Source organism: Rhinoderma darwinii, chromosome 4 (genome assembly GCF_050947455.1).
Source record: "Rhinoderma darwinii isolate aRhiDar2 chromosome 4, aRhiDar2.hap1, whole genome shotgun sequence".
In the NCBI taxonomy this organism is placed as follows: domain Eukaryota; kingdom Metazoa; phylum Chordata; class Amphibia; order Anura; family Rhinodermatidae; genus Rhinoderma; species Rhinoderma darwinii.
The window spans coordinates 211298400-211875115 of NC_134690.1; the positions used below are offsets into that span (position 1 = coordinate 211298400).

General features: G+C 42.7%; 3 protein-coding genes across 13 annotated transcripts; 2 read left to right on the top strand and 1 right to left on the bottom strand.

The window, feature by feature from the left end:
- Nucleotides 1-23541: 23541 nt before the first annotated feature.
- MDN1 (midasin AAA ATPase 1) lies at nt 23542-337826 on the bottom strand. 8 transcript variants are annotated; one of them, XM_075862158.1, is made up of 102 exons: nt 337628-337826; nt 328148-328374; nt 320699-320923; nt 318718-318825; nt 318445-318637; nt 315759-315971; nt 306953-307084; nt 306598-306701; nt 306274-306391; nt 298080-298267; nt 283436-283517; nt 283248-283343; nt 280044-280156; nt 278482-278630; nt 271621-271681; nt 267465-267673; nt 267230-267333; nt 264572-264716; nt 264215-264311; nt 246219-246332; nt 245191-245338; nt 244482-244592; nt 243845-243996; nt 237973-238151; nt 227958-228166; nt 220144-220290; nt 219903-220044; nt 219674-219808; nt 219068-219206; nt 218848-218986; nt 218633-218763; nt 215329-215470; nt 214907-215036; nt 195144-195371; nt 188596-188793; nt 186691-186899; nt 179500-179622; nt 179146-179343; nt 178613-178720; nt 178266-178454; nt 171331-171420; nt 170530-170793; nt 169908-170178; nt 169576-169735; nt 167581-167697; nt 164950-165158; nt 164215-164363; nt 162610-162806; nt 159506-159726; nt 157208-157321; nt 154866-154998; nt 140233-140339; nt 136880-137013; nt 134800-134963; nt 134136-134262; nt 132597-132807; nt 131613-131841; nt 131406-131514; nt 128581-128751; nt 125576-125787; nt 124542-124929; nt 123104-123213; nt 116233-116941; nt 115795-115956; nt 114662-114929; nt 112188-112423; nt 109980-110075; nt 106655-106749; nt 98924-99039; nt 98685-98834; nt 97368-97477; nt 96281-96354; nt 95131-95323; nt 93877-94021; nt 93390-93536; nt 89832-89958; nt 80380-80485; nt 78863-78978; nt 75017-75430; nt 73298-73524; nt 72108-72254; nt 66862-67034; nt 66585-66746; nt 56614-56751; nt 56356-56497; nt 55303-55478; nt 51355-51498; nt 50866-51016; nt 43228-43535; nt 40140-40295; nt 37823-37924; nt 37167-37368; nt 33252-33422; nt 32921-33081; nt 32291-32374; nt 30044-30159; nt 29548-29722; nt 29384-29457; nt 28845-28959; nt 28635-28698; nt 25235-25377; nt 23542-24368 (listed from the first exon to the last, which is right to left on the bottom strand). In XM_075862158.1, the coding sequence occupies exons 1-102, from the start codon at nt 337712-337714 to the stop codon at nt 24180-24182; spliced, it is 16593 nt and encodes a 5530-aa protein (XP_075718273.1). In that variant the 5' UTR covers nt 337715-337826; the 3' UTR covers nt 23542-24179. The 8 variants fall into 8 exon arrangements, with proteins under 8 accessions (XP_075718273.1, XP_075718271.1, XP_075718268.1 ...); XM_075862156.1 differs by having other exon boundaries at nt 55303-55481; XM_075862153.1 differs by having other exon boundaries at nt 55303-55481; nt 89823-89958.
- Nucleotides 337827-413374: 75548 nt separating this feature from the next.
- CASP8AP2 (caspase 8 associated protein 2) lies at nt 413375-499433 on the top strand. 4 transcript variants are annotated; one of them, XM_075862159.1, is made up of 10 exons: nt 413375-413527; nt 424545-424626; nt 444432-444500; nt 444653-444753; nt 445537-445611; nt 478014-478129; nt 479768-481692; nt 485722-488296; nt 494617-494716; nt 498804-499433. In XM_075862159.1, exons 2-10 carry the CDS (start codon nt 424548-424550, stop codon nt 498864-498866), a joined length of 5103 nt encoding a protein of 1700 aa, XP_075718274.1. In that variant the 5' UTR covers nt 413375-413527; nt 424545-424547; the 3' UTR covers nt 498867-499433. The 4 variants fall into 4 exon arrangements, with proteins under 4 accessions (XP_075718274.1, XP_075718277.1, XP_075718275.1 ...); XM_075862162.1 differs by having other exon boundaries at nt 479768-481476; XM_075862160.1 differs by lacking the exon at nt 424545-424626.
- Nucleotides 499434-539911: 40478 nt separating this feature from the next.
- Nucleotides 539912-541564, top strand: GJA10 (gap junction protein alpha 10). The gene has a single exon (XM_075863693.1). It carries the CDS (start codon nt 539912-539914, stop codon nt 541562-541564), a length of 1653 nt encoding a protein of 550 aa, XP_075719808.1.
- The last annotated feature ends 35152 nt before the right edge of the window (nt 541565-576716 follow it).

A 576716-nucleotide genomic window follows, 5' to 3' on the forward strand; every position in this document is an offset into this window, starting at 1 on the left:
CTTATCATCCTCGTCAGCACAATACAAATGGGGTTAGTTTGCCTCCAGATACTTTACAATTAAAGGGAATGTGTTGCCAGAAAAACATGTTTTTTTTTAAAAAATTAAACATTTAGTGTGTGGGTGATTAAACATTGTTCAAATTTTTTTTATTTTTTTCACGAGTCAGGAAATAGTCAGGAAATATTATAAATTAATTCTAATTTATAATACTACCCATTTTTGGTCACTAGATGGAGCTATTCCCAAAATTGCAGCATTGCAACAATGGGTTAAAAGCCCTCGCTCTAGTGAGCTCTCAGCATCCCCCCCTCCTTTATCCTGGCTAGTGCCGGGATAAACGAGGGGTTTGAACGGTGTAACCTCCTACGCTGTGTGTCGCCATTTTTTGAGCTAACACACAGTGTAGTAGGTTTACATACAGTAGTAAACACACACAAACACGAACATACATTGAAATCTCTTACCTGCTCCTGCCGCCGCGGCTCCCTCCGGCCCGTCCGCTCCGTTTGCTGCCGCTGGTGCAAGTGCACAAATCCGGAAGCCGCGACCGGAAGTAGTAATATTACTGTCCGGCCGCGACTTCCGGTCCACAGGAAAATGGCGCCGGACGGCGCCAATTTCGAATAGGACTGTGTGGGAGCGGCGCATGCGCAGTTCCCACACAGACGCCGTACACTGCAGTCAATGGGACGGGAGCCGTTCGCAGTCTCTATGGGACTGTGGCTGCCGTATTCCATGTCTGTATGTGTCGTTAATCGACACACACAGAAATGGAACAAAAAATGGCAGCCCCCATAGGGAAGAAAAAGTGTAAAAATAAGAAAAAGTAAAACACAAACACACAAATGAATATAAACGTTTTTAATAAAGCACTAACATCTTTAACATATAAAAAAATAATTTGTGATGACACTGTTCCTTTAAAGCCCCAGCTCCTTTTGCTCATTCTACTATAATGATGGCCGGGACCCGTGCCCCAAAACATTTTTGTCTCACTTCCTCCTGACACCATGGTCGGAGAACAGTAGGGTGATTTCCGGTAAATCCCCCACCTCCAGGCAAACTGGCCACGTTTGCCGACAGATATCTCAGACCAGTCTATCTCCTAGACTGTCTTACCAATACGATATCAAAAATCGTTCCTCCAGACATTCTAGCTTTAGGATCCCCTTTCCTCTCATCCCTCACTGTATTGAACATCAAGAACAGACAAAATTCTGCCAATCAACAATTGCAAGAGCAAATTCTTCAACACAATCGACATTCATGAATCTCCATTGATTCAAGCAGGAGTTGGTCACATTCATTTATGCAGAACACTTGCCTTTCGGTTCATACAGCCCGTGATGTAGCATATATCCCAAACTCTTTCCTCTAGCACTTTGCAATGGTTTCACATGCAAATTATATTTGGTAACATATATGTTATCCTCCCCGCTCAGCCGTTCACTCTGTGGGTTGTAGTTTAGGGGCCTGTTATGTATGTTGGTGATGATTTCTTTAGGGTATGTGCACACGGTAGCAGGCTTTTACGTCTGAAAAGACAGACTGTTTTCAGGAGAAAACAGCTGCCTTGTTTCAGACGTAAATGCTCCTCCTCGCATTTTGCGAGGCTTCTCTGACAGCCGTAAATTTTGAGCTGTGCTTCATTGAGTTCAATGAAGAACGGCTCAAATTACGTCTGAAAGAAGTGAGGCTGTATTTTTACGCGTCGTCGTTTGACAGCTGTCAAACGACGAAGCGTAAATGACAGGTTGTCTGCACAGTACGTCGGCAAACCCACTCAAATGAATGGGCAGATGTTTGCCGACGTATTGTAGCCTTATTTTCAGACGTAAAACGAGGCATAATACGCCTCGTTTACGTCTGAAAATAGGTCGTGTGAACCCAGCCTTAGAGGCTCTGGGTCTGAGCCAATACCAATGTCCTTCACTGTAATTACTACTACGACACAGGTGGCACCTTGGGTAAGTGTCAGGGTCATTCATTGAATACAGGATGTTATATTACAACGGTATTCAATCCAGCGGTCTGATGTTATTCTACTACAGACTTAATTACTTGGATGTTATTTTACATCAAAGTGTATATGCCGGATTATCACATGTGCTAGAAATCAGTCTGTACTGATTCCCACCTTATGCCAGTCTGGCAATGCATACAACTGGTTTAAGGACCCTTACACACAATATCACTTGCTGGCAGTGAGTTAGGAACATATAAATGATTTTCTAATACAGTATTCAAAGTTTTCCCTGTTGCACTGGATTCTCCATTATCAGGACTTAACCATTGAAGCCCCTGTGGTACTACAGGATATTACTCACAACTATCCAACTTTTCTCTCACCTACAGACAGTCAGTACCTCCCAACTATAATCCCAGACAAACGGGTAACAGAACAACTATTAATTCTCAACAATTTTACACAACTAAATAACAAATGACATACTACAACAGAGCAGCTCAAGTTTTTTCTCCTCACTGTCCAGACTACAATCTTTTCATTTCAAATACTTCACATGTGAGTTACAACTTCTCTCCGCCATACGCTTCAACATACCTTTTTGGATCCATCTTTCAACCCACTGCTGAATAAAGGGCCACGTCCAGAAGATGTGACGTCATGACAGCTAGATTCCAAGGCTTACGCAATACATGTGTGAATGGTGTAAGAATAAGCTCCTTACCGACTGCATTTTTTTTTGTAATTCACAGATGCAAGGTCAGACCTCTCCAGTGACAGCTTATCAGACAAGCAATCTCCCGGGTTTTATCGGCACCATTACTGTCGTGGAAATCAATGGCTCAAAATATATTAGACTGATATTTAGACGAGTCCAACAGACTCTCAAGCCAGGCACCATTATTCAGCATCCTAATCAGGATATTTCAAACCGATATATATCGAGAGAGGAGAAGAAAACACACAGACGCTGCTGATATGCTCAAAATACTCCTCTGAAGGTTTATTTCCAAACTCAAACTATAATACTATCATTCAGAAGGGGTGTAGGCTTGAGGTTAACCAATCAGAGACAATGTGACAATATTTGTTATTCAGTAAAAAGCAGACCATAACGTACATCCCAGATACATCATTATAATTCTTCGCACATCAGGTTTGCAGGTGGCCTTATCTCTCTTGGGCAGAATATTCCCATAAGATGCGGGAGGCTCTCGCACACACACATATTTTCCACCCTCCCTTCTCACTCCCTGTTCCTTCTCTGCAAGCTTCGTATGGGAGCCAAGGTCAAAGATAAAACATATGAAATCAACATTACTTGTGTTAAAGGAACAATGACTTTCCTATTCACTGCAAAAGAACCAAGATGGGAACTCCAGACAAGATGGCTGCTGCACGAAACTAAATCATTTAAACATTATTATAATCACTTTCACATAATACATATCTTAGTAATTCGGCATCCTGCTTGATAATTCATAATGCAATTTCATACAGAGAATATAAGCAAATAAACCATCCTTCACAGCGCAATAACAGTAAATTACTCATTGGAGTTTTTTATAAGCCACCAAATATTGCTGAACAAGCTGAGGATGAAATGCTACAACAAATAAAAAGGGAGCAAATAGCTAAAAAATAGTGTTAACCATAATTTTCCTTTCCTTGAATCCAAAGGTAGCACAATACAAATGGGGTTAGTCATGCCTCCTGGCTACTAAGACAGAAGAAAAAAAACACATGAGTGGTTAATCAATTAATCAGTATACTTAATCAGCATAGCTAGGGTATATAGTAAGGACTGAGCCATTAACCACTTGTGTTTTTTTCTTCTCTCCTACAGGACACTGTGTTTTATTCATATGGCTGGATTCACACAAGGTCATTACGTCCGTAATTGACGGACGTATTTAGGCCGCAAGTCCCGGACCGAACACAGTGCAGGGATACTTATGTACGATGCTAGGATTCCCTGCCTCGCTGCCGGCGAACTGTCCCGTACTGTAATCATGTTTTCAGTACAGTTGTCCGGCAGCGAGGCAGGGTCTCCTAGCATCATACATAAGTATGATGCTAAGAGCCCGGCTCCCTGCACTGTGTTCGGTCCGGGACTTGCGGCCCAAATACGTCCGTCAATTACGGACGTAATGACCTCGTATGAATCCAGCCTTACATGGATTATACCTTCTGCTTCATGGCTTTTAAGCTTGCGCCTTATTAAGCCGAGGTTTATCACCTATGGATACTCTGAGTGTTCTCCTCTTATTAATCCTAGTGTGTTCAAGGCGTCTACACGGCCCATAGGCCGATTCCCTGTGGATCCGTCCTCCATGCTGCAACACACTGTGTTCCTGCCTTTGCTCCCATGCCTGGCAGTCCGCTCCGTTTGGGGGTGGAGTCTTGCCTCCCTACGCTTCTATTGGCTATACGGATACGACGAGCAGCTTGCTCTATCCAATGACGTGAAGGCTGTTCTGAGCATGCACGAGATTCGTGAAGTCTCGCTTACCTTCCTGGATAAAAGGGCACCAGTGTGAGATGTCAGTGCAGCACACTGCCGGGCAGATGCTCTTTAAAGCAGTTAAGGTAAGCAGTTTCTACCCTAGAGCTCTGACTGATGCGCTCTTTATTTATAGAGCTTTTGTAAACCAAGATAGGATCCCTAAATGTTTCCTATCTGTTTCTTTTAGATGTCCAGCCTCTCCAGTGGTAAAAGAAAACGTAAAAGCAGATACAGACAATGTGTTAAATGCCTACAGCTTTTACCTAGTGATGTAGAGTCTGACTTAGGCTCCAGCTGCACTCCTCCAGAGGATCCCTCCTTGGGCTCAGAAGCCAAATTATTTTTTTTCATGGTTTAAAACCAATTTATCTCAAGTCTTCCAGGAAGTAACTTCACATAAAAATAGACGTTCTCAGAGAGTAACAAGGAGAATTTCCTCTTCAGATGAGTACCCTGGACCATCTGCCCCACAGTCTGAGGGAGAATTATTATCTGAAGACTCAGATAGCTCCTCAGGAGAAGACTTCCATCTTTTTATAAAGATAGGTTAGTTCTCTGGTAAAGTTGGTGAAAAAGACTGTAGAAACGGATGATCTCAGAGAGTTCAGAAGGAGAGGCTCTTCTATTTTCCCAAAAAGAAGGCACGGGTATTCCCTCACCATCCCATTCTTGATGATCTCTTAAAATCAGACTGGAAGAAACCAGAGAAAAGTGCAGATCCAGGGGCTAGGTTTAAATCTGTCTATTTATTAGACCCAAGTATATCTCAGGAATGGCAGGATCCTCCTAAAGTGGATTTAGCGGTTGCCCGCTTATCAATGAGATGTATTTTTCCTTCTGACCTGTCATCACTTTTGAAGGATCAAATTGATCGGAAAGCAGATGCTCTCCTTAAAAAGTCTTATCTAGCCTCCTCATCAGTCTGTAAAGCCTCCCTGGCTTCGGTCTCAGTTGCTAGGACCTTAAGTGTTCTACTTAGCCAACTTACTAAAGACCTCAAATAAGGGGTCCCTAGGGACGAAATTTTACAGTCTATTCCTGAGATGAAGTTAACCTCTGATTTCTTATGTGATTTCCCTATTGATACCCTCAAATTGGCATCGAAAAACCTAGCCCTCACCAACGCGACTAGGAGAGCACTCTGGTTGAAACAATGGTCGGAGGACTTACCGTCAAAAAATAATTTTTGCTCTCTCCCATTTTTGCTCTCTCCAATTGTTTGGGCCGCAACTAAATAACATTTTAGAATCTCTAACTGAAGATGAGGGTGTCTTTTTTCCTCAAGTTAAGAGAACCAAACCTCGTAATTCTCACCCCCAAAGGAGAACTTCCCCTAAGTTCAGAAGTAACTATAGACCCTTTGACAGGCAAAGAAGATTACAATATAAACCGGAATATAGAGACCCTAGTTTCAAGAGGAAGAACGTCAATGATTCCTCCAAAAATTCTCAATTATGACGCCATAATTCAACCTCCTCAAGTGGGCGCAAGGCTTTCAAGATTCTCCAGAGTCTGGGAGAAAACTACTTCAGACTCTTGGGTGCTTTCCTGTGTCCAAAGAGGATATTCTCTAGAATTAATCTCCCCTCCTCCAGACAGGTTTCTACTGAATTCTCCAAAAGATCTAACGGTTCTCCACCTTTTGCAGGAATTCATCGTGAAAGGAGCTCTAGAAGAGGTTCCTATTCATCAAAGAGGCCTGGGGGTATTTTCAAGGGTGTTTACTGCTCCAAAGCCAGATCATCAGTGGAGGCTTATCATAGACATTACCTATCTAAACAGATTTCTCCTAAAGAGCAAATTCAAGATGGACTCCATAAAGTCAGTCATCAATATTTTACAGCAAGGGGACTTTCTAGCACCAAATCGACCTCAAGGATGCATACCTACACATTTCCTATTTGTCCAACTCACAGGAAATTTCTGAGACTAGCAGTAAAAAGAGGCAAGAACATAATTCACCTACAGTTCAAATGTCTTCCATTCGGCATTTCAACTGCTCCCAGGGTCTTCACCTAGATCATCATAGTCCTAGCAGCAGATCTCAGAATGCAGGGCATCTACCTGGTCCAATACCTAGACGATTGGCTACTAAGAGCTCCAACCGCACATCTTTTTTCTGTCATTTAGCCACCACTCTCATGCCTAAGTCAGCACTGGTTTCTGATCAACAGAAAGAAATCTTAGCTTCTTCCTTCTCAAAGGTTAACTTACTTAGGGTTCCTGATAGACACAAGGTCCTTTACCATCATTCTATCTAGAGAAAGAATCCTAAATATAAGACGAGGTGTCAACTTCCTTCTACATCATCAGGGCATATCTCTGAGATCTACAATGAGAGTCCTGGGCCGCCTGAGATGTCATCCATAGAAGCAGTCCCCTGGGCCAGGATACACTTCAGAAGTCTCCAGTCCAATATTCTATCCCAATTGAACAGATATCATCAAGCTCTCGACAATACCCTAAAGATACTTCCATAAACCAAAATAGTCTTGAGAGGTGGTGTCTCAAGCAGAAGATTCTCTCTTCAGGCAGATCTCTGGTCCCCCTTGTCCAGTCAGTGGTAACCACAGATGCTTCAATGCTTAGCAGGGTAGCTAATTTCGGTGCCCTTTGGATACAGAACAATTGGTCTCCCGTGGAGAGATCACTCTCATCCAACATGAGAGAACTCAGGGCGGTGAAATTAGCCCTTCATCATTTCCAACCTCTCCTCAAAGGGAAAGCTGTTCTTGTTCAGTCCGACAACTCTCCCACAGTATTTTACATAAAGAAGCAAGGGGGGACCAGGAGTCTTCTTCTGTTGAAGGAATGCAGGGCCATCATCACATGGGCAGAGAAAAATGTGACAGATCTCTCAGCCATACATATCAGAGACGAGCAGACTGGTTGAGCAGGAATTCTTTCCTCCCAGGAAAATAGACTCTAAATCAAGAGATTTACCACAGCATCATATCCCGGTGGAGGATTCCCTCCATAGACATACTGGCCACGAGGAACAACAGGAAGACTTCAAGGTTTGCATCGCTGAACCGTCTGGACTTTCCAACGTTTTTAGACGGCCTCTCAGTCCCCTGGAAAGCAGAGTTCATTTATGCCTTTCCTCCCATTCCTCTGGTTCCGAAAGTCCTCAAAAATATCTGGGAGGAACAAATAGAAGCCATTCTAATAGTCCCATTTTGGCCCGGGAGGGCTTGGTTCCCTCTCTTATTAGAACTTTTAAGGGGAGAATATTGGAGACTACCAGTCCAACAAGACCCTCTCACTCAGAATGGGTTTCACCATCAAGACATCAAGTTCCTTCCTCTTACGGCCCAGAGACTGAGAGGTCACTACTAGCAGATAAAGGGCTGTCAGAAGAGGTCATCCAGACCCTATTGTCATCCAGGAGACCTTCAACCATTAAAGCTTATAGCAGAATTTGGAAGGTTTTTAATGAATGGTGCCATCAAAGATTTATAGCCTCCATCTCTGTTCCCATGATTTTACCATTTCTCCAAGAGGGGTTCTCCAAAGGTTTAAAGCTTGACACCTTAAAATCAAATTTTTCTGCCATTAACGCACTGTTATCTGAAGGTCTGTTCTCCAATCAGTCCCTAGTTCGTAGATTTTTTCGTGTAGTTAAGAAATTGAGGCCTCCAGTTAGATCTCCTTTCCCTTCCTGGGATTTATCTATGGTCCTTAACCACCTTACAGGTCCACCCTTTGAACCAGAGGTCCATTTAAAATTCCTCTCCTGAAAGACCTTTCTTTTAGTCGCCATCTCTTCAGGGAAGAGGGTCGCAGAACTTCAATCCCTATCATGTAGAGAACCGTATTTGAGAATTCTACCGCATTGTCTCATTGTCCGAACTGTGCTATACCTCTTGCCAAAGGTCTCTTCTGATAGTAACATCAATAAGGAAATTCAGTTACCCACTTTTTTTTCAGATCCACAAAGTGAAGAGAAGGAAAGATTACATCTTCTAGACGTAAAGAGAGCTGTTACTCCTTACCTAGAAAGAACACAGGAATTCAGAGATTGTTATTTATTCCATTCCGGGGCAAAAAGGCCAGTAATTCCTCGCTGGCTAGATGGATTAACCAGTTCAGGACTGGGCTATTTTGAGCCTTCAGGACCAGACACCGTTTAGCCCTTTTAACACGTTACTTAAATGGCTATAACTTTTTTATTTGGTGGGCTAACGACGTGATTTTTGCGATGTTTTTTTCCGTAGACAATGCAGGTTTCTTTTTTTATCGTTTTTATACACATCCTTTTTGCTATTTTAGAATTGTTATTCTTAAAGTTTGAAAATAATAGTAAAAAAAATAAGCTTTTTTACATTTCAGCAATTTTTTGGGGTAATAACATAGTTTCACCCTAAACTAGACCTTTTATTTGTGATCATCATTGTCTACCGAAAATTTTAATATATTACATGTCTATATTAGGGTAATTGGGTCAGCGCTAGCGTTACAACAATGATTGGTGAGGTGGAACATTTTTTTTTGGGGTGGATATTTTATGTGTATTTATTATTAATTTTTTCTTGCACGTTACTTTACTTTTATTTTTTTTATTACGGTGGTCTGTCCCTCAAAGGTCAAAAAAACCTTTGGGGAACTTTGTATATTTTTTTTCTTTCTTTTACACCATCTTTTTCCACTGTAACTGGAGCTGCACAGCAGCCCCAGTTACAGGGGAAATCAGCCCTCTCATAGTGACGATTTTCACTAATAGGGCTGTACTGGGTCTAGTAAGACCCAGCAGCAGTCTGTCACTAAAGGCACCCGGCGATCATGTGACCAGTCACATGAACACCGGGAGCAATAGAGACAGCGGCGCCGCCGCTGCCTCTATTCCCATACACAGCATTCATTGAGCGCTGTGTACAAGTGATCAGAGAAGACAGAAGCAGTGAAAGCTGCTTCTATCTTCTCCTCAGGGTCCCCGGCAGTCACTGACAGCAGGAGATCCGACATTCAGCTGCCCGATCGCTCGGACAGCAAGTTAAAACCCGAGCCATAAAAAGTCTATGGCTCAGGTTTTAAGGACCCTGACCGCTGGCTGTGTATTTACGTCAACCAGTTAAATCCTATTTGTATTGTGCCGCCAAGGATAATAAATAAAGCTAAAATTGTCTTACCCATAATTTTCCTTTCCTTGAATCTGAGGGCAGCACAACTTTCCCACCCTAAGGGTATGTTCACACGTAGTCAACAAAAACGTCTGAAAATCCAGAGCTGTTTACAAGGGAAAACAGACCCTGCTTTTCAGACGTTTTTTTACCAACTCGCATTTTTCGCGGCGTTTTTTACGTCCGTTTTTGGAGCTGTTTTCATTGGAGTCTATGAGAAAACAGCTCAAAAAACGTCCAAAGAAGTGTCCTGCACTTCTTTTGACGAGGCTGTATTTTTACGCGTCGTCGTTTGACAGCTGTCAAACGACGACGCGTAAATAACAGGTCGTCTGCACAGTACGTCGGCAAACCCATTCAAATGAATGGGCAGATGTTTGCCGACGTATTGGAGCCGTATTTTCAGACGTAAAACGAGGCATAATACGCCTCGTATACGTCTGAAATTTGGCCGTGTGAACATACCCTTAGGGTATGTACAGACGGTAGCAGGCTTTTACGTCTGAAATGACACACTGTTTTCAGGAGAAAATAGCTGCCTCGTTTCAGTCGTAAATGCTCCTCCTCGCATTTTGCGAGGCTTCTCTGACAGCCGTAAATTTTGAGCTGCTCTTCATTGAGTTCAATGAAGAACGGCTCAAATTACGTCTGAAAGAAGTGTCCTGCACTTCTTTTGACAAGGCTGTATTTTTACGCGTCGTCGTTTGACAGCTGTCAAACTACGACGCGTAAATGACAGGTCGTCTGCACAGTACGTCGGCAAACCCATTCAAATGAATGGGCAGATGTTTGCCGACGTATTGTAGCACTATTTTCAGACGTAAAACGAGGCATAATACGCCTCGTTTACGTCTGAAAATAGGTCGTGTGAACCCAGCCTTAAGTTTATTGCTACATATTTACACAAGTGGCTAGTGGCTAAGCCCTTCCTATATACCCCAGCTATGCTGGTTAAGTGTACTGATTAATTGATTGACCACTCATGTGTTGATTTTTTCTTCTGTCCTAGTAGCCAGGAGGCATGACTAACCCCATTTGTATTGTGCTACCTTTGGATTCAAGGAAAGGAAAATTATGGATAAGACTATTTTTTAGCTATTTGCTCCCTTTTTATTTGTTGCAGCATTTCATCCTCAGCTTGTTCAGCAATATTTGGTGGCTTATAAAAAAACTCCAATGAGTAATTTACTGTTATTGCGCTGTGAAGGATGGTTTATTTGCTTATATTCTCTGTATGAAATTGCATTATGAATTATCAAGTAGGATGCCGAATTACTAAGATATGTATTATGTGAAAGTGATTATAATAATGTTTAAATGATTTAGTTTCGTGCAGCAGCCATCTTGTCTGGAGTTCCCATCTTGGTTCTTTTGCAGTGAATAGGAAAGTCATTGTTCCTTTAACACAAGTAATGTTGATTTCATGTTTTATCTTTGACCTTGGCTCCCATACGAAGCTTGCAGAGAAGGAACAGGGAGTGAGAAGGGAGGGTGGAAAATATGTGTGTGTGCGAGAGCCTCCCCCATCTTATGGGAATATTCTGCCCAAGAGAGATAAGGCCACCTGCAAACCTGATGTGCGAAGAATTATAATGATGTATCTGGGATGTACGTGATGGTCTGCTTTTTACTGAATAACAAATATTGTCACATTGTCTCTGATTGGTTAACCTCAAGCCTACACCCCTTCTGAATGATAGTATTATAGTTTGAGTTTGGAAATAAACCTTCAGAGGAGTATTTTGAGCATATCAGCAGCGTCTGTGTGTTTTCTTCTCCTCTCTCGCTATATATCGGTATGAAATATCCTGATTAGGATGCTGAATAATGGTGCCTGGCTTGAGAGTCTGTTGGACTCGTCTAATATATTTTGAGCCATTGATTTCCACGACAGTAATGGTACCGTTAAAACCCGGGAGATTGCTCGTCTGATAAGCTGTCACTGGAGAGGTCTGACTTTGCATCTGTGAATTACAAAAAAAAATGCAGTCGGTAAGGAGCTTATTCTTACACCATTCACACATGTATTGCGTAAGCCTTGGAATCTAGCTGTCATGACGTCACATCTTCTGGACGTGGCCCTTTATTCAGCAGTGGGTTGAAAGATGGATCCAAAAAGGTATGTTGAAGCGTATGGCGGAGAGAAGTTGTAACTCACATGTGAAGTATTTGAAATGAAAAGATTGTAGTCTGGACAGTGAGAAAAAACTTGAGCTGCTCTGTTGTAGTATGTCATTTGTTATTTAGTTGTGTAAAATTGTTGAGGATTAATAGTTGTTCTGTTACCCGTTTGTCTGGGATTATAGTTGGGAGGTACTGACTGTCTGTAGGTGAGAGAAAAGTTGGATAGTTGTGAGTAATATCCTGTAGTACCACAGGGGCTTCAATGGTTAAGTCCTGATAATGGAGAATCCAGTGCAACAGGGAAAACTTTGAATACTGTATTAGAAAATCATTTATATGTTCCTAACTCACTGCCAGCAAGTGATATTGTGTGTAAGGGTCCTTAAACCAGTTGTATGCATTGCCAGACTGGCATAAGGTGGGAATCAGTACAGACTGATTTCTAGCACATGTGATAATCCGGCATATACACTTTGATGTAAAATAACATCCAAGTAATTAAGTCTGTAGTAGAATAACATCAGACCGCTGGATTGAATACCGTTGTAATATAACATCCTGTATTCAATGAATGACCCTGACCCTTACCCAAGGTGCCACCTGTGTCGTAGTAGTAATTACAGTGAAGGACATTGGTATTGGCTCAGACCCAGAGCCTCTAAAGAAATCATCACCAACATACATAACAGGCCCTTAAACTACAACCCACAGAGTGAACGGCTGAGCGGGGAGGATAACATATATGTTACCAAATATAATTTGCATGTGAAACCATTGCAAAGTGCTAGAGGAAAGAGTTTGGGATATATGCACCATCACGGGCTGTATGAACCGAAAGACACACCCCGGCAGCAAGTGTTCTGCATAAATGAATGTGACCAACTCCTGCTTGAATCAATGGAGGTTCATGAATGTCGATTGTGTTGAAGAATTTGCTCTTGCAATTGTTGATTGGCAGCATTTTGTCTGTTCTTGATGTTCAATACATTGAGGGATGAGAGGAAAGGGGATCCTACTGCTCGAATGTCTGGAGGAACGACTTTTGATATCGTATTGGTAAGACAGTCTAGGAGATAGACTGGTCTGAGATATCTGTCGGCAAACGTGGCCAGTTTGTCTGGAGGTGGGGGATTTACCGGAAATCACCCTACTGCTCTCCGACCATGGGGTCAGGAGGAAGTGAGACAAAAATGTTTTGGGGCACGGGTCTCGGCCATCATTATAGTAGAATGAGCAAAAGGAGCTGGGGCTTTAATTGTAAAGTATGTGGAGGCAAAATAACACACTATATAAAAAAAAAAAAAAAGTTGCTGATTACAAGTAAGTTGATGTGAGAAAGAACAATTTGAATACAGGTGTACATTTTTTTTTATTGGAAGAGTGAAGAAAACGGAGCAGCCGGGTACATTGTAGTGACTAATGTGGGTCAGAATGGGGGGAGTGTAATGTGAACGGGTGTGATGTGACATCTGTGTGATGTGAGACGTGTGCAATGTAACATGTCTGAAGTTTGAAACTAGTGGCCACAATAAAGCAGATCTATATTGTATGTTCTAATCCGGCTACGTGGGATCTCACCCCAGGCTCACAGCAAGAGTGCTATGTACAGCCCGGTGACGTAAACTAAAAGAGACTGTGTCTGACAGATGAGAAGTACCAAACCAAGTCCTGATGACACCAGCAAAGTTCAAAGTAAAGCAAGAAAAAAAAACTGAGTGAACCCATTCGCAGCATCCAAGTGTTTTTAATAAGTAAGTGACCAGGGGGTAATAATAAATCCCCCACTAGACACCACCAGTCTGGGGGGGCGTGGCCTAGCGGTGAATGTGAGAGGACGTGTGTGACCGGAGTTCCTGCTGTATTCATCCTATAAGGTCCATATATCCCGTAAAATTCGGGGAAAACAGCTTCCCCAGGGTCCTACCAGAGTCTAGAGGTGGAGGAGCACGAGTACCCGTCCATAATGACGCGCTCAAAGAAGCAGAAGTCGCCGCCAGCGAGTCCCGGGTCCCGCGCTCAAGATGGCGCCGAGGAGAAGGGAGGCCGCAATAGAGGCCTCTGGCAGGAAGTAGTGGAGAAGCTGGAGAGGTTCGCCCGCACGCCGAGAGCAGGGGGGGCGGCTGCACAGCAGCGAAAGTCGGCTGGAGATCAGGCAGCTGGAGGCTCATCTTATGGATCCAGGTACTCTCCTTTGGCGGGGGACATGAGAAGTGAGGAGGAGGAGGAGGAGGAGATGAGTGGCGCCATGCAGGATCAGCCAGGTGCTGGAGGGAAAAGTGGAGTAAGGAAGGAGGAACCCTCCCTAAAGGACATTTTGGCAGCGGTGAAGCAAAATTCTATGGTCCTCAATACCTTAGCAAGCCAGATGGGTGGATTGAAGGAGGACATTTTGCTGCTCAGGAATGATTTGCAAAAAGTAGCGGAACGCACCACTGCCGTGGAGGGGAGAGTCTCAGACATGGAGGATGCGATTCCTCACATAAAGCAGGATGTACAGGCACACTCGCAGGCAGTGGCGACATTGCTGGCTAAGACAGACGACATGGAAAATCGGCTGAGACGGAATAACGTTCGCCTTGTGGGGGTTCCAGAAAGAGTGGAGGGAGCGAATCCGGATGACTTCTTTGAAAAGTGGCTGATAGACACATTTGGCAGAGAGGAATTGACCCCTTTATTTGCGGTGGAGAGAGCGCACAGGGTGCCGACCAGACCCGGCCCTCCGGGAAGGCCGCCGAGACCGGTGCTGATAAAGATTTTACATTATAAAGATAGAGACAAGATCCTGAGGAAAGCTAGAGAACGTCAAGACATCTCCTTTAATGGGGTGAAAGTGTCCTTCTTCCTGGATTTCTCTATGGAAGTACAACGGAAAAGATCACAGTTTATGGATATAAAGAGACGCCTAAGGGCGTTACAAGTGCAATATTCAATGATGTATCCTGCCCGTCTGAGAGTGGTGGCGCTGGGCACAACTTCCTTTTTCGAGACACCGAGAGAAGCGGTTAGATGGTTGGATAGCCATGAAAGTCAGCTGAGACCGGCGGAGGCAGAGGGACGGCGTTGATCCGGAACAGACCGGCTGACAAAAGGAGGCTGGGGATGCGGGACTGAACCAGGTGTCGTAGAAAATTGCAAGATATGGCATGGAGGGTTTCTGGTCATGTTTGGACTTGGAGTTGGAGGGCATGGTTGCGGTGAACGCGGAAGACGAGGAATGTGTTTATGGACATTGAGGGGTACCGATATGTTGAAGGGATGGTAGTTTATTTGCAAGAAAAAGGCAGCGGGAGGGATGGTCAGTTACGCGGGAAAAGTGCATAACGAGTTATGGTATTGTTGAATGTACGGTGGGCGGAGTTGACCTGCCGACGCTTGTTATGGGTAATGGCAGATACGTTCTGTCGCCCCAACCCTTGGAAAGGGGTAGGTTTACGGGGGAGGTTACAGGGGGGGGAGGGAGGGAAAGAGGACCCAGCCAGTCGGATATGTAAAATTACGAGAACAGGATAGGATGTGTTGGGATATGTTGAGGGATGATGGGATCACTTAATTGTTTGTCCTGGAATGTACGGGGCCTGCGGGAAGCCAGAAAACGACAGGCGGTATTTGATTTTATTAGGAAACAGGAGTCGAGGGTGATAGGATTACAGGAGACACATATGACTAGGGATTCAGTCTCCATGATGCATAGGGCCTGGGTAGGCCATAGTTTTCATTCATATCATACTACATATTCAAGGGGGGTGAGTCTTCTCATACATAGGGCAGTGCCATTTATATGTCACGACTCCTTCCAGGATGGGGAGGGGCGGTATGTGGGGGTACACTGTACGATGTATCATTGGAATTGTGTGTTGGTGGTGTTGTATGTCCCCCCTCCATTTTCTAGCGGATGTATCAAGAAAGTGGTGGAGGAACTGGCTAGGTACCCGGAGGTGCCGTTACTAGTGATGGGGGATTTTAACGCAGTATTGAATACCAATATGGATAAATTCGGCATGACAGGGGGAGGATTAACAGCGTTTGGCCATCTTGTTGCTGAAATGGGTTGGCGGGACATATGGAGGGATAAACATCCAAATAGCTTTCAGTATTCTTGTGCGTCTTCCACATATCAGTCTTTATCCAGGATAGACTTAATCTTGTGCTCACCGGCAGCGGTACCATTTGTAGCCCAGATAGAATACTTGCAAAGTGCGTTATCGGATCATTCTCCTTTGTTAATGAAGGTAGAGACGGAGGGGAGGACAGGGCGGGGGCAAGGGTGCTGGAAACTCAATGCCTTTTGGCTGAAGTTGATAGATCATAAACAAATTTTAGACCTCATAAAGGAATACTTTCAATTCAATTCGGGAACGGTACCGCAAGAGATACTGTGGGACGCGATGAAGGCGTGGCTGAGAGGGGTGTTCATCCAGCACATTTCGGCAGTAAAAACACGGTCTAGACAATTAGGGGAAGCGCTGTTGGAAAGGGTGACAGAGACAGAAAGGCTACATATAATAGATAACACACCAGACACACTGAAGCATTGGGTGGAGGCGCAGCGGTTGTTAAAACAGCATCAGTTGGAGAGGGCAGATAACAAAAGGATGTTTTTAAAACGCCAATATTATGAAGAGGGGGAAACCACTGGACGGCTACTGGCAAGGATGGCGCAGGCTCAGAGGGAGAATAATTACATACACACTATTAAAGGGGAGGGGGGGGGGAAGTTGGAGACGGATACAGGACAGATTTTGAAAGTCTTTCAGCAGTTTTACTCAGATTTGTATGCCTCTAGGGCAGAGCACACACCTCAACAGCTGGAAGAGTATATAGGGGAGATAGAACTTCCCAGGTTGGGAGGGGAGGAGAGAGGGACATTGGAGGAGCCCATATCTCTGGAGGAGCTCCAGGCAGCCATAGGGATACTAGCCAGTGAAAAGGCGCCGGGGCCGGATGGTCTTCCGGTGGAAGTTTTTAAGGAATATGGGGAGGAGCTCGCACCGCAGTTATTGGCCACTCTTTTAGATAGTTTTGATAGGGGGCGGCTTCCGGAAACAATGTACGAAGCAACTATAGTCGTTCTGCCTAAAGAGGGGAAGGATCCCCAGCTCCCGGGCTCCTATAGACCAGTTTCTCTACTGACGGCGGATATTAAAATCATGGCGAAAGTATTGGCGCTTCGACTAGCTAAGGTAGTGGCTGGGGTGGTACATGGAGATCAGGCCGGCTTTATGCCATCCAAATCGACGGCGGTGAATCTGAGACGGCTGTTCTTGAATTTACAAGTTCTGCCGGATAATCGTGGGGGGAGAGCCATTCTGTCCTTAGACGCGGCTAAAGCATTCGATTGCGTGGAGTGGAAATATTTGTGGTCAGTTCTGGAGAAAATGGTATTTGGCCCTAATTATATAAAATGGGTAAAGTTGTTGTATGTAGCCCCGACAGCAAAGATAAGGGTGAATGGGGTGCTATCGGATCGGTTCGCGCTGGAGCGGGGAACGCGTCAGGGATGTCCATTATCTCCATTGTTGTTCGCGTTGGTGGTGGAACCCTTGGCGTGCGCAGTGAGACAACATGAACATATTCAGGGGTTGAGATATGGGGGGGGTGGAGGAACGAATTGCGTTATACGCAGACGATATGCTGTTATTCATGGCGGATACCGAGCGCACACTACCGTTAGTGATGGCCCTAATTAAGCGGTTTGGGAAATATTCAGGATTACTCATTAATTGGGCAAAATCGGCTCTAATGCTCATGGACCCGGGGGTTATCCAGACTGGGGAAGAGGAGGTGGAGATACCGATGGTCACGGAGTTTAAGTATTTGGGGGTTAGGGTGACGGCGAAAGCACAGGATTATATGTCCCTTAATGTAATGCCACTGTTAACAACGATAAAAGCCAAAGTAGAGGCGTGGAATAAGTTACCGCTATCGGCTCTGGGTAGGACGAGTCTGATTAAAATGATCCTTATGCCCCAGGTGCTGTATGTCCTACATAACTCCCCGGTATGGATCCCCAAATATTGGTTCAGGAGGTTGCATAACCTTTTTAGGGACCTAGTATGGAAGAAGGGGGTACCTAGGATTAAACTGGAGAAATTACAGCTGCCGAAAGAGGAGGGGGGCCTGGCTGCGCCCAATGCTTGGGTGTATTATTTAGCTGCCCAATGTCAGCATTTCTGGGGGTGGGAGCAGGAAGAGACATGGGGGTCCAGTGCGCGCATCCTATCATATCTGGGGGGGGGGGGGGAGAACCCGTTGGTAGGACTGGAAGCGCACAGCTATAAACGGATGGCGAGTACCAGACCCACTCTGCTTCTCATACACAAGGTGTGGTGGCAGTGCAAGCAATTGCTGGGGATAGGAGAGTGCACTAAATATACACCACTCTGGAGGAATGCTTATCTGGGGGAATTGGGTAAATTGGAAGGGATGCAGGGGTGGGAGCAGCAAGGCATAATACGATTGAGTCAGTTGTACGAGGGAGGCATATCAAATCCTTTCAGCAAATAAGGGAGGAGTTTCAACTGGACTCCCGCATGTTCTATCAGTACCTGCAGATTCGGCACGCTGTGCAGACACAAGCGGTCAGTGTAGACCTGACAATGCATGCCGCGGGGGTGTTGGAGCATATTGCAAAAGCAGTAACGTCAAAAGGATTAATTTCATTGGTTTATCGCAGGTTATTGGTGGAACATCTGGGGGATCCTATGGCACCAGTGAAAGCTGTATGGGAGAGGGATGTGGGTCCTATTACAACAGACCACTGGGAGGCGGTATTGGCAGCAACATGTACTTTGTCCATTAATGTAGCACAACCAAGATCGCAGTTGTTTCTGATACATAGGGTGTATAGGACCCCGTGGGTGCTGAAACAAATGGGATTAAGAGCAGATGCCAAGTGCCCTAGGTGCCCAGAGGAAAAAGCAGACATCCTTCATATGTTCTGGACATGCGGGAGGTTGGGGATTCTGTGGACGGAAATATTGGAGCTAGTGGGGAGAGTGTTTGAGGTACAGATTCCATGGGATCCTGTGGTAATGCTGCTAGGGTATGTTGGAGATTTGGAGGGGGATAGGATGTCAGGGTTGGCAATCGCTAAAATACTGTATCAAGTTAGGAAAGGAATAGCAAAGCACTGGCTGGATGCGGAGCCACCATCAAAACAAGAAATCATAGGGGCACTTAACTCACAGGTTCTGATGGAATATAGGATATACTCCAAGAGGGGGTCCAGGGTCAAGTTTGAAAAACAATGGGCTAGGTGGATTGATCAATCTGGGTATGCTTCTGCGGAGCTAATGACACTAAGGTCACACGTTCAGGTATAGGGCCACTGACGGGGGGGTACATACGGAGAGCAGGCGTAGGATGGGGAATGGAAAAGGGGAAGAGAAGGAGAGAGGATTGGAAAAGTGGTATCGAGAAGACCGGCTGGGGGGATACAAGGGGGAGTTGGGGGGAAGGGAATGTTTGGTTGGATATAAATAATTGGGTCTGTTGGAATTTGCTTATTCACTGTATGAGAACGTACAATGACCTGTAATAATGTGAAGTTTGTTGAATAAAATTGAACGGATTAAAAAAAAAAGACACCACCAGTCTGACACCATGATTGTGTGGTTTACCCTGAGGGTCACAGTGAGTGAAGAGCAGTAGACAGGAGAAGAAGAGGACGATGCTGTACAGGACTTGTCAATACACTGGTGGGACCCCATATCCAAACAGGACATTGCTGATGGCATCATATTAGTTGTGGCCCTATTGATATATTGTTTGAGTTTTATAATCATATATAATTTCTGTAATTTAATATGAGAAAAAGGGGGGTTTGTGAAGGACGGTTAATTTGCTTATATTCTCTGTATGAAATTACATTATGAATTATCAAGCAGGATGCCGAATTACTAAGATATGTATTATGTGAAAGTGATTATAATGATGTTTAAATTATTTGGTTTCGTGCAGCAGCCATCTTGTCTGGAGTTCCCATCTTGGTTCTTTTGCAGTGAATAGGAAAGTCATTGTTCCTTTAACACAAGTAATGTTGATTTCATATATTTTATCTTTGACCTTGGCTCCCCTACGACGCTTGCAGAGGAGGAACAGGGAGGGTGGAGGGTGGCGCGTGCGTGTGCGCCTCCCCATCTTACGGGAATATTCTGCCCGAGAGATAAGGCCACCTGCAAACCTGATGTGCGAAGAATTATAATGATGTATCTGGGATGTATCTTATGGTCTGCTTTTTACTGAATAACAAATATTGTCACATTGTCTCTGATTGGTTAACCTCAGGCCTACACCCCCTTCTGAATGATAGTATTATAGTTTGAGAATAAACCTTCAGAGGTGTATTTTGAGCATATCAGCAGCGTCTGTGTGTTTTCTTCTCTCTCGATCTAGATCGGTATGAAATATCCTGATTAGGATGCTGAATAATGATGCCTGGCCTGAGAGTCTGTTGGACTCGTCTAAATTTCAGTCTAATATATTGAGCCATTGATTTCCACGACCGCGCTCTCCATGGATATTTACCCATAAGGACTAGAAGGGTATGTGCCCACACAAAATAAAACCATCTGAAAACATGGAGCTCTTTTCAAGGGAAACCAGCTCCTGATTTTCAGACGTTTTTTTAAAGCCACTCACAATTTTCGGTGCGTTTTTTATGGCTGTTTTTGTATAGAGTCAATGAAAACCGGTTCCAAAAACGTCCCAAGAAGTGACATGCACTTCTTTTTTGGGGGCGTCTTTTTACGTGCCGTTTTTGGAAAACGAGGCGGAAAAAACCACCCCGTCAGGACAGAACGCCGTATTTCCCATGGAAATCAATGGGAAGATGTTTGTAGGCGTTCTGCTTCCGTTTTTTCATGCGTTTTTCGAGGCGTAAATACCACAAAATACACCTGAAAACACTACGTATGCACATACCCTAATCCTTAGCCTACAGCAAGTTCTTAATTGAGTCTGTGGACAGGAGTCTTTTATACAGGTGACCAGTTAAGACAGCTGTCTTTAATGCAGGCACCAAGTTGATTTGGAGCATGTAAGGGTATGTTCACACGAGGTCATTACGTCCGTAATTGACGGACGTATTTCGGCCGCAAGTACCGTACCGAACACAGTGCAGGGAGCCGGGCTCCTAGCATCATAGTTATGTACGACGCTAGGAGTCCCTGCCGCGCTGCAGGACAACTGTCCCGTACTGAAAACATGATTACAGTACGGGACAGTTGTCCGGCAGCGAGTCAGGGACTCCTAGCGTCGTACATAACTATGATGCTAGGAGCCCGGCTCCCTGCACTGTGTTCGGTCCGGTACTTGCGGCCGAAATACGTCCGTCAATTACGGACGTAATGACCTCGTGTGAACATACCCTAACTGGTCTGGAGGAGGCTTAACTCTTAATGGTTGGTAGGGGATCAAATACTTATTTCTCTGTGCACAATGCAAATAAATATATATAATTTTGAGTATGTGATTTTTCTGTTTTGTTTTTTTAAATATAATCTATCTCTCACTCACTCGTAAAATTAACCTAGCCTAAAAATTCTAGACTGTTCATGTCTTTGACAGTTGGCAAACTTACAAAATCAGCAAGGGATCAAATACTTATTTCCTTCACTGTACACATGGCCTGAAATAACTTCCATAGCAGTCTATGTTAATGGATAGTAGCAGAGAAGAGGAGAAAAATAGGTGGACAGAACTTCCCACCGAGGAGAACGACAGAAGTAGCTAAAAAATCAATCCATTTATTAATCTCATACATAAAGAGATCATTCTGTGGTTTGAAAAAGGGAATTGTAATGTGTATCGCAAAGCATTTGAGACCAATCCATTTATTCAATGTTCTTTGACTACTTCTGTCATTTTCCTTGATGGGAAGCGCTGGCCAGGCATTTTATCTCCTCTTCATCACAGTCTCTTCTCTGAAGTGTCCAGAGTACAACAGGCACCACAGTGGCGACTGCAGCACCCATTCTGACACCCTCTAAGGTTGTTGTAGCTTTACACAATCCAGCAAGGTGAGCGGACGAGCTATTGTTCTCTGCCATGAGCATCATTCTTCTTTTCATATGATGAGATTTGCTTGTATTTTCTAACTCTCTACTTCTCCCCATGTTGGAGGGCCGCAATCTTCTAAGTACTCTAAAATCTTTTGCCCCAGATTCTGTAGAACAGGGATCCCAAGCACACGGCCCTTGAGGCTGTCATCTGCGGCCCGCGGGACACAGAACCGCTAGTATCGACTCTGCTCCGGTACTCTGTGACATCCCTGACATCACTGTCCATGAATGGACACGCGATGTCAGGGTCTTCCCCAGAGCAAAGTCCAAAGCAGAGCGCTAGCATAGGCTCTGCTCCAGGACTCTGTGGAAATCCCCGACATCGATGTCCAAACATGGACAGTTTTGTCAGGGTCTTCCCCAGAGCGCTAACATAGGCTCTGCACCGGGACTCTGGAATCCCCTGACATCGCTGTCCACATATGGACAGCGATGTCTAGGAATTCCCCAGAACTGCACAGTGATGTCAGGAGAACAGCTGGAGTCACGCTAGTAGCGCTCTGCGCCGGACTCCAGCTCTGGGGTTACCCCGGACATCTCTGTCCATATATGAACAGTGATGTCAGGAGCAGAGCTGGAATCCCAGGCAGGGTGCTAGAAGCAGCTCTGCTCCCGGACTCCAGCTCTGGGCAAGCCCCTGGCATCACTCTCCACATATGGACACTGATATCAGTTGCTTCCCGAGAGTTCCGGAGTAGAGCCTAGACTAGTGCTCCGCTCTGGGGCACCGGCTCTGGGGGTTGCCCCTGACATCACATTCCAGTCCAGGAGGATCCCTTCACGTCACTGTGTACGAACAGTGACATCAGGGGCTCCTCCAGCAGAGGAATCCCTGGCCAAAGCGTGGGCAACGCTCTGGCTGGGGATTCCACTCCTAGAGGGAGCCCCAATGGAGATATCTACAAGGGGTGTGTGTGGCAGCATCTACAAGGGGTATGTGTGGCAGCATCTACAAGGGGTATGTGTGGCAGCATCTACAAGGGGTATGTGTGGCAGCATCTACAAGGGGTATGTGTGGCAGCATCTACAGAGGGCACTGTGGCACGATCTAAAAAGGAGCTGCCTAATTTTGACATTTGTGTGTCTGCCAAACGCTGCCAACTGAACTGCCGGACTGCATTTAGTGACACTTAAACTGTAAAAGTGGATTGTGGAAATAAGCACGTGGAGAAATCTCACAAATTTTCGGTAAGTTTAAACCTAGCGCTATTATTATAGTAATGTAGTATTATAGCAACAGTGTTATAATAGTTTAAATAACTAATTAACAATAATTTTGTAATGTATCAAATTTGAAAGTTATGCGGTCCGTCAACTTCAAATTTTTTTTCTATATGTGGCCCACTTACCCGGCCAAGCTTGAGACCCCTGCTGTAGAGGAACACAGCCCACCTTAACCACTATACTCGGTCTTAAGTCCTCTGTAATGCTGGCCATAGACGTAATGAGACTCCTTAATACTCAAAACAAATTTGACAAGAATGATAATTGTTACGCCTACAGTATTAAAAATGAAATCCGCTCCATTGGTAAGAACACTTATTGCTCATGGTGTAAACATTTTCTTAGTTTGTGGTAATCTTACGGTTTGGTTTACCATTAACAACACATGAGGTGGAATACAAATGTACAATATTTCACACAATACAATTTTCCATAAGAGGTAAAAAAAAAATCTGGATGCTTGTATCAGGGCTAAACCTTTACATTTTAGAACGTATACTGTAACATTAGTCTGTGCCTTTCATAAACCAGAATGAAACCGTTACTAATGATCTTTATTAGGCTGCATAGCTATGGGGGTAACAAAAAAACAAAACAAAAGAAAAGATCATAGACACGTGTGACAGACAAATAACTTGTATGTTCTAACAATATAATACAAAATGTGCAGGCTTCACAGTATAATGTTGTGATTTACAATACAGAGTATGGAAAACAAGTTAGACCACATCAAGAGTAGAAATGCTTCGATTCTCAGATTGAACAGTTTTTTAAGGGAACTTTGGTTTATTACAAAAATAAAAACTTGGATTTTTGTATTCGTTTTACTTGGGAAAAATACAAACATGTCCTACGTTTCTACATACTATACCTTACAATCTTTCCCTCAATGTGTCCATCTGCTGTGCACCGCTAGAAGCAGTGGTTGGTTTTACGTTAAACTGGTTATGTTACACACAAGACTGGCTGATGGGTACCATCACATAGCTGAAGGTGGGCCATTTTCTACTCAGGAGGTACATTGCATAGCTTCCTGAATCATTGAAATGACTTGACCTGAGCTGCAGGACATGCTGTTCTATTCCACTGTGCACAGTTCCATGAGTCTTCCCCAATAACCTCTCCATTCTGCTGCTGCGAGAGTGCAGGCTGTTGTGCATGTATCCAGACATGGTTTACACATGTTCTGAGGTGGTCACCAGCTCAAACCACTGCCTGAGGGCATCACTCAGAGTTTCTGGAAGAGTGTTCACATCTCGAAGGATGATGTAGAATGGAAATGGAAATTGTTCCATGTAAGATATCATTTTTGGCATTTCTTTGGGGTCGGTAAAAATTGGCACTCTAATATCCAATATGGAGTCCTAAAAACAATATGAACAAGTTAATATCTAGACTAATATTGGCAGTGAAGTGAAATTGTCCTTCAGTTCAGCTTAGCTATACTGCATACACTTAAATGTTTAAAGTATATATATTTTATCAAATAATCTTTGTACATAATTCCATGACACATTGAGTTGGTCTTCTAGGGATAAGCCGATGGAGGTAACGGGGACGTGTTCACATTGTATTCCATACACATACAAAGAGAATACCTACTTATACTACAATTTATTCAACATATTCAAAAATAGACCTGAATTGATCTTTAGACAGAATGTAAAAGTGTCAATCATACATGTTAACTTCCAATAAGGAACAAAGATATGTTCCAGTCCATGAGAGAAAAAAAAAAAAAAAAAAAGAAAACCAAAACAAAACCACCTGTCACTTCAATGCCATAAAACACTTCATTCATGAGTAATGTGCCATCTACACAACCATATAACAAATGTATCAGGAGAGGCACACTTAATTGATTACAATTTTGTTTATTTTTTACTCTTGACTTTGTTTCAATACTGGATATATATTTTTTCATTATTGACCTCTTAAAGGAGTATTTCCATCAGAGGTAAAACTCGCACCTATCTCCAGAAAATGGGTCACCTGAACCCCCTTGGTGAGCATTACAGAAGCTTCATTCTCCACAACATCCTCCTCACCAGGCAGGACGGTGGACTCCTGTTCTAGAGAGATATGCCATAAATGTTTATGATGGGAATACCCCATTTAATCAGTGTACTGTTACCTTCCCCTATTTTTATGTTGACTGGCTGTACAGAAAAGCCCTCTTGTACATATGGAATTACTAGGTCAGCAAAAAGGCACTATAAAACGTATTTACCTTGGAAGTAGGGTTGTCCAAAATAATGAAAATAATAAATATGTTAGCATTGCGAGCTGCCTTTACCGCCCTTGTGACTCGGTCCTTCCCCTCTACAAACAATCCTCTTCCATCAGAGACTATTATAAGTAGTTGGGCGGTTTCTGAAACAAAATGCAATATGCAGTATTAGCAAAATCTTCATCGGAATTGAAAACAGCCTGCAGCAAGTATGTGCAAACCAATACAAACTTCAATTATACAAAATGATTGTAGAAACATGACAACAGATTCCATGCTCTATTTACTCAAAAGCAAGAGAGGTCCTCCGCTCACACTCCACTCACACACTGCGAAGCGACCCACCCTAGGGACCGTCCTCCCTTTAACTCCAGCTTGTAGTCAAGGTGTGAGTGATCTTCTAATAACATAAATACGTTTGTAAGTATAACTAAAACCGCCTTGTTTTAACTCGTCATTACGCCACATGCGCACACAACCGTGCTCGTAATCACATTTCGCGATTACGGGCAGGCTGGCCACGGACAGCCACCTGCATTTTCAGCCCGTGCGCCTAAATAAAGTATGGGAGCAAGGTCCATAAAAAGCAAGAGATACGACATGTTTTATCTTTTGCGGAGGCTTTCTACGGCCCAGACACAATCCCGTAAATATACGGGAAGGTGTCCATGGTCAATAGAAATGAAAGTGTCCGTAATTACGGTCCGCAATTACGGATAAATTCTACGGTCGTGTGCATGGGACCTTACAGTACGTTTGGGCCATTTTAAAAACTTTGTTGCAGTGAGAGGCTACATTGTGGAGCGGAAGCATTCGGGGAGACTCGTTTGTTTTTTATCCGAGCAAACACTGGAAGGAGGTTTGGCCTGAAATCATATTTCTCTGCACTGCTAGATTAAGATCACTTACACCTTTACTACAAGCTGGAGTTGAAGGGAGTACAGTCCCTAAGGTTAATCGTTTTGCGGTGTATTTGTGGCGTGCAAGTGGAGGATCTCTTTTGCTTTTGATTTCGTTTGGACATTTTTTGGACTTGGTCTTTCAACCTCGAGCTCCATTTTGCATTTTTGTGGTCCCGTGGTTACTGGATACATCATATTGCTCTAGTTTTTGCACTATTTACTGGTGTTCTTTTAATTGAGCTAAAAAAACAAAACAGTTTTTACGAGGAAAACAGCATTACTTGTAAATGCTCATATTGAAAACTGCACCGCGGTAATCACATGTAAAAACTCCAGGTGTGTATCTTCCCGGCTTCATAGTACAGAGAGCTAAAAATATGCTCAGGTTTGATAAAAATTCCGCAAGCTCTAAAAACGCCACACTGGTTCAACAACACTGTAGTGAAGAAGATTTGATAAAATCCCATTCACAATTATCTTGCCATTGCCAGAAGTGGTGAGTAGGGTTTATCGTACTTAAAGTTGCTATAGTGATTGCTATAGGCAGAACAGGTACTGTATATGGAGACAGTGCAGCTTTCAACATTACTGGCAGACTGCACTTATGGATACTGGGCTGTATTTACAAAGTAGAGTTCCAGCTTAATCAAGTCTGTATGTGAGGAGGCCTAAAAAAAAAAACAGACCTCCAATGTCCAATTTATTTTTTCTGCATTTCAAAGTGCATGGAAAAAAACATGTATTTCAAGAGCTTTATTTTACCAGTGTTTTTAGTGTTTAGAACCATTTTGTACAAGAGTTTTTCCTGGCTTTTTTTTATGCCCCGTAGAGAAGAATATATATAGAAAAACGCCATAAAAAAACGAAAACGCCGTACCTAGAGCATGCTGCATTTTGATCAAAACTTCACTGCCCCCTCAAAACCAAAATGCTATGTATTCTCATATTTCACTACAGACCTTTTGCCGCAGCATTTGAGGAACAAAAAATAAGTGCAAAAATACAGTAAAACGCCACTAAAAATACATGAACACACTGTGTTCGAGATCGGCCTTGTGGTACAAAAGCTTAGAGGCACCACCTGGCAATTCACTATGGGAGTGACTCAGATTTTTAGCACAGTGCTGTGTTTCATTCCATCTAAACATATTGTTATACATCAACCTTTATTGTATTTATTATACTTTTTTCATTGCGAATCTTCTAGTTATAGAACAGAAAGGAAAACAGACATAACCGGTTGAAGCTCTCATGCGGTTACAAAAGTTTCACAAAGCTCGCATATGGATAGATTGTTTTGAAAAGGTGGAATAAAACATTAAAGGACCAGTGTCACGATTTTATTTTAGTGTTTTATTAAACATTTTTTTATTTATTTGTGTGTTTGTGTTTTACTTTTTTTTATTTTTTGACTTTTTCTTCCCTATGGGGGCTGCCATTTTTTTTTCCATCTCTGTATGTGTCGATTAACGACACATACAGACATGGAATACGGCTCACAGTCCCATAGTGAATGCGAACGGGGCCCGTTCCATCCACTATGCTGTACGCCGTCTGTGTGGGAACGGCGCATGCGCCGCTCCCACACAGTCCAAGTTGAACTGTGCGACGTCTGACGCCATTTTCCTGTGGACCGGAAGCCGCGGCCGGACAGTAAGATTACTACTTCCGGTCGCGGCTTCCGGACTTGTGCACTTGGAGCGGCAGTAGCAGACGGAGCGGACGGACCGGAGGGAGCGGCGGCGGCAGGAGCAGGTAAGTTATTTCTATGTATGTTCGTGTTTTAGTGTGTGTTTACCACTGTATGTTAACCTACTACACTGTGTGTTAGCTCAAAAAATGGCGACACACAGTGTAGGAGGTTTGACCGTTCAATCCCCTCATTTCTCCCGGCACTAGCCAGGATAAAGGATGCGGGATTCTGAGAGCTCACTAGAGCGAGTGAGTTTTCTAAAATTTTGCAGCATAAAGCAATGTGGTTGCTTTACCACATGCAATGCTGCAATTTTGGGAATTGCTCCATCTAGTGACCAGCGCTGGGAAATATTATGAATTAGAATCTAATTTATAATATTTCCTGACTCGTGAAAAAAATTAAAAAAATTAGAACAATGTTTAATCACCTATACACGAATTGTTTAACTAAAAATAAAAATAATTTTTTTTTCTAGCGACACTTTCCCTTTAAGAGATTTTGCCTGGGGGAAAATTTTTAGTCTCACATCAAAAAAGGAAAATTTACAGCAATGTTAAAAGACAAATGTTTATATATATATATATATATATATATATATATATATATACATACATACATACATACATATATATATATATATATATATATACATACACACACACATACACACATATATTCTATATGTCCAATTGAAATAATGAATATTGGTTAAAACACATTTGTCGGTTACATCGGTGTAATAATAATAATCATATGTGTCATACAATGCACAGAACTTAATCTTTCATACTTCTTTACTCACCTGGATTACTGCTTTGAGACATTTGTTGTGCTGCAGCAAACATGGGTAAACAAGATTCTAAGAACTGTAGGGAAAAAAAAACAAAAAACCACACTAACAAAAGGCATTATCATGGAAGATAGAGGCCGAGGCGTACAGAGAGAGGCGTACAGAGAGAGGCGTACAGAGAGAGGCGTACAGACCGGCATAAAGGCAGATCTCCTTGGTTACCTGGGCCAGCAATGTTTTCTTCTGCTGAAACTTGCATTGGCTGAGTATTCTCGATCCAGACTGCTCACTAAATTGCTCATGGAAGGGATGTAAAAGCTTGACATTTTCTCCAAAACTAAGGCAGAAAAAGGGCACGTGAGCATATTGATACTTACATACAAAAACAACTAGAATTCATGGGACCACATAGAAAAGTCAGGAATGGGCACCCACCTTGTTGACAGTAAACTGAACTGTATAAAAAGGACCTACATAGTGAAACTAGACAACAGAAAATCACCATTGTGACCCCCCCCCCACACGATATTCAAAGGCAGATGCAAGATTTCGAAATACAATGGTATCCACGGCAGAAACAGCAAAATGCCCATCCATTTTACCCTTTTTGCCATCTTTGTAAATGTACTACATCACACATAAAGGGTGGTTTAGAGGTTAGTTATCGTATTCCTGATTAAAACCCTAGTCGCCTGAAAAGGTTTATTGCAGTATCTAACATATCAGCGGTATGGCATGAACATTCAGCAAAAGTTGCATACCTGTACACAGCAATTTGTCCTACTTCAAGGAGCGTCAGTGCATTTCCTATCACCGCCAGGGACTCGTAGGCAAGCTGGAAAATAAATGCAGCTTACGTTTATCCCACCAGATCACAAACCCACCAGATTTTTGGATATTAAATACCCAAGCTACAAATTCTGACCTGCTTGGAGTGGTTGTCAGCCATACTGGAGGAATCATCTATAGCTAAACAGATCTGGTATTCCCGTTTGCTGGGCTTCATTCTACGCAGCCAGATTTTGTCTTTTCTGAACTGACTGGCTATGTACGGAATCACTTTTCGCATATTCAGCCTCTTTCCAGTTCTATAATCCCCCCTGCAATAGTGTAAGAAATACGACATTAAAGAACTATGTTGAAATAGATACAAATCACCTTACCCACAGGGTCTTCTATTCAGTGGATTACAAAAAATGTTCTAGTATCCACTTCTGATATTTAATCAAATAACCGGATTGAGATTTATGCAATAGGTTAAACTGTTCTCATTAAACTGAATGAACCGACTTAACAAGAAGAGGACAATGAAGCATGTTAAACATTAACTTTCAGGATGGCTTCAGATAATATCCCAGGTGTACAGTACTAGAACAAGTGACTATGATCCTATACATAATATACTGTAGCACTAAACTCACTTGAGCTTGGCTGCTTTTGTAGGCTCTAGTATAAGCCTTAGTTGTTCACATAACTGCTGAGATAGGGGACCGGTGAGAAGGAGGTAACTCTGCCACATTTCAGCTGCAGACTTCTCCTGAAAGAAAAATGAGAAATGGCTACTTGTATGTCATACAGTTAAAATTACACCAATATTAAATACTTTTTTTTGTGGGGTCAGTGTCAGAATAAAATATTGGATATATTTAATGAAACTACAGAGTGGTATCCCAAAAAAAGGAGCAGGACAGAAGGAACATAGCGTGAGTACAGAGTTGAAGTAGAGGAGTAGTGCAAGTTCGCAGAACCTCCTTGTGGAAATAACGTTAAGACAAGGAATTTAACAATAGAAAAAAGGGGACGGGCAGACACTGAATAATCCAGACACGGTTCCACTGGAATTTGTCCCTTGATCCCTTCCCTCCTCAGCCATTTTTAGGATTTTCACTTTTGTTTTTTCCTCCCCACATTCCAAAAACTATAATGTTTTTATTTTTCCGTGTATATAGCTATAGGAGTGCTTGTTTATTGCGGGACTACTTGTAGTTTTTCGTGGCACCATTTATTGTACTGGGAAGCTGAAACCAAATTATTTGAAGGGGAAATGGGATAAAAACAGCGATTACGCCATTTTTGGGGGGGTTTTGTTTTTACGGCATCCATCCGGCGGTAAAAACTACATATTCACCTTATTCTACAGGTTGATACGATTATGGCGATACCAAATTTATGTTTTGTTTTATGTTTTACCAGTTTTAAAAAAATATAACTATCTGCTGAATTAAAAAAATGTTTCGTGTCGCCGTGTTCTGAGAGCCATAACTTTTTCCATCAATTTAGCGATGTGAGGGCTTAAATTTTGCGGGGCGAGCTGTAGTTTTTTACCCGTTGCAGTGAGGTGTCGGCTGTGTAACCCAGCCGTCACCCGTTGTGTAGGGAGCGAGCTCAGCCCGTGAGCCCGCTCCATACTTCCCCTTAACCCTTATCACGTACAGTTACGTGATAATGCATGAAGTGGTTAAGGCTACGTTCACATTTGTGTTAGAGATTCTATCAGAAGCCTCTATTGCAGATTCCAGCAATTATTCTGGACAATATAGTGCATCATGCAGCACTATTTTGTCCAGAAAATGGCAGAAACTACGATCGCGCTGTTCCTGGCCGTTTAACCCCTCAAATGCTGCGGTCAATCGCGACCGCAGAATCTGAGGCGTTGAATGGAGTGGGGGGGGGGGCCCCCTACGACAGCTCATCGCCCCCCCCTTCATGTGATCGGGGGTCGCAATGGTTGTCATTGCAACCCAGGAGCCTAATGAAGGCCCCCAGGACTGCCTCTGTTAAGCCCTTAAAAATACAATACATTAGTATTGCAGCGTATTGCACTAGCAATCTAACGATCGCTAGTTCAAGTCCCTGGGGGGGACTAACGTCATGTGTAAAAGTTATATAAAAGTTTATAGTAGTGAAAAAAATAATGAAAAATTAAAACAACCCCTTTTTCCTCTAAAGTAATGTAAAAATAAAAAAAATAAAACAAAATTGGTATCGCAGCGTCCATAAAAGTCTAAACTATAATATAGCATTATTTATTTAATTTGCACGGTCAATGCCGTAAAAAAATATAAATATAAAACACCAAAATCAGTTTTTTGCTCAACTTAGCGATAAAAAAAATGTAATAAAAAGTGATCAAAAAGCCGCATGTACCAAAAAACGGCACCAATAAAAAGCACAGCTTGTGCCGCAAAAAATAAGCCCTCACACCGCGAAATTAATGAAGATAAAAAAAAGTTATGACACAGAATGTAGTGACAATTTATTTTTTTCTAACAGTTTTTTCTTTGTAAAAGGAGCAAAACATTAAGTAAACTATATAAATTTGCTATCACCGTAAATCGTATTGACCAGCGGAATAAAGTTAAATTGTTGTTTTTGACGCACGGTTAAAGACGTAAAAACTAAACACAAAAGAAAATGGAAGAATCACAGTTTTTTCCAATTCCACCCTACATAGAATGTTTTTTCAGTTTCGCAGTACATAATATGGTACTTTAAACGGTGCCAGTAGAAACTACATCTCCTCCCGCAAAAAATAAGCTCTCACATCACTACTCTATTGACAGAAAAAGAAAAAAAAGTTATGGCTCATAGAAGGCGAGGAGTGAAAAACGGCTTTGACTTCAAGTGGTTAAACTTATGCAAATGGCACCTGCGGTTGAAATACCCACCTCTTCAGCATCACCGTGTGTATACCATGCCTCAAGCTGCTTTTCAAGTTCTTTCCTAAGCTCTTCAAGATTTTGAGGAGCCTGCTAGGAATACAGAGTACAAAGTATAATATACTGTTTATTTGCATGTTATTAAGGCCTGATTCACACGAACGTGTTAAACATCCTAGGGACGGCCGTTGTAATTCAATGTGGGCGCTCACACAGCCGATGTTTCAGTGTGAAGGGTCCGTGCGAAAATAGGACATGTCCTATCTTTTCACGCATCACGCTTCCCTCCATAGACTCAACTATGGTGGATGCGTGACATCGCGTCCCGCAGCTCTGAGCACGGATGCACCTCGGACGTGAAAATCAGCAGTTTTTCACATCAGAGATGCGCAGCGCTCGTGTGAATCAGGCCTAACACTCAAGCACAGCATTTACAGAAGTTCATATTCAAAATGGTTATACAATAATACATAGAATTCCAAGCAGCAGCCATTATAGAGTTAAGTAAAGCTGGTCATATATGTGAAAATTCTGCAGCTGGACAACTCGAATAACTCCTGCTACCACAGAAAAACATGCCTTTTGGTGTAAAATGTTTAAAAACAAGATATATACGTTAGTGAATGAAAGTGGTAATACCTGCACAGGTTGCTCTCTTAAAAGATCCCAGATAGTATGTATGGTTGATTCTACTATTCTTTCATGTTTCTCCAGGTCTGAATTGGTGGGTTCAGAATCTCTAACCTTTATCTCATCTTCCATAGTTACTCCTTGCACCTCTAGTTCAGATTCCATGGGTCCTGTATTTGAAACAGGTTATACATTTCAATTCTATATAGGCAATAGCAAGTGATTAATGTGCTGAAGATTGACAAAAATATAAAATAAAATACTAAAAGGTAAAAAAAAAAAGCTATTTTAATTGGGGGATGCACAATTTTTCATATTTCATATTTTTGTGAACATTCACCTTGTGCCATGGATTCTTTCGACTTTGGTTGCTCTGGCTTTAGCTGTTCGGCTCTGACAGGTTCAAGGCACTCATCTTCTTGTGGCTCCATTTCCACATCTTCCTGTGCAGCTCTTTCATCTTTTTCCTCCTGAGGCTGTATGGATTTCTCTTGCTCTTTACTGGCTGTATCTTTAAAGCAAAAAATACAACATAGGCCATGTCAAACTGAAATACGCCAAAATAGAATACTTCCAACAGAAAAAAAAAAACAAAAAAAACAAACAAATAGGGGTAAAGCCCCAACAAAGAAGTGAGTATCACATGCTATGCAAAGCGATGGTATACATCAACAGCGTGTAGAAGCATAATGAACAGGGTTATACTATTTCTTAATCATAAAGTGGGCTGCCCTGTTGCAGTCGACACCAAACTGAGCCTTCTATTTGTAGACCCGGAATATTATCCCCCTCCACTAAGGCTAATCGAATTCCAACTCTCAGTGACTGGATTGTCTCGGGCCTACTCTTCCGTTTAAGAAATGTGTTCATCACAGAAAACGGCCGAACAAATTTATTAAAATCTTGAAACTGGCAGGAATGTTTCTCCCTCATACTCAGGGCGTTGATGCTACATCCCTGATCTCTTCCATAGTTATCCCCTCAACTATTTTTAGTGGAGGTCCATTTACCGGGGTCTGCAGTCAGGTGAAGGTCCAAGCTGAACACCAACAGTAAGGTTATACTCACACAGGTCGGATTTGCTATGGGCAATTCCTAGCCGTGGATCTGCAGAAAAAAATATGAGGCTTATCTAGCCCCTGTACATAGTGCCATTCACTGCCCCTTATAGGGAGTGCCACATAGGGAGCCTCGGTAGCTCGTGCCACACATAGTGCCCTTTGTAGATAAGTGCCCCTTGTAGGCAATGCCTCACAGTGCCCCTTGTAGACCATGCCTCACAGTGCCCCTTGTAGATCATGCCTCACAGTGCCCCTTGTAGACCATGCCTCACAGTGCCCCTTGTAGACCATGCCTCACAGTGCCCCTTGTAGACCATGCCTCACAGTCCCCCTTGTAGACCATGCCTCACAGTGCCCCTTGTAGACCATGCCTCACAGTGCCCCTTGTAGACCATGCCTCACAGTGCCCCTTGTAGACCATGCCTCACAGTGCCCCTTGTAGACCATGCCTCACAGTGCCCCTTGTAGACCATGCCTCACAGTGCCCCTTGTAGACCATGCCTCACAGTGCCCCTTGTAGACCATGCCTCACAGTGCCCCTTGTAGACCATGCCTCACAGTGCCCCTTGTAGACCATGCCTCACAGTGCCCCTTGTAGACCATGCCTCACAGTGCCCCTTGTGGACCATGCCTCACAGTGCCCCTTGTAGACCATGCCTCACAGTGCCCCTTGTAGACCATGCCTCACAGTGCCCCTTGTGGACCATGCCTCACAGTGCCCCTTGTGGACCATGCCTCACAGTGCCCCTTGTGGACCATGCCTCACAGGGCTCCTTTCAGATCGTGCCAAACAACGCCCCTTGTAGACATGACATGCTATGAATTCCCCTTCTACATGACATCTATTGCAAACTCTTCAAATATACGAATGGGTACTTGGTTTTATTTGAATTTACTTGTATTAGGGCTTACACACATCACATTGTAGCCTTTCGTCGGAGGTATACGTCAAGAGGACTTCAGAAGTAAATCTTCAACAGAAGATTGAAACGAATGTCATGTATTCCCCTGGGCAGATCACTACCTGAAGCGCTGTGCTCGGGGAAGCTCCTTATGTCACTGTCCAGTGATGTCAGGAGCTACAATGCTGGAGTCCCCGGCAGAGCGTCGAATGCACTGTTGCCGAGTACTCCAGCTTTGGAGAAGCCCATGACGTCACTCTCCATATATGGACAGTGATGTCAGGAGCGACAATACTGGCAACGCTCTAGCCAGGTATTTCGGCTCTGGAGGAGCCCCTGTCATCACTGTCCGTATGTGAACAGTGATGTCAGGTGCTTTCTGACGTATACTTTTAACGTATATCTTTAACGAATCCCATACATCAAGCTCCCACGTTAAAAAGATACAGTGTGGTACACTTTTTTTTTTGCGGTATCCCTGAGGATGGAATAGTAGTTTACTATATTATTCCATCCTGGATAAAAAAAAAATATATATATACTGACGTATGCCAGCCTGACGGAGACCAAAAAGGACACTCTTGTTCTCTGTCAAGCTTACACAGTGCTATGGACACGTTTATCATGTATGTTGGGAGCTTTCCTCGCGTACATACTAAATTTAGGTTCCAAAAACGTTTTGTGAACAAGGTCTTATTCTGTTTTTTCTTTCTCGTAACTGAGAGAAGAAAGCTAGGCTAACAACAGTTTCACTCTTGGGTAGATTTGTTTTCGATTTGATCACGTAATGGCACAAGGTGCATGCCTTTCTTTTAATATTTGTTTTTCTAAGCAATGTTATAAAAAAAACATGTTTAACCCCTTCCCGTTTGCATTCTGGGCTCTAATGACCAAGCAATTTTTATAGTTTTTCCATCGTCACATTCGAAGAGCTATAACTTTTTTATTTTTTCGTCGACATAGCTGTATAAGGTCTTGTTTTTTGCAGGACAAGTTGTATTTTTTAATAGCACCATTTTGGGGTACATATTATTTATTGATGAACTTTTATTAACTTTTTTAGGAGGGGAATAGAAACAAGCTGAAATTTTGCCACTCTTTTTCACGTCCTAAATCTACGCCGTTTACCGTGTGGTATAAAGAACACAATAACTTTATTCAACGTGTTGTTACGATTGCAACTATACCAAATTTGTATCGATTTTGTATATTTTACTACTTTTACACAGTAAAAACACTTTTCATTTCAAAATTATTTGTTTTTGTGTCTCCATATTTGAAGAGTCATAACTTTTTTATTGTTCCGCCGATGCAGTTGTATAAGGGCTTTTTTTTTGCGGGACGACTTGTAGTTTTTATTGGTACCATTTTGGAGTAGATGTGACTTTTTGATCACTTTTTATCAAATTTTTTTTAAGCCAAGATTCACAGAAAACAGCAATTTTTCCATTGTTTTTTATTTTATTTTTTATAGCATTCATTGTGCGGGTTAAATAATGTAATAGCTTTATAGTTGGGGTTGTTACGGACGCGGCGATACCAAATATGTTTAACTTTTTTGCTTTATTTTGTTTTTTTTAATAGTAAAGCATTTTGTAAGGGGAGAAAGTGGGTTTTTCTTTCACATTTTTTTAAATTAACTTTAATAAACTTCTTTTCTTTCTTTTTTTTACTAGTCCCACTAGGGGACTTTAATATGCGATCATTCGATCGCTTTTATAATACACTGCAATACTTCTGTATTGCAGTGCATTACTGCCAGCCCGTTTAAAACGGACAGGCATCTGCTAGGACATGCCTCTGGCATGACCTAGCAGGCATTTACTACAGGCAGACCTGGGGGTCTTTATTAGGCCCCCGACTGCCATCGGAGAGACAGACACTCGACGATCTTATCGCCGGTTGTCAGTGGGATGAGAGGGAGCTCCCTCCCTCACTCCAAAACAACTCAGATGCGGCGCTCGCTATTGAGCCCCACTTCTAAAGGGTTAAAAACGGGTAAGATCGATACGAATATCGATCCCACCCGTTCGAGCAGGGATGCCCCCCGCTACCTCTAGTAGCTGAGAGCAGGGACATTTAACGGCTCCCTGCTCTGTTTATTTATTCTGATACAACGCTGTGAAAAGGCTTATGCATCAGAATAAAGCCCATTAGTGGCCGCTGTGATCGGCGGTCATTAAGGGGTTAAACAATTGTACAAATAATATCATTTCAGTATATGTACATATAGTAAAATCATTTGGTAAATGTTGCTTTTGCAAAAATAGGTTGATAATAGTTAGTATGTACCATATGTCTGCGCATCATAAGACTCTGCTCCCGGCTTGATGTGTTCATAAGCGTCAGCTTCATGTGCTTGGTGTTTAGTCTGCTTGTCACCATCTTCCATTTCACTGCTGGATTCAATGGTCTTAAGCCTTTTGTGGACTTGATCAGTGTAATCTCCCAAAGTTCGATCGTCATCTGATTGGCCAGGTTTACGCTTGATACTCTAATAAACAATGTAAACATATTAGATGAAGGTCAAGAACAAACTTTTACTTATTACATTTAAAATGTTACACTACAAGTAGCCCAAAAAACTAAAATCTTGGTTGTATCCACATTTGTCATGTAGTCTAACCTATTGTTCCCTGTAAGCAGCCATTTCAGACAGAAAACAGCCATGTACAATGTTTCTCTTTCCGTGAGAATCTACGAAAGCATTTAGAAACAGATTTATGAATGGCAACAAACGCTCCTTTTAGAACGGACTTTTTAGTGAGCTTACTACTTCAGATGGTAGCAGTACTCAATCATTACCACTCACATCAGCTTTCTTCACAATAGTCTCTGCCTCAAAACATTATACTAAAGAACATTTAGTACTGCATAAAAAAAAGCATTAAGACTAATCCCTGCTCCTAGAAGGAGCAAGAAGAGAACAGCAAATATAAACCATTTACCTGTGTGGGACGGGAGCTTTGCTTCTCTACAGCCATACGTGCCATCAGTTTTGACTCATGCCCTTCAGACTGACTTGCATCTGCAGATCCTGTACCGTGATCCTAGATATGATCAAGCATTTAATTGATGAGCCAATAACAAAAAACCCAAGCTTGAATGATAAAACCTCTTTTCCCCAATAACATGACATTTACCACAAGCACAGGTTTTTTGTTTTGTTTTTTTAAACCCTTAAGGACCAGAGCATTTTTAGTTTTTTCCAAGAGCCATTACTTTTTTTGATATAGCTGTACAAGGGCTTGTTTTTTTTGGGCGATTAGTTATATTTTTTTAATGGCAACATTTAATGTACCATATAATTTACTGAAAATCTTAAAAAAAATAATAATATTTTGTGGAGAGTAATGAAAAAACAGCAGTTCCTCCATTGTTTTGGGATTTTGACTTTACGGCACCACTGTCAAAAGGACATGTATACTTTATTTTGCCGGTCGGTACGATTACAGTGAATCAAATTTACATAATATTTCTCATAATACATTTACAAAAAAAAAAAAAAAATGGTAAAAAAATTTGTCATGCGTCGCCATATTCGGAGACCCATAACTTTTATTTTTCCGACGATGGAGCGGTGAGGGCTTTTTTTTTTTCCATTTTGGGGTACAAACAATATTTTGATCGCTTATTATTCAATTTTTTGAGGAGGTAACCAAAAAACAGCAATTCTCAATTCACCGTGCGATAAACAATTACGTTAATTTTTTATTGTTTACATTATCGTACGGGGAAAATTATGTTTTTTAGCTTAATTGTTCTTGTACATTGTTAAAATCTTTTCTAAACTTATTTCTAATTTTTTTTAGTCCCACTAGGTGATTGGAACATGCAATACTTTTATGATGCAGTGTATTGTACTTTTAAAGGGTTGCACTGTCACGGGGGGGGGGGGGGGGGGTGGGTGGAAGAGGGCTTAGATGCAACCGTCACTATTGTGATCTTTGATCCTAGATGAACGAGAAAGGTGTTTAGTGTAATGTTGTGGCAAAAAGCAAAAAAATTACTCTATGTACGCACTACTTATCCACAGTATCAATAGGAACCATGGAATAATTATAAAACAACTTTTAATTAGTATATTTAATAACATAACCTTTTAAAAGGCATATAAGAGTTCTGCAATATGACAGTTACACTGTGGTGTATGGGTTCTTGGCACAACAGTATGAATGTTTTACAGAAACTCAGTGTCGAACTGCACCATACAAGGACTGACTTATAAAAAAGGGAGTGCGTCTGAAGCAAGCTACTCCCTATGTACTAACACAGAAACGCTAAGGCCAAGCTCGCACATTTTCCATTTGTGGAATACCAGCAGTGTAATACCGTAGCAGCAGAGTGGATGAGTTTGGAACAAATCTCATCCACACGCTGAAATCGCATCCACCCATCGAAAAACTGTTCATAAATTGACCTGCTGTGCAGTATTTTAATCCTCAGCATGTCAATTTATGCTGCGGAATCGCTGCTTTTCTGTTGCGGGTTTTCCGCATTGAATTCAATGGAAAGGTAAAGCCCGCAACAAAATAGCAAATGTTGCGGAAAAGAGGCGATTAGAAAAAAATAAAATAAATTGATTATACTTACCCAGACCACTTTGCCCTTGCGTCCAACCCGGCCTCCAGGAATGAAGTTTCATCCCATACATATGACTGCTGCAGCCAATCACAGGCTGTGCCGGTCACATGGCATGAAACGTCATCCCAGAAGGACAGGCTGCAGAACGTCAGAGGGACGCGTAATCATGGCTATGGGTAAGTATAGACTTTTTTTCTTCTTACGTGCCGTTTTCCGCAGCCGACATTCCGGACGAAAAACTGCACCACAATTTGGTGCGGTTTTTCAGCCAGATTTCCCTGCGGAAACCAGGGTGGATATGTGGTGTACTTTTACGCAGCATATCCATGCACACCCTTATAGTCATTAAAAAGCAGCATCAGTGCCCCTAATATGTGTTAGAGTACTAAACATACTAATTAAAAGTTCGATTTTAGAATTATTCCATGGTTCCTATTGATACTATGGATAAGTAGCCCGGAAAAAGGGTAATTGTTTTGCCTTTTGGCAATCGTTTTTATGTACTTTAGTTCTACCCACCGCCAACTGGGGTATTTTTTCTATTTTCTGAAGCTGTAATATACAACTCACTCTCATGTATACGTACGTCATTTTGCAGGAAGGGGTTAAAACATTTCTAATATTAACAGTTTTCTTTCAAATTTATCATTAAACAGTAAAAGAGCATGATCGGTAAGTTACCTCTTTGGCTTCATCCTTTTCTGAAGCTGCACCAGCCAGTTCAGCAGCGCTGTCACTCTGTAAGTTGTCCTCTGCAGTTTGCCCACATGTCTCATGTTCCATTCTCTGAGCAGATTCGGGGACCTCTTCATCTTCACCAATTTTTTCTTCATCATTCTGACAGGAAAAAGAGACACATCAGCATGTTCGTATGCTGCTCAACATAAAAGATGCATTTGATGGTACCACACACATATCTTTGAAGCTTGAGAAGCGTAGCTCATACATAATGTGTACAAATCTCTTGTTCCTATCCAGGGAAAGTACAGAAATAAAGCATATATACATGGTTCATATTAGCATGGTCTGAAATATACTATAAGTCTTCAATTATTTAGAGCCACACAGGTTTTAACCCCTTAAAGGGAAGGTGTCACAGAATTTTTTTTTTTTTATATATATAATATTGCTTTTAGTATGTCATTAAAATAAATTTTATTTATTTGTGTTTTTGTGGTGTACTTTTTTTTCTTTCTTTTACTTCTCTATGGGGGCTGCCATCTTTTTTTTCATCTCTGTATGTGTCGTTAATCGACACATGAGATGGAATACGGCACATACAACCCCATAGAGAATGTGTACGGGAGCCGTTCCATTCACTATAGCGTACGCCAGCTGTGTGGGAACGGCGCATGAGCCGCTACCACACAGACCAAAAGGAAGGTCTTTGGTAGAGCGACATCTGGCGCCATTTTCATGTGGACCGGAAGCTGCTGCCGGACAGTCAGATGACGACTTCCAGTCGTGGCTTCCGGCCATATGCTCAAGGCAGCGCAGACGCAAGGACTAGGAGCGGAGGAAGCAGCGACGGCAGGAGCAGGTAAGTTATGTTTGTGTATGTGATGTGTGTATTATGTTCGCGTTATACTGTCTGATTACCACTGTATCTAATCCTCCTCCACTGTGCAGTCGCTCAGAAAATGGCGGCACACAGTGTAGGAGGTTTGAACATTCAACCCCCTCCTTTCTCCTGGCACTAGCCAGGATAAAGAAGGGGGGATTGTGTGAGGACACTAGAGCGAGTGTGTCTACTCAAAATTTGCAGCATAAAGCAATGAGGTTACTTTACCACATTGCCAATGCTGCAATTTTGGGAATTGCTCCCTCTAGTGACCAGCACATGGAAATGTTATAAATTAGAATCTAATTTATAATATTTCCTGACTTGTGAAAAAATTAAAACAATGTGTAATCATTTATATACTGTTTAACTGAAAAAAAAAAATTCTAGCGACACATTCCCTTTAATACCGAAGGTATTTTAAACCTCAACGACCAAGCAATTTTTTACGTTTTTCCATGGTCGCATTCAAATAGCTATAACTTTTTTTTGCGGGACAAATTGTATTTTTTAATAGCACCATTTTGGGGTACATATAATTTATTGATTAACTTTTTATTGACTTTTTTTTGGTGGGGTTGTGTAAAAAAAAAAGTTAATTTCACCCATCTTTTTGGCGCCTTCAATTTACACTGTTTACCGTGTGGTACAAATAACATCACTTTATCCAGCAGGTCTTTACGATTGCGGCAATACCATATTTATATAGGTTTTTTATGTTTTACTACTTTTACACAGTAAACACACTTTTTTCCAAAATTGTTTTTGTGTTGGCATATTTTAGGAGTCATGACTTTTTTATTTTTCCGCCAATGCAGCTTTTTTTGTGGGACAACTTCTAGTTTTTATTGTTACCATTTTGGAGTACGTACGACTTTTTGATCACTTTTATCAAATTTTTTTGAAGGCAGGATGAACAGAAAATAGCAATTCTGGCATAGTTTTTCATTAAAAATTTTTATGGAGTTCACCGTGCGGGTTAAACAATATAATTCCTTTATAGTTGGGGTCGTTATGGACGCAGCGATACCAAATACGTGTAACTTTTTTTCACAATGAAGTATTTTGTAAGGGGAAAAAGTGGGTTCTTAATTTTGTTTTACTTGGGACTTATACTTATTTATTTCAAACGTTAAACTTTTTTTTTTACTCCCACTTGGGACTCCTGTATTGCATTGTATTATTGCCTGTCCGTGTTAAACTGACAGGCACCTGTTAGGCCATGCCTCTGGCATGGCCTAACAGGCAATCACTGGAGGCTGCTATAGAAACCACTGACACTCCGCAATTGCATTGCGGGATGACAGTGAGGTAAGAGGGGGAGCCCCCTTCCTCTAAAACTACTCAGATGTGGCGCTCGCTAGAAGCTAGGAGAACTACCCTGAACAGCTGTCGTAAAAAGGCTATACGGCGGTCGTTAATATATATATATATATATATATATATATATATATATATATCTCTATCAATAAAAAATATTTTTTACTTTAATTTCTCACCATTCCAGTAAAATTTTACGAATACGTGTGGGCATTTTTTTAAATCGTTTCGCTGACGGCAATGTTTATAGTAGTAAAATGAAATCCTGATCAAAAAAGTGTTAGCATAAATAAAACAAAAGACAGGTAAGGCTTCGTTCAAATCTACGTTGTGCAAGGGTTCCGTCGTTTTGATGGAATCAATAGCGTAGATGACTGCGCTATTCTGTCAAAACGACGGAACCCTTGCACAACGGAGACAAACGGATGCCATTGGCACTGGATCCGCCACCATTGAAATCAATGGTAATGGAAACAGAAACCTATGGAACAGGCCCCTAGTGCAGATGTGAACGAAGCCTAAAGGGGTAAAAAGAAGATTATTTTTATTTAACGGTCTTGCCAGGATCAATTTAGTCTAATCAACCAATCTTATCAATTTTATTGCTAGTAGAGAATGTGGCAGCTTTATTTTACTTTATTTACTTGCAACAATAACTTCATAAAGTGTAAATTAGAGACATTTTATTTTATCTGTCACCATCTTCACAAAATAATGTAAGCTATAAAATATAATTTTTTTCATTCAGCATGTGATAATACTGCCTTACGGAAGATTAAGTATATCCACAGAACCTACAACTTAAGAAGAAACATGGGGCAACGTTTTCATTATTAATTTTAGCTATGAAGCTACCATTGATTCCTTCAAAATGATCTGAAGTTTTACCTGAGGCACGAGTCCACTGTCTGCTGCCAATCCACTTTCATCCTCTCCTTTTTCGGGTTCCTGTTTTTCTTCTTCCTTTGTGAGCCCTGCGGTGTTCTCACCAGCCTCATCATTTGAAGGCTCTTCCTCTACTTCTTGTGGGTCTGTTTCTTCCTTCTGTTCATCCTTATCCTGTTCCTCCTGGTCTGGTTCATTCATTTCCTGGCCATCCGCTTCTGGTTTTTCCTCATCATTCTCTTCTTGGCCTTTACTTTCTTCCTTTACATCCATTGGCTTCTCTGTCTCTTCTATGTCAAAAGGATTTTGTTCTGGAACAATACATAATTAACAGAGCTCCATTCATGAATTTGCAAATCCATATGCAGTATTAACAATTAGTAGTACCAAAAGGGGCCCGTTGACCAGTGGGTCCCCAAGTGAATAAATTATTACCTCCAGTATCCTGCTCTCCATAAGAATAGAGAATACTAATTCTGCTTTATTGGTAACAAATTTAAAACCAAATAAACGAAAAATCCCAGGTGGAGTAGGCATGTGCGTTTCAAACCTTTTGGTTCTTACTCCTAGGTGCTAGGAGTAGGAACCAACAGGTTTGAAACGCATAGACTTTCCCCATCTGGGATTTTTCGTTTAATTGGTTTTAAATTGGTTACCAACAAAGTAGAATTTAATTTTAACTGCACCGTGTGCCGGACCCATCTCTATTCTTAGGGATACCTACCTATCTCTGATGTAGATCTCTTGTCCGTTAGCACCGATCACCACAAGACGTGACAGCCAGACTTCAGTGTGGTGAGCGGACCTAATTTTCTCTTATCCTGCTCTCCAGCCAGTCCTATAAGTGCTTAGGGAGCATGTACAGTTGGGTCCAGAAGTATTTGTACAGTGACACAATTTACATCATTTATCCGCTGTATACCACCACAATAGATTTGAAAGCAATCACAATGTCATTGAAGTTTAAACTTTCAGCTTTAATTCAAGGGGTTTATAAAAAAAATATTGCATTAACCGTTTAGGAAATTCTGCCATTTTTTTTTACAGTCTCTCCATTTAAAAAGGCTCAAAACGAACGGGACAAACAAACATAATTATAATGATTATTTTTAATACTTGGATGCAAATCCTTTGCAAGCAATGACTGCCTGAAGTCTGGAACTCATGGACATCACCAAATGCTGAGTTTTCTCACTTGAGATACTTTGTCCAGCCTTTACTTGCCATCAGTTGCTGCTTGTCTGTGGGCTTTCAGTTTTGCCTTCAGTAAGTGAAAAGCATGCTCAAATCAGGTTGAGGTCGGGTGACCTCAGCCATTGAAGAATATTCCATTTCTTTGCCTTAACCCCAGTGACCAGCCTATTTTAGGCCTTGACTATTTTTTACGTTTTTCCATCGTCTCATTCAAAGAGCTATAACTTTTTTATTTTTGCGTCGACATAGCTGTATGAGGACTTGGTTTTTGCATATTTTAATAGCACCACTTTGGGATACATATAGTTTATCAATCAGCTTTTATTAACTTATTTTTTGGGGAGGACCGAAAAAAACCAGCAATTACGCTAGTTTTTTTGCATCTTAAATGTACGCCGTTTACCGTGTGCTACAAAACACAACTTCATTCAGCGGGTTGTTACGTTTGCAACGATACCAAATTTATATAGATTTTGTATGTTTTACTACTTATACACAGTAAAAACGTTTGTTTTTTTTTTAAATTATTTTTGTGTTTACATATTTGAAGAGTCATAACTTCTTTTTTTAGCCGCCGATGCGGTTGTATGAGGGCATTTTTTTTGTGTGACGACTTGTAGTTTTTATTGGTACCATTTTGGAGTATATGCGACTTTTTGATCACTTTTTAATCCCCAAAATTTTTTTTATGGCAGGATGAACAGAAAACAGCAAATCTGGCATTGTTTTTATTTCATTTTTTTACGGCGTTCACCGAGCAGGTTAATTAATGTATTAGCTTCAGAATTGGGGTCGATACTGGCGCGGGGAACCAAATATGTGTAACTTTTTTTTTTTTTTTTTATAATAAAAGCATTTTGTAAGGGGAAAAAGCGGATTTTTATTTATTTATAATTAGCTTTATTAAACTTTTTTTTTACTAGTCCCACTAGGGGACTTCACTATGCGATCACCTGATCGCTTTTATAATACACTGCAATACTTCTGTATTGCAGGGTATTACTACCTGTCCGTGTAAAACGGACAGGCATCTGATAGCCCATGCCTCTGGCATGGCCTAGCAGGCATTAACTAGAGGCAGACCTGAAGGCCTTTATTAGGACCCCGGCTGCAATAGAAGACACTGGCACCCGGCGATCTTATCGCCGTGTGCCGGTGGGGTGAGAGAGGGAGCCCGCTCCCTCCAAAACCACTCAGATGTGGCGCTCGCTATTGAGTGCTGCATTTGAGGTGTTAAACGGGCGAGAGCGATACTTATTTCGATCTCGCCTGTTCGAGCAGGTCTGCTCCCAGCCCTCAGCTACCTCCGCTAGTTGAGAGCAGGGAGATTCAACTGCTCCCAGCGGCGTTTATTTATTCAAATGCAGCGTCATAAAAAAACGATTGCATCGGAATAAAGCCCGTTAGTGGCTGCCGTAAAAACACTAATGGGCGGTCACTAATGGGTTAAGAAGCTCTTATGTTGCTTTCACTGTGTGTTTTGGGTCAAAATCCATTTGGACTGTGAAGCGCTGTCCTATCAGTTTTGCAGCATTTTCCGTAATCTCAGCAGAAAGTCTCGCTCTACACAATTCAGAATTCATCCTGCTACTTCTATCCAAAGCGACATCATTATTAAAAAAAGTGACCCAGTTCCATTTGTATCCATACATGCCCATGCTAGAACACTGACTTGCCCTTGTGTGACAGATGATGTAGTATGCATTGAATCAAGCCCTTCCTTTCTCAATACTGTTCTTTTGTCATCATTCTGGTACAAGTTCATGTTATTTTTTTTATTAGTCCAAAGAATTTCAAGCCAGAATTGGCTAGCGAAGTCTAATCTAGCCTGTCCTTCATTGTCACCAGTTGTTTGCATCTGGAGATAAACCCTCTGTATTTACATTCATGAAAACGTCTCTTGGTTGTAGAGATGGACATTAAAACGCTGACCACCTCGAGTGTGTTCTTGACTTGGTTATATGTTGGAGTCGCATTCCCTCTAAAAATCTACCAAATAGATTTTGCCACTCCTAAACTTTAAACTATCTTTACTCAATGATGGTCTCCTTCACTTGCAATGACATCTCTTAAGACTGCATATAGAGTTTCAATGAACAGCTACCAAATGCAAATTGAACACTCTGAATCAACTCCACACCTTTTAAAAATAAGATGAGTAACCAGGCTACACCTGGCAACGAAACGGCTTATCGATCAATTGTCCCATTACTTTAAGCAAGTGAAAACAGATTGACGATGTAAAGAATGGTTGTCATTCCTAAACGGTCAATGCAATATTTTTGCTAAACCCTTAAAATAAAGAGGATCTTTCACTACTTTAGTAATGCCCAATCTCCTAGCTAATCTAATAGGAGCTGGTAATGTTAGCGAAAATTGTGTCCCAAAAAGTTTGTTATATTAAAAGTTATGAGCTCCTTTCTAAATATGCAAATTAGGCTATACTAGACAAGTGGGTGTCAACACCAGCGATTCCCCTGAGGTGGAGCTTCCTCACCAGCCTCTGACACTGTCCTATCAGCATGAAGCTGCTTCACACAGTGTGAGAGACTGAGGCTGGAGAGAAGGGGGATCACTTCAAATAGCCATATCTCCTCCTGCTATAACAGTGGTTCTGGTGGCATATGAAAGATGAGATTCTACTAGTTCTAGCTGTGAAACTAACGGAGATATCACCAGTTGAAAACACAGTCGGGAATGGAAGCTGTGTACTATATGATCACGCTGTGTTGCTGGGCAGAGGAGAACTGTATGACGCTGATTGGACAGCGTCATACAGAAAACATGCCCAGAGTGAAAAGACTAACCTCATAGGCAAATTAGCATATTTAGAAAGATGCACATAACTTTGTAAATAAACGCTTTAGAAAAAAGAAATAAAAAAAATACACTGTAGTCATCAGCATCATAGTGCCTATTAGTTAGGAGATGGGGCATTAATAAAGTAGCGACAGATCTTCTTTAAGGCTGGGTTCACACCGTTTTTTGCAGGCGGAAAATCTGTCTCAAAATTCCGTTTGAGGCAGATTTTCCTCTGCCTGCACGCAGATTTTCGTGGCGTTTTTCACCCGCGGCCATTGAGTGCCGCAGGCATAAAATGCAGTGAAATACCCTTTCTCTGCCTCCCATTGAGGTCAAAGGGAGGTCAGAGGCGTTAACGCCCGAAGATAGGGCATGTCCCTTCTTTCTCCTGCGAGACGGTTTTACTGCTCGTGTGAAAAAGACGCCTCCGCCTCCCATTGAAATCAATGGGAGGCATTTTCGGACGGTTTTTGACGTTTTGCGGTGCGGTTTCCACGTCCAAAAACTCAGTGTGAACATACCATCTGATAGTCTACACTTCAATCACATTTTTATTGCTTTGTTTCAAATCGATTGTGGTAATGTATAGAGGCTAAATTATGACAATTGTGTCACTGTCCAAATACTTCTGAACCCAACGGTCATACACAAACATGTATACTGTCTAAAAGAAAGAACACACGTGCGCAAACAATGCACATGAAATTGTATCTTACATGCATGCTTAAATTGGCTCTGTCACCAGATTATAAGTGCCCTATCGCCTAACAATGTGATCGGCGCTGTAATGTCGATAACAAGTGTTTTTTATTTTCAAAAACAATCAATTTTGAGATCACGCTGTGCAGTCACATACTCTCATTAACTTTACCGAAGTGTCTTGGGAGTGAATAGACATCACCTCCAGCCAGTGAATGCCAGCACACGTGATCTCGCGAGATCACGCTGTGTTGCGAGTACTGCTATAAATGAAAGGAGAGAAGTGTAGGACACTGATTAGTCAGCGTCATACACTTCTCTTTACACCGCCCAGTTGGTAAAAAAGTAAAAACACGCCCAGTTGTCTATTAAGAAACTAATTAGCATAAATCTGAAATTGCTCATAACTTGGTCAAAATTGATTGTTTTTATTTTACAGCGCCGATTAGATTATGTAGGAGATAGGGCACTTATAATCTGGTGACAGCGCTTCTTTAACAGCAGCTTGGACTGCCAGCAAAAATTGCTTTGAGCTCCTAAGTATCATCATAGCAGTTTTACTTCAGTCCGATTCTGAAATCTCAATAATTGGCATGATTTCCCTGTCTTTACCAACTGGCTTTAGTATTGACATAGATTAAGTTGGGTAGCCTAGACCACCATTACTAAAACCGGTTGCACCCATATGTATTAAATTTGGTTAAAAAGGTAAATGATTATCAGGCTTTTGTCATCGATTCAGAAAAAAAAAAGTTATAAGTAACAAGAAAAAGAAGAGAGGCAGATGTATGCGGCAAAGTTTGTAATGTAACTTTTGTCAGAAAATGAAGGTTCCGTACTTTTTCAGATAGGCAGAATAATTTTTTGTTTTTGCCATCCCACATTTATAGCCCTAACAGCCATAATTTTTCAATGTCGCCATATAAGGTCTGTTTTTTAGGAGACAGGCTGTAGGGTTTTTTTATGCTCCATTTTTCCATACATATAACCCCTTAACACCGAAGGTATTTTAAACCTTAATGACAAAGCAATTTTCTATAGTCGCATTCAAAGAGCTGCAACTTTTTTATTTTTCCGTCGACTTAGCGGTACTAGGACTTTTTTTTGCGGGACAAGTTGTATTTTTTAATAGCACCATTTTGGAGTACATATAATTTATTGATTAACTTTTTATTAACTTTTTTAGTGGGGTACTGGAAAAAAAAAACTGAAAATGTGCCATTCTTTTTTGCGGCTTAATTTTACGCCGTTTACCGTGTGGTATAAATAACAACTTTATTCAGCAGGTCGTTATGATGGCAGCGATACTAAATGTATATAGTTTTTTTATGTTTTCCTACTTTTACACAGTAAAAACACTTTTTTTTCAAAATTATTTGTTTTTGTGTCGACATATTGTAAGAGCCATAACTTTTTTCTTTTTCGACCGATGCAGCTGTATGAGGGCTCCTTGTTGCGTGACGACTTGTAGTTTTAATTGGTACCAATTTGGAGCACATGCGACTTATCACATTTTTTTGGAGGTAGGATGAACAGAAAACCAAAATACTGTCATTGTTTTTTATTTATTTTTTTTGGTGTTCACCGTGCGGGTTAAATAATATAATCGTTTTATAGTTGGGGTAGTTAAAGACTTGGCCAAATAGGAGTAACTTTTTTACATAATAACGTATTTTGTAAGGGGAGAAAGTGGGTTCACTTTTTTTAGTCCCACTAGGGGACTTTACTGTGCTATTTTCTGATCGCGATTATAATACACTGCAATACTTCTGTATTGCAGTGTATTATTGCCAGTCCATGTAAAACGTATGGACTAACAGGCAATCACTAAAGGCAGACTGATGCACGCGGGGTGCCAGTGGGGTGAGAGAGGGAGCCCCCTCCCTCCAAAATCACTCAGATGCGGCACTCACTATTGAGCGCCGCATCTGAGGAATTAAATATGATCGGAGACCACGGCTATTGGTCTTCGATTGTTGCCCTGAAGCCCGAGGCTGTTCGCAACAGCCAGGGCTTCAGGAGCAGACTGCACGATGCGGGAAAAGATCTTCTGAAGCGCCGACGTGAAAATGCGGCGCTTCAAAAGATCCCAAAAGGCCGACGTAAAAAGGCTATATGTCGGTTGTTAAAGGGTTAACCCGTTCGTGACCGCCCATAGGTGTTTTCACGGCGGTCACTAACGGGCTTTATTCTGATGCAGTAGCCTTTTTACGACACTGCATCAGAATAAAGCAGCGCCGCTGGGAGCAGTAAAAGCTCCCTGCTCTCAGATACAGGTGGTAGCTGAGGGCTTGGAGCAGAGCGCCAATAGCGTCCGCCGCATCTTAGCGGTTTTAGAGGGAGGGGGCTCCCTTTCTCACCCCATCGGCACACCCACGATGAGATTGCGGGGTGCAGATGGTTTTTATGGCAGCCGGGGGCCTAACAAAGGCCCCCCATGTCTGCCTTTAGTGAATGTGTATTAGTTTTACAATGACAGGCAATAATACACCGCAAAAAAACCCTCATACAGCAATGTCAGCAGAAAAATAAAAGAAAGTTATGTGTCTTAAAATATGGGGACACAAAAACAAATAATTTTGAAAACACCAGTTTTTACTGTGTAAAAAGTAGTAAAACATAGAAAAACTATATAAATTTGGTATTGCTGCAATCAGAATGACCCGCTGAATAAAGTTATGTTATTTATACCACATGGTAAATGGCGTAAATTTAAGACGCAGAAAAGAATGTCAAAAAATGTTAATAAATAAATTATATGTACCCCAAAACGGTGCTATTAAAAGAAACAACTTGTCCCGCAAAAATGATGCTGACCTAGCATGAGCAACCTCTATGGTATATACACCCATGACTATGCGGTGTCGATAGACAAATAACCAGGACATGTTATCGCTTAAACAACCTCAAACCACAGTCTGTAGTAGTATATGATTCAATTATTACCTTCACCGTTTTCCTCATCTTTTTCATCTCCACTGGCTTTGCCGTCATCCGTTTCTAGATTTAGATCATCAGGAAGGTCAAGGGCTTCTGGTTCTTGATTAGTGTCTTGCTTACTATGATAAGGGTCAGTCTCATTCTCATCATATTCACGCTGCAATGTGAATACGGAAAATCCATAATTAAAATTACATTTGAAAGAAAAGCCATTGCATATGTGCAATTTTCGAATATACATCTATTACCTGAATAACTATCCATGCAAGCATGCACAATACCTGTAATTAAGGTATCCCAGCACTGGCTACTCAGTTAAATATGGAAAGAGGTAAATGCGAAAGAACAGTTACTCATTTACTGAGTCATTACACGGGGAAGTGCTTAGTGGGTACATATGGTGTATTAAACAGTTTAAAAGCATCTATAAAAAAGTCTGGTGAGAGATTCGTTTTAAAAGTTTCCAGTCAAGTAAATCTAATTTAGGCGGCTTACCTCATCAATTTGCTCATGAATCTTGTCTTTGCGATTTTCCTCCCCTTGCTCATCTTTAGTCTCATCTTTCAGGTCGTGTTTTTTATCTTTTCCCTGGTCTCCAACGTTCTCGTTGTCATCCTTAGCAACCAGCTCAGATTCACCCTTAAAACATTACATAACCGTATAAAAACACCATCATAAATGCAAGAGCACCTTACACGAACATCTTAAAAGAGAACCTATCACCTCTTGGGAAACCTCAAGAAGTAATAGGTCAAAACATAAAACCTCTCAAATATTTATACCAGGAAAATTAAATAACGTCCACTCTAATTTAGTGAAAAAAAGCTCTGTTGGTTTAACCCCTTCCCACTCCTTGACGTACTATTCCGTCATGGTAAGCACACCGTTCGTGCTCCATGACGGAATGGTACGTCACGGGAGGTGCCGCCATTTCGGCCATCCTCCCGGCACATGCAGGAGCTGTGACAACTGCTGTCTCGTACAGCAGTAGCTGCAGCTCCTTCAGCGGGGACCAATCGCTTTTCTACGCTGATTAACCCCTTAGAAGCAGTGTTCAATAGCAAAAGCAGCTTCTTAGGGGGTAAACCATCACTGACAGCGCCAAGGGTTGCTATGGCAACCGGAGGTCCAACAATGACCTCCAGCTATGCAATCTACGGAAGCCTAGTGGGTCCTGACAAAGTCAGGACCCACTATGCTTGCGGTCATACGAATGTAGTGCAGTGTATTAGAATTGCGATCAGGGCCTCCTGCCTTCAAGTCCACTGGTGGGACAAAATAAAGAAGTAAAAAATTAAGTTGTGTAAAAATAAAAAAATAAAAGTTTAAAAAGTAATACTAAAAATCCACCTTTTTCTCTTATCAGTCCTTTATTATAAAAAAAATAAATAAATAAACTATACATAATTGGTATCGCCGCGTCCTTACCGGCCTGTACTACAAAAGTATTTCGTTACTTATCCTGCGCGGTGAACGCCATAAAAGAAAACAATAATAAACCATACCAAAATAAAAACAAATTTTAAGCGGATAAAATGAGGACAAGGAGTCACAGCGCCACAGATAATAGTAATAAGTACAAAATTGTATTTAATATAATATCATACACGAAACAAACAGTTAAAGACAATAGCGAGGATCTAAAATACAATAGAAGTGTGGACCACTCAAAGATAATGATATTGCCACGAGTATGCTGTATAGAGCACACAATTGGGGCGTCATTACACTTGGCTATATTTTGTGGATCACCTTATCGTTTTCACCTCCATCACTTAAACTGTGTTCACATCAGCGTTGTCATTCCTTTGAGGGGTTCCGTCGCAGGTTTCCGTCAGGGGAACTCCTCAAATGAAACCTTAGCTTCCGTTTGCATCACCATTGATCTCAATGGTGACAGGAACTTTGCTAAAGTTTCCGTCTGTCACCGTTGACAGGTTTCCGGTGTTTTGACGGAATCAATAGCGCAGTTGACTATTGATTTGTCAGGTTTCACTTTTTTTTTACAGAAAAAATACCATTGTCTGCTGCACTATTATTTCCATCAAAAATGATGGAAACCTGATGAAAAGGAGCTTTCCGTTTTTTTTTCCAACATTGAAGACAATGGATTACGGATACAAATGGATATGGCATTCGTTTATATCAGTTACGCATTACGTTTAGCGGATGAGTTTTTTTTCTGCACATATGCAGACTAAGGCTTCGTTCACATCTGCGTCAGGGCTCCTTTCCGACTGAGATTACTGTCGGAACGGAGCCCCGACTGACACAAACAGAAATCGACTACGCTATTGATTCCGTCAAAACGACGGAACCCTTGCACAACGGAGTCAAACGGAAACCATTGGCACCGGAACGGTTACAATTGAAATTAATGGTGAAGGAAACGGAAACCAAAGGTTTCCGTTCGTGTCAGTCAAGGTCCCGTTCCGACGGAACGGGACCCTGGCGTTGATGTGAACGAAGACTAAAAACGAAAACAAGAAAGATGCGAAGATAAAAACCGATCCGTTAAAAAACGGAGTATAATCGATGACAAACTGAGTCCGCTTTTTTGACGGATCCTGTAAACTGATCTGTCAAAAAAAACAAAAAACTTAAATTACCTTTCGTTGCCCTCAGTCTGTCCGTTTTTTTTTTTTTTTTTGTTTCAATGTATCCCCTAAAACGGATGCCACAACGCAGATGTGAACGAACCCTTAGACAGTGGTTCCTGAGGCCACGACCAACTTTTGTCCGAGTCTTTTGTTTGGGACCCCCCCCACTACCCTCCTTAGCCCTATGGGTGTGACATATGTCAACATCATTCATAGCTAGATGATGGTACTTCGCTCCATTGAAAAATAAGTCCCTGCAACATTGAAAACAATGATATTTGTGCAGGCGGGGGAGGGCTCAAGGTATCCTGCTGCTGTGTGTCGCTGAGGCCCGACTATGGCCGCTGACGTTGGTTCATGTGACCTTACCCGTTTATCAGTGGCCTTCAGAGGCGTAGCTAGTGGTTTAGCACGGGGGGGTGGTGATCTCAGTGGGCCCCATCCCAGTGCCCCCCCCCACACAGTATGACCCCCTTAGTGGCTCCCACACAGTATAATTCCCTTATATCTGCCCCCACACAGCATAATGCCTTTATAACTGCCCCCACACAGGATAATGCCTCTATAGCTGCACCACACAGGATAATGCCTCTATAGCTGCCACCACACTGTATAATCTCCCTAAAGCTGCCCTACCATACAGGATAATGCCCCTATAGCTGCCATGACACAGTATAACATCCCTATAGTGCCTCCCCATACAGCTTTAGGGGTATTGTACTGTCCCCCCACAGAGAATGATGCCACTACAGTGCCTCTTCACACAGTATAATGCCCCATAGCTGCCCCCACACAGTATAATTGCCCCTAAATCTGCCCACACACAGTATAATTGCCCCTAAATCTGCCCACCCACACAATATAACGACCCTTTAGTGTCCCCACACAGTATAATACCGCCATAGCTGCCCCCACACCGTATAATGCCCCCACAGCTGCCCATATAAAGTACATTGCCGCATCGCAGCACCCCATAATGCTTAATAAAAAAGTAATAAAATATTTACTCATCTATCTCCGTTCTCATGACGAGTGGAGGAGATCCCTCTGCTCCTTCGATCTGAGCAGTGTGTGGCTCGGCGCAGACAGGGTTGATGACGTAACTAGATCACGCCTGTCTGAGCCGAGCCTCTCATAGCCGGCATTACATAATGAATGATGGAGTAAGGAGCCTTCAGCTGCGTGCTCCGGAATTGGATTCCTGATACGCAGATACAGTTGAAACCAGCTATTTTTGCAGGCAGGGAAAAGCAAACAGCCACTAGTGAAGCGTGTTCCCTCCACGTCAAAGGCAGTTATACAGGACTTCAATGTGTAATAGCACCCGAGTTCTCAGCCGAACACATCTTCTGAAAGTTGTTTACCTTAATTAAAGCATGGTTCCCACTACCCAAAGTTTCTTGCGAGGAACAGATTTGTCTGTAACCAGGCTTTGTGTGCCTTTATTTAATGGGAAAAGCACTTGTGAAACCCACACTTCCAACCTCATCTCAATTGAAACCATTTGCCAAAGGTTTACTTTTTATCCATGAGCTGTGGATGTTTACTCAATAAAAAAAGACATGGACAGTACAACTGCTTGTGTGTTATTAGTTTAGTTAGATTATTATCCAAGTCACAATAATAGACAAACAATCAAACTACATTTTATTAGTAATCAATGCAGAAATCCAGGTAATTTGAAGAGTTCACTTACTTATTTTTGCCAATAAGAACAGTACTAGTAAGCTCAGCACAGTATATCGGATTTCATTTATATTTTATACCAAATATATTATATGTCTATTTACTCTTTAAGTGATATAACTACTTCAACCAATAGCCTCATTCACTGTGTGCTTACCATATCCATTCCTGGTCCAGTCTCTTCTGCTTTGTCACTGTCACCATCATTGTCATCCTCTTCATCATCATCATCTCCCCAAAGGCGTTCATCAAGTTTGTCTGCATCGGCATCACCAAGATCTCCCATTTGTTTATCAAGGTCATCTTCGTCGTTGGTGGATTTATCGTCATCATCTTCTGTAAAAATAATGAAGACTGAATGACACCTGAAGACTTCAAATATTTAGGTGCGCCCTACGTCATTGAGATAAACTGTTACACAAGTGTAACATAAACCGCAATAAAAAATAGGGGAGTTTTTTTTTTGTAAATGCTGCAATTGTAAAGAAAGCAGTTGTAGCAATATTCTCTAAATCTGGTTGGTCGGTTTCATTTGGTCAAAATTGTGTGCACTTAACCACATCGAAACAAAACTCCACTTTGGGAAGCTTCACAAGAGTATGTTGTACATATCACAGTACTCCTACAAGATATATATATATACTACAATTGGAAGGGTGAAAGGAAATAAACACCAGTACTGCATTGCAGGTCCCAGCAGCTGCATATGGATGTGTATACACATGACATGGATAGGTAAAGGACCAGAAAGCATCATTTTTTAAGCTCTACATTATGGGCAAGAGCTGTCCAAGCAGCATTCCACTTTACAATTATAATGACTTTTCTCCGCCTTATTCACACGACTGTATTTTATGTCCGTGTGCTGTCCGTTTAACTAACAGACAGCAGACTGACCAATGCAATTCAAAGGGGCTAGTCACATATCTATATTTTTCATGGAGGGTGTCTCCATTGCAAGAAACTCACTGGATGCCCTATTAAGGTCCGTTTTTGCGGATCAGACTCACCCATTATAATCTATGGGTATGTGAAGAAAACGGTGAAACCAGGAAGTGCTAGCAGAGAAACACGGATGAGAAAAACGGATGCTACAAGAAACCACACTGACACCCTACAATCATATACATTTAAATAACTTTAGTAAGGCCTTATTCATACCAGTTGTTTTTAAAGTTTAGATTAAAAAAAAATAATAAACATTTTTTACCTTGCTTTTCTTGGTCCCCGTCATGCATTTTCCCATCGAAATCCTCAGACATCTCAACGGCATTATCTTCTTCTTTAATGTCGGGCTTGTCATCAGGATTATCCTGGTCTTTTTCTTGACCCTTTTTCAAGGTATCTTCCACCTTACAAATGACCAGAATACAATAATTCACGCTTGTATGATAAATACCAGATACAACATATGTACGTATAAAAGGTACATATATAAGCATAAGTATATTAACACAGATAGTCATACCTGGTCTTCAGTTTCAATTTTATCACTAACATCCTTCACGCCTTCTCCTTCACCTATACCTCCTCCCTCATAATCATGGAATTCTGTAGCTCCCTCGCCGGCCGAATCCTCAATTAGTTCTTTAGGAATGCAGAATCCCTGTAAGAATGTAATTAGGATTGAAAGATTTAGATACATTTCCAAACAAGCCATGCTACAGTGCAAAACAGGGGGGCAGAGAGAAAAGCATGGTTAACATGCAAGACAATTCTGATAGAGCAACACCAAGAAATTTGCATTTTCAGCACGTCCTTGTGCTAGAATCACACAAGCAAAGTTTGTGGCAGTGTGAGCCAAACACAGGATTGGATACAAAATGGGAGACATATCAGCCTCTCATTTTAGATTTTTCCTCTTGTTTTTGGATCTACTCCTAGGTTTGGCTAAAAAAAAAAAAAAAAAAAAAATGCCACACAAACTGCATTTGTGATTGCAGGCGTGTAATTTCTTCTGTTACCACACACAACGCAAAACAAACTGCCAGGTTAGGGTGTGTTCACATCAGTACACCAGTCTGTTGATGGGTTCTGCTAGACCTTTCCGTCGGAGAGACCCATCAACGGAAAGGCAAACGGAAACCATAGCTTCCGTTTGCATTACCATTTATTTCAATGGTAATGCTTCTGTTGCAAATGATTTCCATTTGTTTTTGTTCCGTAAGGTTTCCATTTTTTGATGGAAACTATAGTGTAGTCGACAGCTTTCCCATTAAATTGACCTTAGTATGCACTTACAACCCCAACCCCTAGGAAATTGCTTAAAGGGAACCTGCCACCAGCATTTCACCTATTAAACCAGCAATACCTGGAGGTAATGGAAGAAAATTAATTTCAATATAACCTATAATTGTAGTGTTCCCACACCGTATGCTAATGAGCATAAAAGAGTCATATCTGCAAATGAAGAGTCAAATCTTCATTCCTCAAGTCTTTCCGAGTTCCCCCCGCCTCCTTACTTTCGATTGACAGCGCCTCGGCTTCCCCTAGAACAATAATCCCGCACTTGTGCATTGCGGTCCTCTTCTGGGGTGAGCGCACAAAGGGACACCGGATTATTACGATAAAAGGTGTGAAATGTTTTCAGACCGTTATTTAAAGTTGGTGGAGGAGTTTAGGAGAGGGGATAATGGCAATTAACTTTTTATAGCAGCGGCCAGTGACAGGTTCCCCTTAAGACTTGCTTTCCTTGAATTGGTTGACTCATGAAAACACCCACTGCCCATATGCCATGTTAGGGTATTTTGACATTCTAGGGATCATGGAGAGGGGTCCCCCTCTAACGACCAGGGGTGCCTTCTCTATGAGCCAGAATGAAGAGCTGCTCTGAACAAGCAGGTCCTGTTCTTGCGGACTTGAGCCATCTTTGTATTACAAGGATATCCATTCCTCTGAATGGCCACCATGTAATACTACATATCCCCTGCAACTGTCGCAGCAGGGAAAAGGTCTCGCTGGCTACAGGTTTGCTGCTAAATCAGCTATTTGAAGAAAGCGGGATCTGGGAAGATCAGCGGATTGCCCCAGGGGCCACATTCTGAGAGGGTTCATCTGTGAGGAGGCAACCCCTTAAAATACAACTGACACCCTGCTGCAACGGCCGGAATGGGAGATAACCACAAACTTGGCCATTTAAGCTTTGTGATGCCAATTTCCAAATTGGTAAACGAGCTTCGAACGACAATTCAGCGTGTTGATCAGTTTGTTATTCCCTTTTACAGGAGGGCAACGACCATTAATATCATTCGCCCCTATACTTTTGCAACTTGACAAGCCTTTCTATTGAGTCCGTACACCATTACATCGGCTTTCCGAGAAAAGCCGAGTAGAAACCAGGTGGCTCAGCGCTCATCCTAGCACTTTTGCTGCTTTGTTTTAGCGATCGGTGGCTGTCTCAGTGCTCGGACCCCCACCGTTCAAAACTTCTGACACATCACTATGACAGGTCAGAAGTTTTCCGAAAGGTTAGTTACCCTTTAAGAACAATGTGTAACGAAAAATCTCCAAATCGCTTGGATAAGTAAAAGCATTACAAAGTTATTCCTTCATAGTGACACATCAGATATGAAAAATGGGGTTCTGTCAAAAAGCTAAATCTGGCTGCGGCGATAAAGAGTTTAAATTATTTTGGTAAAAAAGTAATTCCACCCAAAACTATAAAAATACAGTATTAGTAAATCAGAAGTTAGACCAGTAACCAAAGTTTGAGAATTGTGTTTATTTTAAACCTTTAAGGACTACTTTGGACCTTGGGATGCAGCCCCATTTTTTCAAATCTGACGTGTCACTAGATGTGCTAATGATTTTGGAATGCTTTTACTTATGCAAAAGATTGTTTTCTTGTAACACCATGAACTTTGTTTGAGGTAAGTTTTGGTTGATACTTGAAATGTAAAGAAAACAAAATGGAGGTGCTAGATCCGTTACATGACCGAAATAACCAATGGCGCCTGAAGGAACCCATTGATTATAATGCGTTCCATCGTGTTTCAGTTATGGTGACCGTCGCTTTGCGATATTTTGTCTGGCAAAAACGACAGCATCTATAAAGGAAGCCCCTGACGGAGCCTCCGACACAGATATAAACAAACCCTAAGAAAGCTTAAAAGTTTAACAGCAATTTTTCAAGACCACTTCCAAAACAGAATTTTATAGGGACCAATTCAGTTCTAAAGTGGCTTTGAGGGTACTGTATATTAGACACCCCCCAAGAATCACCCCCATTATAAAAATTGTACTCCTCAAAAGTATTCAAAACTACATTTAGAAAGTTCCCTAACCCCTTAGGTGTTTCACAGAAAATAGATCAAAGTGGAAGTGAAATGCAAAAAGGTAATTTTTTTGCACATATTATTTTCTAAAACAGCAAGTGTTAACAGAGAAACTGAACTCAAACTTTATTACCCCGACTCTGCAGTTTTTAGAAATATTCCATATGTGGCCCTAGTGTGCTACTTGACAAACACCTTGGAGCACCTTGTGGATTTTGGGGCCACCTTTTATTAAGATGTTTGCCAGGCACCATTATAGGTTTGCAGACGCCTTCAGGTGCCAAAACAAATACCCCCAAAGAAACCCCATTTTGGAATCTATACCCTTCAAGAAATGTATCTAGGGGTATCGTGAGCATTTTGACCCCACAGGTTTTATTAGATTTGGCTGTGAAAATAAAATATAAAATGTTCCCATTAATATGTAGTTTTATGTTCACAAGGAATATAGGAGAAAAAGCATCCCACAATTTGTTACACAATTTCTCGCTAGTACAGCAATATCTGATCAAAAACTGTAGTATGGGCACGCGGCAGGGTTAAGGCTATGTTCACACGGGGTCTTTTGCCGAGTTTTTTGACGCGGAAACCGCGTCGCAAAACTCGGCAGAAACGGCCCGAGAACGCCTCCCATTGATTTCAATGGGAGGCGTCGGCGTCTTTTTCCCGCGAGCAGTAAAACTGCCTCGCGGGAAAAAGAAGCGACATGCCCTATCTTCGGGCGCTTCCGCCTCCGACCTCACATTGACTTCAATGGGAGGCAGGAGAAAGCGTGTTTTCTGCCCGCGGCGCTCAATGGCCGCGGGCGAAAAACGGCGCGATCATTGCTATTCACACGGAGTATTTTGGGGGAGGAATATCTGCCTCAAAATTCCGTTTGGAGCTTTGAGGCAGATATTCCTCCCCCAAAATACTCCGTGTGAACATAGCCTAAGAAGGAAAGGGGCGCCATTTTGCTTTTGGAGCACAAATTTTCCTGGATTGATTTCTGGGCACCATGTCAGACTTGCAAAGCCCCTGAAGTACGGGACCGATATGGGTAAACTGTGTGAGCAAGTTTTTGCAAGAAAGTCTGAACATTGAAATTTTCTCAAAAATGTGAGACATTGCTGCTGAAGTTCTAAGCCTTGCAATGTCCTGGAAAAATAAGAGAATGATCAAAAAACGATGCCAACATAAAGTAGACATATGGGAAATTTTAACTAGTAACTATTTTTTGCGGTATGACTGTTTTACAAGCAGATACATTTAAATTTAGAAAAATGCTAATTTTTGCAAATTTTCTCTACATATTGGTATTTTTCACAAATAAACACTGAATGTATCGACCAAATTTTACCACTAACTTAAATCACAATGCGTCACGAGAAAACAATTTAAGAATCGCTTGAAAAAATAAAGGCATTCCAAAGTTATCATATAAAGTAAGGGTATGTTCACACGCTTAACAAAAAACGTCTGAAAAATACGGAGCTAATTTCAGAGATAACAGCCTCTGATTTTCAGGCGTTTTTTAAGCGGAGAATGATATTTGGAGCTTCTTTTCAGACGTTTTTTGAGGCGTTTTTCATAGTGTTCAATGGAAAATCAGCTCCAAAAAACTACTCAAGAAGTGACATGCTACTTTTTACGGAGCGTCTTTCTACGCTCCGTTTTTTGACAGCGAAGCGTAAAATAAAGGCTCGTGGGAACAGAACATCGTAATTCCCATTGAAAGCAATGGGCAGATGTAGGCGTATTAAAGGCGTTTTTTCAGGCGTAATTTGAGGCGTAAAACGCCTCCAATACGTCTGAAAAGAGGTTGTGTGCACATACCCTTACAGGTAAGATTTGAAAAAAAAATGGCCTGGTCCATTATGCGAAAACAGGCCATAAGGGGTTAATGACTAATAGACTGATTTATTAACCCCTTAGTGTCTAAGCCTGTTTTGGCCTTGTGGACACAGCCGATTTTTGCAAATCTGACGTGTCAATTTATGTGGTAATAACTCCAGAATGCTTTTGCCTATCCAAGCGATTCTGAGATTGTTTTCTCGTGACATGTTGTACTTTATGATACTGAAAAAATGTTGTCGTTAAATTCAATATTTGTCAAAAACACCAAAATTGAGAAAATTTGCAAAAATCTGCTTTTTTCTAAATTGTTATGTATCTGCTTGTAAAACAGATCGTAATACCACACAAAATATTTACTAGTTAACATTTCCTATATGTCTACTTTATGTTTGCATCGTTTTTTGAACGTGCTTTTATTTTTCTAGGACGTTACAAGGCTTAGAACTTTAGCTGCAATTTCTCGCATTTTCAAGAAAATTTCAAAAGGCTATTTTTTCAGGGACCAGTTCAGTTCTGAAGTGGCTTTGAGGGCCCTATATATTAGAAAGTCCCCAGAAGTCACCTCATTTTGAAAACTGCACCCATCAAAGTATTCAAAACAGCATTCAGAAAGTGTTTTAACCCTTTAGGCGTTTCACAGGAAATAAAGCAAAAGTAGAGGTGAAATTTGCAAATGTAATTTTTTTTCTTTGAAAATTCATTTGTAACACATTTTTTCTGTACCACAGAAGGTTTTACCCAAGAAATGCAACTCAATATTTATTGCCCAGATTCTGCAGTTTTTAGAAATATCCCACATGTGGTCCTAGTACGGTAATGGACTGAAACACAGGCCTCCGAAGCAAAGGAGCACCTAGTGGATTTTGGGGCCTCCTTTTTTTTTAGAATATATTTTAGGCACCATGTCAGGTTTGAATAGGTCTTGTGGTACCAAAACAGTAAAGACCCCCCAAAAGTGTCCCCATTTTGGAAACTATACCCCTCAAGGAATTTATCTATGGCTATAGTTAGCATTTTGAACCCACAGTTTTTGTGCTAACTTTATTTCAATTAGTATATTAGTATATTTTTTGTGAAAAAACTTAGAAATTTTAAATTTTTACAAGGAATAAAGTAGAAAACACCCCAACATATGTAAAGCAATTTCTTCCGATTATAGCAATACCCAATATGTGGTAATAAACTGCTGTTTGGACCCACAGCAGGCCTCAGAAGAGAAGGAGCACCATTTGGATTTCTGATTTTGCTGGAATAATTTTCAGTGCCGTGTCGCGTTTGCAATGCACTGGAGGGATGAAAACCGTGGAAACCCCCCAATAGTGACCCCATTTTGGAAACTACACCCCTCAAGGAATTTTTTTTAGCGGTAAAGTTAGCATTTTGACCCCACAGTTGTTTTGCTGAATTCATTGGAATTAGTCTGTAAAGGTAAAAAATCTACTTTTTTTTCTGTAAGAACTTAGACATTTTTCATTTTTACAAGGAATAAAGGAGAAAAAGCACCCCAACATTTGTAAAACAAGTTCTCCTGATTACGTAAATACCCCACATGTGGTAATAAACGGCTGTTTGGACCCACACCGGGGCTTAGAAGGGAAGGAGCGCTATTTGGCTTTTGGAGCACAAATTTAGCTGGAATAGATTTTAGGTGTCGAATTTGCAAAGCCACTGAGAGACCGAAACAGTGGAAGCCCCCCAAAAGTAACCCCATTTGGGAAACTACAATATTCTAAGAGCCATAACTTTTTTTTATTTTTCCATCAAGAAAGCAGTGTGAGGGCTTGTTTTTTTGTATAACGAACTGTAGTTTCGATCAGTACCATTTTTAGGTACATGCGACTTTTTGATCTCTTTTTATTCCATTTTTTTGGGAGGTGAAGTGACCAAGAAATAGTGATTATCGTATAGTTTATTATTTTTTTTTATGGTGTTACTTTTGTGGATACCAATTATGTATAGTTTACTTGTTTATTATTTTTTTTAAAGAATAAAAAGGACTGATAAAGGAAAAAAGGGGATTTTTACTTTTAAACGTTTTTTTTTTTTTAACGTCCCACTAGGGGGCTTGAAGGCAGGAGGCCCTGATCGCAATTCAAATGCACTGCACTACATGCGTAGTGCAGTGTATTAGAGCTGTCAGAAACTCGCTGACAGCAAGCATAGTGGGTCCTGACTTTGTCAGGACCCACTAGGCTTCCGTAGATGGCATAGCCGGAAGCCATTGTTAGGCCTCCGGTTGCCATAGCAACCAGCGCTGCCGCTATCATGTAGCGGGTCGACGATGGTGGTTTAACCGCTAAGAAGCAGCAATCGCTTCTAAGGGGTTAATCAGTGGGGACACCACGATTATGTGGTATACATGGGATAGTAAGGAAGGGTATTGAGTTAGTTTCCCAGAACCTGCATGCAGAAGCCATTATCTTGGAAAGCATGGACTCAAAGACGCTACCTTGCTTTGGGAAAGTCTGGAATGTCACCCAAGGCATGTGCAAGGACCTGATGCATTCAGGGAATGCCACATCATAGGTGTGTGTGTTGGGGGGGGAGGGGGGGGGTGTTACAATTTAAGTGTTTTTCGAAATGCAAACACTGGGCAGACAGGGGAAGACTGCTATTATAACCGCCATTAATACTGATGTAGAAAACAGTCATGGTCTTTGATCTCAACTAACCACACTCAAGAGAGGAGAATGACACTTGGGCAAAAACTGAACCTCCTGAAATAAATAGGTGACCCCTTGGAATATAAAATATTCAGCCCTAAGGCTGGCTTAACAGACCATTGGCAATGTATACTGCTGTTCTGGAAAATGGCTCCCAATAGGCATCCTCTTGAGAAAATAGCGCAGGCATCCGTAGTCTGTGGTGTTTTCGCAGAGAATACTCCCACCGTTCAGGGTGCGCCGAAGTTCCAGCCTGGCCAACAGACCTGACGGAATCTCATGATCACCAGGGGAATTGGCATGCATGGCTGAACTGCAGCCTAGTGCTGGAACAAGCCGGAGACTCTGGTAAGGAACTGGCAGGCTGTGCTGATGGGTCGAGCGGCACATCATGGCGCTCATTCCCTCACCGTTGGTAGAAGAGCAGCGCTGCAAGCAAAAACATATATGCGGCATTTCCCAAAGTACCAATTCCCCTCCCATCTACAATAAAGGCAGGCCCGTGCAAGATATAGAGTATCCTGTAAGGGTGGGAGATTCACATTAGGGAGTGTCCCCAGCCCCAGTGAAAACGAGGTGAAGTTATTTCCCCTTGTCTGTAAGGTCTCCCCTTCTAAAATAAAAAGTATTGTGTCTAGATAGGATCTCCAAAGGATGACCGGTAGGGGGATACAAGGTTGGAGAGGATGTGCGCAGTCACCTTTTTAGTAACCACGCATTAATAATTTATTACTGGCACTCAATCTGCGGATGCAGAAAATTAGGTTAGGTGACCAGCGGTGAGGGATATACAGTGCCCGGAGGACTGTCTGGTAACCCGGCAGCTGAAGGGGTGAACTAGGCTGTGAACAGGCTGACAACCCAACTCCACCCACATGCCCCTGGGAGGAACCAAGACTTTTCAAACCAAGTGTCTGCCTCCTAGCGGCAAGGGCCTATACCCATGGTGCTGTGTCCCCCAATGAGAACAAAAATTATATTTTCAACACGTAGTTTTAGTTAAAAAATTTTTTTATTTCAGATGTCTATTACACAATTTCTCCCGCATACAGAAATACCCCATAAGTGGTTGTAAACTGCAGTTTTAGCGCTTCGCACTGCTATGAAGAAAAAGCAGCCTCATTTGGAGCGCAGATTTTGCTGGATTGGTTTTGGGTTCTATGTCGCATTTGCAGAGCCCCTGAGGTACCAATACAATGGAAACCTCTGAGAAGCTACCCCATTTTAAAAATACCACCCCTCAAGGCATTCATCTAGGTGTGTAGTGAACATTTTGACCCACAGGTGTTTCATAGGTTATTAGAATAAGGCTGTGAAAATAAAAATATTTTTTCCAATAATACATAGCATTGCCAAAACTATTTTTAGCTTTAAAAGAGGTAATAGGAGCAAAAACACAGGTGTTTTCTAGAAATGAGTGCAAGTGAACGTTGTAGAGTGAAAATGGCAATTTTGTCCACAAATTTGCCATTTTAGAGCCCAATCGTTATTAGATTAGAGCTAGCTCCGATCCCGTCTGTGTATCCACTTAGATGCCAGTCATAAGCGAATGCTAAGTGGTTAGAACCCCACTGCAAGGGTTGTAGGGTGTCATAGGTTGCTATGGAAACCAGAGGCCTAACAATGGTCTGACATCTACTGTAGCCTGATCTACATGGCCTAATAGGCTGCCTGTCCGTGTAAAATGAAAAGGCATACTACACTACATACGTACTGCAGTGTATTATAGCAGACATCAGGAAGTTGTATCTTCTAATAACAACGTACAAATATATGAATGGAAAGTAAAGAGACCTTTCTAATAATCTTTTTACACCTAGGCCTGTAACAATGGCAAGGGGGGCATCCTCTTCATCTAGAGAAAAAATGGTTTCACCATTATTAGAAACAGGGATTCTTTACCGTGAGAGCAGTGAGACTATGGAACTCTCTGCCACAGGATGTTGTGATGGTTAATTCTTTGAACAAGTTCAAGGCCCTTGATGGCTTTCTTGAAAAATATAAATATTAGAAGTTATAACTACTAGATTCTGGAGATGAGACGTTGATCCAGGGATTTATTCGGATTGCCATATTTGGAGTCGGGGAGGAAGTTTTCCCCCATTAAGGCAATTGGCATCCACCTCATGGGGGCTTTGCCTTCCTCTGGATCAACCCGGTAGAATTATAGGTTGGACTTGATATACCTGTGTCTTTTTTTTGTAAATTCTTTATTTGCTTTTTCAAACAAGGAACATATCAAGCGAGGGAACAAAAAAAAAAAAACGGGGGGAAGGGACATTGGCACATAGGCCCAAGATATTGCATCATCCAATTTACAAAATCCTATATGCGACATTAGGGACAGAGGAGGGGTAAGGACCGGGGAGAAAACCGGTGTCTTTTTTCAACCTTAACGACTATGTAACTGGATTTTGAAGACCTTATTCAAACAGAAAGTTCCAGAATAAAGGACACTGAACATTTAAAATGATTAAAATACTTAGAATAGCAATGATAAGCTTACAGCAATCAATTAAAAGAGCCTACCTAGTAATTCATCTACTTGGCATTCATGTTTTTCCATAAAATTAAATTTTTAACCACAAATTATTAAATTGAGAATTCATTGTACCATGTTGCATTAGTCATGATTATTTATCTGCAGAGGCATAATAGATGCTTACCTTCTGAGCCAGTTCTGTAAATATAAACGTCAAGATTGAGAGCAGTTTGCCTGTAGCTCTGTGCGTTGCCAATGACACAGTTAGGTAAAACAGGAGAAGGTCCGAATACGAGGATAGCATTGGTAATAGTCGGACAAGCAAGCCACAGCACTGGTTGAAAAACTGAAAAACAGGAGGAAACTTGTTACAAAATACTGTAAGCCCTGATCAAGTAATCATTTTAACAGAGTATGTTGAAACGTAAATTTGCATACAGAAGTGACAGACTAAAACCTACCACGTGCTTATCCTTTATGCACTCTTCCCCATAGCTTTTAAGCCGCTCAAGCAGTTCAGAAACAGCGGATATTATAGTCTGCACATCCAAAGCCTTCAAATCATGGCAGATATCTTCAGTCAGCAATGTAGTAATGAGGCCTTCCTGAAGACTTTCCTCTTTATAGTCCTCAACTGGAAGAAAAATGGAACACAAATGGTTACACCACTAAAAAACAGATTATCACAAAATAGCTGAACCTATTACAAATAATGAAGGGGTTGTGACGAACAAGCACACTAAACTGAAAGTTTACCATTTGAAGGCGATTCACCTTCAAACACCATGTTACAGTATATACACAGTGATTCAAAAAGGATGGTGCGAAAGTACAGGCCTGTAGTTAAAGGAACATCAGTGGTAAATGACCAGTGACTGAAAATCATAGCAACCAATCACAGCACAACTTTCAGTTTCAAGAGCCAAATTTGAATTGTGCTTACATAGTGTGACATAAGATGGCGACACCGAAGTAGGAAAAAGCTTTTTACGTGTTGGAATTTGCAAGAATGGGGTCTGTTGTGACAGTACAGCGAAATTTTCAGAATAAATTAGGTACACGTGCTCCACATAGAAACTGCATTTTGCGTTAAGTGAAGCAATTCGAAATAACTGGGTGTTTATGTCATGGGAACAGCCTGAACCGCCCAAAGATTTCAGGGGAGACCATGAACGGGATTCGAGCCGTATACGAGTGTAGTCCTAGAAAGTCTACCAGGCTGACTAGTATGGAACTACAGGTCCCACAAATGTCTGTATTGTAAGCCATACAGATTACATCCACTTCAGGAGCTGAAACCAGACGACAAACCCGAAACGCCGTGACTTTTGCATTGACTTGCAGGGCCGATTGGAAGAGGAGAAATTCGCTGACATTGCTGGTGTTCAGCGAAGAGGATACCTTTCACCTCCGTGGGAAGGTCAATCATCACCACAACATCAGAATTTGGGGCTCAGAAAAACCATGTGCCCTTAACGAGCACATGAGGGACTCACCCAAAGTAAACGTGTTCTGTGCAATGAGCAGGCGCAAAGTCTACGGTCCCTTTTTCGCAGAGGGTACTGTCACTGGCAACTCTTACCTGGACATGTTAAAGGAATGGCTTATACCACAGATAGAGGAAGATCTGCCAAACGTAGTAAACGTAGTCTATCAGAATGATAGACATGTTAATAATATGCAAATGGTAAAATAAGTATATATTCCAATCATCTTGATTTATTCAGTATAGAGTATGAGCGCCACACTCAGAAATACACGCACTTACATGCCTTGGCATGCTATCAATGAGGTTAGCTGGACATCTGGCACAAAGCCCAATGTCGTGCAATCACCTTCTGATGGATTGTGTCGAAACTGGTTGCCGTCTTATACTTGGGATATGATTTCCAATTTCACTTGCAGTACAGAATGGATCGCTACGCACTATTCTTCCAAATCAGACGATCTGTCCGTGAAAAGATTCGCCCCCACGCACCTCTTACTGTCATTCCCGTTCATTGTTGCTCTCCCTACTTCAAGGACACGCAACGTTGAACAGTGCTGACAGCTCAGCCTAGGTGCGTAATGATCTGCCGAAGTAATAAACCACGGTCTCAGTTTAAGGATTCTGTTCCTATCAGTTTGCGACAAGTGGCGATAAATGTACGTCGATGAACAGGAGGCTTCGCACAATCATCCCACACCACTTGATTCTAGGATTCATGTGGCTAAAAAAAAACTGCTCTGAATCTGGCTTTTATGCCCCTTCCACATGCCACCGACTGGAGCTAGGTGATTGAAAATGTGATCATTTGCAGATCTTAGCGACACCTGCAACTTTTTGGATTTGCACAACCTTATGGCTTGCCTGCTTTTACTGGAAAACGTGGACTTTTGGAGTACTCACCGTAACGTAAAATACTATTCTTGTCCAGTCCATTTGGGGGGACAGACCGTGGATATATGCTGTTGCTACTAAGAGGAGTGACACTAAACATAAAAAAGTGTTGGCCTCTTCTACAGGCACTGAGCTAATGCAGTCTGTACAGAAGCAACAAGAGTAACAATATCAGAACTAGAAAATAAGTAGTGTCCAATTGTCCACTGTAAAAACTAGGGAAAAACCGGTGGCAATGAGCCTACACAAATACTGCAAAAAGACAAGGCTAGTACCACCCTGAAAACAGAGAGCAGTGACTGCCTCTGGTTACCTAGGTTTTGCTAGATATGCCTGCAGGGTCGGAGCCTGAGGGAAGAGAGGATGCCTAAGGGCAGATCCTACCCATTTTCAGAGAGTTAGGTGCGATCCTAGCAGGGCCGGCCTTAGGGGTGTGCGACCCGTGCCATTGCACAGGGCGCAACACTCCAGCAGGTGGAAGGGGACGCTGCGCTGGCTCCCTTCCCGTGCTTGTTTCAGAAGCGCCTGGGCCCGCCGACTCAGCAGTCGCCTTTCCGCCAGGGCGCTTCTTCACTCAGTGGCGTCGCTACCGCTGTAGCAGCCATAGTGGCTGCCAGCTGAAAACGGGCATGAGGGCACCCGTCCCCATGGGCGAAGGCGCTGCCAGCGGCTGCTACTACAGCGGTAGCGACGTCACTATAGCAGAGCAGAGAGGTATCTCCCTGCTTTATCATCTACTAGCGCCACTGTAGCTCCCTGAAGGAGTGGAATCCCCCTGTGTCCGGGGATGCCGCTCCTGGACAGAGCGCTTGATGTCCCTGTCCATATACGGACAGAGACATCAAGCTGAGCGCTCCAGTAGTGGAATCCCCAGCCACAGGGGGATTCCGCTCCTTTAGGGAGCTACAGTGGCACTATCTACAGGAAGGGGGGTGCTCTCTACAAGGGGGCTGTGCGGCAGCACCTACCAGGGGGCTGTGCGGCAGCACCTACCAGGGGGCTGTGCGGCAGCACCTACCAGGGGGCTGAGAGTGGCGGGCTGATGGTCATTGTACTGTGAGTGGCGGGCTGATGGTCATTGTACTGTGAGTGGCGGGCTGATGGTCATTGTACTGTGAGTGGCGGGCTGATGGTCATTGTACTGTGAGTGGCGGGCTGATGGTCATTGTACTGTGAGTGGCGGGCTGATGGTCATTGTACTGTGAGTGGCGGGCTGATGGTCATTGTACTGTGAGTGGCGGGCTGATGGTCATTGTACTGTGAGTGGCGGGCTGATGGTCATTGTACTGTGAGTGGCGGGCTGACGGTCATTGTACTGTGAGTGGCGGGCTGACGGTCATTGTACTGTGAGTGGCGGGCTGACGGTCATTGTACTGTGAGTGGCGGGCTGACGGTCATTGTACTGTGAGTGGCGGGCTGATGGTCATTGTACTGTGAGTGGCGGGCTGATGGTCATTGTACTGTGAGTGGCGGGCTGATGGTCATTGTACTGTGAGTGGCGGGCTGATGGTCATTGTACTGTGAGTGGCGGGCTGATGGTCATTGTACTGTGAGTGGCGGGCTGATGGTCATTGTACTGTGAGTGGCGGGCTGATGGTCATTGTACTGTGAGTGGCGGGCTGATGGTCATTGTACTGTGAGTGGCGGGCTGATGGTCATTGTACTGTGAGTGGCGGGCTGATGGTCATTGTACTGTGAGTGGCGGGCTGATGGTCATTGTACTGTGAGTGGCGGGCTGATGGTCATTGTACTGTGAGTGGCGGGCTGATGGTCATTGTACTGTGAGTGGCGGGCTGATGGTCATTGTACTGTGAGTGGCGGGCTGATGGTCATTGTACTGTGAGTGGCGGGCTGATGGTCATTGTACTGTGAGTGGCGGGCTGATGGTCATTGTACTGTGAGTGGCGGGCTGATGGTCATTGTACTGTGAGTGGCGGGCTGATGGTCATTGTATTGTGAGTGGCGGGCTGATGGTCAAGATGCAGGAGAATAGCGCAAAAAATGGCAGCCGGGATCAGAAAAAAATTGGCCTTGAGAAGAAAGCTCAAGTGACGTGTTAATTGTGCCTCTCTAATGAGCCCCACAGGAAGCGCCCAATATTAAGTGTGTGTCTGCGCTGTGCATAGGAGATGAGCCAAAAATACACCAGACGCATAATATGCCCGCTTTTTGCACCTGGGGAAAAAGGGCGAAACACAGGATTTTGTATACAATCGCCCCTTAGAGTCCAACCAGCTTCACTCCTAAAGGCAATGGACCAGCAGGTACGCCACCCTCTGTGTGCCATCTGTAGGTGAGGCGGGACACGTTGTGGAAAGCAAAAGGGGCGACCATTAGGCTGGTTGATGGCAGAGGAGATTGCCCTCTTGTCCTCATTATGGCAGTGGGAAAACGGCACAGTGAGGTAGAAACCGAACGCGCGCCAGAAAAGGGGGAAAACGGGGACAGTGTCGCACGTTTCCCCAAAAACAAGAGAGAAAAAGAACGGGTGTCTGCCTCATATGGACACCAAGCTAAGACTGCGTTAGCATGTAGGAGGGCCCAACACTATTTTATTCTTAATGTCACACCTCCTAGGAAGAATAGAATATAGCCACGGTCTGTGTCCCCAATAAGACGAATGAGAAAAATGAATAAACTTATTGACAAAGACATTCTTAACAGCTTAGAAGAGCTACCCTAATGAACCTTGAGAATATATTTCCCCTGTATCAGACTACTGTAGTTTCTTGTATACAGGCAATGGAAGAGGTTTATCAATGTTGTCGTAACATACATTTAACAACATGGTGCAATATTTATTACAATTTTGCACGAGGAATGATAAGACTGTTAGAGACTTCTTTTCCTTACGGCTGACATGGCATACATTACACTCCAAAAAATTTTGATAATAAATGCTGCTTTTCAGTCATAACTTTTGTGCACTTTACGACTCCGCTTAGCCACACCTTTTCTAGACATTTTTAAAAACAGTTGAGGAAAGTGAAAAAGTGAGTTAAAACATAAATTATTCAGCATATGCCATGTACTATTATGGAGCAATTTATGCCAAAATCCGGGCGCGTTTAGTTGATTTCTCCTAACACAAAAAAAATCTAAAAATGGAACCAGCTTGGAATGCTGGTAGATTACAGTCCTATAGCCTACAGAATTGTGAATGCAGATCTAGACTGTAACATATGCTGCAACTCGCGATAAAACAAGTAATAAAAGCATTCAAATAGCTACAATTTATTTAATCTGTAAAATCATGTTCAAAGGTGAGTATATGCTTTAATAATCTATGATGTAAAGACATTAGGAAGCTAGTTTTGGAGTTTTTACCTTCACCCTCTGTTATCACAGGTTCAAGTGTTTTCTTCTGCTCACTCTTTTCTACAAGTTTCTGAATGGCATATAAAATGCTCTTGATGGCAGCTTCCACATGATCCGAGAAATCTTTCACATATTTTTCGTCTGACTCTTGGTTCCCTTTTGATAAATACAAAATAAGAATTACAGGCAAAACCTAAGAAATGACAATAGTAAAGATAAACTAAATCATCAAACCATTACATTTATTAGGATTCCGTGCTCATAACATTGGATTGAAAAGTACTTGCAGTAAAAGACCAGATGTAGCCAGTTAAACTCTTGATCTGCAATCTAAAAGGGAATGTCCTCACAAAGCCTAATCCCTCTAGGCTGCCAGGGACAAGAATGACCATATTCCTACTGGGTGGCAAAGCACATCATTGATCCTACCACAAATTCAGGGGCATGGAAAGCAATAATTCCACTTTATAGGCACCAGGGACAGGCTTAATACGATTGGGCCACCAAGTACATCGACAGTACTTTGACACCGATAATCAACAAGGACGGAATGGTTATGTGAGAAGGGACACAGAATTATCACCACTGGACCAGCACAAACTATCAGTCACCCAGAGATATGAAGCTAATTAAACAAGGAATATGGGTAATAATTTAACCAGACAAATGAAGACAAAAAAAATCAAACGTCTCCATTAACCGTAAATTCAATAGAACGATAAACAAAATGGCTACGGAAAAGGTATGTACAAGGTACATTTGAAGTTTTTTTTTACTAGGCCTTTAGAGCTCTCCACAGCAGGCCACCAAAAGCAACGTTTCAACTGAACAAGCAGTTACAGAATTTTACAGCAGGTCACGATTGACGAGTGTTGCAAATGTTTACAGGTCTTCAAATAAACATGTTGTAATATAGTTCAGCATAAATTCATGATGGCTTTTGTGATACTGATATAGCGTATCTTGTTAATTGGTAAATATGCTTTTCCAATATGTTTAATATAGGAGAAAAGACAAAGGGCTTCCATGCTTATATGATAGAAGGGCAGGTATGACAGAAGAAACGCTCTATAAAAGTTTTATTTCTGTAGATAAAACGACAAGCCCCTCACTTATTCTCAACGTAAAGATCTAGGTATTTACAAATAATGGATAATACACCATTTAGGTTAATCTAATCTACAATAGGTGGTTCTTACGCTTTGCTCTTCCAATTGCCTGCAGACGGGATTTCCACAAAGTGAACTCTCTGACCGCTACACGAATTTCTTCTCTCATGTAGTGGATACTCTTTAGAAAAGCCATGTGCTGTGCAGCCTCTTTTACTTCGGTCTCAGGGAGGACAAATAGCAACTCTACCTCTCTTAAGTCAAGAGCTATCTGTTGCATGGTATCTAGTGCTGAAGAGCAGGCCTCAAAATTTTTCCTAAAGAAAAGAAAAAATGAAAGTGATAGCTGTATACCTGTACTCAATTAGTAAAAGGTTTAAATGGTACTTCCACCTTTGGACAGCCTTTACAGAATCTAAAAAGAGAAAGTGCTCAACAGAAATTCCAGAATACATTGTTATTAAAAAAATTGAAGAGGGAATTTGAACTAAATCACAGACTATAGGATGCGGTTTCAAGAGTACAGAAAAATATATTATATGCACCCATTGCTTGTTTGGTGATAATAAATAAAAATATAATTTAAAAAAAACAAAAAATAAAAGCCAAAAAAAGTGTGCAGCAAAGATTTAAATAATCTGAAATCCCACAAGCCGACACACTGTTTGGGTATTTTCACACGCCTTATTTTCGGGCAGTAAACGGCTGAAAAGTCGGAAGAAAAACGCGTCCAAACATCTGCCCATTGATTTAAATGGGAAAAATCAGCGTTCTGTTCCGATGGGCGTTTTTTTTATGCAGTAGTTTTGAAAAACAGTATATCACTTCTTGATCCGTTTTTGATTGACTCTATAGAAAAACCGCTCAAAAAACATTCGTAAAAAACGCGAGTTTGCCTAAAAAAACTTCTGAAAATAAGGAGCAGTTTTCCCTTGAAAACAGCTCAGTATTATCAGACATTTTTTGTTAAGCGTGTGATACCTTTATGATCATCTTGCAATATATTAGGGGGGGGGGGGGTAGAAATGCCCTTATATAGTATATTCTGTAGAAAACATCCTATGGGGAATATAATTGGGGAATAACAAGATATTATAATCAATTAAGATGTAGCGTTTATACTTTATAAAACAGAATACTGGTCTGAAATGGATTTGAGTTTCTAATTCAGTTCCTTTTATACAAGTGAATTCTATTGACTGCTCCGGCAGGATAACTATTGGGAACCTGAAACTCCCTGCTGTCTCAAAGGTTATCATAAGTTTGACATCTAAAGCTGAAGAAGGTGTGGCAAAACAACATACATTAGGATGTATTCACACACAGCAGATTTAGTTGCAGAAATGTCTGTGGCTAAAAATCAGTTCCATTCATCTGCATGGGGTTGTTTCTGCAAATTCCATTCATAGAAATGAAACAGATTTTCAGTCCCTGAAATTTCTGCAAAAAAATTGTGTATTGCTGGAATTTTGTGATGCGGTTTTTGGCTGTACGGGTAGCGCAGGATAAGCACATGGCTTCAATCTGTTTCACCTGTACAAGCGGTTTGGCCAAAAACTGCATTGTCAAACAGCAGAAATTTGTGAAAAATCTGTGTGCAGTTTTGCCTACTACTACTACTACTACTACTCTGATCAAGTTAGGGAATTGCTGCTTTATTCCTAAAATGACCTTTAATAACAGGATCCAAAGTGGAGCTTCCCCTTTCCACAGGCCCTGTCTCAAGAAGGTTCTGATTTTATAGTAATGACATTGACATTACAAATTGTATTTTGTCATTTTTAAGGCAAATGTCTAAGTAAATCTCACCAAGAGTAAAATAAAGTCTCGCAAGACTGCAGTCGAATCATGTCCACAGCGGTTTTTGTGGCCTTAATATCTGTTAACATCTTGATTACTGTCGCATTCAGTTGTTGCCAATCACTGTCTGATCTGCGGATGGTGCATAGTTTTGGCAGCCAGTCTGCAGCGGCTGGAGAAGGAACATTCAGTGCTGCCATCCAAGGCTTGGCTTCTTCACAAGTCGTATGTCTTTCCTCATTATGTACAGGACAGCATTCCAGTAACCAGGACAATTGTTCCAGTACAACACTGCACTGCATTGCAAGATGCTGCAATCTATCAAGCCACTGCTGCACACCATCTTGCGGTGGAATTGCAATCTTGTACTCATTAGACAATTCCAGTCGAGAGTTGATCTCCTGCATACAGCTCAACAAATTTCTGTAACATATGTAAAACACACAGGGAGCTGAAGTGAATGACCAAATAAAAGCTTTGAGACAATTGCAAAGAAGGTTAAACGCCAGTTTTCTGGAGTACATTATGATAAATTTGTCGGGCTGAAGCGGCTACACCCCCTTCCCGAGGCTACATCCCTTTCCAAATCCAACTGCGCAGGTTAGGACACCAAGCCCTAACTGCATATCGGCATGCTGGTGGTTACGTCGCTCCAAAGCCTACTGACTGATTTCCTTCAAGTTGTGAGTTAGGGCCCCATGGCTCGGACTTTTTTCCCAGCACATCTGACTGATGCTTGATCAGATTGAGATCTGGGGAATTTGGAAGTTAAGTCAACTACGTAAACTCTGTCATGTTGCTCAAACCATTCCTGAACAATTATTGCAGTGTGGCAAAGTGCATTATCCTGGTGAAAGAGGCAACTGCCATTAGGGAAAACGGTTGCCATTAAGGAGTGTACTTGGTCTGCAACAATGTTTAGGTAGGTGCTACATGTCAAAGTCACATCCACATGAATACCAGGACCCAAGTTTTCCCAGGAGAACATTGCTCAATACATCAAACTGCTTCCGCCAGCTTGCCTTCTTCCCATAGTGCATCCTGGTGCCATCTGTTCTCTAGTCAAGTGACACAAAAATACTCCAGTTCTGACCACCGTTTGTTATTCCTCTGACCACATTAGGTAAGTAGTAACCACTACATACTGGTAACATCCCACAAGACCTGCTGTTTTGGAGATGTTCTGAACCATCATAAAGCCATCACAAACCTTCCCATGTCAAAGTTGCTCTAAGGCCCCATGCACACGAACGTAAAAACGCCCATAATTACGGCACGTTTTTACGGGCCCATGGACTTCTATTGGCCACGGGTACCTCCCCATATGCTTACGGGAAGGTGCCCGTGCCGTTGAAAAATATAGAACATGTCCTATTTCAGGTGACTACGTGTGTTCACCCGTAATTACGGGAGCGTTGCTAGGCGACGTCAGTAAATAGTCACTGTCCAGGGTGCTGAAAGAGTTAAACGATCGGCAGTAACTCTTTCAGCACCCTGGACAGAAACTACCGATCACGATATAGATCAACCTGTAAAAAAAATAAAAAAATAAATAAAATAAAATAAAAAAAAGACGTTCATACTTACCCAGAACTCCATGCTTCTTCCTCCGGTCTGGCCTCCCGGGATGATGTTTCAGCCCATGTGACCGCTGCAGCCAATCACAGGCCAATCACAGGCTGCAGCGGTCACATGGACTGCCGCGTCATCCAGGGAGGTCGGGCTGGATGTCGAGAGGGACGCGTCACCAAGGCAACAGCCGGGTAAGTATGAATTTATTTTACTTTTTCTGCGGAAAGGGCTGCCCCTGCTCTCTATCCTACAGTGATAGAGAGAAGGGCTGCCGCTTACTGCAGTGTAATTTTGCAGCGAAAACGTGCCCGTAAATACCAGTGCAATACGGGTCGAATGCGTGTGACCGAGGACCCGTATTTACGCCAGTATTTAGGGGAGGACAAAAATACGTTCGTGTTCATGAGGCCGTAGGGTGCAGTCACACCCGATAGATTTTGTTGCAAGAATTTCCCATTTCTAAATGAAACTACAGAAATCCTTAACGGCTTGCCCATTTTCCCTGCTTTTAACACATCAACTTCCAGAGCTGACTGTTGACCCTCTGCCTAATACAGTGAAGGAAATCAGTATTTGATCCCTTGCTGATTTTGTAAGTTTGCCCACTGTCAAAGACATGAACAGTCTAGAATTTTTAGGCTCGGTTAATTTTACCAGTGAGAGATAGATTATATTAAAAAAAAAAAAAAGAAAATCATATAGTCAAAATTATATATATTTATTTGCATTGTGCACAGAGAAATAAGTATTTGATCCCTTTGGCAAACAAGACTTAATACCTGGTGGCAAAACCCTTGTTGGCAAGCACAGCAGTCAGACCTTTTTTGTAGTTGATGATGAGGTTTGCACACATGTTAGATGGAATTTTGGCCCACTCCTCTTTGCAGATCATCTGTAAATCATTAAGATTTCGAGGCTGTCGCTTGGCAACTCGGATCTTCAGCTCCCTCCATAAGTTTTCGATGGGATTAAGGTCTGGAGACTGGCTAGGCCACTCCATGACCTTAATGTGCTTCTTTTTGAGCCACTCCTTTGTTGCCTTGGCTGTATGTTTCGGGTCATTGTCGTGCTGGAAGACCCAGCCACGAGCCATTTTTAATGTCCTGGTGGAGGGAAGGAGGTTGTCACTCAGAATTTGACGGTACATGGCTCCATCCATTCTCCCATTGATGCGGTGAAGTAGTCCTGTGCCCTTAGCAGAGAAACACCCCCAAAACAGAATGTTTCCACCTCCATGGTTGACAGTGGGGACGGTGTTCTTTGGGTCATAGGCAGCATTTCTCTTCCTCCAAACACGGCGAGTTGAGTTAATGCCAAAGAGCTCAATTTTAGTCTCATCTGACCACAGCACCTTCTCCCAATCACTTTCAGAATCATCCAGATGTTAATTTGCAAACGTCAGACGGGCCTGTACATGTGCCTTCTTGAGCAGGGGGACCTTGCGGGCACTGCAGGATTTTAATCCATTACGGCGTAATGTGTTACCAATGGTTTTCTTGGCGACTGTGGTCCCAGCTGCCTTGAGATCATTAACAAGTTCCCCCCGTGCAGTTTTCGGCTGAGCTCTCACCTTCCTCAGGATCAAGGATACCCCACGAGGTGAGATTTTGCATGGAGCCCCAGATCGATGTCGATTGACAGTCATTTTGTATGTCTTCCATTTTCTTACTATTGCACCAACAGTTGTCTCCTCCTCACCCAGCGTCTTACTTATGGTTTTGTAGCCCATTCCAGCCTTGTGCAGGTCTATGATCTTGTCCCTGACATCCTTAGAAAGCTCTTTGGTCTTGCCCATGTTGTAGAGGTTAGAGTCAGACTGATTCATTGAGTCTGTGGACAGGAGTCTTTTATACAGGTGACCATGTAAGACAGCTGTCTTTAATGCAGGCACCAATTTGATTTGGAGCGTGTAACTGGTCTGGAGGAGGCTGAACTCTTAATGGTTGGTAGGGGATCAAATACTTATTTCTCTGTGCACAATGCAAATAAACATATATAATTTTGACTATGTTTTTCTGTTTTTTTTCTTATATAATCTGTCTTTTACTGGTAAAATTAACCTAGCTTAAAAATTCTAGACTGTTCATGACTGACAGTGGGCAAACTTACAAAATCAGCAAGGGATCAAATACTTATTTCCTTCACTGTATATCCCACCCCATCACAGGGGCCATTGTAACCAGATAATAAATGTTATTCACTTCACCATAATTGGTCACAAAATTTTATTATTTTGCTTTAACTAAATCAAGTAAGAATGAAAACAAAAAATCTGGATATTACCGGAGAATTATCCACTGCTGTGAAACCGCAGTAAGCGAGCTTCTCTGCTTCACGAGGATCTTTAAAAGATGAGCGGAGAAACCCTTGCATCGCTCAATGTTCCCTAAGCCAAGTTCCTTAATAGAAAATAAGAGGCAGACTTCATGTAAAATTAATAAAGCAACACAAGTTCTTCATACATTTCTTAAAAAAAGTGAAGATAAAGTTCTAGGCTAAACTAAATCTCCATGTCAGAATTACTTAATGCCCTGATTTTGAATGTCTCTTAAAAACATAGACTGTGGACTCAAATTATCAGTGGGGACAGCACTATCTCTCTCTCTATCTATATCTCTCTCTATCCATCTCTCTCTCTATATATATATCTCTATATCTAGATTGCTTGAGAAAGGCCCCATGGAGTAGGGCTGAAACGTCACAAGTGGTGATTAAAGTGATCCTATGTTTCACTGAATTTTGAGTGCGGTCTTGTTTCTGGTCATGTGTCTGAAGAAATCTTGCATCCTATACTGAAGGAGCTGTCTCTCTCTCTCTCCCTCTCTATAATCTCCAAAAAGATGTCAGACGCATAGCCTCAATAGTGTGTGGGTGCAAGCCCGCCTGGGTCACAACCAAAAGAGCCAAAAAATCAGGCAGCACTCCAAGATATGAGCAAAAAAGTGGTGGTGCTTTATTGGCCCATAAGTAAGTGCACTTACTTATGGACCAATAAAGCACAACCACTTTTTTGCTCATATCTTGGAGTGCTGCCTGATTTTTTGGCTCTATCTATCTATCTATCTATCTATCTATATATATATGGACTCAGAGTCGTTGTTTACTTGGCTCACATGAAGTAAACACACTACACCCCCCCCCCTACTAAATTGCTACCCTTGCATAAGTTGGCCCATTTATTTCCGCTGCAAGGTGGACTATTGCTATAACTTGTAAGTCTCAATCCATTCCCTTTAAAACAACTATTTAATTCAGAGATATTCTGGATTTTTAACATATTGTTACGCTTTAGAAGATAAAGTCTTGAGATACAAGGCTATTTAGTCACAACTGCAGGACGCCTCCTAAACTGGACAGAGGTGGTTTCACCCGACATGGGGATTCTCTGGCTATTGGCGCTCATCTCTTCCAGACGCCCACGACCGTCTTATTTATTTTATGAAGCAATTTCCTTCCCTTGACTGTCCCTACTCAACCCCCCTTTATTCCCCCTTTTTTTTCCATCTTCGAAACTTTCTCAAGATAAAAGGTAATGTAATTGAAAAATAAAATGCCTCATACATGCTTCACTTCAAATGTCAACAGCTGTTTGGACATAAAGTAGCATTACCAGGTCATCATGAATTGGCAGAACTCGAACCAATAGAAACATTGCTAATATGTTAATCTTAGATCCATATAACGCAAACCATAATCCCTATTATGTAAAATCATAGATAGAAGTCTTCAGCCTCAAGGAATACACACATTTACCACAATTTATACAATGTACACACCGAAAATCCAACAGTAACCCTCACCTTGACAGGATTCAGCAGTGCAGTCTCCAGTCTAGCATTACGAGCAAGAGACCTGTAGAAATACTTCTGACAACCATCCCAAGTTGTAGTGATTTCTGCAAGTAGCCTGAAAAGCATTTTCATGTTAGTCAGTCTCCGTCTTCTGGACAATGCATGTTTTTTTTCGTTACATTTTTGCAGCTTATATCATAGACCCACAAATAAGGTGATAAAACATAGAATTATCCAATTATTTTAGAAAAACTGTTTATATTTAATAGCATGCATACAGCACATTTATGATTAATGCAAATTAAATACATTCAAGTATGCCGTATTCATATAACAACAGAATAGCATACAGATATTTTAGTGACACACTACAATGGCAAATGTATTTGTTTTGCTTAACAGAGGAAATACTAGTAGTCAAAAAAGTTCCCTATTTTATTCCCAACCATATGTTGCTCGTAGCTGGATATAACTGATATCATGTAGTTTGATAATTTGTCACTAGATGACAGAAAACTCTGAACGCATGTGTTGTTGATACAGACAGTATAGGCACGGCAACCATGCAGTGTAAATGAGCGAAAAAAAAGGTCCAATCTGTAAATTGTTTTAGTGTAGGCGATGGCCCTGATGTAATAATAAACTGAAGAAGACTGTTCATCACAAGAGGCTAGAATTGCTTTCCAATAGTGTGATGCTTTTGCAGGACACTGCGAATCTCTTGGGAAGGTAGGACTAGAAAATATTAATTCAACAGTCCTTACATAGCAGCGGCTTATGCTTTCAGTTATATGTCAGTAAAAATAAAATAAAAAAAAAAGTAAGAAAATAGCTGTGAGCAAGATAAATCTTTTCACTAGAAGGAATTTAAAAACCTTTGTTTACGGCTTAGGCTTCGTTCACAACTGCGTTCAGGGTATTCTGTGGTCATAGAAGCAAAACAACGGAAAATCAGAGCCATCATATGACTGAAAGTGTCCGACGGAACCCATTAACTTTAAAGGCTATGTAAACCTTTGAACGCTTTTTTTTTTGCTTTTTTTTAAATGCATCATTTTAAGCAACTTCGTAATTGGTTTTTATGAAAAATTGAAATTGCAACACCAAGAAGGGCAAGCCGTAAGCTTGTGCAAATGGAAGGAAGTAGCAGGTGTTGCTAAAATCTGCAAATTATCACATTTTCTATCAAATTTTCAAGCACCTAGCACCAATCTGTGGCATGTTGGAGGGGAACAAAACCCAGAGTGAAAGCAAAGTTATTTTTAGCCACACGAAGTCTCAAAAATCAGATCAAGTGGTGTGGGATGATTGTGTGATGCCTCCTGTTAGCCGACGTGCCATTTATCCCCCACTTGTCACAAACTGAGAGAAACACAATTCTTGAACTGAGAGACCTTGGTTGATCACTCCAGCAAATCGCGTGTTCAACATTGTTGTTGTCCTCCTAACCTCCAGGACACGCAAACGGGAATGGCAGCAGGTGGTGTGCGGAGGCGAACCTCTGCACAGACAGATCGTCTGATTGGAAGAATGGTGCGTAGTGATCCATTCTGGACTGCAAGAGAACTTGGACGTCACATCTCAAGCCTAGGGCGGGAACCTGAATTGTCGCAAACCACCAGAAGGCGTTTGCACGACATTGGGCGACGAGCCATACGTACAGCTACAGGTGTTCTATTGACTACACTTCACAGCTCTCAAAGGCTATCGTGCTGCACAGCTAGACTGAAAAAAAATGAATGGACGTCTATCCTCGTCAGCGAGGAGTACAGTTTTTGTCTCGGACGCAATAATAGCCGGAGATTAGTCTGGAGACATGGGCAACTCTATGAAGAGGTCTTCACAACGGAACGTCACACCGGTCCTACTCCCAGGATTATGGTCTGGGGTGGCATAATGCACGTTAGCCAGACACCTCTAGTCTTCATTTCAGGTACACTAACAGCTCGGCGTTACATGGATTTGGTCGCTGATCCAGTGCTACGGCCATTTCTCCAGTGTCCCAGAAGCCATTTTTCAACAGGTCGCATGTTGCTTGTGCTACTGTGAGCAGCCAGTGTGACCTAAATGTGCTACCATGGCGTGTAGCATCTCCAGACTTGACTCCCATCCAGGACATCTGGGGCGTCATTGGTCAGCAATTGCAAAGGGAGCTGCCTGCCACCAATCTTGATAATTTGCATGCCCAAGTGCATTCAGCCTGGCATAACATTCCTCTGACAACCAATAATAACCTCATTGAAAGCATGCCAAGGCGTTTAAAGAGGCTCTGTCACCAGATTAGAAGTGCCCTATTGCCTACATAATCTGATAGGCGCTGTAATGTAGATAACAGCAGTGGTTTTTATTTTGAATAAACCATCATTTTTAAGCAAGTTATGAGCAATTTTAGATTTATGCTTATTTGTTTCTTAATAGACAACTGGGCGTGTTCTTACTTTTTACCAAGTGGGCGTTGTACAGAGAAGTGTATGATGCTGACCAATCAGTGGCCAATCAGCCGCATACACTTCTCAATGCTCCAGCCCAGCTTCTTTAACTGCACAATCACACTGTGCCGTGGATCATGCTGGGCTGGAACAATGAGAACTGTAAGATGCTGATTGGTCCGCGTCATACACTTCTCTTCACAACACCCACTTGGTAAAAAGTAAAAACACGCCCAGTTGTCTATTAACCCCTTAAGGACGCAGCCTAGTTTGGGCCTTAAGGCTCAGAGCCCATTTTTCAAATCTGACATATTTCACTTTATGTGGTAATAACGTCGGAATGCTTAAACCTATCCAAGCGATTCTGAGATTGTTTTCTCGTGACACTTTGGGCTTCATGTTCGTGGTAAAATTTGGTCGATATATTCAGTCTTTATTTGTGAAAAATTGCAAAATTTAGAGAAAATTTACAAAAAATAGCATTTTTCAGAATTTAAATGCATCTGCTTGAAAAACAGACGGTTATACCACCCAAAATAGTTACTAGTTCACATTTCCCATATGTCTACTTTAGATTGGCATCGTTTTTTGAACATTATTTTATTTTTCTTGGACGTTACAAGGTTTAGAACATAAACAGCAATTTCTCATATTCTTAAGAAAATTTCAAAAGCCTTTTTTTGAAGGTGCCAGTTCAGTTCTGAAGTGGATTTGAGGGGCCTATGTATTAGAAACCCCCATAAAACACCCCATTTTAAAAACTAGACCCCTCAAAGTATTCAAAACAGCATATAGAAAGTTTTTTAACCCTTCAGGCATTTCACAGGAATTAAAGCAAAGTGGAAATGAAATTTGCAAATTTAATTTTTTCTGCTGAATTTCAATTTTATTCAATTTTTTTTTAGTAACAGAGAAGGTTTTACCAGAGAAACACTACTAAATATGTATTGTCCAGATTCTGCAGTTTTTAGAAATGTCCCACATGTGGCCCTACTGCGCTCGTGGACTAAAACACAAGCCCTAGAAGCAAAGAAGCACCTAGTGCATTTTGAGGCCTCTTTTTTATTAGAATATATTTTAGGCAGCATGCCAGGTTTGAAGAGGCGTTGAGGTATCAAAACAATGGAAACCCACCAGAAGTTACCCCATTTTGGAAATTACACCCCTCAAGGAATTAATTTATGGTTTTTGTTATCATTTTGACCGCACAGTTTTTTCACAGCACCTATTTGAATTGGGCTGTGAAATGAAAAAAATGATATTTTTTCCAATAAAATGTCATTTTTGATCAAATTTTCTTATTTTCACAGGGAACAACATACCCCATTTTGTTGCCCAATTTGTCCTTAGTGCGGCAATACCCCATTTGTGGTGATAAACTGCCGTTTGGGCCCATGGGAGGGCTCAGAAGGAAAGGAGCGCTATGTGTTTGTTGGAGTCCAGATTTTGCTGGATTGGTTTTCGGGTGCCATGTCGCATTTGCAGAGCCCCAGAGGTATCAAAGCAATGGAAACCCACCAGAAGTGACCCCATTTTGGAAACTACACCCCTCAAGGAATTCATTTATGGTTTTTGTTATCATTTTGACCGCACAGGTTTTTCACAGCACCTATTTGAATTGGGCTGTGAAATGAAAAAAATTATATTTTTTCCAATAAGATGTCATTTTTGATCAAAATTTCTTATTTTCACAGGGAACAACATACCCCATTTTGTTGCCCAATTTGTCCTTAGTGCGGCAATACCCCATTTGTGGTGATAAACTGCCGTTTGGGCCCATGGGAGGGCTCAGACGGAAAGGAACGCTATGTGTTTGTTGGAGTCCAGATTTTGCTGGATTGGTTTTCGGGTGCCATGTTGCATTTGCAGAGCCCCAGAGGTATCAAAGCAATGGAAACCCACCAGAAGTGACCCCATTTTGGAAACTACACCCCTCAAGGAATTCATTTATGGTTTTTGTTATCATTTTGACCGCACAGTTTTTTCACAGCACCTATTTGAATTGGGCTGTGAAATGAAAAAAATGATATTTTTTCCAATAAGATGTCATTTTTGATCAAAATTTCTTATTTTCACAAGGAACAACATACCCCATTTTGTTGCCCAATTTGTCCTTAGTGCGGCAATACCCCATTTGTGGTGATAAACTGCCCTTTGGGCCCATGGGAGGGCTCAGAAGGAAAGGACCACCATTTGGCCTACTGGAGCTTTTCTGGTGCTAAGTCATGTGTGCAGAAGCCCCTGAGGTACCAGTACAGTTGAAACCCCCGAGAAGTGACCCCATTTTAAAAACTACACCCCTTAAGACATTCATCTAGAGGTGTAGTGAGCATTTTGACCCCACAGGTACTGTGTAAAAGATAATGCGCAGCAGATGGTGCAGTGTGAGATTTGCAATTTTATATATGTATATGCCATTTCAGTGTCCAATATAGTGTGCCCAGCATGCGCCACCGGAGATATACACCCCTTAAATTGTAATGTGGGTTCTCCTGGGTACGACAATACCCTACATGTGGCTGTTATCAGCTGCCTGGGCATACGGCAGGGCTCAGAAGGGAAAGATGAGGGGGGTAAGCTGTGCGGAGTGCATCAGGGTAAATTAAAAATCAAGGGATGTATGATACATTTTAAAACAATCTTTTATACAGAGCCCTGGTTTTTCGGGACACGTGTCACATTGGTATATTGTGTTCTTCCTTATCCCCCTCTTATAGCAGACTCTGCACCTCTTTTGACTCTTTCCCTTTCCACCGGTTTGGGGACCTTCTCCTGGAAAGTGTTGCCCTGGTACGATGCGTGTGGCCTCGCTTCCAGAAGTACTGGGTGCCCCCCCTTCCTGGTCCCTAAAGATTAGATCTTGAAATTCCAGGAAAGTTCCCCTCTGGCCTGCACATCGACGTAGCACATACGCATTGTACAAAGCCATCTGTATGATGTGCCCGGCCAGCTTCTTATACCACACCGCATGGCGCTGTAGGGCTTCAGGACTTGATTTGACAAGTCCATCCCTCCCATGTACCTATTGTAGTCCAGGATGCAGTCTGGTTTGGGGGTGGCCTTTCCTTCATATATCCTAAACCTGTAGGTATACCCTGATGCACTCTCGCACAGCTTATACATCTTCACGCCATACCTTGCCCTCTTACCTGGCAGGTACTGGCGGAATTGAACCCTCCCTTTAAAATGTACCAGGGACTCATCAATAGAAAAACACTTCTCGGGGGTGTATGCTTGGGAAAACCGGGCACTGGAACGGTCTAATAGGGGTCTCCGTTTATACAAACGGTCAAAACTGGGGTCATCTCGGAGTGGGCACGGCTCATTATCAGTATAATGTAAGAAGCGAAGTATTGCCTCATTTATTTATTTTTTTAGGTTCCAGTTCATTTCTGAAGTTGCTTTGAGGGGCCCATATATTAGAAACCCCTATCAAACACCCCATTTTAGAAACTAGACCCCTCAAAGTATTCACAACAGCATTTAGAAAGTTTATGAACCCTTTAGGTGTTTCACAGAAATTTAGAGCAAAGTAGAGGTGAAATTTACTCTTTTTATACCATTTTTTTTATAACACAAAAGGATTTATCAGAGAAACACAAATTAATACTTATTGCCCAGATTCTGCAGTTTAGAGAAATATCCCACATGTTGCCCTCGGGCGGTAATGGACTGAAGCACCGGCCTCCGAAGCAAAGGAGCACCTAGCGGATTTTGAGCCCTCTTTTTTATTAGGCACCATGTCCGGTTTGAAGAGGTCTTGTGGTGCCAAAACATTGGAAACCCCCCAAAAGTGACCCCAATTTGGAAACTAGACCCCTTGAGGAATCCATTGTAGTTTTCTTGGGGTGCATGCGGCTTTTTGATCAGTTTTTATTCCATTTTTAGGTGGCGTGGTGACTAATAAACAGCAATTCTACTATTGTTTTTGTATACTTTTTTTTTTACAGCGTTCACCGTGCGCTATAAATGATATATTAACTTTATTCTGCGGGGCGATACGATCACGGCGATACCAGATGTTTATAGTTTTTTTTTATGTCTTATGGCGTTTGCACAATAAAATACGTTTTGTAAACAATCATTCACTTTTTGTGTTACCTTATTCTAAGAGCCAGAACGTTTTTATTTTTCAATCAATAAAGCCGTGCGAGGACTTATTTTTTGCGTAACGAACTGTATTTTCCATCAGTACCATTTTTAGGTACATGCGACTTTTTGATCTCTTTTTATTCCATTTTTTGGGAGGTGAAGTGACCAAACAATTGTGATTGTGGTACGGTTTATTAATATTTTTTTTTACGGCGTTCACCGTGCGGGATAAATAACAAAATAATTTTGTAGTTCAGGCCGTTACGGACGCGGCGATACCAATTATGTATAGTTTATTTGTTTGTTTATATATTTTTATTAATAATAAAGGACTGATAAGGGAAAAAGTGGGACTTTTACTTTTATTACTTTTAAAACTTTTATTTTCTTATTTTTACACATCTTTTTTTAACTTTTTTTTTACTTTATTACTTTGTCCCACTAGGGGACTTGAGGGCAGGAGGCCCTGATCGCTATTCTAATACACTGCACTACATGCGTAGTGCAGTGTATTAGAACTGTCAGCTACTCACTGACAGCAAGCATAGTGGGTCCTGACGTTGTCAGGACCCACTAGGCTTCCGTCTATGGCATAGCCGGACGCCATTGTTTGGTGTCCGGTTGCCATAGTCACCATCGCCGGCCGCTATCGCGTAGCAGGCCGGCGATGGCAGCTTAACCCCTAAAAAGCCGCGATCTCTATAGAACGCGGCTTTTAAGGGGTTAATCAGCGGGGACACAGCGATCGGTCCCCGCTGTAGGAGCTGTGACAGCTGCTGAACAAGACAGCAGCGTCACAGCTCCTGTATGTGTCGGGAGGACGGCAGAAACGGCCGTTACTCCCGAGACGTACTATTACGGCATGGAGCGCGAACGATACAGCTGCCATGACGTAATAGTACGTCAAGGAGCGGGAAGGGGTTAAGAAACTAATACCGGATAGACACACCCAGTTCCTCCTTCCTGGTAAGATCAGTCTACGCCTGTTACGGTATTTAACTGGAGAGCTGGTTTTTAAGTTTAATACTTTAATAAAATTAATTTTAATCGTTCTGTTAGGCTGTGAAATGTTTACAATAATTTTTGAACATAACAATTTGTGATATTAATTGACAGTGATTTCTTTTACTGTTCCATAGGGGAGTGACTTCAATAAAGGTATTCATTTTTTCAATGACTGACAGCATCCCAGACCCGCTGCTGGTTATCATAAATAGGCCCAAGTCCCAAATCAGGGGAAAACGGAGCCTCTGACGCTTACGTGAATAGAGCCTTAGACAAGTTCCTTAAAAAAGAAGCCATTTATTTAAAAATAAACTCGATATTTGTTTACATCAGTTAACCCCTTCGGCCACTTTTGACCTTCCTGACAGAGCCTCATTTTTTAAATCTGACATGTTTCACTTTATGCGGTAAGAACTTCGGAATGCTTTTACCTATCCAAGCGATTCTGAGACTGTTTTCTCATGACACATTGGACTTTATGTTACTGGCAAAATTTGCTCGATACGTTCACTATTTAATTGTGAAAAACACCAAGAAAATTGCAACAATTTGCATTTTTCTAAATTTAAATGTATCTGCATGTAGGACAGGCAGCTATAACACACAAAATTGGTGCTAATTAATATACCATACGTCTACTTTAGATTGGCATCCTTTTTTTTTAACATCTTTTTATTTTTCTAGGACGTTACAAGGATTAGAACTTTAGCAGCAATTTCTCACAATTTCAAGAAAATTTCAAAAGGCTATTTTTACAGGGACCAGTTCAGTTGTGAAGTGGCTTTGAGGGCCTTATATATTAGAAACCCCCAATAAGTCACCACATTTTAAAAACTGCACCCCTCAAAGTATTTAAAACAGCATTTAAACAGAAATTAAAGCAACGTAGTGGTGAAATTTACAAATTTCATTATTTTTTTTTGCAGAAATTAATTTTTTTTTTTTTTGTAACTCAGAAAGTTTTCTTGCGGTGCCAAAACAGTGGAAATCCTCCAAAAGTGACCCCATTTGGGAAACTACACCCCTCAAGGAAATTCATTAGGTGTATAGTGAGCATTTTGACCCCACAGGTTTATTGCAGAAATTATTGGAAGTAGGCAGTGAAAATGAAAATCAACATTTCTTCAAAGAAGGACTAAAGGGGAATAAGCACTGCAACATTTGTAAAGCAATTTCTCCAAAGTAAAACAATACCCCACATGTGGTCCGGAGTGGCCGTTTGGACACAGGGCAGAGCTCAGAAGAGAAAGAACACCATTTGGTGCTCAAATTTAGCAGGAATGGTTTGCAGAGGCCATGTCGCATTTGCAAAGCCCGGAGGGGACAAAACAGTGGAAACTCCCCACAAGTGACCCCATTTTGGAAACTACACCCATCGAGGAAATTATCTAGAGTTATAGTGAGCATTTTGACCGCACAGGTTTTTTTGCAGAAATTATTGGTCGTGAAAATGAAAATCTACATTCTTTCATTGAAAATGTAGGTTTAGCTAATTTTTTCCTTATTTCCACAAGAACTAAAGGAGAAAAAGCACTGCAACATTTGCAAAGCAATTTCTCCTGAGTAAAACATTACCCCACGTAGTCATAAATGGCTGGGTACATCAATTTTGTTTTTCTGCTCTGCCACTGGAGCAGAGCAACAAAAATGTTGGAGTACCAGGTTCGTCGCATGATGGACACCAATAGTGCCCGACAGACCATATTGCCTTATAATGGTCGGACTGGCTCCTTTGTGGTGTCCATCAGTTTACAGCAAAAAAAGTGCAGCATGTTGTGCTACTTTTTCCGATGGAGACTCCGTACAGAGCCTCCAACTAACTTTAGTTTTTTTTTTTTAATTCCCCTATCTTATAAACTATAGAAAATGGTGAAAGCAAACACAAACTAAAATGGAACACATCAAAAACGAATACAAAATATGTACTTTTCATACTCAGAATTGGTTTCCAGGGTACTTTTTGAAATGACAAAAGCGCTGCGAAGGTCCAAAGGATGGAGGCAAAGTATATCCTGATTGTCCTTAGTACGCATCCATGTAATGCCCCGGCGATAAGACAAGCCTACAAGTTATAATAGTGAAAATGTAAATAAAGAAAACGTAAGCTTCTCATTTTAATAATTTCAGTTGCTTTCTCTTTCTGATTTAAGATTAAATTTAAACTCTCCCATGAACATTATGCTTAAAAAAATTTGGACTGAAAAACGGTTTTCTAGTATTTGTGACAGTTACAATAATGGATACATTTTCTAAAAACATACACTTATATGTTCAGACATTTCTTTACCGATCACAAAAACATAAGGGTCACAGTACTAGATCGTGCCACTCACATCCATAGGCTGTGTTTAGCGTTACAGTTTAATAATATTCACAAACCGCTATACCAGCCAACTCTTGGGTGAGATTGGCGGTGTGTCCATAAAAAAATAAATAAAAAGGGGCTACACTCCACTCAGACCCTTCATTCTCATTATTTGTGGTGCTAGGTCATCAATGCTATATTTCAGAAAACACCTTTAACATAATTAAAATAAAAATTATATTCTCACCTGTTAACCCCTTTAGTGAAATGCCTTTTCCTTCCCAGACCTATAAACTTTGAGGGTTTGTTTTTTTTATGGTCCGAGAACGGCACCATTAGATGTACCATATAATGTACTGAAAAACTATGGAAAATTATTTTGTGGGGCTGAATGGGGGAAAAAAACTGAAGGAATCCATTGTTTTTTCATTTTTAAGCCGTAACGATGACAAGTCAACTTTATTCTGCAGGTCAGTAGGATTACGGCAATACCAAATTTATATAGGTTTTTTTCGTGTTTTACTACTTTTACAAAACAAAAACAATTTGTTAAAAAAATATTTGCCATATTTTGAGACCCATAACTTTATATATCCACTGATGGAGCGGTGTGAGGGCTTATTTTAGGCAGGGCAAACGATAGTTTTTATGTGAGTTTTTGAACAAAACTTGATTTTTTTGGGGAAAAAACCCACAGTAATTCTGGTGTTTTTTATGACATTCACCACGCGGGATGAAAAACATTAAAAATTTTAAAATTCCTTACACTTTATGGGCGCAGTGATACCAATTATGTTGGTTTTATTATTTACATTGTTTTACGGAAATTTTTTAGACTATTAATAGTTTTTTGAATATAGTTGAAAACTTTTTTGGTCCCACTAGGGGACATAAACATGTATGTAATATTATACATTATATAATTACTTATGTAATATAATACATTATGACGCTTGCTGCCAGTAGAATGTAAGGGGCAAGTTTAGATCTTCGTATCATATTATAGCTCAGAATCATAGCTTTGGAGTGATGCAATATTTAGGGCTTTGTTTGAAGTCTGGAGTGGGATAAAAAGGTGTGTGCGCGTGTGATTGACAGCGGGAAGAAGTATCCAAACCTGTAAGGGTCACCAAGCCTTCCAGTGACACCAGGGGTGTGATAATTGGATTTTTGTACTCCACATATAATCCCATTTTCGTAATATTCATTGGGGGACACAGCACCATGGGTATAGGCCCTTGCTAATAGGAGGCTAACACTAGTTAGGAAAAAGAGTGTTGGATCCGTCGCAGGCCGCTCATACTTTTTCCACAGACACAGAGATAACCCGTTTGTTATAATCGGTTTGTAAAAAAGAAGAACGAAAACAGCACATCCAGGGTTCCAGTAGAAAAAAACAATCAAAGTCCCAGGCCTAGGATTTGACAGCAAGTCCAATAATCCAATTCTCTTGTTAATATCATTGGGGGAAACAGCACTGTAGGACCTTCTAAAAGCAGTCATAGAGGATGAACAAAGGAATCTAATGTGCAACCCATCTAACATGGACCGCTTCAAGGAAGGCAACCTACCAGGAAAGAAAACGGTGTGAGATTTCGGATAATGGTTTAAGGGAGCCGGGAGAGCTCCCAGAACGAGGTTAAGATCCCAGTGTTCAGACAGATGACGAAGCAGTGAGACGACATGAGCCATAGCTGGCCAAGGATGTCCTTGCCTTGGAATAGAAAGTCAGCGTTTGCTGAAAGAGAGCGGAGATGTGGCCTTTTAGGTAAGCCAGACCCTGATCCAAACCGGAATGCAGAAAAAACAGAATCCTAGGGGTGGAGCAACCAAAGGAATTGAGACTACATTGCTCACACCAACGCTTCGGAATTAGCCATTGCTCTAGCAGCGAAATAGGCTGACTCCTGGGAAGCCTTGAATAAGAATTTGGAGGCATGAATAAAGCCGAAAAACCAGATCAGTCAAGTCCTTCTTTGGAACGCCCTCTGTAAAGCCCTGGTGAAGTGATTTAGACCAGATGCAGCAAGCTTTACTGACCCAGGGAGGAGGTGAATGCTGGGCACAGGACAAAATCTGCCGCCACCCAGGCAGATTTGACTAGAAAATACAATTTATTGTCTAGAGAATTGTGAACAGATGCCGTATCGGACAGTGGAAGAGTAGTGCCAGCAGAGACGCAGCGCATGGTGAATTACAGTGAAAAAAAGACCAGGACCCAGCAGGGACTAGAAAGGGGGCATCTCAGAGCAAAAGCCACCCTGGAGAAGAATATAACGCCCAAAGAGCCCACAGGACTTTTATTTTTTTAAATTAAATATATAAAAGATGTCAGCGGACATGCACTCCTTTAAACTGACAGAACTACACTGTAAGGTATCCACCCTTAAAGCCATAGCACCTGCCAAGAGGGCACCCTGTGACATCTTTGGGTTTGCGCAAGGTCACCTCTTTGGTAACCTCTCACGCATGCAGAAAAAAAAAAAAAAAAAAGTGTTCGGTGACAGGCAGTCGAAGTAGCACAGTGCAGAGTACTGCCTGGTTTCCTGGCACCCGCAGGGGGTTAGTTAGGCAGTCTTCCATGTGGACAATCCACCCTGAACTTAAAAAGGTAAAATAAAACAAAAAAGTGCAGCATACCTGAGAAGCAGGTTGTTTCTGCCTCCTACAGACCTTAGGCTAAAAACGGATTAGCAAAGCCAACACTCTTTCCTGCCCAGTATCCGCCTCCTAGTTGTAGGGACTTAAAATCATGGTGCTGTGTCCCACAATGACATTAACGAGAAACCGAAAAACATTTCTTCATATCACACCTCTGACAAACTAGAGAGGATACACTATGTGCTATTTTAACCCTGCACGTCTTGAACCTCTATTTTTAGGAAATGTGTTTTTAAGGCTCTAACTGGCCGGATTTTTAGCGCCAAACATGAATTTTTATGCTTTTTTTAAATTTTTTTATAATGCAAAATTCCATGAAGACTACAATGAGTTTTAACTGCTGGGTGGCATATTCACAATTTGTCAGGTGTGTTCTTTGAGAGAATATATGGGCATGGGGGTATAATCTGATTTTTTTTTGGGATAATTCAGGTTTTATTTGTTTATGTCAAAAGTGTAAAAATTGTTCCTTCCAGCAGCAAAGGAGTTAAGTGTAGTTAAAAATGTACTCATATCACATAGAATACCTGTTTTAGACAACATTTTAAAAAGCTCTGCAAGTGCTCTTTGCTTTTGCATCAAGATGTGTTTGGCCTCAGATTTTTGCTTCTCCTTCTCTGCGGTCTGGTCTATGGTAAGATTTTGCATCTCTTGCACAGATTCTATTATCCCCTCTGCAATAAAACAATGAAATTAATAGTCAAGACATGTGCAAATAACACAAACACAGATAGTAAGAAACAAAAGTATAAAAAAAAAAAAAAAGACTTATGTCTATCTCAGGTATCTAATCCTGCCAGACTTGGTGAAAGAACATATTGCATACTAAACATAATAAAAATGTTCACTATAACCATGTTTTAGTCTATTTCTACACAGTGTTCATGTGCTCCCCCCTCCCCTCTGTTTTTTCTGTAACTCACTTGAAAATTATACTTAAAAAAAAAATAAAAAAATAGCAAAAAAAATAAATAAATAAAGCTTGTTGGGGAATTGTCAATTTGATTTTTTTACCTGTAAACATATTGAGATTTTCAAACAAGGATGGCATTAGGCTCTTTTTTATGAATGCACTACACAACTGTCTCATTCTTTTAGTCAGCTTTGGAAGGCGGCACTGAAGAGATGCAGATAAATAAATATCCTCTCCACAGTTTAGCTGTTAAAAACAAAATTGCATGATTAAAAACATTAATAAATCATTAGACCACATCTTAAAACCATAATGGCGACATGCTCATGAATTAAACAACCTATAGATGTAGCAGAACCGTCATTTGGTAAAACTCTCACACAATGGGGGAGAGGTTTCAAACCTGGTCCACTGGAAAGGTGGACTTGCCAATGGCAAACAATCAGGGCATTGCTTTTATTTTACCAAGGACCTGTGAAAAATGAGAAGTGGCATCGGATTGCTTGACATGGGCAGCTGCTTCACTTTTCTTTGCACCAGTTTTGGTAAATCTCCCCAAAGAGTTCGAGCAAGGCAGCAACATAAAAGTTAAACAGATTAATCTCGGATACATATTAGAAAGTTTGTCAATCTTTCTCAAAAACAAATCTAGAATTATAAATAAATACAACTAAGGCTTCATTTATATCGGTGTCAAGGTTTTCAGTTCTACTGCTCAGTCACGAGAATAAAAAAAAATCCTCAAGTGCGGAGACATGGCAAGACTGATACTAATGGGTCCCGATAGAACCCATCGACCGGGTTTCCGTCAGTGCATCCGTCGTCTTACAAGAGGAAAGATTGCAGTTTGCTGCGCTATTTCTTCAGGCATTTTTGACCGAAGCCTCTGGGCATGTGGTTCAAAGGCGCCACCCCCAAGGAGAAGGCTTGCGCTAAAATGCACGTTGGGGTGGATGCTGACTGAGGTGCAGACTATCATGTATTGGTAACTGTTCAATTATGTATATTTATTTGCTCTTACATTTTTATTCTCTTTGTAGAACTTGGCCCTTTACTGCATTGTATTTTACCATTTATGTACTTCCTCAGATAATTTACTTTCATTGCGTCTGTTACCCATTACTATTTGTTGTTTACTTCTGTATACCTCTGGATGTAATTCTTTTTTGTGCTGCAGTCGTGTGTCTCATTTTTTTAACCCTGTGTGCTTTCTTATATGAATTTTTGACTACAATAAACACATCTTTTTATGTATTTGCACATTGTCTTTTTGGTAGCATTGCTAAGTATACACTTTGGCCAAAACAAAGTTTCTGCAAAACACTTCTAATTACATTGCTCCCTTATTGCCTTACTGGTAGACTGCTTGTTCCAGATAAGGAAGCGTTCAGTACAGAAGCAAGTTGTTGAACAGCATTTATTTTGACTTTCACGTCTTCTACAGTGGCAGTGACATCCAGTTGATCCTCGTGGACACTTTCTACTAATGCTGAAGAAGAGGCTTCATTCAGAGCTGCTTCAAATTTCTTAATGTATTTAAAAAGTGTTCTGAAATAAAAACAAGACATCAATATTATTCCTAGAATATATAACATATATATTGAAACAAAAGAAAACGCAACATTATAGCAGCTGAAAAGTGTGCAGAACTCATATACTTTATAGCTAGTTCTCCCATTAGTGTACTGATTACCACTACCTAATTTGCATAACATACAGTATAATCACTATATGTATGTGCAAACCTTATTATTTCGGCAGATTGGATACAAGCAAATATGAATCTGTATGAATACTCATCATTTAGACAATTGCTGTAAATGCACTATATATATATATATATATATATATATATATATATATATATATATACACACACACACACACACACACACACACACACACACACTATGTGGATAGAAGTATTGGGACACCTACACATTACACTTCTAGGAGCTTTTATGACACCCAACTTTAAATCCATTGGCATTAAAATGGAGTTGTCATTTTGGTGCAGGTGTTATTGCTAGAGGAGGTTTGGAACTCTGCAGTTATTGAGTAAGCAGAGCGTTGGTAACTTTTATGCGCTATACGTCTCGGCGACATCTTTCTGTAACTGTATTTGCTCTGCCATTTCATGGCTGAGTTTCCGTGGTTCCTAAACGCTTCCACTTTGTAATTATATCTAAGAGGGAAGACATTTCATGAACTGACTTGTTGCTATGGTGGCATCCTATTCCAGTGCCACACTTCAATTCAGTGAGCTCTTTAGCATGATCCCTTCTTTCATAAATGTTTGTAATGGCAGACTTCATGGCTAGGGGCTGGATTTTATACACCTGTTGCAATGGGACTGAAACACTTGAATTTAATGATTAAGAGGTGTACATATACACATACATACAAAATATACACTTTCAGTATATAAACACAAACGACACAGAATAAAATAATCTATTTATGCAATATTGGAGTGAATCTTTTGCCTACAAAATACGGTCTTACCGATGTGTCTTTTCCACAGACTGTTTTACAGACCAAAAACTGACATCATTCCACTTGGTTATTTTCACAAAGTCCTACAAGAATAAAATAGTTAATAACTTGCAAAAATTATAAATTTGTTCAAAAAAGATGAAATTGGTTTTGGCTGGTAAGACAATAATGCTCGGCAGTGGTAGGGTGACACTTTCCAAGAATTAGCACTGCATATCTATTTCTCATTGCTTAGACAGCACTATACCCAATGTAATTGTATCTATGACAACTGCCAATGTGCTAGAAAGACAAATAACCCTTGGAGAGTGGTAAAAGGGCTCTATTAAGACCTGCATCATGTTTTCCATTTTTGCAGGACACATCATGGATATGTTAGATCCATTATGATCAGTCATGATCTGTTTTCTTTACTCCAATGGACTTATAATGGGTTTGCAGCATGCTACATTATTCTGACCTTCAAAAAGAAACAGAACCTGACAGAAAAGAACTAACGCAAGTGTTAGGCTCTTTACCCATTTGGGTAGCCATTTCCCTTGTTCTGCTTGGTCATCAGAGCAGAATGAAAATACAGTAAGAGCAGGATCTGTGGCATAAGGCACACCAACTACGCCTGAAGGAACCTATTGTCTTTAATTGGTTACATTGGGCAACAGTCAAGGATCTTGTCATTTTGATGTACAAAATAGCGCTGCATGCGCTCTCTTTCTTGTCTGGCAAATACCGCAGACTCTGTAAAAAGGCCTTTGACACAGATGTGAACAAAGCCTTACAGATGTAGAGGCTGTGCGGTTTAAAAATGTGCTCAACTTGGTGCTGCTGATGTTATGTAGCGCCCAGTACTCATGCTGTGCTTTTTAATAGATATAGAACAGTGCTTGATCATAGCCTTGGCTGTTGAGTGCAAATATCAACCACAATGTCTTCTGATTAGGTCAATCTACAGAAGACACGTCTATAAATGTTTCTATAAGCTCTTCCAGAGCGGACTTCAACTATTTTACGCATTACATTTTACTTTCCTTATCGGTTTTCTAGGACACCCAATGTTTTAAGATGCATTAAACTAGTTACTAAGTACACATATACATACTTTTAGCTCTTTCTCCAAGGGCTTACGCAATTCATTCATTCTTGCTTCAACAGATGGCAAAAATTGTTTATAATAATGGTAAAGATTCCAGAGCAGACTGCATAAAGAATCTATAACATCAAAACAAAAATAAACCAACACGTATAAAGAACACAAAAGGATGTGTATATAAATCGCAATGTAAAGACCAAACTGCAGTAACTGAACCAATTTTACATACATTGAACATAATAAATGGTCAATTTAGGACTGGTTTCAATGTCAATAAAAATGAACACTTTATTTTACGCAATGACTTATTACATTATTCTGTTATTCAACACTTCAACTGTTCTTAAAGTGGATCGGTCACCTGAATTTGGGCAGCACATTACAGGAACAGCTCTACTATTAGTCCAAACGGTGCAAACAATTTGTTGTGTTTGGCCAATACAAAAAGTGTACAGCTCATCCGCTGTATTTAACAGATTCATGGCTGCCTTGTATACATGCAGATACACGGCAGCATGTCAGTCACTAGTGAGAGGGGTGGGAGGAGCGCCCTCCTCATGAATACCGTTAACTCTTAACTATAAGTCCGCTGTATCCTTTGTTAGACTATTTGCCAAACATCACAATAATTTTGTGTCAGCATCCGGACACCCCACTAAAGACAGCTTAGCTGTCTGTTATACACAAAGAAGTTTAAGCCAGCCATAGAGTTTCACTGCAGTTACCACCATTGTAATAAATTAACTTTTATTAACCAATACGCCTTCTCACGCGGACCACAAACGGGTTTTATTCTGATATATACGCCTTTTGACGGCGCTGGTTCAGAATTAAGGTCATTAAGGTTTAAAATAGGCTGGTCACTAAGAGGTTAAATACATTGGATAAATACGCCAGAGTGGAAGCTGCTCTTTGTGAGTAGCTTTACCAAGAGGGGGACGCAAGGTCTATGATGTCCAAAATAGAGGGAGTACATGGGCACAAGGCATGTGTGGTATAGGGCATATTAACTAAGACAACCCCTTTGATATGGACCCCAAAAAAAATTATTCTCATTTTGTTGAGAAATAACCAACAGATGTAAATTCTTTATATTTTAAACCAGAGATTCCTTTCCTTATATCTGTTAAAACAATAGAAGGGAAGAAAAGATCTTTGATCCAGCGCTTAGAAGTATTTAAATGGAAGCAATGTTCCAAGTTTATTCCAACGATTAAAAGAATCCAAAAGTGCATGGGGATGGTTACAGCAGCCTACGCGTTTCGGACAACACTTCTGTCCTTGTTCATGGCTCGTGTCTGAAACAATGTTAAAACAATGTCATACCTTTCCTGGGGGCTTGTGGTACAAGAAGTACATGACAGTGAAAGACCAGCATTATGTGGAGACGAGACGGGAATTCTCCCAAAGTGGATCCTTCAATAAATGCTTGCAATGTCTTTGTAACAGACTGTAAGGACTGCTCTTGATCGTTCTCTGCATATATAAACCAGTATACAATCAAATGTCAAAGAATTATTTCTGTACCAGGCAAGTGCATGAATGACAAACAATGAATACATTACCTTGCTCCTGTTCCACTTGCAGGTAATTCTCAACCAACTGATAAATAGAAAACCAATGCTTAAAGGATTTTTCAGCTTGTCGCTTCATGACATTGTCAAGGCTCAAAGACCAGCAGCTAAGAACCAATAAATAAATACACTAGAGTTTTTGGAACTGTACAGTTATTGAAAGCAGAAGTCAAGAAATCAAAGATGCCAAACCTTACCATACAGAAACGATCTAATAGTTTTTAAAATAAAATCTTAACTAAATGACGTTTCAGTTATGAATGTAACTTTGAAAAGAAAAGAACCTCTCCTGGCTTAAATAAACCCCAAACCAATCCAAGAGGGCGGGGCGCTCTGCAGACCCAATGGTTCTTACTATTTGTACAAGTTCCAGCCTCACTGATATTTTAAAGGAAGAGCTCACTTTAACCTCTTAATGACCAGGCCTTTTTTGGCCTTTGACATAGCTGTATAATGGCTTGTTTTTTGCGGGACGAGTGTGTATTTTTCAATTGCACCATTTATAGATGCATATAATATATCGATTAACTTTTTAAGTTTATTGTGGGAGAGAATTGAAAACAAACAGCTATTCCAGCAAGATTACCGCGTTATAAATTTACACCGTTCACTATGCGGCATAGATAACGTTCACCTTTATTCAATGGGCCGGCTCGATTACGCCGATACCAAATATGTAAAGGTTTTATATGTTTTCCTACGTTTGCACAATAAAAAAAAATTACTTGTTTCTGTATTGCCGCATTCCAAGAGCCGTAACTTTTATTTTTCAGTAGATGTAGCAACACGTGGGCTTGCGGGACAACGTGTAGTTTTCATTGGTACTATTTTGGGATACATGGGACTTACTGACTTATTTTTTGTTGGGTGGGGGGGGGGGGGGGATGGGAAAAAAATTTCTTTCATAAAATTTATGTAACTTATTTTTTTTTGTCCCACTAGGGAACATCACTTTGAGATAGGGCTGGGCAATTTATCGAAATTCAGCGCAATTAATAGTCGCCATCTTGTGAATTTCAGTTTGATCAATTATTTTCTCCCAGTTTAACCATCTGCATCTTCAGGATGCAGATACAGTTAAATCAAATGGTAGAGCAGGGGACCGTAAGGTCCCTCTCTACAATTCATTATGCATCGCTGGACGCGAAGCAGTGACAAAAATCGCACCGGTCTGAGTCGAGATGCACAGACCAGGAGGAGCAGAGATATCTCCTCCACGCGTCATTGGAACGGGATTAGGGGATTATGTATATTATTTTTATAAGGCACTAGTCGGGGCAGCTGGGGAGGGGGCATTATACAGCGTAGGTGCAGTTATGGGGGTTTTATACTGTGTGAGGGTAGCTATAGGGGCATTATACTGCGAGGAAGACCGTTATGGGGGGCATTATACGGTGTAGAAGACTGTTATGGGGGGCATTATACGGTGTAGAAGACCGTTATGGGGGGCATTATACGGTGTAGAAGACAGTTATGGGGGGCATTATACGGTGTAGAAGACCGTTATGGGGGGCATTATACGGTGTAGAAGACCGTTATGGGGGGCATTATACGGTGTAGAAGACCGTTATGGGGGCATTATACGGTGTAGAAGAGCGTTATGGGGGGCATTATACGGTGTAGAAGAGCGTTATGGGGGGCATTATACGGTGTGGGGGCAGCTATAGGGGATTTATACTGTGTGTAGGCAGTTATAGGGGCATTATAATGTGTGGGGACAGCTAAATGGCAGTGTGTATGGGGCAATATAATGTGTGGGGGCAGTGTATACAGCAGACTCAGGGGATAAATACTAATTCAATGGCGTAGCATGCAAAAAGGCTGTGGCCTAAATAATCGTTCAATAGACGTAATCAAGGTTACATGTTCAATTAATCGTGAGTTAGACTTAGGTCATAATTGCCCAGCCCTACTTTGCGATCTTCTGTTTGCAAATATAATGCTTTGGTATAGTTAGTATACTAAAGCATTATTGCCTGTCAGTGTAAAACTAACAGGCAATCTATAAGGCCATGAGTCTGACATGGCCTAATAGGCAGTTGCTGAAGGCAGCCTTGGGGGCCTTTGTTAGGCCCCCTGCTGCGTGGGAAACCCATCAGCGTGTCGCGGTAGTGCCGATGGGGTGACAGGGGGAGCTCCCACCCTCTGTCAAACACAAAAGACACCGTGGTCGCTATTGAAAGAGGCATCTAAGGGGTTAAACTGCTGGAATCGGAGAGCTCTTAGATTCCGGCAGGAGCCTGGCTGTGTTTAACCCCTTAAGGACGCAGCCTAGTTTGGGCCTTAAGGCTCAGAGCCCATTTTTGAAATCTGACATATTTCACTTTATGTGGTAATAACGTCGGAATGCTTAAACCTATGCAAGCGATTCCGAGATTGTTTTCTCGTGACACTTTGGGCTTCATGTTCGTGGTAAAATTTGGTCGATATATTCAGTCTTTATTTGAGAAAAATTGCAAAATTTAGAGAAAATTTAGAAAAAATAGCATTTTTCAGAATTTAAATGCATCTGCTTGTAAAACAGACGGATATACCACCCAAAATAGTTACTAGTTCACATTTCCCATATGTCTACTTTAGATTAGCATCGTTTTTAGAACATTATTTTATTTTTCTTGGACGTTACAAGGCTTAGAACATAAACAGCAATTTCTCATATTTTTAAGAAAATTTCAAAAGCCTTTTTTTTAAGGTACCTGTTCAGTTCTGAAGTGGCTTTGAGGGGCCTATGTATTAGAAACCCCCATAAAACCCCCCATTTTAAAAACTAGACCCCTCAAAGTATTCAAAACAGCATTTAGAAAGTTTTTTAACCCTTCAGGAATTTCACAGGAATTAAAGCAAAGTGGAGGTGAAATTTGCAAATTTCGTTTTTATTTCTGAATTTCAATTTTATTCTATTTTTTTTCTGTAACAAAGAAGGTTTTACCAGAGAAACACAACTAAATATGTATTGTCCAGATTCTTCAGTTTTTAGAAATGTCCCACATGTGGCTCTAGTGCGCTCGTGGAATAAAACACAAGCCCCAGAAGCAAAGAAGCACCTAGTGCATTTTGGTGCCTCTTTTTTATTAGAATATATTTTAGGCAGCATGCCAGGTTTGGAGAGGTGTTGAGGTGCCAAAACAGTAGGAATCCCCCAAAACTGACCCCATTTTGGAAACTGCACCCCTCAAGGAATTAATTTATGGTTATTGTTACCATTTTGACCCCGTAGTTTTTTCACAGCGCGTATTTGAATTGGGCTGTGAAATTAAAAGAATGACAATTTTTCCAATAAGATGTCATTTTTGATCAGAATTTCTTATTTTCACAGGGAACAAAATGCCCCATTTTGTTGCCCAATTTGTCCTGAGTGCGGCAATACCCCATTTGTGGTGATAAACTGCCGTTTGGGCCCATGGGAGGGCTCAGAAGGAAAGGAGCGCTATGTGTTTGTTGGAGTCCAGATTTTGCTGTATTGGTTTTCGGGTGCCATGTCGCATTTGCAGAGCCTCAGAGGTATCAAAGCAATGGAAACCCACCAAAAGTGACCCCATTTTGGAAACAAAACCCCTCAAGGAATTTATTTATGGGTGTTGTGACCATTTAGACCCCACAGTTTTTTCACAGAACTTATTTGAATTGGGCTGTGAATTTAAAAAGAAAAACTTTTTTCCAATAAGATGTAGTTTTGGCTCAAAACGTCTTATTTTCACAACGAATAAAATACCCCATTTTGTTGCCAAATTTGTCCTGAGTGCGGCAATACCCTATTTGTGGCCATAAACTGCCGTTTGGGCCCATGGGAGGTATTAGAAGGAAAGGAGTGCTATGTGTTCTTTGGAGCAGAGATTTTGCTGGATTGGTTTTCGGGTGCCATGTCGCATTTGCAGAGCCCCAAAGGTATCAAAGCAATGGAAACCCACCAGAAGTGACCCCATTTTGGAAACTACACCCCTCAAGGAATTCATTTATGGGTGTTGTGACCATTTAGACTCCACAGTTTTTTCACAGAATTTATTTGAATTGGGCTGTGAATTCAAAAAAATGAAATTTTTTCCAATAAGAGGTAGTTTTGGCTCAAAATTTCTTATTTTCACAAGGAATAAAATGCCCCAATTTGTTGCCCAATTTGTCCTGAGTGCGGCAATACCCCATTTGTGGTGATAAACTGCCGTTTGGGCCCATGGGAGGCCTCAGAAGGAAAGGAGCGCTATGTGTTCTTTGGAGCCCAGATTTTGCTGGATTGGTTTTCGGGTGCCATGTCGCATTTGCAGAGCCCCAAAGGTATCAAAGCAATGGAAACCCACCAGAATTCACCCCATTTTGGAAACTACACCCCTCAAAGAATTTATTTATGGGTGTTGTGACCATTTAGACCCCACAGTTTTTTCACAGAATTTATTTGAATTGGGCTGTGAATTCAAAAAAATGAAATTTTTTCCAATAAGAGGTAGTTTTGGCTCAAAATTTCTTATTTTCACAAGGAATAAAATGCCCCAATTTGTTGCCCAATTTGTCCTGAGTGCGGCAATACCCCATTTGTGGTGATAAACTGCCGTTTGGGCCCATGGGAGGGCTCAGAAGGAAAGGACCACCATGTGGCCTACTGGGAATTTTCTGGTGCTAAGTCGTGTGTGCAGAAGCCCCTGAGGTATCAGTACAGTTGAAACCCCCGAGAAGTGACCCCGTTTTAAAAACGACACCCCTTAAGGAATTCATCTAGAGGTGTAGTGAGCATTTTGACCCCACAGGTATTGTGTAAAAGATAATGCGCAGCAGATGGTGCAGAGTGAGATTTGCAATTTTCTATATATATGCCATGTCAGTGTCCGATATATTGTGCCCAGCATGTGCCACCGGAGACCTACACCCCATAAACTGTAATGTTGGCTCTCCCGGGTACGGCAATACCCTACATGTGGCTGTTATCAGCTGCCTGGGCACACAGCAGGGCTCAGAGGGGAAAGAGGAGGAGGGGTAAGCTGTGCGAAGTGGATCAGAGCGAGTAAAACTGGGGTAAATTAAAAATAAAGGGATGGATGATAAATTTGAAAACACTCTTTCATACAGAGCTCTGGTTTTTCGGGACACGCGTCACATTGATATATTGTGTCCTTCCTTATCCCCCTCTTATAGCAGACTCTGCACCTCTTTTGACTTTTTCCCTTCTTGCCAGTTTGGGGAACTTCTCCTAAAAAGTGTTGCCCTGGTACGATGCCTGTGGCCCCGCTTCCAGAAGTACTGTAAGGCTTCAGGACTTGATCTGACAAGTCCACCCCTCCCATGTACCTATTGTAGTCCAGGATGCAGTCTAGTTTGGGGGTCCCTGTATTGGTACCTCGTACAGGTACATGGGTACTGGTGTGGCATCTCCCTGGTCTTGTACTTGACACACAATATGTTGCTGCTAGATTGTGCCCTGCTCTCACCCCTTCTGAGGGTTTGCCCAAGCAGAGTCTTAGGGAGGCCTCTCAGGTTTCTTCTAGCAGTGCCGCATGCCGCAGGACTTCTGGAAGCGAGGCAGTTGAAGAGTGAGACGCTGGTATAAAAATTATCCAGGTAGAGGTGGTAACCCTGGTCCAGCAGTGGGTGCACCAAATCCCACACAATTTTTGTATTAACTCCCAGTAAGGGGGGGCATTCTGGGGGCTGAGAACTGGTGTCCTTCCCTTCATATATCCTAAATTTGTAGGTATACCCTGATGCACTCTCGCACAGCTTATACATCTTCACGCCATACCTTGCCCTCTTACCCGGCAGGTACTCGCGGAATTGAAGCCTCCCTTTCAAATGTACCAAGGACTCATCTATAGAAATACACTTCTCGGGGGTGAATGCTGGGAAAACCGGGCACTGAAACGGTCTAATAGGGGTCTCCGTTTATACAAACGGTCAAAACTGGGGTCATCTCGGGGTGGGCACGGCTCATTATCAGTATAATGTAAGAAGCGAAGTATTGCCTCATTTTTATTTTATTTTTTAGTTTCCAGCTCAGTTCTGAAGTTGCTTTGAGGGGCCCATATATTAGAAACCCCTATCAAACACCCCATTTCAGAAACTAGACCCCTCAAAGTATTCACAACAGCATTTAAAAAGTTTATTAACCCTTTAGGCGTTTCACAGGAATTTAGAGCAAAGTAGAGGTGACATTTAATTTATTTAATTTAATTTATTAGGCACCATGTCCGGTTTGAAGAGGTCTTGTGGTGCTAAAACAGTGGAAACCCCCCAAAAGTGACCCCTTTTTGGAAACTAGACCCCTTGAGGAATGCATTGTAGTTTTCATGGGGTGCATGCGACTTTTTGATCAGTTTTTATTCTATTTTTAGGTGGCGTGGTGACTAAAAAAACAGCAATTTTACTATTGTTTTTTATTCAATTTTTTTTACAGCGTTCACCGTGCGCTATAAATGACATATTCACTTTATTCTGCGGGGCGATACGATTACGGCGATACCAGATGTTTATAGTTTTATTTTATGTCTTATGGCGTTTGCACAATAAAATACATTTTGTAAAATATAATTAATTTTTTGTGTTACCTTATTCTAAGAGCCATAACTGTTTTATTTTACCATCAATAAAGCCGTGCGAGGACTTATTTTTTGCGTAACGAACTGTAGTTTCGATCAGTACAATTTTTAGGTACATGCGACTTTTTGATCTCTTTTTATTCCATTTTTTGGGAGGTGAAGTGACCAAACAATTGTGATTGTGGTACGGTTTATTATTATTTTCTCTTACGGCGTTCACCGTGCGGGATAAATAACGACATTGTTTTGTAGTTCAGGACGTTACGGACGCGGCGATACCAATTATGTATAGTTTATTTGTTTATTTATATATTTTTATTAATAATAAAGAACTGATAAGGGAAAAAGGGGGACTTTTACTTTTATTACTTTTAAATCTTTTATTTTCTTATTTTTACACAACTTTTTTTTACTTTTTCACACTTTTTTTACTTTGTCCCACTAGGGGACATGAGAGCAGGAGGCTCTGATCGCTATTCTAATACACTGCACTACATGCGTAGTGCAGTGTATTAGAGCTGTCAGCTGTTCGCTGACAGCAAGCATAGTGGGTCCTGATTTTGTCGGGACCCACTAGGCTTCCGTCGATGGCGTAGCCAGAGTCCATTGTTAGGATTCTGGTTGCCATAGTAGCCATTACGGCCCGCTATCGTGTAGCAGGCCGGCGATGGCAGCTTAACCCCTAAGAAGCCGCGATCGCTATTGAACGCGGCTTCTAAGGGGTTAATCGGCGGGGACCACCGCGATCGGTCCCTGCACACTAAGCTGTGATAGCCTGCTGTCGGAAACAGCAGGTATCACAGCTCAGACACGCGCCGGGGAAAGATGGCGCCGTGTTTACTCAGGTCAGTAATAGTACTGACCTGAGCGCGAACGTTCTACTTAGCAGGACGTACTATTACTGACCTGAGCGCGAAGGGGTTAACATCTGTGCTCCTCCCACTGAGCTCGTGGGTACAGTGACCGTACCCACAGTGGCAGTACTCACGAGGTCAGAGTGACGGATATATTCATCACGAAGTGGGAACTAGCACCTGCTTGTGACTGATCTATCCGTCAATGGTTATTAAGGAGTTCTAGAGTATCGGTCATTGGGTTACAGTAACAACCAGCAAGAATCAGAATGCAGCAGGATTATAATACAGGCTGTAACTAAGGATCAGATAACAACAAAAAAAACACAGAAAAAAAATAAAAAACTTACTTCAGTTCAAGTTTACGCCACTGGATAATAAGCTGTGTAATTTCATCAAGATTCTGTCGCAGAGACACATTCCGGCTAGCATTTTCTTCCCAGTCCTATTGGAGAAAATAAATTTGGATTACTCAGTTTCACATAGGTTATAAGTTCTACTACATCCTTGCCCCTGGCGATCCAGCGCTGTTACTCCAGTGGCAATCCAGGTGCTTGTTTACATGCACGTAGCATGAGACCGCTGCATCCAATCAGAGGGCTCAGTAGGTCATATATTGTATTTCTGCCATTATGCAGGAAATACAATTAGTCACCAGAGAGCCCCGCTGAGCCCTCTGACTGGCTGAAGGTGGTTACATGCTATATGCATGTAAACAAGCAGCGGGACTGCTGCCGGAGTGACAGCACTGGATCCTCGGGGACAACGGTGGGTAAGTACTGCGTTTTGTTTTATTTATTTTATCTGAAGCCCCTAAGAAAAAATGTCACTTCCTGGAAAACTCCTTTAAAGAGGCTCTGTCACCCGTTTAGAACTGCCCTATCTTCTACCTAATCGAATAGGCGCTTTAATGTAGGTAAGTAGTGTGTTGTTTTTTTTTTTCTAAAAAAGACGTTTATTTTTGACAAAGTTATAAGCATTTTAAGTGTTAAATTTGTTCTTAATTCCCAAGGGGGCGTTTTTTTTACTCTTGACCAAGTGGGCGTAGTAAAGAGAAGTGTATGACGCTGACCAATCAGCGTCATACACTTCTCTTCATTCATGACCAGCTTAATCCACAGCAGAGTGATCTCGCAAGATCACGCTGTGCTGTCACTTACTCCCGTAGTTCCTTCACACAAGCGACGGGAGTATGGATGAACTACGGGAGTAAGTGACAGCACAGCGTGATCTTGCGAGATCACGCTGTGCTGTGGATTAAGCTGGACATTAATGAAGAGAAGTGTATGACACCGATTGGTCAGCGTCATACACTCTTTACTATGCCAAATTGGTCAAGAGTAAAAAAACACCCACTTGGGCATCAAGAACAAGTTTGCATAACACTTAAAATGCTCATAACTGTCAAAAATAAAAGTTTTTTTTAAATAACAACACATGACTTATCTACATTAAAGCACCTATTATATTAGGTAGAAGATAGGGCAGTTATAAACTGGCTTAGATAATTTCTTGGAACAAAAAATATATTAGCTCCCATGTGTAGAAATTTTTACCTTCCCTTTTCCCATCCCTTGGTTAAACTCGATGGACGTGTCTTTTTTTTAACCGTACTAACTATGTATGCCGTGCTCCTAGCACGACATCACCAGGTGAGCACTATTCAATAGTCTCTTATTCTTGACCATTTCAAATGTGGGATAATGCCCTATGTCTGCGCCATTGTGTAGGTTTCTCTTTTTAAGTGAACTTGGAGAAATTGGTAGTCATCCAGCTCTGAATTGGAATCCAATGACAAGGGTTCCCGGTGAGTGGAAGAAGTGGCAGATAAGTCCCCTGGAGGGGCAGAATGATGAGGCATGTGGCAATCAAGGCGGGTGAGACAGCACGGATCTGACCCATTTAGGGGGCCTGACACGCGAAGACGTTGTCGGAAAATCTCCAGAAAGTTGTAAAGAGGTCGCCGACGACCCTGGAGAGGGAATGAGCCCTTTGCTGTTCAGCTTCAGCATTAGGAATTGCTAGGGGGTCGCTGAGTTGGTTGGGCCACAGGGTGGGCGTCCACAAATGCATGCCGGCTTTCAGGCCAAGCATCACACAGAGGAGCAGCTTGATCACATGAGAATATTTTGCCACATGTGGGACAAAGTGAACTATATAAGGAACCCGTCGGTAGGATTCCCTTCTGGTGTCTGACAACGCAGTATAGGGGGTCACCACGATGCTCAGTTGCAACTGGGAAAAAACTAGTAACGGAGTCTGATTAAATATTCTGCAAGAGGCAGGATTGTGGCCACCTGAGGTTACCTAGTTTTCTAGGGTTGAGAAGGGTTTGGGAATGAAGGATATGCCTTTGGCACCCCATCCTATCAATTTGGAGAAAATTAACCCCTCTGTCCCAGCACCAACAGCCCTGGATAGTTTCTGTGATGCAGTGTATCCAGAGTCCCCAGAATGTATAACTAGCAGAAGTCCCCTCCATGTGCCAGCTGCGGTGAGGTGGAACACTGGTGTGGAGCAAAGGGGAACGAGGTGGAACACTGGTGTGGAGCAAAGGGGGAATAACCCGTACGCTGGTGAAAAACCGAGTAGCTTGTGCCTTTGTCTTCAGAATGGCAGGAGTACAAGTGTGTTGACACACTGAGCGCCTGCAAGACGTTGGAGAAAAGTAGGGGGCAAGTGAGAAACGTTACCTTGCTAGAAGAAAAGATGATGCAAAAAATAAACTAACATACAAAAAGGTAGGACAGCCGGCTATGGACACTTAGCCAATACGGACTAGCACAGTGCCTGTAAGAGGAGTATATACCGTAAGAGGGGCCAACACTTTAGTCTTAGCGTCACGTCTCCTAGTGGCAACAGCATAAACCCACGGTCTGTGTCCTCAAATGAGAATCATTATGCAGGATTGTAAGCAAGAATCAGCGTTAGACACAAAACTATCAGTTTGAAAAGAGGAAACTATATGGAAGTTTTAGTGGAAATTCATTACTCTTCAATTACAAACCCAATAAAACATTATCCAAAGTCCCTGAAAGCCCCTTTAATCAGAACATTGAGCCCCCAATTTGAGACAATATGTCATTCCGACTGATAAGCTGGTTCTGCCGCCTGACCACTAAAAACCACCTTCGTGAGCCATTTTGGCATCTACATACGATTATGGTATTTCCTATACAATACCGAATCGGATAATAAATATAATGCTCTAGAGTGAAGCACTGTGTGAAAAAGAAGCAGAATCAAGGTTATACAGGGTGGGTGGAAGAAGAGCTCAACATCACTGGGCAAAAGCTGAATGAGATGAGTTACATATTAAAAGAATGCATTTTTGTAAAACTACTGCAGGTTTTTAATTTAGGCTATATTCACATCTGCATTCTGGCTTTCCATTGCTCTGCATCTTCGGAGCAGGACCATGAAAAACCAGAGCCACTAGATCCCTTCCATGCCCGACACCATTCAAAACCCATAGACTTTAGTGGGTTCCGTTGCTTTTCCGTCATGGTGTCCGTTATTCTGCCCGATAAAAAAGGCGCAGACAGAATCTGCAACAGAGGCTCCTAATGCAGATGAGAACAAGCCCTAATACTGTATTTGAATCCCTCACCGAATTGAGAAAATTTAAAATGCTGGATTTGAAATGCGTAATAAGAGCAACATATTTGAACTTACTTGAGATTTTGCTAAAAGAATTTCCAAACCATTTAAAAATTTGGAAAGAGGGCCGGAGAGTGAAAATCCTTGAATCCTGTCAGTTATAACCAAAAGCTGTAGATAAAAAGACAAAATAAAAGAGGATTACTTCTTTTCATTACAATCTAAATCAGACGGTCTACTCGGACTCAGATTTTTGATCTCTTCAGTTTTGATCACTAGACCTAGGCATAAATGGTATATATGGACACTGCACATTTATTGCATTTATTTTAGGTGTTGGTGTGCATCTCAGGCTCTGATTGTCAGACTTTTAGCTACAAACATAATTTTTTCAGTATTTGTTCAAATAATTTTCAGAAAATATATAGGTATGGAGATGAGATGATTTTTGTATTTAGAATTATTTGTGTATGTCAAAAGTGTAAAAAGTGTCCCAGCAAGATAATGGTTAATATAAAATATGAATAATCTCGCATTGTCATCGTGGATAATTCAGTGCGGGCATACACATTAAATTCTGAAGTTGAATTATAATGTGGTGAAAATGGTGTGCTGATAAGGAGGAAAGAAAAAAATTGTGTTGAATACCATACCTAGAATCCCTGCTTTCTTATGTTGATTTTAGGTGCAAAATTTTGTGCGGAGTAATTTCTTAATATATCTTTATAGAGTTCTGAGTGGGTTTTTTTTCTGATAGAGATTCAAATCCCCTACAGAGACATACACTGTATGGACAAACGTATTGGGACACACCTCTTAATCATTGAATTTTGGGGTGTCATTCAGTCCCACTGCCAAAGGTGTATAAAACCAAGCACCTAGCCATGTAATCTGCCTTTACAAACATTTGTGAAAGAATGGGTTATTCCAAAGAATTCGAGCGTGGTACTGTAATAGGATGTCACAGTTAAAAAACAAAAAGAGAGCGAGTCAGCACTTCCAAAATACAAATAAGAGCTTTATTCACCCAATGCGACATTAGTCCTGCTGGACTGAAACATCGCATTGGGTGAATAAAGCTCTAATTTGGAAGTGCTGCCTCGCTCTCTTTTTGCCTACTCCAAGGGACTTTGGATCAAGTCCTATTGAGGCGTACAGCCATATTTTGTCCAATCCTGTGATATTTTGGCTTTTCTTTTTACAGTTCAATACAAGTTAGTTTGTGGAATATCTAGGAGAGAAGAAATTTCACAAATCCACCGTGAGTGTTATTATTGCAAAGTGGAAGCGTTTAGGAATCACAGCAACTCAGCCACGAAATGTCAGACCATGTAAAATTAGAGTGGGGTCAAAGATTGCTGAGGTGCGCAGTGCAACTAAGTCGCCAATGCTCTGCTCACTCAACTGCAGGGTTCCAAACCTCCTCCAGAATTAATATCCGCACAAACACTGTGCACCAGGAGTTTCTATGGCTGAGCAGCTACATACAAGCCTATCATCAACTAGCACAATGCCAAGCGTCAGATGGAGTGGAGTAAAGCACGCCACCACTGGACTCTGCAGCAGTGGAAACGTGTTCCGTGGAGTGATCAATCACCCTTCTCTATCTGGTGGTCTGATGGACGAGTCTAAATTTTGGCAAATGCCAGGAGAAACTTACCTGCCTGACTGCATTGTGCCAACTGTAAAGTTTGGTGAAGCAAAGATAATGCTATGGGGTTGCTTTTCAGGGGTTGGTGTAGGCCCCTTCATTCCAGTGAGGAGAAATCTTAATGCATCAGTATACGAAGATAATTATTGGACAATTGTATGCTGACAACTTTGTGGGAACAGTTTGGGGAAGGATATTTTCTGTTCCAGCAGGACTGTGGCCCAGTGCACAAAGCAAGGTCCATAAAGCCACGGTTGGGTGAGTTCAGTGTGGAAGAACTTAACTGGCCTGCACAGAGCCCTGACCTCATTGAACACCTTTGGGATAAACTAGAATGGAGATTGCAAGCCAGGCCCTCTCGGCCAAATTCAGTGTCTCGCTGTTCCCGGCCATTAGTCAGGGCTGTCAGCTGTAAAACACAGCTGACACCCGCAGGGTACGGAGGGCACGTGAGCGGCCTCCATACTCCCATATGACACTTATCACATACACATGTACTTGATAATGTGTCAAGGGGTTAAGGGTTGACATTCCCTTTTAGGAATATTCACAATATCTTTTGTGACATACAGAATTCTAGCTTTACTTTGTTTTCAAGGACCTATCTGAGCTTGCGAAAACGCTTTCCTCACCTGAACCAAAGCAGGGTGATCTGGCCAATCTACCAGCAACTTATTCACCTCTTCGCTGAAGCGACTCAGCAGACACTGGCACTGCCTAACCTGATCGATATTAGGATGCTGATAAAAGTCATAAGGGCCTTCGTGCTGTAGTATAAGGTCTGAGGTACTGTTGCCCAATATTGTGTTCTGCAGGAGAGTGCTAGCCAGTAAATGACTGCTGAGAATATGATCATTGAAATCAGCCCCTGAAAAAAACAACAAAGTTTAAAAACATAAACTTTCAAATGAAAGGCAAAAAGAATACATTTAGATAAGTGATAAATGTAGGCTAGAATCTAGAGAAAGGGCAACCAGGTGGCAGCACAAGTGTAGTCTTTTCTTATATAATGCAATAAATATACACATTACATTATAATTTATCAAAAATCAGTTTAAAAATGTACTTTATATTTAAATATACGGTGCTGTGGGTATTTGGCCCTAAGATTATTACAATGAAAAAAAGCATAGAATTTAAAAGCCATGTAAACTTTTGAAGGCATATTATTTTTGATAGATCGATAAAGCGGTACTTCAAAAGGCAAAAAAAAAAAAATTGCCTTCAAAACTGTACTTCTCTCTTAAAGAGGCTCTGTCACCAGATTTTGCTACCCCTATCTGCTATTGCAGCAGATCGGCGCTGCAATGTAGATTACAGTAACGGTTTTATTTTTTAAAAAACAGCATTTTTGGCCAAGTTATGACCATTTTTGTAGTTATGCAAATGAGGCTTGCAAAAGTCCAAGTGGGTGTGTTTAAAAGTAAAAGTACAACTGGGCGTGTATTATGTGCGTACATCGGGGCGTTTTTAATACTTTTACTAGCTGGGCGCTCTGACGAGAAGTATCATCCACTTCTCTTCAGAACGCCCAGCTTCTGCCAGATCACACTGTGACGTCACTCACAGGTCCTGCATCGTGTCGGACGAGCGAGGACACATCGGCACCAGAGGCTTCAGTTGATTCTGCAGCAGCATCGGCGTTTGCAGGTAAGTAGCTACATCGACTTACCTGCTAACGCCGATGCCGCTGCAGAATCAACTGAAGCCTCTGGTGCCGATGTGTCCTCGCTCGTCTGACACGATGCAGGACCTGTGAGTGACGTCACAGCGTGATCTGGCAGAAGCTGGGCGTTCTGAAGAGAAGTGGATGATACTTCTCATCAGAACGCCCAGCTAGTAAAAGTATTAAAACCGCCCCGATGTACGCACATAATACACGCCCACTTGGACTTTTACTTTTAAACACACCCACTTGGACTTTTGCAAGCCTCATTTGCATAACTACAAAAATGGTCATAACTTGGCCAAAAATGCTCGTTTTTTAAAAATAAAAACGTTACTGTAATCTACATTGCAGCGCCGATCTGCTGCAATAGCAGATAGGGGCTGCAAAATCTGGTGACAGAGCCTCTTTAAGCCCCTTAATGAATCGGCCACTTTTCGTTTTTTTTCCTCCCCGCCTTCCAAAAGCCATAATTCTTAATTTTTTTGTCTACATGGTAGTACAAGGGCTCGTTTTTCGTGGGACAAGTTGTAGTTTTTCATGGCAAAATTTAATGTATCACATAATGTACTGGGAAACTGAAGGGTAAAATGAGCAAAAAACAGTAATGGCGGCTGTTTTTGGGGGTTTCGTTTTTACGACTTCCATCAGGCCGTAAAAATTTAATTTACACTTTATTCTACGGTTTGATATTACGCTTATAAAAAAAAAATTGTGTTGCCATATTCGGCGAGCTATAACTTTATTTTTCCGGCGATTGAGCGATGTGAGGACTTATTTTTTGTAGGGCAAGCTGTAGTTTTTATTGGTAGCATTTTAGGGTACATGCAACTTTTTTAAATCGCTTTTAAATCCACCTTTTGCGGGAGCGAAGATGACAAAAAAAAAACCTACATTTCTTGTTTTAATTTTTTTTTTTTACGGCGTTCAGAGCGGGTTACATAACTTTACGGCGATAACAGTCATGTTAACTCATTTTTTGTAACATTACTTTGTGGAAAAAGGGAAGTTTTTTGAACGCTCGTTTTCCCAAGCATTGGTTCGTGTAAAAAGGCCCCTGCAATGCTTCGTCTACATTCCCCCTTTTGTTTCTTTTTTGATACACCACAACAGACCCGTCATTCTGTCATTAGTCCTCTGCATGCTAAAGATAGTGAGCCGATAACATTCACTGTAGGTTGTAAAACAAGATGCTTATCCAGTACAGTGTAGACTATTTGGCCACTAGATTTCAGAAATATTTAAGGATTTTTATATATGGCTATAAACAAAAAAAAAATAAATAAAGCGTATGCTGTCCAGACAATAAAAAAAATATATATATATTTTTTGACAAATTAACAATAAAGTCAAGTTGCTTAAATCAGTGTTTCTACACGACAGTAAAGTTTCCCACTACACCCATACCACTAAATGTTCGCAATATAACAATGTTCATACCTATGAGAGGGTAAAGTGATTCTATAAGGGAGGCACTGGTCTGGTAACCAGACAGGAACACGCTCAGGTAATATCTGGTTAAATGCTGTGCTGGCTTCTGGTGATACCAAAGAGATCTGGCGACACTTAAGCAGAGCTGCTGATGAATGAGCATCACCGTTTTTACTGAGCTCTCAGACACTACTGTAGACTGATCTACTTGAATATCACTGCCTTGTGTCTCCATAAGATCATCCAGACTTAATTGTTCGGTTATGTCTGCAAAATCCTATAAGTAAGCAAAGAAGTAAAATTTTAAGAAATTGTACATTACAATTTAGAAACAAATGGGACTGGTGTATAATTCATGTTTATCTAAGAGAGGATAGACACACAACAGCTGCTTTTGAAAAGGGAATCTATAGGATTTTACTGTAATAACGAAATTGCTCTGATTTGATATTGAACATTTGTTATTTAACTTTGAATTTAAATTTAGTATCCAAGATCTCAGCTATATGACCTTTGTATAATAGTCTATGGATGTGCTGGGTATACAAGCAGCACTTCCATATACAGTGCTTATATAAACATGTCCATACATCGATATCTTGGGGAAAGAATGGCGACTAAATGCAAAGTACAGACATTCAGCAAGTTAACAAGTGAAATAGAAAGAGCACAGTAACGTGTATACATTATATATATATATATATATATATATATATATATATATATATATATATAATTATATTATATACAATATAGCTGCCATGAAATAAAGGGCAACGAAGCAGCACTCAAAAAGTGAAGTGAGTTTATTCACCAGACATCATCTACGTTTCACCTTCTCAATGATAATGCCTTCATTGAGAAGGTGAAACGCTGTAGAATGTCTGATGAACAAACCCGCTTCACTTTGAGGGCTGCTTCGTTGCTCTTTTTTTGATGGTGTAGTACAAGGTGGGGTCACTCCTTATTTTGAAGCTTAGCACCAGCCCTGATTGGCGAATACAGCCACAGTGCTGCTCCAACTCTGTATTTCCATTACCTATATATTGTTGGCAATACATTCAAAGAACGAAAGGACAAATATAACCGTGTGACATTTACCCATGCTCAGCACAAGTACATTTTCTTAGACAAGATCATACCTGATCATAAACTGGAAATCGCATGCGGAATTCTCTCTCCTCTTCTTCATCTTCTGTAATACCAGATCCAAGACTTTTGCTCTTGTATTTATAGAGGCTGCTTTCTTGCCGTTCCTGCTCTCTAGAACTCTGCTCTTGCTCATCCCACTCATTGATAATGGCCTAAAAAATAAATATATGTTTAATAATAATAAGAATATAAGTTTATGTACTGTTTTTTTGTGTACGTTGTGTGTGTGTGTGTGTGTGTGTGTGTGTGTGTGTGTGTATGTATACATACACATATATATATATACATACACATATATATATTATAATATATATAAACACACACACATACAAAAAGAATTAAAACATCAGTACATAAAATTATGAAGGTGAAATACACATTCTTGACAGTTCAAACAAAAAATACAAACTAAGTGAGGAAACACTGACCTGACATATGTGCCTGAAAAGCTTCAGAGACTTTTGATCCATTTCCCCTTTGGAAAGAATATGAGTGCGTAGAAAGAGCAATCCATTAACAAGAAGCTGCTCTTTAGTTAGGCAACAACTCAGATCCCTCCCATGTGGTGGTCGGTCTTTGCAGGGATATTTTTGGGAAAGTTTTTTAAGGCCTTTCAGGATGTCAAGGGAGCCAACTGAACACAAACTGTCGGCATGTGAATAGTATGTTGGAAATGCTTCAGATGTAGATGGAAAAGCGAGAAGTGAAACAATCAGATTTGTTATTTTAGATGGAGAAATTAAAGCGCTGTTCATTGTGACGTAGAGCTCAGAGGCTATTACTCTTATTCCATGTTGCATTTGCAAAATGGCAGCTTGAAGAGGAGTTACCATATCTGGATATAGAGAATAATCCTCTGAAAGACGCTTTCTGAACTGTTGTTGAGATCGCTGCCATGTGACCTCTTCAGCCAGCAGGTGGAGTATACCTTGCCGTGACTTTATACCCTTCCCACTGAGGGCCTTTAAAAGACGTGTAGCAAAATCCTGGATGGAAGTCATCTTGCCAATGCTGTTGAGGTAGTTGTGAACATCCTGGTACAAGGTGTCATACGTTGGACTTGTGGGGCGGTAAGCCTGCTTTTTGGAAAGATTATACATGATCGCTTTCAGCTTCTGAATTCTGTGCAGTAAAGTCCTGTTGAGAAATGAAGTACAGTAAACAAATAAAACTTGACAGTATTTAACCCTTTAACCCCTTAAGGACACGGCCAATTTTGGCCTCGAGGACAGAATAATTTTTTTTTACATTTCCCTCTTTGCATCCCGACGCTCATAACTCTTATTTTTTGTACGACGTAGTTGTATGAGACTGTTTTTTGCAGGACGAGTTGTACTTTATGTAGGTACCATTTTTTGGTACAAATACATAATCGTTTAATTTCTATAAATTTTTATTTTGGCGAAAATACAGAAAAAAAGCAGTTCCGCGGCAGTTTTAATATTTATTTTTTTTTACACCATACACCGATCATAAATAATGTTATTCATTTGTTGTACAGGTTGTTACGGTCGTGGTGATACTAAATATGTCTATATTATTTCATGTTTTGGGACTTACATTTTAAAAAGTTTATTTATTTATTATAAAAAGTGTATTTTTTTTACTTTATTGATCATAAAAAGTTTTTACATTCATTTCACTTTTTTTTTAATCCCATAAAATGATTTATCATTTTGTAACTAATGTACTGGCATAGATCTATATACTAGTACATTAGCCTGTGTACTGAGGCAGTTGTTAGGGCACACCTCAGTATGCCCTAACAACAGGAAATATGTTCAGACAGTCCTAGGGTCCTTCAATGGACCCTGGGGTGTCTGGCTGTACAAGTTATGGGCTTTGATAATTTTGGTATAGCTGTAATTGTATTGAGCCACAGAATATTAAGTTGCCAGTTTTTTCCAATTCAACCCCACAAAGATTTTTTTTTCTAGTTTCCCAGTACATTATATGGTACTTTAAATAGTACCAATAAAAACTCCTCCCGCAAAAAATAAACCCTCACACCACTCTATTGATGGAAAAATGTAAAATGTATGGCTTTTGGAAAGCGGGTGTTCAAACTAAAACGGCATGCTCTTTAACTGGTTGCCGACACAGGTCGAGAATGCTTGTCCTGAGCGGCGAGTACTTGGCGCATTAGGACGAGCATTCTCGTCCTGTGTTACAGCCGTCTGTGCGCGCAACTGTAATACACAGCCAAAAAAAAAATCTTTGTGGGGTCGAATTGGAAAAAACTGGCAACTTGAATTTATTCTCTGGCTCAATACAATTACAGCTATACCAAATTTATCTAGGTTTTTTTTAATGTTTACTAAAAAATATTTGTTTAAAAAAAAATAATTTTTTCATCGATTGAGCAGTGAGGGGGGATTATTTTTTTTTGCGGGACAGGCTGTAGTTTTAATTGGTACCATATTTTGGTACATACAACTTTTTGGCTACTTTATTAAAAAAATAAATTTTTAGAGCTAAAGTCACAAAAAAACAAAACAAAACCTGATTCTGGCAGTTTCATTTATTTATTTTTTTACGCCATTCACAGTGCGGTTAAAGTAATGTTAGATTGTAATACAGGTATAGACAAAGTTTATCTTGGCTGATCTCACAAAAAAAGCCAAAAATGTTAACTTTTAGGTATGCAGTGATACCAATTAAGTTTATTAAAAAAACATTACTTTAGAGGATAAATGTGAAAAAGTTTTTAGTTTTTTTTTAAAACTTTTAATATTTTTTATACACTACTAAAAACTAACACTTCTTTGGTATATTTTTTTTTATTACTCCCCTAAGGAATTTGAACCAACGATCTGAGGTATTGCCGTATATAATCATTTTACAGTCTCCTGTTAAGCCCTACAAGTGCCTATTCAAGGTACATTTGATGGTGGACTGGGGTCGGCATAGGCACTCTGACCAGTCTGCAGCAAGCTGTGATGCACTGTTGACACCTGTCTATCATAACCAACATTCACTTATTCTGCATTTTGGGCTACAGGATCTCTTCTGTCGGATCAAACCAGATGAGCTAGCCTTCATTTCCCACTAGAGTCTTGTGTACCCATATCCTGGTCGCAAGTTCATCGGTTGACCTTCCTTGGACCTCTTTTGGTACCCGAAACACTATCAGACTTGGCATTTTGGAGATGCTCTGACCCAGGCATCTAAACATTCAGATGATGGTTATAAGACTGGGTCAGAGCATCTCCAAAATTCCAAGTTTGGAAGAATGTTCCGGGTATGCAGTAGTTAGTCCATGCCAAAAGTGGTACAATTTGGCCCCTGTCAAAGTCGCTCAGTTCCTTACATATATCCATTTTTCCTGCTTCAAACACATTCATTTTAAGACTTGAGTGATCACTTGATGATAAATATATCTAACTCCTTGACAGGCACCATTAGAATAAGATAATGCAGGGGCGTAGCTAGGGGGGTGGCAGGCGGGGCATGTGCCCTGGGCGCAACTTAAAGGGGGGCGCCAGCACCACCCCCTCCTGCACTAGAATTGTACCAGCGTCTTTAGGACACAGGTACAATTAGAAGCAATGAATGGCCGGGTACGTTCCGTGCCTGGGCATTCAGTGCCTATCCACGAGTGAAGCAGTGCCACTTGCTTCATTGAAAGGCGTTGAATGACATCTGCCCAGCCAATCAGCACCTTTCATAGACGCTTCGTTCAACCACAGGAGACCTGCACAGAAGAGAGCAGGTCTCCATTGCTGGCTGACGGGATTAAGGCGAGTTTAAAGTTTGTTATTTTATTGTAATTCAAAAAAGTGTGTGGCTTTATCTACGGGGGGGGGGGGGGGGGGGTTTTATACAGGGGTGGGCTATATCTACGGGGGGGGGGGGGTATATACAGGGGTGGGCTATATCTACGGGGGGGTATATACAGGGGTGGGCTATATCTACGGGGGGGGGGGGTATATACAGGGGTGGGCTATATCTACGGGGGGGGGGGTATATACAGGGGTGGGCTATATCTACGGGGGGGGGGTATATACAGGGGTGGGCTATATCTACGGGGGGGGGTATATACAGGGGTGGGCTATATCTACGGGGGGGGGGTATATACAGGGGTGGGCTATATCTACGGGGGGGGGGTATATACAGGGGTGGGCTATATATACAGTGGTGGGCTATATCTACGGGGGGGTATATACAGGGGTGGGCTATAACTACGGGGGGGTATATACAGGGGTGGGCTATATCTACGGGGGGGGGTATATACAGGGTGGGCTATATCTACGGGGGGTATATACAGGGGGGGCTATATCTACAGGGGGGGCTATATCTACGGGGGGGCTATATCTACAGGGGTGGGCTATATCTACAGGGAGGCTATATACAGGGGTGGGCTATCTGTGGATCACTATATACAGGGGGGGCTATATACAGGGGGCTATCTGTAAAGCACTATATACAGGGGTGGGCCATATCTACAGGGGGGCTATATACAGGGGTGGACCATCTGTGGAGCACTATATACAGGGGTGGGCTATATGTGGAGCACTATATACAGGTGTGGGCTATATACAGGTGTGGGCTGTGGAGCACTATAGTGGGACACTATATACATGGGTGGGCTATATGGGGGCACTGTGTGTGTGTGTGTGTGTGTGTGTGTGTGTGTGTGTGTGTGTGTACACATTGTATGGTGCTATTCTAATTAGAGGTGCAGTGTATGGCGCTATTCTATTTAGGGGCGTAGTGTGTGGTATAATGAGAACTTTATCTTTGTTTATAGGTGTAGAAATGTTGGAAAAGTGAGAAGCTGAAGACATCTGAGCGGCAAACTGCAGAAATGGGCTGTGACCGGGAGAAGTCATCGTAGAGATCTGGACCGGATGGAGAAAAAGAACTAGAATCTGAGACGTCACCAGTGAGTCACTTAATGTCAATGTTTATTCTGCCTCTAATCAGTAATGTAGTCCCTGTATCATCTGCAGCGAGATGATAGGTGGTATGATTATATGATTTATTTTTTGTGAAACCGCATCACCCAGCATATCCTTACCATTGTTCGGGGCATGCTGGGAGCTGGAAACAATTTAGTGCAAACCTATACGGCAGGGGTTGCACTAAATTGAGCTGTATTTGTGCTGGTGTTGTATATATGTAATGAGCTTGGTTCTGGGTCTGTATTTATGTACTGAGCTTGGTTCTGGTGTTGTGTATAGCACTATATTGCTTGTAAAATGTACAAATGTTTTTATGCTCGAGTTACATTTAAAAAAAAATGTGTAAATGAAATGACACGTCATTGATTGGTAGAGAAAACAAACATGGCGAGAGGGAAGGAGATGTCGGGAAAGAGGTTGGGGGGCACCAAACTGAATCTTTGCCCCGGGTGCTGGAGAATGTAGCTACGCTTCTGGATAATGTTAATCACTTCACCTGTCAGTGGTTTTAATCCAGGCTAAACTTTTTATGGTGATGTACCGCCATATTATTTGCAGATATTGTGAAAAGCCATCATTAACATTGTATAGAAATGCTATTGGAACAGTTCAGGTACTTTGTATAGTAACATGCCACAATGCACAGGGCTCCTCTGAAAAGTAAAATGCAGTCCAAATCCTTACTATGAAGGTGTACCTTATAAGATGCTAATTATAATGATATGCCATCAATATTCTAATTACTGAAAACCTATTTAATGGAAATTACATCGGTTGCATGAAAAGCATTTTTAAATCCTATCCACAATAAGCAATTACACCTATTGTTCAAGTTCTCCTTGTAGTCTACAGCCATTTGATATATTCAAGAATTCACATTGCACCACACCAATTAAAATCTGCAACTATTTCACGGATTTATATTTTCTAAACTTTGTTGTGTGTTAATAGCACAAATGGGTACAAATTTAATCTTAGTCATAAATTGACCTGGGTGCAAAATATAATGGCCTTCTCGGAACAAAAAAATGCACAATAGCTCTCTCACCACATTATAAGTGCCCTATCTCCTACATAATCTGATCGGCGCTGTAATGTAGATACGTGGTTTTTATTTTGAAAAACGATCATTTTTGAACACGTTATGAGCAATTTTATATTTATGCTAATTAGTTTCTTAATAGACAACTGGGCGTTTTTTTACCTTTTGACCGAGTGGGCGTTGTGTAGAGAAGTGTATGACGATGACCAATCAGCGTCATACACTTCTCTCCATTCATGTCCATTTGTACTCCGCACAGCGTGATCTCACGAGATCACGCTGTGCTGTCACATACACCCACATTAACTTTACTTTAGTGTCTTGAGAGTGAATAGACCACTTCCAGCCAGGACGCAATGTCCATTTACACTCCCGACAGTTCGGTAAAGTTTTTGTGGGACTTATTCACACAGCACAGCGTGATCCGGCTGTGCTGTCATTCACAATGTGATCTCGCGAGATCACGTTGTGCTGTGATTAAGTCCCACACAAACTTTCCCGAAGTGTCGGGAGTGTGAATAGACATCGCATCCTTGCTGGAGGTGTTGTCTATTCACTCTCAAGACACTTCAGTATAGTTAATGTGGGTGTTTGTGACATAACAGCGTGATCTCGCGAGTACAAATGGACATGAATGGAGAAAAGTGTATGACGCCGATTGGTCAGTGTCATACACTCCTCTTAACAACGCCCACTTGGTCAAAAAGGTAAAAAACGCCCAGTTGTCCATTAAGAAACTAATTAGCATAAATATAAAATTGCTCATAACTTGCTCAAAAATGATTGATTTTCAAAATAAAAACACTTCTCTATATTACAGCAGCAATCAGATTATGTAGGAGATAGGGCACTTATAATCTGGTGACCGAACCTCTTTAAGGTCTCATGAATCAGTAACCATTTTCCAAAATTTGCAGATTCTATAAAACTAAAAAGATAAGACAAACCATAAAAAAATAAAAGATATTTCTAACAATTTATTTATTTATTTTTAAAAGGGGGGGGGGGGGGGGTTTGCTGCATATTTCCTTCCATTTCAGCCCTAGCCTAATGTAGGGTTCAATATAACCCGAGACGTAGCACAAAACGTAGTTACTGTCAGTGGATTCTGTATTATTCACTAAATAGAGTCTATGTGAAGCATTTGAACTACTGGAGTGCGGTTCTATTCATGTTCTGAAGGGACGTGGTCATCCCATTTAGAATGCACACCCACCTCCGGAATTAGAGAAATGGTGCATGACCTTCTGTTTATATACTGAATACTTTGAAAAAGAAAGTTATGATGAAGTCCCAGAATGTGTGCATAATCTCATACAGGGAGTCATTAACGGTTATAAATTACAGTCCCACCTGATATGAGGGTGAGTGTGTTTTTGCAATGCATCATCATTAAGCTCTTTTCCTGTAAGCAGGCTACATGACAAATTGCGTGTCTTCCATTCAAGCTCCAGTTCATGCAGCTAAAATAAAACAAAAACAAAATGTGTAATAAAATGTGCACATTGTCTGGTAAAATAAACACAATACTGCTAAAATATGATTTAAAAATTAATCGTAAATCTACATAAAATCTGTGTAACATTGCATTCATGCATAAGATAAGGGAGTTTAGAAAAATGCAATGAAAAACAGGACGAGATCTCTTCATTTTCGGAGTATGTGTTTTTGACAAGATTTAAAGAGGGACAAGTGGAACCCTAGAACACACAGAGCACCAAAGACAGACAGAAAGAAGAACTCTAAGAAAATTTGTTTTGTATACATTTGAGGGGAAAAGTCTTATGTGGGATGAACAAACACTTATATTAGTCTCAGCCCCCTTGTGGCAAGGGTAGCAACCCATGGTTGCGGTGTAATTTCTGGTAAACGCAAGGCTGGAACCACAAATGCAGTTTTCGTGGTAGTTTGTGCCAAGGCAGTAGTGGATCCAAATAAAAAAAAGGAAATTATAAAAGTAAAGACTGATACTTCACACTTTTGTTTGGTTCAAAGGACTGCATCAAACTGCTACAAAAACTGCATGTCTGAATCCAGCCTTAAGGAGGCTCTGTCACAAGTGTTTTATCTCCCAAATAATCTCATCGGCACTGTAACGTAGATAACAGTGGTTTTTATTTTGAAAAACGATAATTTTTTAGCAAGTTATGAGCAATTTTAGAATTATGCTAATTAGTTTCTTAATAGACAACTGGGCGTGTTATTACTTTTTACCAATTGGCCGTTGTGCAGAGGCGTGTATGACGCTGACCAATCAGTGATCAGTGTCCTGCACTTCTCATTGTTCCAGCCCAGTGTGATCCCCAGCCCAGTGTGATCCCCAGCCCAGTGTGATCCCCAGCCCAGTGTGATCCCCAGCCCAGTGTGATCCCCAGCCCAGTGTGATCCCCAGCCCAGTGTGATCCCCAGCCCAGTGTGATCCCCAGCCCAGTGTGATTGTGCAGTGAAAGAAGCTGGGCTGGAAAAAAGAGAAGTGCATGACGCTGATTGGTCGCTGATTGGTCAGCCTCATACACTTCTCTGTACAACGCCCAGTTGGTAAAAGGTAAAAACACGCCCAGTTGTCTATTAAGAAACTAATTCGCATAAATCTAAAATTGCTCATAACTTGCTAAAAAATTATCGTTTTTCAAAATAAAAACCACTATTATCTACATTACAGCGCCGATCAGATTATGTAGGAGATAGGGCACTTATAATGTGGTGACAGAGCCTCTTTAATATACAATCATTACATAAGTAACGCATCTTAACCTAAATGTTATTTTTAGTTGAAACTATACCCACTTACCTCCTCTTCTGCATACTGCAATTTGTATTTTCTTTTTACTGCTGGGTCAAAAGTAGTTTGTGGCAGCCAAAGGTGAATCTGCAGCAAACCCAAATTAATCCACAGAGAACCCCGATGGGCTGCTTCGGAGGCCTGAACTGCATCATCAACGTCAGCATAAAACTGCTGGAGGCAGGTCATCCAGAGCTTAACAATGCTTTCCGGTAATATTTCTTGATTAGACCAGTCTCTCAGGATATCCTGGATATAGTGAAAGGCAGAAAGGTCTTTCATTGGAAGATGGTCACAATACTGCAAAAATTCCTCTTGTAAGCTTTCTGGTACAAGGTCCTTCAGAGCAACAAAATGATGATATAACAGAAGACCTTGAAGTTTGGCATCTGTATTTCTGTTAAAAAAAAAAAAATGCAGAATTTAATTTCTTAGCATAAATTAAAAAAAAAAAAATCACTCTTTAGCTGATCTAGTTTAGCGAAAAACGTTCTGCATATTTTCTAAATCTATACTTGCTGAGTATATAAGAGCTGTGCTGTGTGCCAAATTAAATGTCTTCCCCCTTCCCTCTCACAGTTATGAGTCTCACACAAAATGCAGGGGGAGAGATACTGCTGCAGCTTCCCCTCCTCAACTGCTTTCCTGTTTCGAATTTACCTTTTCATTGAATTTTTTTTTTCTTTTTGAGCGAGTAGGTTTATAAATGTTTTCCAAGAGCCTGCACACAGGTAAACCGGAATGACCTGCTACTGGAAGGTGAGGAAGATGCATCTTCCTCTTAATAACAAATACTACAAAGTTTTATATATTCCATGTACTGTATATTGGTATTGTTACGAGCAATAAATAAAAAAAGATAAACACAATGAGTACAAGTAACAAGTTGTTGCTGCTAAGACAGGGGATAAGTTTGTAGTGCAGTTAAAATAAAATATTTGGGTAAAGATAAAGCATGGAATATACTGAGAAAACTTGAAGGAAAAAAAAATAAAACATACTACAATCTTAATTCCTTATTTTTATCTTTGCAAATTCTGTACCTAAAACTTGCCAAGGAAGACACTGCCATATTAGTCCAGAGAGTGGAACTGATTTCATGAAGTTGCTGAAGTCTCTCAACCCGCTCTCCAAGGCTCACAAGTGAAGACAGGACTTGAAGCCCATTCACATCCCATGACGCCGCCTTGCTGCTGCCTGTCAGAACTTCACAGAAGCATTTTGACAACACAGCTCTGTTTAAAATACCAGGACCCTGAAAAAAAAATAACAGTTTAACAAAATACTGTAGATAAAGGCATGGTTCATCTAGAAGCATTGTGCTTTGTCCTTCAATGGTAAAGCTTACAAACAACTGACAAGAATGAGACGTTAGAAATTAAAGGGATTTTCAGAGACTTTTATATTGATCGTCTATCCTTAGATTGGTGGTGGTCAGACTGCAGTACCACCAGCAATCAGCTAACTGAAGGAACTGCAGCGACCAGCGCTGCGTCCTCTTCATAGTTTACAAGGCACAGCGCCGTAAACATAGAAAAGAACACAGAAAAAGTAATGCAAACCTGTAAATCGATCTTCGTGCACTAAATTGGGGCACGATATCCCAAAATATGTAATTATTAGAAACAAACGATTGGGTTCTCTAACAAGCACTCAGACCTATATAATTTAATATATTTGATCATATATTAAAATGAACAAGAACATTCATAAACACTGTACACATTCTTCAACAACCTAACTGCGGCAATACTTACACATTGTCCAGAACGTGCATTAAAGGGGTTTTCCAGCCTCTAAAAATTGATGGCCTATCCTCAGGATAGGCCATCAATAGCGGATGGGTCAGGGTCTGACTCCTGGGACCATTGCCGATCAGCTGTTTTGAAGGTTCCGCAGCGCTTGTACGAGCACTGCTTCCCCTTCATTTCTTCATGGTCACTGTTAATCTTCGACACGCATTTAGCGGCTATGAATTGGAGAAAAGGCTGCAATACCTGTGAATCGCCGCTAAACAAGTGTTGAAGATTCACAGTGAGCAAGTAGAAATAAAGGGAAAGCAGCGCTTGTACGGTGGGGGTCCCGGGAGTCGGACCCAGACCTATCAGCTATTGATGGCCTACCCTGAGGATAGGCCATCAATTTTTAGTGGCTGGAAAGCCCCTTTAATAACAGTAAAGATAAAAAAACAATACAGTATGCATAACGTATTGATTTTGTTTTCCCAATTTTTTAACGGCCTTTACGGTTACTAATGCACGTAATGTGTGGGTATTGCCACGGCTAGGTCTGAAGCATGTGTACAGCATTTATGAATTTTCATGCTCATTTTTATATCTAATAATAAATCAAATAGATTTTTTTTATAAATTGAATTATGTGTGAAGACAGTGGGGGGCAATTAATGAAGACTGACGTTTTAAATGCCAATTTTAAAAGTTGGAGTGAGATGCACCTAATTCCTTGATAGGCACGTCTCTTAATAAATTAGGCGCATCATTGACAGTCTGTGCACCAGAAAATCAAGTTACGAACTAGAGATTTGCGGTATAATTTATGCAAGTTTTCTGGCGTAAACCATAGTAAATTTTTTGACCTGCTAGGGCAGGTATACGTCAGTACACCTTTTTTTGAAGGATGGAACAAACTACTCAATTCATCCGGAGGTATTCTGCAAAAAAAGCAAACAATATACCTCAATACTTTTTTCTTTATTTTTTAACATGGAAGCCTATGGGTAATGAACGCCACTGTATAGCATTCTTCACAGGTATAGGTTAAACGTATTTGTAAGAAAGCTCCCAAATTCGCTGTCCATATATGGACAGTGATGTCAGGAGCATCCCAATGCCGGACTCCCCAGGCAGAGCATTGGAACCGCTTTAGCCATGGGTTTGGGGAAAATCCTGACATATATGTACAGTGACATCAGGGGCTCCTCCAGAGCCTGAGTTCCCCGGCCAGAGCGCTTCCGATGCTTTGCCCAGGGACTCCGGCATTGAAAAGCTCTCGACATCACTGTCCATATAGACGTCAAGGGCTTCCCCAGGACCAGAGTCCCCAGCCAGAGCGCTTGCGATGCTCTGGACAGGCAATCCGACATTGTAGCGCCTGAAATCACTGTCCATTGTACCTATACAGTGGGATATATTTCAACTGTCCGTCTAAAGTATATAGACGGAAGGCTATAATATGATGTGAACAGCATAAATAATCCAAGTTTATCATGATACCAATTCAATAAAATCTTGCGCCATCCAGTAAAAAAAAAAGTGTATGTTAAACGCATACTTTTTTAGCATGGTAGTCTATAGCCACGATGCATATTACCTTCTGGTTTGCTGTGCGGGTTGGCATGCAGCAAATCCACAGCATAACACAGTGTTATGTAGCAAAGTAAATTGCATTTCAAGTAATCTCAATTACACTTAATTTTTCTCTATGTAAATTGACCTGCTGGTGTGTCATTTTAAATCTGCAGCATGTGTATTTATCTTGCGTTTCTGTCTCAGAATTGTATCTGACAAGTTTCTACATAAAAAAAAAGTTAAATAAAAATAAATAAAAAAAAATCGGCAGCATAATATGCACATAAAAACCAATAAAATACATCAAAATCAGGTGCAGATTTTACCTGAATTTATCAGAGGTTTTAATGTGAATTTTCCGCACCAAATTACGCAGTGTGCATGTATCCTATGGACGATGGATGGCATCTGTCAGAGCCATCCAGTAACATTTTTTATTTTACCATGGGAGTTTGTGTGTGGCGGATGCCCGACGAAGGCGCCATCTGCAGTCCATAGACTCTCATATTTGAAACCGTTAAATAAATACTTTTTTTTACTGGACGGCTGCGTGTACATTAACTCAACTTTTTTTTTTTTTTTACACGGAGTCTATAAGCGACAGATGGCATCCGTCAGGTATTTCTTTTTTTACACGTTTGTTTCACGTCTCACATGAATAACCCTTTTAATAACATCACAATATTAGTCTAATAGTATATGATGATATACAGTTGTTGTGAAGTGCATTTCTTACAAACCTTCATAGAAAGTTCCATGAGAGCTTGTGGAATGTTGGCATCATCTGGGCAGGAGTGTAGTTTCCAGGATGCCCAATAATCTGGGTCAGTGGTTACAGTACTATTCCAGAAAGACGCCAATACGCTGCTGATCATCTCGGACCACAATAATGCAACATCACTGGAGTTAACCTGTAATAAAAATCCTTAATTTAAGTGCAAAAAAAAGTCGATTCGTTTTTTACTGAACAGTACGGAAAAGGAAAATCAAATCTAAATGTATACCTGGGGAAAAATAAAGTACCCATTAAATCATGGAGTCTAAAACAACAAACCCCTATAAAGGTTGCAGATTTTCAGTACAGGTTCTGCCCAAAAATGCGCAATAAAAACCAGCGCAGTGCATATAACTGTACTTCTCACAACGCTCTCCGCATACTGCAAATTTTCAAATTTGTAGCATACCTCTAATGTTGCCGATTTGCCACACATTCACAGCAATATATCCCAGGAGATTTCTTCCACCAAATCTGAATTAACCCTAAAAGCAAAGGGGGAACTTACTTTTCTACACCAGTTTTCTGGCATAGAGAAGTTGCAGAAGGGCTCAAAAGTTTTAGCCTTTTTACGCCAACTTCAGCCCTTTTATGAAAGGGGGCATGGGTTTACAACGTTGCTGTAGGTGCCGTTTTACATATAAGGCCCCGACACTGCCCGGTGTCAAGACCTTGTACGAGCTGCCACATGCTGAGGGTACATGGAGGAGAGAAGTGTAGCGATGAGGGTATACCCACATTTGTATATGATGTCCGATAAAAGGGTTGGGGGGAATGGATGGCGCACAGCCAGCGGGAAGAAGCGACAAGATTTATTAAGAGGCATGCACTTAATAAATCTGTTGCATCTTTTTCCAGGGAGGATGATAATCAAGACTGGCATTGTAAATTTGCCCAAAAACATTTAGTTTTGTATGCAGAACCTTAACGTAAATATCCACCGTTGAGAATCATTTTGGTTAATTTCCTTTGTAAACAGATTAAATATTTTGCATTGATATTTTTTTTTTTATAGATTGGAGCGCAGTTTTTCTGTTAGAGAGCTCCAAATCCTCTGTATAAAGTTCAATTATAGAATTCTGGCAACCTGCAACCACCACTAGGGGAGTATACTGCAGTAAGACGTATATAGCTGCCATTGAATTCAATAACGGTCATGTGTAAGCTCCCCCTAGTCGCGACTACAGGCAGCCAGAATTGTATGGCTCAGTGAAGGGAGGCAGGGCATTTGCAGCTCTGTATTAGGAGTAGGGTTGTCACGATACCAGAATTTTGACTTGGATACCGATACTTCGTGTAGTATTGCGATTTCGATACCAAAACGATACTTTGCCGATGTGAGGCGCGTGGTATGATGCTGAATTTAACCTCCATGTGCCTCACATTAATAGTAATTAACCCCATCATGTTTCTCAGTCATAATGGGTTAATGTGTGAGGTACATGATGGGGTTAATTACTATTAACGTGAGGCACATGGAGGTTAAATTCATGACACCTCGTGCCTTACATTAATAAGTGAAAGAAGTTTTTAATTTTTTTTACAGCGTACACATCATAAATGACGCAAAAAAAAAAAATGTTGTGCAGGTTATTACGGCCGCGCCAATACCGAATATGTATGTTTTATGTATTGAGACTTATTTTAATGTTTATTGTAAAAAAAAAAAAAAAGGCGTATATGTATTTTTTAAATTTAATATTACTTTATGTTTTTACTTTATTTTTTAACTTTAATGTACTGGCATATATCAGATATATGCCAGTACATTAGCCTGTATACGTATAGTACACAGGCAGTTGTTAGGACATACCTAAGTATTCCCTAACAGGAAATATGGTAAGACAGCCCTGGGGTCCTTCAATGGACCCTGGGCTGTCTGGCCATATATGGTATGGCCCTCGATCGCGTCACAGGAATTTCCTGTGACACGATCCAGGGGCATCCCCCCTTCTCATTTTCCCCTGAATGCTGCAGTCAGCTTTGATCGCAGCATTCAGGGGAATAACGGCGGAGATGAGAGGTTGGGGAATAACGGCGGAGATGAGAGGTTGTGTAATACAGCCATTGCCCCGCTCCTAACATAAGTGCGCGCGGTCAGCATGAAGTGATGCGGCCGGCGCTGCACTAATGGACGGCGCAGGCACTGACAGAACATGGGGGTGTTTTGCAGCGTGCCCACCATGTTCTGGCTTCCGTGACACCGCTCATTAGTGTAGGGCTGCCCGCATCACACCATGCTGACGGCGCGCACTTGTCAGGACTCAGAAGCGGGGCAATGGCTGTATTACACAGCCACAGCCACGCTCTCATACATTCATGTGTTACTATACTGAGCTGTGCGGCTGCACTGCTTAATATCGAAATACATAAAACAACGATATCGAACCGTTTGGCGATGCACGTGCATCCCAAATTAGGAGAAAAAAAAAAGTGATGTTACCTCAATCAAGATAGATTATGTCATTAACAATCACAGAATTTTGGACCTTAAATTGAATTCCCACATTTAAACTTTTTATCTGCACAGCTAGCACTGCAATGTTCAAGATTTCTTAAAGGATTGTGGGTTAAAAAAAAAAAAAAAAAAAAAAGCACTAGTTAATTGTATAATTAATAGTTGCTTCTATAAAATAATATCTCTATAACACAGTGCCATACAGAAGCATACAGTGCCAGATGGAGTGCAAAAGTCTCTAATAAATAAAGGCTCCATGTGCCACTGTTCAGGCTCCATGCACACTGCTCTACTGTGTACCTGCCTTTTTTTCAGAATAAATAAAGCAATACCTCAGATCGCTGACTAAGGTAGCAGAAGGCTCGAAGCTGCTCTACAGATACTGGCGTATGTTCAAGGCAAAATGCAACCAGCTGGTTTAGGTCTGACTGTATGTTTTTTCTGCAGAAGAAAAGATAAAGACGTGGTCAATAATTATTCAACAGATAAAATTACTGCATGTAGTACGGTTTCCTTATATAAAGTGGTCAAATACTCACCTAACATAGTAAGAATGGGACAACAGATCAGTAATCATTTTGTACTGCCACAAGAGCATGAGGTACTCCATTCCAGGCCACATTTGAACCCGACATGAAAGTTTTGCCAAACATTCTTGGTTTAGTGGTTTACACACACTCTCTTCTTGACTGTTGTCTCCAGGACCAAGAAGAATACCTTGCTTCTTTACATGCGATCTCAGTAATTCCACAGACTCAATTAGATGCTCTTAAATTAAGAAGACCATAAATTATGGGTAATTGTAAGAATGACGAAAGCTTATTTTAATCAGACATTTAAGAAAAATACGACAGAATACAAAAAAATTAGCAGTAAAAGTTCCTTAACTAACACTCAGCTGGTCAGAAATTCTAATAGCAATGGCTTTCTTAAGGCCCTTTTAACACGGGCCAATGATGGGGCGAACGAGTGTTCATATGAACGCTCATTAACGATCATTGCGCTGTGTAAACAGGGCAAACGCTTAGCCATTGAACAAGCAAAAGCTTGTTTGTCAGCTGATCAGATCTTTTAATCGACCCAAAAAAACAGTTGCTTGCCACAACTGTATGTAAAGAGGGGATGTGCTGCTGACAAGATGCAAAAGCATGGAGATGAATAATCATAACAATTTTTAGGGACCCTATACACTCTGATCATTGCTCCATTTAAATGGAGCAAACGAGCTCTGATCCACATATGCTGTATTGTCGATCGCCGCTCGTTTCCTGGACAAAAAAAATCTACCTGTAAAAAAAGGTCCCTAACACTACTACAAACTAATCCAGTCTCTCAAAAGATCAGATGCAAAAGACTCAGAGATAACAATTGTGATTTAACAAACTAAAGGTATTTTATTGTACACCTCCTCTAAAACCATAAACGCCATCATAAAATGTGAAATCTATAGCTTTACAGAAATGCTGCTAACCTGTTAAAATAGATCACACAAAATACGTGACTTAACAAAAAAATAAAGTTACCAATATTAACGTCTTCTTGTTGATTTGCTTTAAGAATAGATGCCCAAGCTTGCAGCAAGTTGAACTTTGCTTCCGTAGCTAAGCAAGCCGCCTTTAACTTGCAGATCTCCAGCTGCCATGTGCTGTCCTGTTTCACTGGCCTCAGGTCTATGACACTAAGTGAGGCACTGAGTGCTTTTAATTTCTGCACACATTGTACTACAAAATCCTCCTGTATAAGATGAAATAAAACGTTGAAGCAGGAAACCAAGAGAAAATGTATTTACACACCAAAAGGACATAACAGTAACAAGCCAATGACCACATCTATAATGATGCTAATGCTGGGTACAGACACAAATTTCTCGGGACAATCTGGAAGATAAAGATTGTTTGTACAGTTAATTGGAAGAGTTTTAGGTGACAAAAAATTGGGTCAGGAAATTACAGACACAACGGAAGACTATTGTCCATGTTCGAAGGTATTTATGTTTAAGCTAATGCAGAAGTACTACAGGTTTTTTTGTTTTTTTTAAATCAAAAGGCTGAAGAGTGTTTTGCCACAAAAATCTTAAAGGGGTATTCCCATCTCGGACATTTATGGCATATCCACACAAAACTCCATAAATGTACGGAAGACAGGGGTTCCACATTTCTCTTAAAGGGGGGCCCCCTGACCCAGTCCTACATTCTGCTGCTAGGCTCTAGCCACTGTCTGACGAGGTGGCCGGGTTATCCGGAAAAAGACAAGTGTTTTGCTCCGTAGTTTCCGGAACTCTCTTAGAAGTAAATGGGAGTTTGAAGAACCATGTAGCAAAGCGAGCCACGCTGTTTCTAGAGCTCCCAAGTTCTGAAAAGCACTCCACTCGCTGTGCTACGCTGTTTCCGTGAGTTGCATTCACTTCTCTGGGGGTTATGGAAACTGCGTAGCAAAATGTGCCCAGCGCCAAAAGGTAGGACGGGGGTCAGGGAGAATCGCTCTAAAAAGAGTTGTGAGTCCCAGAGTAAGGACCTGCACCTATCAAACATTTATGGCAAATCCTGTGGATTTTATTTAAACTGTAATTTTCGTTAAAGGATTTGCATTTCAAAAAGTATTCAAATGTAGAATATACGATGTACAAGAGAAAAAGTTTTTTAGGTATTATATCAAAAATAGGTCAAAGTGGAGAAACACATAAAGAATGCACAACATTCAACATAGTGGGATTGACCTCGATTTGGATGATCTCTTCCACTCTACATCTGTACTGGAGCTGAATCATCTTATAACCTTCCCTACTGTGAATCTACAACTAAATTACATCCTAAACCCCCCCAAAAAAGAAAGGAATGAAAGAAAACCCCACTCTGGTCCTTGAATTGTCTAATACAATTACAATGCAAACTTTTATCCACTGAACACAGTTTCCAGTATGCCCAATAATGCTTCATAACAACTAAAACAATTTTACCATATCTACCAAATAGTGGGTATGGACGCTTACTTTGCTCAGTGAAGCTATATGTGAACTAATAGGTTAAATAAAAGTTATATTGTCATGAACTAAATATAAATACCTTGAATGGTAGTGGTCTACCTAGAACTTTCTGCAACAATTTTATGCTTGCAGGTGACTGAGAAGACGACGATCCAGAGAGACACTCCTGAATATTTACAGATATGGACTGGACTTCTTGGGAAAGCCTAGAACAGAAACAAATTCACACTGTGCTCTGCAGCGGACTTTGAGCATGAACCTTTTACAAGTACTTTAGGCTAGGACTGCACTGCGACATCAAGTCACACACAAGTTGCAGGGCAAATTTTTGCTAGAAAAGTTATATACGATTTGCAATTAAATATCCAGCATCTGTCACATCACGTCGCATGTAGTAATGAGACCTCTCGTTTACAATAATTACTTGCGATGCCCGCTTCATGCAACCAAAGTTGCCATGTATCTCTAGAGTTTACGTCAAGTCACATCAGGAAAGCAGGGATTACCGTGTATAAACTAGCATAGCAAGGCCGCTGAGTAGCAGAATGGATCGAAATAAAATGGAAAACCGTTTCCAATTTCAGGGGGTATATGTACTAAAAATATTTTTTACATAAAGAATGGAAATCATAATGGAGACTTGTAGAAGTTATTTTTATGACAAACAGGAAAAATACTCTTAGTGAAAGAAAAGAAGAAAAACACCAAACTTTAAAAACATTGCTCTGACAACGGACCCCAACCTGTGAAGATCATCATGTCCAAGGAAGATTTGCGAAATCTGCTTCACTGAATGCTTAGCAACCCAGTTCCAGTGAAGTGTTAGCAAAGCTAGATCATCATTCTCTAAGCCAACATTTTCAGACACCAGCCTGAACCGATCACGCCACCTGAGGCAGGAGAAAACCTGCAAGACGGAATAAGCAAATACAGAACATTAAATATGAGAAAAGGAAAAACAAGAAATTCCTTATGTCTTAGGGTATGTTCACACGCAGTGTTTTCAGATGTAATTCTGCCGTATTACGCCTCGAATTACGCCTGAAAAAACGCCCCTAATACGCCAATGGCTTTCAATGGGAATTACGATGTTCTGTTCCCACGAGCCTTTATTTTACGCGTCGCTATCAAAATACGGCGAGCAAAATGACGGCTCGTCAAAAGAAGTGCAGGACACTTCTTGGGATGTTTTTGGAGGCGTTTTTCATTGACTCCATTGAATAACAGCTCCAAAAACAGCCGTAAAAAATGCAGCGAAAAAGGCGAGTTGTTAAAAAAACTTCTGATAATCAGGAGATGTTTTCGCCTGAAAACAGCTCTGTATTTTCAGACATTTCTGGTCCCTGCATGAGATAAAAAAGGTATAATTACAATCACAGACATATATATCACACAAACAGCAGTATACCTATACCTACAAAGTACAACGCTAGCCAGGAGATCAGTACCGGGATGAGAGGGGACCGCTGCTGCACCCGACGCGCGTTTCCCTGTTGCTTCGTCAGGGACCACTTCTCTGTGATTTACAGAACAGCGAGATCTCGCTGTAAATGACAGTTTACAGCGTAATCTCGCGAGACTACGCCTGCTATGCTGTAAATCACAGAGACACTACAGAAGTGACAGGATTCTGAATACATAGCACGTCCTGGCTGGAGGTAATGTAAATTCATTGTCAGGACACTGCAGTAACGTTATAGTGTGTATGTATGTGGCTGCACATAGCGATATAGCTATATCGCTATGTGCAAAGTAAATGGAGAGAAGTGTATGACGCTGATTGGTCACTGATTGGTCAAAATCATACACTCCTCTGTACAATGCCCACTTGGCCATATAGTAAAACACTGCTGTAATCTACATTACAGCGCCGATCACATCTTGTACAAGATAGGCCACTTATAATGGGGTGACAGAGCCTCTTTAACTGGTACCCGACCGCTGGCTGTATTTTTACAGCGAGCGGTCAGAGTCCTTAAAACCCGAGCCATAGACTTTTTATGGCTCGGGTTTTAACTTGCTGCCCACGCGATTGGGCAGCTGAATGTCGGGTCTCCGGCTGTCAGTGACTGCCGGGGACCCTGAGGAGAGGATAGAAGCAGCTTTAGCTGCTTCTGTCTTCTCCGATGTCTTTTTACACAGCGCTCAACGAACGCTGTGTATAGGAATAGAGACAGCAGCGGTGCTGTCTCTATTCCTCCCGGTGATCATGTGACTGGTCACATGATCGCCGGGTGCCGTCACTAACAGACTGCTGCCGGGTCTTACTAGACCCAGCACAGCCCAGTTAGTGACAATCGTCACTATGAGAGGGCTGATTTCCCCTGTAACTGGGGATTTCCCCTTCATTAATAAAAATTCTAAAATAGCAAAAAAGGTGTGTATAAAAACAATAAAAAAAGAAACCTGCATGGTCTACGGAAAAAACCTCGCAGAAATCACGTCGTTAGCCCAACAAATAAAAAAGTTATAACCATTTAACTAACACGTGCTAAAAATGGCTAAACGGTGTCTGGTCCTGAAGGCGCAAAATAGCCCGGTCCTGAACTGGTTAAAGACGAGTTAAAACATCAAAGTAACCATCAGATTGAATCATTTCACTACTTATAACTGGTCCAGGCCTAAATAATTGGGGCACAAATATTTTCACAACAGATATCAAAAACAGTAAAAGTATTGTAAAGTTATAAACCTAGGGAAGCTGTTAACACATTGAGAAAAAACAGGACTAGCATCCAATTGACTGTTTTTAACAAGGAAATATTCTTTTTTACGTTTACTTTTCAAATGAGCACTAGAACACATATATAAACCAGATCCCACCTTACTAGTTGCTTCATCTGTCAATGGAGAAAGGCTAGACTCAAGGCATTCACACACAAGCATGTCCCAGAGGTCAAAAAATGCAGCAAGATGGGCTACCACTGGATGAGGAAGATCCTGATGGACAGCTGGATCTATTAATACAAATCATAAAATAAATCAAATATATAGTCTTTCATAAGATTGTATTTCCCCCAAGGGTTGAAGCACGCCACTGTTGTGTAGACTATATATTTGCCTCCAACCGAAGCAGTACATGAATATAAGGTAATGCAGTAACAGGGAGTTCAATTTCACCATTACAGCCTATCACAAAATACAGAGACTTGTTTATGCCAGTCTATAGTCTGCCTGTGGGAAGCCGGCTACGAGTGTCACGAGTCTACAGTCTGCCTGTGGGAAGCCGGCTACGAGTGTCACGAGCCTATAGTCTGCCTGTGGGAAGCCGGCTACGAGTGTCACGAGTCTATAGTCTGCCTGTGGGAAGCCGGCTACGAGTGTCACGAGTCTACAGTCTGCCTGTGGGAAGCCGGCTACGAGTGTCACGAGCCTATAGCCTGCCTGTGGGAAGCCGGCTACGAGTGTCACGAGTCTATAGTCTGCCTGTGGGAAGCCGGCTACGAGTGTCACGAGCCTATAGTCTGCCTGTGGTAAGCTGGCTACGAGTGTCACGATTCTATAGTCTGCCTGTGGGAAGCCAGCTACGAGTGTCACAAGCCTATAGTCTGCCTGTGGGAAGCCGGCTACGAGTGTCACGAGTCTACAGTCTGCCTGTGGGAAGCCGGCTACGAGTGTCACGAGCCTACAGTCTGCCTGTGGGAAGCCGGCTACGAGTGTCACGAGTCTACATCCTGCAGCCTACTGACTGCTGGAAAGCCCAAGAATAAAAACTTCTCACCGCTTTCTAGCTAGGGGTGTACTGGCAAATGGCAGAGAATAGAGAATTACACGTTACCAGATACTTAACAGATATAGGACGCAGATATTTTAGGCCTTGAGGTAGCAATGATTCGTTTCTTATCACTTCGTTCAGAGGGCAATAACTTTAATTTTTCTGTCGGTATAGCTGTATGAGGGCTTGTATTTGTTAATAGAACCATTGTGGGGTAGATACCATGTATTAAAAGACTTTTGATTGTATTTATATCATTCCTCCCAAATAAATGCAATTTCGAAATTTTTTGGAGGGTTTCATTTTTATGGCGTTTGAGGAGTGGTAAAAATGACATGTTCGCTTTATTCTGCAGGTCATTATGATTAAAAGGTATCCAAATTTCAACAGATTTTTACTACTTTTGCACATTAACCACATTTTTTCAAGTTTATTTGTTTTTGTGTCGCCACATTGAGCGTTATAATTATTTTTACTGTGAATGGTGCAGTATGATGGCCTGTTTTTTTTGTAGTATGAGCTGTCTTTTTTTTAATGGCACCACTTTCAGGTACTTATTAACGGTTATTAACTTTTCTGAGAGGGGGGGGGATAAAAAAAAACAAAAAAACTATTCTTGACTCGTAAACACTGTACAAACCCCATTAAAAGAGGCTCAGAGGATGGGAGCATTAACTTCAGATAGTTGTTTTCGCTGCTAGTCGGATGTTGATACTTATTTACATTGTGTGTGGTTGTGTCCCAGAGTTGCCCCCCTTTTGGACAGAGGTAGTGGAGTTTCTATGCACACACTTTGAATTTCCACGACTAGTTAGCCTTCAGTTGTGCCTATTGGGCATTCTGAATGAAGTTATACAGAGCCATTATGACAAGATATTTTTTCATTTTGTTATTTTCTGTACCAGGAAGATTGTGATTATGGCCTGGAAGGATACGGAAGATCCGAGCTTGGCACATTGGAAGCAACTGGTGAACAAACATATACCCATCTACCAAAAATATATCACAGCAGAGGATACCCTGATAAATTTGGTAAAGGTGGTTGGAGACTCTGGAAACTGCGGTCTAATTGTTACTTATTGAATAACAGTAGTTGGGGGGTGGGAAGGTCAGAGCACTAGTTTGAATGTGAGTACATTTTAGGTGTCTCAGGCGTTAACTGATGATGTTCTTCTATGTCCTGCATATGCAATTTATCTGCTTTGGATTGATTCTCATTCACTGTATTCACTCGGTCAAAAAGTCATTAGCATAAATCTAAAATAGGTCATAACTTGGTCAAAATTGATCGTTTTTCTAAATAAAAACCACTGCTGTTATCTACATTACAGCGCCGATCAGATTATGTAGGAGATAGGGAATTTATAATCTGGTGACAGAGCCGCTTTAAGCTTATGGCCCAAAGATCTAAGCTCAGAATACGAAGAATAAAATGACATACTGCGGATTTGAAAGCCTAACCACAAAACACGCACAACTTTCCTGTGTTTTTTTCCCCCAGTGTGTGGCGGAGATTTGCAGAAATCTCATCCACTTTTCTTTAACTGTAATTGCTGCAGAATTCCCACACAGCGTATCCTGCCTGTGGGGAAATACCTAAAAAACAGCTAAACTTTATTACACTCTGACTAGGAGACTTCAAAATGCTAGAATGTTTCTGCTGTATACTGCACGGTGGCTCAGTGGTTAGCACTATTGCCTTGCAGTTCATACCCAACTGCATGGGGTTTGTATGTTCTCCCCGTGTTTGTGTGGGGTTCCTCCGAGTACTCCAGTTTCCACCCACACCGCAAAAACATACCGATAGGGAATTTAGATTGTGAGCCCCAATGGGGACAGTGCGGAACTCTGTACAGCGCTACGGAATATGTTGGCGCTATAAGAAATAAAATAAGTAAACCAAAGCATTTTTGCCTACCAGTGTAAAACTGACAAATAATCTATTAGACTGTGCCTTTGCATTGTGGGGCACCGATGAGATGACCGAGGGAGCCGCCTACCTCTGTAGCCACTCATCTAAGGGATTAAAAGGCATGGATCGGAGGCAAGTCCAATACCATTAGTTGCGCGGTATGTAGGCTGTACATTACAGACTGCACCCGCCGCCGATGGCAGCTCCTGTGTCATGCCATTACGTCCTATGGTGGTCAATATTTATTTTTCCTTATTTTCTGTTTAAACTTTGTATGAAGACTGAATGGTGCATACGGCAGCATATTGAAACGTGGCTAAAAATGGAATGCAACCATGGGCTTCTCCCTGAAAATAGCGACAAAAATGTGTTACTTTCCACAGAAGGTACATGGGAGGGTTATGCCACCCACATTATCATATGTTCTATATGTATGTGCTGGTGATTGGTGTTTTTAACGGTCAGAAGGAATTTAATGGTTTTTAAAGTGATTACCCAGAAAACCGCAATAGATATTTACATTCAATACGTTAACAAAACAAACTTTACCTTTGTGAAATTCAACAGCAATTTTCAAAACGCTTATTCTTTTCGGCTTCCTGGATACATGTGCCTCGGTGAAAGATTGCTTTTGTCGGTTGATAAGTAGAATTGCCCTGTCAAGAAAATATGTATCCAGTTAAAACGGAAGATTTTTGCAGTTTTAAACCCTTGCTTTGTCATGCAGTGACTATCTCGGCTGCTGTATTACTTCCTGCTGGATCTTGTTATATCAGGAGCAATGTAAGATGCTTCTCCTGTGCATTATGGAGCAGATAGAGGAGGAGGTTACTGGTGAATCTGAGGAGTCGATCACTAGAAACAGAGATACAAGGAAGGTAAATCCTGTCCCTCACAGGTTCTCGCTCTACTTTCTCCTTCTGTGTGGCTACTGCTGGCTCTGTGTGCATGTGGTTAGAGACTGCGATTAATCCTCTACAAACAGCTGTCTCCTCCTCTAGCTGGGCTACATAAATCTCAGGAAAATCTTATTACATGGGTGATAAAAAATTCTTTATGACGTAAATGATATATCTGTATAAAGTAAAATTCAAACTCTTGCCTAAAAGCGAGTAATTTTTTTTTTTTGCAGATTCACGTCTGTTAGGAAAGGAGTCATTTTAGTTGGTTCTGCCAATTTAGCATTAGTTTTTACAATTATGTACCAAGAGGTACCAAGTAATAGGATGTTATAAGAGCACGGATGTGCGTCACACACCTGTTAAACAAATCATTAAAAGCTGTTAAGAATGTATACTAATTAAAGTTGGGTATTTTTGAAACTTTTAGAATCTGGAGATTTGCAATGGATTGTGGATGGGGAAACTAGAAACAGTCAGGCCAATAAGAAATATTAAATAGACAAAGAAAGAAGAGCTCACATGTTCGTGATAGTGTCCAGGACTCCCACACTACTCTCATTGGAACTTCTGGGTGTCCTACAACAGTGGCCTCTACCAGATAAGAAGATAAATTCTCAGCTGCTGCTATAAGTTTTGTCGGTTTACTTCTTTGTAACTTTTGATCTTGTCTGTATATGTATCAATTGCACTCAAGTAAACTATATCTATAGACTTAGCGATTGTGTGTGGACCCATTTTTTCGCACAATCTTTGTAAAACATCGTCTTACCTCATTCTTTGGCCTTTAGCAAATTTATTCACCAGGCTTAAATTAGACAATTTATAAGAAGAATAGGAGGACTTCCGGTTCCGGCGCTGCCATGTGAGGAGGGAGAAAAGAGCTCTCCAGACCTACGTTGCAAAATAACACCGACTATCATATCCAGCAATCCCTAAAACCACACCGGGAGTGTCAATAGCGACACTACACCGAGCAGCAGGCAGACAAACGAAATTCCAACATCAACAGACGACTCCCCGCGTTTACCGGAGGTTATAGTTGCCGAGGGACCCGAGAAGCCTCAGACCGGACTACGGGGAAGTCGAGAAGTACTGCCCTCACGACACCAGGTAGAGAAAAGACAAGGCAATTGACTGCACTGGTATAGTGCAACGGTTATAAACGACCATGTATTAAAACGGGGAGCACATTTTGGAACCAAACACCATAGCAGCACATCGGGAGATAAGGAGCGCCATCTTCCACTGAGCTCAGAGATAGTCCCGTGCTGGATCAGTCTCGGACCCTTGCAACACACACATCCTGACAAAAATAAGACTTACCCCTAAAGAAAGCAATCAAACTTGAAAAAGGACAAGATGCCACCGGTCACCCGGAAAGAGAAACAGGAGATGGGCCGTCCATCCTCAGATCAGGAAGACATAATGTCCGACGAAGAAGAGGGGGAGGGGACCTCGGCAAAGATAAACTACAAGAAGCTGGCCATTGAAGTAGCCAAACGCATTACACCTGACATCCAAGACACCCTGGCTAATACTGTATCAGCCTCATTGAAGGCACTACAAAACGAAGTGTCACAACATGGCACACGTTTAGATGAAATCGAACAAAGAATATCTCTGCTAGAAGATGACGCAGCAGACGCACATGGCACACTACAGGAACTACTGGCTGAGAAGCAAAAGATGCTATCCAAGATTGATGACCTAGAAAACAGGTCAAGGCGAAATAATATTCGTATAGTGGGAATACCGGAAACAATACTGGCCACGCACCTAAAACGCCTCTGCGAATACGACCTACCGAGAACGCTAAACATGGAGGGACCGTGCAAAGTCGAAAGAGCACATAGAGTGGGCCCCGACAGACAAAATTCACCACAGCACCTAAGAGAGCACGACAAGTTATAGTGCGCTATTTAGATTACTCCGATAAAGAAACGCTGCTACGCTTGTACAAATCCAGACGAGGACCGACGAAAATAAATGGTGGCACGGTCATGCTGTTTGGCGACTGTTCCGCGGAAGTCTCAAAAAAAAGGAAATTATTCAGCAATATCTGCACAGCATTCCATAACAAGGGAATGAAGTTCCAGCTACAATACCCGGCAACATTAAAAGTCACAACTCCAAGCGGTACCATGCAAATATACACGGATCACCAGGAGGCTGAAGCGATGTATAAAGATTTACTTAAAAACCCTGAAACGTCGACAGCAGAAAACAACGTTCCCAGAGGACGCTCGCAGCAGAGAACATCGCACTCGCAGGGACCAGCGCCAAAAGAAAAAAGACCGCTGCAGACCCCAAGACACGGGTAGCAGACACCCAGAACTACAAGCGTGTCGGCTCCTAGGTTGACGGGAGTCGTGAGTACCAGAGACGACTGAAATTGGAAATAATTTGTCTGTTATTAGATATGATATATATAACAGTAGTCGATGCTAAATGATATGGGAAAATAGTGGTACAAAGTTAAATCAGAAAAATGCATAACAATATTGATTACAGATGTATTGTAAATTGGGGATTGCTGACTAGGCCACAAATAGATGTAGGTTAGAGAACATCACATGTCAGAAAAAAGAGAAGTCCTGAGAAAAAATGAGGGGGGGAGTTGGGAATCTCCGATGAACATGGAGAAAGTTGAATTGTTATCTAATAGTTGAGTTCTATGGTTAAATGGTGGTCACATTAATTCAATTGAGTTATACTACACCAAATTCAAAACTCTCAGCCACTCCTTATTAGCATGTAACACTCACTATATGTCACAGACACAGGGTCAGACAACGAAATCACTAAATAGAAATACCCTCTATGAAAGTAGTGACATGGAACGCCATCTTGGTAAAATGAAAGCGGACTTAGCCTTGCTCCAGGAAACACACCTGGAAGAAAAAGATTTTTTTAGGCTGCGTAAATTTTGGGTGGGAACGGTATACGGATCCCCAGCAATTAAAAAAAAAAAATGGGGTGATGATCTTAATACACAAAAACTTTGCCGCCACTTTACGATCTAAAAATGTAGACGCAGAAGGGCGAGTACTACAAGTACTACTAGACACACCACTGGGAGAAATTAGCGTATACAATATATATGCACCTAACACAAACAATCGCGCCTACTTTCAGAACCTCCAAACATTGATTATAGCTGACACATGTACGATGAAGTTGATAGGGGGGGACTTTAATTCAGTACTATGCGCAGATGAAGATAGGAGACGAAATAACCACGCACCGACGCTAGCCACAGATGGCGTATTGCCTGAATTTACACAGGCTACACAACTAACCGATAGCTGGAGATATAGTCATCCGGATGACAGGGAATACACCTACTTCTCTCCATACCACAAATCCTGGTCTAGAATAGATTACATTTTTTTTAAGCCATTAGCTACTACAACGCGTAGAACAGGTAGACATCACTGACATGATCATATCAGACCACGCACCAATGCGGCTAGTGCTGACACGACGCACACCCCAGGGGGGATTTTATCCCATGGAGATTCCCTTCAAATCTAGCAGAAGATGGAGACTTTCAACAGCGGATTAGGGGATGGTGGTTGGAATATGCCAGTGATAATGCGGAACTTGCTTCTGATCAGGCGCTATTTTGGAAGACTGCTAAAGCTGTATTACGAGGGAGGCTCATATCATACGTCACATTCAGGAAAAAATAGACAACAGAAATACAGAGAAAGTAGTGACAGTCTGAGAGCGGCATATTCCTCCTTCCTAGCTGATCCCAACCCTGAAAAAAAACATAAATGGATAGATGCTAGAAAACAATTTGAAATATGGCTAGATAAAAAGGAGAAGTTTGAGAGGTCAACCTACGAAGCCAAGCTCTTTAGATTTGGCAACAAGGCAGGTAAGATGCTGGCGGGATTGTCTTGAGGGTTCCGTCCACACACACATATTACCAAACAGAGATAGTGAAGGCCATATTCGAGCTAATCCCAGAGAAATGAACGGCATATTTCATGCCTTTTATCAACAGCTTTACGCGACCTCTGGCGGGCCTGGAGATATACGAGGTAGTCCGTTCTTATCCAAGCTGACCCTGCCTACTCTGGACCAGGGACAGTTGGATGATCTGAATGCACCAATAACAGCAGAAGAATTACAGCTAACTATAAAATCATTACCAAATGGGAAAGCCCCGGGACCTGAAGGGTACCCGGCTGAATTCTACAAAATCCTTCAGGAACAAATAACCCCGACGCTACTGTCCTATTTTAATTCCCTGATGAGGGGTGGATCCATCCCGACTGCAACGAAAATGGCCCACATCCGGGTCTTACCCAAACCGGGAAAAGACTTGTTACTACCGAGCTCATATAGGCCCATATCATTAATAAACCAAGATCTCAAGCTGGTATCCAGGATTATGGCAGCCAGGCTAGCTCACTTAATGCCTCTCTTGGTATGTCCATCGCAAGTGGGTTTTATAAAGGGTAGATCAGCAGTCACTAACATCAGGAAAGTGTTGGGAGTCATGGACGGGACGATGGCTTGGCCAACGTCGCACAACCAATCGGCACTTGTATTACTAGATGCTGAGAAGGCATTCGATAATGTTGAGTGGCGGTGGCTGGACATGGTCCTGGACAAATTTAACATACAAGGGGAATTTAGAGTCTATTTAAAAGCATTATACAATAATCCCACGGCGGCTGTTTGTACACCAGGATTCAGGTCAGCAAAGTTGAGGTTACACAAAGGAACGCGGCAGGGCTGTCCCCTATCACCGCTTTTATTTGACCTGGCATTGGAACCATTGATACATGTCTTAGAACATGGGCAGATATATTCTGGCATACAAGTTGGCAAAGTAGAAGTCAAATCTGCAGTATTTGCAGATGATGTTCTGCTGTTTCTCTCTCAACCATCTAAACATCTGCCAAAAATTTTTGAGGTGATACGGGAATACGGGTCATTTGCAGGCTTCAAAATAAACCCAACCAAAAGCGAGCTTTTGGGATTAACAACACACAATCATACAGCAGATACCAGCCTCCAACACCAGGGGATTAAGATTGCGAAAGCGCAGATAACATATTTGGGATCCGGATTGGGCGAACCCCGGGAACCTTATACCACATGAATTATGAAACCATCTTCCGCAAAATAAAGCTAGAACTTCAAAGGTGGAACGCATTGCCGCTCTCCATGTTTGGCAGATGTCATCTGGTCAAGATGATATCATTTGCAAGACTATTGTACCCACTACAAACATTACCTATTCTACTGAAACATAAGGATGTTAACCCCTTCCCGACATTTGCCGTACATGTACGTCATGGAAAGTACTGACTTCCCGCATCTTGCCGTACATGTACGCCAAATGTTTGGGACCGGCTCAGAAGCTGAGCCGGTACCATCATCACCGGATCTCAGCTGTATCTTACAGCTGACATCCGGCTGTAACGGCGGGGACCGAAATTAGCTTCGATCCCCGCCATTAACCCCTTAAGTGCAGCGCTCAAACGCGATCGCTGCACTTAAGGTGTTTGCAGCTCATCGGAACCCCAGTAATGAAATTGCCGGGGTTCCGGTGGCTGCAATGGCAACCGGAGGCCTAATACTGGCCTCCCGGTCTGCCTAGCACCGAAGCCGGTCAAGATCCGCCCGGCGGCGGAGCCTGATCGGCTTCCGTAGCTGCCGGCAAGATGGCGCCGGGTCAGGAGCTGATCCGGCGTCATCAGCGGTGGAAGTCAGCTGTACTGTACAGCTGACATCCACCTGTAACGGCAGGAACCGGAGCTAGCTCCGATCCCTGCCATTAACCCCTTCGATGCAGCAATCGAAAGCGATTGCTGCATCGTAGCGGTTACTAGCAGATCGCCAGCCCTGACAGGCAATCGGGACTGGCGACTGCTGTTATGGCAACAGGAGACACAATGGTCTCCTGCTCTGCCATTACGGAAGCCGATTTAGGCCCCGCCGGGAGGCGAAGCCTAATCGGCTTGCTGTCAGTGAATGACTGACAGATCTAATATATTGCACTACATAGGTAGTGCAATGTATTAGAAAAAAAAAAATCTGACCGTTGGAAATTCAAGTACCCTAGTGGGACTTGAGAAAAAGTGTAAAAAAAAGTATAAAAAAGTGTAAAAAAGTGTAAAAAAAAGTGCACAAAATAAAAGTTTGAAAACAGTAAAAGTTTCAAGTAATCAAATAAAACACAATCCCCCTTTTACTCTTATCAAGTCCTTTATTATTGAAAAATAATAATAAACCATATGTATTTGGTATCGCCACGACCGTAACGACCGGAGGTATCAAAATATTATATTATTTATTGCACGCGGTGAACAGCGTAAAAAAAAACCGTAAAAAACGTTACCAGAGTTTCTGTTTTTTGGTCACTTTGCCCTACAAATATTAGAATAAAAAGTGATCAAAAAGTCGCACGTATCCAAAAATAGTACCTATAAAAACTATAGCTCGTCCCGCAAAAAACAAGCCCTCATACACCTCCGTCGACAAAAAAATTAAAAAGTTATGGTTCTCACAACTTGGCGACAGAAAAAATACATTCTTTTTACAAAAGTAATTTTATTGTGCAAAAAGTTGTAAAACATGAAAAAGTTCTATAAATTAGGTATCGCCGGAATCGTACTGACCCGCAGAATAAAGTTAACATGTAGTTTATAACGCATGGTGAACGCTGTATAAAAAAAAAACGAAAAAAGCTGTGCCAGAATTGCGTTTTTTTGTTTACCTGGCATCCCAAAAAATAGGATAAAAGGTGATCAAAAAGTCGCATGTACCCCAAAATTGTACCAATAATAACTACAGCTCGTCCCGCAACAAACCAGCCCTCATACCACTACGTCTATGAAAAATAAAATTAGTTATGGCTCCAATAATTCAGGAAATAAAAAAATATGCAGTTGTGCCCGAGGGGAACATTTCTTCTGTTTGAAGAGGCGATTTTTCAAGGACCTAAAATTAGGGAACCAGGAAAGGGAGGGCCCAAACATATCCGCTGGAAGCGACGGTGCCCGTATTATACCAGGACAACACTTCCCAGCAAAATTCCCCAAACTACAAAGGCGCGGAGTGTGGACCAAAAGGGGGATAAGAAATGACACCATTTATCAGTGCGACACCGGCCTGTGCGGAAAGGATTGCTTCACAGCGTAACACACATCTATGGATTATTTTATTGTTTTTTTTTACCCCGTTATTATACCACCTGACTATGCCCCTTATATACTCCGCCCGGCTTACATATGCCCTACATTATAAACGGAAACACCAGTAAGACTCCAAACAAAACTACTACCAAGCAAAATCCACGCTCCAAAAGCCAAATGGCATTTCCTCCCATCTGAACCCTACAGCGTGCCCAAACAGCAGTTTCCTTCCACATATATGGCATTGTCATACTCGGGAGAACCCTTTTAGCAATTTTTGGGGTGTGTGTCTCCAGTGGCATAAGCTGGGCACTACATATTTGCCACTGAATGGCATATCTAGGGAAAAATATAAATTTTTAATTTGCACCATCCACAGCGCATTCATTTATGGAAAAGATCTGTGGGGTGAAAATGCTCACTACACCCCTTAATAAATGCCTTGAGGGGTGCAGTTTCCATAGTGGGGTCACTTCTCAGGGGTTTATTTTTATTATTTCACATCTGAGCCTCTGCAGTTGTGAACCAATACTTTGTAAATCGCCAAATTAGGCCTCAATTTTACATGGTACCCTTTCACTCCTGAGCCTGGTCGACTGTCCAGGCAAGAGATTAGGGCCACATGTAGGGTGTTTCTAAAACCAGGAAACCCAGCATAATAATTAGAGAGCTGTCTCGTTATGGTGGCACAAGCTGGGCACCACATATTGTCCACATATCTGTGGAAAAAATCCCATTTTCACTCTGCAACATCGAGTTCACACTAATTTCTACAAAACACCTGCAGGGTTAACATGCTCACTACACCCGTAGGTAAAAGCATTGAGGGGTGTAGTTTCCAAAATGGGGTCACTTCTGGGGGGTTTCCACTGTTTTGGGCCCACAGGCGCCCAGAAACCAATCCAGAAACATCTGCACTCCAAATGGCGGTCCTTCCCTTCTGAGCCCTGCCGTGTGCCCAAACAGCAGTTTATGATCACATATGGGGTATTGCCGTACTCGGTAGAAATTGCTTTACAAATGTTGGGTTCTTTTTTTCCTTTATTTGTTGCGAAAATGAAAAAATTTGCGCTAAAGCTACGTCTTATTGAAGAAAAAGGATTGTTTTTATTTTCACTGCCCAATTCTAATAAATTCTATGAAACATCTGTGGGGTCAAAATGCTCACTACGCCCCTAGATTAATTCCTCAAGAGGTGTAGTTTCCTAAATGGTGTCACTTTTTGGGCGTTTTCATTGTTTTTTCCCCTCAGGGGCTTTGCAAATGTGACATGGCCGCCGCAAACCATTCCTGCTCAATGTGATCTCCAAAAGCCAAATAGCGCTCTTTCCCTTCTAAGCCAAGCCGTGTCTCCAAACAGCCGTTTATTACCACATGTGGGGCATTGTTTTACTCGGGAGAAATTGCTTTACAAATTTTGTGGTGCTTTTTCTCCTTCAGTCCTTGTGGAAATGAGTAAAAATAAGTTAAACCTACATTTTCTTTGAAAAAATTTAGATTGTCATTTTCAGGGCCTACTTCCAATAATTTCTGCAAAAAACCTGTGGGGTCAAAGAGCTCACTATACCCCTAGATAATTTCCTCAATGGGTGTAGTCTCCAAAATGGGGTCACTTGTGGGGGGTTTCCACTGTTTTGTCTCCTCAGGGACTTCGTAAATGTGACCTGGCCTCCGCAAACCATTCTTGCTAAACTTGAGCTCCAAAAGCCAAATAGCGCTCTTTCCCTTCTCAGCCCTGCCGTGTCTCCAAACAACCGTTTATTACCACATGTGGGGCATTGTTTTACTCGGGAGAGATTGGTTTACAAATTTTACGGTGCTTTTTCTCCTTCAGTCCTTGTAGAAATGAGAAAAAATTAGCTAAACCTACATTTTCTTTGAAAAAATTTAGATTGTCATTTTCAGGGCCTATTTCCAATAATTTATGCAAAAAACCTGTTGGGTCAAAACGCTCACTATACCCCTAGATAATTTCCTCAATGGGCGTAGTTTCCGAAATGGGGTCACTTGTGGGGGGGTTTCCACTGTTTTGTCCCCTCAGGGGCTTTGTAAATGTGACATGGCCTCCACAAACCATTCCTGCTAAACTTGAGCTCCAAAAGCCAAATAGCGCTCTTTCCCTTCTCAGCCTCGCCGTGTCTCCAAACAACCGGTTATTACCACATGTGGGGTATTGTTTTACTCGGGAGAAATTGCTTTACAAATTTTACGGTGCTTTTTCTCCTTTAGTCTTTGTGAAAATGAGAAAAAAAATCGCTAAACCTACATTTTCTTTGAAGAAATGTTGATTTTAATTTTCACGGCCTACTTCTAATAATTTCTGTAAAAAAGCTGTGCGGTCAAAATGCTCACTGTACCCCTAGATAATTTCCTTGAGGTGTGTAGTTTCCCAGATGGGGTCACTTTTGGGGGATTTTGACTGTTTTGGCACCGCAAGAGCCCTTCAAACCTGACATGGTGCCTAAAATTTATTCTAACAAAAATAAGGCCCCAAAATCCACTAGGTGTTCCTTTGCTTCTGAGGCCGGTGCTTCATTCCAGTAGCACGCTACGGCCACATGTGGGATATTTCCTAAAACTGCAGAAACTGGGCAACAAATATTGAGTTGCATTTCTCTGGTAAAACCTTCTGTGTTATAAAAAAAATTGTACTAAAAATTTATTTCTGCAAAAAAATATGAAATTTGTAAAATTCACCTCTACATTGCTTTCATTCCTGTGACATGTGTAAAGGGTTAAGACATTTTCTAAATGCTGTTTTGAATACTTTGAGGGGTGAAGTTTTTAAAATGGGGTGACTTTTGGGTGTTTCTAATATATAAGGCCCTCAAAGCCACTTCACAACTGAACTGGCCCCTGTAAAAATGGCCTTTTGAAATTTTCTTGAAAATGTGAGAAATTGCTGCTAAAGTTCTAAGCCTTGTGAGGTCATAGAAAAATAAAAGGATGTTCAAAAAACGATGCCAAACTAAAGTAGACATATGGGTGATGTTAATTAGAAACAATTTTGGGTGGTATAACTGCCTGTCTTACAAGCAGATACATTTAAATTGAGAAAAATGCTAATTTTTGCAATTTTTCGCTAAATTTTGGTGTTTTTCACAATTAAATACTGAACATATCGAGCAAATTTTGCCAGTAACATAAAGTCCAATGTGTCACGAGAAAACAATCTCAGAATCGCTTGGATAGGTGAAAGCATTCCGGAGTTATTACCACATAAAGTGACACATGTCAGATTTGAAAAATGAGGCTCGGTCAGGAAGGTCAAAAGTGGCTAAAGAGGGAAGGGGTTAAAGACTTCAACTCCGCTATAACAAAATTTATATGGTCAAATAAGCGACCCAGAATAGCGCTAGTTAAATTACAGGGATATCATTGGCAGGGGGGAGTTAACATACCACATCTGAGAGGTTATAATATTGCTAGCCTTTTCCGACATGTTCTAGACTGGATACACGAAACTAACCACTATTCCAACCAGGGACTGGAGTCAGCACTAGCGGGAGAATGTGATCTCCGAGATTTACTACACACAAAACTTGTGTGCCTCCCACAACATGTTAAATCTTCCGTCATATTACAAGACACAATAATGTGCTGGAAGGAGGTGAGGAAGAAGCAGGGCTTATCTTTTTAATTGTCAAAATATTTGCCTTTATGGTCGCACATACAGTTCCCGGCCGGGAGGACCAGCAGTTTGTTTACTACCTGGAAGCAAAAGGGGATAAACATAGTAAAACACATACTACATGCAACAGAACCAAGATTAAAGAAGTTGCCAGAACTAGTGAGTGAATTTGGGATCCAGCCAACAAACTTTCTCCAATACATGCAAGTTAGATCCTTCTGTACGCAAATAGTAGATAACTTGGAGAGAGAAATTGTAGAAAACAAATTCGATGAACTAGTAGGTGAAGAACCACATAGGAAATCCCTATCAGATTTATATTGGTCAGTGAAAGATATTTATGTACAAATAGAACCAAGAAATCAATTCCCTTATTGGAGACGCATTTTCAAAACAGCAGATGTTAATGCGCAGGTACTAGAGGGATGGAAAGCAGTGAGGAAGCATGTTATTAATGAAGTGTGGAGGGAGACGCAGTTTAAATTGATGCACGCGGCCATTTACGCTTTTAACATTCCGCCTAGTGGTGGAGAACCAGACCGAATACATTCATGCCCGAAATATGCCCAACCACATACTGATTTGTATCATGGCATTTGGTTATGCCCAGTTACACAAAGATACTGGACAGAGATACTAGCATATGTTGGGAAAATATGGGACAGATCCATGCCACTGACACCAACACTTCTTATATTTCAATCCGCAGCGTCAATACACGCTGATGAGGAAGGGATCTTTACACATATACCCCCGCTAGTACACATAATACTACTTGTTGCAAAACGATGTATACTGAAAAACTGGCTGGAAGCTACCGCACCGACACTAGATCAACTGGTCCAGCAACTGAAAATATGTTTACACTCAGACAGGATTGATGCATTAATACACAAAGAAAGAAAAACGGCAAGCTTTTTCAAAAAATGGAAACCGTTCTTGTTACAAATGAGTGATCTAGATATTGCAGCAGTGATGGCAGGGTTTCAACAAACAAAATGGTATCTCACAGAGGACCTTAAAGGGACCTTGGGCAAGCTGAAGGTCAGAGTAACGAGACACTAGGTAGAAAGACATAGGGAGTGGAGAATCACGATACGATAAGAGGAGAGAATAATGAGAGGTTGAAAAAAAAAAAAAAAAGACTGCCAATGTTGTTGTGTTACTTGTTAGCAAAGTAATTTGGAAAACATGCATCAGAAACCAGTATGTAAAAGTCATTGTACCGGGATGATATTTCAACAAATACAAAGTTATGTATATTATTGTACTTTCACCAAGATATGGGCAATGTCATACTTGGTTTCTTGTAACTGTAAAGGAATGGAAAAAAATTAACAAAACTCAATAAAAACGGTTTAAAAAAAAAAAAAAAAAAAAAAAGAAGAATAGGAGAATCTATTGTCCCATTATATTTCATGGACCAGTAAATCAGCAAATGGACCAAATGGCAAATTGATTTGCTCACCCCTACTCCTGGACAGATCGGAGAACAAAGCTCCACTTCAGAAACTTTAGCCCCCCCACCGCTCACAGTTAACTCCCAGAGTAGTAGGAAATCCTGTTTTGCTAATGATACATATTTGAACTAGCTACAGCCACATTGAGTTTTTCTTAAGACTGATAGAGCCTCTTTAAATTGGTTGTTCAGTAGTAGAAAAAGGGGTCTGAGTTTTTGCTCCCAGAAGCAGCACCACTTTTGAGCTATAGTCTGTTATTGCTGCTCAACCTTTCAAGTAAGGGTATGTTCACACGGCTTATTTTCGGCCATTTTTCAGGCCGTAAACAGATGAAAAACGGCCGAAAAATTGGAAGCAGAATGCCTCCAAACATCTGCCCATTGTTCCGACGGGATGTTATTTTACGGCCATTTTTCATTGAATATAGAAAAATAGCGGCAAAAACGTACGTGAGCTTGATTAAAAAAAAAAGTCCTAAAATCAAGAGCTGTTTTCAAGGGAAAACAGCTCCTGATTTTAATTTTTTTTTGCTTAGCGTGTGAACATACTCTCAAAAGCATATCCTTATTAAATACTAGCTAATGTTGGATATATGCGGCAAGAAATAACACCTCAATGGAGAACCAAGAAAAAAAATATACATATATTTTTAAAAGCTTTCCCAAAAATGCTGCCTGGCTGTTGGAGCACACTTTTGACTAGTTTCCACTAAAACAGGGAAACTCCACCTTATGATCCACCTGTTCTTCTGGAAGTCTACAAAACTTTTCTAAATCTAGGAAATATGGATTGGGATAACACAAAAAGCATAACATTACCACTAACAATATTAGCAAATTCAACCACTGAAATCTGCTAATGAAACGGTCACAAAGAGGACACTTTCCATGAACTTTTAATGGGAAATTCCCATTTTAGATGGCACCATCCACGAAACATGCATTTATACTGTAGAACACATGTGAATATGAGGTGCAAACCTCCCAAAGAAGCGCAAATGCAAACATTCTGCACTTCTGGACAACAGGTTATGTAAAGAAGAGGAATTTTGTTTTGTTTGAAAATAATTATTCCCATGAGGCCTAAGAAATTGATATCAAGTACAGACTTCTATAAATTTTGAGTCTTTCTTAATAAAGGGCTTCTTCCATGATTTAATATTATTTTTTAAACAACAATTTAACTGAAATCATTCATCCAGTGCCTAGATAATAAATATAATCTTTAATAAATTTATATAGCGCCAACATAATCTGCACTAATTTATAATTCAGAGGGAACATGTACAGACAACAAATAGTGACAAATCTAATGAACAATTCTACAAGAGGAGTGAGGTCTCTGCTCGCAGGAGCTTACAATCTCCGGAAATAGTGGTGACCCAATGTAACAAGTGCTTGTTCAGTACAATAGTCCAGCAGGATTTTATAAACATAGGTTAGTACATATAAAGCTGCATGAGCCGGTCACCAGTCAGTATCTGGGCATGATAGACAAAGTGCATTAAGGAGCAAGGAGTGTTAGGAAACTGTCGAATGAAGCGGTCAGGTGTGGAGGAATAATGTATTACAGGGGCAAAGAAAAGGAGTTTGATTAGGGAATATGGTAGGCCTGTGTAAAAAGATGTGTTTTCAGGGCACGCTTAAAACGGTGGATGTTGAAAACTAATCTGATTGTCTGGGGCAGTGCGTTCCAGAGATATTGCTGTAACTTGTTGTAGCACCAGTTCTTTTGACTTCCTCTCTGAACATCCACCTAATGAGTACATTGCTAATGGTCACATATGCTCAGTCCCAGCCCTGGGATCCTTTCGTACATAAGCGGTGGAGTGATACCTGCTATTGTGCCGGCCAGTGAAAAAGAATCGGAACGCTAAAAGTGGCTTCTTCTCCCCTGCACTGGACATTAGGTGAACCTTCTGAGAGGGAATCAAAGGAACAGTAGGGATGGCATAAAAGGCATTTAACAGCAATATCTAGACATGGGCATTTTTCTTTAATGACAATTTTATTTAACACACATTAAAACTTACCTGTTTATTACACTATCCAACTGGCTGAATATTTCCATATCTGGTTCCATGCCAGTATCCAGTGTGAGAGAATGTTTCAGAATGTCCAACAATTGCATATTCCAGCGAGGATCAAGTGGGACACAATTGTCACCTACAGTAGAAAAAATGTAATAAAAAAATAATGTTCCACATACACTGGTTCATCAGAAAGGCTGGTGAGATGGAAGACCAACTAGCCCCTGGTCCAGTAGGACCTAAAAACAGTGGTCTCTAAGGGATTATATGTTTAAAGAGGCTCTGTCACCAGATTATAAGTGTCCTATCTCCTACATAAATCGGATTGGCGCTGTAATGTAGAGAACAGTGGTTTTTATTTTAAAAAATTATAATTTTTGAGCAAATTATGATTTATGCTAATGCTTTCTTAATAGACAACTGGGCGTGTTTTTACTTTTGACCAACTGGGCGTTGTACAGAGAAGTGTATGACGCTGACCAATCAGTGTCATACACTTCTCATTGTGCAGTGAAAGAAGCTGGGCTGGAACAATCGCACTGTGCTGTGGATCATGCTGGGCTGGAACAATGAGAAGTGTATGAAGCGGATTGGTCACCGATTGGTCAGCGTCATACACTCCTCTGTACAACGCCCAGTTGGTCAAAAGTAAAAACACACCCAGTTGTCTATTAGGAAACTAATTAGCATAAATCTAAAATTGATAAAAAATGATCGTTTTTCAAAATAATAACCACTGCTGTTATCTACATTACAGCGCCGATCAGATTATGTAGTAGATAGGGCACTTATAATCTAGTGACAGAGCCTCTTTAACAGCCACATTTGCATCATGTTCGGTGCGGCTGTCAAATTGCCAGTTAATGGCGGATTGAACATGGCCAGTCTGTGAAGGGACACATCCCCAACTGGTAACACCCAGCTGTCAACTTACTCATACATTTCTAGGAGAAATGACAGAGGACCACCACAACGTAGAGTTCTAAGAACAAATACTCCATAATTGATATTTCATGGGTTATACAATTACTTCTAAAATCCAACAGGTCAGGAAAGGTTTTTTTTTTTGTTGGCCCTTCTCTCTTTATGGGGGAGGGGGGCTGTCTGTTTTTCTTTTTGGGATTCTTTTTGAGAGACTAGCTATACAAAACCTTGTGTTTTTAAGAAGAGTGATAATACAGGAAGAAAAAAATAGCAGTATTTAGACTTCCATTACACTCCACTCCTGCTCTGTTATTATCGGTTCTATGACTTCGGCTCTGTTCACACGGCTTATTTTCAGCCATTTTTCGGGCCGTAAATACCCACAAAAACTGCCAAATATATGGAGGCTTAACGCCTCCAAACATCTGCCCATTGATTTCAATGGGAAAAAACAGTGTTTCGTTCCCACTGGGTGTTTTTTTTACGCAGCCGTTTGTATAAACGGCGCGTAAAAAAACGCCCCGTAAAAAAGTGCATGTCACTTCCTGCTTCTTGAGCCGTTTTTTTGGAGCCGCTTTTAATTGGGTCAATAAAAAAAACATCTCCAAAAAAGGCCGTAAAAAAACGCTTGATGTATGGACTAAAACTATTGACAACACTTGAACAAGACCATTGGATACAGGATAACGCAGCACCAAACCATGGATAATTTTGCGCTTTCAAAGCAAAATAACACAGATGCATCGATTACAGATTGATACAAATGGCCGTGCATGTTTGTTACTGCGGTCAAAGAATCCTTTAAAAACTATACTTACACAAGCAAGGGGTTTTCCCAAAGTAGTTAATGGGACATGTCAAAACTAATTGGGTTTGCAACTCATTTTCTGTAACACTTTCTCATTTTTCTCAAAGTAGAGTGATTGTGCATGTGGGGTAACCTCTTTATGGGTGAACTAGTTTAATCAGTGTTGGGGCCGCCAGGACCCCACCCAGACTTTTTTTTTCACAAGTACACAAACACTATTATTCATAACACACAAAGTAACGGCATATCGCTAGAATATACCATCACTTTGATTTGGTGGGGGACTAAGTGCCCGGACCGTCATGATTCTGAGAATCAAGGGGCCCTAGCGCTGGTTTAGAACGGTGCCCCATCAATGTCTTTCCTGCACAAATGTGCTTCCAGCCACCGGCTGTGCAAGGAATCATTTGAAAGGAGCAATGTTGCAATTCCCGGAGTTGGGGACACAGTACTAAAGCAGCGCTGCAGTCCCTTCAATCTCAGGGTTGGTGGGGATTCAGGTAATCCTCGCGATATGCCATCACTTTGTGTGGCACGAATAACCCTTTAAATGTAGTTTTTCGCTTTCAAAATATATGCTTGTACGTTTACAATAACACAAATTTATTTTTACCTAATCTTGAAGTGTAGAGGAGTTTCATAACACTATTCATTTCTTCAGACAGTGGACTAGAGTAGAACCTACTCAAAGCTTGTGCCCCAGCATCAATCTCTGTGCGTACATGATCTGTTCATAGAAGTGAAGACAGTATTTGTTTATATAAGTTTCTACTTATTCTGGTGGATGCCAATTAAATGCCAAAAACAACTGGGGAAGAACCTGACTTTTTCAAGAGAACTCTAGTAAATATTTAGGATTATTCAGAGTAACATATCTTTACTGTTGTTCATATCCAAATAAACACATACATTTTTTTTTTACTGGTAATTTGAAGAGAATGTATCATCAGAAAATGACAACATTATACATTCTTTTTTCTTCTTAGTAAGTTGTTTTTTTTTTTTATTATCCACATAATATTAAATATCCCAGTTTTCACACTGGCCACTAGAGCAGCCATTCTGTTTTCGGTAGCTCACTTGTCAGCTTTGCTGTTTGACTATGACAGAATGGGCAGAAACATCACATTATCATTAGAGGATGGGCTAGTTAAAGGGGTATTCTGGTTTCAGCAAATAAAAGTTAGTTTTTGTATATTGAAAAAGTAGTGAAAAGCCATAAAATTGCATGACCATTGACCGATTTGAATCCACTGGATGTAAACAGTGCGGTAACACCTATTCAATAAAAGCAAACAGATGAAAATGGGAGAAATTGATACAGAAAGTAGATTACAAAATGCAATATCTTATTATACAAAGAACAACATTTTAGCTGAAACCCCTTTAACTGCCAAGGATGTATCGAATATGCAATAAATTGAACCCCTTGCCGTCATTAGAATATGAGGGCTAGAGATCTTGTATCATATTAAAGTTCAGAATCGTAGCTCTCAAATGACACCAGGGGATATACAAAGCTCTAAGTGCAATACTCAAAAACTGTTTGAAGAGTGTGTGTGTGTGTGTGTGTGTGTGTGTGTGTGTGTGTGTGTGTGTGTGTATTTTGCATGATATTACAGCGAGTTACAACGTTTTTCAATGAGCTATATTTGTGCTAGATGCCGAACAGCAGCAATTCGGAGTAAAACTGTGTGCGTTTTTTGCGCTAGGTTCTCGGCAAGAACCACATGGCCGTATATTATCCTAGCAAACGCATGTTCAAGTCCCCTAGTAAGACTAAAAAAAGGCAAGTATTAGTTTTTTGTTTGGTCCTATGCCTCCCGAAAGAAATTGAAAAAAGTGATCAAAAACTACAGCCCGCTCCGTAAAGAAGCAAGATTTTACACAGCTCCATTGATAGAAAAATGAAAACGGTTATGGGTGTCAAAATATGGCGACACTTTTTTTTTTAACAAATCGTTTTTACTTTGTAAAACAAAAAAAATACATAAATTTGTTATTACCATAATCGTACAGACCCACAGAATAAAGTTAACATTTAACCGCACAGTAAACGTGTAAAATAAAAACCCCAAAAACAATGGTGGAACTACTGTTTTATTTTCCATTCCATCTCACAAGTTATTTTTTTTTTAATTTTTAGGTTCGACGGAAAAATAAAAAACACGCTCTTGGTTTGTTTGAACGGAAAAATTAAAAAGAGTTTAAAGACATGTTTGTACTTCTGTTGCTTGTGAACATATTGGTATTTGTTACTAATTGTTATCAATAAAATTGTATGTTTTGTAAAATAACCAATGAAGTACACTGGCAAAATTTCAAAAATATTTAATGTAGTGTCTGTAAAAAAAAAAAAAAAAAAGTTACATTTTTTTAAAAGGGGTATTCCCATCTCAGATATTTAGGTTCAGGTCCACAGATTATGCCATAAATGTCCACTAGTTGCGGATCCCACCTTTGGGACCCGCACCAACCTTTAAAACGGGGCCCCCTGGCCCTTGTTTTACCTTATGTCACAAGGCTCTGGCCACTGAGTTACTGGGCGGCTGTGTTTTCCGGAGACAGCTGTGCGCATTGTGCCAAAGACTTAGGTCAGTGGGCCGCTTTCTAGAAATAGATGCGAGTCCCAGTGGTGGGACCCGTGTCTATCGGACATCTATACCATATACTGTGGAGAAGCTATAAATGTCAAAAGGTGGGAAAACCCCTTTAACACAATTATAGATGGCACAGCGCACTTCTGATTATCATGGTCTCAAACTAATGACAAACACAGTTTTCTAATGTATTCATACTAACACTGATCTGAGAGATATACCACTGTGATGCAAAAATTTTATATTGGTCTAGCAGAAAGCAACCAAATGAATAAGACAATAGATACAAAACATTGTATAAATATACAGACCCAGTTCAGACGGCAATTTTTTGGCTATATGGCATAGCCACCGCATTCTTAGTATCCAGTCCAATGAACTTGATTTCTCAATGACCAGCTGGACAGAATGTTGAATGACTGAAGGGTCATCCATCCAAACCTCTTCCATTTCCAAAGCATTAAAATTTATATTGTCGGTATTGGGTGACTTTGCTATTAATTGAAGATCTTGAATAGCAAGTGGATTTTTTCTGTTACAGATGGAATAAAAAGATGTTGATGCATTAGGTCAGTGCTAAGAGACTAAAATAAAACTATGGACACCTCCAGCCTAGCAGAACAAAATGCATGGTGCATCAAAAAAGTGCAAAAGAAACACAAAGAGAAGAGACACCTGGCTTATAAAACCGTAAACAAAACGTATAAAAAAAAAAATAAATGTAAAAAAAAAAAAAGGAAGGGTGGAAAAAGGATTTCTGCACAAAAATCTGATTCAATTACCATCAAAACAGCGACAAGGGCTAAATTAATTTCTTAGGCCTCATGCACACGACCGTAAAAACTCCCGTTATTACGGGTCGTAATTACGACCCGTAATAACGGGCTCATAGACTTCTATTGGCGACGGGTGCCTTCCCGTTTTCTCACGGGAAGGTGCCCGTGCCGTTGAAAAAGATAGAACTTGTCCTATTTCAGGCCGTAATAACGGCACGGACAGTCCATAGAAGTCTATGGAGCTCTCGTAATGACGGGTGGCTACATGTGTGCACCCGTCATTACGGCAGCGTTGCTAAGCGACGTCAGTAAATAGTCACTGTCCAGGGTGCTGAAAGAGTTAACTGATCGGCAGTAACTCTTTCAGCACCCTGGACAGTGACTACCGATCAGTATAAACCTGTAAAAAATAAAAATAAAAGACTTTCATACTTACCGACAACTCCCTGCTTCCTCCAGTCCGGTCTCCCGCCCGTTGGTGACGCGTCCCTCTCGACATCCGGCCCGACGTCCTGGATGACGTTTCAGGCCATGTGACCGCTGCAGCCAATCACAGGTCAATCACAGGCTGCAGCGGTCACATGGACTGCCGCGTCATCCAGGGATGTCGGGCTGGATGTGAAGAGAGGGACGCGTCACCAAGACAACGGCCGGGTAAGTATGAATTTCTTTAACTTTTATTACAGAAAGGGCTGTCCCTTCTCTCTATCCTGCACTGATAGAGAGAAGGGGCTGCCGATTAGTGCAGTGCTATTTTGCCGCCAAAAACGTGCCCGTAAATACGGGAGGAATACGGGTGACACCGCACCCATATTTACGGGCACGGGTTCATAAATACTGGTGCAAAACGGGTGGAATACGTGTGACACCGGACCCGTATTTACGGGTGGGAAAAAATATGGTCGTGTGCATGAGGCCTCACTGGATTACAACTATAAACCTGACCATACAAAGTCAAATATTTTGGTCTGATGTGAAGTTTGGGTGTGCTATACCCTTATTAACCCCTTAATGACAGGGCCATTTTGCACGTTAATGACCAAGGATTATTTTTTGTTTTTTCACGGTCGCATTCCAAGAGTCAGAATTTTTTTTTTATTCCGTCGACATAGCCGTATAAGGGCTTGTTTTTTGCAGGACGAGTTGTATTTTGTAATTGTACCATTTTTAGATGCTTATAATATATTGATTAACTTTTATTAACTTTATTTTAGGAGAGAATTGAAAATAAGCAGCTATTCCAGCATTGATTTTCACGTTATAAATTTACGCCGTTTACTATGCAGCGTAAATAACATGTTAACTTTATTCTATGGGTCGGCACGATTACGGGGATACCAAATATGTAAAGGTTTTATATGTTTTTTCTACGTTTGCACAATAAAAAGCCTTTTAGAAAAAAATGACTTGTTTTTGCATCGCCGCATTTCAAGAGCCGTAACGTTTTTATTTTTCCGTCAATATGGCCGTATGTGGGTTTGATTTATGCGGGCCAATGTGTAGTTTTCATTAGTACTATTTTGGGGTACATAGGACTTCTAGATTAATTTTTATTTAATTTTTTATGGGGGGAATGGGAGAAAAGAGCGAATTTTGCTGTTGTTTTTTGCGGTTTTTTTGGGCGCCGTTCATCCGGCGGTTTAATTAATGTGTTCATTTTATTGGTCAAGTTGTTACGATCGCGGTGATACCATATATGTGTATGTGTGATTTGTTTTGACACTTACTAAATAAAACCACTTTTTGGGCAAAAAAAGTAGTTTTATTTGATTTTCACTGTCATTTTTTTATTTTTTTTCACAAACTTTATTTAACTGATTGACATATTTTTTTTTAGTCCCACCAGGGGACTTCACTATGCGATGTGCCGATCGCATATATAATGCTTTGGTATACTTAGTATACCAAAGCATTATTGCCTGTCAGTGTAAAACTGACAGGCAACCTGTTAGGTCATGCCTACGGTATCGCCTAACAGGCAGTTGCGGAAGACAGACCTGGGGGTCTTTGTTAGACCCCCGGCTGTCATGGAAACCCGACGGCGACCCGCGATTTGTTTGCGGGGGCGCCGATGGGGTGCCTCCCTCTGTCAAACACATTAGATGCCGCTGTCACTATTGACAGCGGCATTTAATGGGTTAAACTGCCGGAATCGGAGCGCGCTTCGATTCCGGCAGTTGCAGCAGGAGCCAGGCTGTGTATAACAGCCGTGCTCCTGCTGCTGATCGCGAACTAGCAGCTGCTGAGGACTGATATATCCGTCCTTCGGCGTTAAGAGGTTAAGATGCTTTTGCAATTTTGGTTAATCAAAACCATTGGAAATACTTTGTTATTAGCATATGTCATGGTAAAACATGGGACTTCCTGATCGAAGGACTAACATCTATTTAGGGCATTTCGTGTGTGCTTTTGTCATGTGCTCCTTAATAAAAGGCGTCACTAGAACACATAAGAAGATGGAAAGAAACAGAAGGAAGGACAGGATATAGCGCACAAAGACGCTACAGGACAAGCTCTTTGATGTGTGTGCTATACGGAGCATGGCCAGTGAAGCACATATGATAGAAAAGCATATTTTATTTTTTTTACATTTTAGACATTTGGTGTACATTTTCACATTTTGTTACATTTAGTGTTACCTGCTTTTTCGTAGGCAATGTCTGTTCAGGATATAAAGAAGAACTTGTCCATCTCTAAAAATAGTAGATAAGATAGAGTCCTCAGCAGAAAGGATGGCATCAGGTACTTTATCTGGCCACAATCCGATAGATAACAAACAACCTCCATGCGTGGGTCTGAGAGCACACACCTGACTTTGAATAATATCCTGCACTTGCTGAAACAGAAAAGCATTATATAATTTATATAAAGTAGACAAACTAATCTTAATTATGTTGCACTGGTTCTAGAAATATTAATTAGGAAAGTAGAAACGATCCTGATGGAAGTGATAACCAACATATAAAGTCAAGTCACATTCCCAGAAAAAAGGCAAACAGATCTTCCTGCAACACAAAAGGGGATAACTTTAGAGCATAGAAAACAGGATCCTAAAATCCCATTGGGCCACGAGTTGCCTGTATGGAGGAACCAAGATTAGGTGGGCTTCCTTACGATTAGACAGAATGCTCATGAATTACACAGATCGATCATAGAGAGAACCGTCGCTGGTGCCATTAACGCCTCCACTACAAGGGATGGTGGCATTAACCCCTCAACTGTCCATAACCACTAGGGATGGTGGCATTGACTACCCTAGACCACCAGGAATAGTGATATTATCTCTTCCACTACCCAAGACAACCAGGGAAATCTAAAATAGTTTTCTTATTTTTTGTTTTCAAAATTGGGGTTCGCCTTTTAGTCGAAAAAAATACAATGCATATTATAAAATTTTGTTTTATATTCCTACATAAAAATTTGTGAGACCTTGTAAATACATGCAGTACTTATCTTGTACTAATCCCAAATCGCAGCCTACAGTTGAGTACAACGCTTATCAACAAGCATCTCCCCAAGTCTGCCCCATTGAATCTACAAGTATTTGGTGATTTCAGCTCTGAAGTGTACAGAGTTGATAATATAGGTCTGGACTGTAACATAGGACAAGTTAAATTACATATGCAGACTACAAAACGGCGTTCAAGGGTGAAAACGCATTTTAACTTGGTGTGTAGTAGTAGTAGTAGTAGTAGTAGTAGTAGTAGTAGTGAGTTTTACTGTAAGCCAATACAAAAGCAAGTTGTAAGAAGGAACCAACTTTTATTGCCACCAATTATCTGACCAAAGCGTTAAAGGGGTGATGCAGGGACCAAAAATTGTTAGCAGGGTACTCACTGCAGTATGTGAGTACACTTGCTTATATACATTCCGGTCCCCCGTCGCGCTGATTGAGATTTTCATAGATTTTAATGGAGCTGCCGGGGGACCGGAAGTCTGGTTGCACAGCCATCTTTGATGACTATATGAATCTTCGTCTCGTGACCGACCCCGTACTCCATACTACTACTGCTTGTACATGGAGTACAGTGGGGTCAGTCACATGACGAAGTGTCGTATCATCAAAGGAGGCTCTGCAACTAGACTTCTGGTTCCACGGCAGCACTATAAAAATCTCAACGGGGGACTGGAATGTATATTAGTGAGTGTACTCACATATTACAGCGAGTACCCTGCTAATAATTTTTGGTTCCCGTATAACCCCTTTAAGTGCACCAAAGTTACAAATTACTGACAGAACTTACCCGCTGAACCACAACAGTGGGTTGTGAGTAAATAAACACTTCACTACAGGCCCTTTGGAAAGCCTGTTCTAGGTCAATTCCTCTTTGTAGGTGCTGGGATATCAGAACACCAGCATGAAGTAGATAAGAATGAGAACTGCATGGAGAACCTGAAAATTTGAAAAATCAAAAATGGTAAAACAATATTCACATTTAAAGGGGTTTTCCCATCAGAGACGTTTATCACATATCCACAGGATATGTCAGATAGATGTGGGTCCCACCTCTGGGACCCGCACCTATCTCTAGAACGGGGCCCCCTAAACCCCGTTCTACCGCTCTGTATTGTGGCTGACACGTGCGATTCCCGACCATGAATTACGTTGAGCTACGTGGTTTTCTGTAATTCCCATAGAACTGAATGGTAGTTACGAGTTACGGAAACAGCGTAGCTCGCATGCTACGCTGTTTTCTGTAACTGCCATTCACTACTATGGGAGTTACAAAAACAACGTAGCACACAGAGCAGTGGAACGGGGTTTACGGGGCCCCGATCTAGAGATAGATGCGGGTCCCAGAGGTGGGACCTGCATCGGACATATCCTGTGGATATGTTATAAACGTCTCTGATGGGAAAACCCCTTTAATAGAATATAAATAGGGCCAGCGTTTTTAGACATGTCTGAGAAACTACTTAAAAGCAAATTGATGAACATGCTCTATGATAGCACACAAGCATCAGTCTCTTCTACGTACCAATTATGGTCTCCTTGATCGCTTCGTGTACTTGTATCAAAGCATTGCATAAGTTATCTCCAATCACTCCCAGACTGTTCAATAAAGTCTTGATGTCATAAGAATCCAAAAGAACGTCACTGCTGTCTTCAGGTATGTACACTTCAACACCACGATTCCTCATAGCCCTAGAGACCTCCCCATGAGAAGGGTCCATTGTCATGAAGAGTCTGTAGAAAAATATTTCAATCACTGAAGACGCAGGAAAATGGTTTCTACTTAATGAAATCTATTTACAGAGCTTTCGATGAAAACAAAATGAATATTTTGCATCTAAACGATCTTACAAACAGAACTTAGACTTGGTTCTCAACATAGTTGCAAATATACATTTTCAGCACCAAAATTAAGAACGGTTCCAAGAGGAAGAAGCAAAGGTAAACATTCCCAATTTAATTCCATGGCGACATGTGAAGTAACTGTACATCACAGCCGCCGAGGGGGGGGGGGGGAGGAGGAGGTATGAAGCGGGCTCACAATCGGCAGGTGTCTGCTGTGGGTTACAGACGCCACCTTACTGCAACAGCCAGAATTGGAGAAAACTCCAATCCCAGCTGTTTAACCACTTAGATGCCATTAAAGAGGGGTCGGTTGCTATGAAAAAAACAAAAAAAAATACAGCTCGTCCCCCAAAAAACAAGCTCTCATACTGCTCCATCAGCGGAAAAATAAAAGTTTTGGCTCTAAGGCCGGATTCACACGAGCAGGTGCGTTTTGCGCGCGCAAAAACCACTACATTTGCGCGCGTTGCAGTTCCTTGTGTCATTAGTGAATGGTGCGTGGCTGCGTGATTTTCACACATATGCCATCCTTGTGACACGCGCGCAGATTTGCGGTTTAGAAAAAGAAATGAACTAAGTGCTTTTATTTTTTCCTTCATTTCATTATCTACGGTTGCGCGAATTAGGCGCGACACACGGAAGTGCTTCCATGTGCCGTGCGCGAATCAGGCGCGACACACGGAAGTGCTTCCATGTGCCGTGCGCGATTTTCACGCACCCATTAACTTCAATGGGTGCGTGATGCGTAAAAAACGGCCAAGTACAGGACATGTCGTGAGTTTTATGCAGCGGACATATGCTGCGTGATAATCACGGACTGCCTGAATGGCCCCATTGACTAACAAAGGCCTGTGCGACGCACAGGATTTTCACGCGCATATCACGGACGTTAAATACGTGTAAATAAGGCCTTAGGCCCCAGGCACACGACCGTAAAAACACTGCTGTAATTACGGGCCCATAGACTTCTATTGGCCACGGGTACCTTCCCGTTTGCTTACGGGAAGGTGCCCGTGCCGTTGGAAAAAATATAGAACGTCCTATTTTTTTTATTTTACAGGCCGTGCTACTATACTTTATAATAGGAGCGCGGCCGGCCGCGCCCGTAATTACAGGCACCGTCGTGTGCATGAGGCCTTCGAACATGGCAACACAAAATATTTTATTTTTAATAAATTGTTTTTCCTTTGTAGAAGTACCACTACATAAATTTGGGATCGCATTAATCGTGTTGTCCCATAGACTAACGTTAACATGTTATTTTTACCGCGTGGGGAACGCCGTGTGATCATGAAATCCAACATAGGAATCAGTTTGTTTTTTTTTCAATTTACCTGTACATTATATGGTATCTTAAATGGCGACATTAAAAACAACATCTTGTCCCGCAAAAAACAAGCCCTCAGACGGATGTGTGAACGAAAAATTTTTTTTAAAAAAGTTGCGGCCGTTGGGGGAGGAAAAAATAAAAAAAACAACTAAAAAATGGCTGGGATGCAAGATAAACTTTGTAAATGTATTTACTTTTAGAATAGTGCCTACACTTCAAGATGCGGTCACACGACGTAATCTTTATTTCCTGCTCTAGTGATAGTCCTGTATACCTAGCCTATGGTGAAGGAGCCGCTAGTCACTCACCAGTATACAAGTAGTCACTAGTGACGTGCCATACAGGGGCTGGTCAACTTAGCAGCAGGGAAACCGCATGAGCAGTCCCCGCTGTACACTACGGGCTGCAGCTCTAATAGAGATAGAACAGCACTTTACATCGGTGTCCATGAAATCAACTGGATGAATATTCAAAGCTTCAGAGGAGCCAATGGAGAAGTGAATTCCCACATAATCTGGTGGAGACGCTTGGGACCAGAGTACTGGAAACTAGTAAGGGTGATACAGAGCAATGAACGCCAGGAAATGTAATGCCAGGATGAAGCTGCAACTACTCGCACGCCCCACAACGGCTGCCTCACGATGTAAACAGCACGTGATGGGGAATGCAGATCGCGGTAGAAACATAATTCTAATGCTAGGGTAGAAACAGGTTGATTATCAGGTACAAAATGTAAATTCAGTGTATCTGGTTTTTCTTTTGACATGAACTCGGAAAAACCCCTTCAAAAGGTTTGATTTTTGGCGATAAGGATAATGGGCTAATGTGAACGGAGTCCTATAGAACATGTGAGATTTGTCATGCCAAGCAACGAAGAAAAGTCCCATTATTAGAGTGAGATTCTGCCATTTTCGATCAAAACCTCTCTTTTGGAACACAAAATATACATATATTAGAAAATTACAAAAATGACTCCTTTACCTGAAGTTTGGGTGAGGCGTAATAGTAGGCGTGGTTCCATCAATGACTCCTCGCTCACTGACCGTAAGAACTCCCCCTGGTTCAAGCAAAGCATTGAGACGATCCAATACAGAGGAACTGTAACAAAAGTTAAAAAAAAAATGAAGGTAATAACACAAAGCTACATTGCCTGCACACCTGAAAGTCATACTATCATAGCAGTCTGCCATGCAGGGTGAAGAGACAAACCATATACGCTGCCTCAGTGACAACCCATTCCAGTATTATTTGCAGCGACCACGGAAACCTACAAGTTTTATTATTCAGCGGTCCTTGTAGGCGCAGTAGATCTAACGCTGTACTAGCAAACCCAGCTATTTGACTTCATTTTCTTTTAGGTCTAACTATCCCGCCGGCTATCACTGTGTTTGCACAAGTCCTATTGGTTCCATTTTTTTTTCTCTGTACTATTGGATGGAACAATTTATAGCGAGCACTGGATTCCACTTTACTACTCGGTTCATAGTGTGGTTTTATAACACACGTCATTGCAATGTAGTTATCCACAGGTTAATAATTAATAGAACTCACAATCAGGCACTCATGTTGAATAGACATGATAAGAAAAGGCTTCTTCTAGATCACTGGATGGGTTTTTTAATAGAACGTGGATGGATCCTTGAGGAATAGTTTTATCACTAATTAAAGTGAAGAATTTGTTTAGATTTTCCTCACTTTGTTTGAGGCAGAGTTGTTTGAATCTGGTGAGGCTTTTGTATTTACCTGCAAAAGTACCATTTTGTTCTGTATTGTATTCTGAGTGGACAGGATTTTTCCATATATCCCGATAAGGAATTGTGAAGAAAAAGGTTGCTTTACAGGAAAAATAATTTTTTGGTGTGTTATTTTTGTAATGTTGCTGAGATACAACTGCAGGCTCTGTGACATTCCCATTAAGGCCTAATTCACACAAACGTGTCCGTTTTGCGCGCGTAAAAAAAGTGCAGTATTTTTCCTGCATTGCAGTTCCGTGTGACATCAGTGTATGGTGCGGGTCTGCGTTTTTTACGCGCGTATGTCATCCGTAGGTCAAGCGTAGTTTACGTCAGCAAAATAAAATGGAGGTGGTTTCCTTTCTCTCATCATTTCTTTAGCAACTGTTGCGTGAATCAGGTACAGAACACGGATGTGAGTCCGTGTGCTGACCGTGATTTTCATGCATCCAGTGATTTTCGTGCAAGAAACGCACAAGTATAGGACATGCAGTAAGTTTCATACAGCGGACACACGCTGCGTGAAAAACACAATGTCTGAATGGCCCCATTGACTTGCATAGGTCCGTGAGACATGCGTTATTTTCACGAGCATAACACGGACGTGACACACACTCGTGTTAATTAGGCCTAAGGCTGGGATTTCACGGGGCATTTTAATTGCAGATTTGAAGTGCTTAATTGCTTTGAAAAATGCATTTTAAAAAACGCATGTTTTATGGCAATTTGCTATGCGGTTTTCAACTGTGCAGTTATAAAAGGTAAAGCATAATGAAACCATGTGCCTCACCTGTAATAGCCACTTGGCCGAAAACCGTACCGCAAAATCATGGTAAAACGCTTGTTTTTTGTTTTTTTTTTATGCGTTTTTCAAAGCAATTAAGCACATCAAAACTGGAATTTAAAAAAAAAAAAAAAAACCTGTAAAAGTGCAATAAAAATGCCTTGTGGAAACACAGCCTTATCGGTTAGGTGTTTTGAGAACCTATATTTTTGATCTGCTCGCCTTGTCAAAGTCATGTGATTCTTGATGTGTATTGATAGGTTGAGGGACTTGGCCATGTTTCCATGGCAAATTTAACCTGCTTGGTTTCTTATTACATCATAGTGATTACTATTAAAAACGCACCAGAATTCTGGCACATATGCCGTACCTCACATTTATTAACTGTTTTAGACACATGCTGAGCTTTGTCACACCAGGAGCGTGGCTTAAAAGCTTACTTTCAACTTAAAAACATACCTACAGAAGTTGACATTGTCCATCAGAAGCCAGTCTCCTTCTCGTAAAGACTGCACCAGCATTCCGTCAACCCATTCAAATGTTCCACTGGTCTGTCCTTCTACAGAATGAAGGAGCTGGTCCTTAAACTTACGTAAACTTTCCAAAATGGCAGCAAATTCTAACAAAAAAACACATTTAAACAATAAAGAGTAATCTTCTGGCATGTGAAAATCATTAAAAATATTTTATACATTTTTTTTCTTCTACCTCAGCACAATTTATTTTTTAGATTCAACAGAATATGCAGAGTCAACAAACAATGCTTTCTAGTTTGTCATTTAATCACACACCTGCTTTCGAGAAGGAGTTCAGCTTGATATTTAGTCTCTGAATTTGCAAAAGGACGGTCTCTAGTTTGTTCAGCACCTCTGTAGAAATGCCATGTCCTCCATTTACCATCGATCTGGGATTATGTGTAAGATTTAAGTTGCTCCAAGAACGCAACAAAATTTCGGCCTCATCCGGAGACACATCAGTGGCGAGAAAACTGTCCCTTACCAACGTTACCACCGCATTCCATACCTGCTCAAGGAGCTGCTGCCATGGTCTGTTGATATCAGCCTAAAATGTTACATTAGTCAGTAAACTAAGAGAATATGAAACGTATTCCAGTATTATATTTTTAGGTAACTTTAAAGAAAACATGGTACATCAATTTAAACTCCATTATTGTACTGAAATTACAACTCTGGAAACAAGATAGAAAAGATACCGAATCATGAGCCAGTAGACAGATAGTGGAAACACATTATAACATTTCACTTATATTTATACTTTTTCAAATATAGTAATTATTGCGGTTTAAACCAATCACTAAATAGCCGATTACTTATGAAGATTGCCTAACTAAATAAAAGACAATCACTTCCAAAGTAAGTTACAAGATCTCTTGAAATCAAATGGTTATAGCACCTGCTCAAATCCACCAAGAAGCTCAGTAGTGTCCATAGCACTGTTCATTGCCATGACGTTCAGTTTGTTTCCGGTCAAAAGGGCCAAGAGCTGAATAAGGCTGGTCTTCCCGACAGCTGCAGGACCTACTAGGATAACCATCCAGCCCATTTCTACACATTTCATTACTGGTTCAAGGGATTGAAGAGAGTGGTGAAGGAGAGACAAGTGTCGGTGTGTAGTTGAAGAAAGACTAGTCCCGCGGGGGAGAACTGAATAGCCAACCTAATGCATTTGGGGAAAACACAGGAATTTAAGTTAAAAGAAGCAGAATAATATATTCCATGACAACTACCATCACTATTTCCCAAGCTACAGCCCATGAATTTACATTGTTAAATGCAATGAGTTTTTCAGTTTGAGGAACACCAAGAGTATTGTTCACATGCGGCAGATTTGTTGCAGATATTGAAAAAGCCATTTAATACATGCGAACGTGGTTGTTTCTGCAGCATATGCATGCGTTTCAGCAACCCCGAATTAGATGAATTGGACAATCATAGAAATTTCTGCAACATAAAACCCAAACATAAAATCTTCGCACAAACCTTTTATATTTACTATTAATACATTTCAATGATGTAACTATACGAGTCAAATCCGTGAGAGGGGGTCATTTAGGAAAATTATAGATCAGTGAAATATTCCATACCACATTATACAGATGTCTCCTGGTCTAAATGAGCACTGCTTTCCAACCTTCGGTATGAAGGTCTTTACAACAACCTACAATACCGTAATCCATTTACAATGTCTGTTTACCTGAATATTTTGAGGATTGATGTGAAAATGTCGTGTTCCCAAGTAAGAGGTGTTTTCTTCCCCAAACACCTCCTCATAAACAGCAATAAGCTACAATAAATGATAAAATGAAAATAGTAAAAAACCTTTTATAGTTTCTATTCGATAAAAAATTTTTATTTTTTTTTAAAAAAACACACAAAAATACATTGTAAAACAAACTATGTAAAAATAATATATTCTGCTACTAAAAATTTTTTTGTTTCTGTTCTACAGCTTCTTTGTATCCACTGTACACTGAAGATGCATAACGGATCTGTCAGTGAGCTGCACTGACAGCCGCTCCTGTGTGCCTTTGACACCTCATCCAAGCCTAAGGGCGGATTCACACGAGCGTGTGCATCTTGCGCACGCAAAAAACGCGGCGTTTTGCGTTCACAAAAAGCACTTAGCAGCTCCGTGTGTCATCACCATATGACACTATGTTTGCAAACAGAAAAGCACGTGGTACTTTTCTATTTTCATTCATACTTTTCACTGCTGTTACGCGAAACACGCGCATCCGACGGAAGTACTTCCGTGTGGTGCGCGTGATTTTCACGCACCCATTGACTTCAATGGGTGCGTGATGCGCGAAAAACGCACAAGTATAGGACGTCATGAGTTTTACACAGCGGACTCACGCTGCGCAAAAATCACTGACAGTCTGCACTGCCCCATAGACTAACATAGGTCCGTGCGAGGCGCGTGAAAATCACGCGCGTTGCACGGACGTATTTTACGTTAGTCTGAATAAGCCCTAATACTGATAAAATTGAAGATTTTATCAGTATTAGGGCTTATTCAGACAAACGCGATATACGTCCGTGCAACGCGCGTGATTTTCACGCGCCTCTCACAGACCAATATTAGTCTATGGGGCCGTGCAGACAGTCCATGATTTGTAAGCAGCGGGTGTTCGCTGTGTAAAACTCACGACATGTCCTATAATTGTGCGTTTTTCGCGCATCACGCACCCATTGAAGTCAATGGGTGCGTGAAAATCACGCACACCACACGGAAGTACTTCCGTGGGATGCGCGTGTTTCGCGTAACAGCAGTGAAAAATATGAATGAAAATAGAAAAGTACCACGTGCTTTTCTGTTTACAAACATCCAAACAGTGTGTCATCATGATGGCGGCTGCGCGAAAAGCACAGAGCTGTTAAGTGCCTTTTGCGCACGCAAAACGCTGCTTTTTTTGCGTGCGCAAAATGCACACTCTCGTGTGAATCCGGCCTTAGGCCTTATTTACATGAGCGCTGCGCATCCCAGACGTGAAAAACTGCAGTTTTTCACGTCTGAGGTGCATCAGTGCTCAGCACTACGGGACGCGATGTCACGCATCCCCCATAGTGGTCTATTGAGGGAAGCGTGATGCGCGAAAAGAACGGACGTCCTATTTTCGCATGGACTCTTCACACTGTCCGTTGAAACAACGGCTGTGTGAATGGCCACACTGAATAACATAGGTCCGTGGGACGGCAGCTGTTTCAACGGCCGTCCCACGGAAGTTTAACACGCTCGTGTAAATAAGGCCTTTGGTTTGTGTCAGAGGCACACACGAGCCACTGTGAGCCCAGCCGTCGGACCAGCTTACTCAGAGCCGTCGGACATCATTCTGCAGCTTTCAAAAAAGGCAATAAATGTTTTGGGGGAGTTCACACAGAGTTTTGTTTCTTGCGCCGTTTTTGGCGCAGAAACCGCGCCAAAACCGTCCAAAATCGCTGCTCATTGATTTCAATGGGGCAAGAAGTTTTTTTCACCGCGAGCGGGGAAAGAACGGTTGTGGGATAAAAAAAAAAAAAAAGCCCATCGTGTCCGTTCTTCTGGCGTTACCGTCTCTGCCCTCCCATTGACATCAATCAGAGGCAGAGAAACGGCAAAAAATTTCGGCCAAAAACGCGACAAGTGTTCTGGAATTTTGAGGCAGATTTTTTCCGCCTGTAAAAGAGAACTCTGTGTGAACTAGGTCTCATATAGCCTTTAACCCCTTAAGGACACAGCCTTGTTTTGCCCTTAAGGCTCAGAGCCCATTTTTCAAATCTGACATATTTCACTTTATGTGGTAATCACGTCGGAATGCTTAAACCTATCCAAGCGATTCCGAGATTGTTTTCTCGTGACACTTTGGGCTTCATGTTCGTGGTAAAATTTGGTCGATATATTCAGTCTTTATTTGAGAAAAATTGCAAAATTTAGAGAAAATTTAGAAAAAATAGCATTTTTCAGAATTTAAATGCATCTGCTTGAAAAACAGACGGTTATACCACCCACAATAGTCACTAGTTCACATTTCCCATATGTCTACTTTAGATTGGCATCGTTTTTTGAACATTATTTTATTTTTCTTGGACGTTACAAGGCTTAGAACATAAACAGCAATTTCTCATATTTTTAAGAAAATGTCAAAAGCCTTTTTTTTAAGGTACCTGTTCAGTTCTGAAGTGGCTTTGAGGGGCCTATGTATTAGAAACCCCCATAAAGCACCCCATTTTAAAACTAGACCCCTCAAAGTATTCAAAACAGAAAGTTTTTTAACCCTTCAGGCATTTCACAGGAATTAAAGCAAAGTGGAGGTGAAATTTGCAAATTTTGTTTTTATTTCTGAATTTCAATTTTATTCTATTTTTTTTCTGTAACAAAGAAGGTTTTACCAGAGAAACACAACTAAATATGTATTGTCCAGATTCTTCAGTTTTTAGAAATGTCCCACATGTGGCTCTAGTGCGCTCGTGGACTAAAACACAAGCCCCAGAAGCAAAGAAGCACCTAGTGCATTTTGGTGGTGCTTTTTTATTAGCATATATTTTAGGCAGCATGCCAGGTTTGGAGAGGTGTTGAGGTGCCAAAACAGTAGGAATCCCCCAAAACTGACCCCATTTTGGAAACTGCACCCCTCAAGGAATTAATTTATGGTTATTGTTACAATTTTGACCCCGTAGTTTTTTCACAGCGCGTATTTGAATTGGGCTGTAAAATTAAAAGAATGACAATTTTTCCAATAAGATGTCATTTTTGATCAGAATTTCTTATTTTCACAGGGAACAAAATGCCCCATTTTGTTGCCCAATTTGTCCTGAGTGCGGCAATACCCCATTTGTGGTGATAAACTGCTGTTTGGGCCCATGGGAGGCCTCAGAAGGAAAGGAGCGCTATGTGTTTGTTGGAGTCCAGATTTTGCTGGATTGGTTTTCGGGTGCCATGTCGCATTTGCAGAGCCTCAGAGGTATCAAAGCAATGGAAACCCACCAAAAGTGACCCCATTTTGGAAACTACACCCCTCAAGGAATTCATTTATGGGTGTTGTGACCATTTAGACTCCACAGTTTTTTCACAGAATTTATTTGAATTGGGCTGTGAATTCAAAAAAATATATATTTTTTCCAATAAGAGGTAGTTTTGGCTCAAAATTTCTTATTTTCACAAGGAATAAAATACCGCATTTTGTTGCCCAATTTGTCCTGAGTGTGGCAATACCCTATTTGTGGTGATAAACTGCCGTTTGGGCCCATGGGAGGGCTCAGAAGGAAAGGACCACCATGTGGCCTACTGGGAATTTTCTGGTGCTAAGTCTTGTACGCAGAAGCCCCTAAGGTACCAGTACAGTTGAAACCCCGAGAAGTGACCCCGTTTTAAAAACGACACCCCTTAAGGAATTCATCTAGAGGTGTAGTGAGCATTTTGACCCCACAGGTATTGTGTAAAAGATAATGCGCAGCAGATGGTGCAGAGTGAGATTTGCAATTTTCTATATATATGCCATGTCAGTGTCCGATATATTGTGCCCAGCATGTGCCACCGGAGACATACACCCCATAAACTGTAATGTGGGCTCTCCCGGGTACGGCAATACCCTACATGTGGCTGTTATTAGCTGCCTGGGCACACGGCAGGGCTCAGAAGGAAAGGACCACCATTTGGCCTACTGGAGCTTTTCTTGTGCTAAGTCTTGTACGCAGAAGCCCCTAAGGTACCAGTACAGTTGAAACCCCCAAGAAGTGACCCTGTTTTAAAATCTACACCCCTTAAGGCATTCATCTAGAGGTGTAATGAGCATTTTGACCCCACAGGTATTGTGTAAAAGATAATGTGCAGCAGTTGGTGCAGAGTGAGATTTGCAATTTTCTATACATATATGCCAATTCAGTGTCCGATATATTGTGCCCAGCATGCGCCACCGGAGATATACACCTCATAAACTGTAATGTTGGCTCTCCCGGGTACGGCAATACCCTACATGTGGCTGTTATCAGCTGCCTGGGCACACAGCAGGGCTCAGAGGGGAAAGATGAGGAGGAGTAAGCTGTGCGAAGTGGATCAGAGTGAGTAAAACTGGGGTAAATTAAAAATAAAGGGATGGATGATAAATTTGAAAACACTCTTTCATACAGAGCTCTGGTTTTTCGGGACACGCGTCACATTGATATATTGTGTCCTTCCTTATCCCCCTCTTATAGCAGACTCTGCACCTCTTTTGACTTTTTCCCTTCTTGCCAGTTTGGGGAACTTCTCCTAAAAAGTGTTGCCCTGGTACGATGCCTGTGGCCCCGCTTCCAGAAGTACTGTAAGGCTTCAGGACTTGATCTGACAAGTCCACCCCTCCCATGTACCTATTGTAGTCCAGGATGCAGTCTAGTTTGGGGGTCCCTGTACTGGTACCTCGTACAGGTACATGGGTACTGGTGTGGCATCTCCCTGGTCTTGTACTTGACACACAATATATTGCTGCTAGATTGTGCCCTGCTCTCACCCCTTCTGAGTGTTTGCCCAAGCAGAGTCGTAGGGAGGCCTCTCAGGTTTCTTCTAGCAGTGCCGCATGCCGCAGGACTTCTGGAAGCGAGGCAGTTGAAGAGTGGGACGCTGGTATAAAAATTATCCAGGTAGAGGTGGTAACCCTGGTCCAGCAGTGGGTGCACCAAATCCCACACAATTTTTGTATTAACTCCCAGTAAGGGGGGGCATTCTGGGGGCTGAGAACTGGTGTCCTTCCCTTCATATATCCTAAATTTGTAGGTATACCCGGATGCACTCTCGCACAGCTTATACATCTTCACGCCATACCTTGCCCTCTTACCCGGCAGGTACTCGCGGAATTGAAGCCTCCCTTTCAAATGTACCAGGGATTCATCTATAGAAATACACTTCTCGGGGGTGAATGCTTGGGAAAACCGGGCACTGAAATGGTCTAATAGGGGGTCTCCGTTTATGCAAACGGTCAAAACTGGGGTCATCTCGGGGTGGGCACGGCTCATTATCAGTATAATGTAAGAAGCGAAGTATTGCCTCATTTTTATTTTATTTTTTAGTTTCCAGCTCAGTTCTGAAGTTGCTTTGAGGGGCCCATATATTACACACCCCTATCAAACACCCCATTTCAGAAACTAGACCCCTCAAAGTATTCACAACAGCATTTAAAAAGTTTATTAACCCTTTAGGCGTTTCACAGGAATTTAGAGCAAAGTAGAGGTGACATTTAATTAATTTAATTTAATTTATTAGGCACCATGTCCGGTTTGAAGAGGTCTTGTGGTGCTAAAACAGTGGAACCCCCCAAAAGTGACCCCTTCTTGGAAACTAGAGACCTTGAGGAATCCATTGTAGTTTTCTTGGGGTGCATGCGACTTTTTGATCAGTTTTTATTCTAATTTTAGGTGGCGTGGTGACTAAAAAAACAGCAATTTTACTATTGTTTTTTATTCCATTTTTTTTACAGCGTTCACCGTGCACTATAAATGACATATTCACTTTATTCTGCGGGGCGATACGATTACGGCGATACCAGATGTTTAGAGTTTTTTTTTATGTCTTATGGCGTTTGCACAATAAAATACATTTTGTAAAATATAATTTATTTTTTGTGTTACCTTATTCTAAGAGCCATAACCGTTTTATTTTTCCATCAGGAAAGTCGTGCGAGGACTTATTTTTTGCGTAACGAACTGTAGTTTCGATCAGTACCATTTTTAGGTACATGCGACTTTTTGATCTCTTTTTATTCCATTTTTTGGGAGGTGAAGTGACCAAACAATTGTGATTGTGGTACAGTTTATTATTATTTTCTCTTACGGCGTTCACCGCGCGGGATAAATAATGACATCGTTTTGTAGTTCAGGACGTTACGGACGCGGCGATACCAATTATGTATAGTTTATTTGTTTATTTATATATTTTTATTAATAATAAAGAACTGATCAGGGAAAAAGGGGGACTTTTACTTTTATTACTTTTAAATCTTTTATTTTCTTATTTTTACACAACTTTTTTTTACTTTTTTAACTTTGTCCCACTAGGGGACATGAGGGCAGGAGGCTCTGATCGCTATTCTAATACACTGCACTACATGCGTAGTGCAGTGTATTAGAGCTGTCAGCTGTTCGCTGACAGCAAGCATAGTGGGTCCTGATTTTGTCGGGACCCACTAGCCTTCCGTCGATGGCGTAGCCAGAGTCCATTGTTAGGATTCTGGTTGCCATAGTAGCCATCACGGCCCGCTATCGTGTAGCAGGCCGGCGATGGCAGCTTAACCCCTAAGAAGCCGCGATCGCTATTGAATGCGGCTTCTAAGGGGTTAATCGGCGGGGACCACCGCGATCGGTCCCTGCACACTAAGCTGTGATAGCCTGCTGTCGGAAACAGCAGGTATCACAGCTCAAACACGCGCCGGGGAAAGATGGCGCCGTGTTTACTCAGGTCAGTAATAGTACTGACCTGAGCGCGAACGTTCTACTTAGCAGGACGTACTATTACTGACCTGAGCGCGAAGGGGTTAAATAATGCCCAAGCCAGCATGAGTAAGGTTTCTGATTAATACATTACACTGCACATGTTCAGCCCAAAATAATGAAGATAGATTCACTTTACAATGTTATGACCAGTAGTTTTGGCCAAAATTATGCAAACAGACTGATACTAACCTTTTGTCGATCCTCTTTGGATCTCATCCGCTCTCCATAAACCAGAAAAACATGCTGAGATGGATCATAACTTCCAGGTGATTGATCGTGCAACATAAGATGACACCACCGAAACAGATCCCTCAAGTTAAACTCCCATGGTCCGCCTTTCTGACCCCATTTTCTCTCAGTCATTACTTCCAAGTCAATCTAAAGAAAAGGCAGGGCTTAATTTGTCAATCTTTTTTGACTAAAAAATAATTTGTTTACCAACATGTCAACAATACTCGACATACATTTAGGAGCATGGACCAACTGAAGTGTTACACTAAATGCACCTTCCACCATTTGTCACAAAATAAAAATACCTGGTTATTGAATGCAACCATTTTACCAATGATCTCTTCACCCAAGGTAGGAAATAAAGAATTTGCTATGAACTGCATATCGGATGCTGATAGTAGATCCACAAAGACCTGAACAATATCATAAAAAACAAACAAAAACAAATTAACAGGGTACATGGAATATCATTTTGCATTTCCGCTTACAATATGAACCCAAAAATATTTGTTGTAAAAACAGAGAAAGTATTGTATATCGTACAGAATTAAAATAATAAATTGGAATGGTACACCAAAGGATAGATCCAGAAAAAAAAAATTACTGTTCCTATAATCTAGAACCCCACCACCACCACTAAGGAAATGTGCAAAACCAGTGGCGTGTTATATGGTTATTTTTAATCAGTGGGAATACAACAGGACACAAAGAATTAAGTATTAAAACATCACTTCGCAGGAAAAGCTAACTTGTTCAAACATTGGCTTTCTTGCCAGATTTAGCCTTATGAATTAGATCATTCGAATTATTAAATACAAAATCCTGAAAACACACGAACCTGTGTAAATCTGTTCAAAAAAGATCGTGGAAGTCCCTTTCGACCACCTCCTTGACGAAAGGGGTTCTGGCAACCAAAGATCTTTGTTTTTTCATGTTGCACCTGAAAGCTCATGCCAAGTTCTGGAATGTATACCTCAGCACGATGGTCAAAGCAAGCATTGAGTCCTTCTAGCACAGACTGAGATGCTAGATTTAACTGGTTAAAAAAAAAAATTAAAAAGAGAAATGAAACACTTTATTGCAGGTCATTCTGCACACTATGCATGAATTCTTGTAGATCTTGCATTTTGTTAGTTCTAAATACGAGTTGTATAGTCAAAGGCTGTTCCAGAAGTGGCAATAAGAAACTTACTTCATCCAGTACAATCCAATGTCCTGCCTTTAAAGCGGAGAGAAGAGGTCCATCACGCCAAGCAAATTCACCACCTTTGCCTCCTTCAATAGGAAGGTCCGTGCCAAATAAATCGGTTACATCCTTCAGTTACAATAAAAATATAAATAAAATTATTCTTAAAATGTATACACTAAAATAGAGATCAAACGATCACACACCTTAAACCGGAAACTTTACATTGCTCATTCTTTATTATATAGAATTCAACAGCAATTCGTAATTTAAAAAAAATTATGTTCAGCAAACCACAATATTTTCACTTTAAAGAGGCTCTGTCACCACATTATAAGTGCCCTGTCTCCTATATAAGGAGATGGGCGCTGTAATGTAGGTGACAGTAATGCTTTTTATTTAAAAAAAACGATCTTTTTTCACAAAGTTAGGAGCGATTTAAGTTTATGCTAATGAGCTTTCTTAATGCCCAAGTGGACGTACTTTTACTTTCGACCAAGTGGGCGTTGTACAGAGGAGTGCATGACGCTGACCAATCGGCATCATGCACTCCTCTCCATTCATTTACACTGCACTAGCGATATAGATATATCACTATGTTCAGCCTCATACACAAGCCCTAACATTACTACAGTGTCCTGATAATGAATACACATGACGTCATGTGTACTCAGAATCCTGACACTTCTGACTCTTTTTTTGTGAGATTCCGGCAAGTGAAACCAAATCTCGCGAGATCACGGAGCTAAACGAGATTTGGTTTCACTTGCCGGAATCTCACAAAAAAAGAGTAAGAAGTGTCAGGATTCTGAGTACACATGACGTCCAGGCTGGATGGTCATGTGTATTCATTATCAGGACACTGTAGTAATGTTAGGGCTTGTGTATGTAGCTGCACATAGTGATATAACTATATCGCTAGTGCAGTGTAAATGAATGGAGAGGAGTGCATGATGCTGATTGGTCAGCGTCATGCACTCCTCTGTACAACGCCCACTTGGTCAAAAGTAAAAGTACGTCCACTTGGGCATTAAGAAAGCTCATTAGCATAAACTTAAATCGCTCCTAACTTTGTGAAAAAAGATCGTTTTTTTAAATAAAAAGCATTACTGTCACCTACATTACAGCGTCGATCTCCTTATGTAGGAGACAGGGCACTTATAATGTGGTGACAGAGCCTCTAAGGCAGTTTGCTCTGCAATTGAAATAATGAACTATATACACAGGAATTTCCCTAAATGTCTGATAGATGCAGGTCGCACCTCTGGGAACTACACCATTCAAGAAGTGAATTGGAGTTACGGAAACGGCGTAGCACAGAGCTTGGATGTTTCCAGATTTGTCCCGCCTCAACCATGCAGTTCGCTAGATAGGTTGGTAACTATCAAACATTTATGGCATATCCTGTGGATATGCAATAAATACATGTGATTATACAACCCCTTTAAAAGGCAATAACTAACCTATTTTTTTTGTTTTTACTTATTAAAACCAAATTGTGACATACTTTTTTTCGAATGTATTTTAGTTGTAGATATCTATTTTAAATTCTCTACATAAATATGAGGCCGCTATGTTGCCTATGGACTTGTGACTTTTTACTGCAACATCTCAGAAGGGAACAATCATGACCTGTGCTCCTCACCAAGTCACAGAACAAAAGAGGCTAGAGCCCCTATGTCAGGGTAACCAAAATTTGAAAATGCAGAATTTGAGCAAGTATTACTGTATTCTACATTCTATTTATAATAAAGTGTCTCATACTGAGGTTTTCTACACCTCTTTCTGCTTTTGTTTTTGAAAAATTTGGAGGTACAACTAACTAGCTCTCCTGAGAAACCAAGGAGAAAAAAAAAAACACAATTGCAAACCAATTTCTCCCGAGCACGGCAATACCGCATATGTGGACATAAATTGCTGTTTGTACCCATGGCAGAGCTTAGATGGAAAGTATTCAAATTTTGCTGGAATGGTTTTCCGGTGCCATGCCACATTTGCAAAGCCCCTGAGGGACCAAAACCGTGAAAACCCCCCAAAAGAGATCCCATTTTGGAAACTACACCCCTGAAGGAATTTATTGAGGGGTATAGTGAGAATTTGACCCGTTTTTTTTTTGCAGAATTTAGTGTAATTATGCCGTGAAATTGAAAATTATTTTTTCCTGATAAAATTTGGAAATTTTCAATTTTTTTTTATACAAGAAATAGAGCAAATGCACCCCAACATTTGAAAAGCAAATTCTTCCGATTACAGCAATACCCCACATGTGGTAATAAACTGCTGTTTGGACACATGGCAGGGCTCAGAAAGGCAGGAGCGCCATTTGGTACACAGGTCTTGCGAATTTTGAGCACCATGTCGCATTTGCAAAACCCTAAAAAGGTACCAGAGTACAGTGGAAGCCCCCAAGAATTGACCCCATTTTAGAAACTACAGCCCTCAAGGCATTTATCATTTGCCTGGACAAATTACAGGGGTCAGAATTGAAGAGCACCATACGCATCTGAGGCCTACTTTGGCGATTTTCAAATCATTGACACACACAATTGCAGGGCTAGGAGGTCAAATAGTAAAAAGAAAAATCAAATAGTGACTCATACTTTGGAAACTACACCCCGTAGGGCATATTAACGGGTGTAAGTGTGCTGTTTTTTCATAAAAAATTAATGCGTAGCGGATAGTGCAAAGGGAAAATTGCAATTTCCAACTGATATGCCATTTTAATGCACAATATGTGGTGCCCAGTTTGTGTCACTGAAGACAAGTTCTTCATAAACTGTTAAGCAGGTTCTCCCGGGTATGGCGATGCCATATATGTGGACGTAAAGTGCTGTTTGGGCACACTGTAGGGCTCAGAATGGAGGGAGCGCCATTAGGGTTTTGGAGCTTTTGCTTGGTAGCAGTTCTGTTTGGAGTTTCACTGGTATTTTAGTTTATAATGTGGGGGGCATATGTAAGCTGGGCAGAGTACATCAGGGTATAATAAGAGGGTATAATAATGGGGTAAACAAATAATAATCCATAGATGTGTGGCCGGTGTCGCACTGATAAATGGTGCCCAATCTTATCTACTTTTGGAACAGTGCACATTTTGTTTTGTGAAGGGTGGTGACCAAAAAACAGCGATTCTGGCATTGTGTTGTTTTTTTGCGGTGTTCACCATGCGGGAAAATTATAGTTTTATAGTTTGAGTCGTTACAGATGCAGTAATACCAAATATGTGTACTTTTAACATTTTCATTTATTTCCTATAATAAAAGACTTATTATGGGGAAAAAAGGCAGTGTTTGTTTTTGTTAACTTGAAACTTAATTTTTACACTTTTAGTTAACATTTTTATTAACTTTTTGGTTTGTCCCACTAGGGGACTTGACGGCCTGCACTTCTGATCTTTACGCTTAATACATTGCACTACCCACGTAGTACAATGCATTAGAGCGGTTAATCACTGACAGCAAATCTATTTGGCCCATGCCTCCAGATGGGGCCTTATGGGCTTCCATACGTGGCAGACCAAGAGCTCATTGTTAGGCCTCCGTTTGCCATAGCAACGATTGGCAACCCTGCGATCACATCGCAGCGATGCCGATCAGCTTCAAACCACTAAGATGCCGCAATCTGTTTTGATCTAAGAGGCAAGCTCTGTTCCCTGCGGTAACAGCAGGGTGTTCGCTGTAACATACAGCTGACACTGGCGGCTGATGTCACAAGCTCAGCTTCCGAGCCTGCGCCATCTTGTTCCTGGTGACGGAAGCCTTTTGGGCCCCGCCTCCAAAGCTGAGCCTAACAGGCTTCCGTACTTGGCAGACAGGAGGCCATTGTTAGGCTCCGGTTCTGTCCATGCAGTAGGCTGTCAGCTTCTGAGCCCGCACCAGCAACATTACTTACTATTACGTTAGTTTGGCTTAAAGTGTAATTAAACGTTGGACAAACTTCTAACACGTCAAAGTGACACGTCAGAAGTTTTGATTGGTTGGGATCTGAGCACTGAGACCCCAACCAATAGCTAAAACGAAGCGGCAGAAGTGCTCGTGTGAGCGCTAAGCCGCTTAGTTTCTGTTCGGCTTTTTCCAGAAAGCCGATATATTGGAGTACAGGCTCATAGACATTCTATCGAGTACGTAGTCAAATACATTGATTTCCGGGAAAAGCCGGACAGAAACAAAAGCAGCTGAGCGCGGACACGAGCACTTCTGCCGCTTCGTTTTAGCGATTGGTGGGGGTCTCAGTGCTCGGACCCCCACCAATCAAAACTTCTGACATGTCTCTATGATGTGTCAGAAGTTTGTTAAACGTTTAGATAAACTTTGAGACCTTGGTGACAGCAACGTAATAGTACATGACATGTCACCAAGGAGTTAAGGTTTAGTAATCCTGGGCTAAACAAGTGAAAAAAAGTAAGGAAATAAGAAAAGCGGGAGCTTAGGGAGTTAACCCCTTAATGACTAGCCTATTTTAGACCTTAATGACAAAGCTATTTTTTACATTTTTCCATAGTCGTCGACATAGCTGTATAAGGTCTTGTTTTCTGTGGGACAAGTTGTAATTTATAATAGCAACATTTTGGGGTACATAGAATTTATTGATTAACTTTTATCAACTTTTTGGGGGGGGGGGGGAATAGAAAAAAAAGCAACAGTTGAGACACCCTTTTTTGCGTCCTAAATTTACGCAGTTTACCGTGTGGTATAAATAACACAATAACTTTATTCAGCGGGTTGTTACAATTGCAACGATACCAAATTTGTATAGATTTTGTATGTTTTACTACTTTTACACAGTGAAAACACTTTTTAAAAATTATTATTTTATTGTGTCTCCATATTTGAAGAGCCATAACTTTTAGTTTTTCGCCGATGCAGTTGTATGAGGCCTTTTTTTTTTGCGGGACGACTTGTAGTTTCTATTGGTACCATTTTGGAGTAGATGCGACTTTTTAATCATTTTTTTTAAGGCAGGATTCAAAGAAAACAACTTTTGCATTGTTTTTTATTTAATTTTTTATTGCAGCGGTGCTAAGGGAAAGAATAAGACGGCTGGAGGAGCTTTTAAAGAGAGAGGGTGAGGATGCCAAATTGGGGTTAGATATTGTAGATAGGTAGTGGGATACAGCACAGTTTCACAGGGGTCAGGTTAGTAGAAGTAGGGAGGGGACATTAAATTTGAACCTAGTCAAAGTAAAGGTTCCAGGAATATAAAATTGACAGTTTGATGGTGAATGCATGAAGTCTTGCAAAGAAGATTAATGACCCGCGAGGCTCTAATGACAACCATCATTTAGGATGTAGTGGGCAAAACCAAAACCTGGCTGGATGAGAATGTATGACTGTATATCATACGGCTTCCTGTGTAAAAACGGACATGGAGAAACAACAAGCAGAAGACAGGCTGAGCTGCATAGGATACACGGAGACTGCAATGAAAGTACAGAAGTTCTCACTGATCTATCATTTGTTGCACTTAAATAGGACTCAAAGCAAGTGACGTGTGATGAGACTCCGCCCCCTCTGCTTCTGGGATAGGACATCTGCATTAGGTGAACCGTATAAGAGGCGAAGGAGGAACCAAGATGGCAGACAACCCATAAATGGAACATCAACTAGAAAATTGAAAGCATTTGTGACAAATACAAGTCATTGGTTGTTCAGGGGTTAAAGAGGCTCTGTCACCAGATTTTGCAACCCCTATCTGCTATTGCAGCAGATAGGCGCTGCAATTTAGATTGCAGTAACGTTTTTATTTTTAAAAACGAGCATTTTTGGCCAAGTTATGACCATTTTTGTATTTATGCAAATGAGGATTGCAAAAGTCCAAGTGGGCGTGTATTATGTGCGTACATCGGGGCGTTTTTACTACTTTTACTAGCTGGGCGTTCTGACGAGAAGCATCATCCACTTCTCTTCAGAACGCCCAGCTTCTGGCAGTGCAGACACAGCCTGTTCTCGAGAGATCACGCTGTGACGTCACTCACAGGTCCTGCATCGTGTCGGACGAGCGAGGACACATCGGCACCAGAGGCTACAGTTGATTCTGCAGCAGCATCAGCGTTTGCAGGTAAGTAGCTACATCGACTTACCTGCAAACGCTGATGCTGCTGCAGAATCAACTGTATCCTCTGGTGCCGATGTGGCCGACACGATGCAGGACCTGGGGCAGGAAGTGAGTGACGTCACAGCGTGATCTCTTGAGAACACGCTGTGTGTCTGCACTGCCAGAAGCTGGGCGTTCTGAAGAGAAGTGTAAAAGTAGTAAAAAAGCCCCGATGTACGCACATAATACACGCCCACTTGGACTTTTGCAAGCCTCATTTGCATAAATACAAAAATGGTCATAACTTGGCCAAAAACGCTCGTTTTTTAAAAATAAAAACGTTACTGTAATCTACATTGCAGCGCCTATCTGCTGCAATAGCAGATAGGGGTTGCAAAATCTGGTGACAGAGCCTCTTTAATTATTTGATTTATGACCTATTGGATGAGATTGAAAGAAAAGCGTCAGCTTTTGCGGTTGATACAAAACTCATCTGGATTGTAAAATATTACAGAAATACCTCAATAAGCTGGCAGAAGGGCCTCTATCATAATAAAAGGCTGGAAAAATCAGGCTTGTTCAGCTTGGAAAAAAGACGAATTAAAATGTGATCTTATGAACATGAATAAATCATGTGCTAGTTCTTTGTCTTGTCCACACATATACACATTTCAAGAATTGTACAGAGGACCAGGGAACATTCCTTGCATGTGGAGGAAAGTCAATACAGACATCAATACAGATTTTTTTTTACAGAGTAGTCAAGCTCTGGATAGCCCTACCCAAAGAGGTGGTAACGGCAGATACTAGGACAGAATTCATAAAAGGGCTAGATGTTTATACGACAAATAATATTGTATAAAATGACGTATGTTCGAAGCAAGGTTAAACTTGGACGTCTAATTTTAACCTTTGTAATTGTGGATGCTATGAAGGACAATAAAAGTACATCCGACTATTCTTAAGGAGAGCTTAATAAATTGTAATTCAAATTATTTAGACTACTGTTGAACAATTTGTCTAGACTAGCAACATAACCAGAAAAAAAAAAAAATTATGTAAACATCACTAAATAACTTAAATCCTGTTTAAATGCTTTCAACACCACCTTACATAGCTTTACATTGTTTTTTGAGGGAAACATTTTAAATATTCACAAGACTATACCGTTTGCTCAGAAAGGTTAATTCGAACAAGATAATTTCCAGAAGCTTTAGCCAATGCAGTGACCAGGCTGGTCTTGCCGACACCTGGGGACCCCTCTAATAAAATGGGTTTGTTGACTTGCAATGCTCGCAGGAGCCTCTGTGCATTCATTGAAGTGGTTTCAGAATCAAGTGCATAATCGGTCATACAGTCTTCATGAAATAACGGACCTTAAATGAAAATAAAGCAAAGCACTCATTAGGCTTCCCAAATGAAAAAAACACAAGATTTAGTTAACTACATAATCAACAGATTAAAAGTATTTTATTACAATTTGGTCAATGATCGGCAGTCTAGAAGGGAAGAATAATACAAGTTGTTTTAACATTTTAGGCATCAAAACCTATATTTTTACAAACACTTTATTTAATTGCTGCAAAAAAGCTGTACAGTTTGAAGATTCTTCTGGATCTCTCTGCAGCTTTTGACACTGTAGACCACAAACTCCTACTTAACATGCTCCACTCTATTGGCCTCAAGGACGCTGCTCTCTCTTGGTTTTCCTCCCATCTCTCTGACCGCTCGTTCAGTGTGTCATTTGCTGGTTCCACTTCTCCTCTTCCCCTTGCTATCGGGGTTCCTCAGGGATCAGTCCTAGGTCCGATCCTCTTCTCTCTCTACACAGCTCCTATTGGACAAACCATCAGCAGATTTGGCTTCCAGTACCATCTCTACGCTGATGACACCCAATTATATGCCTCTTCCCGTGACATCACCCCTACTCTAATACAAAACACCAGTGATGGTCTGTCTGTTTTCTCTAACATCATGTCCTCTCTCTATCTGAAACGGAATCTTTCTAAAACTGAGCTCCTTGTGTTCCCACCATCTACTAACCTGCGTAAACCTGATGTCTCCATCTCATTGTGTGGCACTACCATAAATCCTAAGCAGGACGCCCGCTGTCTCAGGGTTATTTTTGACTCGGATCTTTCCTTTACTCCTCACATTCAAATCACTTTCATGCTCCTGTCATTTTCTCCTCAAAACCATCTCCAGAATCCGCTTTTTTCTTACGGAGGAAACAGCCAAATCTCTCATTGTTGCTCTGATTCACTCTCGTCTTGACTACTGTAACTCATTACTAGTCGGTCTTCCCTCACTAAACTCTCCCCTCTCCAATCTATTCTTAATGCAGCAGCCAGGCTCATCTTTCTGACCAACTACTACACCAACACCTCTATCCTCTGCCAGTCACTGCACTGGTTGTCCAGACTCTTCAGAATTAAATTCAAATTTACTCGCACCCACAAAGCTCTCCACAGTGCTGCACCTCCCTCATCTCTGTCTACCACCCTACTCGGGCTCTACATTCTGCTAACAACCTTAGATTAAAATCCTCCATAATCCGAACCTCCCACTCCCGTCTCCAAGATTTTTCTCATGATGCACCAGTCCTCTGGAATGTGCTACCCGAGACAATCAGATTAATGCCCAATATCCACAGTTTTAAACGTGCCCTGAAAACACATTTAGACAGGCCTATAACATTCCCTAATCTGACTCCTTTCCATGGCCCTCCTTTTAGATTAGTCATCAGAATAAGATTCCCTCACACTCCTTCTCCTCATGTCCGTCATACACGGATACTGGCTGGTGACCGGCTCATGCAGCTTTATGTTACCACCCCATGTGTATAAAAATGGGCGGACCATTGTACAGAACAAACACTATTACACTTTGTGTCTCCCTTATGTCCTCATAGAATGTAAGCTCTTGCGAGCAGGGTCCTCACTACCCAGGTTTGAATTGTAAATGAACTTTGTCATTATGTAATGTCTGATATTGTTTGTTTCATGTTCCCTCTAAATTGTAAAGTGAGGCGTAATATGTTGGCGCTATATAAAGATTATTATTATTATTTACCTCTTGGTATATAGAAAGGATGAATTCCAAACAAGCTTTCCAATGAATTTATCTTCCTCTGTATGGCTCTTTCATACATCTGTAGGTCTGCTTGTACATCTTCAGTAATTTGCACAATAGCAGAGAGCTTCTCATGTAAAAACCGCATACACTGTTGTCTGGCAGATATGGCAGAAGCAGTAGAGCAAAACGTGGTGCCTACATAGAAGAAAGAAGCACTGTAGTATAACCCCTTATAATAAAAAATAACTACAAATAGAAAGTTCTCTGGAGTAGTTTATTAATGTTCTTTTCAGCGCTTAACCCCTTAATGACCAGGCCATTTTGCACGTTAATGACCAAGGATTATTTTTTGATTTTTCACGGTCGCATTCCAAGAGTCATAACTTTTTCTTTATTCCGTCGACATCGCCGTGTAAGGGCTTGTTTTTTGCGGGACGAGTTGTATTTTGTAATTGTATCATTTTTAGATGCTTATAATATATTGATTAACTTTTATTAACTTTATTTTAGGAGAGTATTGAAAATAAGCAGCTATTCCAGCATTGATTTTCACGTTATAAATTTACGCCGTTTACTATGCAGCGTAAATAACATGTTAACTTTATTCTATGGGTCGGCACGATTACGGGGATACCAAATATGTAAAGGTTTTATATGTTTTCCTACGTTTGCACAATAAAAAGCCTTTTAGAAAAAAATGACTTGTTTTTGCATCGCCGCGTTCCAAGAGCCGTAACGTTTTTATTTTTCCGTCAATGTGTCCGTATGTGGGCTTGATTTTTGCGGGCCAATGTGTAGTTTTCATTAGTACTATTTTGGGGTACATAGGACTTATAGATTAATTTTTATTTTAAAAGAGCGAATTTTGCCGTTGTTTTTTGCGTTTTATTTGGACGCCGTTCATCCGGCGGTTTAATTAGTGTTCATTTTATTGATCAAGTTGTTACGATCGCTGGGATACCATATATGTGTATGTGTGATTTGTTTTGACACTTCTACCTAATAAAACCACTTTTTGGGCAAAAAAAAAGTAGGTTTTATTTGATTTTCACTGTAATTTTTTTTAATTTTTTTTTCACAAACTTTATTTAACTGATTGACATATCAGGACACTTCACTATGCGATCTGTTGATCGCATATATAATGCTTTGGTATACTTCGTATACCAAAGCATTATTGCCTGTCAGTGTAAAACTGACAGGCAACCTGTTAGGTCATGCCTCCGACATCGCCTAACAGGCAGATGCTGAAGACAGACCTGGGGGTCTTTGTTAGGCCCCCGGCTGTCATGGAAACCCGACAGCGACCCGCGATTTATTTGCGGGGGCGCCGATGGGGTGACAGAGGGAGCTCTCTCCCTCTGTCAAACACATTAGATGCCGCTGTCACTATTGACAGCGGCATTTAATGGGTTAAACTGCCGGAATCGGAGCACGCTTCGATTCCGGCAGTTGCAGCAGGAGCCAGGCTGTGTATAACAGCCGTGCTCCTGCTGCTGATCGCGTGGGTACAGTGACAGTACCCGCTCCATCACAGGACGGATATATCCGTCCTCCTGCGCGAACTAGCAGCTGCTGAGGACGGATATATCCGTCCTTCGGCGTTAAGAGGTTAAAAAGGAATGTCTCATGTGCACTATATGGCCAAACAATGTGGACACCTCTACTAATTATGGAGTACAGGCGTTTGTCATATCCATTATAAACAAATGCATTAAATCAATCACATAGCCATGAAATCTACATAGACAAACATTGACCGTAATATGGGATGTCCTGAAGAATTCAGTGAATTTAATGTCATAAGATTCCACCTTTGTCACGTCAGTTCATGCAATTTCTGATAAGCTAGATCCGTCAACTTGCTATTATTGTGAAGTGGAAGCATCTAGAAGTAGCAGCGAAGCCACAAAGCGGTACACCACAGAAACGTACAGACTGGACCAGCCGAGTGCTGAAGTGTGTAGTATGTAAAAAGCGCCTATCCTCTGTTAAATCACTCACTACACTGTTCCACACTGCCTATGGAAGAGACATTTGTACCAGAACAGTATGTTGGGAACTTCATGAAAGGGGTTTCCATAGTCGAGCAGCTGTAGACAAGTCCAAGATCACCATGCACAATGCAAAGCGTTGGCTGGAGTCATGTTAAGCACGCCACCTCTGGACTCGAACCGTGGAAAGGTGTTCTCTGGAGTGATGAATCACATTTCCCTATCTGGCAGTCTGATGGCTGAATCTGGGTTGCGCAGATGCCAGCATAATCCTGCCTACCAGAATGCATCGTGCCTACTTTACTAGAGCGGTCGTCCAGGGTTTGGACTATGCCCCTTGTTTCCAGTGAAGGGTAATGTTAACACTACATTATACAAAGACATTTTAGACGATTGTATGTTTCCAACTTTCAGGCAACAGATTGGGAAAGGCTTTTTGCCTGTTCCAGAATGTCTGTCCCTGTGCACAAAGCGAGATCCATAAAGACATAGGTGACATACATCTTAGTATGAATGCTGCAGGAGTAAGATGTGGCCAATTTCGTAAGCGACGCATGCCTCTTAATAAATGTCACATCATCTGCTATCTGTGCGCCAGAAAGGGAAATCTACGCCAGTTTCGCATGTAAATTTTACTAGGTGTGTCAGGCTGTGGGTGGTCCCACCCCTTCCAATAATTTAGCGCGAATTGCGACTATTTATGCATTTGCGAATATTTTTAAACCAGAAAACTGCCATAAAAAGTTTATCAGTTCCCCCAATAGTGTGACGAGTTGGATCTGATGGAACTCCAGTGGCCTGCACAGAGCCCAGACCTCAACCGCATAAAACAACTTTGGGATGAATTGGAACGCCGATTGCGAGCCTGGGCCCTCTCATCAAAACCAGTGGCTGACCTCACAAATGCTTTTTTGGCTGAATGAGTACAAATTCCCACAGACACTCCAAAATCTTGTGGAAAACCTTGCTAGAAGAGTGGAGGCTGTTACAGCCGCAAAAGGACACCCAACTCCATATTAAAGAGGACCTGTCACTAGGTTATATAAGTTCAACTGGTTTATGGACCTAATTAGAACGGTCTACCTAAATCCAGTAGTTTTTTTTTTCTCCAAATATTTTTGGCCAGGAAAGTGTATTTAACCCCTTAATGGCTGGCCTATTTTAAACCTTAATGACCAAGCTATTTTTCGCGTTTTTCCATCGTTGCATTCCATGAGCTATAACTTTTTTATAATTGCATCAACATAGCTGTATAAGGACATTGTTTTTTGCAGGACAAGTTCTATAGCACCATTTTGGGGTGCATATAATTTATTGATTAACTTATTAAATTTAATGGGAAAAAAAACCCCCACAAATGTCACCACTTTTTTTACGCCTTAGATTTACGCCGTTTACTGTGTGGTATAAATAACATAACTTTATTCAGTGGGTCATTACGATTGTGGGAATACCAAATTTATATAGATTTTGTATGTTTTACTACTTTTACACAGTAAAAACACTTTTTAAAAAAAAAATTTTGTGTCGCCATGTTTTAAAAGCCATAATATGAAGAAGTGGGTTTTGTTGCTGGGAGACAGGCTCCAGATGGCACCAGATGTTTCATTGATTTAATTCAATGGGTTGAGTATAACAAAACCCCCTCATTATTAGCTTTAGACGCAGAAAATGCATTTGATCGGGTGAGTTGGGCGTATCTCTCGAACACTTTGGAGAAATGTGGTATCTCGGGGTATATTAAATCTGCTATTCTAGCGTTCTATTCCAAACCTTCGGCTAAAGTGCTAGTTTCGGGTTTTCTTTCGGAGTCCTTCCAGATTAAGAATGGTACTCGTCAAGGGTGCCCACTCTCCCCACTTATTTTTGCCTTAGTGATAGAACCTCTGGCTGCTGCAATTAAACAGAACAGGGGAATCCAGGGTGAGAGGGGATACTCATAAAATAGGTTTATACGCCGATTATGTTCTTCTAGTATTATCAAATCCTGAGTCCTCTCTGGTAGAAGTGCAGACCACTCTGGAGGGGTTTGGATGAGTATCTTACTATAAGATCAAACCTAGTAAATCTCAGGTTTGGAATATGGGAATACCTTTCTCCTTACAGTCGAGCCTAGCTGTCAAGTACCCGTACAAGTGGAACACAGATAACATTCAGTATTTGGGCAGTAAACTGGCATATCCAAGTTCCTTGCGGTTTTGTCATAATTACTCTTCGTTAGTCCCTAGCGTGTCGACTCTGCTGGGAAAACGGTCTAGTTCATTTATCCCCTGGGCTGGTAGTTAATCAAAATGATGGTGCTTCCAATTATCTTATATACATTTCGGATGGTCTCTATACCCTTACCGTCTATTATCCTTAGATTGCAAAGGGAACTGTCCCAATGTATCTGGAGGAAAAAGCCCCCCCAGAGTTCGTATGTCCACTTTGATCAGACCATGGCAGTCGGGGGGATGGGAGTTCCTGACCTTTATAAGTACTACATGGTGACTATCTTGGATCAGGTAGGCAGCTGGTGGATGTCAAGTAGTGGGAAGCGTTGGGTGGACATAAAACAATGTGCGATGGGCTCATCCCTCATAGCGTGTTTGAGAAAGTCTTCTTCCCCTGGTGTATCCGTGATGGTTAAAAAGGCTCTGTCACCACATTATAAGTGCCCTATCTTGTAAATAATGTGATCGGCGCTGTAATGTAGATTACAGCAGTGTTTTTTATTTAGAAAAACAATAATTTTTGACGGAGTTGTGACCTATTTTAGCTTTATGCTAATGAGTTTCTTAATGGACAAATGGGCGTGTTTTACTTTTTGACCAAGTGAGCGTTGTGGAGAGAAGTGTATGACGCGGACCAATCAGCATCATACACTTCTCCCCATTCATTTACACAGCACACAGTGATCTTACTAGATCACTATGTGCAGCCACATACACACACATTAACATTGCTCAAGTGTCCTAAGAGTTAATAGACATCTCTACCAACCAGGACGTGATGTCTATTCACAATCCCGACACTTTGCTAACGTTTGTGTGTGATTTACAGCACCTCAAGCGTAATCTCGCAAGATTACGCCGTAAATGACAGCCCAGAATGATCTCGATGTGCTGTGCTGTAAATCACAAACGTGCGTTAGCGAAGGAAGTGTCAGGATTCTGAATAGACATCAAGTCCTGGTTGGTAGTGAGGTCTATTAACTCTCATGACACTTGAGTAACATTAATGTGTGTGTATGTGGCTGTATATTATTAACTTTATTAAACCTTTTGATAACTTTATTTTTAGTCCCACTAGGGGACTTCACTATGCGATCTCCTGATCGCTTTTATAATACACTGCAATACTTCTGTATTGCAGCGTATTATTGCCGGTCAGTGTAAAACTGACAGACACCATGCCTCAGGAATGGCTTAGCAGGCATCCACCACAGGCAGACCTGTGGGCCTTTGTTAGGCCCCCCCGGCTGCCTTAGAAGCCATTGGCACCCTGCGATTGCCATTGCAGGATTCCAATGGGGTGAGAGAGGGAGCGGCCTCCCTCCAAAACCACTTGGAAGCGGCGTTCGCTATTGAGCGTCGCATCTAAGGGGTTAAACGGGTGAGATAGATGTTGAAATCGATCCCACCCGTTAGTGCAGGTGTCCTGCTGTCTTTAGACCACCCGACACCAGTTCCCGGGCTTATGTCAGAGCGCCATGAAAAGGCGGTGGTCTGGCATTAGTTCCCTTAATGACCGCCGTGAAAAGGCGTATTGGCGGTCGTTAAGGGGTTAAAGCAACTTAATTTATTAAATATAGTATAGGGCCACTTGAAAAAGATTTATATGTGTATGGACATAACGGATTTATTTCTCAATTGAAATAAATAATGTTTACAAAGTAGCTTTGTGCACATTTTAAAGTCCTATTTGTGTCAACTATATTTAATATTTAGAGATGGACTATGGACACTTTTCAGGTGGCCCTATACTATATTTAATAAAGTTGCTTTGTCAGACATTTTGTAATAAAATTTAATTCTATAGTGCCCCATTGTCTATCAGATAGGATGACCGATAATTACATTACATTATTAATTGTATTACTTGTGCTATGATTTTTACAGTGAAAAAAATCTGGCGTGTATTTTGTGGAAGAAATCCGAGGCTGAAACTCTGTTTTCGGCCTTGGATTGGCAGTTTATAGACGCGTTTCTTGCATGCAGATTACCCCCATTCAATGGGGATAATCTTCTTGTGGTTTCTGACGCTGCTTTTGCGGAAAAATATGCAGCGTAAACCACATAAAAGATGTGATTTTCTATTCTGCTCATTAAAATTTTGCTTCGTCTGAACATGGTAGTTTTTCATTGATATCATTAGCAGTCTTATTACCAACGTAAAACGAGTTGGAATCAATGTGAAAATTTTGTTGTGTATTTGTTTTTTGAAACTAGAATTAAAATAGTTATTTACACTACTTACTGCCTAGAGAAAACAGGAAATGGTTTGCAAATTAAATAATGTTCTGACATAATTACATTATGAAGTCAATCACCTGAAAGCCAAGAAACTCACCTGATCCCAAGCCATCTATGTACACAAGACAGGCAGCATGTATTAAAGCTGTGATGGTATTGAGGTCAGTGCCTTCATACGGTGTTTCTGATAAGTCATTTTTTACAGTGACATTCATGAAATTCACCCAGGAAAGGATATCTCGAATACTGAAAATGCAGCGGCGTCCAAATTCCTGGTTTGTCAACCATTCAATGAAATCCATGATCGTATCTGCTAAAACAGCACCTGAAGAGAGAAATTGAAAAATTGTGATACATCAATCATTTAGCTTTCATGTAAATCCTTTAAGGACCAAGGGTTAATTGATGTGTTTCAACATAATGCACTCTATGAATATAATTGCAAACAAAAAATGAAAATTTCCAAAATGTTACTCTGTGCTTTTCTTTTGTACAGATGTAACCAATAACCCTTATGCTGCCAAAGACATCTCATACTACGGGGGGGGGGGGGGGGGGGAGGGCAGTACAGTAATGAAGGACGTATTTCATACATCATTGCTACCAAAGGCTCCAGTTAAGGCTAGTCCCTGGCTGAAAGTGGTGATCTTTGTCTTGTTTTAAAAGACAAGAATCTTTGCTTTAGTCACCATCTAGCATATTCCCATCTCAAACTTTCATTTGGTCTTTTTCCACTGATGTAACAGATGATACAAATTACACCTACTGTATGCCTCTGTTTAAATGTCCTACACTATTTCTTCATTATTGCTACTGCTGTTCTGCTCCGTTCCCCGGCTTAAACACATTTTTGGGCGGTACAAAGCTATCCTCGGACAGTTGCAACGCAAGCACAGATTGATGCTAATGCATGCCTCTGATACGGTCACACAGTAATATTAGCAGAATATGGATTTTCAGTGTGCTTGTTTCTGCAGAGCATCCAGCTATTTCATTGGTCCCGGTTTGCTAATTACAAGCCAACAAAGTAGGTTGTTCATACATCAGCTGTATGAGACAGCATCCTGCTCAGTCGACTGTCGGAAGTAAAGTAGACCACATGGATATAGGGCTAAGCTTCCTTACAGCAGATGGGAGCACAGGAGACAGAAGAACGCTGTCTCATACAGATGATTTATGAACAGCTATCAGCACAGACAGTCTGTGCTGCGGAGTAGCGCAAGTACATAATCTTACATACTTAGGCCGGATATGGGATTAGCTATAGTCTGCTTTTCACTCATGTGCCGAGTACAAGACGGATCAAGGGCTACTGCGCATGCCATTGAGTAGAACTGCAAAGAGGTGGTTGAGCAGGGTGATACTGCGAATGCTCTAACATGCGTGCTCCCGAGATACCGGCCATCCGCATTGCAAAATAAAAGTGGAAGAACAGAGCAAGCGCGGCCACTGCTTGTGGTCAATACTATTGGTAACAGATAAACAATATCTGAAATGTACAGATTTAAAAAATGTATGTATTTACTAAAATACATATATTTTCATTATCTAACAATTGAAATAGGATTGAGGTGATGTAAAAATACCCCTTTAAACATGTTCGCTCACTTGTCACGTCCATGGTATCTGTACACGGGGACAGGGAGAAACATTTTTTTTGGTTAAATGTCAGTGCATATAGGGCCAGGGGAGCAAGTGTAAAGTAAAAAAAAAAAAAAATGGACCAGGATTATTTTCGATGTTTGGGAAACGTGCAATCTACATTATATGGACATATCACGATATTATAGATTAAGTATCCATTCTTTTTTTTTGGTAAACAGGGAGATACCAGTGATGTTAACTTATTATTTTTAACATTACTCATGGAAAAAAAATTTAAAAGGTTTTTTTTTTAACAAAAAATGTAACAGACTTTTTTCGAACTCCCCCTAGGAGACTTGAACTACGATTGTTGGATCGCTTATGATATACTGCAAAACTAATGTAGGCAGGGCTTCATAGGAGTACAAAAGGTGGCAGGACCTTGGGGCCCATGCTGCCATGCCGACCATCTGCACCACACGATTGTGTCGCCAAGGGGCAATGACATGTCGGAGGGAGCCGCCCCCCTCATTCTAACGCTTTAGATGCCGCAGTCGCAATTGGAAGCGGCATCGGAGGGATTAAACGGCTGTAATCCGTGATCTTTGATTCTACAGTAAGGTGTCGGCTGTATTACAGATCGGTGACCTGCTAAGTATTGGGCCTGGTACATCGATGACATCCTGCTCATCTGGAAAGGTACATCAGAATCACTTGAGGCCTTTATGTGTGAGTTAAACAGAAACAATCTAAATATTAAACGGACATACCACTATGACAAATACCGGGCAGAATTTCTGGATGTTAAGTTATCCAGAGGGCTTTCTTCAGAAAGACGTGTTCCGAAAAACAACCGCAGTTTACTCTTTTCTCCATGCTTCTTCCTCTCACCCTATACAGACCATACGCGCAGTCCCAATAAGTCAATTCTTGAGGATCAGGAGGATTTGCTCTTCGATGGAAGTATTCGAGAAACAAGCATATGACCTCACAAATCGTTTCCTTGCCCGTGGATACAGTAAAAGGTCGATTAAAAAAAGCATACCACCGTGCCAAGAATACTTCAAGGGAAAATCTTTTATTCCCTAAACCAAAAAATAAATCTGAAGTGCAGGTAAGGTTCACTACTGAATACCACTCACGGTGGTTTCAGATGAAAGAAATTTTAAGACAGTTTTGGCCTATTTTACTTACAGACCCTACCATTGAAAAATACATCACTAAATACCCGAGTGTCTCTGCTCGACGTTCAAGAAATCTTAAAGACCATCTTGTTAGAAGTCATTATCAACATAAAAGCCTGAAGTTCCCTTTTGGCACCAAGGGACCGAAGTGGGGCTGTAAGGCATGCGGACACTGTATCGCATGCTCCAATATTGAGAAATCAACCTCGTTCACTGACTCAGCGGGTAAGCACACCTTTAGTATTACACATTCCATCACTTGTTCAACTAAAGCAGTAGTTTACTATGCCACATGTGCTTGCCCAAAAATATACATGGGCCTCACGACTAGAGAGCTCAAAGTTAAAAGTTAGAGAGCATGTTCGAGACATTGCGGCGACAAAAGAGACGGGAACCATTGAAATATTGAAACCTGTAGCAAGACACTTTAAAAGTTAATCACTCATGTGACCCAACAAAATTGAAAGTAAAAGGCATTGACTGCATTGAACCTAACACTCGGAAGAGTGAAATTTCTAAAAACTTGGCACAATGTGAATCCAAGTGGATTTGGACTCTGGGGACGATGCGTCCCCTTGGATTAAACGAAAACCTAAATTTTGATCCATTTCTTTGACCATTGACCTCCAGCGGGTCATTTTAAGTGTTTTATTAATTTTTGTGATTTAATATCAATCAGCTGCTTCAAAGGCCAGCAGGATATTGTCGTGTATTAAAAGAGGAATGGACTCACGGGACAGGGATGTAATATTGCCACTTTACAAAGCATTAGTGAGACCTCATCTAGAATATGCAGTTCAGTTCTGGGCTCCAGTTCATAGAAAGGATGCCCTGGAGTTGGAAAAAATACAAAGAAGAGCAACGAAACTAATTAGGGGCTTGGAGAATTTAAGTTATGAGGAAAGATTGAAAGAATTAAACCTATTTAGCCTTGAAAAGAGACGACTAAGGGGGGACATGATTAACTTATATAAATATATTAATGGCACATACAAAAAATATGGTGAAATCCTGTTCCATGTAAAACCCCCTCAAAAAACAAGGGGGCACTCCCTCCGTCTGGAGAAAAAAAGGTTCAAGCTGCAGAGGCGACAAGCCTTCTTTACCGTGAGAACTGTGAATCTATGGAATAGTCACCACAGGAGCTGGTCACAGCAGGGACAGTAGATGGCTTTAAGAAAGGGTTAGATAATTTCGCTCCAATGTGTAGAAATTTTTCCTTCCCTTTTCCCGTCCCTTGGTTGAACTTGATGGACGTCTTTTTTCAGCCGTACTAACTATGTAACTATGTAATATCATGTTAATATTCTCTAATGGCCTCCCTTTTTATTATAGACTATGTTGATTTCACTACATCTGGAGAGAATAAAGTTGCTGCGATGGAAATGATTGATTAACCTAATGAAGAATAAAACATTGATTATGATTTCTCTCATCCGTCATTTGTTATTGATTATCTTTCTTGCTACTATTTATTTGGCATATACACACAGTTTTATATGAATAATTCAATCTAAATTTATGGAATAAATAGGTGTATATTTAATTTTGGCACTTATACATATTTTTTGTGTACGTTCACAGCACACAAAACACGTTTAATTTTTTATATTATTGTGTTTTATGCACTGTATACTTAGCTTGTCATTTAATACACCATTTTTTTCTATACACATTTTCACTTACACACATATCGTTCCCATACGTTAATTTTATTTGTATACTCACATATAATATGGTATTTGTCTTACTTTGCATTTAATTCACATATTCACCTTTTTTTGTTTCTTCACTTAATCTTTTACACCTCTCAGATCACTATATTGCATTATAGTGCCAATATTAATGATTATAGCAGCTAATGTATAATTGCCCTAAATGGACATTTCATATTTTTTCACTTTGTATATTTTCTCCTGGGTTCAGCTATCCAATCGAGTATTTACTCACACATATATTTACTTAGCTCATATCGTTGTGTGCTGTGCCGAGCGCTTACGTCAGGGGGAGTGGCTTGGCTGTCTTGCGTTCCGTGCATCTACATCTTGGTGGGCGTGTTTCTCCGGCGTCAGACGCCGCTGCTCCACGCCCAGCTTAATGACGCGCGGCCGGAAGTACATAGTCAGCCATCTTCAGACCTAGCGCATGACGCCAGAACGGGCAAGCCCACTTCACCATCTGAATTATTTTATCCTTACCCGATTGGATGGACGCCCTGTAAAATGGAGGATGCCGCTGGAGAGACGCCACCCCCGGACGAAGGCATTCCGCCGAAACACGCGTCGGGTCTGACATTCTCTCTATGCAGAGGTGCTAATATGGGTATGTTCTTCCTCTTCAGTGTGTCATTGTACCCTCTTGCTATTTAAGCATCATATTATGATACACCATGATATACGGTTAAGGGCGCCTTTCTTCACCAAGTCTCTATCCGATCCTTGAATAGATTAATACCTTTTTGTATACCAATACATTGTTCATGCCCTTTTCTCATTTAATTGTTATATATGGCCTCTGCATTTGACAGATGTTTTTATTCATGCTTTGCATGACTCATTTTTTAATACATTGTTATCTTCAATAAAATTTGTAATTTTCTATCATTTATGTGTTGTGTTAATTGTACCACACACTCTGTAGTTTATATACTAAGTATTGTGGGTCAATGCACCAAGGTATACTTGGTTATATTGTGGTCTTGTCTTAAACATAATCCATAGCACACACCTTAACGTGTGTACTGACATGATCGCTACCTGAATGTACCAATAGGTTCATGTAAGTATGGAGCGAGTTCAGCCCGTTCCATACTTTCTCTTAATGGCTGCCACATAAATGGCATGTTGTTAAGGGGTTAAAGAACAATGGCGGAATAGTTTGTTTGTTCCATTCCCTACCACAAAAAAGAGAGACTTAAAACCAAGTCCCATGTACCCCAAAATAGTACCAATAAAAACTAATTAATCTGGCAAAAAAAAAAATTTTAAAAAAGAGCTATGCATCTACAGAAAAATTAAGAAAAGTTACGGCTCTTAAAATGCGGCAATGCAAAACGAAATTTATTTTGGTTTAAAAGAGTTTTTTAACTCTATTGAAAAAGTATGCAAGTATAACATACAATACAAGTCAATTACGTGCACATACAGACTAGTACACATCTCTCACACATCTCAAGTCATATTCAATTACAAATGAAAAAACATACGTTTCAGTATTGGGGAAAAGGGGAGGATGGGGGAAAGCCAAGCAAAACCCAGTAAAAGTATTATTAGAAATGATGAGGCCTTTGATTGAACGGACCATGGTATGAGCTGAACAAATTGTAAGTGGTGATTGCCAAGATAAACCCTGCACTTTCTGAAGTTTACTCGGGCCATTTCTTTGAATAAAGAGAAGTTTCTCATATGAAGCTACTGTGTTGACGAATTCCACCCAGGTAGCATACCTGGGAGGTCTAGTACCTATGCATGTCAAGGCTATGGCCTTCCTTACCATAAACAGAGATTCTCTGAATAATATGCGGAGATGGTGAGTCTATAGTTCCTCATCAAGGACACAGAAAAGGCAGCTCTCAACTGCAAAAGGAATCGGAGATCAAACTACTTCAGCCAGGAGGATGCAATAACTGGGCAGGTCAAAATCATGTTCCAGGAGTCACTAGGTGCAAATGAGCACTTTGGACATCGCGGAGATGGGATCCTACCCATTTTGTGAAGACATATCTGGGTTAGATAACATTGATTAATAATGTTGAGTTGAATTATTTATGGCTGGAGACAGATACACTCATCAACATTAAAATTGAAACACCAAGAAGGACAAGCCGTGAGGTTATACAAAATCGAGGAAGTAGCAGGTGTCACTAAGATTTGCAAATTATCAAGCACCTAGCTCAAATCTGTGGCATGTGAGAGGGGCATAAAAGCCAGATTGAAAGCACAGTTTTTTTAGCCACATGAAACCTCAAAAATCAGATCAAGTGGTGTGGGATGATTGTGGGATGATCGTGCAATGCCTCCTGTTAGTCAACGTGCCATTCATCGCCACATGTCGTAAACTGACAAAATCCTTGAATTAGTTTATCACTCTGGCTGATCGCTAAGCGCCTAGGCCGAGATGTCAGAACTGTTCAACGTTGCGTATCCCGGAGGTTGGGAGAACAACAATGAATAGGAATGACAGCAAGAGTAGAGGATCTATCCTCGTCGGACGCAATGATAGACAGAGATTGGTATGGAATCCACGTGGGCAACGCCACGAAGAGGCCTTCATAAAGGAACATCACACCGGTCCTACTCCTGGGATTATGGTGTGGGGTGGTATATTAGTACGGTAGCCGGACCCCTCTGGTCTTCAGTTCAGGTATACTAACAGCTCGGCGTTACATTGGATTTGTTTGAGGAACCAGCGGCACGGCCAATTCTCCAAAGTGTCCCAGGAGCCGTTTTTCAACAGGACAATGCCAGGTCGCATGTTGCTTGTGCTACTGTGAGCAGCATGCATGGCCTAAATGTGCCATTATGGCCTGCAGCGTCTCCGGACTTGTCTCCTATCGAGCACATCGGGGACGTCATTGGTTAGCATTTGCAAAGGGACCTGCCAGCAGCCAATCTTGAGGATTTGCGAGCCCAAGTGCATTCAGTGTGGCATAACAACATTCCTCAGACAACCATTAATAACCTCATTGATAACATGCCAAGGTGTTTAAGTGCTTTTATTTCCGCACGTAGCGCTCACTCGATACTGAATAAATAAAAACGTTTGTAATATTTTGATTCCATTTGATTCCACTTTGTCACAAAATGCAAGGAGTACTGGAGGCCTTAAAATGGATACGGTGAGAGTATTTTCTGGATATTAGTCCACCAGGTCCTTGTGATTGGATAACACTGATTAGAGGTAATGAAGAAATTAACAGCCTTGGGTTCTGGAATCGAGAGCATGTCATATCAGGAGATATCTATAAAAATGTGTTCAGGATATCTGGTATTTATTCTGTAGCTGTTCAAATGAAAGCAAGAAATCATTATCATGCAAGTCCGCTAGCAATTCCACTACTAGTTCTGACCAATATAGAGCGTCAGGGAGAGAGTTCAACTGACTCAGCTTCGTGTTGTTCCATAGTGGAGTTTCAGCTTGGATATTAGCAAAGAATGTTACTTTCCTAGCTTCGGTCCAGGTTTTGCGGGCTATTTTGTGGATTGGACGTAGTCTGCGCAAGGTAGTAGCTGAGCAACTGGAGTCGGCCAAAGAGAGGTCCTTTCCAGTTAGTCTGCCAGTTGTCTTTCAGAAATCAATATAGGCTCTGGTGACAGCCATACTCCCAGGTATTTAAGTTGTCCCGCTAAGTAGTAGAGTTAGAGATTAGGTAGGGTCATTACTACTAATCCCTTCTGTCGTTGTAGTTTAGCCAGTTAAAGCTTTGATCTAGCTGAAACCCATATAAAAGGAAATAATCTGCAAATCTAGAATCTGAGAGAATGACATTGGTTTAGAGGTAAATAGATGCGGAAGGATATACAAGCATTTGGGTAGTATTACCATTTTAGTAATATTTATACAACTCGCTATAGAAAGAGGTAAAGCGCCCCACAGTTCAAATTTATTTTGAAATCGTGAAATTAAGGGGTTAACATGGGGAGAACATTTGGTTAAGAATTCCTAGCAATGTGGATACCTAAATATTTAAAATCTTCAACCACTTTCAGGCCCTTAACTGTAGTATTCACCAAATGGCTCCTATCAAGCAATACATTTTGAATGACTTAAGGAGGTTTTACGCTGGGCAATAATCGGGCAAACGATAATATAACACTCGTTGCCAAAAATTGCCCAGCAGATGAACGAGCAAACACTTATTCATCTGGTGATCGCATAGTTTTAACAAAGTAAAATATTATCATAGTTGGCAGCATATCTGCCTGTGTAAACAGGGAGACGCGCTGCTGACATGATAATAATGTATGGGGGATGAACGATCGGAGTAACGACCGCTCGTCCCCATCCATAGCGGTTTGTGACCAGAGCAAACGAGCGCCGATCAACGAGCTGTCCCATTGATCGATGCTCGATGCACCAGCCAAAATTGGCCGGTGAAATAGGGCCTTTAGTCCAATTGATATGCAAGCCCAATTATTCTTCAAAGGCTTCTATCAGTGCAATTGCTCTAGGCAAAGCAGTATCAGGATGTGATAAGAACATTAAATCGCCTGCGTATATTGTCTTCACAACTGAGTTACATGATACCAATATAAATATCATCATGGCAAAAGACAAATTGCTAGTAGTTCAACTGCTAATACAAACAGAAGTAGTGATAGTGGGCACCCTTGTCGAGTACCCCTTATAAATATGTAAAGGTATACGACAACAGGCCATTAAGAGATATTGCTGCTTTAAAGTGCTTGTAGATTATAGAAATCCATTTAATAACGTTAAGACCCAATCCAAACTTGTGGCGCACTGGAAGGTATGGCCACTCTTAAGATTCAAAGACCTTGGCCGCGTCCAGCAAGGCCAAGTCCTCTCTGGCGTATTCCCTCAGTTACGAGACAAATTTGAACTCCCCGAAGATTGTCCCTGGTACTTCTGCCAGGTATGAACCCTGCTTGGTCAGGGTGAATCAGGGAAGCAATGACCCCTTATATTCATAATTGGTAATGAAATATCACAATATATGCACAAAAACTACTATAGGCAAACAAAACAAAAACACAACTAGTAGCTTTTCTGTGGTAAAGTCATGCGCTCGGCAGTTGCGCCAGGGAGCAGTGAATATGAACAATACAAATCAAAGAACTTAATGTGAAGTATTAAAAAACACTATCAGAATGAAGACCAAAACTGTTCAAGTAGTAGTACCAAGATACGTAGCACAGTGGCTATTTGATTATACAGGGTAATCTGTGTATATTGGGTAGTAATAGACAAAGACTATCTTATCTTCCATCTCAGAGATTCATCAATAGCAAAAGTAAAAGATCTATTACGAAGGCTCCATCTAGGTAGTAAGGCCTCATTCACACGGCAGGGCTTCCCGGCCGGGTGCCGGCCGTTCATAAATCGGCCGGCACCCGGCTGCATTAGGAATAATAGAACCCTAATGGGGCTATTCACACGACCGATTTTTTGACGGCCGGGAAAACCGGCCGTCCAAAAATAGGACATGCTCTATCTTCGCCCGGGTACCCGGCCGCCCGGCTCCCATAGAAGTCTATGGGGCCGGGTAATACACGGCCATCACCGGGATGTGTCCCGAGTGATGGCCGGGTTTTCCGGAGCTTGCGCTCTATCTCCTCCTCCTCACAGCGCAGAGTGCATGTGAGGAGGAGGAGTTGATGCCATTCTGACGAATGGCATCACTGTACACTGTGTGGCAGGGCCGGGGTGTACAGCAGGTGGAAGGGAGCGCTGCGCTGGCTCCCTTCCCCTGCTTGAAAAGCACCCTGGCCCGGCGACACCATCGATGGCGCCGCTAGCAGCTGCTGCGGCTGCTACTACTGTAGCGACGCCACTATAGCAGAGCGGGGAGGTATCTCCCCGCTCTGCTATGTGCTAGCCGCACTTTAGCTCCTTGAAGGAGCGGAATCCCCGTGTTTTCGGGGATTCCGCTCCTGGACAGAGCGCTTGATGTCTCTGTCCATTTCTGGGCAGTGACATCAGGGGAAACTCATGAAGCGGAATCCCCGAACACATGGGGATTCCCCTTCAGGAGTTGCCGCTGATGTCACTGTCCGGATCTGCCCGGCCCGGCACGGATGCAAAACTTAATGCAAACCGGCCGGGCAAAATGGCCGATTTTATCGGCCGACACTCGGGCTCGGGAACGACCCGGTCGTGTGAATCCCGCCTAAAGGAAATCCACAATTTGTAAACAGTGTGATAATAGCACACGGTAATGAGATTACGCATAGTAAGGCCGGATTTACACGAGTGTGTTGTCCACGATATACGGACCTTTTGTCGGCAGTATTTCCCGGACCAAACACACTTCAGGGAGCCAGGCTCCTAGCGTCCGTTATCTATGACGCTAGGAGTCCCTGCCTCGCTGCAGGAAAACTGTCCAGTACTGAAAACATGATTACAGTATGTGACAGATCACTATGACGCTAGGAGCCCGGCTCCCTGAAGGGTGTTCGGTCCGAGAAATACTGCCGACATACAGTCTGTATATCACGGACCGAACACGCTCGTGTGGATCCGGCTTAACGGGTATATTATCACAAGTAGGGTGGACTGCATAAAAGTGAGCAAGAAGAAAACCAGATATCAGATATAGTCTGAATAAGTATACAAGCAGCAAGAACAGCTTGTACTTTCTCTTATTTTTATGTAATGAAGCAGGGGAGTTATATAACCTATAAACAATGTTAAATTATATTAATTTAGGATTCAAATTTACAGAGACTCTGGATACATTTCTAATTATGGAATCCTATTAGTATTGATCTATGGGTACTATATCATTTTCCCATCTTCTATGGCTAATAAAAGGAGATTTTAGGAGTATTCACTGTAAAATCCTTTTCTCGTCCTGTTCATTTAAGGACCCCGAAACCGTGGGCATATGCTCTTGACACTAGGAATAAAAGTGTTGGCCCCTACTACAGGATATACACTACCTACAGACACTGATTGAAAATCAGTATATACATAAGAAACATAGTAAGGAAATCTTTAAATAAGAGACTAGAGAGACAGAACCGTCAATTAGATGACAATGCCAACTAAAGGAAAACATGAAAACTTATCAATTGGGTGTGAGCAGTGTGGGGCAGTGTCCCCCCATAAACTGGACGAGAAAATGAATTTAAAGTGAGTACTCAAAAAAAATCAAATTTTCTAGCTGCTTTCATTTTGGGACAGACACCTTGGGAAGTTCTAAAGCAGTCCCCTGGAGCGGGAACAGAAAGAAAAACGCAGTAGCCTAATCCATAGATGCCTACAAGACCTTGCGATCAAGGGAAGCATCCCAGGATGCAAAAGTATGCACTCTGTCTCTGTAAAACATTTCGAACGTGTGCAACCAGGTAGCCGCCTTGCAGACCTGGATAGCGGAAGCCTGTTGGCACTCAGCTGAGGAAGGTCCAATTCCTCTAGTCAAATTAGTAACCGAGAAAAAAGAGCTCGAGCCTGGACTTACTAAGCCTCACGGATAGCCAACCGAAAGCAGCAGACGATGTTAGCCTTGGAGGACACATGCCCTCCTGCAGACCATGCAGAAAAACAAATAAGTACTGCAATCGCTGAACGGTAGAAGTGAGAGACACCTCTCGGCACAGAAAACATACGTGTTGTGGAGACAGCATTCCCTGGGATTAGCAGGAGATGGACAGAAGGAAAGTAGGACTATATTCTCGTTAAGGAGGCATATAAAAGGGGCAACGTACTGAGCACCACTTTATCCTGATGAAAACCTAGAAAAGGGGAGGGATAAGACAGGGCTACCAGTTCAAAAACGCTCCAAAGTGGAAGCCACAAGAAAAAACACCTTCCCGGAGAGAAGACGCACAGAAATCTCTCGCAGAGGTTGAAATCAAGCAGATTGTAAAGCATTCAGGACCAGGATCAAGTCCCACTTAGGAGCGGGGGACAGGTAAAGAGGAGCCACAGACATGAGCAACCTCTTGCAAGAAAGTCCTGATGTCAGCAACAAAGCAGAAACTGCTTCTTAACCCCTTAAGGACGCAGCCTAGTTTTGGCCTTAAGGCTCAGAGCCCATTTTTCAAATCTGACATATTTCACTTTATGTGGTAATAACGTGGGAATGCTTAAACCTACCCAAGCGATTCTGAGATTGTTTTCTTGTGACACATTGGGCTTCATGTTCGTGGTAAAATTTGGTCGATATATTCAGTGTTCATTGGTGAAAAATTGCAAAACTTAGAGAAAATGTTAAAAAAATTGCATTTTTCAGAATTTAAATGCATCTGCTTGTAAAACAGACGGTTATACCACCCACAATAGTCACTAGTTCACATTTCCCATATGTCTACTTTAGATTGGCATCATTTTTTGAACATTCTTTTATTTTTCTTGGACGTTACAAGGCTTAGAACATAAACAGCAATTTCTCATATTTTTAAGAAAATGTCAAATGCCTTTTATTTAAGGTACCTGTTCAGTTCTGAAGTGGCTTTGAGGGGCCTATGTATTAGAAACCCTGATAAAACACCCCATTTTAAAAACTAGTCCCCTCAAAGTATTCAAAACAGCATATAGAAAGTTTTTTAACCCTTCAGGCATTTAAAGCAAAGTGGAGGTGAACTTTGCAAATTTCATTTTTCTTGCGGAATTTCAATTTTATTCATTTTTTTTTCTGTAACACAGAAGGTTTTACCAGAGAAACACTACTAAATATGTATTGTCCAGATTCTGCAGTTTTTAGAAATGTCCCACATGTGGCCCTACTGCGCTCGTGGACTAAAATACAAGCCCTAGAAGCAAAGAAGCACCTAGTGCATTTTGAGTCCTCTTTTTTATTAGAATATATTTTAGGCAGCATGCCAGGTTTGAAGAGGTGTTGAGGTGCCAAAACAGTAGGAATCCCCCAATAGTGACCCCATTTTGGAAACTACACCCCTCAAGGAATTCATTTATGGTTGTTGTTACCATTTTGACCGCACAGTTTTTTCACAGCACCTATTTGAATTGGGCTGTGAAATGGAAAAAAATGTCATTTTTTCCAATAAAATGTCATTTGTGATCAAAATTTCTTATTTTCACAGGGAACAAAATACCCCATTTGGTTGCCCAATTTGTCCTTAGTGTGGCAATACCCCATTTGTGCTGATAAACTGCCGTTTGGGCCCATGGGAGGGCTCAGAAGGAAAGGAGCGCTATATGTTTGTTGGAGTCCAGATTTTGCTGGATTGGTTTTCGGGTGCCATGTCGCATTTGCAGAGCCTCAGGGGTATCAAAGCAATGGAAACCCACCAAAAGTAACCCCATTTTGGAAACTACACCCCTCAAGGAATTCATTTATGGTTGTTAGCATTTTGAGCACACAGTTTTTTCACAGCACCTATTTCAATTGGGCTGTGACATTAAAAAAATGACATTTTATCCAATAAGATGTAATTTTTTAGCAAAATTTCTTATTTTCACAGGGAACAAAATGCTCAATTTTGTTGCCCAATTTCTCCTGAGTGCAGCAATACCCCATTTGTGGCAATAAACTGCCGTTTTGGCCCATGGGAGGCCTCAGAAGGGAAGGAGCGCTGTGTGTTCTTTGGAGTCCAGGTTTTGCTGGATTGGTTTTCGGCTGCCATGTCGCATTTGCAGAGCCCCAGAGGTATCAAAGCAATGGAAACCCACCAGAAGTGACCCCATTTTGGAAACTACACCCCTCAAGGAATTCATTTATGGGTGTTGTGACTATTTTGACCCCATAGTTTTTTCACAGAACTAAATTTGAATTGGGCTGGGAATGAAAACAAAATTATTTTTTTCAAATAATATGTAGTTTTGGCTGAAAATTTATTTTCACAAGAAACAAAATACCCCATTCTGTTGCGCAATTTGTTGTGAGGGCCGCAATACCCCATTTGTTGTGATAAACTGCCGTTTGGGCCCATGGGAGGGCTCAGAAGGAAAGGACCACCATTTGGCCTACTGGGGATTTTCTAGTGCGAAGTCATGTATGCAGAAGCCCCTGAGGTACCAGTACAGTTGAAACCCGCAAGAAGTGACCCCGTTTTAAAAACTACACCCTTAAGGCATTCATCTAGATGTGTAGTGAGCATTTTGACCGGAGACCTACACCCCATAAACTGTAATGTGGGTTCTCCCAGGTATGGCAATACCCTACATGTGGCTGTTATCAGCTGCCTGGACACACAGCAGGGCTCAGAGGGGAAAGACGAGGGGGGATAAGCTGTGCGGAGTGCATCAGGGTAAGTAAAACTGGGGTAGATTATAAACCAAGGGATGTATGATAAATTTGAAAACACTTTCATACAGAGCTCTGGTTATTCGGGACACGTGTCACATTGATATATTGTGTCATCCCTTATCGCCCTCTTATAGCAGACTTTGCACCTCTTTTGACTTTTTCCCTTCTTGCCAGTTTGGGGAACTTCCCCTGGAAAGTGTTGCCGCCCTGGTACGATGCGTGTGGCCCCGCTTCCAGAAGTACTGGGTGCCCCCCCTTCTTGGTCCCTAAAGATTAGGTTCTTGATAATCACCTCTTGAAATTCCAGGAAAGTTCCCGTCTGGCCTGCACATCGACGTAGCACGTACGCATTGTACAAAGCCATCTGTATGATGTGCACGGCCAGCTTCTTATACCACACCGCATGGCGCTGTAGGGCTTCAGGGCTTGATCTTACAAGTCCACACCTCCCATGTACCTATTGTAGTCCAGGATGCAGTCTGGTTTGGGGGTGGCCTTTCCTTCATATATCCTAAACCTGTAGGTATACCCTGATGCACTCTCACATAGCTTATACATCTTCACGCCATACCTTGCCCTCTTACCCGGCAGGTACTGGCGGAATTGAACCCTCCCTTTAAAATGTACCAGGGACTCATCAATAGAAATACACTTCTCGGGGTGTATGCTGGGAAAACCGGGCACTGGAACGGTCTAATAGGGGTCTCCGTTTATACAAACGGTCAAAACTGGGGTCATCTCGGGGTGGGCACGGCTCATTATCAGTATAATGTAAGAAGCTAAGTATTTCCTCATTTATTTATTTTTTTAGGTTACAGTTCAGTTCTGAAGTTGCTTTGAGGGGCCCATATATTAGAAACCCCTATGAAATACCCCATTTTAGAAACTAGACCCCTCAAAGTATTCACAACAGCATTTAGAAAGTTTATGAACCCTTTAGGTGTTTCACAAAAATTTAGAGCAAAGTAGAGGTGAAATTTAAATTTTTTTTTTGGTCAGAAAATCCTCTTTATACCATTTTTTTTATAACACAAAAGGATTTATCAGAGAAACGCAACTTAATACGTATTGCCCAGATTCTGCAGTTTTGAGAAATATCCCACATGTGGCCCTCGGGCGGTAATGGACTGAAGCACCGGCCTCCGAAGCAAAGGAGCACCTAGTGGATTTTGAGGCCTCTTTTTTATTAGGCACCATGTCCGGTTTGAAGAGGTCTTGTGGTGCCAAAACATTGGGAACCCCCCAAAAGTGACCCCAATTTGGAAACTAGACCCCTTGAGGAATCCATTGTAGTTTTCTTGGGGTGCATGCAGCTTTTTGATCAGTTTTTATTCTATTTTTAGGTGGCGTGGTGACTAATAAACAGCAATTCTACTATTGTTTTTTTATTTTTATTTTTTTTACAGCGTTCACCGTGCGCTATAAATGACACATTCACTTCATTCTGCGGGGCGATACGATTACGGCGATACCAGATGTTTATAGTTTTTTTTTATGTCTTATGGCGTTTGCACAATAATACGTTTTATAAACAATCATTCACTTTTTGTGTTACCTTATTCTAAGAGCCATAACGTTTTTATTTTTCAATCAAAGCCGTGCGAGGAATTATTTTTTGCGTAACGAACTGTAGTTTCGATCAGGACCATTTTTAGGTACATGCGACTTTTTGATCTCTTTTTATTCCATTTTTTGGGAGGTGAAGTGACCAAACAATTGTGATTGTAGTACGGTTTATTATTATTTTATTTTACGCCGTTCATCGTGCGGGATAAATAACGAAATAGTTTTGTAGTTCAGGCCGTTACGGACGCGCCGATACCAATTATGTATAGTTTATTTGTTTGTTTATATATTTTTATTAATAATAAAGGACTGATAAGGGAAAAAGGGGGATTTTGACTTTGATTTTCTTATTTTTACACATCTTTTTTTAACTTTTTTTTTACTTTATTACTTTGTCCCACTTGAGGGCAGGAGGCCCTGATCGCTATTCTAATACACTGCACTACATGCGTAGTGCAGTGCATTAGAACTGTCAGCTACTCACTGACAGCAAGCATAGTGGGTCCTGACGTTGTCAGGACCCACTAGGCTTCCATCTATGGCATAGCCGGACGCCATTGTTTGGTGTCCGGTTGCCATAGTCACCACCGCCGGCCGCTATCGCGTAGCAGGCCGGCGATGGCAGCTTAACCCCTAAAAAGCCGCGATCTCTATAGAACGCGGCTTTTAAGGGGTTAATCAGCGGGGACACAGCGATCGGTCCCCGCTGTAGGAGCTGTGACAGCTGCTGAACAAGACAGCAGCGTCACAGCTCCTGTATGTGTCGGGAGGACGGCCGAAACGGCCGTTACTCCCGTGACGTACTATTACGTCATGGAGCGCGAACGATACAGCTGCCATGACGTAATAGTACGTCAAGGAGCGGGAAGGGGTTAAAGGAACTCACGGCAAGTCAGAGATCTAGGCCCACTTGGAGGAGAAAAACACAAGAGGAAAGATTGTGTCCCAAAATAGTAAATAGGACAAGTACGGGGGTAAATGCAAGACGAGGAAGGCTTCCTGGCCTTTAGAATCATATGGATAACTCATTTCGACAAGCCACGAGCTCTCACAACCATGCTGTTAAAACGTAGCAACAATAAATGGTGGCACTGTGAACCTTGAGAGCAGATTGTGCCCAAGGTGCAAGCACCAGGGAGCATCAGCCAGCGAGGCCACCACGCCAGCGAACAAAAAGCAGCAAGACCAATCCAGTGCCGCAAGGATGGTAAGAATCCCCCTGCCTTGATCTGCTTGAGAAGTCTGGAAAGGTGGGGCAGGGGCAGAAAGGATAAAGATATTAATTAGGAGATGAAAGGCTATGTACCTGTAGTGATGCAATATTTCCTTGAGGTCTTTTTACCAACTGGTTGTAAATAGATTTTTTCATAGACAGCCTAGAAAGATTTCTTAAATCCACTTCTTGAAGACATACTATATGCCTCTCAGAGTCTGTAGAAAGCTGGATGAAAACCATTTTTTTTTCTGGAGAAAACACCTATCTCCCATTGATAGATTTGTACTATGGATTTGAAATTAAATTAATATTGATGTCCTGTATACTCATTGTATTAGTTACATTTTGTTTTAAGTACCTCTTCGATATAAGAGAAGTCCACATTTTGGGAGACTACTGGTCGTTCAAACAGGCATGAATTTCCTGTTAGGATAGATTTATTTACCAAGGGTCTTACAGCTTTGGAATTTATGTGATACTTTTTGTATTATTATACTGACCAAGATGGTCTAAATGGAACCACTTTATTGATATTTTCTGAAACTTAAAAAAAGTTCTATGTTGAGGAGTACAGCGCCTTTAAATAGAGTACTATAAAAGGTGCTGGTATGCCAAGAGCCACAACGGCTCTGAGCAAATCCCAGCTGGGATGAAACGCGTCAGCCAAACACTTCGGTTTTGTGAAGGACGTGAAAAGACGTCATCACGCCATGATCGAACAGGTTTTAGCGATACTGCATGTTGCGATAGAAACTGTAGAACATAGGCAAAAATCGCCTAAAATTCCATGACCACATAACTTTGAAATCAGACCACTGCTCACCTGCCAGTGAATTGGAGAGGTCTGATTTTTATGCCCTGCAAGACAGGACTAAGGAGTCTCAGGGCAAGTGGAAACCTTACATCCGACTGAGAAGGGGGAATAATATACTCACAATGTGGATCACTTTGGTTGTCCTGGATTGAAGTCCAGATCACCAGGCCATATACTGCTGAAACGGAGCTGCTCAAGATCTTCAAATAGTGGAGTATATCTTCTCCTTGAATCCTTTTTATATACTTTATGCGCTCTTATTTTTTGTCTGGAAAATCTGCAGCTAACGGATTCCGTCAAAAGGACTACTGTTTTTTCTATGGTTATACAACCTACTGTGCATATATTGCTTCATATTAGTAGTTATATTAGGATTCTGTTTATTTTCCATTCTGGAAATTTTGATTCTGCTGTTCCCATACCTGGCCAGGCAATTCGGGCTATGTTTTCATTTATAAATGGTTTGTTATACTATTGTGATTGGTATTATTCAGGGAACTTGTATTTATACAATCTTAGACTTTAATACTACGGGGATTAAATTTAGTATTTTTGTTCGGAAATAGTTTTTTTTCTTTTTTGTTCTTTATATTTACTATATTATCTGAATGGCACCGTGGAAAATTATTTGCATGGACTGAGCTGGTTTATTTGACAGGTTTGTAGTTTTTTTTATAAATAACATGCTACCTTTATTCTATGAGTCAGTCCAATTACAGCGATACCAAACGTGTATTAGTTTTTTTTTAATGGTTTTACTTTTGCACAATAAACACTTTTGAACTAAAATAGTTTTTTTGCATCGCTGCATTCCAAGAGCCATAGCTATTGTATTTTTCAGTCGATATAGCCATATGACGCTTTGTTTTTGCTGGACAAGATGTAGTTTTCATTGGTAGCATTTTCGGGAACATGGTACTTATTGATTAATAACTCTTATTGTTTTACAAGACACTAATGCAGTACAGACTATGCAGCGGTGAAACACCTAGCCTAAGGCCCGTTAGTGACCGCAGTCAAAAGGCGTATTGAAGGTCACTATTGGGTTTAATGGGATGGATAAAAAGCATTTACTTCTGAATTCGGGAACATGACGTTCGGATTTGGTGCAATTTTTGCAGTTTTAGTGACAAGGATATAACTATTTACGTTCTTTTGTCTGATCACGTTACTAAAAGCCCAGCCTGATGCGGGGAATTATATATATATATATATATTATTTATAGATATATTAATCAAGACGCCATAAGCTGTGGATATTGATCGGGAAATAGAAAAGTGGTTGCTCCAAAATTGTTTAATGAGCAACTATCATTGCGTCAGGCAAAGAAAATTTTTTAAAACGCTTCTCTTTCATGCAGATGTTTGCTCTCGACTACCACTGACCAGTATTAAAAGGATATTCCCAATGTCAAAAATATTTATGGTATATCCATAGAATATGCTACAGATATCTGATAAATGAGGGCGGGGCCCCCATTTTAGGATTTAAAAATAAATGGCTCAAACATTTAAAAAAGACAAAGCAAATTATTTATCGTCTTTAAAAATAAATCTAATTAATAAAACAATGATACATTCCTTTAAAAAAAAAAAATCTTACCATTGTCATCGGAAAAGGTGAGACACATTTCTGGATTCAGATTGTGCTGGATGATTTCTAGAAGATCAAGTCGATCGTTACTTTGTGGACACCAAATCTCTGTAAATCTGTTGCGAAGGGCAGGGGAAAGCTGTAAAACAAAACCATCCAAATTATTAGTTACTAAACAAAGCTGAACTTTGTTTTTAGTAATTCTAATTGTTTCTAGGGCATATTGTGGATGACCGCATGAATCTAAATGATTGGGGACAGCCAAGTAACATGAATGAAAAAATTACCGCACATAAAAAAAAAAAAAAGTTTGCTATTGCCAGTGTTTGCAAAAAGAAGAGGCAAGCTATATATGTTTGACAGAACACATTGTACATTTACGGTTTGGAGGAAAAAAAAATATTATATAATTTAAGCAGCTAAGTGGGTACCTCTTTTTTTCCAAAGTCTCCACCAGGGTTCATGGTAGCCAAAATTCGGAACTTTGTTCCAGCTGTCAAAAGTTCAACCTCATTATCATCCTGTGTGCTACCCTTTTCAGCCAACACCAGTGTCTTTTCGACTTCAAGAACACTAAAATACAATAGGAATGCAACATTACTTTCCCCAATAAAGAAACTAATTAGATATACTAAAAAAATAAATGCAAGGAACACTGAACTCAGTAATACATCAGTACATGAGCTGCACAATAGGTCTGCGGTATGGTCCCATACAGTAGTCCGCTGGCTTCTGCATGGTGCCTCCACAAGACACCGACATTCTCTGTATGCGTTGGAGAATGGCATGATTTTTTTTTCTCTCATGCTAAATTGGAGGCACACTATGTTACAGTATAGAACTCTTTCAATCCCAGGCAGTCACATGAAAATCCTAGGAGCCAGATTGCCACTTTGTTGCAGACATCCAAGTTGTGTTTGTTATTGTGGTCTTTGTATATATAAAAACATTTTAATTATTCGAATACAGGTTTAATTTATAAAAGCATACATCTAATAATTGAAGTTCGTACCAGCAATTTGGTGTGGGGGCACAGAATATTGCGGGTGTGGCGGTATACATACTGCAGGACACAGGCTGAATCTATAGCTTTTAATGTAGAATAAACAAACACCCCGTGGTATAGCAAAACATGAAAAGGTATTTGTTTTCAAATCCCAAACAAAAGACATAATAAGGACAAGATTAAATACTTAACAACCACCCACCGTCTTTTGACGGCAGGCGTTGGAGGTGCATAGTCTACAGCGATGTCTTCTGGCGTCGCTGTGGAAGAGGCTGGTGAGCGCTCATCCTCTAAACAGGAGCTGTAACTAACAGCTCCTGATCTTAGAGAAGCCTGCTGAACACAGCTGGGGTCGGCATACATTTGGACCCCAGCTGTTTAACCCTTTGATCGCCGCGGACTGTGACATGATCAAAGGGCACTTCCGTCTTTGATCGCGTCACAGGAAACCCGGTGACGAGATCATTGAGCAGGGAATCCCTCTGCAGTCAGCTCTGGGGGTCTAAAAGGGACCCCAGGGCTGCCTGTTCAGTTTGTCTGCTGTTAGGGCAAACTATGTGCTGCCCTAACAGCAGCCTGTATCAAAGTTGAGTTGCAAATAAAGTTATCCCTTAATGGGATTAAAAAAAATAAAAAGCAATAAAATAAAAATTCCCAAAAAAAGTAATTATTTAGCATAAAATATATTTTATTTCCCCTACATAAATTAAAAAACAAAAAACCTACACATATTAGGTATCTAAACAACCGCAATAATCTGAGGAATTCATCTAACAGGTTATTTAGCATGAAACCCGAACGGGATATAAAATAAACAAGAAAAAATATGCGGAGAAACGCTTTTTCCTTTATTCATGTCGTAAGAATAATTTTTTTTCTACCCCCAAACTGTGACAAAAAATACAATTTCTCCCGCATAAAACAAGGCCTCATACGGCCACGTCAATGAAAAAATTAAAAGTTGTGGCTGCTGAAAGGCAGAGAGGTAAAAACGGAAAAGTGTAGCTGGTCATTAAGGCCTTTTCAAGCCATTAAAGGGAAAGTGTCATGAATTTTTTTATCATATTGCTTTTATTATGATATTAACAAATTTTATTTGTGTTCTACTTTTCACTTTGTTCTTACTTTTACTTCGCTATGGGCGCTGCCATTTTTTTAAAATTTCTGTATGTGTCGATTAACGACACATACAGAGATGGAATGCGGCACATACAACCCCATAGAGAATGCGTACGGAAGCCGTTCAATTCTCTGAAGCGTACGCCGTCTGTGTGGGAACGGCGCATGCGCCACTCCCACACAGACCAAAACGAAGCTCGTTCGCAGAGCGAAATCCGGCGCCATATTCAGGTGGACCGGAAGCCGCTGCCGGACAGTAAGATGACGACCTCCGGCCGCGGCTTCCGACCATATGTTCAAGGAAGCGAAGGCGCAAGGAAAAGGAGCGGAGGCGGTAGGAGAAGGTAATTTATGTTCGTGTATGTGATGTGTGTATTATGTTCGTGTTATACTGTCTGCTGAGCACTGTATCTAATCCTCCTACACTGTGCAGTCTCTCAGAAAATGGCGGCACACAGTGTAGGCAGTTTGAAGATTCAAACCCCTCCTTCTCCTGGCACTAGCCAGAAGAAGGGAGGGGGGGATTGTGTGAGGACACTAGAGTGTCTACCCCAAATTTGCAGCATAAAGCAATGAGGTTGCTTTACCACATTAACCATGCTGCAATTTTGGGAACTGCTCCCTCTAGTGGCGAGCACATGGAAATGTTATAAACTAGAATCTAATTTATAATATTTCCTGACTTGTGAAAACATTAAAAAATTTAAAACCATGTGTAATTACTTAAATAATAATTGTTTAACTAAAAAAAAAAAAAATTCTAGCGACACATTCCCTTTAAGGGGATGTCCCTGCAGAATTGGTTACGAGTTTCAAATGCTACACAAGTAAACAATGAAGGGGCCGGTGGTGCTCGGGACACTTCGAACTGCTGATCAGTATGAGTGCGGAGTGTCGGACCCCACCAATCTAATATTGACTGCCTATCCTAAGAATAGGAAATCAATCTAAAAACCCCAGAGTAAATGATGCTGTCACTTTAAATTGAATGTTAACTGGTTCATCACAGCCGACTGTATGAATGCATGTATATAATATATAAAATAAATTTACAGTGGGAAAAACAGTGTAATAAGTCCTCAAAAAATCTTTTGACATTTGGACAGGCCATAAAAAGAAAAAAAAGAAAAATTGATTAAATACACATGAAAACACCCACCCAAAAAAAGTTTCCCTCCACCAATCATTGTCGTAACGCTAACACTGACCCAATTACCCTAAAATAGACCTGTAATATATCAACATTTACCGTAGACACTGACTATCACAAATTAAAAGTCCTATTTTAGGGTAAAACTTTACTAGAAAAAATAGCTAGAAAGTAAAAAAGCATATTTTTTACAATTATTTTCAAACTATGAGCATAAAAACTATAAAATAGAAAAAAGGACACACCTAAAAACTATGAAAAAAGAAACTGTCATTGTTTACGAAAAAAGAAGTCACAAAAATCACGTCACTAGCCCAACAAATAAAAAATGTATAGCCATTTAACTAACGAGTGCTAAAAATGACTAAAGAGCGCGGGTCCTGTACCGGTCAAAATGACAAGTGTCAAAAATATGCAACTGGACTGTCAAGCAGCAACCAAGCATAGATGAATGTCTTACCTATTTAATCTCTCTAAAACAGAATCATCTGCAAGTGAGATTTCATCCAACAAGAAAAATCCATCTTCTCTCATAGCCAACACTAATGAACCATCATGCCACTCAAACAGCTTTGAACTCTCATCATCATCCTATTTAGAAATAAATATAAACTATTAAAAACACAGCAGTGACCAAACAAATGCATACTTTAAAAAAATATATAAAAAAATTACTTTGTCCTTAGACCGATGTCTGATAGGTCGCAGCCCTCCCAAAAAGTCTGAAGTTTCCATGTGTTGATGACAGTTAACAGAGTACAACTTCTGGTTTCGTAAAGTTGCAAACAGTTGGCAAATTGTGGTTTTGCCACATCTATCAAATTAAATAGAGAATAGACTGTAAAGAGGGTGGAGTCAGTCAAAACAAAATATGAAACAATAAATAAAAACTTACCCTGTATCCCCTACAAGCAAGATAGGCTCCCCAAACTCCAAAGCTCGACCCACAAGTACCGCAAGTCTTCTCATCCCTTGAGTCCATACAATGTGTGAAAAATTCTGCTCCATTCCACCAATTATAACAGATAACCTTTCTGCAAAGCGAAAACAGGCGGTGACGTGTGTGTGTTTTTTTTTGTTACTCTGTATATCAGTGCCCTTGGTTGAGATCACTGTATTAAGAGAAAGTGGTCTGTAAAAGGCCACCTGTGGCTCAGGTCTGAAACGAGGCATTAACATATAGGCAACTGTTACACAACAATTTTCTGGTCAGTATTTGGAAGCCAGGACTGGAAAATAAACTGAAAAAGTATAATGTAAAGACTTGTACCTCTTCCGTATTTTGAACCCATCCCTGGTTTTGGCTTCCAAATACGGATGCAAAATAATGCCCAGAATACAGCCTTGTGAAAGAGACAATATAGTGTATTTCTACTGCTGGGGACAATGAGTCGAGAGGCATCCCCTATCATGCATGAAATAATTTAAGAAATAGCCTAGTTCTTTTCAGATTCCAACATAACAGTGTTCTTCAGAACAGCTTCATGACTTGTATACTTACCCAACTGCTTCTGCATATTTTCTCTGGAGAAGAGGTCCTCTGGCACTACTTCTTTCTTGAAGCACTTTTTTAAAACTCTTACGATTACATCTACCTCCTCCTGTTTTCTCACTCTCCCAGCTAGCAGCAAGAAACCTTAAAAAAAAAAAAAAAACAGTTTAAGCCGAAAGGTTACATTTGATTTTCCACCAACATTAATTGTTCTGATCAAAGGCAGAAATGTTTATACCATCATTTGCCAAGTGCAGAAGCCAGTCATAATCTTTTTCTGTTTGTTCTGATAATCGGTATCTCTCAGCCCATCTAAAGAGATCTCGAAGTGTGATGAAGCCATGCTTTCCAGCAAACACAGAGGATCCTCTTCTATATGACTAGAAAATATATGGGAACTTAGTTTTTTTTACAAGACAATATTTAATAATATTAGTGGTTTAAATGATCAGCCTTCAAGTAATAAAAAGAGCCATTACCTGCAGCTCTAACATCACACCAACCAACTTCGTACAATATGATGGAGGGAGGCAGCAGCGTTTGTGTAATATGCTTTCCAGTTCAGCACTTGGTAATTCATCATAATGCAGCTCCACAAACCTGTTCCGAAAAGCTCTTGATAATACCTGTGAAAACATAAAATAAATCAATATATGCATAAGGGAATTGGATAAGAAATATTTACGCTCTATCTTTGCTCTGTTTCACACTAGCATATTACTGCTCTGAGGGTGCTATACGTTATGTTGAAAATACAAGATTGAACTCCAGCCTGTAACGTCAGGAAATCCCATGCTTGCCATTAAATATGGGCAATTCCTTTGATTTGTAAACTTTATAGGATTCCATAAAATAAATTAATGGCAAAAAACATTCTGTGAGGGCAGCATGAAGTAGTGACAGACACCGATTTTAGCCGTGTCTGGTGTACATTTTGCGAAATTGACACTTTATTAAAAGCATTGCTCGATTTGCGCTGCGAGCCGAGATTTCGCTGATTGATAGCCTTCGGGCGGATTTACACGAGCGTGTGCGTTTTTGTGCACGAAAAATAGCAATTAGACCTACCGGTAATTGTATTTCCAGGAAACCATCATGACAGCACTACAGGAGGTTGCCCTCTTGACCTCTGTAGGGACAGGAAGACAGAGGTTAAAAGGCCCCTCCCACCACCCCATGCCAGTGTTTTTCAATTACTACACCAGGATGGATGCAACCCTATTTTATTTCTAGGGATAATAACTGACATGTTAAATGCACAAATCAGAATTCAATCAGGGAGGGATGTAATGGTGCTGTCATGATGGATTCCTGGAAATACAATTACCGGTAGGTCTAATTCCTATTTTCCAGTACATCCCTTATGACAGCACCACAGGAGCAATACCAGATTATAATGCTCAGGGTGTGACTACGGATTGAAGGACTTTCCGTCCAAAACTTAAATCCGTATCGGACAGAACATCGAGCCTATAATGTTTGTAAAACGTATGATGGCTTGACCAAGTGGCAGCTCTGCAGATTTGGTCCATAGAGGCTTCTCTTTCTGCCCAGGATGCCGAAACTGCCCTCGTTGAATGGGCTCTGATGCCTTGTGGGGTACATAGTCCTTGGGACTTGTAGGCTTCTTGTATGGTGGTTCTTACCCATCTCGCTAGAGAGCCTTTTGAGGCTTTCTTTCCTCTATTCTTTCCCCCAAATAGGACAAATAGATTTTTATCTTGTCTCCAGGAGGAGGTTCTATCCAGATACTGAAGAATTGTTCGCCTGACATCCAGGCAATGGAATTTTTCTTCTTGTTGGTTTCTTGGATCTGGATAGGTAGAATTATTTCTTGTTCTCTATGGAAAGCAGTAGATACCTTTGGAATAAAGGAAGGGTCCAGCTTTAGGATGATCTTATCCTCTTGTACTTTTAGGTACGGTTCTATGACTGACAGAGATTGGATTTCTCCAATCCTTCTTTCTGAAGTAATAGCGACTAAGAATCCAGCTTTGAGAGTTAAAAAATGCATACTAATTTCGTCGAGCGGCTCAAAGGGGGGCTCACAAAGAGTCGTTAACACCACATTCAAATCCCAGGTAGGAACGGATTTCTTTAGGGAAGGTTTCAGTTTAGAGACCGCTTGGGTGAATCTTCTGATCCACCGATGTTCAGCCAGAGGAGTGTTAAAAAAATTACCTAAGGCTGAAATCTGTACTTTTAAAGGTACTAGGGCTAAGTCCTTTTTTGAATCCCGATTGTAAGAAATCTAGGATTTTCGCAATGTTGGGAGAAAAGGGGTCTGGTCCTGGGTTTCCATGCCAGGAACAGAATTTCTTACAAATCTTTTGATAGATTTTAGAGGTAACTTCTTTATGACTTGACAGACCGTGGTTCCTCAAGATCTGCCTTTCAGGATCCAGGCTGACAATTTCAGAGTTTCTATTCCCTGGAAGAATAAGGGACCCTGGGAGAGAAGATTCTCCCTAGCTCGGAGCATGATAGGGTCTTCCAACGCTAGGTATTGTACGATTGGAAACCAACTTCTTTTTGGCCAATAGGGAAGAATAATTATGAGCTTTGTCAAATCTTCCTGGATTTTTCTTAATACCATTGGTATTAGAGGAAACGGAGGAAAGGCATAGGCCAGATCCATGTCCCAGGGTTGGGACAATGCATCTACTCCCAATGGGTTGTCTCTGAGATTTAGGGAGAAGAATCTCTCTACTTGAGTGTTCTTCCTCGTGGCAAACAGGTCTATTTGTGGATAACCCCAATTTCGGGTTAGGGACAGAAAGACTTCCCTGTTTAGGGACCATTCTCCAGGGTCTACTTTTTCCCGACTCAGGAAATCTGCTGATAGGTTCTCTGAGCCTTTTAGGTGAACTGCCGTGACTGATAGGACGTTTTCTTCTGCCCAACTGAAAATTTGTGCAGAGAGGGCCTGAAGAAGAGTGTGTCTTGTTCCCCCTTGATGGCGAAGAAAGGACACTGCTGTCGTGTTGTCCGATAAAATTCTTATATGCTTCCCTTTTATGGTGGGTGAAGCTCTTATAAGTGTCTCCCATACGGCTCTTAGTTCTTTGAAGTTTGAGGACATCATCTTCATTTGAACAGTCCATGTGCCCTGAAAGTGTTGGTCTTGGATTACTGACCCCCAACCGTGTTTGCTGGCATCTGTGGTAATCACTACATAAGGAGAAGTTCTCCAGGGGACTCCCTTGTCTATGTTGTTTGTGCAGAGCCACCACAGGAGGGATGATTTCACAGTCTCGGAAATTTGAATTTCTGGAGTGAAATTGGCTCCATGGAATAGATTGGATGCAAGACATCATCATTCCCAACATCCGCATACATTCCCTTATGGAACAGGCGTCTTACCCCCAAAATTGTCTTACTTCTGCCAGTAGGAGTATTTCTCTCTCTCTTGGGAGGAAGGAATGCTGAAGGGAGGAGTCCAGCAGTACTCCTAAGAAGACCTTCTGTTTCTGGGGAGGAAGACTCGACTTCTGAAAGTTGATTATCCATCCCAATTCTTGTAGGAGGGAAAGAACCTGTGACCGATGACTGACTAAGATAGCCGGAGTATCTGCTGTCAACAAGAAGTCGTCTAGATATGGGATAATTACTATACCTTGATTTCTTATGAATGCCATGATCTCTGCCATAATTTTTTTTTAAATTCTGGGGGCGGAGGAAAGGCCGAAGGGGAGGCAGACAAACTGGAAGTGGAGAATGGAAGGACCGTCCTGAATTGCGAATCTGAGGAATCTCTGGTACGCGGGGTGGATAGGAACGTGACAATACGCATCATTTAAATCGATCGTACACATTGATGCCTCTTCCCTTATTAGAGGAATAGTCGATCTGATAGACTCCATCTTGAATTTCCGATAATTCACCCATTTGTTTAGGACCTTCAGGTTGATTATTGTCCTGTAGGAACCGTTTGGTTTTTTGACCAAGATGATTTTTGAATAGTGGCCTTTGCATATTTCGTTGTGGTGAACTGGAGAAATGGCTCTCAATCTGAGTCGTTTCTGGACGTCCTGGATAAGGATCTGATGAAGATCTTTTGCTTGGTACTGGGTTACTAGGAATTTCTCTGGAGGAATGGGAGGGAAATTCTATTTTGTATCCTTCTTCTATTATCATTAGAACCCAGGGGTTCTGGGTTATTCTCGACCATTTGGGATAAAAATGTAGGAGTCTTCCCCCCACGCTCTTGGTGTCATTGCTTTGAGGGCTGGAATGAATTATTTGGGTTAAGGAGATATCCTCGACCCCTTTTCCCTTTGGGGTAACTCCAGCGACCGGACTTCCCTTTCCCGCTGTAGTTCTGTGAGGTATGATCCCTCTGTTGGCGAAATCTTCCAAACTGAGGGTGTTTTTTTGGTTTCTCTTCAGGAAACCCCTTTTTTCTACCTGTTGCACTCTCCAGCATGTTATCAAGGAGAGGACCGAACATCAGAGACCCTGTAAATGGAATAGAACACAACTTGTTTTTGGACTTCGTATCTCCTGACCACATTTTGAGCCATAATGCTCTTCTAGCAGCATTTGAGAGAGCCCCATTCCTGGCAGCAAATCTAATAGATTCCGCTGAAGCGTCTACCAAGAATCCGGTTGCCATCTTTAGTAAGGGTAGAGATTCTAATAGATCTTGTCGTAATGTCTTCATCATCAAATGGGTCTCTAGCTGGTTTAGCCATATAAACATTGCTCTTGCTACTGATGTGGCCGCGATATTAGTTGAGATCAAGGCAGAGGAAGATTCCCACGCTCTTTTCAGTAGTCAGTCTGCCTTTCGGTCCATGGCGTCCCTCAACTGAGAGGAATCTTCAAATGGGATTGCGTTTTTTTTAGCAACCCTGGCGACTGGGACATTTACTTTTGGGATCTCATCCCAAGGCTTAGTGTCCTCTGGATCAAAGAGAAGTCTGTTTTTAAAATCTCTTGAAATGAAGAGCCTTTTTTCTGAATCTTCCCACTCAGTTGTCACCATTCTTTTAAGATTTTCGTTTACCGGAAAAACCCTTGTTTTCTTTTTCCGTTAGACCTCCAAACATCTCATCCTGGATGGTATGTGGTTGGTCTTCTTCGGGAATATCCATAGTTTCCCGTATTGCTTGAATTAAGGTATCCGACATCTCGGAAGAGAAGAAAAAATTTTTCTCTTGAGTGGAAGAAGTTGAAGGCAAGAGTTCCTCTCTTTCTTCCAACTCATCCTCCGATAGGTAATAGCACTCCTGCTTAGAGTCAGACCCCTGAGAAGGAGGCCAATATTTTTGATCCACTTCAATCCGCGGTCTTTTTGCCCGGGAGTGTGAGGGAGTTTCTTGCGGAGGGGCGAGGGAGGCTACTGACTGACCCACTTCTTCACGAATCATAGTCCTAAGTTCGGACATGAACGTTGGTTGTTCCTCCTTTAGTATTTTTGCAATACAATCCTGACACAATTGTTTTCTATGGGACTCTGGCAATTTTTTTGCACAAGTCGCACATTTTTTTAACCTTCTTTTTATCAGTTTGTCTCTGAGAGGAATCTTTTTCCTAGAGAAAACAGAAGGTAGGTAAAGTATGGTTTACATACATAAGGGGTCATACCCTTCCCCAAGGGTGAGACTCACGTGACCCTGGGACATATCTGGAGTTCCATCAGGACGAGGAAGTTCCATACCGCGACAGGTAACAGTCAATGCAATATGCAATCCACAAAAAATTAATCCAAGTTAGAGTTATCAGCTCTAACTACATACCTCACATACCATAAAGAAACAACCAGAGCTTTTGACGCCAATATATGTATAAAAGTAGTAAATTTTATTAGACAAATAACATGGACAATTAAAATACAGAAAGATACAACTCTAGTGTGAATTGCGGAGACAATATCAATATTTGTTGCTAGCTCAAATATATGGGTGTACATATAAGTAACTAAAATGATCGAGACACATTTGACACCAATATACCCTCCCTCATAGGAAGAAAAAGTTCTTTTAGAAGAAATAGCTGTGGAATACAGATCTAATAACTGGTGAATACCAGAAGAGGGTATAATCCAAGTGACATTGCTGTCAAAAGAGTCATATGTCAGGTCATAAACTCACCCATAAATAGCAGCAAGAAATGGTAAGTGGTGTCAGCTCCGCTACATGAACCCCAAGGGGTTCTTTTGACAGCAATGTCACTTGGATTATACCCTCTTCTGGTATTCACCTCATAGGAAGAGCTTTTTCTTCCTATGAGGGAGGGTATATTGGTGTCAAATGTGTCTCGATCATTTTAGTTACTTATATGTACACCCATATATTTGAGCTAGCAACAAATATTGATATTGTCTCCGCAATTCACACTAGAGTTGTATCTTTCTGTATTTTAATTGTCCATGTTATTTGTCTAATAAAATTTACTACTTTTATACATATATTGGCGTCAAAAGCTCTGGTTGTTTCTTTATGGTATGTGAATTTGTTATGGAGCTGCTTATGTGACATGGGGGGTACGTTCTGTTATTTGCAGTGCCCAGCCCTTATTACACACTTGTTTGGAGTCTATATATTGATTCTAACTACATACCTGTGCGTGTCCCTTTAAATGCGGGCGTTTTGAATTTCCCGCCTTCCAAGATGGCCGCGGACCGTAAGTAGTGCGACGTCATTTCCGGTCGGCTATTCGTCCAGCGTGTACCTGGAGTGCAGCCGCCATAGCCGGGGACTGAGGCTTGCTATGCGGTGCAGCGAGGATCCCTGCCGGTGCGTCCATGCCTATGGAGCTGCCGGTCCCCGCCTGGTCCGCGGCCCGGCCGAAGCCTGCTTGGGAAACCCCAGCCCCCACACACTACCAGAACCCTGCCTAGGATTCCTCCGGTAGGTGTCTCAGGGAGGGAGCTAAGGGACCCGTCGTTTGAGGGGTGTTAGCCTGGGCTTTAGGGGGAAGAGAAGGGGGAGTGCACGGACCCCCCGATCTTGCCCCCTGCCAGAGTTTCTTTCCTGCACCAATACAGGAGCGACGCTCTCTGCTCCTGACCCTTGTGGGGACAGGAAGAACACTGGCAAGTGGGTGGTGGGAGGGGCCTTTTAACCTCTGTCTTCCTGTCCCTACAGAGGTCAAGAGGGCAACCTCCTGTAGTGCTGTCATGAGGGATGTACTGGAAAAAACGCTGTGTTTTGCGTGCGCAAAAGACACTTACCAGCTCCGTGAGTCATCAGATAGGATGTGCGGCTGCGTGATTTTCGCGCAGCCGCCATCATTATGACACTCCGTTTGGATGTTTGTAAACCGAAAAGCACGTGGTGCTTTTCTGTTTGCAGACATACTTTTGACTGCTGTTGCGCGAATAACGCGCGTCCCACGGAAGTGCTTCCGCGTGGTGCGTGTGATTTTCATGCACCCATTGATTTCAATGGGTGCGTGATGCGCGAAAAACGCAGCAATATAGGACCTGTCGTGAGTTTTACGCAGCGGACTTACGCTGCGCAAAAATCACGGACAGTCTGCACTGACCCATAGAATTGCATAGGTCCGTGCGACACGTGAAAAACACGCGGGTGGCACGGACGTATATCGCGTTCGTGTAAATCCGCCCTTCTACCTATTACTGTGCGTATGGAGAAAGTGGTCAATCGGCTGCGGGTGAGGAGGGTGGCCGCTGTGAGCGAAGACCTCATGAATACTGTGGACTCCTAGCTCATAGAGAGGGCAGTATAAACATGGTGACAGATTTCATTTGAGTAAGGGTATGTGCACAAGATAGCAGGCATTTACGTGTGAAAAGACACTGTTTTCAGGAGAAAACAGCTGCCTCGTTTCAGACGTAAATGCTCCTCCTCGCATTTTGCGAGGCTTCTCTGACAGCCGTAAATTCAGCTGTGCTTCATTGACTTCAATGAAGAACGGCTCAAATTACGTCTGAAAGAAGTGTCCTGCACTTCTTTTGACGAGGCTGTATTTTTACACGTCGTCGTTTGACAGCTGTCAAACGACGACGCGTAAATGACAGGTTGTCTGCACAGTACGTCGGCAAACCCATTCAAATGAATGGGCAGATGTTTGCCGACGTATTGTAGCCTTATTTTCAGACGTAAAACGAGGCATAATACGCCTCGTTTATGGCTGAAAATAGGTTGTGTGAACCCAGCCTAAGGGTACACTGAGAGGAAGAGGGACAAAGAGGGAGTGAGAGAGAGAGAGAGAGAGAGAGAGGAAAAGAGGCAGACAGGGAAAGAAGAAGAGAATGATAATTTCTGTCTTGCTCTAATTTTGTTTGCTCTTTTTTTTATTTATTTTTTTAAAATCTGGAACAAACCTTTCTTCCGCCATAAATGCCTGGTGGATTTTGAGTAGCAAAAAGCATAAACCTTGGATGTGCTTTAACGACTTCCTGAGTTTCAGTAATAAAAAGTTCTCGGTTATCATCCAGCAATCGGTTGAGAGCTTCAAGTACATCTGTAGGAGCCAGGTTCAACTCGTCCAGTATAATCCAGTAACCTTTCCTCATGGCATGAATTAAAACTCCTGATTAGCAAAAAAAAAATAAGTATTAATATTAGAAAAGAAGAAAAATGGTATGCAGCTAAACATTTTTGCCGGCTGTCAAAATTATAGCCTGCATACATTATATTTTATAATTTTTTTTTTCATTTTAAAAGGAATGTAAACATTTTCTTTCTTCAGTTGGATCCAAAACGCTCTACAGTAAATGCCTGGACACACTCTGTTCCAGATGCATGCTGCAAACTATGGTAAAATGTGGTAAAATTGAGCCTTCGTACTGACTTTTAGATTATATCCAGCAGCAAAAAAACTCTGTAGTTCATGCAATGCTTTCTATTATATCCCGTAGAACAATGCAAGCTAACAAATGTAAAAACATTTTTGTCAATATAATTCTGAGGATCTTATTATTCATTTGAGAGTAAAGGCTCTAGATTTGCATTCTGTGTCTTTGGGCACAACATGAACATTTCATTCTAGCAAAAATGGGCCTCATTTACACAGCAGAATTTGTCAGTATATTGCATCAGTATTTGGAAGCCAAAACTAGGAATGGAAGAAAGCATAACGGAAAGAGTTGCACCTATTTTTTGCTTTGGGCCCATTCCTGGTTTTGGCTTACAAATACCGATGCAAAATACTAAACAAAAATACTGCTCTCATTGGGCTTGGTGGACTAAGTGACTTGTGTAGTAAGTGGAGTTGATAAACCGAAGTGTGCTGCGGTGTGTTTTTGTGAACGGATTGAGTGCTTACAAATAGAAGTTAGCAAGGTTTTTTTTTTGTGTGCAGCTTGTGTTCTAACTACTGACAATTTAAAACCCTTTTTTTATTTTCTGCTGTGCAGCTAAGGGGAGGGGTTAATTGCGTTGAGGTGTTATAAATTACCCTGCTGAAACTCCCTTCTGAGCTTGCTCTCATGCTGGGTGTAATAAGTGGCTTGTGAAATAAATTGAGTTAATAAACCAGTGTAAAAGGAGAGTTAAAGAGGCTCTGTCACCACATTATAAGTGCCCTATCTTCTACATAAGGAGATCAGCGCTGTAATGTAGGTGACAGCAGTGCTTTTTATTTAAAAAAACGATCTGTTTTCATCACTTTATTAGCGTTTTTAGATTTATGCTAATGAGTTTCTTAATGCCCAAGTGGGCGCATTTTTACTTTAGACCAAGTGGGCGTTGTACAGAGGAGTGTATGACGTTGACCAATCAGCATCATGCACTCCTCTCCATTCATTTACTCAGCGCATAAGGATCCCGTTAGATCAGTATGTGCTGCCTTATACTAACACATTAACAATACTGAAGTGTTTAGACTGTGAATAGACATTCCACGGGATGTCTATTCAAAATCTCTGCGCTTAGTTACTCTTGTCTGTGGTAGTTACAGCAGAGGAAGCGTGATCCCGCGAGATCTCGCTGTAAATGAGGTTAGAACGAGATCACGCTTCCTCTGCTGTAAGTACCACAGACACAGTAACGAAGTGCAGAGATTGTGAATAGACATCCCGTGGAATGTCTATTCACTGTCTAAACACTTAAGTATCGTTAATAAAGTGGTAAAAATAGATCGTTTTTTAAAATAAAAAGCACTGCTGTCATCTACATTATAGCGCCGATCTCCTTATGTAGAAGATAGGGCACTTATGTGGTGGCAGAGCCTCTTTAAAGTCCCTATAAAGTACTCTTTTCTTCTACTTTATCAATTGTTCACGGTTTCTTTTGTAACTGCGATAATGGACAGCAAGGTTGGAGGTTTTCGTCAGTGCACAATTTGCCATATGTATGCACGACTGGAGTCAGAGTTCCATGGTGAATACCTCTGTGGCAGATGTGAGCATGTTGTTCACCTTGCAAGCTCACATTAGAGATCTGGAGGAGCAGAATGCAACACTGAGGAAGACAGACAATCTTGAGCGGAGCTTGCTGCTCACTGAGCACGCAGTTAGTGGGGTAGATCTGGTGGGTGAAGACATGGGTCAGCGGGACCAGGCAAGTAGCTAGGTCAATGTAGTTAGGGGCAGTAGAAAGGGGTCCAAGAAAAAGGCAGGCCAATCTTGTTTCTGTTATTTCAAGCAAAATTGCCAAGTTGGATGATGATGTGAGGGTGTCAGTCTTAGAAATGGCAGCCCTAGCGGATACTGTTCTCCCTAAAAGCTATGAGAACAGCCCAGCTAGTAGTCGGCGGGATGGTAATGCAGGTAAGGAAAAACAATTAGTGATTGTAGGGGATTCTATTATCAGTAAGACTGATAGAATCATTTGTCGTCAAGACCGCCTCAACCGAATGGTTTGCGTTTTCCCTGGTGCCAGGGCTCGGCATGTGGTGGAGCGGGTGGATAAATTTCTGGAAGGAGCTGGTCCATGTGGGAACCAATGACAGAATACACTTAAGCCTTAAGAATCATTTTAAATAACTAGGCTACAATCTGAAGGGAAGGACCTCCAAGGTAGTGTTCTCTGGAATACTGCCTGTGCCATGCGCATCACAGGAAAGACAGCGGGAGCTCAGGGAGGTAAATACATGGCTTAAGTCTTGGTGTAGAGGAGACCGCTTTGGGTTCCTAGAGCACTGGGCTGACTTCTCATTGGGGTAAACCTGTATTCTGCATAGGATTTGCACCTAAAAGGAAGGGAGTACGCTGTGATGGGGAGAGATTTATAGCTGGGGTGGTGGAGTATTTAAACTAGGGCTGAGGAGGGAGGTCAATATAAAAAATAAAAAGGGATAATTAGGTTAGAGAGGGGTCAGACTATATCAGTGGGGGGGGGGGGGGGAGAATACACTGTGGGGAAAGGATTAAAGAGGCTCTGTCACCACATTATAAGTGCCCTATATCCTACATAAGGAGATTGGCTCTATAATGTAGGTGACAGCAGTGCTTTTTATTTAAAAAAAACGATCTATTTTCACCACGTTCTTAGCGATTTTAGCTTTATGCTAATGAGTTTCTCAATGGAGAACTGGGCGTGTTTTACTATTGACCAAGTGGGCGTTGTACAGAGAAGTGTATGACGCTGACCAATCAGCGTCACACACTTCTCTCCAACCATTTCTTCAGCACATAGGGATCCTTTTAGATTAGTATGTGCGGTCTAAACAGTATCGTTAATGTGTTAATATAAGACAGCACATACTGATCTAAAAGGATCCCAATGTGTTGAGGAAATGATTGGAGAGTAAAAACTAGCAAAAATACAAAATGAAAAAGGTGGGTGGCCAAGTATCGCAAAACAAACCCCCAAAAATTCTTCAAGTATATAAATGCAAAAAAGCCTGAACATGTAGGACCTCTAAATAGTGGTAATGGGGAGTTGGTAACAAGGGATCAAGAGAAGGCAGAGTTACTAAATGGGTTCTTCAGCTCTGTATATACAACAGAAGAAAGAGCAGCTGATGTTGCCGGTGTCAGTACTGTTAATGCATTAACTAATATACTGAATCGGCTGAATGTAAATATGGTCCAAGCGAAGTTAAATAAAATGTGCACAATGCTCTTGGACCAGATGGGTTACATCCTACAGTTCTTAAAGATCTTAGTTAAAGGGAACCTGTCGCCAGCATTTCACCTATTAAACCAGCAATACCTGGTGGTAGTGGGTGAAAAATCATTTCCATATAACCTATAATTATATACTTCGTCGGCTCTAGGGCTTTAGTTTTTGTGTGTTCCTACACCGTATGCAAATGAGCATAAAAGAGTAAAAACTTTGTTTGAAAAGAGTCATATCTTCATTAATCAAGTCTTTCCGAGTTTACCCCTCCTCCTTACATTTGACAGCTCCTCACATTCCCCCAGGACATAAAAGCCTGCGCTTATGCATGGATGTCCACTTCTGGTGTGTGCGCAGAAAGGGACACCGGATTATTACGATAAAAGGCGTGAAATGTTTGCAGAGCGTTATTTACAGTCGGAGGAGGATTTTAGGGGAGGGGATAACGGCAATGAACTTTTGATAGCAGCGGCCAGTGAGGGATAAGTAAAGTTCAATAGGTGAAATGCTGGTGACAGAAATAACTTAAAGGGAACCTATCCCCCTCTTTATAATATTCAGAGATTCTCTAGTGACTGATATAGTACAAAGGGACTGGCACAGGGCAAATGTGACGCTCATTTTCAAAAAGGGCTCTAGGTCTTCCTGTGTAATTCTAGACCAGTTAGCTTAACATCCATTGTGGGAAAAAGGTTTGTGTTTTTGGACTTTGCAAAGGCATTTGACACTGTCCCTCATAGACGTCTAATGGGTAAATTAAGGACTATAGGTTTAGAAAGTATTGTTTGTAATTGGATTGAGAATTGACTCAAGGACCGTATCCCGAGAGTTGTGGTCAATGATTCCTACTCTGAATGGTCCCCAGTTATAAGTGGTGGACCCCAGGGTTTAGCGCTGGGACCACTATTATTCAACTTGTTTATTAATGGTATAGAGCAGGGGTCTCAAACTCGGCCGGGTAAGTGGGCCGCATATAGAAAAAATGTGAAGTTGACGGGCCGCATTGCTTTCAAATTTGATGCAATACAAAATTATTGTTAATCAATTATTTGAACTACTATAACACTATATTACTAGAATAATACTACATTAGTATAATAATAGCGCTAGGTTTAAAATTTGAGATATTTCTCCACGTGCTTATTTCAACAATCCAGCTTTCCAGTTTAAGTGTCGCTAAATGCAGTCCGGCGGCTCAGTTAGCACACATGTCAAGATTGGGCAGCCCCTTTTTAGATCGTGCCGCAGTGCCCTCTGTGGATGCTGCCGCAGTGCCCTCTGTGGATGCTGCCGCAGTGCCCTCTGTGGATGCTGCCGCAGTGCCCTCTGTGGACAATGCAACACACCCCTAGATAAGGCCACAGTGCCCTCTGTAGATAAGGCCACAGTGCCCTCTGTAGATAAGGCCACAGTGCCCTCTGTAGATAAGGCCACAGTGCCCTCTGTAGATAATGTAACACACCCCTAGATAATGCCAGTGTCCTCTTCAGATACTGCCACACACCCACTTGTAGAGGCTGCCACAGTGCCCTCCGTAGAGGCTGCCACAGTGCCCTCCGTAGAGGCTGCCACAGTGCCCTCCGTAGAGGCTGCCACAGTGCCCTCCGTAGAGGCTGCCACAGTGCCCCCCCGTAGAGGCTGCCACAGTGCCCTCCCGTAGAGGCTGCCACAGTGCCCTCCGTAGAGGCTGCCCCAGTAATGTCAGGGGCTTGCCCAGAGCTGAAGTCCCGGAGCAGAGCCGCTTCTGGCACTCTGCCTGGGATTCCAGCTCTGCTCCTGACATCACTGTCCATATATGGACAGAGATGTCAGTGGCAACCCCAGAGCTGGAGTCCCAGGCAGAGCGCTAGTAGGCTCTTCCTGGGACTCCAGCTGTGCTCCTGACATCACTGGGACTCCTGCTCTGGGGAAGCCCCTGACATCATTGTCGATGTATGGACAGCGATGTCAGAGGCTTCCCCAGAGTCCCGGAGCAGAGCCGATAATAGCTCTCTGCCCGGGACTCCGCTCTGGGGAAGACCCTGACACACTGTCGATATATGGGCAGCGATGTCAGGGAATTCCACAGAGTCCCGGAGCAGAGCCTGTACTAGCGCTCTGCCCGGGACTCCGGCTCTGCGGAAGCCCCAGACATCGCTGTTCATATGTGGACAGTGATGTCAGGGAATTCCACAGAGTCCAGGAGGGGAGCCGACACCAGCGCTCTGCTCCGCTCTGGGGAAGACCCTGACACACTGTCCATATATGTGCAGCGATGTCAGGGAATTCCACAGAGTCCCGGAGCAGAGCCGACACCAGCGCTCTGCCTGGGACTCCGGCTCTGGGGAAGCCCCAGACATCGCTGTTCATAAGTCTCAGAGCAGAGCCGATACTAGCGGCTCTGTGTCCCGCGGGCCGCAGATGACAGCCCCAGGGGCCACATGCGGCCCGCGGGCCGCGTGTTTGAGACCCCTGGTATAGAGGATGGGATTAATAGCACGGTTTTTATTTTTGCAGATGACACCAAGCTATGTAGTATAGCTCAGTCTATGCAAGATGTTCAGAAATTACAAGCCAATTTGGACACTGTTTGGGCGCAAATGAGGTTTAATTTAGATAAATGTAAAGTTATGCATCTGGGTACGAACAACCTGCATGCATCATATGTCCTAGGGGGAGGAGCTACACTGGGGGAATCACTTGTTGAGAAGGATCTGGGTGTACTCGTAGATCATAGACTAAATAACAGCATGCAACGTCAATCAGCTGCTTCAAAGGCCCGCAAGATATTGTAGTGTATTGAGAGGCATGGACTCGCAGGACAAGGATATAATATTACCACTTTACAAAGCATTAGTGAGGCCTCATCTAGATTATGCAGTTTAGTTCTGGGCTCCAGGTCATAGAAAGGATGCCCTGGAGTTTGGAAAATATACAAAGAAGAGCAACTAAAGGGGCATGGAAAATCTTAGTCATGAGGAAAGATTAAAAGAATTATACCTATTTAGCCTTGAAAAGAGACAGCTAAGGGGGAAATGATTAATTTATCTAAATCTATGAATGGCCCATACAAAAAATATAGTGAAAACCTGTTCTGTGAAAAACCCCATCAAAAGATAAGGGTGCACTCCCCCCCCATCTGGAGAAAAAAAAGGTTCGGTCTCCAGAGGCGACAAGCCTTCTTTACTGTGAATCTGTGGAATAGTCTACCGCAGGTGCTGGCCACAGCAGGGACAATAGATGGCTTTAAAGGCTTAGATAATTTCCTAGAATGAAAAAAATCAGCTCCTATGTCGACGTGTAGAATTTTTGTTTCATCCCTTCCCTTTTTCCCATCCCTTGGTTGAACTTGATAGACATATGTCTTTTTTGATCCGTACTATGTAACAGTCATGTGAAAGTGGCTTTACGCTGGATTGACACACCGTGTTCACTCAAATTTTCGGTGGATATATTTTCCCAGTTTTTTTTTCCATAAAAAACAAAAACGCTCATTAAAGCTAAATCTATCACCAGGTTTATGCTGCCCTGAACGCAGCATAAAGTAGAGCCAGAGACCCTGATTTCAGCACTGTATTAATTGTCATTAATAAGCATAAAAAAAAAAGTCAGTTTATTCATGCAGCCCATATTCATGAGCTGCAGCTAGCCCCACCCACCGGACGCTGATTGACAGCTTTCTCCATACATTGTGCATAGGTGTACGGGTATGTTCACATGCAGTGTTTTCAGGCATATTTCAGGGGCATAAACGCCTCGAAATACACCTTGAAAAATGCTACTGAAACGCCGATAAACCTTACCTTTGATATCAATGGGAAAAACCGCCGTTTAGTTCAGACGGGGCGTTTTTGTTTTGTTTTAAGCGGCGGTTTCATAAAAAGTGTGTGGAAAAAAAATGCTGCCTAAAAAGGAGGAGCATGTCACTTCTTGAGCCGTTTATGGAGCTGTTTTTCATGGGGTCAATTGAAAAAAAAAAAAAGAACACATCAAAAACAGCCGACAATCACGAGGCTGTTTTCCCTTGAAAGCAGCACCGTAATCTTCAGTCGTTTTTACTTGTGCGTGTGAACCTAGCCTTACGATTAGCAGCAGGACTGCTGCTAATCAATGATTTGCGTTGTCTTTGTTTTGGCGTAGCTAGGCAATTCATTTGCTGCGAGTCTGGATTTGGTCATAATTTTGCTTTTCCGGGTTAATTAGGGTTAATTAGGGCGGAGTACTTTTCTTGTGCTAAGGCCCCATGCACACGAACGTATTTTTTTTCCTTCCGTAAATACTGGCGTAAATACGGGTCCTTTGTCACACGTATTCGACCTGTATTCCACCAGTATATATACAGACCGGTGCCCGTAAATACGGGCCCGTTGTCACCAGTATTCCACCCGTATTTACGGACCCGTTTTCTCTGAACTAATCGGCAGCCCCTTCTCTCTATCAGTGCTGGATAGAGAGAAGGGGCAGCCCGAGTTTCCGCAATGATTGAAAGTAAAAAGTTCATACGTACCCAGGCCGATGTCTTAGTCACGCGTCCCTCTTTTGACATCCAGTCTGACCTCCCTGGATGACGCGGCAGTCCATGTGACCGCTGCAGCCTGTGATTGGCTTCAGCCGTCACATGGGATGAAACATCATCCCGGGAGGCCGGACTGGAGGAAGAAGCAGGGAGTTCTGGGTAAGTTAACTTTTAATACTATTAACTCCAGCGGTAGTCACTGTCCCGGGTGCTGAAAGAGTTACTGCCGATCAGTTCACTCTTTCAGCACCCTGAACAGTGACTATCCCCTGACATCGCCTAGCAACGCTCCCGTAATTACTACGGGTGCACACACGTAGACTTCTATGGGCCTGCCCGTGCCGTAATTACGGCCTGAAATAGGACATGTTCCATATTTTTCAACGGCCCGGGCACCTTCCCATAAGCAAACGGGAAGGTACCCGTGGCCAATAGAAGTCTATGAGCCCGCAATTACGAGCGTTTTTACGTTCGTGTGCATGGGGCCTTATATATACTTCAGATCTGGATTACTCAGGTGCTCATTATAATGTTTGGTATGTGCTGAACGCTTTCCAGATTATAGTTGGGGTTCTTGTCTATATGTTTGTTTGTACTGCGAGACCTATTGATGCTCAGAGATATAGTTTATGTATAGTGGTTGTGTGTGTATCTGTATCCTGGGATCAGCAGTTCCACTGTTTATTCATCTGTTAACTGCTTGCATGCTACTCATCTAGCATCCACCATGCATAGTCTCCATCTTCTACTACCTTCAGTAGTCTGTTCCGCTCATCCACTGGTGAGTTACTTGTGCCTTTTGTTTTAGGTTAGTATTGATGCTTGCTTCCCCCATGTGATAGAGATTGCCTGGTATTGCAGTCTTGAGCAGCACCAGCGGCATAGCAATAGGAAGGAGGATAACAATCCGCGCGCAATTTGGAATCCTCAATACCCATACGTTGTGACTAGCTTCACTCACCCACCGACCACCTTATTAGCGGCTATGTCCCTATGCACAGTATGGGGAGAAATCTGTCAATCTGCGGAAGTTAAGTGACACTAGCCACAGCTCATAAATATGGGCTGAATGAGAAAGTGTTTTTTATGAAAACCAAACATTGACAAAGTAATACAGCGTTGGAATCAGATTCTCTGGCACTACTTTAAAGGTAAGGTTGCATAAATCTGGTGACCAATTCCACTTAAAAAGTCTAAAGTCAGTGGCATTTTTTATTTTATTTTTTAAACCCAGTATGCTCTAGGTATGGTGTTTCTTTAGACATCTCCCATTGGCTTATCTATAGAACTTCAGGACTTCCAGGATACAAAAACAAAACACCACCACCAAAAACATGTTAAAAAAAACACGCTGGTGTTTTTTCTAGGTTTCTTTCATGCTGTTGAAAAGGTTTAAAAACACTGTATGAAGGTCAAAATTAATCAAGAATGTGCTACAAAATTGTGGACACAATTTGCATGACATCTAAAAAATATTTGGAAATTTGGCAATTCTCAATATTTTTACATAATGTACAAAACACATGGAACTATAAAATTGAAAAAAATGGCTACAGACGACTTCTTAGAAACAGCTAGTAAAAGTATAAATTTAAAAAATGTGCATTTAGTTTGTGCAGATTGCATGTAACCATATTTTCCCTACACTAACTTAAAGTTGTAATCTAATGTTTTTAAAACACGTAGCGAAGTTATCTTATCAAGGTCATCCTAGGACGCAACTAAATTAAGTTGAAAACCAATTTGAAACATCTGTGCCAACAATATTCAAGCTGCTTGTGTTGCCTGAATGTTTATATTCTCCTTGAAAAGAGAGTAACTGACACAAACTTATTTACCTTCCTGAAATACAAGTTTTCCTGAAGCATCTGAAGTATAGCAGCCAATGTACTCCTGGATATCCGTGTGCTCATGATTATTAATTCTTACACAATGATTACCACTAGCACATGCCAACCATCGAACCAGACTTGTTTTGCCAACAGAGGTTTCTCCTTGGATAAGCACTGGGTGGTTCCTGAAAAAAAATGTAAAAAAGTTTTGGAGCAAGGGAAAAAAAATTTTTTTTAATCTGGCGTGGTTTATTTACCCAACCTGTAGATGAATACTGCATAAGCTGCACTAAGGGAAATACTTTATTAATAAATACCCCATTTGAATATCTTATGGTTCGTGATAATAGTATTTTGTACTCACTGTAAATTCTCTCATTGTAATAATTAGGGAACACAGCACCATTGGTGCCACTAGGAGGACAATACTAGGTAGGAAAAGTCTTGGCTCCACCCAGGCAAGCTATACACTTCCTAGCGACACTAGGAAATCAGTTTGTACAGAAGCAGTAGTGGAAGACAAAAACAAAACAGCATGTCCACGGTCCCGGGAGATTAAAAAAAAACAACCAAACAGCCAGAACAGTACAGTACAGTACACAACTTACTGCAGCATCTTGCAACCCAGACTGGCATCAGAGGAGGAGTGTGCACTGAAACCCAGGTAGCAGCCTTGCAAAGCCTGAAGCTTGAGGTCTTACCACACAAGAGACTACAACAGTCCTTGTAGAATGGGCAGTGACCCGAAGGAAAATAACTTTACCCTTGGAACAATAGGCTTCCAAAATCAGATTAGATCCAACGCACATTTGTGGCCTTGCATGCTGCCAATACCTTGTGTGGCCCTTCAGGAATTACAAAAAGAGAATCGGAGGGCCAAAACCACTTCTTCAGTCAGATAGATAGGCGTGGACTGCTCTCACCACGTTAAGAGAATGCAAAGTCTGTTCTCTCAGATGAGATTGGAGGAAACACACTTTAGGAGGAAGGGTCGGACAGGCCGGAATACCACTTTATCCCGATGGATGAGCAAAATAAAAAAAAAGTCTTGCAGAACCGAACAGCCGGTTACAAAACAAGTCAGATGGAAGTGACTGAAATCAGGAAGGCATACTTCCACGAAAATAGCCTAAGTGAAATATCCCTCAAAGGCTGAAAAGAAGAAACTTGAAAAGCCCCCAGAAAGAGATCTCACATCTCAGTGGCATGCCTGAAGGGAGGGACCGCATGAGCCAAGCAGAAAGTTTTTCACTTAAGAATGAAGGGCCAAAAATCGCTGAAGTCTAGCAGAGCAGAGACCTGACCTTTATGGGAGGACAATGCAAGCCCTAGATTAACGTCTGGCTGTAGGAAGAACAAGATCTCTACTTGCGGAACATACCATCGGATGGAAACCAAGCTGTTCAGACCAGGAGAAATCAGCCTCCATGTACAGTGGTACACATTGGCTGATTGAGGTTTCCTGGCCTTTAACAACATCTGGATGATTCAGAGACCCTGAGCCCATAACGGCATGACTGTTAAAGTGTAGCTAAACGTTTGACAAACTTCTGAAATGTTCGTGACACGTCTATAAGCCCGTAAACCGATACATTGGCTTTCCGGAAAAAGCCAAACAGAAACGAAGCGGCTGAGCACTCACACGAGCACTTCAGCTGCTTCCTTCTAGAAATTGGTGGGGGTCTCAGTGCTCGGACTCCCACCAATCAAAACTTCTGACATATCACAATGACAGGTCAGATGTTTGTCAAACGTTTAGCTACACTTTAAAGCTGAGATGTTAAGTATGATGTAAAGTGGGGTAGGACAGCGGACCTTGGGAAAGGAGGTCGGGTAAAGTTGGAAGATACTACCAAAGGAGAAAAAGTCCTAGAGAAAAGTGGTCAAACACCAGTCATAGACAATCACCAATACGAACAATCCGTGTTAAAAGGACCAAACCGCTTGAAAATATTTTTTTTTTTAATGAGACATAATTAGAAATAAGTACAACAACAATAGCATAAAGGAAAGAATGATTTAAAAAACAAAAAACAAAAAAAAAAACGACAACAGGTAAGAGATAACCGAGTGGGCTACTGGCAACAACATCTATACCTTAGGCTACATTGAGACTAACGTCGGCAACCTTGGCCGTGAAAAACTGCAGAGGTGCACCCGTAGGGGGCGCGTTGTCACGGATCCCTCATAGCCTAGAGTCTATGGAGGGATGCGTGACACGCAGTAAAACATGACATGTCCTATTATGTTCATGGACCGTTCACACGCTCCGTTGAAACGGTCATGTGAACAGCCCCATTGGAATACATGTTGTTTTAACAGCTGTCACACGGACGTGATACACGCTAGTCTGAATGAGCCCTAATGTAATACATTTTCGATAGTCCACAAAAGGTAAGCTAAGAGAAAGTCTAGGGAAAACAAGTTTGACTACAGAAGTAAACAGTAATAGCACTATGGCCAGAAGGTAAAAACAAACAGCAGACCATGCAGACAAACAATGGAGTAAAGAATAGCTATGTGCCAGGAGCCCACTTACACCCAATGGTTAGAAACAGGGGGGCAGCTCACTAGAACATTGAAAGAATTTGGCAAAAAAAACCCAAGTTTTTAACAATAAATTTTTTCCTTGCAAAAGTAGCAAAACACAAAAATAACTATATAAATTTGGTATTGCTGTAATCATATTGACCCACAAAATAAAAGTTAACAAATACAAAACGCACGGTGAACGCCGTAAAAACAAAAACCCACAAAAGATTGCGGAATCGCTGTTCTTTCCATATTTTTTCCCTATTCTACCCCACAAATAGTTTTCCAGTTTCCTACGCGTTATGGCTTTTGGAAAGTGAAAATCCAAAACATGGCTGTGGCGGGAAAGGGTTAAAGCTTTAACATAAAACCTCAACATAAACGAAACTTCTTCAGATCCAAGATTGGACGGACTGACCCGTCCTGCTTGGGTAGTGTAAAGAGAACAGAAGCCCTGAAAACATTTTGACTGAGGAACTGGGACTATTATCTTCCCCAGAAGAAGGGAACAAACCGCGCGAGAAAAAGCAGAAACGCCATCCGTTGCGCGAGGTTAGAGTCGACAGAAAAACCTTCCACGGGAAGGGCCGAGAACTCTGTTGTAACTTGTCGACACCATCTTCCAAACCCAAGCATCATCCACATGAGCGAGCAATGTCTCTTGAAAGGAAAGTAAAGTCGCCGCCCCACCCCACTCAGGAAGTTGACATGAGTAGGAGACACATTTAGGCTAAAGAGGTCTTGGCAAAAGAAGACATCTGGGTCTTGGGGCACTGCTGTCAAGCAGGTGAGGGCTTGTAGAGAACAACCTCTGAAAGGAGGAGTTAGAAAAGGACAAGTCTCAGAACTGTGGATGGAGCTGTGGTTCCAGAAGCAGCCTCAAAAATAATCTCATCCAAACAGACAATTACCAAAAAGTCTGCCAGGAACAAAGGAAAGGCTAACTAGAGCTTTTTTTGAATGCCTGATCGGTCTCCCAAGGTTTCAGCCAAATAGAATGCTGGACAGCAATCAAATTAGCCGATGCAAGGGTATTTAAGCGGGCTGATTCAAGGGAAGACTCAAAACTGGAACTTTGAAGTGTGGATTACCGGAGGCATGAGATCAGCCATATTCTGCTGTGGGGCTCCATCCAAGATACCACTGTGCAGCTTTTTACACCAAGCTGAACAATCTTTACTCACCCAGGCGAGTGCAATGCCTGGGCGTAGAGCAAAACCTGCGGCCGCCAATGCAGACTTGGCTTGGGAATCCAACTTATCAAGAGGGTCACTGAGTGATGCCGCATCAGACAGTGGAACGGTAGTGCTCTTAAACAGTCATGAGATAGGCGGATCTACACAAGGAGAAACATGCCATTTAGAGATCAAGTTCTCCTTGAGAGTATTAATGCATTTTAAAACAACCAAACGCTTAACAGGATGATTCCATTCTTTGCATCAAACCTCCTCAAACTCGCTATGGTTTGTAAAGCATAGCCTTTGGCCCTGTGGGCTCTGTAAGGGTACCTCTGCTTTAGAAGGGGTGAAGGGGCGTCAGCTCTTGGTTGTTAGCAGCTTCTCCATTGATGACTAATAGGGGACCCTTGGAGGGAATTTTAAGAGTGGGGTTCGTCTTTGGTACTTCTGTGCCTCTTATGTGATCTAACACCATGTAGACTCTAGTAAGCATGGGAGAGGAAGGAGTGGCATTGTGTTCGGCCGCTATCTGGGAAGGCAAGCGATCCAAAGAGTAAACCATGGTTTGAGAGTCTGGACATATCACCTAAGGCCTGAGCATTGCACCTGGCCCATTCAGGGTGTGCCACAGCCTGGGGGTCCTGGGTTGCAGGCACTGTAAGCAGAATATGGTAGACTGGCTAACTGTAAACTTTGTATTACATCTGCAACAATTATAGTAAGTAACCAGGGCCACCTGTGCCAGCTGCCTAATGAGATCTTTCAGAGATGATGACATGTGACAAGGATTAAGGGAAAACAGAAAACAGAACTAAAAAGGACAACCAACAGTGTCAGTGGAAAGAGGGAACTCTGGGAAAAGATGCATCTAATTATAAAAAAAAAAAAAAAAGTGACTTCTCAGAAAAAAAAAAGATAAATCAGCCCCTAAGGCTGACCTAATTGACCCCTGTAGCTGTGTACTACTTCATTGAAGTATGAGGAGGCTGAAAACGGATGAAGACAAGAGCTCCTGGAAATGCCACCGAAAACCGGAGTCTTGCAGAGGGGGATGTAAGAGGCAAAAAGGACTGCCCCTAAGGAGCTCACGCTGAAAGAAAAACCTTCCTGTTTCAGAGTCTGCGCCTTTTGAGAGACTCCCTCCATACATCATGTGGAACGATCCTGGCAGATAGGGCCACTGGGATCATGTAATGGCCAGGGGGCATGGTGTAAGCGGCAGAGATGGTCACCTAGTGCTGATTCAGCCCAGGCCTGTAGAAGAAGGCCCTGGTCTGCAGCGTTAAGGGAACAAGCAGCACAATGTCGCAAAAGTGGCACAGCCTCGGGCATGTTCCCCCACCCCTAAAATACAGTAGGCAAAGCTTCCAAAAAGACAGGTTTAAAGCTTCTAAACAAAAACAAAAAACACAAAAACAAAAAAAATTGTAGAACAATGTACTGTGGGCACCACAAATCTACAGTGCCAGTCAACGTGTGCATAGACATAGCAAATTTTCAAACAAGAAGAGTATATCAAATTGCACCTCTAATATAAATGGAACAACGAGGAAAATACTGTGCAGCATATTCTCATAGGTATGTCCCCAGATAGTGTAACTTGTCCAATTAAAAAATGTCCCCCTTGGGTAGGGAATGTAAACAGGTTACCACTAAGGTAGACTCCTATAGTGTTAGTGGGAATAAGTGATCCCTCGGCGAAAATGTATATACTCCCTAACCCCTCTGTAGATTTCGAGTGTGTGCAGGGTCCCCTCTTCAGTAACCTCGTACATATAGTGGCTTTACTGGCACTCTGCCTGCAGATGCAGAAATTTAGGTTAGGTGAAATGCGCTGAAGGAAAGTCAGTGCAGGAAACGGCCTGGTTTCCCGGCACCTGTAGGTTGACTAGGCTGGTAAAGAGGCTGACAACCCACTTGCTAAAATGTATAAAAACAAAACAAAAATAGCAGGCCTGAGAATTAGGCCATGTCTGCCTCCTACGAACACCAGGCTAAAATGGATTTAATTAGTATCTGTGGGAAGGGTATGGCCAGCCTTGACATAGCCAAGGCTTTCCCTACCTAGTGTCAGGTGGCTATTACCCTTGGTGCGGTGTTCCCCAAAGAAATGTTTATTGTTGAAAATGTTATCAATATACTTACAAAAATAATAATTATTTACATACCCTGCAGAGACAACTCTCACAAGGTCTCGAAGATTCAATTTGACGGAGGATGTTAGGATGTAACTTTCATCTATGGTTGGTTCCTTATCTCCCACTGGGATCCAGTATCCTTCTATTTGAATAAATCTGCCTCCATGTGGCTCAGGAAGAGGCTGAAAATAAAGCAGTATTTGCTAATCTTGTTGCCAAGTTATAGAAAACATTATACAAAACATACTAAGGGTATGTTCACACAAAGTTTTTGGCAGGCTGAAAATTCTGCCTCAAAATTCCACCTGGAATTTGGAGTCAGATTTTGATCTGCCTGCACGCTGTTTGGCGCGTATTTCCTGGCGTTTTTTGCCCACGGCCATTGAGCGCTGCGGGCAAAAACGCAGCAAAAACGCTTTCTCTACCTCGCCTTGATGTCAATGGGAGGTCAGAGACGTAAACGCCAGAAGATAGGGCTTCTTTTTCCCTTGAGCCACTTTTACTGATCGCGGGAAAAAACGCCTCCGCTTCCCGTTGAAATCAATGGGAGACGTTTCTGGACGTATTTTAGCGCGTTTTCGTGTCAGAAAACTCCATGTTAATAGGGCCTAAAAAATACAGAGCTGTTCTACAAAGGCTGATCATTAAAACATTACATTGTATATACCTGCTTCAATAATGATTTAATGTTCCCAGGCACAATGAGGTGACAAATCAATGCCTGAACACTAGAATGAGATGCTCTGTCAAGTTGTGTTAGGAAGGAGAGGCAAAATCCCTGAAAGAAGAAAACAAAAAAACAGCCAATATATTTGTGGTTTCAATTTCTTGAGATAAAGAAACATAAAAGAGATTATAAACAATTATACATACATATACAAAAATAAATCTAAACCACTGGCATTAGTGTAATCAGAGCGTCAATATTGTTATACATATACTTTTTTGTTTTTTTATTAGCAATGCATTTCGGTCGTGAAGCAGTGCCGGTGTCTGGCTTACAGTTGCAGGTAAAAAGTAATAAACCAAAACATTGTAGACAGGAAAATCACCACTCTACATTGCCCTCATGTACCCCTAAAAAAACAGAGCACATAAAAAGGTAATTAGGTTAACACCGCAGTAGTAAAACTAAATATCCAGCCATGTATGCATTGTAATGAAAAAATCACGATCAGTACTAGGTCCTGCAAATGTTTGTAATTCTATGGAAAGCAAATTAGTCATGTGAGAAAAACTGACCCTTCACTAAAAACTAAAGGAAAGGTCTACAGAATAAATGTAATGGTTCAATTCAATGAATAATTTACATTTTTTCAAATAACATTTTGAATGGATAAAGCATGCAAAAAGGCAAAAAATTGCATGTAGCTTACCTCATAAAGGGATCGCTGGATATTATTACATGGATTAGCAGCTGCATACCGCAGTGCTCTGCACAAAGTACGTAAGCTGAAATGTGGTCTGTGACCAATGCCATCCACAAGCTCTGCAACAGACTTCTTTCGTATTGTCAAATAAAACCTGAAAACAAAATAACATAGGACTACATGAGAAATTTAAAAAGGAAACTCCGCTCTTGCAGCGCTACTCAATACCTAAACCTATAATAATTTTTCTGGCACTTCACAATTACAGCTGCAGTGGTCTGCTAGTGTCATATTACTTCGTGTTGACTGTTCGGGTCCTTTTAGACGGTAACCTGTCCATCAGCACTCGTTTGAGCAATGATAGAGAGCATGGAGACGAACGTTTAAAAAAAAAAAAAAAAAAAAAAAAAACATTTTTCCCCATACAGTTTGCATCTGGTCAGCAGCACGTTCCCAGTTTAGACAGGCAGATGCAATGCTGATAAACAATCATTTTATTAGGGAATATAAAAGATCTGATCAGCTGACACACAAGCATTTGCTCCTTTGTCGACCGATCGTTGCCATGTTTACACGGGCCATGATCGGGAACGAGCATTAGATAGCGCACTCGTTCAACCAATCATCGGCCGTGTACAAGGGCCTTACGGGACGTAGTCCGAAGGAGCTATGAAACTTATGTATGAGCAGTGATGATGTGTTTGGAAGAGAGGAATGGTCTGTCTACGAAAGATCAAAACATTTGTGGATAGTTCAAGTCTGAACAGCTTCTCTGGTATTCCAGAAAACAAAAAAACAAAAAAACAAAAAATAAAAACACATTAATTCAAACGTACAGACTGGATCCCTGCAAGCGTCTTAAGAAATAAAAATAAAAATTGGCGGAAGATTGAACAATACAAAAAATTCAGAAAAAAATCTCATTGATAAATATGCCGCAAAATGAGTAGAACATCATATTTACAAAGTTACTCAACATTTAGTGCTTAATGGAGAATTTTATGGAATTAAAAAAAAAATAATATTATTTTCACCTGATAATTCCTTGGACAACAGCTTTATTTACATTGAGACCCTTCAAGTAATCCATGATAAGTATCTGTAAATCATTTTCATTTTCAAGTTCTTCCACATAAAGTTCAGTAAACCTATAATAGAAAGACACATTGTAAAAATTAACTCATAACAGCACAACAAACTGTATAAGAACCAAGGCCTGAACTACATTGTGTAAGGCACTGCACCCCCTCCCCCATGTTTTAAGCGGTGAGTAGCATTCCTGACAACAGTATGTGGAAACATTTTTCCAGCATTTATTTTCCCCCTTAGGCCCTCCTGTTCACACAGATTATTTTGACCTGCCTGCACGCCCTCTGCCGCGTTTCTTGCAGGCTTTTTTGGCCGCGGCCATTGAGCGCCACGGGGGAAAAAAACGCTGCGAAACACGCTTTCTCTGCCTCCCATTGATCTCATTAAGAACTAGTAGATTAACGCGACAGTTTCAGTGGGGATGCCCAGCACTGCAGTGCTTCTAGACCACTTGGAAGTTCCTACCTCCCAAAACACCTTGGCCGCTGTCCTTTTCATGTTTCTGAGCGATCCAGATAGAAGAGTTTCCTCACACCACCACCTCCAAGCGGCTAAATTGGCCATTCAAGGCGTTGCAATTACACACAATGTATGGTGGAGCATATTTCTCCGAGGTCACTACCCACTACACTAACTCATGAATGGCCTTGATTTAAAGAGGCTCTGTCACCAGATTTTGCAACCCCTATCTGCTATTGCAGCAGATAGGCGCTGCAATGTAGATTACAGTAACGTTTTTATTTTTAAAAAACGAGCATTTTTGGCCAAGTTATGACCATTTTTGTAATTATGCAAATGAGGCTTGCAAAAGTCCAAGTGGGTGTGTTTAAAAGTAAAAGTCCAAGTGGGCGTGTATTAGGTGCATACATCGGGGCGTTTTTAATACTTTTACTAGCTGGGCGCTGTGAAGAGAAGTATCATCCTCTCCTCTTCTCATCTTACCTGCAAACGCTGATGCTGCTGCAGAATCAACTGTAGCCTCTGGTGCCGATGTGGCCGTCACGATGCAGGACCTGTGAGTGACGTCACAGATCTGCACTGTCAGAAGCTGGGCGTTGTGAAGAGAAGAGGATGTTACTTCTCTTCACAGCGCCCAGCTAGTAGAAGTATTAAAAACGCCCCGATGTACGCACCTAATACACGCCCACTTGGACTTTTACTTTTAAACACACCCACTTGGACTTTTGCAAGCCTCATTTGCATAACTACAAAAATGGTCATAAGTTGGCCAAAAATGCTTGTTTTTTATAAATAAAAACGTTACTGTAATCTACATTGCAGCGCCTATCTGCTGCAATAGCAGATAGGGGTTGCAAAATCTGGTGACAGAGCCTCTTTAAGTCCAGTCAACTGAAGCTTTTTGTGCCCCCACAAATTAACTTGCATGCCGCTTGCCGTGTTGATCTGCACTCCCTTCCTAGGGTAGTGTTTTCTTCCAACTATGCTCTTGCTCCTAGGTCTCAATTGAGTCCTTCACGGTTATCAATCTCCTCCCCTCCCTTCTCATTCCTTGCTGCTTTCCCCCCTCTACGTGTTGCTTCGAAATTGTTTTTTTTTTTTTGTTTTTTTAGCCCAACAGTGGATCACACAGGATACACTGCGTATTTAAAAATAAAGTAAAAACAAATATATATATTTGCATTACTGATGTGAACTGTGTGGACTAGTTTCTCTATACTCTGTGCCCCCCACACTAAATGAACCTCAGCCGTCTCCGAAACTGTGCTTATCCTGCTCCACCCCATCGTTTTTTTTTTTTGTACTTTGTACTAAAACAATCAAAATTTTTGATTTGAAAGATAAATAAAAGATTAAGCATTGGGTTTCATAGCTATGCATACAAAATGTCCTCATTAGTTTAAAAAAACAAAAAACAAAACTAAGAAATCATACTACACATTTTTCTTCGCAAAACTGCAACCAAATTATAGTACTAACCATAATTTTACACATTGAACTTTTAACCCCTTCCCGACATTTGTCATATGGATACGTCATGGAAAGCTAGTGTATTTTGCCGTATCCAAACGACAAATGCATGGCACCGGCTCAGAAGCTGAGTCGGTACCATCATCGCCGGATGTCAGCAGTGTATTACAGCTGACAACCGGCTGTAATGGTGGGGACCGAATTTAGCTTCGATCCCCGCCATTAACCCCGTAATTAGAGCAGTCAAAAGCGATCGCTGCATTTAAGTTGTTTGCAGCTCATCCGCACCCCAGCAATCAAATTGCAGGGGTTCCGGTGGCTGCAACGGCAACCGGAGGCCCAATACTGGCCTCCCGGTCTGCCTAGCAAAGAAACGGTTAAGGCCCCGCTTGTAGGCGGAGCCTTAGAGGTTTCCGTAGCCAACAGCAAGATTGCGCCGGCTCAGGAGCTGAGCCGGTGTCATCAGCGGTGGATGTCAGCTGTATGTTACAGCGGACATCTACCTGAAACGGCAGGAACTAGAGCAAGCTCCGATTCCTGCCATTAACCCCTTAGATGCAGCGATCAAAAGCATCGTTCGCTGCATCTTAGAGGTTGCTTGCAGATCGGCAGCCCTGCCATGCAATCAGGGCTGCCAACTGCTGCTATGGCAACAGGGGGCCTAACAATGGCCTCCCGCTCTGCCATTACGGAAGCCGATTAGGCCTGGCCGGGAGGCGAAGCCCAATCGGCTTGCTGTCAGTGAATGACTAACAGATCTAATATATTGCACTACATAGTGCAATGTATTAGAAAAAAAAAATAAAAAAATCAGACAGTTGGACCTTCAAGTCCCCTAGTGGGACTTGGAAAAAAAAAAAAGGTGTAAAAAAAAAAAAAGTTTTAAAACATAATAAAAGTTTCAAGTAATAAAATAACACACAAATAGCTTTTTTCCCTTATCAAGTCCTTTATTATAGAAAAAAATAAATAAAGCAAACATATTTGGTATTGCCGCGACCGTAACGGCCTGAGCTATAAAAATATTATGTTATTTATTCTACGCGGTGAACAGCGTAGGAAAAAAAAACTGTAAAAACCATACCAGAATTTCTGTTTTTTGGTCAGTTTGCCCTAAAAATATTGGAATAAAAAGTGATCAAAAAGTCCCATGTATCCAAAAATGGTACTTATATAACCTATAGCTCGTCTAGCGGAAAACAAGCCCTCATACAGCTCAGTCGATTAAAAAACGTTATAGTTCTCACAACTTGGCGACAGAAAAAATAAATTTATTACAAAAGGAATTTTATTGTGCAAAGAGATGTAAAACATAAAAAACTGCAATAGATTTGGTATCGCCGGAATCGGACTGAATCGTCAGAATAAGGCCTAAAGCACATGAATGCCAACGCAAAAGCACAATTCCCCCGAAACTCTACGGGAGAATTGCGGCCCCATTCATATCTATGGGCCCATGCACACAACGGTGGTTTCCACAGTCCGTGCATGGCCGCGGAGTGGAGTGCACATGGCCGCGTTCATTATTTTCTATGAGCCTGGACCGCAGAACACGGCCATAATAAGACAGGTCCGTTCTTTCTGCGGTCCAGGCTCATAGAATATAATGGACGTGGCCATGTGCACTCCACTCCGCGGCCGGCTGACCCGAACATCACGGCCGTGCACATGGCTACGGTCGGGTTCATGAGGCCTAAACTTAACATGTAGTTTATAACACATGGTGAACACTATAAAAAAAAAATCCTAAAAAACTATGCCAGAATTGCCATTTTTTTGGTCACCTCACCTACCAAAAAATAGGATAAAAAGTGTACCAATAAAAACAACACATCCCACAAAAAACGCAATCATATCACGAAGTCTCTGAAAAAATAAAATTAGTTAAAGAGACTGTCACCACATTATAAGTGCCCTATCTCCTACATAAGGAGATGGGCGCTATAATGTAGGTGACAGTAATGCTTTTTATTTCGTAAAACGATCTATTTTAAACCACTTTATGAGCGCTTTTTAGCTTTATGCTAATGAGTTTCTTAATGCCCAAGTGGGCGTGTTTTTACTTTAGACCAAGTGGGCGTTGTACAGAGGAGTATATGACGCTGACCAATCAGCATCATACACTTCTCTCCATTCATTTACACTGCACTAGCAATATAGTTATATTGTTATGTGCAGCTACATACACAAACACTAACATTACTGTATTGTACTGATAATGAATATACATCACTACCAGTCTGGACGTGATGTTTATTCAGAATCCTGACATGTCTGTAGCGTCTGAGATTTACAGCAAGGCAAACGTAATCTCGCCAGATTACGATGTAACCTTTCATTTCAAACAAGATTACGCTTGCCTTGCTGGAATCTCACAGAAAAGGTTCAGAAGTGTCAGGATTCTGAATAAACATCCTGTCCAGGCTGGTAGTAATGTATATTCATTATCAGGACACTGCAGTAATGTTAGTGTACGTAGCTGCACATAACGATATAACTATATCGCTAGTGCAGTGTAAATGAATGGAGAGAAGTGTATGACGCTGATTGGTCAGCGTCATATACTCCACTGTACAACGCCCACTTGGTCTAAAGTAAAAACACGCCCACTTGGGGATTAGGGAAACTCATTAGAATAAAGCTAAAAAGCGCTCATAAAGTGGTTTAAAATAGATCGTTTTTCTAAATAAAAAGCATTACTGTCACCGACATTATTGCGCCGATCTTCTTATATAGGAGATAGGGCACTTATAATGTGGTGACAGAGCCTCTTTAAAGAGGCTCTGTCACCAAATTTTCAAACCCCTATCTCCTATTGCAGCAGATAGGCGCTGCAATGTAGATAACAGTAACGTTTAGTTTTTTTCCAAAAACGAGCATTTTTGGCCAAGTTATGACCATTTTTATATTTTCACAACGCCCAGCTAGTAAAACAAGTAAAAACGCCCAGATGTACACACACAATACACGCCCAGTTGGACATAACTTTAAACACGCCCAGTTGTACTTAAGAAAGGCTCATTTGCATAAATATAAAAAATGGTCATAACTTGGCCAAAAATGCTCGTTTCTGAATAAAAACAAAAACTTTACTGTTATCTACATTGCAGCGCCGATCTGCTGCAATAGGAGATAGGGATTTGAAAATCTGGTGACAGAGCCTCTTTAAGGCTTCCATAAATGAGGAAATAAAAGATATGCAGATGCGCAGGCCCGAGAGGAACATTTCTTCTGTTTCAAGAGGCGAATTATCAAGGCCCTAAAATTAGGGAACAGGAAGGGGAGGTCCCAAACATATCTCCTGGAGGCGAGGGCGCCCGTATTATACCAGGACAACAATTCCCAGCAAAATTCCCCAAAATGCAAAAGGTGCGGTGTGGACCAAAAGGGGGATAAGGAAGGACATTTGTCAGTGCGACACAGGCCTGTGCATAAAGGATTGCTTCACAGAGTAACATACAACTATGGATTATTTTACTGTTTTTTAACACAATTATTATACCACCTATGACCCTGATGTACTCTACCCAGCTTGCATATGCCCACATTATGAAACGGAAACACCTGTACAACTCCAAGCAAAACCAGTACCAAGCAAAATGCTTGGACGCAGAGGCCGGCGCTAAAGGACTGTGGCAGGTGTCGTAGACTTTTGCAAAGACTGGCGCTGACTACTAATTTCTGGCTGTGTTTTCTTTTTGGGCTTCCTGATATCGTTTGGAGAACAACGTGAAGTGAGAGGTTTTTTGGATATTATGTGTTTATAATGTGTTGAAGCGATGGATGATTATTCATACAGGGAAGTGGGAGTAACGGTCAGATGAGTATGGTTTTTTTATATACTTGGTACGGTATCACTGTATGAGAGGTATGCAGTAATTGCCTGCCGATGCTCGCCGACATGGGCTAAGACGGACGCTATCTGTTGTCCTGACCCTTTGAGTGGGATAGGTTTATTGGGTTTACTACAGGGAATGGGGAGGGAGAGGGATGGGGGTGGGGTTTGACTCAGCCGGTCAGATTTACACAACTGAAGTTGCTGGGTAAGATGTATTGGTTTATGTTGAGCTTTTGATGGGATCACTTAACTGTCTGCCCTGGAATGCTCGGGGACTGCGTGAATCCAGGAAACGTCATGCTGTTTTTGAATTTATTAGGCAACAGGATGCGTGGGTTATTGGGTTGCAGGAGACGCATATGACTAGAGACTCTGTGTCCTTGATACACAGGGCCAGGATAGGACATAGTTTTCATTCCTATCACACCACTTATTCCAGGGGGGTGAGCCTTCTCGTACATAGGGCGGTACTCCTATCTGGATGGTGAGGGGCGGTATGTGGGTGTACATTGCTCCTTCTATAATTGGGAATGTGTGTTGGAGGAGATGTATATTCCTCCTCCCTTTTCCAGTGTGTGTATTAGAAAAGTTGTGGAAGAACGGCCTAGATTCCTGGAGGTGCCACTAATTTTGATGGGGGATTTTAACGCAGGTACCATGTCAGGTTTGAAGAGGTCTTGTGGGGCCAAAACAATAAAGACCCCCAAAATTGACCTCATTTTGGAAACTACACCCCTCAGGGAATTTATCTAGGGATATAGTTAGCATTTTTAACCCACAGTTTTTTTGCTAAATTTATTTGAATTAGTTTGTGAAGATGAAAATCTACTTTTTTTCTGAAAAAACTTAGACATTTTAAACTGCTGTTTGGACCCACAGCAGGACTCAGAATTTCAAAATCCAAATGGTGCTCCTTCCCTTCTGATTTTGCTGGAATAGTTTTCAGTGCCAGGTCGCGTTTGAAATGCACTGGAGGGAACAAAAAATAGTGGAAACCCCCGGAAAGTGACCCCATTTTGGAAACTACACTCATCAAGGAATTTTTCTAGGGGTAAAGTTAGCATTTTGACCCCACGGTTGTTTTGCTGAATTCATTGGAATTATTCTGTAAAGGTAAAAATCTACTTTTTTCGGAAAAAAGGTAGCCATTTTTAATTTTTACAAGGAATAACCCCAACATTTGTAAAACAATTTCTCCCGATTACGGAAATATGCCATATGTGGTAATAAACTGCCGTTTGGACCCACAGCAATGCTTAGACGGGAAGGAGCGCTATTTGGCTTTTGGAGCTCAAATTTAGCTGAAATGGTTTTTGGGTGCCATGTCGCATTTGCAAAGCCCCTGAGAGGCCAAAACAGTGGAAACCCCCCAAAAGTGGAAATTACACCACTTAAAGAATCTATCTAGGGATATAGTGGGCATTTAGACCCCACAAGTCTTTTGCAGGATTTATTAGAATTAGGCCGTGAAAATGAATATCAACATTTCTTCCACTAAAATGTTGCATTTTTTTCAATTTCACAAAGGATAAAGGGGGAAAAAGCTGCCCAACATTTGTAAAGCAATTTCTCCCGAGTGTGGCAATACCCCACGTGTGGGCATAAATGGTTTTTTATTAGAAAGTAATTAACTCTTCTGGACTGTTCCATTTTTTTCTTTTCCTTTTTAGTTTTTTTTCTCCCCGCGTTCCAAGAGCCATAACTTTTTATTTTTCAGTCAATAGAGCGGTATGAGTGATTATTTATTGAGGGACGAGCGTTCGTTTTTAGTGGTACCATTTTTTGGTACATACAACTTTTTGAACACTTATTACATTTTTAGGTAGAGCCAAGGTGACCAAAAAAACAGCGATTTTGCCGTTTTAAATTCTTTATTTTTCACGTGAGACGCTCCATACATCACCCCCCACACTACGACATGCTATGTTGTGGTGCGCGAAGGTGTTAATGCGCAGCGCATGGTGCGGAGTGAAAATTACAATTTTCCACTCATATGCCATTTTAGTGCACTACATGTTATCCCTCTTTGACTGGGTATATATTATAAAGATACCAATATGGAATCAGCGTTTGAACATTGGTGTAACAGTGGTTTAGACCCTAAAACACACCGGAGCCTGCGATAACCGCACCTAAAATCTCCTGATGCTAAGGTACACAACGATGCCACTGTCCCCAACGCTAAAATCCCTTACTTAACCCGACCCTACGCGTTTCTATACTTATCATCAGGGGTCTGTAGCTTGGTCACTCTGGCCAGGATGCCAGCGATATTTCTTCAGCAGCAGATATTCTACTGCACAACACGGAAGCATGCTCGCATAGATGTCAGCGGCATAATTCCGTGTTGTGCAGTAGAATATCTGCTGCTGAAGAAATATCGCTGGCATCCTGGCCAGAGTGACCAAGCTACAGACCCCTGATGATGATAAGTATAGAAACGCGTAGGGTCGGGTTAAGTAAGGGATTTTAGCGTAGGGGACAGTGGCATCATTGTGTACCTTAGCATCAGGAGATTTAGGTGCGGTTATCGCAGTGTGTTTTAGGGTCTAAACCAATGTTACACCAATGTTCAAACGCTGATTCCATATTGGTATCTTTATAATATATACCCAGTCATAGAGGGTTCACAAATGAATCAGGACTTGGAGTATTTGTTTAATACGTTTTTAATACACACGGTTGGGCTCTTCACAGTGGTGATCATACCCCTGTTTTTAGAGAGTTATTAAATAAAAGTTATACATTTTACTCATATATCACTTCAGTGAATTTACAAATTTTCATATTTTGTGGGAGCACAATATATATCGTTTAAATACAGTGAATCACTACATGTTATGCCCAGTTTGTGCCACTGAAGACAAATACCTCATAAAATATTAACCGGGTTCTCCCGGGTATGGTGGTGCCATATCTGTGTACGTAGACTGGTGTTTGGGCAGGCTGCAGGGTTCAGAAGGGAGGGACGCCATTTGGCTTTTGGGGCGCAGATGTAGCTTGGTAGTTGTTCTGTTTGGGGTTTTACTGGTGTTTCAGTTTATAATGTGGGGGCATATGTTATCTGTGCGGGGTACATCAGGGTATAATAAGAGGGTAATATATCGTGGTATATAAATAATAATCCGCAGATATGTGGCCGGTGTCGCACTGATAAATGGCGCCCGATCTTATCTGCTTTTGGAACACTGCACATTTTGCAGCGCTATATTCTGGGAGCCAGAACTTTTTTTTATTTTTTCACCACCGGAGCTGTGTGAGGGCTTATTCTTTGCGGGACAATCTGTAGGTTGTCATTGGTACCAATTTGGGGTACGAGAAATTTTTTTGATCACGTTTTATTCCATTTTTTTGGCAAGCAAGGTGACCAAAAACCATCAATTCTGACAATGTTTTTTATGGCCTTCACCTTGGGCTATAAATGACCATTATACTTTATTCTGCGGGTCGATACGATTACAGCGATATCATATGTATATAATTTTTTTATGTTTTGCAGCGTTTGTGCAATAAAATCACTTCTTTATAATATAAATAATTTTTTGTGTCACCATATTCTGAGAGCCATAACATTTTTATTTTTCAGTCAAAAAAGCGGTGTAGGGGCTTGTTTTTTGCGGGACGGGTTGTAGTTTGTATTGGTACCATTTTGGCGTACATGCGACTTTTTGATCACTTTTTATTGTATATTTTGGGAGGGGTGGTAACCAAAAAATTGTGATTCGGCACTGTTTTTCGTTTATTTTTTTCGCAGTGTTCACCGTGAGGGAAAAATAATATTTGTTTTATAGTTGGGGTCGTTACTAACCTATAAAGACTTCTTATAGGAAAAAAAGCATTCTTTGTTTATGTCACTTCTAATTTTTATTTTTACACTTTTTCAAAACATTTTTATTATCTTTTTTTTACTTTTTTTACTTGTCCCACTAGGGGACACTGAGACTTGCAGCTTTGATCGCTGCTGGAACACATTACACTACACACGTAGTGTAATGTGTTCTAACTGTCATTGTGACGTGACAGTCACACTAACAGGAAGCATCGGAGGACCGGCCGGAGGCTGATCCTCTGAGGCTTCCGTACATGGCAACCCGGAGGTCATTGTCTGGCCTCTGGTTGCCATGATAAGGATCGCCAGCCCCCGAAAATACATGTGGGGGGCTGCCGATCCGCTGTAAACCTCTTCGATGTGGTGATCGCAATCGACCACCGCATCGAAGGGGTTAATTGCCGATTTCAGCGGCGACAGGCCGCTGATCGGCAACGGGGAGAGCAGGGCTGACACCCTGCACAGTTAACCGCCGCTGCGGTGTAGCGCCGCGCGGCGGTTAACTGTTAAAGCGCGGACGTAACTGCACGCCCAGGTGCGCGAAGTTACTGCTAACCTGGACATGCATTTACGCCAAGGTGCGGGAAGGGGTTAAACAACATTATGAAGAAGAGAAAACTACAGGACGATTGTTAGCCAAAATGGCACAGGCCCAGAGGGAGAATAATTATATACATACAATAAGGGGGAGGGGGGGTAGGCAAGAGACCGATACAGGAAAGATACTACAAGTATTTCAGAAATTTTACTCTGATTTATACGCTTCTAAAGCAGGTTACACACCTCAACAGTTAGAGGAATATCTAGGGGAGGTTTGTTTGCCCAGATTGGGAAGGGAGGAGAGAACGATGTTGGAGGAGCCTATTTCTCTGGAGGAACTCCAGGAAGCCATAGGGATACTAGCGAACGAAAAGGCTCCAGGGCCAAATGGCCTAACGGTAGAGGTTTTTAAGGAATACGGGGAGGAGCTTACCCCTCAGTAACTGGCTACTCTGCTGGAAAGTTTTGAAATTGGGACGGCTTCCGGATTCAATGTATGAGGCAACCATAGTGGTTTTGCCTAAAGAGGGAAAAGATATTCAACTGCCTGAATCCTATAGACCAGTGTCCCTGTTGACGGCAGATATTAAAATTATGGCGAAGGTCTTGGCACTTCAGCTCTCTAGAGTAGTGGATGGGGTGGTACATGGAGACCAGTCTGGCTTCATGCTGTCCAAATCAACGGCGGTGACCCGGAGAAGATTGTTTTTGAACTTACAGGCGATTCCAGATAATCCGATAGGAAGAGCCATTCTTTCGTTGGATGCTGCTAAGGCTTTCGACTGTGTGGAGTGGGGATATTTGTGGTCAGTCCTGGACAAAATAGGGTTCAGTCCTAACTATGTGAAATGGATTAGCGGTTATATGTGGCCTCAACTGCAAGGATACGGGTGAATGGTGCGTTCTCTGATTGGTTTGCGTTGGCTAGGGGGAACACGTAACGGCTGTCCCTTGTCACCGTTATTCGCTCTAGCAGTGACCATTGGCATGAGAAGTCCGACAACATAACATACGGGTGTTGAGATATGGGGCGGTGTAGGAGCGTGTTGCATTATATGCTGATGATATGCTGTTTATGGCGGACACAGAGCACACCCTGCCGTTAGTTATGGCTCCGATTTAACGCTTTGGGAACTAATCCGGATTAACAATAAAATGGTCGAAATCTGCTCTTGGCAAATATACCCAAAATTCACAATTTGCTTTGAAAATTGCAACTTTCGGGTCTTTATTTTTTCCAATAACATACTTATTAAATTTTGATGAGAAAACAAAATCAAAATAACCAGGGAGAGCTCTCAACATGAGTCTCCACAGAACACATAACATACAGCAACACTTACAACACAGTACAATACATCCCAGGGATTTCATATATAATAAGATACAGTATACAAATGAGGAAGACAAAAAAGAAAGAAAGCGCTGTTATACATGACATCTATACGACAGGAACCAAAACAATATCAGTGTACAAGCCCCTTTCAGAGTACATATCCCACCATCAAGATCAAGCAGCGGGGGGGGGGTTGGCTTTATGGGTCAATCTAGTTATAAGACCAAATCGTTCCATGGTTTCCAAGCTTTTTCAAATGTAACTAGTGAGTGAGATTTAGAGGCCAATGTCTTTTCCATAAGATAGCAGAACTGGGTTTGATTTACTAGTTCCGCTTTAGTCAAAGGATCTGCCAATTTCCATTGGTGGGCAATCATAATTCTCGCCGCCATAATGATGTGAGACGCAACCACACGCCCGGCGAAGGAGAGAAGGTCCACTCTTAGAAAGCACAAAGCTAATCCAGGAGAAGCCGACATATTAGACTTCAGAATCTTAGTTATAAGCCGGAAAACGATTTCCCAAAGAGAAAACAGTTGGACATTCCCACCACATATGGATATATGTACCCTTTACTCAGCATCCCCTCCAGCATAGATCCGATACAGAGCCTGACATTTTGGCCACTTGTACAGGCGTAAGACACCATCGAAAAATAATTTTACGCGACATTTCCCAGTGTATGGAGCTTTTAGAAGATCTTCTCACCCATGCCAATGCCTTAAACCAATCAGAGAGATATGTCTAAACCTAGATCCGACTCCCATGAAGACATATGAAAGTTTAGCAGCGGGAGTGCGAGTGATAAATAAACCATAAAATAGGGAAATACCTTTAACCTTAGGGAGCTTGTTAGCATAGAAATATATAGCCTGCCATGGAAGGAGAGGGCTGGAGATATCTGCTGTAGAGAGTGCATGTCTAATACAAAGATACTTATAAAAATCTGTTCTAGGGATATCATAAGACGACAAATCTTCAAATGATCGAAAGGAATAATCCATATAAAGAGACTAAATGGTCGTCATGTCTGCAGATTCCCAAGCGTCGATTTTAATGTTAACATCGAATACAAATATCTAAGGGGCATAGCTTTCAAGGATCATCAATTGTATGACAACGAAGCAAGTAAGACCACGCTTGCATTGAAGCTTGTATCCCTAGTAACTTAAATCTCGCAGAAACACAAGGAGAGGGAGACTTCCTCAGATACGCTATAGGAGATGTACCCATCGCATTTCGTTCCATATCGACCCATCGTTACCCACTACTGGACCTCCACCAGCTCCCTATCTTGTTTAAAATAGTCGCCATGAAATACTTAGAGATCAGGAACTCCCATTCCCCCTCGCTGCCATTGTCTGATCAAAGTAGACATATGAACTATGGGGGGTTTTTTCTTCCAAATAAATTGGGACAATTCCCTTTGCAATCTAGGGATAAAAGAAGACAGTAAGGGTATAGAGACCATCCGAAATGTATATAGAATAATTGGAAGCACCATCATTTTAGTTAGCGCTATTCTACCTGCCCAAGAGATAAATGGGGTGTGGAGTTTTCCAAACAGAGTCGGCACTCTAGATACTAGGGGGGAATAATTATGACAAAACAGCAAAGAACTTGGATATGTAAATTTGATACCCAGATATTGAATGTTATCAGTGTTCCACTTATACGGATACTTAGAAGCTAAACTCGACTGCAAGGAGGAAGATATACCCATATTAAAAACCTGAGATTTACCTGGATTAACCTTATAGTAAGATACTCGTCCAAACCCCTCCAGAGTAGTTTGCACTTCTGCCAGAGATGACTCAGGATGTGATAATACTAAAAGTACATCATCAGCGTATAAACCTATTTTATGAGTATTCCCTCTCACCCGTATATCCTGAAGTCCCGTGTTCTTTATAATTGCAGCAGCCAGTGGTTCCATTGCCAAAGCAAAAACAAGAGCGAAATCTGCTCTTATGTTAATAGATCCGGTGGTTATCCATACTGGGGATGAGGTACCGATACTGGTTGTAACTGAACTTAAATACCTAGGAGTTTGGGTGACTGCGTGAGTGACGGATTACATGTCCCTTAATATTGTACCAATGTTGCCAAAGATAAAGGCCAAAGTGGAGGCATGGAACAAGCTCCCACTTTCTGCTTTGGGTAGATCTAATTTGATCAAAATGATCCTCATGTCTCAGGTGTTAGATGACATCTATAACTCCCCTATGTGGATCCCCAAACACTGATTTAGGAGGCTGCATAACCTTTTTAGAGATCTAGTGGGGAAGCAGGGAGTGCCTAGAATCAAACTGGAGAAGCTGCAATTGCCTAAGGATGAGGGGGGCCTAGCTCTGCCCAATGCGTGGGTGTATTACTTGGCTGCTCAATGCCAGCATTTTTGGGGGTGGGAACAGGTGGAAAAATGGGGGTCCTGTGCACATAATTTATCATATTTGGGGGGAGGGGACAACCCGCTGGCAGGACTGGAAGCACATACATATAAGAGGCTAGCGAGTAATAAACCAACATTGCTTCTCATACATAAAGTGTGGTGGCAATGTAAGCAATTGTTGGGGATAGGGGAATGTAATAAATATACTCCACTTTGGAGGAATCCGTATATGTGGGAATTGTACAAATTGGAAGGGATGCAGAGTTGGGAACAACAGGGCATTATAAGACAACTGTATGAGGGGCATACCCTCAAATCATTCCAGCAACTGAGGGATGGGTTTCAGTTCGATCCACGTTTTATCAGTATCTACAGATTCGTCATGCCTTAAAGACGCAAGCTACCAGGGTAGACCTGACTATACACGCAATGGGAGTGTTGGAATATATTGCAAAAGCAGTTACGTCGAGTGGATTAATCTCTTTGGTATATCGCAGGTTTTTGTCTAAACATCTGGGGGATCTTATGGCGCCTGTTAAAGCTAAATGGGAACGTGATGTGGGACCTGTTCCCAAAGATCACTGGGAGGATGTCCTGCGTCACCAAGTCTTCTGTCCATTAATGTAGCGCAAAGGAGGTTCCAACTCTTTTTGATACAAAAAGGGTATATAGGACCCCCTGGGTTCTGAAATGTATGGGATTACGAACAGATGCAAAGTGTCCTCGGTGTCCGGAAGAAAAGGCGGACATCACATGCAGGGTTCTTGGGAACTTGGGAACTGTGGAGGGAGATGTCAGAGTTACTGGGGCGAGTGTATGAGGTGCAGATTCCAATAAACCCAATGGTGATACTTCTGGGATATGTTGGAGATTTGGAGGGGGATCGGATGGAATAGTTGGCTATTGCCAAAATGTTGTACCAAGTCAGGAAGGGTATAGCAAAGGATTGGTTCAAAGCAGGAAATAATTGGTACAATCAATTACAAGGTTTTGATGGAGTATAAGATATATTCAAAGAGGGAGTCTATTACGAAATTCGAGAAACAATGGGCTAGGTGGATTGATCATCCTGGATGCGCCTCATCCGAACTCATGGCACGTCACTCGTCTCTTTCAGATTAACATGGCCGAAAGGACTGATGTGCGTTCTGAGGTCCCAGAGGGTAGTACTGTGGTGATGGGCAATGCAGCTTCTCCGCAGGTGTGGAGGTGGTATACAGAGACTGGCAGGGGAAGGGCAATAGTGGGTATGGGGAGGATTCTCTTGTGAGGTTGGTAATTTTTGACTCAGATGGTATGACTTTGGTATGCCCATGAGGGGATTGAGTGAGGAGATGGGCTGGAATAAGTAGAAGTAGGGGATAATCTATAGAACCCTTTAGCAAAATGGACGGCTGAGGGGTTGCAGGGGGGGGGGGGGGGTCAGGGGATGGGTGTATTTGTTATGTTGGCAATACAAATTGGGTCTTTGATATACTGTCTTCATTGCATTTAAGACTGTATGATGACCTGTAACGCTGTTATTTGTTGAATAAACTTGAACGGATTAAAAAAAAAAAAAAGAAATGGTCTATCTAGGGAAATATTTAGATCTTTACTTTGCACAATCCGCAGCGCAATAATTTATGGATTAGTCCTGTAGGGTGAAAATGCTCACTACACCTCTTGATGCCTTGAGGGGTGTAGTTTCCAAAATGGGGTCACTTCTCAGGGGTTTCTTTTATTACTTCACATCAGAGCCCAGCAATTGTAAACCAGTACTTTGTAAATCACCAAATTAGGCCTCAATTTTACATGGTACTCGCTCACTCCTGGGCCCTGTCAAACGTCCAGGCAAAAGATTAGAGCCAGATGTAGGGTGTTTCTAAAACCGGGAAACACAGCATAATTATTATAGAGCTGTCTTGTTATGGTGGCACAAGCTGGGCACCACATATTGGCATATATATGGAAAGAATCCCATTTTCACTCTGCAACATCGAGTGCACACTAATTTCTGCAAAACACCTGCAAGTTTAACATGCTCACTACACCCCTAGGTAAAATACCTTGAAGGGCGTAGTTTCCAAAATGTGGTCACTTCTGGGGGGTTTCCACTGTTTTGGTTCCACAGGGGCTTTGCAAATGCGACATAGCGACCAGTAATCAATCCAGCAAAATCTGAACTCCAAGAGCCAAATGGCGCTCCTTCCCTTCTGAGCGCCACTGTGTGCCCAAACAGCAGTTTATGACCACATATAGGGTATTGCCGTACTTTGTAGAAATTGCTTTACAAATGTTGGGGGGGGGGGAGGGTTTCCTTTTACTTGTGGAGAAAATGAAACATTTGGAGCTAAAGCTACTTATTGAAGAAAGGAATTGTTTTTATTTTCACTGCCCAATTCAAATAAATTCTATAAAAAAAAAAACCTGTGGGATCAAAATGCTCACTACACCACTAGATGAAGTCCTCAAGGGGTGTAGTTTCCTAAATGGAGTCACTTTTTGGGCGTTTTTATTGTTTTGCCCCCTCAGGGGCTTTGCAAATGCGACATGGCCTCCGCAAACTATTCCTGCTAAATGTGATCTCCAAAAGCCAAATAGCCATTTTCCCTTTAAGCCGTGCAGTGTGTCCAAACAGCCGTATTGTTTTACTCGGGTGAAATTGCTTTACAAATGTTGCGTTGCTTTTTCCGCTTTAGCCCTTGTGGAAATGTAAAAAAAAAATTAGCTAAACCTACATTTTCTTTGTAGATTTTAATTTTTACCGCCTACTTCCAATAATTTCTGCAATAAACCTGTGAGGTCAAAATGCTCACTATACCCCTAGATAATTTTCTTGGTGTGTAGTTTCCCAAATGGGGTCACTTTTGCGGGATTTCCACTGTTTTGGCACCGCAAGTGCCCTTCAAACCTGGCATGGTGCCTAAAATATATCCTAATAAAAAGAAGGCGCAAAAATCCTCTAGGTGCTCCTTTGCTTCTGAGGCCTGTACTTCAGTATATTACCACACTAGGGCCACAAGTGGGATATTTCCAAAATCTGCAGAACCTGGGCAATAAATATTGATTTGCATTTCTCTGATAAAACTTTTTTGTGTTACAAAAAAAAAGTGCATTAAAAATGAATTTCTGCAACAAAAAAAATATGAAATTTGTAAATGTCACTTCTACTTTGCTTTCATTCCTGTGAAACATCCAAAGGGTTAAGAAACTTTCTAAATGCTGTTTTGAATACTTTGAAGGGTGAAGTTTTTAAAATGGGGTGAGTTATTGGGGGGTTTCTAATACATAAGGCCCTCAAAGCCACTTCACAACTGAACTGGCCCCTGTAAAAATAGCCTTTTGAAATTTTCTTGAAAATGTGAGAAATGGCTGCTAAAGTTCTAAGCCTCGTAACGTCCTAGAAAAATAAAAGGATGTTCCAAAACTGATGCCAATCTAAAATAGACATATGGGGGATTTTAATTAGCAACAATTTTGTGTGGTATAACTGCCTGTCTTACAAGCAGATACTTTTAAATTTAGAAAAATTTTAATTTTCGCAAAATTTTGGCGTTTTTCTTAATTAAAATACTGAATGTATCGAGCAAATTTTGCCAATAACAAAGTCCAATGTGTCACGAGAAAATCTCAGTCGCCAAGATAGATAAAAGCATTTCTATTCCTGAATATTCAGCTAGACATACAAATATGAGACATCGGCAATTTATAGCAGAGATGCTGCTTCTGAACGAATTTTAACAGAAAATACATTTGGATTGGACCACTAAATTACAACTCTAGCAAGGGAGTTCAATAAGAACTTGTTGGACTCTGCTCAAACTACCGTTAGGGGTTTCAATCAGGGTTTCCGCCAGCAGTGCTGTTACTTTTGAAAGCAAGAATAGCGCAGTATGTCCTGCTATTTTTTCCATATAAACTGCTGCAACCTCGCCAGACTTCAATCTAAGTCAATGGGTTCTTTTCAGCGTTATTTGGATCCGCTGTACAACAGAAGTGGCACATCTGTGCAATCCCATTATAAACTGAAGCAATGACGCAAGTTCATCAAACTAAGGTCAGAACAGGATTATAACTATTCAAATAAGTATTTACCGATTTCTTATTCCAGGTGGTAAATTCCTCTTGCCCACATCTGTAGCAGGGTTCATGCAAGCAAATAATCGAAAGTCAGGATGTCGAATGAGAGGCTCTGTGAAAAACAAAATGTAGAAAAGGCAAGCATTTACACTTACTGAATTAGTATCACTTACTATCATTTTAACCAAATTGATACATCCAGGAGTAGATAAAGCCCCCCCATACTTTACATTTGGTTTCTGTATATTCAGTTAAAGGGTAAATGTTTTTTTGCGTGAGATTTATTTGCATGTTTTATGCTAGTTGTCGGAAGTTAAAAACTAAGTATGTGCAATTATAACGGGTGTGATAGAAAAACAAAAAGTATCATACCTGTATCGCCTCTGTCGAGCAAAACAAGTGAACCTGACGAGCCCTCAAGTAAACCACACAAGCACTCCAGAGTTTCAGCAGCTGCCAAGTTAATTTCATCCAACAAAATCCACTCTCCTTTCTTTACAGCCTGAGCTAAAGTACCCTTAGGAAAAAGTATGAAATCTTAAGATGAATGAAATAATAAAATCAACAATAAAGGCATTATGCTGAAAAGAGCAGAAAATGGAAAAACTTTTTTTTTTTATTATTACTGTTGGCAAAGTATTGTTTTGCTATAGAAATGGCAATACTACACAAACTATCGGTATCGAAGTCCAAATTCTGGTATCGTGACATCCCCTAGTCCATTGAAAATGTATTTATTTTTTAAATTCCACCATAAATTGTTTAAAGGAACAGTGTCATCACAAATTATTTTTTTATATGTTAAAGATGTTAGTGCTTTATTAAAAACGTTTATATTCATTTGTGTGTTTGTGTTTTACTTTTTCTTATTTTTACACTTTTTCTTCCCTATGGGGGCTGCCATTTTGTGTTCCATTTCTGTGTGTGTCGATTAACGACACATACAGACATGGAATACGGCAGCCACAGTCCCATAGGGACTGCGAACGGCTCCCGTCCCATTGACTGCAGTGTACGGCGTCTGTGTGGGAGCTGCGCATGCGCCGCTCCCACACAATCCAATTCGAAATTGGCGCCGTCCGGCGCCATTTTCCTGTGGACCGGAAGTCGCGGCCGGACAGTAATATTACTACTTCCGGTCGCGGCTTCCGGATTTCTGCACTTGGACCAGCGGCAGCAAACGGAGCGGACGGGCCGGAGGGAGCCGCGGCGGCAGGAGCAGGTAAGAGATTTCAATGTATGTTCGTGTTTGTGTGTGTTTACTACTGTATGTAAACCTACTACACTGTGTGTTAGCTCAAAAAATGGCGACACACAGTGTAGGAGGTTACACCGTTCAAACCCCTCGTCTATCCCGGCACTAGCCAGGATAAAGGAGGGGGGATGCTGAGAGCTCACTAGAGCGAGAGCTTTTTACCCAATTTTGCAAAGCTGCAATTTTGGGGACAGCTCCATCTAGTGACCAAAAATGGGTAGTATTATAAATTAGAATTAATTTATAATATTTCCTGACTCGTGAAAAAAATAAAAAAAATTTGAACAATGTTTAATCACCCACACACTAAATGTTTAATTTTTAAAAAAAAAACATGTTTTTCTGGCAACACATTCCCTTTAAGGCTTTTCTTTGTATTGGAGTATCAAAGTACAGTCCAGTCCAGTCCAGTCTCCCAGTGTGTACAATGACACAGCTGTGTCTCATGCCCATAGAACATCTGAGCGGTGAAATACATTTGTAGACACATTTTTCAACTCACAGTTCATAAGGCCCTGCCTTTGGCAGGGCCGAATAGGCTTCCGAGCATGGCCGAGCAGGCGGCCATTGTTAGACTTCCTGGTTGTCATAGCAACCAATGGCACCACGCAATCACTCACTGGGGGCTATGAGGAACAGAGGGAGCCCCCCTTCAGGCAACCACTCAAATGCAGAGCTCATAATTGACCACGGTATCTAAGGGGTTAAACCGCAGGCGATAACTGTTCACCATTGCAGCGGGATGTTGGCTTTATATTACAGCAGACACCCGCTGCAGATGGCGCCGGCACTGCTACTGTGCCCACTTCATCCGCAGGGCACACAGTAACTGTACACCCATGTGCGTTAAGATAAGCTTAACAGGGGCCCAGATGCCCAACCAAGTGAACATCCTCTAATTGTGGTGATGCCAGAACTTTTTTCAGGGAATACACAAGAACTGTGACCGTTTCTACAATTGAGGCCCTGCGGCTGCCACTGTAATAAAGGCAACATGACTGGAACGGTTAGGACTTAATCACAAGAACGTGTGTCACATTGGCCGATTTGCATCCGTGCATGACCCATTTTCACAGATCCCTCAGTCTATTGAGGGATCCATGAAAACTGTAAAAATATAACATGTATTATTTCTTCATGGGCTGTTCACATGGTTCGTTATAAAAAAAACAACAATATGGCCGTGTGAACAGCACCAAAAAAACACTTATTTTTATGAAGTTGTGTGAATAAGGCCTTAGTCACAGTAGTGTAATAAGACTGATGAGCAATTTTGTAGGCTTCAGTGTACTTTATTGAAATATCTTGGGGTACTTTTTTTAAATTTAGTATCCTCCATAAATGCCATATGTCCTGAATTGTTATAGTCTTCCTGTAATACACAAAAGCAGGCTTTAAGGCCTCATGCACACGGCCGTGCCCGTAATCATGGCCCGCGATTATGGGCATGGCCGACTGCCGCGGGCCGCATTTTCGGCCCGTTCTCCCATACAAAGTATGGGAGCACGGCCCGTAAAAAGCAAAAGATAGGACATTTCCTATCTCTTGCTGTACACTTCTATGGCACGGACACCTTTCCGTAGCGATACGGCAAGGTGTCCGCAGGCAATAGATGCAAATGGGTCCGTAATTGTAGACCGTATTACGGTCCGCAATTACGGAGACTTTTTACCGTCGTGTGCATGGGGCGTAAGCAAGTAATAAATTGATCATAGTAACAACTTAGAAACAAAGAGAAAAATTACTATAGCTGGGATCCAAAATTATAAACATACCTCTACAAATGCAAAAAGCATAGCATTTTCAGTCATTCTCATTTGCTGCTGGGCTTGATTGAGGCGCAGAGAAAGCGCTTCCCATTTTTCTTTTAACATGAATTCTAATGGAAAGGTAAATTAAGCAGATAAGAAAAACATATTAAAACTATCCAACTTAAGTGATTAATATATCTTGGTATCTTGAAAATCAACAAAAAACACACATTGTCCAAGTTATCACATGCTTACTTACCCGTGTCTCCAGTCTGAACCTTAGCCATGGCGTTTTTCAGAACATGTTGCATTAACTTAAGGAGATCCTGCCACCGGTTCTTTTTATAACATGTGTTAATGTGGCCCAAAAACACTGTATTTTGTCTCCTTGAGAATGTTTGTGTAAAAAGCTCTTCAAAGCCCTCACGCAAAGGTAACCATATTAGTTTGTGGTCCACAGGCTTGTAACTAAAACCAGAAAAAAAAAAAGTTACTTTCTATACTGTATGTTCTTTTATGGTCACTTAATACAATATATTGGAGAAAAAAAAATGAAAATACATTTAACAGTTTTTAACACGTAAACAAATAATGTTGAAAGTAAAAAAAAAACCACCTTTTACATTTTAATAAAAACGCAAAGAATAAATAAAATGAAAAAAAAACATAAAACTGGCATCACTGCATCCAAAAAAAGTCCAAACTTTCAGAACATACTGTTACTTATCCCACAAGCTGAACACCGAAAAAAAAATAAAAAAAACTGCCAGAATTTAATAAAACGATCAACAAGTTTTATATATCCCATAAGAATACCAATAAAACCTGCTGCTCGCCCCACAAAAAATAAGCCCTCATCGCTCCATTGACGGAAAAAAAATTAATAATAAAATAAAAAAAATAAAAAATAAATAAAAAATAAATAAAATCGGTCTCTGTATGGCGACACTAAATAAAAAAATAAAAATGTTCTAACAAATGGTTTTTATTTAAAAAAATTAAATAAATAATCTCACTGAACAACAGAATAAAGTTAACATGTCATTTTTAGAACACTGAACGTCGAAAAATAGAAACCCCAAAAATGGAAGTGCTGTGTTTTGTATTTTATGGCTCCTGGAAGGCAGGAAGGGAAGAACGAAAACACGAAAACAGGCTTTGTATTTAAAGAGGCTCTGTCACCAGATTTTGCAGCCCCTATCTCCTATTGCAGCAGATAGGCGCTGCAATGTAGATTACAGTAACGTTTTTATTTTTAAAAAAACGAGCATTTTTGGCCAAGTTATGACCATTTTCGTATTTATGCAAATGAGGCTTGCAAAAGTACAACTGGGCGTGTATTATGTGCGTACATCGGGGCGTGTTTACTACTTTTACTAGCTGGGTGTTCTGATGAGAAGTATCATCCACTTCTCTTCAGAACGCCCAGCTTCTGGCAGTGCAGATCTGTGACGTCACTCACAGGTCCTGCATCGTGTCGGCACCAGAGGCTACAGTTGATTCTGCAGCAGCATCAGCATTTGCAGGTAAGTAGCTACATCGACTTACCTGCAAACGCCGATGCTGCTGCAGAATCATCTGTAGCCTCTGGTGCCGATGTGTCCTCGCTCGTCTGACACGATGCAGGACCTGTGAGTGACGACACAGCGTGATCTCTTGAGAACACGGCTGTGTCTGCACTGCCAGAAGCTGGGCGTTCTGAAGAGAAGTGGATGATACTTCTCGTCAGAAAGCCCAGCTAGTAAAAGTAGTAAACACGCCCCGATGTACGCACATAATACACGCCCAGTTGTACTTTTACTTTTCAACACGCCCAGTTGTACTTTTGCAAGCCTCATTTGCATAAATACGAAAATGATCATAACTTGGCCAAAAATGCTCGTTTTTTAAAAATAAAAACGTTACTGTAATCTACATTGCAGCGCCTATCTGCTGCAATAGCAGATAGGGGTTGCAAAATCTGGTAACAGAGCCTCTTTAAAGGAATAGTGTCACCAAAATTTTTTTTTTTATATCAGTTTTATGTTAGGGTTTTATTAAAAACGTTTATATTTATTTGTGTGTTTGTGTGTTACTTTTTTCTATTTTTACACTTTTTCTTCCATATGGGGGCTGCCATTTTTTTTTCCATTTCTGTATGTGTCGATTAACGACACATAGAGACATGGAATACGGCAGCTCCAGTCCCATAGGGAATGCGAACGGGGAATGCGAACGGGGCCCGCTCCATCCACTATATTCTACGCCGTGTGTGTGGGAACGGCGCATGCGCCGCTCCCACACAGTCCAATTTGAAATGCGCGCCGTCCGGCGCCATTTTCCTGTGGACCGGAAGTCGCGGGCGGACAGTAAGATTACTACTTCCGGTCGCGGCTTCCGGACTTGTGCACATGGAGCAGCGGCAGCAGACGGAGCGGACGGACTGGAGGGAGCGGCGGCGACTGGAGCAGGTAAGTGATTTCTATGTATGCTCGTGTTTCAGTGTGTGTTTACTAGTGTATGTAAACCTTCTACACTGTTAGCTCAAAAAATGGCGACACACAGTGTAGGAGGTTAGACCGTTCAAACCCCTCGTTTCTCCCGGCACTAGCCAGGATAAAGGAGGGGGGGGATTCTGAGAGAGCTCACTAGAGCGAGGGATTTTTCCCCAATTTTGCAACATAAAGCAATGTGGTTGCTTTACCACATGCAATGCTGCAATTTTGGGAATTGCTCCATCTAGTGACAAGCACTGGGAAATATTATAAATTAGAATCCAATTTATAATATTTCCTGACTCGTGAAAAAAATAAAAAAAATTAGAACAATGTTTAATCACCTACACACTTATTGTTTAACTAAAAAAAAAAAAAACATGTTTTGCTGGCAACACATTCCCTTTAAGGGATTAAGATGATACAACCAATAATTTACTGATACTCACATAGCAACCACATACTCTGTATAGCTGCAAAAATAATGAATTCCTTTTTCTCTCTCTCTACACGTCTTTACGGAGGCTCACAATATAATTTCCTAATCTAATACACACATGCATATACGCTAGGGCCAAAATTCATAGGAATAGAATTAGGCCCCATGTACACGGCCGTGCCCGTAATCATGTCCCATAAGAAAGGACACGTTCCATAATTTAAGGAACATTTCTACAACATGGACACCCATGCGTAGGGATCCGGAAAGGTGTCCGCGGCCAATAGAACTGAATGGGTCCTTAATTGCAGACCGTATTACGGTCCACAATTACTGAGAATTTTTACGGTCGTGTGCATGAGGCCTTAACAGTGTTTTGGACTGTTGGAACTGACCCACACAAGTAAAAAGAAAAACGGTGTTTAAAAAAAGAAGAGCAGAAGTAGCAGAGGAACAGTAGTGAGTGATGATGCAGAGATAGTTGGAATAGTTCATCACTCAACCCTGGCAAATTGTCTAGGCAATTTTTCCTTTAAAGAGGACCTGTCAGTTCATGTTAGGACATGCCTTTTAGTGAATATTTGCATTCCCTTTAAAATAACTATTCTGGAGCATTGTGCCATACCTCCGTTATTCCTCCTGGAAAATTATGAATAAAATCACAAACTAAGAGGTACCATTCAACAGGGTGTGTCCCTACACAGTCTAACATTGTCAGCACAGAGAGTATCAGAATGTATGGACACACCTCATTGACAAAGCCAAGGTACAACGAGTTGCCAATTTATTCATACATTTCTAAAAAGAATAACAAAAGAATGGCACAACGCAGAGTGCTACAAAATTTTATGGGGAATACAACAATTTACTAAAACAAAAACGTCAGAAATACGGAAGGGTCCTCTTCAAGGCCCCCTGCACAGGGCCATAGCCATAATTATGGGCACGGACGGCTGCAGACTGTCACCCGCATTTGCGGGCCGTGCTCCCATTATAAAGTATAGGAGCACGGTCCGTAAAATCAAAACATGGGAAATTCTATTTTTTGTGGATCATTTCTACGGCCCGGACACCTTCTCATAAATATACGGAAAGGTGTCTGTGGGCTATAGAAATGAATGGATCAGTATTTTGATTCGCAATTGCGGTCGTATGCATGAGGCCTAAGAATGTCTCCTAGTCTCCTGTCTCAAGTATGGGAGCCAGCACTGTGGGATCACATTACATTCTGCTGCTATTTAGAAGCAGCATTCGATTAACAAGTTACATAGAAATATTATTTTGCAGAATCACGCACAAAATGGGCTACCTTATTACAACAGCTAATTTTACTATTTGCGGTTTATCTGCTCCTTTACCCTGCAGCAACAACTACAGGAATAATGTAGTATTCCATTCAAATTAATAGAATTTCATGGCAGCCCTTCAATAGGGCATATGAACAGGGGTTGTCTTCATGAGGAACCATTACATATTAGGATTATAGTGTACAATATGCTTACCCGCCTAAGAGATCAGCTGTATCACTCTGCTGGTTCATATTGACAATGCGAAGATGCTGACCTGTCCATAAGTTAAAAAAACAAACATTTATTAAACAAAATGTAAAACCACAGTGGCAGTTATGAACCAAACAACATAATACATGAAACAAATTTATTAGACAACCAGATTATAAAAGGTCAATGTTACCCAGAAAAGGGCAAAGATTATTTGAACTATATAGTCCAGGTATTACATATCAATGGTGTAATTCAGAATTGTTTTCAAGTTCATCAAGTTTATTTTCTCTAGCAAGTCCTAAAAAATATTTACGGCATAGAACACCCATCCAGTCAAAAATGAAAATTTGACTGTGTTCCTAAATGGTTATATACAGCCATTTGTGCTCCAGACTTCAATTTTGTACTAAAACCTTGCTATAGGTTTAGAAAAAATAAAAATAAAATGTGTACACGAGACATTGCTACCCAGTGTTTGAAGCAACATTAACAGAAAATACCAAATAAGGCCATGTTCCCATCTGCGTCATTGCTCCGATTCGACGGAGCCCTAACACAAACTGAAACCATAGGTTTCCGTTTCCATCACCATTGCTTTCAATGGTGACTGACCCGGTGCCAATGGTTTCAGTTTGACTCCGTTGTGCAAGGGTTCCGTCGTTTTGATGGGATGAATAGCAGTCTCGAAGAAACTCTTGCACAACGGAGACAAACTGAAACCATTGGCACCGGATCCGTCACTATTAAAATCAATGGTGATGGAAACGGAAACCTATGGTTTCAGTTTGTGTCAGTCAGGGCTCCGTTCAGATGTGAACGAAGCCTAAGCCTGCATAGTGCTATACAATCCAATTTTTATAATACGTTACTATTTTATTTTTATTTTTTTAAAACAGGGCTGCTAAAGGGAAAACGATTGTCAAGCTTCTTTTGGACACAGCCAGGTCTTTGATGCTGGGAGAGCATGGTGTGTTGTTGTTTGGCCTAGCAAGCAGGGTAGCCCGCTCTATGAATTATCAAGGCGTCACAAATAGGCTTCTACCTGGCTAGTCACGTTGCGCCTCATGACTTACACACTATTCCTCCATGTTTCACACACTTGCATCCCATTATTCATTTATTTTTTAGGCACTTCACTCATTACTGCCCCCTATATTTCACTCACATTATTACACTTGCACATACACTATTCATTTATTATTTCTTACTACACATCCCATGCACCACATACCACTCCCCTCAAGACTAGTGGGAGTGGCTATTATTATTTAAAGCACCTGCTCACTCGCCTTCATCAGCGTTTCAGACCTGGCTGTGTCCATTTGTAAGTATGGCCTTTTTCGGTGTTTTTGAATAAATGTCCTTGTTTTTATCTGTTTTGTCTGTACATCAGGAGCTTTTCGCTCCAGTTAGGGACTCGCAAGTCTGGGGATCCTTGTCGTGGATTGCGAGCTTGCGTCCTTTTGGCCAAAATGATCACTAATACCCCAGGTATTTTTCATTATTACTTATATTCGCTTCTTTTGGACACAGCCAGGTCTTTGATGCTGGGAGAGCATGGTGTGTTGTTGTTTGGCCTAGCAAGCAGGGTAGCCCGCTCTATGAATTATCAAGGCGTCACAAATAGGCTTCTACCTGGCTAGTCACGTTGCGCCTCATGACTTACACACTATTCCTCCATGTTTCACACACTTGCATCCCATTATTCATTTATTTTTTAGGCACTTCACTCATTACTGCCCCCTATATTTCACTCACATTATTACACTTGCACATACACTATTCATTTATTATTTCTTACTACACATCCCATGCACCACATACCACTCCCCTCAAGACTAGTGGGAGTGGCTATTATTATTTAAAGCACCTGCTCACTCGCCTTCATCAGCGTTTCAGACCTGGCTGTGTCCATTTGTAAGTATGGCCTTTTTCGGTGTTTTTGAATAAATGTCCTTGTTTTTATCTGTTTTGTCTGTACATCAGGAGCTTTTCGCTCCAGTTAGGGACTCGCAAGTCTGGGGATCCTTGTCGTGGATTGCGAGCTTGCGTCCTTTTGGCCAAAATGATCACTAATACCCCAGGTATTTTTCATTATTACTTATATTCGCTTCTTTTGGACACAGCCAGGTCTTTGATGCTGGGAGAGCATGGTGTGTTGTTGTTTGGCCTAGCAAGCAGGGTAGCCCGCTCTATGAATTATCAAGGCGTCACAAATAGGCTTCTACCTGGCTAGTCACGTTGCGCCTCATGACTTACACACTATTCCTCCATGTTTCACACACTTGCATCCCATTATTCATTTATTTTTTAGGCACTTCACTCATTACTGCCCCCTATATTTCACTCACATTATTACACTTGCACATACACTATTCATTTATTATTTCTTACTACACATCCCATGCACCACATACCACTCCCCTCAAGACTAGTGGGAGTGGCTATTATTATTTAAAGCACCTGCTCACTCGCCTTCATCAGCGTTTCAGACCTGGCTGTGTCCATTTGTAAGTATGGCCTTTTTCGGTGTTTTTGAATAAATGTCCTTGTTTTTATCTGTTTTGTCTGTACATCAGGAGCTTTTCGCTCCAGTTAGGGACTCGCAAGTCTGGGGATCCTTGTCGTGGATTGCGAGCTTGCGTCCTTTTGGCCAAAATGATCACTAATACCCCAGGTATTTTTCATTATTACTTATATTCGCTTCTTTTGGACACAGCCAGGTCTTTGATGCTGGGAGAGCATGGTGTGTTGTTGTTTGGCCTAGCAAGCAGGGTAGCCCGCTCTATGAATTATCAAGGCGTCACAAATAGGCTTCTACCTGGCTAGTCACGTTGCGCCTCATGACTTACACACTATTCCTCCATGTTTCACACACTTGCATCCCATTATTCATTTATTTTTTAGGCACTTCACTCATTACTGCCCCCTATATTTCACTCACATTATTACACTTGCACATACACTATTCATTTATTATTTCTTACTACACATCCCATGCACCACATACCACTCCCCTCAAGACTAGTGGGAGTGGCTATTATTATTTAAAGCACCTGCTCACTCGCCTTCATCAGCGTTTCAGACCTGGCTGTGTCCATTTGTAAGTATGGCCTTTTTCGGTGTTTTTGAATAAATGTCCTTGTTTTTATCTGTTTTGTCTGTACATCAGGAGCTTTTCGCTCCAGTTAGGGACTCGCAAGTCTGGGGATCCTTGTCGTGGATTGCGAGCTTGCGTCCTTTTGGCCAAAATGATCACTAATACCCCAGGTATTTTTCATTATTACTTATATTCGCTTCTTTTGGACACAGCCAGGTCTTTGATGCTGGGAGAGCATGGTGTGTTGTTGTTTGGCCTAGCAAGCAGGGTAGCCCGCTCTATGAATTATCAAGGCGTCACAAATAGGCTTCTACCTGGCTAGTCACGTTGCGCCTCATGACTTACACACTATTCCTCCATGTTTCACACACTTGCATCCCATTATTCATTTATTTTTTAGGCACTTCACTCATTACTGCCCCCTATATTTCACTCACATTATTACACTTGCACATACACTATTCATTTATTATTTCTTACTACACATCCCATGCACCACATACCACTCCCCTCAAGACTAGTGGGAGTGGCTATTATTATTTAAAGCACCTGCTCACTCGCCTTCATCAGCGTTTCAGACCTGGCTGTGTCCATTTGTAAGTATGGCCTTTTTCGGTGTTTTTGAATAAATGTCCTTGTTTTTATCTGTTTTGTCTGTACATCAGGAGCTTTTCGCTCCAGTTAGGGACTCGCAAGTCTGGGGATCCTTGTCGTGGATTGCGAGCTTGCGTCCTTTTGGCCAAAATGGTCACTAATACCCCAGGTATTTTTCATTATTACTTATATTCGCTTCTTTTGGACACAGCCAGGTCTTTGATGCTGGGAGAGCATGGTGTGTTGTTGTTTGGCCTAGCAAGCAGGGTAGCCCGCTCTATGAATTATCAAGGCGTCACAAATAGGCTTCTACCTGGCTAGTCACGTTGCGCCTCATGACTTACACACTATTCCTCCATGTTTCACACACTTGCATCCCATTATTCATTTATTTTTTAGGCACTTCACTCATTACTGCCCCCTATATTTCACTCACATTATTACACTTGCACATACACTATTCATTTATTATTTCTTACTACACATCCCATGCACCACATACCACTCCCCTCAAGACTAGTGGGAGTGGCTATTATTATTTAAAGCACCTGCTCACTCGCCTTCATCAGCGTTTCAGACCTGGCTGTGTCCATTTGTAAGTATGGCCTTTTTCGGTGTTTTTGAATAAATGTCCTTGTTTTTATCTGTTTTGTCTGTACATCAGGAGCTTTTCGCTCCAGTTAGGGACTCGCAAGTCTGGGGATCCTTGTCGTGGATTGCGAGCTTGCGTCCTTTTGGCCAAAATGATCACTAATACCCCAGGTATTTTTCATTATTACTTATATTCGCTTCTTTTGGACACAGCCAGGTCTTTGATGCTGGGAGAGCATGGTGTGTTGTTGTTTGGCCTAGCAAGCAGGGTAGCCCGCTCTATGAATTATCAAGGCGTCACAAATAGGCTTCTACCTGGCTAGTCACGTTGCGCCTCATGACTTACACACTATTCCTCCATGTTTCACACACTTGCATCCCATTATTCATTTATTTTTTAGGCACTTCACTCATTACTGCCCCCTATATTTCACTCACATTATTACACTTGCACATACACTATTCATTTATTATTTCTTACTACACATCCCATGCACCACATACCACTCCCCTCAAGACTAGTGGGAGTGGCTATTATTATTTAAAGCACCTGCTCACTCGCCTTCATCAGCGTTTCAGACCTGGCTGTGTCCATTTGTAAGTATGGCCTTTTTCGGTGTTTTTGAATAAATGTCCTTGTTTTTATCTGTTTTGTCTGTACATCAGGAGCTTTTCGCTCCAGTTAGGGACTCGCAAGTCTGGGGATCCTTGTCGTGGATTGCGAGCTTGCGTCCTTTTGGCCAAAATGATCACTAATACCCCAGGTATTTTTCATTATTACTTATATTCGCTTCTTTTGGACACAGCCAGGTCTTTGATGCTGGGAGAGCATGGTGTGTTGTTGTTTGGCCTAGCAAGCAGGGTAGCCCGCTCTATGAATTATCAAGGCGTCACAAATAGGCTTCTACCTGGCTAGTCACGTTGCGCCTCATGACTTACACACTATTCCTCCATGTTTCACACACTTGCATCCCATTATTCATTTATTTTTTAGGCACTTCACTCATTACTGCCCCCTATATTTCACTCACATTATTACACTTGCACATACACTATTCATTTATTATTTCTTACTACACATCCCATGCACCACATACCACTCCCCTCAAGACTAGTGGGAGTGGCTATTATTATTTAAAGCACCTGCTCACTCGCCTTCATCAGCGTTTCAGACCTGGCTGTGTCCATTTGTAAGTATGGCCTTTTTCGGTGTTTTTGAATAAATGTCCTTGTTTTTATCTGTTTTGTCTGTACATCAGGAGCTTTTCGCTCCAGTTAGGGACTCGCAAGTCTGGGGATCCTTGTCGTGGATTGCGAGCTTGCGTCCTTTTGGCCAAAATGATCACTAATACCCCAGGTATTTTTCATTATTACTTATATTCGCTTCTTTTGGACACAGCCAGGTCTTTGATGCTGGGAGAGCATGGTGTGTTGTTGTTTGGCCTAGCAAGCAGGGTAGCCCGCTCTATGAATTATCAAGGCGTCACAAATAGGCTTCTACCTGGCTAGTCACGTTGCGCCTCATGACTTACACACTATTCCTCCATGTTTCACACACTTGCATCCCATTATTCATTTATTTTTTAGGCACTTCACTCATTACTGCCCCCTATATTTCACTCACATTATTACACTTGCACATACACTATTCATTTATTATTTCTTACTACACATCCCATGCACCACATACCACTCCCCTCAAGACTAGTGGGAGTGGCTATTATTATTTAAAGCACCTGCTCACTCGCCTTCATCAGCGTTTCAGACCTGGCTGTGTCCATTTGTAAGTATGGCCTTTTTCGGTGTTTTTGAATAAATGTCCTTGTTTTTATCTGTTTTGTCTGTACATCAGGAGCTTTTCGCTCCAGTTAGGGACTCGCAAGTCTGGGGATCCTTGTCGTGGATTGCGAGCTTGCGTCCTTTTGGCCAAAATGATCACTAATACCCCAGGTATTTTTCATTATTACTTATATTCGCTTCTTTTGGACACAGCCAGGTCTTTGATGCTGGGAGAGCATGGTGTGTTGTTGTTTGGCCTAGCAAGCAGGGTAGCCCGCTCTATGAATTATCAAGGCGTCACAAATAGGCTTCTACCTGGCTAGTCACGTTGCGCCTCATGACTTACACACTATTCCTCCATGTTTCACACACTTGCATCCCATTATTCATTTATTTTTTAGGCACTTCACTCATTACTGCCCCCTATATTTCACTCACATTATTACACTTGCACATACACTATTCATTTATTATTTCTTACTACACATCCCATGCACCACATACCACTCCCCTCAAGACTAGTGGGAGTGGCTATTATTATTTAAAGCACCTGCTCACTCGCCTTCATCAGCGTTTCAGACCTGGCTGTGTCCATTTGTAAGTATGGCCTTTTTCGGTGTTTTTGATTGTCAAGCACTGCGCTATCAATCAGCAGCTAGAATGTGGAGAGGGAGGGGGCTACACTTTCAGAAGTAGTCTATTCTGACTTGTCACCGACGTGAAGCTTCAAGCAAAGTACAGAATTATATGCACTTACTTATGATATCGAAGAACACAACATAAATGCAACAAAATACCTGCAACATGAGCAAGATACTGAACAGTGGATGTTTTGCCTGTGCCAGTTTCACCCACAAGCAAGACAGGTTCTGCTTTATTAACACACACTGCAATCTGTTCAATTAAAACTGAAGATGGTCGTGTAGCAGCAAAAGTTATCTTGTCCCTGGATTGAAAAGGATACATATCAATGAAAATAAAGCATAAGGAATGAACTGCATATTAAAAGATGGATAGCAAAAGGGAGAATAGCAACCACAGTTCAGAATTACAATGAACATTAGGAAAGTAATGGCAGCCTATAATAGGTGAATGGGATAAAAGAAAGCTTGTAGTCAGTCTGCTGACAGGGAAGCCAGCCATAACTTTAAGAGGCTCTGTCACCACATTATAAGTGGCCTATATTGTACATGATGTGATCGGCGCTGTAATGTAGATTACATCTGTGTTTTTTATTTAGAAAAATGATCATTTTTGACTGAGTTATGACCTATATTTGCTTTATGCTACTCAGTTTCTCAATGGACAACTGGGAGTGTTTTACTATATGACCAAGTGGGCGTTGTGGAGAGAAGTGTATGACGCTGACCAATCAGTGACCAATCAGCGTCATACACTTCTCTCCATTCATTTACTCTGCAGATAGCGATATAGCTATATCACTATGTGCAGCCACATACACGAACATTACTGCAGCGTACTGATAATGAATATACAATACCTCCAGCCAGGACGTGAGTATTTAGAATCCTGACCACTTCTGTAGAGTCTCTGATTTACAGCACAGCGAGATCTCGCTGTGAATGACAGTTTACAGCGTAATGTCACGAGACTATGCCTGCTATGCTGTAAATCAGAGAAGAGCAGAGAAGTGGTCAGGATTCTGAATACACATCACGTCCTGGCTGCAGGTAATGTATATGCATTATCAGGACACTGCAGTAATGTTAGTGTATGTAGCTGCACATAGCGATATAGCTATATAGCTATCTGCAGAGTAAATGAATGTTGAGAAGTATGACGCTAATTGGTCAGTGTCATACACTTCTCTCCACAACGCCCACTTGGTCAAAAAGTAAAACACGCCCAGTTGTCCATTGGGAAACTCATTAGCATAAAGCTAATATAGGTCATAACTCCGTCAAAAATAATCGTTTTTCTAAATAAAAAACACTGCTGTAATCTACATTACAGCGCCGATCACATCACGTACAATATAGGCCACTTATGTGGTGGCAGAGCCTCTTTAAAATTCCTCACCTATCCTGCTGTACTACTGAAACCCTTCAAAGAGAACTATGAATAAAGACTACAATGGTAAATCTAGTATAGATTGGTACAGCTAGTAGGTTCTGCAAACATGAATCTCTGCTTTAGAAAAGTGTTCCTCAACTAGTGGCAATTCTAAATATTGCACCCTAGTGGCACTAGGAATGTAATAGAATTACCAATGCTTGACACACATGACAGTTGTGCTTTAAATCTACGAAACTTTACATTCTGGAGCTTTTACACATTAGCCAAACTCATAAAAGACATTATTGTACACAATATTGAGAGAAACCATATTACAACGTACCTGTGAACACGAATGCGCTCAGTTTGCTTTCTAAGCATCTCAACTCTACCAACAGAAAGATCCAGTTCTCGCACTACAATATCTGGTTTATAAAGTTGGCAATAAAATTCTGCCTGTAGAATAAATATTAAATTTAAATTAAATACTTAATATGTTAGGTTGATTTTATTATTTAGATAAAATTCCATGTAAAAGGTATAACAAATTAAATATCAGCAGACTACATGTAAACAGCCTCGTCTATCCCAAGAAAAGAGAAAGTGAATGAGTGCATTAGTGCAGTTGCACACGACCGATGAGCCACTCGAGCCGTTTTTTGACTGCATCCGAGTGGCACCCTATAGTTTTCACGGACCCATATACTTTTTTTTTTAATTTTTTTTTTTAAAAAGGGTTTATTTTAAAAACTTTTGTTGTACATAACACGTACCAATATACAATTAATAGAAAACAAGACCTTCAGAAAGGCATTAGTATCATAAAAATGTAAATCTAGAGCAGACTCCGTATATAACATATACAATATATGTAAAATTATCGTCCCCATGAGCCTAGCTGAATCAAAACTACCATTCACACACATTCATCCTTGCCGCCTTTAAGACAGCATCCCTGTCTCTGAAGTGTAACATGCGTGCGGGCAAAGGACGTGGAGGCCCACCCGGAGGACCCATCCGTGCAGGGACCGTGTGCTCGCTCAAATGGTAAAAAAGGCAGAGAAGCGCTCAACAGCCAGGGTATCTTTTAGCCATTGTGACAAAAATGTAACGGCATCTGCACCCTCCGACCTCTCTGGTAAGCCCACAATACGGATATTGTTGCATCGAAGACGATTTTCTAAATCATCTGCCCAGTCTCCTGAAGCCAGTACCGGTCTCCTAAAATCCGCAATTTGAGCCAGAATATGGCGCAAAGTATCCTCCACGTCAGAGATTCTGCGGTCATTTTCAGTAGTACGTTTGCAAATTTTCTGCATATCATGCTTCAGTATAACAAAATCCTGACGCAGTTCATCAACTTTGGTGACAAGTTTAGACTGACATGCATTGATAGCTGCGAGCAATTCTGCAAATTTTGCATCCAAATGTGAGGAGACAGGCTGGTCTTGTGGGGATAGTGGTCTCGGTGTACTTAAGGATCCATCAAACAATGACAGAGAAGGATCAGGGGATGGAGGCAACCGCAAAGGTCGGGAAAACTGCTCCAGCTTCTTTGCCGCATGAGCTTTGATTTTCAAGATATTGGCATCTGAGGGACCAGCATCTAGTTCATCCAGGGAGTGAAATGGAGGATCGTCCATCACAGAGTCATCACCATAGGGGGGGGGGGGGGGAGGGGCAGAGTCCCCAGCCAGGAACTTACTCTTCCCTTTCTTACCCCTATTACCTCCCAGATTATGAGCACTATATTCCAAAGTGTGCACAGGCTGAAAAAGCAGGGGGGGATGCAAACCAAAGCCTGTGCGTTTCCATGCAGGGTTCCTGGTGTATCTACACCCTTATAGACGCTGCTGAGTGCGGGTATCCCAAGCCCCTGAAAGGGTTTCCGGTGCGGTGCGGCCACAGACAGCAGCGTGGGATGGGGGAAGCTCGCTGTTCCCCTACCTCTTAACCAGAAGCAAGCACCCTTTATTGGGTAATGTCCACAGTTCTCAGGATCCTCCAGCCAGCAGCCTCCACAAGTGCAATGTCCAGTGCAGACGACCGCACCATGTCAGCTGCCTGTGCTTCCAAATCTCCTCAGCCGACCACGCACCAACCAGAAGTGCCGGGCCTCACACCACTCCTTGCATCAATTCCGTAGATTCGGTCCCACACCACAAATCCTCTCACCGGCGAACACCGGAGGGTAAGTAGTCTCTTCTCCTCATTATGAGCCAATTACTGTTGCAGGATGGCTGCGATATATCCAGGATAAGTAGTCAGGGTACTCGGGAACTCCGCGAAGCATGTAAGCTCAGCCAGACATCCGGCCACACCCCCACGGACCCATATACTTTAGCGGGTAAATCAGGTCCATGAAAAAAGGACTTCATTCTCCGATCCGTGGAAAAATAGGAATATGTCCTATCTTTCCACGGATCACTGACGGGACCCAGCCGGCACACAAAGGTTGAGTGCATAAGGCGTTAGGATTTGTCCCAGGCACCACAGCATTGCTATAGCTAGAATATCAACACATACACAACCTAATATGGCCAGCAGGCAATCTTCCAAGATTATTCACAATATAAGAACAATTTCTTACTATCATTTGAAATAGCACCGAATGAGTGGAGAAGAGGATCAACGTTTTCAGAAAGCACTAAAGCCTTAGGTTACATAAACAAATTTTGTTATTCCAGCTACATTATTATGGCGGCAGTCATCCTGCCTGAGTTCCTACAACAGCAGATGAAGAGATTTGCTTTACAGCAGGCACCTGGCTATAAGAAAACCAAGTCATAAAACTACCTATTGACTTCTATGAGAGTGTATTATGAGCATGCGCTGTTATATGTAGAAGTCACTGTGCAGGGAGGGGTTGTGCATCACCTATTCTTAATGGTGTGATCCTGTATTATCCGCATCCAGCTTTATAATAGGAGTTACCTTTCAGTCTAATCCAACACACTGCTGATTTTTTTATCTGACCCTGGCCCCAGTGAAAAACAGTTTCTATAAAACAGGAGGTGTCAGCCTGTCGTGAGGGCCCAGTTGACAGTGTGAAAATAAAGATTTTAGGATTTATTTTTTTTCTTTAATTGTTAAAGATTTTTTTGCAGTTTTCATGAACAAACATAAAAAAGCTCACTACTCCACAGCATATGACAAATGTCTAATAGATGAGGGTCTTACCACTGGGACCCACACCCATCCTCTAGGCTGTTTCCGGAAAACACTGCCACCTCGTAACAGTGACCATAGCCCAGCGAGCCCCGTTCTAGAGATAGGTGCTGTTCCCAGATGTTTGGCCGGCATCTGACATTTATGGCATGTCTTGACAAATATTGTTCTTTTTATGGAATACCCCTTTAAGCGACTGGGCCAGGGTAGTGGTATCAGTGGACTTCCATTCCTTTATTATAAATTTAGCATGAGCAAAAGACAGAAAACAGAAAAGGAGTCTCCTATATGTAAATTTTATTTAACTTTTAACTATAAATTGTGACAGAAAAAATAAAATGTAATAAATAATTGTTGTAAAAGTTTCACTGCAGCTCACCTTTTGCTTGGAAATATTCAGTTTGCTGCCAATTACTTCTGCCATCTTAAGTCGGACCACAGGTGTAGACAGCATTGCTGTAAAGCAGTCAAGGGCCTAGTACGTAAACATCAAAATATTATTCAGGACTTTTATTTTCACAATAAAAATATTATAAAGATTACAAAAGGTTTCTCAAAACATTTTACCTCATGAAATATATTTAAAGCAGTGCTCGTTGAGGAACCATCAAAATTATATGCAATTCTGTTGCTCCACTTTAGTAAGTCTCTATGAAAAAGAAAAAGGTACAAGGCTTGTTAATTTATATGAGCGCCAAAATATTCCACAGGGCTGCACACAGGTTGTCACCACTTAAAGAGGATCTGTCACCTCTCCTGAAATATTTAAAAGGGTGATCAGGGGAGCATATTGATGACGCGCTGACACGGCCCAGCGTGACTGAGGGATTACTTCCTGTGCTGTTCGTGTCGGCATGTTGTCAGTGGCATGACTGCAAGGGGCAGTCACATTGCCTATTGCTGGAGTTCCCGAGCAGAGCACCAGCTGATGCTCTGCTCGGGGACTCCAGCATTGCTGCCAACGTCACTGTCCATATATGTCGAGAGCAGTGCTGGAGTCCCGAGCAAAAAGCTAGCTGATGCTCTGCTCGGGAACTCCAGCAATAGGCAGCCTGACTGCCCCTTGCGGTCATGCCATTGATAAAATGCAGACATGAACAGCACATAAAGCAAGCCCTCAGTCACGTGGGGCCGTGTCGGCACCTCATCAATATTAGAAAAGCTCCATGACCTCCAGGAACAGTTTACCGAGTTGAAACGGCATAATTTAGTACCAAATTTTTAATTAAAGTATATTAGTAAGTACATTCATATTTTTATGTAAAAAGAAGCCAAAGCAATTTCTGGTACCCAGATAACCCCTTTAATTTATGTACTTTTATTGCTTACGAAATAATAATTCTGGAACATGTTTTCTTATAAGGCCTCATTCACACGACAGGGTTTCCCGGCTGGGTGCCGGCCGTTCATAAATCGGCCGGCACCCGGCTTGATTAGGAATAATAGACCCCTAATGGCGCCGCTAGCAGCTGCTGCTGCTACTACTGTAGCGACGCCACTATAGCAGAGCGGGGAGGTATCTCCCCGCTCTGCTATGAGCTAGCCCCACTTTAGCTCCTTGAAGGAGCGGAATCCCCGTGTTTTCGGGGACTCTGCTCCTGGACAGAGCGCTTGATGTCTCTGTCCATATCTGGACAGTGACATCAGGGGAAACTCCTGAAGCGGAATCCCCGAACACATGGGAATTCCCCTTCAGGAGTTGCCGCTGATGTCACTGTCCAGATCTGCCCGGCCCGGAACGGATGCAAAACTCTGGCTCGGGCGGGACCCTGTCGTGTGAATCTCGTGTGAAACTCTACACTGTGACATTCCTCTGTTACTCCTTCTAGAGACTTTAATAAATGACAACTTGATGTTACCATTTCCCATCAAAGGGCCGTATCCCTAGTTGACAATTCAGAAATTTCTAGTAGGCAGAGAAAAGGAACGGCAACATGGAGTAATGAGAAAAGATGCTCCAGAATAGTTATTTCATTGTGAATACAATTATTTACTAAAACAGGCATGTCAGTAGAGGTGACTGATCCTCTTTAACCCCTTCCCTCAGCCATTTTTCACTTTTGTTTTTTCCTTCCCACCTTCCAAAAGCTATACATTTTTTATTTTTCTGTCGACATAGCCATGTGAGGGCTTGTTTATTGCAGGACAAGTTGCAGTTTTTCATGGCACCATTTATTGTACTGCATAATGTACTGGGAAGCTGAAAAAAAATTGTGGAGTGAAATGGGCAAAAAAACAGCGATTACGCCATTTTTTTTGGGGGGGGGTTGTTTTTACAGCATCGATCAGGCGGTAAAAACTAAGTTTTCACTATATTCTACAGGTTGATAAGATTACGGCGATACCAAATTTATATGTTTTGTTTTACCACTTTTAAGAACAAATAAAACTATTTGATAAACTAAAAAAATCTTTTGTCTCGCAAAATTGAGAGCGATAACTTTCATTTTTCCAACAATTTAGCAATGTGAGGGAATACATTTTGCAGGGGGAGCAGTAGTTTTCAGCGATACCATTTTGGGGTATATGCAACTTTTTACTTCATTTTTTTTGGAGCGCCAAGATGACCAAAAAACAGCAATTTGCATGTTTTAAATATATATTTTTTTTACGGCATTAACCGATCGTGTTAAACACTATATTTGTGATAGTTCGGACTAATACGGACGCGGTGATACCAGTTATATTAACTTATTTTTTTAACATGGATTTAGAGGAAAAAAAGTGGGATAAGGGATTTGTTTTTAACTTTATTTTATTTATTTTTTTGGAACATAAAAAAAAAAAAAAAAAATGTTACTATTTTTTTTTTTAGTTCCCCTAGGGGACTTGAAGCAGCGATCGTTGGATCGCTTGCATCATATACTGCAATACTAATGTATTGCAGTACATCGTGATTCTAAGTCTTCTTTGAAGCCCTGCCAGAGGCTGAGCCTCAAAGGAGTACAAAGATGGCAGACCTCGGGGTCTTTATTAGACCACCAGGTTGCCATAACAGTTGTAGCCGGCCGATCATGCCGCGAGGGGGGGGGGGGCGCAATGGCTTGTTTGAGGGACCGTCTCTCTGATTGTAACAATTTAAATGCGATTGCGATTGACCGCGGCATTTAACCCCTTAAAGGGAATGTGTTGCCAGCAAAACATGTTTTTTTTTTTTTAGTTAAACAATTAGTGTATAGGTGATTAAACATTGTTCTAATTTTTTTTTTTTTTCACGAGTCAGGAAATATTATAAATTGGATTCAATTGGATTCTAATTTATAATATTTCCCATTGCTGGTCACTAGATGGAGCCATTCCCAAAATTGCAGCATTGCATGTGGTAAAGCAACCACATTGCTTTATGCTGCAAAATTGGGTAAAAAGCCCTCGCTCTAGTGAGCTCTCAGCATCCCCCTCTCCTTTATCCTGGCTAGTGCCGGGAGAAATGAGGGGTTTGAACGGTCTAACCTCCTACACTGTGTGTCGCCATTTTTTGAGCTAACACACAGTGTAGAAGGTTTACATACACTAGTAAAACACACTGAAACACAAACATACATAGAAATCCCTTACCTGCTCCAGTCGCCGCCGCTCCCTCCGGTCCATCCGCTCCGTCTGCTGTTCCATGTGCACAAGTTCGGAAGCCGCGACCGGAAGTAGTAATCTTACTGTCCAGCCGCGACTTCCGGTCCACAGGAAAATGGCGCCGGACGGCGCGCATTTCAAATTGAACTGTGTGGGAGCGGCGCATGCGCCGTTCCCACACAGCGGCGTACATGTTAGTGGATGGAACGGGCCCCGTTCGCAGTCCCTATGGGACTGGAGCTGCCGTATTCCATGTCTGTATGTGTCGATTAACGGAAATGGAAAAAAAAATGGCAGCCCCCATAGGGAAGAAAAAGTGTAAAAATAAGAAAAAGTAACACACAAACACACAAATTAATCCAAACGTTTTTAATAAAGCACTAACATCTTTAACATATTAAAAAAAAAATTGTGGTGACACTGTTCCTTTAATGACCGCCGATAAGCCTTTTCACGGCGGTCATTAGTGGGCTTTATTCTACAGCGCCGCTATTCCACGGCGCTGCATTAGAATAAAGTAAACAGAGCAGGGAGCTGTCAAATCTCCCTGCTCTCAGCTGCCAGAGGTAGCTGAGGGCATACCTGCTCGACCGGGTGAGATCGATATAAGTATCGATCTCAGCCGTTTAACCCTTCAGATGCGGTGCTCAATAGCGTGCACCGCATCCGAGTGGTTTTGGAGAGAGGGAGGGAGCTCCCTCTCATCCCACTGACACCTGGCGATAACCGCGATGGCAGCCGGGGGCCTAATAAAGGCCCCCAGGTCTGCCTATAGTGAATGCCTGCTTGGCTATGCCAGAGGCATGTCCTAGCAGATGCCTGTCCGTTTTAAACGGACAGGCAGTAATACAATGCAATACGAAGTATTGCAGTGTATTATAATAGCGATCGGATGATCGCATATTAAAGTCCCCTAGTAGAACTAGTATAAAAGTAAAAAAAAGTTGAATACAGTTAATAAAAAAAAAAGTGAAAAAAAAATAATGAAAAATACACTTTTTCCCCTTACAAAATGCTTTACTATTAAAAAAAACACAAAGCAAAAAAGTTACACATATTTGGTATCGCCGCGTCCGTAACGACCCCGACTATAAAGCTACATTATTACTATAAAGCTTACATTATTTAACCCGCACGGTGAACGCCGTAAAAAATAAAATAAAAAAAACTATGGAAAAATTGCTGTTTTCTGTTAATCCGAACTTAAAAAAAAAAGTGATCAAAAAGTCGCATCTACTCCAAAATTGTACCAATAAAAACGACAAACCGCCCCGCAAAAAAAAAAAGCCCTCATAACTGCGTCAGCGGAACAATAAAATAGTTATGACTCTTCAAATATGGAGACGCAAGAACAAATAATTTTGAACAAAAAAAGTGTTTTTACTGTGTAAGTAGTAAAACATATAAAATCTATACAAATTTGTTATCTTTGCAATCGTAACAACCCGCTGAATAAGTTAGTGTTATTTATTCCACACAGTAAACTACGTAGATTTAGGGCGCAAAAAAAAAAAAAAGAGTGGTGAATTTTCAGGTTCTTCTTTCCTCCCCCAAAAAAAGTTACTGAATAAATTATATGTACCCCAAAATGGTGCTATTAAAAAGTACAACTTGTGTCGTAAAAAACAAGACCTTATACAGCTATGTCGACACAAAAATACAAAAAAAAGTTATAGCTCTTCGAATCTGACAATGTAAAAATGTAAAAAATGGCTTGGTCATTAGGGCCCAGAATGCAAGCAGAGGGAAGGGGTTAAGGTGCTAAACGGGCGGAATCGGTGATCTTTGATTCCGCACGTTGCAGAGAGGTGTCTGCTTTATTACACAAACGTCACCCGCTGTTCATGGAGCGCATTCTTCATAGGAAGCTAATTCCCCAATGTTTGATTCGTGGGGGTGGAAAACAGAGTAACCAGATAAAGAAACTGCAAACGCACGAAGGAAGGACACACAAACCCTCAGTCAGATCATAATTTTTATTATAACTATTTAAATTAAGTAGCGAGTATTCAGGATCCTGTTTATAACTTGGATATGATCGATAACAGGTGGATCCTGCATGCATTCGGAAAGTCTACAGACCCTTTACATTTTTTCACATTTAGTTATGTTGAGGCCTTGTGCTAAAATAACAAAAATTCAAGTTTTTTCCCCCCATCATTCTGTACTCAATACCCCATAATGACAAAGTAAAAACAGAATGTTAGTAATCTTTGCTAATTTATTGAAAAGGAAAAACTAAAATATTGCATGGACATAAGTATTCAGACCCTTTACTCCGTACTTAGTTGAAGCACCTTTGGCAGAGATAACAGCCTCCAGTCTTCTTAAGTACGATGCCACAAAGTTTGCATACCTGGATTTGGGGATTTCTACCGTTCTTCTCTGCAGATCCTCAAGCTCTGTTAGGTTGGATGGGGATCATAGGTGGACAGCCATTTTCAGGTCTCTCCAGAGATGTTCGATTGGGTTCAAGTCAGGGCTCTGGCTGGGCCACTCAAAACATTCACAGAGATGTATTATTGGAAGGTGAACAGTCTGCCCAGTCTGAGGTCCAGAGCACTCTGGTTTAGGTTTTCATTAAGAATATCTCTGTACTTTGCTCCATTCATCTTTCCCTTAACCCTGACCAGTCTCCCAGTCCCAGCCTCTGAAAAACACCCCCACAGCATGATGCTGCCACCACCATGCTTCACTGTAGGGATGGTATTGGGCAGATAAACAGTGCCTGATTTCCTCCAGATATGACGCTTTGAATTTTTTGGCCTCAATTTCATCTTGATTTCATGAGACCACAGAATCTTGTTTCTCACAAACACGAGTCCTTTAGGTGTTTATTTTGCAAACTCCAGGCAGATTTTCATGTGTCTTTTACTGAGGAGAGACTTCTTTCTGGCCACTCTGCAATAAAGCCCAGATTGGTGGAGTGCTGTAGTGATGGTTGACCTTCTGGAAGTTTCTCCCAACACCACACAGGATCTTTGGAGCTCAAAGTTACCATTGAGTTATTGGTTACCTCTTACAAACCCCTTCTCCCCCGATAACTTAGTTTGGTGGGGTGGCCAGCTCTAGGCAGAGTACTGGTTGTTCCAATCTTCTTCCATTTAAAAATTATGGAGGCCACTGGGCTCTTGGGAACTTTCACTGCAGCAGAATATTTTTTGTACACTTCTCCAGATCTGTGGCTCCACACAATCCTGTCTCTGATCTCCACAGGCAGCTCTTTCCTCCTCGTGTCTTAGTTTTTGCTCTAATATGCATGGTCAGCGGGGGGCGTGGCTTGGCACGCAACAGAAGCAGTCGCATGACTTGAGAGCTCCGCTATGGTCCCGTGCTATACTGATCACGTTACTATCCTGATCGTTCCTTACCTTCACCATTACGTCCCGGAGATCCAGGCAGCAGTCGGGGGGTAAGAGCGGAGTTATGGGCCCCACGAGAGGCCAAACGGCCACGGAAAAGTTGCAGAGCTATGCCCGGGGAGAAACCCAAGTTGGCGGCCGTCCTTCTCTGCAGCAGCGTTCAAAAGGCAGTGAGACGCCTGGAGGGTCGGCCTCTTCTTCAGCGGTGGTGGAGGAGACTGAGCCGGAACCTACCCCGTCGGAGGTGATGAATAAACTCCTGGCAGTCATATCAGCATGCAAGACCTCGCTGACCGGTAAGATAGAGGAGGTGAAAATTGATATAGGCCTTATCAGGCAAGATATGCAGGCCTTGAGAGAACGAGTGACACATGTGGAAGATAGAGTGTCGGGGGTGGAAGACAGGACGGCAGCCATGCCAAGTGCTATTACTGATCTGGAATCCATGACTGAGCTACTAAAACAGAAAAATGACGATCTGTAAAATAGGCTGCGCCGAAATAATATTCGGATAATAGGAATGCCTGAGAAGTCGGAGGGCCAAGATCCGGGGGAATTTATATCTAAGTGGCTGAAAGAGATACTGCCAGATGCACCTTATTCGCAGGCCTTTGCAGTGGAAAGGGCGCACAGGGTACCGGCAAGACCACCTCCACCTGGGGCCCCTCCGAGGCCGATGCTGGCCCGTTTGCTTAATTGTAACGACAGGGACATGATCCTACGACAAGCCCGCCGACTGCAAGGAATTACGTATAACGGCGTTGCCATCTCCATATTCCCGGATTTCTCGGCTGATCTACAGAAGCGTAGCTACGTTCATGGCGGTGAAAAGGCGGCTGAGGGATCTCAATATCCCATATTCCATGGCGTAACCTGCAAGGCTGCGGGTAGTGGATAACGACCGTTCTATCTTTTTTAACTCTCCGGTGGAGGCCGACGATTGGGTGAGAGGAAAGAGATCGCCCCGCCGCGTGTGAATCCTTTGGATGGTGAGGATGGAAAGTGCTGGAATTTAAAGTTGTCGTTGGAGTTCCTCATGCGCCTGATGCAGGCTAAAGTTTCCGGTTGGTCTCCTGTGTTTAAGGATGGATGCCAATGTTACGGTAAACCCAGTTTGGAAGATTTATCCGGTGGATTGATAGTTCTGGAGGCCTTGAAAAGGGTCACTCATCCTCCCCATTTAATTTGGATGGACTGCCGGGACTGCCAATCCGTTTCCATTCTGCTTAAGGTACTTCGCCTGTACTGGGAAGGAGTGATCCGGTCGAAGTGAAGAAGGGGCCTCAGTTGAGAAAACGCAGGAGTGTTCCTGGTAGCTGCCCAGAAAGCATTTGGTGCTTGAATATTACTGATGTATAGCTTAAACTGATGATTGATTTATAGTTCTCCTGTGCGAATTTCTGGAAAGGGCTTATGATGCAATGTGGTGTGTGGGGCTGTAGATAGGGAGGGATACTTTAACACTGCCTAATAGCACGGGGCCTTCCCCGCTACTCTTTAGTGCCACGAGGAGAGCATGTTTCGGCAATGGCCTATGTGTCATCTCGCATTGCCGATGCAGTTCATTGTTTATATGTTAGTTCTGTCGTTCAGGTTTTCAATGCCGTATGTAGGTGAAATTATACTTATTTATGAATGCAAATGTCTAGGAGATCATACAGTGCAAAGAGGTGTGGGAAATGTCACTAGAAAATGTATAGTGGTATTATGCAGGAGCCGGGAGCCAACTTCCCTCCGAGGTAGACTTAGTTTCCAGGTCCACTAATGGCGTCCATACCGATCATGTCTTGGAACGTACGGGGGTTGGGTACCCCGCGGAAGAGGGCGGCCATTTTTGCATGTATCCGTAAATTCAATCCCTCTATAATGTCTGCAAGAGACGCATTTAGTTCCAGATAAAATGAGATTATTGCGTAGATCTTGGATCCAATGGTCTTCGCACTCCTTTCATACGTCCTATTCCCGGGGGGTATCTGTATTAATCCACAAATCTCTGAGGTGGGAAGTGGTCAAACTTAAAGTGGATAAGGAAGGTAGATATGTGTTTATACGTGCTTACATTGACACTATACCATTTGTATTACTGGGCCTGTATGTTCCTACTCCGGCGAATGCACAGATTTTACATGAGGCCACCGCATTTGCTGCCGCATATCCACGGGCTACGGTATTGGGTATGGGGGACCTTAACATGGTCTTGGATCCCAGATGTGATAGATTCAAGGGGGGGGGGGGGGAGTGGTCTCTGGTGCTGTACCGGTGGTTCCGACATCGTTGAACTTGCTGTTTCAAGAAATGGGTTGGATAGATATATTTAGGTGCAGACATCCGAATGTAAAGGTATACTCATGTCATTCTATCGGCAGAAACTCCCTGTCCCGTATAGATTACATCTTTGGGAACGCCCTAATGGTCCCTATGGTAACGGATATTTCTTATGAAGCGAGGGGAGTGTCAGACCACTCTCCGATAGTAGCGCGATTCAATCACCCAGGGCCTGTGAACTGGAAAATTCACCCATTTTGGCTCACCCTGATCGGGCCGCAAGATCGCATACCGGATCAATTGGAGGTTTTCCAAGATACCAATAGCTCGTGTGATAATTTAAATATTTTATGGGATACCCTGAAGGCCTATCTGAGAGATTGCTTGCGATCTACAATATCTTACATAAAACGTGAGGCGGCAAAGGAAGAGGGTCAGTTGGCGCATCAATGTAAAACACTGGAGGGCGAATACATAGAGAACCCCTCGGAGGCTAACAAACATGCATGGCTGACGGTGGGCCGTAGATACTTATTATTGCTGCAAGAAAAAGCTGATAGGAAACTATTTTTTGCTCGGCAAACCTATTTTGAATTGGGAAACCAATCTAGCAAATTGTTGGCTCATTTAATTCACCACAGCTCTCAGAGCTCAGCAATACTAAAGATCAAGGACGGTCAGGGACGTGATTTGACCGATACTCCCAGCATAGCTGCCCGCTTCACCCAATTCTATAGGGACTTATACTCCTCCCAGTCTACGTATGATTGGTCCGAGTGTATATCATATTTGGATGATTTGAACTTTCCACAGTTCGATGCGGCAGGCAGGGACATGTTAGAACTTCACATTACGGAAGACGAGGTTATACAGACGTTGAGGGATATGTCGAAGGGTAAGGCATCGGGCCCGGACGGGGTTCCACTGGAGGTATACCTTCGTTATTCTGACCAGCTCATTCCCCCACTATGCTCTATGTATTCTCACGCTCTGAGGGAGGGCAAGCCCCCGGATAGTTTCTATGATGCCACGATTGTAGTGTTACTAAAACCTGACAAAGACCCTAGTGAATGTAGTTCCTACCGCCCTATTTCATTATTGAATCCAGATTACAAGCTACTTGCAAAGGTACTAGCAAATAGATTGAATAAGGTGATATTACAAATCATCTACCCGGACCAGGCGGGCTTCATGCCTGGGAGGTCCACTTCTGACAATATACGCAAGGTTCAAATTTTGGCGCAAATAGGTGAGGCACTGAAGGGGGACTGGGCAATGGCATCCCTGGATGCGGCCAAGGCCTTGGATTCTGTAGAGTGGGCATATTTGTTAGAAACGTTAGAGGTTTGGTCTTGGCCCGACTTTCATTAAATGGATAACAATCCTGTATAAGGATCCTAGGGCACAAATTTTGATCAATGTTATAATGTCCCCCTATTTTCAACTCTGTAGAGGTACTAGGCAGGGGTGCCCTCTCTCCCCGCTATTGTTCGCAGTAGCTATTGAACCTTTGGCGATACAGATCAGAACGCACCCAGAATATCAGGGAATAGAGTTGGGGGGGGGGGGGGGAGGATCAGTTTGTACGCAGATGATGTGATATTGTACATGTCATACCCGAGGGACAATCTGGGGCTAGCTATTGAAATCCTGAACCAGTTCGGTAGATTTTCTGGCCTACATGTTAATTGGAATAAATCATTTTTCATGCCTTTGAAGGAGGTAGGGTGGGCGGATGCTGAGCACGGTTTGCAGGTGGTGTCGTCCTTTAAATATCTTGGTATCATCATAAACCGAGACCATAGGCAGGATCGAATTACCAATATATTGCCTCTGTTGGATTATATCAAGCTCAAATTCAAGGTGTGGGGGGTAAATTTAATTAAAATGGTTATTCTGCCAAAATGTCTATATGTCCTGGAGCACGCAGCCATACCAATATATAAGGCCTTTTTTAAATCCCTCCATGCATTATTCCCAGCCTTTATATGGGGATCCAACAGATCCAAACTTAGCTTGTCCACCCTGCAGAGACCTAAGCATGAGGGAGGGATGGCATTGCCGGACCTGTTTATGTATTATCTAGCTGGGCAGCTGAGGTACCTACAGCTATGGACAGGGTCGGATCCGTTACCAACGAGGGAACAGCACCTCGCTACATATTTGCATCTTACACATCTTTGGCCAGTGCTGGAAAGTTCCCCAGGAACCTATAAAGCAATGCTTCCAATCCATAGGGTGGCAGTGCAGGCCTGGATGGCTGCCAAACAAATTTATGCATAAGCGGATATACAGGTGGATATGCCACTGTGGGATAATCCCCTTCTTTCTCATCTAATGGAGGGGCAAGTCACCCCTTTCTGGTGTGGCTTTGAGGTGCGTAGAATTGGGGATGTGTATATTGATAACGCCTTTAAATCCTTTACACAAATGCAAGAGGACTTCCAAATTTCTAGAGAAGGCTTCTATAGATATCTGCAACTGCGACATGCTCTCGCGAGTCAATACCCAAGGTCAGATCACGAATTCTCACGATTCCCTCGGATTGGTGTTTTTAGATCACAGGGCCCCCGGGGGTTGATCTCTGCTGTCTACACTGCTCTTATACAAGCTAAACTGGCCAATGTCAAGTTACCGGTGAAGGATAAATGGGAGGGCTTGATACCAGATCTGTTGGGGGAGGAATGGGAGGATGTACTTTCATCTCCTATTTCTGTCTCACCAGCGGCAAATAACAAAATGATTTAGCTATCTATAGTTCATCAGAGCCATCTCACGCTGGTGAGACTGCATAGAATGGGTAGATATCCTAGCACTGCATGCCATAGATGCAGTTTTCCCAGATCTGATTTCTGGCATATGATCTGGGATTGTCCAATGGTGGCCTCCTTTTGGGGGGGGGATGTGTTGAAAGTGGTTGAGGAAGTGGTGAAGCAGCCGATTCCCCTCTCACCCAAGATCTGTCTATTTGGGGTGCTGCCTGAGGATCAGTGGCCATTCCACATGCGTATTCTATTACAAGAGGTATTGTTTATGGCAAGGAAAACCATCGCACTTCGGTGGATGGATCAGAGGCCTCCGAGGGTGACGAAATGGAAATCGCTGATTAATTCCATTATTCCATATGAGCGAGTTTTATATAAGAAAAGAGGGTGTATTAGTAAATTTTATAAAATATGGCAGATTTGGTGTGACTCATCATGCACCCTGTATACTCCGCATAGATTCACAGACCTGAGGGACCAGTTGCTGCAACCTTGAGGAGGGCAGATGATACACGATTGGTTACTTGCAGGACTTCTATATTTTGTCTGAAATAATTTGAAAATTGGCCTTAAAATGTATGATGCCTGCTGAGATGTTCTTATTGAAGGTTAAATATGTGATCTAATGTGTCCTGTTAATTACCACTATGCCTCTATGTTCATGTAATGTATGATTACCTAAATGTGTTTCTTTGCTGTTCTGTACTACAGACATTTGTATTGTGCAAATTCTTTCAATAAAACGAGTTTAAAAAAAAAATATGCATGGTCAGCTGTGAGACCTTGTATAGACAGGGGTGTCTTTACAAATCATGTCCAATCAAATGACCAATGGTTGACGCCAATCAAGGTGTAGAAACATTTCAAAGATGATCTCGAGAAATTAAAAAGGGGTTTTCCGGGAACCAAAAATTGCATTGCAATAATATATTTATGTGAAACTAAGTAACTTACTAATATACTTTAATTTAAAATTCTGTACTAAATGGTGCACTTCAAACCTCGTAAATTGTTCCTGAAAGTGCTGGAGCTTCTCGAATAATGATGATGCTCAGACACCACCCCACGTGACTGAGGGCTTGCTTCATGTGCTTTTCGTGAACATTACCGCAAAGGGTAGTCACATTGCCTATTCTCTGCTCGGTACTCCAGCGATAGGTAACCCCTGAATTGACCTATTATGGACGTGGGGAGAAGTGCTTGAGTCCCGAGCAAAGCACTAGTTGATGCTTTGCTAGGGACTCAAGCAATAAGCATTGTGCCAGCCCCCTGTGGTCATGTTCACTAACAGCACATGAAGCAAGAGCTCAGTCACCAAGGGGTTGTGTCGGAGAGCCATCATTATTATAAAAGCTCCAGCACTTCCGGGAATAATTCACGAGGCTTGAACTGCACCATTTAGTACAGAGTTTTAAATTAAAGTATATTAGTAAGTTACTTAGTTTCACATAAATATATAATTGCAATACAATTTTTGGTCCCCGGATAACCCCTTTATAAAGGCCCCCAGAGATAAATTAAGTGTCAGCGCAAAAGATCTGAATATTTCTGTCCGTGCGAAATTTGAGTTTTTCATTTTTAATAAATATGCAAAAATGTCACTTGGTCATTATGGGGTATTGAGTGCAGAATGATGGGGAAAATGCTAGCACAAAGCCTCAACATAATAAAAACGGAAGAAAAGTGAAAGGGTCTGAAGACTTTCCAAATGCACTGTAGATAGCCTTTAAAGTGTTGGAAAACATTCATTAGGACTGAAGGGGATTAAGAAACACCACAATGTTAAATCCCCATCCGTTTGTTGTCCATTGGCTCCCACCAATGGCATCTTCCCATGTTTTTGAGCCACTTTAGAAGATTTAAAGGAGGCTTTCCCTCTGAAGTCTAAAGGGTAAATTATGATCCCTGTTTGTTATATTTTGTAAGAAAGATATACACAATGATATAAAATGTAGATGCAACAGTTAAATATATTTTACTGTATACACACAGATTATATATATATATATATATATATATATATATATTATAGTTTAGTTCTAGCGATCAATGTTGTTTCCGTTTTAACACACAAATCTCTAGAGGCTCAAGAATGTTATGGTGCCTTTATATCTTATAATAATGCTTTATATACGGCAAGATCTCTCTCGTATGACAATTCCTCGATATTGCTATTAAATTTTAATTACATGCTACAGAGGCAGGGCCACCAAAGTCTAGGTTGGTAGTTTAAAGGGATTGTCCAGGCTGGGGTTTTTTTCTTTTTTTTATACTGTGACCCACAGGATAGGTCATCAGTAAAGGATTGGTGGGGGTCCGACACCCTGATACCGTACCAATCAGCTGTTCCGGGTGCCAGAAGCAGATGGCTCCGACCACTGTATAGCGGCCGTGCTGCAGCTCTGCGGCTATTCAAGCAAACAGGAGCACTGCTGCAGTAACTTAGCACAGCCGCTATACAATGGTCTGAGCCATCTGCTTCTGGCACCCGGAGGCAGCCAGAAAAGCTGATCGGTGCGCCACCCCCGAACATAGGCTGATGACCTATCCTGTGGATAGATCATCAGTTTTAAAAACAACCCCCAAACTGGACAACCCTTTTAACGGTTAGACCATCTAACAATTATATTTGCACACAGTGATTTGGAGATGTTATGATATAAATTTTCAGCATATTTCAACTACGCAGTGTAGTCACCTACAAGCGTTGACACGTTGAGACAATCATAAGCGACAATCAAAATTAGAATTGTACGCATTATCGAAGAATGTGAAGACACCTTTAGTAATCAGGACTATATTTAGAACGGGAATTTTTGTGAATACATCATAAAAAAAATTACGTTTCATCAACTGAGTTTATAACTCGCCACACAAAGCCCTCCCTGCTTTAAAATAAAGAAGCTGCAAAAGGGGAATAAAGATTACTATCCACCTATCTCTGAGTAAAAAAATTGTAAATTATATTAATATGAATAGAGGATTTGTGGTTGGGTTCAATTGAACAGGGCTCAGCTGCAGTTCCCCCTGCACAGCAGATGGCCAGGAGCACCACTATGCAGGGAAAGACTTCACCCTGATGAAACATCGGGAAGAAAAATCTCACATAGCGCAGAGCGTATTTATTATATGGTGCTTTAATAAAGTGTCACATTTTTGTGACACGTACTCTAAAACACACAGAGGGTGTATGCAAATAAAAGTATTGCATTGAAGCAAGAAGTCTGTGTATAAATAAAATAAATTACCTACCGTAATGATAAGCCTCTGCCCTCAAGACTGTGTCTTTTGTCTAATATTTTCAGGTCGTCCGTGCCAGGCAGCGGTGTATCAGTGCTGTCAGAGGGCATAGAACGGTGCTTATCTCCTGTAAGCTGGACATAAATGTCAAGTAATCGGTCTATTGCAAGGTTCAGATTGGGATACAGCTTTTGAAGAACCTATAAAGAAAGATATTCAAAGCTATAAGAACATAAAAATATAATTGTAACAGATGATATTCAAAGCTATAAGAAATACAGTACCATAAAAGCCATATAAATTTGGAGAAAACCCGTGTAAATAAATGTAAAGCAGTGTATTTCATTGTTAACTAAAACTTAAAACTAAAAAGTTAGTCATGCTTAAAGGGGTTTTTCCAAAGTCATAAATTATCGCCTTTCCACAGGATGGGTGATCATTTTCGGATCACTGGGGGCCCCACCGACAGTGAGGACGGGGGTCCTGAACCCCAGATCTTTCTCACTGCCAGACCACAGTGAGGACATTGAATGAAGTGGTGGTCGAGCATTATTCATGCTGCTATATTCAAAGTTTTTGGGAATGACAGAAACAGCCAATTGCAGTGCTCGGCTGTTTCCGTCATTCTCAGACATCGAATGGAGAAGTGGGCGCATACTCGACCACCGATTCATTCATGCTCCTCCTTACAGCAGGGTGTGCAGACACAGGTGCACAGCTCGTTACAGTATAGTTAGAGCCCTGTCTTCTAATGAGCCATGCACCTGTGATCACTTGACATTTTTATTCACTTGGAGTAATCAAAAGTTTCAATTAAATTACTGAAAGAAGAGATATTGTAAACCGCGAGGAGTTGATACAAATAAAAGTATATTGGGAAAATTTTGTAACTTTATTATAAAAAAAAATAAAAAAATATTATAACAAAAATTGCTCAAACCAGAATACCCTTTTAATGTCCACCACTTCCTTTTAAAGGTCTGTACACATCGTGTTTTCGGCCTACGTTTAACGTATATGCCGGAAATAGCTCCCGGCATACATTAATTGTAGACTGACGGATGGATTAACAGGGGCATCCGTCACCATAGAATTTAATGGTTTCCGCTAAAAATATATACGTCATGAAAGACTATTGAAAAGTCCACGACACATATGTTAAACGTATACCTGTGATGCATGCCACGCAGTGGCATAAGTTACCCGTTGGCTCCCATGTTAAAAAATAAAAAGTATACAGTTTACTACACTATTCAATCCTAAGGAAAAAAAAAAAAAGTATACCAATGTATACCTCACGAACAGAGGCCATTCCTTCGGTCTCCGTTGGGCTAATGGAGCTCTGTGGACGCATTTAGCGTGCAAGACTGGAGCTTTCCTGACATACTCGCTAAACATAAGACAAAACAATGATTTGCACATGGTCTAAGGTTAAAAATGCATGCATGTATGTATGTATCCCCTTACAAGACATGCCCTGCGACTATGGTAGCTAAGCAAATGGATCAACTAGTTAACCAACAGACTTCTAACCACAATAATTGTTTCAGTACCACTGATCAGCTTTCAGTACCACCACTCTCAAATTCTGATTGAATTACCTCTGATGCTCTTCTTTATTAAAGGATTGCTTATATTTTTAAAGGAATGCTACAATAACTATATATTAAAGCCCCATGCACACGAACGTGCTTTTGCGGCCGCAATTCCCCCGAAAATACACGAGAGAATTGCTGCCCCATTCATTCTTAAGGCACCATGCACACAACCGTGGTTTCCACGGTCCGTGCGTGGCCTAGGAGCCTGGACCACAGAAAGACCGGGCAAGCCTTATTACGGCTGTGTTCTGCGGTCCAGGCTCATAGGAAATGATGTACGCGGCCATGTGCACGGCCAACGATTTGCGGGCGGTTCGCGGATGTCACTCCGTGGCCGGCCGACCCGAAAATCACAGCCGTGCACATGGCTACGGTCGTGTGCATGAGGCCTAACGCTCCACAATCACAAGAAGTTTGGAAAAGCGGACATAAAAAGAACACTTTTTTTTATACTGAACTAGACTTTATATAGTAGCTTTCATTGGTCCATGATTTGGGTGCCTTGGGTGTATATTACATCCTTGGCCGTAAGGACTATTAAAATTCTTCCGTCTCCATTCTGGTAGGCATAAAACAAAGCGGGTTCTACGGGACAAACATTGGTTACCTATCTTTAGAATATGCCACCCCATTGGTGGGGTCCGACCCCTGGAAACCCCTTCCTACCAGCACAATAAATGGGCATTAATGAACCAAGATCATGCCAGCGAATAAACATGCATATGTACATAGAACGTTGCTTAAAGAGAACCTTTCACCTGCAGCTGAGTGCAGCATGTAATAGGCAGGGCATCACAAACACTGTCTCACGTGAAATTTTTTTCCTATATTCCTCCGTTATTTACATATCAGTATATGCCGTTCTAGTTGGCGCCCAATATGTAAATAAGCCCCTGTACTGTCAATGGGGCGTTTCTATCTAACTAAATGGCAAGGGGGCGTGAGGTCTTCGCTCTGACACTGTCCAATCAGCTATGGACAGTGTCAGGGCGGCTTGCTCTGCGTTCCCTCGCACGAGAACACACACAGACTGGCGGTACTGCAGAGAGTGCTCTCTCAGTCTGTGTGTGTTCTCACGAGAGGGAACACAGCCCAAGCCGCCCTGACACTGTCCGTAGCGGATTGGACAGTGTCTGAGAGAAGGCATCACGCCCCTTTGCCATTTAGTTAGATAAAAACGCACCATTGAAAGTTCAAGGGATTATTTACATATTGAGCGCCAAATATAACGGCACCGATATGTAATTAACGGAGGAAGTTAGAAAAATTATTTCAACTGAGACCGGGTTTGTGACGCCCTGCCCATTACATTCTGCACTCAACTGCACGTGTATGAACAGGTGAAAGGTTCTTTTTAACCCCTTGAGGACACAGCATGTTTTGGCCTTAAGGACACAGACAATTTTTTCAAATCGGACATGTGTCACTTTATGTATAACAACAACAACTTTGGATTGCTTTTATGTATCCAAGTGATTCTGAGACGTTTTCTCATGACACATTGTACTTTATGTTAGTTGTAAAATTTGGTCGATATACTCCGTGTTCGTGTAAAACACTAACATTCAGAGAAAATTTGGAAAAATTCAATTTTTTCAAATTGAAATGTATTTGCTTCTAAGACGGCTAGTAATACCACACAAAATAGTTACTAGTTTACATTTCCCATATGTCTACTTTATGTTGGCATAGTTTATTTAAAGGTGTTTTTATTTTTCTAGGACGTTACAAGGGTTAGAACTTTAGCAGCAATTTCTCACATTTTCAAGAAGATTTCAAAAGGCTATTTTTCAGGGACCAGTTCAATTCTGAAGTGGCTTTGAGGGCCTTCTATATAAATCACCCCAGTTTAAAAACTGCACCCCTCAAAGTATTCAAAACAGCATTCAGAAAGTTTCCTAACCCCTTAGGTGTTTCACAGGAATTAAAGCAAAGTAGGAGGTGAAATATAAAATTATTTTTTTTCTGCCACAATTCATTTGTAATAAATTTTTTCTCTGGGTACGTTCACATGGCTTATTTTCAGCCGTTTTTCCGGGCAGTAAACACACCGAAATACGGCTTAAAAAAACAGAAGCTGAACACCTCCAAACATCTGCCCATCGATTTCAATGGGAAAAACGTCATTTCGTTCCATCGGGGGTTTTTTTTTACACGGCCCTTTGGAAAAATGGCACGGAAAAATGCCCCATAAAAAGTAGTGCATGTCACTTCTTGAGATGTTTTTCCAGAAAAGTGCCAAAAACGGCCGCAAAAACGCATCAAAAAAAAGTTTCACGCTTTAAAAACGGCTGAAAATCAGAGGCTGTTTTCCCTTGAAAATAGCTCCTTATTTTACAGTCGTTTTTACTTTAGCGTATGAACATACCATAACAGAGGTTTTACCAGAGAAACAACTTATTATTTATTGCCCAGATTCTGCAGTTTTTAGAAATGTCACACATGTGGTCCCAGTGTCCTAATGGACTTAAACACTGGCCTCAGAAACAAAGGCGCATCTAGTTGATTTTGGGGCCTCTTTTTTAAAAAATATTTTAGGCACCATGTCAGGTTCGAAGAGGTCTTGTGGTGCCAAAACAGTGGAAACACCCCAAAAGTGACCCCATTTTGAAAACTATACCCCTCAAGAAACGTATCTAGGGGTATAGTGAGCATTTTGACACCACAGGTGTTTTGCTAAACTTATTGGAATTGGTCTGTAAACATTAAAATCTACTTTTTTTTCTGAATAAACATAGAATTTTCTAATTTTTACAAAGAATAAAAGAGAAAAAGCACCCCAACATTTGTAAGGCAATTTCTCCCGATTACGGCAATACACCATATGTGGTAATAAACTACTATATGGACCCACGGCACGGCTCAGAAGGGAAGGAGCGCCATTTGGATTTTTGGGAGCAGATTTTGCTGGAATGGTTTTCGGTGCCATGTCATGTTTGCAACGCCCTGGAGAGACCAAAAATGTGCAAACACTCCAAAAGTACATTTTGACCCCACTGGTTTTTTTTTGCTGAATTTATTGGAATAAGGCAGTGAAAAATCTAAAAATTTTTCCACTAAAATGTTACATTTTTTTCATTTTCACAAGTACCGCAATACCCCATTATGTGGTCATAAACTGCCGTTTGGACACACCGCAGGGCTCAGAATGGCAGCAGCACTACTTGGCATGCAGATTTTACTTGATTATTTTTTGGGCGCCATGTCCCATTTGCAGAGCCCCTGAGGTACCAGTACAGCAGAGACCCCTGAAAAGTGACTCCAATTTGAAAACTATACACCTCAGAGCACTAGGGGTGTAGTGAGCATTTTGATCCCACAGGCGTTTCATAGATTTTATTAGAATTAGGCAGCGAAAACTAAAAATAATTTTTGCTCTTAATTTTTTATTTTCACAAGGGGAAAAGGAGAAAACACACCACACAATTTGTCAACCAATTTCTCCCGAGTACGGTAATACCCCATGTGTGGCCATAAACTGCTGTTTGGGCACATGGCAGAGTTCAAAATGGAAGGAGCTCCATTTGGCTTTTAGCGCACAGATTTTGCTGGACTGGTGTACGGGCACCATGTCGCATTTGCAGAACTCCCTTAGCTACCATAGTAGAGTGGAAACCGCTGAGAAGTGACCCCATTTTGTAAACTAGACCCCTCAAGGCATTTATCATTTGCCTGGACATACGACATGGCTTAGGAGTGAAACAGCAAATGCGCATTTGAGTCCTATTTTGGTGATTTTCTTAGCATTGGCACACAATGGCAGGGCTCTGGGGTCAAATAGTAAAACAAACCCCCAAGTAGTGACCCCCATTTTGGAAACTGCACCCCCTCAAGGCATTTTCAAGGGGTGTAGTTAACATTTGGACCCCACGTTTTTATTTTTATGAGAAAAGAACGCTCAGTGGATGGTGCAAAGTAAAAATTGCTATTTTCCACATGTATGCCATTTTAGCGCACAATATATTGTGTCCAGTTTGTACCACTGAAGACAAATACCTCACACTGTTAAGCGGGTTCTCCCGGGTATGGCGATGTCATATACGTGGATGTAAACTGCTGTTCAGGCATGCTGTAGGGCTCAGAAGGAAGGGAGCGCCATTTGGCTTTTGGAGCGCAGATTTAGCTTGGTAGTAGTTATAGTTGGTGTTTTACTGGTATTTCAGTTTATAATGTGGCGGCATATGTTAACTGTGCGGAGTACATCAGGGTATAATAATCGGGTATAACGACGCAGTAAATAATCTGCAGATGTGTGGCCAGTGTCTTATTCGCTTTTAGAACATTTAGAATATGGCGACAAAATGTACAGAGAGGGGTGGGGGTCATGGGGGTGTGACGCCAGACAGCCAATCTTTTTTCCTATGGGTAAGCTTCCATCAATTATAATTATGTATTACATTTGTATTTGGTCTCTCAGTCAAGTTGCTATTATGCATGTATGACCTATACATATGTATCTTAATGTTAGGTAGTTAGGACTTTGTGCGTACATTACTCACACACACATTCTTTTGTGAGTGTGCAGTTGCTATCACTTAACAATTATGAATGTTTACATGTCTATACTACCGCTTGACCTTATAGTCCTGCAGATCTTAAAAGGGAAGGTGTCACGGAAAATATTTTTTTTATGTTATTGCTTTTAGTATGTCATTAAAATAAATTTTATTTGTGTTTTTGTGTTGTACTTTTTTCTCTTTCTTTCTCTCTTTTACTTCACTATGGGGGCTGCCATTTTTTTTTTCATCTGTCGATTAACGACACATACAGAGATGGAATACGGCACATACATCCCCATAGAAAATGCGAACGGGAGCTGTTCCATTCACTATAGCGTAAGCGTCTGTGTGGAACGGCGCATGCGCCGCTCCCACACAGACCAAAAGGAAGGTCTTCAGCAGAGAGACATTCGTCGTCATTTTCATGAGGACCGGAAGCCGCGGCCGGACCGTAAGACGACTACTTCCGGTCGCGGCTTCCGGCCATATGTTCAGACGCAAGGACTAGGAGCGGAGGCAGCGGCGACAGCAGGAGCAGGTAAGTTATGTTTGTGTATGTGGTGTGTGTGTATGTTCGTGTTATACTGTGATTACCACTGTATCTAATACTTCTACACTGTGCATTCGCTCAAAAAATGGCGGCAAACAGTGTAGGTGGTTTGAACATTCAACTCCCTCCTTTCTCCTGGTACTAACTAGGATAAAGGAGGGGAGATTGTTTGGGGGCACTAGAGCGAGTGCGTCTTCTCCAATTTTGCAGAATAAAGCAATGAGGTTGCTTTACCACATGCCAATGCTGCAATTTTGGGAATTGCTCCCTCTAGTGACCAGCACATGGAAAGGTTATAAATTAGAATCTAATTTACATTTCCTGACTTGTGAAAAAATTAAAAAATTAGAACAATGTGTAATCATTTATATACTAATTGTTTAACTAAAAAAAAATGGTCGACACATTCCCTTTATAGGACTAATAATTGGTCTTTTTGATTATGGAGTCTTTACCCCTTCTCTTTACATTATACGTACATGCATTTTGCATATGTTCTTATCTATTCAAGATTAGTGCTGTCTGACCTCCACTTAACACACTGTGGCAATCTTTGATATTGTTTCCATGTATTTTTGTTAACAATAAAATGTATATGTTTTATAGTAATGGTGTGGTATTGACTTTTTGTAGGTCATTATTATCATTTGAATGAGTCTTCAATGGTTATTTAGTATCGGGCTTTCATATGCTCTTCCCCATATTTGATACATGACATTTATTAGATTATGACCAAGAGGGTGTTTGTGTTCGTCCTTCATATTGGTTTAAAGCCATATTCTGAGAGCCTGAACTTAATTTTTCTCCACCGGAGCTGTGTGAGGGCTTATTTGTTGCGGGACAGTCTGTAGTTTGCATTGGTACCATTTCAGGGTACATGCGATTTTTTGATCACTTTTTATTTCATTTTTTTATTCTTTTTTTTTTACGGCGTTCACAGTGCGCTATAAAATGCCAATTTTACTTTATTCTGCGGGTCGATACGATTACGATACCATATGTATATAGTTATTTTTATGCCATACCATTTTTATTTTTCCGTCAAAAAAAAACAAAAACTGTGGGAGATTGTTTTTTGCGGGAGGGGTAGTGACCAAAAAACAGCGATTCTGGAATTGTTTTTTTACGGTGTTCACCCAGCAGGTAAAGCAGCATGATATTTTTATAGTTCCAATTTTTCCTATAATAAAAGACTTATGGGAAAAAAAGGCGGTTATTGGGGTTTTGTTTTTAACTTTTGTATATTTTTATTTACTTTTTTTTTGTCCCACTATTAGAATGCACTGCACAACTTATATAATGCAGTGTATTAGAGCTGTCAGCTATTCACTGACAGCAAGCCTATTAGGCTTTGCCTCCCGCCGGGGCCGAATAGGCTTCGGTACTAAGCGGCCACTGTTAGGCCTCCAGTTGCCATAGCAACCATTAGCAACCCCGCGGGTGTGATCTAACCACCTAGATGTGGCAATCACTTATCGCTACTGGTGCGTCAAGGGGTTAAGAGTCACATCTGGTCGGTAGCTTTTTGATATCTTCACCTTAACTCATTTCTACTGTACCTCTTTCAGCTCACTGCGGTTCATGTTGTCAAGATGTATTTTTGTCCAATATTTGTCAAGCAATGAAGCATGGCTATTCTGTGGTCGGTACCAAGAACCAGCACTGGAAGTTAGTAACCTGAAACAAAATAAAATTATTACCTTCTGGTGGTAGCTCCTTTGGCATCTCAATAGTTAAGAGCTTTTGAGTTATTTTTTTATACCAAACATATTGCATAGATCCGGGAATACTTATTTTTTTTGCAGTATAAATATGGTCCAATGTGAAAAGAGCCTAACACAGATGAAAAATGTGGCAAGAAAAAGGAAACATCAATTCCTAACCTTCTAGTAGCAAATAGCTGAAAACCTGGGGCCACTTTGATGCAGTCACCTCTTCCAGGAATAAGCAGTTCACCATTTTCCAAAACCGAGATTAACACCGATATCTGTAAAAAACAAATTGAATAAATAAAAAAAATAAGTGCAGGTGCCAGTCTATTAGAGCTATGATAAAGAATCATTGGTTTCAAGAATGCATAAAATTTGCTCACTGCACTATAAAGTATTTTGGGTAAAAACCTCTAGATTTCTTTAATATATTGCAAAGCAAGTTCAAGACAAGAAATATTGCTGCAGACCAGCGAAAATTGATAGCCATTACAATTACTAGGTTGTGAAAACGTAAACATTTCCTTACCACATCAAGTGGTGCGTAATCAATATCCTCTAGTAAAATCCAGTGGCCATTGGCAACAGCTTGTGTTAAAGTTCCTGGCTGCCACACAAACTCTCCTGGTATATCGGTACAGCGATACATCCCAAGCAACATCTAAAAAGGAGGGGGAAAAAATATTTAGAGAAAAGTATATATACGTTATTGGTTTATTAGGTCATCTTAAGCAAATGTTTTCCGACTTGTGTGAATGGCAAGCACTGGGAATATGACATTACCACAGCACTAGGCTATAAGTGCAGACATTTGAAAAACATTTTTTTATGGAATTGTTATACAACTACCTAAACAATTTTAGGTATTACGGAGGTGAATTTCCTATAGTATTCAAGAGTTGTGATCGCTTTCTTTCTTTTTTAAATCAATCCAATTTTATTGATACGAACACAGAAATGAAATAACATAATAAAAATTCACATTACAATTTTCCAACATCGTATACAATAGTTACAGCATATCAGGAAATCCCCAACTTCCCCCCCCCTTTCCCCCCTCCCCGCACAGCCCCCCACTATATCTCTGCCCTTTGTTTCTAGTACCATTCCTGGTCAGAGCACATTTCTCTTATCAAGGTTCCCCACCACCCCTTCTTTGCTCCAGACTATCACCTCCAGTTCCTCAGACGACTCTCGCCCTTAGTCTGCTCAGTTTAGGTGACAGCACCTCAGGACAGGCCAACCATCTGCTCCATTGTTTCTCAAAAAAAAATTCCGTGCCCCTTTTAGAAAATATCTTATGCTCCATCAGGATATTATAATTCAACATTCCTACAATTTCCCTCATCCCCGGTGGCTCCGCGTCCAGCCAGTGTTTAGCAATGCATTTCCTCGTTTGATATAATATCTTGGCAATTGCCAGGCTTGCCATTCTGTCACTCTCCAATTCTCCCAACAACATAACTTTAGGGTCTGCCGCCAATTCCCGACCATACACCTGCTTTATCAGGTCCAATATTTCCCCCCCCATAGGGTCCTCAGGGCCTCACATGACCAAAACATATGCACTATATCCGCCTTCTCCTCCGTGCACCTAGGACATTTAGCATCCGCTCTAATACCCATCTGTTTTAATACCCACGGGGTGCGGTACACTCTATGTATCAGGAAGAGTTGTGATCTCCTCTGCGCCAGACTGAGCGATAAGTGACATGTGGATGCTAATATCTCCTCCCACTCCTCCTCAGTCAATGGACCAACATCCCGTTCCCATTTCGCTTTTACCAGCATCATTGGGTTTCCCAGGTGTTTGGACAGCAAGCTCCTGTACGCCATTGAGATCAGGCCTTTGGTCGTGTCAGCCCTTCCCACATACTCCAGGACCCCAAGAGCACAAACCGTTAGGTCCACTACCTGCGCCTGCGCCTGTAGGGCATGACGGATCTGCAAATATTGATAAAACATATTGTGCTCTAGTGGAAATAGGTCCTTCAACTGCTGAAATGATCTCAGCCCGTTAACATCATATAAGTGTTGTATTCGTCTAACCCCTGCCAACTCCCATTTTTGCATGCCCTCTAATTGGTATAATTCCCACAGGACCGGATTATGCCATAGGGGAGTATATTTGGTGCACATTCCCACTCCCAGGATCTGTTTGCATTGCCACCATACTTTATGTATCAGGAGTAACGTTGGTTTAGCACTCGCCAATCTCTTAAAGGTATGCGCTTCCAGACCCTCTAGTGGGTTGAGTCCTCCCCCCAAATATGACAATAAACGTGCACTGGAGCCCCAGGTCTCTGTGTCCTCCCACCCCTTAAACTGTTGGCTCTGGGCAGCCAGGTAATATATCCAGGCATTTGGCAGCGCGACCCCCCCTTCGTCTTTAGGCAATTACAATTTCTCCAATTTAATCCTCGGAACCCCTTTTTTCCAGACCAGATCCCGAAAGAGATTGTGCAATCGTCTGAACCAGTGTTTAGGTATCCATACTGGGGAGTTATGAAGAATACATAAAACTTGAGGCATAAGGATCATCTTGATTAGATTAGTCCTCCCCAGAGCAGAGAGCGGGAGCCTGTTCCAGGCATCCACCTTATGTTTCACCTTGAGCAGCAGTGGTAAAATATTCAAAGACATATAGTCTTGGACCCTAGCCGTCACCTTAACCCCTAGGTACGTAAATTCAGAGACTATCGGAATCCGGGGTCCCACTCCAGTATCTACAATATTCACCGTGTCAAGTGGCATCAGAGCAGACTTGGTCCAGTTAATATTTAATCCCGAGAATTCCCCAAACCTTGTGATCGTATCCATTACTACCTTCAGAGTATTCTCAGTGTCCGTCATATATATTAAAATATCATCTGCATATAGTGAAATTTTTTCCTCCATTTCCCCATATTGCAAGCCTCTTATACGCTCCTCCTGTCTTATGAGGCACGCCAGTGGCTCTACCGCCAAGGCGAATAGCAATGGTGACAGTGGGCACCCCTGGCGCGTACCCCGGGCCAGTGAAAATCTCTCGGACATTGCACCATTCACCCGTATGCGGGCTGTGGGGGCCACATACAACAACTGTACCCACTTCACGAAGTTAGGGCCGAATCCAATCTATTCTATTACCCGCCATAGGTACCCCCATTCTACGCAGTCGAACGCTTTTGCGGCGTCTAACGTTAGCACCGCCCTTCCTCCTTGATCATCCGGTGTCGCCTGAAGTTTTAAAAACAACCGCCTGAGGTTGACAGCCGTCGATTTGGAGGACATGAACCCCAATTGGTCTTCATGCACAACATGCTGTACCACCCTGTTCAGCCGCAGCGCCAATATCTTTGCCAAAATCTTGACATCCGATGTCAACAAGGATATTGGTCTGTAGGACTCCGGTAATTGACTGTCTTTCCCCTCTTTTGGGAGAACCACTATCGTAGCCTCATATAGGGAGTCTGGTAGTTTACCTCTGTCAAAGCTATCCTGCAAAGTACTCAAGTATTCTGGCGCTAGTTCCGTCCCATATTCCTTATAGATTTCCCCCGGTAACCCATCTGGACCCGGGGCTTTCTCAGTTGCCATATCCCTTATCGCCTGTTCCAACTCCTCCAGTGAAATAGGTGCCTCCAAGCTTTCACAGTCCTCCCGGCCCAAGGTAGGCAAATTAAGGTTTCCCAAGTACTCGTCCAATTGCTGTGTGTCGTAATGCACTTTGGATGTATATAGGTCAGTATAAAACCGCTGAAATATTTGCAAGATTTGCCCCGTGTCTGTCTCCACCCTCCCCCCTCCCCCTAAGGCCATGAATGAAATTATTACTCCCATGCGGCTTTGCCATCCTAGCGAGTAGTCTCCCCGCCGTTTCCCCTTCATAATATTTCTGTTTAAGGAATAATCGTTTATTATCCGCCATTGTTCGTTGGTGATTTTTTAACAACGTCTGTGCCTCCACCCAATGTCTAAGTGTCTCCTCGGAGCCCTCTTCTACATGTCTCCCCTCTGTTTCTGTCACCCGATCCTCTAAACTTTCTCCCAATTGCCTAGATTTAGTTTTAATTCGTTTAATATGTTGAATGAATACTCCCCTCAACCAGGCTTTCATGGCGTCCCATAACACCCCTCACGGCACTGACTCAGTATTAAAATTGAAATATTCTTTTATCAAGTCCCGTATTTCCCCGCCATCCATCAATCTTAGCCAAAACGCATTCAGTTTCCAATTCCCGGGGGTTCCTGGTAGGCCTTACACCCACTTCCAGCGTCACCGCCATCGAAGAGTGGTCTGACAACGACCTCCGTAGGTATTCAATTTGCGCTATGTACGGCACTGCTCTAGCTGAGCATGCTACCAAATCTATTTGCAAAAGTGACTGAAATGTGGATGATGCACACGAGTACTGCCTCACCCCTGGATGTTTATCTCTCCAAATATCCCACAGACCCAATTCCTCCATTAATCTTCCAAAGGCAGTCAGGTCTCCCCTTTGCCCTCCCCCTCCCCTATGAAACCTATCCAACCCTTCAGACATCACTGCATTAAAATCCCCCATCACGATTAGCGGTACCTCAGGCCACCTGGAGAGTTTCTCCGTAACTCGTTTAAGTACAGTGCTAGAATAAGGCGGAGGGATATACAGCACTACTAGAATACACACCAGTGATATATAGTACAGTGCACTCCCACATATCTCCCCACCTCATCAGAGAAAGTCGAGTGACAGACAAAGGGAAGACTCCTGTGTATCAGCAAACTCACCCCCCCCCCTAGAATAAGTCGTATGAAAGGAATGAAACCCATGTGCGATCCACTCTCTGCAGTAAGGACACAGATTCTCTAGTCAGATGCGTTTCTTGCAGCCCCACCATCAGTGCATTTTTCTGTTTAACCCAGTCAAATATTGCCTGTCGTTTCCTAGCTTCCCGTATTCCCCGGACATTCCAGGATAGACATTTAACCGATCCCATCAGGCGCCATATCTTTAAGAAATCTGTTACCACTCCAGCCTGCTCCAGTCAAGATATTAGGCCGTGCGTTCCCTCCCTCCTCCCCTCCCCCAACAAAACCTCCCCTCCGAAAAGGGTCAGAGCGACATGTACTGTCTCTCCTATCCAGCAGAAACTCACCGTGGACATGCCCTATTGGCATCTCTCTTTGAACCATTTAACTTTCTCACCACTTCCAGTGAGCGCTGGCTCCCACTGCTATTCGCATGTATTAAACAATCCCACACAATCAGCAGAATTACAGATACATTAGGTACCCAGTAACAATCCCACAATAACATTGCCGTCAGGTGCGGCCATTCTTGTTAAAAGGATACCACCCTGCTGTGTTTCAGACAAGGGTGTTCACACACTTCGGAGAACTGCATAAGAACATATAATATGCTACCGTCCCGCAAACGCCAACATGGCTCCAGACTTCACCGCCCAGGCGGGCTTTCACGCATCTTCTTCTCCAACCAGTCTCCGCAGCCGTGCCTCATTGCTATCCAGCCATCTTGCAGCCTCTCTGGGGTTCTTAAAGAATAAAGCAGTCCCAAAAGCAACCACCCGCAATTTAGCCGGATACATCATGGAGTACGGTATGGACAAGTTCCTCAGACGTTTCTTAACATTCCAATATTGCAGCCGCTTCTAATGTACATCCGCGGAGAAATCCGGATAAAGGATATTTTGGCGCCATTGATGGAGATATCCTGCCGTTCCCTTGCCTTCCTCAGTATCTTATCTCTGTCCTTGTAGTGCAACAGCTTCACTAAGACCGGTCTCGGGGGCCTCCCCGGTGGTCCCGGTCTGGTAGGTAGTCTGTGCGCTCTTTCAACAGCATATAAAGGAGACAACTCTTCCCGGCCAAACTGCTCCAGCAGCCATTTTTCAAAAAACTCATCCGAGTTATTGCCCTCCGTTTTTTCCGGCATTCCGACCAAACGCACGTTGTTTCTGCGTAGCAGATTTTCTAAATCATCCGCCTTAGCATGCAGGGCCACCACCGCCAAGGACTGAGACTGCACATCCCACCTGAGCTCCGGCAGAACATCTTCCACTTCAGACACTCTCCCCTCAATAACTGTGGTTCTTTCTGCCACTTTCTGTAGATCATTACGTAACAGCAGAATATCTTCCTTCAGGCTTCCCACCTGCCCGGGTCAGCATAGATAAAATTGAGGAGTTCTGCTTCACTGCAGCGAATATATCTGTGAGGGAAGGCTCCTTCACCTGGTCTCTCCTGCTATGCGTTCTGCCTCCATCTTCCTCAACACGCCTGTCCCGCCGCCGACTCCCCAGCTCTTCCTCCTCCTCACTCAGCGTGTCCTCTCCCAGCACTGAGTATCTGGAGCCTGAGGCCATGCTGTCTGCCTTCCCACTGCCAGCCACCGGCGTCTTGCCTGCTGCAGATCCGCTAACACGAGGGGTTCTTGCAAATCTCTCCAGCCTGTCTGCTGCTTCAGACCGCATGTGCCTGCTCCTGCATTCAGTCTCCTCGGCGCCATCTTGTCTTCTCGGCCCTGGACTCGCCGGCGGCGTTTTTTGTTTCTTAGAACGGGTCATTGCAGCGTTATTAAGCGGTACCGACTCCTCCAGCCTCCCAATCGGTGAATATTACCGGGTAATTCAGGGATAATCAGTACTTTCAGGATGGATACAGCAGGAGCTCCAGCCACACGTCCTCTTACATCTGCTGCTAGGCCACGCCCCTGATTGCTTTCTTTCTATCAATGAGTATATATATTTTTTTTTTAAGTTTTTATTGAAAATTTCAGATTTTACAAAAGAAAAGAAAAACCCCACTCCACCAAACTCAACAAAGTGCATACATAAGCTTTTAGAGTCCAGATTTCTCTGTAGGCTACTGCTATATTAATCATATATAAACCACATTAACAGTATCAACAGTAATTGTTTGTCCATAATAAATTATACGAAATTCACATCCTTTGACAGCGTACAATTGCAGGTAAATCCATATCATAGAGCTGTTGTTGATCACTGGTCTATAACCAAGCCAGAAAGGATTAAAAAACCATAAGCACTGTGAGGGCAATCGTGCTTAGAAGGGGCACAACTTCAACAATAAGTGCTTCTTAGCAATACTGTAAATAAATTATAATTAATGTAAATACATATGTAAAAATAATTTTTATATAATGATTTGTAACCTATAGGTGAGGGTCAGAGGCTCATAGGTGAGCGTCCAGATAAGTACCTCTTCGTTGAATAGGGGTCTCGCGACCTCCCGTTTTACATTTCAAAGTGGCTATCAGCAGCTCTTAGCTCTTTCCGCAACTCCCATGGACTAATGGAGAGAGCAGCATAGCTTCAGAATAAAGGCTGTGTTCACAAGTTGGTCAAAATGCATTTCTCCAGTCAATCACAGAAAAAAAAGCTGTGCCAAAGCGCAAAAAATCCACCCTTCGCAATTAACACCTATGCAGCAAATCACACACTATCACAAAAATACAGTTCAGGGCTGAGCGATTTTGCCCAAAAATAAAATCTCGTTTTTTTTTTAATACTCTATGGGCGATATTCAGCTCTATTTTCTTATTACTGTTAAATAAACTGAAAAAAAAAAAATACCAAGAGATTTTTTAATAAATTATTTTCTTTATATAAATAACTTAATATGTATTACTATAATAATTGCATGTAACTTCACAACTTTTAACCTCTGCAAATACTTTATCAGAAATACCACTGGAAAAATGTTTATCTAATGGATTATAAATTCTGTGTTCCGCGGCAGGTAACAGGTTAACAGAATCTATAATCAATAATGCGCTGCGTGCACCAACATCCCTCTCAGCCCGTCACCACCTCAGCCGGTCTCCGACATTGCAGGCGAGAGCAGTGTAAATTGCAGCAAGACCAGGCAGATAGCGCCAAGCGGACACTCCGGGACGAGATTACACTATGGCGTCTGTAGTCTGAGCAGGACCCTGTGCAGTACCGACCCCACGATGGAAGGCTAAATTAATGACATTAAGGCGCGATTCACACAACTGCGAAAAAAAATGGCCATTAAAAACTGATCAATTGTCAGTTTTTCATGTCCATTTTGCATCAGTGTCTCCAAATGGATTTACGTTGTCAGGTTTTTTTTTTTGTCCCAAGCCCCTGCAGACCGTGCCGCAGTGGGCCCGCAGACCGTGCCGCAGTGGGCCCGCAGACCGTGCCGCAGTGGGCCCGCAGACCGTGCCGCAGTGGGCCCGCAGACCGTGCCGCAGTGGGCCCGCAGACCGTGCCGCAGTGGGCCCGCAGACCGTGCCGCAGTGGGCCCGCAGACCGTGCCGCAGTGGGCCCGCAGACCGTGCCGCAGTGGGCCCGCAGACCGTGCCGCAGTGGGCCCGCAGACCGTGCCGCAGTGGGCCCGCAGACCGTGCCGCAGTGGGCCCGCAGACCGTGCCGCAGTGGGCCCGCAGACCGTGCCGCAATGGGCCCCCATAGTGACACAGGGCCCCCATAGTGACACAGGGCCCCCATAGTGACACAGGGCCCCCATAGTGACACAGGGCCCCCATGTAGCTCGCACCCCTCTCCCCCCTTGCAGATCACACCCCCACCCTGCCTTGCAGATCGCAGCCCTTCATGTAGATCGCACCCCCCACCCTCCCTTGTAGATCAGCAGCAATATACAAGAAGTATGGGATGGGGTGCTGCGAATCCCCAGCCAGAGGTTGCCGACACTGACCAGGGATACAGATCCCAGTGGGAGCTACAGTGGCGCTATCTACAAGAGGTGGTGGTGGTGCGATATGCAAGGGGGCTGATACCTACAAAGGTGGCGTAGTATCTACAGGGCTGTGTGGCTATATACTAGAAGCCTCTGCTTCCCCACAGAGCTGCTGTTCCATACTGTATCGTTTTGTTCACTACAGAACAGCAGTTCCATAGGGAAGAAGAGACTGACAAGCTGCTCCCCGTTCTAACGGGGCAGTGACGAGGCGGAGCTTCCTTCTGCAGCACGGCACCACAAAAAAATATAAAATCAATTAAACCATTCTGTTAAAAAACTGAATCGTCAGAGGCCTCAAGGGTGAATCGAATTAATTCAACTAACCGCCCAGCCCTAATACAATTCTTTATTAGAAGCCCATACAATTAAAAATACATTAACGGTCACATTACCCACACAGGCCGGGTCCAAAAACCTCATTGGAATAAAGTTCAAAAAGGAGACTGGTACGCCATAACTCAAATAAGTATGGACAAAGAATCATCCAAAAAAATTATAAAAGCATTAGACAAAAGCCAAGTCAAATTGTAAGGAGGCAAACAGACCAGGGCTTTGAGCCCCTTAGCAATGCCATAACACCCCACCATCATTATTGCCTTACCTTGCTATCAGTTTGATCCCCCAGCTGAACCTTCAATAAATCAGGCGGGTTTAAGCGTCCAGTAACTGCGGCCAAGTGTTCAACCAGAGAAGTTTTCCCACATCCTATGGGTCCTTCCAAAAGTACAGCATTCTGATATGAAACTGCATGAGCAAGACTGCGTAGACTTCTACAAGTTGTTTCCACTAACACAAGCGGACTACCGTAAATTTCCTGTAAAAGAACAATCAGATATCTAGATATCTAAAAAAATTGGAGCTTTGAAAAGTGTGTGTGCGTGTGTGTAGCATAAAATCAAATGAGCACGTTTTCTGTGGATCAATACTTAGTGTGAATGCACATTATAATGATCTGAGCGAATTCAAACGAGGCATGGTCATCTGTGCTAGACTAGCCACGGCCAGTATTTCAAAAACTGCCAACCTTGTGGGGGTTCTCATGCAACAGTGTCAAGAGTATACCGAGAAATGTGTGATTGAGGGAAAACAATCAGCGAAAGGGAGTCCTGTGGACATCAACAACTCATTAACAAAAGGGGTCAGAGGAGGAGGTCAAGTATCACACTGGTGCTCCAACATACATGTCAAATGCACAAATCATGCACGTTCCTTAGCACAGATGGTCTATAAACAGCAGATGACCAGTTTGAGTGCCATTTCTGTCTGAGGGAGACCGAAAGGCAAGACTACCATAAAGTGGGGAAAAGAGCGCAAAAATTGGATCTGAGCAACAGTAATAAAAAAAATTGTCTGTTCAGATTTATCTAGATTTCTGCTGCGTCCAAATAGAGAAAATGGGCAGCACAGTAGAACAATAACCTCCAGGGTAGCAGGGTGCAAGCCTCCAGGAATCCGACTTTAGAGTCCCCAGATATCAGACAAAATAGAAATAGAGGCAGCACTCCAATGGTCAAAAAAAAGGGATTTTTATTCACCCATCTGTGAAATAGAATGCAACGTTTCATTTGCTCAATGCAGCCTGTCAAGCGGCAAAGGCTGCATTGAGCAGCTAAAATGTTGCATTCTATTTCACAGATGGGTGAATAAAAATCCCTTTTTTTGACCTTTGGAGTGCTGCCTCTATTTCTATTTTGTTCGATTTCTGCTGCATCATGCTGATGGGAGGGTGAGAATTTGTCACAAGCAGCATAAATCAACGGACCCTTCCTGTCAGTAGTCAACAGTTCAGGCTGGTGGAACCGGAGAAATGGTGTTGGGAATGTTTTCTTGGCAGACCCTGGGTCCTCTGATATCTGCGGATGAACCTTTTGACAGTAGGGCTTACCTAAGAATTGTGGCTGACTGTTTATTCTATGGAAAAAGGACACTTTAGCGGCAACAGCGAGAAGCTATCATGTCCACGTGGGGCATTTTTCCCGCAGAACGATTTCAACACTTAGTGGACTATGCCAGAGAAAATTATAGCAGCTCTGAAGGCCAAAGGAGGTCCAACGCACTACTAGATGGGTATCTAAAAGTGGCCATTTAGTGTATATTCAACATTCAGTGAATTCAGAGTTAATAGAGGGAAAAGGGTTTTCAGTGCAGAACCCTCATTAGGCATAGTGGAGAGAGGCTATAAAAAGCATCTCCAAATCTGGAGGACCTGGCACATCCATGCATTACATGGGCACTCCCATTGATTTCAAATAGCACTGTGTAAGGGTATGTTCACACGCAGAGTCGAAAACGTCTCAAAATACGGAGCAGTTTTCAAGAGAAAACAGCTCCTGATTTTCAGACTTTTTTGTGCCACTCACGATTTTCACTGCGTTTTTTAGGTACGTTTTTGGAGTTTTTTTTCTATAGAGTCTATGGAAAACTGCTCCAAAAACGTCCCAAGAAGTGTCCTGCACTTCTTTTTTACGGCCGTTTTTTTACGTGTAAAAAAAACCGCAGCGAAAAACACTCCGTCGGAACAGAACGCCGTTTTCCCATTGAAATCAATGGGCAGATGTTTGGGGGCGTTCTGCTTCCGATTTTTCAGCCATTTTTCGGGCGTTACGGCCCGAAAAATGGCCGAAAATAGGCCGTGTGAACATACCCTAAACATTCACTTTCCCTACACTGAACCTGCATGGAAATTGGACACTTGCTGCCAGATTCCTTCACTAAATTATAGTTAATTGCTGTGGTTTCCAGCAGCAACACACCCTGTGATCATCTTACAGTCAAACTAATCTAACTAAAAAGGAAAGTCCAAAGACAACTCCTTTACACGTCTTTTTCTATCCTCAACCAATCCAAAGTTAATTGATACTTATCTTCTCCTTTCATGTCTACAGCTGATGGAGAGCAGTGCACTGTGGGAACATATATTGCAGAGGAATGAAACTGCTGCCTGCTTTTAAAATTATTCCAGATAAATCGCAAAAAATAAAAGCTATGCACAGAACGCGAAATAACAGAAAATCAGAACAAATACATTCAAATGTCGTAACATGTCAGTTCTATGCGGGACAGTAGATCCCAACCTGATGTCAGAGGGTACAACAGAAAAGAAAAAAGGTTGGATTTGGTCTACCAAGTTTTATCGTGTCCCAGGAGTTTTTGGCAATGAAAAGTTTTTCAGGTGGAAGATCTAGAGGAGTAATAGGTTTCAGTGTTTAAACTGCGAACATCAAATGATCGCACGGATCCGCAGTGTTTTTAAGTGTCTGTTTAATACATACATATGCAATAATTACCTGCGCCTTGCTCTTCTGAATTTTTTTAGGAAGTGTTATTCCACAAACAGGTACAATCAGTGAACACAGATCACTAGACACAATTTGGCCCTGTGTGTATTGCTGCGTTCGGTCTTTATGCCACAAGGAAATCTCTGGATTGGTTAACAAAAGCCCCTGCTCTACGTTCTGGCTATGCAGCTCATCTAGCAATCTGAAAAAAAAAAACTGTGGAATTAGAGAGAATATCATGAGACATATTAATATGATTGAGGCAGTCAAACAAGTACTTACTGAAGTTTGAAATTTATCAATTCATCTGTACCAAACAATTTCTTCAGAAAGGTCTGTCTGTTTTCATCTGACATACAAGTAACCAGAGCCAGGCAATGGGAAGAGTACCTAAAAAAACAAATGAAAATAGGAATGGTTTTCTTCCTAAGAACATTTATCATCTATCCACTGGACAAATGTGATAAATGTATTATTGCTGGGGCCCTACCACCGATCACTCACACGTGGGCCTGGAGCCCCCATTCCACCTCACTGCACAAACACATCAAGTAGGATTTGCAATAAAGTGGCGGTCACGCATGCCCTCTGCTGCTCCATTCTGTCTATGGGGCACGGCTGTCTCTGTCGGCCCTAAAGACATTGAATGTATCGGCATTAAGTGTTCTTATAGAGGGAAAACCCCTATAAAGCAAATCTGTCAAAACTTGTCACCTGGTGAGATGCTGAACTCGCTGTGATACTGGGCATATATAATTTTTGGCCATTTGAGTTCGTGATTTCACGTAAAAGGCCAATTTAAATTCTGCCATGAGTCTCAGAGAAATGATTGCATATGGTCACCTCTTCAGTAACCTCACACATATAGTGGGGTTACTGGCACTAACTCCGATGAAGACAATGGGGAAGATTTCTGAACTGTCTAATAGACATATTGTCTGTTGCACATAGCAACTAATCACACTGCTACTATAACTTTAACCCCTTTACGCACCATGACGTCATAGTGCGAGGTGAGGTTGGGGGGAGATGCTTGGAGCGCGCTCAGGTACTGAGCGCACTCCATATGCTGCGGGGGTCGGCTGTGTTTTACAGATGACACCCGGGACTAACTAACCCGGCTGTTTAACCCCTCAAATGCTGCAGTCAATCGCGACCGCAGCATCTGAGGCGTTGAAGAGGGGCGGCCGCCCCCCCCCCCTATCAAGATCGGGGGCGGTGATGGTCATTATGGCAGCCCAGGGGCCTAATGAAGGCCCCCAGGGCTGCCTTCACTCTGCCTCTGTTAAGGGCTCAACAGATGCCTGTAAAAATGACGATATACTGCAATACATCTAACGATCGGTGCTTCAAGTCCCCTAGGGGGGTTAATAAAATGTGTAAAAAGAAGCGATAAAGTTTTTAGTAGTGCAAAAAAAAAAAGTTCAAAAAACCCCCCTTTTGCCATTTTTCCTCTAAAGTAATGTAAAAGTAATGTAAAAAAAAAAAAAAAAAAAAAAAAAAAAGCTTGTAATTCGATGGAGCTAATGCCTAATGTGCATCTTTTCAGAACAGAACGTTAATAATAAAGTATAAAACATCCTATTTACATGCATTGTCGGCGGTAAGTTTGCGGATTCTGATAGGATTTAGGAGTGAAATACGCTTCTAAATCCTTACAGGAAGAGACTGAAGAATAATCTGAAGTTTCTCACTAGAAACACCAGAGCGGCAGAGATACAAGGATTATTGCAACGTTATGGTTGTGTGTATGAGGCCTCAAACATATACTGTATCTGCAATTAATTCGAGTTGGTTACAGGCAAAGATGAATTGGTTTATCATCAGCTGTAGTCAGTAGTTATGGTGATAGATTTTTTCATTTCATTTTACCACTTCACCGCCTGGGACATAGGGGTAAGCAATAGTCTGAAACCACCTTTAGAGACTGCGTTGAAGCTTAATAAGAGAAATCGGTGCAGTCTTCTCTGTGGAGCAGGTGAGCAGAAACCAGCATCTGCGCTGCCCAGTCACAATGCAGGGGAGAAGGGCAGTGCCAGGTCATGGTTGCACAGCGCAATACTGGACGAGTATAAACAATTAAAAAAATTAATTCAATGGGATTGAAATTCAACTTAAATGCTGGCAACTGAAATATTACTTATTTTCAGAGTAGGTAATTAAAATGTACTTATTATAGAAAAATAAAAAAATGTCAGCAAATATTTAAAAAAAAAATCTAAATATCAAGGGAGAAACATTTAAAAATAAAATGTCAACGCACCACCGAACAGCTAGATCATGACTTTTCAGCAAAGGTACACAGACACTCCAATCCCACTTTTCTCTGAAGGAAAGCTCATCTTGCTGCAGAAATCGGTAGGCTGCTTCCATTAAGTCTCGAAGTTTCATTCGTCTACGTCCATAACGAACCGTGCTGGAGTCACAGCTCTCCAAGAACAGTCTATTAAACACTGGTGGAGCACTCTGGAAATACCGAAGTGCAAACCTATGCAGACAAAAAGGCATAAACAGGTCTTCACAGAACCAATTACAAGAAACACAATTATTTTATGCAAATAAACTAAATTATTGTTATTTTGCTTTTATACCATCATGAAACATGCACATTTTAGTGTCCATATTACTGCCGCAACTCCTGAACCAGCTGTGGCTCAACAAAAAAGATTTTTAATACAGTAAAATCCTTTTCTTATCACATTCGTTAGGGGACACAGATGACAAACTTTGGTATTGCTGCTGCCACCAGGAGGCGGACACTAGGTAAAAAAAGAAGTGTTAGCTCTTCCCTAACATGCTATACACCTCCTGCAGACACTGAGCTAATCACTGTAAATAAGCAGTAGCAGAAGAAAAACAGCCAAACTGTAAAAGCAAATAATGAGATCGACCACCATATGAGATCAAGAGGAAAAAACCTCCCCTTGTGAACAGTCGTAGAACCTAAAAATAAAAACTTTTAGCGGGTGTTGGCTACCCAGTGACCAAAAAAGGATTTTACAGCAAGTAACAAAAATACTTTTTTTCTTGTCCGTGTCATTGCGGGATACAGATAATGACCTTGGTACATTCAAAAGCAGCTTCCAAGGTTGGGAAAAGAAGCGTAAGCTCAGTATGTACACTGTCACCTGCAAAACCATGAAACAAAGAAATAGGACTGGAAGACGCCCCTATAGAGCATAGAAATAAGCAGTGAGTCGGAAAGGGAGAATACATTGTGAATCAAAAGCGGAGAGCTCTACCTATAGCGCAACATGCAGTGCAAATGGCCACATTAATCCCTGAAAACATAGTAGCCTCGAATATCGCCTGGGCAGAATAATAAAAAAAAAATAATGCTTGTAAGCTCTTCACACCTGAGAGAATAGGTAGCACCCTATAAAATGGGAAAGACTACCTTTGGGAGGAAGAAAGTAAATGAAAGTAGAATAGCAGGAGAAACGGCTAACTCCGGCATATGTCGGTTGGAAGAGATCGTAAAGGCTACCTACCAGGAAAAATCTAGGGAAAGATCTCACATGGCTCCAGGACCAGGTTGATGTCCCAAAGAGTTGTGGAGTGAACATAACGGGGTCCCGCATGAGATATCTCCCTTGGAGGAATTCCGGATGTCAGGGGTAAAAATAAGGTCAAGCCCCAGATCCAAACCCTGCTGGATAAAATACAAAATCTAAACAAGGAAAAAGTAAGAGGAAGGAGCCGCTCCTCACGTTAACATAAGAAAGACTTCTCAGCGTAATTGTGATTATCGTTTAGGAGAACCACAATATCTGTAGACCGTGGTTTGAACAGTCTTGGCATCAAACTTCATGTCTAAGAGCTTGTGGAAAAACTGAACCCAGAGAGTAGATAGTCACCGAGAGGAAGATTCCAATATACGTCGGTCATAAAAGAGATAACGCGGGCAAACCACGGCCAACAAGGCAAGGTTGGTGCAACCAGGATTGTTGGAATATCTTTTACCTTAACCCGCCTGAAAATCCTAGTGAAAAGAGGTAAGATGTACAGAAGAATGAACTGATCCCAGGGAACGACCAGAGAGTAAACTGCACAAGCTAGAAGACAATTCTCCTGGGCCCGAACACATTGTGCTGGGTTAAGTCCTCTATCCAGTAGCCTTCTCCCGAGATGCGGACCGCAGTTAAAAGCCGTAGTTGGGCTCTTACAGGCAACAATAGGAAGCTTGCGGATTCTGGCAAAACTTCTTAACTGCAGGACCCACCTCAATGGTTGATATAAACGATCTGGCAATCCACAGTGGTCGCCTCTCTAGAAAAGGGGTCCAGTAAAGAAAAGACAGGGACAAAAAAAAAAAAAAAAACCTTCTCAGAAGTCGAATAGAGGGACCGGCTTCCCGGATAACCAGTTGTCTGTGCGATTCTGTCAAGATTGGAAGATTCCTCTCCAGCCTAGAAGGCTGGCAACCATGGTAAAGACCGACCAGTGAAGCAGTGAATTGCCCTGGGAACGTCTACAAAAGACAGCCTCCAGTGGGGAGGATGACGTAAAAAACTGAGCGTAGGGAATAGCCTCGAAGACAGGAAGAAAGGAGAACCCTGGATGGCACTGGAATAAGTACCATGCCTAGGAAGAAGATCTTCCCGCATGGAGGCAGAATAGCAAGGGAGTCCAAGTTGGTTTAAAACTGGTCCAACAAGGGCCTTCCCCAGAATGTCATCCAGGTAGGATAGGCCCGAAAACCTCCAGGACCGGAGAACTGCATGTTTGCGGTGAGGACACGGGGCAGTCGCCAAGCCTTAGGAAAAAGCTATGAACGGACAGGCGACCACAAACACGAGGAAGAAGCTGCTCCTTTCGATAGAAAGGCAGGCTAAAATATTCCAGACATATAGGGAGGTACTGGGCGTTTTGATTACTCTGCCACGAGTAAGAGCACTTGCTGCCAGGAGCCTCAAAAGTCCTGTCCTGGACCAAAAACACGGACGTCAGCACAGAGGAGTTCCATGGGAAAGCGCTTTGAAACGGACCAGTTGCCCCAGCTTTGAACCAAAGAGCATGGTGAATTGACCGTGTAAAACCAGTGGAGCATAGTTTGCACGCGATCAGAGAAGCCTCTCTAGAGTACATTCCTGTAGAGGAAAAGCTGATGAGTCAAGTTAAGCAATTTCAGGGGCGGGGGGTTGGGTTTGCTCTTTGGGTGCACCTAACCCTGGCCAACGGGACTATCCAGGCCGAGGTATCTGATCCATTTCACGCGGCCTGCCATGAGAGGGCCCTTACGCTGAGGTGCATTGAGCAGACTCCAGGGAAGTAATTGATCTGCTTGACAGCTTAGGATGCTCATTACCGACAGGGAGACCTAGGAAGTCCAACCACTGGGATTTAGATTTGCACATAGTGCAAATAAAAAGGAGGTGGCAACTGAACCCAGAGAAGGTGCCTTGCCGCTTGGTTCTTACATCCTAAGTAGTAGTCTAGATAAACCGTCTAGCAAAAAGGGTAATCCGCGTTAGTTATTCTTCCTAAGGCCGGATTCACACGAACGTGTAATACGTCCCTGTGACGGCCGTTTAAACAACAACAACCGTCACACGGACCTATGTAATTCAATGGGGCCGTTCACACGGCCGTTGTTTCAACAGAGTGTGTGAAGGGTCCATGAGAAAAAAGGACATGTCCTATATTTTTTGCACTTCACGCATTCCTCCATAGTCTCTAGTCTATGGGGGATGCATGAAGTACGCTGCGGGTCGCGTTAGCACAGATTCAACTTGGACGTGAAAAACGGTCTGAGATTCTCAACATTCATGTGAATCCGGCCTAAGGAAGAGCGAAAAGTGGCACCGGATGCAACAACTGCGTGCTTGGAAAACCTGCATAGCCATGTGATACGGAGTCTAGCAATAGCACCATTACTCCACCTATGGAAGGGGGTAATGAATCTCCTTGGTATTCACAGAAATCTGTGATAACGCAAGTACTCCACCTATAGAAGGGGGTATTGTGACTAATGTTCACAGTAATCCGTAATAACATAAGTAATCCACCCTGAGAAAAGGTAAATGTGTATCCTTGGTGTTAACAGTAATCTGGGATAGTACAAGTATTCCACCTATAGAAGGGTTAATAGGCTCCCTGGTGCCCAACAGTAACTGCTGCATCAAAGTACTACTAGACTTAACCAACAAGGGAGGAAAGTAGGGACATAAAAAAAAACAATACATTGGGCTGTTCCTACCAGGATGAGCAGTTCTCCCACGACACTCAAGGAGTGCGGTCTAGTAAGCCTCAAAAGGAGAAGGCGACTAGAATTGTTGTGCGGCCAGACCATCTGGTTGCATGACGCAGCTGAAGATAAGGCTGCATGACACATTTACAGAAAGAGTTGAGCCTGGCCAGGCAAGGGAGGTCTTGAGCAGGAAGGAAGCCCAGCTGCCCGAACATGCAGCCTAGCAAAGCCTGTATATAGGGCATAAATTAGTGGGGCCGGACAGGAGAGTGCCGCAGCACTCAATAAGTGAAAATGCTGGGTGCTTCGCATGGATAAAACTAGGTGTGCCATGGCGGAACGACACAGGCCAGACAGAGGAGGAGAGGGAGGGGGCAGCGATAGCTTGGATGAACGATCTGCTCCCCAGAAATGTGCCAGACGAATGGTAGGAGTCAGAAGTGGGAACAGAGGGGAGGTAGGTTGTTGTTGGGAGATACCTACCTAGTATCCTCACCTCAAGGGATTGGAATGATCACTTTTATGGATCCTCAAACTCCAGAAGGTTCACCCCTCAGCTTTCCTTCTGTTGGTGAGAGAGGGGGCGCTTGGAGGGAGCAGGCTGACCAGTTGGGTGACCCCAGTGTTGGCAGATCAGAGGGTTATTAGGGGGTCCGCTGAGCCTCCTTTTCTTCCTGGTAGGGCAGGCAACAGTGGGGTTAGGTCTCACTGCTCTCCCTCTCCAAATGGGGGAACAGGGAGATCTAGTCAACCCTGTATTACCAGCCGTAAATAGAAAAATTAAAAAAATAAGTAAGGCTTAACTCACACAACCGTGTTCGATCCCTGGTATACGGACCGTATGTCGGCCGCATTTCCCGGACCGAACATTGTGCAGAGAGCCGGATTCCTAGCATCATAGTTATGTATGATGCTAGGAGTCCCTGCCTCTCCGCTGAACTACTGTCCCGTGCTGAAAACATGATTACAGTATGGGACAGTTTTCCCACAGAGAGGCATCGTACATAACTATGATGCTAGTAGTGCTCCTCACTGCACTATGTTCGGTCCGGGAAATACTGCCGAGATGCGGACTGTATATCACGGACCGGACTGTACCTGCTAAGCAGGTAGGTACGCCTCCTACAGACACGAAGATAAAACTAATTAGCTCAATGTCTGCAGGAGGGACATAAGGTAGAAGTAGAGAACACTTTTTTACTGAATATCCGCCTCCTAGAGGCAGCAGCTATACCCAAGTTCACCATCTGTGACCCGTAGTTTAGGGCTCTATGTTATCAAAGTTCAGTTGAAATGAGGGAAGTCTGAGTGTTGCAGCCATAGTACAGGGCAATAAAATGTGCCCATATTACAGCCTTGTTAAAGAAGTCGTTAAGAAAATACTTCATTGGTTATTTCCAGTATATGAAAATTAGTTTTAGTCATGTGATTACACAGGGGCATCCCTCATCACACTTACAGTACAGTTAACAGAGCTTGTAGTTCGTGTGAGCATCACATGACCAGGATAGGTTTTCACACTCTTGAAGTAACCTATTAAAAGGGGTATTTCCATCTTGAACATTTATGGCATTTCCACAGGAAATCTCATAAACGCCTGATCAGTGTGGGTTCCACCACTGAGCAGGCTCTTTCCTTAACTCCTATAGAGCTCAACAGAGAATACTCATGACCCATTGAATTCTATGGGGACTGTGGCGGCTGAGAATCGTTGAACATGGGTCATGGGACCCCGGTTCTTCCAATCAGAAATTTATGGCATATTCTTTGGCGTGGCAAATACAAACTCTGAACATCTTGAACATTTATTTTTAAAAGGTGTTGCATGCCTGAGGCTCTGCTTCTGTTAAGAGTTTTAGCCACAATCATGAGTTTTTATGCATAATTTACAAAAGTTATGTTTGATGCAAAATTGCATGAAGGCGTTCATGAGTATAAAGTGCTGGGTGTCCTCATTATCATGTGCCAGGTGTCCCCTTTCAGAAAATATATGGTTATGGGGACATCATTTATTATTTTTAAGAATCTAGGTTTTATTTGTGCATATCAAAAGTGGGAAGATTGTGACATCCCTGGCTGCAATAGGGTTAAAGAGTAAATTCATCATTTGACCATTTATACATAATATACATAAAAAGTCAAGTAATTTAGATTTACATACCATATACTAAACCTGAATGATACCATCTATTAAGTCCATTTTCCTGTAAAGCAGTACTGCTGCTTGCTATTGGTACCAATAAACAAACATGCTAAAAGCCCAGCTGCACTGCATTTTGGGAGAAAGTTTTTCTATAAACAAGGGCCTATGTAGGAAGCTCCACTTCATCAGAGAACTGCCTTTAGATGGAGTTGTCAACAAGAGCAGTCCTCTGAAGGGCAGTTTGGTTCCAGCATCCATCACTAACGATGGACGGTAACTTGCAGCTCGGCACAAAAAATCAGCATAGGAATGAGGAGGCGTTAAATGCTTTATAGTATGGACATTGTTTCCAGCACTACACCATGGGTCTGATGTTGCACTTTCTTTTTTTTACTGGCATAGAAAGAACTTCAACATTGTCAGAATTATTTTGGCAGATTGTTCTAATATGGACTCGGTATGTACAATGTAAGCACTGTAAATTCAAGATAAAGCGGTTGTTTTGTGTGTTTTTTTTTTTTATATACGGGTACATTGCTGTGGGTGTGGCTAACCTGACAGGAGGGGCCAAAGGCTAGAGGCAGTGTGTGCCTACAGGCATCTAAGATGCTTAGTGTGAAAACCGCACTACCCATGATGCAAGTCTCTTCACGCACTAAAACAGTGGAGGCTGGAAACTGTATAAAAAGCAGGCCTGAATGAGAATGGACTAAAATACATACTGTAATTAAGAAAAATGGCCTTGTCGCTCATAGCAGTCACTAAGAGCTCTACTTTCACTTCTTAAACTGCTCTAGAAAATAAAAGCTGAATTGTGATTGGTGGCAATAAGGCCAGTTTTTCTGCTGGAAAGTTTTAACAACTGAGGCCCAATAGCTATAAATAAACGAATAAAATCTGTTTAAGGCCTCATTCACACGAGCCGCGATTGCAGGCACGGCCGGCAATACAAAGTATGGGAGCACGGCCTATAAAAAGCAAAAGATAGGACATATTCTATATTTTGCAGTACACTTCTACGGCCCTGACACCTTCCCATAAATAAACGGGAAGGTGTCCATGGACAATAGACGTGAATGGGTCCGTAAATGCCGACTGTAATTACGGTCCACAATTACCGTCAATTTTTACGGTCGTGTGCATGGGGCCTAAAGGCGAATTTATTCCAGATTTTAACAGTACACTAGCTGTTGTACTGCACCGCACACCGAAATAATTCAAGTCACAATATTTTGCGATAGACAACATTATATAGCAAGTCATAACTGGTAAATCGGTCAATGCTAAAAAGTAATATTACATACAGAAAGTAAAGTCAAATATTACTGTTTAATACAATTTCAGCATTTATTGTCTAAACTGAGGTAACTAATACTCACGGAAGGACATCAGGGTGGCTGGCAACCAATCTGCTCATAGCAACACATAACCTTTCATGAAGATCGTACTTCACCTGACCTCCAGCTTTAATACATTCCGCATTTCTCTCTAGAAGATCTAAAAGTAAAGGTCGAAGCTGTCGCCCAATCAGCAGGGTGCATTCCTTGTCTAGGAGAAACTGCGCTAGCATGCTCAAAATGGATTCTCTGTCCTGAGGACTCCATATCTGAAAGAGAGCAAACACATATATAAGGGGGGATTCACACGAGCGTGTATTCGGTCCGTGCGGGCCGCGTGGTTTTCACGCGGCACGCATGGACCAATACAAGTCTATGGGGCAGTACAGACAGTCCGTGCTTTTTGCGCAGCGTTTGTCTGCTGCGCAAAATGCGCGACAGGTTCAATAACTCTGCGTATTTCGCGCATCACGCACCCATTGAAGTCAATGGGTGCGTGAAAATCACGCGCACCACACGGAAGCACTTCCGTGGGACGAGCGTGATTCGCGCAACAGCAGTGAAAAGGATGAATGAAAACCGAAAAGCACCACGTGCTTTTCTGTTTCCGAACATCCAAACGGAGTGTCTTTGCGTACCGAACTTCACCGGGTTCGGCCAAACTAGTTTTGGCCGATCCCGGCAAAAAAATTATCGGTACGCGACGTCAGGAGATAGTCACTGTCCATGGTGCTGAAAGAGTTAAACTGTTTCAGCACCATGGACAGTGACTTGCGATCCCAAAATACATTAACCTGTAAAAAAAACCCGAAGTTCTAACTTACCGATAACTCCTGTCTCCTTCCTGCAGTCCGACCTCCCGGGATGACACTTCAGTTCAAGTGACAGCTCCAGCCAATCACAGGCCAAGCACAGGCTGCAGCCAATCACAGGCTGCAGCGGTCACTTGGACTGCTGCGTCATCCAGGGAGGTGGGGCCCGATGTCAAGAGAGGCGCGTCACCAAGGACGCGTCACCAAGGACGCGTCACCAAGGCAACGGCCGGGAAGTTCTCGGTAAGTAGGAACTTTATCTTTTTTTTGTACAGGTTTTTCGCTGTTGTGTTCGGCATTCACTGTCGAGGGTGCTGAAAGATTTAGCTCTTTCAGCACCTTGGACAGTGACGGGCGTCGACAAGCCTCATCTCTATGATGCCGGCTGCGCGAAAATCACGCAGCCGCGCATCAGACACGCATGACACACGCAGCTGTCAAATGGTTTTTGCGCTCGCAAAACGCCGCGTTGTTTGCGCGCGCAAAAACGCAACGCTCGTGTGAATCTCCCCTAACAGTAAACCAAACCAATCTCAATCCACATTCCAAGTAAATAAGCCAGCATAACAACAAAGGTTACTTTACAAAGTGATATTGCTCATGCTACGCAAAACGTATAATATCACAAGCATTTGGAATTAGATACTTCTACAACACACAAGCTATAGAGCACTTTGTTTTCACATACAATTTGGCAACGTACAGCTGTGAACAACTGTAGACCTACTGGAAAGGCTGGGTACAGTCCCTTAATGACCGGGCCTGAAAAGACCTTAATGACCAGCTCAATTTTTCTGTTTTTGCGCCTCTGCGTTTCAGCAGCCATAACTTTTTTATTTTTTCATTGACGTGGCTGTATGAGGCCTTGTTTTATGCAAGAGAAATAGTATTTTATTTTTCCCACAGTTTGGGGGTAAAAAAAAATTTTTTACGCCGTGAATATAGGAAAAAGCGATTCTCGGAATTGTTTTTTTTTGTTTCGTTTTTTTATCCCGTTCACGGTTCACGCTAAATAACCCATTAGATTAATTCTTCAGGTTATTACGGTCGTGTAGATACCTAATATGCGTAGGTTTTTTCTTTTTATTTAGTGTAGGGGCAATAAAATGTATTTTATGCAAAATAAAGACTCTTTTTGGGACTTTTTTTATTTATTTATTTTGTTACTTTTTTTTTTTAATCCCATCAAGGGATAACTTTATTTGTAACTACTTTTTTTTTTTACTTGTAATGTATTGGCATACTCCTGTACGCTAATACATTACACTGTCACTATGACACAGGCTGCTGATCGGGCAGCACATAGTGTGCCCCACCAGCAGGCAAACGGAACAGACAGCCCTGGGTTCCTTTGTAGGTCCCCAGGGCTGACTGCAGAGGGATTCCCTGGTGTTTGATTGCATCACCGGAATCCCGGTGATGCAATCAAAGAGGGGAATTCCCTTTGATAATGCCGCGGTCACGGACCGCGGTAATCAAAGGGTTAAACAGCTGGGGTCCGAATGTTTGCCAACCCCAGCTGTGTTCAGGAGGCTGCTCTACGGGTGCTCCCTGTAGACGAAGCACCCGCACCGCCTGACGTCAAAAGACAGTGGGCGGTCGGGAAGGCGTTAGGCTTAACACATATAGCCCAACATATTACCACTGCTGGGAAAAAAATAAAAATATTTAAGAGATGAAAACAAGTTATTAAGCTAAATTCACACCTCGAATGGAGTTTACGTTTAGTGAGACCATTTGAAACAGTCCCGTCAAACTTATTAACAGACATACGCAACTGCATGTCTAACATAGTTGCATACTTTTGACATAGACTTCCATTAGAAATAAAAAGCATTCTTTTTTGCATATATTTGTATTGAAAAGTGCAGTAGGCTACGCTTTAAATACAGTGGTGGCTGCATTATCCAAACGTATACCAGGCAAATGTATGCAAAAGGGAACCCTTTTGCCCATTTAAGTCTGCATGTTGGCATATACGCCAGTGGCACACCACAAACAGGGGGTGCATTGAGTCTGATACTATGGCAATGATTGGCTAAGACTGACCAAACATGGCTTGAAAATGCCTCTATGTATGAGGTGAAACATTGCTTTAAACCTTGGATGAATAAACACTCATTTTCACTTGGAAGTAGGGTGGTCACAATACCAGAATTTGGACTTGGTTACCGATACTTCGTGAAAAAAAAAAAAAAAAAAAAGTGTGTGACATAGTAGTTTACCCTATCATATACCTCAGTCATAATGGACGACATTGGGATAATGTCTGAGGTACATGATGGGGTTAATTACTATTAATGCAAGGCACGTGGAGGTTCAAAATATCATGTGCCACACATTAAGTGAAAGAAAGCAGTTTTTTTGTTTTTTTTTTACAGCAATACACATCATAAATAATGCTATAAATTTATTGTGCAGGTTATTACGGCCACGACAAGATTAAATACGTGTATGTTTTATGTATTGAGACTTATTTTGAACGGTAACTAACCTTTCAGAAAACTTCTGACATGTCATAGTGACATGTCAGAAGATTCGATAGGGGTCTGAGCACTGAGACCCCACCGATCGCTAAAACGAAGCGGCAGACGCGCTTGGGTAAGCGCTGACCAGCTGAATTTCTGATTGGCTTTTTTTTATTTTTTTAAAGCCAAGCAGTTTGTGTATGGGCCCATAGACTTTCTATTGAGTCAGTACACCATTACCTCAGCTTTCTGCTGCTTCATTTTAGCGATTGGTGGGGGTCTCAGTGCTCAGGCCCAGATCAAAACTTTTGCAATGTCAGAAATTTTCTGAAACTTTAGTTACTCTTTAATGGTTATTGTAAAAAATGTACGTGTATTTTTTTTACAGTTTTTTTTTTTTTTTACTTTTCTATTTTTAAGCTTTCATGTACTGACATATCTATGTGCCAGTACGTTAGCCTGTGTACTGATAGTACACAGGCAGTTGTTAGGACATACCCAAGTATGCCCTAACAGGAAATATGGTCAGACAGCCCTCGGGTCCTTCAATGGACCCTGGGCTGCCTGCCCATACATGGTATGTCCCTCGATCACGTCTCAGGACTTCCCTGTGATGCAATCAAAGGGTTATCCCCCTTCTCATTTAAATGCTGCGGTCAGCTTTGATCACACAGGGGAGCAAGGCACCTCTTACTGGAGGACAAGAGGGATCTACTGCAGGGAAGTTGTCAAGCTATGGAAACATACCATAAGGCTACATTCACACGAGCATATCAGATTAGAGCTCGTGAATCTGGCCCGTGTGTCTAGCGTTATGTATCAGTGTGCTTTGCGAGTGCCATGCGTTATTCACACACACGCAAAGCACATCTTTTTTTTCCATTTCTTCAATCGAATTGATGCGCAAATCACGGACGTGTGGGTGCATAAAAACGCACCAATGTAGGACACGCAGTGAGGTTCACGCAGCGGACTCTCGCTGCGTGAACGGCCCCATTGAAATCAATGTGTCCGTGTGCTGCGCTTGATTTGCACGCGCAGCACACGGTCGTTGTTCGTGTGAATGGGCCCTTAGCCTTAACATTTCTCTGACCGTTAACTTCCATTCATTGCAGCTTTTATAACGCAAAGACACCCACTGCAGCTGTCAATACTTGGGATGTAACGATACCAGAATTTGGAGTTCGATACCGATACTTCGTGTAGTATTGCGTTTGATACTAAAACGATGCTTTGCCAACAGTAATAAAAAAAATAAAAAAAGTTCTTCCGTTTTCTGATGTGGAGCGCGAGGTATGATGATGAATTTTGAATGTGCCTCATATTAATAGTAATTAACCCCATCATGTTTCTCAGTCATAATGGGTTAATATGCAAGGTACATGATGGGGTTAATTACTAGTAATGTGAGGCGCATGGAGGTTTAATTCCTCACACCTCGGGCCTCACAAAAGTGAAAAACCAAATTTTATTTTTTACAGCGCACACATCATAAATTACGCAAAAATTGTTGTGAAGGTTATTAGGGCCGCGCCAATACTGAATATGTGTATATTTTATGTATTGAGACTTATTTTAATGTTTATTGTAAAAAAATAAATTAAAAAAAAGTGTATGTGTATTTTTTTTAATTTAACATTACTTTACGTTTTTACTTTATTTTTAAACTTTAACCCGTTAGTGACCGCCAATACGCCTTTTAACAGCGGTCATTAGTGGGCTTTATTCTGATGCATAAGCCTTTTTACGGCACTGCATCAGAATAAATAAACAGAGCAGGGAGCCAATAAATGTCTCTGCTCTCAGCTGCCAGAGACCGATCGATCTCACCCGTTTAACCCCTCAGATGCGGTGCACAATAGCGAGCGCCAAATCTGAGTGGTTTTGGAGAGAGGGAGGGAGCTCCCTTTCATCCCACCGATAAGATCACCGAGTGTCTGTGTCTCCGATGGCAGCCGGGGACTTAATAAAGGCCCCCAGGTCTGCATATAGTAAATGCCTGCTAGGTCATGCCGGAGGCATGTCCTAGCAGATGCCTGTCCGTTTTAAACGGCCAGGCATTAATACACTGCAATACAAAAGTATTGCAGTGTATTATAAAAGCGATCGCATGATCGCATATTAAAGTCCCCTAGTGGGACTAGTAAAAAAAAAGTTTAATAAAGTTAATTAAAAAAAATGGGAAAAAAATTAAAAACCCACTTTTACCCTTTACAAAATGATTTACTATTAAAAAAAACAAAATAAAGCAAAACATTTTACACATATTTGGTATCGCCGCGTCCGTAACGACCCCGACTATAAAGATATTACATTATTTAACCCGCAAGGTGAACGCCGTAAAAAATAAAATAAAAAACAATGGAAAAATTGCTGTTTTCTGTGAATCCTGACAAACAAAATGTGATAAAATGTAATCAAGAAGTCGCATCTATTCCAAAATGGTACCAGTAAAAACTACAAGTCATCCCGCAAAAAAAAAAAGCCCTCATACAAATGCATCGGCGTAACAATAAAAAAGTTACGACTCTTCAAATATGGAGAGACAAAAACAAATAATTTTGGAAAAAAAAGCGTTTTTACTGTGTCAAAGTAGTAAAACATACAAAATCGATATCAATTTGGTATTGTTGCAATCGTAGCAACCCGCTGAATAAAGTTATTGTGTTATTTATACCACAGGGTAAACGGCGTAGATTTAGGGCACAAAAAAACGTGGCAAAATTTCAGGTTTTTTTTCTATTCCCCCCCAAAAAAAGTTAATAAAAAGTTAATCAATAAATAATATGTACCCCAAAATGGTGCTTTTAAAAAATACAACTTGTCCCGCAAAAAAGAAGACCTTATACAGCTATGTCGACACAAAAATAAAAAAGTTATAGCTCTTCGAATGTGACAATGGAAAAACTATAAAAATTGATTGGTCATTAGGGCCCAGAATGCAAGCAGGGGGAAGGGGTTAATGTACTGGCATATATCTAAGGCCTCATTCACACAACAGGGTTTCCCGGCCGGGTGCCGGCCGTTCATAAATCGGCCGGCACCCGGCTGCATTAGGAATAATAGACCCCTAATGGGGCTATTCACATGACCGATTTTTTGACGGCCGGAAAAACCGGCCGTCAAAAAATAGGACATGCTCTATCTTCGCCCGGGTACCCGGCCCCCATAGAAGTCTATGGGGCCGGGTAATACACGGCCATCACCGGGATGTGTCCCGAGTGATGGCCGGGTTTTCCGGAGCTTGCGCTCTATCTCCTCCTCCTCACAGCGCAGAGTGCATGTGAGGAGGAGGAGTTGATGCCATTCTGACGAATGGCATCGCTGTACACTGTGTGGCAGGGCCGGGGTGTACAGCAGGTGGAAGGGAGCGCTGCGCTGGCTCCCTTCCCCTGCTTGAAAAGCACCCTGGCCCGGCGACACCTTCGATGGCGCCGCTAGCAGCTGCTGCTACTACTGTAGCAACGCCACTATAGCAGAGCGGGGAGGTATCTCCCCGCTCTGCTATGTGCTAGCCGCACTTCAGCTCCTTGAAGGAGCGGAATCCCCGTGTTTTCGGGGATTCCGCTCCTGGACAGAGCACTTGATGTCTCTGTCCATATCTGGGCAGTGACATCAGGGGAAACTCCTGAAGCGGAATCCCCGAACACATGGGGATTCCCCTTCAGGAGTTGCCGCTGATGTCACTGTCCGGATCTGCCCAGCCCGGATGCAAAACTTAATGCAAACCGGCCGGGCAAAATGGCCGATTTTACCGGCCGACACTCGGGCTCGGGAACGACCCGGTCGTGTGAATCCCGCGTAAGTATGCCCTAACAATAGGAAATATTAGGTAGGACAGCCCTGGGGTCCTTCAATGGACCCTGGGCTGTCTGCCTATATATGGTATGTCCCTCAATCGCGTCACAGGGATTCCTGTGATGCTATCCAAGGGGCATCCCCCCTTCTCATTTTCCCCTGAATGCTGAAGTCCGCTTTGATCCCAGCATTCAGGGGGATAGTGGCGGAGATGAGAGGTTTCTCTGATCTCCGCCGTTATAGAGCGTGGCTGCGGCTGTATAATACAGCCATGGCCCCGCTCCTGACATTAAGTGCGTGCGCGGTCATCATGAGGTGATGCGGATGGCGCTGCACTAATGAGCGGTGGTTCATGCACTGAACATAGAACATGGGGGTGCTTTGCAGCGCGCATGCCATGTTCTGTCTTCAGTGCCGCCGCTCATTAGTGCAGCGCTGGCCGCATCGCATCATCCTGACCGCGTACTTGTCAGGACTCAGGAGCGGAGCAATGGCTGTATTACACAGCCGCAGCCCCGCTCCCATACATTCATGTGTTACTATACACTAAGCAGTGCGGCCGCACAGCTTTGTATTGAAATACATGAAACGGTATCGAACCGTCTGGGGATCTACAGTATCGAACTTTCGATGTATTGTGCATCCTTAGTCAATACAGACAGGAAAGTAGAGTGTGCATCCATTACGGCAGCCACTAAGGAAGCATTTGGGTCAGTTCACACGTTGCATAAATACTGAGTTTTTTTTCCCCAACGGAATTGGTTGCAGAAAATCCACAGCAAATAAAGTTGTAGCAGAGCGGATGAGATAGAACAAATCTCATCCACACGCTGCGTAAATACTGAGCGTAAAAAAACGCTCAGAAATTGACCTGCGGTGCAGAGTTTTATTCTGCAGGATTTCAATTGTATTTGCATAAACGCTTCTTACTTGTAGTGGTTTTACCACATTGAACTTAATGGGGAGATTAAACCCGCAACAAATAGCAGTTGTTGCGTTTTCCGCGGCGGGTTCGCAGCAATTCCGCCTCAAAAAAGTTAACTCAGGGAAAAAAAAAACCCTCATACTTACCCAGGAGTCTGTGTTCCTCCCTCCAGCGCAGCCTCCTGGAATGACGTTTCATCCCATGTGACCACTGCAGCCAATCACATGGGATAAATCATCATCCCAGGAGGCCGGCCTTTAGGACATCAGAGGGACGGCCTCTTGGGATGACACTCCCCCCCATGTGATAGCCGCTGCAGCGGTCTCCTGGGATGAGAAGTCAGGCCAGATATGTGCTGCAGTTTTTCGCAGCAGACTTTCCAGATGAAAAACTGCACCAGTTTGGTGCGTTTTTTCGCCCGGAATTCCCTGCGGCGGATATACTGCGTGCTCTTACGCAGCGCATCTGCCCGTGTGAACTCAGCCTTTAACAATAGCTGCAAAATAACCACATTATATCTAATCTAAATAATTACTTTAACCCCTTAGTGACCAGCCTACTTTAGGCCTTAATGACCAATCAATTTTTTTTTAATTCAATGGGGGATACCGCAACACAAAAGCAGCAATTACGCAAATACAACTGACATGCTGCGAATTAAAAAACTGGACCCCATGTCAATTTGAGCGGTTTTTTTTCCCGCTCAGTATTTACACAGCGTGTAGATGAGATTATTTCAAATGTCATCCACTTTGCTGCTACTGTATATTATGCTGCTGATTTTCTGAAACTAAATTTGTTGCGTAAAATCCGCAGTATTTCCGCTACGTGTGAACGTACCCTTGTGATGGATTTTTTTTGTGAAGACTTTAAACGTCACCGTTTTAGGGTACATATAATGAATTGTATAACGCAAACCAATTAGAATCAATAGGTCCCATCGGGTGCTGTTGGTTTCGGTCATGTGACTAATTCCGCGCTCGTTTTTCTGTTCCAGTAACGAGCACAGATGTGAACACGGCCAAAAAGAGACCATGTGAGCAGCTCTACAAGGCGGCTGCCATACCATGCATTATCATCCACTACAGAACTTTTATTGGGTCATATATGCAAGAGATTGGTGTAGTGAAAGCTGCTTTCGTTTCTGGATAGTGGAGAGGTTATGAGAACAGTTTAAAAAAAAAAAAAAAAAAACTCTAAATAAAAAAAAAACTAGCAATTACAGACGATTTGTCATCCCATCTTTGCTATGTTTTTCATTACATAAAAATGACATTATATAAACAATTTCCAAGTTCAGATCTATTTAGCTGGTTTTGTAATTAAAATAAGCCGGGCGCGTTCTTTGTAGCACAGCGTTTATGTAAAGCTGGCCGTTTGGCTCCCGACTATACAAGCGTTTCCTTTCACAATAGTAAGACAATGGACACTGTACCCTGACAGGCATACTGAAGCGTTCACCCCGCAGCGCGGCTCTCTGTATGCATTGGCCTGGGCAGAATTGTTTTGTCGTTCTCACCTGCTTGGCGAGGTACTGGCTGAGTTCTCCACCGCTTCTCTGAGCTATAACGCCAAGCCCCGAGAGGCTGAGCTGGAAGTGCTCCATCTCTGAGGCACGGCGGCTGACTGGAACAGGCCGAAAAGCGGCCGTGAACGCACAACAAACACCAGCACCGCTCCACACGTGGGGAAGACACCACCAGAACGGCGCACTTCCGGGAGCGCCACGCACGTCATCACCGGCGCGACACCTTCCAGCAGCTGGCGTAGCGGGATGGACAAAGAGCATGACATTTTACCGAGTTCACAGTTCTAGAGACGGTTATAGTGAAACCGACTATGCTGTTCTTTGTTTTTTAATGGTTGAATGAAAAACAGAAAAATGTAAAGTGTACATCCTCCCTCCCAATAGACGGAGTCGCACCAGGCTAGACTGTGTGAATGGGGTTGAAGACTATTTTATCATTATTCATTAGCATATGCCCTCACTTTATCATCAGCGCCGGGCCGACCTCTGGGACTCCCACTGATCCTGAGAATTAAAGGGTAACTAAAGTTTCAGAAAACTTCTGACGTGTCAGAAGTTTTGATCAGTGGGGTCCGAGCACTGAGACCCCCACTGATCGCTAAAATAAAGCGGCAGGAGCGCTCGGGTGAGCGCTGTGCCGCTTAGGGTATGTTCACACGGCCAAATTTAAGACGTATACGAGGCGTATTATGCCTCGTTTTACGTCTGAAAATATGGCTACAATACGTCGGCAAACATCTGCCCATTCATTTGAATGGGTTTGCCGACGTACTGTGCAGACGACCTGTTATTTATGCGTCGTCGTTTGACAGCTGTCAAACGACGACTCGTAAAAATACAGCCTCGCCAAAAGAAGTGCAGGACACTTCTTTCAGACGTTTTTGGAGCTGTTTTCTCATAGACTCCAATGAAAACAGCTCCAAAAACGAGTTGGTAAAAAAATGAGTTGGTAAAAATGCGAGTTGGTAAAAAGGGTATGTTCACACGTAGTCAACCAAAACGTCTGAAAATCCAGAGCTGTTTTCAAGGGAAAACAGACCCTGCTTTTCAGACGTTTTTTACCAACTCGCATTTTTACCAACTCATTTTTTTACCAACTCGTTTTTGGAGCTGTTTTCATTGGAGTCTATGAGAAAACAGCTCCAAAAACGTCTGAAAGAAGTGTCCTGCACTTCTTTTGACGAGGCTGTATTTTTACGAGTCGTCGTTTGACAGCTGTCAAACGACGACGCGTAAATAACAGGTCGTCTGCACAGTACGTCGGCAAACCCATTCAAATGAATGGGCAGATGTTTGCCGACGTATTGCAGCCCTATTTTCAGACGTAAAACGAGGCATAATACGCCTCGTATACGTCTGAAATTTGGCCGTGTGAACATACCCTTAGGCTGGGTTCACACTACCTATTCTCAGACGTAAACGAGGCGTATTATGCCTCGTTTTACGTCTGAAAATAGGGCTACAATACGTCGGCAAACATCTGCCCATTCATTTGAATGGGTTTGCCGACGTACTGTGCAGACGACCTGTAATTTACGCGTCGTCGTTTGACAGCTGTCAAACGACGATGCGTAAATTGACTGCCTCGGCAAAGAAGTGCAAGGCACTTCTTTGCAATGTAATTTGAGCCGTTCTTCATTGAACTCAATGAAGAGCAGCTCAAGATATACGAGCGTCACAGACGCCTCGTATATTACGAGGAGGAGCATTTACGGCTGAAACGACGCAGCTGTTTTCTTCTGAAAACAGGCTGTCATTTCAGCCGTAAAAGCCAGCTAGCGTGTGAACATACCCTTAGTTTCTGATCGGCTTTTCTCGGAAAGCAGAGCAGTTGGTGTACGGTCCACTAGACTTTCTATTGAGTCCATACACCAACTGTTCAGCTTTCCGAGAAAAGCCGATCAGGAGGTTTAGCGTTCCCCCAAGCGCTTCTGCCGCTTCGTTTTAGTGATCGGAGGGGTCTCAGTACTCGGACCCCACTGATCCAAACTTCTGACACTTCTGAAAGTTTAGTTACCCTTTAGGGTACGAACACACAGCGTATTCATGGCGGTTAAGCTGCACAGCATATCCACCCTGAAAACCACAGAGAATGTTTAGGCTATGTGTGTTCATAGTACGGATTCATTGCAGAAAATCTGCATCATATTACAGTAGCAGCAGTGTGAGAGTTAAAAAAAACACGTCCCCACTCATTCTGGAAAAAAACGTACATAAATTGACCTGCAGTGCAGTTTCCTCAACCGCAGCATGTCAATTAAAGGGAAGGTGTCATGATTTTTTTTATTATATTACTTTTAATAAAATAAAAAACAAACATTTTATTTATTAGTGTTGTCACGTTCTAATTTTGACTTCTCTATGGGGGCTGCCATTTTTTTTCATCTCTATATGTGTCGATTAACGACACATACAGAGATGGTATACGGCACATATAATCCCATAGAGAATGCGAACGGGAGCCGTTCCATTCTCAGAAGCGCACACCGTCTGTGTGGGAAAGGCGCATGCGCCGCTCCCACACAGACCAAAACGAAGCTCGTTCACAGAGCGAAATCCAGCGCCATTTTCATGTGGACCGGAAGCCGCTGCCGGACAGTAAGATGACGACTTCCGGCCATATGTTAAGGCGCAAGGAATAGGAGCGTAGACCAGCGGAGGCGGCGGCAGTAGGTAATTTATGTTCGTGTATGTTTGTGTGATACTGTCTGCTGAGCCCTGTATTTAATCCTCCTACACTGTGCAGTTGCTCAGAAAATGGCTGCACACAGTGTAGGAGGTTTGAAGATTCAAACCCTTCCTTCTCCTGGCACAAGCCAGAAGAAGGGAGGGGGGATTGTGTGAGGACACTAGAGGAGAGTGTGTCCACCCCAAATTTGCAGCATAAAGCAATGAGGTTGCTTTACCACATTGACCATGCTGCAATTTTGGGAACTGCTCCCTCTAGTGCCCAGCACATGGAAATGTTATAAATTAGAATCTAATTAATAATATTTCCTGACTTGTGAAAAAATCAATCAAATACTAATTGTTAAACTGAAAAAAAAAATAATATTTTTTTTTCTAGCAACACATTCCCTTTAAAGAGACTCTGTCACCACATTATAAGTGCCCTGTCTCCTACATAAGGAGATGGGCGCTGTAATGTAGGTGACAGTAATGCTTTTTATTTAAAAAAACGATCTTTTTTCAGAACTTTAGGAGCGATTTTGGTTTATGCTAATGAGCTTTCTTAATGCCCAAGTGGGCGTACTTTTACTTTCGACCAAGTGGGCGTTGTACAGAGGAGTGCATGACGCTGACCAATCAGCATCATGCACTCCTCTCCATTCATTTACACTGCACTAGCGATATAGATATATCACTATGTGCAGCCTCATACACAAGCCCTAACATTACTACAGTGTCCTGATAATGAATACACATGACCATCCAGCCTGGACGTCATGTGTACTCAGAATCCTGACACTTCTTACTCTTTTTTTGTGAGATTCCGGCAAGTGAAACCAAATCTCGTTTAGCTCCGTGATCTCGCGAGATTTCGTATCCGTTGCTGGAATCTCACAGAAAAGAGTCAGAAGTGTCAGGATTCTGAGTACACATGACGTCCAGGCTGGATTTCATGTGTATTCATTATCAGGACACTGTAGTAATGTTAGGGTTTGTGTATGAGGCTGCACATAGCGATATATCTATATCGCTAGTGCAGTGTAAATGAATGGAGAGGAGTGCATGATGCCGATTGGTCAGCGTCATGCACTCCTCTGTACAACGCCCACTTGGGCATTAAGAAAGCTCATTAGCATAAACTTAAATCGCTCCTAACTTTGTGAAAAAAGATCGTTTTTTTAAATAAAAAGCATTACTGTCACCTACATTACAGCGCCCATCTCCTTATATAGGAGATAGGACACTTATAATGTGGTGACAGAGCCTCTTTAATGATGCAGAATCGCAGCTCTTCTGTTGCAGGTTTTCCCCATTGAATTCAATGTGGTGCTTAAACCCGCAACAAAGTGGTGTGTGTTGCGACATTTGCAGCAGAATCAGCGATTCCGGCGCAAAAATTGCAAGTAAGAAAAAAGTTATACTTACCCAGAGTTCCCTGCTTCTCCAGTCCGGCTTCCAGGGATGACGGTTCATACACATGGCCTGCACCGTCATCCCAGGAGGCCAGACTGCGCGCAAAGAAATGGGAGGGGTAAGTATGAACGTGTTTTGCGATTTTTCGGTCGGTGTTCAGGGCGGATACGTGGCGAAGCTTGACGCAGCATATCTGCCCTGAATATGCTGTGTGTGTTCGTACCCGCAAGGTTCTGCAGCACTGATTTTGTACTGTCATCTTCTAAGTTTTCCCTGCACAGCTTCACTCCCAGACGCCCAGGTGTGCAGGGAACTGCAGCTGGCATTTTTTACTGGCAGTTTTCCTGGCGTTTTTGAAGTTTAAGGCCGGGTTCCCACGTAGCGTATACGCTGCAAAATTTCCGCAATGGAATTCTGTTTGGAAATTTCACAGCATTTACAGTAGCAGCAAACTGGATGAGACTTAGAAAATCTCATGCCCACGCTGAGGAAAAAAACCGCAGCGTAAACGTTAATAAATTGACCTGCGGTGCGGAATTAAAATTTGCAGCATGTCAATTTATGCTGCGTTTTCATTCTTTTCTTTTGCGGGTTTACCCCATTTAATTCAATGGGGATGCAAAACCCACAACAGTAAGCCAAGTGTTGCGACTTTTGCGGCTGAGTCGCAACGATTCCACCACAAAAATCGCAAAACCCAGGAAAAATAAAAATCATACTTACCCAGAACTCAGTCCTTCCTGCAGTCCGGCCTCCTGGGATGATGTTTCATCCCATGTGACCGCTGCAGCCAATCACAGGCTGCAGCGTCACATGTCCTGCAACGTAATCCTAGGAGGCCAGACTACGCGCAGAAGAGAGGGAGGGTGTGAGTATGAACGTTTTTGTTTTTTTCCGCAGCAGGAACTTCCAGCCGAAAAACGTACCACAATGTTTTTCGGACGGAATGTACTGCGGGTTCCAGGTCGGATACGTTGTGTGATTTTTACGCAGCATTTCCGACCCGTGGGAACCCGGCCTAAGGCTGCGTTTTTTGTTTTTTTTAAATATCCTTTTTATTGTCAGTTTTCACATTTTCTTACAAACATTTCACGTAAGAGTTATATCATGAGTGCGCAGCACTCAACTGTCATGGGATTAACTTTTGAATTAAATTCAACATAACATATAAACACACCAACATAGAAACATGGCATAATTGTCGATCTTCAGATGGACCAAACAAACATGACTCCCCCAACTCCAACACCACCTAGATCATCAATGAGTTTCCACTCATCCTTTCTCCCCCAGCTGGCTCACAGTTGCATCCTCCCTAAAACGCCTGCCAAGAGCTGTGTGCAGTACCACTTTGTGTACTGGAAAGGCCTAACATTTTCCGCTATTTCGGCTGCTGTACATTGCGTTTCTATAAATACTTGCCACTTATCAAATAGCTTCTTGGTTCCCGTTTCCTTCCGCCTTTCCACCTCCACCCTCTCAAGAACCAATAACTGTTTCAGCCGTGACACAATCAATTCTAACCCCGGCGTGTCTGCCTCTAACCATTGACTCAGGAGGCATCTCAAAGCTACCAGTAAAATCGTGTGCACCAACACGGGAGGTGATCTTACTCCTCGAGCACCCTCTTCCTCCGGCGGCCGCGCCTGATGGAATAGTAGCGCTTGAGGCGTCATTGGGAGATTCGTTTTCCAATGGTCCTTAATATATTTCTGTACCATCCCCCTTAATATATTTATGCACACATCCCCATACTCCATGCCACAAATTCGTCAGCGGTGTATTGCACTTGGGACAACTTGTAATGCGATCAGGGAAAGATTGTGAGGGCAAGATATTAAAGCCATATATAGCTGCATGCATCAACTTGAAATAGGTTTCCCTCCAGCTCTCATTTATCACACTCTTCCGTACCGTCTCCCAACCTCCCAGTATGGTCTCTCCTATATCTGGATCCTGAGTCCACCGTTCCCAGCTTTTAAAACTAATCCTTAATTGCGGACGAACAAAACCCTCTCTCAATGCTCTATACATTCCTGAAATGGTCGCCCGCCCAGTTGTTGGACCTATGACCTCATCCAGAGTGTGCGTAGTAGCTTCCTTACTCAAATCCCTGAGCCTGGAGGTACAAAATGTTCGTACCTGAAGTACTTGCAAAAAATTGACTCTACCTACTATGGGTCTGAGTTTAGCGGTGATTTCCTCTCCAGTTAACCACCTCTTTTCCTCTGTATGCATAAGATGCCCTGCGCTACCAATGCCTACCCTCCCCCATGAGGCAATTCCGTCCCCCTTGTCCATTCCCGGTAAAAACTCCGGATGGCCGCTCAACGGCATATATTTCGATACCAGGTGGGGTAACCCAAACTGCTTACGTACCACTTTCCAAGCTAGAACTGTATCTCTCAATACAATGGAGGTTTTGAGACGGCACGGAAGAGAAGCGATTCTACAATGTAACAAAGCTTTCAGGTTCCAAAGTGAAGCATACTCCCCTTCCAGATCTAAATTGGAATAATTGCTTGTTTCATGAAGCCAATCTACTACATGACGCAAAAGACAGACCACGTTATAACCCCTGACATTCGGAAAGTTCACACCCCCTTCTTGTTTACCCATCATGAACTTGGTGAGTGCTATGCGCGGCCTTTTTCCTGCCCATATAAATTTAGTGAATGAAGCCGTCAATTTCGAGACATCCACATGCTTCAATAAGAGAGGTAGCGTTTGAAAGGGGTATAGCAATCTAGGAAAACTAACCATCTTGATCAGATGGCATCTTCCCAAGAGGGACAACGGCAATTGGCCCCATCTAGTGAGTTCCGCTTGTATTTTTTTAATTAACGGGGGATAATTTAAGCCATACAGAGTGTCTGGTACCCTCCCTATTTTGATACCCAGATAGGTAATGCAGTGTTCCACCGGTGATATCCCGCAACCCAAGGATTGCCAAAAGGTCTTCGGCAATGGCCTGCCCAACTCCAGCAGTTCGCTCTTAGCTATATTGACTTTGTATCCCGAGCATTGCCCAAATTCTTGCAAAAATTGAAAAACCTTCCCTAAATGCTCCTGAGGGTTTGACATAAAAAGTATGACATCATCAGCGAACAGGGCTAATTTCACTGCACAAGATCCCACTTGAATGCCTCTGAACATATCCGATTCCTCCAGGAATCTGGCCATAGGTTCCAGTGCTAGATTGAATAGCAGGGGCGACAAGGGGCAACCCTGTCGTGTTCCTTTATGTAATTGGAAGGGATCTGATAGGAACCCCGAGGAGTGAACACGTGCTTGCGGGCTATTGTAGACTCCCTTCAGGAAATCTCCCTGAATGTTCATTTTGTCTAGCACCATCCCCAGGCATTCCCATTGTATGTTATCAAAGGCTTTCTCTGCGTCTAGCGCTAAAAGTGCCGGCCTGGTACCTGGCTGGGGATCGTGCCTGACTGTTTCTAGCACCGTCAATACCTTGCGTAGATTTGTCACTGCTGCCCTGCCCTTTACAAATCCTACCTGAGATTTTCCCACCAGTATGGGTAGATACATAGCCAGTCGATTGGCCAAAATTTTTGTGAGCAATTTCTGATCTTGGTCTATCAGCGAGATGGGGCGGTACGACCCCGGGTCAAGAGGATTCTTCCCCTTCTTGGGTAACACCTTTATATGCGCTACCTTGGCCTCTGCTGGTAAAGCTCCCGTTCCTAGTAAAGTATTATAATATGCCACCAAGGTAGGGCTGATTTCTTCTCTCAGAGATTTGAAAAACTCCCCTGTGAATCCATCCGGACCCGGGGCCTTTCCGTTAGATAATGTTTTAATGGCGCTCCAAACTTCCTCTAGTGTAATCTCCGCGCTCAAATGACCATTCTGCTCCTGGGTGAGCCCCGGCAGCTTCACCTTCTCCAAAAATTCCCTCCCTTTTTGGAGATCTATGGGTGTTTCTGAGTAAAGGGCTTGGTAATATTTACTTAATATGGTATTGATTTTTTTTGGGTCCGAGGTAGGAGTTCCGTTTGATTCTTTAAGTGTTGAAATATGTGCCGGTGCATACCTCCCCTTTGCTAACCTCGCTAATAATTTGCCCGCCTTATTGCCGAAACGCATTAAATCAGCATCAAATTGGGACCGGTAAATACTCTCTCTTTTGTCTAACCATTGATCAAACTGTCGCTTGGCTTCCTTCCATTCCTCCCCCAATAGCATTGATGGCGAATGTAGGAATGCTGTGTACGCACGCCGCAATCTGTCGCTCGCTGCCTTGTATCCTTCGGTCGTCTTACGTTTAAGATTAGACATATACTGCATGATTTTCCCTCTTATTACCGCCTTGGCTGTACGCCAATACAATGACGGTTCCGAGCGATGCGCTACATTATCCCCATCAAATTCCATCCACCACCCCTTAAGCTTCTGTGTAAAGCCCTCATCCTTTGCCAGAAAGGCGGGAAACCTCCAGATAAAATCCGTTCCTCTAGCTACTGTGTCGGCCAATGTAATGGTAACCGGAGCATGGTCCGAAATAACTAGATCTTCAATTGCCGCTTCACGTAAACGTCGCGACATTGCGTCACTAACTAACAAATAATCAATACGCGACCATGACTGATGAACATGAGAGAAATGTGTATATTCCCGCGCATCTGGGTGTAAACTCCTCCACGCATCTATTAGGGCCGTGTGTCTTAAAAAGTCGGGCAAGATCCTATCTCTGCTTCTCTGCGAACTAGTCCCTGCGCTCCTATCCTCCTTTGAAGACCTTACAGTGTTAAGGTATCCCCCTAAAATCAAAAACCTAATGCGATCCTGCTGGAGTTGGGTTTCCAAGTGACCAAAAAAACCAGTGTTAACCGTATTTGGGCCATACACATTATAAATACTGATGGTTTCCCCTTCATGCTCCATCACTAGATGGATCCAACGGCCCTCGTCATCCCGCTCCTGGGACACCAGTGTAAACGCAAAGTTTTTATGTACCAGAATTATAACTCCCTCCCTTGCCGACGAGCCAAAAACCTGACCCACCCAGAACTTTTGCAAATACTTAAACTCCGGCTCGGTAAGGTGAGTTTCCTGCAATAGGGCCACATCAGGATGCAATCGTTTCATGTGCCTTAAAAGTTTGGTCCGTTTCTGTGGGGATCTCAGCCCTTTAACGTTCCAAGAAACTATTTTCATGTTATTGGGCCGTGTTTAAGATGAGCTAAAGTGCCTAAAAGTTGTGTGGAGTCCAGGGAGTCAGATCCGTCTTTTCCCAAGAGCCATGTGCAAACATTAACATTAACATCATAACCAAACCCTGGCTTGTAAGCCAGAACCAACAAGGCCAACCATCCCTTACCTAACAAAATCATAAAGTCACCTGCGGCAAGGGTTAGCAATCCCTTAATACCCACTGGTGTATGTGACTTCACTTTTTTCTGTTATGCCAGAACGCGCCACCTCCCTCCGCCTCCCCCCCAGCCTGCCTATATGGCTCCTTCCATGAGGAAGTAACACCTGCCCTTGCCCCCTCAGTACCTCTTTGTCGCCTGCGCACCCTTTTGTACATTCCCTTATCATTACTTTAACAGCCTAGAGTCCGTTAGGATTGCATCCTCACATTTCCCTATGAACCTTGCTTCGCTTCAAGGTTTCCCTACCTCCGTGTCCCCTATCTCCTACCACAATGTCCCTCAGTCTGCCATTGTAACAGATAACACTAATCCCTTGCGTGGGGGAGGCATTGTATCACTCCCTGTCGATCCCGCCCACCAGGGACAATCTCAGATCCTGATCTAACTCCCTCAGAAATATCTTGCAGTGAAAATGCAGGGAAATATCAGAATGCATATACTTCAACCTTGATAACATTGTAACACTGTAACAATAGGTCAACTGTTGACCGGTACATAGTGCTGTATAAGACCGCAAAATATCTCCATCAATAACTTTCAGATTATCTGTAAACTTATCTGTAGCTGGTCGGAATCTGCAATTGGTCTACAGCGTCCACAAAATCATCATCACATCAGCTTAAATAAAATGCGCCAAAAAGGACATCGTCCGTCAATCAGGAGACGTGGATCGGGTGCGGTCCCGTGTTCGCCTCTGCGGCTTCGGAGAGTCCCCTCCATTTCCGGCTCGACCCCCCCGGGATCTTCCAGGTGTGGGCATTAAGGCTTCTTGCCCAGGTTCGCTCCATATTTAGCCGGTTCCTTTTGGCTTCTCTCGACTTGCAATGCGGACTATGTACTGGACTGTGACGCTCCTCTTGCTGTGATCTGTTCCCACAAAGCTCCGCAAGTGCGTCCTCCGCTTCCTGTGGAGTGGTGAAAACCTTATTCCGCCCGTTCTCTTGAAACACCCGCAGGATGGCTGGGTACTGCAGTCTAAAGCGTATTCTCGCTTGGAACAGCGCGGTGCAGATCTTGCTGAAAGCCCGCCTTCGTTTTGCAACCTCCGCCGAGAAATCCTCAAATAGTAGCACTTTCATGCCCATTATTTCCAAAGGACACGATCTGCTGCGGAAAGCTTTCATCAGTGCCACCTTGTCATTGTAATCCAACAGTTTGAAGATCACTTGTCTGGGACGATGTGAATTGTGGTCAGCTGTTGCTGGGAGGTTTCTGGGGTCCGGCCCCACTCTATGCGCCCTCTCCACCCGGCATGGACGGGGAAGACCTAAGGCTTCCGGCAATGTCCTCTCACACACTCGTTGCAAATCAGCAGATATCACCGCTTCTTTCAGCCCCACCAGTCGCAGGTTGCTCCTCCTGGAGCGATTTTCCAGATCCTCCACCTTGCCCCACAACTGCGTAGTAACAGACAGCACCCCTCTAAGTTTGGATTGCAGGCGTTCATTTTCATCCTCCAGCAGCGTCATACGCTGTTCTAGCTCATCAGCTCTGATAGTGACTTGTGCCAGCTCCGCATGCACGCGGTTTAGAGAATCTTGCACCGTTTTTTCCAGCGCCTTTTGCAGGTCTGGCGCTATCTGTTTGGCTAGGGTTACATAGTCAATGGCTACTGGAAGAGCGGACAGCACATGCTCTGCCGGGCTTGAAAGCTGGGACTGATGGTGCTGCAGCTCATCTTCCTGTGTGTATAGCAGGGTCGCAGTGGCGGGAAGCGCCGCCATCTTACCTCCCTTTACCACGGCCTCGGCTGATTCCTCCATGGCTGGCTTCTGCACGCTTCTGAGGAGGTACCTGTCCATACAGGCACCACCGATGATGTTGCCGTGTGCAGGGCTGGTGACTTCACCGCTGATTATCGTCGCCGTAGCGACTATTGCGAGCTTACAGGCTGGACGGGAGCGGGAGCTCAGTCACTCACGTCCTGCATCCCCAGCGCTGGAACCGGAAGTCAGGCTGCGTTTTTAACTGCATTTTTTTTTTTTGTGCAGCCGGATGTTAACCCCTTAAGAAATGAGCCATATTTTGATTTTTCGTTTTTTACTCCCCGCCTTCCAAAAGCCATAACTTTTACATTTTCTGTAAAAAAAGTGGTGTGAGGGCTTATTTTTTGCGGTAGTAGTTGTAGCTTCTATTGGTAGCATTTAAAGTACCATATAATGTACTGGGAAACTAAAAAAAAATTATTGATGGGCTGAAATTGGAAAAAACTGCGATTCCTCAATTGTTTTTTTGGTTTTGTTTTTACCGCTTTCACCGTGCGGTAAAAATGACAACTTAGCTTTATTCTGCGGCTCAATACGATTACGGTAATACAAAATGTATATAGGTTTTTTATATTTGACTACTTTTAAAGATAAAAAAGTTTTTGTTAAAAAAAAGTTGTCTCGTGTCGCCACATTCCGAGAGCCATAACTTTTTTATTTTTTGATCACTATTTGAAATTTTTTTTAGAACTAATTTGAACAAAATTCTGCGATTTTCACCGTGCGCGTTAAATAACTCTATATTGTAATAGTTCAGACTGTTATGTATGCAGCGATACCAAATTTGTTTCTTTTTTTACATTAGATTAGAGGAAATTTTTTTTATTTTTTTTCACTACTAAAATCTTAATTTCACTTTTTTTTGTTACACAGTTTATTAGCCCCCTAGGGGACTTGAACCAGCGATCGTTGGCTCACTGGTACAATACACTGCAATACTAATGTATTGCAGTATATAGTAAATTTTACAGGCTTCTGTTAAGCCCTGCCACAGACAGAGCTTAACAGAAGCAGAGTGAGGGCAGTCCTGGGAGCCTTCAGTAGGCCACTGGGGTGCCATGACAACTATTGTCACCCCCGATCTCGTTGCAGGGGGCGGGGCGATGAGCTTTTCATAATTTAGATGTAATCGATAACAGGTGGATTCTGCGTGTAAGAGACACGTAGGACCCGCTATCCCTGAACCCGTCAGTGCCGCTGTCCTGACAGATTCAGGTCTCAGCACAAGATACAGCTGCTCCCTATACAGGATACAAAGCAGCTGTATCTCAAAAAGTAATTTTTAATAAAAAGTAATTAGAAAGTTGCACAAAACACACTGATACACATTTTTATAAAATAAAAACTTGTACATTGCCTTTAAACCTAAACAATGTATTTGCAGTGTTTCTCATATTTTACTATAGATTTCTGACTTCAGCATTTTTCGGAGGAAACAAAGCAAAAACAACAAAAAAAAATCAAAGAAAATGCAGGTAAATGCTGTGTGTAAGTTCAGCCTAAAGTTTTTCCTGCTTTACATATACCTGGCATGTGGATATAATCTTATATGGATATCAAATATATGATATTGTATACAGGGTCCTCTTGTCCCACTTTTTCAAGAAAGAGGGGGTTGCGCATGTATTTTTTATAATAGTCAATAAAGCATGCAGAAACAGTTTAGTGCACTTTCCTGGCTTTGTCTGTATGTCCCATAGGTTATGATGGAGAGACACTGCATGTTGTGGCCATCTCCATGCTGTAAAAGGGAGTGGGCATCGGACATTAAATGTAACCCTCAGATGGAGTCATCGACCACGTCTGAGGCCTTCATAATGTGTTAGGTTGACCCGCATTGCTTTCTTCTATACCCAACACCTACAAACTCTTTTTTTTACTAACTCTTTAACCTCTGTCTTACCCAATATCTATACAGTATATTTTATAAGTTGTCATAAACCCATGCGAAGCCCTTTGGAAAGTCTATGGCACCTTTAACTATTAGAAAATCGTTAAAGGGGTTCTCCAGTCATAAGAAATTGATGGCCCATCCTCATCAATATCTGATCGTGGTGGTCCACTCCCAGCAACCCCACTGATTATCTGTTTTGAAGGGGCCGTGGCGCTCGTACTATCACTGCTCATACTGTGAATCGATGACAGATTTGTAGCGGAAATTCACTTGAATGGAAGAAGACTGTAATACTGTGAACCGCTACTACAAGTGTGTCGGCGATTCACAGTACGAGCAGGTGAGGAATGAAGGGGAAGCTAGTGGCACTAGTACAAGCGTCGCATCCCCTTCAAAACAGTTGATCGGCGGGGATGCTGGTAGTTCAGATCAGATATTGATGGCCTATCCTGAGGATAGGCCATCAATTTCTTATGACTAGACAACCCCTTTCAAAAATCATGCCTAGTGCAGGGGCGTCTGAAGAACCACTTATATCTTTAGGCCATAATCACATATACAGTTTTGATGCAGTTTTTGTCTCAGGATTTTGTAGCGGAAATTCACTTGAATGGAAGAAGACTGTAATACTGTGAACCGCTACTACAATTGTGTCGGCGATTCACAGTACGAGCGGGTGAGGAATGAAGGGGAAGCTAGTGGCACTAGTACAAGCGTCGCATCCCCTTCAAAACAGTTGATCGGCGGGGATGCTGGTAGTTCAGATCAGATATTGATGGCCTATCCTGAGGATAGGCCATCAATTTCTTATGACTAGACAACCCCTTTCAAAAATCATGCCTAGTGCAGGGGCGTCTGAAGAACCACTTATATCTTTAGGCCATAATCACATATACAGTTTTGATGCAGTTTTTGTCTCAGGATTTTGAGCCAAAGCCAGAAGTTGATCAAAAAGGAAGGAAAAGTATAAAGAAAAGACTGCTGCATCTACTTTCTTCTGTCTCAACTACTGTGTTTAAAGAGACTCTGTCACCACATTATAAGTGTCCTATCACCTATATAAGGAGATCGGCGCTGTAATGTAGGTGACAGTAATGCTTTTTATTTAAAAAACCGATCTTTTTTCACAACGTTAGGAGCGATTTTGGTTTATGCTAATGAGCTTTCTTAATGCCCAAGTGGGCGTACTTTTACTTTCGACCAAGTGGGCGTTGTACATGACGCTGACCAATCGGCATCATGCACTCTCCATTCATTTACACTGCACTAGCGATATAGATATATCGCTATGTGCAGGCTCATACACAAGCCCTAACATTACTACAGTGTCCTGATAATGAATACGCATGACCATCCAGCCTGGACGTCATGTGTACTCAGAATCCTGACACTTCTGACTCTTTTTTTGTGAGATTCCGGCAAGTGAAACCAAATCTCGCGAGATCACGGAGCTAAACGAGATTTGGTTTCACTTTTGCCGTTTGCTCGTTTTTTAAAAATAAAAACGTTACTGTAATCTACATTGCAGCGCCGATCTGCTGCAATAGGAGATAGGGGTTGCGAAATCTGGTGACAGAGCCTCTTTAACTATCAACTAGATGGCCAAAGGCAACGGAAGCCCTATTTCCCAACTACCTGTATAGGACTAAATAGGATAAAATAAATTCTTTATTAGGCTATTATAAGCAAACTGACGAACCACATGCATTAAAGTAAAATAGTCAATACGAGCTGCTGTAGAGTGGACTGTGGCACAATGCCTTGATGGTGCATAGGTTTGATACACCTCTCACTGTTGTTGTCTAAATTAGAGCCAGCGACTGCAGAACGCTGTAACTCCACTGCCTAATATATTTGAATGTATCTAGCAAACAAGCATGTAATTGAAATTGAAAAGTCCTCCCAACATGTTTCGCTACGTCTGAAGAGTCCTCAGGGGTTACCGGGGCTAATGACGGCGCGCTAAATAATTCCCTTTGTTTTATGAACTTCCGATGACATGTCTCTAGGTGTGTCACTGTGAATAGCCAATAGAAGCGAGTGTAAAGGGTCAAGCTCTTCTCTGATGAGATAGACGTAAGGGCTGACAAATCAGAACTGGTATATGCTAGCCTATCGTAAGAAAAGGTCTGTGCATATGTGTGGAAGAAAGTGTCCAACGTTTAAGTACGAAAATTGCAATTGCTTAACATAAGTATGAATCAGGCCTCTAACGCATGCGCATAAACTTAGTCTAGGAATGATTGCGTATCACTAGTGGTGTTTGAAAGTAGTATCTGAATACAGAAGGTGTCAAGCGTTTAAGTACACAGAGACTGGGACAATTAGACATTTGCACGGCAAGGCATAATGCACATGCCCAGAGACATAGTCCCAAATGTAAATGATATACAAAATAATAGAGGCAATAATATCAGAGTATCAAAATATGTATGTGCGTCCGCACCAGAAAAGCACAACATATATCGAAAAGATACAGACCTACAAAGGAAAAAGTCCTTTGCATCATTTGGGAATAGACCTGTAGTGAATCGGGGTAGGGAGATGGACAGGTGAGCCCTAATCTACCCGCAACTCAGTCCCTGCCTACTTGCACGGCCCGTCCTAAGTGACGGCATACAACTGGGCGATGGTCCCTACGCTCAGAAAGTGCAAGACAGGCAACACAAGACAAGGGCACACAGAAGCAGGGAGGGGGGGTTGGGGCAGTTGCCCACGGAGACACCGTGAGCAACAGGGAATGGTGAACGAACCGAATCAAACCAGGGGTGTACATAGTAGCAAATCAGAGCAGGAGAATAGTCAGGCAAGTCAGGGTCAACAAGTAACAGCTGTCAATCGGGTGAATAGCAGGAATCGCAGAGCCAGGAAACCAGACAATCACAGGCAAGGAGCATGCTGCAAGTGAGGGTATAAATAGACTTAGACCAAGGGCGGGAGCTAGAACTGTCAGGCCAGGCTGTGATAGGTTCTCCCCCTCTTCAGCCTGCAAGCCTGAGTGGTAACAGATCGCGTCACTCTAGCAGACCTTGGAGCTGATGAGGGCTGATTAAACCCGGGTGTCGACACAGAACCTGTGTCTGGCAAACCCTTTACAAGACCTCAAAATGAACTACGGTATTTTTCGGAGTATAAGAAGCAGTTTTTAGCAAGAATAAATCTTGCTAAAATGTTCCTGCCTCTTATAGTCGGCAGTCAAGGGACCCAGCAACGCCGGGCCCCCTGACCGCTCCTTACTTAAGCCCTTCCCAACCCATGATGTGCCGGCACATCATGGAGGGGCGTGGGGATGATGTGTGATGCGGAGCGGGCTCCATACACTGCAAGTGTCAGCCATATTTTACAGTTGACACGCTGCTCTAATGGCCAGGAACAGCAATGGCGCTGTTCCTGGCTGTTTTACTAGTTAAATGCCGCGGTCAATAGCGATTACGGCATTTATAGGGGTCTTCCCATGAAGGACATTTATGACAAATCCACAGTATATGTCATAAATGTCAGATAGATGCGGGTCCCATCTCTGAGACCCGCACCTATCTCTAGAACGGGGCCCCCTAAACCCTGTTCTATCTTACCTGGCTCCGCTGTCTCCCGGCCACTTCCTGGTTAGGTGGTCAGGAGTTACAGAAACAGCCGATTGGTCGCTGAGCTACTCTGTTTCTGTAACTCCCATAGAAGTGAATGGGAGTTACGGAAATAGCATAGCACCGCGAGCTACGCTGTTTCCAGAACTCTGTAGCTACGAAAACAGCGTACATTGTCGAGTTACGGAAACAGCGTAACTCGCTGAACTATGCTGTTTCTGTAACTCCCATAGAACTGAATAGTAGTTACGGAAACAGGGGCGTAGCTAGGGGGGTGGCAGGCGGGGCATTTGCCCCGGGCGCAACCATGAGGATAGGGAAGTGGGGCGCCGAAGAGCAGCTGGTCGGACACCTGCAGCAGCTTAGAAAGAGCCAGGACATTACGGCGTCCTGACTGGGGTCTGTGACGGCCAGGGAGTGGACCAGTCCAGTCACCTGACCTCACGTCTGTGACATGAGGTCAGAAGACTCAGGTCAGGGGGACAGGTCCACTCCCGTGCTGCAGCCTCCCTGCATCTGCCTGTGCTCTGCCGAGAAGCAGAGAGGAAGCTCCACCCACACACAGCCCGTCCTGACCTGTCAGCAAGGAGACATGGTGAGTGTGTGTGTGTGTGTGTGTGTGTGTGTGTGTGTGTGCCTCTGTATGTGTTTGTCTCTTACATCTACTACATTATCTGTCCTCAGAGAGTTATCACTGTGTTATCTGTGGTGTTGCATAGAACTGCAGGGAACATCTACTACATTATCTGTACTGTGTGCTAAATTACAATCTCAGCTCTGCTACACAGTACAGATAATGTAGTAGATGTTACCTGCAGTCCTATGTAACACCACAGATAACACAGTGATAACTCTCTGAGTACAGATAATGTAGTAGTGTTACCTGCAGTCCTATGTAACACCACAGATAACACAGTGATATCTCTCTGAGTACAGATAATGTAGTAGATGTTACCTGCAGTCCTATGTAACACCACAGATAACACAGTAATAACTCTCTGAGTACAGATAATGTAGCAGTGTTACCTGCAGTCCTATGTAACACCACAGATAACACATTGTGCTAAATTACAATCTCAGCTCTGCTACAATGTGTTATCTGTGGTGTTACATAGGACTGAAGGTAACATCTGCTACATTATCTGTACTCAGAGAGTTATCACTGTGTTATCAGTGGTGTTACATAGGACTGCAGGTAACATCTACATTATCTGTGCTGTGTACATATGTGCCTGTGTGGGTATATATGGGTCTGTTTGTGAATGTGTCTTTGTGCTTCTATATTTGTGCCTTTTATGTATTTGTATATGTTCCTGTCTGTGTATTTATCTGTGTGTGTGTGTGTGTGTGTGTGTGTGTGTGTATATATGTTCCTGTCTGTGTATTTATCTGTGTGTGTGTGTGTGTGTGTGTGTGTGTATATGTTCCTGTCTGTGTATTTATCTGTGTGTGTGTGTGTGTGTGTGTGTGTGTGTGTGTGTGTGTATATATATATGTGTGTGTGTGTGTGTGTGTGTGTGTGTGTGTGTGTGTGTGTGTGTGTGTGTGTGTGTGTATATGTGTTTGTACGTCTATATATTTACCTGTATGTATATATTCCAGATGTGTGTATGTATATTTGCCTGTATGTCTAAATATCTGTCTTTATGTATGTACAGTATATATGTTCCAGCGTGTCCATATATGTGGTTAATTTTTGGTTAGTGTAGGGGGCGGAATAGAGAGTCCCGCACAGGGCGCCATCCAACCTAAGGCCGGCCCTGGCTGTCACCGACCCTAGTCAGAAGAAACTCTGCCGCTGCCTGCGCCGAATGACCTCTTCGGCTCCTCCGGTAAGTCACACCAGGCAGAGCGGAGAGTGGTAGGCTACCGCTCACTTCTCTGTTGACAGTGTGGCGCTAAGTACAAGGGGGGGGGAGTGTGGCGCTATTTACAAAGGGGCAGCGTGCTGTGTGTGGCACTATCTACAAGGGGGGCTGTGTGGCACTATTTACAAGGGGGGCTGTGTGTGGCACTATCTACAGGGGGCTGTGTGTGGCACTATCTACAAGGAGGGCTGTGTGTGGCGCTATCTACAGGGAGCTGTGTGTGGCTTCTTTAATATATTTTCTTTTAATTTATTTTTATGTTAATTACATTATAGAACTATATCGCTTGTAAAATGTAGAAATGCTTTTATACTCGAGTTACATTAAAAAAATTACACTTCATTGATTGGTAGGGAAAGAAACAATGGCGAGGGGGAAGGAGATGTCGAGAAATAAGTTGGGGGGGGGGGCGCCAATCTGAATCTTTGCCCCGGGTGCAGGAGAACCTAGCTACGCCTCTGTACGGAAACAGCGTAGCATGCTACGCTGCTTCTGCAACTGCCATTCACTACTATGGGAGTTACAGAAACAGCGTAGCTCAGCGAGTTATGCTGTTTCCGTAACTCATACATGTATTGCAGTGTATTGTACCAGCGATCCAATGATACCTGGTTCAAGTCCCTAGGGGAACTAATAAAATGTGTAAAAAAAGTTAGATACATTTTCAGGAGAATAAAAAAATGTTAAAAGTAAAAAAAAAAACCTTTTCCCATTTTTCCCCAAGCACAATGTAAAAATAAAAAAATTTGCTATAGCTGTGTCCGTAAAAGTCTGAAACGATTACAATATAGCACTATTTGACTCGCACAGTAAAAAAACAAATTTAAAACCCCAGAATCGTTGTTTTTTGGTCATCGTAACTCTAAAAAGAATGAAATAAACGCTGGTGAAGGAACAGCTGCAGTCACGCTGGGCTCGGCTATACCCTCTGCGACGCAAGCTCTCCGGCTGTGAACAACTGACAGTGAGATCTCAGTGTTCTGTCGTGAGAGCTTGCACTGGAGAGAGATTATCTCACGCACTATGTGGCGCCGTGCATTTTTGGCTTTCTATCTCCTTAGCAAACAGTACAATGTCCGACGTATGTGCTACCACAGCCAATAAATGTGGAGGCTTGTAGCACATTCGATTGATGAATGTCCTAATCTCTCCCTCAATTGTCCTTCTAGGGGGGAAGCTGACTTCTGTCAGCGAAACGCGCATCGGGACGAACCTGGCAATAGAGTAGGGAAAGGACAATTAAGGGAGAGATTAGGACATTTATTAATCAAATAAGCTACAAGTATCCGCATTTACCGGCTGTAGTAGCACATCCGTCGGACATGGTAATGAGAGAGAAAGCCGCAATGAAATATTTCAAATTAGCAAAAAAGAACGGTCAGTTTTGCTCACCTATTGGAGTTGTGCAAAAACAGGCACAGCTCTGTTGTAGGCTAGCATGAAGTAGGTCTAGGTAGTCTGCTGCAGCCAGGTCCTATTTGGTAACCTGAAACGATTACCGCAGTGGAAATATACGCAAAGTGGACTATGAGAGGCACTGCTGATATTTGTAGGAAGAAGCCAAAAGTAAAAGTGTTTATGGTAAAACACATATATTTACTATTAATAGGGCTACGCATTTCAACGCTGAACCAGCATCTTCATCAGTCCAAGTGAACAGAGTAATAAAACAACCATCTTATACAGTTAATGTGGTATTATGTAAAACCCTTGAGGAAAACCGCCTAACACAGGTCAAAGTACACCTATGATGTTATGTCCGGTCAAGGTAATGCAAAAGAAGCTAGGGTTCTGATTACATTTGGTAGAAAGTAAAGCATCATGTTGAATGCAAATACGTCAATTAATTACAGGGGTGCACAAATCTGGTTATTACACAACCATCTTTCTTTACTCGCTGTGAATGGACTATACCTATACTATGCTATACCTACACTGGATTTCAGCATTCTCGTATATTGAACTACTTTCAGACCAGTCATGCCTCCAAAATGGCACCATGTTCTTGGACTTCATTGGATATGTTGGCTTCATATCAGTAGGAAACACAGTTTTTAACCACACAAACAAATAGACCCGTGCAAAGCCGGGTAACTCTGCTACTACACTATAGAGATAAAAGTATTGGGACACACACCTTAATCATTGAATTCAGGGGTTTAATTCTGTTTCATTGCCAAAGGTGTATAAAATCAAGCACCTAGCCATGCAGTCTGCCTTTACAAACATTTGTGAAAGAATGAGTTCTAAAGAGCTCACTGAATTTTAGCATGGTACTATAACTGGATGCCATTGTTGCAACAAGTCAATACATGAAATTTCAGCCCTCCTAGATATTCCACGATCAACTGTGAGTGGTATTATTGCAAAGTGGAAGCGTTTAGGAACCACAGCAACTCAGCCATGAAGGGGAAGAGATGGGCACGTAACTTGAAGTGGATCGTAAATTGGTTGATGAAGACTCTACAGATCGTAGGATCCCCATCGTAGAGAGGGGGTAGAGGGTACAAAATTACAGACCCAGGATAGGCAGGAGGGATAGCAGATGGTGGAGTAGCGGAAGTAGCCAGAGGGGGCAAGGAGGGAAGATTCAAATGAGTAATTATGGAGTTTACAGCCTGTAGGAGCTGATCCTGGCGCGCCCGAAGTTCACGCATATGCGCTTGCATCATCTGGACCGCTGATTTGGGTTGGCCAGTGGGATCAATGGCCTGAGCGTACTGTCATGGCTGTGCGGTATGTGGACCCACTAGGCTGCTCAACCGTAGCTGAGTAGCAGCTGGCCAATCAACAGTCAATGAAAGTCTTTAGGACAAAAGTACCTGGATAGAGGATTTACCAGACACTTGGTGTAGCAGGCACTTGGCGTGGCAGACACTTGGCGTATCAAACACTTGGCGTAGCAGTCACTTGACGTGGCAGGCACTTGGCACAGTTGACGCTTGGCACAGATGACACTTGGCACAGATGGTAAACACGACTCCAACACTAGACTTCGTACTAGAAATAACACAGTTACTGGATACGGGAACAAAGGACACAAAAAAGACTAAGGAACCATTTGTAAAAACGAACATAGGTAGACACAACAACGCTCAGGCAAAGAGGAAGAAGTCAGAGTCCTTTATATAGTCCAGGGTGAGTTGGGATTGGGTAGAAAACATTTTACAGGTGCGCACACTGGCCCTTTAAGGCCAGGGACAACCCTAGTGGAAACAGCGGAGCAGGGTAGCCACGTGTGCTGGGGTCTCCGGGGAGGTAGACGCCGACAAGCTCTCAGTGTGCTGTGGTGGCAGCTGTCGGTGAGTGTAACATGTCGGTGGTCAGCGCCCGTATCACGTTGGGTTCGTGGACCCACTGAGCCGTACCGCCTTGGTGGTATGGCAGCTGGCCAAGAGGGCACAGGTAACAGTCTATAGTTCGTGTAGGGTACCTGTGGCAGCTCGGACAGTAGCAAGGCAGGCTCGGCTGGGACTAGGCAGCAGGCAGATGTCAGGCGTGGTGTAGCAGGACAGGTGTGGTATACAGCACAGCATGACTACAGCTCGGCACGGCCCTTGACCAGGATAGCACGGGATACAGGATACAGGTACGGGAAACACTGGGAACTGGAAGACACTAGGAGACCATTTTCATAGACAAACTTGGGGTACGAAAACAATGCTCAGGCATGGGAGGAAGTGGCTGGGCCCTTCTTCTAAGCCAGGGTGCTCATGGGCTAATTAAACATAAAAGTCCGGTGCGCCCTTTTAAGAGCAGGCACGAGCGTGCGCGCGCACCCTAAGGAACCTGGCCGAGGTGAGCAGAACTGAGCGCTGGCATCTCCTGAGGAGGAGACTGGGGCCAGCGCTCGCAGATCCATGGCTGCGGCCGTCAGGAGGTAAGTGAGCCTGACGGCCCGCGGCCACGGTCATGACAGTATCCCCCCTCTTACGTCCCCTCTTCTTGGGACCAGAGGGAGAGAGAAACTTCTTCAGAACGATAGGAGCATTGAGGTTCTCCTCTGGCTCCCAGGACCTCTCTTCAGTACCAAACCCCCTCCAATCCACCAAATTAGAAGTCTTTCCTCTTACTTTCTTGGTGTCCAAGATCTCTTTAACCTCGAAGGTGTCTGAAGGACCGCTGGAGGCAACCGCAGTGCTAGGAGTCTTGGTAAAGCAGTTCAGAACCACCGGTTTCAGGAGGAAGACATGGAAGGAGTTGGGAATCTTGATGGTAGGAGGCAGCCAAAGCTTGTAGGCGACAGGGTTGATCTGCTGTAGGATCTCGAAGGGTCAGAGGAACTTGGGAGCAAATTTGTAAGATGGCACCCTCAGTCGAATATTCCTGGATGACAGCCAGACCTTCGTGCCAGAGAGAAACTGAGGGGGTTCTCTTCTCCTTGTGTCCGCCTTCCGTTTCATGCGGTCAACCGCCAGCAGGATGGAGGATCATGTCTGCTGCTAGATCTGCAGAAAGTCCCTAAAAGCAGTGTCAACAGCTGGTACCTCGGACGTATCAGGCACCGGGAGAGGAATTCGTGGGTGTTGGCCATAGACAATAAAGAACGGTGTCTTCCTTGTGGACTCGCTGATATGATTATTGTATGAGAATTCAGCCCACGGGAGCAACTGCACCCAGTCATCATGCTGCTTGAAGATGAAGTGGCGTAGGTAGTTCTCCAAGATCTGATTGATCCTCTCGACCTGACCATTGGACTGAGGATGGTAGGCTGAGGAAAAGTCTAACTTTACACCTAGGAGTCCACAGGGGGCTCTCTAGAACTTCGAGGTGAACTGAACCCCCCGATGAGACACAATATACTGCGGCAAGCCATGCAGGCGGAAGATGTGTTGGATGAAAAGCTTGGCCAGTTGAGGAGCAGAAGGAAGACCGGTCAGAGGAACGAAGTGGGCCATATTCAAAAATCGATCCACCACCACTCAGACAGTACTGCATCCAGCAGAGAGAGGCATGTCAGTGATAAAGTTCATAGCTATATGCTGCCAGGGAGCATCGGGCACAGGCAATGCTGGAGCAGGCCAGCAGGTCTGGAGTGAGCGACCTTGTTAGCTGCACACACTGAACAGGAAGAAACAAAGTCCATAATGTCTTTGGGCAGCGTGGGCCACCAGAAATGACGGACAATCAGATCTCGGGTCTTACGGGTACCCGCGTGACCTGCCAGTCTAGAGGAGTGTCCCCAGCGGAGGATTCTCCCTCTGTCAGCCAGGCGCACAAAAGTCCTCCCTGGAGGAATGTCACCAACTTTCAGGGGGTTGACAGAGACAATGCAAGACGGATCAATAATGTTCTGTGGAATCTCCATTGTGCCTTCTGTCTCGAAAGACCTGGACAAGGCATCAGCCCTCACATTTTTGTCAGCCGGGCGATAATGGAGCTCAAACTGGAACCTGGTAAAGAACAGCGACCACCTGGCCTGACGAGGATTCAGCCGTTGGGCCGTCTGGAGATAGGTGAGATTCTTGTGGTCTGTAAAAATTAGGATAGGATGAGCTGCGCACTCTAGTAGATGTCTCTACTCCCCCAGAGCCAATTTGATGGCCAGCAACTCCCGATCCTCAATCGAGTAGTTGCGTTCTGCGGAAGAGAAGAGCTTAGAGAAATATCCACATACCCTAGACTTACCCTTGGAACCTCTCTGGAACAGGAGTGCACCAGCACCGACAGAAGAGGCGTCCACCTCCAAAGAGAACTGTATGGAAACATCTGGATGATGGAGGATAGAGGCTGACGTGAAGGCACTCTTCAGGCTATTGAATACGGACTCTGCCTCAGGAGTCCACACCTTGGCATTCATGCCCTTCTTGGTGGGGTTAGAGATAGGAGAAGTCAGTGAGGAGAGGTTTGGGATGAACTGTCTGTAAAAATTGGCAAATCCCAGAAAGCGCTGTATGGCCCTCAAGCCTTGAGGGCGTGGCCATTCCAGGACGGACTTTACCTTTTCAGGATCCATCTCGAGACCTCGATTCGAGACGATGTAGCCCAGGAAGGGTAGAGCATCTTTCTCAAACACGCACTTCTCCAACTTAGCGTACAGACGATTCTCCCTTAACCGCTGCAAAACTTGACGGACATGTCTCTGATGAGTCATAAGATCTGGAGAAAAAAATCAAGATGTCATCAAGATAGACTACTACACAAACATAGAGGAGGTCACGGAAGATGTCATTAACAAACTCCTGGAAGACCGCGGGAGCATTACACAGGCCGAAGGGAATTACAAGATATTACATAGTTACATAGTTAGTACGGCTGAAAAAAGACACATGTCCATCAAGTTCAACCAAGGGACGGGAAAAGGGAAGGAAAAATTTCTACACATAGGAGCTAATATTTTTTTGTTCTAGGAAATTATCTAACCCTTTTTTAAAGCCATCTACTGTCCCTGCTGTGACCAGCTCCTGCGGTAGGCTATTCCATAGATTCACAGTTCTCACGGTAAAGAAGCCTTGTCGCCTCTGCAGCTTGAACCTTTTTTTCTCCAGACGGAGGGAGTGCCCCCTTGTTTTTTGAGGGGGTTTTACAAGGAACAGGATTTCACCATATTTTTTGTATGTGCCATTAATATATTTATATAAGTTAATCATGTCCCCCCTTAGTCGTCTTTTTTCAAGGCTAAATAGGTTTAATTCTTTCAATCTTTCCTCATAACTTAAATTCTCCATGCCCCTAATTAGCTTCGTTGCTCTTCTTTGTATTTTTTCCAACTCCAGGGCATCCTTTCTATGAACGGGAGCCCAGAACTGAACTGCATATTCTAGATGAGGCCTCACTAATGCTTTGTAAAGTGGCAATATTACATCCCTGTCCCGTGAGTCCATGCCTCTTTTAATACACGACAATATCCTGCTGGCCTTTGAAGCAGCTGATTGACACTGCATGCTGTTATTGAGTTTATGATTTACAAGAACACCCAGATCCTTCTCAACAAGTAAATCCGCCAGTGTAGCTCCCCCTAGGACATATGATGCATGCAGGTTGTTGGTACCCAGATGCATAACTTTACATTTATCTACATTAAACTTCATCTGCCAAGTGGACGCCCAAACACTTAGTTTGTTTAAATCTGCCTGCAATTCATGTCCATCACGGGTGTTAAATGCAGTCTTCCATTCGTCACCCCGGTGAATCCGGATTAGGTTGTAAACCCCATGCAGGTCTAGTTTGGAAAAAATCTTGGCACCACGTACACTACCGTTCAAAAGTTTGGGGTCACCCAGACAATTTTGTGTTTTCCATGAAAACTCACACTTATATTTATCAAATGAGTTGCAAAATGACTAGAAAATATAGTCAAAACATTGACAAGGTTAGAAATAATGATTTTTATTTGAAATAATAATTTTCTCCTTCAAACTTTGCTTTCGTCAAAGAATGCTCCATTTGCAGCAAATACAGAATTTCAGACCTTTGGCATTCTAGCTGTTAATTTGCTGAGGTAATCGGGAGAAATTTCACCCCATGCTTCCAGAAGGCCCTCCCACAAGTTGGATTGGCTTGATGGGCACTTCTTGCGTACCATACGGTCAAGCTGCTCTCACAACAGCTCTATGGGGTTGAGATCTGGTGACTGCGCTGGCCACTCCATTACAGATAGAATACCAGCTGCCTGCTTCTTCCCTAAATAGTTCTTGCATAATTTGGAGGTGTGCTTTGCGTCATTGTCCTGTTGTAGGATGAAATTGGCTCCAATCAAGCGTTGTCCACAGGGTATGGCATGGCGTTGCAAAATGGAGTGATAGCCTTCCTTATTCAAAATCCCTTTTACCTTGTACAAATCTCCCACTTTACCAGCACCAAAGCAACCCCAGACCATCACATTACGTCCACCATGCTTGACAGATGGCGTCAGGCACTCTTCCAGCATCTTTTCAGTTGTTCTGCGTCTCACAAATGTTCTTCTGTGTGATCCAAACACCTCAAACTTCGATTCGTCTGTCCATAACACTTTTTTCCAATCTTCCTCTGTCCAATGTCTGTGTGCTTTTGCCCATATTAATCTTTTCCTTTTATTAGCCAGTCTCAGATATGGCTTTTTCTTTGCCACTCTGCCCTGAAGGCCAGCATCCCGGAGTCACCTCTTCACTGTAGACGTTGACACTGGCGTTTTGCGGGTATTATTTAATGAAGCTGCCAGTTGAGGACCTGTGAGGCGTCTATTTGTCAAACTAGAGACTCTAATGTACTTGTCTTGTTGCTCAGTTGTGCAGCGGGGCCTCCCACTTCTCTTTCTACTCTGGTTAGAGCCTGTGTGTGCTGTCCTCTGAATTGAGTAGTACACACCGTTGTAGGAAATCTTCAGTTTCTTGGCAATTTCTCGCATGGAATAGCCTTAATTTCTAAGAACAAGAATAGACTGTCGAGTTTCACATGAAAGCTCTCTTTTTCTAGCCATTTTGAGAGTTTAATCGAACCCACAAATGTAATACTCCAGATTCTCAACTAGCTCATAGGAAGGTCAGTTTTATAGCACCTCTAAACAGCAAAACTGTTTACAGCGGTGCTAACATAATTGCACAAGGGTTTTCAAGTGTTTTCTAATCATCCATTAGCCTTCTAACACAGTTAGCAAACACAATGTACCATTAGAACACTGGAGTGATGGTTGCTGGAAATGGGCCTCTATACACCTATGTAAATATTGCATTAAAAACCAGACGTTTGCAGCTAGAATAGTCATTTAGCACATTAACAATGTATAGAGTGTATTTCTGATTAATTTAATGTTATCTTCATTGAAAAAAAACTGTGCTTTTCTTTCAAAAATAAGGAAATTTCTAAGTGACCCTAAACTTTTGAACGGTAGTGTATACGATCAAATAGTTCTGAGATCAATAGCAACGGATACTTATTTTTCACCGTGATCTAGTTGAGACCCCGGTAGTTGATACAGTGACGCAGAGAATCACCCTTTTTCTTGATGAAGAAGAACCCGGCTCCTCCCGGGAGGAAGATTTCCGTATGAAGCCCCGCTCCAAGTTCTCTCTAACATAGGCAGACATAGACAGAGTCTCTGGTAAGGAGAAAGGATATACCCTACCACGGGGAAGGGATGCACCAGGAATCAGCTCGATAGGACAGTCTCCACCTCCCTCTTGCTGAAGACATCCGAAAATGCAGCATAATGACCAGGCAATCCTGCCAAAGGCAGAGGAGGCTGAACCGAACGAATCTGTCCTAGGCAACGGTTGTGACATTCGGGACCCCACTGGAGAACCTCTCCAGAATTCCAGTCCAGGACTAGGGCATGTAATCGGAGCCAAGGCAGGACCAGCAACACGGGGTTAACGGCATTGGACAAGACAAAGAACTATAACAACTCAGAGTGGAGACCTCCCACTTGGAGCCTCAGCGGCTTGGTCTATAACTGGGTCTGGCAGAGGTAGTCCATTTACTGATACAACCATCAACGGCCTCTCCAGAGGGGTAGTGGGTAATTGAAAAAGATCCACCAGGTCTCATACAAATGAAATTAGCAACGGATCCAGAGTCCAGATACGCAGAGACCCGCTGCGATTTCTCGCCGGACGCTATGGTCACAGTTATGGACAATTTAGACGGAAGTCCTTTTTTACCCAAGGTTGTCTCTCCTAGCAACCCTAGGCTTTGGGACTTTTGGGGACACAGACGCACAAGATGGCCTCCGAGGCCGCAATATAGATAGAGTCCCGAAGTGCGTCTGCGTTGTTTCTCCTGGGTGGATATCTTACACTGGTCCATCCTCACAGACTCTTTAGGAGGATCGGCACCTGAGGACAGCAGAGGTTGCTGCAAGGGTGGGACCGGACTAGAAAGGCCTCCCTCCCGACGAGCTTCTTGGAGCCGTTCTCGGATCCCCATATCAATCCGGGCGGACGGAAGGATGAGGTCATCCAGGGTAGACTGTAGATCTCAAGCGACAAGTTCGTCCTTAATTTTAGGAGACAGTCCCTGCCAGAATGTAGCCAACAGGGCCTCATTGTTTCACAACAGTTCTCCCGCCGGGGTGCGGAAGTGGATGGCGTACTCGCCCACGGAGGTGTCTCCTTGGCGTAGGTTTAGCAAGGAAGCTGCAGCAGATGAGACTCGTCCAGGCTCCTCAAACACCATGCGAAAAGTCAAGGGTCTCTGGTCCTTGTCTCTCCCAGATAGGATTCGCCCATGCAAGAGCCTTGCCAGTGAGGAGAGAGATTATGAAAGCAACCCTTGTACCATCAGACGAAAATGCCCTTGCATACAGGCTGAAGTGGATCTGGCACTGGTTCAAAAATCCACAACAGGTACCTGCGTCTCCTTCATAGCGTTCAGGAAGTGGCAATGAAAGACGGGGATCAACACTGCCAAGAGGTGTAGTCTGAGGATCAACACTGCCAGGAGGTGTAGTAGGAGGAGGCAGCTTGTGCCTCCTGCCGACGTGCGAGAATGTTCAAGGCCTGGAGGAGTTGGTCCTGTCGAGACCGGAGGTCCAGCATATCCGCCCGCATCTCTTGTGACGTCATCTTGGTCTTGCATCGACCAGCGGGGTCCATGGCCTGAGCGTACTGTCATTTTGGGTTCGTTGACCCACTGAGCCGTACCGCCTTGGTGGTATGGCAGCTGGCCAACAGGGAGCAGGTAACAGTCTACAGTTCGTATAGGGTACCTGTGGCAGCTTGGACAGTAGCATGGCAGGCTCGGCTGGGACTAGGCAGCAGGCAGATGTCAGGCGTGGTGTAGCAGGACAGGCGTGGTATACAGCACAGCACGACTACAGCTCAGCATGGCACTTGACCAGGATAGCACAGGATACAGTTACGGGAAACACTGGGAACTGGAAGACACTAGGAGACGATTTGCATAGACAAACTTGGGGTACGACAACAACGCTCAGGCATGGGAGGAAGGGTCTGGACCCTTCTTATAGTCCAGGGTGCTCAAGGGCTAATTAAACATAAAAGTCTGGTGCGTGCGCTGCCCCTTTAAGAGCCCCTTTAATATTAATACAATATAAATCTAACAGGTATTAGATTTATTACTCTGACAGTTCCCCTCTTTTTGACAAAAAACTGCATCCAACTATTCTATCCCTGTGGGAACAAATATACTCTGAAGGTGAAAACTCGGATCCTCCTATCCCTTCCTAACCTAGTATAGTGGCCATTAGATTGGGGAATCTACCTATCATGAGTTACAGCTGAAACTGTGGTAGATCATGGATTACACGGGTAGCAACATAAACAGTGGGATCATTAAACTTGCCTTGAGATCCTTTCCCACAGATCATCTATAAATCATTTACCTAAGAGTGGGGTGTACCTGGCCACACAAATCTATCCCTAATTATCTGATTCTTCCCTAACACCACCACGATGGACACATATGTCGACTTGAGAAGTGTTTCATCCATCACAGTAGGCGCATATCCATCCATCATCCTTGATGAATTGAGGCATGTGAACTGTTACTGGAAGAAAGGATGTAGAAGTTATTTTATGTCTCAATGTTTCTCCTTTTTCTACACGTAGAACTTTAATCTTTTAATTTTTATAACCATTACAACACTTCATCATCAGCATAAAAAAAAAATTGTTTGACAATCAAATAAATAAGTATTCCTATAATAAATACCTACAAAGCTACATTTAATATTGCGTAAACCGGAGCCACCTATTCCTTTAAACCAGTTAGCTGGGTTTAGCCAACTAAGCAAATCTGAATTCCAGTTATGCTGAGAGTTATTAATTTTCCTGAACTCTTCCTTTACCTTCTTATCCTGCTCGATATCATACTTGACTTGCAACAGGCCAGAGGGTTCTATATAACGGCAGAAGGCAGGGCCTACTATCTGACACATACCGCCTTGGGATGGTATGAGATAGTCCAGGACTATAGCATGCTGGTTAGTTACTAAGATAAGCTTACTGGTAAATGTGCTAGTTATATTTAAAGCATCAAAAACATATTCTGTAATATTGTCAAATAAGTCGGCAAGCTTTTCAATATTATGTGCAATTCTTACAGATAGCCCTACTAGTGTGAGTGATAGGCCTAACTTTTTTTGCCAGGGAACATGTACTAGGGATTTAGCCTTACTCAGGTCAGCTTGCCTCTTGAACAACATATGATTTGGTATGTTACTGTAAGGAAAATCATTATCTTCCCATACTTATGTGGCTGACTGATGTCTAGCTAATGTACAGGTTCCTTCTGCTCCCATAGGTATCCATTTATATGCATTATTACCACACACTATATAGATATCATCCGGAAGCTTAGAGGCGCCACTCATGGGATATACCATCATATCTGCTAGTTCCACAAGTCTTAGGGAATTATGGAAAAGAGAACCAGGGTTCACTAGTCTTGTTACCCATGGTTATATGATATCTTTCCTCTCTGTATATAGAAGGATCACTTTGATTATAATTATCCCCAAGATCAGGAATAGCTCCCCTTTGGGTACAGGTGGTATTTTCTCTTTTCATGAAATTTGATGCCCATCTCCAAGCTGAATCATGCACATACCGACCCAAACAGTCATTTGAATGTGGCATGTGACAGCCTAGATAATCCGAGGCCTTCTGAAAGCTAATTTTCAATTTACCACTAGTAGTATCTCCCAACTTAAAGAGGCTCTGTCACCAGATTTTGCAACCCCTATCTGCTATTGCAGCAGATAGGCGCTGCAATGTAGATTACAGTAACGTTTTTATTTTTAAAAAACGAGCATTTTTGGCCAAGTTATGACCATTTTCGTATTTATGCAAATGAGGCTTGCAAAAGTACAACTGGGCGTGTTGAAAAGTAAAAGTACAACTGGGCGTGTATTATGTGCGTACATCGGGGCGTGTTTACTACTTTTACTAGCTGGGCGTTGTGTATAGAAGTATCATCCACTTCTCTTCACAACGCCCAGCTTCTGGCAGTGCAGACACAGCCGTGTTCTCCAGAGATCACGCTGTGTCGTCACTCACAGGTCCTGCATCGTGTCAGACGAGCGAGGACACATCGGCACCGGAGGCTACAGATGATTCTGCAGCAGCATCGGCGTTTGCAGGTAAGTCGATGTAGCTACTTACCTGCAAATGCTGATGCAGAATCAACTGTAGCCTCTGGTGCCGACACGATGCAGGACCTGTGAGTGACGTCACAGATCTGCACTGCCAGAAGCTGGGCGTTCTGAAGAGAAGTGGATGATACTTCTCATCAGAGCGCCCAGCTAGTAAAAGTAGTAAACACGCCCCGATGTACGCACATAATACACGCCCAGTTGTACTTTTACTTTTCAACACGCCCAGTTGTACTTTTGCAAGCCTCATTTGCATAAATACGAAAATGGTCATAACTTGGCCAAAAATGCTCGTTTTTTAAAAATAAAAACGTTACTGTAATCTACATTGCAGCGCCTATCTGCTGCAATAGCAGATAGGGGTTGCAAAATCTGGTGACAGAGCCTCTTTAAGTTCCGCCATATTGACCCTTATCCAATTTCCTGGGATTCCTTGTCTATTCACTCTTTTAGTAATGTTGACCACCAATCAAGGGTCAAAAACATGCCCCACCATTGTATGAGGGACGCTAACATTCGTCCACATATGGTAATCGTACAATGTCAAGTTCCAACACTCGGACACAAGTTACTAATTTTTTATGACAGTCTGATGATATTTGATAAACTGGTCTCAATTCTCCTTTGGGATTCAAGGTTGTAATACATTGGAGTAAAAGATAGGTTACAATGATGAAGCCTCGGGGTTCAGAACCTTCTTGCAGTGACTGGTAAATATCCAGGAAACTTTCCCTTCAAGTTTTACGTAAGTGGAAATGGTCAGCTAGACTTGATACAGTTCGTTAAATCTGGGCTCAAGAGTTCTCTGGACGTGCCTCTTTATCATTATCCAGTCTCCGGGTTTAACACAATGAGACCCTGCATGGAAATCTGGATCTGGAAGGGAACCATAAACACGATGATACAAAGAAATTCTATTTTTATTCAGTGCTCCCACATATGCAGTAAGATCTGAGTGCAAATATTGAAGCTGTTGAGGAAAATATAGTCCTGTTTTGGGTGGACATCCAAACAATACCTCATATAGGCTCAACCCTATCTTTCTGTTTGCAGTGACTCTGAGTGTAATGCTATTAGAAGGCATTCTGTCCATGGTTTTCCTGTCTCAGCCATTGCCTTTTGAATATTTAACTTCAGTGTACCAATTCATTCTTTCTACCGCCCCACTACCCTGGGTGTGATGGGGTATATAGAATGCTTGTTCAATGTTTAATGCTGAAATTACTTCTCTAAGTAACTCTCCTGTGGAATGTGTAGCTGGATCACTCTCTATGGTTTCTGGAACACCATACCTACGTATAACTTCATTGCGCAGCCGTGTTTTTGCATTCGCTGTTACCACAGTTTTATGCTTCAGGCCATCCTGAAAAGATATCAACACAGACAAGGACATATTCATACCGACCAACCTTGGGTAGCTGTATGTAATCAATCTGCAGTCGCTGGAACGGGTACAATGGCCTTGGGGTATTCTTCTCTGGGACTTTTACTGTTCTCCCTGTGTTATGGCTGGCACAGAGAAGACATGTCTGCACATATCGGGTGGCAGTGTTGTTGTACACAGGGACAACCCAGAACCTGGAAACTAAACTTACTATTGCATCTGTCACGAGGCGGGTGTGGACCCACTGGGCTGTACCGCGTAGGGGGATGGCAGCTGGCCAAACAGGTATGGTACAGAGTCTATAGTCCAGAAAAGGGTACCAGAGGCAGTGTAGACAGTAGCAAGGCAGGCTCGGCTGGGACCAGGCAGCAGGTAGACGTCAGGCGTGGAGTAGTAGAACAGGCATGGAGATGCAGCACAACACGACAACAGCTCAGCACGACAGTAGACCAGGATGGTACAGATAGCACGGGAAACAGGATACAGGATACAGGAATAGGGAACACTGGGAAGCTGGAAGACACCTAGGAGACCATTTGCAAGACAGACTAAGGGAAACAACAACAATGCCCAGACGAGAATAAGAAGGGCGGTGACCCTCTTATACTCATGGAGTGTCACGGACACTGGGTTTGTGGACCCACTAGGCCGCTCCGCCGTAGCGGGGAGGCAGCTGACCAGGTCACAGTCTATGTGAAAGTAAGATAGCAGACAGTAATGCTTAGGTACCTGAAATAGTCCGGACGGTGACTGTGGCTTCAGCACGGATAGAGGCAGGTGCGGAAAGTGGCGCCAGACGTGGCGGGCAGTATCCGATGAGCAGATAGCACTTGACGTGGCAGATGGCACTTGACGTGGCAGATGGCACTTGACGTGGCAGATGGCACTTGACGTGGCAGACGGCACTTGACGTGGCAGATGGCACTTGACGTGGCAGATGACACTTGAACATGGGTAGGCACAGGAACAATGCGGAATACAGGAACGGTAACAGGGCACGGGTAACAGCTGGAACGGGAGACACTAAGGGACCATTTGCGAGACAGACAGGGAAAGACTAACAACGCTCAGGCAAGGATCAGAAGGGCTGGGGCATTATTATAGGGCAGGGAATAACGTGGGTTAATGATCATTGTTTTCATGTGCGCGCGCTAGCCCTTTAAGAGCGGGCGCGGGCGCGAGCGTGCGCGCGCACCCTACGGGACCCGGCTGGACGAAGCGCTCACAGATCCATGGCTGCGGGCGTCGGGAGGTGAGTGAACCCGACGGCCCGCGGCCATGGGCGCTACAGTATCCCCCCTCTTACACCCCCTCTTCTTGGGGCCAGAGTGAGAGAGGAACTTTTTAATAAGAGCAGGAGCACTGAGGTTCTCTTCTGGCTCCCAGGACCTCTCCTCAGGACCAAACCCTCTCCAGTCCACCAGATAGAAAGTCCTTCCTCCTACCCTCTTGCGGTCCAGGATCTCCTTTACCTCGAATACTTCAGAAGGACCGCTGGAAGCAACTGTGGAACTAGAGGTCTTGCTGTAGCGGTTCAGGACCACTGGTTTCAGGAGGGACACATGGAAGGAGTTAGGGATTCTGAGGGTAGGGGGCAGCCGTAGCTTATAGGAAACAGGGTTAATTTGTTGCAGGATCTCAAAGGGACCAAGGAACCTGGGAGCAAACTTGTATGAAGGCACCCTCAAGCGAATGTTTCGAGAGGACAGCCAGACTTTAGTCCCAGGAAGATACTGAGGCGGCTCTCTTCTTTTGGTATCTGCCTTACGCTTCATGCGATCTACCGCCTGCAAAATAGAGGACCGGGTCTGTTGCCAGATTTGCAGGAAGTCCCCATATGCAGAGTCAGCAGCGGGTACCTGAGATGAAGCCGACACTGGAAGAGGAACTCTGGGATGTTGACTGTACACGATGTGAAATGGACTGGAGGTGGTGGACTCACTTGTGTGGTTATTATATGAAAACTCCGCCCATGGTAGAAGCTGTACCCAGTTATCGTGCTGTGAAGAGATGAAGTGGCGGAGGTAATTTTCCATGATCTGGTTGATCCTCTCAACTTGCCCATTGGACTGGGGGTGATAGGCAGAGGAAAAGTCCAAACTCACATCCAGGAGTTTACAGAGGGCTCTCCAGAACTTGGAGGTAAACTGAACCCCCCGGTCGGACACAATGTGAAGAGGCAAGCCATGCAAGCGGAAGATGTGCTGAATGAAGAAGCTTGCCAGTCGAGGAGCAGAGGGTAGGCTGGTTAGCGGGATAAAATGTGCCATCTTAGAGAACCGGTCCACCACCACCCAGATGGTGTTGCATCCTGCTGAGAGAGGAAGGTCCGTGACGAAGTCCATAGCGATGTGCTGCCAGGGGGCACTGGGTACAGGCAGGGGTTGAAGCAGGCCGGCAGGCTTGCTGTGAGCCACCTTGTTAGAGGCACACACCGTGCAAGCAGAGACAAAGTCCAGAACATCTTTAGGTAGCGTGGGCCACCAGAAGTGACGACCGACCAGGTCTTGGGTTTTACGGACACCAGCGTGCCCAGCCAGTTTAGAACTGTGTCCCCAGTGGAGAATTCTTTTTCTGTCAGCCAACCGAACAAAAGTTCTCCCTGGAGGGATATTTCTAAGCTGCAGAGGATTGGCGGTGACAACGCAGGATGGGTCTATGATCGTCTGAAGGGACTCCACCGTGTCTTCCGTTTCTAATGATCTGGACAGGGCATCGGCCCTCACGTTCATGTCCGCGGGACGGTAGTGGAGCAGAAATTGGAAACGGGTGAAGAACAGTGACCACCTGGCTTGACGAGGATTCAGTCTTTGAGCGGACTGAAGGTAAGTGAGATTCTTGTGGTCGGTAAAGATCAGGATGGGGTGAGCAGCGCCCTCCAGAAGATGTCTCCACTCCTCCAGGGCCAATTTGATAGCCAGTAGCTCCCGATCTCCAATGGAATAATTGCGCTCAGCAGAGGAAAACAGTCTTGAGTAGTAGCCACACACTACTGCCTTTTCTTTGGAGCTCCTCTGGAACAGAAGTGCGCCTGCACCAACAGAGGAAGCGTCCACTTCTAGTGAGAACTGCCGAGATATGTCAGGGTGATGGAGGATCGAAGCTGAAGTGAAGGCTTTCTTGAGGCTAATGAATGCGGACTCTGCCTCCGGAGTCCACACCTTGGCGTTCACACCCTTCTTGGTAAGGGTAGAGATGGGGGCCGTCAGAGAAGAAAAGTTCGGAATAAACTGCCGGTAGAAATTGGCGAAACCCAGGAACCGCTGTATGGCCCTTAGGCCTTGAGGACATGGCCATTGCAGGACAGACTTTAACTTCTCAGGGTCCATCTTAAGGCCTTGATCCGAGATGACATAGCCCAGGAAGGGCAGAGACCTCTTTTCAAATGTGCATTTCTCTAACTTGGCATACAAGCGATTCTCTCTTAGTCGCAGAAGAACTTGACGAACGTGCCTCCGATGGGTCATCAGATCTGGGGAGAAGATTAGAATATCATCGAGATAAACTACAACACACGTATAGAGGAGATCTCGGAAGATGTCATTAACGAACTCCTGAAATACTGCGGGAGCGTTACACAGTCCGAAGGGCATCACTCGGTATTCGTAGTGCCCATCGCGGGTGTTAAATGCCGTCTTCCATTCGTCACCCCGGCGAATCCGGATTAGATTATAGGCCCCCCGCAGATCTAGCTTGGAAAATTTTTGGGCTCGTCGTATGCGATCAAACAGCTCGGAAATGAGTGGCAACGGGTATTTGTTCTTGACCGTGATCTGATTGAGACCACGGTAGTCAATGCAGGGTCGGAGAGATCCATCTTTCTTTTTAACGAAGAAGAATCCTGCCCCGACCGGGGAGGAAGATTTTCTAATAAAACCCCTCTCCAAGTTCTCCTTGATATAGGCTGACATTGATAACGTCTCTGGCAAGGAGAGAGGATATACTCGTCCACGGGGAAGAGAAGCATTGGGAACCAGTTCAATGTCATAACTCCGATGTGGAGGCAACGTCTCAGCCTCTCGTTTGCAGAAGACATCCGCAAAACTGGCATACTGAGAAGGTAGATCGGAGAGTGACTGAAGCAGAGGGGGCACAACAGGACGGACTTGCGACAGGCAATGGCTATGGCATCTGGAACCCCATTGAAGAACTTCTCCAGAACTCCAGTCGAGTGTCGGGGCGTGTAGACGGAGCCATGGCAGACCCAGCAGGATAGGATTGATAGCCTTGGGTAGTACCAGGAAGGAGATCTGTTCTGAGTGAAGAGCTCCGACCCGTAATGTCACCGGCTCAGTGATGAGCATGATTGGATCAGGCAGCGGTAGACAATTCACAGAGGCAACTGCCAGGGGTCTCTCCAGACGGACTGTGGGTAGTTGAAACCGATCCACTAGATCTTGGTGGATAAAATTAGCAGCCGGTCCATTGTCAAGATAGGCGGAGGAAGGATGTGATGCCTGTCCGGTGACGATGGCCACAGGTATCGATAATTTGGAAGAGGTTTTAACGTTTGGAGACGTTCCACCTAGAGTTGCCTCTCCAACCAACCATAGGTACTGGAGTTTCCCGGTTTCTGTGGGCATTGACGCACAAAATGACCCTTGAGGCCGCAATACATGCAAAGTCCAGAGGAGCATCTGCGCTGCTTCTCCTGTTCAGATAACCGGACTCTGTCTACCTGCATGGGTTCCTCAGGTAGCGCACTAGGAGTGGACAATTGTGGTCTCTGGGCAGGGAGTACTGGTCTGTGGGCCCGGCTCTCCTGACGAACCTCTTGAGAGCGCTCCCGGATTCTCATATCAACCCGGGTGGCTAACAGGATGAGGGCATCCAAGGTAGAAGGAAGGTCGCGGGCTGCCAGTTCGTCCTTGATGTGAGAGGACAGTCCCTGCCAGAAGGTCGCCACCAGTGCCTCATTGTTCCATGCCAGCTCGGCTGCTAGGGTACGGAAGGAGATCGCATACTCCCCTACTGTGGAGCCTTCTTGTTTGAGGGTCAACAGAGTGGCTGCGGCAGAGCATGTTCGACCCGGCTCCACGAACACGGCACGAAAGGACTGCAGGAACAAGGCTAGGTCCACGGATACAGGTCCTTGTTGCTCCAAGATTGGGTTTGCCCATGCGAGGGCCTTGCCAGCGAGGAGGGAGATGATGAACGCTACTTTAGCCTCCTCGGAGGGGAAGAGATGAGGCCGTAGCCTAAAATGCACCGTGCAGTGATTGAGAAATCCTCTGCATGCTCTGGGGTCACCGTCATAGCGAGGAGGAAGAGGCAGAGGAACTGAGGATCCGGGACAAACAGGGGGAGCAACTGGCAGTGGCACGGCAACAGCTTCTGGAGGAAGAACCGGGGGTGGAACAGCGAGTAGATCCAGGCGGACCAGAATAGAATTCACCGCCTCAAGGAGTTGATCCTGACGAGTGCGTAGGTCATGCATCTCTGTCTGAATCTTCTGTACTGGGGTCTTGGGCTGGCCAGCGGGTTCCATGGCCTGAGCGTACTGTCACGGACACTGGGTTTGTGGACCCACTAGGCCGCTCCGCCGTAGCGGGGAGGCAGCTGACCAGGTCACAGTCTATGTGAAAGTAAGATAGCAGACAGTAATGCTTAGGTACCTGAAATAGTCCAGACGATGACTGTGGCTTCAGCACGGATGGAGGCAAGTGCGGAATGTGGCGCCAGACGTGGTGGGCAGTATCCGATGAGCAGATAGCACTTGACGTGGCAGATGGCACTTGACGTGGCAGATGGCACTTGACGTGGCAGATGGCATTTGACGTGGCAGACGCCACTTGACGTGGCAGATGGCACTTGACGTGGCAGATGACACTTGAACACGGGTAGGCACAGGAACAATGCGGAATACAGGAACGGTAACAGGGCACGGGTAACAGCTGGAACGGGAGACACTAAGGGACCATTTGCGAGACAGACAGGGAATGACTAACAACGCTCAGGCAAGGATCAGAAGGGCTGGGGCATTCTTATAGGGCAGGGAATCACGTGGGTTAATGATCATTGTTTTCATGTGCGCGCGCTGGCCCTTTAAGAGCGGGCGCGTGCGTGCGCGCGCACCCTACGGGACCCGGCCGGACGGAGCGGAAGTGAGCTCACAGATCCATGGCTGCGGGCGTCGGGAGGTGGGTGAACCCGACGGCCCGCGGCCATGGGCGCTACATGGAGTTCATGAGTTGATGATGATGATTTTCAGGTAAGAGCACTGGCCCTCTAAGAGCGGGCACGAGCGCGCGCACCCTCCGGGAGACAGGCTCAATACCCGGAAGTGAGTACCGGCGCCTCACAGGGAGACAACGCAGCACAGCAGCAGGACGTCCATGGCCGTGGTCATCAAGGGGTAAGTTAGAACGACAGAAAGCGGCCATAGATGTTACAGTATCCCCCCTCTTACGCCCCCCCTTCTTAGGACCAGAACGGGAGAGAAACTTCCTTATGAGGACAGGGGCATCGATGTTCTCCTCTGGCTCCCAAGACCTCTCTTCTGGGCCGAATACCCTCCAATCCAACAAATAAAATGTCCTTCCTCCCACCCTCTTGGTGGCTAGAATCTCCCTTACCTCGAAAGTCTCTGATGAACTGCCAGGAGCCACTGCTGAAACTAGGAGTCCTAGAGTAGCAGTTCAGGATCACGGGCTTCAGCAAGGAGACATGAAAGGAGTTAGGGATCTTGAGTGTAGGAGGCAGCCGCAGCTTGTACGACACCGGGTTCATTTGTAGCAGGATCTCGAAGGAACCTGGAAGCAAATTTGCAGGACGGCACCCTCAGCCGGATATTCTTTGAGGACAACCAGACTCTTGTACCTGAAAGAAACTGAGGAGGATCCCGTCTTCCAGTATCTGCTTTTCTCTTCATGCGATCCACCGCCAGCAGAATAGAAGATCGGGTCTGTTGCCATATTTCCAGAAAGTCCCTGAAGGTCGAGTCAGCTGCAGGCACCTGGGACATAGTAGAGACAGGAAGAGGTATTCGAGGATGTTGACCGTAGACTATGAAGAACGGGCTGGAGGTGGTGGACTCACTAGTGTGGTTGTTATAGGAGAATTCTGCCCACGGGAGCAGCTGCACCCAGTCATCATGTCGTCTGTAAACAAAGTGCCGCAGATAGTTCTCTATAATTATGGTTAACCCTCTCGACTTGCCCATTGGACTGGCCGAAGAGAAGTCCAACTTTACACCAAGGAGAACGCAGAGTGCTCTCTAAAACTTCGAAGTGAACTGAACCCCACGATCCGAAACAATATGCAGGGGCAAGCCGTGCAGACGGAAGATCTGTTGCATGAAGAAGTCAGCCAGTCGAGCAGCAGAAAGAAGGCCAGTCAGGGGAACAATATGAGCCATTTTAGAGAATCGATCCACCACCACCCAGATCACACTGCAACCCGCAGAGAGAGGGAGATCCGTGACAAAGCCCATTGCAACATGCTGCCAGGGGGCATCGGGCACAGGCAGTGGTTGGAGAAGACCAGCTGGTCTGGAGTGGGCAACTTTATTAGCTGCACATACCGTGCATGAAGAGACGAAGTCCCTGACGTCTTTGGGCAGCGTGGGCCACCAGAACTGACGGGCCTTGGGTCTTACGAGTCCCCGCATGACCTGCCAGCTTGGAGCTGTGACCCCAGCGAAGGATTCTTCCTCTGTCTGCCAGACGTACAAAAGTTCTTCCTGGAGGAATGTCTCTAACCTGCAGAGGGTTCACAGAGAAGATGCAGAAAGGATCAATAATATTCTGTGGAGACTCTGTGGAGACTCCACAGTGTCCAATGTTTCGAATGAGCTAGATAAGGCATCGGCCCTCACATTCTTGTCGGCAGGTCGGTACTGGAGTTCGAGCCGGAATCGAGCAAAGAATAACGACCACCTGGCTTAACGAGGATTCAACCGTTGGGCCGTCTGTAAATAGGTCAGATTCTTGTGATCCGTGAAGACCAGTATAGGGTGGACTGCGCCTTCCAGTAGGTGTCTCCGCTCCTGCATGGCCAGCTTAATAGCCAGTGACTCCCGATCCCCAATCGAGTAGTTGCGCTCTGCGGAAGAAAACTGTTTTGAATAGCAACCACATACTATAGTCTTGCCTTTAGAACCTCTCTGGAACAACAGTGCACCTGCAACAACAGAGGAAGCGTCCACCTCTAAAGAAAACTGTAGGGACACATCAGGGTGGTGAAGTATAGAGGCTGACTTGATGGCTTTTTTCAGGGTCTCAAATGCGGCTTCAGCCTCCGGAGTACACACTTTGGCATTCATACCCTTCTTGGTGAGGCAAGAGATGGGGGCTGTCAATGACGAGAAGTTGGGGATGAACAGCAGGTAGAAGTTGGCGAATCCCAGGAAGCGTTGTATGGCCCTTAAGCCTTGGGGGCGTGGCCACTCCAGGACAGCCTTTACCTTCTCAGGGTCCATTTTGAGGCCCTGATCGGAGATGATCTCTTCCCAGGAAGGGAAGAGATATTTTTTTAAACATGCACTTCTCCAGATTGGCGTAAAGATGATTCTCCCTTAAACGAAGCAACACCTGGCGGACATGACTCTGATGAGTTACTGGATATAGGCAAAAAATCTAAATGTCATCGAGATACACCACAACACAGATATAGAGGAGATCACGAAAAATATCATTGACAAATTCTTGAAGCACCGCATGGGCGTTACACAGGCCGAAGGGCATCACTAGGTATTCATAGTGCCCATCACGAGTATTAAATGCAGTCTTCCACTCGTCACCATGACGAATTCGAATCAGGTTGTAGGCCACCCGCAAGTCCAGTTTAGTAAAAAAAAATTCCCCCGTATGCGATCGAACAGTTCCAAAATTAAAGGCAAAGGGTACCTGTTCTTCACTGTGATCCGATTGAGGCCTTGGTAGTCAATGCAGGGACGGAGGGATCCATCCTTCTTCTTGACAAAGAAGAACCCGGCTCCGGCCGGGGATGAGGATTTACGAATGAAGCCCCTCTCCAGATTCTCCTTAATATAGGTTGACATACACTGAGTCTCTGGTAGGGAGAGAGGGTATACTCTACCGCAAGGAGGGAATGACTCAGGAACCAAGTCGATCGGACAATCATAGGAACGATGAGGCGGCATGGTCTCTGCTACCTTCTTTTCGAAGACATCAGCGAACTGAGAGAAACATGGAGGCAACCCTGCCAATGACTTATGCGGAGAAAGCTGAGGTGGATGGATATGACCCAGACAGCGGTCGAGACACTTGGGACCCCACTTGAGAACCTCTCCGGAGTTCCAATCCAGGACTGGGGCATGCAAACGGAGCCAAGGCAAACCAAGCAGCACGGGGTCGACAGCCTTGGGCAGAACAAACAGGGAGGTGAGCTCAGTGTGAAGAGCTCCCATTTGAAGTCTCAATGGCTTGGTAACTGAAAAAAACTGGATCAGGCAAAGGTAGTCCATCTACCGAGGCAACGATCAACGGCCTTTCCAGGTGGACAGTGGGCAACTGGAGAAGATCCACAAGGTCTTGACGGATTAAATTAGCTGCAGAGCCAGAGTCCAGGTAGGCAGAAACCGGATGGAGCCTCTCGTCAGCTACGATGGTCACGGCAATAAACAGTTTGGAAGAGAGTTCACGATTAAATGCAGTAGGTGCCCAGGGTTGTCTCTCCAACCAAACCTAGGTGTTGGGTTTTTTGGTTTCTGTGGACACAGACGCACGACATGGCCAGCAAGGCCGCAATACAGACAGAGACCAGAGGTGCGCTTGCGCTGTTTCCCTTGTATAGACAATTTTAGGCGATCCACCTGCATTGGCACCTCGGGCGTAGCAGTAGATGAAGGCAAGTGGGGTTGTTGAAAGTTGGGCACCAATCTAGGAAGCCATCTCTCCTGTTGCATCTCATGAGACCTCTCCCTGAGCCTTATATCTACCCGAGTAGCCAGCAGAAACAGGTCGTCCAAGGCAGGTGGTAGGTCTCGGGCAGCAAGTTCGTCCTTGATCCTGGGTGACAGGCCATGCCAGAAGGATGTCACCAAGGCCTCATTGTTGCAGGACAGCTCTACCGCCAAGGTCCGGAACTGGATGGTGTATTCGCCCACGGAGGAGTCCTCTTGGCGAAGGTTGAAGATAGCCGTGGCTGCCGATGAAACACGTCCTGGCTCCTCAAAAACAGTACGGAACTGCCCCCACCCCCTGGGAAGTCTTTAGTCTCGGGTCCCTGTCGTTCCCAGATTGGGTGCACCCATGCCAGGGCCTTGCCAGCAAGTAGGGACACGAAGGCGATCTTGGTTCCGTCCGACGGAAATACTCGGGCGTGCAGGGAAAAATGGATATAGCATTGGTTCAGAAATCCCCTGCACGTACTTGTGTCTCCATGAAACCGAGAAGGTAATGGCAGCGAGAACCGAGAATCCGAACCGGAACCACCTGAAGAAGTAGCAGGGGGGTCGGTCAGAGCAGCTTGTATAGAGGCAGGAATGGAAGCAGTTAGCGGCCCTAACTGCTGCGCCATGGAGTCCACTGCTACAAGAAGTTGATCCTGTCTTGTTCGGAGATCCTGCAGGTCCGCCTGCATGGCTTGGGAGGGTGACATGCCCTTAAATTGACCAGCGGGATCCATGGCCTGAGCGTACAGTCACGAGGCAGGGTGTGGACCCACTGGGCCGTACCGCGTAGTGGGATGGCAGCTGGCCAAACATGTATGGTATAGAGTCTAGAGTCCAGAAAAGGGTACCAGAGGCAGTGTAGACAGTAGCAAGGCAGGCTCGGCTGGGACCAGGTAGCAGGTAGACATCAGGCGTGGAGTATTAGAACAGGCGTGGAGATGCAGCACAACACGACAACAGCTCAGCACGGCAGTAGACCAGGATGGTACAGATAGCACGGGAAACAGGATACAGGAACGGGAAACACTGGGAAGCTGGAAGACACTTAGGAGACCATTTGCAAGACAAAGGGAAACAACAACAACGCTCAGGCGAGGATAAGATATTCCAGGAGTTCATGAGTTGATGATGATGATTTTCAGGTGCATGCGCTGGCCCTTTAAGAGCGAGCACGAGCGCGCACCCTGCGGGAGACAGGATCGGTGCCTGGAAGTGAGTGTCGGCACCTCACAGGGGGACTACGCAGCACAGCAGCAGGACGTCCATGGCCGTGGTCATCAAGGGGTAAGTTAGAACTATAGACCGCGGCCATAGACGTTACAGCGTCCATGTGTTGGTCCATGTGTCAAATGATGTGTCATCATAGGGTATAGGACGAGAGTTAGGCACAGTTTATCTTCTGTCTACCATAGCCCCTCTAAGTCCTCTTTTGCCCCTTTTTCCTTCCATTTTCCTTTTCCTTCTATTGCAGCCTGTTTTTGGAGTAATCTGAGAATTGACATATTAACTGCCCCCTGGCCTGCTTCAGCAGGCTCATATAGCATTATTGTGGGGAGAGGCATCAGTGCAGCTGCCTTGGCCGCCTCATCTGCCTTTCGGTTACCTACGACCTCAGATGACTGTTCCCTTGTATGTGCCTGGACGTTTATAATGGCTGCCTTTTTAGGTAGCTGTAAGGCACTTTATAGGGCTGCTACAGCTTCACTGTTTTTCACAGGTTTACCTGATAAGCCAACAAAATCCCTGCTCCTCCAAATTGGGCCATAATTATGTGCGACACAAAAAGCCTCGAGACCGTATAAAAGCTTACAGTATGACCCTCAGCCCGTGTACACGCTGCAGTGAGTGCCTTCAGCTCCGCTTCATGGGCCGAAATCCCAGGTGGGAGTGGTTTGTGGAATCAATCTTTCATACAAGGTGGTGATGGCATATCCTGTCTTGGGTTCTCCGTTGTCGTCATATGATCAGGATCCATCTACAAAAAGCTCAAGATCTACATTAGCATTGGGTGTTTTCACCCCATTATCAAGTGCATTTGCTTCTTGTTTCATTAATTCAAAACAATCCTGTATATCATCTCTATCATCAAATAAGAAAAATGTGTGTGGTATTTTATTATAACCTTTCTTCCTAATTCACAATCTTATCTGAGTATCAGCTTCGTGTTCTGCTCCATCTAATGCTTTCTCATGGGCCTCTTCTTTCTGTTCTAGCCTTTCTTCCCATTCTTCATTCCCCTCTTCTGAACCTAGCGGATGTAATGTCGCTGGGTTCAGAACTGTGCATCTTTTGATGGTGAGGTTGGGGGTGTGTAAGTAATGCTACCTCGTATTTTGTAAGTCTTGCAGCTGATAGATATTTTGTACTGGCCTGTGACTACATGTCCTGCACTGTATGTGGTACCTGGATGGTGAGAGGGCTCTCAAGTACAATATCTGCTACTTTATCTTTTAAAGTTCTACTGCTGCTACTGCTCTGATGCATGACGGTGCCCCTCTGATCACAGGGCCAAGATGTACAGAGTACTACCCCAATGGTGTTTGTTTCGACCCATGTGGTTGTGTAAGGACGCCTTGTGCATGTTCCTTTGCCTCATGACAAAAGAGTTTAAAGGGTTTCATATAGTCTGGTATATCTAGGGCTGGTGTAGATAAAAATTTCCTCCTTTAGCTGCTGAAGTGTTATCAGTTCCTCAGCTGTCAAGTGAAATTTTTCTGCCTTTTTCCTAGTCATCATACCCTTAGTCTGGTACTACCTGAATTTGTACAACAAAATTCTTAAACATCAGGATGTTGCAATTCCATAGACCCCCATCATGTTAACACCGCACCTCTCAGTCTCCACTCTCATCTACCTCTGATTGTTGTTTCATGTGATCTTTCATAACAACAAAACCTCCACAATCCCATGCAGATTTCACTATAAAATACTAGAGTCGCTGCAGGCCTGTCTCATACGCTCAGAGTATAACCTGCTGCAGCTGCACTAGTGCAGGTAAGTGAAATAGTTACACAGAAACACTAATAGTTTAACATATTGGCTCATATTGTTGGGAGTATTTCCTTAGTTTTGGTACATTGTTCACAGGTGACAAAACATAAAGGGGAGAAGGAATAGAGCATTAGGTGGCCAGCCTAATGAGGAAAGCAAGGAATAAAGGGATAAGAAGCAGTCACACAGTTTTGTAAACCAGGGGAACTCATGTACCACAACAAATGTACAAACATAAAAAAAAACTTTAAACATGAAGCACAACCATTTACTTCTTCACAGTCTGGCATTGCCCTGGGTGTCTGTGACTAGATTAATCATGATGGGCTGGGGTTTATTCGCCCCTCTCTCTCTTACTTCCTGCTCTTCTAATGCTCTTGGGACCAAAATAGTTTGTTCCACAGGTATCAGAATACAGTCCGGTTTACTCCTCCCATCAATTTGTCCCTCAATTCCGTAGCATCTGGCAATTTACTTGTCATAGCCAGAAGTTCAGGTTGGGTCCATGAGAACAAGCACCCCAACATGAATAAACAACTAGTGGTTTGGCATTTCTACATTTCTCAACATGCAATGTTAAATACTTTTGTTTAAAAAAAGACAAAAGTATAGAAGGTATGATACCTTTATTGGTTAACCATAAAAGTTCTAAAGCTTTCATAGCACAGAGGCCCCTTCGTCAGGGAATATACAAATGAAAATTACATTTCTCAACAAAAGAAGGCATTCATAGGATTACATTGTCTGTCTATAGGGCACTCCAACCCTCTGTAGACAGCTGGATACAATCGGGATCCTTCCCTTATGCCACGATGCGGGGTGTGGACCCACTGGGCCGTACCGCGTAGCGGGATGGCAGCTGGCCAAACAGGTAAGTACAGAGTTCAAATAGTTCAGCGAGGGTACCTGAGGCAATCGTAGGCAGTATCGAGGCAGGCACTCCAGGACTAGACGGCGGGAAGACCTCAGGTGAGGCGTAGCAAATCAAGCATAGACTGTAGCACAGCACGGCAATAGCACAGCACGGTACTAGAATTGGGTAGCACGGAAACAGGATACGGGATACAGGAACAAGATACACTGGGAAACTGGAAGACACTGGGAGACCATAAGCACGACAAACTATGGGAAACAAACAACGCTGTGGCAAAGAGCAAGAGGGCAGAGCCCTTTTTATAGCCCAGGCCATCCTGGCCTAGATTGCAGACTTCCTGTAAAAATGAGTGCATTGGCCCTTTGAGACTGTGCACGCGCGGGGAGCGCGCGCCCCCCGGAGACACTCGAAGTCCGGAAGTAAGTGCCAGCGCCTCACAGGAGGATGACGCTGCAGCGAGGTAAGATGTCCATGGCCACAGCCGTCGATGTCAACGGCCAAACTACGGACCGTGGCCATAGACGTTACAGTATCCTCCCTCTTACGCCCCCTCTTCTTGGGACCAGAGCGGGAGAGAAACTTCCTCACGAGGACAGGAGCATCGATGTTCTCCTCTGACTCCCAAGACCTCTCCTCTGGGCCGAACCCCTTCCAATCCACGAAATAAAATGTCCTTCCTCCCACCTTCTTGTTAGCCAGAATCTCCTTTACTTCGAAAGTCCACGATGAGCCGCCATGGGCCACAGTGGGGCTAGGAGTCCTGGAGTAGCGGTTCAGGACCACGGGTTTCAGCAAGGAGACGTGAAAGGAGTTAGGAATCCTGAGGGTAGGGGGGAGCCGCAGCTTGTAGGATACCGGGTTGATCTGTAGCAGGATTTAGAAGGGGCCGAGGAACCTAGGGGCAAATTTGCACGACGGCACCTTCAGCTGGATATTCCTAGAAGACAACCAGGCTTTAGTCCCTGGAAAAGGAACTGCGGAGGCGCCCGTCTTCTTGTATCTGCCTTTCTCTTCATGCGGTCCACCGCCAACAGGATAGAAGATAGGGTCCGTTGCCATATCTGTAGAAAGTCCCTGAAGGTTGAATCGGCTGCAGGCACCTGGGACATAGTAGAAACAGGAAGAGGTATCCGAGGATGTTGGCCGTAGACGATGAAGAATGGACTGGAAGTGGTCGACTCACTGGTGTGGTTGTTATAAGAGAACTCTGCCCACGGGAGCAACTGCACCCAATCATCATGGCGCCTGGAAACAAAGTGACGTAGATAGTTCTCCATAATCTGGTTAATTCTCTCGACTTGCCCATTGGACTGGGGATGATAGGCTGAAGAGAAGTCCAATTTTAAACCGAGGAGGCCGCAGAGTGCTCTCCAAAACTTCGTGGTGAACTGGACCCCTCGGTCCGAGACAAAATGCAGGGACAAGCCGTGCAGACGGAAGATGTGTTGTATGAAGAGGTCAGCCAATCGCGTAGCAGACGGCAGGCCGGTCAAGGGAATGAAGTGAGCCATCTTGGAAAATCGATTCACCACCACCCAGATCACACTGCAACTCGCAGAAGAAGGAAGATCCGTGACAAAGTCCATAGCGACATGTTGCCACGGGGCAACAGGCACAGGCAGAGGTTGGAGCAGGACAGCAGGTCTGGAGTGAGCAACTTTATTTGCTGCGCATACCGTGCATGAGGAGACAAAGTCCATAACGTCTTTGGATAGCGTGGGGCACCAGAATTGACGGGTGATTAGATCTTGGGTCTTACTAGCACCCGCGTGACCTGCCAGCTTAGAACTCTGGCCCCAGCAAAGAATTCTTCCTCAGTCAGCCAGACGTAACAAAAGTCCTACCCAGAGGAATGTCTCTGACTTGCAGGGGATTCACAGAGAAGATGCAGGATGGGTCAATAACATTCTGTGGAGATTCCATGGCGTCCTCGGTTTCAAAAGATCTAGACAAGGCGTCGGCCCTCACATTCTTGTCGGCGGCTCAGTAGTGGAGTTCAAACTGGAACCGAGCAAAGAACAACGACCACCTGTCTTGACGAGGATTCAACCGCTGGGCCGTCTGTAGGTGGGTCAAATTCTTGTGATCCGTGAAGATCAGGATAGGATGAACCGCGCCTTCCAGTAGGTGTCCCCACTCCTGCAGAGCCAGCTTTATGGCCAGTAACTTCCGGTCCCCAATCGAGTAGTTGGGCTCTGTGGAAGAAAACAGCTTGGAATAGTAGCCACATACTACAGCCTTGCCTTTCGATCTTCTCTGGAACAACAGTGCAGAAGCACCAACCGAGGAAGCGTACACCTCTAATGAAAACTGTAGGGATACATCAGGATGGTGCAGAATGGAGGCAGACATGAAGGCTTTCTTTAAGGATTCAAATGCGGCTTCAGCCTCCGGAGTCCACATCTTGGCATTCATACCCTTCTTACTGAGGGTGGAGATAGGAGCAGTCAAAGATGAAGAGAAGTTGGGGATGAACAGTCGGTAGAAGTTTGCAAATCCAAGGATGCGTTGTATTGCCCTTAAAGAGGCTCTGTCACCAGATTTTGCAACCCCTATCTGCTATTGCAGCAGATAGGCGCTGCAATGTAGATTACAGTAACGTTTTTATTTTTAAAAAACGAGCATTTTTGGCCAAGTTATGACCATTTTTGTAGTTATGCAAATGAGGCTTGCAAAAGTCCAAGTGGGTGTGTTTAAAAGTAAAAGTCCAAGTGGGCGTGTATTATGTGCGTACATCGGGGCGTTTTTAATACTTTTACTAGCTGGGCGTTCTGATGAGAAGTATCATCCACTTCTCTTCAGAACGCCCAGCTTCTGCCAGATCACGCTGTGACGTCACTCACAGGTCCTGCATCGTGTCAGACGAGCGAGGACACATCGGCACCAGAGGCTACAGTTGATTCTGCAGCAGCATCAGCGTTTGCAGGTAAGTATCTACATCGACTTACCTGCTAACGCCGATGCTGCTGCAGAATCAACTGAAGCCTCTGACACGATGGATTAAACACACCCACTTGGACTTTTGCAAGCCTCATTTGCATAAATACAAAAATGGTCATAACTTGGCCAAAAATGCTCGTTTTTTAAAAATAAAAACGTTACTGTAATCTACATTGCAGCGCCTATCTGCTGCAATAGCAGATAGGGGTTGCAAAATCTGGTGACAGAGCCTCTTTAAGCCTTGGGGGCGTGGCCACTCCAGGACAGCCTTTACCTTCTGGGGGTCCATCTTGAGGCCCTGATCGGAGATAATATAGCCCAGGAAGGATAGAGACTTCTTCTCAAACACACACTTCTCCAGCTTGGCATAAGGCATGATTCAGACGAACGTGGCGTTTTTGCGCACGCAAAACACGCAGCGTTTTGCCTGCGCAAAAGCCACTTGACAGCTCCAAGTGGCAGCAGCATATGATGCGCGGCTGCCTGTTTTTCGCGCAGCCTCCATCTTTATGACACGCCATTTGGATGTTTGTAAACAGAAAAGCACGTGGTGCTTTTCTGTTTACATTCATCCTTTTGACAGGTGTTGCGCGAAACAGCCAGTTCACACGGAAGTGCTTCCATGCGGCATGCGTGGTTTTCACGCACCCATTGACTTCAATGGGTGCATGATGCGGGAAAAACGCTGAGATATTGAACATGTCGTGTTTTTTACGCAGCGGACAAACGCTGCGCAAAAAGCACGGACTGTCTGTACTGCCCCATGTACTTCTATTGGTCCATGCGAGCCGCGTGAAAACCACGCGGCCTGCACGGACGCAATTCACGATCGTGTGAATCGGCCCTAAAGGCGATTCTCTCTTAGACGGAGCAACACCTGGCGGACATGACTTTGATGAGTTACTGGATCTGGGAAAAAAATAAAAATGTCATCGAGATACACCACAACACAAACATAAAGGAGATCACGAAAAATGTCATTGACAAATTCTTGAAATACTGCAGGGGTGTTACACAGGCCGAAGGGCATAACTAACTATTCGTAGTGCCCATCACGAATATTAAAGGCAGTCTTCCATTCGTCACCTCGACAAATCCGAATCAGATTGTAGGTCCCCCGCAGGTCCAGTTTAGAATTCCCCCCCCCCCCCGTATGTGATCAAACAGTTCAGAAATCAAAGGCAGAGGGTACCTGTTCTTCACCGTAATCTGGTTTAGGCCCCAGTAGTCAATGCAAGGTCGTAACGATCCATCTTTTCTTTTAACACAGAAGAACCCCGCTCCGGCCGTGGATGAGGATTTATGAATGAAACCCCTCTACAAATTCTCCTTAATGTTGGCCGACATGGACTGGGTCTCTGGCAAGGAGAGAGGATACACTCTACCATGAGGAGGAGACGATTCAGGAACCAGGTCGATCGGACAGTCATATGCCCGGTGTGGCGGCAAGGTCTCAGCCTCCTTTTTGTTGAAGACATCGCAGAACATGGAGAAACAAGAAGGCAACCCTGTCAAAGACTGAAGAGGGGCAGGCTGTGGTGACTGGATATGGCCCAGACAGCGGTCAAGACACTTCGGACCCCACTGGAGGACCTCTCCAGAGTTCCAATCCAGGATGGGGGCGTGCAGACGAAGCCAAGGCAAACCCAGCAGCACGGGGTTGACGGCCTTGAACAGGACGAACAGGGAGATGAGTTCAGCATGAAGCGCTCCCACTTGGAGTCTCAATGGCTTGGTTACGGACACAACAGGGTCCGGCAATGGCAGTCCATCCACCGAGGCAACGATCAGCGGCCTTTCAAGCGGGATAGTAGGCAACTGAAGGAGATCCACAAGGTCCTTGCAGACGAAGTTGGCTGCAGAGCCAGAGTCCAGACATGTGGAGACCTGATGGGACCTCTCGCCAGCAATGATGGTTACGGGAATGAATAGTTTGTAAGAGAGTTCTTGATTCAATGTGATGACGCCCAGGGTTGTCTCTCCAATCAAACCTAGGCGCTGGGGTTTTTTGGCTTGTGAGGACACAGACGCACGACATGGCCAGCGAGGCCGCAATATAAGCAAAGTCCAGAGGTGCGCCTGCGCTGTTTCTCCTGGACCGATAATTTTAGTCGGTCTACTTGCATCGGGACCTCGGGCAAAGCAACAGAAGCAGGCAAGAGGGGTTGCTGACAGTTGGGCGCCAGTCTACACCGTGTTCCAAATTATTATGCACATTGGATTTAAGTGTCATAAACATTTAATTATTAGTTTTTCAATTAAACTCATGGATGGTATTGTCTCTTAGGGCTCTTTGGATCATTGTAGACACCTGTGATAATTAGTTTGCCAGGTGTGCCCAATGAAAGGAAAACTACTTAAGAAGGACGTTCCACATTATTAAGCAGGCCACAGGTTTCAAGCAATATGGGAAAGAAAAAGGATCTCTCTGCTGCCGAAAAGCGTGAAATAGTGCAATACCTTGGACAAGGTATGAAAACATTGGATATTTCAAGAAAACGTAAGCGTGATCATCGTACTGTGAAAAGATTTGTGGCTGATTTAGAGCACAGACGGGTTCGTTCAGATAAAGGCATAATGAGGAAGGTTTCAGCCAGACAAATTAATAGGATTAGGAGAGCAGCTGCTAAAATGCCATTGCAAAGCAGCAAACAGGTATTTGAAGCCGCTGGTGCCTCTGGAGTCCCGCGAACCTCAAGGTGTAGGATCCTCCAGAGGTTTGCAAGTGTGCATAGAGCTATTATTCGGCCACCCCTAAACAATGCTCACAAGCAGAAACGGTTGCACTGGGCTCAGAAATACATGAAGACTAATTTTTAAACCGTGTTGTTTACTGATGAGTGCCGCGCAACCCTGGATGGTCCAGATGGATGGAGTAGTGGATGGTTGGTGAATGGCCACCATGTCCCAACAAGGCTGCGACGTCAGCAAGGAGGTGGCGGAGTCATGTTTTGAGCTGGAATCATGGGGAGAGAGCTGGTAGGCCCCTTTAGGGTCCCTGATGGTGTGAAAATGACCTCTGCAAAGTAGAAGTTTATGACTGACAACTTTCTTCCTTGGTACAAAAAGAAGAACCGTGCCTTCCGTAGCAAAATTATCTTCATGCATGACAATGCATGATCTCATGCTGCAAAGAATACCTCTGTGTCATTGGCTGCTATGGGCATAAAAGGAGAGAAACTCATGGTGTGGTCCCCATGTTCCCCTGACCTCAACCCTATTGAGAACCTTTGGAGCATCCCCAACCAAAATATCTATGAGAGTGGGAGGCAGTTCACATCAAAACAGAAGCTCTGGGAGGCTATTCTGACATCCTGCAAAGATATTCAAGCAGAAACTGTCCAAATACTCACAAATTCAATGGATGCAAGAATTGTGAAGGTGATATCAAAGAAGGGGTCCTATGTTAACATGTAACTTGGCCTGTTAAGTTTTTTTTTATTGAAAGAGCTTTTGATTTCTGTAAATATGACCTCCTGATGCTGCAAATTCAACAAATTACCATTTTAGTTCTCTTTACAACCTTTAAAATGTTTTGATCTTTGTTGTGCATAATAATTTGAAACAGTGCATTTTGAGTTTTTTACTCCTAAAAAAAAAGCTGTTATCATTAGATTTGTTCAATAAAATTCGCATTATACTCCAACGGTTGATGGCTTGAAGATTATACTGACTGTCATTTGCATTGACTATTTAGGAAAATCAGCGAAAAATAACATTTGCATAATAATTTGGAACGCGGTGTATCTGTAGTCAGAGAGTTATCACTGTGTTATCTGTGGTGTTACATAGGACTGCAGGTAACATTTACTGCATTATCTGTATTCAGAGAGTAATCACTGTGTTATATGTTGTGTTACATAGAACTGCAGGTAACACTCCTACATTATCTGTACTCAGAGAGTTATCTGTAAAGGATCTGCCAGAGACAGCTTCTGTGTCGACGCCCGTGATTAATCAGTCTACATCTGTGCCTAGGTCTGATAGAGTGACTCCATCTGCTACCACTCAGGCTGATAGGCTGAGGAGTGGGAGAACCTATCACAGCCTAGCCAGACGGAGCTAGCTCCCGCCCTCGGTCTATTTATACCTTCATTTCCTACTCTTCCTTGCCTGTGATTCTGTCTGGTTTCCTGGCTCTGCTGTTCCTGCTTGTACTACTGACCTCTGCTTCATTTGACCCTGGCTTTACTGACTACTCTCCTGCGCTGCGTTTGGTACCTCGTACACTCCTGGTTTGACTCGGATCGTTCACTACTCTTGTTGCTCGCAGTGTTGCCGCGGGCAACTGCCCCATTTCCCGTAGCTTCTGTGTAGCCTTGTCTGTTTGTCTCTCGTGCACGTATTGAGCAAAGGGACCGTCGCCCAGTTGTATGCCGTCGCCTAGGACGGGTCATGCAAGTAGGCAGGGACTGAGTGGCGGGTAGATTAGGGCTCACTTTCTGTCTCCTTACCTCGTCATTACATAATCACAGGCCCATATACCTTTCCTACCCTGGTTCCTACACAACTATGGACCCCCTTGAGACCCTGGCTCAGCAAATGCAGGGTCTCTCCCTACAGGTCCAAGCCCAAGCTCAGAGGTGCAACCAGTGTGATGCTAACCAGGTAGTGCCCTCCACCTCACTTCTTGAACCTCACCTCAAGTTGCTTGACCGGTTCTCAGTGGACCGGAAGACTTTTTTCTCCTTTCGGGAGAGTTGTAGGCTCTATTTCCGATTAAGACCCCACTCCTCAGGTTCTGAGAGCCAGCGAGTGGGTATAATTATGTCCCGGCTCCAGGGCGGCCCCCCAAGAATGGGCCTTCTCCTTGGCTCCTGAGACCCCTGAACTTTCCTCTGTTGACCTTTTTTTTTCTGCTCTCGGGCTTATCTATGACGAGACTGACAAGACTGCCTTTGCCGAGAGTCAGCTGGTGACCTTACGTCAGGGTAAGAGACGCGTTGAGGAGTACTGTTCTGACTTTAGGAAGTGATGCGTAGCTTCTCGGTGGAATGACCCTGCCTTGAGGTGCCAGTTTAGATTGGGTCTGTCGAACGCCCTGAGAGACCTATTAGTTAGCTATCCCTCTTCTGACTCTCTAGATCAGGTTATGGCTTTAGCGGTACGTCTTGGCCGACGTCTCAGGGAACGACGACTTCAACGTTTTTGTGCTTTCTCCTCTGGCTCCCCCATGATGGCTCCCGAGGTTCCGTTGCTCCGACTCCACTCCACTTGCTAATGGTTATTTTACGCAGCATACCCCTGTTTTTGAACTCATTGTTGGCTCCATGCATTTGGAGCAGTGCTCTGTACTGGTGATGCAGGGATTATCGTCCGATTTGGTTTTAGGCCTTCCCTGGTTGCAGATGCATAATCCCATGTTTAACTGGAATACTGGGGATCTTACCAAATGGGGTAATGAATGCATGATGTTATGTTTTTCTGTTAATTTTATTTCTCTCCCTGAGGAGGTGAACACTCTACCTGAGTTTATTCAGGACTTCGCTGATGTTTTTTCTAAAAAGGCCTCCGAAGTGTTACCTCCTCATGGAGAATACGATTGTGCAATCGATTTGGTACCAGGAGCTAAGCTCCCTAAGGGTAGGATATTTAATCTCTCTTGTCCCGAACGTAAAGCCATGAGAGAGTATATCCAGGAATGCCTGGCCAAGGGTTACATTCGCCCCTCTACTTCTCCGGTAGGTGCTGGCTTCTTCTTCGTATCGAAGAAGGATGGTGGTCTTAGGCCGTGCATCGATTACCGAAACTTGAGAAGTGTAAAGAAAGTTGATCCAGTGCTGCAGGTATGTGATTAAAAAGGAACGTATTCCCAATTTTCTTGTATCAAAAGATTAAAAATTCGATGTCAGGTGCATATGGGCATCAAGGCAGTATTAGGTGGATATTTCAGCGCCTACGCGTTTCAAGCACGGCAAGTGCTCTTAGTCATGGCATCCATTCACTCACTAGGACACAAGACTATGGGTTTATATGTTTGATTTTGCAGGGTGGAGCTAGGAAGCCTTTCAGATTAAATAATTGCTAGCAGCTTGTGTATTTCTGAACCAACAGAAAACTGGGCTGTCCTGCCTCTTGTTCTCTGAGTGTAATGTTCTCTGCTTAGAATAAATGTTCATAACTCATTTAAACTCTTAATAATACATGCAGGAACCATAATGTAAACTGTGTTCATTTGTTTCCTGTATCAAGATTGTATTAGTTGTTTGCTGCATTAAATTTCGGTTTAAAGGTCCCCTCAGATGAAATGGGCAGACTGCTATATAGCTACGGCTTCCCAGAGAACCGCGTTAAAAACCGCGATTCCAATAATCCACATTGGGTATGAGTACTTTTAAACTCTCATTGGGCTTGTGTGCCTGTGTGTGAATGGCTCCTGAGCTTAAACCAATGTTACATCTTGTTTCGAAATAAGAAAGTCATATATAAAAAATAAACATTCAAAAAGATAAAAGAGAGACATTTAAAATCGAGCTTGCAAGAACCAACACATAATCGGTTGGGATCTAGTCATATCTAACATAATAAAAAAGAATGAATCTTGGATATTGCAACTAAGAATGTAAAATAAGCAATTGGCTTTATGTTGTATTGCGACAACATTGTTCTCTCTAGAAAGTGGTGGAAAATAGTATACATGCATATATTTTACTTTATTTTTGGGTAAGAGATATTACTAATTCCTGTCCTCATGGTTAAAGGAAAGGATAATAAAAAAGCCATCAAGTCATTACAAGATAACAGGGACATAGTCATACGTATGTCTGACAAAGGGTGCAGCGTGACAGTTTTAGATAGAGACATATACGTCAAACAAATTACGGAGTTGCTCATGGATGCGGAAACATACATAAAATTAGACCATAATCCAACCCAAACTTACCAGTCAAAATTAAAAGATCTATTAAACACTGGCTTAGATAATGGGGTTATTTCCCAAAAAGAATTTGACTACATACTAATCGAGCACCCTACTATACCAATTTTTCATGCACTGCCCAAAACCCATAAGGGCATAGTTCCACCCCCCATGCGCCCAATAGTGTCGGGTATTGGGTCTCTCACAGAGAGACTCTCCGAATGGCTTGATCTTTTATTACAACCCTTGGTGCAGAGGGTTCCAGGCCACCTCAGGGACACAAAATATGTCCTCCGAATATTTTCCAATAAAATGTGGGCAGATAGTTTCACCTGGCTTAGTTGTGATGTGATCGCATTATATACGAGCATACCACATATAATTGCGGTCAAAGCCTTAAACTTTCATATATCAAAATATGGCACATATGATAAGCACTTACAAAATTTCGCCAATAATGCCCTCATTTTTCTCATGTCTCACAACTACTTTAAATTCAATGGTCAATACTATCTCCAGAAACGAGGAGTTTCCATGGGGGCTAAATTTTCACCATCATTAGCTAACCTCGTAATGGCTTGGTGGGAGGAGATCACCATTTTTTCTAATTCCAATCCTTTCAACAAATATATACATTGGTATGGCAGATACATCGATGACCTCCTACTCATATGGGAGGGAGATGTATCTGCCATACAGGATTTCCTCACATATCTCAACAACAATGAATTCAATCTGAGATTTACACACAAAATAGAAAAGGATAGTATCAACTTTCTAGATTTAAATCTCGTTGCTATAACGAATGAAGTAATACACCAAAAACCAATTACAGGCAACACCATATTACACGCCAGTTCAAACCATCCGAAACATACAATTACATCAATACCTGTAGGCGAATTTACAAGAGCGAAAAGAAATTGTAGTACAGCACAAAGTTTTGAAAAAGAACAACAAAATATGAGCCAAAAATTGAGTAAACGGGGGTACAAGAAATGGATGTTGAATAGGGCTAAAGAAATAGTGAAGACTAAAGACAGACAGAATTTACTGACGGACAAACAGAATGCAACTACAAATAAAATCAACACCAATAAAACAAATAAAGAAATTCCCACACTAAGCTTGCAATATAGCAACCAATTCTCCACCATTAAAAACATGGTACAAAGATATATTCCATTACTGTACGAAGATACCAAATTGAAAGACATATTAAAACATGGATGCAGAATAGTAGCACGTAGAGGGTCAACTATAGGGAATACATTATCCCCCTCACTATTACCACCCAATATAACTAAAACAACATGGCTGGAGCAGCTGGGTTTTTATAAATGTGGATCTCACCCATGCAAAATATGTAACTACACTAAAATGGTAAAGAGATTTGACGATTCAAGTGGTCAGCAAAGTTATCCTATAAAGTCATACATTAACTGCAACAGCGACTTTGTAATATATATAATAGTATGTACCAGTTGCAACCTGAAATATGTAGGGAGCACTTCTAGAAAATTTAAAACAAGGATTTTAGAACATCTTGGTTACATTAGGAACCCGGCAATTACCAACATATCCAATGCCGCACGACATTTTATCACTTGCCATGATAGAAACACCACATATTTGAAGACATATGCTATCGAAAGAATCAAAAATACTGTACGTGGAGGAGATCTCAAGAAGCCACTCCTGACTAGAGAGGCTTTTTGGATATTCAATCTAAAAACAAGGTTTCCGCACGGACTCAATTTAAGAAGGGAATTAATGTTTTTGTATTAATTTGTTCGGGGTTAATCAAAACTCCCGCTTGGAGAAACAAAGTGCTAAAAAGTATCTTCTATAACACACAGAGAGATAAAATCTGTAAACTCCAAACTCCAAATAAAATGTGAACATTTTATAGGGACATATACTAAATAATTCTCCCCCCAAATAATATAAATTATTCCACTTAAAAGAAACACCAACAGATTCACCTATATTGCTTTGAACCAAATAGGATCAGTGCATGACATATATTGTTATACACGAGCCTATTATCAGCTATATGATATATAGAGGATATATTCCAACTAGGCTGTAACAATATACACGGGTGTATACTGATATATGAAACAAGAGTTAATTCGAAGTACATCTATTCAATGGGCGATTGCCAATCCTTCTGGTTCTATCTCTATTATAAATGTAGTTCAAACATCGGTTCCATATCTCTATCAAATGCGTTCAAGATATGAACATACTAACACATAAACTCTGCAGGAATAAGTGACAGTCAAAATTGGGTATATATGATAATCTACCAAATAACGTGCATGCATGAACATTTAGGTAGAAACATCAAATGCATGTTAGTAATTCAGCAGCTATGTATATATTTGTACATATTATTATCCTTTCCTTTAACCATGAGGACAGGAATTAGTAATATCTCTTACCCAAAAATAAAGTAAAATATATGCATGTATACTATTTTCCACCACTTTCTAGAGAGAACAATGTTGTCGCAATACAACATAAAGCCAATTGCTTATTTTACATTCTTAGTTGCAATATCCAAGATTCATTCTTTTTTATTATGTTAGATATGACTAGATCCCAACCGATTATGTGTTGGTTCTTGCAAGCTCGATTTTAAATGTCTCTCTTTTGTTCTTTTTGAATGTTTATTTTTTATATATGACTTTCTTATTTCGAAACAAGATGTAACATTGGTTTAAGCTCAGGAGCCATTCACACACAGGCACACAAGCCCAATGAGAGTTTAAAAGTACTCATACCCAATGTGGATTATTGGAATCGCGGTTTTTAACGCGGTTCTCTGGGAAGCCGTAGCTATATAGCAGTCTGCCCATTTCATCTGAGGGGACCTTTAAACCGAAATTTAATGCAGCAAACAACTAATACAATCTTGATACAGGAAACAAATGAACACAGTTTACATTATGGTTCCTGCATGTATTATTAAGAGTTTAAATGAGTTATGAACATTTATTCTAAGCAGAGAACATTACACTCAGAGAACAAGAGGCAGGACAGCCCAGTTTTCTGTTGGTTCAGAAATACACAAAGGCTTCCTAGCTCCACCCTGCAAAATCAAACATATAAACCAATAGTCTTGTGTCCTAGTGAGTGAATGGATGCCATGACTAAGAGCACTTGCCGTGCTTGAAACGCGTAGGCGCTGAAATATCCACCTAATACTGCCTTGATGCCCATATGCACCTGACATCGAATTTTTAATCTTTTGATACAATAAAATTGGGAATACGTTCCTTTTTAATCACATACCTGCAGCGCTGGATCAACTTTCTTTACACTTCTATTGTTTGCCGTGGACCGTCACGGAGATCCGAGCGAAGCCAAGGTGTCAGGCGTTGGACTGGTGAGCTGGAGGTTTCCTCCCCCCATTCTTGTTTATACCAAAACTTGAATAAGGTCACTGTTTGGAACCAGTATCCCCTTCCTTTCATTCCTGATCTCTTCAATCAGGTTCAGGGGGCCCAATGGTTCTCTAAGTTTGATCTACGGAGGGCTTATAACATCCGTATTAAAGAGGGGGATGAGTGGAAGACTGGGATTAAAACGCCCGAAGGTCATTTCGAATACCTCGTCATGCCCTTTGGGTTGTGTAATGCTCCCGCGGTCTTCCAGAATTTCATAAATGAGATTTTAAGAGACTACCTGGGGGTATTTCTTGTAGTGTACCTTGATGACATACTTGTGTTTTCCAAGGACTGGTCCTCCCACATTGAGCATGTCAGGAAGGTGCTCCAGGCCCTTCGGGAAAACAAACTCTTTGCTAAAACCAAAAAATGTGTGTTTGGGGTGCAGGAGATACCATTTTTGCGTCAAATCCTCACTCCTCATGAATTCTGCATGGACCCTGCCAAGGTTCAGGCTGTGGCTGAATGGGTCCAACCTGCCTCCTTGAAGGCGTTACAGTGCTTCCTGGGGTTTACTAATTATTACAGGAGATTTATTGCTAACTTCTCGGTCATCGCTAAGCCTCTTACGGATCTTACTCGCAAAGGTGCTGATCTCCTCCACTGGCCTCCGGAGGCGGTCAAGGCTTTTGAGGTCCTTAAGACGTGCTTTATCTCGGCTCCAGTGCTGATTCAGCCTAACCAAATGGAGCCATTCATCGTGGAGGTTGACGCCTCCGAGGTGGGAGTAGGTGCTGTCTTGTCCCAGGGTATGAGGTCCCTCACCCATCTCCGTCCCTGTGCCTACTTCTCCAGGAAGTTCTTGCCTACTGAGAGTAACTATGACATTGGCAACCGCGAACTCTTAGCCATTAAATGGGCATTTGAAGAGTGGCGCCACTTCCTGGAGAGGGCTAGGCCCCAGGTATTAGTCCTTAATGAACACAAGAATCTGGTTTTCCTAGAATCTGCTCGGATGCTAAACCCGAGACAAGCTCGGTGGGCGTTGTTTTTTACTAGAATCAACTTTTTGGTCACCTATAGGGCTGGGTCTAAAAATATTAAAGCTGATGCACTGTCGCGTAGCTTCATGGCCAGCCCTCCTTCGGAGGAAGATCCTGCTTGTATTTTGCCCCCAGGTATAATCATTTCCTCTGTTGATTCTGACTTAGTCTCCGAAATTGCGGCTGATCAAGGTTCAGCTCCCGGGAATCTTCCTGAGAATAAGCTGTTTGTTCCCCTGCAATTCCGGCTAAGGGTACTCAGGGAAAATCATGACTCTGCACTATCTGGGCATCCAGGCATCCTGGGTACCAAGCACCTCATTGCCAGAAACTATTGGTGGCCTCGGTTGCCTAAAGACGTTAAGGCCTATGTCGCCGCTTGTGAAATTTGTGCTAGGTCCAAGACTCCCAGGTCCCGACCAGCGGGCTTACTATGTTCTTTGCACATTCCCCAGAGACATTGGACCCATATCTCCATGGATTTTATCACCGATCTGCCTCCATCTCAAGGCAAGTCGGTGGTGTGGGTTGTAGTAGACCGCTTCAGTAAGATATGCCACTTTGTGCCCCTCAAGAAACTACCCAATGCTAAGACGTTAGCTACCTTGTTTGTCAAACACATCCTGCGTCTCCATGGGGTTCCTGTCAATATTGTTTCTGACAGAGGGGTACAATTTGTTTCATTGTTTTGGAGAGCTTTCTGTAAAAAGTTGGAGATTGATCTGTCCTTTTCCTCGGCCTTCCATCCTGAAACTAATGGCCAAACCGAGAGGACTAATCAGTCTCTAAAACAATATTTAAGGTGTTTTATCTCTGATTGTCAATATGATTGGGTTTCTTTCATTCCTATTTTCCCTTAATAACCGGGTCAGTAACTCGTCAGGGGTCTCCCCCTTTTTCTGTAATTTTGGGTTTAATCCACGGTCCTCCTCCGTTTCACCTGGTGGTTCCAACAATCCCGAGGTAGATGTTCATCGGTAACTGTGCACAGTCTGGGCCCAGGTTCAGAAGAACCTAGAGGCGTCCCAGAGCATACAAAAGATTCAGGCAGATAGAAGACGTTCTGCTAACCCCTTGTTTGTGGTCGGGGATCTGGTGTGGCTGTCTTCAAAAAATGTGCGCCTTAAAGTCCCGTCCAAAAAATTTGCTCCCCGGTATATAGGGCCGTACAAGGTCATTGAGGTCCTTAACCCTGTCTCCTTCCGACTGGAGTTACCCCCGTCTTTTCGAATACACAACGTGTTTCATGCCTCCCTCCTGAAACGCTGCTCCCCGTCCTTGGCTACCTCGAGGAAACCTCCGGTCCCTGTTCTCACCCCTGAAGGGGTAGAATTCGAGGTGGCCAAGTTTGTGGACAGCAGGATGGTCCAAGGCTCCCTCCAGTACCTGGTCCATTGGAGAGGATACGGTCCTGAGGAGAGGACTTGGGTACCCGCCCGAGATGTTCACGCTGGGGTATTGCTCAGGAGGTTTCATCTTCGGTTCCCCATTAAGCCAGGTCCACCTAGAAAGGGTCCAGTGGCCCCTCATAAAAGGGGGGTATTGTAAAGGATCTGCCAGACACAGCTTCTGTGTCGACGCCCGTGGTTAATCAGTCTGCACCTACTCCTAGGTCTGATAGAGTGACTCGATCTGCTACCACTCAGGCTGGTAAGCTCAGGAGTGGGAGAACCTATCACAGCCTGGCCAGACGGTTCTAGCTCCCGCCCTCGGTCTATTTATACCTTCATTTCCTGCTTGTCTTTGCCTGTGATTCTGTCCTGTTTCCTGGCTCTGCTGCTTCTGCTATTATTATTGACCTTGCTTCATTTTGACCCTGGCTTTACTGACTACGTTCCTGCTCTGCGTTTGGTACCTCGTACTCTCCTGGTTTGACTCGGCTCGTTCACTACGCCTGTTGCTCACGGTGTCGCCGTGGGCAACTGCCCCATTTCCCTTAGCTTATGTGTACCCTTGTCTGTTTGTCTGTCGTGCACATATTGAGCGTAGGGACCGTCGCCCAGTTGTACGCCGTCGCTTAGGACGGGCCGTGCAAGTAGGCAGGGACTGAGTGGCGGGTAGATTAGGGCTCACCTGTCTGTCTCCCTACCCCGTCATTACATTGGGAGTCTTTTCCCTCATAGACACTAAAAGAGTAGGTGTAACCGGTGGCACTTTTGCACAGCTTGTAGAGTTTTATGCCGTACCTGGCTCTTTTATTGGGTAGATACTGCCTGAAGTGCAGTCTACCCTTGAAGCTGACTAGTGATTCATCCACCGAAATATTTTGTTGGGGGGTATAAACTTGGGAAAAAATTTGGGAGTAGTGGGCAATTAATGGTCTATTTTATATAGCCTATCATAATTTGGGTCCTGTGGGGGTGGGCACTGACTATTGTCATTGTAATGCAGGAACTTTAGGATGGCTTTAAATCGCTTCCTTGTTATTACTGTGCGGTAAAGGGGGGTGTTATATAAAATATCAGGGGACCAATAGTCTCTAATACTGGGCTTTTTTATGAGACCAAAACGTAAAAATATGCCCCAAAACTTCCGCAATTCCACTGGGTTTGTGGGGGTCCAATTTTGGCTTCTCCCATAAAAAGAGTCGGGGTTCTGGGCGATAAACTGTTCCGCATAGATGTTGGTCTGCTGGACAATTAATTCTAAAAGGGCGTCTGAAAAAAAAAGTTTAAAATAATCAATGGGGCTGAAACCCGTAATTTCAATTTGAATGCCTGAGGGGGCTGTAAATTCAGGCACCTGGGGGGTATAATTGTCCGCAGCTTCCCAGGTCAGCTCAGGCAGAGCAGGACCTACGGCTCTTCTGCGCCGACTGGGGGTTGCAGACTCAGAGTCACTGGATGCAGAGGAAGATGTAAGCACGAACTGTGCTTTACCTTCACTCGCGCTGTCCGTATCGGAACACAGCATTTCATATGCTTCCTCGGCTGTGAAGACTCTTTTGGCCATACTAACGAACTCTAGGTAGGGACTCGCAAGTGTGGAGATCCGTGACGTGGATTGCGAGCTTGCGTTTTTTTGGCCAAAACAACAACCAATACCCCATGTTTTCTCATGGTTACTTACATTGTACATACTTTTTTTCAGGACGCGCCCGGGTCTTATGATGCTGGGATAGCCTGGTGTGCGGATGTTTGGCACTGCATGCAGGGCAGCCCGCTCTCTTACAATATGGGCGTTATAAATAGGCTGCTATTCGGCGATATATGCTGTGCCTCACTATCCAAACACTATGCCTCCATGTTTTACACACTACACTCACGTTTTTGTTTCACTCACAGCCCTGATTTCTACACACTACACTTAGTCATGTCCCCTATACCTCACATGTGCACTATACACAGTACTTTATTATTTATTTATTATTATTATTACACATTTACTTCCATGCCCAACACACCACTCCCCTCAAGGTAAGTGGGAGTGGCTATCATTATTTAAAACACACCTGGGCACTTCCCATCAACAGCATTCTCTGACCTGGTTGCGTCCTGTTTGGAACGGGTATTTTACCCACCACCTAATCTGTGAGTATGGCCTTTTCTGTGGTTTTAATTACATTCTATGTCCCATTTTTTTTGTATATCTTAGATTTTGGAACGAAAAGTTCTAGGTAGGGACTCTCAAGTGTGGGGATCCGTGACGTGGATTGCGAGCTTGCGTTTTTTTGGCCAAAACAACAACTAATACCCCATGTTTTCTCATGGTTACTTACATTGTACATACTTTTTTTCAGGACGCGCCCGGGTCTTATGATGCTGGGATAGCCTGGTGTGCGGATGTTTGGCACTGCATGCAGGGCAGCCCGCTCTCTTACAATATGGGCGTTATAAATAGGCTGCTATTCGGCGATATATGCTGTGCCTCACTATCCAAACACTATGCCTCCATGTTTTACACACTACACTCACGTTTTTGTTTCACTCACAGCCCTGATTTCTACACACTACACTTAGTCATGTCCCCTATACCTCACATGTGCACTATACACAGTACTTTATTATTTATTTATTATTATTACACATTTACTTCCATGCCCAACACACCACTCCCCTCAAGGTAAGTGGGAGTGGCTATCATTATTTAAACACACCTGGGCACTTACCATCAACAGCATTTTCTGACCTGGTTGCGTCCTGTTTCGAACGGATATTTTACCCACCACCTAATCTGTGAGTATGGCCTTTTCTGTGGTTTTAATTACATTCTATGTCCCATTTTTTTTGTATATTTTTTATGAGACCAAAACGTAAAAATATGCCCCAAAACTTCCGCAATTCCACTGGGTTTGTGGGGGTCCAATTTTGGCTTCTCCCATAAAAAGAGTCGGGGTTCTGGGCGATAAACTGTTCCGCATAGATGTTGGTCTGCTGGACAATTAATTCTAAAAGGGCGTCTGAAAAAAAAAGTTTAAAATAATCAATGGGGCTGAAACCCGTAATTTCAATTTGAATGCCTGAGGGGGCTGTAAATTCAGGCACCTGGGGGGTATAATTGTCCGCAGCTTCCCAGGTCAGCTCAGGCAGAGCAGGACCTACGGCTCTTCTGCGCCGACTGGGGGTTGCAGACTCAGAGTCACTGGATGCAGAGGAAGATGGAAGCACGAACTGTGCTTTAACTTCACTCGCGCTGTCCGTATCGGAACACAGCATTTCATATGCTTCCTCGGCTGTGAAGACTCTTTTGGCCATACTAACGAACTCTTGCTACCTAACTAACGAACAAACTTTTTTTTTTTACAATTTAAAAAAAAAATATGGTAAAAAAACTTTTTTTTATCAAAAAATAAACCGCTACTCTCAACTGTGGAATGAGAACAGACCAGCGACCCTGCTGTATTCAATTAGTAAGGGTACCCTACCTACCAGGGGAAAAACTAAATGAGATGTGGCATTGCTACCTAATAGGGAACTCGGGCAGTGGGCAATCTAGGGACACAGCAGGGTGATGGCGACCGGGTACTGCGACAGGTGACAGATCACAGCACAGCAGAAGGACACTTTGGGGGACTGAAATGATATTATATATATATTTATTTATTTTTTTATTAACAAGTGGGCACAAAAGGGGGTGATCACTGGTTAGTGGACACAAAAGGGCAGAAAATGGGCAGATCGCTGGGTTTTTGGGTTCTTTTTTCCACAATCTTCAACGTATTTGTACTTGTTTCCGACTCTGACAAGCTCTCTGACAGGAATGAGCTTGTCAGAGACGGAGATGTCGGCAAACCACTGCTCCTGCGCTGTGATTGGCCTGTCAGTACTGACTGGCCAATCACAGCTCGTGCCGGCACAGGACCAATCTGATTGGTCCTGTGCCGCGAGTCCTGCTCGGCAACTGTCTATGACAGTTGCGATCATCACGCTGTCACCATGTCTGTTGACATGGTGACAGTTTGAAGCTTGGGCGTAACTGTACGCCCGAATGCGTGAAATCACTTTCATTCCGGACGTACAGTCACGCCCAATCGCGGAAAGGGGTTAATTACTCTTCGATAGATCGATAAACAATAACCACTGTGTTTACTTGGACCTGAACAGGTGTAATGATAGAGGTGTCGGTCGCAACACACCTACCTAAATCGTCAGTCTAATATATTTTTTGTCCGAAACTGCGTTAACAACTATTACAAGTTAACCACTTCAGAACCGTCCATAGACTATAAAGGTCCAGCCGGTCCGCAATTAACTCTGCAAGGCCGTTCCAGAACAACCTGTCACAACGATCACATTGCTCCTAAGAGCAGCGTTCTAGAGACAGCTGATATCACGGAGCTTTCACCCGGAGACTACTCAGTGTGGTCTCTGGTCATGTGATCGCTGTGACAGCATGTCACAGCGATCACATGCATGCCGACGGTAAGCAGCTCCATGATAGACAGCTGTATCACCGAGCTTCAGAGTGGTCTCTGGTCAGGTGATCACTGTGACAGCCTGTCACAGCGATCACCAGTTGCATCTTCTCCCTCTCTGGCAGACTGCCAGAGAGGGACGAGAATAATGTAATGTAAAAAAAACATAAACACACACTTTTTTTTCTCTATATATAAATTTGTCTATCTGCTACACGGCGACTGGCCAAAGATCGCTATGTCCCGTAGCCTATATTGCATGTAATAAAAGTAAAAGTGGTTGTGTCGTAGTTGCCACGACATGACAGTTGCAAGAAATCCAAACTGTCGTGTCGCAGTTACTTGCAGGTCTCAACGCGACCACATTGACTTTCATTACTTGCGGTGTGGGCTATGGGACGTAGCGATCTTTGGTCGGACAACCTGTATATGGACTATTTTGCAGGCAGAGAAAAATCTGATTTTGACCTGTCTGCACTTTTTTGCCGTGTTTTTCACCTGAGGCCATTGAGGAACGCAGGCGTAAAACGCTTTTTCTGCCTCCCAGCCACCCGGGAAAAAACAACCATTTCAGCTGCATATTGGTGCTGATTCTGACGCGGTTTCTACGTCAAAATCAGCACAAATAAACTCTGTGTGAATTGGGCCTTAGGTTTGACGTTAGATATGGCGGATTCACTGCAAATTTTACCTGCAGATTTGCGCAGGCAAAGTCTGCAGCGGATTACAGTACAAGGCAAGTAGATGAGATTTTACAAAACTCATCTGCATGCTGCAGACATTTTACATGGACGATTTTCAAATCTTTGATAAGTCGTCAAATTAACCCCTTAAGGACACAGCCTGTTTTGGCCTTCAGGACACAGCCAATTTTTTCAAATCTGACATGTGTCACTTTATGTGGTAATAACTCTGGAATGCTTTCACCTAGCCAAGCGATTCCGAGATTGTTTTCTCGTGACATATTGTACTTGATGTTAGTGAAAAAATTTGGTCGATAAATTCAGTATTTATTTGTGAAAAACACCAAAATTTTGAGAACATTTGTGAAAATTAGTATTTTTCTAAATTAAAATGTATCTTCTTGTAAGACAGATAGTAATACAACACAAAATAGTTTCTAGTTAACATTTCCCATATGTCTACTTTATGTTTGCATCGTATTTTGAACGTCCTTTTATTTTTCTAGGACGTTACAAGGCTTAGTACTTTAGCAGCAATTTCTCAAATTTTCAAGAAAATTTCAAAAGGCTATTTTTACAGGGACCAGTTCAGTTCTGAAGTGGCTTTGAAGGCCTTATATATTAGAAACCCCCCATAAATCACCGCATTTAAAAAAATGCAACCCTCAAAGTATTCAAAACAGCATTCAAAAAGTTTTTTAACCCTTTAGGCGTTTCACAGAAATTAAAGCAAAATAGATGTGAAATTTACAAATTTCATTTTTTTTTGCCAAAATTCATTTATAATAAAAAAAAATTGTACCACAGAAGGTTTTAGCCAAGAATTGCAACTCAATATTTATTACCCTGATTCTACAGTTTTTAGAAATATCTAACATGTGGCCCTAGTGTCCTCTTGGACTGAAACACGGACCTCAGAAGCAAAGGAGCACCTAGAGGATTTTGGGGCCTCCTTTTTTTAGAATATATTTTAGGCACCATGTCAGGTTTGAAGAGGTCTTGTGGTGCCAAAACAGTGGAGAGCCCCCAAAAGTGACCCCATTTTGGAAACTACACCCCCCAGGGAATTTATCGAGGGGTATAGTTAGCATTTTAACCCCACAGATTTTTTGCTACATTTATTGGAAAAAGTCTGTAAAATTGAAAATCCACCTTTTTTCTGAAAAAACATAGAATTTTTAGATTTTTACAAGGAATAAAGGAGAAAAAGAACCCCAGCGTTTATAAAGCACTTTCTCCCGATTACGGCAATACTCCATATGTGGTAATAAACTGCTGTTTGGACCCACAGCAGGGCTCAGAAGGGAAACAGCGGCATTTGGATTTTGGAGCACAAATTTTGCTGGAATGATTTTCGGTGCCATGTCATGTTTGCAACGTCCTGGAGGGACCAAAACAGTGGAAACCCCCCAAAAGTGCCCCCATTTTGGAAACTACACCCCTCAAAGAATTTTTCTAGTGGTATAGTTATCATTTTGACCCTACAGGTTTTTTGCAGAATTTAGTGGAATTCAGGCGTGAATATGAAAATCAACTTTTTTTCTGAAAAAACTTAGAAATTTTTAATTTTTACTAGGAATAAAGGAGAAAAAGAACAGCAAAATTTGTAAAGCGACTTCTCCCGATTACGGGAATACCTCATATGTGGTAATAAACCGCTGTTTGGAGCCACGGCAGGGCTCAGAAGGGAAACAGCGGCATTTGGATTTTGGAGTCCAGATTTTGCTGGATTGGTTTTCGGTGAGATGTCGCGTTTGCAACTTCCTGGAGTGACCAAAACAGTGGAAGCCCCCCAAAAGTTACCCCATTTTGGAAACTACACCCGTCAAAGAATTTTCCTAGGGGTATAGTTAGCATAGTTAGCTTTATACAGGTTTTTGGGCGGAATTTGTTGGAGTTAGTCTGTGAAGATGAAAATCAACTTTTTTTCTGAAAAAACATAGACATTTTTAATTTTTACAAAAAATAAAGGAGAAAAAGCACCCCAGCATTTGTAAAGCAATTTCTCCCGATTACGGCAATACCCCATGTGTGGTATTAAATTGCTGTTTGGACCCACGACAGGCTTCAGAAGAGAAGTAGCGCTATTTGGAGCTCAGATTTGTCTGGAATGGTTTTCGGGTGCCATGTCGCATTTGCAGAGCTACTGAGGTACAAGTACAGTGGAAACCCCCAGGAAGCGACCCCATTTTGTGTAAACTACACTCCTTAAGGAATTTATTTAGGTGTGTAGCGAGCATTTTGACTCTAAAGGTGCTTCTTAGAAGAATTTAATTTTCTCCAATAAAGCGTTGCTTTATCCTCAAATTTTTATTTATACAAGGGTAATAAAAAAAAAAAGCACCCCAAAATTTGTTTTCCAATTTCTCCGGATAAGGCCAATACCCCATATGTGGCCATTAACTGCTGCCTGGGCACACTGTAGGGCTCAGAAGGGAAGGCCTACCATTTTATTTTTGGATCTTGTGCTGAATAATACTCCATATATGATTTTTACACAGTTCCAGTAGGTTTCTAGGGCCTACTTTTTACGTGGATGATTTTTAAGCAACACCTTATGTTTGCAGAGGCTCCAGAACATAAAGTAAGTTCAAGAAATGCCTCATTTAATAAAATTGCACCCTTCAAAGCACAGAATTCATCTAGGGGTATAATGGGAATTTGTATTTTTTTTGGGGAGGGGAGGCGAGTGTGGTATTATTGAGATATCAAATTAATTTGGAAAATAAATGCCCAGGGGGTATTTAAGAAATGCATGGATTGGATGTGATGTCATTGGAGTAGTAAAAATCAGATTTAACGAATATCAACAGAGGTGTGATAAAAACGGAAGCATTCTCCGATGCAGAGGCCTGGTTTAGAGGGACAGGTCATACAGTAGTGAGTGGTGTCTTTCCTAATCCCTCTGCTTGAGAAAACTCGACACCTTTTCTGGGGTTTTTGTTTTTTTCCTGTGGGGGGAAGTATTCCCGGGACATGCTGGCCATGTATTATTCTGGAGATCCCAGAAGTGCAGCTACCTTCACTGCTGCCCTCTGCTTCCTGGTCTTCAAAAATCATTTTTTTTATATTTTTTCTTGGAATCCCAGGAAAGTCTCCGTATTGCCTGCCGTTCTGTAGAGAACAAAGGCGTTATAGAGTGCCACTTGGGTGAGGTATACCGCCAATTTTTTATACCACACCTTAGATTTTCTTAGGGCACTGTAGGGCTGCAGTACCTGGTCCAAAAGATCCACCCCTCCCATGAATTGGTTATAGTCCTGGATGCACACAGGCTTGGTGGTCTGCTCTGTGGCTCCTCTAACTGGAACTGAGGTGGATCGATCAGCATGCAGTGTGGTCAAAACAAAGACATCACGCTTGTCTTTATATTTGACAAGCATCAAATTTTCGGAGCAAACAGCCCTGCTTTCCCCACGGCGCAGTGTCTGCTCTATAAAAGACTTGGGGAGACCCTTTTGATTTCGCCGAATTGTGCCATATGCTAGTGTGCCCCTGGCAGAAAGGCACTTCAGGAGGGGGACGCTGTTGTAAAAATTGTCCACATACAAGTGGTATCCTTGGTCTAGTATGGGGTGGAGCAAATCCCATACTATCCTCCCACTTATTCCCAGGACAGAGGGACAGTTTGGTGGCTCGATCTTTGAATCCTTCCCTTCATATACACGAAAGCGCAGTGTATACCCAGACACACTTTCGCAGGCCTTATACAGCTTCACGCCATACCTAGCCCTTTTATTGGGCAGGTACTGGCGGAAGTGTAATCTGCCTTTAAAGTGGACTAGGGATTCGTCCACTGCTAGGCATTTTTGGGGCGTATAGACCTGACTGAATTTTAAGTTGTAGTAGTCAACTACTGGCCTAACTTTATAGAGTCTATCATAATTGGGGTCGTTTGGGGGTGGGCACTCAACATTATTGTAGTGAATACATTTTAATAAAATTTCAAAACGGGTTCTGGGCATGGCAAGAAAATAAAGAGGGGAATGATAAAGGATGTCTCTGTTCCAATAGGAACGTATCGTGGTTTTTTTGGTAATACCCATACTCAATAGAAGTCCCCAGAACTTGCGGATTTCAGTCGGGTTTGTGGGGGTCCATTTTTGGGGCCTGGCATAAAAACGATTTGGATTGCAGGAAGTAAATTGCTCCGCATATATGTTTGTTTGTGCCACAATCAAATTTACAAGGTCATCAGTGAAGAACAGTTGGAAATAGTTCATTTCACTGAAACCTGCGGTATCTACATTGATGCCTGGAGTCGCAGTGAATTCAGGCACCTGGGGCACAAAATTATCTGCGGGGATCCATGTGGAGTCAGCTGTACTGGGCTGCGATTGTGCACTACTGACGCCTAGCCTTGGACGCCTACGTGGCGGTTCATCAGTAGATGAGTCACTAGATGAAGAGGACACTAAAAATGTCACCTCATCCCCACTACCAGAGTCAGAGTCCTCAAAGAGCCTGGCACATGCCTCTTTGGCAATATACAGACGCTTAGTCTTTTTTTTTTCTTCTGTAAACTTAGTAACAAGTGTCACAGTGAAAGTAACGTAAAACTTCTTTTGTGTTTTTTTTTAGGGTTTTTTTTGTGTTTTTTTATTTTTTATTTTATAGAATAACTAATTCCCTAAAACCAAGGTATTTTTTTTTAAATCTATCTACAAAAACTCCTGGGTAACAGGTGCCAAACGCAGGTGGATGGAGTTTGGTATGTCCCAATTAGGCGCAGAATACAGGAGGGTAGCGATGGGACTATGAAGGGGTGAATTTATTTTAGACCTCACTTTTCACACACGTCACTGGGCAGTGATTTTCAGGTATCACAGGTTAATTACAGGTGGGCAGTGATTTGCAGGGATCACAGGTGATACTGGTGGCAGAGTGCTGATGAGGCTGATTGGTGCCAATCAGGCACAGGAGGGTGGCGAGTCAATGACGGGATTAATTCATTTATTTTATACGCTGGGCAGTAACAAACGTCTTGGTGCACAGGAGCCTGAATGTTGCACAGAGGGGCTGGATGCGGCGCACGTGGCTGGATGCGGCACACGAGGCTGGATGTGGCACACAAGGCTACCTGTCTTATGATAGGGCACCAAGGGTACTGTGGTACAGATGGCTGGTGATGGACACCTATATAGGGTACAGGACACCTATATAGGGCAAGGACACCTGTATAGAGCACAGGACACCTGTATAGAACACAGGACAGGTATAGGGCACAGTAGATTGGCTACTGGGTGATCCAGGGGTTAATTTATATGGTTAATTATTAATTTATACTTTAACTAGCAATAGCTCCTTCTCTGATTGCTTCCCTGACAGAAGTGAAGCGGTCAGAGACGGAGACTACACTAAACTCCCCCCTCCAACTGTCATAATAAACTATGATTGGTCCATCAGCACTGATGGACCAGTCACAGCAATCGCCGGCCGAGGACAGCTGTGATTGGTCCTCGGCCGGCATCCTCTGTTACTAGGCTGTCTTGGACAGCCGTATTTCCTGAAGTTCAATTAATTCTGGCTGTCAAACGAAGTCATACTAAGCTGTGATTGGTCCATCTGCACTGATGGACCAATCACAGCGATCGCCGGCCAAGGACAGCTGTGCTTTGTCCTCGGCCGGCATCCACAGTTGCTAGGTTGTCTCTGACAGCCGTCTTTTTTAAACTTCCGCCGCACCAGGATGTGCAGCGGAAGTTTAAATCGTTCGAAACGTCATACTAAGCTGTGATTGGTCCATCTGCACTGATGGACCAATCACAGCCATTGCCGGCCGAGGACAGCTGAGATTGGTCCTCGGCTGGCATCCTCAGTTGCTAGGCTGTCTCGGACAGCCGTCTGTTTTAAACTCCCGCCGCACATCCCGTTGCGGCGACAGTTTAAAGCGTTCACGTAACTGTACGTGGAAGTGCGGGAACAGACCGCATCCCATTACGTACAGTTACGTGAAATTGCGGGAAGGGGTTAATACCTTGGGGTCTGCTTTCCATAAAATAATCATTTTTGGGGTGTCAAAGGGGTTTTCCAGTCCACAAAAATTGATGGCCTATCTTCAGGATAAGGCCCTATTCACACGACAGGATTTCCCAGCCGTCTGATGGCCGTTAAAAAAAAAACGTCCGTCACACGGCCGCAGTAGGAACAATAGACCCCAAACGGGGCTATTCACACGACCGATTTTTTGACGGCCCGGTAAACCGGGACGTCAAAAAATGGGACATCCCCTATTTTCGGCCATTCTCCCGGCCCCGATAGAAGTCTATGAGGTCCGGTAATACACGGCAATCATTTGAATGAGTTCCGAATGATGGCCATGTCTTCCGTCGCTCGCTCTCTCTCCTCCTCCTCACAATGCAAAGTGCATGTGAGGAGGAGGGTATTTTGTTGCTCCCTGTAGGAGCAGAATCCCCGGCCACAGCTTCGGCAACACTGTGGCCAGGGATTCCTCTCCAGGAGAAGTCCCTGACTTCACTGTCCATATATGGACACAGTGATGTCAAGGACTTCTGAAGCGGAATCCCCAGCGCTGTGGCCGGGCATTACGCTCCAGGAGAAGTCCCTGCCTTCACTGTCCATATATGGACACAGTGACGTCAGGGTCTTCTGAAGCGGAATCCCCACCACTATGGCCGGGGTTTCTGATCCAGGTGAAGTCCCTGCCTTCACTGTCCATATATGGACAGTGAAGTGAGGGACTTCTCCTGGAGCCGTCCCCTACAGGAAGGTAGATTGGTGGTGGCCCGTCTCCCCGCAGATCAGCTGTTTTGAAGGGGCCGTGATGCTCGTACCATCGTCGCTTCCCCTTCATTTACTTTACTGCTCACACTGTGAATCGTGGACACCCTTGTAGCGGCGGTTCACGGTATTACAGTATACACTTGAATGGTAGAATGCTGTAATACTGTGAACTGCTGCTACAAGCCTATCTGCGATTCACAGTGTGAGCAGTAAAGGAAATGAAGTGGAAGCAGCGCTCGTATAAGCACTGTGGCCCCTTCAAAACAGCCGATCGACGGTGCCGGTCCCTGACCAATCAGATATTGATGGCCTATCCTGAGGATAGGCCATCAGTTTTTGTGGTTCGGAAACGTCACAACATCTGTAATGGTCGTATGGTGTCAACGAACAAGCTTTGGAAATTTTTTCTCTAAAAGCCAGTTTGCGCACCATTCTTTGTAAGCGCCACCTTGCGCCCAGCGTGTAAGAAATGCACACATATTTGGTATCATTGAAGTCGGTAGAAGTTGCCAAATATGTATTCAGTTGTGTTTACCCAGTGGCATGCACCAGATGTAAAAAATGACCTAAAATCATACACTCACATTTTTTTCAACTTTATTTTCCATTTTTCCTTTCATATTTTTTTAAAAAAGTTAAATATATCTATTATTTTTTTTTACACAATATGGAAGCCCAATATGTTCTGAAAAAAAACAAGACCAAATACATGTAGGTTGGAAAAATAATAGAACTATTTGCTTTTAAATTGGCAAATGGCTAAAACTTAAAAATGGGCCTGGTCAGGGGGGGGGGGGGGTGTAAGACTCCTGGTCAGGAAGTGGTTAATTTTCATTATTCATCTTGCAGGTATTATTCCATCCCCGTATGTACAAATAGGTTACGTAAACTGCGAATACGCCCAGCGGACACATCACGCCTCATTTGTATACGGCACGGAAAATTGTCAAGCTTTTTTTTTTTTTTTTTATTAAATATGCTGCATTACTGAGAACAAAGTAAATTTTGCAGTGCAGCTTTCTACAACACGTGGGATCCCACAGGATTTTTATTAGAAGTTTATGAATTCTTATTCACACTTTTTTATGTTGCAGTTTCACCATAGCTTTTGGGGGAAAACAAGTTGACAAAAGAAAATCACATTTGCAGTTTTCACATGAAGTACTCCACCTTTTCATTGTAATGCATTTCTAATCTGTTTTTGTTGCAGACACAAAACCATCTCACCAACAACATTCTAAAACCAGTGAAACATGGATAGGAATTTGACATCTCACTCAAATTCCACATCTGATGAAAAACGAAACTAAACCGCTAAGTATAAACTCAATGTAAACAGTCGCCTGACATGTTACGCTATGCAGCATCCAGCAGTACACAAGAATCGCTGCCTCTGACTGGAGACAAGTCTTCCCGCCAAAGAAACTGGACATAGTGGGCGTGGCCAAGAAACGTAGCTCTGAGAACGTCATAGCGTCTTTTCTGATTGGTTGGCTGAGTGTGAGGTTGAGAGGTGGGACGTCGGTTTTACCGGGGGAAGTTGCCGTAAGCGGTTTTGAGTACGGGGTGGGCGAAGCCGTGGACAGCTGACCGATGACGGGAGGCGGAAGAGGGCCTACACCTGCTGTGGGTTCTTGCACTTGAAATGGGGTGAGTGCTTTGAGTGGCTTGCAGGCCGTGAGCATTGTGTATAAACCTGGCTGCAAATGTGGACATGTTTCTATCTATAACTAGGTTTTATTCGAGAAATGTATACACGTCTTTCTGCCTGAGATTGGTAAATGTTTGTTTTAATTGACAAGACACAGAGCAATTCTGGCTTTCCTTTTCACAGGTTTTTATAAATGGTGAGTTGTGGGAATCCAATGAAGCTCGTTAGGAGTGTTGTCATTCTCTATCTCCACCCCCCCCCCCCCCATATATACTTATTGGGCTCTGTCACTTGATCTTAAGGCCTTGTTTACACAGTGCAGGTTTGATGCATTAGCTCAAAAGAGGGGCCTCCGTTGGGCTGGTATACATGGTATGCTTTTTTTTTTTTTTAAGGATGGAATAACGTAATATCCTATGCAATTCCATCCTGAGTACACAGTTCGGTATATGGTTTTTAACATGTGCGCCTATGTGTGACAAATGTCACTGTATGGCAATGTTAAACGTAAACTTCAGGGTGCTTTACCGTGGACCAGAATCCCGGGGAAGAGTATCAGGTAGCACTTGGTCTGGGGAATACAGCCATGGGGGTAGCCCCTGACGTTACTGTCCCTATATGGACAGTGATTTCAGGGGCTTTAAACTACAATTTCCCCGGCCAGAGCATCGGTAGCACTCTGTCCGAGGACTCTGAGACTGGAGAAGCCCTTGAACGGTACTGTCTATATTTGAGCGGTGATGTCAGGGGTTCCCTCCAGGAGCAGAATCCACTGCCAGAGCGTTGCAGACTCTCTGGCTGGGTATTGTGGCATTCTAAAGCTCCTGATGTCACTGTTCGTATATGGATGGTGACATCAGGGGCTCCTCCATTAGCGGAAACCCCGGCCATATAGTTGCCGACACTCTGGTGGGGCATTCTGTTTTTTTTTAAGATACTAAAGTCACTGTCAATATATGAAAGGCTTTCCCAAAACAGGAGTCCCCGGCCAGAGCGTTTGCGATGCTCTTGCAAGAGACTCCATAGTTACTACAGTTAATACAACTGCTCTGTATTCCCTATACAGTGCCGCTGCATCGTTCGCTAAATCCTTCTCCCGTCAGGTCCGCGGGACACGCAGGACCCGCTGACGCTGAATCCGTGAGGGCCGTGGGAGTAACGGATTCAGGTCATAGCGAATGATACTGTGTGTGTGTGTGTGTGTGTGTGTGTGTGATGTGTGTGTATATTAGGGATGTCACGATACCAGAATTTGGACTTCGATACCGATACTTCGTTTAGTATTGTGATTTCGATACTTTGCCAAAAGTAATAAAAAATAAAAAAAAGTTCTTCCATTTTCTGATGTGAGGCGCGAGGTGTGATGAATTTAACCTCCATGTGCCTCACATTAATAGTAATTAACCCCATCATGTTTCTCAGTCATAATGGGTTAATATGTAAGGTACATGATGGGGTTAATTATTAATGTGAGGCACATGAAGGTTAAATTCATCATCGCACCTCGTACCCCACAATAAGTGATAGAAAGCAGTTTTTATTTTATTTTACAGCGTACACTATAAATGATGCAAAAAAATTGTTGTACAGGTTATTACGGCCGCGCCAATACTGAATGTGTGTATGGTTTTTGTATTGAGATTTATTTTAATGTTTATTGTAAAAAAGGTGTATGTGTTTTTTTTATTTTATTTAACATTACTTTATGTTTTTACTTTATTTTTTCAACTTTATGTACTGGCATATATCTATATTACAGTACATTAGCCTGTGTACGGATAGTACACAGGCAGTTGTTCGGACATACCTAAGTATGCCCTAACAGAAAATATGGTAGGACAGCCCTGGGGTCCTTCAATGGGCCCTGGGGTCCTTCAATGGACCCTGGGCTGTCTGTCCATATATGGTATGTCCCTCAATCGTATCACAGGAATTCCCTGTGATGCGATCCAGGGGCATCCCCCCTTTTCATTTTCCCCTGAATGCTGCAGTCAGCTGTGATCGCAGCATTCACGGGACTAACGGCAGAGATGAGAGGTTTCTCTGATCTCCGCCGTTATAGAGCGGGGCTGCGGCTGTGTAATACAGCCATTGCCCCGCTCCTGACAGGAAGTGCGCGCGCGGTCAGCATGAGGTGATGCGGCTGGCGCTGCACTAATGAGCGGGAGTTCATGCACTGAAGACAGAACATGGGGGTGTTTTGTAGTGCGCCTGCCATGTTCTGTGTTCAGTGCCGTTAGTGACATTAGTGCAGCGCTGGCCACATCACCTCATGCTGACCGCGCGCACTTGTTATCAGGACTCAGGAGTGCGGCAATGACTGTATTACACAGCCGCAGCCCCGCTGCCATACATTCATGTTTTACTATACTGAGCTGTGCGGCCGCACAGCTAAGTATCGAAATACATGAGATAACGGTATTGAACCGTTTGGGGATTCAGAGTATCGAAAACAGTATCGATAACCATTCAAAGGTACAGCCAGCACTACAATGTGCATACGTATATGCTATAGGGCTATGGTGTGCAATCTGTTGCTCTCCATCTGTGGTAAAACTAGAGCTCCCGACATTCAATATCTTTTGGTTTCCTTTTTTATCTTTTCAAAACAGCTAAAACAATATAATGCATGGTGTGAGAGGTCTAGTCAGCTGTTTGTATACAATTATGTCAGCCGCAGTTCCAAAGTTACAGCTGCGCTGTATTTGCATGTATGTGCGACATTCATGCAGCAAAATATCAAGTAGATTATATAGCCATTGCAAGAAAATTACGTAGCTGACTCAAACAGTTGTTTTTAATGTTGGTGCACCACTGCGAAATATCACAGTGTTTTGCAATTCAATCTGCAGGTATCCCCGGTATAATTCTGGCCATATGTATTGGGTGCCATGCACACGCCAGTGCATGATTACAGGCTGCGATTGCAGGCACGGACGTCCACGGACAGCCGTTTGCATTCTCTGCCCTTGCTCCCTTACAAAGTAAAAAAATGTCCTATCTTTTGCGGTACACTTCTTCTACGGCCCGGACACCTTCCCGTAAATAAACGTAAAGGTGTCCATGGACAAAAGAAGAGAATGGGTCCGTTATTGTCGACCACAATTACGGACAATTTTTCCGGTCGTGTGCTTGGGGCCGCAGTTGACTGCGCTATTGATTCCGTCGAAAAAACTGGACCCTTACGGTACGGTGACAAACAGAAACCATTAGCAATGTTCCCGTCACCATGGAGATCAATGGTGATGCAAACGGAAGCTATGGTTACAGTTTGCCTTTCTGTTGAGGGGTTCCCCCGACGGAAAGTTCATACGGAACCTCTCAACGAAAAAACACAACGCTGGTGAGAACACAGCCTTAAATACAAATCTACAGGAAAAATACTATTTTAAATCACTAACTCCATATTAAGATACTGCTGTCCATTGACTGTCATTACCTTATGAATGAGGCTTGTATTAATGAGGCCTAAAGAAAAGATGTCTGATACTCTTTAACGGGGCTTGCCCATTAGGGACATTCATGGCATATCCACACTATATTACATAAATGTCGGATAGATGCGTGTCCCAGAGGGGATCCGCACCAATCTCTACAACAGGTCCCCCTAAACCCCGTTCTACATTTCTTTAGTACCCGCTGCCTTCTGGGCTACTTTGTAATTTCCGACCATGTAATCAGGAAGTGGCCCGGGAGGTAACGGGAATGCGAGAAAGTTAGAACGCGATTTAGGTGCACGGTGGCTCAGTGGTTAGCACTATTGCCTTGCAGCGCTGGGGTCCTGGGTTCAAATCCAACCAAGGACAACATCTGCATGGAGTTGGTATGTTCTCCCCGTGTTTGCGTGGGTTTCCTCCGGGTTCTCCGGTTTCCTCCCACACCCCAAAAACATACCATTAGGGAATTTAGATTGAGCCCCAATGGGGTCAGTAAATAAAGAGGACTTCTGTACAGCGCTGCGGATATGCCATAAATGTCCCTGATGGGCCAACTCCTTTAACCCCTTCCCGTTGTAAACAACATTCAGATTTTAATTGTCGTTTTTTCCTCCCCACCTTCCAAAAGCCATAACGTCTTTATTTTTCTGTCGATATAGTAGTATGAGGGCTTGATTTTTGCGGGACGAGTTGTAGTTTTTCGTAGCACCATTTATTTTGCCATACAATGTACTAGGAAAAGGGGGGAAAATTATTTGTGGGGTAGAAAATGAAAAAAACAGCGATTCCTCCATGTTTTTTGCGCGCCGTCTTTAGGGAATTCACTGTGCAATTAAAACAACATGTTAACTTTATTCTGTGGGTCAATACGATTACGGCGATACCAAATATATATAGTTTTTTCTATATTTTACTACTTTTACAATTAAAAACCGAAGTGTAAAAAAGAGAATTTATTTTGTTTCCCCAAATTCCGAGAGCCATAACTTTTTTTTTTTTTCCGTCAATTAAGTGGTATGAGGGCTTATTTTTTTGCGGGATAAGCTGTCGTTTTTAGTAATACCATTTTGGTGTACATGCGACGCTTTGATCACTTTTTATTTCGTTCTTTGTGGGAGATGAGGTGACCAAAAAAATCGAGATTCTGGCATTTACAATTAGTGTTTGTTTTTTTTTGTGTTTTTTTTAATATACTGGCGTTCACCGTCCGGGTTAAATAATGATATATTGTAATAGTTCAGACTTTTTTATGGATGCGCCGATACCAATTATGTTTATTTATTTTTTACTATGCTCTAGGGGGAAAATGGGAAAAGGGTTTTTTTTTTTGAACTTTTAACCCCTTAGTGACCACCAATACGCCTTTTTACGTCGGTCACTAAGGGGCCTTAGGCTAGGCTGACGCCTTTTCACGTCAGCCTAGTCTAAGTCCTGCACGGGTCGTGCAGGCAGGAGCCGGAGCTCTGCTGTCTGATGACAGCTGAGCTCCTGCTCCAACACCCGCGATCGAAGTTTACTTCGATCGCGGCCGTTTAACCCGTTAAATGCTGCCGTCAATAGCGACCGCGGCATTTAACTGTTTACAGAGGGAGTGAGCTCCCTCTGTCACCCATCGGCGGCCTGCGAATGCAATCGCGGGTCTCCGATGGGGTGTCATGGCAGCCGGGGGCTTGATAAAAGCCCCCAGGTCTGCCCTGGACATATGCCTGTTAGGACGCGCCGGAGGCACGTCCTAACAGATTGCCTGTCAGATTTACACTGACAGGCAATAATGCTCTGGTATACGAAGTATACCAAAGCATTATAGCAGCGATCGGAATATCGCACAGTAAAATCCCCTAGTGGGACTAATAAAATAAGTAATCAAAGTGAAATAAAGATTATTAATAAAAAGTACAGTAAAAAATCCATTTTTTTCCATAAAAAGTGGTTTTATTTAGTAAAAGTGTAAAAAAAAAAAGTACACCTATGTGGTATCGCCGCGACCGTAATGACTCCATTAATAAAGTTAATATGTAATTTAAACCGCAAGGTGAACACCGTAAAAAAAACCCGCAAAAAACCATGGCGAAATTGCAATTTTTTTCCATTGCCCCCCAAAAAAGTCATAATAAAAATGAATCAATAAGTCCCATGCACCCCAAAACAGTACCATTCAAAACTACGTCTCGTCCCGCAGAAAACAAGCACAAAAAATCACTACATTGATGGAAAAATAAAAAAATTACAGCTCTTGCAAAGCGATGATGCAAAAACAAATAATTTTAGTTCAAAAGTGTTTTTATTGTGCAAAAGTCGTAAAACATAAAAAAAACCTCTACATATGTGGTATCGCCGTAATCATACCGACCCATAGAATAAAGGTAGCGTGTTATTTACTCCGCACAGTGAACGGCGTCAATTTAAAGAACAATGGCGGAATTTCAGTTGTTTTTTTTTATAATCCCCCCCCCCCCCCAAAAAGGTTAATAAAAGTTAATATAAAAATTATATGTACCCAAAAATGGTGCTATTAAAAAGCACAACTAATCCCGCAAAAAACAAGTCCTCATACAGCTATGTAGACGAAAAAATAAAAAAGTTATAGCTCTTTGAATGCGACTATAGAAAAACGAATAAAATAGCTTGGTCATTAGGGCCTATAATGGGCTGGTCACTAAGGCCTCATGCACACGACCGTAGTGTTTTTCTGGTCCGCAAATTCCAGGACCGTGTTCCGTGAAATGTCATCCGCAGTTCATCCGTATGTCCTCCGCAGTTCATCCGTATGTAATCCGCAAAATGCGGATGAAAAATAAAAAGCCTAGGTAAAACATGATGACGACAGAACTCATTCCCGGTCGTCGCCTAGCAACACTTCCGCAAATCCGCAAAACTGCGGATGACACACGGCGGTGTATCCGCAATTTCCACGGGCCCATTGACTTCTATTGGCATGTCCGCACCGCATTTGCGGCCCATAATAGGACATGTCCGTAGTTTCTGCGGCACGGATGTGCGGACATGCGGAGAGCCGTGAAAACACGGATAGTGTGTATGGGCCCATAGAAATGAATGGGTCCGCAATTTACCCGTGGATTTGCGGTTGAATTGCGGACGCAAAAACACGGTCGTGTGCATGAGGCCTAAGGGTTAATTAAATGTTTTTATTTTTTTTACACAAATTTTTTTTATTTAAAGAGGCTCTGTCACCACATAAGTGGCCTATATTGTACATGATGTGATCGGCGCTATAATGCAGATTACAGCAGTGTTTTTTATTTACCAGAATTTGGACTTTGATGCCGATACTCGGTTTAGTATTGTGATTTCGATACCAATTCGATACTTTGTCAACAGTAATAATAAAAAAAAGTTCTTCCATTTTCTGATGTGAGGCGCGTGGTGTGATGATGAATTTAACCTTCACGTGCCTCACATTAATAGTAATTAACCCCATCATGTTTCTCATTCATAATGGGTTAATATGTAAGGTACATGAGGGGGTTAATTACTATTAATGTGAGGTACATGGAGGTTAAATTCATCACACCTTGTGCCCCACAATAAGTGATAGAAAGCAGTTTTTATTTTATTTTTTTACAGCGTACACATCCTAAATGACGCAAAAAAATTGTTGTGCAGGTTATTACAGCCACGCCAATACCGAATGCGTGTATATTTTGTGTATTGAGACCTATATTAATGTTTATTGTAAAAAAGGTGTATGTGTATTTTTTTAAATTTAACATTACTTTATGTTCTTTATTTTTTAAACTTTAATGTACTGGCATATATCTATATACAGTACGTTAGCCTGTGTACTTATAGTACACCGGCAGCTGTTAGGACATACTATATTTTCTGTTGTTAGGGCATACTTAGGTAAGAGAGCCCTGGGGTCCTTCAATGGACCCTGATCTGTCTGCCCATATATGGTATGTCCCTCAATCGCGTCACAGGAATTCCCTGTGACGCCATCCAAGGGGCATCCCTGCTTCTCACTTTCCCCTGAATGCTGCAGTCAGCTGTGATCGCAGCATTCACGGGAATAACGGCGGAGATGAGAGGTTTCTCTGATCTCCGCCGTTATAGAGCGGGGCTGCAGCTGTGTAATACAGCCATTGCCCCGCTTCCTGACAGGAAGTACGTGCGCATGAGGAGATGCGGCCGGTGCTGCAGTAATGAGCGGCGGTTCAGGCACAGAGGACAGAACATGGGGATGTTTTGCAGCGCGCCCGCCATGTTCTGTCTTCAGTGCTGCCGCTCATTAGTGCAGCGCTGGCCGCATCACGTCATCCTGACAACGCGCACTTGTTATCAGGACTCAGGAGAGCGGCAATGACTATCACACAGCCACAGCCCCGCTCTCATACATTCATGTGTTACTATACTTAGCTGGGCAGCCGCACAGCTAAGTATCGAAATACATGAAATATTGGCATTGAACCGTTTGGGGATGCAGAGTATCGAAACAGTATCGAAGTTTCGATGCATCGTGCATTCCTACTACTGACAGGAAGTGCGCGCACGGTCAGCATGAGGTGATGCGGCTGGCGCTAAACCAATGAGCGGCGGCACAGGCACTGAAGACAGAACACGGGGGTGTTTTGCAGTGCGGCCGCCATGTTGTGTCTTCAGTGCCGGCGTTCATTAGTGCAGCGCTGACCGCACTTGTTGTCGGGACTCAGGAGCGCGGCAATGACCTGTATTACGCAGCCCCGCTCTCTTTCATTCATGTGTTACTATACCGAGCTGTGCGGCGGCGCAGCTTAGTATCGAAATACATGAAACAACGGTATCGAACGGTTTGGGGATGCAACGTATCGAAACAGTATCGAAGTTTCGATGCATCGTGCATCCTTAAAGAGGCTCTGTCACCAGATTTTGCAACCCCTATCTGCTATTGCAGCAGATGGGCGCTGCAATGTAGATTACAGTAACGTTTTTATTTTTAAAAAACGAGCATTTTTGGCCAAGTTATGACCATTTTTGTATTTATGCAAATGAGGCTTGCAAAAGTCCAACTGGGCGTGTATTGTGTTCGTTACATCGGGGCGTTTTTACTACTTTTACTAGCTGGGCGTTCTGACGAGAAGTATCATCCACTTCTCTTCAGAACGCCCAGCTTCTGGCAGTGCAGACACACAGCGTGTTCTCGAGAGATCACGCTGTGACGTCACTTACTTCCTGCATCGTGTCGGACGAGCGAGGACACATCGGCACCAGAGGCTACAGTTGATTCTGCAGCAGCATCAGCGTTTGCAGGTAAGTAGCTACATCGACTTACCTGCAAACGCCGATGCTGCTGCAGAATCAACTTTAGCCTCTGGTGCCGATGTGTCCTCGCTCGTCCGACACGATGCACGACCTGGGGCAGGAAGTGAGTGACGTCACAGCGTGATCTCTCGAGAACACGCTGTGTCTGCACTGCCAGAAGCTGGGCGTTGTGTAGAGAAGTGGATGATACTTCTCGTCAAAACGCCCAGCTAGTAAAAGTAGTAAAAAACGCCCCGATGTACGCACATAATACACGCCCAGTTGGACTTTTGCAAGCCTCATTTGCATAAATACAAAAATGGTCATAACTTGGCCAAAAATGCTCGTTTTTTTAAAAATAAAACTGTTACTGTAATTTACATTGCAGCGCCGATCTGCTGCAATAGCAGATAGGGGTTGCAAAATCTGGTGACAGCCTCTTTAATGAGGCTCTGTCACCACATTATAAGTGCCCTATCTCCTACATAAGGAGATCGGTGCTATAATGTAGGTGACCGCAGTGCTTTTTATTTAAAAAAAACAAAAAACGATCTGTTTTCACCACTTTATTAGCGATTTTAGATTTATGCTTATGAGTTTCTTAATGCCCAATTGGGCGTATTTTTACTTTAGACCAAGTGGGCGTTGTACAGAGGAGTGTATGACGCTGACCAATCAGCCTCATGCACTCCTCTCCATTCATTTAGTCAGCGCATAGGGATCCTTTTAGATCACTATGTGCTGTCTTATACTAACACATTAACAATACTGAAGTGTTTAGACAGTGAATAGACATTCCACGGGATGTCTATTCACAATCTCTGCACTTCGTTACTTTGTCTGTGGTACTTACAGCAGAGGAAGCGTAGTCTCGTAACCTGTCATCTACAGCGTAATCTCGCGAGATTACGCCTGCTTTGCTGTAAGTACCACAGAAAGAGTAACGAAGTGCAGAGATTGTGAATAGACATCCCGTGGAATGCCCCTGACATCACTGTCCATGTATGGTGATGTCAGGGGCTTCCCCAGAGCAGAGCCCATGCTAGTGCTCTGCTCTGGGACTCCCTCTGGGGTTGCCCCTGACATCAAATGCCGGTACAGCAGGATCCCCTGACGTCATTGTCTACGGACAGTGACGTGAGGGGCTCTTACAGTTGAGGAATCCCTGGCCTAAACGTCGGCAACGCTCAGGCTGGGGATTCCACTCCTAGAGTGAGACCCGATGGAGGTGTGTGTATCTATGTGTATCTACAGGGGGATCCGTGGCAGTATCTAAAAAGGGGTTGCCTAATCTTCATATTCTTGTGTCTGCTAACCGTTGCCAACTGAGCAGCCAGACTGCATTTAGTGACACTTAAACTGGAAAACTGGATTGTTAAAATAAGCAAGTGGTGTAAACTCGCACATTTCTTATAAATTTAAAACTAGCGCTATTATTGTAATTATGTAGTATTGTTATAGTAATGTAATGTAGTATTGTTATAGTAGTTAAAATAACTAATTGATTAACCATAATTTTGTATAGTATCAAATTTGAAAGTAACGCGGCCCGTCAACTTGAAATTTTTTTCCTATGTGCTACCCATTTACCTGGCCGAGTTTGAGACCCTTGTTATATGTTGTAACGTTTAAAGCAACGTATAAAAATCCGCGTAGCATATAAAATATAATCCGCCTGATTCGAGTTTCACCAGGAAAGGCTTTTTCCAGGTCATCATGAAAAAATGTTCAGCGATCATGTGCGAATCTGACATTGCACATCATTTGAGGTTTTACTTCCCAGTAGTAATAAAAAACCCCATTCTCTCTATTCACACCACGACTCTCACCCCCTTTCCTTATAATAACAACGGATGGGCAAATTAACTAGGTAAGTATGCCAGACTTCTGGCGTACATGCTGTGCGTCACATTTATTAAATTCACAACATTCGCCAAAATTGGTGGTATTCGAAAGAGAAATGTGTCTTAACATGTCTAGCTAGATGCGCCAACTTTATCATACAGCATGCATAACATTGATCAATTTGGTGCACTTTTTTGATTGCCTGGTCTAAGTTTACACTTTCTGAAGTTTAGACCGTATTAGTAAATCTGCCCCAATTACTCTAATCCCCCTTCTAGTCGTGACAAAAATTACCCCCACCCCTGCTAACGGAGACCAATGTGGGAGGAGCTTACATCACTGTCGTATGACAGCTACTGTGTTTCTCCTCTGTACGGCAGGAATGTTCTACTATGGAATCGCTGCCAATTTGTATGGATAGTTGCTGTGGTGGTCTTGTTGGTCTTAAAGTCTCACTGCTATGTTAGATGACTAAAATGTTAATGTTTTTCCTCAGCTGATGGATGGACAAATTGTTAAGATGTCATTAAGACCAGGACTCTGTGATGAGGACATGATGCATTTTCAAGATTTTTATGGTAAGTGGAACAGAGGATGGGTGATCAAATTCTAACCTAGGTCAGGAGAGACCACTATTTAAGACTACTTAACCCTTTTCCGGCCAACCGCTGTCTTTTTGACTGCAGGCAGCGCAGGTCCTTGGTCTACAGCAATGTCTTTTTGGCGTTGCTGTAGAAGAGGCTTCTGAGCACTCCTGTGTAGGGATGCACGATGCATCGAAACTTCGATACTGTTTCGATACCGTGCACCCCGCAAACGGTTCGATACCGTTATTTCATGTATTTCGATACTAAGCTGTGCAGCCGCACCGCTCGGTATTGTAACACATGACTATATGAGAGCAGAGCTGCGGCTGTGTTATACAGCCTTTGCCCCGCTCCTCAGTCCTGACCAGTGCGCGCGGTCAGCGTGATGCGGCCGGCGCTGCACTAATAAGCGGCAGCACTGAAGACAGAACATGGCGGACGCACTGCAAAACACCCACATGTTCTGTCTTCAGTGCCTGAACCGCCGCTTATTAGTGCAGCGCCGGCCGCATCACCTCAGGCTGGCCACGCGCGCACTTATTGTCAGGAGCGGGGCAATTGCTGTATTGCACCGCCGCAGCCCTGCTCTATATAACGGCGGAGATAAGAAAAACCTCATCTCCACCGCTATTCCCCTGAATTCTGCAATCAAAGCTGACTGCACATTCAGGGGAAAATGAGAAGGGGGGGGATGCCCCTGGATCGTGTCACAGGGAATTCCTGTGACGCGATTGAGGGACATACCATATATGGGCAGACATCCCAGGGTCTATTGACGGACCCCAGGGCTGTCTTACCGTATGTCCTAACAACTGCCTGTGTACGATACGTACACAGGCTAATGTGCTGGCATTTATCTGATCTATGCCAGTACATAAAAGTAAAAACATAAAGTAATTTTAAATAAAAAATAAATAAATACACATACAACTTTTTTACAATAAACATTAAAATAGGTCTCAATACATAAAATAAACACATATTCAGTATTGACGCAGCCGTAGTAACCTGCACAACTATTTTTTTGCGTCATTTATGTGTACGCTGTAAAAAAATAAAATAAACTGCTTTCTTTCACTTATTGTGGGGCACGAGGTGTTATTAATTTAACCTCCATGTGCTTCACATTAATAGTAATTAACCCCATCATGTACCTTATACATTAACCCATTATGATTGAGAAACATGATGGGGTTAATTACTATTAATGTGAGGCACATTCAAAATTCATCATCACACCTCGCGCCTCACATCAGAAAACGGAAGAACTTTTTTTTATTATTACTGTTGGCAAAGTATCGTTTTGGCATCAAAATCGTAATGCTACACAAAGTATCGGTATCAAAGTCCAAATTCTGGTATCGTGACATCACTAGTCCTGTGGGTGCTCATCCACTAAGCAGTAGCTGTATCTTGCAGCTGACGCCTTACACTAACGACCAGGAACAGAGAGCGCTCTGTTTCTCGCCGTTTAACCACTTAGATTCCACAGTCAATAGCGACTGCGGCATCTAAGCGGTTATAAAAAGGGAGGGTGGTCCCACTCTGATAGCCCACTGCCCCCCTCCGCACCCCCTGATCACGGAGTTCCGATGGTGGTCGTGTGAGTTTGGGTGCCTATTGAACGCCCCCAGGTCTGACTTCTGTCTGCCACTGTTATGCCCTGCCAGAAGCCTTTAACCCCTTAATGACCGGGCCTGAAAAGACCTTAATGACCAAGCCAAATTTTGTTAAATCTGGTATGTCTGACTTTATCAGAGAATAACTCTGCGAAAGTTTTGAATATCCAAGTAATTCTGACATTGTTTTTTCGTCACATGTTGTACTTTATTTTAGTGGTAAAAGTAGACTGATACGATTTGCGGAAATTAATGAAAAAATTGAAGAAATTTTGTAAAAATTATCATTTTTCCCTATTTTTAACTGCAATATGTCACATATGTACATACATACTGTACAATTTTTTTTATTAAATATATATTTCCATCGCTTTACTCTATTTTGGCAGCTTTTTTGAGCAATTTAGAAGACTTACAAGTTTAGTAATGATTTTATACATTTTGAAGTACATTTTGTTTTCCTGCACCAAGCCAGGTTTTCAGAGGCTCATAGGTGTCAGAATGGTGGAAACCCCCACAAGTGACACCATTTTGAAAACTACACCCCTTAAGGTATTTATTAAGGGGTGTTGTAAGTATTTTGACCCCACAGTTTTTTTGTAAGAATTCATGCAAAGCAGGTGTAAAAACATAATTTCACTTTTTTCATAAAATTATCACTTTGAAGACCGATTTTTTTTTTTGTAAAGCGACCATGAGAATGAAGAAATGCACCCCAAAATCTATCACCCTGTTTCTCCTGTTTTCAAAAATGCCCACATTGTGACCCTAATGCGTTGCCTGGACACACGGCAGGGCCCGAAAGGAAGGGAGCAACCGGAGGCATTCAGGACACACATTTTGCTTGAAAATGTTTCAGGTCCCATTACACATTTATAGAGGCACAGAGCTGCCAAAAAGATAGAAACTCCCAATAAATGACCCCATTTTGAAAACTAGACCCCTTAAGGTATTCATCTAGGTGTGTACTAAGTATTTTGACCCCACAGTTTTCGCAGGAATTAATGCAAAGCAGGTGGAAAGAAAATTTTATTTCACTTTTTTTCACAAATGTGTCATTTTAAGGTCAGATTTCTTGTACAGAGGACATGAGAATAAGGAAATGCACCAGAAAATGTATCACCCTGTTTCTCCTGTGTTCAAAAATATCCCCATTGTGGCCCTAATGTGTTTCCTGGACACACGGCAGGACCCAAAATGAAGGGAGCACCCGGAGGCTTTCAGGACACACATTTTGCTTTGAAAATGGGAGGATTCTACTTTTCTAGATTGAGAAATAGATGTCCCTAACAGTTTCTACACCCTATGACTATGTCATGCTAAGAAAGCATCTGTCCTGAAATCATGTCAGTCCATAGACATTATGTCTATCAACCCGCTCTGATATATAGTAAGTTAGAGTGGGAAAATGTATTAAACTGTTGGCGGAAAAGGGCAATATATCCAAAAAAAAGGAGGAAGAATGTATCCAGCTATGTGGAAAACTAGAGCATGTTCACAGGATGAAAGAAAATTTGTAGGGCTGTAATGACTTTATTATTCAAGGTGAACGGTCATACAACGTCTCTTTAGCTCCATCAATCCCTATATAAGGACGAATGTGCCAAGTGACGCGGTACACCATAACAAGCCCCTGCCCGGCAAGGTAGGAACCACCATGTGCACAAAACAACCAATCACCTGTAGAATATATAAAGGGGCAGTGTCCCACACCGTATGTATAGATACAGTAAAGGACCACTACTCCCCAAATTAATGTCGCTATTTCTAGAAGTATTGTCGGGTGTAAGAGGTTCACCAAAAACCTGAACAAAACTGTAATAAAGCCCATAGTGTATTGATAAGGACAAAACAGGGACTTGTGCATAGACCAGGGTTGGAAGGACAAGCGGAACAATAATATTGTGACTCACTTCGCTGTCCTCGTTTGCTGCAGACCCGACACCGTTTTTTGGGGTATTTTTGGTTAGATGTTGAAGGGATGGGGTGTAAAAAATGTTTTTCAACAAGTCGGTGTACATCCTCTGACTCATGGACTACTCTCTGGTCTGCAGATTGAAATAGGAGATCTTCAATCACTTTCTCCTGCAATTCAAAGAATGTCACCCTGCCCGCTGATTTTTTTGTACAGGACAAATGCGTTCTGCATTGCAACTTGAATCCCTTGAAGCGACACTTTAGCTGTCACTTTCAAGTAAGGCTGGGTTCACACGACCTATTTTCACACGTAAACGAGGCGTATTATGCCTCGTTTTACGTCTGAAAATAGGGCTACAATACGTCGGCAAACATCTGCCCATTCATTTGAATGGGTTTGCCAACGTACTGTACAGACGACCTGTCATTTACGCATCGTCGTTTGACAGCTGTCAAACGACGACGCGTAAAAATACAGCCTCGTCAAAAGAAGTGCAGGACACTTCTTTGGACGTTTTTGGAGCTGTTTTCTCATAGACTCCAATGAAAACAGCTCCAAAAACGGACGTAAAAAACGCAGCGAAAACCGTGAGTTGCTCAAAAAATGTCTGAAAATCAGGGTCTGTTTTCCCTTGAAAACAGCTCCGTATTTTCAGACGTTTTTGGTCACTACGTGTGCACATACCCTAAAAGCTCAACTTCAGATGCAGAATCCGTATCGGAGCATAGCATCTGATAGGCTTCCTCAACGCTGTATCTTCTGGCAGCCATAATGATAACAGTCTAAACCGCAAATAATAAATGGAACTAGCGGTTTAATTTTTTTTTTTTTATCAACTAAGGCCTCATGCACACGACCGTAAAAACACCCGTTATTGCGGGTCGTAATTACGACCTGCAATAACGGGCTCATAGACTTCTGTTACCCACGGGTACCTTCCCGTTTTCTCACGGGAAGGTGCCCGTGCCGTTAAAAAAAAAATAGAACATGTTCTATTTTTCTATTTTACGGGCCGTGCTGCTATACTTTATAATGACAGCACGGCTCGCAAAAGCGTTCGGCTGCCCGCGGCCGGCCGTGCCCGGCATTACGAGTCGTAATTACGAGCACGGTCGTGTGCATGAAGCCTAATCAACTAAGAACACTAAAAGAATTAAACTTTTTTTTTTTTTTTTTTATTTTTTTTTTTTTCAAACCTAAACCCTACGCCTAACACAAACCGTAAACCCAAGCCCAGAACAGCACCCTACGCCGTCTAAGGCCCCATGCACATAAATGTGTTTTTGCGGCCGCAATTCCCCCGAAAATCCACGGGAGAATTGCGGCCCCATTCTTTTCTATGGGGCCATGCACACGACCGTAGTTTTTGCGGTGCTTGCGGTTTCTCTCCACAGCTAGAACAGTGAGGAGAAACAGATACATGTTTTTACTTTTATTTTACAGTAGTGATCACTATGATTGGATCTCATAGTGATCACAAAAGATCAGGAACCAATACTATTGGCTCCTGATCACTGCTCTAAGAACAGAGCTGCTAGCAACAGCTCGTTCTTAGAGCAGGAGCTGTCATTTAGACACTCCCGGCGGCTCTGTACGCAGTAACAGCATGTGACCGCTGTGATTGGCTGTCACAGCGGTCACGTGCTGTTACGACGAAATCGGCAGGTCCTGATGGCTGCACTAAGAACCGGACCTGTTACTTACAGCCGGTTTTTAGTGCAGATGTCACCAGGGTGCCGATAAACCCACTCTACTACAGCGACGTCAAAAGGCGTCGCTGTAGACTGAGTACATGCACCGCCTGACGTCAAAAGACAGCCGGTCGTTAAGGGGTTAAAAAAGAACAATCTACTGCAATACATAGTATTGCAGTGTATTGAATCAGCAATCTGGCGAGGGAGACTAGGAAAGGTTTTTAGTAGTGGAAGAAACAAAACTTCTTTCCCCCCCCCTCTTAAAGTAATGTAAAAAATAAATAATATTTGTATTTCCGCTTCTGTAAAAGTCTTAACTATTACAATATAACTTGTTTAACTCGCACAAGGATTGCCATAAAGACAAAAAAAATGTAAACTCCAGAATCACTTTTTTTATCACCATAGCTTCCTGCAAAAAGTCATCGGTGTGACGAAAAAATTAAAACGTTATGGCTCTCAGAATGTGATGAAATAACGTTTTTTTTTTTTTAAAACAAATTAGTTTTTTCTTTGTAAAAGTAGTTTAACACCAAAAAAACTATATAAATTTGATATCGCTGTAATAGTATTGATCTGCAAAATAAAGTTGTCCTTTTCACCGCCATAAAAACGAAACCTCCAAATAATGGAGGAATCAGTTTTTCCCAATTTTACCCTGCAGATTTTTTTTTTTATTTTTTTTCCGTTTCTTAGTAGATCATATGATACTTTAAATACTGCCAATAGCAACTACAACTGCTCCTGCAAAAAGGAAGGCCTCACACCACCTCATTCATGGAAAAATGAAAAAGTGCAATTGTAAAAAAAAACAAAAATGGCTCTGTCCTGAAAGAGTTATTGCTGAAAATGAACTTATAAACTATACATTTTAAAGCTTGCCTATCTTTTCAGGTGACTTTTTTCAGAATAAGCTGTCGTGGGTACAAGAGGAATAACACTTTTTCTGACAATGATATGACTTGAATCCTGCATTTTTCAGCAGTTTACTTTTCTGTAGTCTATCAGTTTTCCCTGAGCTAGTAGGTGGAGCCTAACTGCTGTTATGTCTTCTATACACTGCACACGTACGGAAGAGGAGAATCCTGCTCTTATCTCTATATATCTCATGTATAGAAGCAGCAGCATGAAGCTTATACAGCAGTAATGAACAATGTTGCTGTGAATTCAGCACTGGGGTGAGACAGTAGAACACTTACTAGAAGCTGCTGCAGCGTTACCGTCTGTGTGTCTTTCTTTCTCTATCTGATGCCTGAAAATCGGAAGTAGAATTGCGTCTTTGCCGTGATATCAGAGGTAGGATAGTTGCCATTATTTTCTTTTAGAACATAATGTAGTACCATAAGGCCCTGTTCATGTGACTGAATTTTCACGCTGATTCCGATGCGTCGGAATGTGATTACATTTAGTCTGTAACAAGGCTACCCATCGATCTACATTTTCAGCAATCGGAATAGCAAACACATAGCGCCACAAGCAGAATGTCCCCAATGGACGGTGGTAATCTGCGTACAATAAATGCGGCTATATTTCAGTGGAAAAATCCTTAGTTTGAGCAGGGCCTTAGTGAAACAATGTGTTTTTGGATATATATTTTTTCTTTTTAGGCCATAGGACATTTCCTTATGCCTTTTCAAGGCAATCACAAAGGGAACATAATCTGACGCATTAGCATTTTTTACGGCTCATTGGAATAAGCCTGGCGTGGGTGTTCTGTGGCGGAAGGTGTAGGTGCTATGCTGTCTGGGCTCCTTCTCCAAAAGCTAGTTGTACTTTTTAATAGCATCATTTTAGGGTACATATAATTTTTTTTATTAACTTCTTTTTTTGGGGGGATCATAAACAAAACAAACCCTAAAATTCCACCATTGTTCTATGCGTTTTAAATTGACGCCGTTCACTGTGCGGTGTAAATAACACATTACTTTTATTCTATGGGTCGGTATGATTACGGCGATACCACATATGTAGAGGTTTTTTATGTTTTATGACTTTTGGACAATAAAAATACTTTTGAACTAAAATTATTTGTTTTTGCATCGTCTCTTTCCAAGAGCCGTAATTTTTTTATTTTTCCATCAATGTAGTGATTTTTTTGGACTTGTTTTTTTGCGGGATGAGACGTAGTTTTGATTTGTACTATTTTGGTGTGCATGGGACTTATTGATTTTTATTATTACTTTTTTTGAGGGGCAATGGAAAAAAATTGCAATTTCGCCATTGTTTTTTGTGTGTTTTTTTTTTTACGGTTTTCACTTTGCGGTTTAAATTACATAACTATTGAGTCATAACGGTCACGGCGATCCCATATATGTGTACTTTTATTTATTTACACTTTTACTAAATAAAAACCACTTTTTATGGAAAAAAATGTTTTTTTCTTTTTTACTGTAATTTTTATTAATCTTTATTTCACATTTATTTATTTCACTAGTCCCACTAGGGGACTTTACTGTGCGATCTTCAGATCGCTGCTATAATGCTCTGGTATACTTCGTATACCAGAGCATTATTGCCTGTCAGTGTAAATCTGACAGGCAATCTATTAGGACGTGCCTCCGGCATATGCCCAGGGCGGACCTGGGGGCTTTTATCAGGCCCCCGGCTGCCATGACACCCCATCGGAGACCCGCGATTGCATTTGCGGGCTGCCGTTGGGTGACAGAGAGAGCTCTCTCCCTCTGTAAACAAGTTAAATGCCGCGGTCACTATGGACGGCGGCACTTAACGGGTTAAACGGCCGCGATCTAAGTAAAACTTCGATCGCGGGTGTTGGAGCAGGAGCCCAGCTGTCATCAGACAGCAGAGCCCCGGCTCCAGCCTGCATGGGAGACCCGTGCAGGACTTAGACTGGCCCACCGTGAAAAGGCGGCAGCCTAGCCTAAGGCCCCTTAGTGACCGACGTGAAAAGGCGTATTAGTGGTCACTAAGGGGTTAATAAGTACCATGTACCCCAAAAAGGTACCAATGAAAACTACGTCTCGTCACGCTTAATACAACCCCACATTTCACTACATTGACAGAAAAATAAAAAAAGTTAAGGCTCTTGGAAAACAACGATGCAAAAACAAGTAATTTTAGTTCAAAAGACTTTTTATTGTGCAAAAGTCGTAAAACAGAAAAAAACTATACGTATGTGGTATCATCGTAATCATACCGACCCACAGAATAAGGTAACATTTTAATGGCATGAATTTATAACTCCTAGAATAATGGTGGAATCTCAGGGGTTGTTTTTTTCTATCTCCCCCCCCCCCCCCCCCCCCAAAAAAAAAAGTTTATAAAAGATAATCAAAAAATATGTACCCCAAAATGTTGCCATTAAAAAATACAACTAAGGCCTCATGCACACGACCGTAAAAACTCCCGTTATTACGGGTCGTAATTACGACCCCTAATAACGGGCTCATAGACTTATATTGGCGACGGGTGCCTTCCCGTTTTCTCACGGGAAGGTGCCCGTGCCATTGAAAAAGATAGAACATGTCCTATTTCAGGCCGTAATAACGGCACGGACAGTCCATAGAAGTCTATGGAGCTCTCGTAATGACGGGTGGCTACATGTGTGCACCCGTCATTACGGCAGCGTTGCTAAGCGACGTCAGTAAATAGTCACTGTCCAGGGAGCTGAAAGAGTTAACTGATCGGCGGTAACTCTTTCAGCACCCTGGACAGTGACTACCGATCAGAATAAACCTGTTAAAAAATAAAAGACGTTCATACTTACCGACAACTTCCTGCTTCCTCCAGTCCGGTCTCCCGCCCGTTGCCTTGGTGACGCGTCTCTCTCGACATCCGGCCCGACGTCCTGGATGACGTTTCAGGCCATGTGACCGCTGCAGCCAATCACAGGTCAATCACAGGCTGCAGCGGTCACATGGACTGCCGCGTCATCCAGGGATGTCGGGCTGGATGTGAAGAGAGGGACGCGTCGCCAAGACAACGGCCGGGTAAGTATGAATTTCTTTAACTTTTATTACAGAAAAGGCTGTCACTTCTCTCTATCCTGCACTGATAGAGAGAAGGGGCTGCCGATTAGTGCAGTGCTATTTTGCCGCCAAAAACGTGCTCGTAAATACGGGTGGAATACGTGTGACACCGGACCCATATTTACGAGCACGGGTTCGTAAATACTGGTGCAAAACGGGTGGAATACGTGTGACACCGGACCCGTATTTACGCCAGTATTTACGGGTGGGAAAAAATACGGTCGTGTGCATGAGGCCTAATCCTGTAAAAAAAACAAGTGCTCATACATCTATGTCGATGGACAAATAAGAGTTATAGCTCTTTAAATGCGATTTATAGAAAAACGCAAATAAAATTGCTTGGTCACTAGGGGGTTAAACCACATGGTGAATGGCATAAGAGAAAACAAAAGTTAATAAGTCCCATGTACCCCTAAATAATATCAATAAAAACTACATCTTATCCCACAAAAAATAAGCTCACATACGGCTACATCGACGGAAAAATAAAAAAGTTATAGCTGTTGGAATGCGACGATGCAAAAACAATTTTTTTTTATTGTGCAAAAGTATTAAAACATAGATAAAAAAAACTATGCATATTTGACATTGCTGCATCGACCCATAAAATAAAAGTAACAGGTTATTTGCGCCGAACGGGGAACGGCGTAAATTTAAAACGCAAGAATAATGCTGTAATTGCAGGTTTTTTTTATATCCCCCGCCAAAAAAACGTCAATAGTTAATCAATTAACTATTGTGTTGTATTATATTTTTGTACCTCAAAATTGTGCTGTTTGAAAATACAACTCATCCACAAAAAGAATATATTCACGTCTACCTTGACGGAAAATAACAAAAAGTTATTGCTGTTTAAGATGATGGGGGAAAACCAGAAAAAATTGCTTGGTTATGAGGAGACAAAATATGCCGGTAATAAAAAGGGTCAAACATAATTTATCATGGTCCTAAAAACATCAGATGGTTATAGGCATTGGTAACCCCTACTGATATTTTGACGTAACTGTACGTCATTGTCGGTAGGGGTGGGGGTGAGTTTGGAGCAGGCTCCTTGTTAATGCAAAGATCAAATAGGCATATACTGTACCATCAACAAGCTGGTAAGCAGGGTATGTTTGGGCACTATTATGATCCTTTTCACCTTCTGTTTAAAAAAATATATATCTATGAGGAGTTTTGAGTGATCGACCTGAAGGGGGCGGCTCCATATCGGAACCTCCTAATACATACTAGTAAGCCTGACAGAACATATTGACACCCATAGGGCTAATAGTCGCAATCAATTGATTATGTATTTCAAATCAAACTATATATACACCACAAAATATCAAATGGGCATTCCATATCCCATCCATCACCATGGACACACAAACGTTGTGACACAGATCTCAATGACAACCAAGGGGCGCTATAGGCCTTGTTGTTATCAAATGTAGGTTCCTTGTTCAAATGGGCATAAACCATCACGCAGCTGATAATTGGGTGTAATTGTACTCCTTGTTAGGGTATCATACTGATTTTGAAAAGACTTTTAGGCCTCATGCCCACTTCAGGTTTTTTTTTCTTCAAGGTGCTATCTGTTTTTTTAACGGAAAGCTCCCTTACACATTCATTCCAATGGGGCCATGCACACTTCCGTTGTTTGTTGTTTTTTTTTTTTTGGTGGTTTTTTTTTTTTTTTGAACATTGATTTTTACTAAATTTTACAAAAGTATGTAAAGCACATACAAGGTAAACGGAAAAAAATAAAATAAAGAATCATTGCAAAGAAAATGAAGTACAAAATATCAGAGCAGTATCAATCGTTGAATATTGCACTTGTGATCATACATGAACATTTTGTACTAGATCAATAGAGCAATAGATCGATAGAGAAACAAAATTAAAGAACACAAAAGTGAGGAACAAAAGCAATATATTCTCGCATGTATAAAATTGCATTGTAGAATCCGACCTTCGTTAGTGAACAAGACATCTCCTCCCCCCCCCTCCGCACAAGCCATAGCTCATTGAGAACAATGATTGCATCATAGCGGCAATTTAAGTTGACCCAATGTTCGCCTTATTATTCCATGATGTATATCGGAAAGGCTTGACTACTTCCACAAACTCCAAGGCGGAGTAGTGAGATTCAATAAACAACTTCCATTTGGTAAACAGCCCCTCTGAGCCCAATTCTTTGCGCCTCTCCACCTCTCTTTGTTCCAGTCCAAAAGAGGTGTTTCAATTGTGCCACTATTACATCCCTCTGTGGTACTTTGTCTGCCAACCGCTGAGCAAGTAGGCATCGAAGAGCTACCAACAAAATGATACGAATCAGTGGGGGAGAAGGACCCCCACCCCCCTGAGCATCTTCTGGTGGCCGAACATGGTGGAATAATGGAGTCTGTGTGGATATGGAGAGCCTCCTTCCCCAGTGACTATAAATGTAATTGACAACCATCTGCCAATACTGGCTTGTATCTGGACAATCCCACACTACATGCCACAGATCGGTGAGAGGGGTCCTACACTTAGGACATGCTACTATGCGATCAGGGAAAGAAGGGGAAGGTAGAATATAGCTATATATGGCCGAGTGCATCATTTTAAAATAAGTTTCCCTCCACCGCTCATTTAAGATGTTTCCTAACCAGTTCCCATCCTCCCAATATTATCTCGCCAATCCCAGACGATTGAGACCACCTCTCGAATGATTTGAACATTGTTTTTGGATCAGTTTTAATGAACTTGTCCCTGAGAGCTCGGTATAAAACAGATATGGTCACTTTATGCTTCACTGGACCCATAATCATCAAAAACTGTAGGAATTGCTTCCCTAGATAAATCTCTCAATATAGAAGAGCAGAAGGCCTGTACCTGCAAAGTCCTCAAGAAATGACCACCTGGTAAATCTGGTTTATTTGTCAGCTAAGCCATCTTTTATCCTCCTGATGTATTAAGTCCCCTGCACAAGTAATCCCCTTATCAACCCATAAAGAAAAACCCCCATCCCCAGTACCCTGGGGAAACTCCAGATGGTTCCACAAGGGCATATGTTTAGATGGTAAATGAGGTAACCCAAATAATTTCCTAAGTACCTTCCATGATACAATTTTTATCTCTGAGCAGCACTGAGGCCTTGAGATGGGAAGGGAGTTTAGCTATGCTGGAATGCAATAGTGCCTTTAAATCCCATGGTGGGGCCTTAGCAGACTCCAGGTTAGAATAATGGCTCGTAGCATACAGCCAATCCACCACATGTCTAAATAGGCAAGTTAAATTATATCCCCTGATACTTGGAAAATTTAACCCCCCCCCTCCCCTCTGGTATACATAGCATCAGTTCTGAGGTCTCTTCCCTGCCCAAATGAAACGGGTAAAGGGGTTGAGCTTAGTAATATCAACATGTTTGCATAGTAGGGGAAGGGTCTGTAAGGATATAAGAGTATTGGGAAGCAAATCATCTTTATCAAATGGCACCTTCCCAAAAAATGTGTGAGGCAAGTTATGCCATCTAACCGGCTCCATATTAATGCGCCGTAAGAGACCAGGGAACTTCAGGCCATTTAAGGAGTCGGGGATTTTTCCTATTTTAATTTCCAAATATGTGATGTGATGTGGAGTAGGGGATATACCACATCCTAAGGAGTCCCACATTAACTGCGGCAATGGATGTCTCAATTCCAACAATTCACTTTTTGCAACGTTTATTTTGTATCCTGAGAGATCCGAATTTATGTAGAAAGTCAACGATGTGTTTGTGGTTCAGCTAAAAATAGAATGTCCTCTGCAAACAATGCTACTTTCGACCTCCTGTGTACTCCCCATAATGCTTTATATAGGTCAGAATTCTCCACGTAACTGGCTAGGAGCTCCAGGCCAGGTTGAACAAGAGTGGCGACAAGGGGCAACCCTGTCGCGTGCCTTTTTAAATAAACAAAAAGGGGCTGACTAAAACCATTGTGTGTATCTGAGCCTGCGGGCTATCATGAAGACCCCTTAAAAAAGTTCTAAAACCCCTCTGATGTGCATCTTGTCCAGCACCATCTCCAAGCAAGCCCTCTGAACATTATCAAAGACCTTCTCTGCATCTAATAGGAAAGCCGGACGGAGACGGTGCTGTACCTCCTCCAACACCTTCCGTACATTCGTCACTGCCGCCCAGACCCCTTACAAAACAAAACTGCGTGTCACCCACCAGGTCAGGGAGATATTGCGCCAAACGATCCGTTAATTCTTTTGAGAGAATTTTTTTGATCCTGGTCAATCAATGAAATGGGGCGATAGGAGCCTGCTTCAAGAGGATCTTTGTCCTGTTTAGGCAGCACTTTAATGTATGCCATTTTGGCTTCACCGGGTCATAAGAAGAGTATTGTAATAAGCCGAGAGCGCAGGGCTAATGTCCTCTCGTACTGCTTTATAGAACTCCCCGGTGTACCCATCGGGCCCAGGGGCCTTACCATTTGAAAGGGATCTAATCACATTTTGAACTTCAAGATCAGTAATCTCAGATTTTAAGATCTCTCTTTGAACAATTGAGGTAATTCTAAACTATCCAGAAATTCTTAACCGCCTGTTAGATCAATTGGAGTAGTCCTATAACATTTGATATGTACGTAAAATCCCATTTATTTTGATGCGGGTCAGAGGTAGTAGAGCCTTGCCGGTCCCTGAGCATCATTATGTGTGTCGGGTTGTATCTGCCTTTTGCCAAGCGATCCAGAAGTTTCCCGGCCTTTTTTCAAAATCTAAACCACTCCGCCTCAAAGTGAGATCTGTTTTAGGCTTTCACGTTTGTCCGGCCAAACATCAAACTGAGTCTTGGTTCTCTCCACCTATCCCCCATAGCAGTCGTTGGTGTTTGCAAAAATGCAGTGTACAAAGCGCGCAATAGGGATGTAGCTGCATTTTATCCCTCAGCAATGTTCCTTTTGAGGGTAGAAACCTATTGTAGAATTTTGACGCGTATCACAGCTTAAGCGGTGTTCCAGAATAATGCAGGATTAGAACCTTGTGGCGCATTGTCACTTGAATACTCCAACCACCACTCCTTCAACAATTGTGTAAAATTTTAAATCTCGTGTTGAATAGGAGGGAAACTGCCATAGAAAATCCATACCCCTATGCATGGCATCCAAGAAATTAATAATTACAGGAGAATGATCCGATATAACCATATCCTCGATAGACGACTCTAAAAGGCGCCGAGTCAGCGATTCACTAACCTCTATTTCATAAAAATTTTGCTTTTAAGATCACAGCTTTCCTGTCCTTCGCTGCAGATCCAAATACCTGTCCAACCCAGAACTTCTCCATGTATCGAAATTCCTGATCTGTGAGGTGTCTCCTCTAGGAGAACAACGTCCGGTTTGAATTTCTGCAGGTACCTTAATATGTTCGTTTTTGCAGGGATCGCAAACCTTTAATAACATTCCAAGTTATAACCTTCATATGATTGAGCTGTAAATCGAGTTACGTTGCCAAGATGCCATGGCGGTACCGAGGGTTTGGATCTGCCTGTTCTGAAGAACCATGCTACAAACCTATAAAACTAAAAGAATACATAGAAACAAGATGACATGAATAGTACGCCTTCGGGGTAAATCCACTGAGGATTGAACCCGACTGGCGTCATAGACTCCACTTTTTTCTGTCATGTAAGTTTTCCTCCACTGAATTCCCCATCTCCACCCAACAAACAATAGCGAGTGCTGCCAACACTCTGTTGCAAAACAAGCTTCGCTCTTTGACTCCTATGTAAGCTAGCGTAACTGTAACCAAGAGTCCTGATGTGACATACCTAAGGGAAGCAAGATGGCCTCCGAGCAATTTACCTGGGACACAAAGTCGAACATATAAGACAAAAATGCAAAATGACCGTCCCAGTAAAGCTCGCCTTGTATAAGTCAGCTGATCCCACTAATTACCAGTTTACCAGTCCTAGACCATAATGGGCACGGCATCAAGTCTGTCCCTCATGGTCCATTCCGAGAGAGGGTTCTAGAGCGCTCCCTCGGACGTCTTCGCCTTTTTGGGGTGTCCAGTTTTCCGGGCGACCCCCTGCTGCCTGACCTCCTGCGTACGTTGGTCTGCAGTCGGGACCGCACAGTGTCGGAGTTATTGTCTCGACATGGGCTTTAACCTCTGAGAGACAGGAGTCCATAACAGTGATTTTAAACAATTTTTTTGGGTGGTTTTTGTTTTTAAGGCGTCCATCAGGCGGTAAAAACTAGATATTCAGTTTATTCTACAGGTTGATACCATTACGACAATACCAAAAGATTTGTTTTGTGTTTTACCGCTTTGCTTAAAAAAATGTTTTGTGTTGCCATATTCTGGGAGCCATAACTTTTTTTTATTTTTCCATCAATTTAGAGGTGTGAGGACTTATTTTGCAGAGCAAGCTGTAGTTTTCACCGATACCATTTTGGGGTACATACGTCTTTTTGATCACTTTTTTTTTCTTTTTTATTCCTTTTATTTTTTGGAGAGCGAAGGTGACCAAAAAACAGCAATTTGCAAGTTTTATATATTTTTTTTTACGTCGTTTACCGAGCAGGTTAAATAATGCTATGTTGTAATAGTTCGGACTTTTATGGACTCGTCGATACCAGTTATGTTAAAAAAAATTATTATTTTTTTTAACATTGCATAAGGGGAAAAGTGGTGTTTTTTAAACTTTTAATTGTATTTTTTTGGAACATTATAAAAATCGAACTATTAACTCTTTTTAAAAAATGTTTTTAGTCCCGCTATGGGACATGAAGCAGCAATCGTTGGATCGCTTGCATCATATACTGCAATACTAATGTATTGCAGTATATCGTAGTTCTGAGAGTCTCCTTTGAAGCCATTCTGGTGGCAGGGCTTCAAAGGAGTACAAAGATGGCAGACCTGGGGGCATTTATTAGGCCACCAGGCTGCCATAACAACTGTAAACGGCCAATCGAGCCACGTGGGGGGGGGGGGGCAATGCATTGTCTGAAGGGGCCTCCCTCTGATTGTAACAATTTAAATGCCGCAGTCGCGATTGACCGTAGTTTTTATTATGTTAAACGGGCGAAATCAAAGTGATCTTTGATTCCAACCGTTGCAGTGAGCCCGCTCCATACTTCCCCTTAACGTCTGCCGCATATCGGTACGTTTTTGGAGTTTTTATTTTTGTTGTGCTTAGTCTTTAGTGAAGTGTAAAAACAACACTAAATACAAAGTAACGTCTGGACTGAAGAGGAAAAAAAAAACAGCCAAACGATGTGTATGAATTAAGCCCTAGTTGATATATTGAGGTATTTTTTGGACTATAAGGCGCACCCAGGTTTTAGAAAATAAGAAAAAAATTCATATTTTACTAGTTATAAAAAATCTATTGGTTAAAAATTTGTTTTTTTTTTTTTTTTCCGGTTTCACCACATTCTGAGAGCCTTAAAGAGGCTCTGTCACCAGATTTTGCAACCCCTATCTGCTATTGCAGCAGATAGGCGCTGCAATGTAGATTACAGTAACGTTTTTATTTTTAAAAAACGAGCATTTTTGGCCAAGTTATGACCATTTTTGTAGTTATGCAAATGAGGCTTGCAAAAGTCCAAGTGGGTGTGTTTAAAAGTAAAAGTCCAAGTGGGTGTGTATTATGTGCGTACATCGGGGCGTTTTTAATACTTTCACTAGCTGGGCATTCTGATGAGAAGTAACATCCTCTTCTCTTCAGAACGCCCAGCTTGTGACAGTGCAGATCTGTGACGTCACTCACAGGTCCTGCATCGTGACGGCCACATCGGCACCAGAGGCTACAGTTGATTCTGCAGCAGCATCAGCGTTTGCAGGTAAGTCGATCTTACCTGCAAACGCTGATGCTGCTGCAGAATCAACTGTAGCCTCTGCTGCCGATGTGGCCGTCACGATGCAGGACCTGTGAGTGACGTCACAGATCTGCACTGTCACAAGCTGGGCGTTCTGAAGAGAAGAGGATGTTACTTCTCTTCACAGCGCCCAGCTAGTAAAAGTATTAAAAACGCCCCGATGTACGCACCTAATACACGCCCACTTGGACTTTTACTTTTAAACACACCCACTTGGACTTTTGCAAGCCTCATTTGCATAATTACAAAAATGGTCATAACTTGGCCAAAAATGCTCGTTTTTTAAAAATAAAAACGTTACTGTAATCTACATTGCAGCGCCTATCTGCTGCAATAGCAGATAGGGGTTGCAAAATCTGGTGACAGAGCCTCTTTAACTTTTATATTTTTTTCATCGTTTGAGCGGTGTGAGGGCTTTATTTTTTTGCGGGACGAGCTGTAGTTTTTTATCAGCATCATTTTTTGGTACATACAATATTTTTTTTATCTCCTTCTTTTCTTTTTTGTCCTATGGTGACTAGGGATGTCACGATACCAGAATTTCGACTTTGATACCGATACTGTGTCCAGTATTGCGATTTCGATACCAAAACAATACGTTTGCCAACAACAATAATAATAAAAAAAAAGTTCTTACGTTTTCTGATGTGAGGCACGAGGTATTATGAATTTTGAACCTCCACGTGCCTCAAATTAATAGTAATTAACCCCATCATGTTCCTCAGTCATAATGGACAACATTGGGTTAATGTGTGAGGTACATAATGGAGTTAATTACTATTAATGTGAGGCACATGGAGGTTCAAGATTCATAACACCTTGCGCCTCACATTAAGAAGTGAAAGAAAGCAGTTTTTATTTAATTTTATAACAGCGTAAACATGAATGATGCTACAAATGTGTTATTACGGTCGCGATGATACCGAATGTGTGTATTTTAGGTATCGAGACTTATGTTAATGTTTAATTGTGTGTGTTTTTTTTTTTTGTTTTTTTTAATTTAACATTACTTTAGTTTTTTTTTAACTTTATTATTTTAAACTTTAATGTACTGGTATATATCTATATGCCAGTACATTAGCCTGTGTACAGATAGTACACAGGCAGTTGTTAGGGCATACCGAAGTATGCTCTAACAGGTAATATGGTCAGACCAACCATGGGTTCCTTCAATGGACCCTGGGCTGTCTGTCCATATATGGTGTGGCGCTCGATCGTGTCAAGGGGCATCCCGTTTTCTCATTTTCCCCTGAATTCTGCAGTCAGCTTTGATCGCAGCATTCAGGGGAATAACGGTGAAGATGAGGTTTCTCTGATCCCTGCCGTTACAGCGGGACTGTGGCTGTGTTACAGCCATTGCCCCGCTCCTGGCAGTAAGTGCGCGCGCGGTCAGCATGCGGAGATGCGGACGGCGCTGCACTTATGAGTGGCGGTTCAGGCACTGAAGAGAGAACGTGAGTGTTTTGTAGTGTGCCCGCCATGTTCCGTCTTCCGTGCCGCCGCTCATTCGTACAGCGCCGGCCGCATCTCATCATCCTGACGGCACACACTTGTCAGGACTCGGGAGCGGGGCAATGGCTGTATGACACAGCCGCAGCCCCGCTCTCATACATTCATGTGTTCCTATACTTGGTATCGAAATACATGAAATAACGGTATCGAACCGTTTGGGGATGCAAAGTATCGAAACAGTATCGAAGTTTCGATGCAACGTGCATCCCTAATGGTGACTAAAAACAAAGATTTTGGGGTTTTAATTTATTTTATTGTTTTCTTATTTTTTTTTACGCCATTCACCATGCGAGTCAAATAATGCTATATTGTAATAGTTTCGAAGTTCTATGGATGCAGCGATAGCAATTATTTTTTTAAATTTAATTTTTTTATATTGTGCTTGGGGAAAAATAGGAAAAGGGTTTGTTTTTTTTTTTTGTTTTTTTACACATTTTATTATTTCCCCTAGGGGACTTGAACCTGCGATCATTAAATAGCTGGTACAATGTAATGCATTTGTTGAGTTATGGAAGCAGCGTAACTCGCTGAGTTACGCTGTTTCCGTAACTCCCATAGTAATAAATGCCTGTTACAGAAGCAGCGTAGCTCAGCGAGTTACGCTGTTTTCATAGCTACCGAGTTCCGGAAACCGCGTAGCTCGCTGTGCTACGCTGTTTCCGTAACTCCCATTCACTTCTATGGGAGTTCCGGAAACAGCGTAGCTCAGCGAGCACTCGGCTATTAACCGTAACTCCCGACCACCTAACCAGGAAGAGGCCGGTAGACAGCGGAGCCCGCTAAGATAGAACAGGGTTTACGGGGCCCCGTTCTAGTGATAGGTGCGGGTCCCAGTGTTGGGACCCACATCTATCTGCCATTTATGACATCCCGTGGATAAATGCCTCGGTTGCTATTGACTGCGGCATTTAACTAGTTAAATGTCCAGGGACAGGGCCACATCATCCCCTCCCCGCTCCATGATGTGTCGGCACATCATGTGTCGTGAATGGGTTAAGAAGCGGTCAGGGGGCCTGGTACTGCCAGATCCTTTGTCTGCCTACTAGAAGACGCAACGACTTTTTAGCAAGATTTTTTCTTGCTAAAAACTGCGTCTTATAGTCCGAAAAATACGGTATTTATTTTTTATTTATGTGGTACGTCTTGACGTGCTATAAGCAAATACTAGTCGTTTTTTTTTGTTTCTTCTTCTTTGGCACTTATGGAAATGTAATTCTATATTACAGCTTCTCCTGCAAAAAGTGACACAAGTTCAGTTGATATATATGATGGATTGGACATGGTAACTTTAACAGGTAATCTTTCTATTTTACTGCCTTTTTTAGTTTGTTTTTTTTTGTTGCATGGCACATGCTTAGGTCATAATTCCACAATATAGCTACCGATGTTACCCTATATTTATAGATTACACACCACATAAAAATGGATAAATGTGTTCTTCTTTCAGAGCAAGCAGCTGAAAAAAGCAGTCCTTCAAGAAACTGCTTGGACCTCTATGAGGAACTTCTAACAGAGGAGGGAACTGCTAAAGAAGCTTCATTCAATGATGTATGAATTAGTTCTTGTTACGTTAAACATGTCAATCCATTTATATTCGTGCCAGATCCGTACTATATAATTGCACTTAAATGACATTGTAAACCTACATAAAATAATAAATGCTCCCTGCTCTTCTAATTGTCTGAGGTGTCGCAGTGCCTTGAAGTGTGACTACAATTTCAAGTCAATATATGCATCTTGGTGCTGCCTAAAATAGGGAATTTTAAAATAAAAAGGCTGACTGCTATATGTACATGATTCTGTATTTTTTCTGCGATCAGTCGATTTAGGCCCCACATGGAGTGAATAGTCAGCAAGCACTATAGTTCTTTTTGACCTGTTAATCAATAAGCAGCAATAAAGGAGTTCATGCTGATGCTAACTGCAAGTATTGGAACAACCACTGGTTACTTCCCTCTCAACGTCCTACATAGATATCTAGGTAGTAGGGAAGGGGATGGGGCGTCTCTGCTTACATCTTAACCCCTGCATTATGTGATCATACGTATCATGTAAGGCTGTGGTTCTCTTTATTGCATTAATTTGTTTAATTTATTTACAGAATAATACATTTCTACATTGCCTCGGTCTAAAAAAAAATAGTATAGTGCACAGATTAGTCTATAGAAAAGCATCCATGGGCTAACTGAACTAAAAATGCCATCAGAATCTAACTGAATGCTTCTATGTAACTAAACACAGACTTTTTTTTCTATTTTATTTCTGTTTTTGCATCTGTCCTGCCTCGACATGCCCATGTGTTACATCTTGTAATCTCCTTTTATTTAACAGCTAAGTGGTCAATATGAGAAGTGCCAGAGACAAATGAAACAATTGATTACAAAGCTGAAGGAAATGCAGTCTATGGTAAAGTAATATTACTAGATATTTTAAATCTTTTTAATCTAATATTTGATTTTTAATTAAATGTTTAAAAGGAACATATGCCTAAACATGCTGTCTATTATCTAGCCATATTTTACTTGTCTCAACATGGCAACCCCTTTTCTGAAGAAAGCTGCTATCAACTGATTGCTGTGGGTACGACTCCTGAAATCCCGCTAAGCATTTGATACTGCCAGTGGCAGGTTATACACAAAATATGCAGGAGGAATTAAAAAGTGCATTCAAATGATTAGTGCCACCATGTAATTCATGTCCAGGCCAAGTCCCCAAAAGCAGGAGCTGCTCGGGTTAAGAGTAAGGGACCCCCTCTAGGATATTAATTTGCCCTAATAGGGTATATGTACCAGGGTTGTAGTCCTAAGACAACTTATTTTCATGTATACAATGCTCTGTTGACATCTGTGTCGTAACAGATGCTCCACGCAGTGCCGGATCTGTAAAAACACTGATACCTGCGGCACAATGACTGATCTAGATGAAGCCTCCAACGCAGATGTAAACCGCCTAAGAAATGAAAGCCATTTGGGGCTACACTAACACCTCTCCCCGAACTTCTTCATCCCACGCCACTCCAGTATGTAAGGTCCAATGTTTGCGGCATTTGACAGCTCAATTTGCATTAGAATATGTATTTGCAGTAGCTGGCTGTTTTTCCCTCTACACCTCCACGACAGCACCACCAGGAGGGATTCCCCACCTCCAACGGAAAGGAAACAACCTCCTTGCCCACTCCAGTTGTTTCCTGTCCCTTGGGACACAGGAAGCAGGATCCGAACGGAGCTCCGTGGGATCAATCGTTTTTCTACATCAACCGCTCCGGTCTTGTCTCTTCCCCTGGACGAACGAGCGGTGTTTCAGCAGGGAGGATAGGGGCAGTGAACTGGGCTCAGAGCGGCACATGCCTCCTCTCCAGCTCCTTGGCATAAGTCCTGCAGAGCGGGCAGACCCGGTCTTCCGGACCAATCTCCAACAGGTAACGGAGGTCAGTGCTAGGAAATCCCACTACTGCACATGGGGCCGGCGTCTCCAGCATCCGGAAGTGCTTCGCACGCATGCGTGAGTCTTAACCAACTTCTTAAAAGTACAGCATTGACATTTAAAAAAAAAAATCGCGTCAAAATCTCTTTAAAAACCAGTACTTCTGGTTTGATCTGGGTAGTAGTTTTGAGTTATTTCAGGGCTGCTACTTGCTGAATTCTTTGAGTTCAAATCCTGTGCTGACCCATCTAAAGCCCCTAGCTTGGTAAGAAGGTGGTTATATTTTTATATAACCCCTCTCCCTCTGAAAGTCTCAAAATATTTGCCTGAAAAGACTTATATATGTTTGTATTTTAGGGAGATAAAGATAATTCAAAAGATCCTTTGCAAAAAATCTCTTCCTACCACACACAAAGCGCTATGCTAGAAATGTTTGGAGAAAGTTGTGAGTGAGGAGTCCCGTCACTTCTACAAAATATCAGAAGTATGATACGAGAAGGGGTGGATTCAGCTCTGTCTCAAAGCTGCCCACCATCTCCCATGCCCTCCATTATCTAGATCCATCCCGCAGGAAATTTTGGACTCTGATATCCATCAGGAAGAGGGGGAACTAGATTGACTATTCATCAGATGATAATAGTGGAAGACCTTTATTTTTGGCAGAGGACACTGATCAGCTCCTCAAAGCAATCAGGGCCTTGATCAAGGAGCCCATGTCTGTACAGGATCAGATGTTTGAGGGACTGGATTCTAGAAGGAGACGAGTTTTCCCAGTCCACAAGAATATCAAGAAGTTGATTAAAAGAGTATACAGACCCTGAGAAAAGGCGATCTATTCCCAGGAACTTCAAGCGTTAATACCTATTTGTAGATGAAGATTTGGAGAAATGGGATAAAACCCCAAAAATTAATGCCTTGGTAGCGAGAATTTCAAAACTCACTTCCCTGCCATTTAAGGACATGGGATTATTAAAGGACCCTATGGATAAGAATTCAGAGTGTTTTCTTAAAGAACATGGGAGGCCAGTACAGCAGCTCTTAACCCCTTCCTGCAATTTCACGTACAGTTACGTCATGGGAGATGGCCTTTTCGCGCATCTCCATGTAACTGTACGTGATGGAGATGAAGCTGGCTCAGGAGCTGAGCCAGCGACATCACCGCCGGGTGACAGCTGTATGTTACAGCTGGCACCCTGAGGTATCGGCCAGGACCGGAGCTAGCCTCCGATCCGACCGATTAACCCCTCACATGCTGCGTTCAATAGAGATCGCAGCATGTGAGGAGTTTATAGCCATCGGCACCCCAGCAACGTGATCGCTGGGTTGCCGGTGGCTGCAAAGGCGATCGGAGCCGGCGTCATCAGCAGTGGGGGTCCGCTGTATGTTACAGCGGACACCCCGATCTATCGCCAGGAACCGGAGCTAGCTCCGATTCCTGGCATTAACCCCTTCAATGCAGCGATTCAATGCAATCGCTGCATCAAAGTGGTTTGTATGCAATCGGCAGCCTTGCCATGCGATGGCAAGGCTGGCGACTGCTACTATGGCAACAGGATGCCTAACAATGGCTTCCTATCTGCCATTACGTTAGCCGATTAGGCCACGCCCGGAGGCGGAGCCTGATTGGCTTGCTGTCAGTGAACAACTGACAGTTCTAATACATTGCACTACATAGGTAGTACAATGTATTAGAACATCAAACAAATAGGTGGACCTTCAAGTCCCCTAGTGGGACTAAAGAAAAGTATAAAAAAAAAGTGTAAAAAAAAGTTAAAATAAAAGTTTCAAATAATAACACAAAACACAATCGCCCTTTTTCCCTTATCAAGTCATTTATTATTGAAAAAAATAATAAAGCCATACATATTTTGTATCGCTGCGACCGTAACGACCTGAACTATAAAAATATTATGTTACTTATCCCGCGCAATGAACGCCGTAAAAAAAATTGCTTAAAAATACTGACATAATTGCTATTTTTTGGTCACTTTGTCTTCCAAAAATTGAAATAAAAAGTGATCAAAAAGTCACATGTACCTAAAAATGGTACCTATAAAAACTAACTCGTCTCGCTAAAAACAAGCCCTCATACAGCTCCGTCGACGAAAAATTTAAAACCGTTATGGCTCTCACAACTTGGCGACAGAAAAAAATCCATTCTCTTTATTTTATTGTGCAAAAAGTTGTAAAACATAAAAAGTGCTATAAATTAGGTATCACCGGAATCGGACTGACCCGCAGAATAAAGATAACATCTAATTTATAACGCATGGTGAACACTGTATAAAAAGAACTCAAAAAATATGCCAGAATTGCTGTTTTTTGGTCACCTTGCCTCCCAAAAAAAAAAGGATAAGTGATCAAAAAGTCGCATGTACCCCAAAATGGTACCAATAAAAACTACAGCTCGTCACACAAAAAAAACCAGCCCTCATACCACTACGTCTATGAAAAAATAAAATTAGTCAAGGCACCAATAAGCCAGGAAATAAAAATATGCAGTTGTGCCGGCCCGAGGGGAACATTTCTTCTGTTTCAAGTGGCGATTTATCAAGGCCCCTAAAATTAGGGAACCAGGAAGGGGAGGGCCAAACATATCTGCTGGAAGTGAGGGTGCCCGTATTTTACCAGGACAACACTTCCCAGCAAAATTCCCCAAACTTCAAAGGTGCCGAGTGTGGACCAAAAGGGGAATAAGTAAAGACCATTTATTAGTGCGACACCGGCCTGTGCAGAAAGGATTGTGTCACAGCGTAACACACATCTATGGATTATTATTTTTTTTAATTTTTTTACCCCATTATTATACCACCTGACTATGCCCCTTATATACTCCGCCCGCCTTACATGTACCCCCACATTATAAACGGAAACACCAGTAAGACTCAATACAAGACTACTACAAGCAAAATCCACGCTCCAAAAGCCAAATGGCGCTACCTCCCTTCTGAACGATACAGTGTGCCCAAACAGCAGTTTACTTCCACATATATGGCATCGCCATACCCGGGAGAACCCTTTTAACAATTTTTGGGTTTTGTGTCTCCAGTGGCACAAGCTGGGCGCCACATATTGGCATATCTATTGAAAAACCATTTTCACGCTGCAAGATCGAGTGCACACCAATTTCTGCCAATCACCTGTGGGGTTAATATGCTCACTACACCCCTAGGTGAATACCGTGAGGGGTGTAGTTTCCAAAATGGGGTCACTTCTGGGGGGATCCACTGGTTTTTTTTTTTAAACTCGTTTTATTAAAAGTAACTGTCAGTCAAACCATCACATACATCAGGAGAACATTATACATTCAATAGTACATATATCAGAAGAATCAATATATACAAAGGGATTACTCGCAGGTATCCATCATAATAACCCGTGGTTCGCAGACCACACATACCAAATACAGGATTCTCAAGTCAATCCAACCCGACTTTTATTACGTTACATCATGAGAATAGGAATACTCCCACATTTCAATATTCTACCACAACGCCCCAATCCTCTTGTACATCATACACTGAAGCACCTGGATGTGTCATCCTCCAGATTCTTTTACCCTCTCCCACCCCCAGCTAATGCCAGAGCAGCTGTTAGCCCTTGGACTGTACAGTGAGTGAGATTCGATGAGCACCAACCATTCCAGATCAGATCAAATTTAGCTGGTTTTCCCCGGTGTTTATACGCTATTTTCTCAAATGGGAGCATGTCATTGACCATTTTACGCCATTGCGCTACTGTCGGGGTCCTCTCCGCCATCCATCTCATGGCCACCGCCTTTCTTGCCATAAATAGTGTTTCTCTGAGAAAGATCCTCTCATATATTGACCATTGCTCCTCATTTAGCAGTCCCAGTAAACACACCTCCGGCCTGCAAGTTATCGTCCTCCCCATCACTGCCGTTAATAATGCAACCACCTCCTCCCAAAAGCTAAGAATCCGATGACAACCCCACATTCGGTGTATAAAGTCTGCCCGCATCTCTCCACACCTATGACATTGTGAGGACTCCATTCTTCCCATGCGATGTAGCTTTACGGGTGTTAAATAACATTGGTGGATGATGAACAGTTGCACTAGTTTATTATTTGCAGCTGGTGAAACCAGCAGATGGGAGCCCTGCGCCTCCCTCCATTCCTCCGCTGTGAGTTGTGGAATTAAAGCACGCCACCTATCCTCCGCCGCCAGGGGCTCCATTCGCATTTTAGCCTCCATTAGAAAATAATTAATTTGGGAAACAACACCCCTTGTAAAAGGCGTGTTCAACCTCCCCACCAAGTCACAGCTAGAGTATGTCACGGAGTTCAATGGGAATTGTGCTAATAGAGCATGATGAAGCTGTATGCAATATAATTCCTCCCCTGGCGGTATATTAAATGCTGCCCGAATCTCACTCACAGACATAACCAACCCGTCTTCTGTTAGCAGCTGTGACATAGCAACTACCTCTCTAGATGACCAGTAACGTTTCCCCACCAACCCATGCAGATGGGAAAAGCTCGGATTATCCCACAGCGGGCTCTCCGCCACCACCCCCACACACCCCAGTAGATCTTTAGCCTGTTGCCAGACTCGTCTGGCCAACTTATGTAAGGGTAACAGGGAACGGTGTCTGAAATCATGCGGCTCCAGTATCGGCGACAAAGTTTTTAAGCCCAGTACCCGGGCTAGATGATTCTCAGCATTAGTCTTTAGGGGGGGGGGGGGAGACCCAAGAGATCAAGTACCAGAGCTGCCCCGCCAAGTAATATAGAAAAACATCCGGTAATGCAGCCCCAGCCTCATCTTTAGGTCTTTGTAGAATCGACAGCTTGAGTTTAGATCCCCCCCCCACACACAAACGGCGCGAACAACGAGTTTATTATTTTAAAGAACCTTTTAGGCACCAACACATCCATGTGCTCCAACACATACAAGAACTTTGGCAATACTATCATTTTTAATAGATTGACGCGTCCTGCCACTGACAAAGGCAGGCCTTTCCACACCTGTATTTTGTCCCTTAGATACGTGACCAAGGGTGCTACATTTAACCCATACGATCTAGAGCTATCTCTAGCAATATTAATCCCCAGGTACTTGAACTCTGATCTTACTGGCAGTCCGCAAAATTGGGTACCCCATCCACAGTTATCCTGCCTCAAAGGCATCAGATACGTTTTAGACCAATTAATTAGTAACCCTGAGTATCTTCCAAAAACGTTAATGAGGGAAATAGCCCTGGGGAGGGTGGCATTGGGGTTCGCCATGAACAACGCCATATCGTCCGCATATAATCCTATCCGGTCCTCTCTGTCTCCTATTCTAATTCCCATATATGCAGGATCCCTCCTAATGTTAAGAGCCAGTGGTTCAATGGCCAATGCGAAGAGAAGTGGCGAAAGTGGGCACCCCTGCCTCGTGCCCCTATGGAGGCCAAAGGAAGGGGACAGGGCTCCATTCACCAATACCTGCGCTCGTGGAGATTTATACAACAAGGAAACCCAATTAATAAATCCTTCCCCAAACCCAAATTTTCGCAGCACTGCCAGCAGATAAGGCCATTCTACCGAGTCAAATGCCTTTGCCGCGTCCAGAGATGCCACCGCCTAGTCCTGCTGCTCCTCCCATCCAATCTGCGCCACCACCTGTACCCTCCTGATATTTTCTGAGGTGGACTTGCCAGGTATAAAGCCGCACTGGTCTGAATGGATGATCTTTTATCACTCTGCAGAGCCTGTTGGCTAACATCTTAGTCAAGATTTTGTAATCCACTGTCAGCAGCGAGATCGGTCTATATGAACCACATTCATCTGATTTTTTTTTTTTGGTCTGGCTTCAGCAACACAATTATGGTGGCGTCACACATGGATTGCGGAAGAGCGGAATTCCGATAGCTGTGTTCAAACAGGGCCAGCAATTGGGGGGCCAGCAGCTCTCCATACTGTAAATATACCTCCAGAGGAATACCATCCGGCCCTGAAGCCTTCCCCTTAGCCAATGAAGCCATTCCCTCCAAAATCTCATCTACCGTAAATGGAGCCTCAAGCGATGCCACCCCCTCCGTTGTCAATGTAGGAAACGATATTCCATCTAAGTAGCTCTCCATCTCCTCCATCCTATAATCAACTTTTGAGGCATACAGCTGATCATAAAACGGTGTAAATTGCTCGAGAATCTCTCCCGGGGAGGTGTAGATCCTATCTCCAGGCCCCTCTATACCCATCACCGGGGGGGAATTAGAGCTGTTCCGTACCATATGTGCCAGAATTTTACCTGATTGGTTGCCCAATTCAAAATGGGATTGTTTGCTAAAGAATAAACTACGCGATGTCTTATCCCTCAGGACCTGCAGATACTGTCTACCCAAATCCAGCCAAGCATTCCGGTTAGCTGGTGTGGGATCCTGAACAAATGCCCCTTCCGCCTGTGAACATTGATATGCTAAGTCCTCCTCCTGCAGGGCGGAAGCTCGTTTTACATAGGATATGGAGGATCGGAGACACCCCCTTAAATAGGCCTTGAGGCACACCAGTGACCGATTCTCCATCTGAGCTTCTATAAATATTGATAACTGTTCCGGTATGCGTTCATTCTGTTGGATGAGCTGAAGCCAAAACGGGTGTATTTTACCCATCCCCCTTCTGCCTACCGGTGGCCTTTTTAATGTCAATAAGATCGGGCTATGATCCGAGATCCCCCTCGGTAAATGATCCACTGAGTCTACCTCCTGGAAAACCGCATGCGATCCAAATATATAATCAATTCTGGACAGCGCGTTGTATTGCGAGGTGTGACATGTAAGCTCTCTGATCCCTTCATGTGTCACCCTCCACAAGTCTATCCATCCCATTTCCTTTACCAGCAGGCTCAACAGAGTGGGGCTACCAGGGCCTCTACTCCCATTCCCCTGCAGTCTATCTATACCTGGGTCCATAACCAAGTTGAGATCCCCCATCATGATCACTCGAACCCCCGGGTGTGCTGATACAAATCGGACGGCTTCCTGAATTATTGCCAGTGAGGCTGGTGGAGGATTATACACCCCCAGGATCACACATGGACACTCATCTAGGACCGCATGTAAAAAATGTATCGCCCCTCCGGATCCACATTGGATTGTAGCAATTTCCAACGAAGCTCTGCGTGCACTAAGATGGCCACCCCTCTGGAGTACGAAGTGTGCGAAGCATGTCCCGCCCACTGTACCCAGGGCTTATTCAGACTCGACAGTGTCCGGTGTCATGTGTGTTTCTTGTAGACACGTTATATGTGGACGCTGTCCCCGCACAGTAGCGAATATCATATGCCTCTTTTCAGGAGACCCCATTCCCCGGACATTCCAGGACATTAACCGTAATCCTGCCATTTCATACTGTTGACACATATTGGAGCACCATTTCCCTGGAGCCTATCCCCCAACCCCTGAGTAACAATTATCCCAGTCCCGTATACAGTACCCTCCATGACTCGTAGGTATGCAATATCAAAGCCGTGTAAAGCGGTAATGTGAGTTGACTCAATATCCTTCATAACACCTTCAAAAACAAACATTGCTCAACAGGAGCTAACCTTTGTAGCCTATACTCTAGGGGGTAGTTTCTACGGCTAGCGTGTTTCTGCCGTAAATACACTATCTGTATAAGCGTAGCACATCCCCGAGCCAGCATCCCCAGGTATTTATAATGACATTTTAATACCTGACGTATAATATCGGTCCCCCATCCCTTCAATTTAGAACATATAAGGATGTTACTATTGGGTTTAAACTGCCCATCTTATAACATGGGCCTCATGCCCCCCATAACATGTTGCAGATAATGTGGTACATCATCACATCATTATCTTAGAAGGATACTTTCAGCTGGAACGTCTGTATTATAAGCAATATGGGGTATCCATGAGTTCCATATGTCGGACACAACTTCCATCCTGCACAGCCACAGCACTCATCTTCGGGGAGATTGCCTATGCTTTCTCGTAAGCCATTCTTCCGCCTCAGTTGGATTCGTAAAAAATATGGCTCTATCTCCGTCCACAACCCGCAATCTAGCCGGATATGCCATCGAATAAGCAATCTGCAGGTCCCGTAGTCGGCGCTTGATAGGAACATAAGACGCCCTCTGTCTCTGCAAATCAGGAGAAAAATCCGGATATATGGACACAGAAGCATTTTCAAAACGGATCCCTCCGGCCTTCCGAGCTTCCAGCAGAACCGTATCCCGATCTTTGCAGTTCAACATCCGAGCAAGCAGAGGTCTTGGGGGAGCACCCGGAGGTGGTAATCGTGCTGGGACCCTGTGCGCCCTTTCTACCGCATACGCCAGCGAGAATGATGCATCTGGGAAGGTCTCCTTCAGCCATTTCTCCACAAACTCTCCCGATCTCTGCCCCTCTGCCCTCTCCGGTAGCCCCACAATGCGGAGATTATTATGGCGCGATCTATTTTCCAAATCGTCGGCTTTCTGGCGCCACATATCCACTTTACGGTGCAGATCTTGTATAGCCGCAGGCATATTAGCAGTAAGATCTTCCAAGGCCGAAATCCTGCCCTCCGTCACTCTCTCCCGCACATTCTGCAGGTCCTGCCTCAATAGGCCCACGTCCACTCTCACCTCATCTATCTTAGCCGTGAGTGTCGTACGTGTCTCGAGGATGGCTGTCAGCAACTTATCCGATGCCTCCTGCAGCGTGATTCACGCATCCTGTTCCGAGGGAACAGAGGTGGATGTCCCTGCCACTGCCGCGGCCTGCCCAGCAGAGCACCCGCCGGCGCCATCTTGGATCACCACGCGGGCATATGATTTCAGTTTTTCCGCCGCGTCCATCGCTTTAGGCGGGCTCATCTTTTTTTTGGAAGATGTCCTTCCCTTCCGACGTAGCTGGTAAAGAATTTTGGCAGCTTTCACGGAGTACAGTACAGTCAGGCGGATATAATGCAGGATGCCGGCCCGGAGCTATCGCCACACACGTCCTCTCACATCAGTAGCTGGCCACGCCCCCGGGATCCACTGTTTTGGTCCCACAGGGACTTTGCAAATGCGACATAGCAACCAGAAACTAATCCAGCAAAATCTGTACTCCAAAAGCCAAATGGCGATCCTTCCCTTCTGAGCCCTACTCTGTGCCCAAACAGCTTTTTATGACCACATATGTGGTATTGTCGTACACAGGAGAAGTTGCTTTACAAGTGTTGGGGTGCTTTTTTTCATTTATTTGTTGAGAATATGAAACATTTTCAGCTAAAACTACGTCTTATTGAAGAAAGGATTTTTTTTTTATTTTCACTGCCCAATTCTAATAGAATCTATGAAACACCTGTGGGGTCAAAATGCTCACTACACCCCTAGATTAATTCCTCAAGGGGTGTAGTTACGTGAATCGAGTCACTTTTGGGTAGTTTCCACTGTACTGGTACCTTAGGAGCTTTGCAAATGTGACATGGTGTCAAGAAACCAATCCAGCAAAATCTGTGCTCCAAAAGCCAAACGGCACTCCTTCTCTTCTGATCCTTGCCGTGTGCCCAAACAGCAGTTTGACCACAAATGGGGTATTGCCGTACTCCAGAGAAGTTGCTTTACAAATGTTGGGGTTCTTTTATTCCTTTATTTGTTGAGAAAATGAAAACTGTTGAGCTAAAGCTACATCTTATTGGAAAAAAAGGATTTTTTTTTTATCTTCACTGCCCAATTCGAATAAAATCTATGAAACCCCTGTGGGTTCAAAATGCTCACTACACCCCTAGATGGATTCTTCAAGGGGTGTAGTTTCCTAAATGGAGTCACTTTTTTGGTGTTTTCACTGTTTTGGTCCCTTAGGGGCTTTGCAAATGCGACGTGGTCTCCGCAAACAATTCCTGCTAAATTTGAGCTCCAAATAGCGCTCTTTCCCTTCTAAGCTCTGCCGTGTGTCCAAACAGCCGTTTATGACCACATGCGGGATACTGTTTTACTCGGGAGAAATTGCTTTACAAAAGTAGTGGTGCATTTTCTCCTTTTAGTCCTTGTGGAAATTAGAAAAATTAGCTAAACCTACATTTTCTTTGAAAGAATGTAGATTTTCATTTTCACGGCCTACTTCCAATAATTTCTGCTAAAAACCTGTGGGGTCAAAATGCTCACTATACTCCTAGATAATTTCCTCAAGGGGTATAGTTTCCAAAATGGGGTCACTTTTGGGGGATTTCCACTGTTTTGGTGCCGCAAGAGCCTTTCAAACCAGACATGGTGCCTAAAATATTTTCTAATAAAAAGGAGGCCCCAAAATCCTCTAGGTGTTCCTTTGCTTCGGAGGCCTGTGCTTCAGTCAATAAGTGCACTAGGGCCACATGTGGGGTATTTCTAAAAACTGCAGAATCGGGGAAATAGATATTGAGTTGCATTTCTCTGGTAAAACTTTCTGTGTTACAAAAAAATAGATGAAAAATGAATTTCTGCAAAAAAAAAAAAGAAATTTGAACATTTCACATCTACTTTGCCTTAATTCCTGTGAAACATCTAAAGGGTTAAGAAACTTTCTAAATGCTATTTTGAATACTTTGAGGGGTGAAGTTTTTAAAATGGGGTGACTTATCGAGGGTTTCTAATACATAGGCCCCTCAAAGCCACTTCAGAACTCAAGAGGTACCTTAAAAAAAAAGGCTTTTGAAATTTTCTTAAAAATATGAGAAATTGCTGTTTATGTTCAAAGCCTCGTAACGTCCAAGAAAAATAAGAGTGTTCAAAAAACGATGCCAATCTAAAGTAGACCTATGGGAAATGAGAACTAGTAACTATTTTGGGTAGTATAACCGTCTGTTTTACAAGCAGATGCATTTAAATTCTGAAAAATGCTATTTTTTTTCAAAATTCTCTAAATTTTGCAATTTTTCACCAATAAACACTGAATATATTGAATAAATTTTACCATGAACATTAGCATATATTTTAGCCAGCATGCCAGGTTTGAAAAGGTGTTGAGGTGCCAAAACAGTAGGAATCCCCCAATAGTGACCCCATTTTGGAAACTACACCCCTCAAGGAATTCATTTATGGTTGTTACCATTTTGACCGCACAGTTTCTTCACAGCACGTATTTGAATTGGGCTGTGAAATGAAAAATTTTTCATTTTTTCCAATAATATGTCGTTTTAGCTCAAATTCTTATTTTCACAAGAAATAAAATACTCCATTTTGTTGCCCAATTTGTCCTGAGTGCGGCAATACCCAGTTTGCGGTGATAAACTGCCGTTTGGGCCCATGGGAGGGCTCAGAAGGAAAGGAGCGCTATTTGTTCTTTGGAGTCCAGATTTTGCTGGATTGGTTTTCGGGTGCCATGTCGCATTTGCAGAGCCCCAGAGGTATCCAAGCAATAGAAACCAACCACAAATGACCCCATTTTGGAAACTACACCCCTCAAGGAAATAATTTATGGGTGTTGTGACCATTTTGACCCCATAGTTTTTTCACAGAACTTATTTGAATTTGGCTGGGAATTAAAACAAAATTTATTTTTTTCAAATAATATGTAGTTTTGGCTGAAAATTTATTTTCACAAGAAACAAAATACCCCATTCTGTTGCGCAATTTGTTCTGAGTGCCGCAATACCCCATTTGTTGTGATAAACTGCCGTTTGGGCCCATGGGAGGGCTCAGAAGGAAAGGACCATTTGGCCTACTGGGGATTTTCTAGTGAGAAGTCATGTATGCAGAAGCCCCTGAGGTACCAGTACAGTTGAAACCCGCAAGAAGTGACCCCATTTTAAAAACTACACCCCTTAAAGAGGCTCTGTCACCAGATTTTGCAGCCCCTATCTGCTATTGCAGCAGATAGGCGCTGCAATGTAGATTACAGTAACGTTTTTATTTTTAAAAAACGAGCATTTTTGGCCAAGTTATGACCATTTTTTTAGTTATGCAAATGAGGCTTGCAAAAGTCCAAGTGGGTGTGTATTATGTGCGTACATCGGGGCGTTTTTAATACTTTTACTAGCTGGCCGTTCTGACGAGAAGTATCATCCACTTCTCTTCAGAACGCCCAGCTTCTGGCAGTGCAGATCTTTGACGTCACTCACAGGTCCTGCATCGTGTCAGATGAGTGGGGACACATCGGCACCAGATGATTCTGCAGCAGCATCGGCGTTTGCAGGTAAGTAGCTACATCGACTTACCTGCTAAAGCCGATGCTGCTTCAGAATCAACTGAAGCCTCTGGTGCCGATGTGTCCGACACGATGCAGGACCTGTGAGTGACGTCACAGATCTGCACTGCCAGAAGCTGGGCGTTCTGAAGAGAAGTGGATGATACTTCTCATCAGAGCGCCCAGCTAGTAAAAGTATTAAAAACGCCCCGATGTACGCACATAATACACGCCCACTTGGACTTTTACTTTTAAACACACCCACTTGGACTTTTGCAAGCCTCATTTGCATAACTACAAAAATAGGCATAACTTGGCCAAAAATGCTCGTTTTTTAAAAATAAAAACGTTACTGTAATCTACATTGCAGCGCCTATCTGCTGCAATAGCAGATAGGGGCTGCAAAATCTGGTGAGAGCCTCTTTAAGGAATTCATCTAGAGGTGTAGTGAGCATTTTGACCGGAGACCTACACCCCATAAACTGTAATGTGTGTTCTCCCGGGTATGGCAATACCCTACATGTGGCTATTATCAGCTGCCTGGGCACACAGCAGGGCCCAGAGGGGAAAGACGAGGGGGGATAAGCTGTGCGGAGTGCATCAGGGTAAGTAAAATTGGGGTAAATTATAAACCAAGGGATGTATGATACATTTTAAAACACTCTTTCATACAGAGCTCTGGTTATTCGGGACACGTGTCACATTGATATATTGTGTCATCCCTTATCACCCTCTTATAGCAGACTTTGCACCTCTTTTGACTTTTTCCCTTCTTGCCAGTTTGGGGAACTTCTCCTGGAAAGTGTTGCCGCCCTGGTACGATGCGTGTGGCCCCACTTCCAGAAGTACTGGGTGCCCCCCCCTTCTTGGTCCCTAAAGATTAGGTTCTTGATAATCACCTCTTGAAATTCCAGGAAAGTTCCCCTCTGGCCTGTACATCGATGTAGCACGTACACATTGTACAATGCCATCTGTATGATGTGCACGGCCAGCTTCTTATACCACACCGCCATGGCGCTGTAGGGCTTCAGGGCTTGATCTGTTAAGTCCATCCCTCCCATGTACCTATTGTAGTCCAGGTTGCAGTCTGGTTTGGGGGTGGTCTTTCCTTCATATATCCTAAATCTGTAGGTATACCCTGATGCACTCTCGCAGCTTCTACATCTTCACGCCATACCTTGCCCTCTTACCCGGCAGGTACTCGTGGAATTGAACCCTCCCGTTAAAATGTACCAGGGACTCATCAATAGAAATACACTTCTCAGGGGTGTATGCTTGGGAAAACCGGGCACTGAAACGGTCTAATAGGGGTCTCCGTTTATACAAACGGTCAAAACTGGGGTCATCTCGGGGTGGGCAAGGCTCATTATCAGTATAATGTAAGAAGCGAAGTATTGCCTAATTTATTTATTTTTTTTAGGTTACAGTTCAGTTCTAAAGTTGCTTTGAGTGGCCCATATATTAGAAACCCCTATCAAATACCCCATTTTAGAAACTAGACCCCTCAAAGTATTCACAACAGCATTTAGAAAGTTTATGAAACCTTTAGGTGTTTCACAGAAATTTAGAGCAAAGTAGAGGTGAAATTTACATATTTTCTTTTGTCAGAAAATCCTCTTTATACCATTTTTTTTTTATAACACAAAAGGATTTATCAGAGAAACGCAACTTAATACGTATTGCCCAGATTCTGCAGTTTTGAGAAATATCCCACGTGGCCCTAGTGCGGTAATGGACTGAAGCACCGGCCTCCGAAGCAAAGAAAGACCTAGTGGATTTTGAGGCCTCTTTTTTTTTTTTATTAGGCACCATGTCCGGTTTTAAGAGGTCTTGTGGTGCCAAAACATTGGAAACCCCCCCCCCCCCCAAAAGTGACCCCAATTTGGAAACAAGACCCCTTGAGGAATCCATTGTAGTTTTCTTGGGGTGCATGCGGCTTTTTGATCAGTTTTTATTCTATTTTTAGGTGGCGTGGTAACTAAAAAACAGCAATTCTACTATTGTTTTTTTATTCTATTTTTTTTTACAGCGTTCACAGTGCGCTATAAATGACATATTCACTTTATTCTGCGGCGCGATACGATTACGGCGATACCAGATGTTTATAGTTTTTTTGTGTCTTATGGCGTTTGCACAATAAAATACGTTTTGTAAAAAATCATTCACTTTTTGTGTTACCTTATTCTAAGAGCCAGAACTTTTTTATTTTTCAATCAATAAAGCCGTGCGAGGACTTATTTTTTGCGTAACAAACTGTAGTTTCGATCAGTACTATTTTTAGGTACATGCGACTTTTTGATCTCCTTTTTATTCCATTTTTTGGGAGGTGAAGTGACCAAACAATTGTTATTCTGGTACGGTTTATTATTTTCTTTTACGGCGTTCACCGTGCGGGATAAATAACGAAATAATTTTGTAGTTCAGGCCGTTACGGACACGGCGATACCAATTATGTATAGTTTATTTGTTTTATATATTTTTATTAATAATGAATGACTAAGGCCTCATGCACACGACCGTATTTTTTCCCACCCGTAAATACTGGCGTAAATACGGGTCCGGTGTCACACGTATTCGACCCGTTTTGCACCAGTATTTACGGACCCGTGCCCGTAAATATGGGTCCGGTGTCACCCGTATTCCACCCGTATTTAAGGGCACGTTTTTGGCGGCAAAATAGCACTGCACTAATCGGCAGCCCCTTCTCTCTATCAGTGCAGGATAGAGAGAAGGGACAGCCCTTTCTGTAATAAAAGTTAAAGAAATTCATACTTACCCGGCCGTTGTCTTGGTCACGTGTCCCTCTCTTCACATCCAGCCCGACATCTCTGGATGACGCGGCAGTCCATGTGACCGCTGCAGCCTGTGATAGGCTGCAGCGGTCACATGGGCTGAAACGTCATCCAGGGACGGCCAGGAAGTCGGGCCGGATGTCGAGAGGGACGCGTCACCAAGGCAACGGCCGGGAGACCGGACTGGAGGAAGCAGGAAGTTCTGGGTAAGTATGAACGTCTTTTTTTTTAATTTTTATTTTTTACAGGTTGCTCTTTATTCTGATCGGTAGTCACTGTCCAGGGTGCTGAAAGAGTTACTGCCGATCAGTTAACTCTTTCAGCTCCCTGGACAGTGACTATTTACTGACGTCGCTTAGCAACGCTGCCGTAATGACGGGTGCACACATGTAGCCACCCGTCATTACGAGAGCTCCATAGACTTCTATGGACTGTCCGTGCCGTTATTACGGCCTGAAATAGGACATGTTCTATCTTTTTCAATGGCACGGGCACCTTCCCGTGAGAAAACGGGAAGGCACCCGTCGCCAATAGTCTATGAGCCCGTTATTACGGGTCGTAATTACGACCCGTAATAACGGGAGTTTTTACGGTCGTGTGCATGAGGCCTAAGGTAAAAAGGGGGATTTTTACTTTTAAAACTTTTATTTTCTTATTTTTACACCATTTTTTTTTACTTTTTTTTTTTTAACTTTATTACTTTGTCCCACTAGGGGACTTGAGGGCAGGAGGCTCTGATCGCAATTCTAATACACTGCACTACATGCGTAGTGCAATGTATTAGAGCTGTCAGCTACTCACTGACAGCAAGCATAGTGGGTCCTGACGTTGTCTGGACCCACTAGGCTTCCGTGTATGGCATAGCCGGACGCCATTGTTTGGTGTCCGGTTGCCATAGTCACCTTTGCCGGCCGCTATCGTGTAGCAGGCCGGCGATGGCAGCTTAACCCCTAAAAAGCCGCGATCTCTATAGACGGCGGCTTTTAAGGGGTTAATCAGTGGGGACACAGCGATCGGTACCTGCTGTAGGAGCTGCGGCAGCTGCTGTACGATACAGCAGCTGTCACAGCTATTGTATGTGTCGGGAGGACGGCCGAAACGGCCGTTACTCCCGAGACGTACTATTAGGTCAAGGAGCGCGAACGATACAGCTGCCATGACCTAATAGTACGTCCAGGAGCGGGAAGGGGTTAATGCTAGAACAGCCGTTCACTCCAATTCGGCCAGAAGAGCTATCTGGCTTCGTTCCTGGGCAGGATACACAGCTTCTAAATCCAGATTGTGTTCCATAGCCTGTGAGGGTTATTCGGCTCCGGACTAGACGATATCCTGGGGAAAGTCTCAGACAGAAAGAAGGGGTTTCCATCTGAAGCCTGTTTCTTCCAGCAAAGACGGCCCTTTCGGAACCAGAGAAAAAACCCTTCAAGGGAGTGTGTCGCTAGAATTTTTTTTTTCCAGTTAACCCCTTAATGACCAGCCTATTTTAGACCTTAATGACCAAGCCATTTTTTTAGTTTTTCCATCGTCTCATTCCAAGAGCTATAACTCTTATTTTTGCGTCGACATAGCTGTATAAGGTCTTGTTTTTTGCGGGACAAGTTGTATTTTTTAACCCCTTAACGACCGCCCACCGTCTTTTGGCGTCGGGCGGTGTATGTACTCAGTCTACAACGACGCCTTTTGGCGTCGCTGTAGTAGAGTAGGTTTATCGGCACCCTGGTCAAGTCTGCACTATAAACCGGCTGTAAGTAACAGGTCCGGTTCTTAGTGCAGGCATGAGGACCTGCCGATTTCGTCGTAACAGCATGTGACCGCTGTGACAGCCAATCACAGGGGTCACACGCTGTTACTGTGTACAGAGCCGCCGGGAGTGTCTAAATGACAGCTCCTGCTCTAAGAACGAGCTGTTGCTAGCAGCTCTGTTCTTAGAGCAGTGATCAGGAGCCAATAGTATTGGTTCCTGATCTTTTTTGTGTTCACTATGAGATCCAATCATAGTGATCACTACTGTAAAATAAAAGTAAAAACATGTATCTGTTTCTCCTCACTCTGTTCTAGCTGTGGAGAGAAACAGATACAAGTGTCAGTGTCCCCTCACAAAATCAGTTGTTCCTCACACAGTTTAAAAAAAACAACATTTTTTCAGTATTTTATAGTATATAGTGTGTGTGTATATATGTGTGTGTGTGTGTGTGTGTATATATATATATATATATATATATACTGTATATACTCAGAATCATACTATAAACGACTTTTTTTCTTTTTAGGGTACACTGTTAATGTATGTGCACACACACTAATTACGTCCGTAATTGACGGACGTATTTCGGCCGCAAGTACCGGACTGAACACAGTGCAGGGAGCCGGGCTCCTAGCATCATAGTTATATACGATGCTAGGAGTCCCTGCCTCTCTGCAGGACAACTGTCCCGTACTGTAATCATGTTTTCAGTACGGGACAGTAGTTCCACGGAGAGGCAGGGACTCCTAGCATCGTACATAAGTATGATGCTAGGAGCCCGGCTCCCTGCACTGTGTTCGGTCCACTACTTGCGGCCGAAATACGTCCGTCAATTACGGACGTAATTAGTGTGTGTGCACATACCCTTAGACGGCGTGTACGCTGTTAGACGGCGTAGGGTGCTGTTCTGGGCTTGGGTTTACAGTTTGTGTTAGGCGTAGGGTTTAGGTTTAGGTTTGAAAAAAAAAAAAAAACTTTAATTCCTTTAGTGTGATTAGTTGATAAAAAAATTTAAACCGCTAGTTACGTTTATTATTTGCGGTTTAGACTGTAATCATTATGGCTGCCAAAAGATACAGCGTTGAGGAAGCCTATCAGATGCGATGCTCAGATACGGATTCTGCATCTGAAGTTGAGCTTTTACTTGAAAGCGACAGCGAAAGTGTCGCTTCAAGGGATTCTACGGATATGAGACCCAGCACCAGTGATATGGGAGACGGTGCAGTTGCCACAACGTCCGTTCAAAGTGCAGCCCCTGACATTGCACAACCCCAACAAACCGATTTAGTGTGGGAACCCACAAGTCTATTTTCTCCCACCATAAATGACTTTATTGCTCCTCCTGGCATAAGTCCCAATGTCAGTAATTTTTCACCACTAAATTATTTTAATATTTTTATTACGGACCAAGTTTTGGAACATTTTGTGCAGGAAACCAATTTGTATGCCTGGCAGTACATTGCAAATAAGCCTTCGTCACCTTATGCCAGGTTGTGGAATCCCACAAATGCAACGGAAATAAAAAAAAATTCTGGGCCTCACCCTTAACATGGGAATTATAAAAAAAAACCCTCTATTAGGTCTTATTGGGCTTCAAGCCTTATACATGCCACCCCCATTTTTTCTGGCATTATGTCACGCAGCAGGTACGAAATACTTATGCGATTTCTCCACTTTAGTGACAACTTACAGGCACCCCCTTCCAGCGACAGAAGCCGTGACCGGCTGTATAACTTAAGGCCTTTGCTAAATTTTCTTAATTCCTCCTTTTTAGGAGCATATACCCCTGAACAAAATTTAGCAGTGGATGAATCGCTAATGAATTTCAAAGGGCGTCTCTCATTCCACCAATTCATACCCTCAAAAAGTGCAAAATACGGGGTAAAGATCTACAAATTATGTGAAAGCACTACTGGCTACACATGTGCATTTAAGATCTACGAGGGTAAAGACAGTGAATTCAATCCACCAGGGTGCCCTCCAAATATTGGTACCACTGGTAAGATTGTGTGGGATTTAATTGGCCCTTTCCTACACAAGGGGTATCATGTATACACGGACAGTTTTTATACCAGTGTGCCATTGTTTAGCGCCCCTCATTGTGCCAACACCGGAGCCTGTGGCACAATACGCAGGAATCGCAAAGGTTTCCCACGTCAACTTGTGGATAAAAAACGACGAAAGGGGGAGTCATGCACTTTTCAAATTGAGAAGATGCTGGCTTTAAAATTTCGTGACCGCAAGGTCGTCTACATGATCAGCACTATCCATACAAGTGCAACAGCAACTGTTAGAGAACGTGGGGCCTCTGCAGATAGACAAAAGCCTGTGTGTGTCATCGGCTATAACAAATTCATGGGTGGGGTAGATTTGTGCGACCAGATGTTACAACCTTATCTGGTTAAAAGGAAAACCAGAACGTGGTATAAGAAAGTGGCACTATACCTCATCCAGGTTGCAATGCACAATGCATTTGTCCTGTACAAAAAATCAGCAGGCAGGGCGACATTCTTTGAATTTCAGGAGAAAGTGATTGAAGATCTCCTATTTCAATCTGCAGACCAGAGAGTAGTCCATGAGTCCGAGGATGTACGCCGACTTGTTGAAAAACATTTTTTACACCCCATCCCTTCAACACCGAACTAAAAATACCCCAAAAAACGGTGTCTGGTCTGCAGTAAACGAGGACAGTGAAGTGAGTCAAGATATTATTGTTCCGCTTGTCCTTCCAACCCTGGTCTATGCATAAGTCCCTGTTTTGAAATCTATCATACCGTCGCACATTACTAATTTTCTTTTGTGAGCTATAAAAGTTAAAATGCAGGATTTATTTAGGATTTTATTTTTCTGTACACCTAGGGAAGCAGCTTCGCTTTATATTTAGGAGATGCCAAAATTTAGGGTTCTTTTAGAGATTTCTTTTTTTAATCACTTTCTTTTGGGAGGGAGGGAAATATACTTTTCTAGATTGAGTCATTTTGGGATATAACCCAGTTATATAAAGTGGAATAAGGCCCTGAAATTCATTCAAGATAAAATTGTGCCCTGAAAGCTTTTTATTTGCTTTTCCGTTATGACTATGTCCTGCCATAAATAGCTGTTACTGACTGGGGATACGGCATAATTTTTTATTTTTATTCTGAGGATTTCTAATAAGCGAGCTGTTCTTTATCAATACCCTATGGGCTTTATTACAGTTTTGTTCAGGTTTTTGGTGAACCTCTTACACCCGACAATACTTCTAGAAATAGCGACATTAATTTGGGGAGTAGTGGTCCTTTACTGTATCTATACATACGGTGTGGGACACTGCCCCTTTATATATTCGTCCTACCTTGCCGGGCAGGGGCTTGTTATGGTGTACCGCGTCACTTGGCACATTCGTCCCTTATATAGGGATTGATGGAGCTAAAGAGACGTTGTATGACCAGTTACTTTGAATAATAAAGTCATTACGGCCCTACAAATTTTCTTTCATCCTGTGAACATGCTCTAGTTTTCCACATAGCTGGATACATTCTTCCTCCTTTTTTTGGGGATATATTGCCTTTTTCCGCCAACAGTTTAATACATTTTCCCACTCTAACTTACTATATATCAGAGCGGGTTGATATACATAATGTCTATGGACTGACATGATTTCAGGACAGCTGCTTTCTTAGCATGACATAGTCATAGGGTGTAGAAACTGTTAGGGACATATATTTCTCAATCTAGAAAAGTAGAATCCTCCCATTTTCAAGCAAAATGTTTGTCCTGAAAGCCTCCGGGTGCTCCCTTTCTTTTGGGTCCTGCCGTGTGTCCAGGAAACGCATTAGGGCCACAATGGGGATATTTTTGAACACAGGAGAAATAGGGTGATACATTTTCTGGTGCATTTCCTTATTCTCATGTCCTCTGTACAAGAAATCTGACCTTAAAATTACACATTTGTGAAAAAAAGTGAAATAAAATTTTCTTTCCACCTGCTGTGCATTACTTCCTGCGAAAACGGTGGGGTCAAAATACTTAGTACACACCTAGATGAATACCTTAAGGGGTCTAGTTTTCAAAATGGGGTCATTTATTGGGAGTTTCTATCTTTTTGGCAGCTCAGTGCCTCTATAAATGTGTAATGGGACCTGAAACATTTTCAAGCAAAACGTGTGTCCTGAAAGTCTTCGGGTGCTCCCTCCCTTTCGGGCCCTGCCGTGTGTCCAGGCAACGCATTAGGGCCACAATGGGGGCATTTTTGAAAACAGGAGAAACGGGGTGATAGATTTTGGGGTGTGTTTCTTCATTCTCATGGTCGCTTTACAAAGAAATCGGTCTTCAAAGTGATACTTTTATGAAAAAAGTGAAATTATTTTTTTTACACCTGCTTTGCATGAATTCTTACAAAAAAACTGGGGTCAAAATACTTACAACACCCCTTAATAAATACCTTAAGGGGTGTAGTTTTCAAAATGGTCACTTGTGGGGGTTTCCACCATTCTGACACCTATGAGCCTCTGAAAACCTGGCTTGGTGCAGGAAAACAAAATGTACTTCAAAATGTATAAAATTATTACTAAACTTGTAAGTCTTCTAAATTGCTTAAATTTTTTTTATTTTTTTCAAAAGTGCTGCCAAAATAGAGTAAAGCGATGGAAATATATATTTAATAAAAAAATTGTACAGTATGTATGTACATATGTCACATATTGCAGTTAAAAATAGGGAAAAATGATAATTTTTACAAAATTTCTTCAATTTTTCTATTTTTTAATTAATTTCGGCAAATCGTATCCGTCTACTTTTACCACTAAAATAAAGTACAACATGTGACGAAAAAACAATGTCAGAATTACTTGGATATTCAAAACTTTCGCAGAGTTATTCTCTGATAAAGTCAGACATACCAGATTTAACAAATCTGGCTTGGTCATTTAAGGTCTTTTCAGGCCCGGTCATTAAGGGGTTAATTGCACCATATTGAGGTACATATTATTTATTGATTAACTTTTATTAACTTTTTTTTGGGGGGGAATAGAAAAACCCCTGAAATTTTGCCACTCTTTTTCGCGTCTTAAATCTACGCCGTTTACCGTGTGATATAAATAACACTAACTTTATTCAGCGGGTTGTTACGATTGCAACGATACCAAATTTGTATAGTTTTTTGTATGTTTTACTACTTTTACACAGGAAAAACGCTTTTTTTTTCCAAATTTTTGTTTGTCTCCATGTTTGAAGAGCTGTAACGTTTTTATTTTTTCGCCGATGCAGTTGTATGAGGGCTTTTTTTTTTGCGGGAAGACTTGTCGTTTTTATTGGTACCATTTTGGAGTAGATGCCACTTTTTTATAACATTTTTTTTTAAGTCAGGATTCACAGAAAACAGCAATTTTTCCATAGTTTTTTATTAAATGTTTTACGGCGTTCACCGTGTGGTTTAATAATGTAATCGATTTATAGTGGGGGTTGTTACGGACGCGGCGATACCAAATATGCGTAACTTTTTTAATTTATTTTGGTTTTTTAATAGTAAAGCATTTTGTAAGGGGAAAAGCTGGGTTCAATATTTTTAAAAAAAAAATTTAAATTAACTTTATTAAACTTTTTTTTTTTTTTTACTATTCCCATTAGGGGACTATAATAGGCGATTCTCCGATCGCTTTTATAATACACTGCAATACTTTTGTATTGCATTACTGCCTGTCGGATTAAAACGGACAGGCAGCTGCTAGGTCATGCTCTGTTTACTCATCCTGATGCAGTGCCGTAAAAAGGCACATGCATCAGAATAAAGCCCGTTAGTGGTCGCTGTTAAAAGGCGTATTGGCGGTCACTAACGGGTTAAACAATTAGTATTTGAGTAATTACACATTGTTTTAATTTTTTCACAAGTCAGGAAATATGGATTAGATTCTAATTTATAACATTTCCATGTTCTGGCCACTAGAGGGAGCAGTTCCCAAAATTGCAGCATGGTCACTGTGATAAAGCAACCTCATTGATTTATGCTGCAAATTTGGGATGGACACACTCTCTCTTCTAGTGTCCTCACACAATCCCCCCCCCCCTCCCTTCTTCTGGCTAGTGTCAGGAGAAGGAGGGGTTTGAATGTCTTCAAACCTCCTACACTGTGTGCTGCCATTTTCTGAGCGACTGCACAGTGTAGGAGGATTAGATACAGGGCCCAGCAGACCGTATCACACGAACATAAATTACCTGCTCCTGCCTCCGCTGGTCTACGCTCATATTCCTTGCTCCTTCGCTTCGTTGAATATATGGCCGGAAGCCGCGGCCGGAATCGTCATCTTAGTTTTTGGTCCACATGAAAATGGCGCCGGATTTCGCTCTACGAACGAGCTTCGTTTTGGTCTGTGTGGGTGCGGCGCATGCGCCGTTCCCACACAGACTGTGTACGCTTCTGAGAATGGAACGGCTCCCGTTTGCATTCTCTATGTTGTTGTATGTGCCGTATAACATCTCTGTTGTTAATCGACATACAGAGATGGAAAAAAAAATGGCATAAAGAAGTAAAAGTTTGAATACAGTAAAAAGTAGAGTCACAACACTAATAAATGCTGGTTGAGCTGGAAAAAAAGAGTCTGCAAGGGCGCTGCTGCACACGGATGAGACCGAAGTAACAACTTCGGAATGATGATGATAAATGAATGATAGAATGATGATAATTGAATAAAATTTATTGGTAATATGACTACGCGTTTCAATGCCGTACCGGCATCTTCATCAGGTCATGAAAGAGAGCACAAAAATCACTGTTTAAATAGAATCTTAAAGTTGGAAAAAACCCGCCAATGTGAACGAGGGCAGGGCGTTCTAGTGACGTCAGAGTTCAAAGGTTAAAACATGACAAATAACAATGAACAACACATAATAAACATAATCAAAATGATAAAAATGGAAAGATAAAATACATATACTAGGAACCGATATAAGAACAATGAAACTAGTGGCACAGAATAAATCGCAAGGGATGCAGAACTAGATGAGGGGCTGTCCGTGAAATAAACAGATAAAAATAGGTGCTGGTGTAAATGTAAGATATAAAACAATTACGAATATGCGGTATAAGAATATAAGAAAATATATAAAATATATAAATGGTCAGCATACTGGCACAATAGTCAGGAATGTCAGAGAGGCAATTAAAATTATCCTTACAAACTCTAAAGAGCTGAGTCGGAAAAAGCCGGTAAAACATAATTAATGGCTCAACGAAATTAGAAGAAAGTGATGTCCTATGTATAAATTTAGAATGCAAAAACATAACTGTGAACATTACTGAGAGAATGAGAGTAACAATAATTTATATGAAATTAGTGAACAAATAAATCTGGTATGGTATAATGATACGCTATGAAGCCGATATTAAAGTCGGCAGCCGGTAAATGATAATAAGTAAAGAACGAAATAATAAAGATGAAAATGATGAAGAGCAATAAAATTATGTATATAATAATATATATATAATGTATAATAATGTAAGAGAAACTAAGATTCTATTTAAACAGTGATTTTTGTGCTCTCTTTCGTGACCTGATGAAGATGCCGGTACGGCATTGAAACGCGTAGTCATATTACCAATAAATTTTATTCAATTATCATTCTATCATTCATTTATCATCATCATTCCGAAGTTGTTACTTCGGTCTCATCCGTGTGCAGCAGCGCCCTTGCAGACTCTTTTTTTCCAGCTCAACCAGCATATCATTTGCGGTCGTTCATCTTGAATCACCGGCCTTGAGTCCCGGCAGCAGCAGCACCTTATCTTTCCATCGCTTATTTTGCATCGCTTCAAGGTGAGCATCACTCTTCTCATTTATCCATTTTCACTTGGGTAACCTGCACTATGTGGCGCCGTGTTTTTCGTTTCCTCTCAACACTAATAAATACAATTTTTGTTTATATTTTATTAAAAGCAATATAATTTAATAAAAATAAAATCATGACACCTTCTCTTTAAGAGGTTAAGAAAAGACCGGGCAATCCAAGATGGCAAAATCAGAGGCAGAAAACAGAGGGTTTATGTTTAATGCCAACGCCGGAGAAGGCCCCTCCAGAAATACTCAATGATGCCGGAGAGTTTGTGGGGGGCAGATTAAGATTCTTCTCCCATACATGGCCAGGGATTTCTTCAAGTTCATGGATATTGAAGATTGTATCTCGGGGTTATAAACTGTAGTTCAGTTCCCTTCCCACAGAGAATTTTATATTAACCCCCTTTTCTCGTTAGCAGGCGTTGAAAAGAGAAATAGAAATCCTGCAGAAACAGGTGGTGATTCCAGTCCAGTCTTCACAGCACAGCCAGGGTTATTATTCCCCTTTATTTCTAGTCCCCAAATCAAATGGGAGGTCCAGAGTGATAATAAACCTGACGCGTCTGAATGTACATATCCAGTATAGGAAGCTCAAGATGGACACTATTACTTCCACCATCAATCTGCTCAGACCTTTTTGCTTCATGACCTCAATAGACCTACAGGATGCGTACTTCGTAAAGACGATGCAACAGCTTTTGTCATCCCTGGGCTGGCTGATCAACCTACAATAATTAGACTTGACACCAGAGCAATCAAAGGTATTTCTAGGGCTTTTCCGGTCCAGAATTTGTTCCTTCCAAGAGAGAAGAGAGTTGCGCTACTCCAGACGATCACTGCCCTCATTCCTCGAACATCGGCTTCTATAAGAAAGATCATGTCAGTGTTTGGGTTACTAACCTCTTACATTCCAGCAGTCAGACGGGCCCAGGCACACGAGAATTCTCCAGCACTTTTCTGTCATGCTGGGACAAGAAGCAGGAATCACAAGAGGGGGATTCCTTTCAGGGTATAATCATCTCTGATACGGTGGACACAAGAAGAAAATGTATCAAGAGGTGTCCCGTGCACACAGAGGTACCTGGTAGTCATAACTACAAATGCCAGTCAGTCCGGTTCGGGAGCCCATTCAGGTCAGAACAAGATCCAGGGATCCTGGAACCTCTCTATCAAGAGCTTCATCAAACTTAAGAGAACTAACTGCAGTCTGGGAAGCTCTGAAAGCCTTAGAGAGCCTACTGAAAGGCAAAGACATCTGAGTATTCTCAATGTCTCTACGGTAGCATACCTGAACAAACAAGGAGGAACGAGAAGCCTGCTTTGTCGGGTATCGGAACAAATTTTCATCTGGGCCGAGAAAAATGTCCTATCGCTAACCGCTATACATTTAAGTGGAACAGAAAATCAAGTGGCAGATTACCTGAGCAGACAGACCTTGTTTCCAGGAGAGTGGTGTCTAAATCTGCAGATATTCAAAAACATTATCCGAAGATGGTGACAGCCAGAGATAGATCTGTTCTCAGACAGGAGGAACAGAAAGGTAACGAAGTTCTTTTCCCTGCCCTACAAGGACAATCCGTCAGGAGTAGATGCCTTGTCTCAAACCTGGAGGGGCAAACGCCTATATGCTTTTTTTCCTCCATTCCCTCTCATCCCCAGGGTACTGAGGAAGGTGTTTGGAGGAGAATGCGAGAGTTATTCTAATTGCCCCATATTGTCCCAAGAGGTCATGGCTTCCACTATTGCTGAGGATGTTTCAAGAAACCCCTGGTGTCTACCTCCAAGACGGGACTTGCTGTTCCAGGGACCAATCCTTCACCCAGAGGTGAACCAACTTCATCTTACAGCTTAGATGTTGAATGGAACATGTTGATTGAGAATGGCCTTTCAAAAAAAGTGGTAGATACATTATTGAAGAGGAAAATGGTTAATCTTGGAGGTGACCACAGGGTTTAGAGAACCTTCCTATCCTTCCTGAAGCAAACCTCTTCAACTGATTCTTTTTTCCAACCCAAGATATCCACTATCTTGGATTTTCTTCAGTCAGGTCTCCACTTCGGTTTAAGAACCAGTACATTGAAGGTCCATACTGCCGCTCTCAGTGCATTTTTGGATCAGAGGCTAGCAGACCATCCGTGGGTCAAGAGATTCTTCAGAGCAACTTCTCGTATGACAGCCCCTATTGTTTCCAGAGTCCCTCCTTGGGATCTGAATTTAGTATTGACTGCACTTACCAGACATTCTTTTGAACCAATTCAGGATGCTTCCTTGAAATTCCTAACCTTGAAGTTGGTTTTTCTACTAGCAATAACATCTGCTCGCAGAGTTGGAGAAATACAATCCTTCTCATCTTCTCCACCCTATTTGAACATCCTGGAAGATAGAATCATTCTAAAGCCCTTACCGTCTTTTCTTCCAAAGCTTGTGTCCAGATTTCGTTGTCCGCAAGAGATATCCCTTCCTCCTTTCTGCTCTTCCCCTAAAAATTAAAAGGAGGCAGAATTTCATACACTGGATGTCAGGGGAGGATAAATCTTCTATCTAGAGAGAACCAACTCTTTTCAGATGTCTGGAGCAATTGTTCAGTTCCATCGCAAAAACAGAGGTCACAAGGCAAGCAAGATTTTTATTTCAAGATGGATCAAGGAATCGATCTCCCATTCCTACAAAGTCATGGAGAATTCTCCTCCTTTGCTGCTTAAAGCTTATTCAACCAGAGCTGTTTCTACCTCCTGGACTGAGTGTGCTTCTGCCTCAATTAAGCAGATCTGTAAGGCTGTGACATGGTCTAGTCCAAACACCCTTTTTAAAACACTATAGATTGGATGTAATGTCCAACCAAGACCTTAGATTTGTCCGTAAAGTTTTACAGACCATTGTCCATCCGTCCCATCTTTTGACAGTGACTCGTAAAATTACACCTCGTCTGCACAGAACATCGTAAAACCCATTGCAAGCAATGGGCAGATGTTTGCGGACGTATTGGAGCCGTCTTTTCAGGCATAATTTGAGGCGTGAAACGCCTCCATTACGTCTGAAAATAGGTCGTGTGCACATACCCTTAGACTGCATATGATCAAGTCTCCGGTATTAACTGGAGAGGGTAAGGAGGAGGGGGAATTTAAACTGCTTCCAGCTGTTTCCTGTCCATTGGAGGCGGGGAATCCCTCCAGGGTGGTGCTGTCGTGGAGATTAAAGGTAAATCAAAGTAGTAATCATTTTTCTTAGGGCATTTAATTCCCATAAGTTAACACTTTAGTGATCGGTCTATTTTAGCCTACATGACCAAGCAATTTTTTGAAGGTTTTTTTTTTTTTTTTTTCCATCGTCTCATTTCAGAAGGCATAACCATGTGAAGACTTGTTTTTTGTAGGAATAGTCAGTTTTATTGGTACCATTTTGGGTAAATAGGAGTTTTTGATCGCTATTCAGTTTTTTTGGAAGGCAGGATGAACAGAAAACATAAATTCTGGCATTTGTTTTTTTTTTAGTTACCTTTTTACGGTGTTCACAGTGTGGGTTAAATAACGTAATAGTTTTGAAGTTCAGGTTGTTACGAATGCGCCAATACCAATTACGTGTAGATGCAAAAATTTTCAATTAAGTATTTTGGTTAGACGATATTTTATTTTTTATTTTTTTTTTCCACTAGGGGACTTCCCTATTTGATTGTTTGATTGCTTTTTATAATACTCTGCAATACTTCTGTATTGCAGTGCATTATGTCATTATAAAAATGACAGACATTCTATTAGGCCCTATTGGGAAACCCACGATCACTTACATGCTGGGGTCGCTATTCACTACTGCAGCTAAGGGGATCTTTTTACGTTAGAGCAGTAGCCTGACGGTCATTAGATAGCCTGGCATTTGCTCTAGCCAGCGTGGGACACCCGTGCCAGGCTTTTTTTATTCTTTTCTCAAATTTGTTTTCATTGATATAAAGAAATTCAAACAAGCATGAGTGAATGTAATATCTACAAACCATATTTATTACCTGGTGTCTCCAGGTATTGAGGTAGAAAAGTGTGAAATTCAAGGTTGGATGGCTTAAGCTAGTATTTGAAAACCCTACAACATAGGGACTAGCTAATCAGCGGATGGAGGGCCTAAATCCAAAATTCTTATAATTTTAACCATGGGGCTAAATCTAGTTGGACATACAAATCATGGGGATGCATTGCGACCATCTGAAATGCGTTGTGTAGCATTGAAATCCTGCCATGGTTTCTGCATTTTTGCAGTGCCAGGCTTTTGACACAGCGCCATGTAAAGTACTCTTAAAGGGGTTATCCGACTTGTCAAACAAAAAAAAATTAAAACCTGTGTGCCCATTTATAACACTTACCAATTCCTCATGTGTTGGTATTTATTTTTTCTTTGTGTTTTGATTGTTGGCAGAGGCGCGGTTTAAACCCCTTCCCGATATTTGACGTATCCATACGCCAAAGTCAGGTAGGGAAAGTATGGAGCGGGCTCACGGAGTGAACCCGCTCCATACGATGCGGTTGTCGGTTGTTTGTTACAGCCGACACTTCAGAGTAAGGAGCAGCATCGCGCTCGAGCGCGATCCCTCTAGTTTAACTAGTTAAATGCCGCGGTTAATAGCAACCGCAGCATATAAATTGTTAGAAAGAGGGGGGCGACCCCCTCCAACAGCTCATCGCTACCCCCGCAACGCGATCGCGGGGGGGCGATGGCTGCCAGGGGGCCTAATGAAGTCCCCCAGGTCCTCCATCTTTGTACACCTATTAAGCCCTGCCTTCGGCAGGGGTTAATAGATTCCTGTCAGAATCACGATATACTGCAATACATTAGTATTGCAGTATATCGTGGAAGCGATCTAACGATCACTGGTTGAAGTCCCCTAGGGGGACTAATAAAAAAAAGTAAAAATTAGTTAAATAAAGTTGTTGTTTTTTTTGTGTTTAAAAAAAATTAAAATATTAAGTTAAAAAAAAACCTTTTCCCATTTTCCCCTTAGAGCATAGTAAAAAATTAAATAAATAAACATAATTGGTATCGCCGCGTCCGTAAAAGTCTGAACTATTACAATATATCATTATTTAAAACGCACGGTGAACGCCGTAAAAAAAAAATTGTAAATGCCAGAATCTCTATTTTTTGGTCACCTAATCTCCCACAAAAAATTAAAATGAAATAAAAAGTGATCAAACCGTCGCATGTACACCAAAATTGTATTATTATACACTACAGCTTATCCTGCAAAAAATATGCCCTCACACCACCTAATCGACGGAAAAATAAAAAAAGTTATGGCTCTAGGAATTTGGCGACCTCAAATAAATTTTCTTTTTTACACCTAGGTTTTTACTTGTAAAATATAGAAAAAACGACATATATTTGGTATCGCCGTTATCTTATTGACCCGTAGAATAAAATTAACATGTTGTTTTAATCGCACAGAGAATTCCGTAAAAACGGCGTGCAAAAAACCATGGAGGAATCGCTATTTTTTTAATTTCCTACCCCACAAATAATTTTTTTTCCCGTTTCCTTGTACGTTACATGGCAAAATAAATGGTGCTACGAAAAACTAGAACTCGTCCCGCAAAAATGAAGTCCTCATAGTACTATTTCGACAGAAAATTAAAGACGTTATGGCTTTTGGGAGGTGGGAAGGAAAAAACAAAAATGAAAATCTGAGAAAGGGCTTCGGCGGGAAGGGCTAAATGTGCCACTACCAAATGATGGGCGGTCCCCCTATGCTTGAATGGAAGCTGGGAAACTGCATTTCCCATGAATCCTCGCTTCAAAAACTTTTTTTTTTAAATTATTAGCCCTCCGTCCTACTGCCAGTATCCGCTGCTTATGAACACGCCGACTGTAGAAGAATAACTACAGGCTCTGGCTACTTTCACAAATGATGTTCAAAACGTGTTTTTTTTTGTTTTTTTTGGGGGGGCACAAATTGTGGCAAAATGGCGATATTTTGCAGCAATTTTACAAATTGCATAGTTTTGCCGTAATTTGCAGCAAATAAGCACAATAGTAGGAGATTGGTGCTATGCAGAGTGTTTAGAATGTTTAGCTGGTATTGTCACTCCACCTGTCAATTCGATAACGAGGGAGTTGATTGAAGGGAAGAAGCTTATCCTTGCAGCTAGGGATAAAGGAACTGATCTGTGTGCTGCTCCTATTTACAAACCTTGACCGAGCTGAGGGGGGCAGGGTGAAGTCATCACACACACGATTTTAAAAGCAGTGGGATGCAAAGGAAGCAGAAGACAAGCGAGTATCAAGGGGGCATCAGATACTGGATTCCATAGAGGTGGGGGCGGTAGCAGAAGACAAATGCCGAGAGGGGAGGCATGGGAAGACCAGCATAGCCTTTAGACGCATAGTAGGACACACGACAACGCTGCACCTGCCAGCCTCCAAATCCGCCATTAGTTATCTACTGCAGTGCAGCGGCCATTGCATCGTGTGACTGCAGTTTAGAACACCGCTTCTTGGTATCTTTGCTAACGAAAGTATATTCAATTATATATTAATATGTTCATTTTGGCCATAATACCACTATTGAAATATTGTATAAAAGTTGTATAAGCCCTTTGATGTGCGATGTGAAAAGGTGGTCATTAAGGGGTTAAAGGTGATCTCTCGATCTAGTCCCAAAAGTCACTTTTATGTCAAGGAGGCATGCGATCAAAATAGAATCTGTGGGGTCCAACCATAGCACAAGTCTTTTTGAGTTTTCTGGAGATTCCAGAAGTCAGTCCCCTTCCAATCATATGTTTTATCATGGCTTTATGCTTGCAAGTGATTGTTATCTATTTTCTTGTTTAACACACAGCTTTATTTGCTTTACTGTTGTATAATTTTTTTTGTTTTGTTTTTCAAGGTTATTATTCTGCAATACTGCTCATACAAAATGGTAATAGTGATCTTTAACTCCATATTATCTTTTTGTCTTTATTTTAGAACACCAGTTTGCAAAATGAAAATCAGTGCTTAAAAAAGAATATTTCTGCCCTCATTAAAACTGCAAGGGTAGAAATTACACGTAAAGAAGATGAGATCAACAGACTGAATCGGAGGTAATAATTTCAAATGTTGCAATTTTTTTCCAAGTTGCTATTTTGGATTTCAATAGTTTCTTATTGTTGATGTAAACAATTCAAAGAAAAAGTTTGAGAAAATATTGGACAGTTTATGTATTTTTTTTTTTTTTTTTTCTTTTGGCTGAAAGCATCCACTATTCTAGCTGCCAAGTATGGTTTCCCAATAGCTGTTTTTTGGGTTTTTTTCCGCTTTACTTTAGAGGGCCTGCCACCTTCCCTTGTACCCTTGATCCCTGGCAACGTGATCGCTGAAGCGGTCTTCACTATGAAGACCGCAATCTATTGTAAAGTCCTGGGAGGGTACACTATATACAGACATGAGTATATTGTAATTTATAAAAATTAACCTAATTTAAAAGTTCAATTTATCGGACAAAAAATAAGATTAAAACCAAAACCACTACACCATAGTATAACACCCACACATAATTATCCCCCTAACTTTTAAAACCTGTAATATAAATGATTTTGCTTTGTCCCTCCAAAATTTTTATTCCTAACGATTAAACGCTAATGTAGCAGTACCCCAAAATGGTATGAAATGACAACTTGTCCTTCAAAAAATACATTGTGTTCATGCAAAAATAAAAAGTTATTAGTTGCCAAGATGAAAAATATGACAGATGTGTGGTCCTGAAGCCTAAAAATGGCTTTGTACTAAAGGGTATTCAGGAAAACAGCAGCACAGCCACAAAAAATTCTTCAGTGTGAAAGGACAACTCCCCAAATATGGGTGGTGCACGCAGCAAAGAATCCCAGGTCCAAGGGAGACCATTAATATGCAATCGAAGAAAGAAACTGCAGCACTCAAGATAATCCAAAGAAGTGTATTTGATTTATTCACCAAGCATAAAAACACTTGCAACGTTTCAACCCATGAATGGGTCTTGATCAAGCATGCTTGATGGGTTGAAATGTTGCAAGTGTTTTTATGCTTGGTGAATAAATCAAATACACTTCTTTGGATTATCTTGAGTGCTGCAGTTTCTTTCTTCGATTGCATATTGGAACTAAAGGGGTTTTCCAGTTTGAGGGCTGTTTTTTATATTGATGACCTATTCACAGGATAGGTCATCAGTATATGATTGGTGGGCTAAGACACCCGGACCTCACACTTATCAGCTGTTCCGACTGGCTCTGCCATTCAGGGTTCGGTGCCAGAAGCAGAGGTCTCTGACCACTATAACAGCGGCTTGGCTGGGTTACTGCACTCATTTCCTATTCACTTGAATAGGACAAAAGCTGCAGCACGGCCGCTGTACAGTGGTCGGAGCCTTCTGTTCGGCACCTGGAGGCAGCTGCAACAGCTGATCGGTGCGGGGTCCGGCGGTCGGACTCCCACTGATAACCTACTGATGATCTATCCTGTGGATTGGTCAGCAGTATAAAAAAAACAGCCCCCAACTTGGACAACCTCTTTTAAGGAGTATTTCTTTAGATGGGATAGCCATCCAAGAAATGCAAAGTAAAATAGATATATAGAATGTTTACATCATTAATAAAATATGGTTCTAACTCTGTCCTTCGTTCAGAAATGACAACTTTTAATAGTTTTATATAATTTTGTGTGTAACCGTATTAAATAATAGTTTTAAAATATGTTTAATTTTACAGGTTTGGTGCTCCAGGGAAGAACCATAGTTTTAAACCCAATCCAGTACCATTGAGTATAAATAAATCAAAATCCAATAATGATGACCTCCCAAAGAACATAAGTACAGAAAGTTTGGCAAAAAACCCCATAAATCTGCAATCTAAAAGTCTTTGTGATAAGGAGAAGACTTGTATAGAAAGTAGCCAAAGATGTGCATCAATAAATCCTGTTGCTAAGCAGTGCAAGGAGAGCACAGCATGCCGTTCACAAGAAGAAACTTTGGGGCCGCTATGCTTAGAAGTAAATGCTAAAAATAGGAAAGAAATTCACATGGATAGCTGGAATAAGGAAACTGAGCGAAATCGAACAAAGGAAAAACCCAAAGCTAGCTCTGCTAATTCAGTAAATAAAAGTTATGATTTAAAAGAAAAGGCATGTCAATCACTTATAAAATGTGGAAAAAATGAATTCTCTCAGGAGAACAGAAAATCAAAGTCTGAAGTTGGCAATGAGTCAGAAAACCATAATTCCCATTCAAGCTCCACTAAAGAAAAAACGCAGCTGAAAGAAGTGGATTACCCTAAAGAAAAAACAAAGAAAAATGAAAGATCACCACACCGAAGGGAGTCCCGAGCATATGAAAAAGAAAAAAACACAGAATCTAGGCAAAGAGCAGCTGAGAAAAAGGAAGAGCCACGAACGTCAAAAAGAACACCTTTTTCTACCCTGAAGGATGACGGTTCCCACAAGTTATTGGAGCTGAGTGATGGCAAAAGAAGCATTGATGCTGGAAGAAAGGATAAGCGTTCTTCAGAGTACAGTGATTCCAAACATGGAAACAAAGACTTAAAACCAAGCAACTCTGAGAATGCATCAAGAAATAAGCCTTATGAAAATAAAACTGAAAGATCTGATCGTGATAGAAGAGATGAAAAGAAAAGACCTAGAGATGAACAAGATAGTAGACCTGATCGAAAGGATAAAGGGCAAAAGAGGGAAAAAGACCTACATCAGTCTTCAAGCAAAGATAAAGATTTGCATTCAAAAGTAAGCGAGAAAAACAAAAAATCTAAAGTGGACATCATTCAAAAGGACTTAAAACGGTCATTTATGGAGACCCTTCATTTAACACTTTCTCCTGCTAAGAAAACATCTGATGACATACAGCAAGTGGTCTCCAATGCCTCCGATATTCAATGTGAGGTTGTGGGAAACAGAACTAACGACTCTACCCAGCTATGTGTGATTGTAAAACATGCTGACTCTCTCAGTCCTCGAAAGACTGACTTGAGACAAAGTGAGCTTGTTTCGATAAAAGATGTTACAACCAAAGATTTGCATGTAGAAGACTCAAAACAAGAGTCTCAATCTGTATCTGTTGTAGACATGAAAGCTTGTTTAAATGAACAGCTGCCAAATTCAACAGTTGATGACCACAGCGAATCACTGGCAAAGCGAAGTATAGAAAGTAAACCGGTTGTATGTTCTGTTTTGGATACAGTGAGCTCTAAGGAGATGGACACACATAATATTGTGGACGTTTCCGATCTTATTGATCTTGATTCATTTATAGAAATTGACAGATGCAGTGGAAGTCCTACTTCTGAAAATCTTAATATGTCCATACCTGCTATAGAAATTCAAGATGTTAGCCGTATCTTAGAGCAAAGTGGAGATGCAGAGAAGAAAGCAACCAAACTGAAATCAAATATAACTGAAACACCAAAAGGTATATGTGAATCTCCAGATACTGACCTTGTAAATGTAAGCACAAAAGGAGTTGCGAGTAAGCATTGTTTCCATGATGAAGGCTCTATTGACTTAAATTTTATAAGACCTATTCCAAAAGTCCTCAGCCCATTAAAAAGCCCAGTCCGGCCCAAAGCTCATCTGCATACTCTTGAGCGCACAGCCAAGGCTTCTGTAGTGAGCATTTTATATAAAGGTATTCACAACTGTAGTATTTTGTTTTATTGTAACAATAGCTGTATTTTTGCATGCATGCATAACTTAAAAGTTGTATAATTTGTTTTTAATTTTAAGGGGTTGTCCTATGAGGAGAAAAAAAATATATTCCCTATTTACAGGATAGGGGATAAATGTATGATCGCTGCGGGTCTGACCACTGGACCCTCAGCGATGACAAGAGTGAGGGTCACGTGTCCTCTTTAACTCCGTTCTAAAGTGTATACTTTGATCTGTTTGCTAAGGCCCAGGAATACTTGGGTAAGGCATTATGCTACTATGCATTATATGCAATCTCCATGTATTTGCAGCGTAATGGTGGTGTAAGGTGCATGTATAAATAAGCAGACAATAGTCCAATGCCAGGTCCCGATCCATTATGCATGTGGATAAAAATATGGACCACCAATCCTTCTGCAGCATGTGATTGTCAATGCTCCACGAGAGTTTCCCAAATACAAATAATAATGCACCTGACCGGCATTCAGACCATCAACATAGGCCCCAGGCTGATTTTCAGTCCACCAGCTTTATTCAAAATCCTTGTCATATCAAAAGACAGTAATAGGCTGTTAAAGGGCTGGTATAATGGTGGATTTCACTTGCTTGTGTCACCCACCATTGCTGCCTCCTTTATAATCAGTCACTAGGGTTATGCCTAGTTCCCCTACCATTTCCTGATACTAACGTTAATCTACTTGCTTTGCTGCTACGTAAGCGTACAAGACCGTACAGTAATACAATTGTATAGTAAATAAAGGGTAATATTTATTACTAACAATAATCACACTTACACATAATACACAGAACACAGTAATTGATCACAGTATAATATCTGTATACCCCAATACATATAACAAGTTAATATATACTGAGTATACTCACACTATATGTAGTACAGTATAAACACGGTATCACAATCCTATGTTATACCACCACCCACTTACCTAAACACACACATGAGTTACGTTACAATACAATGCACATTCTCACTGTTTCTGTCCCACTCCCTCCTAGCAATAACTGTCCCTGTGCACTAAAGGGTTAACACGGAATAAGGAGGATAATGGGTTAAGGGGAATGGGTTGCTATGTAACCAGTAAATAGTGGGAAAGGGTTCACAGGTACCAGGGAATGTACAGGTACCAGGGGATGTACAGGTAAAGGAATAAAGTAAGGAGGGGGAGTGCGCAACGTTTACCTGCTGCTACACATGGATACTTAGCGGTTCATGTGGTCCGAGTTGGTGTGTCTTGATGGAGGCAGGAAACAAGAGAGACTTGGTGTGGGACAGTTGACTCTTGTATACCTGGTCTGTGCACATCTGTGTGACATCACATACACATACTCATGCACATGCAAGGGGGGAGGGCATGGGCTTATGGCTCCCTCATGGAATCTCATTACCTGGCGTGGGGGGGACAAGCAGTTGGAACTTCCTGAAAATACAGGATTTGTTCTTATGGCTTTCACTCCCAGGGTGTCTCATTACCTGGTGAGGGGGATGGAAGGGCAGGCAATGTGAATGCATTGGATGTGTCCAATGTGTTCTCCCTTTCTCTCTACACCTTTCTGGAGGAACAAATAAATATATATCTACACTCGCATGTACATAGATATAAATATATAAAACACTTCCCTTTACATAGGCTATAACCGGGCTTTTCATATGAAGAGATACAGCTATTCACGCTTTCAGTAGTCCTCATTTGGATATTGTCCACTTTATTTAAAGTCTATCAACTTACATTAACGTTTCAATCGGAGAAAGCTGAAGCCTCTCCTTCAGAGATCCTCCGGAACATTTCAGAGACACCTTTGGGTGTCCATAATAGTTTACTACTAAATCGTGAGTAGTTAATTTTATTTCATATGTACAGCAGTGTTCTAGCCGATTTACTGTCTCTTGATGTCTCTGAGCTATCATATATATTTTTGGGGTTTTTTGTTTTTGGCACAAAGTATATGTTTTTCATATGAAGGTATGAATGAAACCATAAAAGCTTTGTCTTATGAAGTCAAGCCCTTTCCATGTGCCCTATTGGGGCATGTGGACATCCTAAAGAGACCACCCTCAACTAGCAAGACCATCTCTCGCTCTGGCAGAACCAAATCCATGTATTCTATTGTCGGCCATTAATTTGGATTGATGGCATGTGATACATGTTACCAGCTGCTGCAGGGGAAATGTATTGCTATCTGCGCTTTCCTCTGATAACGGCTGATCACTGAGTGGGTTTTGAAGCTGGACCCTCAGTGATCAGAAGAAACAACACCTTTAATGCAAATCTGTCATGCTGAAAACGGACATGGAAACTTTTCCACAAAACTATTTATCAATCTGCATTGCTCTTCGTGCACAATAACATGCTTTCCTATAGACGTGATGGATCGGCTTTAAAGACCTAGTAAGCAACCACTAATCTCTGTTTAATAGCATGCAGCATACAGTGGTGCTTGAAAGTTTATGAACCCTTTTTTTTTTTTTTTTTTTTTTTTTTTTAATATTTCTTCACAGATTTTCCTAAGTCCTAAAAGTAGATAAAGAGAACCAAATTAAACAAATGAGTCAAGAATATTAGACTTGGTCGTTTATTTGCGGAAAATTATCTAATCTCACTTAGATAATTAGCAGATAATGTGAAATTAGTCAGGTGTTTTCAATCAATGGGATGACCATCGGGTGTGAGTGGGTGACCTGTTCTGTTTAAAGGACAGTGATTTATCAAAGTCTGATCTTCACAACTCATGTTTGTGGAAGTGTATCATGGCACCTCAGAAGAAGAGTTGTTGATTTTCATCGGGCTGGAAAAGGTTACGAAACCATCTCTAAAAAGTTTGGACTCCACCAATCCATATTCAGACAGACTGTGAACGAATGGAGGAAATTAAAGGCCATTATTATCCTCCCAGGATTGGTCTACCAACCAAGATCACGCCAAGAGCAATGCGTATAATAGACCACGAGGTTACAAAGGAATCCGAGGTAACCTCTAATCAACTAAAGGCTTTTCTCACATTAGCTAACATTCATGAGTCTACTATCAAGACACTGAGCAACAATGGTGTGCAAGCCAGGATTGCAAGGAGAAAGCCGCTGCTCTCCAAAAAGAACATTTCTGCCCACCTGTAGCTTGCTAATCACCTGGACAAGCCAGAAGTCAATTAGAACAATGTTTTGCAGATGGTTTAGACCAAAATAGAGCTTTTTGGATTAAATGAAAAGCATTATGTTTGGAGAAAGGAAAATACGGCATTCCAGAATGAAAACCCCATACTGTCTGTGAAACACGGGGGTGGTCGTATCATGGTTTGGGCCTGGACGACTTGGCGTCCTTGACGGAACATTGAATTCTGAATTATACCAGCAAATTCTAAAAGAAAATGTCAGGACATCTGTCTGTGAGTTGAATCTCAAAAGAACGTGCAGCAAGACAATGGCCCCAAGCACACAAGTCGTTCTACCAAAAAATGGTTGAAAATCCAAAACGTAAAACTTTTATTCTTCTTTAAAGTCCTGACCTAAATCAAATAGAAATGTTGTGGAAGGACCTGAAGCGAGCAGTTCATGGGAGAAATCCCACCAACATAAGAGTTTTAGCTGTTTTGTACGGATGAATGGGCTAAAATTCCTCCAAGCCGATGTGCAGGACTAATCGACAATTACCGGAAACGGTAAGACAGTTATTGCTGTACAAGGGGGTCGCACAAGATACTGAAAACAAAGGTTCACATACTTCCTCCACTCATATGTGATAATGGTCATTTATTTAGTGAGGAATATGATCCAAGTCTAATATTTTTGACTACTTTGTTTGATTTGCTTCTCTTTATCTATTTTTAGGACAAATTTATGCAGAAACATAGAAAATTCTGAAGGGTTCAAGTTTTAAGAACCAGTGTATGTCTTATGCTTTGCTAGTTTTTATATATTTTTCTCTCATTCAATTGTTGGAGTCTGTCTGTGATTTACAATATGCTAATTATTTTGCCATTTTTTTTTCTTTAGAATTCCAACCTGAGACAGACACCAAATCCACTTGTTTATCAGTGTCTGAAGAATTAAACAAAGAAAATTGTCAACCAGATAACAAGTCAGACTTTGGCTGTAAAATTCCTGCAGTGATGGCTTCTGATGAATTGGAAGAAGGGGAGATTTTAAGTGAAGAAGAACAAATATGTAAGCAAGAAATCCTGCTTATAAGTAGTCCTAGCCAACTGGCTCCTGACAAAGTGACAGGTGTTACAAAAAGCCATTCTGGTCAGGACAGTGAACTACTGCCTTTGTCCAAACCAGATACACTGATTTTGCCACCAGAAAAATCTGTTACGAAAAGGAAAGCTAAAATTGTCACTCAACCAAAGTTAGCAGTAATTCCAACGAGTAAACAAAGAAAGATAAGTGCAGATTCTTGCCTTGATGGTATTCTAAAAATTGTTACCCCATCAAGTATACAAGATGTTCTACAGATGTTACGAATTATAAGGAAACACATAAGGAAAAAATATATGAAATTTAAGATTCAGTTTTCAATTAAGGAGTTCCATCGGATAATTGAAGCAGCAACATTATGTTTTATTACTCTGGTAAGAAACTTAGACTGGTCCAGCTTATGCTCTTCACAAGAAAGATTGCAAAATAAACTTTGTAGACACATAGAGATCAGATTGAACAAAATAAGAAAGAATGGGATTGTAGACAGAATTTTTGAACAACATCTCATTGATATGAAGAAAAGATTGTGGAAATTTGTAGAGGACCAACTGGATTCTTTGTTCGATACCATTGAAGCAGTGATTTTAAAACTTTGTGACAAGGCTGAAGTGAAAGGCGAGTGTAACGAGCAAAACGAAAATTCAGCATCTTGTACAAATACACAAAAATCTGATCATGTGCAAAATAGGAAAAGCAAACGTATGGATAAAGTACGTTTAGCATCATCTGGATCGGGGCCCTGTCTAAGACCGCTTGAGTTCCACAGTAAAGCGAGAGTTTCAAATACAAAAACTCAAAATGGCAATGTCACTGCTGTGCAAAAAGAATCTGTAAAGGCGTTAACAGGGATTGGTTTTAATTTAGAGAATGGCGATCTCTCTTCTAGTTATGTCAGTCCGACCTCAAAGTTTCTTGTTCTCGCACCTGCCAAAACATCTGCGCCCAATGAACCATGTCACAAAAGTCAACAAAATTCCTTGGGTTTATCCTTTAATTTGGTAAGTGATGATCACATGGGGGACATTTTTAAGAGCTTGCTTAATGATTCTGATAATTTGACACTTGAGACCATGCCAGAAAGCATGTGGATATTAGGAACTCCAGAAAAAACTGTCTCAAGTCAGAAATTTGACGATGTGGATTCCATGGCTGAAAATAAAACGCCAACAAAACCAGATTTTTCCTGGTCCTTCATATCTCCTCCACATGTTCAAACTTTCCCAATGTTTAAGACTGTACTAAATCCTGATGTGTTTGATGAAAACTGCATGCTAGAGATTCCTACCAGTGCCTCTTCCAGCAGGACCTTAAATGGCTCGGAGGATCGACTTAAATCCTATTCTTCAATTCTTTTGGAAGATCTTGCAGTGTCTTTAACCGTTCCTTCACCGTTGAAATCCGATTCACATCTCAGTTTTCTTAGACCAATTTGTGATGCAGAGTCTCAATCAGAAATTGATGTAAAGTACTGTGAGGGGTCCGTATTGGATGAAGAAGATGCCACTGAACAAGACATACACTTAACTTTGGACTCTGATAACTCAAGCATTGGATCTTTAGAAGACTCAGGTGAAACGGGCAGCTTTCAATGCCATCCAAGTGAACCCATGCAGGCAGTTATAATGGAAAAATCCAATGACCACTTCATTGTTAAAATAAGGCGTGCTGTGTCATGTAGCTCCCCAGTTTCTGATTGCTCATCAGTGGGGGCTGATAATGCTGCCCCAGAATCTTTAGAAACTCTGGCAGGTAATAAACTTGAAAAGGAGACTAAACTGGACACACAGTCAGCAGCACATAATAGCAGCATACTGCTCCATCCAGATTACTTAAATTTAGCAAAAGTCCCAGAGAATTCTGTAAGTGATGAAAAGAGTCCTGAGAGAGACCAGCTCACAGTGTCAGAAAATGAATCTGTATTTAAGTTGCCTCGTAGTAGGAGTCACGATTTGGAAATCCCAGCTGAAATTAAATTAACTAGTGATACTGTGGAACATTCTGAAATAGATTGTGAAAAGAATGTTACAAACTGTATTGACGAAACATGCATTCCAATTCCGTCGTCTGAAATATTACCTATGGAATCTTTTGATGCCAACACTGTGGACTTAAATTTGAAGAAAAAGAAAAGGGAATCGTTGGACGACAAACAATCAGCCAAACGTCAAAAACTTGTATCGCCTGATCAGTATAAAGGTACCAAGCATAATAAAATTGAAGACTTGCACCTTGTGTCCAGTAAAAAGAAACACAAGAGAGCTGTTAGTGAAGGTGCTGTAAACTTCCATTCCTCCAAAGTCTCTCCAAGTAGCCTGTCTGCAAAGAACGTCGTTAAAAAGAAAGGAGAAGTTGTTGTTTCTTGGACAAGGTAAATGTTCCTCACTGTTGTTTTTTTTATTTCATTGGGGTGGAATTTTTAGTCTGTGTGATTTTTGTATCGACATTGATATTAATTACATTGTAAGTCTTATACATTTGAATACAGTGTATGTGTCTGCACAGTAGTTCTCCCGACCAGGCCCTCTGGGAGCAACTCTGCCTCAACTAAGCTGATTAATTCATGTTCAGAGTAGGGTCCGCAACACTACTATGCAGGGGGGAAAAAAGTCCTCACCGCTTTTATTTGGAAGAATGGTTCTACTTTTTAAATGGAATATCATTTTTTTTTTTCCCCTATTGTACAATCTGACTGTGGACAAGTACATTAATCTTCGCTTCCATACTGATCTGAAGGAACTAGTTCTAGTCTGGTTATTGCCAAATATGTCTTCTCAAAGTTTGACGCTCCTTCCCCTGTCTAGATTCGTTTAACATACCAGGGCTATTAATTCTTTCCTTGCAATGCACATTTCCAACTCTCTATGGATCTATATATTGTAGAGGACCTGTCTGCTCTCCTTACAGGTATGTTTTAGTAAATACTTGTATTTCCTATAATATTATTTTGAAGCAGCTGTTCTTAGAACTCTCCATGGTGTTGTTCCTCTGTTTATTTTTTTAAAAAAATCATAATTTAAATTATCCCCTTAACGCATTATCATGTATATGTATCACGGGCTGAGCGCGCTTCATACACTGTGGGTGTCGGCTGTGTTTTTACACCTGATACCTGGGACTAACGCGACCGCAGCATCTGAAGCGTTAAAAAGAGGGGGTTGGCCCCCTCCGACAGCTCATCAGTGCCCCCACGCGGTTGGGGGGTACTGGTGGTTGTAATGACAGCCCAGGGGCCTAATAAAGGCCCCCAGGTCTGCCTTTTAAGCCGTGTCTCTGGCACGGCTTAACAGAAGTTTGTAAAGAATAAAAAAAGTTTTGTTCCATGATTGTCAGGAGGTATCTGCACTGAAGTCTGCCTGCTTGCTATAGAAAGTGACTGCCTATATGTGGACCACTCAATACTGTCTGAATACCCTTTCTTCTTGGGAGGGTATGGGAGATTTATAAGAAACCTTTGCAAAGGAAACTTGGCGTATTTGCCCATAGCATCCTTATCTTCACTTTACAGTGTAGCAGACTGTTCTGATCTCATGGGCTAGAGGATTCAGCCCATCAGGGTATTACATTGTGGGCAAGTAAAGCCAATCAGCTGCTGTTTTAGACACTAGGTGAGGGTGTGGCTTCATTGTGTATTTATTGTATTCTGTGTACTGTATTGTCCCATGAAGAAATTCTGCAACATAGAAAGTGATTCACCAGCTTCCAGCGGTTACATAGTTAGGCCTCATGCACACGACCGTAAAAACTCCCGTTATTACGGGTCGTAATTACGGGCTCATAGACTTCTATTGGCGACGGGTGCCTTCCCGTTTTCTCACGGGAAGGTGCCCGTGCCGTTGAAAAAGATAGAACATGTCCTATTTCAGGCCGTAATAACGTCACGGACAGTCCATAGAAGTCTATGGAGCTCTCGTAATGACGGGTGGCTACATGTGTGCACCCGTCATTACGGCAGCGTTGCTAAGCGACGTCAGTAAATAGTCACTGTCCAGGGAGCTGAAAGAGTTAACTGATCGGCAGTAACTCTTTCAGCACCCTGGACAGTGACTACCGATCAGTATAAACCTGTAAAAAATAAAAATAAAAGCCTTTCATACTTACCGACAACTTCCTGCTTCCTCCAGTCCGGTCTCCCGCCCGTTGCCTTGGTGACGCGTCCCCCTCGACATCCCGCCCGACGTCCTGGATGACGTTTCAGGCCATGTGACCGCTGCAGCCAATCACAGGTCAATCACAGGCTGCAGCGGTCACATGGACTGCCGCGTCATCCAGGGATGTCGGGCTGGATGTGAAGAGAGGGACGCGTCACCAAGACAACGGCCGGGTAAGTATGAATTTCTTTAACTTTTATTACAGAAAAGGCTGTCCCTTCTCTCTATCCTGCACTGATAGAGAGAAGGGGCTGCCGATTAGTGCAGTGCTATTTTGCCGCCAAAAACGTGCCCGTAAATACGGGTTGAATACGGGTGACACCGGACCCATATTTACGGGCACGGGTTCGTAAATACTGGTGCAAAACGGGTGGAATACGTGTGACACCGGACCCGTATTTACGCCAGTATTTACGGGTGGGAAAAAATACGGTCGTGTGCATGAGGCCTTACATAGTTAGTACGGCTGAAAAAAGACACATGTCCATCAAGTTCAACCAAGGGACGGGAAAAGGGAAGGAAAAATTTCTACACATAGGAGCGAATACTTTTTTGTTCTAGGAAATTATCTAACCCTTTTTTAAAGCCATCTACTGTCCCTGCTGTGACCAGCTCTTGCGGTAGGCTATTCCATAGATTCACAGTTCTCACAGTAAAGAAGGCTTGTCGCCTCTGCAGATTGAACCTTTTTTTCTCCAGACTGAGGGAGTGCCCCCTTGTTTTTTGAGGGGGTTTTACATGGAACAGGATTTCACCATATTTTTTGTATGTGCCATTAATATATTTATAGAAATTAATCATGTCCCCCCTTAGTCGTCTTTTTTCAAGGCTAAATAGGTTTAATTCTTTTAATCTTTCCTCGTAACTTAGATTTTCCATGCCCCTAATTAGCTTCGTTGCTCTTCTTTGTATTTTTTCCAACTCCAGGGCATCCTTTCTATGAACTGGAGCCCAGAACTGAACTGCATATTCTAGATGAGGCCTCACTAATGCTTTGTAAAGTGGTAATATTACATCCCTGTCCCGTGAGTCCATGCCTCTTTTAATACACGACAATATCCTGCTGGCCTTTGAAGCAGCTGATTGACACTGCATGCTGTTATTGAGTTTATGATTTACAAGTACACCCAGATCCTTCTCAACAAGTGAATCCGCCAGTGTAGCTCCCCCTAGGACATATGATGCATGCAGGTTGTTGGTACCCAGATGCATAACTTTACATTTATCTACATTAAACTTCATCTGCCAAGTGGACGCCCAAACACTTAGTTTGTTTAAATCTGCCTGCAATTCATGAACATCTTCCATAGACTGAACTATATTACATAGCTTGGTGTCATCTGCAAAAATAGAAATAGTGCTATTAATCCCATCCTCTATATCATTAATAAATAAGTTGAATAATAGTGGTCCCAGCACTGAACCCTGGGGTACACCACTTATAACTGGGGACCATTCAGAGTAGGAATCATTGACCACAACCCTCTGGATACGGTCCTTGAGCCAATTCTTAATCCAATTACAAACGATATTTTCTTAATTTACCCATTAGGCGTCTATGGGGGACAGTGTCAAATGCCTTTGCAAAGTCCAAAAACACTAAATCCACAGCGGCCCCTCTGTCTAGACTGCTGCTCACCTTCATAAAAACAGATTAGGTTAGTTTGACAACTTCTGTCCTTAGTAAAACCGTGCTGGCTGTCACTTATAATGCTATTTATTGTCACATAATCCTGTATATAGTCCCTCAATAGCCCCTCAAACATTTTCCCCACGATGGATGTTAAGCTTACTGGTCTATAATTACCCGGGGAAGACCTAGAGCCCTTTTTGAAAATAGGCACCACATTTGCGCTGCGCCAGTCCCTTGGCACTATACCAGTCACTAGAGATTCTCTGAATATTATGAAAAGGGGGACAGAAATAACTGAACTAAGCTCTTTAAGAATTCTAGGGTGTAACCCATCTGGTCCCGGGGCCTTGTGCACATTTATTTTATTTAATTTAGCTTGGACCATATCTACATTCATCCAATTCAGTATATCAACTGATATATTAACAGCACTGGCACCGGCTACATCAGTTGCTCTTTCTTCTGTTGTATATACAGAGCTAAAGAACCCATTTAGTAACTCTGCCTTCTCTTGATCCCCTGTGATCAACTCCCCATTACCATTATCTAGGGGTCCTACATGTTCAGACCTTGGCTTTTTTGCATTTATATGCTTGAATAATTTTTTAGGATTTGTTTTACTATCCTTGGCCACCTGCCTTTCATTTTGTATTTTTGCTAATTTTATTACCTTTTTACAGATTTTATTAAGCTCTTTATATTTTACAAAGGCTGCAGCTGTACCCTCAGATTTGTATTTTTTAAATGCCCTTTTTTTGTCGTGTATTGCCCCTTTCACAAAAGGTGTAAGCCATGTGGGGTTTAATTTGAGTCGTTTATACTTGTTACCTATAGGAATAAATTTTGCACTATAATAACTCAAAGTAGATTTGAAAATCTCCCATTTATCATTTGTACCATTATTTGACATTAGTTCTTCCCAGCCTATATCCTGAATTGCAGCCCTCATCCTGGGGAAATTGGCTTTCTTAATTAAATGTTTTTGCCCTCCCAGCCTGTTTGTTTTTTACAGTATAGGTAAAATGTAACTATATTATGATCACTGTTACCGAGGTTTTCACGAACATTGACATTCCCAACAAGATCTGCATTATTAGAAATGACCAGATCCAACAGAGCTTCACCTCTAGTCGGGTCTTTCACAAACTGGCCCATAAAATTTTCCTGCAACAGGTTGAGGAAATGTCTCCCCTTTGCAGTTGAAGCCGAACCATGACACCAATTAATATCCCGGAAATTAAAATCTCCCATTATCACTACAGTAGGTTCTTTCTGACTTTTCCTTATGTAAGAACTGGGATCACGGTCTGTTAAAATTACACCTGTCCTATTTTTTGTGGATGCTTTCTACGGCCCGGACACCTTCCCATAAATATACCGGAAGGTGTCCGTGAGCAATAGAAATGAATGGGTCCATACTTTTATACGCAATTACGGATACGTAATTGCGGATCAAAATTACGTTCCTGTTCATGGGGCCTTATAGTGTATGATAAAAAGTATGCGCGCTCCATGTGATCACACTGATTTGCATCAATTTCTCAAAAAGTTACAATCTTTCTAACATTTATAGTCTACTTTACCGAACTCCAAAATGTTAAATGTATTTTCAATTCACACTTTTAAAAATCTGATATTCAAGTGCAGATCTCCCAGACTGGTACTATATAGGCAGCATCTGATTAGCTGTACAAAAGCTTTCTATACAGATTTCTCTATATTTATAAGGTGTACCCATGAAGTGAGCTGCACACATGGTGATTTCTGGGACTGGGAGTTTTAACAGTGTATATGATATTGTTTAACATTTAGGGGGGGTATTTACAAAGGCTGGCGTTCATACGCCACTCTTAAAGGAGTTGTCCACCTTCTGACAACTGATCATCAATATTTAATCGGTCCGAGTCTGTGGACTGCGGGGACTGGTTGTTGTGGCACATGATGCCATGTACGGAGCCCGGAATTTGTTGGCTCTGTACATAGCATAGCGACCGTGCTGCAGAACAGCAGGTCTGTTCCTATTCACTTGAATACGAGCAGAGTTGCAGCTCGGCCGCTATTCCGTGGCCGGAGCCAATTGCTCTCGGCTTGTACGTCCGGTGCACGGACCAGCTGATCTGTGCGGGGCCTGGGTGTCGGACCCCCACAAATCATGTATATCAATACGGTGGATAGGTCATCCGTTGTCAGAAGCTGGAAAACCCCTTTAAACTGAAGGGTCCTGGAATATACATGAATTCATTTTGGCCTTTCTTTCACTGTAAGAAATTTAAATCTACATTTGCTATGAGCATTTGTAGGTTTACCCCATAATTTATGCCAATTTGGTGTAAGTGATGTTAAATCTGTAGACATGGGTGGCCCTGCTCCCCTGTTAAACACCGCCCACTTTTCGCACTACTTTATAAGTGGCAAGAGGCGTGAAAGTCGCAAATATAGCATGCACAGTAATCTGCAACTTTTATACTCCATAAGGCTACATGCACACGTTGCAGAATTTGGTGCAGAAAATCCGCATCGAAACCGCAGGTAAAATCCACACCTAATAGTGCGTCGTTTTATGTGGGTTTTTTTAGGTGCGATTTTGATGTGGAAATAGGTGTGTTTTTATTCTGCGGATTTTTGTGCTTAAGTCCCTTGGCAAATTCCCCCTTAGGGTTTACTAGTGCGGAATGTTAATCCCATAGGACCTTATTCACAATTCCTGAATTGTATTGTGCAAGAGTTTTTTACTTGATTTAATTCTGCAGTGACATGGGGTCCAATTCCGTTTTTACTTTCCTTTTCCCCTCTCCGAAGTGTGTGTCCCAATCACATGACTACTCCAGAGGCCATTGTCTAGACCTAGCCTTGCTGTTGCATGTTGATTATGTAGCTATACTTTATTTATGTATTTATCCATTTCAGAGATGAAGATCGTGCAATTCTCTTGGACTGCCAAAAGCTGGGTCCAACTAAAAAGACCTTTATCTACTTATCTTCAACTATGAATAAATATCCACACCAGGTGTGTATTAACGCAAACCTCCAGACTTGCGTCTTATTGAGGCTCATTTGCCAATTTTGTTTGTTTTATAGAGCTTTTTTTCAGTGGAAGTTTAGTTGCACGTAAGCGGCCATAGAGTCGGTGATTCCGCTGCAGAAGTGAATAACATCGCTGTGTCCATATATGGACAGTGTAGTCACTCACGTCTCCAGTAGCGGAATCCCCGGCCATAGAGTCGGGGATTCCGCTGCAGAAGTGAGTGACATCGCTGTGTCCATGTATGGACAGTGTAGTCACGCACTTCTCCTGTAGCGGAATCCCCAATCCCCGGCCGGGGATTGGGGATTCCGACTCCTACAGGGAGCAAAAAAAGACCCTCCTCCTCACATGCACTCTGCACTGTGAGGAGGAGAGAGAACGAGTGACGGAATACATGGCCATCACTCGGGACACATTCCGGTGATGGCCGTGTATTACCCGGCCCCATAGACTTCTATGGGGTCCGGGTACCCGGGTGAAAATAGGGAATGTCCCATTTTGTGATGGCCGGTTTTCCCGGCCCATTAAAAAAATCGGTCGTGTGAATAGCCCCATTAGAGGTCTATTGTTCCTAATGCAGCTGGGTGACGGCCAATTTATGAACGGCCGGCACCTGGCCGGGAAACCCTGTCGTGTGAATTCCGCCTTAACGGCTCCCTGCTCTGTTTACTTATTTCGATGCAGCGCCGTAAAAAGGCCTATGCATCGGAATAAAGCACATTAGTGGCCGCTGTAAAAACACTATGGGGCGGTCACTAACGGGTTAAACAACCATGCAGTCACTAAACATACACTGTATGGACAAAAGTATTTGGGACACACCTCTTAAGCATTGAGTTCAGGTGTTTAATTTAGTTCCACTGCCACAGGTGTATAAAATGTGAATGAATGGGTTGTTTTAAGAGCTCACTGAATTCCAGCATGATACTGTAATAGGATGACACCATTGCAACAAGTCAGTTCCTGAAATTTCCTCCTTCTTAGATATTCCACGATCAATTGTGAGTGGTATTATTGCAAAGTGGAAACATTTAGGAACCATAGCAGCTTAGCCCCAAAGTAGCAGACCACGTAAAGTTACAGAGGCGGCTGCTGAAAAAGTCACCAACGCTCTGCTGGGTTCTAAACCTTCTCTGGCATTAACGTCCGCAGAAAAACTGAGCCTAGAACTTTATGGCATGGGTTTCCGTGGCCGAGCAGCTGAATGCAAGCCTTACATCACCAATCACGATGCCAAGCGTCGGATGGAGTGATGTAAAACATGCCGCCACTGGATTCAGGAGCAGTGGAAACGTGTTCTGTGTATCGATTAATCATGTTATGCTAATTGGCAATCTGGTGGACGAAGTTGCGTTTGCCGAATGGCAGGAGAACATTACCTGCCTGACTTCATTGTGCAAACTGTAAAGTTTGGTGGAGGAGGGAAAATGCTATGGAGTTTTTTTTCAGTGGTTGGACTAGGGCCCTTCGTTCCAGTGAAAGGGAATCTTAAAGAAAATCTTTCATTACCCCAGACCTGTGCAGCTGAGTGCACCATTTTCTAGGCACTGCTGCATAGACCTTGGAGCACTTTGAAATAGCTGTGTAGTCGAAGCCGTTCTGGAGGTATCGGTGCCGTTCTAATTGGTGCCTAATATGTAAATTAGCCCCTGTACTTTCAGAGGGGCGATTCTGTACATGTAAAGGCAGGGGGGCGTGATAGAGATGTGACACTGTCCAATCAGCTGCGGACAGCGTCAGAGCGCCCTCTGCTTTGTGATCTCTCTCCTGCTACAGTCAGCAAGTGAGTAGACTGTGATCTTGCGAGAGAGGAGGAGAGCGCGTGCGAGCGTGCACAGCCGTATAATTTTTAGCCAATCTGTGACCTCTTCTTACTTGTGTGTTATGTGAGTTACTTGGTGTACTCATTAGATTGTTATTGTCTGCCCCTCTAGGTCATTCAGGCGAGTCAGATCAGTTTCCTTAAAAACATGCTTTATTAATAAAAATGGTGATAAGGTTGTGTTTACATCTGCATAGGATATTCCGTTGATTTTGACGGTAAGAGTGGTTTTTGTGGCTAAGGTTTTTAAACCGAAGCCACAACACAAGTGTGAGCCTAGCCTAAAGCCTCCTTCACATCTGCGTCTGTATTTCTGTTCTCCATCAGAGGATCAGAACGAGAATACCAGAAGCTCTGATTCTGTTGCATGAAGGACACCATTGACGTATGGCGGAACCCATTGACTGTAATGGGTTCCGTCCGGTTTCCGTACTGGTATCCATGGTTTTACCAGAAACAATAGCGCAGCATGAATAAATTTTTTTTATTGCACTGCTTTCAGTTGGACTATTCAGCTTCAGTACTTTCTCACTATATTTTAATCAAACGTCAAATAAAAAGCTCTAAAATATAAAGTTTTAAATTTACATATTAAAACGTCATATGTTGAGTGACTTCTGTTGCTCCCGCTGCATAATATATTGTACGCCAGATGTAGCTTGCAGAAGGCACTGTAAACGAATCCTGTTTTTGAAGAATAAAAAACTACATTTCTTAAAGAGGCTCTGTCACCAGATTTTGCAACCCCTATCTGCTATTGCAGCAGATCGGCGCTGCAATGTAGATTACAGTAACGTTTTTATTTTTAAAAAACGAGCATTTTTGGCCAAGTTATGACCATTTTTGTATTTATGCAAATGAGGCTTGCAAAAGTACAACTGGGCGTGTTGAAAAGTAAAAGTACAACTGGGCGTGTATTATGTGCGTACATCGGGGCGTGTTTACTACTTTTACTAGCTGGGCGCTCTGATGAGAAGTATCATCCACTTCTCTTCAGAACGCCCAGCTTCTGGCAGTGCAGATCTGTGACGTCACTCACAGGTCCTGCATCGTGTCGGCACCAGAGGCTACAGATGATTCTGCAGCAGCATCAGCATTTGCAGGTAAGTAGCTACATGGACTTAAAAATAAAAACGTTACTGTAATCTACATTGCAGCGCCTATCTGCTGCAATAGCAGATAGGGGTTGCAAAATCTGGTGACAGAGCCTCTTTAAAGTGACATTCCTGCAAAAATTAAAATGAATACTGGTTAAAACGTAACCACTCTAAAGCTATATTAGACTGATCACATCACCTTTTTGCCATACGTATAGCATGTACATCAGGAGTTCTCCCGACGCACACGTTAAAGCTGTCAGTAGGGCTCTATTAGGCCGACGGAGGTCAAGAGTGTGTTCTTTTGGCCTCCGGCAGGCTGGTATACATCCATTCCTGCCGAAAAATGTATACCACACCGTATACGTTTTTTTTTTAACATGGAAGCCAATGAGTGACATATGCCACTGTATGGCGTACGTCACAGGTATACGTTTATTGTATGTCATGGGCTTTTCAATAGCCTTTTATAACTTATATGTTCAACAAATACCATTGTAGTCTAAGGCCCGACGATTACATTAAATGGATGCCTAATAGTGGCATCCGTCAGCCATAGACTATAATTGTATCTGTTAAACGTATATGTCATGAGCTCTTGTGACCCCTGTTCATGATGTATCCATCTACAGAATATCATTAAAGTCTGTGGTGACTAATGCCATTGTTAGGCATCAGTCAAGGCCCAGATTTAACGTTTACATAAGGGAATTTTCCCCAACGTATACATCAAACGTAGGTAAAAATAAATGTCGTGAACAAAGCCTTCGCTTCAAAACACTGAAAGGTATCGGAAAGCATTGTCCTGGTTATGACCATTTCTGCAGTGATGTGTAGTAAAGTTGGTTTTAGGTGTCACAGGCAATCTCCACTACAATGGAACACTTGTAAAACCGGCACCAAGAGGCCCTGGTATGATACGCCCCTTGTACGTCTGTTTTAACAATTATGTAATTTTTGATCTAGTGCTTTATTGTAATCCTCAGCTCTTGTGAAATATCAATGCTTTACTTAGCTAATACTGCTTTTGAATGACATAATGTTTTTTAAATGCTAGTGTTTCATAATTACAGGCAAGTGAAATGACCAATATTATTATAGGCACTTCATATTAAAGTACAACTCAAACTGCTAATTTTGATATTTATAGGTGGAAGAGAGGTTCCGGCAGTTAATGAAGTTGTTCAAGAAGAGCAAAAATTCCAGCAGCTGAAAATGCTTCTTTTTATGTTCTATATACTTCCAAAGTCTTGCACAAAAGATGAAACTAAATGCGGACTGATGGCAACTTGCACAAATGTCAGATTTTTGTAAATATAATCTATGTATTATATGGAAACGGCAAGAAGAGGATGTCTAGAGCTGATGCACCTCCCTTTCCAGCATCAGCATTTTGTTCAAATTCTGTTTATATGTATGAAAAACTTTGTAGATAATCTGTTTATTACTGGCTTTATTAAAGTGGCAATATTTATAAGTAATAATTGGTTAATATTTAAGGGCTTGTTCACATCTATGTCAGTGGACCATTAGGAGTGTCTGTCACAGATACTGTTCGGTAATGGGACGGATACCCAACTGAACCCAATAAAGTCAGTGAGTTTCGTCAGGCGCCGTTGGGGTATGTGTTACGACCCATCCGGCGCTTCCTTTTTTTTCGTTCTGCGCCTATTACGGAGCAGATCGATGAAAAATCATAACGCAGATGTGAACACGGCCTAACCTAGATCTTGTTCTGTTACACAGTCCTCCCATATATTAAACATTTCATCATACTTTATTCGTTTTGCATGGTAAAGGTTTCTTTATTGGATAATCTTTAGAATTATAAATAAGTTTTATGAAACCTTGAATTAAACTTTGATTACACAATGTTCTTTCATTTTGGGGAAACAAAAAAATACCGGAATAAGACTTGCTAGTATTAGCAAGACTAGATGATCATTATTTATCCACAGATTAGATGATCACTATTTTGAACGCTGGGGGCCCCACTGCTCTGACCACCACCAATTGTGAAACCGGGGATTCGGAACCCTATGTTCCCTCTCACTGCTCAACTGCACTGAGGAGAACATTGAATGAAACGGTGGTAAAGCATGCACGCTGCCATTACAGGTAAAGTCTGTGGGAATTATGGAAACAGAGTACAGCACTCCGCTATTTCAGTGAATCCCATAGACTTTGAATGGAGCGGCAGGCATATGCTCCATTCAAGCTCCACCCCACTGCAGGGTGTGCTTTGAGGAGGATCTAGGGGTTTGGGACCCCCGTTCACACGATAGGTGGAGGTCTGAGCAGTGTGGCTCACAGCCATCAGACAATTATGACCTGTCCTCTTGATAGGGGATAATGGTTGATTCTGGGACAACCCCTTTAATCCAATATTAATAACGGTTAGATGATTAAAATCTACTTTTTAAAAAATTGTTTCTACATGTAATAACTTGCTTGGGTTCCAATCCTGTCTTGTATAAAGAAAGCGATCTGAATAGGAGGCATTATATTCAGAGGACATTTGTGTAGTTTTGAAATCCGTATATGTAAGTAAATGCAGTCCTCTTGCTTTAAGGAATTCTGAACGGGGTGTAAAGAAAAGTTAAACATTCATAAGCATGCATACACACTTATTTTAACACCTAGATGCTAATCTTTTGGGCTGCATTTGTAGGGGAAAGTGCACGTAGGGGCAAGTACATGGGAAAACCAAAAGGTCCCAAGATCAGTGCCAAGGCTGATTTGCATAAATAAGCCAGATATTCCACATGGCCCTGTAAAATTTCCACTTACTGCAGCAATTTTGCCAGTAACAGTTTCTCATCAGCCTTTTATCCATGTTAAAGAGGCTCTGTCACCAGATTATAAGTGCCCTATCTCCTACATAATCGAATCTGCGCTGTAATGTAGAGAACAGCAGTGGTTTTTATTTTGAATAACGATCATTTTTGAGCACGTTATGACCTATTTTAGATTTATACTAATTTAGTTTCTTAACCCCTTCCCGCTCCTTGACGTACTATTACGTCATGGCAGCTGTATCGTTCGCGCTCCATGCCGTAATAGTACGTCTCGGGAGTAACGGCCGTTTCGGCCGTCCTCCCGACACATACAGGAGCTGTGACGCTGCTGTCTTGTTCAGCAGCTGTCACAGCTCCTACAGCGGGGACCGATCGCTGTGTCCCCGCTGATTAACCCCTTAAAAGCCGCGTTCTATAGAGATCGCGGCTTTTTAGGGGTTAAGCTGCCATCGCCGGCCTGCTACGCGATAGCGGCCGGCGATGGTGACTATGGCAACCGGACACCAAACAATGGCGTCCGGCTATGCCATAGACGGAAGCCTAGTGGGTCCTGACAACGTCAGGACCCACTATGCTTGCTGTCAGTGAGTAGCTGACAGTTCTAATACACTGCACTACGCATGTAGTGCAGTGTATTAGAATAGCGATCAGAGCCTCCTGCCCTCATGTCCCCAAGTGGGACAAAGTAATAAAGTGAAAAAAAAGTTAAAAAAAGATGTGTAAAAATTAGAAAATAAAAGATTTAAAAGTAATAAAAGTAAAAATCCCACCTTTTCCCTTATCAGTCCTTTATTATTAATAAAAATATATAAACAAACAAATAAACTATACATAATTGGTATCGCCGCGTCCGTAACGGCCTGAACTACAAAATTATTTCATTATTTATCCCGCACGGTGAACGCCGTAAAATAAAATAATAATAAACCGAACCACAATCACAATTCTTTGGTCACTTCACCTCCCAAAAAATGGAATAAAAAGAGATCAAAAAGTCGCATGTACCTAAAAATGGTACTGATCAAAACTACAGTTCGTTACGCAAAAAATAAGTCCTCGCATGGCTTTATTGATGGAAAAATAAAAACGTTATGGCTCTTAGAATAAGGTAACACAAAAAGTGAATGATTTTTACAAAACGTATTTTATTGTTCAAACGCCATAAGACATAAAAAAAAAACTATAAACATCTGGTATCGCCGTAATCGTATCGCCCCGCAGAATAAAGTGAATATGTCATTTATAGCGCACGGTGAACGCTGTAAAAGAAAACGAAAAAAAAAACAATAGAATTGTTGTTTTTTAGTCACCACGCCACCTAAAAATAGAATAAAAACTGATCAAAAAGCCGCATGCACCCCAAGAAAACTACAATGGATTCCTCAAGGGGTCTAGCTTCCAAATTGGGGTCACTTTTGGGGGGTTCCCAATGTTTTGGCACCACAAGACCTCTTCAAACCGGACATGGTGCCTAATAAAAAAGAGGCCTCAAAATCCACTGGGTGCTCCTTTGCTTTGGAGGCCGGTGCTTCAGTCCATTACCGCCCAAGGGCCACATGTGGGATATTTCTCTAAACTGCAGAATCTGGGCAATACGTATTAAGTTGCGTTTCTGTGATAAATCCTTTTGTGTTATAAAAAAAATGGTATAAAGAGGATTTTCTGACAAAAAAAAAATGTAAATTTCACCTCTACTTTGCTCTAAATTTTTGTGAAACACCTAAAGGGTTCATAAACTTTCTACATGCTGTTGTGAATACTTTGAGGGGTCTAGTTTCTAAAATGGGGTATTTGATAGGGGTTTCTAATATATGGGCCCCTCAAAGCAACTTCAGAACTGAACTGGAACCTAAAAAAAATAAATAAATGAGGCAATACTTCGCTTCTTACATTATACTGATAATGAGCCGTGCCCACCCCGAGATTACCCCAGTTTTGACCGTTTGTCTAAACGGAGACCCCTATTAGACCGTTTCAGTGCCCGGTTTTCCCAAGCATACACCCCCGAGAAGAGTATTTCTATTGATGAGTCCCTGGTACATTTTAAAGGGAGGGTTCAATTCCGCGAGTACCTGCCGGGTAAGAGGGCAAGGTATGGCGTGAAGATGTATAAGCTGTGAGAGTGCATCAGGGTATACCTACAGGTTTAGGATATATGAAGGAAAGGCCACCCCCAAACCAGACTGCATCCTGGACTACAATAGGTACATGGGAGTGATGGACTTGTAAGATCAAGCCCTGAAGCCCTACAGCGCCATGCGGTGTGGTATAAGAAGCTGGCCGGGAACATCATATAGATGGCTTTGTACAATGCGTACGTGCTACGTCGATGTGCAGGCCAGACGGGAACTTTCCTGGAATTTCAAGAGGTGATTATCAAGAACCTAATCTTTAGGGACCAAGAAGGGGGGGCACCCAGTACTTCTGGAAGCGAGCCCACACGCATCGTACCAGGGCAACACTTTCCAGGGGAAGTTCCCCAAACTGGCAAGAAGGGAAAAAGTCAAAAGAGGTGCAAAGTCTGCTATAAGAGGGGGATAAGGGAGGACACAATATATCAATGTGACACGTGTCCCGAATAACCAGAGCTCTGTATGAAAGTGTTTTAAAATTTATCATACATCCCTTGGTTTATAATTTACCCCAATTTTACTTACCCTGATGCGCTCCGCACAGCTTATCCCCCCTCGTCTTTCCCCTCTGGGCCCTGCTGTGTGTCCAGGCAGCTGATAACAGCCACATGTAGGGTATTGCCATACCCGGGAGAACCCACATTACAGTTTATGGGGTGTAGGTCTCCGGTCAAAATGGTCACTACACCTCTAGATGAATGCCTTAAGGGTGTAGTTTTTAAAACGGGGTCACTTCTTGCGGGTTTCAACTGTACTGGTACCTCAGGGGCTTCTGCATACATGACTTCGCACTAGAAAATCCCGAGTAGGCCAAATGGTGGTCCTTTCCTTCTGAGCCCTCCCATGGGCCCAAACGGCAGTTTATCACAACAAATGGGGTATTGCGGCACTCAGAACAAATTGCGCAACAGAATGGGGTATTTTGTTTCTTGTGAAAATAAGAAATTTTAGCCAAAACTACATATTATTTGACAAAAATAATTTTGTTTTCATTCCCAGCCCAATTCAAATAAGTTCTGTGAAGAAACTATGGGGTCTAAATGGTCACATTACCCATAAATGAATTCCTTGAGGGGTGTAGTTTCCAAAATGGGGTCACTTCTGGTGGGTTTCCATTGCTTTGATACCTCTGGGGCTCTGCAAATGTGACATGGCACCCGAAAACCAATCCAACAAAATCTGTACTCCAAAGAACACACAGCGCTCCTTCCCTTCTGAGGCCTCCCATGGGCCCAAACGGCAGTTTATCACCACAAATGGGGTATTGCCGCACTCAGGACAAATTGGGCAACAAAATTGAGTATTTTGTTCCCTGTGAAAATAAGAAATTTTGGTAAAAAATGACATTTTTTTAATGTCACAGCCCAATTGAAATAGGTGCTGTGAAAAAACTGTGAGGTCAAAATGCTAACCACAACCATAAATGAATTCCTTGAGGGGTGTAGTTTCCAAAATGGGGTCACTTTTGGTGGGTTTCCATTGCTTTGATACCTCTGAGGCTCTGCAAATGCGACATGGCACCCGAAAACCAATCCAACAAAATCTGGACTCCAACAAACATATAGCGCTCCTTTCCTTCTGAGCCCTCCCATGGGCCAAAACGGCAGTTTATCACCACAAATGGGGTACTGCCACACTAAGGACAAATTGGGCAACAAAATGGGGTATTTTGTTACCTGTGAAAATAAGAAATTTTGATCACAAATGACATTTTATTGGAAAAAATGACATTTTTTTCATTTCAGAGCCCAATTCAAATACGTGCTGTGAAAAAAATGTGCGGTCAAAATGGTAACAACAACCCTAAATGAATTCCTTGAGGGGTGTAGTTTACAAAATGGGGTCACTATTGGGGGATTCCTACTGTTTTGACACCTCAACACCTCTTCAAACCTGGCATGCTGCCTAAAATATATTCTAATAAAAAAGAGGACTCAAAATGCACTAGGTGCTTCTTTGCTTCTAGGGCTTGTCTTTTAGTCCACGAGCGCAGTAGGGCCACATGTGGGACATTTCTAAAAACTGCAGAATCTGGAAAATACATATTTAGTAGTGTTTCTCTGGTAAAACCTTCTGTGTTACAGGAAAAAAAATGAATAAAATTGAAATTCAGCAAGAAAAATGAAATTTGCAAATTTCACCTCCACTTTGCTTTAATTCCTGTGAAATGCCTGAAGGGTTAAAAAACTTTATAACTGCTGTTTTGAATACTTTGAGGGGTCTAGTTTTTAAAATGGGGTGTTTTATCAGGGTTTCTAATACATAGGCCCCACAAAGCCACTTCAGAACTGAAGAGGTACCTTAAAAAAAAGGCTTTTGAAATTTTCTTAAAAATATGAGAAATTGCTGTTTATGTTCTAAGCCTTGTAACGTCCAAGAAAAATAAAAGAATGTTCAAAAAACGATGCCAATCTAAAGTAGACATATGGGAAATGTGAACTAGTAACTATTTTGGGTGGTATAACCGTCTGTTTTACAAGCAGATGCATTTAAATTCTGAAAAATGCAATTTTTTCAAAATTTTCTCTAAATTTTGCAATTTTTCACCAATAAACACTGAATATATCGACCAAATTTTACCACGAACATGAAGCCCAATGTGTCACGAGAAAACAATCTCAGAATCGCTTGGGTAGGTTTAAGCATTCCGACGTTATTACCACATAAAGTGAAATATGTCAGATTTGAAAAATGGGCTCTGAGCCTTAAGGCCAAAACTAGGCTGCGTCCTTAAGGGGTTAATGACCAACTGGGTGTATTTTTACTTTGGTCAGCGTCATACACTTCTCTTTACACCACCCACTTGGTCAAAAGTAAAAACACGCCCAGTTGGTCATTAAGAAACTAATTAGCATAAATCTAAAATTGCTTATAACTTGCTCAAAAATGATCGTTTTTAAAAATAAAAACCACTGCTGTTATCTACAGTACAGCGCCGATCAGACTATGTAGGAGATAGGGCACTTATAATCTGGTGACAGTCTCTAAGTTGTTGTGCAGCATTTATAAAAAAAAAAAAAAAAAAAGTCTCTCTCTCTCTCTCTCTCTCTCCTCTCTCTCTCTCCCTCCTCCTCCTCCTCCTCCTCACCCCCCCCCCCCTACTCTTGTCCACAGTCTCTGTCTGGTATTGCAGGTCTACCCCATTACCTTATTGTCTAATTTGACAACTACTTTTATAAACATGAGGACACACATTCCTGGCCAGTAGCAAGAACGAGCATATAGGAGGGAGGCAGGTTCTACAGAAGCACATTTGCCATCAATTCTGTTTTAGACTAAATGCAGACGTTGTGGAATTCGGTACAGAAAATAGGTGCGTTTTTATTCTTCGAAGCTTTGTTTCGTTTTTTTTTTTGTTTTTTTTAAATAAACAACTAGTCAGATACAATTTGCAAGTGGGAACACAAGATAAATTGACATGCTGCGAATGTTAAAACTTGAACCGCAGGTCAATTTCCGTGCAAAAAAATCATCGGCGTATAGGTGAGATTTCTTGAAATCGCAGCAAATCTACACGTGATACGCATAGTGTGCATTTGGCCTTAAAGTTCTAAACTAGAACTCATTTCTATTAAACCATGCAAGCACAATATGAAGAGTGTCATCTCTAGGTAGGTGAGGAAGCGTCTCATTCATGTTTGGAAGAACTGAGATGCTTAGGTTGTTTTCATAGGGAAGAACTTCCGTCTTTACTGATGCAATCAAGGATATTGTTTGGCCTTGTTCAGAGTGTATGTTTGGTGCAGTTTATGCTTGCGCTTTACACTTAAGCCAAAAGTCTTGTTTTTGGCAATTACAAAAAAAATATCTGCACTTTGTGAAGTAAGGATCTGTAAGCTTTTTTGAAACTCTTGTTCTCACCCTTGTCAATACAAGTAACAAACTTGAAAAAAAAAAACACAAATTGCCCAGGGTGCAATTTTGTTGATCTGTATATTGTTTCAAAATTACCTGGTTCGATTCATAAAAAGTCCATTATAAGCCAGTGAATTATTAATACAGAGGGTCCTCTTATTTCACATATGCATGATGAGAAAATGTTTATTTTGTGTACCACTACATTGCCCTACCTTTCCTTACATTTTAGAATATTTGAATAAAGGGATCTGAACAGCATACCATTCCTTTTGTAATACAAATTGATCCTTTTGCTAGGAACCAGTTGCTGCAATGCTTCAGATGTATAGTATTTGTATTATGTTTTTATTTGTATTTTTTTTTATTTTCTATTTCTCTACATGCCTTTTGTTAAGTTCCTGCTATTATAAATGTGAATTTCAGTTCATTTGTTACTGTAAATCTCTGTACAGATTGAACATTGTTTATATTTTTTTTTTTTTGTGTAAAGACTTTTGTATAAAGCTTAATGCATTTATTTGAAGATATGTAAAGAATATTTTGGGCTTTTTCTAAATGGATTGTCTTTTTGTACAGCGATTTATAATTTTATATTATTATGGCCTAGGGTCAAGTTTATATATTTGCAACATTTTCAACACGGAAAAAAATTTGATCGCCACAAAACAATGGAGAGATGGACCCTGAACAAAAATAAAGGGGACATAAGGAAGTGGAAAGCCTTCAATTATAAGTAGCTTTTATGGGTGATTATGCACAAAGTAATAGACTTGTTTCACCTTTTGAATGTTTAAATTTATTAATTAAAGCATAAGCAGTGTTTTTATTAGGGTGGAATAATTTTTAGAACTCATTTAAGGGAGTATTATTATCCCAGACATTTATGGCATATCCACAGGATATGCTATCAATGTCTGATAGGTGCGTGTTCCGTAACCCCCATCCATCTTGTTGAAACAGCCGCTGCTTCCAGGCAGAGGAAGATTGTCGAAGTGGCCATGCACAAGCCAGGTCGGCTGCGTCTGTAATCCCTTCAGAAGTAAATGGATGTAGTAGTCGTCTCATCGGGCAGTTTGGTGGATATTCCATAATAGTCTATTCGGTTCAGGTATATATGCCATAAATATCTGAGATGGAAATAACCCATCTTTCAATTCTGCTATACTTTTCAAAATGGCAGATCCTTTAAATAATAAGATTACACAAACATAAATTCTTGGTAATAAGATGCTATACATTATCAAATTTATTTTTGCATAAGAGTTTGTCATCATTGTGTTTTGAAATATTCTCTTTACTGTGCAAACAGGGTTTTTCAAGGTTGAAGTTGGTAAGCCTGCTATGCACTGTAAAATATTTGTGGCCTACTCTGTTAACCCCTTAAGGATGCAGCCTAGTTTTGGCCTTAAAGAGGCTCTGTCACCAGATTTTGCAGCCCCTATCTGCTATTGCAGCAGATAGGCGCTGCAATGTAGATTACAGTAACGTTTTTATTTTTAAAAAACGAGCATTTTTGGCCAAGTTATGACCATTTTTGTAGTTATGCAAATGAGGCTTGCAAAAGTCCAAGTAGGTGTGTTTAAAAGTAAAAGTCCAAGTGGGCGTGTATTATGTGCGTACATCGGGGCGTTTTTAATACTTTTACTAGCTGGGCGTTCTGATGAGAAGTATCATCCACTTCTCTTCAGAACGCTCAGCTTCTGGCAGTGCAGATCTGTGACGTCACTCACAGGTCCTGCATCGTGTCGGACACATCGGCACCAGAGGCTTCAGTTGATTCTGCAGCAGCATCGGCGTTTGCAGGTAAGTCGATGTAGCTACTTACCTGCAAACGCTGATGCTGCTGCAGAATCATCTGTAGCCTCTGGTGCCGATGTGTCCTCGCTCGTCTGACACGATGCAGGACCTGTGAGTGACGTCACAGCGTGATCTCTCGAGAACACGCTGTGTCTGCACTGCCAGAAGCTGGGCGTTCTGAAGAGAAGTGGATGATACTTCTCATCAGAACGGCCAGCTAGTAAAAGTATTAAAAACGCCCCGATGTACGCTCATAATACACGCCCACTTGGACTTTTACTTTTAAACACACCCACTTGGACTTTTGCAAGCCTCATTTGCATAACTACAAAAATGGTCATAACTTGGCCAAAAATGCTCGTTTTTTAAAAATAAAAACGTTACTGTAATCTACATTGCAGCGCCTATCTGCTGCAATAGCAGATAGGGGCTGCAAAATCTGGTGACAGAGCCTCTTTAAGGCTCAGAGCCCATTTTTCAAATCTGACCTATTTCACTTTATGTGGTAATAACGTCGGAATGCTTAAACCTACCCAAGCGATTCTGAGATTGTTTTCTCGTGACACATTGGGCTTCATGTTCGTGGTAAAATTTGGTCGATATATTCAGTGTTTATTGGTGAAAAATTGCAAAATTTAGAGAATTTAGAAAAAATTGCATTTTTCTGAATTTAAATGCATCTGCTTGTAAAACAGACTGTTATACCACCCAAAATAGTTACTAGTTCACATTTCCCATATGTCTACTTTAGATTGGCATCATTTTTTGAACATTATTTTATTTTTCTTGGACGTTACAAGGCTTAGAACATAAACAGCAATTTCTCATATTTTTAAGAGAATTTCAAAAGCCTTTTTTTTAAGGTACCTCTTGAGTTCTGAAGTGGCTTTGAGGGACCTATGTATTAGAAACCCTGATAAAACACCATTTTAAAAACTAGACCCCTCAAAGTATTCAAAACAGCATTTAGAAAGTTTTTTAACCCTTCAGGCATTTCACAGGAATTAAAGCAAAATGGAGGTGAAATTTGCAAATTTCATTTTTCTTGCTGAATTTCAATTATATTCATTTTTTTTTTCTGTAACACAGAACGTTTTACCAGAGAAACACTACTAAATATGTATTGTCCAGATTCTGCAGTTTTTAGAAATGTCCCACATGTGGCTCTAGTGTGCTCGTGGACTAAAACACAAGCCCTAGAAGCAAAGAAGCACCTAGTGCATTTTGAGTCCTCTTTTTTTATTAGAATATATTTTAGGCAGCATGCCAGGTTTGAAGAGGTGTTGAGGTGCCAAAACAGTAGGAATCCCCCAATAGTGACCCCATTTTGGAAACTACACCGCTCAAGGAATTCATTTACGGTTGTTGTTACCATTTTGACCGCACATTTTTTTTCACACCACGTATTTGAATTGGGCTGTGAAATGAAAAAAATGTCATTTTTTCCAATAAAATGTCATTTGTGATCAAAATTTCTTATTTTCACAGGGAACAAAATACCCCATTTTGTTGCCCAATTTGTCCTTAGTGTGGCAATAACCCATTTGTGGCAATAAACTGCCGTTTGGGCCCATGGGAGGGCTCAGAAGGAAAGGAGCGCTATATGTTTGTTGGAGTCCAGATTTTGCTGGATTGGTTTTCGGGTGCCATGTCTCATTTATAGAGCCTCAGAGGTATCAAAGCAATGGAAACCCACCAAAAGTGACCCCATTTTGGAAACTACACCCCTCAAGGAATTCATTTATGGTTGTTGTTAGCATTTTGACCACACAGTTTTTTCACAGCACCTATTTCAATTGGGCTGTGACATTAAAAAAATGTCATTTTTTCCAATAAGATGTAATTTTTTATCAAAATTTCTTTTTTCACAGGGAACAGAATACCCCATTTTGTTGCCCAATTTCTCCTGAGTGCAGCAATACCCCATTTGTGGCAATAAACTGCCGTTTGGGCCCATGGGAGGCCTCAGAAGGGAAGGAGCGCTGTGTGTTCTTTGGAGTTCAGATTTTGCTGGTTTGGTTTTCGGGTGCCATGTCGCATTTGCAGAGCCCCAGAGGTATCAAAGCAATGGAAACCCACCAGAAGTGACCCCATTTTGGAAACTACACCCCTCAAGGAATTAATTTATGGGTAATGTGACCATTTAGACCCCATAGTTTCTTCACAGAACTTATTTGAATTGGGCTGGGAATGAAAACAATTATTTTTTTCAAATAATATGTAGTTTTGGCTGAAAATGTCTTATTTTCACAAGAAATCAAATACCCCATTCTGTTGCGCAATTTGTTCTGAGTGCCGCAATACCCCATTTGTTGTGATAAACTGCTGTTTGGGCCATGGGAGGGCTCAGAAGGAAAGGACCACCATTTGGCCTACTGGGGATTTTCTAGTGCGAAGTCATGTATGCAGAAGCCCCTGAGGTACCAGTACAGTTGAAACCCGCAAGAAGTGACCCCGTTTTAAAAACTACACCCTTAAGGCATTCATCTAGAGGTGTAGTGAGCATTTTGACCGGAGACCTACACCCCATAAACTGTAATGTGGGTTCTCCCGGGTATGGCAATACCCTACATGTGGCTGTTATCAGTTGCCTGGGCACACAGCAGGGCTCAGAGGGGAAAGACGAGGGGGGATAAGCTGTGCGGAGGGCATCAGGGTAAGTAAAATTGGGGTAAATTATAAACCAAGGGATGTATGATAAATTTTAAAACACTCTTTCATACAGTGCTCTGGTTATTCGGGACACGTGTCACATTGATATATTGTGTCATCCCTTATAGCCCTCTTATAGCAGACTTTGCACCTCTTTTGACTTTTTCCCTTCTTGCCAGTTTGGGGAACTTCTCCTGGAAAGTGTTGCCGCCCTGGTACGATGCATGTGGCCCCCCTTCTTGGTCCCTAAAGATTAGGTTCTTGATAATCACCTCTTGAAATTCCAGGAAAGTTCCCGTCTGGCCTGCACATCGACGTAGTACGTACGCATTGTACAAAGCCATCTGTATGATGTGCCCGCTCAGCTTCTTATACCACACCGCATAGCGCTGTAGGGCTTCAGGACTTGATCTTACAAGTCCACCCCTCCCATGTATCTATTGTAGTCCAGGATGCAGTCTGGTTTGGGGGTGGCCTTTCCTTCATATATCCTAAATCTGTAGGTATACCCTGATGCACTCTCGCAGCTTATACATCTTCACGCCATACCTTGCCCTCTTACCCGGCAGGTACTCGCGGAATTGAACCCTCCCTTTAAAATGTACCAGGGACTCATCAATAGAAATACACTTCTCGGGGGTGTATGCTTGGGAAAACCGGGCACTGAAACAGTCTAATAGGGGTCTCCGTTTATACAAACGGTCAAAACTGGGGTCATCTCAGGGTGGGCACGGCTCATTATCAGTATAATGTAAGAAGCGAAGTATTGCCTCATTTATTTATTTTTTTAGGTTCCAGTTCAGTTCTGAAGTTGCTTTGAGGGGCCCATATATTAGAAACCCCTATCAAATACCCCATTTTAGAAACTAGACCCCTCAAAGTATTCACAACAGCATTTAGAAAGTTTATGAACCCTTTAGGTGTTTCACAGAAATTTAGAGCAAAGTAGAGGTGAAATTTACATATTTTTTTTTTGTCCAGAAAATCCTCTTTATACCATTTTTTTTTATAACACAAAAGGATTTATCAGAGAAACGCAACTTAATACGTATTGCCCAGATTCTGCAGTTTTGAGAAATATCCCACATGTGGCCCTAGTGCGGTAATGGACTGAAGCACCGGCCTCCGAAGCAAAGGAGCACCTAGTGGATTTTGAGGCCTCTTTTTTTATTAGGCACCATGTCCGGTTTGAAGAAGTCTTGTGGTGCCAAAACATTGGGAACCCCCCAAAAGTGACACCAATTTGGAAACTAGACCCCTTGAGGAATCCATTGTAGTTTTCTTGGGGTGCATGCGGCTTTTTGATCAGTTTTTATTCTATTTTTAGGTGGCGTGGTGACTAAAAAACAGCAATTCTACTATTTTTTTTTTATTCTTTTTTTTTTTTTTACAGCGTTCACCGTGCGCTATAAATGACATATTCACTTTATTCTGCGGGGCGATACGATTACGTCAATACCAGATGTTTATAAAACATTTTTATGTCTTATGGCGTTTGCACAATAAAATAAGTTTTGTAAAAATCATTCACTTTTTGTGTTACCTTATTCTAAGAGCCATAACGTTTTTATTTTTCAATCAATAAAGCCGTGCAAGGACTTATTTTTTGCGTAACGAACTGTAGTTTCGATCAGTACCATTTTTTGGTACATGCGACTTTTTGATCTCTTTTTATTCCATTTTTTGGGATGTGAAGTGACCAAACAATTGTGATTCTGGTACGGTTTATTATTATTTTCTTTTACGGCGTTCACCGTGTGCGATAAATAACGAAATAATTTTGTATTTCAGGCCGTTACGGACGCGGCGATACCAATTATGTATAGTTTGTTTGTTTTATATATTTTTATTAATAATGACCAGGTAAAAAGGGGGATTTTTATTTTTTAATACTTTTAAAACTTTTATTTTCTTATTTTTACACCTTTTTTTTTACTTTATTACTTTGTCCCACTAGGGGACTTGAGGGCAGGAGGCCCTGATCGCAATTCTAATACACTGCACTACATGCGTAGTGCAGTGTATTAGAACTGTCAGCTACTCACTGACAGCAAGCATAGTGGGTCCTGACGTTGTCAGGACCCACTAGGCTTCCGTCTATGGCATAGCCGGACGCCATTGTTTGGTGTCCGGTTGCCATAGTCATCATCACCGGCCGCTATCGCGTGGCAGGCCGGCGATGTCAGCTTAACCCCTAAAATGCCGCGATCTCTATAGAACGCGGCTTTTAAGGGGTTAATCAGCGGGGACACAGCGATCGGTCCCCGCTGTAGGAGCTGTGACAGCTGCTGAACAAGACAGCAGCTGTCACAGCTCCTGTATGTGTCGGGAGGACGGCCGAAACGGCCATTACTCCCGAGACGTACTATTAGGTCATAGAGCGCGAACGATACAGCTGCCATGACCTAATAGTACGTCCAGGAGCCGGAAGGGGTTAGAGATACTAGGTGTAAGTCATCTCTGTTTAGAACAGAATCAAAATTATTAGAAGTTCCTTATCAGTTGTACAGATCCTTAAAGAGATTCTGTCACCACATTATAAGTGCCCTATCTCCTACATGATGTGATAGGCGCTGTAATGTAGATAACAGCAGTGGTTTTTATTTTGAAAAACAATCATTTTTGAGCAAGTTATGAGCAATTTGAGATTTATGCAAATGAGTTTCTTAATGACCAACTGGGCGTGTTTTTACTTTTGACCAAGTGGGCGTTGTACAGAGGATTGTATGACGCTAACCAATCAGTGACCAATCAGCATCATACACTTCTCATTGTTCCAGCCCAGCTTCTTTCACTGCACAATCACACTGTGCTGTGGATCATGCTGGGCTGGAACAATGAGAAGTGTATGCCGCTGATTGGTCAGCGTCATACAATCCTCTGTACAACGCCCAGTTGGTCATTAAAAAACTCATTCGCATAAATCTCAAATTGCTCAAAAATGATCGTTTTCAAAATAAAAACCACTGCTGTCACCTACATTAGAGCGCAGATCAGATTATGTAGGAGATAGAGGCTCTATCACCACATTATAAGTGCCCTTTCAGTCACAACTACCATCTGTTCACCAATACAAATATTGTATAAGAAAATATGAAGAATGCAAAGAATGGTGGCCACATGCTTTATAAATATAGCATATTTTGCACAGCCCTCAATAGATTCACTCTATTACATATGTAGAAGCAGCAGCCTGGAGGAGATTATACATCAGTAATGAGAAGTGTAGCTGAAAATCCAGCTCTGTGGTGAGAGATAAATCTTACCAGAAGCTGCTGCATGTCTGTGTCTTTCTCACTCTGCTCCTGCTACCCTTCCCCTCTCCATACACGTCCTATGGGCAGGATCTGAAGAGACGCACTCCCACTTCCTGCAGTCCGTCTTTTCTGCTCTGTAACTAGAGATGGATTTTAGTAGACAACTTGTAATTATTGGTGATTATGGGCACATGTCTGCTGTGTAAACCCACCTTTAATGATATTAAAGGGGCTGTCACCAGATTATAAGTGGCCTATCTTCTACATAATGTGATCGGCGCTGTAATGTAGGTTACAGCAGTGTTTTTAGAAAAACTATAATTTTTGATGGAGTTATGAACGATTTTAGCTTTATGCTAGTGACTTTCTTAATAGACAAATGGGCGTGTTTTACTTTTTGACCAAGTGGGCGTTGTGGAGAGTAGTGTATGACGCTGACCAATCAGCGTTATACACTTCTCTCCATTCATTTACTCTGCACATAGTGATCTTACTAGATCACTATGTGCAGCCACATTAACACACACGAACGTTACTGAAGCGTCTTGAGAATTAATGGACATCACCTCCAGCCAGCACGGGATATCTCTTCACAATCCCGACACTTCGGTAACGTTGTTTTGTGATTTACAGCACAGCAAGCGTAATCTCGCTGTAAACTGTCTTTTACAGCGTCATTTCGCGAGATTATGCTTGCTTTGCTGTAAATCCCACACAAACGTTATCAAAGTGTCAGGATTGTGAATAGACATCCCGTGCTGGCTGGAGGTGGTCTATTAAGGCTGTGTTCACACGAGCATGTTACTTCCGTAAAGGACGGAACGTATTTCGGCCGCAAGTCCCGGACCGAACATAGTGCAGGGAGCCGGGCTCCTAGCATCCATAGTTATGTACGACGCTAGGAGTCCCTGCCTCTCCGTGGGACTACTGTCCCGTACTGAAAACATGATTACAGTACGGGACAGTTGTCCTGCAGCTGTCCTGTATTTTTTAAGGGGTTGTCCCATACTTTTTTTTTTTAACCAGTTCAGGATCGGGCTATTTTGCGCCTTCAGGACCAGACACCGTTTAGCCATTTTTAGCACGTGTTAGTTAAACGGCTATAACTTTTTTATTTGTTGGGCTAACGACGTGATTTTTGCGAAGTTTTTTCCGTAGACAATGCAGGTTTTTTTTTTAAATCGTTTTTATACAAACCTTTTTTGCTATTTTAGAATTTTTATTCATAAAGTTTGAAAATAATAGTAAAAAAATAAGCTTTTTTACGTTTCAGCTATTTTTTTTTTGTAATAACATAGTTTTACCTTAAAATAGACCTTTTATTTGTAATCGTCATTGTTTACCATAAATTTTAATATATTACATGTCTATATTAGGGTAATTCGGTCAGCGCTAGCGTTACAACAATGATTGGCGGGGCTGAACGGGTTTTTTTGGGGTGGGTATTTTCTGTGTATTTATTATTAAAAAATTTTTTTGCACTTTACTTTACTATTTTTTTATTACTATTGTGAAGGATCTGCCAGGCACAGTTTCTGTGTCGACGCCCGTGGGTAATCAGTCTTCACCTTCTCCTATGTCTGTGAGACTGACTCCATCTTCCACCACTTAGGATGGCAGGTTTAGGAGTGGGAGAGCCTATCACAGCCTGGCCAGACGGAGCTAGCTCCCGCCCACTGTCTATTTATACCTGCCTTTCCTGTTCCTCCTTTGCTTGTTTCCTGGCTCTGCTGCTGCTGCTTGAACTACTGATCCTCTGCTTGTTATTGACCTTGGCTTACTGACCACTCTCCTGCTCAGCGTTTTGTGCCTCGTGCACTCCTGGTTTGACTCGGCCCGTTCACTACTCGCGTTGCTCGCGGTGTCTCCTTGGGCGGCTGCCCCGTTTCCCTAGCTTCTGTGTGCCCTTGTCTGTTTGTCGTGCACTTGCTGAGCGTGGGGACCGTCGCCCGGTTGTGCCCCGTCGCCTGGGACGGGTCGTTGCAAGTGGGCAGGGACTGGGTTGCGGGTAGATTGGGGCTTGCCTGTCTGTCTCCTTACCCCGTCATTACATAATCACAGGCCCATATACCTAGTCTACCCTGGTCCCTGATACAACTATGGACCCCCTTGAAAACCTGGCTCAGCAAATGCAGGGCCTCTCCCTACAGGTCCAAGCCCTGGCTCAGAGGGACAACCTGCATGATGCTACCCTGGTAGTGCCCCCCACCTCACCTCTTTAACCCCACCTCAAGTTGCCTGACTAGAAGGACTCAGGGGACTGGAAGACTTTTTTTCTCCTTTCGGGAGAGTTGTAGGCTCTATTTTCGCTTAAAGCCCCACTCCTCAGGTTCTGAGCCAGCGGGTGGGTATAATTATGTCCCTGTTCCAGGACGGGCCCCAAGAATGGGCCTTCTCCTTGGCTCCTGACGCCCCTGAACTTTCCTCCGTTGATCTTTTCTTTTCTGCTCTCGGGCTCATTTATGACGAGACTGACAAGACTGCCTTTGCCGAGAGTCAGCTGGTGACCTTACGTCAGGGTAAGGGACCTGTTGAGGAGTATTGTTCTGACTTTAGGAAGTGGTGTGTAGCTTCTCGGTGGAATGACCCTGCCTTGAGGTGCCAGTTTAGACTGGGTCTATCGAACGCCCTGAAAGACCTGCTAGTTAGCTATCCCTCTTCTGACTCCCTAGACCAGGTTATGGCTTTAGCGGTACAACTTGACCGATGTCTCAGGGAACGACGACTTGAACGTTTTTGTGCCTTTTCCTCTGAATCCCCCATGATGCCTCCCAAGGTTCCGTTGCTTCGTTTTTCACGGAAGACTCTGATGTACCTATGCAACTCGGGGCCTCCGTGTCCCACCAACAACGTAGAGAGTTCCGCAGGAAGAATTGTCTCTGCTTCTACTGTGGGGATGACAAGCATCAAGTGAACAACTGTCCTAGGCGTAAGAATAAGCAGCAGGAAAACTTCCGCGCCTAAGTGATCATCGGGGAGGTCACTTGGGCGCACAGGTATTTCCCGTAAATATGAAACAATAAAATCTTGCTTCCCTTTCAGGTCTCTTTTGGTGGTAGGTCTGCTACCGGGAGTGCCTTTGTGGATTCAGGGTCTTCTGCTAATATCATGTCTGTGGAATTTGCTATGTCTCTAGCTATGCCTTTTGATTGATTTGCCTAAACCTGTCCCGGTTGTGGGTATCGACTCCACTCCTCTTGCTAATGGTTATTTTACACCGCATACCCCTGTTTTTGAACTCCTTGTTGGCTCCATGCATTTGGAGCAGTGCTCGTTACTGGTGATGCAGGGATTATCGTACGATTTGGTTTTAGGTCTTCCCTGGTTGCAGTTGCATAATCCCACGATTAACTGGAATACTGGGGATCTTACCAAATGGGGTAATGAATGCATGACGTCATGTTTTTCTGTTAATTCTATTTCTCTCCCTGAGGAGGTGAACACTCTACCTGAGTTTGTTCAGGACTTCGCTGATGTTTTCTCTAAAGAGGCCTCCGAAGTGTTACCTCCTCATAGAGAATATGATTGCGCAATCGATTTGGTACCAGGAGCTAAGCTCCCTAAGAGTAGGATATTTAATCTCTCTTGTCCCGAACGTGAAGCCATGAGAGAGTATATCCAGGAATGCCTGGCCAAGGGTTACATTCGCCCCTCTACTTCTCCGGTAGGTGCTGGCTTCTTCTTCGTAGGGAAGAAGGATGGTGGTCTTAGGCCGTGCATTGACTACCGGAACTTGAAAAAGAAGAAAGTGATCCGGCGCTGTGTTTTGTTAAAAAGGAAATCCGTTTCGAGCAAGCGTGTTGCTCTTAATCATGGCAAAGAGAATATTCTCTTTGCCATGATTAAGAGCAACACGCTTGCTCGAAACGCGTAGGCTAAGGCCATCTAGCCCGCTATATACATACTCCTTGAGACTGCGTCTCCTGCAATTTTTAACCATTTTCCTTAATAAATTTGGGAACGGATTTCCTTTTTAACAAAACACAGCGCCGGATCACTTTCTTCTTTTTCCTGATCCACTCACCGCCGGCCGTAGCGGGGATCCGTGCGAGGTGTTCGGAGACGGAATTACTGGTGAGCTGGAGGTTTCCTCCTTTTTTTTCTTACCGGAACTTGAATAAGGTCACTGTAAGGAACCAGTACCCCCGTCCATTGATTCCTGATCTCTTCAATCAGGTTCAGGGGGCCCAATGGTTCTCTAAGTTTGATCTACGGGGAGCGTATAACCTTATCCGCATTAAAGAGGGGGATGAGTGGAAGACTGCGTTTAACACGCCCGAAGGTCATTTCGAATACTTCGTCATGCCCTTTGGGTTGTGTAATGCTCCCGCGGTCTTCCAGAATTTCATAAATGAGATTTTAAGAGACTACCTGGGGGTATTTCTTGTAGTGTACCTTGATGACATACTTGTGTTTTCCAAGGACTGGTCCTCCCACATCGAGCATGTCAGGAAGGTGCTCCAGGCCTTTCGGGAAAACAAACTGTTTGCTAAGACCGAAAAATGTGTGTTTGGGGTGCAGGAGATACCATTTTTGGGTCAAATCCTCACTCCTCATGAATTCCGCATGGACCCTGCCAAGGTCCAGGCTGTGGCGGAATGGGTCCAACCTGCCTCCCTGAAGGCGTTAGTGCTTCCTGGGGTTCGCTAATTATTGCAGGAGATTTATTGCTAACTTCTCGGTCATCGCTAAGCCTCTTACGGATCTCACTCGCAAAGGTGCTGATCTCCTCCACTGGCCTCCTGAGGCTGTCCAGGCTTTTGAGGTCCTTAAGAAGTGCTTTATCTCGGCCCCAGTACTGGTTCAGCCCAACCAAATGTGGAGGTTGACGCCTCCGAGGTGGGAGTGGGTGCTGTCTTGTCCCAGGGTACCAGGTCCCTCACCCATCTCCGTCCCTGTGCCTACTTCTCCAGGAAGTTTTCGCCCACTGAGAGTAACTATGATATTGGCAACCGCAAACTCTTAGCCATTAAATGGGCATTTGAAGAGTGGCGCCACTTCCTGGAGGGGGCTAGGCACCAGGTAACGGTCCTTACCGACCACAAGAATCTGGTTTTCTTAGAATCTGCCCGGAGGCTAAACCCCAGACAAGCTCGGTGGGCGTTATTTTTTACCAGATTCAACTTTTTGGTCACCTATAGGGCTGGGTCTAAAAATATTAAGGCTGATGCCCTGTCGCGTAGCTTCATGGCCAGCCCTCCTTCGGAGGAAGATCCTGCTTGTGTTTTGCCTCCAGGTATAATCATTTCCTCTATTGATTCTGATTTAGTCTCTGAAATTGCGGCTGATCAAGGTTCAGCTCCCGGGAACCTTCCTGAGAACAAGCTGTTTGTTCCCCTGCAATTCCGGCTAAGGGTACTCAGGGAAAATCATGACTCTGCACTATCAGGCCATCCAGGCATCCTGGGTACCAAGCACCTCATTGCCAGAAACTATTGGTGGCCTGGGTTGCCTAAAGACGTTAAGGCCTACGTCGCCGCTTGTGAGGTTTGTTCTAGGTCCAAGACTCCCAGGTCCCGACCAGCGGGCTTACTATGTTCTTTGCCCATTCCCCAGAGACCTTGGACCCATATCTCCATGAATTTTATCACCGATTTGCCTCCATCTCAAGGCAAGTCGGTGGTGTGGGTTGTAGTAGACCGCTTCAGTAAGATGTGCCACTTTGTGCCCCTCAAGAAACTACCCAACGCCAAAACGTTAGCTACCTTGTTTGTCAAACGCATCCTGCGTCTCCATGGGGTTCCTGTAAATATTGTTTCTGACAGAGGGGTACAATTTGTTTCATTGTTTTGGAGAGCCTTCTGTAAAAGGTTGGAGATTGATCTGTCCTTCTCGGCTTTCCATCCTGAAACTAATGGCCAAACGGAGAGGACTAATCAGTCTCTAGAACAATATTTAAGGTGTTTTATCTCTGACTGTCAATATGATTGGGTCTCATTCATTCCCCTCGCCGAATTTTCCCTTAATAACCGGGTCAGTAACTCGTCAGGGGTCTCAACCTTTTTCTGTAATTTTGGGTTTAATCCACGGTTCTCCTCCGTTTCACCTGGTAGTTCCAACAATCCCGAGGTAGAGGTCGTTCATCAGGAACTGTGCACAGTCTGGGCCAGATTCAGAAGAACCTAGAGGCATCCCAGAGCATACAAAAGACTCAGGCAGATAGACGTTCTGCTAACCCCTTGTTTGTGGTCGGGGATCTGGTGTGGCTATCAAATTTGCTAAAAAATTTGCGCCTTAAAGTCCCGTTCAAGAAGTTTGCTCCCCGGTTTATAGGGCCATACAAGGTCATTGAAGTACTTAACCCTGTCTCCTTCCGACTGGAGTTGCCCCCGTCTTTTCGAGTACACAACGTGTTTCATGCCTCCCTCCTTAAACGCTGCTCCCCGTCCTTGGCTACCTCGAGGAAACTTCCAGTCCCTGTTCTCACCCCTGAGGGGGTAGAATTCGAGGTGGCCAAGATTGTGGACAGCAGGGTAGTCCAAGGCTCCCTCCAGTACCTGATCCATTGGAGAGGATACGGGCCTGAGGAGAGGAATTGGGTACCCGCCCGGGATGTTCACGCTGGGGTATTGCTCAGGAGGTTCCACCTTCGTTTCCCCAATAAACCAGGTCCACCTAGAAAGGGTCCGGTGGCCCTCATAAAAGGTGGGGTACTGTGAAGGATCTGCCAGGCACAGTTTCTGTGTTGACGCCCGTGGGTAATCAGTCCGCACCTGCTCCTATGTCTGTGAGACTGACTATCTTCCACCACTCAGGATGGCAGGTTTAGGAGTGGGAGAGCCTATCACAGCCTGGCCAGACAGAGCTAGCTCCCGCCCACTGTCTATTTATACCTGCCTTTCCTGTTCCTCCTTTGCCTGTGATTCTGCTCTGCTTGTTTCCTGGCGCTGCTGCTGCTGCTTGAACTACTGATCCTCTGCTTGTTATTGACCTTGGCTTACTGACCACTCTCCTGCTCAGCGTTTTGTGCCTCGTGCACTCCTGGTTTGACTCTGCTCGTTCACTACTCTCATTGCTCGCGGTGTCTCCGTGGGCGGCTGCCCCGTTTCCCTAGCTTCTGTGTGCCCTAGTCTGTTTGTCTGTCGTGCACTTGCTGAGCGTGGGGACCGTCGCCCGGTTTGCCCCGTCGCAAGTGAGCAGGGACTGGGTGGCGGGTGGATTGGGGCTCGCCTGTCTGTCTCCCTACCCCGTCATTACAGCTATGGTCTGTCCCTCAAAGGTCAAAAAAAGACCTTTGGGGAACTTTATATATATTTTTTTCTTTCTTTTACACCATATTTTTCCACTGTAACTGGGGCTGTACAGCAGCCCCAGTTACAGGGGAAATCAGCCCTCTCATAGTGACGATTGTCACTAACTGATGCTGCTGTCTCTATTCCTATACACAGCGTTCATTGAGCGCTGTGTAAAAAGACATCGGAGAAGACAGAAGCAGCGAAAGCTGCTTCTTTTCTCTCCTCAAGGTCCCCGGCAGTCACTGACAGCCAGAGACCCGACATTCAGCTGCCCGATCGCGCGGGCAGCAAGTTAAAACCCGAGCCGTAAAAAGTCTATGGCTCGGGTTTTAAGGACCCTGACCGCTGGCTGTAAAAACAGCCAGCGGTCGGGAACCAGTTAATTTATCTATTCATGCCCCCTGAATATCGTTATCAAATTATTATTAGTATAGGCTCTGCCCCGGCACTCTGTGGAATACCCTGACATCACTGTCCATATATGGACAGTGATGTCCGGGGCTTCACCAGAGTCCCGGGCAGAGCGCTAGTATAGGCTCTGCTCCAGGACTCTGGGAAAAGTCTCTGACATTTGACCCCAAGCCTCTGCAACCCCAGCCCTGGAGTCCTTGTCAGCACTACCAGCACTCTGACTGTAGATAACGCTCCCCCTTGTAGATAGCACCTTACAGCCCCCTCCTGTAGATAGTGCAATACAGCTCCCCTCCTGTAGATAGCGCCATACAGCCCCACGAAAAAAAAAACGGCCTGTAGCCTAATTAAAGTGGTTGTCCCACAAAACACATGTATCGCACAAGCGTGACCGGCGTTCCATTCATTTCTATGGAGCTGCCGGACACAGACCCCGGAAGTCCCCTGCTTCTCATGGAGCACTTTGGGAGACTTTCGTTCCGCTTATCGCTGGGGGTCCCAGCGGTCAGAACCCAGCGATCACACATGTATCCCCTATCCTGTGGATAGGGGATACATGTGTTTTGTTGGACAACCTCTTTAATGGCAAAGCGGGATAACTGCTCTGCCATGGTGTTCAATAGTGTCTGCGTCCTTAGGATGCAGATACTATTGAATGTGTTGTCGCTGCAGCAGCCATAGCAGCACAAACGGGCATGGGGGGGCCCCGTCATACCGTGGGCACTGTAGCAGCCGCTATGGCTGCTACAGCGGTGGTTACGCCACTGCCCTTCTGGACACGGCCTGTTTTGGCCTTCAGGATACAGCCAATTTTTTTCAAATCTGACATGTTAGTTTATTTGGTAATAACTTTGGAATGCTTTTACCTATCCAAGTGATCCTGAGACTGTTTTCTCGTGACATATTAGTGAAAAAATTTGGTTGATAAATTCAATATTTATTTGTGAAAAACACCAAAATGTAGAGAAACATTTGCAAAAATTAGCATTTTACTAAATTTAAATGTATATGCTTGTAAGAAAGATAGTAATACCACACAAAATAGTTACTAGTTAACATTTCCCATATATCTACTTTATATTTGCATAGTTTTTTTGAATGTCCTTTTAGTTTTCTAGGACGTTACAAGGCTTAGAACTTTAGCAACAATTTCTCAAGTTTTCAAGAAGATTTCAAAAGGCTATTTATTCAGGGACAAGTTCAGTTCTGAAGTGGCTTTGAGGGCCTGCTATATTATTAACTCCCCTTAAATTCTCCAATTTTTAAAAATGCACCCCTCCAAAGTATTCAAAACAGCATTCAGAAAGTTTCTTAACCCTTTAGGCGTTTTCATAGGAATTAAAGCAAATTAGACGTGACATTAAAAAAATTTGTAAGACATGTTTTGATTTTTTTTATCCCACACAAGGTTTTACCCAAGAAATGCAGCTCCATATTTGTTGCCCAGATTGTGTCGTTTTTAGAAATATGCCACATGTGGCCCTATTGTGCTAATTGACAAAAACCGGCCTCAGAAGCAAAGGAGCACCTAGTGCACTTTGGGGCCTCTTTTTTTTGGGGGGGAATATATTTTAGGGACCATGTCAGGTTTGAAGATGTCTAGTGGTGCCAAAACAGTGGAAATTCCCCAAAGTGACCCTATTTTGGAAACCACACCCCCCAAGGAATTTATCTAGGGGTATATTCAGCATTTTGACCCCACAGTTTTTTTTTATAAACTTATTGGAATTAGTCTGTAAAAATTGTAATCTTTTTTAAATTTTACAAGGAATAAAGGAGAAAATGCATCCCAACATTTGTAAAGCAATGTCCCCTGATTACGACAATACCCCATATGTGGTAGTAAACTGCTGTTTGAACCCAGGGCAGGACTCAGAACGGAAGGAGCACCATTTGGATTATGGAGCGCAGACTTTGCTGGAATGGTTTTCGGTGCCATGTCGCATTTGCAACGTCCTAGAGGGTCCAAAACCGTGGAAACCCACCAAAAGTGACCCCATTTTGGAAATTACATTTCTCAAGGAATTTTTCTAGGGGTATAGTTAACATTTTGACCGGACAGGTTTTTTTTGCATAATTTAGTGGAATTGGGGCGTGAAAATGAAAATCTACCTTTTTTTTTCTGAAAAAAGCTAATTTTAAATTTTTACAAGGAATAAAGGAGAAAAAGAACCTTAACATTAGTAAAGCAATTTCTTCCGATTACAGCAATACCCCATATGTGGTAATCAGCTGTTGTTTGGACCCACGGCAGGGCTTAGAAGGGAAGGAGCGTTATTTGGCTTTTGGAGCTCAAATTTCGCTGGAATGGTTTTCGGGTGTCATGTCGCATTTGCAAAGCCCCTGAGGGGCCAAAACAATGCAAACACCCCAAAAGTGACCCCATTTGGGAAACTACACCCCTTAAGAAATCTATCTAAGGGTATAGTGCACATTTAGACCCCACAGGTCTTTTGCAGCAATTGCTGTTCCTGCCCATTAGTCCCGTGCGTCCGCTGTAATACACAGCTGACACCCGCAGCGTATGGAGCAGGCTCAGCGCAGCGGATGGTGCACAGTGAAAATTGCCATTTTCCACTAATCTCATTTTAGTGCCCAATGGTTTGTGCTCCGTTTGTGCCACTGAAGACAAAAACTGTTAACCCCTTAAGGACACAGCCTTGTTTTGCCCTTAAGGCTCAGAGCCCATTTTTCAAATCTGATCTATTTCACTTTATGTGGTAATAACGTCGGAATGCTTAAACCTATCCAAGCGCTTCTGAGATTGTTTTCTCGTGACACATTGGGCTTTATGTTAGTGGTAAAATTTGGACGATATATTCAGTGTTTGTTGGTGAAAAATTGCAAAATTTAGGGAAAATGTATAAAAAAATTGCATTTTTCAGAATTTAAATGCATCTGCTTGTAAAACAGACGGTTATACCACCCAAAATAGTTACTAGTTCACATTTCCCATATGTCTACTTTAGATTGGCATCGTTTTTTGAACATTATTTTATTTTTCTTGGACGTTACAAGGCTTAGAACATAAACTGCAATTTCTCTTTTTTAAGAAAATTTCTTAAGCCTTTTTTTTAAGGTACCTCTTCAGTTCTGAAGTGGCTTTGAGGGGCCTATGTATTAGAAACCCTGATAAAACACCCCATTTTAAAAACTAGACCCCTCAAAGTATTCAAAACAGCATTTAGAAAGTTTTTTAACCCTTCAGGCATTTCACAGGAATTAAAGCAAAGTGGAGGTGAAATTTGCAAATGCCATTTTTCTTGCTGAATTTCAATTTTATTCAATTTTTTTTGTGTAACACGGAAGGTTTTACCAGAGAAACACTACTAAATATGTATTGTCCAGATTCTGCAGTTTTTAGAAATGTCCCACATGTGGCTCTAGTGCGCTCGTGGACTAAAACACAAGCCCTAGAAGCAAAGAAGCACCTAGTGCATTTTGAGTCCTCCTTTTTTTATTAGAATATATTTTAGGCAGCATGCCAGGTTTGAAGAGGTGTTGAGGTGCCAAAACAGTAGGATTCCCCAATAGTGACCCCATTTTCGAAACTACACCGCTCAAGGAATTAATTTATGGTTGTTGTTATCATTTTGACCACACAGTTTTTTCACAGCACCTATTTTAATTGGGCTGTGAAATTAAAAAAATGACATTTTTACCAATAAGATGTAATTTATGATCAAAATTTCCTATTTTCACAGGGAACAAAATACCCCATTTTGTTGCCCAATTTCTCCTGAGTGCGGCAATACCCCATTTGTGGTGATAAACCCATGGGAGGGCTCAGAAGGAAAGGAGCGCTATGTGTTTGTTTGGAGTCCAGATTTTGCTGGATTGGTTTTCGGGTGCCATGTCGCATTTGCAGAGCCCCAGAGGTATCAAAACAATGGAAACCCACCAGAAGTGACCCCATTTTAGAAACTACACCCTTCAAACAATTCATTGTGTAATGTGACTATTTAGACCCCATAGTTTCTTCACAGAGCTTATTTGAATTGGGCTGGGAATTTTAAAAAAAAATTATTTTTTCCAATAATATGTAGTTTTAGCTCAATTTCTTATTTTCAAAATAAATAAAGTACTCCATTTTGTTGGCCAATTTGTCCTGAGTGCGGCAGTACCCCATTTGTGGTGATAAACTGCCGTTTGGGCCCATGGGAGGGCACAGAAGGAAAGGACCACCATTTGGCCTACTGGGGATTTTCTAGTGCGAAGTCATGTATGCAGAAGCCCCTGAGGTACCAGTACAGTTGAAACCCCCAAGAAGTGACCCCGTTTTAAAAACTACACCCTTGAGGCATTCATCTAGAGGTGTAGTGAGCATTTTGACCAGAGACCTACACCCCATAAACTGTAATGTGGGTTCTCATGGGTACATCAATACCCTACATGTGGCTGTAATCAGCTGCCTAGGCACGCAGCAGGGCTCAGAGGGGAAAGACGAGGGGAGATAAGCTGTGCGGAGTACATCAGGGTAAGTAAAACTGGGGTAGATTAAAAATCAAGGGATGTATGATACATTTTGAAGCACTCTTTCATACGGAGCCTTAGTTTTTCGGGACACGTGTCACATTGATATATTGTGTCCTTCATTATCCCCCTCTTATAGCAGACTTTGTACCTCTTGACTTTTTCCTTTCTTGCCAGTTTGGGGAACTTCTCCTGGAAAGTGTTGCCCTGGTACGATGCGTGTGGCCTCGCCTCCAGAAGTACTGGGTGCCCCCCCCTTCTTGGTCCCTAAAAATTAGTTTCTTGATAACCACCTCTTGAAATTCTAGGAAAGTTCCCGTCTGGCCTGTACATGGATGTAGCACGTACGGGTTGTACAATGCCATCTGTATGATGTGCACGGCCAGCTTCTTATACCACACCGAATGGCGCTGTAGGGCTTCAGGACTTGATCTGAAAAGTCCACCCCTCCCATGTACCTATTGTAGCCCAGGATGCAGTCTGGTTTGGGGGTCTCTGTACTGGTACCTCGTCCTGGTACATGGGTACTGGTGTGACATCTCTCTTGTCCTTGTACTTGACACACAATATGTTGCTGCTAGATTGTGCCCTGCTCTCACCCCTTCTGAGCGTTTGCCCTGCAGAGTCTTAGGGAGGCCTCTCAGATTTCTTCTAGCAGTGCCGCATGCCGCAGACTGGAAGCGAGGCAGTTGAAGAGTGGGATGCTGGTATAAATATTATCCAGGTAGAGGTGGTAACCCTGGTCCAGCAGTGGGTGCACCAAATCCCACACAATTTTTGCATTAACTCCCAGTAAGGGGGGGGGGCATTCTGGGGGTTGAATACTGGTGTCCTTCCCTTCATATACCCTAAATTTGTAGGTATACCCTGATGCACTCTCGCACAGCTTGGGTTGCGGAGTATTTAAACTAGGGCTGAGGAGGGAGGTCAATGTAGAAAAAAAAGGGGTAGCCAGGTTAGAGAGGGGTCAGACTATATTGGTGGGGGGAGAAACAGAATGTGGGGAGAGGACTAGACAACAAGATAAGGAGATCCTTTCGTTACAAAACATCAGTGTAAATAAAAAGGACCGATTAATGTCAAATCACATTTCTGATAATAAAAGTGAAAAACTGACAGGCAAGTTAAAGTGTATGTTCACAAATGCCAGAAGTCTAGCAAGCAAAATGGGGGAGCTGGAGGCCTTGATACTGGAAGAAAATATAGATATAGTTGGTGTTGCTGAAACATGGCTGGACTCTTCACATGACTGGGCTGTAAATCTACAGGGTTTTACACTTTTTCGTAAAGACAGGACAAATAGGAAAGGTGGTGGTGTATGTCTGTATGTGAGAAGTGATATGAAGGCGAGTGTGAAAGAGACAATAGTGGGTGAAGACTGTGAGGAGGTTGAAACCTTGTGGGTGGAACTAGAAAGGGAAGTAAACACTGAAAAAATTTCTTTTGGTGTAATCTATAGACCCCCCAATATAACTGAGGAGATGGAAGTTCAGCTATATAAACAGATGGAGCGGGCTGCACAGGCGGGTACTGTAGTGATAATGGGAGATTTTAATTTCCGGGATATTAATTGGTGTCATGGTTCGGCTTCAACTGCAAAGGGGAGACATTTCCTCAACCTGTTGCAGGAAAATTTTATGGGCCAGTTTGTGGAAGACCCGACTAGAGGTGAAGCTCTGTTGGATCTGGTCATTTCTAATAATGCAGATCTTGTTGGGAATGTCAATGTTCGTGAAAACCTCGGTAACAGTGATCACAATATAGTTACATTTTACCTATACTGTAAAAAACAAACGCAGGCAGGGAGGGCAAAAACATTTAATTTTAAGAAAGCCAATTTCCCCAGGATGAGGGCTGCAATTCAGGATATAGACTGGGAAGAACTAATGTCAAATAATGGAACAAATGATAAATGGGAGATTTTCAAATCTACTTTGAGTTATTATAGTGCAAAATTTATTCCTACAGGTAATAAGTATAAACGACTCAAATTAAACCCCACATGGCTTACACCTTCTGTGAAAGGGGCAATACATGACAAAAAAAGGGCATTTAAAAAATACAAATCTGAGGATACAGCTGTAGCCTTTGTAAAATATAAAGAGCTTAATAAAATCTGTAAAAATGTAATAAAATTAGCAAAAATACAAAATGAAAGGCAGGTGGCCAGGGATAGTAAAACAAATCCCAAAAAATTCTTCAAGCATATAAATGCAAAAAAGCCAAGGTCTGAACATGTAGGACCCCTAGATAATGGTAATGGGGAGTTGGTCACAGGGGATCAAGAGAAGGCAGAGTTACTAAATGGGTTCTTTAGCTCTGTATATACAACAGAAGAAAGAGCAGCTGATGTAGCCGGTGCCAGTGCTGTTAATATATCAGTTGATATACTGAATTGGATGAATGTAGAGATGGTCCAAGCTAAATAAAATAAAATAAATGTGCACAAGGCCCCGGGACCAGATGGGTTACACCCTAGAATTCTTAAAGAGCTTAGTTCAGTTATTTCTGTCCCCCTTTTCATAATATTCAGCGAATCTCTAGTGACTGGTATAGTGCCAAGGGACTGGCGCAGGGCAAATGTGGTGCCTATTTTCAAAAAGGGCTCTAGGTCTTCCCCGGGTAATTATAGACCAGTAAGCTTAACATCCATCGTGGGGAAAATGTTTGAGGGGCTATTGAGGGACTATATACAGGATTATGTGACAATAAATAGCATTATAAGTGACAGCCAGCACGGTTTTACTAAGGACAGAAGTTGTCAAACTAACCTAATCTGTTTTTATGAAGAGGTGAGCAGAAGTCTAGACAGAGGGGCCGCTGTGGATTTAGTGTTTTTGGACTTTGCAAAGGCATTTGACACTGTCCCCCATAGACGCCTAATGGGTAAATTAAGGACTATAGGTTTAGAAAATATAGTTTGTAATTGGATTGAGAATTGGCTCAAGGACCGTATCCAGAGAGTTGTGGTCAATGATTCCTTCTCTGAATGGTCACCGGTTATAAGTGGTGTACCCCAGGGTTCAGTGCTGGGACCACTATTATTCAACTTATTTATTAATGATATAGAGGAAGGGATCAATAGCACGATTTCTATTTTTGCAGATGACACCAAGCTATGTAATATAGTTCAGACTATGGAAGATGTTCATGAATTGCAGGCAGATTTAAACAAACTAAGTGTTTGGGCGTCCACTTGGCAGATGAAGTTTAATGTAGATAAATGTAAAGTTATGCATCTGGGTACCAACAACCTGCATGCATCATATGTCCTAGGGGGCGCTACACTGGCGGATTCACTTGTTGAGAAGGATCTGGGTGTACTTGTAAATCATAAACTCAATAACAGCATGCAGTGTCAATCAGCTGCTTCAAAGGCCAGCAGGATATTGTCGTGTATTAAAAGAGGCATGGACTCACGGGACAGGGATGTAATAATGCCACTTTACAAAGCATTAGTGAGGCCTCATCTAGAATATGCAGTTCAGTTCTGGGCTCCAGTTCATAGAAAGGATGCCCTGGAGTTGGAAAAAATACAAAGAAGAGCAACGAAGCTAATAAGGGGCATGGAGAATTTAAGTTATGAGGAAAGATTGAAAGAATTAAACCTATTTAGCCTTGAAAAAAGACGACTAAGGGGGGACATGATTAACTTATATAAATATATTAATGGCACATACAAAAAATATGGTGAAATCCTGTTCCATGTAAAACCCCTTCAAAAAACAAGGGGGCACTCCCTCCGTCTGGAGAAAAAAAGGTTCAAGCTGCAGAGGCGACAAGGCTTCTTTACAGTAAGAACGGTGAATTTATGGAATAGCCTACCGCAGGAGCTGGTCACAGCAGGGACAGTAGATGGCTTTAAAAAAGGGTTAGATAATTTCCTAGAACCAAAAAATATTAGCTCCTATGTGTAGAAATTTTTCCTTCCCTATTCCCTTCCCTTGGTTGAACTTGATGGACATGTGTCTTTTTTTTCAGCCGTACTAACTATGTAACTATGTAACAGCTTCTACATCTTTACGCCATACCTTGCCCTCTTACCCGGCAGGTACTGGCGGAATTGAACCCTCCCTTTAAAATGTACCAGGGACTCATCAATAGAAATACACTTCTCGGGGGTGTATGCTTGGGAAAACCGGGCATTGAAACGGTCTAATAGGGGTCTCCGTTTATACAAACGGTCAAAACTGGGGTCATCTCGGGGTGGGCACAGCTCATTATCCGTATAATGTAAGAAGCGAAGTATTGCCTAATTTATTTATTTTTTTAGGTTCCAGTTCAGTTCTGAAGTTGCTTTGAGGGGCCCATATATTAGAAACCCCTATCAAACACCCCATTTTAGAAACTAGACCCCTCAAAGTATTCACAACAGCATTTAGAAAGTCTATGAACCCTTTAGGTGTTTCACGGGAATTTAGAGTAAAGTAGAGGTGAAATCTACTTTTGTTTTTTGTCAGAAAATCCTTTTTATACCACTTTTTTTTTATAACACAAAAGGTTTTACCAGAGAAACGCAACTCAATACTTATTGCCCAGATTCTGCAGTTTTGAGAAATATCCCACATGTGGCCCTAGTGCGGTAATGGACTGAAGCACCGGCCTCAGAAGCAAAGGAGCACCTAGTGGATTTTGAGCCCTCCTTTTTATTAGGCACCATGTCCGGTTTGAAGAGGTCTTGTGGTGCCAAAACAGTGGAAACCCTCAAAGTGACCCCATTTTGGAAACTAGACCCCTTGAGGAATTCATTGCAATTTTCTTGGGGTGCTTGCGACGTTTTGATCAGTTTTTATTCTATTTTTAAGTGGCGTGGTGACTTAAAAAACAGCAATTCTACTATTTGTTTTTTTATTATATTTTTTTTACAGCGTTCACCGTGCGCTATAAATGACATATTCACTTTATTCTGCGGGGCGATACGATTACGGCGATACCAGATGTTTATAGTTTTTTTTTATGTCTTATGGCGTTTGCACAATAAAATACGTTTTGTAAAAAATAATTTTCTTTTTGTGTTACCTTATTCTAAGAGCCAGAACTTTTTTATTTTTCAATCAATAAAGCCGTGCGAGGACTTATTTTTTGAGTAACGAACTGTAGTTTCGATCAGTACCATTTTTAGGTACATGCGACTTTTTGATCTCTTTTTATTCCATTTTTTGCGTTGTGAAGTGACCAAAGAATTGTGATTCTGTTACGGTTTATTATTATTTTTTACGGCGTTCACCGCGCAGGATAAATAACAAAATAATTTTGTAGTGCAGGCCGTTACAGACGCGGTGATACCAATTATGTATAGTTTATTTGTTTATATATTTTTATTAATAATAAAGGACTGATAAGGGAAAAAGGGGGATTTTTACTTTTATTACTTTTAAATCTTTTATTTTCTTATTTTTACACATCTTTTTTTTAACTTTTTTACTTTGTCCCACTAGGGGACTTGAGGGCAGGAGGCCCTGATCGCTATTCTAATACACTGCACTACACGCGTAGTGCAGTGTATTAGAGCTGTCAGCTACTCACTGACAGCAAGCATAGTGGGTCCTGACGAAGTAAGGACCCACTAGGCTTCCGTCGATGGCATAGCCGGACGCCATTGTTTGGTGTCCGGTTGCCATAGTCACCATCGCCGGCCGCTATCGTGTAGCAGGCCGGCGATGGCAGCTTAACCCCTAAAAAGCCGTGATCGCTATTGAACACGGCTTTTCAGGGGTTAATCAGCGGGGACACAGCGATCGGTCCCCGCTGTAGGAGCTGTGACAGCTGCTGTACGAGACAGCAGCTGTCACAGCTCTTGTATGTGTCGGGAGGACGGCCGAAATGGCCGTTACTCCCGTTACGTACTATTCCGTCATGGAGCGCGAACAGGGCACTTTCCATGACAGAATAGTACGTCACTGAGCGTTAAGCGGGTTCTCCCGGGTATGGCGATGCCATATATGTGGACATAAACTGCGATTTAGGCACACTGTAGGGTTCAGAAGGGGGAGGGATCACTATTTGGCTTGGTAGTATTTCTGTGTGGGTTTTACTGGTATTTCAGTTTATTATTTGGGGGCATATGTGATCTAGGCGGAGTACATCAGAGCATAATAAGAGGGTATAATGATGCGGTAAATAAATAATAATTCATAGATGTGTGGCCGGTGTCGCACTGATAAATGGCACCCGATTTTATCCGCTTTTGGAACGCTCTGCACGTTTTGTGTCGCCATATTCTGAGAGCCAGAACTTTTTTATCCAATGGCGCTGTGTTAGGGCTTATTTGTTGTGGGACAATCCACTTTTCATTGGTATTATTTTGGGGTACATTCTATTGTTTTGATCACTTTTTAGTCCATTTTTTGGCTAGCAAGCTGACCAAAAACCATCAATTCTGCACAATAAAATCACTTTTTTTTTTTTGTCCCACTAGGGGACTTGAAGACCTGCAGCACTGATCGCTGCTATAATACTTTACACTACGTAGTGTAATGTATTATAACTGTCATTGTGACTCTGACACGAAGCCATAGGCTTCCGTACATGGCAGACCCGGAGGCCATTGTTTTACCGCCTGTTGCTATGCCGTCGGCAGCCACCAAAATCGCATTGTGAGGGTTGCCGATGTGCTACAAACCTCTTAAATACAGCGTTCGCAATCGATTGCCGCATTTAAGGGGTTAATTGACAAAATCATCTGCAAAGGACCACTGGCGGGCAATAGTGGAGTGACAGCTGTCCTCCCGCTTCCCGGACAGTGTGCACCGGGAACCGCACAGTAACTGTGCGTTCTGGTGTGGGAAGTAGCTCCTCGCCAGGATGTACAGTTGCGTCGCAGCGCGGGAACAGGTTAATATGTATGCTGCTCTGGCATACACAGTTTATATAAAGTGGAGGCCGAGAGGAAAAGTATGGAGTGGGTTCATGGGCTGAAACCACTCCAAACGTTACGCAGTTCGCCTGTATGTTATAGCTAACACTTCACTGCAACAAGCGGGATCATGCTAGTTTAACCACTTACTTGCCACGGTCAATAGCAACCACGGCATCTAAGCTGTTAGAAAGAGGAGCGCAGCCCCCACTTACGTCCCATCGCCCCCTCCCCTGATGCAATTGTCGATTGTTGTCATGCACCCTGGGAGATTAATGGAGGCCCCCCAGGTCTGCCCTCTTTGTTCTTCTATTAAGGCTTAATAGGAGCCTGTAAAAATAGGTGCCTGTAAAAATCACAACATACTGTAGTACATTTGTTTTGCAGTATATCGTACAATACTAGGGGGACTAATAAAAATAAAATAAAAAAACAGATAAATAAGTTGTTTTTTTATATATAAAAAAATTAAATATTAAAAGTAAAAAGAAAAATCCTTTTCCCATTTACATAACTATAATCGCCGCGTTCGTAAAAGTCCAAACTATTAGAATATAACATTATTTAACCTGCACATTGAACGAATTAAACACAAAATTGCTGAATTGCTGTTTTTTGGTCACCATCTCCCACAAAAAATGTAATAAACCGCAATCAAAGAGTCTTATGTACCCCAAAATAGTACCAATACAGCTCATCAAAAAAAAAAAAACAAGCTCTATCGCCGTACTTGTATTGACCTGCAGAATAAAGTTAACATGTTATGTTATTTTTACTGCACGGTGAAGGCTGTAAAAACGAAACCCCAAAAAAGAATAAAGACATTACTGGGGGGGGTTTTCATATTCCACCCCACAAATAAATAGTTTCTACTTTTCCAGTGCGTTAAATGGTGCCGTGAAAAACTACTACTTGTCCCGCAAATAAAAAGCCTGTATATGGCTATATCGATGAAAAAAATAAAAATGTTATGGCTTTTAGAAGGTGGGAAGGAAAAAGCGATAATGAAAATCTGAAAAATGGCTGCGGAGGGAACCTCCAAATCCATCAGGTTATTTCTGATATGTTTATATTTACTGTTATATGTCTGTTTTCCTGTTAATGGTTATGTGGCCCAGCGAGCCTGTTGCCAGCCACGCTCTAAATAGCACATGGTGCAGGGAAGCATAAAATCGGACATGTCCGATTGATTACTTTCTATTGACATATACTCTGAAATGTCCATCATAAGAACTATATAACAATGCAATTGCCCATTCTCAAGCTAAATTAATAAGACTATGTCTTTGGTGAGTACAAACAACATCCATATTTTCTAATTAATGATGACCAGTGGTACAAGAATATATTATAAAAACAAGCAGTAATAACACAGCTTCAGGACGGGGTTAGCCTCTCACCAATCACAATTCATTCTTGCCAGAGGCATTTTTCAGCGACAACATAATCAATTGCTGTTTTTATACTCTGGTTTATCAATAAGCAGTTTCTCAGAATTATGCTCTGTGACTCACGGCTTTATTTACCCCAAGAACCTTCATTTCATCTGTGCCAGCTGCAACCAACATCAAGGATGTGCCAGTAATGTGCGGCATTATCTCTGTATATAAGGTAAGACTGATGCAATGCAAAATTAATTGTCTACATCCATGTTACTGACGGTAATCTGAAGACCTGCTTATCAGCTAATATTATCGAGAGTTAGTGGGCAGTTACACGCAGCAGATTTTGTTGCATTCATCTTAGTTAGATAGTTAGTACGGTTGAAAGAATACATGTCCATCAAGTTCGACCAGGGGGTGGAAGAAAAGGAAGGAATGGGAGAAATTATATTTGTTTTACCTCGATTGGTCCAGATAAAGGTTTAAACCTTTTTAAATAATAAATATAAAAATTACCCATAGGGCATTAACTAATCTGCCCTAAAAAGGAAAAATCCCACCCTGATCCTAAGTGGCAATCCGGCTGGATCAACATTCAAACTAAAATTCTTTACATTCACATAGGAGCTGATATTTTTTTGTTATAAGAAATGATCTAAGCCTTTTCTAAAGCCATCTACTGTCCCTGCTGCGACCAGCTCCTGCGGTGACTACTCCATAGATTCACAGTTCTCACAGTAAAGAAGACTTGTCGCCTCTGCAGGTTTCACCTTTTTTTTTCCAAACGGAGGAAGTGCCCCCTTGTCTTTCGGGGGGATTTTACATGGAATAGGTTTTCACTATATTTCTTGTATGGGCCATTCATATATTTATACAAATGAATCATGTCCCCCCCCCCCCCCCCTTAGTCGTCTCTTTTCAAGGATAAATAGGTTTAATTATTTTTTTTATTTCCTCATAACTTAGATTCCCCATGCCCCTTATTAGCTTCGTTGCTCTTCTTTGTATTTTTTCCAACTCTAGGGCATCCTTTCTATGAACTGGAGCCCAGAACTGAACTGCATATTCTAAATGTGGCCTCACTAATGCTTTGTAAAGTAGCAATATTATGTCCCTGTCCTGTGAGTCCAAGCCTCTTTTAATACACGACAATATCTTATTTGAATGGGGTTATTCTGCAGCAGGAACATGTATTTCTATTCAGATAAATAGAAATTATTTTCAGACGCAGAAATTTCTGCTACAAAATATGCCACGTGTGACTGCACCCTTACTCTTATGCTATTCAATTTTATGTTTCTATTTTATGTTTTATTCTGTTGATGTATACACATAGTTTTGTTTTTATGATGTCCACTATATGATGAGACGTGGATCTCCATTTAGAACAACTGCTAGTTTATATTATTGTATTGCTAGTATCTAAAGAAACAATAAGGCCCCATGCACACGTCCATGTTCGGTCCGTGATATACGGTCCGCATGTCCCGGACCGAACACCGTGCAGGGAGCTGGGGTCCTAGCATCATACATATCTATGACGCTAAGTGTCACTGCCTATCCACGGAACTACTGTCCCGCACTGAAAACATGATTACAGTACGGGACAGTAGTTCCGCGGACAGGCAGTGGCACCTAGCGTCATAGATAAGTATGATGCTAGAACCCCAGCTCCCTGCACTGTGTTCGGTCCGGGACATGCGGACCGTATATCACGGACCGAACACAGTCGTGTGCATGGGGCCTTAAATGTATCGAGATACAAACATCTACAGTCCTCTAACACCTAAGAAATAAAAACTTAACTGTTGTTTCTAATAGTATATTAATGGTTTATAGATGTTCTAACCTCTCCAAGACATTTCTAAACATTGACCATTATCTTTTAAGGGATACATGTAAGGGCCTGTTCACATCAGCGCTGGTTTCCGTTCACGGGTCTCGTTGCAGCTTCCCGTCGGAGGAACCCATGAATGGGAAGGCAAACGGAAACCATAGCTTTCATTTGCATTACCATTGATTTCAATGGTAATGCTTCCTTTGCAAATGGTTTCCGTTAAACAAAACTGAAAGCTTACGGAACGGAGACAAACGGAAATAATTTGCAACGGAAGCATTACAATTGAAATCAATGGTAATGCAAATGGCAGCTTTGGTTTTTGTTTGGCTTTATCTTCATGGATTCCTCGACGGAAAGCTGCAACAGAACCCATGAACGGAAACCAATTCTGATGTGAGCACAGCCTAAGTTTTGAATCATTTAAATTTGAAAAAACATTGAGACAAACACCATATAAATAACATTAGATAATATTGACATACAGAAATTATTGCATTTGGCTACATAGTTATGTGGAATAAATAAAACTATACGTACCAAATTAAAATAGTGCGTCTCTCGTTACTGTAGGCCTCATGCACACGACCGTAAAAACTCCCGTTATTACGGGTCATAATTACGACCCGTAATAACGGGCTCATAGACTTCTATTGGCCACGGGTGCCTTCCCGTTTTCTTACGGGAAGGTGCCCGTGCCGTTGAAAAAGATAGAACATGTCCTATTTCAGGCCGTAATAACGGCATGGACAGCCCATAGAAGTCTATGGAGCTCCCGTAATGACGGGTGGCTACGTGTGTGCACCCGTCATTACGGCAGCGTTGCTAGGCGACGTCCGTAAATAGTCACTGTCCAGGGTGCTGAAAGAGTTAACTGATCGGCAGTAACTCTTTCAGCACCCTGGACAGTGAATTCCGATCAAAATATAGAGCAACCTGTAAAAAAAAATCCAAGTCCGTAAATACTGGTGCAAAACGGGTCAAATACGTGTGACACCGGACCCGTATTTACGCCAGTATTTACGGGTGGGAAAAAATACGGTCGTGTGCATGGGGCCTTAGACTGCATACTCCTTACCCTTCACATATGTGCTTGCTGACTTGGTACTATAAAGAAACTTACAGTCAGATGTTTTCTAAGAAATTACTTTAGTGGACAAAACTACTTAGGGTGTCATGTTTGACCCATAGACGTGGCTAATACCCCATGCCCCTGAAGATCCTCCATGTAAAATATTAGGGGATTTATTTGTTAAAGAGGATCTGTCACCACATTATAAGTGCCCTGTCTCCTACATAAGGAGATCGGCGCTGTAATGTAGGTGACAGTAATGCTTTTTATTTAAAAAAACGATCTTTTTTCACAACGTTAGGAGCGATTTTGGTTTATGCTAATGAGCTTTCTTAATGCCCAAGTGGGCGTACTTTTACTTTCGACCAAGTGGGCGTTGTACAGAGGAGTGCATGACGCTGACCAATCGGCATCATGCACTCCTCTCCATTCATTTACACTGCACTAGCGATATAGTTATATCACTATGTGCAGCCTCATACACAAACCCTAACATTACTACAGTGTCCTGATAATGAATACACATGAAATCCAGCCTGGACGTCATGTGTATTCAGAATCCTGACTCTTTTTTTGTGAGATTCCGGCAAGTGAAACCAAATCTCGTTTAGCTCCGAGATCTCGCGAGATTTTGTATCCGTTGCTGGAATCTCACAAAAAAGAGTCAGAAGTGTCAGGATTCTGAGTACACATGACGTCCAGGTTGGATTTCATGTGTATTCATTATCAGAGAGGAGTGCATGATGCCGATTGGTCAGCGTCATGCACTCCTCTGTACAACGCCCACTTGGTCGAAAGTAAAAGTACGCCCACTTGGGCATTAAGAAAGCTCATTAGCATAAACTTAAATCGCTCCTAACTTTGTGAAAAAAAGATCGTTTTTTTAAAACAAAAAGCACTGCTGTCACCTACATTACCGCGCCCATCTCCTTATGTAGGAGACAGGGCACTTATAATGTGGTGACAGAGTCTCTTTAAATGATCTTTGTAAGTGAAAGTAATTGACTTCTGCTAGTCAGCACTATCTTAGGAATAGTTGACAGTAAGTACTCAGCAGTGATGATAAAGAAAGTGTGCAGATGGTTTACTGCAGCTCTCACAGCCTGCTGAGGATCTCTGAGAAATCATTGACCCTGATAGAGCAGACTTTCTAAAATTAACACATTTGTTTTATTATGAGGTTCCTAGATGATTTGGTTGTAAGTTATAATATGTTCACTTCAATCTGAAATACAATTGTGTGCTGAAATCAACAATTACTATGTCAATTCCAGTGGTTTCTGTCTAAAGTATTAGTCATACTCAGTTACTCTAGACATTCATGATTTAAACCGACACATTAGCATTATTGTAAGCTGGCATATATACATAAGGGCCTGTTCACATCACCGTTGCCCTTCCGTTGAGGGGTTCTGTCGGAGGTTTCCGTTGGGTTAACCCCTCAATGGAAAAGCAACCGGAAACCTAATCTTCCGTTTCCCTCAACATTGATATCAATGGTGACGGAAACGTTGCTAAAGGTTTCTGTTTGTCACCGATGTAACGGGGTTCCGTTGTTTTGACGGAATCAATAGCGCAGTCGACTGCGCTATTGTTTCCATCAAAAACGTTGGAAGCCTGTCACAATTGTAACAAACGGAAACCATTAGCTAGGTTTCCGTCACCATTGAGTTCAATGGTGAGGGAAACGGAAGCGAAGGTTTCCGTTTGTCTTTCCATTGAGGGGTTAACCTGACGGAAACCTCCGACAGGACCCCTCTTCGGAAAGAAACGGTGATGTGAACACAGCCTAAGAGGAATAAATTAAAAGTTATATTGTAACCCAGTGTTTCCCAATTCAGTCCTGAAGGAACCCCCAACAGGTCTTGTATTGAGGATTTCCTTAATAGTGCATTTAGTGATTTCATTAGTTTCATAAAAAATAAATAATTAGCATATCATTATTTTATTATTATTTATCTATAAGAGCCATTAATTCTGGGGAGCTGTACTTATAAAAAAAAGTGTTAAAGTACATAACATTGGACAATAAAAACAAACATGAGCTTAATGAATGACAAGCTGGTACAGAAGGAGAGGACCCTGCCCACGAGGACTTCCTTTTCTCTCTGGGAAATCATCAAAACATGACTTGTTGGGGTTTGTTGTGCATTGGATTGGGAAACGCTTGTTTAACCTATTAGAAATATAACTTCATTTATAGAGAATATAAAATTATTCCACACATTTATTAACATATTTGTAGAATGGAATTGAGTAAAAAATAAAAATGATCACTCATTAATATAAATAAAACTTAAGTATTGTTCTAGAAAGCGTGGCTATTTATGATTTGTTACTATCACATCATGATATTAGCATTACATATTTCTGAAAAAAATATGAAGCTTAGAGAAAAAACAGTACTTTTCCAAATGTTTAAATTTATGATTACTTTGGCAAGAGAAATTTTGATCTATTAAATGCAATCTTGTTCTTACAGGCATGCTAGTGTGAAAATGGGTGACTGGAACCTGCTAGGAAGTATACTCGAAGAAGTTCATATTCATTCAACTATAGTGGGGAAGATATGGCTCACCATTCTCTTCATATTTAGGATGTTGGTGCTTGGAGTGGCTGCGGAAGATGTTTGGGATGATGAACAGGAGGAGTTTATATGTAACACAGAACAACCAGGTTGCAGGAATGTTTGCTATGATCAAGCATTCCCTATCTCACTTATTCAGTACTGGGTATTACAAATAATCTTTGTCTCTTCTCCATCTCTTGTATACATGGGTCATGCACTTTACAGACTGAGAGCTCTAGAAAAAGAGAGGCAAAGGAAAAAAGCACAGATCAGGGGAGAGCTGGAAGAGTTGGAAGTCGTTATTGATGAACACAGGAGACTTGAAAAAGAGCTAAGAAAGCTAGAAGAGCAAAAGAAAGTAAACAAGGCTCCCCTTAGAGGATCTCTTTTACGTACATATGTACTGCATATCCTAACCAGATCTGTTGTAGAAGTTGGCTTCATGGTGGGACAGTATTTGTTGTATGGATTTGATCTTAACCCTTTGTATAAATGTTCACGTTTCCCTTGTCCAAACATAGTAGATTGCTTTGTATCGAGACCAACAGAAAAGACTATCTTTATGGTCTTTATGCACAGTATAGCTGCTGTGTCACTGTTTCTAAATATTTTAGAAATTTTTCATCTAGGTATAAAAAAGATCAGACAAGGGCTTTATGGAAAACATATTGCTGATGTGACAGAAGATGAAATAAGCATTTATAAATCTAAGAAGAACTCAGTGCAGCAGGTTTGTATGCTAAGTAATTCTTCCCCAAGCAAGAATATTCCCTTGTCCTCAAGTGGGTACAAATTGATACCTGACCAGCAAATGGACTCAGTTGGATTACCAGCTTATCTTCCACCAGCACATGGATTTAAGGAAGTACAAATGATCAGTGATCAAAATCAGTTTGGTAAAGTTTTGGCTACTGAGAAGCATAGACGAAGTGTTGATCAACTTAACACAGGTCAACATAGTGGACAGCTTAATGTGAATTGCAAGCAAGAGTCTCGTTATGTAGAACACCAGAGAATGGGTAATCACATTGATCAATACCATGGACATGTACTAAGCAGGCCTCCACCTGATCAGCACATAGGAGAGTGTAGAGAAGAACCACACATCTCTCCACTGCAGAAAAGGAATCTCTCATCTAGCAGTGAGGATTCAAACAAGAAATCTCAGCGCAACAGTTGTCTTGGATCTAAGAGCTGCCTGAAAAGCCATCAGTCTTTAGATCAAACAAGACATAGTATAGTGCATCCTCTCAGATCATGCCTTCATTCAAGTCATATGGAGCTACCATCAGCATTGCGCAAATACAGCAGAGTCAGTAGCTGCAAGGACTTTGCTGAAGATCGAAGTGACTCTGCAGATAGTGGACATCGGAAAGTGAGCTCCACATCCAGAGGGTTTTCAGAAAGCAGACTGGCCAGCGACCCAGATAGTTCTGATTCAAGGAATGGTTCAGGGTCTGAGTCAAGAAGACGAGAGGAAAGCTCCAGTATTACACCACCTCCCCCACCTGGGCGCAGAATGTCAATGGCAAGTAGAGGCAGACTGTCAAAGGCTAATCCTCTTTACAGGCTGTTGGTCTAGTCTTTGGTCCATCATTGTCCTATTCTGCACTTAAATTTCTACCATTTTCTATAAATACTTGGAATTACTGTAGATCACAAGAAGATAATCTGGTGGTAAGGAGCGACTGTGTGAGTTTCATTCAGGCATAATTATTTATTTAGTGTGCTTGAGAATATTTAGGTCTTCTCATATATGAAGCTTTAAAAAAACCTAGAATGAACCCCTCTGCTACGTACCACTTGTAAAATCTTTATCCTTTTATAGTTGATTGTCAAATAGAAAAAATAATTTCCTTTTCTTCCTACAATAAAAAAAGCAAACAGTTGGCATATGGATAAAAAAAAAATCCATAAGAAACATGTTAGTGGAACATAAAGAAACAAATGTTAGTGTAAATACATAGTTATAATCATTGATTGCTTAGTTCATTAAGATGTATTTCTTATATTTTCATTTTCAAGAGTCAAGGAATTTCTAATATAGACAAAGGAAATGTAGCTTTTAATCTACTTATAAGATGTGCACTTTGGAAAGGAAAGAGTTAAAACATTTTAATGAGATCTAGAAGCCAAATCACAACAGTATCTGTGAATGTTTAACTATTATTTCCAGAGAACAGTGTCTACAACTCAATAATAATTCTGGTTTAACTATATTTAATTTTCATATCACACCTTTACACTTCCCTTAGTATTTGCACAGGATTCTCATTAGCAATCACTTGACTGGTGGGTTTGTGAGGGCATATAGGGAGAAAAAAAATAATTCAACAATGAGATATGTGCATTTTCTGCTGTGCACCATGGGGGGCAGAGTTTGAGAGAGTGTTTTTTTCCTCCGAAGTGTATGAAACGTACACATTTTTAATGTATATTTTTGTTTCTGTGGTTATCATTAGTACAATAGTATATTTAGAACATACATCTCTCAAAATAATTAATGGCGCACATTAATTCGGCAATTCCTGATTTCCGGGATTATTTTAATGCAAAACATAAACCATTCTATTAGGAAATCTCAAACTTTATTTTAGAGCCAAATTAAAAAAAAGAGAATGTGACATTTGGCTTTCGGGCAGTAAAAAGATAATAATGTTCTCCAATATTAGTGTTCAAAATTACTGGCAAATAAATTACAAATTATTTTTCTCCTCTTCATTGGATGTTTAAAAGAGACTTTAGAGCATGATAGGTAAAAAGTGTGACCTATTTAACTGCTGCTTTTTTTCCTTTTGAACTCATTAGACATTTGACCAAATCAATATTTTTCATGATTTGATTTTCCCTTGGGGATAAACAATAATTGAAATTCAGATGTCATTCTAACTTTAACCATAGGACTTTCATATCACATTTAAAGGGAGTCTGTCACCAGATGTCCATATTGCACTACCAACAGGCTGTTATAGATTAGGCTAACCTGATTCTGACGTGTATTATGTCTTTCCACAGAGTGCCTCCTTTGAATGCAAATGAGCATTCTGGAGCAACCAGGGCATCACCGTTGCTCCAAAATGCTCTCGTCATGCCCCAGTTCAACCCCCCTCCCTACATCCTAATTGGCGCATGCCTAATTGGCGCAAGCCTACTACACTGCCTAGCCCCTGTCAATCAAAGGAAGCAGGGAGGGAGGGGGGTTGAACTGGGGAATGACAGCAACAGTGACGCCCTCGTTGCTTCAAAATTCTCATTTTAAAAAGGCTCTGTCACCAGATTATAAATTCCCTATCTCCTACATAGTGTGATCGTTGCTCTAATGTAGATAACAGCAGTGGTTTTTATTTAGAAAAACAATTAATTTTGACCAAGTTATGACCAATTTTAGATTTATGCTAATGACTTTCTTAATAGACAACTGGGCGTGTTTTTACCTTTTGACCAAGTGGGCGTTGTAAAGAGAAGTGTATAACGCTGACCAATCAGCGTCATACACTTCTCTTCATTCATGTACTCCGACATCGTAATCTTGCGAGATCATGATGTGCTGTCACTTTCTCACACATTAACTTTACTGAAGTGTCTTGAGAGTGAATAGACATCGCTTCCAGCCAGGATGCAATGTCTATTCACAATCCCGACACTTCGGTAATGTTTGTGTGTGACTTACTCACACAGCACATCAAGATCAAACTGTGATGTCATTCACAGCGTGATCTCGCAGGATCACGCTTGCTGTCATTAACTCCCACAAAAACGTTACCGAAGTGTCGGGATTGTGAATAGGATCAAGTATCTCCTCATCTGTTTTTGTCTATCTGGGATTGTGAATAGACATCGCGTCCTGGCTGGAAGCGATGTCTATTTACTCTCAAGACACTTCAGTAAAGTTAATGTATGAGAAAGTGACAGCACATCGTGATCTCGCAAGATTGGTCAGCGTCATACACTTCTCTTTACAATGCCCACTTGGTCAAAAGGTAAAGACACGCCCAGTTGTCTATTAAGAAAGTCATTAGCATAAATCTAAAATAGGTCATAATTTGGTCAAAATTGATAGTTTTTCCAAATAAAAAACACTGCTGTTATCTACCTTACAGCGCCGATCACATTATGTAGGAGTTAGGTCACTTATAATGTGGTGACAGAGCCGCTTTAAGAAATTTAATAAAACCTTTTTCTCTTCAAAGGAGGCACTCTGTGGAAAGACATAATACACGTCAGAATCAGGTTAGTCCAATCTATAATAGCCTGTTGGTAGTTCAATACCGACATCTGGTGACAGACTCCCTTTAAATCAATTTTGTTCTATGTATTTATTCAGTTAGTGGTCACTTAAGTATTGTATCTATAATTGTGTCACATTTCAATTAAAGAGGATTTCTATCCAAAATGTAACAATGGCCATCAATTGGTAAGTCAGAAGTTTTTTGTTTTTTTTATCAAGTACCAAAGTATAGTATTTGTTTTTTTATTTATTTAAATATTGACTTTTTTTTAATATCATATTGCGGCCACCATTTTTGAAGATGTGATAGTAGGAAATGCAACCATATTGGTTGTCATCTTTGAAATAGCATCTCCCTAATTGATGCTGAATTTTCACTTTGTTGTTAATTAGACATGCTGATAAAATGATACTTTCTTATATAAAATGGATAATAGATTTGTTTGACGAGTTTATCATTTTTAACAAACTACAGGCTTATTTTCAGAATTAGTAAAATGGACCTACTACGTATTTACCATACCAGGGCAGTTCATTCTTTTACGCTGATCACGAATACGAAAGTACTGTTAAGGGCTTATTCACACAAACGTGGGGAAACTCAGACATGAAAAATGGCAGTTTTTTCATGTCCGAGTTGCCCAGTGTGGGTCCCGTTCCCACGGATCCCCATAGACTTGGGTCTATGGTGGGATCCATGAAAACAGAAGAAAAAGTAGGACATGTTCTATTTTTCAACGGAGCCTTCACACGGTCCGTTGAAACAACGGCCGTGTGAGCGGCCCCATTGAAATACATGCGTCCGTGTGACAGCCGTTGTTTTAACGGCCATTACAAGGATGTATTCTACATTCGTCTGAATAAGGCCTAATACTAAGGAAATTCTCCCTGCTTTCTGGTAAAAATGCAGGTGAAAGCAGTTAGAACAGAGCAAAAAGCTCTCAGTAATAACAGTATTACGTGTAGAGAGCATGCAGGGGGCGGGCAAAGCAGGAAGTTTGTCAGGTAAAGCTTCAGCCAATATTTGCAGAGCAGGAAGTGATATCAAAGAAAGGGGCATTCTATTGGCAACTTCTCCTGTACTGCCCAGTTACATGTAGCAGTAGTTGTTTCTGCATGTGATGTTAAAGGCCTATAGTGTACAGAGCACCTTGGAAATGTCTATTTTGGGGACCAGAGCTAAAGAAATAACAACCCTATTATGCTTCAAGACCCTAGTAGCTCAATTTAACGACTTATGACAATTTCTTCACTTTAATAACAATTCCAATCTGAAGGGGAATGGATACAATGTGTTTTTTAGTTTCCAAGTTCCCTGGTTGTGCAGTGCAAGAAAACCTTAATTCAAACATCAGAGGAGACTGTTCTCCATTTATCTTTTGTAACCATAAAGATAAATAGGATCTCAGGAGAAGGAAAAGAATCCAAAATATTTGAGATTGTTTTTTTTCTTTCCCTTTCCTGAGATTTACAATTGTTTTTGGTTTAAAAAATGAGCAAGTACCCATCCAGTGCCATTTTGAATTAGCCACAGAGGAAGCACAGACTAAGGCCTCATTCACATGACAGGGTTTCCCGGCCGGATGCCGGCCGTTCATAAATCGGCCGGCACCCGGCTGCATTAGGAATAATAGACCCCTAATGGGGCTATTCACACGACCGATTTTTTGACGGCCGGGAAAACCGGCCGTCAAAAAATAGGACATGCTCTATTTTCGGCCGGGTACCCGGCCGCCCGGCTCCCATAGAAGTCTATGGGGCCGGGTAATACACGGCCATCACCGGAATGTGTCCCGAGTGATGGCCGGGTTTTCCGGCGCTTGCGCTCTATCTCCTCACAGCGCAGAGTGCATGTGAGGAGGAGGAGTTGATGCCATTCGGACGAATGGCTACTCTGTACACTGTGTGGCAGGGCCGGGGTGTACAGCAGGTGGAAGGGAGCGCTGCGCTGGCTCCCTTCCCCTGCTTGTTTTAAAAGCGCCCTGGCCCGGCGACACCTTCGATGGCGCCGCTAGCAGCTGCTGCTGCTGCGGCTGCTACTACTGTAGCGACGCCACTATAGCAGAGCAGGGAGGTATCTCCCCGCTCTGCTATGTGCTAGCCGCACTTTAGCTCCTTGAAGAAGCGGAATCCCCGTGTTTTCGGGGATTCCGCTCCTGGACAGAGCGCTTGATGTCTCTGTCCATATCTGGGCAGTGACATCAGGGGAAACTCCTGAAGCGGAATCCCCGAACACATGGGGATTCCCCTTCAGGAGTTGCCGCTGATGTCACTGTCCAGATCTGCCCGGCCCGGAACGGATGCAAAACTTTATGCAAACCGGCTGGGCAAAATGGCCGATTTTACCGGCCGATACTCGGGCGGGACCCGGTCGTGTGAATCCCGCCTAAGGGTATGTGCGCACACACTAATTACGTGAGTAATTGACGGACGTGTTTCGGCCGCAAGTACCGGACCGAACACAGTGCAGGGAGCCGGGCTCCTAGCATCATACTTATGTACGATGCTAGGAGTCCCTGCCTCGCTGCAGGACAACTGTCCCGTACTGAAAACATGATTACAGTACGGGACAGTAGTTCCACGCAGAGGCAGGGACTTCTAGCATCGTACATCACTATGATGCTAGGAGCCCGGCTCCCTGCACTGTGTTCGGTCCGGGTCTTCCGGCCGAAATACGTTCCGTACATTACGTACGTAACATGGTCGTGTGAACCCAGCCTAAGGGTATGTTAACACACTGAGTCAAAAACGGCTGAAAAGTACAGAGCTGTTTTCAGAGAAAATAGCCCCTGATTTTCAGCAGTTTTTTCTAGACATTTTTGGAGCTGTTTTTCCATTGACACAATGAAAAACAGCTCCAAAAACGGCTCATGAAGTGACATGCTCCTTCTTTTTACAGGGCGTTTTTTTACACGCCGTTTTTTAAAACAGTGTCGTAAAAAAATACCCCGTCTGAATGAAATGCCGATTTTCCATTTGAATTCAATGGGCAGATGTTTGTAAGCGTTTAGACCATTTTTTTCAGGCATATTTTGAGGCGTTTACGCCCCGAAATATGCCTGAAAACACAGCGTGTGAACATACCCTAAGGCCTCATTCAGAATAGCGTGTCCGTTTTTGCGTCCGCAAAAAAACTTACTGTATTTCAGGCACATAGCTGTCCTTGTGGCATCAATGTGGTTTCCGTGTGTCATCCGTTTCCTTTATGTTTCTCCTCTGCAAGCACTTCCTAGATTTACTTGTTTTTTTTCTCTGCATTTCTTTAGCAACTGATGTGTGAAAAACGGACTGCACACGGAAGTTGCCCATGTGCTGTTTGTTGTTTTCACACACCCTTTACTTTAATGGGCGTCGTGGTTCGCAAAAACGGACCAGAATAGGACATGCATTGAGATTCACGCAACGGACACATGCTTCGTGAAAAAACACTGATGTGAAATATGCTTGTCTGAATGAGGCCTATGTCTGTTTTACATTAGTGGTAAATGTTTTTAGTAGGCGTCATATACTTTTATCTTATGGTGAATGAATACATATCAAATCATATCTTCTTATCTATTTTTCAGAGCATGCTTCTGGAGCTTTCCTCTATCATGAAAAAATAGTGCCTAATGTGGAAGACACTGCCTTTACACACTAAACACCAGCAGAAATCACTGTTTAGTGGGCCAACGTCTTTCTTAGCAGGTGAACTTCTTAAACACTAACTGAAGAGGTTTGGCTCCATCATTGTTTTAGCCATAAAGACAACAGTGTTTTGCACTTGCAAAGCATGAGCAATATGCAATACCTTACATATGTGAAAACATGGACCTTCAGCTAAACACTGGAACTTCTATTAAGCTGATATGCCATGAATGAGGCCACTAGTGGTGCCCAATATATTAAAAACAGAATAGTATCCTAAGAGAATGGGAAATGTCTATCCTCTTCGGTTAGCAAGCAATAACACATAAACAAACCTGGTTAGTATATCCATCATACTTTTTATTTTTGCCATTTGTTTACAACAAGGAAAGCAAAATGGAATTTACCTACAGCATTTGTTCTCTTTGGACTCATCTGATTGCGGGATGTAACTAAAAGACTGTACAAGAAAATAATCGTATGTGGTTCTAACTCTATGCAAGTCCTATGAATTATTTTGCAGTCCTCTAATACATTGTTCTACTTTTCAAATCTTACAGTTACAATCCTACATTCATCTAATGCAACTGTATGGAGCAGAATGTTGCCTGCGAACATATACAGGAAGCAACATATTTCAAGTTTCATAGTGTTCTTACACCTATCAATCCTACAAATGGCATACAATAGTATAACTAAATAGATTGCTATGTCTGCTTTGTTGATCAAAGCTTTATGTTTTAATATATTTTTAATTGAAGTAAAACAACAATTAGTGAGCATGGTAATCATTACAATTAACCATATAGAAAGTACAAATTGGAATCAATGTTAAGGACAACATAATGCATACTACATCAAATATTGGGCCATCATAATATGATAGATTTATTAAAAGGCCATGTGGACATTTGAAATCTTTTTTTTTTTTTTTTTAATCTTTATTAATTAATATGTTTGGTGCAACTTTCTAAATACTTTTTATTAAAAATTATTTTTACTTTTTGAGATACAGCTGCTTTGTATTGTGTACACAGAGCAGCTGTATCTTGCTTTGAGACCAGAATCTGTCAGGCCCGCAGAAATGATGGGTTTAGGCTGGGTTCACACGACCTATTTTCAGACGTAAACGAGGCGTATTATGTCTTTTTTTTTTTACGTCTACAATACGTTGGCAAACATCTGCCCATTCATTTGAATGGGTTTGCCGACGTACTGTGCCGACGACCTGTCATTTACGCGTCGTCGTTTGACAGCTGTCAAACGACGACGCGTAAAATGACTGCCTCGGCAAAGAAGTGCAGGACACTTCTTTGCAACGTAATTTGAGCCGTTCTTCATTGAAGTCAATGAAGAGCAGCTCAAGATTTACGAGCGTCAAAGACGCCTCGCATAATGCGAGGAGGAGCTTTTACGTCTGAAACGACGCAGCTGTTTTCTCCTGAAAACCGTCTGTCTTTTCAGACGTAAAAGGAAGCTAGCGTGTGCACATACCCTTAGTGTCAGCAGGTCCTACGTGTCTTTGACACAAGATCGAGCTGTTACCGATCACGTCTAATTTCATATTTAGATGTGATAGATTACAGGTGGATCCTGCGTGTCAGAGACACGCAGGCCCCGCTTTCACTAAACCCGTCAGCCCCCCGGACCTGACGGATTCAGGTCTCCGCACAAGATACGGCTGCTATGTATACAGCATACAAAGCAGCTGTAGCTCAAAAAGTAAAAATAATTTTTAATAAAAAGTATTCTTATGTTGCACCAAACAGACTAAGGCCTGATTTACACGAGCGTGTGTGTTTTGCGCGCGCAAAAAACGCTGCGTTTTGCGTGCACAAAAGGCACTTGACAGCTCCGTGTGTCATCCGTGTATGATGCGCGGCTGCGTGATTTTCGCGCAGCCGCCATCATAGAGATGAGGCTAGCCGACGTCAGTCACTGTCCATGGTGCTGAAAGAGTTAAGCGATCGGCAGTAACTCTTTCAGCACACTCGACAGTGCATTCCGATCACCATATCGAGTAACCTGTTTAAAAAAAAAAGAGGTTTGTACTTTCCGAGAACTTCCCGACCGTTGCCTTGGTGACGCGTACTTGGTGACGCGTCCTTGGTGACGCGCCTCTCTTGACATCTGGCCCCACCTCCCTGGATGACGCGGCAGTGCATGTGACCGCTGCAGCCTGTGCTTGGCTTGTGATTGGCTGCAGCTGTCACTTGGACTGAATTGTCATCCCGGGAGGTCAGACTGGAGGAAGAAGCCGGGAGTTATCGGTAAGTCAGAACTTTTTTTTTTTATTTACATGTTCACGTATATTGAAATCGGAAGTCACTGTCCAGGGTGCTGAACCAGTTTATCTCTTTCAGCACCCTGCACAGTGACTGTCTCCTGCCGGGTTCGGCCAAAACGAGTTCGGCCGAACCCGGTAAAGTTCGGTTCGGTCATCTGTAAGACACTCCGTTCGGATGTTTGTAAACAGAAAAGCACGTGGTGCTTTTCTGTTTACATTCAGTTTGACAAAGCAGTTCGCACGGAAGTGCTTCCGTGCGACCTTCGTGGTTTTCACGCACCCATTGACTTCAATGGGTGCGTGATGCGTGAAAAACGCAGATTTATAGAACATGTCGTGAGTTTTTTTCAGCGCACTCACGCTGAGCAAAACTCACGGACTGTCTGCATGCCCCCATAGAGTAATATAGGTGCGTACGACACGCGTGAAAAGCACGTGCGTCGCACGCGCGTATATTACGCTCGTGTAAATGAGGCCTAAGACATATTTATTTTAAAAAAAACAAAACAAAACATTTCAAAGATGTACATAGCCTTTTATTTATTTATTTTTTTAAAAACCCTGTTGACTAAATCTATAAAACAAATAAAGAGTAGAACGCATAATGTGTTTGGTTTTGCCTCAAATTCTGAAATAAGTTTTTTAATGTAAGTGAATTTTTTTTTAAAATGAAGTGTGTTTAAACACAAGTAGTCAGTGTGGGTCAATGGAGCAGGGTTGAATTTTTTTTAAGTGTCTGTTCACATCAGCGTACGGTTTCGGTTGATGTGTTCCGTCAGACCTTTCTGTCGGAGGAACCCATCAACGGAAAGGCAAACGGAAACCATAGCTTCCGTTGCATTACCATTGATTTAATTGGTAATTCTTCCGTTGCTAATGGTTTCCGTTTGTCTCTGTTCCGTAAGGTTTCCGTTTGTCTCTGTTCCGTAAGGTTTCCGTTTTTTTGTGTAATCATTAGCGTAGTCGACTGTGCTATTGTTTATGCCAAAAATACGAAAACCTTACGTAACGGAAACTAACGGAAACAATTAGTAACGGAAGCATTACCAATTAAATCAAATGTAATGCAAACGAAAGCTATGGTTTTAGTTTGCCTTTCCTTTGATGGTTTTCTCTGATGGAAAGGAAGCCATCAACATAAAAACCAATTGCTGATTTGAACACACCCTAAATTTATTATGCAACAAACTTTATTTAAAATGTAAAAAAAAAAATTCCATCATGTATACATTTTATTTGAAAGACAGAATAGCGTGGTGGACTATGCTGTTCTGCACTCCACAAAAATGTAGTCCTATGGAAAGCATGTCAAAGTTTACTCTTTTGAACGCCGTTTGACTCATTAAAACCAATGGATATTGTTATGTTTGGATACTGACTTAGACTCAAATGTATCCGCTTGGCGGAAAACAAAAACGCATTGTGAATCTAGCCTACTGTCTTATATACATATTTACAAAAATGGAGGTATCACTGAAAATTAAATTTGTATAAATTAACGCATTTGCGTATAGTAACCAGTCAATCAATGAGATTTCAAATGTATTTAATAAAAAAAAATGTTCTTCTCATTAAACTTTCACTAAATATACAATGTACACGATGCTTTCATACACAACTGTGCAGACCTGTTCCTTTGATTATATTAAGATTGTAAATGCAGATAATAGACATTGATATTATTACTACACATAAAGTGAATGTATTTTTATATAAATGGGTTAAAAATTCTGTGCTAATTAATGTCTTAATACAGAGCTGATACAGAGCTCCAAATCTCCTGCATGGACAAAGATTTTAAAGTCTATGAAAACCTTTAATGCTGTTTTCTTTTCTTTTATGTAATGTATGCATTTTGGCAGACTAAAAAATTTTCTAATATAGTTTTATTAACACTTTTATTTAATGTTTGCACTGCAGCTGCTATGTATCCACATATATAGAAGCTGCATAACGCTGCGGTAAGCTGAATCTGCAGTCAGCTGGTCTGACGGCTCGGCTGACAGTGTTTTCTGTGTACCGCTGACACAGAATATAACCCTAAGGGCAGTTTCAGATGTGGTGGAATTGCTGTGGAATTCTGCTGCGGACAGTCCGCAGTGGAATTCTCCAACGGCCGTTTTTTACATTTTTAGGCAAGTTAGTTCAGACATTGCGGAAAACTCCGCTGCGGAGCAGAGTTTTCCCTCCGCAGCATGCACTGTCTGTTGCGGAGAAGAAGCGGAATTTCACTGTGGATTTCAGCCTTTGCAATGCAAAAACTGAAATCTGTGGCAAGTCCGCTGTGTTTTTTGCAACATCTGAATTACCTGTCAAATATGCAAATGTTGGTGCAGATTCGTTGCTTAGTTTCCCCAAATCTGCACCAACATTTGCAGCGGAAAAACTCCAGAGTCTGAGTCCCGGGCAGAGCGCTAGCATAGGCTCTGCTCCGGGACTCTGGAAATCCCTGACATCGCTGTCCATATATGGACAGTTTTGTCAGGGTCTTCCCCAGAGTGCCGTCTCGGGCAGAGAGCTAGCATAGGCTCTGCTCCGGGACTCTGTGGAATCCCCTGACATCGCTGTCCACATATGGACAGCGATGTCTAGGGCTTCCCGAGGACTGAACAGTGATGTCAGGAGCACAGCTGGAGTCCCAGTAGGAGCGCTAGTAGCACTCTGCCCGGGACTCCAGCTCTGGGGTTGCCCCTGACATCTCTGCTCCTGACATCACTGTTCATATATGGACAGAGCTGAAATCCCATGCAGGGTTCTAGAAGTGGCTCTGCTCCGGGACTCCAGCTCTGGACAAGCCCCTGATATCACTGTCCATATATGGACACTGATGTCAGTTGCTTCCCCAGAGTTCCGGAGCAGAGATTATACTAGTGCTCCGCTCTGGGACACCGGCTCTGGGGTTGGCCCTGACATCACATTCTGGTCCAAGAGGATCCCCTGACGTCACTGTGTATGAACAGTGACATTAGGGGCTCCTCCAGCAGAGGAATCACTGGCCAAAGCGTCGGCAACGCTCTGGCTGGGGATTCCACTCCTAGAGGGAGCCCCAATGGAGCGATCTACTGGGGGTGTCTGTGGTACTATGCACAAGGGGTGTGTGTGGCATTATTTACAGAGGGCACTGTGGCAGCATCTACAGAGGGCACTGTGGCAGCATCTACAGAGGGCACTGTGGCATTATCTACAGAGGGCACTGTGGCATTATCTACAGAGGGCAATATGGCATTATCTACAGGGGGCACTGTGGCATTATCTACAGAAGGCACTGTGGCAGTATCTATAGAGGGCTCTGTGGCACGATATAAAAAGGGGCTGCCTAATTTTGACATTTGTGTGTCTGCCAAATGCTGCCAACTGAGCTGCCGGACTGCATTTAGCGACACTTAAACTGTAAAACTGGATTGTTGAACTAAGCACGTGTAGAACTCTCGCAAATTTTCGTTAAGTTTAAACCTAGCGCTATTATTATAGTAATGTAGTAATGTAGTATTGTTATAGTAGTTTAAATAACGAATTAATTAACAATAATTTGTAATGTATCAAATTTGAAAGTAATGCGGCCCGTCAACTTCACGTTTTTCTATATGTGGCCCACTTACCCGGCCGAGTTTGAAACCCCTGCTTTAAAGGATACACCTTCGAAAGCGATTTTTTTTTGTTAATATCAGTGTGTTTGGTGCAACTTTCTAATTAGTTATTATTAAAAATGATTTTTACTTTTTTGAGACACAGCTGCTTTGTATTCTGCATACAGAGCAGCTGTATCGTGCGCTGAGACCTAAATCCAGGGCCTGCCTTAGGTTGGATGGCGCCCTGTGCGGGATTCTCTATTGCTGCCCTCCACAATCTAAAAATTAACCACATATATAGACATGCACATAATGGAACATATATACTGTACATACATAAAGGCAGATATTTAGACAAACAGGCAAAGATATATATACACACATTCTGGAATATATACATATACATACACATACTGTATACACAGGCACACGCACACACAAACACACACAGAGGCACCTAAGTACACTGACAGGAACATATACAAATACATAAAAGGCATATATATATATATATATATATATATATCCCAGAGTTTCGGATTCGAGGCACCCCTTGGGGAATTTTTTTTTCTCAGGGCACGCCTACCAAAAAATTTTCAGAGAAAGACAAAAAAACGGCTAAAGACATGCACTACACTCTTACGGTATGTTCACACAGCATTTTTTGTAAGGCAGAAAAAAACTGCCTCAAAAATTCCACTCATAGTAAAATGACCATAAGCCCCCCACTCACAGTAAAATGACCATCAGCCCCCCACTCACGGATGCCACCTGTAGTGCCATACAGCTCCCTGTAGGTTTTGCCATACTGCCCCCTTGTAGGTAGTGCCAGACCCCCCCTTGTTGGTGGTGCCACACAGGTCCCTTGTAGGTAGTGCCAGACAGCACCCTTGTAGGTAGTGCCAAACAGCCCCTTGTAGGTAGTGCCAAACAGCCCCTTGTAGGTAGTGCCAAACAGCCCCTTGTAGGTAGTGCCAAACAGCCCCTTGTAGGTAGTGCCAAACAGCCCCTTGTAGGTAATGCCACACAGCTCCTTGTAGGTAGTGCCGCAAAGCCCCTTGTAGGTAGTGCCGCAAAGCCCCTTGTAGGTAGTGCCGCAAAGCCCCTTGTAGGTAGTGCCGCAAAGACCCTTTGTAGGTAGTGCCACACAACCCCTTGTAGGTAGTGCCACAAACCCCCTTGTAGGTAGTGCCACACAAACCCCCTTGTAGGTAATGCTACCCCACCCCCTTGTAGGTAGGGACACACAGCCCCTTGTAGGTAATGCCACAAACCCCCTTGTAGGTAGTGCCACGCAGCCCCCTTGTAGATAGCGCCCCCACCTCTGTAGATGGCACCCCCATCCCCTTTCCTATACATAGCACCACTGTAGCTTCCCGAAGGAGCGGAATCCCCTGGTGGCCGAGGATTCCGCTCCTGGACGGAGCGCTTGATGTCACTATCCATAAATGTACAGTGACATCAGGGGCAACTCCTGAAGCGGAATCCCCGTCCACAGCATTGCCGACACGGTGACCCGGGATTCCACTCCAGGAGAAGCCCCTGACGTCTCTGTACATTTATGGATAGTGACGTCAGGGGCTTCTCCTGGAGCTGAATCACCGGCAACTGTGCCGGCAACGCTGTGGCCGGGGAGTCCGCTTCAGGAGTTGCCCCTGATGTCACTGTCCATATATGGACAGAGACATCAAGCGCTCCAACCAGAAGCGGAATCCCACAGGGGGATTCCGCTCCTTCAGAGAGCTACGGTGGTGCTATCTACAAGGGGGCTGCAAAAAAATCTCCTCCTCACTTCGCGCTGTGAGGAGGAGGAGAGAAAGAACGGCCACAGTGGTTCAGAGGAGTGTCGCGGCACCCCTGGAGGGTTCTCACGGCACACCAGGGTTGGGAACCACTGATATATATACAAGCACAAAGACACATTCACATGCATACCCATATATACACAGTGCAGATAATGTAGTAGATGTCACCTGCAGTTCTATGTAATACCACAGATAACACAGTGATAACTTTCTGAGTAAAGATAATGCAGGAGACAGCACTCCAGAATAGTGAATAAAGAAAGATGTGTTTAATCACCCCTGGGATGACTGAACGCACCTTTCTTTATTCACTATTCTGGAGCGCTGCATCAAATCTTTTTCTGTTGTATATTTAGGGGCTCCCAGCCAGAGCCTCGGAAGAATTGCACCTGCCACTGTAAGGCTGGATTCATAAGAGCACATTACGTCCGTAATGGACGGAACGTATTTCGGCCGCAAGTCCCGGACCGAACACACTGTAGGGAGCCGGGCTCCTAGCATCATAGTTATGTACGATGCTAGGAGTCTCTGCCTCGCTGCCGGACAACTGTCCCGTACTGTAATCATGTTTTCAGTACGGGACAGTTGTCCTGGAGTGAGGCGGGAACTCCTAGCATCGTACATAACTATGATGCTAGGAGCCCGGCTCCCTGCACTGTGTTCGGTCCGGGACTTGCGGCCGAAATACGTTCCGTCCATCACGGACGTAAGTGCTCGTGTGAATCCAGCCTAAGTGTGCTGCTTTCTTTTCTTCCTTTATGTTGATTGTATGTACAGCATTATGTTCAGTGATAGTATTCCTTACCAGTCATGTGATTTCAGTGATAGCTGGCCTGATGAAGAACGTTTTCTTTTACATCATATGTATGTCCAGGTGCATGTGCCTCACTTACCTGGGGAAGAGAGGACACCAGTGTGCACCATGTAAAGAAGGCAAGCTGGCGGGGGTAGTGTGAAGCTCTGGAAGCCCTCAGGCGTATTAGCCGTTGGGCTCATGACTGTGTGGCACGGAAGGGGTTAAAGGAGGCATATTGATGGCCAGGGCGGGCTTTGTTGGGTGAGGCAGTAGGAGCGCAGGCCCATATAGGGCAGAAGGCATCCGCCCCACTGGGCGTTTTGGGGGCAGTCTTGTGGGCGAGTTGGCCCACCCTCCCCTTTTTTGGGTTTATAAGCTGAGGGCGGGCAGACCTCTTCCTCTTCTGGCCGTAACTTGTCTACAGTCATACACAGTGTCGCAGTGAGTACACTTACCTGTTGCAAGCATGAACCGGCAAGAGCTTGAGGAGACGATCTGCCTCCGTCTTCAGAGCGAAGGCTCTGGATGGCTGCAGTCTCTTTTGGATGAGACTGTGGCACTGGAATCTTCCGTGCCCTGTCAGCTCCCCACACGGTGCTCTGTGCGACGCTCTAGGCCGCCAGTGCGGTTGTCCCCCTCCAGCAACCAACGAGTCCGCTCCGAAGCCTCCAGACAAGTCGCGCATGCGCAGTGTGGTACCGCGCAGGAACTCTCGCGGGACCGGCCTGATGAGGACGTGATCCCTCCGTCTCCTGGCCTGACAGCTTCAACCGGACTGGGGAGAGCTAGACCTCGCGCAGCAGCTGCAAGACACACTCTGGTGTCCACTCAGAATAGTACGGCAACAGTCCCCCTTCCCCCAGATCGCCTGATGGGCGCCAGAAACAGCACCAGGGGCTCGGTCCCACAGCATGTCCCCCCAGTGAGAGTTAATGGAGGGTGGCCTGAAACGTCCCCTCCTCCATTAAATGATGGAGAGAACGGATCACTGGGAGATAGCGAGGAGGATTTCTTCCAGTGCGACCAGGATCCGCCAAGGGTGATGCAACAGGCACCACTACCTACACCCCTTCCTCCCCAGCCGATACAGCTCTAGTAGTTCCTTCTGGTTTGGGTCCCGGTCTCATGGTAGCGGGTAACACTGATCGGGCATCGTCTGTAAGCTCCAGGGGCACCAATGGGTCTCGTCGGTCCCGCTCTCGGCGGTCATCCAGAAGCCGCTAATCACGGCGTGCAAGCGGTCGTCGTCCGTGACGTAGACTATCCCCTTCATCCTCGAGTTCTGGATCGTCGAGCTCTCGCACAAGGAGCAGCCATGATGGGCGTCGCAATAGCACACGGGCATCTGATCGCCGCCGGTCCACAAGATCAAGTTTGGGAGAGGTGCCAGTAGCATCTTCTGCACCTGCTCCTCCCCCTCCACCTTCGACGGCCCTGGTCCCAGTAACGACGTCTGGACGCAGTGAGTATGATTGCCTTCGGGCTTGGGGTTCAGGGGTTACATCTGATGTTGAAATAGTTATTGTCTTACGATCCCTGTTGACAGGCAAGGCAGCTGGCGGAGGCTGGGAAAACGCTGGTGGAGGCGTCGACGTCTATGGCAGGCCCTTCCTTGTCTGCCTTCAGGGATACTTATTTTTGTGGGATCCCACCCCTAGGGGCTCACATATCTGACGATACCCGGGAGAAAATTGCGTGTAATGACTATGTTGATATTTGGTCCTTAGTGTCAGTGGATTCTGCGACTGCCGACAGGGAACGACGCTTCGAAAAGGGGCGTGCCGGCCAAGCCTAAAGTGGCAAAAACTTTTAATAATTGGTTGCAGGCTTTTGCGGTGTTAGGTTGTGTAGCTTCCCAGAATTGCCCGGAAAAATCTTTCCAGCTTTTTGTGTACCTAGATACTGTTTTTAGTGCTTATAAGTCCCACGGGGGTTCAGCTTGGTGGCGGTACGATGAGGAATTCCGTAGGCGTATGGCGCAAAAACCGCAGGTGGGTTGGGATACTAAAGCAACTAACGTATGGCTAAGGCTTATGATGTCGCAGCGCCCCTTTCATCCAGCGTGCCCTTCCCCACCGGCATTTAGCGGTTCTCCCACAGGGGTCGGGGCCCATAACATCAAGCGTAATGGTTCCTGTTGGCTTTTCAACGAGGGCCACTGTAAATTTTATGCATCCTGCAAGTTTAAGCACGAGTGCTCTTCCTGCCGGGCTGCCCACCCATCCGTACGTTGCACCCGTTGTAGCTCCCAAGGCCCGCGTCCCAGTAATACGGGTAGGATCGAGGACCCCAATACGCGTGTTAGAGATGGTGCCATGGCTAGACCGGTACCCCAAGATGGGGGAAGCCACCCTACTTAGAACGGGATTTTCGTTTGGTTTCTTTATCTCTTTCGTTTACAACCCGTCCCCCTCATTTTCGGTGTAATTTGAAATCGGCGGTTGAATTGCCAGCTTTTGTTATGGCTAAGTTGGCTAAGGAGTTGGAGCTGGGCCGGATGGCCGGCCCCTTTTCGGAATTAACATTCCCCAACCTGCGAGTTTCCCCCTTGGGTGTAGTTCCTAAAAAGGAGCCCGCTAAATTCCGCTTAATACACCACCTGTCATACCCGAAAGGAAGTTCCGTTAATGACGGTATAGATAAGGACTTGTCCGCCGTCTCGTACGTCTCTTTTGACAGGGCAGTCGAGTTAGTATGCCAGGCTGGTAGGGGAGCCTTTATGGCAAAATCGGATGTGGAGTCCGCATTTCGGTTGTTACCTGTCCACCCTGATTGTTATCACTTACTCGGCTCTCAGCTGGAGGGGCAATTGTACTATGATATGTGTTTACCCATGGGTTGCTCCATTTCCTGTTATTATTTTGAGGTTTTCAGTTCTTTCTTAGAATGGGTTTTGAGGGACTTCACGGGTTGCGCTTCCATTACACACTACTTGGACGATTTCCTTTTCGTAGGCCCCTCCACGTCGGCACGTTGCCAATTTTTACTTAGTTCCTTTCACAGTTTGGCCGCCCGTTTCGGCGTCCCCCTTTCAGAAGAGAAAACGGAGGGTCCGACTACGGTATTGTCTTTCCTAGGGATCGAGATTGATTCTGTCCAAATGGTGTTTCGTTTACCCGCGGACAAGGTTTTAAAGCTGAGGTCTCACCTGTCTGCGGCCATGGTGGCCAAAAAGATGCAGCTCCGGCAGGTTCAGTAATTATTGGGTTTGTTGGTGTTCGTGAGCAGAGTTATGCCCATGGGTCGTATATTTTCGCGCCATTTGTCATTAGCCACGGCCGGTGCCCGGTCTCCCACGCACTACGTGCGCATTACCTCAGCCCTTAGGAGTGATTTCCGGGTGTGGTTTCATTTTATAGCCGAGTACAACGGGCAGTGGCGTAGCTATAGGGGTCGCAGTTGCGACCGGGCCCCTAAGCCTGAGGGGCCCACGGGCCCCCCTCGCCACACTTAGTGACCGTATCATTCATTACCTCTTAGCTATACTTGATCTTTACACAGCGCAGGTGCAGCAGCGTGTGTACTCCCCCGCCCTTCTTGTGCTCTGAGGCACTGGATTGGAGGAGACAGGGGAGGAGGAGTCGTCTAGATACACACACTGCTGCACGCTGTGTAAGGAGAAGCTCATGTCTCATCCCTGCTCGTTTCCCCCACATCCATGTGAGTTCTGGACAGGCATCAGTTACATTGTCTTTCTTTAGTGTTTTTTCCTATACTGTGTTTGATCTTTGCTGTCTCTCTCTGTTCTTTCTATCCTGCAAATAGAGGACAGAACGGGAGGATTCAGCAGTGAGAGCAGCACAGACAGGACACTGATAAGAGGTTACTGAGGGTCATAATTCATTACAGGACAGCTCCAGCCTCCAGTTATCGGGAAGACACTGATAAGGGGGCTAGAGGTTACTGTGGGTCATGATTGCACATTACTGGAGGTCTGGAGCTGTGCTGTAATGTGAAGCACACAGCTCGGCTATGCCAGTGTCCATTGGAAACTATAGATAATAAATAGGCTGCTCCTACAGGTTTATTAAGTTGTTTTTTTTTGCCAGAATCATAAATTACCACCTATCTTTAGGATAAGTGATCATTTTGTTTACGCTGGGACCCCCACCAATCATGAGAACTGGGGTTCCAAACCCCCCATTCCTCCTCACTGTAAGCAGGACATTGAATGGAGCAGCGGTCGTGCATGCACTCTACTTGCTCCATTCAAAGTCTATGGGAATGACAGAAACAGCCGAGTACAGCGCTCGGCTGTTTACGTCATTGTCATAGACCGTGAATGGAGTGGCGGGCGTATGCTCAACAGCCGCTCTATTCAAGCTCCTCTTTACTGCAGGGGTGCAGTGAGGAGGTTCTGAGGGTTTGGAACCCCTGGTCTCTAGATCGCCTCCAGCAATAAGAGAATGATCAAATATACTGTGGATAGGTAATAATTTATGATTCTGGGAAAACCATTTTAAATATGTTGCAATTAATAAAATGATCAACTGCCCAGGTGGAATTTATCCTGTGTAGGAGGACATAGGGGGTAGCAATCCCTTTGTGGGGCACAAAAAAGGCATTATGATTTTGTGGTGGGACACTATTACTTTGTAGGGAACAAAAGGGGGCACTAGTACAGTTTGGGGCACAAATGGGGCCACTATTAAGGTGGAGGGGGCACTAAGAGGGCTATTGGGGCTAGCAGCATAATTTGTAGTTTGTGTGAAGAGACAAGTTGTGGCTGGAAGAAGTCATGCCGGTCTGGCCTGGATAGAGTAGAAAAGGGAAATCGGGATACAACTGTAGTGTATTAATTTTTCACTGTGTAGAGCTGGTATATGACCTTTATTTGGTGACTTCATTATTTAGGTATACTATCATACATAGAACTGCGCCGCTTTAAGCCTGCTGTGTTATAAAAATTGTTTTATTCATCTCTGATGTATATATCTTTGTTTTGAGGGGTTACTTTAGAGACCCAGTAATGCAGCTGAAAGTTAGAGAGAAGATGCGTTTAATTTAAATGCCTTTACAATTCCACCCCCACTTTGGCGACCTTTTATGCGCTGCCAAAGGTGCACAAGGCAACTTCTCCTCTCCCTGGTAGACCCATAGTGTCGGGTAATGACAGCCTGACACAGGGCATTAGCCTCTATGTCAACGAAATGTTAATACCATTTGTTTCTTCCCTGTCCTCTTACCTTAGGGACACCAAGGACACCGTCACCAGGATCCATGAGATCAACGTTACCTCTACCACTATGATAGCGAGCATAGACGTGGAGTCACTTTACACTAATATCCAGCACGAATTAGGACTCACTGCTGTTAAACACTTTTTGAACACTAAAGGCATTCAATTCCAACGTCACAATGATTTTGTTCTGTCACTTTTACGTTTCCTACTTACTCACAATTATTTTATTTTTGATCATAAATATTATCACCAAATAAAAGGCACGGCTATGGGTACGGTCTGTGCACCCACTTATGCGAACCTTTTCTTAGGGTGGTGGGAAGACACTACAGTTTTTTCTGATGATTTCTCCTCCTTCACCTCACATATCTCATTTTGGGGGAGATATATTGATGACATTCTCATCCTCTGGGATGGGGATGTCAACACTTTTCGTGACTTCATGTCTATGCTCAATGCCAACAACATTGGCATGAAATTTACATATGAAATTCATGATCATACCATAAATTTTCTTGATCTCAAGATATCGTTGGATCCTGGTGGCGGTGTCCAAACGGACGTTTTCCGTAAGGCCACTGCGACCAATAGCCTTCTGCATTGGCAGAGCTATCACCCCTCTGCCCTCAAGAGGGGCATACCAATTGGCCAATACTTGAGGGCCAGACGCAATTGCTCGAGCGAATTAGCCTTTCAAACTGAATGCGATGGTCTTTTTAATAAGTTTACAGCGCGTGGCTACCCTAAAAAGTGGCTACATAGGGCATACGCTAGAGCAAGGGCCTCTGAGAGGAGGGATCTATTGTCAAGTAGTGGTGAAATTGCTAAAGCAAAGTCATCTGGAGTCATTCGGTGCATTGGCACCTTTGACGCCTGCTCTCCTCAGGTTGTTCAAATTCTAAAAAGACACTGGGCTATCCTTACGGCTGACCCTGACCTCAGAGATGCAGTAATGGCCAATCCAAGTGTCACTTACCGTAGGGGTAGGAACCTACGGGAATTTTTGGTACATAGCCATTACTCCAAACAATCTAATACCCCGTCGACATGGCTCAAGTCACCCCTGAAGGGCTTCCATCCGTGCGGCAGATGTTCTTTCTGCCCCTTAATGCCGACTGTTAAAAACTTTTCCAATCCTGTCGACGGTAGGCTATATCGAATCGAACAATTTTTGAATTGCCAGAGCAGTGGAGTGGTCTATGTTGCTAAGTGTCCCTGTCCCAAGTTATATGTGGGTAAAACCACTCAGGAATTGAGAAGACGTGTGTCTAGACACATAAGTGCGGTGACCTGTAATGAGGATACCGCTCTTTCTAGACACATTGTTAAATTTCATGGAGGGAATCCCAAGTTGCTTACATTTTGGGGTATTGCCCAAGTTAAAATGGGACCCAGAGCGGGCAATTTGGACCGTAAACTCCTGCAGGAGGAAGCGAGGTGGATTCACCGACTTAATACCATGTCTCCTTTAGGTCTGAACGAGGGTTTCACCTTCAGTGCGTTTCTATAATTCTACAGTTGGACATCGAGAATTCTTCTCGTTGTTATTCTTGTCCATACTATTGGACCCCTGTGGAATCACGTATATACATATAAAGACTACTCATAATGTGAATATTACTTACCTGCCATTGTGTTCTTCACAGCAATGTGGAGAACTCTTCCAAATAATAAAATAATGTAACAATATGAGAATCATTTCTAATCAAATGGTTGGAATAACCTACGTATCGACATTTATTATGGCCTTGGCCACATGATGGAGGCGGTTTACTGTCACTGACATATTATATACATATTTATTGATCCTATGTTGGTCCTTAGAGGTATGGTATATCCCCAAGTGGGGATTTTGGAGATACTTTCAGTTGTGAATGACATTTCCCCCCCCCCCCTTCTCTGTGGATAATTACGATATCATCTGATGTGTGTCTGCGCATGGGGATTTTGTCCCTTAAGTCTGACTTATACTGGTGCACATGTGCCCTAATTCTTTATACTAACCGGACGCAGTAGCACTTTGCCTATGAACCTGGTCCGTGACTTAAATTGCAATATAGCAACCGACTGTCAAAAATGTACATTATGGCCATATGAGGATACTGAAGGGTTCCTTCCCCTATTGGTTTATCATCTGACCCTAACAGTCCGTATCGATGCTAGCTTAATTACCCTATATCTGTCTTAATAGACTATAGGCTCACTCCTGTACGGTTATCTCGTGTGCCCGCTTGATTGGTGGATACATACTTGCTAAGTACCGCTCATATGACGAAGACGGCAAGGGGTACTAGAATATATGATGCTAAGCATCGTTAGCCAGAGCGAGCCTCTCTGGCACTAAGTTGCTGTTCTGTGCATCTGCGCAGGCGTTAGTGACTCACTTGGTGAATCGCGGTCTAAGCTGGGTTAAATGCACTAAGTCGTTCTTTCATCCATGTGCGCATGCGTCGCCAATTGTTTCTGATTGAAGCACCTTATCCTGTCGTTCATTCGTCGGCTGAACACAGCTGAGAGGTCTCTATGTCTCCTTCATTGCCATAGGCCATCTGGCCCGACACACCTTCAGATACGTCATTTTACGTGTCTATATTAGGATCTATTTTACTCCGCGCCGCCATTAGCCCCGTGTACCCCTGAGGACGCTACTTAGTAGCGAAACATGTCGGGGGGGCTGTTAATGTTTTAGACACCGCCGTTAGACCGGACCTACTGCTACCTACTAGTTGCTAAACAATTTAACTGGATAGGGAAGACACACTCCTACGTTATACACATATATGCCTGCTCAATCAGGTTACATACTTGTATGTCCGATCTCGGCTGGTGATATTTTTAAATCATAATTGTGGTCTGTCCAGCTATACGTAGCTATTAAAGTTTATAATTCTTTTCATATATTAGTGGTGGCTGGGAAATTGGGTCTGGCTGTTGCAGGCAGCTCCTTCTGTGTTTGTGAAGATGCGTAGGGGGGCCCAAACTGAAATTTTGCACCTGGGTCCATGAGCCTTTAGCTACGCCCCTGACAACGGGCAAACATGCTGGAGGGCTCCTTCGTTGCCCAACCATGAGATCCATTTGTTCACGGACGCGGTGGGCTGCGCGGGCTTCGGCGCCATACTCTGCTCCTCGTGGTGCGCGGCCCCCTGGCCTCAATCCTCTCGTGACCGGGGCTGGTGTAAGAATTTAACGCTCCTTGAAATGTTTCCTATCATAGTTGCCATCGAGCTATGGGGTGACCGATTGGCTAATTCATCAGTGGTGTTCTGGTCAGACAATTCCAGTGTTGTTCATGCTGTCAATCACTTAACTTCTTCTTCTCTCCCCGTGGTTGTGTTGCTCAGACGTCTGGTGTTGAGATGTCTCCAACACAATATCATATTCAGGTCTCGGCATGTCCCCGGTGTCTGTAATAATGTTGCTGATGCTTTGTCGTATTTTAATTGGCAGGTGTTCTGTTCGCTTTGCCCGCAGGCGGACATGGCGGGGGCCGGCTGCCCGGATTCGTTGTGGAGGATGCTGGATCTCAACTGGTCCCCCTCGTGAGATCATCCCTTGCCCCATCAACCTGGGCGACGTACGATAAGGCGTGGAACGAGTGGCTGGATGTTGTTGGCGAGTGGGTCCTGGGGCCTGATGAAGCTATCCTTCGTTCCTATGTGTTGTCTTACTTGTCGAAGTTATTGGAGCAGGGGGTGTCAGGAGCGGTTGCGCAGCGTCGCCTTTCAGGCCTGGCCTTTTTCTTTAAGTTGCGCTCCTGGCCGGATGTTACTAAATCCTTTTTAATAACTCAGGCGCTAAAGGGTTGGAAGAAATCTGCGGTTAGGCGGGAGTCCAGGCGCCCGGTCTCTTATCCGATCCTCTTAAAGTTGTTACAGGGGTTAGCTGGGGTTTGTTCTTCCCCTTTTGAAGGAAGTTTCTTTATTCACAGCGGCTTTTGCTTTGCCATTTTTCGGTGCCCTACGCATTTCCGAATTAGTTGCCATGTCTGACGCCCGCCCAGGGGGTCTTTTGGTCAACGACGTTGTCTTATCCAGTGCTGGCGTTCGTTTCCGCATAAGGAAGTCCAAGACGGACGTATTCGGTAAAGTTTGTTGGATATTCCTGCGGCCCGTACCCGGGCCGGCCTGCCCCGTGCAGGCCGTTGCGCAATATTCGCGGCCACGATTGTCTGGTTCCCAATTTGTATCTCATGTAGATGGGAAACCTCTTACTAGGTTCCAGTGTTCGGCGGTTTTCAGGTACGCCGTATCTAGTGCGGGTTTCCCCCCCAAGGAGTTTGGTACCCATTCCTTTCGTATTGGGGCTGCTACTACGGCCAGCGAACTGGGCTTGGGCTTGGGCGGTGGCGCTCTGAATGTTTTTTGCTGAATATATTCGTCCGGATTTGATTTTACATTGACTTTGTTCCTTGCAGGTTCTCGGCCCGTGATATGGATCCTCGGGCACTCGAATGTCTTTTGGGCCGAACAACAGGCTTCCGTACGACCGGGAGGTCTCTCGTTGGGTGTGTTGGGAGCTGACGTTCACTGGAGGGGAGTTCGTGGCCTGAGATGGTTGGAGGTCTTGCCTAAGGTGGTAGCTATTAGCAGGCAGCGCGCAACTCCCACGGTGCTGGTGATCCATGTTGGCGGGAACGACCTAGGCGAATTGATTGCGTTGATCCAATCTGACCTGGAAAGGTTCACGTCTTTTTTTTCTCACAGTTGGTTCTGGTTTGGTCCGAAGTGATTCCCCGGGCAGAGTGGCAAGGTGCACGTGACCTACATGCTATTGAAAGGGGGCAGCGCCTGTTAAACACCAGGGTCTCCAGGTATGTCGGAGCCGGTGGAGGGGTGGTGATTCGGCATAGGCAATTGGAAGGAGATAACAGGTGTTTACTTTTGCAGGATGGGGTCCACCTCACCGATATTGGGTTGGACATCTTTTTGTCCGGGCTATGGGATGGAGGAGGCTTTGTTCAGGTTGACCGGGGGTCGGGGGGGGAGAAGGTATGCGCAGTTAAGGATGCGCATCCTCCTCGTGGCTGTATTTTTGATATTAAAAGAAGTGACCTACATGCTCTGCCTTAGGCAGGCTGGCATACGGGTATCCGCGGTTAACAGTTATTTTGAATATTGGAATAATAAATAATAAATAAAGCTGTGGCCGACCCTCGTGTCAACCCACGTTTAAAAGTTAATTTGGTGTCGGTCTAATTATTTAAGGTGGTCGAGGTAAACCCACTCTGGCTGGTACATGATGGTGGTATGCGCACAGTCCTGGGAAATATTCTTCTGGAAAACCTTGGGTTTTGGCATTCATGTGGATGTGACTTTGACACCTACCACCTTCCTAAACATAGTTGCAGACCAAGTACACCCCTTCAATATTCCCTCATGGCAGTGGCTTCTTTTGGCAGGATATGGCGCCTCGCCACACTGCAAATATTGTTCAGGAATAGTTTGAGGAACATAACAAAGAAATCAAGGTGTTGACATGGCCTGAAAATTGCCCAAATCTGACTCCAATCGAGCATCTGTGGGATGTGCTGGAAAAATAAGTCTGATCCATGGAGGCCCCACCTTTTAACCTACAGGACTTAAATAAGCACTCCACATTATTTTTTTATTGCAGCCTCCATTTGTACATCTTGTCTTTTTCGGGGTCCAGCGCCGCTCACGTGACCTTCCCTCTGACTTGTCTTGAATCACTGCTTTTCAGAAAACCGGAAGTAAGGCTCTCAATGCATTCCTATGGAGCCTCATTCAGGCTTCCATAGGAATGCATTAGGAGCCTGAGTTCCGGTTTACTCAAAAGCACAGTGACTCCGGACAAGTCAGAGGGAAGGTCACGTGAGCGGCGCTGGACCCGGAAAAGACAAGATGCGGGGATCGGTAAGTATGTTTGCACACAGCACCCCACTGCAACACCAATGTACAAATGGAGGCTGCAAGTGGAGTGCTCCTTTAAAGGATCTGCTGCTAGCGACTTAGTACCAGATACCACAAGACACCATCAAAACTCTTGTGGAGTCCATTCCTCGATGGGTCAGAGATGTTATGGCGGCACGAGGAGGACCTACACAATACTGTATTCAGGGGCGTAGCTAGGGGAGGAAGGCGGGGCATGTGTCCCGTGCGCAACTTAGAGGGCGGCGCCAGCGCCACCCCCTCCTGCACTATAATTGTACCTGCATCTATAGGACACAGGTACAATTAGAACCAATGAATGGCCGGGTATGTTCCGTGCCCGGCCATCAATGGCATATTATCATGGTACATTGTAGTTTTGTCGCGATTTTGCCGCGAATCGCATTGTGTATGTCCTGCAAAAGGACCTTTAGACATAAGGTCACATGACCTTATCTCTGAAGTTCTTACTATTGCTTAGAGACCTGCTGGTCACATGACCGCAGGACTTCGAGCAGCAGCAGCAGCAGCAAGACTCCACAGAGAAGACTGACTGTAAGTATAAGGGTATGTGCACACGATAACTTCAATTACATCTGAAATTACGGAGCTGTTTTCAGGAGAAAACAGCTCCTGAATTTCAGACATAATTGCACGTACTCGCGTTTTGCGTGGCATCTTTTACGGACGTAATTTGGAGCTGTTCTTCATTGGAGTCAATGAAAAACTGCTCCAATTACGTCCCAAGAAGTGTCCTGCACTTCTTTTGACGAGGCTGTAATTTTACGCGTCGTCTTTTGACGCGTAAAATGACAGGTCGTCGGCACAGTACATCGGCAAACCCATTGAAAGTAATGGGCAGATGTTTGCCGACGTATTGGAGCCATCTTTTCAGGCGTAATTCGAGGCGTAAAACGCCTCCATTACGCCTGAAAAGAGGTTGTGTGAACCCAGCCTAAGGGGATTGATTTGTTTAATGGGTCTGTATTTAGGGGGGTCTGTATTTAGGGGGTCTGGTGTGGGGTGTGTATTTATGGGGCCTGGTTTGTGGTCTGTATTTAGGGGGCCTGGTTTGGGGACTGTATTTAGGAGGTTTGGTGACTATTAGTTTAAGGGGTCTGTATTTAGGAGGTCTGGTTTGGGGTCTGCATCAGTTTAAGGGGTTTAGGGTCTGTATATTTACGGGTCTGTGTTAGTTTAAGTGGTCTGGGGTCGGTATTTAGGGGGTCTGTTTTAGTTTGAGGTCTGGGGTCTGTATTAGATTATAGGGTCTATTTAGGGGGCCTATTTTAGGGTCTGTATTAGTTTAGGGGTCTGTATTTAGGGGTCTGGTCTGGGGTCTCTATTAGAATACGGGGTCTGGTCTGGGGACTGTATTTAGGGGGTCTATTAGTTTGAGGTCTTGTCTGTTTTTAGGGGGTCTTTATTTGGGGGGGTGGTCTGGGGTCTGTATTAGTTTATGGGGTCTGTATTTAGGGGTCTGTATTAGTTTTGGGGTCTTTATTTACATGTCTGTATTAGTTTAGGGGGTCTGGTATGAGGTCTGTATTAAGGGAGTCATTTATTAATGTATGGGTCAGGTCTGGTGTCTGTATTTAGGGGTCCGGTCTGAGGTCTGTATTTATTCAGGGTGCTTGTGATGGGGTCTGTATTTGTTTAGGGGGTCTGGTCTGGGGACTGCAATAGTTTAGAATGAATGTCTGGGGTCTGTATGTATTCTACGATCTAGTCTGTGGTCCTAATTTATTAGTCTGAGTAAAAGGGGTTGTCCGGGCACATCAATAGGTCATCAGTATAAAAAACGGTCTGTGCCCGCACCATCCCTTTAATGTATAGACCTGGGCCTTGGTGTCTAAATTTGTGTGTTTCTATAGGGGCTGGAAATGGCTGCAGAAGTAATGGGAAAAGATGTCTCATCAGGAGAAGTCGCCATAACGGTCTGTGTCAGATGGAGAAGAAAAGAAAATAGCTACCATCAGAAAAGACATCACTGGATCTACACCGTGTTCCAAATTATTATGCACATTGGATTTAAGTGTCATAAACATTTAATTATTAGTTTTTCAATTAAACTCATGCATGGTATTGTGTCTTAGGGCTCTTTGGATCATTGTACTCAATCTCAGATACTGTGATAATTAGTTTGCCAGGTGTGCCCAATCAAAGGCAAACTACTTAAGAAGGACGTTCCACATTATTAAGCAGGTCACAGGTTTCAAGCTATATGGGAAAGAAAAAGGATCTCTCTGCTGCCGAAAAGCGTGAAATAGTGCAATACCTTGGACAAGGAAAGAAAACATTGGATATTTCAAGAAAACTTAAGCGTGATCATCGTACTGTGAAAAGATTTGTGGCTGATTCAGAGCACAGACGAGTTCGTTCAGATAAAGGCATAATGAGGAAGGTTTCTGCCAGACAAATTAATAGGATTAGGAGAGCAGCTGCTAAAATGCCATTGCAAAGCAGCAAACAGGTATTTGAAGCCGTTGGTGCCTCTGGAGTCCCGCGAACCTCAAGGTGCAGGATCCTCCAGTGGTTTGCAAGTGTGCATAAAGCTATTATTCGGCCATCCCTAAACAATGCTCACAAGCAGGAACGGTTGCAGTGGGCTCAGAAATACATGAAGACTAATTTTCAAACCGTGTTGTTTACTGATGAGTGCCGTGCAACCCTGGATGGTCCAGATGGATGGAGTAGTGGATGGTTGGTGAATGGCCACCATGTCCCAACAAGGCTGCGCCGTCGGCAAGGAGGTGGCGGAATCCTGTTTTGGGCTGGAATCATAGGGAGAGAGCTGGTAGGCCCCTTTAGGGTCCCTGACAGTGTGAAAATGACCTCTGCAAAGTACGTAGAGTTTATGACTGACCACTTTCTTCCGTGGTACATAAAGAACCGTGCCTTCCGTAGCAAAATTATTTTCATGCATGACAATGCACAATCTCATACTGCAAAGAATACCTCTGTGTCATTGGCTGCTATGGGCATAAAAGGAGAGAAACTCATGGTGTGGTCCCCATGTTCCCCTGACCTCAACCCTATTTAGAACCTTTGGAGCATCCTTAAGCAAAATATCTATGACTGTGGGAGGCAGTTCACATCAAAACAGAAGCTCTGGGAGGTTATTCTGACATCCTGCAAAGATATTCAAGCAGAAACTGTCCAAATACTCACAAATTCAATGGATGCAAGAATTGTGAAGGTGATATCAAAGAAGGGGTCCTATGTTAACATGTAACTGGGCCTGTTAAGTTTTTTTTGATTGAAAGAGCTTTTGATTTCTGTAAATATGACCTCCTGATGCTGCAAATGGAACAAATTACCATTTTAGTTCTCTTTACAACCTTTAAAATGTTTTGATCTCTGTTGTGCATAATAATTTGAAACAGTGCATTTTGAGGTTTTTTACTTCTAAAAAAAAAATCTGTTATCATTAGGAGATTTGTTCAATAAAATTCGCATTATACTCCAACGGTTGATGGCTTGACTGTCATATATACTGACTGTCATTTGCATCGACTATTTAGGAAAATCAGCGAAATCAGCGAAAAATAACATTTGCATAATAATTTGGAATGCGGTGTATAGGGGATCTCCTCTCCTGACATGTCTGTTGCAGGTAATCCTTGTATTCTACATATTTCTGTGTACCCAGAGCTAATAGACAAATGTGTGTTACCATTCACATTGTCAGGAGGAAGTGTCCCTACACAGTGTGATACTGTCAGCGATGGTTAGAGACTGTCAGTATGTAGGGACACAGCCCTTTGACAAGGTGAATCGTGACAACCATTTGTCAATGCTCGCACAAAAAGGTGGTGTTCACTATAGATGCGGCGGTGGGGAAGGGGGGCCCAAGTTTGTGGAACAGCCCAGGGCCTATGGTCTACTTAATCCGCCACTGCCGGACATTCAGCGGCTTTCTACGAGTGAAGCGGCACGATATTTTGCGCCGCTTGCGTCGTTGAAAGGCGCTGCATGACAGGGAAGCGTTCAACCCCAGGAGACCTGAGCAGGAGAGAGCGGGTCTCCATTGCTGCCAGACAGCGTGGGAACGGGATTAAGGTGAGTTTGAATAGTTTGTTATTTTATCGTAATAAAAAAAGTGTGTGGCATTATCTATGGGGGTGGCTTTATCGACAGGGGGGGGGGGGGGGCTGGGGCTTTATCTACCAGGGGGGGCTTTTTCTATGGTGGGGCTCTATCTACAGGGGGGGCTATATACTGGGGTGGGCTATATGTGGAGCACTATATACATGGGTGTGCTATATCTACAGGGGAGCTATATACAGGGGTGGGCTATCTGTGGAGCACTATATACAGGGGTGGGCTATATCTACAGGGGGGCTATATCTACAGGGGTTTATATACAGGGGTGGGCTATCTGTAGAGCACTATAGGGGGAGTTATATGTGGGACATTATACAGGGGTGGGCTATAGGGGGGCACTATCTACAGGGGGCACTGTGTGTGCGTGCGTATATTTAGGGGCATAGTATGTGGTATAATGAGAACTTTATCTTCGTTTATAGGTGTAGAAATGTGGGAAAAGTGACCGGGAGAAGTCCTCATAGAGGTCTGGACCGGATGGAGAAAAAGAACTAGAATCTGAGACGTCACCGGTGAGTCACTTAATTTAAATGTTTATTCTGCCTCTAATCAGTAATGTAGTCACTGTATCATCTGCAGCGAGATAATGGGTTGTATGATTATGATTTTATTTTTTTTTGTGAAACAGCATCTCCCAGCATATCCTCACCATTGTTCGGGCCATGCTGGGAGCTGGAAACAATTTAGTGTGAATCTATATGTCAGGGGTTGCACTAAATTTAGCTGTATTTGTGCTGGTGTTGTATATATGTAATGAGCTTGGTTCTGTTGCTGTATTTATGTACTGAGCACTATTCTGGTGCTGTGTATAAAACTATATTGCTTGTAAAATGTACAAATGTTTTTATGCTCGAGTTACATAAAAAGAAATGTGGAAAAGAGATGACACGTAGATTGGTAGACAAAACAAACATGGCAAGGGGGAAGGAGATGTCGGGAAAGAGGTTGGGGGGGGGGGGGGGGGGCGCCAAACTGAATCTTTGCCCCGAGTGCTGGAGAACCTAGCTACACCTCTGCTGTATTAGTCAGGTGATTTTAATCTACAGTACTGGCTGAATGGCAATTTTTATGCTTTATTACAACCTAAGCATAACATGGAATATATGCTATGTCTAATAGAGATTATTTGATTGCGCAGGCGCGTGACGTGTTTAGAGCATCTAAAATATTTGTTTTGCACTACGCTTACTAATTCTGCATATGCTTTCCTTGTGCAAGCAAGCTGTGTTTCTATATGTATCAGGGGTGCATGTAAAATAAATTTCCTCCACATGATGGCGTCTGCGTTCTGTGTCCTTATGCTGACCGAATGTTTAAGCGCATTGGCGACGCATGCAGTTTCTTCATTTACCACATGATGGCACCTACATTCTGTTTATTCAGGCACATTGTGCTTTTGTATGTCAGTGGTGCCTATGCCGGGTAGACTTGTATTATTGAGACCTTTAGGCTGGGTTCACACAACCATGTTACGTCCGTAAGGGACGGAACGTATTTCGGCCGGAAGTCCCGGACCGAACACACTGCAGGGAGCCGGGCTCCTAGCATCATAGTTAGGAACTACTGTCCCGTACTGAAAACATGATTACAGTACGGGACAGTTGTCCTGCAGCGAGGCAGGGATTCCTAGCATCGTACATAACTATGATGCTAGGAGCCCGGCTCCCTGCACTGTGGGATTAGCGGCCGAAATACGTTCCGTCCATTACGGACGTAACATGGTCGTGTAAATCCAGCCTTACATGTATTGCTGGTGCCTCTGACTGGCAAACTCCCGAGCCCTCTGACAGCACATTTTCCTATTAGATTGGTGAACTTATGTTTGTATATTAACATATCAAGACACCATCGTTCGCCACAGATGATCATTATGCTTGAATAATACTATGTAATTAGTGTTATCTTGTATCACCACTGATAAAGCCACCATTTTAAGCAGCAATACACATGGCAGCTTTCATCACCAGCTGTTGACGTATTCCTTCTCATCTTGTTTTATGGTACCATGTAAGTATTTTTCTCGTATTTCATAGAAATTTTGTTACTTATTGCATACCTCCCAACTTTCAAGTATCACAAAGAGGGATAACCTATGCGGAACGCGCAGCCGTGGCAGCAGTTTTTGTTCTTTTAAGCCACACCTCTAATCCCAGTTCAGCCTAGATAGTATCTTGATCCCATACTGTATAATACCAAGTAGCTGCCCACACACATTATAATGCCCCAAAGCTGCCACCATACAGTACAATACCCCCATAGCTGCTACTATACAGTATACTGCCCCATAGGTGCACCCATACAGTATAGAGTCAACACAGATGCCCCCATACAGTATAATGCCCACACAGATTCTCCCACAGTAAAATTCCCATGCAGATGCCCCATGCAGTATAATGCCCAAACAAATTCGCTCATATGGCATAGTGCCCTATAGATGCCCCCATGCAGCATAATGCCCCCATAGCTGCCCCATAAAGTCTAATGTCAACACAGATGCCCCCATACAGTATAATGTCCCCATAGCTGTCCCATACAGTATAATGCCTCCTTAGCTGCCCCTAGTGCCAGTGCCCATGTAGATAGTACCACAGTGTCACCTGTAGATAGTCCCCCTATATAGTGCCAGTGTCCATGTAGATAGCGCCACTGGGACTCCCTCTAGGAGCGGAATCCCCAGCAAGAGCATAGGCTGGGATTCCGCTACTAGAGGGACGCCCTGATGTCACTGTCCATATATGGACAGTGATGTCAGTGGCTACTCCTTGAGCGGAATCCCCGTTGCCGACTCTGGCCGGGGATTCCAGTCCAGGAGGAGCCCCTGATGTCAATGTCCATATATGGACAGTAACCTCAGGGGATTTCTCTAGGAGCAGAATCCCCGACCAGATCATTGGCAACGGGGATTCTGCTCAAGGAGTAGCCACTGACATCACTGTTCATATATGGACAGTGACATCAAGGGCTTCCCCAAGCACAGCGCGTAAAGTAGTACTGTGCCCGGGGAGCCTTCGGTGAGCGTTGCAGCTCCCTCTGCTCCTGAGGACGCAGATACAGTTGACAGCGGGACATACCCCCGGGACCACGCCCAGAATCTGGGACTGTAACGCTGAATCCGAGACGGTTGAGAGCTATGCTTGTGTGCAGTGTGAGGTTTTTTTTTATTTGTGGGATTACAACAGATTTATGCACATTAAGAATTTTGTGTATCACATGCTTATATTTTTTATTTATTGTGTTCGCTAGATTGGCTGTACACTTTTCATTTGGGGAGGAATATGCGTCAAATTTTAGCTCACATAACATTGGATTGCTTATGGGGATAGTTCTTCTTATCACGATGGACCCAGACTGTCGTATTTTTTAAATGTTTAAATATCATAGTGGTGGAGTTCCTTATTTTCCAATGCCCACTTTTTTCTTTAGTACTTTTCATTGCTCATTGCGTTGATTAGGCTAGTTCGCACAGAGGTTTTTGGAGCGGATTTTGATGTGGAAACAGAGTCGGAATCAGCGCCTAAAAATTCGGCATTTTTCTATCCCATGCAGCTTTTAGCTGCTCGCAGGGAAAAAAAAAGCGTCAGGTCCTTACTTGCCTAGGTTCCGCCTCTGACCTCCCATTGAAATCAATGGGAGGCATAAAAATTGTTTCTCGCTGCGTTTTTTGCCCGCGGTGCTCAATGACTGCAGGCGAAAAAAAGGGAAAAAACGCAGCAAGAAAGTGCAGGCAGGTCAAAATCTGCCTCAAAATTCTTTCAGGAATTTTGAGGCAGATTTTTGTTCTGCCTGCAAAATACTCTATGTGAACAGGGCCTTAGTTTGCACCCCTCACAAGATTATTGGTTCAATTCAGCAGGTGGTGCCCGCCAGCTTTTTTTTGTATATAAGACCTTTGGCACGGCCTAACAGAAATTGGAAAGTTGAAAAGATGATACATTTTGGACTGAATGAAAATAAATTGATGGTCGAGTAATTTGTAGCATTACCTTTAATAATCATTTAGGTAAAAGTAAGCACCTCCACATATTAAGTTCATTTTCATGAAACTTGGAAAAGTTTTTCACCACTTTCTTTAGCAGAAAATTATTCAGAGGGCCCACCCTCCATCCACCTATACCGCCTTACTGTTAATTATAAATACCACTATTTTGGAAAATGTCTTGCCACCTTGAAGTCTGACTAAGGCCTCGTTCACATTTGCGTTGGGGTCCCGTTCTGACGTTCCGTCTGAGCTTTCTGGTCAGAACGGGACCCTGAACAGACACAAACGGAAACCGGAGGTTTCTGTTGCCATTGATTTCAATGGTGACGGATCCGATGCCCATGGTTTCCATTTCTCTCTGTTGTACACCGGATCCGTAGTTTTGCCGGAAGCAATAGTGTAGTCGTCTACACTATTGCTTCTGTCAAAACGACGGGTTTCCGTATATGTCAATTCAGGGTCCCGTTCTGACGGAAAGCTGTGACGGAGATGTGAACGAGGCCTAAACACGATACATTTCAAGGGGCCTGTTTATTTGTACCTCTATAGTGACTTATACAAATTCTTGAAACCTTTCTATTTGACTAATTTTGGATTATATCATGAACCTTAGATGGCAATTTACTGTAGGTATAACACATGACAGCAAGAATAGAAAAAAAATGATTTTAATACATAATGATATGTCTTTATTTCATCAACAGAGATGGTGTCTAAACAAAAAAAGTTAACACTAGCAGTTCAAATAAATGAAATTTGCACAATACTGTATTTACACATTTTAATTCATTAGTTTATAGCATTGCATTTTCTTTCAAAAAGGTAAAAACTTTTAGTAACATATAAGCGTAAACAGCTCATTTTTTACAGAAAACCACAAGAAAAACCACAGTTACCTAGAAAAAAATAATACACGCTTAAGAACTAGTACAACAAAATGCTGCATTGAATTAAGTTACATCGCATAGAATCTGTGTAAAAAGTATGTAGAAAAACACCTGATGTAACCTGTTACAGTCATTGACCAGTTATGAGAGGTACGGAGGATTTTACAGGTAGATGTGTGTGAAAACGTTCCATTCTGTTTGACCTGGGGAGTAGGGAAGAAGGGGAGGTAGAGGCCTCCACTTGCATACACTGAGAAAGACCCTGTTTGATTATGGAGTTTGAAGCTTGTAAGGCAAAATAATGATAGGTGCACTTGTGTACTAGAAGTTCTACAACCCTATAAATACTCTGACATCAGCAACTCTGCTGGCGGAA

What these genes read in the sequence shown, in the direction of transcription:
- MDN1 (XM_075862150.1), bottom strand. Translation starts at nt 337,714, where the DNA reads ATGGAGCACTTCCAGCTCAGCCTCTCGGGGCTTGGCGTTATAGCTCAG. An exon ending in TTTTGAACAGATTTACACAG is followed by an intron (nt 178,721 to 179,145) that starts GTTCGTGTGTTT and finishes GATATTGTTCAG; the next exon opens with GTCTTTGTGGATCTACTATC. An exon ending in TTCTTGGTGGATTTGAGCAG is followed by an intron (nt 170,179 to 170,529) that starts GTGCTATAACCA and finishes GTAACATTTTAG; the next exon opens with GCTGATATCAACAGACCATG.
- CASP8AP2 (XM_075862159.1), top strand. Translation starts at nt 424,548, where the DNA reads ATGGATGGACAAATTGTTAAGATGTCATTAAGACCAGGACTCTGTGAT. An exon ending in GGACATGGTAACTTTAACAG is followed by an intron (nt 444,501 to 444,652) that starts GTAATCTTTCTA and finishes TTCTTCTTTCAG; the next exon opens with AGCAAGCAGCTGAAAAAAGC. An exon ending in AGTGAGCATTTTATATAAAG is followed by an intron (nt 481,693 to 485,721) that starts GTATTCACAACT and finishes TTTTTTCTTTAG; the next exon opens with AATTCCAACCTGAGACAGAC.
- GJA10 (XM_075863693.1), top strand. Translation starts at nt 539,912, where the DNA reads ATGGGTGACTGGAACCTGCTAGGAAGTATACTCGAAGAAGTTCATATT.